Raw genomic sequence first — 553,772 nt, 5'->3', positions numbered from 1 at the left:
CCCTGGCTTGGGCCCCCTCCACCACCTTTCCCAGGTCTTCCCTTTTTATACCGTCAGCCCCTGCAGGTGGTGGCTGCACCTCACTCACCTCGTGACCCTGATTGACCAAGGGCCTACCATCATTTGCCACCGTGCTCCCTGCCTACCTCTTCCATTCTCAGTGTTCATTCCTTGGGTGGTTTCTCTTATCATCTTCACTTTACAGAGAAAGAAACTGTGGCTCATGGAGACAAGGTTCCTTGCCTGGAATCAGCCAAGCAGGGGAAGGAGCTGGGATTCACACCAGGCGTCCTGGTAACCTGCTCCCTCAGCCCTCAGCCCAGGCCCAGCCCTCAGTGCCTTTCCTGACCCGCCACCTCAGCGCCAGGGCTCCCTTCCCTCTGTCTGAGATACTGGTCTCCAGGACCCTTTATTTTCGGGTACATTCCACTAGAACACCAGGCCCAGAAACCCCCAACACCTGCAAACAGAGCCTGCACATGGTGGGCTCGTGGCTATACTGGGTGAAGAAACGAACTCTGGTTTCCTCACCAGATTTCAAGTCCTAAGTGGCAGAACCCACCTGCTGGGCTTCCATCCCTAGCACAGGGCTGGGTACACTGGGGCCTCCTCCCCCACCCTCGGGACACTCCTGACTGTCCCACCCCTGCCTCCATCTGCTCATTATAAAAACCCCAACCCAGCACCAGTAATCCTCACTCTGCACTGGAACCGACTTTCACCATGAGCATTAATGTGCCTTTCCTTTTTCTCTGAATCAACATTAGCTTTGCTTGATCCCTTCCCTCGGCCTGATAAGGATGGGGTAACGGCATCTGTACGAACTTGGGGTGTGCTTTTCTTGCCTTGTCAGACCAGCAGCTCCTATCTGGCCAGTGATGGGCTGGGAGCCAGCCCCCAACAATGGAGGCCTTGTGAGCCACCTCGGGGGTGTGCTGGGAGCCCGCGATTCACACACACACAACCCTTCCGGGTGCCACCTTCTTATCTGCTGCCACCGAGCCCTTGCGGTGTTGGGGCTGTAACCCAACCCCTGTAATTGCCTGTCCCAGTAGAGCATTGCTGGGCTTGGGCCACCGTGGAACATTGAGTTAGGGTGCTGGGGCAGGCACCAAAGACTGTGGGGTACTCCTAATTGGGGAGCCTCTGGCTGGGTGTCCCCCACCCTCCTCCCAGTGGTCTGAGGTTGACTGAGAAAGCCACAGCACAAGGCAGGTGGTCCTGGCGCCCTCTGAATCCGTGCGTTGGCGGATCCACCCCTGAACCAGCCCATTCAAAAAGAATGGTTCCTCTTTCTTCTGCAAACCCCCACCCCCGGCCTGCAGTCCCCAGCCTCCCCTTTCTCTAGATGCCTCCATCCCTCTCATCCTGCGTGTCCCTCTTACCTTCTGCCTGCTCCTCCCTCCTTTCCTAGGCTCTCCCCGCCCTTCCCCCAGCGTCTCTGCCCATCTTTGTCTTTCTCCCTGGGTCTTCTCTCCTGTGCCGGAGGCTCTGCTCTCTCTGCCCCATCCCAGGAACATGACCTCTCTGGAAAATCCAAGGTGCTGTGGGGGAAGCAGTTGGCTTCAAGACTTCCTCCCACTCATCCCAAGAACACCATCCCAGCATCACCATGTCCCCAGGGCTGTGTGCTCCAAACAGTGCCTGGGGCACGGTGGAATACGGGATTGGCAAGACCCCTGCCCTCCTAGAATTTCCAGTCTCGGGGAGGAAATAGGTACCAAACAAGTCTTCAGGTGGCAAGTGCTGTGGTGAGTGACCATGAACTCTAATCTGGGACTTCCCCAGGGGAAAATAAGGATTGGGTTCTATGCACTGGCGCCCATTTGTTCCAGGTACACCCCTCGTCATCATGTTATATCCTGTCTCATTTGCATGTTTGGAGATGATGCCTCCGGTTGCCATGTAAACAAGAGCAACAAGAGAGAGCATGTGGAGACAGGGGAGTCCGTTGGAATAGAAGGGAAGAAATGATGGAGGCTGGGCAACATGTTGGCGAAGGAGAAAATGAGGGAAGGGGCTGATTTAAGAGCATCTGGGTGCTGGAATCTGTAAGCAAGGGTTGGCAGGTATAAAGGTATAGAGGGTGGGGGTATAAAGACGGCTCCCAGTTCTCTTGCCGAAGCAGCAAGGTAGATGGAGCTGCCCTTTACCACATGGAAGAGTGGAGCCAACACATATTTGGGCCTGAGGGGTGGGGAACCAAGGGTTCAGCTGTAGCTATATTAAGTTTGAGGTTCCTAGAGCTAACATATGCTAATCCCTTCCCTCTTAGCAACAGAACCCCACTGCCTGGCCTCTCCAGCAAGTGCTTTCGGTTGGGCCATCACTTGCATGGCCTCGCTCCCCTAAGCACACAGAAGGGCGTGCCTCAGGCTGGCCAATTAGAGCACTCACCCCCTGGACACAGAGACCGTCTACGGGTGAGCACCCACCCACTTGGAAGGACACTGAAGAAGAGAGGGTTGCCCTCTTCTCTGGGCTTGTGGGCTGTAGGGAAATGTGCAGTCGGCACTGTCAGTGACATCACTCAGCCAGAGGAAAGCCAAATCAGGACATGGAGAGAGACTGAGTTCTGGCAACATAATTTGAATCCCTGGTGCATCTGTGCCTAAAGCTAGATCCTCTCTTTGATCCAATACATGACCTCATAAAATCCTTTTCTCCTCTAGGAGAATCCTTTAGCCTATGACTGAAAGAGACACTCCAATAAGACTAACACAGCATCCAAAAGCTGTCATGGGGGTCTTTTGGAGCAAAGACAGATGCAAAAGTAGAGGAAGCTGGGTTCTAGGAGGCATGGACAGATGAGACAACGGCCGGAGATGGACATGGAATCAGGGGACATGTGGCAGAGACTCCCACATGACTCCAACATTCACTTGTGGGTTTTTCCCCGTTTTTACCTTCCAGGTAGGTGCGACCATGTGGCTAAGTCTGGTTAAAGCGATGTAAGTGGAAGTATTGTGGGGACTTTCCATTTCCCCCCGGATGGGTACACCTGGTGGTCAGAGTCACCAGAGCTCTCGTGGACAGTAGGGCATTGGCCATAGTGGACACTCCCTGATGCCCCCTTCAAAACTGAGGCCCTCCTTCCCCCATCTGCCAAGAGTATTGTCCACTCACAGCTCTGCTGAGTCTTTTGCGAGAAACAGCCTTGCTCAAAGTTATGCTTTCTCTCCAGGAGTATCTAAAGGGGGCCTGCATCCAAGGATGTGTGGGATAACCAGCCTCGCTTCTTGCCTTAACTGGAACAACTTTGAAGCCCCGCCCCCAGCTCCAGAGCTCCTCAGGGATTGGCTGGGTCCTCTCCTGGGACCAAATCACAGCTCAGCTCTGCCCTTTACCCCGCCCTGCCTCATCATCTCCTCCCAGCAGGGTGCATCCCTAACAGAACTGGTGGCTGCAAATCTCCTTCTGAGTCCGTTTTCTGAGTGACAGCCTATGATAGTAGCTGTCTTTAGACTGTGCGATAGAAGCAACGTGTTGAAAATAGTGAGGTAAAATGATACAAGAAACCTAAGTCCTCCAAAACAGCTAAACCCCTGTATCAGCCCTGAACTGTCAAGTTACATGATAGAAAAACAAAAACAAAAAACAAACAAAACCCTTCTATTTTGTTTAAGCCATTGGAGTTTGAGGTCTTTGTTACAGCAGTGTAAAGCATATTCCGATTAACATAGAATTTGATACCCAGAAGTGAAAGGTTGGATGTGGCAAAATTTTAAATATGAGGCATTGTGCTATTGTCAGACCGTGAGCAGATATTTCAGGTTGGAAAGCTCATGACCCATGTTATGCAAAACAGTCGGTAACACCGTCTCCCCTGATACCTTGGAAGAAGTTCCATGCCCACGGAGCCTCTAGTTCTAGAGGAAGTGGTCAGAAGGTGCAAACACTGGTGGGTATAGTCTTCTCCCTACATTTAGCAAGGTCCTGGAAGAGAAAAACTCAGAATAGAGACAGCAGTTTGCAAGCAGAGATGAAAAAAACAAAACAAAACAAAACAAAACAAAAAACAGAACTCTGTTTGTGGAAATTCTTCCTGCCTGTGGCCAGTCTTGCAAATTGACTGAGAATCTAGTGTTTGGAGCCTCCCCATGCTGAGAAGGCCAACTGCTTTTATACCCCCAGCTGAGGAAGTGACGTGAAAGGGCCCTAAAATCTCTGGGGACTTATACTTTTTCCCCAATTGTGGATTGCGAAGATGTATTCATATTGTTCTACTTAGCTGTGGCTCATTTATTTAACCTGGTCTGTAACAGTCCACTGCATGAATATCCCAGTTTATTCACTCCCAAACCATGGACTCTACACTGGGAAGGGAGAGAAGTGAAAGCAGGAGGGGGCTGTTGGACAAAGGAAGTGAAGGAATAAATGGACTAAAGAGTTCTATGAGATCAAAAAGCCATTGCAAGAGCACCTGGGCCAGGGAGCAGAAAGACTTGGAGGTGATAGATGGATGGATAGCAGAAAGTAAGGAGTTGTTTTTTTTTTTTTTTCAGAGCTGCACCTGCAGTATATGGAAGTTCCCTGGCTAGGGGTCAAATTGGAGCTGCAACTGTCGGCCTAGACTCCAGCCATGGCAACAGGAGATCCAAGCCATGTCTGAGACCTACACGGCAGCTCACAGTGATGCCAGATCCTTAACCCACTGAACAAGGCCAGGAATCGAACCCTTATCCTCATGGATACTGGTTGAGTTCTTAACCTTCTGAGCCACCGTGGGAACTCCTACTGATTTTCAGAAGTAGTAAGGCTTTGGGTGAGTCTAAGGTCTTCAGGGATAAGTGTGGAAATGGACAGCTAAGGCGGGAATTATTAGAGATGTAGGTGATGGAAGCGAGAGGTCAGAGGGTGGGTACAGGTGGTTCTATTGGTCTGGGAGAGCAGCGGGGGGCTGGGTAGAGGAGAAGACGATGAGGCTGGAGCTGGGGTCCTCAGAGAGGGAGGGAGCAGGCCTGGGAGGCTGGGAGATGACAGGGATGAGGAGGGAGAATGGCATAACCGAAACAGGAGTGTCAGTGGTCCAGGCTTTACATGAGGATGAGAATAATGGGCAGGAAGTGACTATGAGGAGTAATAAGAACAAACTCTACCTTCCAGCCTTGAGGTGTGGAGACTGTGAGAATCCAGTCTGTTGAGAAACCACTTCTGCTTGGGATGGGACCTGGGGGGCTACAGGGAGGTGGTGGCTCAGGGTGAGAGGAGGTCGGGGGGACATTCCAAGAGGCTGAAGATATAGGCAAGTGCACCGCCTGTGGTGCAGAAACTCCAGAGAGCCTTGTGCCAGGGTGGAGGGGAGGCTCCAGCAAGAGAGGTGAGGCGAGCAGGCTGCCAGGACTCTGCCAAGGCTGCGCGGGGGTGTGTGTCATGGATGGCCAACCTTGGCTCTCCTCACAGGCTAGGAGTGCAGCATGCTCCTTGCTGTGGCATGTGCGTGGAAGGGTCACCACTCAGCATCTCGCTGTGTCACCAGCGCTTGGGGTTGGTGCATCTCCTGTGCGGGGAGCCTGGAAGTCAATACTCTTCCCTTGATCCCGTGCTGGTGTCAGGGGAAACCAGGGTAGAAAACTGCCCTAGAGAAGCCGGGCCGAGGTTCTTGCCTCCACCTCTGCGGGGGTCCAGGGATGCAGTCTGGACACCTAATGTCACCTTCCTTTGGCGTCAGTGGGGCCTGTGGCTCCCATGGCCTTGGGCTAGTCCAACTTGCTTCAGGGTAGAGACTCCATGTAGGCTCTTAGGGAGGCCTCTGTGAGTTGGCAGGCGTTGGGGGAGGTTTGGAGGAAAAGAAGAGGTGAAGCCAGCCTCTTGGGGGCCAAGGACGGGTCTAAGAAAGATGTGGGCCTGCACACCATTGTTCTGAAACACCATCAGTCCAGAGAGAAAGGAAGAGCCCTGCCCTGCCCAGCCTGGGTCTCTGTGGTCCAAGGTATTTTCCACCTGGGATTCACTCGATTATCCTTCTTCAACTATGCAAACTTGGGATGACGGTCTGGGTGCATTAGACACAAAGTCTGATTATTTTCTCTGTCTCGTCTCCTACACTGACCTCAGGTATGACCAGCCCCTGCCTCTCCCCATCCCGGAAGCCCAGGATCTACCCCACTGGTGCTTTCTTGTCCCTCCCTCAGGACCATGGAAGATCTCAGTAGAAGCCCGGGCATGGAACAGTCCCAGGTGGCAGGAGAAAGGGCAGGTATCCGCGGTGTCTCCTGAGTCCTCCACTGCTCAGCTCTCAGTAACTCTGTGCCCCCAGCTCCCTGCATCAAGGGCAGATGGGCCATCGGCTGTGCTGGTCTTACCCTCAGGAGCAGGGCACAGCTGGTATCCCAGGGGTAGGGAGGGGAACTGGCTTTACATTTCTCCACGGTCCTGTCCACAGGAGCCCTGGTCTGATGGGGAAGCCATGACCTTCACTCTATAGGAGCCCCGGGCTGACACAGAGTCAGGTCTAACCCACATGGAAACACATTGGAATATGCCCAGTGAGATGAAGTCAGGATGTAGGGACAAATGAAAATAAGATTTTGGATCAGAGCGAGCAGATCTGGCTCTGTGATGTGTCATCACACTCTCAGCAAAGGGTGGGCTGGTCACAGGGAGGACTTTCCTGGGCTTGGATGGAGGTATACATGGTCAGAAAATAAATTTGGTCCTGGACATGAGAGCATTTTCAGCCCACAGCAGTGGGTACCCAGAGAAGGTACCAAGAGGTATTACTTAGGATACAGACTCGGCTGATGTAACAGAGACCCAAAATAAGAGTGGCTCAGACAAGACAGATGTTTATTTCCCTTTGTGTAACAGTCTAGGCACAATTTGGGGCCAAAATGGCATCCGGGACTCAAGCTTCTTGTAACTAACTTGCTAACCGTGCCATGCCTATGGTCGCATTCTCACCCATAGGATCCAAAGTGGCTCACCATCCCAGAGGCCTCCAGGATGCATGAAGTAGGGGGAAGAGGGTCAAGAGGGGCTGCTTCTCATCTGGAAGTTGCATATCTGGCTTTGCTCACTTCCCATTGTTCAGAACATTTAGCCACCTGATGATCCTTCGCTGCCAGGGAACCTGGAAAATGTAGTTTTTAATCCAGGCAGCCATGCATCTGATAAGCACCTCATTCTGTGAGAGAAAAGGGGAGGTTGTTCCTGGGGAACAACTAGCAGTTCTGCCTCATGAGACCCCAAGAACACAGTAAGAAAGAAGCTTCTTTTATTGTATGTGTCTGTCCTGGACCTCATTCTCGCAGGGTTGGGCAAGTGATGGTCTGGGCAAACCACATTAACACGTCCCTCTGGCCACAGCAATTGGTCCAGAACTGAGCACATGACTCCAGATGAGCCAATCAGAGTTCTTCCTTGGGACTTTTTCCTAACCAAGTCTGGTGACAAATGGTGCAGTTTCCTTTCTGATCATGACACTATGAGAAGGTAATCCTGAACTGACTGTGGTCATGTTCCCTGCCAAAGCAGGCCTCTGAAGGAGCAGAGAGAAAGGAGTCCAGCAGGGTGAGTGGGCCTCCGTCCAGGCCTCCCTGTGGCCTGCTCCATCCTTCCCCAGATTGAACCAGTTAATCAACACCCCTTTTTCATCAAACCGATTAAAGTTGAGTTGCCATTTGCAACCCAGAGTCTTGACTCACACTGCACTGAATGTGACTTTTTTTTTTCTGGGGGAATCGGAGGTGGGAGGGAGGGGACACAGCTGAGATTGAAAACCTGGATGAAAAGAATGTGGGCTCCAGCCATGCTGCATCTTTTCGTGCACATTTGTCCGGAGGCATTTTAAAGTTCTCACATAGCATCTCACTGTAGAAGCTGTTCGATTTCTTTGCAGTCAAGGAAGACTGTTTCCTGCAAGGAAGCCCTCCTCCCAGGCCTGCTGTAGCTGGCCCAGTCGTGAGGAGGGGGCCTGAGGAGGGGCCACCTTCACAAAGGGCTCATTCTCAGCTGGTCCAGGACTCTTATCAGCCAAACCTAAACTCTGAATCACCTGCATCCGTGGGCAGCCTCATAGGTGGGGGCGGCTTGATTCCCCTCTGGGCTTCCCTGTGTCAGGACCTGTGAGTGGGGGCGGATTTTCAATAAAGGTTCATTGTTTTCTGTCCCCTCACGCTATCAATGTTCTGTCCCAGGCCTTCCTGAGCCCCCCTTCCTCTTCTTTTCACTCACCCCACCCTTGCATCCATCCCCATTCTGCCTAGTGTACCAGCATAAAGTCCGCAGGGCAGATGGGATGGGGGCTGGAGAAGGAAGGCTAGGTGCATGAACCATCTCTCTCCAACCAGTCAGAACAATGGAACCTGAGAATGTTCTGTCCTGGGCTTCCAAACCTGTGACTCCCCCACTCCCCTGGAGCCTCCCAAGACCCCCTCTACAGGACACAGCTGCAACCAAGCTGCCCTGGGCCTCTGGTGTCACCTAGCGGCCAGCCTTGGAACTGCCCAGCTCCCAACCTTTTGTTTCTTTTGCAGTTGGATTGGGCTGATGGGATCACGGAGTACCATAATGTCCCTTTTCTCTCTCTTTTTGTTCTTTGTTTTTTACCACAATCAGTTCAGTTGGGCTCAGTCTTCCTCCAGCCATCTTTTTTTTCCCTTTCTTTTTCAGGGACACCCACGGTATGTGGAAGTTCTCAGGCCAGGGATGGAATCTGAGCCGAAGCTGCAACCTACATGGCAGCTGTGGCAATGCTAGATCTTTAACCCACTGTGCCCCGCCAGAGATCAAAACAGCACTGCAACAGAGACAAGCCAGATCATTAACCCACTGTGCCACAGGGGAACTCCCTCCTCAAGCCATCTTTAAAATCTAAATGACACCCTTGAATCTCCTTTCACCTCCTTTAAAACAACCCTACCCTGGTTACCTCCAGAGTTCCTTTCCTTAGTTTATTCTTTTTTTTTTTTTTCGTCTTTTTGCCTTTTCTAGGGCCGCTCCCACGGCATATGGAGGTTCCCAGGCTAGGGATCTAATCGGAGCTGTAGCCACCAGCCTATGCCAGTGCCACAGCAACATGGGATCCGAGCCAAGTCTGCAACGCTGGGTCCCCAACCCACTGAGCAAGGCCAGGGATCGAACCCGAAACCTCATGGTTCCTAGTTGGATTCATTAACCACTGCGCTATGACGGGAACTCCTCCTTAGTTTATTCTTTCAACCCAAATAATCCTGGCTAACTGAGTATCAGGGTGCAGCCAGGACTGCCCCTGTGCCAAGAAAAAGGCAGACTGAACGTCAGAAAGATTCATTAGAATATTGAAGAACAAAAGCTTTCAGCCTCTGAAGCCCTTGAAAGCACCTGGAAGTTTCCTTTAGATCATCCCCCTGCCATCTCTTCACACTCCTGTTAAGAAACCTGCTTTCCCTTAAGCACCAGCTTTCAAGAAAAAATGAACAGACTTTCCTGGATCTGTGTTTTTTTGTTTTTGTTTTTTTTTCCATTTCAACCTACAGGTCTTGCAACATTAGGGTTTTCTTTTTTCCCCACGTGGGTGTGTAGCAGCCCAGCTTTGTGATGCGTTAAACGAGCATTTGTGGCTCAACCTGGAAAACTGAGCCCCATTCATAACCCTGAGTCCTTGATTTTCTATTGGCTTATTGTCTGGAACCCCAATCCACTTCCCAGAAACCAAGGTTTGCAATATCACTCATTGGTAAGCTGGGACTGCCTGATTGTAGACATTTAAGGTAAGGAGAAGCTTTCCGGGGAGAGATGGTGGCTGCTTGGTGTCATTTTAAACAGGATGATGTGTAAGAGCTTTCTCGTTTCCCCAGAAATGGAAAAGTCTTGAGGCTTGCAGGATGGGCTGGACCAGCATGCTAAGGTTGGGGGGAAGGGGTGTGGTGATGCTTTAGACCCAAGGACCAGGCAGAGAGGATACAACAAGGGCTGGGCTGAGTGGAGGGGCCTGGGGACAAGTCTTAGAACTGGAGAGAAAGATCCAACTAACATTTATTAAGAACCTTCCATGCGTCAGGAAGGGCCCAGTGGGGAAGCGAGTGGGTCCCCCAGGCCAGCTAATCATTTTATGTCCCATCGAACTATCAGCGCATCTTTATCTTTTAAATTTATTCATTTAGTTAGTTAGTTAGTTAGTTATGTCTTTTTCAGGCCACACCAGCAGCATGTGGAGGTTCCCAGGCTAGGAGTCGAATCAGAGGTGTAGCTGCCAGCCTACACCACAGCAACTGGGGATCCGAGCTGCATCCGTAACCTAAACCATAGCTCACGGCAACGCCAGATCCTTAACCCAATGAGCGAGTCCAGGGATCGAACCTGCGTCCTCATAGATACAAGTCAGATTCGTTTCTGCTGAACCATGATGGAAACTCTTATCAGTTCATGTTTAATGTAGTGGAACTGGTCTCTGCTTGGGGAAAGGGGGGGGCGTGTGTGGTGGGCAGGGGACAGCATCCCTCATCCCTCCGGGCAACACTCCATCTCCTCTGAGCAATTCAGCTCTGACCCCAAACTCACATGCTGCAATTAGACAGACAAAAACTCTGTAGAGACCTTGCTCCACCCTCCTTAGGGAACAGCTTAGAGACCAACTATTGTTATGCCGGCCTGTTCTTTTGGGGTCCTCCCACCCGTAAGCCACCCTGTTGCAAGTAATTTATTAAAGCAGAACATCCGACTGCCCTTAAAAGAGTTCCAGACGTGATTTTCTTCGTCTCCTTCTCCTTATATTTCCAGTGATGTCTGCGTGCTTTGTAAAGAGTGCCCTTCAGCCAGCTGCCCGGCTGGTCACCCCTTCAACCAGCTTTGGTACCAAGCACTGAAAGTGTTTTCACCCTGCCATGTAAGTAGCATGATCTCCATTCTCCCTGGTAAAGCTGAGGCCGAGGGCAGTGAGGCGAGCGGCCCAAGAGGCCCACAGCAGATGAGTAAATCCCACCTTTGAGCTGAGATCTGAAGTCAGGTTTATGCATCTTATTGCAAAGCCCAGATCTTCTTCAGTTCCTCGCCCTCCCCCAGGAGAAAATGGAAAGGAAAAGCCGTTGAGAGCAGGAGGGTGATTCCTACGAGGAGGTACAGGAGGTGGAGGTTTGAAGCGGGAGCTGCAATAAGCAGAGTCAGAGACCTGGTGGGTTGGCTAGGAGGCTGGTGCCAACAGTACTGCCACATGGCCCAGGTTGGATGAGGGGAATAGGGTGGTGCCCGCTTGGGCTCCTGGATGTGGGAGGGTAAAGCCGCCTGGTCCTGAAGAGGGGGGCTGTGTGTGTGATGCTGGGGCTCCCTCCTCTATATGCAGCCACACCAGCAGTGCCCGTGGAAAGGGTGGCTGTGCCTGGAGTCTGGCAGAAAGGCTGGGGCCCAAGAGGAGTCCTTGCAGGAGAAATCTCTCCTTCTGCCCTAGATTGGAGGCTGCAGAAAGTCATTTGGACCAAGTGGGGGCAGGATGCCGAGGGCAGAGGAGCTGGCTCCCGTTGGTCCCCTTTCTTTCCTCATCTCCCTTCCCTCTGAACCCCAGTCCAGGGCCCAGGAGGGCTTGGCAGCCTGTTCCTGGCCTCCCCAGCAGAGGGCTCCAGAGCAGAGCTCAGGATGGCCATGGGGAGGGAGCGGCAGAAAGCACTGGACAGTCCGCCCTGCTCACAGGTGTCCAGGTCACAGGTGCTCTTTACTGGTGCACAGGTGTGTCTGTCTATGTGTGCACCCATGTGGGTGTGTGCAAGTGTGTACAGTAGACGTATGTTGTTGTGTGGGCATGTCAGTGTCGGCACGCGGGCACGACTGCCTGCCTGTGTGTTGGGTGGTATCTATTCACATGTGTTTGCTCATTTTCTCTTTGCACACGCCAGCACTACTGTGGTCCTTGTGCATAGTTGTGTGCATGCGGGTGTCTGTATGCTTTGTGCATGGGTGTCTCTGGTTGGCCTTGTGCAGAGAAAGCCGAAAAATTACTGACAAGGTGTGCTGTGGAATCTCATCATTCTCGAGGACAAGGATGAGGGACCCCCTGCTCCTTCTGTGCCATCTGACATTCACACCCTGACCCAGCCGCCTGACTCCTGCCCTCAATCAACACAGCCCCTGAATTTGTTTGTTAAAACCTCATTTACAGCAGGTGTAGTTGACATCCAGTTCCCAGGAAGCAAGTACTTCCAGAACTGTGTGTGTGTGTGTTCTGGTTCCCTCATTTGCAGCTCGAAAATGTTTCTTTTCCAGCATTTCCATTGCGGCTCAGAGAGTTAAGAACCCAACTAGTATCCATGAAGATGTGAGTTCGATCCCTGCCCTTGCTCATTGGGTTAAGGATCCGGTGTTGCTACAAGCTGCAGCATAGATCACAGAGGAAGCTCGGATCTGGCTTTGCTGTGACCGTGCTATAGGCCAGCAGCTGCAGCTCCCATTCAGCCCCTAGCCTGGGAACCTCCGTATGGTGCAGGTGCGGTCCTGAAAAGCAGAAACAGAAAATGCTCTTCTTCTTGTTGGGAATGAGGAGCAGAGCCCCAGAGAATGCGGGGAAGGTAGAGGGCTGCAGTGGAGAAACAGCAGGCTGGTGGCTGGTTCATCCACAGCTGAAGGGAGGCAGCGGCCATGGGGGCAAGGTCTTGGCCCAGAAGTCTGGGGGGCCCTGGACGGGGCCCAGCTCTGCTACCAGCTGGAGGCCCTGGCTGATGGGAAGCAGCCTCTCCTGTGGTGGTCTGTGCTGCTGTTCAGCCAGGGCCATTGGGGAGAACAAATGGGGTACTCCCCTCACCCTGTGTCGTGTGGAAAAGGCACTTGTCGAAGGGAGTGCGGTCGAGGATGGCGCCCACCTCAGGATGGGAGGCTGTATTGGTTTCCTGTCGCTCCTGTGACAGCTCACCACGAACTTAGTGGTTTAAAATAATCCGCATTTATTTTACAGTCCTGGGGACCACAAGTCCAAAATCAGCCTCACCAAGCTAAAGTCAAGGGATTGGCAGTGCTGTGTGCCTTTTGGAGGCTCTAGGGGAAATGGGTCTCCTTGCCTTTTCCAGATTCTAGAAGCTGCCTGCATCCCTTGGCTTGGGGCCCCTTCCTCCTTCGTGCTGTCACATCGCCTTTCTATTGCTTTGGCCTCTTGCCTCCCTCTGGGAAGGACCCTGGTGATTACCCTGGACCCTCCCAGATAATCCAGGACAGTCTCCTCATCTCAAGCTCCTTGACATGATCACATCTGCCAAGTCCTTTTGGCTGTGAGGTTAACATTTGTTCACAGGTTCTGGGGAGTAGATATGTGGGCCTCTTTTGGGGCCACTGTTTTGTCTACTACCTAGAGAAATCACAGACAAGCTGGCCAAAGTGGGTAACAGTCTTTTTAAATTTTTTATTGGAATATGGCTGACTTACAAAATTGTGTTAATTTCAGGTGTACGACAAAGTAAATTAATTACACATATACATATATCAGTTCCTTTTGACATTCCTTTTTTTTTCTCTTCTTTTTTAGGACAGCCCCTGGGGCATATGGACGTGCCCAGGTTACTGGTTGAATCAGAGCTATAGCTGCTGGCCTACACCATAACCATAGAAACGTGGGATCCGAGCTGCCTCTGTGGCATACACCGCAGCTTGTGGCCATGCAGGATCCTTAACCTGCTGAGCAAGGCGCAGGGATGGAACCTGTGTCCTCATGGATACTATTTGGGCTCTTAACCCTCTGTGCCACAACGGGAACTCCCCCTTTGGATATTCTTGATCCTCCTGCGGTTTCACTGAGGCACCAGTGGGACCCTCACTCCTGCCGAGGAGCCATCTGGTCCTGACGTCTCGTCTGGCGGATTGAGCCCCAGGAACCAGGGTGCGCTGGCTGCCTAAAGGGCCTTTCCTTTCTGCCTGCCTTCCCGGCAGCCCCTGGCCAGGCACCAGCTATGACCTCAGCCCACACTGACCCTTCGGTTCCCCCCTCACCCCCTCCCAGCCTGCTCCAGATCCAGCCTCCGGCCCTGTCCATGCTCCCAGAACACCCCGCGTGACTCGGTTCCTGTTCTGTCACAGCCCCTACTCCCTGCCCCAGAGGCACCTGGGCTCCAGGCTGCCCATCCGCCACCCAGCCCTCTCCACACGTGTGAAAACCACACGCATGGGCGCTCTGCAGCTCCCCGCAGGAAAGCCCAGCCGCAAGACCCAGAGCAGAGGAGAGGGGACACACACAAGCGTGCAGGCCAGTGCCAGGGTTTGGGGATGGGGGGCGGGGATCCAATGGAACAACGGGCCTCCCGGATGCTGTATCAAGCCAAACTCCCCAGCAGAGTCAGCACCACATCTGGAATTAAGCTGGAAATTCCAATTGCTCTCTGCTGCTAAAAAAAAAATGTGTCAAATCTTCCCAGAGATTTTGTGGAAGTGGGAAGCGCTGCGGGGCGGTGGAGGGGAGGGGGGAGCGCTCCCTCCACAGGACCCGTGAGCTTTGGGGAAATCCAGATGTCACAATGTGTCCACAGCCCTCTGGCTGATGGCTCCCCCAGCCTCCCTCATCTGTGCTCCCTGCCCCGTGAAAATTAAAGACGCCTGGAGCAGGGGAGGGGCTGTTTCGCTTCTCCCAAGGACCCACACGTCCGTTCATGTAAGCGCATGTGAGACTGTGACTTTTTTTGATAGGGATTGAGTTATTTTTTCCTGGAGAGGAAAACGTTGACATGCCTTTGGTGGATCGTCCGCCCAGAAATTTCCAATGCATGAAGAAGCTGTGCTCTTCCCTTTGCTCTAACACACACACACACACACACACACACACACACACGCACACACCTTCCAAAGGCCCAGAACTCACTGTGTGGTCTGAGCCCCTTCAGGGCCTCGCTGCACTGCTAGCCCAGCCCCAACCAGTGCGGGATGGGGATTCCATAGAGCTGGGTCTGCAGGGCCAGGGAAGCTTGGACCACTTGCTCGTTCTCAATCTCTAGGCAAGTGGATGAATTTCCTGTTACTGCTGTAACAAATCACCACAAGCTGAGTGACTTCAACAACACAAATATATTCTCTTACAATTCTGGAAGTCGGAAGTCCAAAATCAGCCTCGCTGGGCTAACGTCAAAGCATCTCCAGGGGAAAATCCATTTCCTTATCTTTTTTCACATCTAGAGGCTACCTCTATTCCTTGGCTTATGGCCCCTCCCTTCTATAGCAAGCATCCTCTCGGGTCCTTACCCAGAGCATCAGAGGGTCTGTCTCCCCAGGCCTCTTCCCGTTCTGATACTAACATCCTAGGTCTCTGGGACCTTGGGGGAAATGGGCCCGGCCCCTCCCCACTCTCCTCTTTGCTGAATCTCTGGGGCTCGTATTGTCTCTTTTTGTCCTCTTCCTCCAGCCCAGGAGTCTGACATCCCAGGCTGGGGCTTTTGCCCCTCAGTTTCATTCTCAACAAGTGAAGAATTCATCCCAGCCCCAACTTAGTTTAGGATCTGAATTATACTTTTCTCCAAGGCAGGGCTCTCGACTGCCCAGCTGTCATGCGGGGGCCAAGGATCCTGATCCCGATTCAAGGATGTTGGGTGGGTATCCAAGACGTCCAAATGGAGGGGCAGGGATGCGGGTACCCTTCCTGGCAGTGGTCCTTACCAGCCTGACCTCCCAGAGCTCAGGCCACCCGGTCACAGCGTGACATTGAAAGTCCCTCGCCAGGGAGAGAGGGATGAGGCTGACCCAGCCTGGGTAGTCCCATGGGACCCAATAGTACAGACTGGTGTCCTTGGTGGCCTCCCGAGTAAAGAGCCTCTTTGAGCCAGACCTTCCTTCTTCCTTTTCTTTCTTCCTTTCCCTCCCTTCCTTTTTGTCTGACCCAGTGCCTGGTCCTTTGTCAGGCACAGGATAAGAGCTGGAAGGGCTCGGTCCCCCAGCCTGTGAGAAGCACTGCCCACAGCCCCTCCCAAGCAGTGAGAGTTCCCAAGTGTGGAAGCCAAATGGGGCTGCCCGAGGTGCCAGGAGGGCTTCCTGGGGCTGGTGGTGCTGCATTTTCCACCCTCAAACACACTAAAACACTGAGCCACCCGCACACGCCATGTGAGGGGAGGCAGCCACGCTTCGGCTCGTGCTCTTCCCACTGCTCGACATCTTTCCACTTGCCTCTCCTGGATAGCTCTGGCTCAGGTGCCACCTCTTCCAGGAAGCCTTCCCTGAAGTCTGGGGAGGTTGAATCTCCTCCTTGATTCTCCTAGCGCCCCACAGAGAGGCTCCTCGTGTCCAAGCCAGAAACTGATTTTATGCTGCAGTCAAGAGAAAGCCTTGGCCTTGGAGGGGCCTAGAGTGGAGGGGGACAGTGTCTGGTGAAATGGCACTGGGCTTTGCTGAGCCTGCTTTTTTTGAGCCGATGGGCCCTTACAGATCCCCCAGTCCATCTCCTTTCCGGATAGTGGTGCTGGGACCAGAAAACCCTTCTCCTGGTTTTAGCCCTCTGTCCTTCCCATGACCCATCCCATCTTGATGGGGGCTGTGTCCTGACCACCTCAGTGTCCGTGAGTGCTTGGTGAACCAACATGCGGGGGTGCTTATGGGGGAACTGAACCCGCCAGAGACAAGTGTTTCGGAGGCACATGGCATTGATGTCACCATTTGGTCACATGCTGTCCTAACTCTCAAAGTGGAGCCTAGGTTTCATATTATCCCTTTATGGCAGAGATGCTAAGAGAAAGATGGGTCTGAGTTCCAGCTCGGCCTCTTCTGAGCTGTGTGACCTCTTTGAGAAACATCTGGATCCGAGATCCAGCTTGGCCTCTTCTGAGCTATGTGACCTCTTTGAGCTCCCACATCCTCATCAGCAAAACGGGGACCCGCGCTGGACAGACCTTTGTTTTGATGATTAAATAAGATGACATATGCCAAGTTCCCATTGTGGCACAGCGGAAATGAAGCTGACTAGTGACCATGGGGTTGCAGGTTTGATCCCTGGCCTTGCTCTGTGGGTTGAGGATCTGGCGTTGCCGTGAGCTTTGATGTAGGTTGCAGACGCGGCTAGGAGCCAGTGTGGCTGTGGCTATGGTGTAGGCCTGCAGCTGTAGCTCTGATTCGATTCCTAGCCTTGGAACTTCATGTGCCAAGGGTATGGCTGGCCCTAAAAAGCAGTAAATAAATAAATAAGATAACGTATGAGAAGTCAGCAATTCTCTGGCACATAGATATGCATCCGAATAGTGGCTAAATATTCTCCTTCTTCACAATTTCATTCTAGGGGCTCAACCTTCTGGAATCAGGAAAATTGTCTGATTAAGTGGATTCATGCTGATTCCAGCCTCAGCTCTATGCAAAGGATTCTGATTCCCTAAGTCTGGGAAGAGTTCCCAAACTCATTATTTTATTTGTCTTTATTTTTAAATAAACATCCTGGGTGATCCTGATGCTTAGCCAGGTTTGGAAGCCACTGGAATAAGTGATGATGGGGTTTTATGTTCATAAAGACCAACTTGTGTCCTCAAAAGTAGGGTTTTAGCTTAGAGGTACCTTCCCACGGCCCCTGGAACCACAGCAGGTGGGACCCTCTCTCTCCCCATGGGGGGAGGGGGTGACATCCCTCTAGAGCAGCCCGCAGGAAGGGATGGGGGCCGCGCCAGCTGTGTCCCCTCCTGCAGCTGTTTCAGTGCCATAGCCCCGTGGAAACCACTGTGAAATTCATTCTCCACATCTCCCGAAGTTGGGCCAGGTGGCTACTGGCTGGGGCAGCTGATCCCACCCGACAAGAGGCCTGCGAGCCAGGGAAATACAGCCACCCGCCTCCACTCAGCACAGGGCCCCCCGTTCCACCCTCCCGGGCCAGTAAGTGCTTTTTGTCCCAGATCAACTCAAATCCTCCCCCGGGAAAACTTTTCTTTCCTCAGGAAGCACCCAGCTCTTGCCTTGCTGCAGGTTCTCTCAGGGCTGTCTGGCTCTGGAACCTGGTCAGGACTGGATCCCGCCTCCCAGGGACCCCTGAGGCCTGGGGCTGAGTTGGCTGCTCTGGGAAAATGCAAGCGGAGGAGGCGGGAAGCTGCAGATTCCACTCATCCGCCCGAGAATGGCAGCGGGCCGGAGCTCTCCCTGCAGCAGGGAGCTGAGCTTTTTATGAGCTGCACGGAGCTACAGAAGCAGGGATTTGGCTGAGGAAGAAGGGAAAGGCCCAGAATGAGAGCACTGTCCTCCGTCAAGGACACAGGACTGTTGACGTGGGAGAGATGGGCGCAGCCTCTGGATCAAGTCCACGGGGAGGAGGAAATGGTTTTCACTGAAAAACAAAGTTGAAAAACAGTTTACTGAAGGGACAAGAAGGAGGAAAGGGGGTGGGGAACCACCTCAAACTGTCTGATCATCAAAATCACCTAGTCAGTTAAAAATACAGATTCCAGTCCTCGTTCCAAGTCAATAAAATATTATTCTTGGTAGCTCTGGCTTTTTTTTTTTTTTTTTCCTTGTGGTTTAAAAGTGTAGATCCCTTGTCAATTGTATCTCAGTAAAACTAAGGGGAAAATTAAGATATATGTAAAATCAGCGGAAGAATGAAAGTCAGTTGCACAAAAAGAAAAATTGCTTAGAAGACAGCGAGTGGATATGGAGGTTGAGGGATGTGGATTAAACTATTACCTTCCTAAGATAGACATTAATATCTGAACCTGAAACGTTAATAATATAATAAGCTTCGTTTTTTAATTAAGGAGAACGTGTCACTGGAAATAAAATGATAATCTTTTTAAAATGCAGATTTTGGAGTTCCTGTTGTGGCTCAGCAGATTATGAACCCAACTAGCATCCATGAGGATGTGGGTTTGATCCCTGGCCTTGCTCAGTAGGTTAAAGACCTGGCCTTGCTGTGGCTGTGGTGTAGGCTGGCAGATGAAGCTATGATTGGACCCCTAGCCTGGGAACTTCCATATACCATGGGTGCAGCCCTAAAAAGCAAAAAAAAAAAAAAAAAAAAAAAAAAAAAAAAAAACTTAAAATAAAAATACAGTTCTCTGGTTGCTCAGCGGGCTAAGAATCTGGTGTTGTCACTGCTGTGGTGCAGGTTCAGCTTCTGACCCCGGAACTCCTGCATGCCATGGGCACAACCAAAAATAAATTTTAAAAAATAAAAGCAGATTTCAGCTCACATAGCTTGGAACACCCCTGGGTGGGTGGATATCATGAGTCAGGGGAAGCAGTAATTTATGGAATCAACAACATGGGCTGTGTTTCTAAATTTTCAATTAGGCTTAGGAAGGAGGGAGAAGAGATACAACAGGAAAAAAAAAAATCGCAAAGCCACCTCTCTGCAGCCAGGCTGGGTCTTCCTCTGGATGACCGCCCCACCCCCCTCCTTCCTTTCTCAGTTGTTTCCGGGTGAACTCTCTCGCTCAACTCCTCCGTTCCCTCTTCTTTTCCACCATCAGCCCCCACCACCTGAATAGTGGAAGGCTGAATAACGCCTCCCACCCCCGCAAAATGTACATGTCCCAGTCCCTGGAATCTGTCCATGTCACTTTATGTAGGACTTTGCAGGTGTAATTAAGTGAAGAATCACGAGGTGGGGAGATTACCTTGGGTTATTGGGGTTGGTCTAATGTCATCACAGGGGTCCTAGAAGAGGAAGGCGGGAGATCAAAGCATCAAAGGCGAGGGGATGACAGAGGCAGAGATTAGTTAGAGTGGATGAGAGCGATGCCCTTTGCAGATGGAGGAAGGGGCCACAAGCTGAAGAAGAGAGGCGGCCGCTGAGGCTGAAGAAGGCGAGGACGTGGGTCCTTCCCTGGGGCCTCCGGGCCCGGCTAACACCTTGGCTTTAGCCCAGAGAGACCAATTTTGGACTTTGGGCCTCTAGAGCTGTAGGAGAATAAAGTTGTATTGTTTAAGTTACTGTGGTGATTTGTTGCACAGCAATAAGAAAGTCATATACTTCCTGACCTCTGCCCTGAGCACCCCACCGCCCAACCCTCGTCAAGGTCTCCAGGGACCAAACTCTTGCCAACTCTTTGGCCCTCTCAGCACGCCTCTCTCTTGCCCTCTTGGCAATATTTCCATTTTCCACATTGCGCTGTCTTAAATCCTGTGTCGGCCCACACGCCTGGTGGTCCTCCTGCCTCTCGGCTCCTCTTCCTCAGCCCCCTCCCAGCGCTCTCCTACCTCACCGCCAACACAGCTGTGTGCCTCCCCGGCTTCTCCCAGCGATGACCCCAGATCAAGGCCATGTGCTCCAGACCCTAACATCCACCCGCCACAGGGGCCTCTGGCTCCCTCCTCACCAAACCAGAATCTCCATCTGAAGTGCAATTTCCACCTTCCTCACCTGCTGAAATCTGGCTCACCTGCTCTTTCCTCAAGGTCCAGCTCAGATGTCACTTCCTCCAGGAAGTCTTCCCTGTCTGTCACGCCATATGCTTATCTTTAAATTTTTTTTTGAATTTATAAACTTTATTTTTTAGAGCAGTTTCAGGTTCACAGAAAAGTTGAACAGAAGGTACAGAAAGTTCATGAGCTTTTTTCATAGGCTATTGTGTGACCTGCTCTTATTATTATCTTATTTATTTTACTCCACAAGTCTATGTGTTAGGGATGCATCTTTTTTCTTTCTTTTTCTCTTTCTTTCTTTTTCTTTCTTTCTTTTCTTTCTCAGTTTTATTGACGTATAATTGACACATTAAACTTGTGCCTGTTTAAGGAGTACACCATAATGTTTTGATATATGCATATACTGTGAAATGATTACCAAGCTAATAGCACATCTATCACTTCGTATATTACGTTTTTTCCTCTGTGAAAACACTTAAGAGCTACCCCTGTAGCCAATTTCAAGTATATAATATAATATTAACTATAGTCTAGTGCTAGCCAAATTTTTTTTTTTTTTTTTTTTTTGTCTTTTCTTTGGGCCGCTCCTACAGCATATGGAGGTTCCCAGGCTAGGGGTCTAATCAGAGCTATAGCCGCCAGCCTACACCACAGACACAGCAAAGCGGGATCTGAGCCGCATCTGCGACCTACACCACAGCTCTCGGCAACACCGGGTCCTTAACCCACTGAGCAAGGCCAGGGATTGAACCCACTTCCTCATGGTTCCTAGTCGGATTCGTTAACTACTTCGCCATGACGAGAACTCCTAGCCAGAATTTATTCATAACTGCATGTCTGAAATTTTGAACCCTTTGGCCAACATCTCCCCGTTTCTCCCAGCTCCCAGTCCCTGGCAACCACCATTCTACTCTCCACTCCCACGAGTTGGGCTTCTGGAAATTCCACGTGTAGGTGAGATGGTGCAGTATTTGTCTTTCTGGGTCTGGTGGATTTCACTTAGCATCATGTCCTCCAGGTTCCTCCATGTTGTCACAGATGACAGGACTTCCTTGCCATATGCTTGTTCGCTCTGACCCTCTATTGGCCCCAAGGGACTGTGAGACCCTTAGAAGCAGAGTCGTGGCCTGATCAACCTCGGACACTCAACACCCAGCACAGTGGGGTGGCTGGAGCTCTAGAATACTCTCCCTCTCCACAGCCTCAGTATCAACACCTAACCAGGTGGTAAAACCCTCCCCAGGCCCTCTGCCATTCTCTTGTCCTCTGTCCCAGAGCAAGCCACCCCAGCAGGGTCCCCTAACCTTAAAGATTTATGACAACAGATATCAAGTGTCCTATATGGCACCCATGGCCCAGTGGGGGCCCAAGAATGGTAGCCTGCCTCCTCTGATGGGGACGCCACTGGCCCTGTGACCTTATTCCCTACACTCTCCACTTGTTCACTCTGTTCCTGCCACACTGGCCTCCTGACTTCCACTCAAACCTGCCAGTCTTGCTCCTGCCTCAGGACCTTTGCACTTGCTGTTCCCTTTGCCTCAGGGGGCTTCCTCCTGATTCACACAGGTCTCACTCCTTCGTTTCCTTTAGATCTTTGCTCAAATATCAACCTAGAGGAATTCGCACTGTGGCTCAGTAGTAATGAACCCTGCTAGTATCCAACAGGTTGCAGATTCGATCCCTGGCCCTGCTCAATGAGTTAAGGACTGGCATTGCTGTGAGCTGTGGTGTAGGTCGAAGACACAACTTAGATCCCTCATTGCTGTAGCTGTGGTGTAGGGCAGCTGTAGCTCCGATTCAGCCACTAGCCTGGGAAGTTCCATGTTTCGAGTATGACCCTAAAAAGAAAAAAAAAAAAAATCAACCTAGAGAGACCTTCCTGGGTTATCCCATCTAAAAGTTACCCACCCTTCCATATCACTTCCCACCCACTTTGCCCTGCTTTGGTTTCTTCACGGCTCTGAACAAACACCATTGGACATGTTTTCGGGTGCTTGTCATCTGTTTCCCTCACTAGAATCTTCCTTCCTTCCTTTCTTTCTTCCTCTCTTTCTTTCTTTCTTTCTTTCGTTCTCTCTCTCTTTTCTTTTTTGGCCTGTGGCCTAAGGAAATCCTGGGCCAGGGATCAGATCCAAGCTGATTTTCAACCTACCCTGCAGCTGTGCCAATGCTGGATCCTTTAACCCACAGCCCTGGGCTTGGGATCGAACCTGCGTCCCAGCACTCCCAAGACACTGCTGATCCCTTCGCGCCACAGTGGGGACTCCTAGAATGTTGTTTCTTGAGAGCAGGAGCTCTGCCTCTTTGAGCCACCTCTCTCTCCTCAGTGACGGGCGCATAGTAGGCGCTGAATAAATATTCGTGGAAAATGACAGACATGAGCCCAGGCTCCTCTCAGGGCCTTTGCCTGGGGTTGTGTGGGTCCACTTTCCTGCCTCCTCTGTGCTTTGCCAGGGCCTGCTGGCGGAGAGAGAACTAGAGTCCTGTCTTGGGGTCCCAGGTCCTGTCTTGCCTCTCTTGCCTTACCTGCCTCAGGCAAGCCTCTCTACCCCTCTGAGCCTCAGACTGTGTCTGTGAAGGAGAGGGTGGTCCGTTCCCTGAATCCTCCCGGGAGTCCCGAAGCTGGGCTGGAAGGAAATCTCCATGGAGGAGCTTTCGAGAAGACTTGGTGCCCCCACTCCAAGAACTGGGAGTCCCCACCGGGGCCTGAACAGATTGCACAGTGAGCATCAAGCCCAGGACAGTAACCGCCCCTCCCTGACTTCCCTCTCCTCGGGGGGGCGGGGGGGCACACACCCCCACCCTGGACTCTGGGGCGTTTCTGTGGAGCTGAGGGAGGCTGCTACGCAGTAGCAGCAGGGGCCAGCCCAGCTCAGGAGGACAGAGGGGGCTGCTGGCTTCAGCCTCCAGCCAGATTTCAAAAGGCAGTCACCTAGGGTGGGTGCAGGGGTGCACCTGAATCCCAGAACTTTCTGTGGGTCTCAGAATGTGCAGCAACGATGACAAAGCACTGCTCTGGGGCCTCCAGCTACTTTTTTCTAATTCATACAATTTCACGAGTATGCATTGGTAAGAGACAACAAAAACTTTGCAGGCATTCACACCCATTGACTTGGTAATTCCGTTGCTAGGAATATATCCTAGAAAAGTCATCAGAGATGTATGCAAAGATGTGTGTGCCAGGATGTTTCTTTTTTTTTTTTTAATTTTTTTAAATTTTTTATTTTTTTTGTCTTCTGTCTTTTTGTCTTTTGTTGTTGTTGCTATTTCTTGGGCCGCTCCCGCGGCATATGGAGGTTCCCAGGCTAGGGGTTGAATCGGAGCTGTAGCCACCGGCCTACGCCAGAGCCACAGCAACGCGGGATCCGAGCCGCATCTGCAACCTACACCACAGCTCACGGCAACGCCGGATCGTTAACCCACTGAGCAAGGGCAGGGACCGAACCCGCAACCTCATGGTTCCTAGTCGGATTCGTTAACCACTGCGCCACGACGGGAACTCCCAGGATGTTTCTTAAGTTATTATTTATGATGGCAAACAATTTGGAAATTGCTCAAATGTCTAATAGTAGAAGACTGGTTTAATAATTAGTGTGCCAGACAATGGAATACTATGAAGCCATTTAAAATTATATTTTCGAAGACTATTTTAATGACCGAGAAAAATTCTTGTGATGTAATTTTCATTGGGAAAAAAAAGCCCAAAATTTTATATATGCATGTGTGTGAATAATTTTATATTCATATATAAAATTGGGATTTTATGTGTGTGTTTGTATATACACACACACTTACAAGCATTGTCCTGATTTTGTTTAAAAGCGAATATGTGTGGGAGTTCCCGTCGTGGCTCAGTGGTTAACGAATCTGACTAGGAACCATGAGGTTCGGGTTCAATCCCTGGCCTTGCTCAGTGGGTTAAGGATCCAGCATTGCCTTGAGCTGTGGTGTGGGTTGCAGACGCGGCTCCGATACCTCGTTGCTGTGGCTCTGGTGTAGGCCGGCGGCTACAACTCCGATTCGACCCCTAGCCTGGAAATCTCCATGTGCTGCAGAAGCGGCCCTAGAAATGGCAAAAAGACAAAAAAAAAAAGTGTATTTGTGTGTATGAATGCCAATAGTGTTTTCTCCTTTTGTGTAATGATTATAAAACATTTTTATTTTACTCTTTATACTTTTCTAGATTTTTAAATATTTTTATGATGAATCTATATTCATATTACAATTTCTAACTGCTATTAGTTTTGGGGTTTTTTGGTCTTTTTTAGGGCCATATCTGTGGCATATTCCCAGGCTGGGGGTTGAATCAGAGCTGCAGCTTTCGGACCATGATACAGCCACAGCAACGCAGAATCCAAGCTGTGTCTGTGACCTACACCACAGCTCACGGCAACTCCAGATCCTTAGAATCCTTAACCCACTGAGGAAGGCCAGGGATCGAACCTGCGTCCTCATGGATCTGAGTCGGGTTCAGTACCACTGAGCCACAAAGGGAACTCAATTTTTTTTTTTTTTTTTGATGGGGGAAAATAATTCACTGATTTTCCGTCGTGGCTTCACTGATGCAGAATATAGGTAGAGTGGTGTTAAGAAGAGGGGATATTAAGCAATCCATTTACTCTTCACTCTGGATGTTTTTTGAGTCCTGCATCTTTGTGTGTGTACAGGGTGGAAGTCCTCTGCAGTGAGTGCCATGGTTTGGTGGCGCCCTGGGATATCTCTAACAGGAGGCTGGACTGAGCTCTAGTGCCCTCGTATGATGGTGGGTCCCTCCTGAGAAGGGAGGTCATTCCTAAGAGCTGGTACCTGAGGAAGAAAAGGTCTTTCAGAGGGGAATGTGAACCTGAGAAGCAGACACTAAAGATTGAGATGAGACGGAGGACTCTGGGTGTACAGCCTCTGTCCCCTCATGGATAGTCACACAGGATGGGCAGGACCTGGGCGGCTCTGGAGGAAGTCTGGTTGGCTTTACAGTCCTTCTGGATACTGCCTTTCTGTTCCTATTGTCTTCCCATAGGGCTTATTAACGCCCCCTAGTATCATTGTCCCAGGTTTTTTAGCTACGCTCTGCTAAAAGAAGCCAAAGACTAGGTTTCTAGCTCTGCTTGGTCCAGAGAACTGAAAGGACAGTGGCATCCTGGGGGAGTACCAGGGGGAGACAGTGGGGATAAAGAAAATGACCCGAAGAGGAGAGTGAGCAGAGAAGAGGAGAGGGAGACAGAGTTGGGGCTATTTAGTCCAGCCGTCCGTCCCACTCAGAAATTCTCCTTCTTGAGCTAAATCCTGGAAATTTTGATTTGTAAAATAATAACACCAATAATACTTTTAATAATATTTGTCCTTTGTCTATAAATACCGGCATGGCAATTCTAGAAAATGTTAAAAATTCAGATAAGCTAAGCCTAAATAAAAACAAGAGAAAAAGAAGAAATCTAAAAATCACACTTCATCTCGCAGCCAGTCAGTGCTTTGGTATATATTCTTCCAACATATTTAATGAAATCATATTTTCAAAATCAGCTATTTTACATATATGTCAGATTTTAATTTTTCTGTTTATGATGCTTTACACTTATTTCTAGGTCATTAACTGTTCTTCTCCAGCATCCTCTTTTTTTTTTTTTTTTTCCGCCTTTTCTAGGGCCGCTCCCGCGGCATATGGAGGTTACCACGCTAGGGTCTAATTGGAGCTATAGCTGCCAGCCTACGCCAGAGCCACAGCAATGCTGGATCTGAGCCGCGTCTTCGACCTACACCACAGCTCACGGCAATGCTGGATCCTTAACCCCCTGAGCAAGGCCAGGGATCGAACCTGCAACCTTATGGTTCCTAGTCAGATTTGTTAACCACACTGTGCCACCAAGGGAACTCCTCCAGCATCATCTTTTAGAGGCTGCATTGCATTTTATTTTCTGGATGGTTCATAATTTATTGAACCAATCCCCTCTTGGACATTTAGGCTGCTTCCAGTTTGTTTTTTTTTTGTTTTTTTTTTTTTTTTGTCTTTTTGCCTTTCCTAGGGCCGCTCCCACGGCATATGGAGATTCCCAGGCTAGGGGTCTAACGGAGCTGTAGCCACTGGCCTACACCAGAGCCACAGCAACGCGGGATCTGAGCTGCGTCCTACCTATACCACAGCTCATGGCAACGCCGGGTCCTTAACCCACTGAGCAAGGCCAGGGATCGAACCTGCAACCTCATGGTTCCTAGTCGGATTCGTTAACCATTGCACCATGACGGGAACTCCAGGTTGCTTCCAATTTTTCAGGCTTATGAATAACACAGTGAAGAACAACCCCATAGCTAAGTCTTTACACCACTCAAATGCCCCCAGAATAAGTCTCAGAAACAAACTTCCTGAATGAAAGGGTTTTAGGTTTTGTTTCCATCTCTGAGCAGGCTCCAGGGAAGGCTGGGTGTTTCTTTTTATTGTCATGTATTTATTTTGTCTTTTTAGGGCTCTCCCTGCAGCCTATAGAAGTTCCCAGGCTAGGGGTCACATTGGAGTTGTCGCTGCCAGCCTATACCACAGCCACAGCCATGTGGGATCCAAGCCGCATCTGTGACCTATACCACAGTTCATGGCAATGCCCAAACCTTAACCCGCTGAGGGAGGCCAAGGATGGAATCCATGTCTTTATGGATACCAGCCAGGTTCATTACCTCTGAGCCACGGCGGGAACTCCCAGGCCGGGTTTTTCTGGAGGTCTTGACCCTGAGCCTTGCAAGCTGAGCTCCAGGGCCTACGCCTGCATGTTCCTCGTGCTCCAAACCATCCTCTTCCTCCTCCAACCTCGCCCTCAGGCTGTGGGCTCACCTGAGAGAATGAATTATACCTCCCAGCCGGACGGGAGGCCGTTTGTCTTCTGCTCTGGAATCCTGATGAGATAAAATCTGGACAGAGCACATTTATTTATTTAATGTCTTACTGGGCGGGCAGGCCCCAGCCGTCGGAGCTCACCTTCCCCCAGATCGGGGTTAGGAGTTTGCAGGGAGAAGAGGCAAGGTCACGGGGTGCGGAGCCATCACCTCCAGGGCTCACCCCAAGAGGGCCAGAGGGGTTCCCACTCTCCCCCGCCTGCAGGACCACCCCAGTCCCAAATGCCGCCTCCCTCCCAAGCTGGCGCAGGAAACGTCGCGGGTCCTTCCCGGAGCGGAGCTGACAGCAAGGCTCCTGCTCTTCAGAGAAGGCGCGGCGTTCAGTGGCCCCGATCTCTCCTTCCTGCTGGGAGAAGCGGAGTCTCCCGACCCCCATTCCAGGGCAGCCCACCCCTTTGCAGCCCCCCACCCCCCGCCCCAGCACAGGCTTCTGGAGTCCTGCCCAAGCCTCTGGTTTGGCTGAGCGCATACAGTGACCCTCTCTCTAGGGTTTATCCTTCTTTTAGGCTCAAACTCTGCCAAAGCCCCCTGACACCCTTCGAAGATCCAGGGGTCCCTTGTGCTCAGACAACCAGGACACCCCCCCTCCGCCCCAAACCCTACCTGCCGCCTGTCCCATGTGTCCCATCTTTGATTCTGTTCAAGGTTGGGGGAGCTGCTGTAAATATGAAGGGCCCAGGACCTCTCCTCCAAGACACCAGCTCTGCCGGGCTGGAGGGGGCCCCGGAGTCTGTGTCGTCACACGGGGTGGTCCTCCTGGCTCTTCCCACAATGCTGTCTCCTTGTCCCTCATCTCCGCTGAGGTGGGAGGACAGGGTGTTTGGCTCTGGGTCAGTGAGAAACAGATGGGCTGCAAGGCCGCTTCCTCAGGTAACCTAAGTTCAGGAGCTTCGGCAGCCAAACGGGCCTCTCCTGGCAGGGGACTTGGCCAGGGGCACCCTGAGAGCTGCACAAAGCATCCTCACAGGCTCTCTGGCCCTGAGTCCCCAGGCGCTGGCTTGCCCGGGATGCACAGGAATGCCTCTGTCAGCAGGGCCTGCGGGGGTTTGTGGCCGGGGAAGCAAAGTAGCCATCCACAGCTCCCGCGGACTCTTCCCCCAGAAGGCCCTGGAAACAGCACGCTGGGTGTGAGGAGAAATAGCCTCTGTGGGTCAGAGGTGGGTCTCTGCAGACAGAGGCCCACACACCACCCCTCCTGTTCTAATGCCACCCTCTGCCTGGGCCCAGGTCCCCTGTGTCAGCTCAGACGACTCGGGTAGGCCAACCCCTTCAGCTGCTACCCCTCTTCCACCAGAGGCAGACTGGTAGGCCTCCTTCTTTCTCCACCAGGGCCTCTTGGGACCCTCAGGACTGTGGTGGGTGGTGTGATGAGACAGAGATCCCTGTGGGTGGTAGGGCCCCCACAGATGCCCTGCTTAGCTCCAGCCATCCTGATTTCTGGACTTTTGACCACAAAAGCCATTTATTAAAGCTCAACGAAAATCATTCTCTATCTCAGTTAATGGCAACTTCATCCCTTCAGTTGCTCCGGCCAAAACCTTGGACTTGACCTTGAGTCTTTTCTTGAGACCCCATAGTCAGTCCAAGAATCCCATCAGCTGGATTCCAACTTATTCCAGAACCCAATCACCTTGCCCCATGTCTGCTCTGGCATCTCTTGCCCAAGTAATTTCCACAGCCTTCTACCTGCTGTCGCTGCCCCACAGAGCAGCCAGGGCATGAGGTGGGTGGTGATGGAGGCTCTGCCACTGACCCCCGCATGTGCTCAGGACGCTCCTGTTCAGATTTGATCTCATCTTGGCTGGTCCAACACGAAGAGCGGCTCATTCGTCACATGCAAATTGAGACTCCTTATGGATACCTTTACAAAGTATCACACATCCCCCAGATTCTTCAGATCTCACATCCTAATTTGGGGTTTGTGTAATGTACTGTCCTTACAGGGACTCCTCCCCAGCATGAAGACTTTGAGCTGTGAGCCAGATTGAGAAACAGCAATCCGGGGGCCCCTCCAACATGCTGAGACCAGGGCCTGCGGAGCCCCAGGACCACACTGGAATCTGCTGTGGGATGATTCTGCAACAGATGTGGTGATGCAACAGCTGTGCATGAATGACATGGGAAAGCTGGGCCTCTACCCCCCAGGGGACCCTTCCACCATGCCCTCTTAGCAAGAGACAGCTCCTCCTGGGAGCTTAGATCAGGACTCATCTTTCTGTGGGACCCCAGGCCCCATTCCGGGTGATGTGGGCAGAAACAGGTCTTTGCTAGGACTCTGGAGCGTGAGGCTGGGGACCCGTGTGTGATGATGCGCCCCGCCCCTCACCTCACACAGCTCTTCCAACCTGGAGGCGACGGTGACCAGGCTCAGCCTCCCCTGATGGCCCCCCTACCCCAGCCCTATCTCCCTTCAAGGCCGAGCCCTGCAGTGGGCCTCAGAGGGCAGCTCTCCTGGGCTTGTTTTTGCCGAGTCTTGTTTTCCAAGCCACTGCCAATGGACCGGACACCCTGGCTGTAGCTGAGTAGCCCCATATCAGGGCTCGGAGGAGCCAGGCCGTCTTGCCCAACTGAGGACTGGAGGCTGAGAGGAGGCGGCCCTGAGCCCGTTGTCGCCCAGCAGGTCCACAGCAGAAGGGAGATCAGAAGCCAGGTCTGTGTTTCAGTGCAGGCCAGGCCTGCTGGGAAAGGCATCTGGCAGGGAGGGAAGGGAGCACGGGTGGCTCTCAGGCTGGGGCGCCAGGGCCAGCAGCTCTCCTCAGCCCCAACTTAGCCGTAAGCCTGCCCTGGTCCACTCCCTGCCAGCCACCAGCCATGCCTCCTGTCTTCATGGCCCCTGCCAGAGGCTTCCTGCTTCTGCAGCCTTGCATTCCCCCAACTCTTGGCTGCTGCCTTTACTGGCTCCAGGCAGGAGAAGCAGAGCTGGAGGGGAGACGAGGTCTGCGCCGACTCGGCCAGTCTCACTTCCAGTCAGCCCGGCTGCCCTCCCCTTGACAGACTTCCTAGAAGTCACCCCCACCCCCTTCCCCACCCCCACCCCTGCTTCCCCCACCCTGACTCAGCCCATAAATTTCCCGGGGAGGGTCGCTGACTCAGCCAGGAAGCCCAGAGCCCACCCTACCCCCGACCCCAGGCCTCAACCCCACAGCTGGCTCTCATTCCAGAGTGCTTGGTCCCCTCCCCTCAGGAAATTCCTGGAAAATATCAGGCTTCTTCAAGGGGCGATCTCCTGACCACGGCCGCAGCAGGGAAGGGAGCCGCTGCAGCCTCATCCATCACCCAGCCGTGTGTCTGTGTGGAGATGTTGGTCACCACAAAGTGACAGCACCTGGTCTTGGAGGGACAGCAGGGGGCGGAGGAGAGGCCAGTGTCGGGTGGGCACTTGGGCCAGGCGGCTGGGAGGTGCGACTAGTCCTGGGTCGGGAAGGATGCTAAGTGGAGAGAAGCGAGGGCGCTCCAGGCCCGGGAACAGCGTGAGCAAAGGCACAGAGGTGGAAGCAGCCCAGTGTGCATGTGGGTTGGGAAGGGAGCTGGGCGCACTGGGCTGCTTCCACCTCTGTGCCTTCGGCTGGAGGGGTGGCCACAGCGCCAGGCTGAGGAAATTGCAGTGGATCTCCAAGTCCCAGGCCCCAGAACCTTGGGGGGGGGGGAGTGGTCTGGAGCATGGGAGGGGATGGGGTAGCGATGACTGAGAAGAGAGCCACAGAAGTGACTCTTGAGCAGCTGGCCGCAAGAAACACTGGGCTCTGCAACACCCATCCAGGGCCCTCCTTGGGCTCCCAGGGCCGGCTCAGACCTGGGGGTGGGGCAGGGCCTCTGGGTCCTCACACTCTAGTCAGATGGCAGAGGCAGTCAAGGAAGCCAGCCTGAGGGCATCGAGAGAGCTGCCAGTCTATACACGAGAGGGACAGGCATTCCAGGCCCTTGTCCTTCCTCTGGACCCAAGTGCCCCACGAATTCCTTCCTTGGGAACTCCATTAGTTTGGGAGGAAAAGCCAGTTCCAGTCTGCAGATAAAACACCCCTTTTTTCTTTTCTTTCTTTCTTTTTTTTTTGGTCTGCTTCCCCTCAGACAATAACAACTTTTTAAAGCACAAAAATTCCTGCCCAGCTTCCCCTCAGGAAGGATGGCTGGGTGATGTGGCTGTAGCTATAGCAACAGAGTCGCCGAGGAGAGAAACAAAGTCAGCTAGCGGACCCAAGGGGTGCGGCGATGGGGAAGCGGTCCTGAGGCCCCCAGTCCCCCGGGGATGGGACACCAAGCCAGGGAGCTGTGGGAAGGGGGTCTGCTGAATTTCTAGGATTTATTTACCTTTCCTGGCAATAACAAGTCTGCAGGGCACGGCAGGGAGTCAGGGAGATGTGGGGTCTGAGACAGAGAGGGGAAGGTGGGCTGGAGCCAGCCAGGGGAGCCAGAAAAAAAGAGGGAAGGACAGGGAGAGGCAGAGTGACACAGAGAGGAAATTCCTTGAAAGCAAGGACTGAGTCTCACTCAGTTCGGGGATCCTCAGCCCCAAAGTTGGGGAAATGCCACTTCACAAGCCACGTCATCACCTCCTCCGGATCCTTATCCAGCCCGAAGTGCGTGCTTCTGTGGTGCACCTGTCTGTCAAAGCCTAAGACATCCTATTAGCATTCCTTGTTTTTTCTTTTTGCCTGTGCCCACGGCAGGTGGAAGTGCCCCAGCCAGGGATGAAGCCACGCCACATTGGTGACAATGCCGGATCCTTAGCTACTAGGCCACCCAAGAACTCCTATTAGCATTCTTGAGTTGCCTGTTGGACCATCCCACCCCACTTTGGACCCCCCAGCCTTGGTCACTCTTGCATCACAGCCCCTGGGGCAGGGGCAGCCCCTCCCCTCACTGTCTGTCCAAGGGATGAAAGGAAGAGGGAAAGGCTGGGGGCAGGAGGGGACCCCACAGATCTACCATGGGGTATGGCCCCTTGGGAGAGGGTTCAGGGCACCTGGCCCTCTTTTCTGGTCTTGCTGCTGGGGTCTGTTCTGTTCCTGGAGCCTGAGGTGGGGAAAGGCAGCCAGGGAGGGGCTGGCCTGGCCCTCTCCTGCCCCTGCAGAGCCACCAACAAGCTGGAGAGAGTTCCCTACGGGGGCCCCAGCTCCTGAGAGGCTATGAGTCTGCTGGCAGGGCTGGCGCGGGCAGGGCAGGGGGCAGGGGAGGGGGGCATCCTGCCTCATTGTCACTGGCCCAGCCGCATTTCCAGAAATTCTTTCCTCCATTAAGAAGAGGAAAGAGAAGCCTAGATAGCCTCTCGGGCTGCCGGGAAGGGATGGGCAAGTGGGAACCAGGGTTCCCAGAGCTCTCACGGGCCAGGCTGGAACGCTGGGGCCTCTCGCCTGGGCCGAAGGGCCGGTTCAGCCCTGAGACAGAGGCTGGGCCTCAGCAGAGGTGTCAGAAGAACTGACCAGTGGAACTGCACCTCGCCATGTCCGTGCCGACCAGGCCGTGTCTGTGGCTGCAGAACAGAGGCAGGAAGCACGAAGGACTGAAAGTCACTGGGCTTCCCACAGGCCCTTTTAGATTCTGGGACTGGGGGAGACCAAAGCTTACATTCACTTCGGAATAGTTATTGCCTCCCCTCCCATTTCAGTGTTTAGCCCTAGGCTAGATCGGAATGGGGAGACCTCGTAAAAATTATCATTGTTATAATTGTTATTATTCTCCAGCACTGTCCTTCTCTAGTGTCTTCTGCGCGGCACCAGCCTACAGAGTAATCCCCGATAAAACAGGTAGGTTTGCAAAACTCTGGTACATCGGCTACCCTCTGTGTCAGACTCCTGGTACACAATGCAAATATTAAAGTCTCAAAAAAAAAAAAAATCCTGAAAAGATCCAGTTAACTGGTTAATCCAGTGTTTCTCCAGTTTATTTGACCACAGAACTCTTTTTTTTTTTTTCATGCAACACCCTGAAGCAGATTTCCCAGACATGCATTTTCCCATTTCCTATTTTATTTGATGAAAGGGCTCTGTTGCTAAAACAAAGCTTGAAAGCGATTGTTTTGTGGTTCTTCATGAGCATACGAAGTAAGAGAATGAAATAGCAGAATGGAAGAGGGTGGTTATCTAGAAATAAAAATAGAGAAATGGTATCTCATGGTAGTTTTGATTTGCATTTCTCTAATAATCAGGGATGTTGAGCATTTTTTCATGTGCTTGTTGGCCATCTGTATATCTTCCTTGGAAAAATGTCTCCTCAGGTCTTTTGCCCATTTTTCCATTGGGTTGTTAGTTTTTTTTGCTGTTGAGTTGTGTAAGTTGTTTGTATATTTTAGAGATGAAGCCCTTGTGGAAATAACAATAAAAGAATAAAATAAAATAAAATAAAATAAAATAAAATAAAATAAAATAAAAAATAGTGAAATGTAAAAGGCAATGGATTAAACAGAACAGGAACTCGGTGTCTGAGAAAATCACATAGCATGTAAATCTCAGAGTGTTCGGACCACGTAGTTCTCATTCCATTTTAGAAATGAAGAAAGTGGAACAGGAAGAGTTGAGCTACCTGTCCGGGTCCCTGAGCCGACCTCTGCCGGGGGAATTTGCCATCCTTTCCCAGGTCTGGGGGCTGGGGAGGCTCCCATGCTCAGGGAGCTCCCAGGTTCATAGAGAAGGCAAAATTTGCTCACCAAAGAATGACAAACAGAGGCTGTCTAAGATCCAGTGCAGAAGCCAAGGTCCTGTGGTGAGGGCTGAGGCGGTCAGAAGGGAGGGGTTTTAGGAGCGAGGGGATCCCGGAGCCGTCTCTTTGAGATCTGGAATTGCACCACGATGGCCCAGATCCTGCTATGATGCTACCATGTGAAAACTCCTATCTGTCTTCAGTTCTAGAATTTCTGAGCTACTGTTCCTCTGAAGATTACCTCTTATTCCTTCCAGCCTCTCTCTCTTTTTTTTTTTTTTTTTTGTCCTTTTGCCGTTTCTTGGGCCACTCCCACCGCATATGGAGGTTCCCAGGCTAGGGGTCTAATCAGAGCTGTCGCCGCTGGCCTACACCAGATCCACAGCAATGCCAGATCTGAGCTACATCTGCAACCTACACCACAGCTCACGGCAACACCAGATCCTTAACCCACTGAGCAAGGTCAGGGATTGAACCCGCAACCTCATGGTTCCTAGTCGGATTCATTAACCACTGCGCCACGACGGGAACTCCCAGCCTCTCTTTCTGAAATTCTGCATGGCAGCATTTGGACGCTCTCGATCTATTCTCCATAACTCTCGCTCTTCCCTATTTTCCACTTATTGACTTCTTTGTGCTGCACTTTGGCTGAATTCTCACCTCTCCTTTTCCAGCTCTGTTTCTCTCACTGAGTATGAAATTTCAATGATTATTCTTTTTATTCTAGAAGTTGCACCGTCTGGTTTTTGAAACTCAAAATCCAAGAATTCTAGCCTATTCTCTAAGCCACCAAAGCTAGAGTGGTCAGTGGGAGTTCCCGTTGTGGCTCAGCAGGTTAAGAACCCAACTAGTATCCATGAGGATATGAGTTTGATCCCTGGCCTTGCTCAGTGGGTTAAGGATCCGAAGTTGCCACAGCTGCAATGTAGGTTGTGAATGCAGCTTGGATCTGGTGTTGCTGTGGCTGTGGTGTAGGTCAGCAGCTGCAGCTCTGATTCCACCCCTAGCCTGGGAATATCCACATGCCACAGGTGCGGCTCTAAAAAGAAAAAAAAAAATCCCGAAGCGGTCAAGTCTCCAGTTCAGGCTGCCCACCTAGCATCCTAGGGCTGAGGCCTCCAGCCCCCAGCAGCCTCCCTAGGTCCCCTCAGTCACACCAGGGGCTGCACAAACACTCATATTCTCCTGTGCACCTCAAAGGAAACTAGCTACACGGAACTAAGGAATGCAAGAAAACACTGGGGGAAAAGACTAGCTAATATTTAAAAATATATTATCCCACCATATGATCTACCACGGTAGATACTACTATTACCATAATTACGGTAATCATGATTTTTCTACCGCCTTTCCACCTAACCTTGGGAATGCCCGATCCTTCTCTAAACCTTGGTTTCCTCAGCTGAGACTGCACTAATCAGGGGCATTTGAGATTTGATTCTCTTCTGCCTCAGTTTGTGACGCTCCCCTTCCCCACAGCCTGCCTGCTTCTGTTCCTGGTCCAGAGAAGCATCTAGGCTGGCAGAGGCCTGGGTCTGATAACAGCTGAACAATGACAGCAGAAGCCCCCAGAGCGAGGGTGTGGGAACCAGCTGAGCTTATGGGGAGAGGGACCGGAAAAGGGGAGGGGAAAGCCGACAGCTGGTCAGGCAGGCACGTCCGCCCCAGCCTTGCCCTGGAAGCTCTGCTTGGCGGTGGGTGGAAACCAGCCTGTTTCTCTTGGATGGTCCCTCCTGGGCCATTCATTCATTCAACGGCTATTTACTGGACACCTACTAGGTAGCAGGCCCTGTGCCAGGAACCACCTTGCCCCTTGGGACTGTCCCTTCAACTCGGCAAAAATATTCACATCTGTGGCTTCTGGGCTCACACCACAGTCCTGCATAGCAAGAAGGGCTCCAATGGACAACGCTTCTTGACAAATCAGAGGCTCAAGAAGGTGCCATGAGTTCTGCAAGGGTACAGAGCCGAGGGGCCTCCACTTCCCTTCTGCCCCCTGGCCTGGGAGAGCGAAGTCTTCCAGTGGTCTTGCCTGAAGGCAGAGAAAAGGGATGGATTTGCCACATTTTGTGGCCACTAATGTGCTGGGGGAAACAACTCTTACTGTGAACACTTGTGCTGGGAGCTCTAGCTGTCTGGCAACCATCTTCCCTACCACAGAGTCATTTTTGTTCAAAGTGTGCCCCAAATCCATCACAGAAAGTGCTCGACTTCCCAGTAAGAAGCTGCTGGGAACATTTTCCACCTTCGCCAAAGTAGAGAAAAGGTCTGAAAAGTTGGATGAGCAATTTTTCATGGAAACGGCAAGCCATAAGCCTTTTAATCGCCGTCATGAGCCGGCAGCTGGGTTTCCACCAGATCCAGTCTTTTTCTGCTTGTCTGGACATGACAGGGTGTGGAAAGCAGACCCCGGAAACTCCCAATTTCTTCTTGGAAGAGCAAGCCCCGAAAAAGATGCAGGGCTTTTTGCTCTCAAGCTCTGATGATACTTGACGTCATTGCCAGGACCTGCTCAAGGCCAGTGCATCACGGGGCAAGGACGCCACGTGCCTACCCGAAATGCTCACGTCACAGGTCACACATACATGATGCACACACATCCTGCACACATACACACCACCCTGACTTTTTTATTTTTTGTCTTTTGTCTTTTTAGAGCTGCACCCACGACACATGGAGATTCCCAGGCTAGGGGTCCAATCGGAGCTACAGCTGCCGACCTACACCACAGCCACAGCAATGCAGGACCTGAGCTGTGTCTGCGACCTATACCACAGCTCACAGCAATGCTGGATCCTTAACCCACTGAGCCAGGCCAGGGATCGAACCTGTGTCCTCATGGAAAGTAGTCAGGTTCATTAACCACTGAGCCATGAAGGGAACTCCAACACACTGACCTATTTTGATGTCCATTATATCCAACAGGCACACTGCACACCACTGACGTGGAACCAAACTACCTCCACGTCTACTGTGTAGCACACACTATATCAACACATGCTTATGCTGCACGAACATGCCTCGTGCATCAACGTGCATTATACACACCCAGCAGAGTCACTGACACACAGTATTCACAAACACACATACTGACATACACACAAATACACATGCATTTCATGAACATACTCTATTTTTCTGATTAAAGTTCTCAAGATTTTAGTTTCCATTTAAACCCAATTATATAACTCATCAACTCATCCACTTCCTTTGGCCTGCCCTTTTCTTTTTTCTTTTTCTTTTTTTTTTTTTTTTTGACTTTTTTTGACTTTTTGCCATTTCTAGGGCCGCTTCCCGTGGCATATGAAGGTTCCCAGGCTAGGGGTCTAATCAGAGCTGTAGCCGCGGGCCAGAGCCACAGCAACACGGGATCCGAGCTGCGTCTGCAACCTACACCGCAGCTCATGGCAATGCCAGATCCTTAACCCACTGAGCAAGGCCAGGGATTGAACCCTCAACCTCATGGTTCCTAGTCGGATTCGTTAACCACTGTGCCACGATGGGAACTCCTGGCCTGTCCTTTCTTTCTTGGCAATTGTTACGGCTTTTTTCCTCTTCAGCAAAAAATGAACAAAACAAAACAACAACAACAAAACTTCCCCTCTTATGAGCTATAGATAAACGCAGCTGGGCATACATTCTTCAAAATGCCGGAAAGACAAATGGACCAAGAACTCAGATGTGGGGATATTTACTCTCCTTCTTTTTCCTCATGAATCTCTGGCTATGCCTTGGTTTATAAAAGCCAAGTGATGGATGCTCAGAAACACCTGCCTTCCATCTAGATATCTGGCCTTGGGAGAATACATGGAAGATTGGGAAACTCTCTTCATAGAAGGTTGGGCCTCCCCCTCTCCCCTCCACCCACTGTTAGGTGAAGACTAGGGATAGGAGGCATGCGTGCCACTCCCCACTCTGGAAAGACACAGCAGACATCACTAGTGGATCACAGCATCTGTTCCTCCCAGCCTGGACTTGGTGTCAGAATCTTCCACCCCACCTTACCAGCTAGTCAGGGCTGGCAGGTGACATGGGAGCTATTTGAGATCCCATGGAGCCCAGCCCCCGTGGTTTATGGGGGAGGACACTGAGGCCCAAAGAAGCTGAGTGACCTATGTGAGGTCACATAGCCCCATTCAAGCTACTGAGCTCTATGCTCCATAGGTATGTCCAATATGGAGGCAAGGGCCTTCCTGTGGGTGAAGGAGAGGAACCAGAGGGAGGCTAGGCCAGGCTGGGGCTCCCTAGATGCACTGAGCCCCTGTTTCACTGCTCTAAGCCCTGCCCACCCCTCACTGGGACAAGCTGAGGCTCCCTGCTCTTTCTCAGAGTCAGTGTCCTGGTCCTCCATCCCCAGGCCTCTGGCTTTCAAGATCAAGGTGGGGGAGTTCCCATTGTGTCTTAGCAGGTTAAGAACCTGACATAGTGTCATGAGGCTGTGGGTTCAATCTCTGGCCTTGCTCAGTGGGTTAAGGATCTGGTGTTGCCGCCAGCTATGATGTAGGTTGTAGATGCGACTCAGATTCAGTGTGGCTGTGGCCGTAGGCCAGCAGCTGCAGCTCCAGTTCCACCCCTAGCCCAGGAACTTCCATATGCCACAGGTGTGGCTGTAAAAAGAAAAAAAAAAAAGCCATGGTGGGGAGTAGAGGGCCTTCCAGGTTCATGGATGTCATCTGCCTGCTGTGCTCCTCCTCCTCCCTGAGGTCTTCTCGGCCCCACCAGGTCTCATGGAGTGTCTCTCCCCTGAATTGCCCCACCTCACAGCCAGATGTTTGTCCACACACTGGCACCTACGCATCTCTAACTGGGCACCGGGTTTGGCCCCACCTCTGAGCCCAAAGTCCCCCTCCCGATTGTCACCCCTTTGCCACTGCGGTGTCTCTGCTTCCCACCCATCCTTTGATGCCCATTGTAGATGTCACATTGCCTTCCCCGAAGCACACATGAGCCTGGCTCAAAATCACCAAAATGGTGTTTCTGGGCTTTTCTCACCATCCTGATCAGACTGCTTGTTGTTGTCATGAGAAAGAATGAATGGTGTCTGGGTTTCACTCCCTCAAGGCAGTGGGATTTGGATTTCTAATAACTGCAGTGCTCCTTTCCCAGAAGCAGTCCCCTCCCTCCAGGGCAACCCCTGGACAGCTCAGGCCTCGGGTGGGAACTTCTGCTCACCCCGACCCTGCATGGACAGCCCCTGGCCAGGCCCCAGCTCCTGGAGAAGGATCTGCTGATGGGGCAACAGGGAGGCAAATATGACAGGGCCCTGCCTCCAGGGACTCCTGGCCAACCAGGCTGGGCACAGGGGGGTCCCGTGGATGGGTCGCCCAGCCTCCAAGCAGTCCGGTCCCTCAGGGCAACAGCTGCAGCAGGCAGCACTGATGGGGAGGTTGGAGGGGCGGCTCCCCCCGGGCGGCGCTGTCACAGGGCCAGCTGGACACAGCGCCCCCACCTGTGCTGCCCTTCTAGCCTGGGGAGGGCATTGTGGCTGCCAGGGACATTCCTTCCCTGGGGGCGGGATACAGCTGCTCAAGAGCTGCAGGGTGAGGGGAGAGGGCGGGGGAGTCTGAGGGAGTGTGAGCCTCGGCATCTGAGTCACGTCACACCCAGACAGACAGATGCTGACACAGACAGACAGATGTGGCATCACGCGTGCTCATCCCACACCCACACAGATACCCCCCTGCCCATTACAAACCGCACGTGGTACGGCCACCTCGACCAGGAAGTCTGGGCAAAACCAATGCTGGGAGAGGCTGAAATGGTTTCAGCAAGGAAAGAAGAAAATACGGCCACCAAAGACAGGAAAATCTCTGACTTTACCTGTGGGAAAAGCCTCAGATCCCATGGCTTCCAGATCAACTCAAACACGGGCGTTTAAGGACTGTCTTTATCGTCTCTCAACCCCAGAGCCCCAAGTCCAGCCTAGTGAGCCCACCAGCTCTCCCCACCGGAGCACATGGCGGAAGCAGGTTGGATTGGAACCAAGAAGGTCTAGGTCTCCAGGCTCAGCCAGGACCAGCTGGGCGACCTTGGATGAGTCCCTTGACTTATCCGCTTCCTGGCCTCGGTGCACAGGGCAGCTCCAGTGTCCTTTCTGCTTAGAAATGTTATAAAAGGGGGATGGGGCAGAGTGAGACGAGGGGACGGTGGGGGTGGAAGCTCAGAAAGGGGGACTCTCTGTCAAGTCCGGGAATGTGGAGCACATCCCAGGTTGCCCCTTGAAACCTTCCTAGAGAAAGGAGAGGACCAGGCCCTCCCTCCACTGGGCTAAGAAGCCACTTCCTGTAGGGCAAGCCTTCCAGCCCCCACCCTTACAAGCCCGGTCTGGGCGAGCGCCCCGTCACTGCCTCTGCCTGAGAACCAGGTCTGAGGCCTGTGATAAGGTTCACGCGTGCCCCCAGCACGGCAAGCTTGGCAACCCTCATCAGTGGCTCCCTACACTTGTTAGTGCACAGCTTTCTGGTATTTCCAGGGACTTGTCTGTCCCATCCAAGGCTGAGATTTCTTGAGATGAGGATGGCATCTCTTTCGTCCATTGTTCTGCCTCAAATGCTGCAGAGCTGGGCACGCAGTAGGTGGCCAGCTGGAATTTCCCTCGGCGGGGGGGGAAGATGTGCTTTGGGGGAGGGTCCTCCAGGCCCCTGGCCTCTTCCTTAGCCTCTTCTGTGCTCAGCTTCCCATCCAGGGTCCTCCCATCTCATGACTCACCAGTCCCTGTCGCACTCCTTGTGGGCAAGGCAGGGATGATGGGACCTCTCCTGGACCAGTCCCCCTCAGGCCCTGAGCTGGGGTTCAGGCTCTGTGCTTGGTTCCAGAGACCCTCCTGGCACCCCGGCCCTACAAGAGCCTCGACCTCCGTGAAATGCCATTGATGGGCACCATCGTCTCAGGACCCAAGCACATCGGGGTGAGGCTTGGTGGCTCCGGTGGACTCATTGCAGAGCCAAGACCAGTGTGGGGGCAGCAGAGTGGCAAGAGTGGCCATTATTCCCACCCTGGAGGGGAGAGACAAGCTCCCACCCTCAGACAGAGAGCATCCAGTTGGCTCCATGTTTCTGCCCCCGGGGATTCCATGCTGTAATTTGGGAAACGCCAACAGGATACGGGGATCTGAGAGCAGCTCGTGGCCATCTGCTTGCTGCTGCTTTGTTTCCCGAGCATTTCCTCCATCCAGACTCTCGCTACACTACTTGTTTTACAAACGTGATCTCCTTCAGCATCCTGGCCAGCTCTGTGTTCGAGACACTGTCTTCAATCTGTGTTTTAAAGACAACCTACCAAGGCTCATAAAAGCTAAACCCCATGCCCGAGGCCACACAGTAAGCGATGTCCTTGGGACTCGAACCCAGGACCACCCGACATGAAAGTCTCTTCTGTGCCTCCTCCACCTTGGCAAGGACCTTCCTACTTTAGAGGTTTGGGGTTCCTTGGCAATTATTGCCATGTCTTCAATCCTTTGCTGCCTTGATCCCGTCAGCCGTCCAGCCTGACAGGCATTATCCCCATTTGACAGCTGATGAAACTGAGGCTTAGAGGGAACAAGCGAGTATCACAAGGTCAGCCTTCCAGGAAGTGGCAGCATCAGAACGAGTATCCTAGTCTGAGTTTAAATCACTTCTTTCTTCCCTTTACCAAGATTCTCAGCCACAGAAGAGAGAATCAGAGGCTTCCCTGCTAGAACTGGCTGGAGGATGAGGAAAAGGAGCAAGAGAAGAGGAAGAAGAAGAGTTCCTCTGTGGCTCAGTGGGTTAAGGATCTGGCATTGTCACACACAGCTGGTTGCTGCTGTGGTGTGGGTTCGATCCCTGGCCCAAGAACTTCCTTGGGTGCAGCCTTAAAAAAAAAAAAAAAAAAAATGAAGGAGGAGGAAGTGAGGAAGAAAACGAAGGAAAAAGATACTCCAAATTTCTGTTTCCTTTTTATATAATTTACAGATATTCCTTCCTTCAGGGCCCATATTCATGGCCCAGTGGACACAGGATATGTTTTCAGTCCTTCAAAATGTGGTACTTGGTTTCCTCATCAGTGTACAATTGAGTTATTTATTATGTCTATACAATGCTGCCTGTGCTCTTTCAATCCTTTTCAAAAACTGTTATTCAATACTTTTTTGTCTTTTTGTTAAGCCCACCCACAGCATATGGAGGTTCCCAGGCTAGGGGTCAAATCGGAGCTGTAGCCGCTGGCCTATGCCACAGCCGCAGCAACAAAGGATCTGAGCCTATTTCTGTGACCTACACCATAGCTCACAGCAACACTAGATCCTTAACCCCCTGAGCGAGGCCAGGGATCGAACCCACATCCTTATGGATGCTACTCAGATTTGTTTCTGTTAAGACATGACGGGAACTCCATTATTCAATATTTTACGTTAGCTTAAAATGAGATCCATTAGACTTTCACCAAGGAAATGTTTATGAATGAAGCCCCAAATGTCCACAGAATTTTGCAACCAGATTTTTATGGTTACTATATTTTAAACATAATTCTATGTTAATCAACATAGATCTGCATTATTTTCTTTCTTTTTTGGCAAACTATTTTTTAAAGTTCAATACAAGTGTATTAGAGACAACAAAATGCAAAATTATTCAGCTTGATAAGATTTTACGTAGACATCCACTTATTTAACCACCATCCAGATCAAAGTATGGAACATTTCCAACACTCGGAAGCTTCCCTCGTCTCTTTCCTAGGGCTTCCCCACCCTCATAGAAAATTGTTCTGACTGCTCTCATTTTAGATGGTTTTGCCTGCTTGGGATTTGCATCTAAATAGAGTCACACAGTACGTATACTCTCCTGTGTTTGGCTTCTTCCCCTCTGAGCCATGTTTTTTGGAGTTACATCCATGTCATCACATGACTCAGTAGTTCATTCTTTTTCACTGCTGTGTAATTTTCCACCTTACAAATATACTACAATGTGTTTATCCATTTTCCTGTTGACATATATTCAGAAATGCAGATGAAAACCACAAGGCGACACCTTTACACATTTCCTAGAAAAGCCAAAATGAAACAGGCTGACAATCCATGTGAAGATGGTGGAGCAAATGAAGCTCCACCTGGTGGGGGCAGGGGTGTTGGAACAGTCACTGTTCAGCAGCATTGGCTCAAGTTGCACATACATCACTCTTTGACCCAGAAATTCCATCTTGGGTACAAACCCAAGAGAAAGACGTGTTTATGCCTGCCAAAACACATGTACCAGAATGTTCACGGTCGCTTTATTGATAATTCCATCACCATGTAAATGGCTGCCAAGTTCTCCATTGTGTGAACGTTCCAGTCTCCCATTGCCCGGAATCAGTTCTAAATCAGGCTAGATAAGCGACTTTATACACACACCTTGTGTGAACTTAGAATTGTTTCCTTAGGATCAATTCCCAGGCGTGGATTGCTGAGTCAGAAGCTACAAACATCTTTAACTAAGCTGTCCCCAAAAAGTCTACATTGGCTCCCCCAACACTGATCACACGTGTGTGACTATGAGGTTTTCACAAACCCCACAGTTTAAACGTGCACAGTCCCCACCCTGGAGCCCACAGAGCTGAGGCTTTCCTGGCTCCCAGCAGTGAAAGGAAGGAAGGTTTAGGATAAACAGGCTGCAAGCACAATGGCCACAGCCCCCAGGGCCAGGCGCTGGGCCACCACCCTCCTTCCACCTGCTGCGGCCAGAGTGTCCTCTGGTGCCGGTGGCCTCCCACAGGCTGAGCACATAAGGGACCAGCTGCACAGGCCCAGGAGTGCTGATGCAGGCCAGTCAGACATGGGACATCAGCGGGTGAGCAGAACACCCAGCAGTTCCTCCTCCTCAGCCCGTCACCTGGGCGCTGATTCCCTTCCAGATTTTGCTCCCGCAGTGCCCCCAGGCTGTCGTGCCAGGCAAGCAGGCAGCTGTGTGTGCAGGGCCGCGGGGGAGCACAGCAGAAAGACCCAAGCGTCAAAGGCCTTTCCCTCTTCTTTGAGATCAGGGCCGGGTCTACATGATGCGATGTGAAGAGCCCCAAGCAGGCCCCACCTTGGCCAACGACAGTGCCCAAAATGCTTCGTACTCCTGCCTTTGTGCTCGATGCTGCCCCACCTGCCCATCCACCCAGGGAGCAGCAGAGTCAGCACGAGGGAGGGAAGTTATGAGACTCCTTCCTCCTAGTGGGAAAGGGGAAGGAAGTTTGCAGGAAGCCTGCTTCCCCAAATTCACAATTCAGCTGCCAGCTGTGTGGGTCAGGCCAGCTGCTCCCGCCACCAGTCAACCCCTTTCTCCACGCCACAGGAAGACCCAGTACTCAATCTCCCCAGGTTCTTTCCTGCCGAGGGTCTGGCTTCTGTCACACACACACAAGCACACGCACACGCATGCACACACATGCACATGGGGCAGGGACAAGGTGTCTGCAGAGGCCCTCGGTTCCATGGGACACTGAGGCCCTGAGAAGAGTGACTCTCTGTCCTCAGTGGCCACATGGAGAAGGCAGGATGAATAATGTGTGGCTCCCAGAGGCCAGGCTCAGGGTGGGGGCCGAGGAACGGGAGGACAGAGGCAGGCTGAGCAGCCCCGACCCTGGCCTTCCTTCTCTGCCCAGACTGGAGCCCCCAGCTCAGGCTCCAACCTCCGCCATCCTCTGTCTGCTCTGAGCCGCCACAGACAATGACCGCTTCCTCCTTGCCCCATAGCCACACACGTCTGGAGCCAGGGGCCCTCAGAGTTCTTGTAGGCCAAGCCTGTGTCTCAGGTTAGGTTCTGAGAAGCAGAGCCTGAAGGGGTGATCCCTGTGAGAATGCTGAACTGGGGGAGTGCCCGGGGAGCAAGGCAGTGAGGGAAGCAGGGTGGACAGAGGAGGACCGCAGCAAGGATGTGGTGGCCTCCGGCTCCAGCCTGATCCCAAGGGCTCTGGAGATGACTTATAACACAGCCCTGGCCCAGCCTGCGAGGTTCTGCGTCGATCACCCGCTACAGGCTGGGGGCGGGGGGATGGGGGTGCCTGGGACGTGCCAGGACAGTTCTCCAGAGAAGGGGGTGCAGTGAGCCTTAGCGGCAAGTCTCACAGCAGCTGGTAAAGGGATCTGGGCAGAGCGCCCACCGCACCCACTGTAGTCACCCCACTCCAGGTGGGGAGCCCCCAGGTAGCCAGCTAGGTGCCAGCCCACAGACTGGCCTCAGCCAATTCTGGGCTGTCCTGCCTGGGAAGAAAGAGCCCTGTCTCTGGATGAGCACAGGGGGCGCCCAGGAAGCAGGCGAGGAAAGAGCAGCAGAGGCAGGGCCAGAGCATCAGCCAAGAGCCCGTATTTCTGGAGCAGAGGTCTCTACCTGGGGGAGCGGTTCATAGACCTGTGCCACCCCCTGCAATGTCACGCTGGCTGTGGTACGTGTATAAGCAGGTGTTTGGGAGAGAAAATCTAAAGAGTCGTGGCATCTCAAAAGCAAGGAAGATAAGTGTGATTGTCAGTCCTCTCCTGGTTGTTCCCACAGACACATTGCTGACCGGGGGGGTATGATAGGGACTCTGGGCTTAGGAAACGCCTGGAGAGCCCAAGACACTTTCCACACAGCCATGTGCTCAGCCCTCTCCTTCTGGGTTTGGTGGGGCTACTGGGCTGGCCTTGACTTTGGAGAAGAAGATGCTTCTTCTCTTCATGGTGGGGTGGGGCTGGGCTGGAGTCCTAGGGCTGAACCCGCAAGCTACCAGAAGGCAGAACCCAGGCCAGGCCACCCTTTACACCCACAGCCCCTTTCTGCGTGTCAGAAAAGGCACTCTCAATTGACAGAACACTGTAAACCAGCTGTAATGGAGAAAATAAAAGCCATTATAAAATTTGTTTAAAAAGGCACTCTCACAGGGAGAGGCAAGCTACAAAAAAAACAGCCCCCTCTAAGTCAGTGGACCTGAGAAAGGGTCCCTTCTTCAGGGTGGGCTGCCCAGGCCCTCCCCACAGCTGCATGGTCCAGCTGGCTCTATCCTACCTCAACCAGTCAGCACTAGGAGACAGGCCCCCACCCGACCTGGGCCCCCAGAAGTTGAGACAGGGAGCAGGGGGAAGCCCGGGTGGGTGCCGAGGGCTCTGAAAGTTGAACTAGGGCAGAGCTGGGGCAGCATCTCAATGAAGCTGCCGACAGATTCTGGGCCTCCAGCCAGCTACACACCAGACCTGTGAGGGGGACCCTGGCCGTGCCAGGCTGGCGACGCTGCTAAGGTCAGGGCCAGCGCACACACAGTGGCTGCCCAGCCACCATGGCTGTGAAGGCGCCCCAAAGGCAGCGGAGGCTGAGGAACGCAAGGGCCCTGGGAGGCAGGAGCCTGAGCCTCCATTCAATGTAGTGACCTTCTCCACTGAGCCCTGCCAGGCGCTGGAGACATCTAGATGTGCGTCCGAGGGGGTCAGCATCTTGTGTCTGTGGGGAAAGGGAGGCATGTCTGTGGGTTTTCCATTAAATCCAATGCCATGGACCTCAATCCCTCGATCCTACCTGCTGGTGAGAATCATCTGCGCCTTAAAGCGCTACAGCCTCTGGGCCCCACGAGGATTCCATGACTCTGAAGTAAGGTCATGCCATATTTATTCATTTATGTTTAGGCTCTGGGATATTCTACTGTGCAGCCGGCCAGGGCAAAGGACTATTGAATTGATCATTCCCTCCAAGAGAGGCTCCTATTTCCAGAAAGGGGCTGGGAGACCAATTAGGTTTGGGAAATACCTTCTCTTCTAGCTCCTCTTCTTGTCACAGGACCGGCTAACAGATCAAAGAACTTTCCAAGCCAAAAAACTTTGCTCTGGGGAGTTCCCATCGTGGCGCAGTGGTTAACGAATCTGACTAGGAACCATGAGGTTGCAGGTTCGGTCCCTGCCCTTGCTCAGTGGGTTAACGATCCGGCGTTGCCGTGAGCTGTGGTGTAGGTTGCAGATGCGGCTTGGATCCCGCGTTGCTGTGGCTCTGGCGTAGGCCGGTGGCTACAGCTCCGATTCAACCCCTAGCCTGGGAACCTCCATATGCCGCGGGAGCGGCCTAAGAAATAGCAACAACAACAACAACAAAAGACAAAAAGACAAAAGACAAAAAAAAAAAAACAAAACTTTGCTCTGGAAATGCGTTGTTCTTGGCGGTGATGGTGGTGGCGTGTGCGCACGTGCGCCTGTGCCGTATCATCTCCATTTTAGAAATGAGATTCCAAGAGGTTAAGGAATTTCTGTGATGCGGTCACTGTGGTCAGATGCAGAGCTCTCTCTTCTTGACACATTGTTCCCACTCAACACCCCCTAAACACCTCCAGATACGGACCTCTCAGCAGCTCCCCCTGGGAGTCAGGTGGCCTTGGGGGTAGGGGTGGGGAGGGCGGTGGCAAAAGGCTCACCCAGCCCCCACCCCACCCCGGGTCCCACTGGGACTCCTGTCTCTCCCTGCAGTCAGGCCCCAGTCCTCCTGGAGGCCAGGATGCTCCTTCATCCTGTCCGGCCCCTCGTGGAGCAGATGTGACAGAACCCGTCCTCCCTAAGGGGGCGCTTGTGTCTTCCATGTGCCCAGCCCTTGTGGTCAGGTTTGGTGCAGATTTTCAATCCTCCCAGCTGTCCGTCTCCTCAGAGGGCGGGGAGGAAGGCGGACGGTTTCCAAATTCTGTTCCTGGGGTCCATATCACGAACATGGCTTCCCCACACTAAGCAGGTCATGCTTCCAGGCAGATGGAAGCATTTTTGCTTTTTAGGGCTGCACCCACGGCATGCAGGTGAGGGGTGGAATTGGAGCTACAGCCACAGCCCACACCAGATCCGAGCTGCATCTGTGACCTACACCACAGGTCACAGCAACGACAGATGCTTAACCCACTGAGCAAGGCCAGGGATCAAACCCGAGTCCTCATGGATCCTAGTCAGGTTCTGAGCCACAGCGGGAACTCCACGTGACCATCTTTAAATAGGGCTTGAGGCCCCACAAGCTTCAAAACTCAGGCTGCTCTTCTGATACCTTAGGCTGGGCATCAGTCCCCCTTCCAAAGGAATTTCAACACCCCCCTCCCTCTGGCCCAGGTTGCTGCATTCCTTCAGCAAAAGGGCGCTCCTAGAGCTGATGAAACCTGGGTCCTGGGATGCAGGCTGGCCCAGAAGCACAGCTGAGCTCTCAGAAGCTGCACAAAGACGCGTGTGGGAAAGTCTTAGAGCATGTTGGTTTCTCTCTGGCTAAATCTAATTAAGATGAAATGTTAGCTTCCTTGGGAGTCTGCCTCGCCCACTGGGCAGTTGCTGGGGCCTGTGAAAACTCTCTGGCTTCCCCATAGCAAGACTCACCCAAAATGTGTCCGGTTCCTCCTGAACTCTGATTTTAGCAACAAATCCTTGTCTTCCTGTGAGATGTGTGGAGGATAAACTTCTGTTTCCCAGGGAAGTTTATGAACGAAAATCTAGCCCATCGGTGGGGAACTCCACAGCCACCTAACAAATCTTTCTTATTCCCTGAACAGCCCCAGCTGAAAGCAAGTAAAACAGGCAGTCAGAATCAGGGAGGTGTAGGAAGAGACCAGGGGACGAAGTGCTGTGACAGTGAGCAAGGCACAGGCAATAACTCGTGGTCCAGAGAGACAGGCTGGTGGCATCTGGAAGTCAGCTTGGGGAGCCTAGGGGCTAAGCAAGCATAGTCTTAGATGACAGGTCCTCCAAGGTGGGCCCACTGGCTAGCACCCCAGCACCTGGGAGGGCTGACGGCTTGACTTGAGCAGGCAGAGTAATTGCGTACACGCAGGTGCCTCTCAATGGAAATTATGTGTTTTAGTTTATTTAATCTTCCCAACAATTCTGTAATGTTCCTACTATACAGGTGAAGTGCCAGGGAGAGTGGGTAACTTGCCTAGAGCTATGGATGTAGGGTCAGGATTTGAACCAGGCAGTCTGGCTTCAGAGTCTATGCACTAAACCACCACACCACAACTCCTATATAGAGAAGAGACTCTCGTTACCAGATGCTCAGGTGTCTATGGCTGTGCGACCCCAAAACTTAGTGGCTTAAGACATCATCAGTTGCCTCTTCAGCTCATGAATCTACAGCCTGGCAGGACAGGATGGGAAAGGTTAGGTTCTGTTCTACAAGGTGGTGGCTGGGGCAGCTCATCTGAGAACAGGAGGACCCACGAGCAAGACAGCTCATTCACAAGGTTAGCAAGTGAGAACCAGCTGCTGGCTGGGAGCTCCGCCTGGACTGAGAGCCAAGGACGGTGCTCCCTACGTGGGCTTTCCACGGGCTGCTTGGGCTTCCTCACGCCATGGCAGCTGGGTTCCAAGAGTGAGAATCTCAACAGACCGGAAACGGAAAGTGACAGTTTCTTGAAGCCTAGACCCAGAAACTGGCCTGGCATCACTTTTGCCGTATTCTACTGGTTGAAGCAGTCACATATCCCAGGTTCAAGGGGAAGAGATCTAAACCTCACCCAATGGAAGGAGTGTCAGAACTGGGGCCCGTGTTTTGCAACTGCCACATTGGGCCTGGGACTAGAAGAAGAACTGGATCTCAAGAATAAAGGAAAAGCAACTGACCATTAGCTCTTGCTCAGGGCTGAGCAGAGGGAAGGAAGTCTCCAGGGCGTGCCAGGTCTTAGCCTCAGGGGCACTGGATGCCAGTTTTCCCACCGCTTTGTATAGATGAGCATTTTGAGGCTCAGAGAGGGCGTTAGCCTTATCTGAGGTCACAGAGCTGGCAAGTGGCGAGCCTTTCTGATTCCAGGGCCGAGTCCTGAATTCCCCTTGTGAGCTGCCCACAGATGAGGAGCAGGGCTGGCCCTGGCAGGCTGACGAGGTTGTCCAGGAAGAGGTAGGCGGGCAAGGAGCCTGGCTATCACTCCCTACCTGCTCTAGAAGCTCTCCCAGATCAAGGCTTCCTTTCCCTCCGGCGCCTCCTCTCAGGCCGGGGCTTGTGCAGACTTCCTCCCTGGCCCTGCCTCCCTGGCTGTGCTTCTCAGCCCTAAGCAGTTTCTGAAATCCTCTCCATACTGCCTTGAAACCTTTCCAAAGGCATTCCCTCAATTCCACTTGGCTCAGCCGTGAGCTGCAGCTAATTACCAGCATAAGGCTTTCGATTCTTTAAATAAAGGTTTTTTGCAGAATAGTTTAGATTCACAGAACAATTGGGCCGAGAGTAACAGAGAGCTCCCATATTCTCCACACCCAATTTCCCCTACTAATAGCACCTTACATTAGTAGGCTGCATTTGTCACAATGAACAAACCAATATAGATAATTATTATTGGCCTTATGATATTATTAGCATGGCATAATTGTAATTACAGTGTAAGTCCATACTTTCCTCAGATTTCCTTCTTTTTTTTGTTTGTTTTGGTTTTGTTTTTGTTTTTAGGGCTGCGCCATATGGAGGTTCCCAGGCTAAGGGTCAAACTGGAGCTGTAGCTGCCAGCCTACACCACAGCCACAGCAACGCAGGATCCCTGACCCACTGAGCGAGGCCAGAGATCAAACCCACATCCTCATGGATACTCGTCGGATTCGTTTCCGCTGTGCCACTACGGGAACTCCCCAGATTTCCTTCATTTTTTACCTAATGTCCTTTTCTCTTCCAGGTACCATTGCATTCAGTTGTCGTGTCTCCTTCAGTGCCTCTTGGCTGCAACGGTTTCTCAGACTTTCCTTGTCTTTGATCATCTTGACAGTTTTGAGGAGTACTGGTCAAGAATTTTGTAGACTACTCCTCCGTTGGGACTTGTCCGATGCTTTTTTGCTTGTGGTTAAACTGGAATTATGAATTTGGAGAGGAAGGTCTCAGAGGGGAAGTGCCATTCTCGTCGTATCACAGCAAGGGTACATGTGACCAACATAATTTATCACTCTCGATGCTGACCGTGACCACCTGGCTGAGGTTTCGCCACGACCAAGTTACTCTCTTGTCCCCTTTTCCACACAGCACTGTTTGGAAGGACGTCACTATGTGCAGCCTACATTTAAGGAGTAGGAAGCTAGGTTCCTCCGTGAGGATGAAGTGACGACGTAAATCACTGGGAAGTCTCCTGCACCGAGGTTTAGTCTCTCCTCCCTCATTTATTTGTTTTATTTAGTAACTTAATTATTTAGTTAATTGTTAAAGCATTTATTGATGTACATCTAGACTCATGATTATTAATTTTATACTTTAGGTAAAAATGCAATACAATGATTTTCTTGCTCAAATTATTCCAGCTCTGGTCACTGCAGCTCTTTCAGTTGGCTCCTATTCCCTTTGACATACTCTCATCAATTTTTTTTTTTTTTTTTTTTTAGCCCTTCTTTACTTTTTGGAACTACGAAACGCTCCAACCTCATCTTGAGTATTTCCCACCTCCCGTCCTGGAATCAGCCATTTCTCCAAGCAGCCCTGGTTCTTTTTATTGGAGAATGGTATTAGAAACCATGATCTGGGTGCTAAGTGTGCTCATTGCTATTGGGGTATCACTGCTTCTAGGACCTCTCAGGTGATAGAACAAGGAAATGTGTGTGTATACTAACCTGTGGGTCTATTAAACTAACGAAACATACACAAATCTACAAATATTTCTATACGTAACCATCTGTATCTATATTAAGGTAAACTTGAGTTCATCCTAATGTTTATAACTTTAATCCATTATCTCAAGGGTCATACTAGCCTTCTTCCTTTGCTTGTCTGTACCCTTCCACCCCCCACTCCCACAATGAGCAACCTGGCTCCCACCATCCACCATCCATTTACATGTATAGCGGTTCAGTTCCAATATACATGTATAGGGTTTTCAGCATTATTAACTCATGGGAAACTGCTTCATCAACTAGTGTACAGAGTTTATGCAGTTTCTTTTGCTTTTAGTCTTACAGACTCTACTCATTTCCAAGGTTATTTAAATCAAAACCTTCCCCTCACCCCACCCAGGGCTCCCTCTACCTTCTTCAGTGAGGTCATTTCATGCATTTGTAATACAGGTAGGTTTGTCACAGTCTGCATTCCATCCTGGGACTTCCTGGCCTCCTAAATTATTTTTTTTAAATGCATACATTAAGATTCACCCTTCATGCTGCAAAGTTCTATGGGTGTCAACAAATGCAGTGTCATGAATTTATCTTTAAAATATAATACGGAACAATTTCACCCTCCTAAAAATCACCCTGGACTTCTCCCACTCAACCTTTCCCCACCCTCAAGGTCCAATGGGTCACAACCTGCAATTTTTTAAAAAGTAGAATGAAATAGAGTGACATATATCAATGCATTCAACATAATACGTGTAAACCTTTGTTTTGATGATATATGCTGGTGATGGGTCAAAATGTAAAATTTGTTGGTCAGAAAAGCCTAAAGCTGTTGGCTGACAACACATTCTACATCCTTATCTCATTTTATCCTTCCTATAACCCTGCAAGGAGGGATTATTATTGTCATCCCTATTTTCCCATGAGGAAACAAGCTCAGGAAAGTCCAATGGTGCCCTCGAGAGCTCCTAGTTAGTGAGAGGCAGGTTATAAAGAAATCTCCTGGATCCCAGACCCAGCTGTGGTTTCCTGCCTTTGACCCCAGACAAAACTGTGGCACTTGTCTGCTTCACAAAGTCAGTCCCAGGCAGCACAGCCCTCTGGGAAGGAGGTCCAAGTTGGAGGGTGTCTGGACCCCTAAACATGGTGGGTCTCCCTTGAGCTTGGCAGGATAAAGGACATCCCAGCTGGGTCCCACCAGGGCCCCTCCCAGAAGCCCACTCAGTGGGAGTTAAGCTAGGACCCAGGATGGGCAATTATGGGGGGGGGGGTGAGCTGGTGGGAGAGGCTGGGAAAGGCCACGTGGTCCTCTTCCCTCCATCCAGATGCCAAACACACCACACTTAGCAAACGCACTCATAAAAACACACTCTGGCTGGGGCTCCAGACTCCCTCAGGGCCCCAAACCCCCACCTAGAGCGACTGTGGGGCCTCTGTCCTGCCTCTGTTCCTCCGGGCCTCCTGCCTAGACTGACATGAGCCCACCAGGGGTATATTCTGCCTTTTCTTCTTTCTTGTCCCCTTGATCTGAACACCGCAACGACACTGTGTTGCCTTGTGACTTACGAGCTCACAAAACTCACTAATAATTTTTCCTCAATTACCTCGAGGTAAAGAAGCCCTTGGTTTCTCTGCAGACAAGAGGGCCCTACCGTCTCCCTCAAACACAGACCACCAGGCCCTGATCAGGAGCCCTCCCCCGGGGCTGTGTGGTTTTTTTCGTGATCTGTTCATTGAAAGATCGCCATTGTTGGGAAATCCTTGACACTAGTGGTGAGGAAAAGGCCAGAAAAAAGAGGGACGGGAAGGGTTTTCCCACAGCCCAAGTCTCCTGGCCAGCCCCTTTCTGGCCACTGTCCCTTGGTGAGCTGGGTGCCTCCACCAGGCCTCAGCGCCCCCCAGTGACTGGGGGTTGAGAGACCCGGAACAGCCTCCTGGCAGCTGTGGCGGGAACTTGCCAGCAAGCCCAGGATCCCCCCAGAAAGAAAGCACTTGACCTCACTTCAGGTCTCTGCTCAAGTGTCACCAACCAGGAGAGGCCTCCTGTGAGGCTTCCTCCCCTCACCCAGCTCCTCCCTTCCTGGTTTTGCATTTTTCCACAGAGCTTCCTACTGTCTGACAGCTGGTTTCCTTATTTTCCAGAAGCCTCTCTCTCACTAGAATGTAACACAGGATCTTTGCTTTTTTTTTTTTTTTTTTTGTCTTTTCAGGGCCACACACACGGCACATGGAGGTTCCCAGGCTAGGGGTCTAATTGGAGCTACAGCTGCTGGCCTATACCACAGCCACAGCAACGCTGGATCCTTAACCCACCGTGCGAGGCAGGGATCGAACCTGCGTCATCACGGACACTAGTCAGATTTGTTTCCGCTGAGCCCCAATGGGAACTCCGAGGATCTTCGCTCTGTTTATGGCCTTCTCCCTTGTGGCCCAGGACAGTTTCCAGCACATAGTAAACATTCAATACATATTTGTTGAATGAATGAATGAATGAATGTCTTGGGCCAAAGTGGCCAAAAAGACCCCCATTCCATGGTTCTGCCCAAACCCTTCAGCTATATACCCCCAATGAATTCTAGAAGAGCAGTTGTCTAGACTCACTGGTGGTTGGTCTAGACACACACCAAGGATAACCCAGACCCAGACCCAGACCCTCCCCTTGGCCCAACTCTGTTGGGGCTGGTGGCCGCCCGCAAGCCTGGGACTGCTTCAGCGTTGCTCCCCTATCTGGCCTGGTTCTTACGCTGCTATAGGGACCCCAGCACACCTTCCTGGGCCCAGCACTGGACATCTCAAGCATTCCCTGTCTCACGGCTGCCTTCCGCCAGCGAGAACACAGAGCTGTCCCCAAACCCTGCAAGAGACGTGCCTGGGCCCCAAGCATCCTTGGTTTCTTTACACTTAGAAGGAGCCAGACCCTGGGGTCCCCAGGAAGGAGAGAAGGGAAAGCGTGAGGTCCTCTGAGCCCCCGAATAAATCCATAGGTGAGGAGGCAAGTGGAACCTTGATCATAGGAGAGATACAGGGAATAGAGAAAAATCTTGGTGCGGACAGGCAGGGAGAGGGGGAAGGGGACAGAAACAGGAAGGGACACACGGACAGGAGCAGAAAGAAGAGGCATCGGAGAGAGAAACAGTTGGAGAGGCAGCCCCGGAGACCCACAGGCAGAGAGACACAGAGGACAAGAGAGCAGAAGACGCAGAAAGGGGCGGCCGAGGGGCTCGCGGGGCGGGCGCTGCTGAATCGCGGCTCTGTTCTCGGCGCCGCACTGAGGGGCTTTCTTCGCGGCCGTGGGAAAGTGGTGGGCGAGCGCGCGCCCCGCCGCCATGTGGACGGTAATTAGCCGGATTAGGGCGGGAGCCGCGCGGGCCGGCCGGGAACAAAAGGCCCCTCTTTGCCCGCGCAAACGGCGGGGTCGCGAGGTCACCAGGCAGGGTCCCCCAGGAGCGGGCGAGGGGACGCGCGGCCGGAGAATGGGGCCTCTGTGCACCTGGCGGGGCCCGGCTTCGGGGTGCAGACTTAGGGGTGCAGGAGGCGAGCAGGGAGGAAGAGAAGAGCAGGCAGAGGCAGCAGACACCATCCAGTGCCCGCAGGCATCTGAACGGGCTTCTTAGTAATAGTATGGGCTTATCAGTAATAGCGCAGGTACCATCTAATGAGCGCCTGCTGTGTACCAGCACCACGCCAAGATATGCATCATCTCGTTTAATCCTCATGACAATCTTTCCAGGCGGATCCTGTAATGTCCAGATTTTACAGATAAGAGAAGTGGGTGCATAGATTGTGACTTGCCCAAGCTTCTGAAGTAGGAAGTGGTGCCTAAACACATTGGCTGACCCTGAGTGGGCACTCAACAATTATCTCTTGAATGAATGAATGAAAAAGTTAGCCCTGACCTCACCCCGTGGTCCACGCATGACCTGGGAGATTAAGGAAGAGAGGATTCGCAGCTTGACAGAGTGGTCCGCAACCTTCAAGAAAGCTGTTCTGGCAGATTCAGGCAGGTGTTTGTTGCTACTAAAACCCCCACCCACCCAGGCACCACAGGGGACTCCACTAGGGTCTGGGGTTCAAGGGGTAGGAAATGTGTCTGTTTGGCTTCCTTTCTGGCAGCCTCAGCAGAACCGTACCTCCCTCCAGGCTCTACCTGCAGCTCCCCGGGGTTGGGGGGCTCTCCCACCCCCATTAGCATCATGAAGGTGACCCATGGGGCCGGGAAGAGGAGGACCTGGGACTTTCTCCTGCCACCCAGTTCTCACTAGCCACTCCAGAGGGTCCAACTACTCCAATTTTCTTTCTTTTTCTTCTCTTTCTTTTTGGTCCACACTTGCAGCACGTGGAAGTTCCCAGGCCAGGGATTCAACACACCACTGCTGTGACCCGAGCCACAGCAGTGACAATGCTGGATCCTTAACCCGCTGAGCCACCAGGGAACTCCTACAATACTCCAATTTTAAAAGAAGAGCATTCTCTGGGCTGTGGGTGTCACCCTCCTCAGAGGCAGTGTCGTCAGAGCACACACCTCCTTGCCCACAGTAGACGCAGGTGATAGGAATGAGAGACATGGGCAGGGCATCTGGTGTGAGGCATCAGGGATGGCGGAGACTGTGGCAAAGTCTGTAGTAAACGTGGCAGCGACGGCTCGCTCTGGCCCATTAGTGCCTTATGGGGCCATACTAGCCAAGCTTGAGCTTTTCAAGAGCCTTAAATCAAATTCAGGCTTTTCAGTTGGATTTCCCAATTTTAAACTGGGCTACCCTCACATGGGCCAGGTCCAGATTCGGCCCACAGGTTGGCCGTTCACAGCCCCCTTTCCTAGGCGCAGTGCTGGAAATGTTCCTGGTACCCTGAGCCTCAGGAAGAGGAAACACCCATCCCTTGCCCCAAGCCCCTCTCCCTCCAGCTTCTCTAGGGTCAGCGAGTGAGGAAGGAGTTAGGGATGGTGTTGGAGGATGCCCCACCCCTGCCCAGATCCCCGTGCCCTGCATCAGGCTGCCCCCAGGAGGGAGAGGGCTCAGGAAGGAAGCTTCCAGGTCACTGAGGGGCATGGCCAGAAGTCAGAGGTTGTCACACCCAGCTCGACGCGGAGAAGCCTAGTGAACCAGAACGGGAGAGTTTTCTCCTGGGACGGCAGCGCTGGAGCGTAGGAGCTGCTAGCACAGGAGAAGGAAATGCCGCCTTCCACCCAGTTCTTCCTTCCACCCAGTTCTTCCTCACACCCCACCTCCACCACCCTCATAAACTGCTCAAGTGTAATCCCACTCTCACATGAAGAAACTGAGGTACAGAGCGCTGGAGGGTTTTTTTGGGGGGGCACACTTGAGGCATATGGAGGTTCGCAGGCTAGGGGTCTAAACGGAGCCATAGCCGCCGGCCGACGCCAGGGCCACAGCAACGCCGGATCCAAGCCACATCTGCAAACTACACCACAGCTCACAGCAATGCCGGATCCTTAACCCACTGAACGGGGCCAGGAATCGAACCCACAACCTAATGGTTCCTAGTCGGATTTGTTAACCACTGAGCCACGACGGGAACTCCCAGAAGGCTGGGATATTTGTCTGAAGGGAGTAGAGAGTGAGCATCTAGAGGCATAGCTCTAAGTCTGAAATGTGTTTTCTCAAGAATTGATGTGGGAGCTCCCTCTGTGGCACAGCTGTATCGGCACCATCTTGGGAGTGCTGGGACACAGGTTTGATCCCTGGCCTGGCACAGTGGGTTAAGGAACTGGCATTGCCACAGCAGTGGCTTAGGTCACAGCTGCATCTCGGATCTGATCCCTGGCCCGGGAACAATATATGCTGTGGGACAGCCAAAAAAAAAGGAAAAAAATTGATGTGAATTTTGCTTTTGACTTCATAACATAGACATGGCTATTTTGATATAAAAATAATGGTAACTTTCCCTCCCATAATCTAGTAAACCTGACCTTGGAAGGATGAGGTCCTGTGGCATCTCAAACCTCTGACACTTCACTGTGAAGCCACAGTGGTCCCCAGCCACAAGGGAACAAAACCTAGGCCAGGGGTCCAGCCCCCCCAGAGTCAACTCAGGACAAAGTAGACCCGTACCCAAGGCTCTGACCCTCTCAAGGGGCAAATGATGGGCATAAAGGAGCCTTGTTGCTGCTCAGGTCTCTCCTCGGTTCCTCGTTTCTGCCTCATGGGAAATTCGGGCGGGACTTCTGCTGCCTCCGCGAGGCAGGCACAGCGGTGGCTCAGAGCTGAGACCCTGAGGGGCCGCTCATGCAGTTGGAGGTCCCAACAGCCGCCAGGCCAGGACACAGCCTCTTCTTTAGCCCTCTCTCTTTTACAGACAAAACTCTGCCACGGCAGCTGCTGCCTCTAGCTCCTGAGAGGGGCAGGCCTGGGTGGCAAAGGACACCAGCCCCTGAAATGTGCTGAGAGGAGGTCTTTAAACCCTGGGGGATGGCTAAGTGGCAGTTGTGGAAACAGGGGGCCGGCCAGTCTCCTGGCCCCTAAGAGAGCACAAGTCAGGGTCCCCTCGGCCTCAGGGGTGGGCAGCCAGTCCTCAGGGAACCTGGGACAGTTCCATGGGGTGAAGGACAGCTGGAACCCAGTGAAGGCGCTTCCGAACCTGAGAAGCAGGTAGAACTTTCTCCTCTCCCAGGATTACCCATCTCTGGACCTCACCAGCCCAGTGGGGTGCTTGGGGGTCCTGGGGGCGCCCTCCCACCTCTCCTCCAACATGTGCCCACTCTGCCTTTCCGGCAGCTGAGGGGGTTTTAGAAACCATCAGGCCAGAATCCCTAAAGCACAGTAAATGCATGCTTCCTGTCCCCACCCCACCCTGTTAGAGCGGGAGACATGCTCAGGGGGAAGGATTATGCCAAAGAAACCCAAGTTCTGGTGAGAAAGCCCCCTGAAAAATGGAGGAAACGAGCTGTTACAGTCCCCGATCAGATTTCCGAGTCCTGCGTTCCCAGCCACGCCAGAACGTTTAAGTCGCAGCGTCACCCCCTTCGCCTCTTTCCCCACTTTGCACGTAACCAGCACAAGGCTCAAGTTCCAGCTCAGGAAGCAGGAGGCGCAGCCCAGCCCCTTCCACCAGGGGAAAGGGGGAATCTCATTCCCAGGCTTCGTGCTAATTACATTGACCACTTAGTCAAGCCTCTTCATGTCCTGGAGGAAAACCAAATTCCCACAAGTGTCTCCTTGACTCTAGCTCTCCATCCGCCGCGGCTCATCTTCTAGGTCACAAATATGGACATAGGTCTCCAGCCTAGAGCGCTAAAATGGACGTATGTGGAGTTCCCATCGTGGCTCAGTGGTTAATGCATCCGACTAGGAACCATGAGGTTGTGGGTTCGATCCCTGGCCTTGCTCAGTGGGTTAAGGATCTGGCATTGCCATGAGCTGTGGTGTAGGTTGCAGACGCAGCTCAGATCCCACGTTGCTGTAGCTCTGGCGTAGGCCGGTGGCTACAGCTCTGATTTGACCCCTAGCCTGGGAACCTCCATATGCTGCAGGAGCGGCCCAAGAAATGGCAAAAAGACAAAAAAAAAAAAAAATGTGTGTGTGTGTGTATATATATATACACATATATAAAATATACATATGTGTATTGGAGTTCCCATTGTGACTCAGCAGTCACGAACCTGACTGGTATCCATGAGGACGTAGTTCGATCCCTGGCCTCACTCAGTGGATTAAGGATCCAGCACCATTGCTGTGGGCTGTGGTACAGGTGGAAGACACAGCTTGGATCCAGCATTGCTGTGGCTGTGGTGTAGGCCAGCAGCTGCAGCTCCGATTCGACCCCTAGCCTGGGAACTTGCATATGCCGAGGGTGCAGCCCTTAAAAGCAAAAAGCAAAAGAGAAATAAAAAAAAAAAATAGAATGGATAAGCAATGAGATCCTACTGTATAGCACAGGCAACTATATCTAGTCTCTTGAGATAGAGCCTGATGGAAGATAATTTAACAAAGGGGATGTATGTATATATGACTGGGTCACTTTGCTGTGCAGCAGAAAATGGCACAACATTGTAAATCAACTATAATTTAAAAAGAAAAAAAAAAAAGAAAAAAAGAAAAACCTTTGGGGCAAGTTAAAAAATCAGATTTCCAGACCCACCCAGATTGCTCAGTCAGGCTCTATAAGGATGGGGCCCCAGAAATACATTTTCAACCACCTCCCTGGTGCTTTTTGAGAATGTTTTCAGCTCTGTCTTCCTCTTGAGCCCATGCTGGGCCCGCCTGCCAAGACTGTCCTACCTCTTCGCAGAGTTAGTCATGGATGCCCTGCCCAGCAAAACGTCCTTTGGCCCTAGAAATTCCACTGGCGGAGCTTTGCTCTTTGGGTTAGGACCCTGTCCCTACACATGGCCTTGTCAGTGACGGTTTTAAAAGATGAAGACAGCTGGCCTATAGCAAAATTGTGGTGGGGGCACTAGACAGGGACACAGGCCGAACTTCCCAGACAAAGAGTAAGACTTCATCACACTGCCACTGGGCCTGGATCCAGCTCGGCCCGAAGCCGTGGAGAGACTGAGAAATAAGCCATTTGTTGCTCACTGGCGTGGGAAGTGCTCAGGCTTTGGAGAAACAGCCTGACCTGAGTGAAAATCCCGCTCAGGCCCTCAGCAGCTGTGTGACCCTGAACACTGGCTTCAGCGTCTCCGAGGCTCAGGTTTCCTCTCTGAGATGTTGACCCATCTCTCACCCCACTGTTGGGAGGCGTCGCTGAATGGCATGTGCAGTGGTACGTAGGTAAAACCCCCAAGAGACTTTGGCATGCAGTGGGTGCTCAGTGTTGCTTGCTAAATGCATGTCGTGGTAAAGGCATGAGTATATGGTAGATGGATGGACGGGCAGATGGCCCCTGTGAATTCCTCTTTTTTACTTGCAGGTAATCAGCCTCTGCCTCTCCATTGATTCTCCATAGTTTCCCCACCGCAGGGCCCTTTCCTGACATCTCGCAGATGTCTTGATTTGGGGTCCGAGTTGTTCCTCCTGGGAGAAGCTTCTCTCCGTTCCCCTCCCGTCCCCCGAACACCTTCTTCCAGCCTCTGCCAAGGCATGGACATGGCATCCCCTCTGCCCTGGGGTCTCACATTCAGCGCAGGGCCAGATCTTTCACAGCTTCCCCGATACAGGCCGGGAGCAGGTTTCTGACTCCAGCGCAGGTCACCTTTCCGGCCAGCCCCCTGGGGAGAGCCCGGCTTTAGGCTGCCTGGGACTTGCGGTGGAAAATCAGCTGCACGGGCACAAACCCGGCCCTCCTGGAACTTGGAGCCGTTAGAAGGTGGGAACTGCAGAACGTGAGAAAGCGCTCCAGCGGGCAAAATTAGAAAAGACGTCGAGAAGGGGGTGACATGGGGATCTTACAGGATGGAAAAACCGGAACATGCGGAGTTGGGGGAAAAGCATTCCCAGGAGAGGGAGCAGAGAGGACAGAGTAGGGGGCGGTTCTGTCTGGCAGGAGCACAGGTGAGGGGGAGGTGGACAAGGAGAAGAGGCTATGGCATTGCCTGGGGCAGGTGCTGCGCAAGACCGTGAATGCCAAGCCAAGGCGTTGACTCCCCCCACTGTGGTCCGGGTGCAGCCCACCCCCTCCCTTCAAGGATCTTTCTGTACCCCGCCCCCCCCATAGGCGCCCCCAGGAGGCATCTGTGAACTCCAGCCTGGGAGTTCATGGAAGCCTAATGGGCCACCCCTTTGAAGCCATCTGTGTTTCCAAAACTGCACCTACTCTGCCCATTCCCGCTCCCAAAGGAGTGAAAGGAGGAAGTTCAGGCCTTGTGCAGGCTGTTGGGGGGGCATCTGCTGATAGAAGGGTGAAGGGCTTAGCCCCAGGCATGCGCAGCTGCCCCCAGGGTTGGAGGTCACCCCCACTGCCCCTGCCACCCCCCTGCAGCCTGCAAGTGGCGGGTCTCACCCCTGCACTTTCCCCAGCTAATCCAAGCCACACAGAGAGCAGCCAGCCAGCCAGCGGGTCTTGTTTCACTGGAATGTTGGCATCCAACTTGAGATCGGAAATGAACTCATTATCTGATTATTTTTATTTATGAAAATGTAACTGTTCTGGGAGAGGTCTTTCTTGAATAGTCTTCTCAGTGGATGAGTAATGCTCTCCCCTTTATAGACACACACGCTCAGACACACATGTTCAGGCACATACACGCACATACTCAGATATTCCGAACCCCACCCACTTGAGACATGCACACACACGCACACACACACACACACACACACACATGCCACAAACACATTACACACATAATACACACTCAGGGAGCCATATGTTCCAGTAGATACCTACTTTCAGGTACAACGCAGTCACATGGAGACATATGTTCTGGGTCCAATAAGCTCCTTTGAGGGCAGGGACTTTGTCTTTTTTATTCACTGGTACATAATAGGCCATCAAGAAATATTTGCAGAATGAATGGCTAAGCAATAGATGAAAACACACACACACACACACACACACACACACACACGCATGCATGCCTGCACAGCCTCTCTCCTTTCCTAGAGAACCACAAAGTCAGAGAATCATTAATTCCACAGCCCGAAGTCTTGACACAATGAACCACACCTAGTATTAGTGGAGAACACACCATCCAGAGCCTTCCAAGGGAGATGTCCATCGCCAGTTCCCAGGAGGCCGAGGCAGCTCTTCCCCTGACCCGCAAGGCCTCACCAGATGTGTAAAGCCATCTTATCCTCCCAGCCTGGCCAGTCTGGATCTAAAGCGATGTTCTATTGAGAAAGCCTGAGGTGCTGATGCAGGGCAAACTGTTTTCCAGGAATGTTCTCTGAAAACACTCGCTACGCTCACTCACTCACCCACCCACGCTGGCTCAGGGGCAGGCCCCGGCACGGGGTCTTGGGCAATGCCAGCCCCCAGGCTCTGTCTCTCTCTTTCTCCCTCTCTCTCTTTTTCCTTCAGCCATGGCCATGACTCAGGCTGTCCAAAGCCTGTGAATGTCTCCCTGGGAGGAGACTTGGCCAGAGACAGGGCTGCTGGCCAGGCAGGGGGTGGCCTGGAGTCTGAGCTCAGGGTGGAGCATTCTGCAGGACCCTGACCCTGACCTCCTTGTCCCTAAAGGCCTCCTCCATAGAGAGGGCAGCCTGCACAATCAAAGGAGTGCTGGGCTGGAATGAGGCTCGCCTGAGCTGACCATTCTGCTGGCCCCATACTGGCCATGTGACTTTGAACAGGTCATTAACCCTGGAGCAAAAGGTCCACCAGCATCATAGGCAATCACATGCTTCCAGCCTCGCTGCCCTGGGCCTCACCCTCCCCTGACCTCCCTTCCAGCCCAGGACACATTGAGATGCAGCCACATAATGGATACATATATTCACATACATGGTGACCAAACACAGCAAGAGTGGAGTTCCCTGGTGGCTCTGTGGGTTAAGGACCTGGCATCACTGCTGTGGCTCGGGTTTGCTCCCTTGCTCAGGAACTTCCGCATCCCATGAGTGCGGCCAAAAAAAGAAAAGAAAAAAACCCTCAACTCCTTCTGGAGCCATTCAGGCCTCTTCAAGGGACTCTGTCAAAGTACAGGGCCCTCCGGGGTGGGTCGGCCCGTTCCTCACACCCTGCAGTGTGCAGGAGCTGCCTACCCTTCTCTAGAAGCTGCACCTGGGAGGTGGGAGGACACTGAGAGGAAGGGACAACTTGCTTTGCTAACATTGCTGTGTCCAAAGGCCTAGCCAGTGAGAAAGAAGGATTGTGATCTCTTAAAACTCTGAGCCCCCCAGCAATGCCACTCCTAGTTATACACCGAGGAGAATCAAATGCCCAAGTCTATGAAGACGTGTGTACACTAATCCTCTATGCACAGTACCTCAAACGGAAACAACCCGAATGTCCATCAATAGGAGAAGGGTAAACACACTGAGATGCATCCACATACTGGATACATACATTCACATGCATAGCGACCAAACACAGCAAGAGTGGAGCTCCCTGATGGCTCTGTGGCTTAAGGATCTGGCATCACTGCTGCAGCTCGGGTTTGCTCCCTGGCTCAGGAACTTCCCCATCCCATGAGTGTGGCCAAAAAAAAAAAAGGGCAGAAAACAAATAAATCAAAAAAAACCACAAGAACTTCTGCTACACAAAAAACAGCATGGATGAATCTCCCAGATGGGATGTTGAGGAAAAGAAGCCAGAGACCGTTTGTAGAAAGTCAAGAACCGTCGAAATGAAACGATGGCGATAGAAGTGAGACCCCTGGTGACTCTAGGGATGGTGTTTACTGGGAAGGGGCCCAGGAGACCTTCCAAGGCACCAAAATGTTCCGTCTCTTCGTCTGGTGGTCCCATGGGCACAGCTATACACTTGAGCTCTTTAACTCTATTGTATGTAAGTTTTACTAGAGGAGAGACCCAAGTCACAAAGGGTCTAACCTCATGCAGAAAGGGGTTCTAGAAGGAACTTATAGGATTTGAGGGTCAAAGGTCAGGGAACAGGAAGCGTGAAGCCCATAGCGGAAAAGAAAAGGCCCAGAGCTTTCTTCCCAGAGAGGCTGAGTGACTTGGCCAGGGAGGGGTTGCCATGAAGGATGGGGTAGGGGCCTGACTGTCCCGCTGACGCCACCTGTCCAGGTCAGGCTGCCCTTCCGTGGGTGTCCTGCACAGGGCTGGGCTCTGGGGTTGGGACTCAGGAGGGAGGCCAATCTCAGACCATCGTCTCCCTCCTTCCTTCCCTGCCCACAGTTTTGGGGCAAAGAATAGTCTGAATCGCAAACCTCTCTTTCGGTTAGTAAACTTAATCTGCCCAATACGCTTAAATAGAAAGTGTAAAGGAGGGAGCCGATTCATTCTGCCTTGCTTTTCCTAAACTCCTGGATGCAATTTCTCTTAAGAAAGAATGTTCCAGAAAGCTGCCTGGTAGCCCACCATGCTCAGCCTCTTGATCATAGTCAGTGGCCTGTGAGTGGGCAGGAACATATGTCTAGATATGTGGCTGCCTCTGAGTCTTATTTCTTTACAATGGAGTCCTCTGGTTTTATCTTTACATACTCAGCCCCCTCATTCTGCTCTCTTGCCCCTGTTCAGCACCCTCTGCCTCTCTTCCAGAGATACTTCCATTTGCCTGCCTTGACAGTGGGATCTGATTAGCTTTTCACAATGATGTGGAGAGACTAAGTCTTTTTTTTTTTTTTTTTTTTTTTGCCAAGCCTACAGCATGAAAAGTTCTTGGGCCAGGAATGGAATCCATGCCACAGTAACAACCCAAGCAGAGCAGTGACAATGCTAGATTCTTAACCCTCTGAGCCCCCAGGGAACTCCAAAATTAAATCTTCATCCTTCTTGGACATTGCCTAAGGAACCCAGAGAAGGCAAAATTTAATCTTAAGGGATTGGTTTCAAGTGCCATGACAAGCAATGCAAAATCTCACCACACTATAGGACTCAAAGGCTAATCATGGGTATGTGGTCTCAAAGGCACAGCCCCCCCACCCCACCCCATCCCTGGAGCCCCAGCATCTCATGGGTGGACCAAGTGGATTCAGTGAAGAAAGGCTGCCAAACCTTGGGCAGCTGTGGACACATCTGCTGCATCTGCCTCTAAAATGACGGAGGTAACCAGGAGCCAATAGCCCCAGCACTGGGGTCCCTTCCCCAGCTGGGCCTTGTCCCTTCTCCTTTCTGGGCACCCGGCTCCAGTCAGCCTGATCTCCTCACAACACCCACAGCCCACAGCAGGCTGTCCTCATTCCTCCTCCCTCAGTCCCCACCTGATGGCAGACTCATGGTGCACATTGACTGCAGAGCCCAGCGGGCACTGTGCAAAGTGAGTCAGGTGTCTATGAGGCAGGTGTTATTACATTTACTCCACGGGGGGGAACCCTTGATTGAGAAATCAAGTGGTTTCCCTGAAGTCACACATCTGGTAATCACCAGAGCCACGATTTGAACCCAGGCGGTCCGACTCCAGAGCCCGGCCCTGCTAACCCCTGCCTGTTAACTCCCCTCTCCCCCAGCATCCAGTCCAGCTCATCCCTTCACAAGAGGCTGTGGAGTGTGAGGGTCAAGGGCACAGGCTGAGGAGTTAGGCTGCCTGGTTCATGTCCCAGCTCCCTCTCTCCCTGGGTGGTCCTAGGGCATGTTACCCAGTCCCCCTGTACCTCACTCCCCTCACCCCTGTCATCTGGATGGGGATCAGACTGGGTAAGGCAGTCCCTCCTGCCTGTCAGAGCTCTCACGTCCAGCATCTCTCTGAAGGCTGTCTTTGGTTCTGGCCCACACTTGGGCTGTTCTGTCGGGCCGAGAGCAGATCAATGGTAGGACACAAGGCAAATGTTTGTAGGGCCTACTGCAAAGAGGGCCGTGGGACCCAGAGCTGAGTAAGAGAATCGGCCCTCTGGGTGTCACAGACCCCTCTCCAGCACAGTGGCTAGCATGCACAAAGCCCTGTGCCAGGGATGCCGAAGCTCGCTGCCTGTGCCCTTCCGGCCCACACAGAGCTCCCAACTCTCCTCTGCCCCAGCACCCCCACCATCTGCAGAACTGCACGCTGGAGTGTATCCATCGAATACTTGTCCAAAGATCCCACCTTGAATGTAGTTTCCCCAGCTAGGCTGTGAGCAGCCCAAGAACAAGGGCTCTATTTTCCCTGTCCTCCATCTCCCTGATGGCCCAGAAAGAAGCCCATGCAGACACCAGGTCCTCCAAACCCACTTGAAATGGACAGCCTTGGGTCGGAGGCTTAGAGAGTACAACTCTGGAGTTGCTGGTTAAATATTTCGTCTTATTCGAGGTGGAAAAGGGAACAGTGGCCAGTGGGGTGGACGTGGACTTGGATGCAAATGACTGTGCTCTGATGTGCAGATGTGAAGATGGCCGTATGGGAAGGAGTACCCCGACCTCAGAAGCCTGGTCCTGGAGTTCCTGTCGTGGCGCAGTGGTTAACGAATCCAACTAGGAACCATGAGGTCGTGGGTTTGGTCCCTGCCTTGCTCAGTGAGTTAAAGATCCTGTGTTGCCGTGAGCTGTGGTGTAGGTTGCAGACGCAGCTCGGATCCCACGTTGCTGTGGCTCTGGCGTAGGCCAGGGGCTACCACTCCGATTCAACCCCTAGCCTGGGAACCTCCATATGCCACGGGAGCGGCCCAAAGAAATAGCAAAATGACAAAAAAAAAAAAAAAAAAAAAAAGAAGCCTGGTCCTGCAGGCTCTGACCCTGCATGAAGCAGGGACCAGCCCAGGAGAAACACTGGCAGGGTGGCCAGAGCTGGGGATGCCTGGGTTCTGGGCCACAGCTCTAGGGGAGTACAGAAAGCTGGATCAGGAAGGAAAAGACCACCCCTGGGGTCATTGTCAGGGTTTCAAACTTGGTCCCAGCTCTGCTGTGACCACCAGCCGGAGCCGCTGGCTGCCTGCCACGCCAAGACTGCTCACTGTGCACCCACCAGCCTGTACCCCCAGTGCAGGCCTTGGTAACCAGAGGAGCTGGGTGCCCCCAACACTGATGAACACTCTTTTATCGCAATCAAAGAAGCCAAGGCTCAGAGAGGGGAGTGGCCCCGACCCACACAGCAGGTCAGGCAGAACCAGATCGGAACCCAGGTCTCCAGATTTTGGGAGGGGGCACCATGACACCCTGAACAGATGGGGGCTCCACATGGCAACCCAATCCCAGAGGGCCTGTCAGGTAAGTCACAGCAAGGGGGCTGACTGGGGAGGGAGTGAGGACAGGGCCAGAGAGGTGGTATGAAGAGAGCCAGGTGTCTGGGAATCTTCAGGGGGTTTGCAAGGCCTCCTGAACCCGGGTTCCCACAGCAGCAGGTGGGCACCCAGCAGGCCAGGCCGAACAGGGCTGGCACCAACTCCAGCGGGGTTGGAGGTGCCAGATCTCACCCGCCAGCCGGCCTGCCAGCTGGGGAAGCTTAATTAGAATTCCTCAGCCCTCCAACCCATTTCCTCCCTGGTGAACAGGATAGCTAATGGCCCCTGCTGCCTGCTGCCGGGGTGAGGTGGCTGGGCTGGCAGCTTCAAGCCGGGCTGGGGGGTGGGGGGATATAACAAGCTTAGGAAGGACACCTCTCCACTGCCTGGGGGTAGGGGGCAGCCCCCAGCATGACCCTAAATTTCCCCAAGTCGGAGACCATCTGCCTGGCTGTCTGTCTATCCATCCCCCAAGAGCCCAGGGGGCTGGTGAGTGCGGACAGATAGACACAGGCTGTGGGAAGCTTCGGTGATTAATGGGTGATGAAAACCAGACTCCATCAGGATGGGGGCGGGAACCGAGAGGCGGGGAGAGGCCGTTTCATACTTGGCTCAGCGTTGAGCCCACAGCCCCGGGGAGGAGGGCGGAGGTGCCTGGCCCCGGCCTTGACACCCCAGCCCGGCAGCAGAGCCAGCCTACCTGGTACCTCCTTCAGCCTCTGCCCGGGAAGACAGGCCCACGGTGAACCAGCTTTGCTCCCAACACCCAGGGACTTGCAGGGGCCCTGAAATACCCCTCCCTCCCAGAATATCCTGAGGTCTCCCACTTCTTGGAGGAGAAGGCCAGAGACCCTCCCCACCTCCAGCCCTCATCTTCCTCCTGGCCCTGGGGCTGATGTCCCCGGGCCCAGACCCTGGGGCTCTTTTTGCCTCCCACCCCCTTCAAAAACACGTGACAACCCCGTCCTCCGTCTTCAGGACCCGCTCAGCTCAGCCCTCGCCGTGGAAACTTTGAAAAGTTGAAATGGAGCTGATTTCCCCCCAGATTCCTTGACAGCAAAACCTCCAGCCTAAGAGGATTAGAGCAAACCTCCAAACACGCAGTTGAGAGAAATCAAGCAGGAGGGGACCTCACTCACACAACCACGTCACATGGTCCCCACCAGACAGATCCCCAGAAGGACCTCGAAACCCCCCACCTGCCAGAAATACACCCCTCCCAGCCCCCACCCCACCATGATCGCCACGACCCCCACCCTCCTCCCTCACCCCTGCCCACCCCACTCCTACTCACCCCCATTCCTACCCCCACCCCTCTTACCCCCACCCCTCTACCCCACCCCCTCCGGCCTGCCTGCCCCAAGCCTTGGATGCCACCATTCAGTCCCCAGGGGGCAGTTCTGCCCTCCCTCCCCAACACTCAGCTGTGAGAGGTTTTCAGAGGCTTCCCAGCGTGTCCACCCCCAGGGCCCTGGGATGGAACCAGCCTGGGCCTGAAAGGAGGAAATGGGACACAGAGAGAGGAAGAGGCTTTGAGAAGGTGGAGCGCAAAGGTAACCTGCTAACTGAAGAGTTTTGCTGCTGGCCGGCCAGGCCCGCCTGTCACCAGAATGAAAATTCTTGTCAGGCTGTCAAAAATACACACATTTCCAAGGTAGCTGTTGTGCAGGGGCAAGGCGGGGGATAAGGAAAACAGTATTTATTCCTTCCTTCTTACCCACCAGGCTTATGTCCTACGGGAAGGAACTGAGGCTGGGGAGGGTGCCCAGCCCCCACTGCCCCCAGAGGGTTAAGTGACAGAGCTGAGATCTCAGGTCCATGGGACACAGAGCCCTCCTATGTTCGGAAGCCCCACCCTGCCAGGGGCTGCGGGGACAGAGCTAGACACCATCTGGGAAGAATCAGAGAAGATTTTGAGAAAAGGCCTCACGTGGGAATGCGAGAAACTTCGTTGGGGCTTTTTCATCAGTAAAGCAGAAACATAACCTTCCTCCTTGCAAACATTTCTGCACTCTCAAGGGTACCTGACTCTGTGTCCAACAAATTAGTCAGGAAGCAAGTATAAAATTTAAAAATCCCCGTTCTAACCCGTCAGAGAATGCTTTTCACGGGGGTGGGGAAGGGTGCTGCTGAAGTTTATAACTCCATGCATCCCAGCTCCTGCCTCCTGCCCTGACAGAGCCCAGACTTGTCATCTGAGAAGCGGGGGGAAGGGCGAGGTCACTGCCCTTCTCTGGTTTCCGCCCAGAGCTCTGCTCTTCTGCAGGGAACACGGGGCTAGGAGAGCTGGCAGCTGACAGTCTACAGAGGGAGCTGCTGGCTGGTTCTTAGAAAGGGGGGTGTAAGATGCAGGCCTCCCCTCTCCTTCCTGAGCAGGAAGACAAGACACCCTCGGCTGAGGCCCAGGGCCTGCCATTCATGTGTGGCGGTTCCGCTGGGCCCAGGTCTGAGCCCCGGCCGGGACCCGTGCATCCAGCCTGCCCTGCCTGCAGAGAAGGAGTCAGCAGAGTCGCCTCAGGACCTTCTCCGAAGAAACAAAAAAGTGGAAACGTATTTGCTCTCGGCTGCTGGATAACCAAGTACCACAAAATTAACACAACCCTGGTTAATTATCTCAGTTCTGTAGGTCAGAAGTCCAGGTGGGCTCAGCTGGATGCTCTGCTGAGGCTTTGCAAGGCCAAAATCGAGGTGTGAGCTGGGTGGGCTGGTGTCCAGACGTGCTAGGAAAGAATCTGCTCCCCAGTTCATTTTGACGTAGCAGAACTTTGCTCCCGCGGCTGTAGGACTAAGATGTTCTCCCGCCAGTTGTCAGCCGCGGGTCCCTCTCAGCGCCTAGAAGCTGCTCTCTCTTAGGCTCCTTCCATGCAGTTCCCTCCACCTTCAAGTCATTAAAGGGACATGGAACCCGCTTCCATACTTCAAATCCATGACTTCCTTTCCAGCCACCAGCCAGAGAAAACTCTCTGCTTTTAAAGGGCTTGTGTGGGAGTTCTCATCATGGCGCAGTGGTTAACGAATCCGACTAGGAATGATGAGGTTGCGGGTTCGATCCCTGGCCTTGCTCAGTGGGTTAACGATCTGGCGTTGCCGTGAGTGTGGTGTAGGTTTGCAGACACAGCTTGGATCCCACGTTGCTGTGGCTCTGGCGAAGGCTGGTGGCCACAGCTCCAAGTGGACCCCTAGCCTGGGAACCTCCATATGCCGAGGGAGCTGCCCAAGAAATGGCAAAAAGATGAAAAAAAATTTCTTTTTAAGTGCTTGTGTGAATAGATTAGGAACACCTACTAGATAGTCCTGCCCCCATTTTATTATTACTATTATTATTGTTGTTGCTTTTTAGGATCGAACCTGTGGCGTATGGAGGTCTTCAAGCTGGGGGTAGAATTGGAGCTGTAGCTGCCAGCCTACACCACAGCCACAGCAACACGAGATCCGAGCCGAGTCTGCGACCTACCCCACAGCTCACGGCAACGGCAGATCCTCGATCCACTGAGTGAGGCCAGGGATTGGACCCGCATCCTCATGGATACTAGTCGGATTCATTTCCGCTGCTTCACAACAGGAACTCCTAACCTCCCTTTTGAGTAACTCAAAGTTGACTGATTCTAAACTGTTACTGGGTTTTTAAAATCCTTTTGCCATCTAATGTAACAGAATCAGAGGCTCAATAGCTCATCATATTTGAGGATTAGGATGAGAAATCTCAGGGGGCCATATTTTGAATTCTGTCTACATCCAGGGTGCAAAAACACGTTGGCATTTTTGTCCAAATGCGGGACGAGACTCTTAGTACAGAACTTCCTTCCCTCTGCCCAGGCGCTCAGAGGAAAGGGTAGCACCGGGCTGCGGGGTTGACTAGGAACCCCTGCTTTTCTCTCGTCCTCCTCGTGGAACAGGTTCTGGGGCTTTTCGTGACCCGAGGGGGATAGTCCTGCTTCAGGACCACTGGGGCTCTGCTCGTGTTAATCACCCTCCCCCTTCCAGAGCCTCAGCCACCCCCACTGCTGGGCTCTGCCCTGCCTTTCATACGCCCTGTGCGCTGCAGCAGCAACCTGATCTCTGGCGGCCCTGTACACGCGCCTCCCCTCTGCCCACCACAGCCTGGGCTCCACAGGCCCTGGCTTCTTTAATCTGCTCCCTCCTCCTTATCCCAGTGGATGCCTTCCAGGCCCTATTTCCCAGCCCTACTGCAAGTACAGAGATGGATTCCATCTTGCACCTTGCGGTGCTGCCAACACCCGGCCCCGTGCCAGGAATGTAGCAGACACTCTGCAAACATTTATTGTTGTTTCATGGCGTTCCCGTCGTGGCGCATCGGAAATGAATCCGACTAGGAACCATGAGGTTGTGGGTTCGATCCCTGGCCTTGCTCAGTGGGTTAAGGATCTGGCATTGCCGTGAGCTGTGGTGTAGGTTGCAGACATGGCTCGGATCTGGCGTGGCTGTGACTGTGGTGTAGGCCAGCAGCTACAGCTCCGATTAGACCCCTAGCCTGGGAACCTCCATATGCCGCGGGTCTGGCCCTAAAAAGACAAGAAACAAAAAAACAAAAACAAAAAAAAATTCATTGTAGTTTCTTTGGTTTCGTATATCTGTGGGGTCCTTTTGCTAAAGTGCTTCTCCCTCTGCCCCAAATCTCAACATATGTCTGCACCCTTCCCTGAAGCCAGTGAGGCCCTTGTCACATTCTGCTTGGCCTGAGGGCAAAGCGAAGGGCTGAGCATGGGGGGTCCCTCAGGATGAAATGCTGCACTAACAGTTCTGTCTCACACCACACACACACACACACACACACACACACACACACACACCCAGAGACTGAGTTCCAGGGGCCCCTGGCTGGGGAGGCAAGAGTCGCCAGCCCCCTGCTCCCACCCCTTGCCCAACGTGGGCCTCAGCTCAGCCATCTCTCTAGGAGTTTACTTGTGCCGGCCTTAATCTTTTTTCATTCCATCTCTGAATTGGGGCCCATGTTCTCATCCCCCAGGGACCCACCCACTTCCTCTTGGGAGTCCAGCCGAGGACAGTGTGGTTTGAAGAACGTTCTAATCCCAGCCCCAAAGCTCTAAGAGAAAAAATGACTAAAAGCCCTGGAATGTGGAGCCTGCTGCTTCCTGCAAAGCATTTTGAATGAAACACGTAACCAACAGCTGCAGCTCAGAGAATGGAAACTCTGAGGGACGTCATGGCTCCAGGTCCTCAAATAGAAGGCTTGTGAGCAGAACAAGCTCTTTATTGCAGCCCAGCCCGGACGCCTTCGGCGCCCACCCCTCCCGGCTCTCCTTCCAGGAACCCGGCCCGCCACGCCAAGCACCTACCCCTGTGGCTCACTTATTCCAAGCACTCTGCAGCCCCCTCAATCCCCCAATTCTCTGTTGGAATGGGGGGTGGTACATCTCCCTTCCCACTCATGAGCCCCCAGGGGCATCTAAGACCCCACAGCAGCTTGCCCAGCAATCCCAAAGCAGGAACCCCCCTGCCTCCAGCTCAGGTCTTAGAAAGCCCCAGAGCCTGTCCCAAGAACAGAAAGTCAGCACACCTCCCAGCACAGCCCCCACCCTGGGATCGGCCCCAGGCCAAGCCTGGCAGGGGAGCCGGCTGATACCAAGCTCTAGAGGAGGGTGATCGAGGCTGCTCTCAGGATGGACTGGGGCTGGGGACGGGGGAGTTTGGGGAGCAGGGAAGGATAGACAGCCCCCCGGGAGCAAAAGACCTAAGAGTCAGGAAATTCCTAAAGATCACTCCTGAACGAAGGGAAGACATTGGTCAACTTCTTTATTAAGACGTAGCAGACATGGGGGACATACACGTGCATTGATCTTAAATGGTATGCTTGATGAATTTGATATATGCATACCTCCCCGGATCAAAAGAGAGAACATTTCAAATACTCCAGAAGTTTCCCTGGAGCCCCTTCACAGTCCATACCCATCCCCTCAGTGGTAACCACCCTGAGACATTTCTTTCTCTTCCTGTCAATTAATTTTGCCCATTTGGGGGACTTGGTTTAACTTCGTTTAACAAGCAAGTAGTATGGGCTCCGGCTATAGGCGCATTTTGTGCCGCATCGGGTCTGGGATTCGGATGCCCTCACAGCAATAGGGCCCCTACAGTGCTCCAGGCGCTGCACAGAGGATGGCATGCCGACTTTTTGCACTGAAGCCTTGATCTTGAGCCCGTTTTGCTGAATCAGCAGTTCACCGCCACATCGTCAGGACGTGGAGGAGCAGGAAATCCAACCCAGGCAGATGGACTCTAAAGCCCATTCTCTTCTCCCTCCTCTTTACAGATATGGATGACCTGCTCCCACTGAACCAAGGGGTGAGAAAACACTGTCTTAGGGAGCCACATGCTGGGATTTCCTCACAAAGAAAATTTTCATTTCAGGCTTTTGTGCCCAAGAGCACATGAGGAGTCCCCCCCCGCTTTTTTGTCTTTTTGCTATTTCTTGGGCCACTCCCGCGGCATATGGAGGTTCCCAGGCTAGGGGTCGAATCGGAGCTGTAGCCACCAGCGTATGCCAGAGCCACAGAAACACCACATCCGAGCTGCGTCTGCAACCTACACCACAGCTCACAGCAACGCCGGATCGTTAACCCACTGAGCAAGGGCAGGGATCGAACCCACAACCTCGTGGTTCCGAGTCGGATTCGTTAACCACTGCACCACAACGGGAACTCCAAGAGCCCCCTTTTTACTTTAGTCCCTGGGCAATAAGATAAGGCAGAGGCAGAGGGGTGAGCAGTGGGCTGGGAAGCATCTCAGAGCACCAGGCCCAAGAAGACAATGTTTGAAAGGAGAAGAGCCAAGAGGTTCATTTGCTTAGTCAGCAGTATTTATTGAGCACCTACTGCATGCCAGACACTGTCCCGGGTACTCACTTTTTGGTTATCTGCTGCTAGGTAACAAACTACTCTAAAGTGGAGTGACATAAAAGGAACAACAAATGCTTTTTATCTCTCACTATTTTATTAGTCGACTGGACAGTTCTTCTGCGGATCTCACTGGGGTCTCTCATGCTGCTACAGCCAGATGGCAGCAGGGACTGCAGTCATCTGGGCACATGATGGGACTGGATGAGTCAAGATGGCAGAAACTGGTACCCTGGCAGGGACCCTGGAAGGCTGGGCTCAGCTGGGACTCCAGGATGGCTGGATTCCCCCTTTCTATCTACCCAGAGTCTCCCCCTCTCCATGTGGTCTTCCCAGGTCTCTTCTCCACGTGGATTTCTCCAGCTGGGTACCAGACTTCTTAAGGCCAGATTCAGCATGGGAGGTTAACTCTACAAGACAGTGAATATAAGGAACTGCCATCTTTGGAGACCAGCTCCTACATCCCTAAAGCTTCTTTCTTGTTCTTCTTTTTCATTTATTCAATGAGTAGTCACTGTCAGGCAAGCAGTTCCTTCTTCAATGGAGTAAATTGAAATCAAATATCACTTTTGTTTGATTTGGTTATCACTCAGGATAGCAACCACTGAGAAGCTCTCTGAAGGCGAAGTAAATTCATGGGGTCTTAGGGTCACACCACATCCCCGCTTAGTGCTGCACAAAGGCTAACTCTATTACTTCTTTTTTTTGGGGGGGGTCTTTTTTTGCCATTTCTTGGGCCACTCCCCACAGCACATGGAGGTTCCCAGGCTAGGGGTCGAATCGGAACTGTAGACACCGGCCTACGCCATAGCCACAGCAACGTGGGATCCGAGCCGCATCTGCAACCTACACCACAGCTCATGGCAACGCTGGGTCCTTAACCCACTGAGCAAGGCCAGGGATCGAACCCGAAACCTCATAGTTCCTAGTCGGATTCATTAACCACTGAACCATGACAGGAATTCCTAACTCTTTTACTTCTTATCCATTTACTCTCCTTTGAAATCGGTGTTATCCTTAGCCCTGTGTATAGGTTTCCGGTGCATCCTGTTGAGGTTCATGCCATTCGTCAAAAGCTGTACACACCTCATCAAGATCAGCTCTTCTCCATCTAGAAGTTTTTGCTAAGGCTGTCGGAGGATCATCCCCTTAAGGTTCTTAGAAGCCCTGTCGTTATTGAAGAGAATCTGTGAGGCACACTCTTGAAACCCTTAGGGGGGCTTTGTCTATCAGAATTGGCAAAGCCTCCTCTCAAGGCATTTTCTCCTCCCTGAGACCCTTTTCCTCTCCGTGGCCATTGGTGTCCTGGTTGTAGCTTCCATGTCACTCTCCTTACAGCCCGAGACAATTTCTTGTCAACTCACTCCTATGCACTTGCTCTCATCTTCTCACCAGGTGTGTGGACATGGGGGAAAGGTGTGTCTGTTGACGTTTCAAGAATGTCTGCCAGACCATTTGGTGGAAAGCTTCCTCTAAAGCCTTCAGATTATTCATCAGACGATGAGGCTTTTTTTTTTTTTTTTTTTAACAAGGCCATGCAGTTTTCCTGAATTTCCTTTAAAGCTGGACTTTCATCAGATTTCAAAAATTAGAAGTTACATCTTTGTCATGAGCATTAAAGTCCTGAATAGGGCTCACATGATAAGCCAATATTTCTAGTAAATCTTCTTTTTCTTTTCTTTTTTTTTTTTGGTTGCCCTGCAGCATAGGGAGTCCCCAGGCCAGGGATCAGATCCAAGCCACAGTTGCCACCTGTGTCGCCACTGCAGCAACATGGAATTCTTTAACCCTCTGTGCCGGGCTGAGGATCGAACTTATGTCCTGGTGCTGTAGAGATGCTGCCAATCCCATAGAGCCACAGCAGGAACTCCTCTAGTAAATCTTGTCTGGAATGATGTTTCGTATTCAGAATGGCACCTTGAAGCCAGAGGACACATCAGCCGGGAAACAAACTGTGGTCAGGCAGGGTCACCATGAGTGGTGATGTGGTTTATGCCCTGCACAAAGGGGCCTGGCCAAGGAAATGAGTGGAATAGGGCCTGAAACCCAACCCCACATTCCACCGGCCAAACCTTCCAGCCGGGTAAGGGACTGTGTCTGCCTGGAGAAAAAAAAAAGAGCATTTTCTAATTTGTCCACCCAGAGGGGCACCTTTTTCCAACTCAGAGATACCACATGTACTACCAGGAGCACAGGGCAAGGCTAGAAGATATAATAAAACATGATATTTACCTATTCCACAGGACAAGTAACAGAAATCAACACTGGCAATAATAATAATAAATTTATTCAATTTCAAGAAAGGATTGAACAACTGAGCCTCCGTAAAGGCCAGAGGCAGGGCAGTTGCAAGAACTTGAGCATCTGGAGTCAGTGAATCTCTTCCTCAGAACACGTCCATTAAAGCCGCCCCCAAATTCCAGGATCTTGAAAGAAATAATCTGATGGGCCCAGCTTGGTTCAGCAGTTCCCTCCATACCCATCAGCTATTGTGGGGGAGCAGGGGGAGAAGAGACATCTAGTGTTTAACCCACACCATAGATCCTCATAGGCCCTTTGGCATGAGGATCAGTGTGATGCTCAGAGCCTAGGCCCTGTTGTGAGCTGTACAGTCCTCTAAGAGTGGCCTACAACCATCTAGTATTTGTCTTCCGCAGGAAAGCTGACAGCTATTCAATGATCTTTCCATTAAATCCTCAGAGGCTGATCCTATCCAACCAGGGAAAGATTCCTGTGGCTGCTCGGCCAATTGATTTCACTCTGTCCTCAGCAGGCAATGACATTTTCCATTCACTGAAGATCTTATTTCTGAGCGCTTTCAGCATCAATGGAAAGTCGACTCTTTCTATTCTGCTCCTTGATGGGACTTGTGTCCCTGACAGACTAGCAGTCATTCAGCTCCATAAACTACTCGGAGGCCAATCTACGACTGGAAATGAATTCTGGCAACAGCCACAAAATTAGTTTGCAGTGTCTTGATGGGCAACCTCTCAAAATATTTTTAAAAGTTGTGATATATTTAAAAATAATCAAACAAAACCCATGTAGCCACTCCCCAGATTCACTAGATGTTAAATTTGCAATTTTGTTTCAGATTTCCTTCTCCTTTAAAAAAAAATGTTTTATTAAGGTAGAGTTGATTTACAACCTTGTGCCAATTTCTGCTGTATCCTTATCGTTTTTAAAGAAATAAAACATTACAGCCTCAGCTGCATCCCTGCCCCACAGGCTTCCTCTCCTCTGCCTGCAGAGATGAGTGCATTCCTAAAGTCGACAGTATCTTTAATTTTGTGTCTATATGAGAAGACGTTTGTTCACCAAGCTTATTGTGATAATCATTTCGTGACGTATGTAAGTCAAATCATTGTGGTATACTTACGTGTAAACTTAAGCAGTGCCACGTGTCAATTATATCTCAATAAAATTGGAAGAACAAAAAGAAAGAAATGGAGGAAAATAACCAAACTCAAGACATCTGTCCTCAGAAAATGATCTGTCACAAACATGAGTTTCCTTCAGTCAAACGTTTCTGTGGAACTCCTCTTTTTTTTTTTTTTTTTTTTTTTTTTGTCTTTTCTAGGGCCGCTCCCACAGCATATGGAGGTTCTCAGGCTAGGGGTCCAATCAGAGCTGTAGCTGCCGGCCTACTCCAGAGCCACAGTAACGCGGGATCAGAGCTGCGTCTGCAGCCTACACCACAGCTCACAGCAACACCAGATCCTTAACCCACTGAGCGAGGTCTGGGATCGAACCCGAAACCACATGTTTCCTAGTCGGATTCGTTAACCACTGAGCCATGACAGGAACTCCTCTGTGGAACTCTTCTTATCAGTTGAATATGACAAGGCCACACATTTATTTTGGTTAAAATACTCTTTGGAGAGTTTCCCTTGTGACTCAACAGTAACGAACCCTACTAGTATCCATGAGGATGTGGGTTTGAACCCTAGCCCCGCTCAATAGGTTAAGGCTCCCGTGTTGCCATGAGCTGTGCTATAGGTCACAGAGGCAGCTCGGATCTGGCGTGGCTGTGGCTTTGGTGTAGACCAGCAGCTATAGCTCCAATTCAACCCTTTAACTTGGGAATTTTCATGTGCCATGGGTGCAGCTCTGAAAAAAAAAAAAGAAAGAAAGAAAAAGCTCTTTTTGATAAAGGAAAAAAATTAAGTTGATAGCATCATTTCCAAGAGAGATTTGATTTTGATTTTGATTTCTGTCTAGACCTCAGGTGCAGAAGTTGAGTCAGTTACTCTCAATGGCACATCCATCACTGTTTCTCCATGCAAGGCCTCCCCTTGTTTTATTTATTTATACCTCTGATCTTTGTTCACCACCACAGTCCCCCCAACCCCAGGCTGGGCTCCTAGGGAAAGTATCCCAAAAGAGAGAGTCAGGTGGAAGTTATAGCCTTTTTATGACTTAGCACCCGAAATCATCGCTTCTGCTAAACTCTATTGGCCAGAGCAATCACAAGCCCCTGCCCAGATTCAATGAGAAGAATGTAGACCCCCACCTCTGTGCGGGAAGAGTGTCAATTACACTGTAAGAGGAGCATGTGGGATGGGACCTCTATTTTGGTGAGGCCATCTTTAGACAATGCAATCCCCACAGAGTATCTTGAAAGATAGGGGAAAGAGACAGCAATGGATAGACAGGCATCCATTACCACTGGAGTACAACACACATGATGGCGGCAGCCACATACAAGGCCACAAGGGTTCTGGAGGGTCTTAAAAACCCATTCAGAGAATGTTTACAGGCAAAGGAGGACTTTGAAAGCCCCAGGACACTTCATTTCCATCACCCAGCACCTCCTCTGTCCTTGATGAGAAAATATCTAAGGCCCTCCCTCTATGGGTGGCTCAAAAGAAGGACTCTCAGAATTGGTCTGTGCCCTCTGAGTAAGAGTCAAGGGGAACCAGCCCTGAGCCCCTACCCTTGTTGCTGTGTGTACATGTGTCCCTGCCTACCTGGTCAAGCCCAGTCTCACGACCCCAGAGAGATATGGATGCTGCTGCTTGGGACTCTTCAAAAGTGCCCTTCCAGGTCCACTCTGAATGGGCCTGGGTGGAGCAAAATCCACACATCATGCACACACACACACACACACACACACACCCATGACATGCAGCAGTGTCACGTCAAGGATATCAAGGAGAAAGCACTTGTTTGACCGTCAGGAGTCCTGCGTTCTCATCCCATCTCTGTTTAATCAGCTGTGAGCCTTGGGGAGATCAGGAGATCATTTACTCTGGACCTTGAAGGCAAAGGCAAGAACTGGACTAGACAGGAGTTTTCTCCAAGTACAGTCATTGGAGCTCAGCTATTAAAAGCACCTGGCTGGAGTTCCCGTCGTGGCACAGTGGTTAACGAATCTGACTAGGAACCATGAGGTTGCGGGTTCGGTCCCCAGCCTCGCTCAGTGGGTTAAGGATCCGGCGTTGCTGTGAGCTGTGGTGTAGGTTGCAAACGCGGCTCAGATCCCACGTTGCTGTGGCTCTGGCGTAGGCCAGGGGCTACAGCTCCGATTCAATCCCTAGCCTGGGAACCTCCATATGCCGCGGGAGCGGCCCAAGAAATAGCAAAAAAAAAAAAAAAAAAAAAAAAAAAAAAAAAAAAAAACACCTGGCTGGAAAACTACAGGGAGATACCACCTCACACCCACCAGAGTGGCTAAAATCAAAAAGACTGACAGTTCCAAGTGCCAACAAAGAAGATGAACTGGAACTCTCATGCACTGCTGGTGGGGATGCAGGATTGTATACCCACTTCAGAGAAGTTTGGCAGTACCTACTAAAGCTAAATACCTTCCTTATGAGCCAGCCATCTCCCTCCTAAAAGACATTAAAATACATGTCCACAAACCAGACTTGTCTGAAATGATCACAGCAGCTTTATTTACAACAGCCAAAAGCTGGAAACTGTCCAGATGTCCACCAACAGGTGGACAAAGCATTGAATAAAAAGAAAATCTACTGCTAACGCAGGTAGATCTCTAACTCATCATGCTGAATGAAAGAAATCAGAAACAAAAGAGTGGATACTATAAGAATCCATTTATGATGAAGACCAAAAACAAGTGAAACTTAACAGATGATGACAGAAGTCAGAACTCTGGTTGCCTGGGGGCTGGAGGGTGGAGTAGGGAGACTGCAAAGAAGACCCATGAAACCTTCTGGAATGACCGAGGTGTTCTATATCTTGAAGGAAAGGAGGTAACCCAGATGGATGCATTTGTCAAAACACATGGAGCTGTGCACTTAACATTTATGCATGTTCAACACTATCATACTACAGCTTTTGTTTTGTTTTGTTTGTTTTTGTCTTTTTAGGGCAGCACCCCGGGCATAAGCACCCCAGGCTATGGGCTGAATCCAAACTGTAGCTGCTGGCCTACACCACAGCCACAGCAACAGCAACACCAGATCTGAGTCGTGTCTGCAGCCTACACCACAGCTCCCAGCAACGCCAGATCATTAACCCACTTAGCAAGGCCAGGGGTGGAACCTGTGTCCTCATGGATATTAGTCAGATCCGTTTCCCTTGAGCCACGCCATGATGGGAATTCCCATTATTCTATGGTTTTACAAAATATATTGTTTAAAAAAAAAATAATGTGTTTCACAGTCATAATTTAATAAAAAATAAAATAAAATAAAATCATCTGGACTGCCTTTTAAAATACAGCTTCCTGGATGCCCCAGACCTACTGAGTCAACGGGTCCTCTAGAGCGGAGCCCGGGAATCTGCATCCTGAACAGGCTCTCGCTTTGGCAAGAGCATGCGACTGGGGACCCACGTCCCCAGGAGCGATACCCACAGGCGCATCCCCTGCCCCACGTCCCCACCGCACAGGCTCCCACCGGGCACTTGGCGCCTCCCCGCTCTCCCCGAGCCCCCCAGTCCTCTCTCTGCCCAGTCGCCCCTGGTAACCAAGAAAGGGCTGGAAAACCCTCAAAGTGCAGCCGCCCGGGGAGGGGCCGTCCACAGTGTCAGCGAGACAAGGGCAAATACAGAATGCGGGGTAATTGGCGGTTTTCTAATTCGCGGCCCTTTGTGCGGCGGCGCGGAGCCGGCGGCCGCGCTCCCAAGCCCGGGCCTTTCAGCCGCCGGGGGCCGGGCCGCCCGCTCCCCGCGCTCCGCAGCGCATAATTAATCGGGCTTCACAGGGCCCCGGACAAAGGCGCCCATTCACCCCGCCGCTCCTTCCCCCCCACACACCCCACCCCGGGATATTGTTATTTCTAAAAACTGCAGCCAGCTGGGCCGCAGAGAAACGTCAGCTCTGTGGGAGAATGAGCGGCCAGGCCGCCGAGGAGAGAGGGAGCTCTGTGTCCGCGCTCGAGCGGGATTAGAGGGCCGGCAAGCCCGGGGTGGGCGGGGGGCCCGGGGTCTTTTCTGAAGTCTACACAGCTCCTCAGAAAGCCTCGTGATTTCCATGGGGCCCTGGAGGCAAGTGCCATGGAGATGGAAATGGGGGCCATTGAGGCTGGTTCTTAAGGAGAGCAAGGGAGGCATTCAGGCGGCGTGTGGGAGCGGCTGGTGGACTCTCAGGTGGGGAGGTCAGTGTCCCCCACCTGTATCCCGCTCTGCTGGACACCAGGGAAAATGCCTGCAGGGATAAGGCCTGAGTCTGGATCCCTGCCGCCGGCAGTTGAGTCAGGGGCTGCAGAAGCAAAGACCTCCTTGTCACCTGGCTTCTGCTCCAAGGACCTAGGCCTCACCCCTAAAGAACGTGCTCCCAAAGTCTGGGCTGGGGCCTAGGCATAAACTCTCCAAGCAGCTTGAAGCCCACTGATGTTGCTGGATTTTCTCTCAGCCCCCCACTGCCCCAAGGAGATGGCTCAGGGGCCCCCCTTCCTATTTCACAGACCAGGAAACAGGCTCAAGGACATAGATCGACCTTCCCAAGGTGACAGAACAGAACTGGAACCTGCCCTGGGGTGGTGGTGTGCAAGGGCAGAAGAGAGGGAGAAACTGCTCAAACGGAGGATTCTCCTCCTCCCCAGAGCGTTTCTTGACTGCTCAGCCCTGCCCTGAGCGCTCCCTTCCCATCTTTCTTTGCCCAAGATTGATCTGCCTCGTTAAATGCCTCCAGCATGTTCTGTCCCGTGGATTCACTGGGGCTTCTCCTACCCGCTCCATCAGAGGTACCCTTGAGTGCAGCCCAGAGATCACTTTGGGTTTGTGTCCAGGCCAGTACTGGGAGAGCTCCAGCTAAGGCTCATTGGATGTGAACAGCATCTCATGATTTCAAGGTCCAGTTCTCTGGGCTGTGCTCCCCTTCAAAGTCCAGGGCCCTCCCCAGGTCCAGCAGAGGGCCTCGTCCTGGGTCAGCAGAACTGGGCTTCTCCTTTGCCACGGAACCCAAGGAAATGGGCACCCATTCATTCTTCCTCCCAAAGCTGGGAGCAGTCATGAAAAGCCACCATGGATTTCCAAAACCTCAGCATCCTGAACACCTCCCAGAACAAGCAGGGACCTTTCCAAAACCCTGCCCATTCCAGCCCATCTCGTGGAGACATTCTGTCCCTCAGCTGTACTCTGGAAAAAGTTCCTCCAGCCTAAGACTGCCAGTCCCGAGCAGAACCCCAGGCCTCGGAGCCAGACCACGCCATAGCGCCTTGCTCCTCCCGCAAATCAGGGAAAGGAAGCTTCTTGTCTTTTCAGAGGAGCCCGGGCTGGCCGCCAGAGCCCAGAGAGGGTGTCCAAACCGGCTCACTCCGCTTCCATCAGGCTATGCTGGACACCGGAAAGCCAACATCATGCGACATTCATGTCTGTGGGTGGGAGAATGTGCAGAAAACTCCAGAACAAAGTGGAGGGAAAGGGAGTGGAGAGTTCAGCCAAGGCCTGGCCAGGCCTCTAGGGGCAGATTGGCTGGTTACAAGCCAACTCAGGCACAGCCATTGAAGCCGGCAGAATTTCCCAGGGGGACCCTGTAAGCCCTGCAGGACCCAGCAGCCCCCAAAGGCCAGGCCACCAGCATGGCACCAAGCAGAAAAACAAGCTAGCTGTCTCCCATTAAATAAGCTTTCTTTAGGATATAGAATGATCCAATACTCTCTGAAAATGAGCAGAAGAAGGCTCAACTATAAGAAAGCCAGACTCCATAAAAAATGTCCTTGAAATACACACTGACGTGTTTAAGGGTAAAAGCAAAATGTCTCTAACTTGTTCTCAAATGATTCCACAAAATGTAAATAATTGGTGGATCGCAGACAAGGGCTTACAGAAATTACCTGTAATATTCTTATAATTTTTCTGAAATTTGAGATTAAAAAGCGGTAGGCAGCACACGCGCGTGTGTACACACCACACAAAATCAATATTTCAAATCCTGGAGTTCCCATTGTGGCTCAGTGGTTAACAAACCCAACTAGCATCCATGAGGTTGCGGATTCGACCCCTGGCCTTGTTCAGTGGGTTAAGGATCCGGCGTTGCCGTGAGCTGGGGTGTAGGTCACAGACACGGCTCGTACCTGGTGTTTCTGTGGCTGTGGCGTAGGCCAGCGACTACAGCTCCAATTGGACCCCTAGCCTTGGAACCTCCATATGCCAGAGGTGTGGCCCTAAAAAAAGACAAAAAGACAAAAAAAAAAATTTCAAATCCTATACCAGGGATGGGATTTAACTTTCCTGTTGTCTGCCTCGCCCCACATACACATCTTTCACTAACTCCTATTACAGCAATTTTTGAACACGAGTTGGTTTGAGGTCCTTAAGCAGAAGGCCCGTGTTGTTTGTCTCTATAATCCTATTGCAGCTAGCACTGTGCTTTGTAAACAGTAGGCATTCAACCAAACCTGGCATCCAGTCATAGGCCAGGGAAGGTTTCCAGCTCTGAGAGAGACGAAGGAAGTAGGAGAAGGATCAAAGGGAAGAAGGAATCACGAAAGATGGTCGAAACCATGCAGATTTTCCAGTCCAACACACTCATGGCAGAACTGACGATTTTTTTTTTTTTTCAATGTTAATAGACCCACCTAATCCGATCCTTCCAAGGAGATTGGAAAGTAACTCCAGCCCAGTGGGACTGCCCCATCAGGTCCACCCAGAGTATTTACAGACCTACGCAGCCTGAACCTGGTTGTGGGCACGTCAGCATGTGGTTACCAGAGTTGAGAATGTGTCTATGTAAATATCACCTCTTTCTCTGAGTGATTCGTGTATGTGCACCTTGTCTCCCTGGTGAGATGATAGGGGTAAGGGCCTTGCCTCCTCCCACCCCTGGCTCCAGGGCCATCCATCTATGGGAGACAGACACACGATGAGCCCTCAGGCACTCTCCTCTTCACCCCCAGCCCTTAGCTCGGCCGTTGGCACATAGTGGGTGCTCAGCAAAGACATCGAGTAACAGAGTGAGTGGGAGCTTGTTCGGTGAGTTGGGTTGAGTTGCCTTCTTTGCCAGGGCACACGGAGCGGGCTCATTGAGAGATGCTTGGAGGCTCAGCCATGGAGGCAGAAGCAGCGCCTCCACCCCCCCTGCCCCTCCTCAGAGTGGGTCTTTCTGGATGCTGATTCCACCATGTCTCTGAGAAAGACAGCCGCACCGTCTCTGCGGCCAGGGTGGCGTGGTCAGTGTCAGGACAGATGGGCCCTGCCTCTTAGAGTCTCTTCTCATGCCCTCTGGGGGTGGGACCGCCTTGGGAAGAGAAGCTCTGCTGGGCACACTTCTGCTGGAGGCGCGATCTTCTGGGAGAGGCTCCGGGTCAAAGTTACGGTCCCCCCACCTCTGCCCCCTCACTCTACCCCCGCATACAGGGGCGTGGAGAAGGCTCGGCTTGGGGGCAGCGGAGTTCACCCTACAGGGGCCTGACGCTGATCGAGAGCACAGGGTCACCAGGCGCACCCTTGTCCTCCTTGGTGCTTGGGGCCTGGATCGTGGTTACAGGACAGTGAGACTGCTCCTCCCAGGTGCTGACAGGAGGAGGAGACTGAGGCCTGGGGCTCTTTAGTCAGGGCAGCTGGAGTGTTCTTCCTGCTGCTGCCCTGGATTCTGGACCCCTGCTTGGTCCCTGAGGGGTTGGATGCCTTCCTGGCCTTAAAGATGGGACATTTCAGGCCGCCCAGAGAAATCTCTGTGACCTGAGGGGAGGGGAAATGTCCCCCTTTAATTGGCCCCTGTCGTGGGCTGTGCTGTTTTTTTGTTTTGTTTTGTTGCTTTTTAGGGCCGCACGCATGGTATATGGAGGGTCCCAGGCTACGGGTGGAATTGGAGCTACAGCCGCCGGCCTACACCAGAGCCACAGCAACTCAGGATCCGAGCCATGTCTGCAACCTACACCACAGCTCACAGTAACATCGGATCCTTAATCCACTGAGCAAGGCCAGGGATTGAACCTGCAACCTCATGGATCCTAGTTGGGCTCATTACCGCTGAGCCACAACAGGAACTCCTGGGCTGTGCCATCTTGACGAAGCTCCTCCCTCTCACCATGTCCCTGTGCCCCTCAGAGGAAACCATTGGCTGGGCCTTTGGGCCAGAGCTGGGCAGGTTCCCAGCACCCTTGATGTTTGCTTCCAATCCAAGAAAAAGCTAGGCTCCCCAGCTGGGAACTCCTGCCCTCCCCCTTCTCCTTTTCTTTTCTCCCCCCTCCCCCACCCTTGCACTTTCCCCCAGCACCCCCCCAACCCCAAGAAGTTTCCAAAGTGACCACATGTGGGCCCAAATCAAACCCTTGTCCTCAGGCCTCTGCTGGCACTTCTCCCAGATCGCCCACCTTCCTCCTCCAGCTCCGCAGCCCGGCCACCCTCCTCACCCCTGCCCCCGCCATTCCTCTTTGTGGACAACTTTCTAAATGCAGCCAAACTTCCCCTTTCAGTCCACAGCCCCCAGAAAACAGCTGCAAAAAGTCAGCGGCTCGGCAAGTTCTCTTGCAAAGTTTGGCCGAGAGTAACAGCCACTCGTTCTAGCCATTGCCACCCTCTCCCAGGCTCAGAAGGCCAGTCTCCCCCTCCAGGAAACAGTGAGAAGCCCCCGCTCCAGTACTGCTCCCGGGGTCACAGTCTCCCCAGCAATCTAATCTAGAGAGAACTCCTGAAAGGGGCCCGGCTGAGGGTAGCTGGGGGAAGTTGACCGCCCGAAACCTGACGGGTTTCCTGACCTTGCCCAAGCCCTCTGTGACCCTGGGCACCTCACTTACTCCCCCCACCACTGCCCCCCCACACCCAGGCACAGGCCTCTCCTTTGGAGAACAAGGGATGGATACATTGGTTGATTTTCCAGGCCCCTTCCAAGTCTGAAATTCCACACATGGGTCGTTTCTCCCTAGGGTGCCCAGGGATGGGAGAGAAGCTGTGCCCAGGGACACCCGTCTCACTGAGGGTGGTCTGACCAGGCCTCCGAAAATGCATTCTTCGTCCTCTCGGTGACAGTCGGCCCCCTGTAAAAGAGAGGCTCTCACGCCCGAGTCTGATCAGAATCACCTGGGAAAACCACACCATCTCCGACCCCAGCTACACTCCGGACCAAAGAAACCAGAATCTCAGCTCAGGGCCTGGTCCTCAGTCTGTTTGGAAGGTTACTCAGGTGATTCTGAATGAGCAGAAAGAGTTCAGAACCATTGTGGAAAAGGCATCTAGAAACGAAAGAGGAAGCTGTAAGCCAGAGATGCCACATCTGGGTGCCACCTTCTCTGCTGAGAAGCTCTTGAGGCCAGTGGGATGGACTCCGTGAGTAGCGAGGCTTGTCTGTCGTGGATGGGTGGGGAGGGCTGTGGACTGCCCCTGGGGCTGCCCCGCTGCACCCCCACCCTGGCAGGATACTAGGTTCAGGGCCAGCTACTGGGTGCTGGCTCACTGGCTTGCCTGCTCCCTACCAGGCCCCCAAGGCCTCCCTGTGCCCCTCCAAGGCAGATGGCCCCAGGACTGTGGTCCGGGCCCTGGAAACCAACCTCACAAGAGGCAGGAGGCCCCAGGGCAGCTCGAGCCCTCTGAGGGCTTTGTGTGGATTGAGAAAAGGAAAATAGAGAAGGGAAACCGAAGCAGGGCCGAAGGCAGTGAAGGAGAAAAAGACAAGAGAAAGGGGAAGGACTCTGAGGTCAGAGAGTCATGTGAATGGCATTTAGGGAACAAAGCCCCCACTGCCCTGCCCCCTGCTCCCCCTTCATCCATCATCCTCTGGGCCTGGTAAGAAGCACTCTTCTGCCAGGGCCCTGGGCGCAGAAAGCATTGCTGCGCACACAGAAAGCCCAGATCCAGAAATCTGCCAGTTCTGAGTCTGTGAGCCCTGTCCATCCTCCCTCTGGGCAGAGCTAGCAAAGCCCTCCCTACCTGGCACTCTCAGATCCCTGCCTCCTTGGCTCGCGGCAGCCAGGGTCTCTCATCAGACATTGGCCATCAAATCTGGCCGCTCCCAGACCAAAGTAAAGGCTCAATCCAACTCCCAAGACACTTGGCATCGTACCAAGGAGATCCAGGTAATGCTGGTGACTAGCTGTGACCTTGAGCAAACCACCTCCTTCCCCTCCCCAGGCCTCAAGTGCCTGATCTTGTCTGCCTTTCTCTGATGGCACATTTGGAAGGAAGGCATGTCTCTGTATCCCCAGGGGTCAAGAGCCTGGGCTCTGAAGACAGAGACCTGGGCTCATCTCTTGGCTCTGCCACTTGCTGGAGTTTTAATCTCTGTGCCTCCATGTCCTCACTTGGAAGGTGACAGTTAATAGATGGACGGCAGAACATGAGAAGACATCACAGGTCCAAACCAACATGGGTCTCATCTCTAGAATAGCTTTGTCCTTTTTTTTCTTTTTTTTTTTTTTTTTTCGTTTTTGGCTACCCCATGACATATGGAGTTCCTGGGCCAGGGATCACATCTGAGCTGCAGTTGCAACTTAAGCCACAGTGGCGGCAACGATGGATCCTTAACCCACTGTGCTGGGCTGGGGATCGAACCTGCATCCTAGCACTCCAGAGATGCCACAGATCCCATTGTACCATAGTGGAAATTCCAAAAACCACCCTTCACAAACCAAAGAAGGAGATGGCAGACTGAATGGAAAACTGAGCAAAGGATACAAGCAGGCAGTTAACAGCTGCAAGAACCAACGCGAACAGGGTACCGATTAATGTATCAGAGAGGGAGGTACAAGTGACGAATGGGACAGAAGGGATGGTGATTCCCACCCTAGGGGTGATTTTGCCCCCCCCCATCCCCCACCACCACCAGGGGATGTTTGGCAATGTCTGGAGACTTTTTCTGTTGTCATAAGGTGGGGGTGCTATTGGCATTTAGTGGCTAGAGACCAGGGATGCTGCTGAACACTCCATAATGCCCAGAACAGCCCCCGTAACAAAGAAATATCTGACCCCAAATGTCAATGGAGTTGAAGCCTAGAGGATGGATAAACAGACAGGTGAAGGGGCCTGGCTAGGACAGTGAGCTGCTGAAGCATATGACTCATGAAAATAAATCCACTCAAAGGGCAATGATAATGGTCCCTAAGTGTTTGGCAGACAGTAGCAGTTTCGATTCATGTTCGATACTCTGCTGCTACGCTTTCCGTGAGGGGTCCGGACTCCTCAGCCCTCTTCCGATGCTCCAGCAGCAAAGCTGTGGACCTCAGGCTGGAGAGGGTGAGCAGTCACGGTGGGCAGCACAGCTCTCGCCCCTGCGCCCCAGAGGTGGGACGGGCGGGGGGGGGCAGCGGGAGCTATAGAAGGGCAGAGACGGAAAAAGGAAAAGAGGGGAGGGGTGCCTGGGCTGAGGAGCGAAGAGGAAGAGAAAGGAGACACTGCAAGCTTCAGAGTTTCACAACATCACAAAAATACCCAGAAAGTTGGGGGGGGGGGTTGCACAGGGAGAAGTTCAAGTTGAGCAACAGCTGTGGTTGTCTTCACAAATTCATGGAAAATCCTCTTTTCACCCTCTACGGGTGAGTGACGCTAGACCCTTAACCAACCCCGAAGTGGCCTAGAAAGGGTCTCGTCCCACCTCACCAGGTCTCACACCATCTCTTTCCTCGCCTCCCCCTCCTCCTTTTTCACTCGCCCTGGCTGGTCCTCCATCCCTGTTTTCCAGGATGGACACTCCCACTCCAGTCCCACTGGAGCCCTAAAGCAGTTGACGAGGTGCACACATCATCGTCATCACCATCTTAGCTGTTAGAAATCAGCATCTGGGAAGAAATCATCTGCTCTATGCAACAGGCCAAGAGATGCTCTAGGATCCTTAGAGTGGAGCCCCACCTTTGGCTCTGAGTTTCCTGGTGGCCCAAGTGACATGAGAATTGGGGCCAGTTTCATGAGTTACGTGGCCCATAATCAGAAGCCCACCGGTTCCTCTGAGGATGCAGAGCTTTGCCAGGAACTGGAACCTGAAATATATTCTTCTACCCAGCGCTGGCTGAGGCAGTGACAGCTAGCGACAGCAGCCTCCCAAAATAAATGTGACAGAGGGACTCCGCTGGCCATTTTCCAGAAAGGCCCACCATGAGGGAGGGCATAAGAAAGACTCTGTGGTGTCTAAATAACGTGGTCCAAGAGCCACTCGGCTCCATGAGAGGCTGACTCGGTTCAGGGATAAGTCTCATCTGGAAGAATGGATGGAATGCATGGCCTTTAAATAACCCCCATGAACTTTTTCTCTCAACTGAGCTTTTGATAAAACTGGGGCAGCGGGAGGCAGTTGGAGGTTGTAACCGCTGACAAGGGTCTGGCGGGCAGAGCGCTGGCACTGGGTGAGGGTGGGGCCATGGGGCCCTGGCACCTGCAGAGGCATCATTCATGGATTCAGCTGTTCTCAGTCTCCCCCGAAGGCTCAGCACACGCAGAGCTTTCTCATCTGGCTCTGGCCTGAAGTGGAACTTGCCCGAGAGGCTGGTGGAAGCAGGAGCGGGCTCGGAGCCGGCGGGCTGCTGGCCTGCACTGAGAGCCCTGCCTCTCTTCGGGGTTGCTATTAAGGGTAATAATAATCTGCATTCAGGAAGTTCCCATCATGGCTCAGTGGAAACGAATCTGACTAGCATCCATGAGGACCCAAGTTCGATCCCTGGCCTCGCTCAGTGGGTTAAGGATCCCAAGGCGTTGCCGTGAGCTGTGGTGTAGGTCACAGATTCGGCTCAGACCCTGCATTGCTGTGGCTCTGGCGTAGGCTGGCAGCTACAGCTCTAATTTGACCCCTGGCCTGGGAACCTCCATATGCCGTGGGTGCAGCCCTAAAAAGACAAACAAACAAACCAAAAAAAACTGCATTCATTGTGGTTCTAGGCGTTTTGTCACTTCCTCAATTTAATCTTCACAATCGAGCTCTTAGATCGTTACAATGACTGTCCTCATTTTACAGATGAACAAACTGAGGCTCAGAGGGCTTTGCTCCTGTGACCATTCGTAAGGGGAGAAGCTACGACACGGCTCCAATCTGTCTAATTCCAGAGTTCACACGCTTGTAACCACCACCCCTTCATGGCTGCCACAAGAACGAGTGAAAACCTGTGGGAAAAGTGCAAAGGCAGTTAATTTGTGGCGTGAGAGCACAGGAAACTCAGCTCTCAGAACGGGCTTCAGGAGAAGGCCGGAAGCCTGCAGCAACGTTTTGAATTGAAGGCGGGGGCTCTGAGACACCCAGAGCCTGAGTCGCTGGAAACAGCAGCTGCCCCCAGGGGTCTGTAAAAGGTCAGGGTGAGGGGTGTTGCAGGAAAGGTGTCTCAGGACAGTGGGTAAAGGGCACCCCGGGGACCAAGCTCGACAGGCCCCTCAGAGGCCGCTGGGGGTCCATCCATACACCAAGGAAGGTGCGGGGCAAGGCAAGCTTCCGCACCGAGCCGGGGTCTCTCCTGGCACAGCTGTCAGTGCCTCCGGTCACTTCCTGCACCCAGCAGGTGGGCACATCCAAGACCCTGTGAAGCACCTGTGATGTTGTCTTCCCAGCAGGAGTCCCCATGATGCCCTCACAACTCTGAGCCCCATCTCCTTCGTCCGCATCCCCCGACCTCCTGTAGGAGGTCTTTTCAGAGTCGGGGTGGGGGTGGCCGGGCCCCAGGAAAGCCTTCCAGGTCACTGAGCAGTATGCTGACCAGCAGGGCCGGGGCTCAGCCCAGGAAACTGATGACTCAGGGGGATGTACCTTCGCTCCGTGGACACGTTAGAGACATTGGCCTTGGGCCCTCCCAGTGCCAGGCGTGAGGGCGAGGAGAGCAGTCAGGCCTGGTCCTTGCCTCATGGGGTTTACCCTCCAGAAAAGGGCACAGAAGTAGACAGGCCTCAGTGTGTCTTCTTTCATCCCTTCTAGAAAACTGAGAAAGGAGGGAAGCAAGGAAAGGAGGGATCTGCCTACAGATGGATTCAGAGCCTCATCACTTCTCCCCGCGCCCCACGCGCTGCTACTGCCACCATCTCTGCCTGGATTGTTTACATTGGGGTCCTGGAATTCCTTGTGGCACAGCAGGTTGAGGATCCAGCATTGTCACTGCAGCAGCCCAGGTTGCTGCTGTGGTGTGGGTTCGATCTCTGGCCTGGGAACTTCCTAATGCCATCGGTGAGGCAATTTAAAAAAAAAACACACACAATTCGGCCCTGAATGCGGCAGGCCAGCTCTACCACAGGACTTTTGTACCTGCTGCTCCCTTTGCCCTTCCACAAGTGTCCTCATATGTCAGCATCTGTCTTTGCTCAAATGTCCCTTCTCAACAAGGCTTGGCACTAAACTCATTGTCTCCTCTTCCTAGGCACCCGTTTGGAGGATGTTTCCAGCTCCTTTGCCATTGAGCTGGTAGAGCATGAGAAGAAGCAACCTGTGTCTCTTCTGAGCTGAGGATGTTGAGAAGCAGATGTGCCCCATCCACCTCTCCGCCCCCTGCCTTGACCTCTTGCTCTAGAAGATGGCACAGCCGCAGATGGAAAGAGCCAGGGGGCCTCTCCACCCAGAGGCAGGCCACCTGCCAATCAGAGCGCCCATCCTGGACTTTGTGTGAATGGAAAACAAACTTTGTGAGGACACTACATTTTGGAAGTTGGCTGTTTGGTATTTCACTTCCTGCCCTTCTAAGGACTCGGGGCCTACCCTCACACCAACACGCCTCTGTCCCCTCCCCCAACTGCATTTCCTGCCGGAACTTTGTCCCCTCTTCCCACCTCATACCAGGCCTGTGATGGTGACTGAGCAGCTGATAAATGGATCATGGCAGCTCTCAGGATCTGCAAACCGATGTTCAGGGCAGCCTGGCAGAAAGGCAATGTCCTTCCCATGACCTCTCTGTGAGCCTGCTTCCAACAATGTGGGACTTTGGATGAGACTCAGCTTCCGCATCCTTAAAATGGGGACAGTAAGGGAATGGATAAGCAAGGGGATCCTGCTGCATAGCACTGGGAACTATGGTCCCTTGTGATGGAGCATGATAATGTGAGAAAAAAGAATGCATACATGTATGTGTGACAGGGTCACCTGGCTGTGCAGCAAAAAGTTGACAGAACACTGTAAATCAGCAAAAATGGAAAAATAAAAATCATAAAAATAAATCAATAAAAGCTAGGGATACAGTCTGGAGGTAATAGTGAACAGTCGTGCTGCCACCCACGAGGGAGACGTGTGGATTACTGAATCCATATTCTTCACCACTGCTGATCTAACTAACCAAAGCTCATGCCCTAAGGATGGCAGATTGTCCAGGATGTGGAGCTAGTTCTTTGTTCCCCCTTACCAACTATTAAAGGTTTTACGTATATAAAAAAGTAAATTAAAAAATAAGTAAATAAAAAAATTAAAAATGCAAATTATCAAAAATAATAATAAAATAAAATGGGGACAGTAGCATCCGTTCAATCCACCGCCTGGAGGGAAAGGCAGGGGCCTAGATACGCAGGAGCCCCTGCTCTGAGCCGGACTCTGCAGACATCATGTCACCCATAGCACGTGGTAGGGAACCATGGCACGCAGAGGTTGAAATGTGCCTGCCACATTCACCCAGTCCGTAAGTGGCTGCCCCCCTCCCTGACCTGTTCCTCCCCATCTTCTCTCCCTCACTGGGTGGCCCCACCATCCCAGGTGCTCCATTCAAGGACTTGAGGTCATCCCTAACTCCTCCCCAGCCTCACCTCCCATACACACTGCAGCACCAAAGGCCAGCTGTTTTACCTTAATACATAGCTCTCCAGTCTAGCCCTTCCCTCCACCTCGTTGCTACCACTCTGGCCCAACCCCCAGCACATCTCCCCCGGACCCTGCAACAGCCTCCACGTTGGTCTCCGTTGGCCCCAGGCCAGTCAACGCCACTCTGACCAGGACAGCTCCCAGCTGAAGACAGCTCAGTGGCTTTCTGCCGCTCGTATGATAAAGTCATGCAGAGGTCTTCCCAGCATGAAGCACCCACCTGATTCCCCACCCTGCCTCTCTCCACTCTAGAAAGACAGGGTGGCCTTCTCCTGGTTCCCAGGACACCCTCCAATTCCCTCCTTGGTGGAAGCACTCTTTGCACATGCTGTTCCTTTTGCATGGAACATCATTCCTTTTCTTCTCCACCTAGTTTACTCCTAATCGCCCTTCATCTCTCAGGTCTGGTGTCACTTCTCCAAGATCCTTCCCTGACCTTCCTGACTAGGGGACCTCCCCCCATAGCACTCATCACTGTTATGATTTTATGTCTTGTGAGTTATTAACTGACGAAGGTCATCTCCCTCACATGACTTTAAACTCCACAAGGAGTTCCCGTCGTGGCACAGAGGAAACAAATCTGACTAGGAACCATGAGGATGCAGGTTCCATCCCTGGCCTCGCTCAGTGGGTTAAGGATCTGGCGTTGCCGAGAGCTGAGGTGTAGGTCGCAGACGGGCTTGGATCTGGTGTTGCTGTGGCTCTGGCATAGGCCAGCAGCTACAGCTCCGACTGGACCTCTAGCCTGGGAACCTCCACATGCTGCAGGTGTGGCCCTAAAAAGCAAAATAATAATAATAATAAATAAAATAAAATAAAAATAATCTCCACAAGGACAGGAACTGTGACCGTGTTGCTTGCCACTGAAATCCAGAGTCTAACAGTGTCTGACACATAGTCGAACTTAAATATAGGCTGAGTAATTGGATCACTGAATGCAACAACTCGACTCCAAGCCTGCATGAGCCGCTCACTCATCAACTGTTGTGGGGAATTGCATTTGTCTGTTCAGGCTGCCATAACAAAATATCATAGACTGAGAACCTTAAACAACAGAAATGTATTTTCTCATAGTTCTTGAGGCTGGAAGATCAAGATCAAGATCAAGGTGCCGACCAGTTTGGTTTCTGCTGAGACTCCCTCCTCTGCTGGCAGATGCACCTTCTTGGCCTTTTCTCTGTGTACATGAGGACAGAGAGAGCTCTCTGGTGTCTCTTATAAAGATGTCAGTACTGCTGGATTAGGGCCCCACCCTTATGACCTCATGTAACTTTTTTTTTTTTTAGGGCTACTCCCACGGCATATGGAGGTTCCCAGGCTAAGGGTCAAATTGGAGCCGTAGCCGCCAGCCCACGCCACAGCCACGCCAGATCCAAGCCGTGTCTGTGACCTACACCACAGCTCATGGCAACGCCAGATCCTTAACTGACTGAATGAAGCCAGGGATCAAACCCACAACCTCATGGTTCCTAATTGGATTCGTTTCTGTTGCGCCACGACAGGAACTCCCCCATTTAACCTTAAGGACCTTTTTAAAAATATTTTTAAAATATTACAGCTGATTTATAGTGTTGTATCAATTTCTGCTGTACAGCAGTGGCCCAGGCATACATATCCATACATTGCTTTTCTCATACTATCTTCCATCCTGTTCTGCGCTAAGAGATTGGACATAGTTCCCTGTGCTGTACAGTAGGACCCCCTTGCTTATTCATTCCACATGTTCACATCTAGTGATTCTTTTTTAAAGGTCCCATCTCCAAATGCCATCACGTGGGGGGTTGGGGCTGCAACATGTACATTTGGGGGACACAATTCCGTCCATAACATTCTGCCATCTAGCTCCCCCAAATTCACATTCTTCTCATATGCGAAATACATTCACCTCATCCCAACATCTCCAAAAGGCTCAACCCATTCCAGCATCAATTCCAAGTCCAAAGTCTAGCTAAATGTTATCTAAATCAGATACGGGTGAGAGTCAAGGTGTGATTTTTTTTTTTTTTTTGTCTTTTTTGTCTTTTTGCCATTTCTTGGGCCGCTTCCTCGGCATATGGAGGTTCCCAGGCTAGGGGTCTAATCGGAGCTGTAACCACCAGCCTACACCACAGCCACAGCAACAAGTGATCCGAGCCGTGTCTGCAACCTACACCACAGCTCATGGCAACGCAGGATCCTTAACCCACTGAGCAAGGCCAGGGAACGAACCCACAACCTCATGGTTCCTAGTCAGATTCGTTAACCACTGAGCCACGATAGGAACTCCTGATTCATCTTGAGCCAAGATTCCTCTCCAGCTGTGAACCTTTGAAACCAGGCAAGCTAGGTACTTCCAACCAAAACGCGAGGGTGGGACAGGCCTAGAACAGACATTCCCATTTCAAACGGGAAAAGGTGGAAAGAAGGAAGGGGTTACAGGTTCCAAGCCAGGCCACAACTAGCCAGGCAAATTCCACTTGATCTTCAGGCTCCAGAGTGATCCTCCTGAGGTCAGGGTCCCACCCCCATGCTCACTGGGGCAGTAGCATCACCCCATGACCCTAGGCAGTGGCCCTGCCCCCGCAGCTCCGCTGGCAGCCTTGCCCCTGCAGCACTGAATGGTGGCCTCCTGGCCCTCTGAAACCGAGGGGGTGGCCCTGCCCTGTGAAACAGCCTTGTCTCCTGGGCCTGCGGTGGGAGTGGTAGCCTCCACGATCCCTCAATCAAATTCATGGTCATTTTTTCCCTTTTCTCGAAGGATAAGCATGTCTGAGGCTGGATACTCTATGGCACTGTCAATTCCAGAAATCTGACAGCCTTCCTTCCTTCCCTTTTCTCTCTCCTTGAGTCCCCGCTGGCAGAGATTCTGCTAGTATAATCCCGCCTCTAGTCCTGGCTTCTGCTGTGATGGCTGACAAAATATGTGGGTAATCCCTTTATGGAGTGATCATCCAGCTGCACCCTTGGTCTTTTTTCCCAATGATGCTTTTGAAACATGGAGAGGCTGAGAATATTCCAAATCTTTGAATTCTGGTTGCATTTTGCTTCCCAGTTCCTTCAATGTATCTCTCTCCGCCCACATTTGACTCTGAGCGGTAAGGAGAAGCCAGTCCACATTTTCAACATTTCGCTTAGCAGTCTCCTCCACTAAATATCCAAGGTTGTCGCACACGAGTTCTGCCTTCAACAAAATACAGGGACACAAGTGAGCCAAGGTCTTTGCTAATTTATAACAAGGATTGCCTTGCCTCCCAGCTTCCAGTAGTGTGTTCCTCCTGAGATCCCACCAGAAGCTGTGTTAGTGTTTATGTTCCAGCCTCGTTCTCTTCATGATGATATATCTACGTCTTTCTCTACAGCTCTCTTTTTCTTTCTAAGTCTTTACCAGAATCATCTTTAATGTTCATATTTCCACCCACAGTCCCTCAGAGCAATCTAGGATTTTTTCAGCAGGCACCTAAAAACTCTTCTAACCTCTACACATTACCCAGTGCAAAAGTCACGTCCATGTTTTAAATGTCTCTTATATGAGAGTTCCCTGGTGGCTTAGTGAGTTAGGATCCAGCATTGTCACTGCTATGACTCAAGTCACCGCTGTGGCTCACCGCTGTGGTGAGAGTTCAGTCTCTGATCTGGGAACTTTCCCATGCTGCAGGTGTGGCCAATAAATAAATAAATAAAGGTTCATTTATAGCAGCACCTGCCTCTAAGTACTCTACTCTGTATTATTCAGCATTCTCCAAAGAAACAAATGAATAGCATATAACTAGAGATCTAGAATTTCTAGATCTACAGATAAGGAAATTTATTATAAGGAATTGGCTAATGCAGTTGTGGAGGCTGTTAAGTCCAAATCTGCAGAGCCGATCAATATTCCAGTTCAAGTCCGAGGGCCGGCAGGTTGCCATAGAAGCAGGAAAAGTCTTCCCTGCTTGAAAGCTGTCAGGCAGGAGAATTCTCTCTTGCTCAGGAGAGGGTTAGCCTTTTGTTCTATTCAACCACCCAGCTGAGCTATTCAGGCCTTCAACTGATTGGATGAGGCCCACCCACATTGTGGAGGTCAATTTACTTTATTGGTCTACCATTTTAAATGCTAATCTCATTCAAAAATCTCATCAGAGAAACAACCAGAACATGTTTGACCAATTATCCGGGCACTCCCGTGGCTTAGTCAAGTTGACATGTAAAATTAGCCATCACAAGAATCACAGCAGAAAATATATGTGATCATGGCTTAAGGAGTATCCAGGACCAGTGTAAGCAAGGGAATAGCCCCAGAGCTGGAGCTGTGATTTGCCTTCCACCCATTTCTCACACATTTATTACAGCCTACTATCTATTGCTCTGAAACAAACTATCCCCAAACTTAGTAGCTCAAAACAGCAACAGTTGGTTCTTTTTCATGATTTTGTGGATCGGGAATTTGGGCAGAGCTCAGCTGGATGGTTCTTCTGCTCCGGGTGATATCAGCTCATGCTACTCACTCAGCTGGGCTAGACTAGAAAGTCCAAGAAGACCTCACTAAGGTATTTGGTGCCTCAGCTCCTCCTCGTGGCCTCACAATCTCCCAGTGCTGCTGTCTTGTCATTCACTTGTCTACCCACACTTCTTTACAGCTTGGTGGCTGTCTTCCTCAAGAGGACAAGCTCCAAGAGGAGAAGCCAGCACTCATCGGATCTAGGCTTGGCATCCAGAGCCAGCACATGCCCAATTCCAAGTGTGGGAGAGGACTATACGAGAGCATAAAGACCAGAACATGTGTGGTTCCCTGGGGACCCCCAATGTAGCAGTCCACCAACTATGGGGGACACCAGTCCTGACTCTTGTCCTCAAGGATCTCACAGTCCAATACGGCATTTCCCAATGTATCAGACCACAGCATCTCTACATCGGTCCTGCAATGCACAAGCCCCAGTGTGAGTTCCAGCCATCTTTGGATAGAACATCTTATGTTGCAAAGATAGATTATCACATAACAATCCACGTGCACACATACTCGTCACTTTCCATACACATATTTTCCAAAATAAATTTTAAAGGAAAATATTGCTACTTTTGCACATCTGTGGGAGAACACAGTTGGCCTTTGAACAACATGGGTTTGAACTGTGCAGATCTATTTACACTCTGGTTTTTTTCCGTGGTAAACACCATAATACAACGCAATCCACGATTGGTTGAATTGCGGATGCAGAACCGCCGAGACAGAGGGATGACTAGAAGTTATACAAAGATTTTCGACTGAGCACGGGTTGGAGCCCCTAACCTCCATGTTGTTCAAGGGTCAAAGGTACTTTATTACATTTCATGACGTGCTCAGAAGACAGTATGAGGAATGCTGGCCTGGCAACTCCTGGTAGGTGGAGTCACCTACCAGGTTGGTGGAATGTAAAGGTTGGTGGGAAAAGGTTTTTTTGACTCCGAGGACCACAGACACGGGTGGCCCATGCTGGATGGGAGACAGCTTCTCCCAGCAGGTTGGAAGTCTCGGTGGGACTATCTGCTCCGCGTCCACAGCCATGACTGATGCGCGGTCAGGGAGCATCCTTCCACACCACTGGAGCTGGGGCTGAGACAACATGTGGCAGTGACCCTAACATGTCATACTGTGTCACCCTGTGCCCTCTCTGCACCTGGCACATGGTTCACACACTGACCACCACCACCTCTGACCGCACTGCAGAATGACTGAGAACGACAGGAGGCAACAACTCTCAAAGGCTTGGAAGTTCCGTCCCAAAGCCCAGTCTATGAAGCACTGCAGAGGCCCCAGCTCCAAGCGGAGTGAGCAGGGTCACTGGCCAGCAGGCCACGGCTGCCCAGAGTGGACCTCATGGATTGTCTGCAGCAGAATCCCCATGGCAACTAGGAGATTCCAGTGCATTAGGCTGGAAGGGGACTTCGGAATCTGCATCATGGGTCCTAGGGGGCTACCTCCTCCCCAAGTTTAGGGCTTATCCATGTGGTTATATTTGAAAAATCCCTATGGGGTGGGGGTAGGGGAGGGACACCAACCCTGGGGTGTGACCCTAGGTGATATCCACCTCAGGCAGGATGCAGGTGGCCAGCAGCTCGAGATGTGAGAAGTTTCACATGCCAAATAGACTTTTTCTTTTCTTTTCTTTCTTTTCTTTTTTTTTTTTTTTTTTTTTTTTTTTTTTGTCTTTTTGCCTTTTCTAGGGCTGCACCCGAGCCACGTCTGCAACCTACACCACAGCTCACGGCAACACCGGATCCTTAACCCCCTGAGTAAGGCCAGGGATCGAACCTACAACCTCATGGTTCCTAGTCGGGTTCGTTAACCACTGAGCCACAACAGGAACTCCAGACTTTTTATTTTCAGACGCTCGAGATACATACATTTCTCTTTCAACTTCAGAGACCAATTTGCCTCTATAGGTTTCCCTCACAGAACCATCCCCAAAGATTAAATCTGTTTTGAGTTTTTGAAAAAAAGAGGAAATAGGATCCTGGTTCTGGATGGGAGGAGGGGTAAGGAGAAGGGAAGTTCAGAAAGGAGGCAAAAGGCCCAGATTTCTAGAAACTTCCTCATGGTTTCCTCCCTCCTGCATCTTACCCTGTGTCGTCTTACCCCACCAGGCAAAACCCAGGCTGGATACACCCTCCTTTCTGCTCCCCCCGCCACCTCCCTTCCCCTCATTCCAAAGGTGCCTGCAGTCTCCTCAGGACCAGGGCCTCTTGAAATAAGTCAAGAGAGTGATCTCGGGGAGTTCCCGTTGTGGCGCAGTGGTTAACGAATCCGACTAGGAACCATGATGTTGAGGGTTCGATCCCTGGCCTCGCTCAGTGGGTCAAGGATCCGGAGTTGCCGTGAGCTGTGGTGTAGGTCGCAGAAACGGCTCGGATCCCGCGTTGCTGTGGCTCTGGCGTAGGCCGGCGGCTACAGCTCTGATTCGACCCCTGGTCTGGGAACCTCCATGGGTGTGGCCCTAGAAAAAGACCAAAAAGACCAAAAAAAAAAAAATTTACACAATGTTATATGCCAGTTATATCTCAAATAGCCTTGAAAAAAGAAAAAAAAAATTTAAAAAGGCATTGATCCACAGTGAGTTCAAGATTAATTCCAGTGTCAAATATTTGGAATGCAGATAATCTGGATTAGCAGCTTAATGCTTTAACAAGCAGTCATCCTGGGGTTAGAGTTGACACTTGTGAGAGGACATTATTTATGAATTCCTCATTATAATGTCCTCGTTCCTGTGACAATATGCTTATCAAGTTGCTTATGGATGTTCACATCGGCATTTGTGTTTGTATTGTGTGAGTCCTTCCACCACTTAAAAAACAAAAATAAAAATAAAAAACCAGGGCTTCCTTCTCACCAGGTTACCAGCTCTGCCTGAGGCCCTCCCCTCAGAGCCTTCTCTCCAGACCCGCGCCTCCCCCCCCCGTGCCTTTTTTTAAATAGTGAAAAATGTTATGTTTAGGAGTAGCCAGCTAGACTCAGTTTTCTTTTTTTCTGACCATACCTGCAGCATACAGAAGTTCCCAGGACAGGGATCAAACCCATGCCCCAGGAGTAACCAGAGCCATGGCAGTGACAACCCCAGATCCTAAATCCACTGAGCCACCAGGGAACTCCTGGACTCAGTTTAGATGATCCCAATTGTGTTGACAACATCAAAGCATCATAGTCAGGAGTCTTCTTCTCTCCATCAGGCCTGATCAGGGTGTTGACCTTAGCCATGTCAAGGTCACTGAGCTTCCTCACAGCCGGTTGGAGCTAGTGCTTGTTGGCCTTGACTGCCACAGTGAACATAGGTGTGCTGTTGTCTTCTATCCTCTTCATGGCTGATTCAGTGGTCAGGGGGAACTTGACAATGGCATAAAAGTCAAGGGGTACTTGACAACAGAATAAAGTTCAAGCTTGTTTTTCCCACAGGTGCTCTTCTGAGGATATTTGGGCTGCCCTTGGAAGGTGGGTGACGTTCAGATCGTGTGTGTGTGTGTGTGTGTGTGTGTGTGTGTGTGTGAGAGAGAGAGAGAGAGAGAGACAGACAGACAGACAGACAGAGGACACAGCAGGCAATGCTTAACCCAAGAACTACAAGGCTGGCTCAGGCAGTGCAAGTAGGAGCATCCTTAGGGTCTTCCCAGGGGTCCCACGGGTAGACACAGGCTGTCTACACACTGACACACACCCTCAGGCTGCTCATAATGTTTCTGTCTAATTTCTCCCAGTTTCTGAGCATGAGTGACTCTCGCCTGTGCTCTATTCAAAGTCCCTCTTGCAGGCTTTCCCTCTAGAGCAGGTGCCTTTAACCTAAGGACCATAAACACCCCCCAGCCCAAAGAGGTCTGTAGATAGAATTCAGGAATGCATGACTTTGGATGGGAAAAACCTATATATTTTTCACTAGCCTCTGAAAGTGAGCATTTCCTTCCATTGTGCATGCAGGGAACAATCTATAGCAGTTATTTGCAGAAATTGTGACTTTGTCACCAATAGAAATCACAGACATTTTGAGATCACATTAGAATTGTGGCCAATCTTTGGAAATATCTACCCATCATCACTTTAAAATGATCGCCACCAAAGCGTCAATAAAGAAGCATGTCTATTACTCATTCATAAAGCTGTTTCCCTTATGTTTTGATATCTGTATTTCTGTACCACTGGTTTCTTTTGCAGTTTTGTGGGTTTGATTTTATATATTTGAAACCTTTACAAGAAAAAATCCATAGGCTTCACCAGATGTCCATTGGGTCCACAGTCTATGAAAGGTCAAATTCTAGAGTCCTCAATCTTAATAGTCCTCAGATTTCTTCCAGTATGAAAACCCCCAGAGCGTCCTTCTCCCCTAGTAATTACTTTTGGTATTTTTCTTGAGAAAAAGCCTTAAGAACCAAAAGCTATTATGTAATGCTTGCCTTTAAACAAATGTGCATTTTATTCATCACAATGCTATCTCTCTTGACTTTTGGAAAATGGAGAGCTCCTGTTGACCAGTTTGGTCTCCAGACCCTGGGCAGTGACCTTGTTCCAACACCCAGGCCCACTGAGCTGGAGCATGTGGGCCTTCAGGCAGAGCCATGGGTCTCCAAGCATGTCACCCTCACTGCTCCTGGCACAAGGCTGGCCCCAGGAAACACTCAACAGGTAGAAGCTGACTTGGGTGGACCTGGGGTAACTGTCCGTGGGTGGAACGTGGCTGAATCCTCCCCACTTCTTCACCAGCCCCCAGTCCCCTGGCCCTGAAATAGAGTTGCAAATAAAAACATAGGATGCTCAGTTAACTCTGAATTTCAGACCAATGTGAATCTTTTTGTTTTTTTTAAGGCCACACCTAGAGCCTGTGGAGGTTCCCAGGCTAGGGGTCCAATCAGAGCGGCAGCTACTGGCCTACACCTCAGCCACAGCAACACTGGATCTGAGCCACAGCTACAAACTACACTACAACTTGCAGCAACCGGATCCTTAACCCACTGAACAAGGCCAGGGATCAAACCCACATCCTCATAGATACTATGTCAGGTTTTTTAACACGCTAAGCCACAACGAGAACTCTGCAAATCATTTTTTTTATATCTACATTTTTTCATTTTTAAGTGAGAATTGCAACGTTTATTTATTTGTTTGTTTGTTTATTTATTTTGCTTTTTAGGGCCGCACCTGTGGCATATGATGGTTCCCAGGTTAGGGGTCAAATTGGAGACACATCTGCCAGCCTATGCCACAGCTCACGGCCACACCAGACCCTTAACCCACTGAGCTAGGCCAGGGATGGAACCCTCACGTTTCCTAAGTGGATTTGTTTCACTGCGCCACAACAGGAACTCCTGCAAATCATTTTTAATATAAGCATGTCCTATGCAATATTTGGGATTCTAAAAAAAAAAGATGCATTGTTTATTGGGGAAACCCTATCCCCTCCAAGAGTCTGTTCCCAGAAAAGGCCCCGCCCAGGCCCAGCTGAAGGTCCAGCCCAGGTTCCCAGCTGAGATTCCTACCTCTGCCTGAGGCCTGGTCCTGGAAATGGACCATTTGGGGAAGGGAGTGAGGCCCAGGAGATGCCTGGCAGCAGCCCACAGCCCTAGCAGTGCACACCTCCACCCTCCTAGTCACTGCTGGTCTCAGGACTCCCCCTCCCCAGTCAGTAAAATGAAAGAACTGGTCCAGGGAAGAGCTCTAAGCTCCCTCTCTGCTCAGAGTTAGATTTAGTAAGTACCATTTACTTTAGGCAAGAAGAATCTTTAACCTCTGCCTGCATGAGAAGGACGTGTCCAAACCCAACATGGCTTCCAAACCCAGCCCTCCCCAGGAAGCGGCCTGTCCCCCTCCATCCCCCTCAGCCCTGGAGCCCCTCACTCAACTGCGGCTCCCACAGATCAAGCCTACAGGGACACCAGGGAAAAGGACCCAAAGACCAGGTACCCACAAAAACACACACGGCAGCAAAACCAAGGAGAGGTGCACAGACATGTGCCTTTAAGAACTGGTGAGGCACCATCAACAATGAATTGATAAAGATATTATATAATATATATATATTTGTGACAACATAGACGAACCTTGGGGGTAACATGCTAAGTGAAATAAGTCATATGGAGAAAGACAAACACCAAATGATTTCACTCCTATGTGGAATCTAAAAACAAACAAAAACCAAAATAAACGAACAAACCCAAATGTAAACTAGCACTTAGATTCAGAGAACAGAGTAGCAGTTACCACCGGGGAAGGAGTAGGGGGTGGGGAGGACGAAAGGGGTAAAAGGGAGCGACTATATGGTGACAGACGAAGGCTATGAGCACACTGTGTGGTATATCGAGGTAGAAAAACAATGTTGTACACGTGAAACCAGTGTTACAAACCAATGTTACCTCGATAAAAAAATAAATAAATATAAAATTTAAAAACAAAAGAAAGGGGGAGAGAGAGAGGAGAAGGAGAGAGAAAGACAGGTAGAGAGATAGTTAGGTGGAAACAGTGAGGCACATAAACCCAGAGGGTCAGACACACAGAGAAAGCCTCACGGGCTCACAGGACAGGGAAAAGCTCCCACTTAGCAAACACAACCCAGCACCCTCCCAACACCCAGAGTGCATAACACGGCCGGGCCACACACCCAAACTGAGCACAAATCACACATGCTCCCAAAGCAGCAGGAACACAGCCAATTTCAGCCGCATCCCCAGCCCTCCACATCTGGGACGTCACACTGAACCCCCAATGTCCAAGGCGCTCTGGGGCTAAAGCTTCTCCCAGCCATACCTCCTCCAGATGCTTTTTAAAAAAACGCCCTGAAAGTGCTTTGCTTTTCACACCAGGCTGAAGCAATAGATTACCTAGAAACTGGAATCTGGAAAGACGGTACCCCACGATGGTGATAACAGCAACCACAATTGCCCTTTGTACTGGGCGCCAGCTTTATACCCCAGGCACAGGGCTTTGCACATGGTACTGCATGGAACACTAGCGACAACCTGTGAGGGAGGAACTGTCATTAGGCTCATTCGCAGATGAGGAAACTGAGGAATTAAACAAACGTCTCGGCAGAGATTCCAGCACTTGGCCCCAGCACTAACTCCAAATGACACCCTTACCCCCACGGCCACAATGGGAGACCCGTGGCCGCAGCACGTGTACATGTGTGCACGCATGCACATGCGCACACCCCACCCCGTAGGAGGAGCTGTGGGGCCGTGTTTTCATCGTGGAAAGTCGTGGAGGGGCTCTGGCTGGCAGAGAGGTTTTATGCTAGTTCTGCCTCCTGCTTGTTCTCCTCAAAGACCAAGCTGTTTCCAGACAGGCTTGGCCCCTGAGTGAGGCAGGTCTGGGAGCCCCAGGAAGACTTCACTCCGGTCCCCTAACGGGAGCCTCAGGGACCCCCAGGGGTTAAGGGGGCTGGCTCCCCCACGGCCCTCCTCGTAGACCCCTGCCCCAGGGGAGTCAGAGCCACAGTGAAAGAGCTCTTCACAACAGGAGAGGGCTGCTCTGCTCGGTGCTGAGAGCGCTGCTCACCCGAGCCACCCAGGGAGGATGCAGAGAAGGGCCTCGAGGCTCCCCTAGGCGACCTGCCTCAGGGACATTCTTAACCCCAGCCAAAGAGGGGGCACCCTTCATAGCCTCCACCTCTGCATTGGGGCCTCACAGCTGTTCCCAGCTAGAGGCTCTTACTGCCCCACCACCACCCACCAGTCAGCCCCCAGGGGACATGGAGGCAGCTTTGATGAAGCCTATCAAAGGGTTCTTGTTCTTCCAGCAGTTTCCTGGGAGGGCAAGTGGAGCCACAATAACCCCCACATCTGTTCAAGGGGCTGAGGGCTGGGACTCCAGCCTCAGCTCTTCAGGAGGGCTCCTGCCCATCAGCAGGGGGGAAATGACTGACCACTCCAGCTGGAAGGCGGCACCCATCCCCATTTCACAGATAGCATAAATGAGGCACCCCCTGCTCCCAAAGGGCTCCCCACACAAGGCCCACTTCCCCAGGAACTCTCTAGGCAGGCGCTGGCTCCTCTTCCTCTGGGTCAGGTTGCCTCCACTTACACAAGACACCACTGGCCCACAAAGGGGTGTGGGAGGCATGTGGGGGGAAGTTGGTGTCTGGTCTGAGACGCCTGCACTGCCTCTTTCCCCTGCATGAGCCACTACCTCTATTTTGGCCATTATTTTAATCCTTAATCTGTGGATTTGTTTAAATCAAAGTTTCTCAACCATGACAGTCTTGACATTGGGGGCTGGATATTTCTTCGTTGTGGGGGCTGTCCTGGGCCCTGGAACATGTTCAGCAGCATCTCTCATGTCTACTAGATGCCAGCGATGCCACCTCCCTCCTGTGACAACCAAAATTATCTCCAGCCAAATGCTCCCTGGGGGCAAAACTGTGTCCAGCTGAGAAGCACTGAGGTAAAGGGATCATGTATGGATGGTGCAGGTATTCCCTCCTGAGGCCTGGAGCTGCTGTCAAGGAGATAGGACAATAAATGTACCCAGGACCCAGCAGTGTGTGCCAGGAGATCCTGGAAAAGACTGAATTTGGGCAAATCATTGAGGCTGGGATCCACCCAGGAAGACTTCCTGGAAGAGGAGGATTGCTATCTGGTCCTTTTATAAACTTTCCAGGAAGGATGCAGTTTGGAAGGAAAGTTTCAAAGACAGTGAGCAGAGCTCAGGGTTGGGAGGTGAGTGGAGACTTTCCAGGGAGGGGGCAGGAGGGTGCTCACAGCTGGCTGGATTTTAATCTGGGGTGTTAAGGCTGCCTTCCTCCAGAGCAAGTCCTGGAGCCAGGAGCCAGAAAGATACTGGGGATGAGTGGGAAGGAAGACAGTGGGGTGGGGGTGGGGGGAGCTCCTGGGGGTGGCAGAGAGGGTTCTTAGGGGTGGTTGTTCCCTGAATCCCCAGCACCCAGCACAGAATCAGGCTGAGGAAATGCTGAGATGATGAAGCTGTGGCTCATGGGAGACAAGTCCTGACAAGGAGAAGGTGGGCCTGGGCTCTGGAGGGCTGAGAGGACCATCGCCACGTGGCGAGGGTGCTGTTGAGGGGGCCCAGCCTGATTTCTCAGCATCTGCCCACACCTCATGTCTCCCCCATGGTCCCTGCAGAGCAGAGGTGGGGGGAGTGGGAGGTGGCCCTAATCAAGGGGTAGCTGCTAGGCTTGGAGCACACCACCCAGCTTCCTGCCAGGCTACAGATCTTTCTCTCTGGAAGAGATTTCAGCAGGTTCACGAGAGGAAAATGCTGGACCCCTTAGCCTAGGAAGCCCCCTTCTCAGATAGAAACCCTGGCTCCCACCCCTAATCTGGGCTTCCGGAGCCATGGGTGCACATTTACCTCAGACTCAGCTCCCTAAGGGCAGAGGCAACACCTTCCCAGTGGTCACTGAAGGGAAAGAAGCTTGGGGCTGGTGCTGCCCACAGGGAGCTTCTGGGTGACCTGCCAGCAGGGGGCACTGTGGACTCAGGCACAGGACTTGGGCCGCTAGAAGGGTGGAGACTGGACGGGCCTCCCTCACTTCTTGTTTATCGCCTTATAGCCTTCACCCCAGCCAGGCTTGCCTGCCTTGGACCTGGCAAGGTCTCCACCTCCCATCCTGACCCCATTTTCGCCTCTCCTCTGGACGAAGGAGAAGGAATTTTTATGCCCATTATGCAGATGAGGAGACTGAATCATACAGATGCAAAAAAGACCAGAAGGGACAGCCACGTGGCAGAAAGGATAGAGTCTTGGCTTTGGAGCCAGAACGCCTGGGTTTGCCAGCACGCTGGTTCAGCACCTCACTCCCTGTGTGGTTGGGGGCACACTTTGGGGCCTTATTGAGCAAACCACTGCAGTGGCCATAAGGGAGATGAGCGTGGCAGCCCACACTACTCGCAAGCTGAAAACAGTTCTGACACTGGCTGTCACAGCCCCATGTGACAGCACTGGGTCCTGGGAGACAAGGAAGCCTAGCCCATGCCCCTATCTAGGTGGCGAGAGCAGGCAGCCAGAAAGGGGATGCACTGAGAGCCCTGAATAAGGGCAGAGGGGGCGAAGGGGCCGCGTTACTTGTGCCAGAGAGTCTCAGGAGCGGAAGGGCTGAGGTGTCAGCTGCGCTGACTTATCTGCACTTTCTCCCAGGTCTTAGTAATTAATAACAAGAGTGGAAACCATGAGAGCTATTTGCTACCCTCTCATGCTGTGCCAGGCTCTGTGCCAAGCACTTGACTGGCTCAATTACCCATCCTGGGAAGTAGGTAGTGATACTACCCCATTTGATAGACAAGAACACGAATGCTCAGAGAGAAAGTAACTCGTCTGAGGTCCCCTAGCAGGGAAGGGGCAAAACTGGATCCCACGCTTTTGGTGGGCTGGGGGACCGGGTAGAGAGAGGATGAAGGCTGAGGTTATGTCTTGGGGACGCACCACAGGGCAGTTCAAACTCAGCATAGAATGGACAGAGTGGAGCGGGGCGCTGAGGAAGGAGTGACCCACCTAAGACATCCAGTCGGAGGCCTGCCTCCTGGAGGAGGGGGACGCTCTGCAGGCTGACGGGAAGGGAAGGGCTGTCCCAGCAGCCTGAGTGGACGTAAGGAAGCCATTCTAGCCTGGCCGTCTCCAGCAGGCCCGCGGGCTGTTCCCGTCCTGCAGTGCTGCGACATGAGGGCAGAGAGGCAGGCGGGAGCCACCTGGAGGGGCGGGTGCCATCACATCAGCTGTTTGGAGGACGGCCCAGGAGATCCAGTTGGTTCTCCTGGCCTTTCTTAAGAGATGAGGCTCTCAACTATTACAAAAACTGGGGGGCAGGAGGCATGGGGAAGAGGGGATGAAGACTCAAGATACCAGTGTTAGAATCCGCCAGATGAGATGGCTCATCAGATGAGGTGGACAGAAGGCTGTGGTCAAGGATGACTCAGCCTCTGGCTTCAGGGGTGGGGAGTCTTACCACAAACTAAGATCTTAGCACCCAAGAGAAGGAAGGGACTCGTGAGAGAAAGATAGCAGGTTCCGTCTGGGATAAAGGCGTTTGAGGTAAGCGTGTGCTCTGTAAGTGTAGGTGAGTTGGGGGCTCAGGGGTAGAGGGGAAAAGAGCTCAAACCACAGCCAAAATCAGGCTACACTCTGAGGAAAGCGGGCAGGGTTGACTAGAATTTGAGCTTAGTCTGCAGCCAAGAAGGGAAGTACTGCAGCAGAACACCCACTAGACTAAGCCTAGGACCCTGGGTTCTCAAACTTGAAAAAGGATCCAGGGGTCTGAGCAGACACAAGCTGAGTCTGCTTCAGCAATGGCACCCTTCATTCTCAAGGTGTGCACATCGCTGAGAGCATTAATAAGAAAATTTGGGGTCAAAAAGGAACCGAAGGAGTTCTGGTTGTGGCTCAGGGGAAATGAAACCGACTAGTATCTGCGAGGATGCAGGTTCGATCCCTAGCCTCGCTCAGTGGGTCAGGAATCCGGTGGTGGTTGCAGACAAGGCTTGAATCCCCAGTTGCTGTGGCTGTGGTGTAGGCCTGCAGCTGCAGCTCCAATTTCACCCCTAGCCTGGGAACTTCCATATGCTGTGGGTGCGGCCCTAAAAAGCCGAAGGGGGAAGAAAAAAAAAAAAAGGAAAAGGAAAAAAGAAAAGGAACCTAAAAGATTCTAAGAGCAGATGTAGTCAACTGATTTCATGCTCTAAATTGCTGCGGTGTAACCTCTTCTCGGAAACCCTCCCTAACTCCCTTTTCCCTTCTCTCCAGGACCCCAGCCTGAAGGCTGGCTAGTGGTCACTGCCAAGCACTTTCACACAGTTTAACATCCCAAGGGTTCCTCAATGGGTCCCCTCATTTGGGGAAGCAGAGACCCAGCAAGACTGGGGTGTGTGGGGCTGAGCCCAGGCCTGCTCCTCTAGGCCTCCCCCTGGGCCCACCCCTTCTTACTTGGAACAGCCTTCTAGAACCTTCCAGGATGCCAAGGCAGCAGCTGGGGTTTGGGTGCAGGGTGGCCAGGCGGCGAGATTATGTGCAGGGGGTGAGGGCTGGGGGAGAGCCCTGGCCCAGGTACGTTATCTGCTCGCAGGATCTTTCCCTCAGCTGCTCGGGTAATAGAAGTGACCTCAGTGGTGGGTTTTTTGGTTTTTTGTTTGTTGTTGTTTTTTTCTTCTTCTTCTTCCTTCTAAGAACAATTCGTTTTGGTCAAATAACTAGAGTAAAAGTGACTGGTGTTAAGAAACCTCCTCTTCCCCCTTCCCTGGCCCGGGGCAGCGACATTTGAGGCGCTGTCTCCTGAGGCCACAGAGGCTGCTCTTGGGGCAGTTCAAAGGGTTGGCTCTTCTCCCCACCCTCCCCACCCACTTCCCTCACCGCCTCCCTGGCAGGCCAGGCTCAGGCAGCCTCCCATCACAGACCGGGTCCTGAGCCTCTCTCCTGGCACCGAGCTTCGCCCCCCTGCTGTCCGTCTCTAAAGGGAGGAACAGCACAGTCTCTGGTCACCCCTGTCACTCACCACTCTGCTGAGCCCATAGCATCCTCCGTATGCCACTGACCACACTGGATCAGCACTGGAACAGTGACACTGAGGGGAGGAGAGAGGGAATGCTGGGCTACGGAGGGAAGGGACTGGCTTGGGCTCCCAGGAGGCTGCCCCGAGAGCGGGGGATGGCAGAGGAAGGAGCTGGAGGATGTCTGAGGGAGCTGTATCCCCAGGCAGGGTGGCTGGACAGGGAGGCAGCGCAGTCAGAGGCAGCTGGGCTTGCACAAGATGGAATTGAGGAGCGAAGGCTTGAGCCAGCGGAGGGCTGGACTCGGGGACTGGACCCCAGGGTCTGGACACACTGCCCAGGGGAGCAGCTTGGCCCACATCTGAACAGGAGGGAGGGGACAGGTACGGGGCGGGAGTGGGACGGTGTCTCTCAGACCTGACTCCAGATGGCATTTCCTGGGAGATGAACCCAGGCCCGTGTGCAGCAAGGAACTAAGCCAAGCGCCCGGAGGCTAAAGGCCAAAGAGCTGAGGGTCCTAATTTACCCGCCCTGGTAGCTCCTGGCAAGAGCCCTGCACCGCCTTCTCTTCCAGGATGCGCCAGGCTGCAGGCTGCAGTGCCGAGAAGGAAAGGATGGAGGCGGTGGTGATGTCAACCAGGGAATTAAGTGAGCAGAAGCGCTGATAACATCTCCCAGCAAGGCCCGCTGTGGGCAAGGTGACTCATCGAAGCCGGGCCCCACCACCACAGGCTGATTGTTGTTGTGCCCAGCCTGTGGGGCTGGGGAGGGGGGGAGGCCGAGACCGGTCGCTCAGCCAGCCCTCTGCTCAGTGGAGACGTCTCGGAACACAGTGTCCTCCGCCTCCAGAGCTGCCTCAGGAAACAGCCCTCCCTCCCGCTGTCTCGATTATCTTCGTCCACCGCGTTCGGTGTTTGTGGGGTGTGTCAAGGTGGTTTCCCCACCCGCGTCCCGCTGGGCACTCCAGGCACCAGAGATTGCTAACAGCATAACAGTTGCTCCCCCTGGTTGGACCACTGTCTGTGGTGACAACGCCACCGGATGGCAAACTGCTAACCACGACCACGTGGCGTCCTCGTGGAAGGTACAGCCTGTTCCTCCAGCTGCAGGCACCTGCAGAGCTGCCTCTGCTCATCCCCGCCGAGGGGCCCAAGACTGTCGGGTTCTTCCCCATCCCCTGGGGCGCCAGGTACTGCTGTATGAGTTGAGAACTGTACAACTGGCGGGGGCGGGGACCACTCACTTTATGGTCTGTGTACCAGACCACATGGCTGTACGTGGCCTCTTCCCTTTTCTAAATTATTGCTCATTCCCCTCCTCCACCTAGAAGGATCTATTTAGCTTGCCATTAAGAAGTTTGTCTTCACACCAAACTTGCCCCGTAAGCATCAGCTTCATCCTTTACCTACTGACTCCTCTCATTCGGTCATTCATTCATTCCACAAAACACTGCTGAGTGTGTGCCAGGTACCAGTATAAGCAAGGGAACAAGACAGACCCTGCTGGAGTCACGGTGCTCACATTCTAGTCGCAGGGAAGGCGGGAGACAATAAACAAATCACTGGACACATAAAACTGCAAGTGACAGTATAAGTGCCATGAAAGAAAATAAAGCGGGGCCAGGAGATGAGGGTGACAGGGCTCTCCTTCTGCTGGAACTGCCCTGAAAAGCTTCTCTCTGTGGAGGTAGCCTCTGAGCAGAGACCCAGAGGCAGTAAAGGAAGGAGACTTCCCGGCAGAGCCCCTCCTACCAGGCAGGCAGTGCCAAAAGAAAGTTCTCTAATCCTGCCTGGTTCTGCCAGGAGCCTGTGGCATGGCCTGGGGCACTCACTCCCAGTGCTGGGTGTCCATTTCCTCCTTGACAAACAAGAGGGCCGGCTGCTCCAGCTCCCTGAGGGCACCTCCACCATGAATCCACCTGCCCACAGGTGGCGGGAGGAACTCCATGTCGGGGGGCCTGCGTTGGAAGGCCAGCTGGGCCACCTCCAAGCTGTGCAACCTCAGGCAGGTTACTGAACCTCTCTGAGGTGGTCTCCTTATCTGTAAAATGCCTTCCTCTGGGTATTGTGAAGGATTAAATGAGCTTGTGGATGTGTCACCACCTGGTATATAACAGGTGTTTAATAGACTCTAGGGTCACACCTGGGAGAGGTGAGCCCATGGGGTGAGATGAAGAGGTGCTCCTTTCATTCAGGGAGAGGGCAATGCTGACCTAAAGACACAAGGGACCACCAGCCACCCACCTGTGCAGAGACGAGCCGGGGGAGGCTCCAGGCTGGGACCCTGCCTCACAGACCCAGAGCCAGTGGGGTGGGGTGCCGGGGTCCTGCACTTCCCACTGACGTCAGCAGGTGCGGGTGGAGTGGAGCGCTGTGGTATAGGGCCCTTGAACTGTCACACCACGGCCCTGGCTTTCAACTTCCTCTGGGGCCCAGGGTGTGCTCAGCTCGCCCTCCCTTCCTTCCTCCCTCATTCAGGCCGCTTTGGGGAAGCACCAGCCACCCTCCGGCTCCAGTCACTGTGCTCCCTCTCAGCTCCCAGAGTTCATCCCAGGTCACTGTGCTCCCTCTCAGCTCCCAGAGTTCATCCCAGCCCCCCTCCATCAACAGGTCTTTCCCTCATCCCTGCGGGGACTCCAGCATGGCAGGCGGGACCCACCAGGCCTGGGGTGCAGCCAGTAGCAATACTCAGCCCTGACTGGCTGCCTCGGTGGTGCACTGCTCATCCCTGACCTCCCTGGATGTGGGTGTTTTTATTCCCTTTCTTCTTGAGGAACTGAGGCTCTAGGAAAATAGGAGCTGTGGGCACTGAGGTGGCAAAGTTGACAGGCATTCTTCCTGCAGGAGCCTTGCAAGGCAGAGGGGCCTTGGCAAGGCCAGAAGACAGAGGATGCAGGTGGTGGACCAGTCTGAGGCTGGGATGGGGGCTTAGGGGACTCCCACCCCACAAATGGCTACAGGCCACAGTGTACAGGCCCCTCCCCCCACCTGCTGCTTTAGGACTCCCAGGGGGCCTGGCACTCTGAGTCTCCAGCCAGCTCCCAGGTGGCCTGGAAGCTGCTGGCTCAGTCTGAAAGGCCAGAGCTGAGAGCTGAGCCACAAGCCCCATTGGAAGACATTTCTCAGGTCCTTTCTGGCAGGAAACAGACATCCTTTCCAGCTATCATTTATTGACAACTTTCTTGCAGAGCAGGTGCTGTGCTAAATGCTTTGCATATATAAACCTATGTAATTCTCACAACAGCTCTGTGAGGCAGGACGCTGGGGCACAGCGAGGTTAAGCGACTTGCCTGAGGTCACACAGAACTGGCATTCAAACCAGGATGCCTGGCTCCAGAGGGCACCCTCACCTCTCCTCAAAGTGGAGATCCCTGGAGCAGGGGAGGCCCAGGACCAGGGGTTTGGGTTGGACCTGGCGGGCATTGGGGAGCCATGGCAGGGTTCTGAGCCAGGGATCAGTATGCTCCCAGGACTGGCTGGACAACTGGACCCCACTGAGGGCTGAATACACCACCCCTCCCACAGGGATGTGGTTAGGACAGAAGGCGGCAGAACAAGACTTCCCCCAAAGAAAAGACCTGAGATGAGGTTGGCAGGCCATGTGCTGGGCATGAAGTTGTGAAGGTGGGAGCTCAGGCACAGGGAAGGGAGCCAGCAGCTCCCTGCCCCCAGTGGGTCGGCTACAGATGGGTGCTCGGTTCCTGTGCCTGGGGCCTAAGAGCTGCCAGCCTACGGGGGCCACCCGGTGTCCATCTGTCTGCGTGCACATGTGTGTATTCGCGTGTGTAAGAAGGCAGGGAGAAGGGGCCTTTGCGTGTGCCTGTTTGCAGGGGAACCTGTCCCCCACCCCCACCTGCTGCTGCAGCCACAGAGAACAGGATGCCCTGACTCCAATCTGCACCTCTAAGGCCTTGAAACCACAGCCACCACGTCAAGGGCGAGTGCACAAGGGCTGGCGGGAGGTGGGGCCCTGGGTGCAGGGTCTGCAGGTGTGAGCCAACAGACGTGTGCAAGGCTGCCCTGGGGGTGTGGTTCCAGGGAGGGGGGCAGGTGGGGTGGAAGGGAGCTGGTCCTCCCCTGGGAGGGAGCACAGCGTCCATCCCCTCTGACCACAGGTTGCGGGGTCCGACAGCTAGCCCCCGTCTGGCCCCTCAGAGGACCAGCCTTTGCTTGTGCAGCTGCTCTCCTCTGGGTGACAGTCCTAACAACACTGTACAAAGGTCTGTAGAGCATCTAAAATGGCCCAGCAGTTCCAGGCACTTGGGAAACATCCACGAGCAAAACAAAGATCCCTGCCCTCGTGGGGTCAATATTCTTGTTGGGGAGACACAGTAGATGAAGCAAGTGAAGTCAGGTGTGTCAGTAGGTGGCAGGTGACACAGGGGAAGAGAGGAGATGGAACCACGCTGAGAGCTGTAATGTGCTGGGGGGGTGAGGGGGAGGGGCTGTGCTGGGGGGGGTGACAAGAGGGGTGTGTGCCCATGTGTACACAGGTCACAGTATTAAACTGGGTGGTCCACGGAGGCCCTACTGAAAAGGTGACATTTCAACAAAAGCTTGGAGAAGGAGCCAAGCAAGGTCTGGAAGAAAACATTCCAGACAGAGGAAATAGCTAGAACAAGGGCCCTGAGGCAGAGGCATGCCTTGCCAGGACTGAGGGAAGGACAACCTGGCCTGCTGGTGGACCGACGTGGCCCCACGCCTTCTGGCATCTGCTCACCTTGCCAAGAGTGAGGGCTGACGCCCCGTGGGTTAAAGAAAATGGACCTTCTGGTACCTACAGCAAAAGCGAAAGGGCTCCCACAGGAACCAGTGTCATGGGAAGTAGGGGACAGAGAGGGACAAAGGGTTTAGACCAGAAGGAGCCTACCACCCCTTGGGGGCCTGAGCTCAGGGAGAAGGCCCTAGACTGGGGGCCTCTAGGGGGAGGGTGGGGGAAGTCTCTGGGGTCCCCAGGCTCCCTGACCAACCTGTGCCTGGGAGCTCACTGAGAGAGTGCAGTGAGGAGCTGCATCCTGCTGCCTGGGGGCCAGCTGGCCACTCGGGGGCAGGGAGCCTGCCACCACCTGCCTCTGCTGAGGCTGCCAGCTCCTTCTGCATTCAAGCACCCCATGGCGGTTGGGCGGGGGGCAGTTGGCCTCAGGAGAGGGAAGCTGATGGCTGATCAGGGGACGGGATGTGTCTACAGCCCCACCCAGCCCTGCAGTTTGTGCGAGATGGAGTTCTAGAAGGCAGATCCCCTCTAAGCCAGCCAGACCACCACCAAAGGATGGGGGTAGCAATGACTGAGAGAGGGGATGGCGGGAGGTTAGGAACTAGAAAAAAGGGAGGAGGCTTGACCTGGGCCTTTTAGGATGAGAGCAAATCTGAATGGGTGGAGAGGAGAAAGGACAAGTCCATGCATTCACACACTGGCACACACAGGTGACACCACACACACACAAACACACACACACACACACATACTCGGTCCCTTAAGCTTCACCACCCTCCCCCAAAACACACAGGTTTTCATAGCCGGAGATATCCACTACACCTCACAGATGCCAAAGTAACACTCAGACACACATGCACTGGGGACATTTACACTCACGTAAGACATGCCAGCACCAGGGCACACACAGAGTCACACACCCTCAGAGACCTAGAGTGGGTCCCCTGGGCACCAGAAGCACATTGACTCCTTAGAAACGGACTTGGGAGAAGATGATGATGTGTCTGCAATGCATAGCAGAACAGAGGCTGGAAAGTAGGGCAGAGGGGGACAGATGGAGATGGGGTGACAGATAGACCCAGAGAAAGGAACGTCGCAGCCACACCCACCTGCAGATGGCACACGCCTTAGTACTTGTCACCCTCCCTGCCCGTGAGAGATACCACTCAGCCACCCTATGACGTTGCAAAGTCACTCAGCCTTTTCTCCAAGTTTTTCTTGGATGAAATGAGAATCTGGTAACATCTGCTTTCCAAATTTCAACCGCAAATCGACAGGTAGATCCTGTTTGCTCTGCCTCCCAAAACACTGTTCAGAGTCCAGCCACTTTTCCCTCCTCCAGGGAACCCCCTGGCCAGGCCACCGTCCACCAGCTTCCCTGCCTCCCCTCTTGCTCCCTGAAGCAGTCTGTGGTCCACTTGCAGCCACTGACCCTCTCCTCCCAACCTACTGGTGTGTTTCCATCTCATCCACCGCACAGAGGAAAATCCTTGCGATGGTCCCAGAGGAGCTGCCCACCCCTCCCTTTTCTCCCTTCTGGCTTCAACTCCAGCCATGCTTGGCCCTGGCTTCCACAAACACCCAGGCCTCCCCTCTCAGAGCCTTTGCACCTGCCGTTCCCTCTGCCTGGAGGGGCCTCAGGACTCTGTCTTCAGAATTTAGTCAAATACATCCTCTCACTGAGGCCTCCCTGGCTGCATCAGCTAACGCTGCGGCCCCCAGCTGAGTGCTCTCTATGCCCCCCCCACACACACCCCTGCTTTTTTCTTCTTAGCATCTTTCCTCACCAAACATACCACATATTTGATCATATTTTTTTATCTGTCTCTCTTATCAAAGTGTAAATTTCACAAGGCAGGGATTTCTGTTTTATTCTATCCTGTGACCCCTGCTTCCTAAAACAGTACCTGGGTCACAGGACTCAATAAATTGAGTGAGTGAGTGAATGAATGAATGAATGAATGAGATAGCAAATAGGTAAGCATTTGAAAAGCAAGATTAGGAGTTCCCGTCGTGGCGCAGTGGTTAACGAATCCGACTAGGAACCATGAGGTTGCGGGTTCGGTCCCTGCGCTTGCTCAGTGGGTTAACGATCCGGCGTCGCCATGAGCTGTGGTGTAGGTCGCAGACTTGTCTTGGATCCCGCGTTGCTGTGGCTCTGGTGTAGGCCGGTGGCCACAGCTCCGATTTGACCCCTAGCCTGGGAACCTCCATATGCCGCGAGAGCGGCCCAAGAAATAGCAAAAAGACAAAAAAAAAAAAAAAAAAAAAAAAAAAAAAAAAGAAAAGCAAGATTAAAGAACAGGAGGGACCAGAGTTCCTGTGTGGCTCAGCAGGTTATGAACCAGACTAGCATCCATGAGGATGCGGGTTCTATCCCTGGCCTCGCTCAGTGGGTTAAGGATCCAGCATTGCCGCAAACAAGGCTCAGATCTGGTGTTTGCTGTGGCTGTGATGCAGGCTGGCAGCTGCAGCTCCTATTCGACCCCTAGTCTGGGAACTTCCATATGCCGCAGGTATGGCTCTAAAAGGAAAAAAAGACCAAAAAAAAAAAAAAAAACAGGAGGGACCACCCCTGAGTGAGCCATCACTGTATTCCAGGAATTGCAACCACAACCCTTTTTTCTCAACCCTGGGAAGTAAATAGAATTGTTCCCGTTTTACAGATGAGAAGCCTGAAGACCAGAAAGGTTAAGACATGTGACCTCAAAAATGGTCCCCCATAATTCCTCCCATCTCTGTGTCAAATGCTGCTCTTCTCATCAAGATTCTAGTCTGTTTTCCTGCCCCCTTGACTCCAGGCTGGTCTTGTGACAAGCTTTGACCAAAAGAATGAGGCAAAAGTGATGCTGTGTCAATTTGGGTCTAGGCCTTAAGAAAATTGGCCCCTGGACCAGCTACATAATTTGTAGTGTCTAAAGAAGATGAAAATGTGGGTCCCCCTGTTCAAAAAGCAAGAAAAAATGCCCTTATTGGTACTGATATATAGAGCTCTCTTTTCTTCCAAAGTCTCTCAAGTCTTCATGGTACTTTTTGCTACTTAATGTTGTTCTAAGGAAAAAATTTTAAATATTAGCGTGGGAGTTCCTGTCATGGCTCAGCGGAAACGAATCTGACTAGCATCCATGAGGAGGCAGGTTCGATCCCTAGCCTCACTCAGTGGGTTAAGGATCTGGCATTGCCAGGAGCTGTGGTGTAGGTCACAGATGCGGCTCAGATCCTGCGTTGCTGTGGCTGTGGCTTAGGCCAGCAGCTACAGCTCCAATTCAGCCCCTAGCCTGGGAACCTCCATATGCCACGGGTGCGGCCCTAAAAAGATAAATAAATAAATAAATATTAGTATACCTTTTACTGTTCAACTTTATATTATTCTATGCAGTTTTAAATGCATATAAGAACACCTAACTCCCATATGGGATAACCAAAATCATGCAATTCCGATTTCGTAGCTCAGGCAGGCACGTGTATTTCATTCTTACCAGAAAAGTGGAAACACGGACAGAATATTGCACAAAATGAACTCAACTTTTATTTCTCGTTTTTTCTGCTTTTGCTTTTATTTGCATTTATTTTATGCTGAATATATTCCCAGGCCACTTTTTTGTTTGTTTTTTCAGTTTCTTCCAGGATATCTTTTTCTTCTGTGCCACCTCCTCTTCTGTTTTAGGAGCAATCTGCTCATTTTCAAGAATGATCATCTCAGGAGTTCCTGTCGCGGCGCAGAAGAAACGAATCCAGCTAGGAACCATGAGGTTGCAGGTTCGATCCATGAGGTTGCAGGTTCGATCCCTGGCCTTCTTCAGGGGGTTAAGGATCTGGTGTTGCCATGAGCTGTGGTGTAGGTTGCAGACGTGGCTCGGATCTGGCATTGCTGTGGCTATGGTGTAGGCCAGCAGCTGTAGCTCTGATTCGACCCCTAGCCTGGGAATCCCCATATGCCACCGCATGCAAAAAAAAAAAAAAAAAGAATGATCATCTCAATGTGGCAGGGTGAACTCACATGGGCTTCATTGGACAGGAGCTCTGCAAGTTTGGCTGCACATCCTGGGGCCTTTGTTCACCCAGATGTGCTCAATTACCCAACAATCTGTATCTAAACCCTTCGGTTCAACAGAACTTCCTGCATTTTCAAGCACATGCATCAAAAACTCAACACTCTCTTTGGGCCACCGGACCCTGTGCCAAACCCCCGCTGTTTGGCTGGCACACACCTACCAGCTCCACCATTGTCAAGACAGAATGACACACACTGTTTCTGGAAAGAGACATCTTTTGGATCCTTGACAGCCTAGGCAGTTTCACGGGAGCCCTTAAAGTGAACGTGAAGATTTGAACCTCTTGATTTGCATGATCTTGTGGAGTTTTTTGAATCAAGCGAAACCATCTTGGAACCATTTTCTGAGACGACTTCAGGCCACTTGTGAAAAGAGCCTCTTTCTCTCTTTTTTTTTTTTTTTTCCACTTTTTAGGGCCACACCCATGGCATATGGAAGTTCCCAGGCCAGGAGTTGAATCTGAACTGCAGCTGCTGGCCTATGCCACAGCCACAGCAATGTGGGATCCGAGCTACATCTGTGACCTCCACCAGAGTTCATGGCAATGCCAGATCCTTAACCCACTGAGCGAGGCCAGGGATTGAATCTGTGTCCTCATGGATTCTAGTCGGGTTCATGACTGCTGAGCTACAACAGGAACACCATCTTCTCCTTTTCCTTTTTTTTTTTTTTTTGGTCTTTTTGCCGTTTCTTGGGCCGCTCCCGCAGCATATGGAGGTTCCCAGGCTAGGGGTCTAATTGGAGTTTTAGCCGCCAGCCCACCCCAGAGCCACAGCAACGTGGGATCCGAGCTGCGTCTGCAACCTACACCACAGCTCACGGCAATGCCAGGTCCTTAACCCACTGAACAAGGCCAGGGATGGAGCCTGCAACCTCATGGTTCCTAGTCAGATTCGTTAGCCCCTGAGCCACGACAGGAACTCCAGCTTCTCTTGCTATGCACACATTCTACAGACATTCTCTGCCTTCAGTTTACTGATGAGGAAGGAAGGACTGAGAAGAAAAAGAACTATCTCTATGGGAACAGGAAAGCAATGAGCTGGCTGGGCCCAGAGGTAATGCTGACCTCTGCTCACACCTGTGCTCCATTGACCCATCTGACTTCACTTACCAAACACAACACAATGTGGAGAATGAATGAGCTGTCCCACCAAGCCCCACCCAAACTTTAGATCCATGAGCAAATGAACAGTTGCTGGTTTTGAGCCACTGACTTTTGTGGTGGCTTGTTACACAGCAATTGATGACTGATACAAGGGTTGAAATCACTCAGTTAATATGAGACCAGGCTGCGGCTGAACCCACATTGCTCTGCTTCTCAAATTCACATTCCTCTCTGCCCCACCCGGGGTTCCTTAACAAATGTTTCATAGCATTGCTCCCATACTCCTTGGAGAGTTAGCGAGTGAAGGGTTGAGCTGGGAGGGGTGTAGTTTATTTAGCTGCAACAAATCAAAATTATTATTAGAGCTTGGAAGAAGCCACATCTGGACTCGATATGGGGAACAAGAGGTTGGTGGGCGGGTCAGGGCTGAGAACAGGCCCGGCCTCTGTCCAGGGTGAGCCCGGGCCCAGCGGGGTGCTTAGACATCTGTTTTCCATCCTGACTCAGTAAATAAAGCTGCTTTCCTCTGCTGACCCTACAGGAAATGGGAGTCAGAAGTTCGGCTGGCCAGGAGCAGACCTCTCCTCTGATAGGAGGCCTCCCACATGCGTGGACGAGATGCAGAGTGCAGGGCCTCAGACTGCCACACTCTCTCCCCACTGAACCAGCAGAGAAAGGACTTTTCAGTGCCTCCCTTGGTCAAGGAATCCGGTTTTCCCCTTTAACCAATGCTGTTGTTCCAACTGTCGGCATATCACATTAGCACATTGGGTGTACATTCTTTTGAACCCGTGGCTCATACATCGGTAAAGGTCTTTTCAGTGGCCAGAAACAGAGAACTTCTTTCAGGTGGCTTAGACAATAAGGAAAGTGTCTTATCTCAGAGAACAAGAAGTCCAGAGGAACAATAGCTTCAGAAGAGGTTAATCCTGCAGCTCAGCATCATCATGAGTGACCCAGACTTCCTCTTTTCCTTCCCTTCTGCCATTCTCAGCACGTCGCCTCGTCCTTGGCTAGCTTGCCTCACAGTTGCAAGATGGTTGCGCCCACCCCAGACATCACATCACCACACAATGCGCACAGCAGCAAATAAATAAATAAATAAATAAATAAATAAAACCCCAGAAAACATCTCATCATTGTGTCCCATTTTAAGATCAAGGAAAGTTTTTCTCAGAAGCCCCCTATAAACGAATAGGAATCTATTCTTCACTGCTCATTGGCCAGAATTGAGTCGCATCACATGCTTGAATCTATCCCAAGCAAGGGGGGTAATGTCACTATTAATGCCACAGTACTAACCCTGGTCCCAGAAGGATAAGCATGAACACTTAAAAGCAACCTAGGTGGGTGCTGAGAGAAGGGGAGTGGAAGGGCCACGGGGTGGGTAACCAACTGTCTGTATTAGTGCTCATTTGACTGGACCCCGGTAGGGGAAGAGGATGAAAGAATTGGTATTTACAAAGTGAACCAGGCCCCCAGATTCTATTACTCAACTGCATTGCCTCACAAAGTACTTGCAGGGAGAATATTTTACTTAAAGGACTCATTGGAAATATGTAAAAACTCAGGGACTGAGGCAGAGACTTTGTTCCCTCATCTGAGCATCTGTTTAGGTTCTTAAGAGCATCAGCATAGCAGTTAGACCCAGGTTTGAATTTTGGTCTCTGATTTTCTGATTTTGTACAAGCTGTTTCACTTCTCTGTATCACCCTTTCTTTACATGTAAGATGAGGATAACAATACCCATCCCCAAACTGTTTTATTAACCAGTACACTGCCTGGTGTATAACAAAGCGTCAAGCAATATTTGAGGCAGATGGAACCACATCACCCAGATTGGTTCCTGTTACAAAGCGCTCTTTCTCCCCCCAGCCCCCAGCTGCCTTGAGTTCATCTCCCTCCTTCCCGCCTCATCCTCAAGCTCCAGGATCTCTTCTCTCACATCCCTCCTACTCCTCACTTCCTGTCTGGGATACACCGCCTAGCACCTAGGCAGGATATCCCATCCAGATTCCAGATAAGGAAACTAGATTCCTTCGCAGCTGCCCACCCCACAGAAGCACTACTCACCAAGTCCAGACACGTCCACTTCAGGATCCAGCTCCTCTCCATTCCCACAGTGGTGACTTCTCTGTATTAACACTGCTTGGTCGCAAGTGACAGAATGCTCAGACTCCTCAGGCTGGCTCAGGAACCAAGGAGCACCAGACTGCAGCCAGAACCCCAGCCCAAATTACACCTCAGGCTCCACTATCCCTGAAAATTCCTCCTTCTGCTGCCGCCGGACCACTCTGTCAGATACATCCCATCTCTGCTCATTTGTATCACCTGCTTCAGAAGCAGAGTTACCGAGTGGCTGCATCTGATTGGCTGAGCAGGTCACATGACCGCACTGCAGCCGCAAAGGAGGCTGGGAAAGTGAGGTCTGGTTTTTAGGGTAGGAAGAGGGCTCCACCTCCCTGGCAGACCAACAAGGTAGGAGATGCTCCAAATACATGCTGGAGATCCATGAAAAGTATAAAGGTTGTCTCTGCAGGGTGAGAGACCATTTGCTCCCTGATCTGCAGAGTCTGTGGCTGCCTGTCTCATCCCCCTGCTCCCAGCATTAGGAAAATGCCTCTCCAATAGGCTTCAGGAAGGTCTGTGGTGAACTGACTCACCTGGAATCAGACAACACTGGCACTGGGGAACCACACCGGGGGATCCCTGCAAGAGAAATTTGAAGACTAACATAGGATCGCCCACTTTTTATTTTGCCAAGAATTTCTCTTTCTCTCTCTCTCTTTTTGTTTTTGTTTTTGTTTTTTGTTTTTCAGGGCCACACCTGTGGCATATGGAGATTCCCAGGCTAGGGGTTGAATCAGAGCTGTAGCTACTGGTCTATACCACAGCCACAAACGCCAGATCCAAACTGCGTCTGCGACCTACACTGCAGCTCATGGCAACACCAGATCCTTGACCCACTGAGAGAGGCCAGAGCTCAAACCTGCGTCCTCATGGATGCCAGACAGATTTGTTTCTGCTGAGCCATGATAGGAACTCCTTTTTTTTTTTTCCCCCGCCAAGAATTTCAAAAGCAAATAACAAATAAACCACGTTCTACTCTCACCATCATTTTATAAAAGAGGGGCCATCTTAAACACCAAAAAGACAAACAAAAAAACAGGACAAGGAAGAATTTTACAATAAGCACAATCCTTACAATTAAATACATATTAGCTATAAGAAAAACTCCATATATCCGGATTTTTCTGCTGTCACTGGAAACCTATGTAAAGGTCCTGACAGAGTGACTTTGAACTGGACTGGGAGCGACATAATGTTATTGTATCAATGCTAAGTTTCCTGATTTTGTTAACAGCAGGGGTTGTGTAAGTCTTACAAGGTAAGAGAATGTCCTTATTCTTAGGAAATACACCCTGAAACATTTAGAGGTAAAAGGGCACCTGTCTCAACTTTCAAATAGTTTGGAAGAAAATTATACATACGTACACAGAGAAAGAGAATGTAAACAAGACAATATGTAAATAATTGCTAAATCTGAATAAAAACTGTACCAGAATCTTTGTACTATTCTTGCCACTTCTTTTGTAATTTTTTTTTCTTTTTTTTTTTTTTTGTCTCTTTAGGGCCACACCCGAAGCATATGAAAGTTCCCAGGCTAGGGGTCAAATTGGAGCTAGAGCTGCCGGACTGCACCACAGCCACAGCAACACAGGAACCAAACCGCGTCTGTGACCTACACCACAACTCATGGAAATGCCAGATCCCTAACCCACGGAGTGAGGCCAGGGATCAAACCCGCAACCCCATGGTTCCTAGTCGGATTCACCTCCGCTGCACCAGCACGGGAACTCCAGGAATTCTCTTTGTAAATTTGATATTGTATAGAATTAAAAGTTACCCCCCATGCCCCTCAACCCCACCAAAGATTAGCAGTGAGTTGGCAGTGATTTTCAAGTACTGAATCTCCCTTGGTATATCACCTACCTGGGTACTGTTTGAAACTTTCATGAACATATGCGATGGTTTGTTTTGTTTTTATTTTTCCGCCCCACCTGCAGCATGCAGAAGTCCCGGAGCCAGGGATGCAACCTGAAGTCCAGCAGTGACCCTAGCCACAGCAGTGACAATGCCAGATCCTTAACCTGCTGAGCTACCAGGAAACTCTAGAAATATGTGATGTTCAAAATCAGAAAGAATAAAACAAAAATTATAGAAATTAGAAAAAGAAAAGGCCATGATAGGCTCAGCCTAATACTCACGGACCTGGCCTAAGTGCCCGTGCTACAGAGGAGGAAGCCGAGGCCCAGGCAGGGCTGTAGCTTACTCAGTAGCACACAGCAGTTATCCTCAGAGTTAGGACTCAACCAGGGCTCCTGTTCCCCACACAATTTCCTTCCATTCCAGGATGCTGCCCCCTGAACTGAGTTGAGGGCCCAAGGTCATGGAGGGCCCGGCAGAACTGGGCAGGCTGGGGGCATTTGTCCCCTCCAAGAATGCCACAGCCTGAAAGGATGCCTTCCTTTAAGATTGCATCCCCATAAAGTCCTGTCAAGCCAAGGAAAATCATCAAGAATTGCTCCCAGAGTTCCCATCGTGGCGCAGTGGTTAACGAATCCGACTAGGAACCACGAGGTTGCAGGTTCGATCCCTGGCCTTGCTCAGTGGGTTAAGGATCCGGCGTTGCCATGAGCTGTGGTGTAGGCTGCAGACGCGGCTCGGATCCCGCGTTGCTGTGGCTCTGGCGTAGGCTGGCAGCTACAGCTCCGATTTGACCCCTAGCCTGGGAACCTCCATATGCCGCAGGAGCGGCCCAAAAAATGGCAAAGACAAAAAAAAAAAGAATTGCTCCCTTACTATATATAATTTAGATAAGTAACAATGATTTACCATGTAGCACAAGGAGCTATATTCAATATCTTATAATAACTATAATGAGAAATAATCTGAAAAAAAATATAGATATAACTGAATCACTTTGCTAAACATCTGAAATGAACACAATATTGTAAATCAGCTATATGTCAATACTTTAAAAAAAAATTGCTCCTTACACATTTATTTATTTCTGAGATGGGAAAAGTGAAACCCAGAGAGGTTCTAAGACTTGCCCAAGATCATACCACAAGTCCCAAACTCTGTAGTCAGGGAACAGAGTAATTGGTCAGCTTTGGCTGAGTTACCTCAAGCCCAAACCAAAAAGGAACAAAGGAAGTGGCCTTAGGAACGAGAAATGGAAAGCGAGCGGGAGGCCTGCGAGGTCTGGATAGTGAGAGTCCCTTCCCAGACCCCTCTCACTCTTGATATGGCTTCAGTTCCCCTAAGCTTGAAAGAAGAAACTGGAGTTCCCATTGTGGCGCAGCGGAAATGAATCCAACTAGGAACCTGAACCTTCGGGTTCGATCCCTGGCCTCGATCTGTGGGTTAAGGATCCAGCATTGCCATGAGCTGTGGTGTAGGTTGCAGATGCGGCTTGGATCACATGTTGCTGTGGCTGTGGCGCAGGCTGGCGGCAACAGCTCCAATTAGAACCCTAGCCTGGGAACCTCCATATGCCACGGGTGCGGCCCTAAAAAGACCAAAAAAAGAAAAAGAAGAAGAAGAAACTGCTTTGCAGGTGCACCAACTCCCACAGCTTCAGGAGGCATCACTTACATGCCAGTTTATGAAAATGGCACCTCTTGGAGTTGTGCAGGAGACACACGGCACAGCTGTCCATGGCAGCCCTGATGGAGTCATTTGTTGTTGTTGTTCAGTGGTGGGGAGGTGTTTAGGGAAGGGACAAGAGTGACTAACATTGCAGCCTGGATTAACCAGTGACTGATTCCATCCATTCAGTCAACCACTATTTATTGCCACAGATTATATGCCAGGCATCATGCTAGGGGCTGGGACTTTCCAGGCTAGAAATAGAATGTACACCCTAGGGAGGAGCCGGGGGTAGGGCAGGGATGGAGGGGCAGGCCTCCCAGGACACAACCCCACCAAGCATTCCCCACCACTCCTTCCCGCCCCCTCCCAGCCTTCTCCATCCTTCAGGCCCTCCTGGAGGAAGCCTCCAGAATCCTCCCCTCCCCTCCTCCCACAGTCAGCTGGACCATTGAGCTTTCTGTATTTTCTGTGATCTCCTTTAGCAAGTGGCAAGAACACCTTGCAGCAATTCCCTCCTCCATGTGGCACGTAGGGTTCCTTCATGCATGCATGCATGCATTCATCCATTTTGCTTCTTTTATTCCACAGGCAAATTTTATTCCACAGGTTAATTTATCTATTAACTAGATGTTAGATTTTTTTTTCATGAAAAAAGAGATAGGTACTGATGGCTGATAAGCAATAAACACAGCAAAAGCAAGAAATATTTCTTTTTTTTTTTTTTTTTTTTTTTTTTTGTTGTTGTTGTTGTTGTTGCTATTTCTTGGCCGCTCCCATGGCATATGGAGGTTCCAGGCTAGGGTCGAATCGGAGCTGTAGCCACCGGCCTACGCCAGAGCCACAGCAACGCGGATCCGAGCCGCATCTGCGACCTACACCACAGCTCACGGCAACGCCGGATCGTTAACCCACTGAGCAAGGCAGGGACCGAACCCGCAACCTCATGGTTCCTAGTCAGATTTGTTAACCACTGCGCCATAATGGGAACTCCGAAATATTTCTCCTCCATCCTCCCAGTGTCCCTCCTCTCAGGGACAACTGTTCTTCCCAGTTTCTAAGTCTCCTTCCAATTCTTTCCAGGCATTTCCTAGTATATAAATATAAATACATGTCTGTACATGTATATTGTTTTCTTTTCTTTTTTTTTTTTTTTTTGCTTTTTCAGGACTGCACTTGTGGCATATGGGGATTCCCAGGCTAGGGGTCCAATCGGAGCTGGAGCTGCTGGCCTACACCACAGCCACAGCAACATGGGATCCGAGCCATGTCTGCAACCTACACCACAGCTCACAGCAACGCCGGATCCTTAACCCACTGAGTGAGGCCAGGGATTGAACCCACAACCTCATGGTTCCTAGTCAGATTCGTTGACTACTGCGCCACAACGGGAACTCCTGTTTTCTTTTTTTTTTAACCAAGGAAAGAATACATTATGCATTCTTCTTTTTTTTTTTTAATGCATTACACATTGTTCTGCACCTCAATTTTTTTTCACTCAACACTGTATCAAGGCATTTGTTCCAGATCATCACACTCTTCCACTGCTCTGTACTAGTCCAGTGCAAGCAGGTCCCACCATTCATGTCAGTCCTAACTTGTCGACATCTCGTCTGTTCTCAGTTGTCTGTGGCCATGAAAGTTTCTCTCTATGGATCTTTATACATTTACAGGGGCCTAGATTCCTTGAAGAGTAATTTCTGAGGCAAAGGGAATATGTGCTTTGCATTTTGATAGATATCAGCCAATAGTCCTCTAAAAAATTTTACCAGGTTGGACCAAAAGCCACTTTTAGGTCTTTGCCCATCTAAAGGATAAAAAATAGTATCTCACTGTAATTTACGTTTTTAATTATGAGAGATGTTAGCATCTTTTTCCTGTTTCCAAATCACTGTATTTCTTTTTCCCTTACCTCTCTTCAACAGTGTTTAAGGCGCCCTTGTACAGCCACATAGGCAAAGTATCTGGGACCTGCGGAATTTTCAAGAGCCTGTAAAAAAAGTTTGAGACCTGGGGTGGGGGTGGGGGATGTATTGACTTGCAAATATTTTTAAAAGACCAAAAAGCTGAACCCAAAATGGTATAATGTAATCTCAACCAAACATAATCTTACGGCAAGCTCATTAACTGGAAACTGGAATTCATGAACATTTCATTACATTTTAAAGCAATCTGTTGGTTTAGATGTTCTCATTTCAAAAAAATCCCAAGAATGCATGATGCTTTTCAAGAAATTCAAGTCCATTTTCATTTAAACGCATTAACTGTAGTTGAATAATTTCACAATCATAATTAATTGAAAACGCTTTTTAAAAATTTACCATAACGTGGGAGTTCCCTGGTGACTGGTTCAGTGGTTAAAGGATCCAGCGTTGTCACTGCTGTGGTCAGGTCACTGCTGAGGGGCAGATTCAATCCCTGGCCTGCCCTGGAACTTCCGCATGCCGCAGGTGCAGCCAAAAAAAATAAAGAATCATAAAATGACATTCAATGTGGAATTAGAGTGCATTTTAATATGTTTCATGTGATTTGGACGGGGCCTCCCAAATTAAGTGCATCAAGGGCCAAAAGTGGTTTTATTTAAAAGGCCTGTAAACCTCCGAACCAGACAGACAAGGTCTCAGTCTCAGGAAATTTCTAATCAAAGAACACGCTGACCTTCTCAGCAAAAGTAGGAACGAGTAAAGTGGATCAGATCTGAGTCTGGAGCTCGCTGAGGACCCCTGGCTTCTCTCCCAACCCCCTGACTAAAAACTGAGAGTTTTTACAGAGAAAAAACTCTCTCCTGTGTCACACCCATCCCCAGCCTGGTGACTCAGCGCTGGACATGGGGATTTTGGAAAGCTCAGTGGGGTGATGGAGCGGGGAAAGACGGGGTAGAGGTGATGCTCTCTCTGCTCTCAGGACCAGCCTGGGGTGGGGGTAGGGAGCAGCAGGACAGACATAGGGAGGGAAAGAGACAAATTGTCCCCAGATGACATTTTGAGACAGCAGAACAAAATGCGTTTGGCTCTTCCCTACCCTCTCCCTCTTTTAAAGAGAGATAGGACTCAGCCCTTGAAAGGGACCATCTGGGCGTCTAAGTCACAGGTGCGAAGGTTTTAGGACTGGGAGGTGAGCAATTCAGCACCTCCCCCCTCCTCCCCGTCTGCCTCCCCTCCCCATCCAGCGGAGGAAAGGCAGGGAGGACCTGGGGGAAGCCGCGCTGGAATCTCCTGCGTGCCCGCGCGTGCCCTCCCCTAGTACTGTCTCTATTCCCAGCCACTGGGGTGGGAATTGGCACAATGACACGCCATAAAGTCCAATCTATCGAACCCAATTGAATTGAAAGGCACGGTGGAGTCAGATGAGGGGTCTGATTTCCTCCCCCTCATGTTTGTTCTCAGCCCGCTGTGTGGCCTTGAGCAACGGCTGCCGCCTCTGAGCTGTTTCCGCATTTGTACAGAGAGCGCCAGAAAACTTGGTCTGCGGGGACATTATGCAGACCCAGTGAACTGAAATCGGCAAGGCATTTAGCTCTGGGCCGGGCCTTTTTAATTCTTACCCTTTGGCTGCAGTGGCGGGAAAGCAAATGTTTGCCAGGTAGGGGGAGGTGGGTGGAGCTGATGGTGGCCCCTCGCCAGCCAGAGAGGACTTTGAGCTTGCCCCGGAGTGCCAGGAGGGAGCCACTGAAGGTTCTGCAGCGAGGGAGGGGGCCAGATCCGGGAGGGGCCGGGATCCTCGGCCCTCACCCAGATCCAAAACCCCGCCTCTGGTGTTCTCTCTTCCTCCAATGCACCCCCTCCCACAGCCCAGGGCCACAGCTCTGCTCCCACCAAGACCGAGTCTGGGAGAACAGCAGAGTGAGCCCCAGGACAAAGCCTAACTAAGGCTATGCCTGAGCCCGGGCTTGAACCCCTACTCTGAGCCCCCCTCACTGGGTGTTTTGGATTCCTCTGGGCCTCAGCCTTCTCCCTGCAAAGTGGGGCGACAACAGCGACCTCACGGGGTGGTGGGGATGGTTAGTTGAGATAATATGTAAAAGCACCTGGCGGCATGCCTGCTGTACAGGTGGAGTTCAGTGTACGGTGCCATTAACTGAGAAAGCGGACAGGGGATCCAAAGGGAGAGAATGAGGATCAGAGACGGGGAAGAATGACACACGGGCCCTTTGCCTCTCTGGATGGTCCACCTGCAGCCAAGGAAAAAGCCCTTTGGGAGGAGGGGGTGATTGGGGGGGCAGCTATTGGGTAAGAGAGGAGGTCATCCCTGGCCCGCTTCCCTCCTCTACTTCTACCTCCCGCCCAGCTTGGTCACCCAGTTTAGGGTGACAGGGCTGGGCATGGTGGACCAGCAGCAATCCTCCAGATTCCAGAACTGGGCCTCCTGCAAAAGGTGGGTGAGGGTGTAAGGTGCTTCCAGGTGATAAGAGAGCTGCAGGTGTCGGGCCATAGGAGCTGGGATTCCCCATCCATCACCCATCAGGGCCCCAAGCCCAGCCCACCAGGCTTAACTGGAAGCCCGAGGCTGCTCCATTTGCAGTGTGGGTCTGCGTGCGAGAAAGCTGGTAACACTGGCTGAGACCGGTTCACTCTCACCCACAGGCCAGCTGGGCCCTCCCCAGTGGCTGGGCACCTGAGCAGGTGTGTGTGTGTGGAGGGGGGGGGCTACAAGCTGTCACTTCTAAATATAGAGCCTGGCAGCCTGGGAGTCAGCCAGGTGCGGCTGCCACATGGCCCCCCAAACTGGCTGATACGCATGTGCCCGCCAGTTCTGGGCCTGCACAGACACACATCAAAACTGCCTCGCACAGACCCCCAGGGACCCACGGATACCCCCAAAGACACACACTCAGCTTGGCATGTACACGTCCCCCCAAAGACACACACTCAGCTTGGCATGTACACGTCCCTGTCCTTGTTGAGGCCCCTTATCCACACACACCCTCTCCCCACACTCATACTCTGCAACGCACACTGACACCAACCGGGCAGCCCCTGCTTGAACAACAGCCTCCCGAGGGCGGCATCCCCCGTTCTTGTCCACTGCTGTCTCCTCTGCCTGTAACCGTGTCCAGCACATACCAGGTGCCCAGAAACGTTTGCTCTCTGAATGAATGCACACACACACTCACACACACACACATTCTGTAATAATTACCCCCACTCTCACCTGATCCCTGCCCCCCTGTGCTGGGTCTACTAGGCCCTACCAAGGACAAGACCAGAAGGCCTGTCCTCCTCTGGCCTGGCCAATCCCCCATAGCCAGAGTCCAAGCCAGGCTGAGGACCTGAGCGGGAGGGTGGAGAGGGCAGCCCAGGGAAAGAAGTAGCTTCGAACCCCTATTTAGGAGGATGTGGGAATCATTGTTTGCTACAGGACAAACCTCCCTGGAGGAGCCACCGCACCACGCTGGAGTTCTGGGTTGGGCCACATCCCCAGAAATCCACCAGGGGAGGGGAACACGTGACCCCTATAAGGCCCTCCCCAGCCCCCTCCTCTGAAGGAGTGCCCCATTTTAGGTGATACCACCCCATCTAGGAGCCCTCAGCTCTGCCCCCATAGTGCTTGGGCTGGGCTTCCCACAGCCTGCACATGGATGTAACAGAGTGACACTTCAGGGGGAGTTCCCATTGTAGCTCCGTAGGTTAAGAACCTGATTAGTATCCATGAGGGTACAGGTTCAATCCCCAGCCTCGCTCAGTTCACAGATGTGGCTTGGATCCGGTGTTACTCTGGCTGTGGCTGGCAGGTGCAGCTCCGATTCAACCCCTAGGCTGGAAACTTCCATATGCTAAGGTGTGCCCTAAAAAGAAAAAAAAAAAAAAAGGAAAAAAATAAAAAAGAGTGATGCCTGGGGACACAGGAGCAGAGGGGGGTGGTGGTCAGGGAGGACTCCCTGGAGGAGAGGAGCCTTGTACAGTGAGAGACAGGAGGGCCTTCTGGGAAGATGGCTGGAAGAGGCATCTGAGCATCTCTGACTCCAGGACTGCTGAGGGAGCACCGTGACTGTGCTGGGACCTCACAATTCCCATGAGATGAAGCGGAGGCTGATTGGGCAGGCTGAGCACCAGGGATGAGGAGGGGATGCTGTGATCCCAGAGCGACTGAAGGTCGGGTGAGATTTATAGTCAGAGCCTGCATCAGTAGACTGGAGAAGAAGGTGACTGAGGGGGGCAAGCTGATAAAGGGAGGACTAGGGACAGCACTAAGGACAGATGAGTGGCCAATGGATGGACATATGCATAGACTAGCAGATGGACTGAAAGACACAGGAGCATGAATAGACAAATGGAAAGACAGAAGTGGGTGGCTGGCCACTGGGGTCACTCTCTGAAGCCCCACAAGAGCCTGAAGACCCAGCTACTTCCCCTGCAGACCACTCCCACCCCAGCTCCATTCCCTGTCTCCTTTCCCAGACCAGGTTCCCAGGGAGGCAGACACCTGCTTGGCCTGATGCCCAGAGATGCACTTTCCAGCCAAGTACAAGCCCAGAAATGGATCACCTCCTGGTGTTCTTACCTGTGCAGGTGTGCATAGGATGGGGTGGGGTCAGCGCCATATCTATGGGCTAATACCTCCAAAAATAGCCTCCCAGCAACTGGGGAGTACCCCAATCATGGCTCACGTGCGCGCACACACACACACACACACACACACACACACACACACAGCCGCTGGCAGAATCAACCCCATAGACACTTGATGCACACACAGGTGCATTCACTGACACACTGGCACCCAAACACCAGTCCCCCAAACACCACAACTACCAAACTGCATAGCAACAGAATGAGCCAACCACATGGTCTACAATGTATGGGGCCACCTGGCCCCTCAGATACACCCCAACACCATGCTGTCATTAATCTACAAATGTGCATTGAACAGCTTCTGGACCCAACCCTATGGGATTTCGGAGCACCTTCAATAGCTCTTCCCAGAGAAAGCTGGACCCACAGGGTCCTTCATGCTTCACCCTCCAACCCTGCCTCCTACCCTAGCACCTCACATTTGCCCTCCATCCAGCAACATCTGACACCTTAGGGGGGTTCTCTCCTTTCATATGCTTGGATCCACATTATTCCTGCAACTAGGAACCCTTTCCCCATTTCACTCCTGAACCCCACATACCAGACCTATCATTCAAGACAGATCTCTGCATACCTAAAGTTTAACAGTGGGACACACAACAGGGCCTAAATGTTTGTTGACTGACTGACCAACTTACCAGCTGGGTGAAATCATTAGGAATATAAATCAGCTAAGAATAGTGCATAATTAAAGTTCCCATCATGGCTCGGTGGTTAACAAACCCGACTAGTAGCCATGAAGACGCGGGTTCAATCCCTGGCCTTGCTCAGTGGGTTAAGGATCCTACATTGCTGTGAGCTGTGGTGTAGCTCACAGACATGGCTCGGATCCCTAGTAGTTGTGGCTGTGGTGCAGGCCGGCAGCTGTAGCTCCAATTCGACCCCTTAGCCTGGGAACTTCCATATGCTGCAGGTATGGTGCTAAAAAGACAAAAAAAAAAAAAAAAAAAATAGTGCCTAATAGGCTGGTGCGGACTAGCTGCTGTGGAATTCTAATCAGAGCAGGGGAGCAACTCTGGGCTGGGGGCTTTGAACCCCACAAGCACACATTTGTCTCAGCCATCCCATAGAGGGAGGGAGCCCTGCACCCTTGAGCTTCCACTTGCCATAGAAAAGATGCACAACTGACCAGTCAGCCAGGCCCAGCCCTCCAACAAGGGCAAGGGAGATTATCAGGCCACAGAAGGAGACCTCAAGCTAAAGCCAGGGTCTCCTAACCCCCTGTTCCCTCCACCTACCAACACCTTGGGAAACCCAGGCACTTTTCTAGGGTTTTATTTAGGGCTGGACATTCCCAGGGCAGACCCTCTGCCAACTCAGCAGGTCTGGGGACTCGGGATGTGCTAACGCTGGCAGCCCTTCCACGCCCCATTTGGGCTCCGTTGGCCAGATCTCACCCTGGCCTGGGCCTGGGCTGGCACTGATTGATTGATTGACATGGAGTTTCATTCCTTTAGAAGGGCCAGTCACACCCGGACAGGGTTCACCGAGTCAGGCTCTTTTCTCAGCACTTTATTTGTAATCCCCGCAGGGACCCTACAAGGTAGATAACTATTCTGATGCCCACTTCACAGGGGTGGAAACCAAGGCACAGAGATAGAGGAACCAATATACTAAAATCACAGCAGCCAGGAGTGGCTTGAGGAATCCGGATTCAAACCCAGACTGGTTCCACACTTTTAACCACTATACCATACTATGTCTCTTTTTATAGTTTTTTTTTTTTTTAAAGTAAACATGAGATTACTTGGTCCTGGTTGCCTTTGGCACCAGAGGCATGGACATGTGACATTACAGGTCATTCCCAGCCCTGCCTCTCTCTCTCTCTGGCACACACACACACACACACACACACACACACACACACACACAGTCTGCCTCATCCTGGTGCTGCCAGGCACATCGGTGACCTCCTGGTTCCTCCACAGCCAGGCATCAGGCCTGTGGGAACACAGTGCTCTCGTATTTGGATCCAAGTCTATTCTGGAACATACCACCCTATGCCTCTCCCCTCGGCTGCCACCCTAGTTCCGCCCCTGGGGCCAGCATTCCTGGAAAGCTCCAAGACAGCTTCTTTCAGGGGAGATTTTCCACGGGGCCTGTGCAGCCAGAATTGGCATAAGCTGAGGAGGGTCCTACCCACAGTCCCTGTCTTGGGGCCAGGAAGCTTGGAGCATCCCTGGGGTATCGGGGCCGTTCCTCTTCTCCATGGCAGAGGCCTTGGCAGATGGGACACTCGCAGCTCCTTCCCCATCCTGGTGTGTCCTCTTGGCCTCAGAGGAGTTCGGGTCTCCAGCACTCTTGTCTCAGCTCTGCTCAGTCCCACCCCATGACCAGGGAGTGTGTTCCTGCGGGGCCCAGCCCTGTGCTGGGTGCTGTGGACCTGCCCCTGGAGGCTCGCCGCTCTGCACGGACAGACGAGCAGCCTGCCCGTGAGCTGCCAGCAACACAGCGCTGCAGCAAATCCCCAAAGACCTTCCTGGACCTGGGCTCAGGCACCAGGACCTCGTCCTCCTGCTCAGGGACCCCAAGAGCTCGTCCTATCCTGCGTGGTGACCCCTGGCCCCAGCCCTGGCTGTTGTTTCGGTGGCAGGAAAGCCTCTCGCCCGAAGCTCAATGTCCTGCCTGCGCTCAGCGGATGACTAACCTGCCCCTCCTCAGCCTGGCACTTCCAGCCCCTCCTTCTGGCTCCGCCTGAGTCAGAGGCCCGTCAGCTTCTGATGCCCCTGAGGCCCAGCAGATTTGGGTGGGAAGGCTGTGTCCTATGCCAGGGCCTGAGGAGACGGGCCAGGCCCTCACTCCTCACTGGCCTGACCTTTTAGCAGGAACTTCTAAGCATTCTTTGATCTCGAAATGCCACATGTGCGTACACACACACACACACACACACACGCACCCCCATTCACATTCAGCCACACTCTTACTAGAGATGAAATAGTGCAGGTGCCAGGCTGAACCAGAACAGTCTTGTGGGGTGTGGCCTCCTGGCCTCTCCTGCAGAGGCCCCAACACCTCCTGGTACCAGAGAGCAGGACCAGAGGCCTGGGAAAGGGGTCTGTGCCTCTGGCTCCCTCCCTAGAACAGGCACAGATACTGGCTGCTGAGGGGACTCGATCCTTCGAATATGCCTCAGCACTACAGTCCTCTCTCTCTTGCACACAAACACATACCCCTAGACTCCTCCTCTGCAGCACTTCAAAGCCTCCCCCCACTACACTAGCCTCACAATAAAAGTAGCCAAAGAGTTCCCGTTGTGGCTCAGTGGTAAACGAATCCGACTAGGATCCACGAGGAAGCGGGTTGAATCCCTGGCCTCACTCAGTGGGTTAAGGATCCGGTGTTGCTGTGAGCGGTGGTGTAGGTTGCAGACGTGGCTCAGATCTTGCATTGCTGTGGCTGTGGTGTAGGCTGGCAGCTACAGCTCCAATTCGAACCCTAGCCTGGGAACCTCCATATGCAAAACCTTGACCCCTGACTCAATCTTGGGAAGCCATGGTCAAGCCCTGGGGATTTCTGCTCCTGGTTCTGCCCTAATGGGCCCCCTCCCTGGCTGGACTTGGCAGTGGCTGCGTGGCCAGCCCCGCATCTTCCCGAAGCCAGTTCCCGTCCCAGCACACAGAGGCACAAGCTGGGCTCCACGCCGCTTTCCAGGATCAGTCTGAGGGCTTAGGTTTGGGGTGTTTCATTTTCTTCTGTCTTTACCCCCATGTATACCCCATTGGCTCTGCCTGAAAAACACCCTCCCTCCCACCTCCCTGAGTCAGCTCTCAGCATCTGAGCACTACTAGCCAGCCTTGTTCAGGTGAGGAAACTGCAGCTGAGCAAGGCTACATACAGAGGGACAGAGGGATGCGTTTCTATCCATATTTCAACATTCACTTGGGTACCACCTTCCTGGGACTCCCCCGTTCCTGAGCGCCCCTGCCCTCGCCCTGGCCAGTGCCCCCCTCCCCCGGGGACAGGACGAGCAGACCTCTAGCCTAGAGCCCCTGCCCCCTGGAGTGAGTTCTGTTGAGCTTGTTACTTCAGCCCCGGAGCACTGATGTGTGCCCTTCTCCTGTGTCACTGGCCCCGTGAGAGCAGGTGGGCGGGCCCAGGTCTGAGTCACTGCCCAGCTCTGAGCCCGGCAAGCTGGCCGTGCAGGTAACCCTTTGCTGCCTGGGGAAGCTGACCAGAGGAAGGCCGGTCTGGGCCCTCGTCCCACTTTCCGGCCACGTCTCCCCCCTGCACCCCATCCCTGCATTTCTCCCTGTCCAGCTCTTTTCCCAGGAAGAGAGTGGCAAGCCCCTGCCCTGCTCTCAGGATGGGCCTTGCTGATGGGAGGTAGAATCTGTGCCGGGCTGAACATGCGACAGGGGTGGTGCTGGTCCCCCCAGGAGCTCCTCTGGCTTGAGTGGGCCCAGCGTGCACCTGAAGACAGGGAGCCCTGGCTCAGCACCCTGGGTCACTTCTCGGTGGCCACTTCAGTTTGTGCGTCCACTTGGGGGGGAGGGGACTCAGCCATCAGCCCGATGCCATGTTTATTTAAGGGGCACCGAGTTAAAAATAGCCTGAGTGCCCCAAGAGCAGGCAGCAGGCTCGGTGACCTCTGGCTCAGACAGAGAGAGGGATTCCAGGAGCTCTGAGACCTGTCCTCACCTCCGAGCCCTCTGTCGGCTCCCCCTCCCGCAGATAGACTTGTGCCTCTGTCAAGTGTCACACACACCCCAGCGTGGCGGGATGGCACCAGCGACATGTTTCGTGCGCTTCACAGACTGCAGGGTTTTGCGGCAGAGAAGCCTGAACTTTAGACCTGGCAGGGACCCCAAGGGGGGATTACTCTACAACTGCCCCATCAACACCCCCCATTTTGTGGCAGTTGGGGGGGTGGGGTGGCTGGAGTTCGCAGCGTAACGACGGGCTCAAGGTCGTGCAGAGCAAGACGACAGTCCGGGACTCTTGGCTCCCAATTCGGGACGCTGTCCGCCGCGTTACATCACGCCCATCATGTTTTATTACACAACGTTCAAATGTATTTTGTTCTTTCGTCTTACGTTATGTAATGCCAGGTAGGCAGGAATGGGGGTGGGGAGGGGCGTGGGGAAGTCCTTGGATGGAGGAGGTGACAAAAAGGCCATTAAGACGAAAGTACAGCAGTGAGCCTTTATCTTCCCCCACCCAGATCAGGCCCTGGCTCCCCACCTGAGTCCGCTCCCCTCCGTCAGGTGTAGTGGGTGCGGCTCAGCACCCAGTGCCCTAATTAGCACCTGTTGACAGTTTCTGGTTTGTGTGTTATCACCTTGGGTCCTCTTATCTTTATCAGAGCCAAAGGTTGATTGGAGCATTCTGGCTCAAGCTCAAAGCAACTTCACTCTGATTCCACGAAGCATTTATAACCGCTGTGAATAACAGCCCTCTTTCCTCAAGATAGCAGCCGGACCTGTCCGAGAGATGCCCTGTGGAGTCTTTGGGGGGGGTTGTTTGTTTGTTTTGCTTTTTAGGGCCGCAGCCACGGCACATGGAGGTTCCCAAGCTAGGGATCGAATCAGAGTTGTAGCTGCCAGCCTATGCCACAGCCACAGCAACGAAGGATCTAAGCCTCATCTGTGACCCACACCACAGCTCACAGCAACGCCGGATCCTTAACCCACTGAGCGAGGCCAGGGATCGAACCTACCACCTCATGGTTCCTAGTTGGTTTCATTTCTGCTGCACAACAACGGGAACTCATGGAGTCTTTGGTTTGATCCCCACCATGTCCACCGAGACGGGAGTGCAGAGCCCTCCCCACAGCTGGGAGAGGACGTGATGCCAGTCCTGACCCCCAGTCTCGGGCACCCCACAGTGATGCCCCAGGCACCGGAACCTGCCAGAACCCCCTACCAGGGGCTACAGCCCCTGCTCCTCCAGCCTGTCTGCCAGGACAAAGTTCCTGGGCCTTATCAGCCCAAGAGGTAGAATATTAATCTGGCCATCTCTGCCCCAGCCCTGCCCCCTTACAGCCAGCCTCCCCACTACAGGTGGGCAGGGTGTGTACCCACAAGGACAGGGTAAGAAGGCTGTGGGAAGGGACCTACATGTGGCCCACAGCCATGTGAGAGAAATGGCTTCTTGGTGTCTTCCTGGTATTAACCTCAAGGCCAGGCCCTCAGGTCCCTCCCAGCTCCCTCTGTCCTGGGGGAGATGTTTTCTCTGAGGAGTGACCCAAACCTTTCCTGACACCTGACGTTCCCACCTGGACCCCCTGGGTCTGGTGCTGCCAGAGAGGCCCAGGGTCCTACTCCCAGCTCTGCCACTGGGCGTGTCGCTGTGCATCAGACCTCAACTGCCTCACCTGTAAAATGGGAATCTTTGACTTGCCCTAGAATACCCACCTTCCCACTGAGACTTGGTACCTAAGGCTGGGTGACCACCCCACCCCCATGCCTAGACCCACCTGGAACAGGATCCAGGACCCTGGAGGTAGCTCTTTTGTGTCTTGAACCTCACTGAGTCCCATTTTCGGCCACCCAAACCCCTTTAGCTCCTGAACCAAGGCTCCAGGGACCACCTTTTGAGGATGTCCCCAGAGATCTCAGACAGGGATTGGTCCCTGCCAGCAGCCGTGTGTGTGTGTGTGTGTGTGTGTGTGTGTGTGTGTGTGTGTGTGTTGGTCCCTGCCAGCAGCCGTGTGTGTGTGTGTGTGTGTGTGTGTGTGTGTGTGTGTTGGTCCCTGCCAGCAGCCGTGTGTGTGTGTGTGTGTGTGTGTGTGTGTGTGTGTGTGTACACCCACCCTCCTGACGCATTGTCTGGAGGGGGCATTGTCCGGAGGGCCGGGCGGTTGCCTTTATGGCAAGGCATAAAAGGTAATCATTGACCGCATCAATGCCGCCCTGCGTGTCAGTGCCCGCCCAGCCTCGACCCTGCCAGGCCCTGGATTACTTTACAGTCACATAAAAGAAGCCTCCAGACTGGCCCCTTGGGGACTTTGGCCCCCAAGCGGGGAACGGGAGGGAGCCGTTCCCTGGAGACAGGCTTTTCTTATAATATTTACTGAACAGAAAGAGCTCCTTCCTTTTATCAAACACCACTGGGACTGTCTCAGCCCGGCCTGCCCAAGCCCCAGAGTCCCCATCAATAGGGGCCACCCTTCTCCCCTCCTTCCTCCACCTCTGCCATCGGGACCCACCAGCAGCCCGGATGTCCCCAAGCTGGGTCTCAGGATGCATCTTGCAGGCCTCGTTTCCTTTACAGTTTTATTTCATCCAGCCTGCACAACCCCATGGGGTAGGAAGGGAGATCATTTCCATTTTACAGATAGGAACACTTGGACTCAGAGAGGTCTAGTACCTTTCCTGAGTCGCACAGCCAGTAAAGGGCAAACCTCTCCTGCATGCAGTAGTCTATAAGGCTATACATCTATAAGTCTCCAGACTTGCTTGATTAAATGCTATCGGTAAAAAAAAATAACACGTGTCAGCACAAACCCTTAATATATTTATACGTATCCATAAATCATATACGTGTACTACTGAAAATCTACTTATCAAATGTTAGCAAATATCCACACTCTAATGGAAGCATCTTTTCCTGTCCTGTCATTCAAACCAGATCACATCAACCCCAGGGACCCTCCCCAGGGCTCATTTTCCGCAGGGACACCAGGGCCAGAGGGAGAAGGTCTGGGGAAGGGTAAGCCTCAGGCAGGCAGGGGGACACACTGGGAAAGGACATTCCAGACAAATGCTTGAGCAAAATCCAAGAGGCAGGAAATGGCAGGAAACAGTCAGGCACAGCCGAGAAGCCTGGGAACGTGAATGGGTGAATGGCTATAGCCAGAGACAATGCTGGAAAGTTTCGGGTGGGGCTCAAAGGAGTGGGCCAGACCACGGGACCTCGTGGAGAGCGCAGCAGGGAGCCGCGGCGGGTTGGGGAGCAGCGGTGTGACTTTCCCAGAGCCCTGTTTTGGAAACGTTTCCCAGGCCACAGAGTGGAGGATGGTGACGACAACGACGTTCTTAGGTCGATCGCCCTGGGGTCATGTCACATGGCCCTTTGGGAGGCCGGAGACGAAGGCCCGTCAGGAGTTGCCACACCTCTGTATCTGTGCACACACGCTGCCTGCCATTTACCCGCTGCCTGGCTGGCCTTGGTTTTCTCATCCATAAAATGGGCATAACAAGAGCACACAGCATGGATATGGTCGTTACTCTGACACTTGGGGAGAACTGGCTCAAGGGCTGGACTCAGTGCCCAGCAAGTAGCAGATAGTGAATGGCGGCTGCCCGCACTCTTCATTAGACCACACCATTCCCTTCCTTCCATCTGAAGAAATCAAACCAGCCCCTCAAAAATTGAGTTCAGACTTGACCTGTGAGGACCTCAAGAGACTTATCACTTCCTCCCCTGGGCTTCCCTACCTCTGGGCTCAAACAGGTAATGCAGCATGAACACATCCTGTGACCGTTACTTGCATATCTGTCTGCCCTCCACGCATCCCTGTGCTCCTGAGCCAGACATGCAGCAGGCCTGAGTCAATTTTTGTGACTTGGCTCAAAGTTGCATAAAAAGTGAAATAACATCAGAAAGAGGAGGAGGAAGAAGAAAAGGAAGTGGCATATTTAGGGCCACTTAGCTAAGCTCTTCGCATGCATTATAAATTCTTTCATCCACCCTCTAAGGTTGGCGTGGCTAGGATCAGGTAGGATAGGCTAGTTTATGCCGCAGTAACAAACATCCTGACACCTTGATGGTTTAAAACAGTAAAGATGTATTTCTCTCACATGCCACATGAGCACTGCAGGTCACCTGGAGATTTCTGAGCTATGCTGTCCTCACTCAGGGATCCAGGCTGAAGGAAGCTTCTAGCGACATCATTGTTCACAACCATCATGGCAGCCAGAGGGGATTTGAGGGTTAACACTTTGCTCTCATCGTGGCCACCTGGAAGTGGCATGTATCAATCCTACTCACAGGTCATTGGCCAAAGCAAGTCACTCGGCCACACTCATTTGAAGCGGGTAGTGAAGTGTCATCCTACCAAGTCTGTGTTCCTAACTCTACGTCATGAAGGTCACACAGAGTGAGTCAGGTCCATCCCAGGTATGCTAACAGCCACTCCCAGCTGGGTCACTCGAATCCCCCTTGGCAAAGAATTCACCTCTCCTCCATCCAAACGGTGTCCATCTCTCGCCTCCCCTGGAAACCCGGTCTCTTCCATAGCATCAACACACAGGAATCTGGGTCAGTCTTTATCTTCCAGCAAAACTGCCCTCATCGAGGAATCAGCCTTGACTTTGGTTAGACATGAAAATCACAACCATATTTCATATCCGACACCGAGACATTGTGGGCCTGGCAAGGAGCACAGGAAAGAGAGGGGAAAAAGCAGGGACAACTGGCTTGGGGCTGGAATGAGATTTATTACCAAATAATTACATGCTATCTGCGGCCTGGGCTCACACCCTTGAGTTTGTACCACAAGGAGAGTCTGCCCCATGCATTTCCCAGAGCCCATTATCTGTTTTTTCCATCATCATTGGCAATGGGGATTATGCAGGCTCTGAAGGCAAGGCGGCAGTGGTGTGTGTGTGTGTGTGGTGTGTGTGTGTGTGTGTGTGTGTGTGAGAGAGAGAGAGAGAGAGAGAGAGAGAGCCAGAAAGAAGGCTGGGGGCCAACTGGGAACATTTAGTGAGCACAGTGCTGCTGGTGCCCAGGAACGGCAATGCCGGAGCAAGGCCAGGGATCAAACTCGCATCCTCACGGATACCAGTCTGGTTCATTACCGCTGAGCCACAAATTGCCCTCAACCACAGGTGGACTTCATTCTGCCTCAGGGGCCCATTAAAGGAGACATTGTCAGGCAAAGGGTGAGGATAGGAACAAAGAGGCAGAGTTTCAGGCCAGACAAAGCAGAGCGAAAGTTCAAGGTCGGAGACCAGGGAGAGTCAGAGGGCAAACCTGGAAAAAGATGCAAGGCTGCTGAGGGGCCAGATGGTCCCATGGGGGAGGTGGTGCAGGGCACAGGCTTTGGGGCTCCGCCGCTTACCAGCTGGGTGGCCTGGGCAATTCTCCTGCCTCTCGAAGCCTCAGTTTCCACAAGTGTAAACTGAGGCACATAAGCAACACCTGGTCACAAGGCTACTGTGGGGTAAGTGAGCTCAGCACAGGATTGGCTCCTGGTTAGTGCAGTAGACAAGGCCCTGCCCAGCTCTGGCTCTCAGGGACCTGGTGTGGGTGGGGCCTGGTGGGAAACCCTCCCTCTGCTGAATGGGGAGGGGCCCTGTCCAGGAGAGTCAAGTCCAGAGAGAAACCAGTGACCTAGCAAGCAGAGGCCCAAGAAGAAGCTCTTCTTGCCTTTTCTGTTCTTCTCATCCCTTCCTAGTCATCTCTCAAAACCTTGCTGGGCACTAGCTCATTTCCAAGGCTCTGCTGGGAGGAGGGGGAGGGAGTTCCAGAGACAGAAGAAATTCTAGGGAGCTCCCCTTGAGGCTCAGCGGGTTATGAACCTGACTAGTATCCATGAAGACACGGGTTCGATCCCTGGCCTCACTCCATGGGTTAAGGATCCAGTGTTGCCATGAGCTGTAGTGTAGGTCGAAGATGCAGATCGAATCTGGTGTGGCTGTGGTGAAGGCCGACACTTGCAGCTCCAAATCGAGCCCTAGCCCGGGAATCGCCATATGCCTTGGGTGCGGCCCTAAAAAGACAACAATGACAACAACAACAAAGAAATTCTAGAGCCTACCCTTTAGAGCCAATAGTCTAGGTGAGAGGGAGTGAGGGTGGCTCACTATCCAGAAAATAAGGAACAGAAACCATGGTTGGGGCAGGAAGGACTCAGGGCCAGGAGGCAGTGTCAGAGAAGGGGCTGGAGCCTGAAGGACCAAGAGGACAAGGGTGGGGGAGTGAGGAGCACACAGGCAGCAGGCACAGCTGGAAGAGAGTCCTGCAGGGGTTCCAGGGGGGCTTCAGGCTCCTAGAGACAGGGGTCCCGGGCTGGGCTGTGCCTGGTGGGGCCGTCGGACCTGGAGAATTCTGCTGAGGATAAACGGAGAGCACCCCAGTTTTGTTTGGTCAGAGGGGGAAGCACAGCCATAGCATCTAGTGCCCCCCAGACAAGACAGACGTTGGGGAACCTGGGATGCTGAGTTCATACCCCCAAGGGCAGATGGGGGGGTGGGGAGGGCAAGGCTCTCTGGATGGGGTCCCCCCTTCCGGACCGGACCGTCCTTCAGCCGGGCCCTGGCTGTTGACAGGCGTGCCCCTCCCCCGGCGCAGGGCTGAGATGTGGCATTGTTCAGCTGGAAGTGAGTCACCGAGCTTTTCCTTCCTTCTCTTCCTCTCCACTCTGCTCACCCGACACCTTGCACATTCTCTCTCTCTCTCTTTCTCACGCGCACACACACACACATACAAGCAACCCCACGCCTGCAACCACACCAACGTACCTTTCAGAACCCACGAAGTATAAATAAGCGGTTATCGTCATAAGCATTGCGACCTGGCGAGGGGGCGAGGCGGGGGTGGGGGGGGTGGGGCACGTGGCCCCAGGGGCTGGGACACACAGACGCAAACGCAGCCGTGTGCGCAGCCGTGGCTGGCTGCGTGCGCACGCAGGGGTTCTATAGTCTCAGAAGGGCTGAGTCTGAATTTGTGGGTTCATCTGTGTGGTTGAGATCGGGAGGGGGTGTCTGCGAAGGGAGCTGTGGCCGGTACGGGCCTGACAGGTGGTGGTGGGAGGAAAGTGGGGGGCGCTGTGCTTCCTCGCTGTGGGGGGCCGGCCGCGTGCATGTGTTGTGGGTCTGTATCACAGGGGCCAGGCGTGGGAGCCCGGAGAGCATCGGCGTGGGATCCGTGCTGTGGAGGAGGCGGGTGCCGGGCACGGAGGAAGTGTTTGTGTCTGCGACTGTGCCTGGACCGCAAACCTTGCCCCTGGCTCTGCAGGATGTGCAAGAACCTGGGTTTGTGACTAAGGCCCGTGACGCATCCTCCAGTCGCAGCTCCATCAGCCTAGCCAGAGGGTCAGAGAGGATCAGAGATAAACCGCCATGGTCTGAACTGGGGGGGGAGGGACATCACATTCACAGGGGGTCTTTGGGGGCTAGGGAGGCTCATCAGACCCAGCACCTGGCCTAGGAAAGGAATGAAAGCAAGGCCTTGTTTCCTCCCCCCCCCCATCAGGCAGAGCCCTGCAGAGATGGGGCATCAGGAGCATAGGGCCCACCAGGCCACCAGCAGGCAGGACTCATTTCAGGCACCGGGTGATCCTCCACGGGCTCACAGCCCCACATCTGATGCTGCTCCCAGCTAGACTGCAAATCCCAAAAGGCTGGGCCTCTTCTCCTCTATGCCCACATGAAAAAGGAGGAGAGCAATCATTACAGAAAGGGGTTACCTGCACCCCAGCTGAGCCTGGAGTCATGGCCACCATATCTCGCTGCCTTCCTGCCCCACCTCCCAGGCCTCCAGAGAAACAGTTCAGTGGGATCCTCCCTTTGGGGCGGGGGTGCAGGTCCTCTGGCCATCTCTAGGGGGCACCGACAGGCAGAGGCAGCCCGGGGCCTGCACCTGTCAAAGGATAAACCCAGCAAAAGGCCTGGGGGAGGGGGGAGACGATGGGCATGAGCGTCTACGTGAATGGGGGACAGAAGTTCAGTGGGACCTGATGGGAGGGTTTGTCTGTGCGATGCGTGACTTCTGTCGCCCCCTGGCCAGAGGAAGAGGACTGGGGGCCCCTCTGAGAAGTCAATCCCAGGCTCAACGGGCTGGGCTCCATGGTGGGGATGGTGGGGTTCCTGGATGCTTGATGAAGGCCCCACTCCTCTCAGGATGCAGGAGGGAGGGTGATGCAGGACAACTGGGGTCTGCCTGCTTTCCTCTCTCCTCTACAGGCCTCGCCAAGGCAATGCCCTCCGCCTAGAACCCCTCAAGCAGATGAAAGTTCCCCCTGTCTGCCCTCGGAGCAGCAGCCAGGGTGAGGGGACCACCCCCCAGCACAGGTCCTGGAGGGTAGGGTCACTTGGGGGACGCTGGCCTTCTAAACCTGGCTGCCTCCTCCTGGGAGTCACCCCTATAACTGGGGCCCCCCTGGGGCCAAGCCTTGCCCCTCCTGCTCCATCCCATGTGGCCAGGCTCCCTGCCTGGTGCCTGCCTGTGTTGCCAGGAGAGAGGAGGCTCTGGGCCACTTCTGAATTCTGGGGGTGGTCCCTGTCCCCAGAGGTGCTGCTTCCTCTAGCACTGCCCATCCATAAAGGGCATTTGTGCCCAGGCAACACCGCCCACCTGGGCTGGGGGGCAGGGGCTGCTGTGAACACAGCGCCACAGTGAAAGCGGGACAAACGCGCCTGTGTGCGCCCTGGCCGAGGTGCGGGAGGAAGTGCGGTCGGGCCCAAGTGTTAATGGGCCTCCTTCCTGCCAGGCCCATGCCAGCTCCCGGGCTCATCCCCTCTCCCCTGAAATGCCCGCTTCCGCTCAAGTCCCAGAACACTCCTGCCATGTCCCTGGCTGCAGATCTGTCCTGTTTGACAAACATCCCTCTCAGCCTTCGAGTTTATGGCTTTTCCGTGTGCCTTCCTTCATGTGGTTGGGAACCAACGCTCTGTTCCCCGGAGCAGAGGCTGGGCCTGGGGTGGAGGAGGTGCGGGGCTAGGTCCAGCCAAGCAACGGGAGATAGGGCAGGAGGGACATGCTCAGAGATCTGTCCTGGAGGACAGGTGAGAGGAGGCCCAGGCGACCAGACTACTCCCCAGGGGGTTAGGACATGCCCATGTGATGGCAAGCAGCAACTGCAAGAAAGCAAGCAGGGGTACTTGTGGATTTGGTTGTGGGTTTGTTTTTTTTTTTTTTTTTTTTGCTTTTTAGGGGTATACCCATGGCGTATGGAGGTTCCCAGGCTAGGGGTCTCATCAGAGCTGTTGCCGCCAGCCTACACCACAGCCACAGCCACAGCCACACAGGACCTGAGCCGCGTCTGTGACATACACCACAGCTCACAGCAGTGCCAGATCCTTAACCCACTGAGCGAGGCCAGGGATCAAACCCACAACTTCATGGTTCCTAGTCGGATTCATTAACCACTGCACCATGACAGGAACTCCATGGATTTGTTTTTTAAAATAGAGCATTTATTAAGCACTGAGTGTGTGCCCTGTGCCAAGTAAGTCCCATGAGTTCATTATCTCATTTAATCCTCGCAAAAACCCATTAGCACCTCACCTCTATTTAACCGATGACAGAACTGGGGCCCAGAGAGGTACCATGTGCCCCAGTGACAGAGCTTGGTTAGGGGCAGAGCAAGGATTCAAGCCCAGGCAGTACCCACGTGCTGAAGAAAAGCCACTACCCTATTTGCATTCTTGTCAGTCACTGTCGGGTTTCTGTACCCGGGCCTGGGACAGCCCCTTAGGGTGCCCCGGAGTCCCTGGGTCAGCCCCAGGAGGGCCAAGGAGAAGTCGTTCAATCCCAAGCTCCCTTAGGTACCAACATCATCGACAAGCTGACATCTCCCACATCAGGGGACACATTCTCCCACGTAGGTAGGAGCTGTTGGATAAACACACATTGATTTAGATGCGTCGCTGAAGGCGGATTTGCTTATGCTCCTTTGTCTTTTTTTTTTTTTCCCCCTCAAAGGGTATTAAAAGTACGACTGCTATCACATGAAGCAGGGAGCGGGTCTGCAAAATGTTTCGATTCTATAAAAGACTATTTGTGTTTTTAAAAAGTTCAGAAACCACTTTACAGACCAAAACACGGATGCCCTGAGAGCCAGCATGCTCTGGCCAAGTTTCAGAGCAAGCTGGGGCCCAGAAGTTAGGGGGCGGGGGAGGCTCCCTTTCTGTCTGGTCGGAACAGCCCCTCCTGCCACCAACATCTCAAAAAAGGGGCCTGCAGGGGTGGATCTGGGGGCCACCACCCGGTAGGGCATGAAGCTGGAAGGACTATGGGGCTCGGACAAATTCAGGGGCCTCACCTGTCCCCCACAGAGTAGAGACAATTCCAGAACCAAAAAAGAGCCCCAACCTTACCTGTTATTTCTCCTCAGAGCCTTTCCCAAGGCCTGCACTGCAGGTCCTGCTGAGGCAGAAGGCAGCTTCACACAGACTAACAGGAAGATGGGAGGGGGCTTTCAGTGGGGAAGCTCCCCCCCACCCACACAACCAGGCCAAAGGGAGAGACGGACCGACTGACCGACCCCCTTCCCCAAAGGAAGGAAGCAAAAGAAAGACATTTCTGGAGCATTTGCTGTGGGCCAGTCCCTGTGTTTTTACAGGTTAGTATTTTCTTTTGTTTTGAACCTCAACAATCCTGTCAAGCCGATCTGACAACTCCCATTTTCACAGATGCACCTCCGAGCGGTCCAAAGCTATTAAAAGGCAGAGCCCGCACCTAACCTTGACCCCACACTGTGGGGCCTGGTCTGTGTTCTGGGGTAAGAGGGGGTGGAGCTGCTGGAGGGAAGGGGAGGGGGAGGGGAAGGGGAGGCCCAGCCCCCACATCCCCTGCCCCAGCGAACATCCTCTCTGCCTGCCTTTGTTCACAAAACCGAAAAAGTGATGATGGTTTTCCTTCCTCTCTTTAAGAAAACAACAGAATCAAAACAAACAGAGAAGGGGAACTCCCTCCTGTAGCTTTTGCCAGAATCAAAAGGAAGAAATAGTCCCAGTTCAGCCCTGGGCCGCCAGCTACTGGGACAAGGTGTGCCAGGGGAGGGGAGAGCATCCCTCGCAAAAACCCGGCTTCCAGCATCCCCCTCCTCCTGGTCCTGAGCCAACCCTTCCCCCTCGGGCCACCTCATTCCCCAAGAAGAGACACACGTGCATACACACGCCCAGAGCTGAGGCAGCTGAAACTTCCCAGAGGGCCTTAGTAAATCCTAAGGAAGGGCAAAAAGGAAACGAGAATGCCTCTCCCCCCCAGACAAAACACAAACGAGCACCGGCCACCTCCCATGGCTGGTTCCCACTCAGGGCTGCCAGGTCCTGCCCCATTTCTCACTTCTGAGCTACCCTCACTCTAGTCTCCTGAGGGCAGTGATACCTCACAGGGTCCCTTTCTTCCCAGAGTCAGGCTCTCCTGTACCTTAGCGGCCACAACCATCCAAGTCTGGAGTAGCCTTAGGTGCATGGTACTGCAGGACACCTGTCCTTACCCTGGCCAGAGCCCTCCCATTCATCCCCTAGTTCAGCGTGCACTTCCAGATGTCTTGTGCTGATTGGCTCATTTGGGGTGACTGACAGCTGCAGAGATCCGCCCCTTGCATACAGGGAGGAGGCCTTAAAGGCTCAGCAGTGTCCTTCTAACCAAAGGTCTTGGTCCCATGAAACTGGGACACTCCTCTGTGATCCCCCTACCCCTATCAACGTCACTCTTTGACAGGGACTCTGGGGCCAAGAACACCTTTTGAAAACTGCCTGGATAAAGGAATTTCTGGTCCGGGTTCAAGGTCAGACTATAGCTCAAGATTACTCCCCCCTCCCCCAACTGAGACTAATTAGCCCCCACAAGTACTCAATGAGTAGTTAGTTTTGAACTCAGTGCTAGACTTGGTCCTGTGGGAAATGCAAGAAGACAGATGTGTCTCAGAATCTTTGAGGGACTTGGGAGAGATGGTGGCAAGGAGAGGGCTGTGCCAAAGCAATTGGAGGGGTGGCTAAAAAGAAAGTTGGCTCCTCTTGGACACGTGGGAGGTCAGAGGGAGAAAGAGCACAGGGGATGCTGCTAACTGTTGGGAGAATAACTGCTCTGCAGCATCCTGCTCTCCCTCTTGCTTCCTCAGGCTGACAGGTCCTACATTTAGCAGGTGTTCCACTGGTATTTGTGGGACAAACAGCCACTGTCTAGGCTTCACTGGCAGCAGAGGGTCAGCGGTCAAGCAAAGACAACTCTCCCGAGGAGGAGGCCAGGGCAGGGCTGAGATCAGACCTTCCACCTCTGCGACCAATCCCTTTTCCTTAGCCTCTCCAGCGCCCCCTCGGCCTTCATCTTTCTCCCCGAGAAACCTTGGCCAGCTCCCCAAATAAAGTCTATGACAGCTGCGACTCTACCCCCAACTGGAGTGAGTGCAGTGGCTGGAGGCTCAGGCTCCACAGTCAACCCCTGAGTTAAGATTCTGTCTCCACTCCTTACTTGTCCTTGACCCAGGACAAGTTCCTGATCTTTCCCAAACCTCTGTTTCCTCTCTGTAGGCTGGGGATGCTAAGAGTATCCGCTTGTAGAGGTGCAGTGAGGGTTAAATGAGATGGATGCCCCAGAGATACACAGTGGAGCCCCCCGCACTTGATCTCATTCCTCTGCAACAAGGACTGTTTTGTCTTCCCACTGGCCCAGGAAGCCTCTTGAGGGCGAGCCCCATGAGCTCGTGGCCCTGTCTCCTCTCCCAGGTCCCAGCTCAATGTGGTGCCATTGAAGGAGCTCAGTAATGCTTGTAGACCAGGAGTAGAATTTAGGAAGTTGGCCTGGAGTAGGTGGATTTGATTTCTCCCTGGCCCAGGACACCCTCCTCTGCCATTCCCACCCCCAACACACTCCTACACAGTCTTTTTATTTTTTTTTTCCTTTTTTGGGCACCCCTTGGCATATGGAGGTCCCTGGTTGGGGATCAGCTCCGAGCCACAGTTGCGATCCAAGCCACAGCTACTGCAACGCCAGATCCTTTAACTCACTGTGCCGGCTGGGGATTGGACCTGTGTCCCCACACCCCAGAGTTGCCACCTATCCCGTTGTACCACAGTGCAAACTCCATTTTTTCATGTTGTTGTTCTTCTTCTTCAGTCTTTAAGACTTTGCTCTATCTGCCTCCTCCAGGAAGTCTTCTCTGGTTCTCAGGTTGGGTCAGGCCCCTCCATGTCCCTGCTGCATGCATGGCAGACAATCTTGAGCAATGCACTATTACAGAGTGGCCCTTGGTTTAGGCAACTGGTACCCAGAGGCTATGCCTCATCTCACTCCTCTGCCAAGTCTGGCTCAGCAGCAGCTCCAAGTTTTGATGAATGAATTCATGAATTTGTTCTGTGACCATGAGCAAATTCCCTCTGTCACCTTCTAACAAGAGGAAAATACGGATCTTTCTTGAATAAGTGGGAGGGAGCGGCCCAGAGGTGGAGGGGGCAGGGCCAGGGGAGACATGGAGAGGCTTCTGGCCAAACCGGGTCCTTCCGGGGCAACCAAATTGGCTCATCAAGTGAGGTCCAGTGGAAAAAATTGCCCCACACCTGATGTGCCCCTGGTGGGGGGGCTCTTCCCCGTGAGGAAAGAAGGTCATTGTCCCTTGGCAAGGCCAGTTGAAAAAAAGGAGGTTGGCGTTCCCATCGTGGCTCAGCAATGAGCGACCAGCATCCATGAAGACACAGGTTCAATCCCTGGCCTCGCTCAGTGGGTTAAGGAGCTGGGGTTGCTGTGGCTCTGGAAAGGCCGGTGGCTACAGCTGATTCGACCCCTAGCCTGGGAACCTCCATATGCCGTGGGCGCGGCCTAAAAAGACAAAAATACCAAAAAAAAAAAAAGAATAACAGGAGTTTTATGTATCCAGGCTCTATCCAGTAACCTGGTCCCCAAGACCTTCCCACAGGAACTTCCCCACCCTCCTGGCCGTCAGCACTGCTGTGTCCTTGAACCGGTCACCACTCATCCCTGGACTTCCAAGTTCTCTCTCCTGACCAGAGCTTAAGGTGCCACCATGGGCCGGTGCCCGGGAAGGAGGCCAGGGATGGACTCCTGGCTGGCTGACCACCCCCAGTGGGGGGCTGGCCTGAGCAGGCAGGTTTCAGCTTTCAGCTTTCAGCTTTCAGCGTGTTTTCCTGTCTAAGGCACTTTCTATTTTTCAATACTTTTCCTAACTCCGCCAAACAACGAAAAAGGAAATTGGTGCACCTTCAAAGAGCTGGGAGAGTGGGGGTGGGCAGAACCCAGCCTGGCTGGGCCAGAGGGGCCCCCCATTTCCCCAGCCCTCCCTCTCCCCTCCCTGCCAGGCTGACTCATTGTTTTGCAACAAACAGCAGGCAGCCAGGCTCTGGCAGTTTCTCGAAGTCCGGCCCCAAAGCAGGCTGGGTTCAATCCCGGCCCTCCCCACGGCCCGCCAGGCCCGGAATGATTGGGTTATCTCCGCCTGCATTCCCTTTGTTTGAGGCGGCCACTTGCTCACTCGAGGTAAACAGACTCTGGGCAATGAAGAAACATGAAGGGACCCATTATCTCTGGAGACCAGAGCGATCCCTCTTCTCCTGACTGGTTCCCCTGCGAAGAGGAGGGGTTTCAGAGCTGAGCATCCAGAGACTGGTGCCTGGGTTCAATCCCGGCCCTGCAGCTCCCTGCAGGTGACCTTGGGCAAGTCCCCCGAGCCTGAGCCTGTCTGCTTCCACATTCCAGTCCACAGAATGTCGGGATAATAGTACCTTCCTCAGAGTCGTTCTGGGCACTGATGAGTTAGTTCATGTTTATGATGGGCTAGTTTTTAAAAAGAGCTCCATAGAAGCGGTGTTAAATGGGGGTGGGGGAAGGTCTAGAATAATGTCAAAAATAATAAACCCAGAGTTCCCGTTCGGTGGCATCTTGGGGGCACTGGTACGCAGATGCGATCCCCAGCCTGGCACAAGTGGGTTAAGGATCCAGCGTTGCCTCTGCTGCAGCTTAGTCACAACACGGCTTGGATGTGATCCCTGGCCTGGGAACTCCATATGCTTTTGGGAGACCCAAAAAAGGGGGAAAAAATTAATAAACCCGTCACCTGGAGTTCCCATCATGGCTCAGCAGAAATGAATCTGACTAGCATCCATAAGGATGCAGGTTCAATCCCTGGCCTTGCTCAGTGGGTTAAGGATCCGGCATTGCCATGAGCTGTGGTGTAGGCCACAGACACGGCTCGGGTCTGGCATTGCTGTGGCTGTGGTGTAGGCCAGTGGCTACAGCTTCCATTCGACCTCTAGCCTGGGAATCTCCATGTGCCATGGTGCGACCCTAAAAAGACAAAAGCAAAACAAAACGAAACAAAAAAACAACCAACACCCAAGGCCAGGTTCGGGGTGGCTTTCCCAGTCCCCCATCCCCCATCAGCTGCTCCACTTTGCATCCCTGAGTTGAGGGCATTGATGGCCCCCAGCAGGTAGGCACCGAGGCCCCAAGCTCCTTTTCAAATGGAAGTTGTGCAGGGGAAATCCTCGGGGGAGGTAGGCGCCAGCCTGGGAGGGTCTGGCCACCTGAAGGGTTGCACAGAGAGGCTTTTTGGTTCCTGCAATGAGCTTTTGGAATTTCAAAAAGACATCCCCAGGAATGGACAGCCCACAGGGGTGAAGTGTCGAAGGGAGGGCGGTGCGCTCTCCCTGAAGTCCAACCCGGGGGCCATTCTTGCCATTTTCTTTTTCTGGATGGATTTCCCCAAAAAACCTCAAGTTCCAGATCCAAATCTTGGTTCTGACCCTTACTGGCTGAGAGACTCTAGGCAAGTTCCTTACTCTCTCTAAAAGCTCCATTTCCTAGTCTGTAACAAGAGATAATAATCCTGCCTTGCAGGGCTGGCGGGGAATTAAATGATGCAACACGGGCAAAGCTCTTGGTGTGGGGCCACCAGGGGCAGGACCAGAGCTCCATCAGTGGGTGCTCTCCAACCTACGCCCACCCCCTGTCCTCACCAGAGACCAGGGAATCTGCTCACCTCCAGCCTGACTGCATGTGGCAGTAGATTGCTACCCCACTCCACTGCTTCCTGCATCCTTTCTGATGAGTCCAAGGGCCTGGGGATGGCTTCTAAGCCCCTTCATTCCTGGTTCCCCCAATGGTGCCGATATTGCACAGAAGTTAACAGGGTGCACTTCAGAGCCCAGGAGATTGGGGTTGACGTCCAGCTCCCCAATCACTAGCAGTGAGTCTTGGGTCACAAGCCTCTGTCACTTAGTCATTCATTCAGCAAATATGTCTGAGCACCTGATCTATGCCTGACACTACAGCGTGCCACAGGTACAATGAAGAATACAGATCAGAGAATCATAGTCTAGCAAGGAAGACAAACATTAAATGTATATCCAAACACATAATTATTGAGTGCTACAGAGAGTGATGGGTGCTGTGGGATATTTCCTGGAAAGCATAGGAGAAGGTATTTCTTCCTTTTCTTCTTTTTTTTTTTTTTTTTTTTTTTTTTTGCTTTTTAGGGCCATACCTACCGCACACAGAAGTTCTACCACAGCCACAGCAATGCCAGATCCAAGCTGCATCGGCGACCTACACCACAGCTGATGGCAACGCCAGATGCTTGACCCACCGAGTGAAGCCAGGGATCGAACTAGCATCTTCAGGAATACTAGTCAGATTCATACTGCTGAGCTACAATGGGAACACCAAGAGAAGGTATTTCTGAGCTTTAAGCCAGGACCTGAAGGATATCTAAGAATGAATTACAGAAATAACATGTGCAAAGGCCCTGAGGTCAGAAGAGTTTGGTACTCATACTGAAGGGAACCTATGGTGAGCAAAAGAGAGACTCAAGTTGAGGTTGAAGAAGAGGCTAGATCTGGTGGGACCACATAGACTTTGGGAAAGACTTTGGGCCAGAAGCACTGAATAGTTTTAAGGAATGGGGAATATGGTTAGAGCACTTTGAAAAATGTCTGTAGCACCTGAATGGATAATGGCTTGGAATGGATTCAGGGAAACCAAGGATCAGACTGTCTTTCAAGGGAGAGGAGACTGTGGTAGGGCAAGGGAAAACAGGGCTAGAGAGAAGTAGGCAGAGCCAAGATATGCTTAGGGAGTGGGTACAATGGGACCTAGTTACAGGGTACGTATAGAGGTCAAAGGAGAAGCTATCAAATAAAACTTTCAGGTTCTGACCTGGGAAACTGGGTGGAGGGCACAGCTAGTTACTGAGAGGTGAAGCCCCAGAGGAGGGGCAGATTTGATGGGAGGGGGGAGGTAGAAGTTTAGCGATTGATGTTTAAAATATCTTTATCAAGTAGGCAGCTGGAGGAGTTCTCTTGTGGTGCAGCTTGTTAAAGATCTGGTACTGTCACTGCAGCCGATGGGGTCACTGCTGTGGCCCGGGCTTGATCCCTGGCCTGGGAACTTCCAAACTTCCATATGCTGCGGGTACAGCCGAAAAAAAAGAGAGAGAGAGAAGAAAAAGAAAAGGTAGGCAGATGGATATACCAGACTTGAGTTTAAAAAGAGGTGTAGGGAGTTCCCTGGTGGCTCAGCAGGTTAAGGATCTGACATTGTCACTGCTGTGGCTTGGGTTTGATCCCTGGCCCAGGGAACTTCCACGTGCTGTGGGTATGGCCATAAATAAATAAATAAAATACATAAAAGAGAGGTCTAGATTGAGAATTGGAAACTATAGGGAGTTCCCGTTGTGGCTCAGTGGCTAACAAATCTAACTAAGAACCATGAGGTTGTGGGTTCGATCCCTGGCCTCGCTCAGTGGGTTGAGGATCTGGCGTTGCCGTGAGCTGTGGTGTAGGTAAAGACGCGGCTGGGATCCCGCGTTGCCGTGGTTCTGGGGTAGGCCGGCGGCTACAGCTCCGATCAGACCCCTAGCTTCGGAACCTCCATATGCCACAGAAGCAGCCCTAGAAAAGGCAAAAATAGACCAAAAAAAAAAAAAAAAAAAAAAAGGAGAGAGAGAGAGAGAATTGGAAACTATAGAAAGGGAATTAACATAGGAAAAGACTGCCAGGGAGAGAGTAACCTGGGCTAGTCAAAGAGGACCAGGCCTAAGGCCTGAGGGGCACCCCATTTAAATGTCAGGTGAAATGGAGCCCCAGTTTTATCATCTCCAAAGGGGAGGATAATAGTACCCATAGCTCACAGCATAATTGAGGATTATATGAAGTAGCCAATGTCAGGCAATTTACAGGACGCCTAGCACACAGCTGCTGCACAACAAATGGGTAGAAGGGTGCATTTGGTTGGTAATTCTCTTCATTTGCAAGTGATAGAAACTCAACCTAGTTTTAGAAAGAGTTCTTTCAAAGGGTTCAGGATCTCCCCTGCAATCAGGGGAAGGACTGAATCACTAAGGCACCGCACAAAAGGGCAGGACCGAGGTCCTCGGAGGGACTGCCTCTCAACTCTGCCTCCTGATGGGATCAGCTTCTCTCCCCGATTCTCTGACGTCTGCCCTGCGATGGGGCACACGGCTGCTCCTGGCCGGGTCTGCATTTCAAGTCTTGATGTTCTCTGGGAGAGAACATCCTATTCTCTCTGAACCCAAGTTAACAAAAGCCCAGAGAAAGAATCTCCATGGCTCCCCTTTATTTGGGACCTTCCCCCTGCCCCACTCAGTGTGGGGGAAGCAAAGGGACTGGCGACTACAAAAACATGGCACTGCCATAATGGGGGATGGGGGTGCCTGGGTGGGGGGAGGGCTGCTAGGTCAGCAAAAGCAGTAGGGGATCCCTCAAATTCCTAAACTGGAAATGCACTTGCAGTCAGGAAAGGGGGCTAATTAGTACCTGCAGGAGATTAAAAACAAACACAACACTTCCTGATAAACCTCACAGGTAACCTCATCACCTGCCTACTTTGTCTCCCTCTCATGCTACTTCCTCCTTCCCTGCAGATGGGCCTCCCCTTGGCCCCCGTTTGAAGGAATCTCTTTTTGGACCCTTCACTGGCCTTCCCAGACCCTAGGATTGAGGCCAATTCCTTTTTTTATTTATTTACTTTTGATTTATTTATTTTTCCTTTTTTAGGGCTGCCCCTGCAGTATATGGGTTCCAGGCTAGGTCCATCGAGCTACGCTCAGCACGCCATCCAGCTGCATCTGTTCCTCCCACGCTCTGCATGCTGATTTACCCTGATGAGCAGATCCACCCGCATCCTCATGGATCTATTTTGTTTCTGCTGGCTACGTCCAATTTTTTTTTTTTTTTTTTTTTTTTTTTTTTTTTTTCTAGGCTGCTCCTGCGGCATGTGGAGGTTCCCAGGCTAGGGGTCTAATTGGAGCTGTAGCCACAGGCCTACACCACAGCCACAGCAACATGGGATCCGAGCCACGTCTGCAACCTACACCACAACTCACGGCAACGCCAGATCCTCAACCCACTGAGCGAGGCCAGGGATCGAACCCACAACCTCATGGTTCCCAGTCGGATTCGTTAACCACTGCGCCACGACGGGAACTCCTTTTTTATTTTTTGCATATATTCTTTTTCATATTATTTTCCGCTACGGTTTATTACAGGATATTGAGTATAGTTCCCTGTGCTATACAGTAGGACTCTGTTGTGTATCCAAGTTATATATTATCTCAAACTCCTAATATCTCCCTCCCTCATCCCTTTCCCCTTTGGTTACTGTAAGTTTGTTTCCTGTCTGTGAATTTGTTTCCGTTTGGTAAACAGGTTCATTTGTGTCATATTTTAGATCCTACAAATAAGTGATATCAATAGTATTTGTCTTTCTCTTTCTGACTTACTCCACTTAGTATGATAATGTCTAGGTCCACTCATGTTGCTGCAAATATATTATGTGATATATACAGATATATTACATCTTCTCTGTCCAGTCCCCTGTTGGTGGACATGGAGGTTGCTTCCATGTCTTGGCTATTGTAAATAGTGCTGCAGTGAACATTGAGATGCATGTATCATTTCAAATTAGCATTTTCTGGATATATGTCCAGGAGTGGGATTGCTAGATCCTATGGCAATGTTATTTTTAGTGTTTTAAGGAACCCTCCGTCCTGTTCTCTATAGTGGCCACACCAATTTACATTCCTGCCAGCAGTGTAGAAGGATTGCCTTTTCTCCCCACCCTCTCCAGCATTTGTTTGTAGACTTTTTAATGACGTTAAGGAGAATTTCTTTGGCCTGACCTCTCCATCTTTCCCCTCCTCTATCGCTGCACCTCTCAAGGCACTCAAGGCCCAACTTACCCCAGACTTCCTCCCTCCCGGAAGGGTCTCCTGACCTCTCCAGCCTCATAGCCTGCTCGCACTGACCTCCAACCAGCCTGCTGCAAAGCTCTAGGCTCACATTTAGGGCGTTCCTGCCTCCTGTCAGTCACCGAGGCTGGTAAGTGCTCCCACATGCCCACTCCCTGAAAGACAGACGAGGCAACCCCATTGAAAGGGAAGACACAGGCTCAGCGAGGTTCCGTAACGTCCCCCAGATTACCTAGCTGGTTAGTGAAATAACCGAGACTTAAATTCAAGACTGACAACCGACCTCAAAACCTTTGCTCTAAACCAGGAGCCAGCAAACTATACGGGCCTGAAGGCCAAATTCTGCCCACTATCTGTTTTTCTACAGCTTGAGAGCTAAAAATGGTTTTCACATGACCGGGGGGGGTGGGGATCAAAAGAAACATAAGATTTTGGCACATGTGAAAATCACAGGAAACTAACATTTCAGTGTCCATTAATAACGTTTTATTGGACATGGTGGTGTGGTGGTTGTTTTCATCATGGCATGCAGCAGCTTGATGTGGGATCTCAGTTCCCAGACCAGGGATTGAACCCAGGCTGCAGCGGTAAAAGCACTGAGTCCTAACCACTAGACCACCAGGGAACTCCCTTAATAAAGTTTTCTTGGCGCACACCAACACCCATTCATTTAGATCTCTTTGATGGCTTTTTCGTGAACTACAGTGGCAGAGCTGAGTCGTAGTGACAGGGACCAGCCTACAAGGGTTCCCATTTGGCCCTTCACAGAAGACCTTTGCCGACCCCTGCTCCGAAAGGCACCATTGATGAGCCACAGCTCCACGGAGTTCTGAACACCCTGCCTGCCTTGACAGGCTGCTGTCTTTCTCTGGGTGCTGAGCCCACTGTAGGATCTCAGAGGGAAAACAAAATAGATTTTAGCCCCCTTTGGACTTCCAGGTACTAAAGATGTGCACCAGAAGTTCCCGTCGTGGCACAGCGGAAACGACCCCGACTAGGAACCGTGAGGTTGTGGGTTCGATCCCTGGCCTTGTTCAGTGGGTTAAGGATCCAGCGTTGCGGTGAGCTGTGGTTGTAGGTCACAGGCGCAGCTCAGATCCTGCATTGCTGTGGCTGTGGCATAGGCTGGCAGCTGCAGCTCCGATTGGACCCCTAGCCTGGGAACCTCCATATGTCACTGGTGCAGCCTTAAAAAGACAAAAGACAAAAAAAAAAAAAAAAAAAAAAAAAGATTTGCCCCAGATGGGACTGAAGTTTCAACACCTGAGAAGGACGAAAAAATTCTAAACCAACCCCTCCTGGCGTCCCCCAGGCTGAGCCAGGCTGTTCACCCAGGGGGGGCAGTGGGAGACCTTTGTCCAGACAGGCTCTGACTCATCTGGAGTGCGCTCTGCCTCTTGTTTGGTTTTCAAGGAACCAGCTTCAAGGAAAGAAGCAGAAGAATTGGGTCTTATCCAGAAGAATAAGACTGAGAGCTGTCCTGGCGACTAAGTGGGATCTAGAAAGAAAGCGCTGAGCCTGAATGAAGGCTGGCACGTAGTAGGTGCTTGATGACCTGCAGCTTTTGTGAGGAGGAGGAGGAAGAGGAGGTGGAGGGAAAATGGGGAATTCTGGAAGCTCCAGGCTTTTGCTTGCCTGAATGGGGCTTTTGTGTGACAGAAAAAGGCTCCCCTTCCTCCAGCGCCCACCAGGACACCCTTGGGGAGTGGAGTGGGAACTCTTAGCCCCAACTCCCACCCCCAGGGTCGGGTGCTTTTGCGCAGTGCATGCACCTCACAGCTTCACAGCTGCAGGTGGCAGCCCCGCTGGACCTGAGAGGAGGGAGGGAGACGCTGAATGGGGTTTCCTGAGTTTCCCCCTCTAACTCTGCAGCCATCGCAGGCCAGTCCACAAACCTTCCTGCACTTCAGTTTCCTCGTCTGTATAATGGGGATGCTTGTCTCCCTCTGGCAGTTCTGAGGATGAAATGAGGGAGCAGATGTGGAAATCAGGGGGGAAGGGGTTTTTTGTGCTTTTTGCCTTTTTAGGGCCACACCCGTGGCATATGGAGTTTCCCAGGCGAGGGAGTCAAATCGGAGCTACAGCTGCCAGCCTATACCACAGCACAGCAATGCAGGATCCAAGCCATGCCTACGACCTACAACACAGCTCACGGCAACACTGGATCCTTAACCCACTGAGTGAGGCCAGGGATCGAACCTGCAACCTCATGGTTCCCAGTCGGATTCTCTCCGCTGAGCCACGACGGGCGGGAGCTCCCGCAGGGAGGGGGGGGGGCAGGTTTTGATGTTAACCAAACGACCAAATGGAAGCCTGCCATTCAGGGTCGTCCAGAAGCTGCTATTTACAGAAAGGGCTTTGTTGTTCACTTTTTAGAAATGATATGCTATAGAGGGTTTAGCAAGCAGAGAGTTATGTTGTCCATAACTTATTATGGCTAATGTTACTTCTACACTAATCTTGCCTTTTTTTGTTGAGGGGAAGTGGGAGAGGAGAGGCCGAGAGGAGGAGAAATACTCGAAGTGCTACAGCAGTAGTTTTCAGACTTCGCCTCCCGGGTCAGGGTTGGGGCCTGAGAATCTGCATTTCGCACAGAGTCCCAGGCGGCACCCCTCTGAGGACTCCTCCACTCTGTCAAAAGGCCTAGAAGACCGCTGGGCAGCTATAGGAGGTGGGGCCAGGGCTTCCTTGCCTGAGGGGGGGGCAGGGGGAGCACGGAAAGTTCTTACTGTCCCAGCAGACCCGTTTCTTGAAGGAAGGGACAGGCTCCCAGGACCCCAGGGATCAGCCTGGTTGGCCCCAGACCCAGAATGTATGGGGGTGAAGGCCTAGTCAAAGGCTCCCCCCACCCCACCCCCTCAGAGAGGGGACTGAGGCTGGAAAGGCGGGGAAGGGCTGGGTTTCCCCAGATCAAAGCTGGTTCCCCAGCCTTTGATTCGCAAACAAGCAGACTCTTTAGAGGCTGGCCCGGAGTTTGGGGCAGGCTGGCCTTGGGGCCTGGGGTGAGTGGTCAGAGGCCCCCAGCCCGCTCTCTTTTTGCATAACAGCTTGGCTGTCTAACAAAAGGACAGTCCTTGAAAGGCCGTATGGGGCTGTTAAAAGCTTCCGGCAATGGTTTAATTGGGGGCGATTAAAGTGTCCACCCCAGGAAGGCCTGCCCTTCAAAGGCCAACCAGGCCTGGCTCCCCTGCCCTCAGCACCTCTCCCCTCGGCCACGCCCCCGGTGGTAGCCCTGCCCCCAGCCTCTCCCCTCCGCCCCCTCAGCTACCCTGTGGCTCCCTGCCGACTGAGGAAGTCAGGGACAGGGACCCTTTGGCCAGCCTGTCTGGGGGGATTCCGTCCTGGCCCCTGGACCATCAGGACCATTTGTTCGCACAGTTTGGTCTCGTGGCTGAGTCAGTGTGGGAGGTGGGGAAGGCTGAGTCGGAGACAGAAAGGGCCCCAGACTGGTCCACCCGGCTCACTCTGGCTGCCTCAGGACACCTAGCCTGCCTGGTCTCTGGCCCCTCCTTGAGCTCCCTTACCAGCCCCTCTCCCCAAGGCCCTGGCCCATCTGCAACTTCATGGTCACCGTTGGGGGACCCACACATTAATCTTCCAGACATGATCTGAGAGGTGCTGGGGACTCAGAGGTGACCAGACAGGAACCATGACTCATAAAGGTGCCGGATAAGTGAACAGGCAGAAGCAACAGGGCGCAATATAGGTAAAATGAGGTGAGCTATAAGCAGGGCCCCTGCCTCTGGTGGGGCTCAGGGAGCAGAGGGGCAAGCAACATGACCTTCTGGAAGCAACAGAGCCTACAGTGAGAACAGGGCCACTCAGTCTGGCTCATTTGCCAACCATGATGGGAAGAGCTACACCACAGCTGGTTTCACTAAAAGACCTGACCCACCCAACCAGTTGGAGGATCCTTGGAAGGGGAAGTGGGTAGAGGTTCCATCAAGTCTCGAAATCATTGTTCTGTGGGTATCTGGCTCAGACAACTCCCCAGAGCCCAGGCAGTGTCTAAGAATCTTCTTTGGCTGAGCCAACCCACAGGGAGCTGTCTTAGGGGATGAATCAGGAGCCACTTTCCTTTCCCATCCCTTTAGGCCCATTTCCCAAGAGAGAGTCCAAAGCCTCTTTCTTCTGGGTGCTCTCTTTTCTCCTCCAGGCCCTGTTCTCATCAACCCCACCAGGCTTTGGTCTGACACGGACCAGCCAGCGCCACTCTGAGGATGGAGGTGCTGGGGCCAAGGGTCTCGGGGATTTCCAAGTCCCAAGGAAGGACAGGCCAAGTTTTTTACAGAGTGAGTGTGGGATAAAACCAATCCCCGAAGCTGGGAGGCAAGGAGGCCAAAGTCTGAACTGCAGGCAGCAAAAAGCCTCCATTCGGGGATCTCTGTCCCATTCTGAGTCCTCTTTAGGGAGGAACCCCTGACTCTCCCTCCACGTACCTGACAGCCTTCCTGTCCTGTCCCCAGGCTCTGCTTGGTCCTCAGAAGCCCACCCAGGGCAGGGCCAAGCAAGGAGGGCCTAAGAGGGGGGAAAGAGCAGAGGTTCTGAGCAGAGCATTGAAACTGGACCCCAAAAGCCAGGCAAGCATCCGACTTGGAGTAGAGATCTGGCTGCTGCTTACATCAGTGGAACTGTAGCATCTCACTAACCAGAGCAGCAAGCTGTGAGGCACGCAACCCATCCTAAGCCCCATCTCTATCTCTGAAGTCTCCTGGAAGGCAGAGCAGCCAACATGCACGATTCTCCCATGAACTCTCCACCCCTCCCAGCCTCAGCCTGGCAAAGAAGCCCTCCAGTGAAGCAACTCCAGACTTCCAGATTCGTCCACTGGAGATAAAACCAGAGCAGTTCCCTCACACAGGGCATGAGAGAAAGGGATTAACTGTACGGTGATGGATGGAACCTAAATTGCTGGTGGTGAGCACACTGTAGTATATACAGAAGTAGAAATATAATGTTATAAACCAATATTACCTCAATAAAAAATAAATTAAAACCAAAAGCTTCAGGGCTATGGAAGCTTGCCAAAGAGCCGGCTGCTACCCCCTCCTAGTCACTCTGCCCCCAGACTTACTCCTTTACTCCCCGAGTGACCAACAGACTCAGTTTCCCTGGGACTGAGGGGGTTTCCGGAACAAGGGATTTTTGGTTTTAAAATCTGGATGGGAGTTCCCACGCAGTGGTTAACAAATCCAACTAGGAACTATGAGGTTGCGGGTTCGATCCCTGGCCTTGCTCAGTGGGTTAACGATACCACGTTGCTGTGAGCTGTGGTGTAGGTCGCAGATGTGGCTGGGATCCCGAGTCGCTGTGGCTCTGGCGTAGGCCGGCAGCTCCAGCTCCGATTCGACCCCTAGCCTGGGAACCTCCATATGCCCCGGGAGTGGCCCAAGAAATGACAAAAAGACAAAAAAAAAAAAAAAAAATCTGGATGGTCCCAGGCAAACCATCGTGATTTACTCAAGCCTGAGGGGTGTCCCAGGACCAGCTTTCAGCGTAAAAACTGGGAAGGACAAGTGGCCCCCCTCCTGGTCCAGCCTCTGCTCCCATCCGTCCCCTGAGACAGTGTGCAAAGGCCACCAACAACCTTCAAAGGCCAGTCGCTGAGGCCACTTCTCCTTCCTCTTGCCCACGGCGGGGGTGGGGCTGGGGCTGGGGCAGGGGTGTGGCAGGAACCGCAGAAGCCTTGGGCTGTACCCGGCTGGCCTGGAGGGTGGGGCGAGGGGGTCAGGGAAGTGACAGCCTTGCTGTCCCACCCTCTCTAAGTCGGTTTCTGGGCCTGTGCGCTTTATCACCCTCTCGCACTATCTGGTCGCCTGAAGGAGTATCTCTCCCGCGTCCACCCCAGCCCTGCCCTGACTCAGATAAGCTGAGGGGCCATCCTCACAAGACAGACGTGAAGCTGTGGCCTGGGTCCTTGGCCGCCCCAAACCTCCCTCTCTGACCCTTGGCCTTGGCCAGAAAAGCAACAGGGCATCCCCTTGGGGCTTCCACATCCCAGGGGCACGGGACTTCCTACACCCACTTGACAGATGGGGAAATGGAAGCAGGACAAATGATGTGACTGCCCAGGGCTGCCAGGCCAGAGCCATAGAAGCAGCATAGGGGGTGGAAGGGCAGGAGAGCACACCCAAAGGCTCCGGGATGGAGCTTCTGGGAGGATTTTGAGTATAACTGGAGTGAAAGACCCACAGTTGAAGATTCAGTACCTCTACCTCCCCCCCACACACACCTGCTGCCCTGCACGCCCGCCCCAACCATCTCAGGCCAGCCTCCCAAACCACCCAAGCCCAGAGTCTCAAGACTGCCTCCTGCAGGGCTCCTGTCCCCCAGGAGGCCTTCTGCCTGGGTTTCTCCCCACCTGAAACCTGATCTTTGCTGCCAAAAGTCAGCCTGAGTGTTATCAGGGTTCACTCACAAGCCTCCCCGTGTCCCCGTTGCTCCAGGATAGCCAGATGTTGCAAACGTTCCCTGACTAATCCCGAGCCCAACAATTGCCCCCAAGTCCATCCTGCGGGCAGTGGGTGTGGCCACACGAAAATCCTCATAGTCCCCAGACACACCATGTCTTTTCTTGCTTCTGCTCACCCTGGCCCCTCCACCGAGAAAGGACACCTTCCCATCATCCAGATCAGTGGAATCCCTGCTGGTCCCGCAAGGGCCTGTTTACATGTCTCCTCCTCCAGGAAGCCTCCCAGAACATGCAAATCAGAAACATATTCTCCTTCTTGAAATGGCTTTAGCACTTACTCTGTGCCAGGCATTAGGGTGGGCCCTGTGTCTCATTTAACCCTCATAACAACCACAAGCATCAGCTGCTTTACTATTATTGTCTGCATGTGATAGACAAGAAGCTGAGGCCCAGAGTGGTCAGGTAACAGGCCCAAGGTCACACAGCTGGAAATGGACGGAGGCAGGATTTAGGCTCTAGCTGCTTGAATTCTGAGCTCTAAACCACTGATGGCTGCCCCTGTACCTCTGTTAGGGCCCCCTCCCACACTGGGTGCAGGCAACATGGAGCAGGGCTGGCTTCTTACAGGAATCTTCATATTTGCTCCGAGAGCCCAAAGGACCTTTACCCCAGGCTCCTCTAGGCCCTAGAGGGAAGGACATGTTCTATTTCTAGTCCCCCTCAGGCCAATCTCTGAGCAGTCTCTGCCTGGCTTCTTTTTGGCTGTGGGGACTTGATCCCAGCCTGAGCATGGGATATAGATGGGGCAGCCAGAGGGGGGGGGCAAGACCTTGGCTCCTGGGATCCCCAGTGGCCCCCCAGGACCTCTCTCTGCCCCTTCAACCCCTCTCTCCTAAAGGCCACTCCACACCCACCTCCTCTAAGCTGTGGCTGCTGCCCCTAGACCAGCCTCTGCCTGGTCTCTTTGTCCCCTTTCTGCCTGTCTCCAGTCCCAGCTGGGGGATGTGTCTGGGTCCCTGTGCGGACTCTAAGCTCTCTTGCTGCAGCTCCCTCACACTCACATGAGATCCTAGCCGCAGCTCTTTAAAAAAAAAAAAAAAAATTTTTTTTTTGTATAGAAAGATAACAGAACTTGTTACAATGTACAGAAATATTGGTTATAACCTGCACATGACGAAGTGTTTCAAACATACACGTTTTCTGCTAAACATGTAATCCCCACAATTTAATTTGTATTTATTTTATTTTATTTGTCTTTTTGCCTTTTCTAGGGCCACTCCCACGGCAAATGGAGGTTCCCAAGCTAGGGGTCCAATTGGAGCTGCGGCCACCGGCCTACACCAGAGCCACAGCAACACAGGATCCAAGCCGCGTCTGCGATCTACACCACAGCTCACAGCAACGCCAGATTCTCAATCCACTGAGCGAGGCCAGGGATCGAACCCACAACCTCATGGTTCCTAGTCGGATTTGTTAACCACTGTGCCACGACCATGACGGGAGCCCCTTTAATTTGTATTTTTAACGTAAAAATATAATGATGCACTCTTAACAAGATTGGTAATTTTGCATATTTTGTCTTTAGATAAATGATGAAGTTCAGCCTTACACATTTAGCTGGAGGAGGGAAACAGAGGCAAAGTAACTCTGCTTTGGGATAAACTACTCCCTGGCTTTTGGATGTACTGTGAAGGCTTCAGTCCTCGGCAGGTGTCCGCCAGGCTCAGATGCGCTGAAGGACCCAGAGCGCTCTAGCAGCTACAGCTGGGGTTGGGAGAGGAGGTGCATGCATGCCCAAGGGAGTGTGTGTGTGTGTGTGTGTGTTACACGTTGTGTGTGTACGTGTGTGTACGTGCCTTGCATGCACGTAGTCACAAGTGGGTGACTGTGTTCATCCATTTGTGAATGTATGTGTGTGTGTGTGTGTGTGTGTGATTCTCGTACACCCCCGCTCAGTCTGCTTATGTGCCTGAATGCTCCGGGTAGGTGCAACCATGTGTTCAGGAGTCCTCCCTCCCCTTCACACCCAACTCCTCCACAGCCCTCAGGACGCTCCCCCGCCCCGCCTCAACCCTGAAGCCTGCTCTGACCCTCCAGCTCACACTGTCCTCCCTCTGACCCTCCCTGCTCACCCTGCAGCCCTGACCTGCTGACCTACATCGCAAACACTGTTTGTCTTGTTCTGGTTCAGGCCTGGAGCTTGGTCACCCTTGTTCCCTGAGGGTGGAGGCTGACGCCTTTCAAATTACCCCAAAGCCCAGCTTAGGTCTGGGGACACAGCCTTGCATAATACACACACTCATAACCTGAATTAAAGCCAACGGCATTGAAAGAACTGCATTTACGTGACCAGAAACCAGAGCAGGCGAGCTTTCCTCTTTCAGCTTTGAACTCGTTTACTCGGCATCTTTCTGTCTGTTCTTTTTTGCTGTCTCAATCTTCAGCTTACAAAGTACTTCCTTGTACATCCATATCTCATTCAAATCGCATGACCATCCTTTAAGATAAGAGGACTTATCCTCATTGCACAGATGAGGAAACTGAGGCTCCGGGAGGCTACGTCGTGACTCACCAAGGTCACTTCAGCCTGGAAGCAGGGGCCTGGAATCCTCACGCCTGAATAGATGTGGTCCCCACAGCCCCTCCCCAGCAGTAAGCACCTGGGGTTAGAGGGCAATCCCCGGCTTGGAGGGGGTGCTTCCTCACCTCCCCGGCCCGCTCCAAGTCCTGAAGTCACCATGGGAAAGAGATGAACCAGGCCCCCCGGCCAGGGACAACCCCACCCAGCTGCGGGAGGGGCAACAAGATCAGTGGACATTGTTCCCAGCCTGTGGTTACTGATTTGACAACAGGACTGTTCCTCTCCAGCCAGCCAGGGAGTTAATGATTAAGGAAGGGATTAAATATTAACCACCTGTCGGGCCATGGCGTAATGTCTCAGTCTGCACCTGAGCCTACCTAAAAATACCTCCCCCCTGCTGTGGGCCAGCCTCACACAGGGCCTCTAAGCCCCTTGCTCTGGCCATTACCTCCCCATGCAGCCAGTCTGGCCCTGATCCCCGCTCACTACTTCCCATCCATGCCCACCGCATCAGACGCTCATACCCACAGCTCAGACCCAAGAAGTTTCCCTGTTGCTTGGCAGCTACAAGCCACACTGCTGGAAGCACACCTGGTGGGCTTTCTGGAGGAGGAGGAGGATTTGCCTAGAGCTAACTGGAGCTTGGAGGGTCAGTAGGTTGCATTCCTATGTGTGATCCAGTTTAGCAGTGTTTATCTCCTTGCCCAAGTCCTTCCTCCACCTAGAGACCCCTCTGAATATACACAGACCAGGTCCCAACACCCTGGGCTACAAAACCCTGGGCTTCACTAAAGAAATCACCAAAGAACAGCATGCTCCCCAACAGAGCTATTATTTTCTTGCTTCTAGCAGTAAGGATCTGGGGGCTAGCTGCCTCCAGGAAGCCTCTGAGGCTAACCTAGTCCTGGACCCTCCTGGACCTTGCTCCCCCAGCTTTCCTCAGCCCTGGGGTAATTCAGGCTGGCATGGGCGTGGGCTGTTGCACAGCTGCAGGAAACTGGCTGCATCTGTTAGAATGGTCCTTTGAAGTTCAACCGTGCAGCCCATGTGGTCTTCCAAAGGCTGGGGGCGGGGACAGCTTTATCACACCCAAGCCCGTGGTCAGCCTCCCCACGGCAAGAACCACAGACCGTATGTCATGGGGCTCACTCAAGCCTTTTCTAGAAAAACTGAATTCTCTACTCAAGTAACAAATCTCCAGAGAAGCTCTGTTTCTGCTCAGGGGAAAGCCCACTGAACCTGCCCACTAAACACCCACATGAGCTTGTACTACCCTGCAGAACTGCAAGCCTGGGGACACCTTTATCATCCCCATTTTACAGATGGGGTAACTGAGGCTGGATGAAGTTATACAGCTAGAAAGTGGCAGTCTGGCCTACCTGACCTGAAAGACATACACCACTTTTTTTTGTCTTTTTTTTTTTTTGGTCTTCTCTTTTTAGGGCCGCACTCATGGCATATGGAGGCTCCCAGGCTAGAGGCTAAATCGGAGCTACAGTTGCTGGCCTACACCACAGCCACAGCAACCTACACCATAGCTCACGGCAGCACCAGATCCTTAACCCACTGAGTGAGGGCAGGGACTGAACCTGCATCCTTATGGATCCTAGTCAGATTCGTTACCTCTGAGCCACGAAGGGAACTCCTGCCAAACACGATTTTAAAGAACTTAGCATCGGTTGCTCTTCCCATAGCGGTCTGAACCCCCAGTTCAGCTCTTCAGACCAGTTACCGACTGCATCTTTCCTTCTTCCATTTAACTTTCTCTCACCTACAGTGATACTTGCACTCTTAATCCCATAGGGCCTCCCCTGCGTGGGACCCTTCCCAGCAAAGGTCCTCCTTGTCTTCTGCGTCCCAAGCATGTGACCCAGGAGACTCCACAGGGAGACTCAAGAACTTTGGACAAGGATTTCCAAGTCCCTCCTAAAATAGGGCTCGTCCCTTGAAGACACGGTGTGAAGCTTCTCGCAGAGACTTCTAGAAAGACCTATCACCTTCCTTCTTTCTACATAAGGGTTGTAAATCATCTTACCGGACCTGGACTGCTTAGAATCAGCATTGCACAGTGGTTTCCTCACACCATCGCCTGTGTTTTCCAATGAGGAAACCAAGGGCCCCGGAGGTCAAGTACGTTGCTGGCCAGGTGCCTCCCACATGAGCTCCCAGGGCAGCGGTGGCACTGAGTGAGGGCTGCACTGGGCGTGGCCCCAACGGGCGCTTCCAGGCCTGGGAAGGTTTCCCCTGGGGGCTTCAGGCCTTTCCCCCCAGCTCACCCTGGCACCCTGGCACCCTGGCAGCCTTGCCCTGCTGCTCTCTGCCCCAGCCCCCTCCCTAGGCCACCGCCCCTCAGAGTCTTGCCCTTCCCCACCGTTGACAATGACACCCCCGGCCGGGCCCCCCCTCCAGAAAGCCCAGGAAACTTCTTAGCTAAGTACAATGTTTCAACTCCCAGCACACCACACACCCTTTGCTGCAGGCCTCCCGGGGCAGAGGGAAGGGCAGCCCAGGCCCCGCCCCTTCACCCGGGCACAGAGGCCCTGGTCTCCGCCCTATCCTTGGGCTGCGTTTCTGCTCTGACTTTCTCACAGTCACTAACACTTACAAATTTAGGTGAATCTGGCAGAGCAGGAAGGAGGGAAGCAACCACCCAAGAGACTGATTTTCAAAGGGTGAATCCCTGGGAGTTCCTGTCCTGGCTCAGCGGTAATGAACCCCACTAGTATCCATGAGGACGTCGATCCCTGGCGTTGCTCAGCAGGTTAGGGATCCAGGGTTGCTGGGAGCTGTGTTGTAGGTCGCAGACTGTGGCTCAGGTCCAGCATTGCTGTGGCTGTGGTGTAGGGCAGCTCTGATTCGACCCCTAGCCTGTTTGCATCTCATTTGCATATATTTGCAAGGTGGCTTTGGAAGCTCTCCTTTTTGGCAAAGAATATGGAGAAGTAACGGATTGGGGGCTTCTGGGGGCACTGAAGCCTCAGGGAAGTTTCCAAATGCCTTGGGTGGGTCTTAGGGTGGGGGGGTCCTGGAGCACAGAAAGGAGTATGGGGGGCAGAGCACCAAGTTGAATGGGGGGAGGGGCAGGATGCAGAAAGTTGGGGTGGGGGGAGTAGCTGCTCCTGGGTCAGGGCTCAGAGGAAGTTCCTGGGCCATAGCTTCCTTCCTGTGGCAGGGACCCCTGCTCTGGGCACCCGTTCCCTTGTGGGCCATCGCCTGGCCAGGAGGGTAGGGGTAGGGGGCGTGGTGAGGCACAGCTTTGTGGGGCCAACATGGCAGGTAATAGAAAAGTATGAGGATGGACAAGGAATGGGGAACACAAGAGACACAGCGGCAGGGCCAGAGGAAAGGGACACCCAGAACAGTCCTGACTGAGGGTTCTGGGGAAGGTAGGTCCTGCCCTTTAGGTGGACCGAACCTGGGAGGCCCAGCACAATCTGCCCTCCCACCCCACACATCAGTTCTCAGTTTATTCCCCACAGAACCCGAGACAAGGTCCAGGCAGCTAGAGCTTAGCCTGGCTCTGTACCCCTGTCTGGGTGACCTTGGGCAAGTCTCTGTCCCTCTCTGGGCTTTAGTTTCCTCTTCTGTCAATCATCTAGAGAGGAATTGATTTCTATGGACCCACTCCTGTTCCAGCTTGGCCCATGGAAGCCTCCTGGTTCCCTGGGGCTCAGAAACTTTAGTGTTTACCTCCAGGATCAAGTTCCAATTTGAGTGGTCAGGAACCTTCTGGATCTGGTACCAACCTACCTACTCAAGCCTCATCTTTCCCTCTTTGCAACAGTCCAGGAGCCTAGATCCTCCCCGGCCCTTGGGTCTGTGTGCCAGCCTCTTCCCCTCTCTCCATGAAGTGCCCCCACTTGAGGAACCAGCCCCTCCTGCAGGGCTGGCTTTATGGACACGTGCTTAGAAAGACCCTGGGCTTGGTTTCATACTTCAGGGGCCATCCTGTAATTAAAAAGTTTAGGGGCACGATCTTTAAGGTATTAGCCTGCTAAAACAATAAAGGTATCTTTTTTATATTTACCCCCCCAAAAAAAATTTGAACAAGGGGCCCTAAATTTCCAATTTGTGCTGGGCTCCCCAAATTATGCCCCAGACCTGCCTTCCTCCCCTTTCATCACTCCCTCCTTAGCCCCACCTCCCTGTGACCAGAACTGGCAGCCCATGTGACAGAAGCAGAGACCTTCTGGACATCAGAGGCCCAGGCCTGATGTCACCTGAGGAAAATGGCTCAGGGACTGTCAGGGGATGTGGAGAACAGAAGAGGCAGAGACCCTGACTGTGTCTTAGAAGGAAAGCTGGCTTCTGTTCCTAAAGTCCCTGAGTCTGATGAGGAGACAAAGCAACTGGCCCGGGAAGGTCCCAGTCTCCTGAGGGCACAGTTGTGGTGGGAGAAATCGAATCTCAGTTTCCTCCTCTCTTTGACCTTTGCTGAGGACAATGAGAGGAGAGGTGGCTGCTTCTGGAGCTGGAGAAGTACAAGCCGGGGACCCCCTCTGCCCCTAATCCTTAACCTGCAGAGCTCTTGCTCCGAAAGCATCTCTTCAAGCATCTCCAAAGATGCTGCCTACCTACACATCTCAGTAAGGGACCTGAGGTAGTGGCTTCCCTCCTGGCAAATGGCCTCACCGGCTAGAGTGGACAGGCCCCTCTGGCGGCAGCCCCTGCAGCCCCCTTCCGTCAGGGGCCTGGCTAAGGCTGCCTTCCCTTCTCTCTGCTCCCTGGCCCTGAGGGTGTGTGGTCTGGCCTCCCTGGGGCCTGGTGAGTCAGGCCCCACACCCACTCTGGAGCCACAAAGCAGAGCAGTGGCCTGAGCCTCTGCTCACCTGGAGGAGCCTGATAGTCCTGTATGCCGGGGCTGAGATCCTGCTGGACCCCAGGGCAATGACTTTGGGCCAGTCCTAGGCCCCAGGAACTGGAGGAGGGGAAGTGGGAGGGGTGGCTGGCCTGTCCCCACTGGCTTCTGGCTTTCCCTGGCAGCACCTTCGTTAACCACAGCCTTGCCACAGCACTGCCTGCGTCTGGGCCTCTGCTAACGGACCCACCAACTCCAGTCATCACTGAAGATCTGACTTCAGCGTCTCCGCCTCCAGGAAGACTTCCTTCAGCTTCAGGGTGTCTCAAGTGTCCCCCTGGCCTTTCCCATGCTGCTCCCTTGGGAAGCACTCGCCCATGTGTGCCTCTGGCCCCATCAGCTCGGGTCTTTCTGAGGGCAAGTCTGTGTCGTCTGTGTCCTTGACCCCTGGCAGGTCTGCCGCTGTGAATGAAGCTCTCAGGTGTGGCGGGACAGCCAGGCTGGGGCAGGTGGGAGGGGGGACAAGTCGGGGTTTCTTCCCTTCAGACCTGGCAGAGTGTCTCCCATCTGCCATAAGAATTAGAGCTGCTCGTGTGAACCCACGTACCTGCAGAGTCGTAGTCACAGGTGACGAAGCTGGGGCTCATCGGGACAAAGTGGCTCCAATCACAACTGGCCACTAAGGTCTGCCTCCGGGGGCTGCTTTGTCTGAGACTCAGCTGCCCGGCCCAGGTATGTTCTGCTCTGAGGCAGGGGAATGAACAAGCTGACCTCTCATGGGCCTCCAGGTCAGGATGGGAGCCTTCCAGTGACACAAGCTGAGGCTCCAACCAGGTCTCGGCCCCCTGACCTGCTCACCCACAAGGCAAGTGCCAGCCCTCCCACCAGCCCAACAGCTCCCAGTTCAGCTGCAGAAACGGCCAAACGTCTCTCTGGAACCCAAACAGGAAGCTGGGGAGAAGGGGGCCAACGGCCGGGACCTCTGAGGCTCCTCCAGGAAACATGTGGGGAGGGAGATGGGTGGCCGGGGCAAGGTCAGGCCTGCTCACCCCATAACCCCCACCCCAGGAGCCCCCCGCAAGCACTGAGAATCCCCACCTCATCTCCCTGCTGGCAGGGGACCTGGGAGGGCCTGGGGAAAACAGTTGTCCTCTTACAGAAGACGCTAGGGGGAGGGTTAGCTTTCAGAACCATCACTCCCGGGTGAATTTTTTTCCATATATTTTATTTTTTGCTTTTTTAGGGCCGCACCTGTGGCATAGGGAAGTTCCCAAGCTAGGGGTTGAATCAGAGCTACAGCTGCCAGCCTACACACAGCCACAGCAACTCAGGATCCTTAACACACTGAGTGAGGCCAGGGATGTAACCCACGTCCTCATGGATCCTAGTTGGGTTCATTACCGCTGAGCCATGATGGGAACTCTCCATAGATTTTATTTTTTTGTATTATTTATTTATTTCCTGGCCGTCCCCTTGACACATGGAAGTTCCCAGGCCGGGGATCAAACCCACGCCACAGCAGTGACCAAGCCACTGCAGTGACAACACCAGATCCTTAACCCACGGCGCCACAAGGGAATCTTCCTTTTTTTTTTTTTTTTTTTTAAGAACAGTTTTAGATTCATAGCGAAACTGAGCGGCAAATACAGAGTACCCATATACCCCCTGCCCCACACACGCCTAGACTCCCCCACGATCAACATCCCCACCCAGCGTGGTACGTTTTTTTTCCAATTGATGAACCTACATGAAGCATCATTATCACCCAAGGCCCATTAGGGTTCACTGTTGGTGTTGGACATTCCATGGGTTTGGACAAATGTATGATGACAGGTATCCACGTTAGAGGATTATCCAGACTATTGTCACTACCCTAAAAGTCCTCTGAGCTCTGCCTCTGTGCTCACCCTACTCCCCAGCCCAGCCCTGGCAATCTTTAATCTTTGTACTGCCTGCAGAGTTTGACCATTTCCAGAATGTCATAGTTGGAATCATAGAGTCCGTAGCCTTTTTTCAGATGGGCTTCTTTCACTTAGTAACACGCAGTGCATTTCCTCCCTGTCTTTTTATAGTTTGTTGTTCATTCACTTTAGCACTGAATAATATCCCATTGTCTGGATGTATCGGAGTTTATGTCTCCATTTACCTACTGAAGAACATCTTGGCTGCTTTCAGGTTGTGGCAGTTGCCAATAAAGCTGCTATAAGCATCTGTGTGCAGGTTTTTCTGTCGACATACGTGTTCAACTCATTTAGGTAAATATCAAGATCGTGATTGCTAGATTATAAATAGCACGTTTAATTTAAGAAAAAAAAAAAAAAAAAACAACCTGCCAAACTGCCGTCCCAAGTGCTATACCATTTTGCATTCTCACCAGCAATAATGAGAGTTCCTAATGCTCCGTATCCTGGTCAGCATTTGGTGGTATCAGTGTCCCAGCTTTTGGCCATTCTAAGAGGTAGGTAGTGGAATCTCGTTTTTTGTTTTTTTTTAATTTTTTTTTTTTTTTATTTTCCCACTGTACAGCAAGGGGGTCAGGTTATCCTTACATGTATACAATACAATTAGATTTTTTCCCCCGCCCTGGAATCTCATTTTAACTCATATTTCCACAATGCCATATGCTGTTGAGTTGGGTCAACAGGTTTTTTGCTTTTTTTTAATTTTTTTTTTTAATTTTTTTTTTATAGGGCCACACCTGCGGCACATGGAAGTTCCCAGGCAAAGTGTCGAATTGGAGTTAACAGCTGCCGGCCTACGCCACAGCCACAGCAACACCGGATCTGGGCTGCATCTGTAAACTACACCACAGCTCCCAGCAATGCTGGATCCCTAACTTACTGAGCGAGGCCAGGGATCGTACCTGCGTCCTTATGGATACTAGTGGAGTTCATTACCACTGAGCTGCAATGGGAACGCCTCAACAGATTTTTAAGGCAGATTTTTCTTCAAATAATCCTGAGATCATATTAACTTCATTTCTTGGTCAGTCCACCCTTAGGGTCGAGTACCCAGGATGGAGAAATGCCTGGATCTTAGCTACTGTTCTGTCACTGGCTCACTGCCATTGGCCTTGACAAGTCACCTACCAACCTGGACTTCAGTTTCTTAGCCTGAAAGCCTATAAAGGAGCTCGCAGCACTCTTCCCACTTGAGGGTAGGGGGGTGTCTCTGTTCACAAGGATGTGGGTGATGGCTTGGCATGGTGGTCAGTGGTGAGCGAAGCCAGGGACCACAGGCTGCCTCACCTGGTGCTGGGCCAGCAACGACAGCAAACTAGGGAGCCCCATGGGCCAGGACTGAGGAGCAAGTCAGGGGGTCATCTTCCTGAAACTGAGCCCCCAGCAGACCCCCAGGCCCTCCAGGACTGGCCAGCGGGCCGTGGCATCTGCCACAGGGCTGTAGGAGGCTCCAGTGAGAGGACAGGAGGGCAGGACTTGGCAGAGAGAACCTGGCTGCAGGGAAGCCCTGGACCAGAGGCTCAGAAAGCAGGACAGCCAGTGGTGGGTCATGCAAATTGCAGGCAAACTTCAGGCAAACAGACAAGAGTCCTGGTTCTTGCCTTCATAGGAAAGGAGCCTGTGCTCTGAAAGGTTTGGCTCAAATGGGAGAAAGGGTTCCAAAGGCTTGAGGGCTGGCCTGGGTCCCTCAAAGTCCTCCTGAACCAGTGGTGGGGATGGGGCAGAGGGGGCAGGAAGAATCAGCAGGCGGACCCCCCTCCCTCTCCCCCTTCTGAGGTCCCCAGGCCCTTTAGCTCTGGTTCCCAGCCAGGCCCTCGCCCTCCACAGCAAGACTCCCCAAAACCATACCATCTCCCACCAAATATCATTACATCTCTCTTTTTTGACACCACAGAAAAAGAGCAGAATGGCTCTTAATTCCAAGCACTCAGATAACATCAGCCTTTTAAAAATAAAGGCATACCTTGTTTTATTGTGTTTCGCTTTATTGTGCTTCTCAGATATTGGCTTTTTTTTTTTTTAACAAATCTGAGGGTTTGTGGCAATGCTACATGGTCAGATGATGGTTAGCATTTTTTAGCAAATAAAGAGTTTTGTTTTTCTTTTTTGGCTGCCCCGAGGCATATGGAGTTTCCGGGGCCAGGGATCAGATCCCAGCTGAAGTTGCCACCTACGCTGCAGCTATGGCAACATCGGATCCTTTAACCCACTGTGCAGGGCCACGGGGATCAAACCTGCATCCTGGCACTGCAGAGACACCATTGATCTCATTGTGTCACAACGAGAACTCCAAGAATTTTTAAATTAAGATATGTACATTGTTTCTTTAGACATCGTTTTTCAGACATTTTAAGTGTGTTATGCACACTTAATACATACTGTAAATATAAATTTTATATGCGCTAGGAAACCAAAAAGAAAAAAGAAAGAGAAATACCCTGATTTGCTTTAGACTTTTTTTTTTTGTCTTTTTAGGGGGGCACCTGTGGCATATGGAGGTTCCCAGGCTAGGGGTCAAATTGGAGCTATAGCTGCTGGCCCACACCACAGCCCCAGCAACGCCGGATCCTTAACCCACTGAGTGAGGCCAGGAATCGAACCCTCATCCTCACGGATACTAATCGGGTTCGTTACTGCGGAGCCACAATGGGAATTCCTGATTTGCTTTATTGCAATATTTACTTTACTGCCGTGGTCTAGAACCAAACCTGCAGTATCTCTGAGGTCTGTCTGTAATAATATATGTGCATGGTAGGAAAATTAAACAAAAGAGAAGGGTTTAAAATAAAACATCCCCCCCGCCCAGCCCCACCTCTTGGTTTCAACCTTTCCCAACCTCTGTCTGAAGGTAACCAGGTACCAGTTTCTCATGCCACCTGCAGGAAAAAAAATTTAGGCCCACATGAGCATATGATGCAGGCACGTGTGTCTGTTAAGCAGAATGTCCAGGTAAAGAGGCTGTGCTGTAACACACAGATCCTCCCTTGCTCTTGTAAGCCCACAGCTTAGACAGCCCTCTGACCAGCACCTACAGAGCCAGCCCACGCTCAGGCCATGTGGAATCTACCATCTCACAGATGCGCCGTGGTGGGGCTGGTCCCCTGCAAACAGGCCTTTACATGATGTCCAGGTTCTTGTCAGAGCATTTTAAATGCTCCCTCACCTCTTTTCTAATTACCCCCGGTCACCCTTGGGTCAGAATCTCTTGGGCCCATCTCAGAGCCCAGAAATCTGAGCTGCAATTAAGCCAATGCAGGTAGAGAGAGCTCCTGGAGGCAGGTGCGCCTGGTGGCCTTGGGCGAGGCATGAGCTTTCTGTGAACCTCTGTTTCCACCTCTGTAATATGGGGTCATTCTCTCTTAGAGCGGAGGCAGAGATTTTTAAATGGCAGTGTAGTCTAATCAATGGGCTTTCTCTACCCTTCTGGAACTTGAAGGCTATTTGATGAAATAAAACTTCCCCTTGGACCTCCAGGGAACAGAGGAATCCAAAATGAGGAAACAGAGGCACAGAGAGATTGAGGAACTCGCCCAAGGTCGCAGAGCTGATAAGTGGGAAGGCTGGGATGGAACCAGTCAGTCTGGCTCCAGAGTCTGTGCTCTGGAAAACCAGGTGAATGGCGATGGCTGCATCCCTGGAGGCCCTCTGTGGACTCCTGACCTCACGAGGAGTGACCACAGGAAGGTTGCAGGGTTGGTGACCCAGCAGGGAAAAGAGGGAGGCTCTAACATTCTCTAGCATCACAGTGTGCCAGGCATGGCGTAGTTTATGTCATTTAATCCCTTCTTCTCTTTCTTCGGTCTTTTTAGGGCTGCGCCCTTGGCATATGAAGTTCCCGGGCTAGGGGTTGAATCGGAGCCCTAGCTGCTAGTCTATACCACAGTCACAGCAACGCCAGATCTGACCTGCATCTTCGACCTACACCACAGCTCACAGCGACACAGGATCCTTAACCCACTGAGCGAGGCCAGGGATCAAACCCAGATCCTCATGGATACTAGTCAGGTTCTTGCTGAACCACAACAGCAACTCCTCTCATTTAATCCTTGTACAGAGGACAATTTTACTGCTGGGGGAGGCTGGCCATTCTGGTTCATGGACCAGCCACTACCCCGGAGCATGAGTGCCTGCTATGGGCCCAGTGCAGCAGGGGAGCACAGGGAAGAAGTTGAGGTGCTCCCAGGCCCCCAGGCCCATACAGGCTGGGAGAAGCAGGCAGGATGCTTCCCCTGGAGGGGGCAGGCGAGCCAGAGAGCCAGCCTGGGCCACCTCTCCCTCTCCCCTTCCCCCCTTCCTTCCTGCTACCCTGCCCCTTCTGACTTCGGCCAGGCCCACAGCTGCCTCCTGAGTCATCTTTGCTTTCTAGCTTTCTGGTTTTCACTCACCTGTCTCCCTAGTTTGGGTTTCTACCTTGGTGAGAATTCTCTTTCCCTCCCTCCTGTACACCCATTGTTGTCTCAGTCACAATTCCAAGGGACTCTCAGCAAAGGATCTTAAGGTCAAAGGGACCCTGAACCTCCCAGCCCACTGGGAGCTCCCAGGGCGAGCCTTGGCTGCAGGGTCTCTGGGTCAGAGTCTGGCTTTCCTGGGGCTGAACCGCCCACCCATGCTCTGTGGCTCCTTTGGCTTCAATCATGCGCACCCTTGCCACGTACTAGCAGTGAGAAAGCCACCTTCTAGGGCTAGCGCAAAGATGACATGCAACAACGAGGGCCCCTCAAGGGACAGGGTTTGGGGGAGAATATGCTGCAAAAACTGTGGCTGTTATTATTAGAATGACTAACTGGAGAAGGGACCCCTGTGTGTGGCCAGATGTCAGTTTATGGGTCTGGAGGCACCTCAGAGGCTCGGAGCAGGGAGAGCAGACTCCAGCACAGGACAGTCAGGGCAGGCTTCCTGGAAGAGAAGGCCTAAGGTGCGGTGCTGAGCAAGTGGCTAGGAACTGACCGGAAGGCAGGCATCTGGGCTGGGGGTGAGGTGTGGGGGCAGGGAGGAGGTGCACCTTTGTGGGGATGTGAGAGAGAGGCACAGACAGCTGGCAGATGAGTGGTGAGTCCACACTGGCTCAGGGCCAGGCAGGGGTGTCTGGGACACGGGGACTCCCAGAAAGCTTTGAAGAGAGAGGAAGACCGCACGCCTCATTTGCAGGGGCTCCGTGGCCTCCAGCGGACCCAGGAAAAGCCCAGGCAGACCTTGCGCAGCTCTCCTCCCCGTCCTATCCCTTGGGCCCAGGTCAAGAGCTGTGGATGTCCACTCCCGGTACAGCTCTGTGACCCCCGGCTTTGGCCTCCTTGGCCTTCACCATCGCCCCTCCCAGGCCAGCCCTCGGGGCGTGGGGCGGTCATGGAGGGCCGGAAGGGCTGTGCTGTCCAGGGCCTGCCTGTGGCGGGTGAGGGACCGACGCAGCAGGCTGCTTACGTTGTCCCTCCTTTCCTCTCAGTGGCCCTGCCAACCGGCGGTTACACCACTGTGGTTTGTTGGCCCCAGAGAGCGCCTCCGTTACATAACCCCTGACACAACGGCCCCTAAAACACACACGCACGCTGGCACGCACGCAGACACAGGCTTCTGCACATATGCACACTCTTGAGATGCACCACCATGCTCTCCCATCCTCAGTGGCAGCACTTCTGTCTCTGGGGGATTTCTGCTGCCCCCACCCACAGTCACACAGATGGGGGCCTTCCCCCGCCCCCTGGTTTCGGGGGAAGAATCTTCTGACCCCCTTGCCCTCAAGCCCCGGGTGCCCCGAGCTCAGTGAGATGGACCCAGGGCTGCCTGGGGCTCCCAGGTGGTCGGGGGGGCATTACATATCAGCAAGCTGCCCCCAAGAGCGTGGAGGTGTGGGGGAGTTGGGGTTCAGCATGGGAGAAACTGAAGATGGGACAGGGAGACAGAGAAAGACCAGAGCCCAGGGGGCAGCCCCTGTTAGGTAGATTCCAGAAACTCAGCAGGCAAGGAGCAAAACAGGGGCATGAATGGCCTCAGAGGCATGGGAGGGGGCGAATTAGTGCAATATTTTTGGAGGGTTACTATCATGGCCGGTCTCAAGGTTTTAAATGCCTGTAACCCTCCCCAGAAACATGTGAGCCGCCTGGTCACTCAGCCATGCTGCCTTCATGGGTTCATCAGAGGCAAATCCTCACCCAAAGATCTGTGAATAACGATGTTCATGCTGCATTGCTCATAAAAGTGAAATGGTGCAGCACCTGGGAGGTCACCAGCTGGCCCTCCTCCTGTGGGTACCGTGCCACAGTCAAAGAAGGTGCTGCTGGCACGTGGGCAGGGTGGACAGCATGCTCCCACTCTGCCAATTGAAGGTGTGTGTGAGTAGGTACAGAGACAGCTGCCATGTACAAATCTCCAGAGCTCCTCGCACAAAGCGGGTCCCATGCGATCAGCTTTGCCGAGTGGGGCTGAGGAGGGACACGCTGGAATGTACTGCCTGCTGTTGGGATGCTCAAAACCAGCGGGCATGAGTTTGGAATGAGAGAGAAAACCCTACGGGACGTCATGCCTACCAAGGAGCCGTGAATTTCTCCCTGTTCTGCATAGTCAGGCATTCTCGTCTCAAGGGGAGTAGGGGGTGGGGGTGGGGGTGGGGGAGGTGGGGAGGGTGGAGGTGAGAGTGAGGAGAGACACCATGGCCACACCACTCAGGAGCTGGGAGACCCTGGGCAGGGGTCTTCACCTCTCTCTGAGTTGCATGCTCTTCATCTGTTGAATGGATCGGACAGTACCATTCTTGTGGGGATGAGGGGGGGCTGGTTTTGTTGCACAGTTATTGAGGCCCTTCTAGAGGCCGGGCTGGGATGGGGGGAGGTACCAGGAGGAAGAAGAAGTTCCTCCTTGCTTTGAAAGAACTTACAGGCTGCAGAGGAAGACAGAGCTGCAAGCGGCTGGTGTAGGGCAATGCACTCTGTGCACCCACAAAGGCCTATAGGATGGGGCCCTGGGGGGCCAGGGCTGGGGTAGGTGGAGGGGCTACATCTGAGCTTGCGATTCAGCTGAGGCAGAGGAAACAGGGCACATCAGGGGCATGTCCCAGGCAGGGGCATGGGGACAGCAGAGGTCCAGGATTGTGACGAGCAGGAGGCATCACTGCAGTGGGTGCCCCAAGGCAAGGAGGGAGCACTGAGGTTCCAGGCAGAGTCTCAAAGAGCACGTTTGGAAGCTTGGGCTTGAGTTGGGGGCGAGGATACTGGTCAGGGTCCTAGGGCAGGAGGGGCATGATCACCCATGTGTTTTAGAAGTTGGCTCTGGGGCGGGTGGCTGGGAGGAGGAGCAGCTGGGGGTTCCTGGATCCCCTGCTGTCTGGGGGAGATGGAGCCTGGGTTGCTGAGTCTTCACCGGGGAGGTGCACAGGCGGGCTAGAAAGCTGCCTTTGGTTCAGGGAGCCTGAGGGACGGGGTAGAGGGAAGTGAGAGAAGACTCAGGGAAGACCCTAGGTTCAGGCACAGGGGGCTGGAGGGAAATGGTGTCACGGCTGTAGAGACAGGGACAATGGGAGGGGTGCGTGTGAGGGGCCATGTCTCTGGGGCGACTGAGAGGAGGGGGTTCCAGGCTGCTGGGTGGGGCTGTGCGGTGCCACCATGTGGTGGGCAGTCCCTTCTCCTCTCCTCCACTGGCACTTCCAGTCTACCTGACAGAGGGACAGTTTGGAACTCTTTTGGACTCTCTTGGCTTGCGGGGGGAGGGGGACCCACGAAGGCCGCCACGGGTGTGTCCCAGGACTTGCTTTGGAGAAGGACAACCCTTCAAAGGTTAGGTGACAGACGCGTCCTTCCTTACAGTGGTTTGCATGTTAAGAGAACTCTCCAGAATGACAGTGCCGTCCAACAGAACTTTCTGCCATGACGGAAACATACAGGGCAGTGGCTTCTAGCAACAGAAGACTTGCAATGTGGCTAGTGGCTGGCGAGGAAGGAAGTGTTGAATTTCGTTTAAGTTCAATGCACATCGTGTCACGTGCCTCGTGCCTACCACACTGGACCGTGCAGAGCTATCTAGAATTTCTAAAGGAAAGCGATTGTCACTCATGTGGTTGGGGCAGTTTGGTGGGGGCAGACTTCCTCAACCTCCTTAGCTTGGGCGTCTATTAATTAGGTGTGAAAAAAACCCAAGAAAGCAGTCCTAAACTTACATCCTACTGCCTGTGTGTCTGCTCTGTTCACACTAAGTGGGTTGACGGCTTCTCAGAAGCTTCCTGATGGTCCAAGGTGACAGGCCTGACATATTACAGATGGAGACATCAAGCCACTGGCTCATGGTCTCGCAGCCGGCAGTAGCAGAGCTAGGCTTTGGCTCGGCAGTCTTGGCGGCTACCCATTGTGCCAGCCTGTGCAGGGCAGTTCCATCTGGGGGACCCTGAGCTGGGCTCTCTCCTAGTCATGTCACCCATGATATCACATTTTGACCCTCATGGGGACTTTGTGTAGCAGGAATGGCATCATCGCCCCCATTTCACAGATGAGGAAACTGAGGCTCAGAGGTGCGTTCAGGATTACACAGGTAGGGAGTGGCCATGAAGTAAGATCTGAAGCCAGGTCTATGGGAGCCTCTGCCTGTAAGCCCTGCAGACCAGGCCCCTCACACGGCAGCGGTGACATTGCCTGGAGTCCTCTCATGCTCCAGCCCCTGTGGCAGCTCTAGGCTCCCCAGGCTGTGCTTTGTGAGCCACTGGCCTGTCTGTTCCATGGAACTTCCAGAACCTCCCTAAGAAGCCAGATGGACAGAACCTTCAGAAACTTGCTGCTCTGAGCCTCTCAGCTCAGAGGTCTTTAGGTCTGCTTGGTGAGAATTGATATTCAGCGTTTTTACCGACAGCCCTAGGACAGCTCACACCTAAGGCGGACAGTGTCCTGGGTGATCTCTTTACCCAGGGCTCATGGAGAAACCTGGAAATTGGGAATTCTCCAAAGGGGACTTCCTACTCTTGCCGAGCCTTCGTTTTCTCATCTAAGGAGTGAAAGGGCTACACTAGGTTATGGTTTTTAAAAACTTTTTTAGCATGAAAATAGTTTTTATAAGGAATCATTTTTTTTTCTCCAATCTAGTTTCTACACAACTTAAACCATTTAAAATCTTGAGCGTGGCTGTCTTTTTCCCCAGCTTAAAATCCTTCAATGGCTTCCTCCTGCCCTCAGGAGGCTTAGAGTCTAAGAAGGAAGGATGATGTGTACACAAAAAAGGTATTTAAAATATGTCAAAGGGGAGTTCCCATTGTGGCTCAGTGGGTTAGGAACCCTACTAGTGGAGTTCCCATCATGGCGCAGCAGAAACAAATCCGATTAGGAACCATGAGGTTGCAGGTTTGATCTCTGGCCTTGCTCAGTGGGTTAAGGATCTGGCGTTGCCGTGAGCTGTGGTGTAGGTTGCAGACGTGGCTTGGATCTGGCATTGCTGTGGCTCTGGTGTAGGCTGGCAGTTGTAGCTCTGACTAGGCCCCTAGCCTGGGAACCTCCATATACCAAGGGTGTAGCCCTAAAAAGACAAAAGACAAAATTAAAAAACAAAACAAAACAAAACAAGAACCCTACTCGTATCCATGAGGATGCCGGTTCTGTCCCTGGCCTCGCTCAGGGGGTTAAGGATCCCACATTGTTGAGAGCTGAAATGCAGAATTGCAGGTGCGACTCGGAGCCAGTGTGGCTGTGGCTGTGATGCAGGCCTGCAGTGGCAGCTCCAATTTGACCCCTACCCTGGGAACTTCCAAATGCTGAGGGTACGGCCCTGAAAAAAAAGGGAAAAAAAGTCAGAGGATGACAAATGCTAGGGGAAAAATAAAGCAGGATGAGAGATGCCAGATGGGGCTGTTGTCTTAAAGAGGGTGGTCTGGGTGGCCCCCTGTAAAGGCAACCGGAGCAAATGAGCCATGTGGAAGAGCATGACAGGGAACAGCAAGTGCAAAGGTCCTGAGACAGGGAGTAGGCCCATCGTGAATACAAACCAGCAGGGAGAGCTGAGTGGCTGGAGCAGGAAGAGGGAAGGGAGAGTCAGGGTCAGAAGAGAAAGAGGCTAGTGAGTGGGAGGGAAAGATAATGCTGGACCTTGTAAGCCTTGGGAAGAGTTTAGATTTTTATTCGGAGTGAGGATTTTGAGCTGAAGGGTAACTTAAACTTGTGTTTTAAAAGCACAGGTGAAATTATCACAACATTGTAAATCAACTATACTTCAATAAGACCTTAAAAAAAAAAAAAAGAAAAGGAAAAAAAAGAGGAGATCCCATTGTGGTGCCGCGGAAACAAATCTGACTCATATCCATGAGGACGCGGGTTCAATCCCTGGCTCCTCCGCTCAGTGGGTTAAGGATCCAGCATTGCCGTGAGCTGTGGTGTAGGTTGTTGATGCAGCTTGGATCTGGTGTTGCTGTGGCTGTGGTGTAGGCTGGCAGCTACAGCTCCAATTTGATCCCTGGCCTGGGAGCTTCCATATGCCATGGGTGTGGCCCTAAAAAGCAAAATAAAATAAAATAAAAAAGCAGCCAAGTTCTACCTGGCAAGAAACCCTGGAAGGCTTCTTGGAAATCGCCATTTCCAGACAATGTGGGAGGAAAGCAGGAGAAAGAGAGGCAGCCTAGGGCGATTTGAAGGAGCCACGGCTTAGCTTCCTTTGAATTCAGCTTCTGCCTTTTTCCTAGCTGCTTGGCCTCGGGCCTATGACAGCTCTGAGCTCAGTTTCCTCATCTTTGAAATGGGGATGGGGACTACTTCAGTCTTGGGTAAGAGAGAAGGACTGTTTTAACTTGAGGACATAATAAGTGCTCCATAAATGTAGCTGTTAGACCCTATAAGGCATTTGACCAGGGAACCTGTGGGCAGGAGCTGGGGGAGCAGGGGGAGCCAGAGATGATGAAGCTGAAGATGACGAAGCGCTACGGAGGTAATAATAATAATGGCCAGCGAATTCTTTGGTTGAATGCTTTCCACCTCCAGGCATCTCACATATAGTATCTCACTCAATCCTTACCTCAAATGCAAGGACAATGCATTAACCCATTTTTCACACGAAGAAACCGAGGCTTAAAGAGACCATGAAAGGTGCTCAGGGTCATACCGTGGGTCACGGGCAGCACCTGGGACTCATTCCTCACCTCTGACTTGAGTCGCAGTTCTTTCCATGGGTGATAACGTGCTGGGCCCTGGGGCGAAAAATCCAAATAGAATCCCCCTCTCAAGGGGTATTTATATTTTTAGGGGGGAGCTCTGAGGGCAATTTTTTTTAAAATTGAAAAAGTTAATTGAACACATTTCACTAAAATATAGAAAAGTTCAAAGGATAATATGAAAAACCATGAGTGTAGAACTCACTGAACTAAAATTCTGATGCTCTAATAGCAGAGTTGGTGGGGACAGAGAGCAAGCGAGAGATCTAGAGGGCCGAGCCCACTGCCCCAGCCCCACCCTGTGCCATGGTGCTCCAGCCCCAGGCACCTTTTCCTTTTCTTTCTTTTGTGGAACCATGTTCTTCCCTCTAACCACCGGCCCTTTGCACTAGCTGCTCCTTCTAGTTGGAAAGCTTTTTCACGAGTCCTTTGCCTTATTAAGTAAGCCCTTTGCCCTTGTTACTTCTTCAAGGGCTTCCAGGACCCTACGTTAGACCAATTTCCCTGACAGAGGCTCCCTTAGTGCCCTGCCCTTCCCTTTTGTAGCTGGATTTCAGCTTGTGACTATGCATTTTTAAAAATCAAGATATAATTCACACACAATAAAAGTCACCAGATTAAAGCAAAGTGTACCCATTTTAATATATTCACAAAGTTGTTCAATCAGCACCACCATGGAATCCAGAATATTTTCATCAACCCCCAAAGAACCAGTGTCTCCATCAGCAATCATTTGTCTTTCCTTCCCCAGTGCCTGGCAACCACTAATCTTTTTGTCTCTATGGATTTGCCTATTTTGGACACTTCATATAAGAGGAGTCATATAATAGGTGGTCTTTTGTATCTGGCTTCTTTCACTTACAGAGTTATCAGTTCTTCATTCCTTTTTTTTTGCCTGCACCTGCGGCGGCGTGTGGAAGTTCCCAGGCCAGGGATCAAACCCGCATCACAGAAGCTACCTGAGCCACTGCAGGGACAATGCCAGATACTTAACCCACCGAGCCAGACGGTAACTCCCTTCAGTGTTTTCTTTGTCTGAATACCGTTCCGTTGTGTGGACGTGTCACTTTTTGTTCATCTGTTGATGGTCATCTGGGTTGTTTCCACTTTTTGGCTGTTGTGAACAAGGGTACAAGTTTCTGGTGGTTGTTGTTGTGGTGGTGGTGGTCTTTTTTTGTTTGTTTGTTTGTTTTTGTGTGGCCATCAAGGAGCATGCATGCAAAGTAGGGGAAACAGACATTAATAAAACTGTTATAAAAACCTATGTGTCACTTTGGAAAATAGTACAGCCGTTCTTCAAAAACTTAAATGTAGGAGTTCCCGTCTTGGATCAGTGGTTAACGAACCCCACTAGGAACCATGAGGTTTCGGGTTCGATCCCTGGCCTCGCTCAGTGGGATAAGGATCCGGTGTTGTCATGAGCCGTGGTGTAAGTCGCAGATGCGGCTCAGATCCCGTGTTGCTGTGGCTCTGGTGTAAGCCGGTGGCTACAGCTCCGATTGGACCCCTAGCCTGGGAACCTCTATAAGCCGCGGGGGCGGCCTAAGAAAAGGCAAAAAAACAAAAACAAAAACAAAAACTTAAATGTAGAATTACCATACGATCTGGCCATTCTATTTCTAGGTATAGAACCAAAAGAACTGAAAACATATGTTCATGCAAAAATGTGTACACATGGATGTTCATAGCAACATGATTCAAAAGCCAAAAGATTAAAAAAAAAAAAAAAGCAAAAGCAAAACAAACTAACCAACCCCCGCCCCCACAGCCAAAAGGTGCCAACTCCAACATCTATCAACTGATGAATGAAAAACAAAACACGGTCCATGCATGCAAAGGAATATTATCTCGTCACACCAAGGAGGGAAGGCGGCTTCACGCTGCCACATGAATGAACCTTGAAAACACATGTACTCCAGAAAGGTAAGGATGGCACCTGTCCACTCACCTCTGTCCTGTGGTGCTGGCATGTCCCAGACGATCAGGAGCTGCCTGTGGGATGGATGCAAGGTCTTAGGCAGCAGTTCCAGCATTGCCACCCCCCTCCCCGCCCCATGTCTGGACAGGACCCCAGGGCAGTGGAAGGGAAGCTGCCAGCATGCGAGGAATCACACCAGCCCTGGCCCTTGGCGGCCTGTGCCTCCTGCCCTGCAGCATCTCTGATTTCCATCTTCACAACACGTCACCTTGGGAGTCTGGACGTCTTGTAGGTGCTCGAAAGAGCCCAGGAACACTGGCCTGTCTGGACCTGTAGCTTCAACAGGAGCCGGGCCAGGGAGAGACAACCAGGCAGCCCAGGACCACCTGCCATATACCTCGGCCAAGTTCCTCTCCCCTGGAGGGCAGCCCTTCTCCCCTCAGTGAAGCAGAGGAACGAGCAGCAGGCCACCAAGGTCCCCCAGCCCCTCTCCAGTGGTTGTAGCGCTCAAAGACGGCCCAAGAGCAGCCTCTCACCCCAGTCACTCCCCGGGTGGTGGGATTTGGTAACACAAGGCCCTGGGCCTGCCTTTCAAGGGGTCTCCCCATAATACCAGAACCAGGCCCAGTGCAGGGGTCACAGGCCACCCCACAGTCTGGCCTGGCCTCCTCCAGGGTCACTGGGAAGTCCATGCATGTCTCATCACATATTGGTGGGCCATGGAGATGTATTTGAAAATAATTTTAATTAGCCGGAAACTAGGAGTTTAATAAATGGAAAACAGAGAACTTTCCAAGGCCACAGCTGGGAAACGCTCGCTTTTTAAAAAATTCCGCCTGGCTTCCCAGGCCAGCTAAACGCCCCGACACAAGGGCCTGATTGCCAGAGGAATCCACAAGGAAAACAAAGCTTATTTTTAGAGAAATATTTTAAACTCGGTTTCAGTGAGCTCAGGAGTTTTCTCGTGTGTCTAAAATCCTTAATATCTTTCCTTCTATTTCAGAGCTGCCTCCCACCCGAGAGAGCACAAGAACTCCTATCAGACGCGAGCTATTTCTGCAACAGATGAAAATAAAAGGGCCCCCTCTCCCTCCCACTAGAGAATGAGTTGCTTCTAAATGTGTCCCCACAGTCAGGCCCAGGAGGCCTTGGCAGGTGTGACCAGCAATAAAATGGATCTGGGGTCCCTCGGGCCTGAAGGCCTGCCCACCGCCCCCCCAGCCCTGTTCTGCCCACCGCCCTGCAGGAAGTGGGTGACAGTCTGGCCGCCATTTCCGGGCTTTGAAAACAGGGTTTAACTCGAAAGAGGCCTGCTCAAAAGGGGTGCTTTTCCTCCAAAGGTGTTGTTCATACTCCACCTCAACAGAGACATCCCCCCCCCCGAAACATCCAGACCCAAACATACAGCAACTCTCACAGCTCTTTCCTCACATCCCACAGACCTACACACCTACCCACACGGCAACAGCAACAGCCACACCTACCCACAGCAACAGGAGCACCCAAGCCCACACATGTGCACACACATACACACACACACACACACACAGAGCGACAGTCACACCCACCCACAGCAACAGGACACCCAAGCCCACACACACACACACATGCACACACGGCAACAGCAACAGTCACACCCACCCACAGCAACAGGCGCACCCAAGCCCACACATGCGTGTGCGCGTGCACACACACACACATGCACACAGGCAACAGCAACAGTCACACCCACCCACAGCAACAGGAGCACCCAAGCCCACATGCGCATGTGCGTGTGCATACACACACACACACACACACGCACAGCAACAGACATAATGAAACCTGCATCCACACACATATACACACACATACCTAGACACACACATATAGAGCAAAACACAAATCTACACCCACACTCACACACAGCAAGAGACACTGAAACCTATACCTCCATAGATAGATACACAGAGCAACAGACACACCCAAACTCACACACAGATACACACACACACCCCTCTACACACAGAGTAACAGACATCTTCAAACCTACCTGTACACACACACACACACACACACACAAATCCATAACCACATTCACAGATCCATATACACACAAAGCTATACATACACACAGAGAGCAACACACGCTCAAACTCACACACAGATACACACACACACACACCCTCTACACAGAGAGTAACAGATACCTTCAAACCCACCTGCACATTCACACTCACACACACAACAGACAACCCAATTCCATAACCACATTCACATGGATCCATACACACACAAAGCTATACACACACACAGAGCAACACATGACCAAACTCACACCTATGCTTGTACACAGATCCCCACATACACCGACACACACACACCACACACACAGAGCAACAGACCCACCCAAACCCACACTCACAGATTTTCATACCCACTCCCCAAATCTCACGCCCTACATGAGCAACATGCCCCCCCACATATCAACAGCCACACTTCCACACACCCCCCAGCCCCAGCCCCAGTATTCTCCTGCAGCAACCCCCCCCACAGACCCCAGCCATGGCAACACAACACGCGTGTGCACATCCACCCAGATGGATGAGGACACAGATACACCCTTCATGTAAACGCCCCACCAGCCCTCCCTCCACACCCGCAAAAACACCCTCAGACACACGCATGCACACCCATACATTTTCCAGGTCCAGCAAACACTGTCAGGAGAGGTTGGGAGATGCCACCTAGGCAGGGCTGGGCCTGTAGGGGCTGTAGCTTCCTGCTCCCCGGCCCCCCTTCCCGCAGGGCTCCTCCTGGGCAAGCCTGTCCAGCCGCCAGGCCCTGGCCCCTCCCTGCCCCTCCCTCTTTTCCTCCCTCCCTCCTGGGCCTTGCCAGCGGCACAAACTGGAACTGCCCTGGATGGCCACACGTCTGCACATCCCAGAGAACGAACAAGAAAAAATAAACAGCATCCATGAGGTAACAACGATGGAGAGTGGTTACAGGCCCCTGGTGGCAGGTGAGCCGGGCGCTTACCAGGGGCGGGCCTCATTGGCTCCCATTAACTCACAAGGCCAGGGAAGGCCCAGAGGCCCAACTTCCAACTTTCAAGATGGAGCCAGAGGCACATCTGCCCTCACCCTTGTCACCACCACAAGCACAACTGAAAGAGAGCAAATGCCTGGAGACGGTTCTCTTCCAGGTTCAAATGCTCCCTAGTGGGCCTCCCCGTCTCCACACACAGCCAGCCCCGGGGGTTTCTGAGAGCTCCACCCCCCAGGCAGAGTTCCCCACTGAGCATCCCAGTGCGGGGCCAGAGCTGCAGCAAAGAGCTTTGCCTGTTTGTCCAGCCTGCATTGAGCCCTCCAGGGCCTGGCCCTTGCATCCGGGTTCCTGAGCCGCTCCCGGGCTCACAATCCCCCATCTATTCCCAAGGGCGGTGCAGAGCTCTGGCCTTCTCAATAGTTTTTTTGTGTGTGTGGTTTTTTCCCCTCGTTTTATACACTCAGCAGTGGATTCAGACAGAGTGAGTGAAGGGTGGAAACTAGCTACACGCATGCACCCCTTCTCCGAAATAATGTAGAAGGTGGTACACACGAACCGGGCTGCTTCAAAGATACCTTCGTTTGCCAATGGCTCGTGGAAATGCCCTGGTGAAGACATCCTAAACATCATCACATTCCGGGCTCATTCTCACAACGGACCAAAGAATTTTCTAGAATGTAATGCAGGAGTCAGTTTTAGTTCCCCTCCCCAGCCCGTGATAGGAATCCTGGCTTGTTCTTACTTGCAGTTTTTACTTCTAGTTCCCTTAATTTACAAGAAAACTCTGCTCAGGGCGACCAAGCGTGTGGTGTGCTGTTAATTCCAGGCGCTGCAGAAAGACAATGACCTACATACCCTCCATTGATCTGTGGCAAGAGGAAATTTCTGAATGATCGCCCCCCGGCCCCCCGCCCCGCTTTCCACGCTCCACTGGGTCTTAAATCCAAAACATCAACTCCTAGCAGTTGGGCTTTCAAACAAACCAACTTTTCAAAAATGAAGGCGGCTTACCCCAAAAAGAAGTCGACCATTCCAGCTGATCCAAAGTACTTGTTCAGAAAAATCAGTTTGGGAATGAGGTGGAAACAAGGCCTTTGAAATGCAGTTTGGCCTAAATAGCACCACACTTTAGACTTTTCCTGCCCATTGCACATTCTTTGTGGTGCAGAGGCCTGGGAGCCTGCGGGGTCCAGGCCGGCCGAGCCCTCCTTGGCCTCAGGCTTCCCTCCCCCACCGCCGAGGCCCGCAGCAGCCGGGGGCCGGGCAGCTGAGAGAACTTCGAAACTGTTCCTCGGCTCCTTTGGCGGCGATCGCCCAGCACCCAGACGCTCCAGTGAACACCAGTGCGATCGTCCTTAACATGAAACAGCTGCCTGAGGCCTGGCGGACTCCACCGACGCCCCCACCCTGCCGGGCTCAGCAGTGAAGCCCCCGGAGACCCGCGAACACAGGCCTGCGGAGGTTGCAACTTCAGCTGATAAAGCCCAGCTGTTGTAGGTGAGGAAACAACTTTTGCTGAGTCTCTTACCTACTTTGGAAAAAGTGTCTGAAGTGTGTGTGTGTGTGTGTTGTGTGTTGCGAGGGTGGAGTGGGGGGGGGGATGGAAAGGAAAAACAGGAATTGATTTATGAACCATTTTTGTTTTAAAGTGTAAGAAAGGACCATACTAAGGTTTCAGCTCAGTTGTGAGAATCAGCAGACAGATTGGTGCTTTTAGTTTTTTTCCTTCCCTTTTCCAGAGACCTGGGTTAAATGTGCTTTCTGGCCGCTTTCAACCATCTCAAACACAGACACTAATCCTTTTGCATAAATAACGTGTGTGCTCACTCCCACAGGAAGCCGTCCGCATAAACAAACATTACCCAGATATAAGTTTAACCTGTTTAATCTTCCTTCTCTTTCCGTCCTCTGCGGACAAGGACACAACCAGGCTTTCCAAAGTCCAGGCAAAACCCTGGTTCTCCAGCCCAGGAAAGGTCGGGCCTCACCCCCCCACCCCCAGCTCAGCCAAGGGTTGGCAAGACCCTCCTCACCCAAGCAGTTCCCTGGGCGTCTCAGCGGTGGGGGGTGGAGGGGGGGAATCAGACCTTCAGCTGCCACTGCAGACACGTGACCACTTGGTGACTCACAGGCGGGCCACACCCCTTCAGGCCTTCCAGCCAGGCCCTGCCACCAGCCAACCCAGGGATGCATCTTATTACCAAGGGGAACAGCTAACTAATGCCCTTGACAGTCCAAATTACTTTCTTCCAGCTAAAAGAACTTGCTATAAAACATGCCGGGGGGACAAGCTCTTCTGAATTCTGGGCTCTGCCAGCTAAATCCTAGCCTTCAACCCCTCTGACCTGGGCAATCAATGCCTGAGAGGGGTGTGGGAAGCTAGGAAAAAAAAAAAAAAAAAAAAAAAAAAAAAAAAAAAAAAAAGCAAGCTATCTTACACATTAATACTTTTTTTTTCCCAAAATTTTTATTGGGGGAAAACTACAGAACATTTACAGTACAATGTTTACAGTCACAATTTGTAGTGAACTGATTCCCCAAAATATATTACAACTCAAGTTGACTTATCTCGTTACATTCAAATACCTACTTCTGTCAAAGTAGTCCCGAGTACATACAAATATAGTGCTCCAACTGTACCTACGTACAAACTAAAACGACTACTCATTCATCCGCTGTCCAGGAAAGATTCCTGCCTTTCTACATGGAAAAAAAAAAAATAGTACAAGTTTTTGGAATTTTCTGTAATTAAACAAGTCATATTCATGTACTACATATACCATTTTAGCACTAAGAGGTGGCCTCTTCAGTTTATATCTATATATAAAAAAGTGGTAAAAATCTTTTCCTTTTGTGCAGTTGAACCCATCCTACATTCAAATTCTCTCAAGCACTAATAGACAAAATACTTATTTGGTTGAGGAAGATTTAAGGCAAGTTCTGGCCCTTCCAAAGGCACTGAGACTACCCCCCCCCTTATTGCTACATGTCTTTATACGCAGTTATGTCACAGTAGAACTGGTGGGATAAGCAAACAAAACACATTTCTTTTTTGCTAGTTTTTAAAGTTGGAATGAGAAAAGCATGCCACATTTATGCCTGATTACAAAGTATGTGGTCACTTTTTTCTTTTAAAGTTGGATGGGCTACAACCATTATACATTCTAAGAAAAACTCATAAGATATTCCTCAAACTACTTCCACAGCCTCAAGATAGATTTCTGTAAAGAAATCATGCAATCTTTTCAAAATTGACGTAAACAAAGAAAGAAATTAATGAAATAAATATTACATACAATCTCTTAAATTAAGATTTTTTTTACTCATTTACAATAAAATAACCAAGTGAAGTTACAAAAGGCATATATTACTGTGAAAAGAACATACACTCCACATTTTGCCGATTAATAATGGCAATCATAATTTAACATAATAAAAGAATATATATCTATTGCTTTTCATCATACTTGATAAATACAGTATGAACAAAAATTTCAATGTATACTTTTCACAAGATAATAAATAAGTTAAATAGTTTTTTCATATTGAGTTGTGGTGCAGTGGTGCGAATCAACTCAAAACAGCTAAAAATTCAGCAGTTATTCCCCAACAATTACAAACTAAACTCTGCCCAAAGCTTCCAGAAAAGAGCAGACAAAATGGTTCTAAATTAAACATCCACTAAGTGGTGGCAATGAAACCAGTAACCGGTATGAAACTTTGGAATGCAAGGTTTTTTTTCCAGACATATTTAACTTTGTTAAAAAAACAAAAAACACCTATGGAGCTGAGGTCTGCTATCAAGGCATATTCTTGGTAGGATATTGGATTCTAAAAGCTTATAGGTTTAGCAAGGTGATGGCTGGCTGGTTTGTTTACACTGGTCTGAGACACACAATTAGGAACTCCACTCAAGAGTCCCCACATCTGGACTGTTAACTAATGCTTTTCAAGTGAAGATATGGAATGGTGGTTGGTAGCTGCTGGTGCTGGGTTGATTTTTCCTAAAGTCCCACACTCAGAGACCTAAAAAAGTTTTTAGGTGTTTGTCTTTTTTTTTTTTTTTTTTTTGTTCAATTCGCATAACAACTGCCCCGTTGTGAATATTTTGTTCACCGATACAAAAAGTTCGTTGGCTTTTTTTTTTTTGCTCAACAAGAATGAAACTTCGTAATAATAATAAAAATAATAATAAAAAAAAAAAAAACAAGAGGAAACCGAAAAGGGAGGGGTGGGGGCCCCTCCCGGCACACAAGTTCGAGTCCAAGTGCTCGGTGCGGCCTGAAGTCTGCTTGTGGCCGGTATCATTCCCCCCTACACATCCCCGTGCTCCCCTGCCCCTAGCAGAGGCGAGACCGCCGGGGCGCCCTCCAACACCCCCAGAACTGCCTTCCCTTCCTCCTCCTCACTGGCGCCCTCTTGCCTCAGTCGTCGGAGATGGAGAGGCGGCTGAAGATGGGCAGGCGGCGGCCAGGGTCGAGGCTGGGGGACTCAGAGCCGCTGAGGCTGCCCGAGCTCAGGGAGCCGCTCAAGTAGCTGTCGCGGTCCGACAGCGAGTCCGGGGGGCTAGGGGGAGCGTCGAACACGGGGGACTCGGACAGGCGGCGCGGCAGCTGGAAGCTGAAGGGCGGTGAGGGCGGCGCGGTGGCGCTAGCAGGGAGGGGCGCGCTGGGCGGTGCCGGGGGCTGCGCAGGGGGCACCAGGCCCTGCTGCTGCTGCTGTTGGCTGCGATAGTAGGCGGCGGCAGCCACCGTGGCGAAGTTGTGGGTCTGGATGGCCAGCGGCGTGATGAGGCTGCTCAGCTCCGGGCCGAAGGCGAAGGCGTTGTTGGCGCACGAGGCCGACGAGCAGGCGGCGCAGGGCGCGCCCGGAGCGAGCAGGTCTTCGGCGCCCCCAGTGCCGTACAGCAGAGCCGCCGCAGCCGCGGCCGCCGCAGAGGCACAGCACGTCGGGGCGCCCGAGGGCGTGGAGGCTGCCGAGGCCGACGAACAGGAAGAAGCGGACGAGGAGCAGGACGAGGCGGAGGAACAGGAGGGCGGCGGCGGGGTGCGCGACGTGGGGCTGTCGAGCAGCAGGGGCGACTCCAGGCCCCCCGGGGGCTGGTGGTGGCCCGACGGGAAGCCCGAGAAGCTGAGGCTGTGGTGCAGCTTAGGCCGCGGCTCCCGGGGGAAGCCCAGGTGCAGCGCGTCTCGGGCACTGAAGGTGCGCAGGTCCCCGGAGGCACCCCCCGATGGCGCAGGCCGCCGCTCATCGGCGTTGTGGATGAAGTGGCAGCGCGGCCCGTAGGGGCAGAAGCCGATGGTGTGGAAGGTGCGGCACAGCTCCGTCTTGTACTTCGGATGGCGAGTCAGGCTGCGCAGCTCGTGGAACCCGTGCGCGAACTGGCACTTCTCGCCGTATTTGCACGTGCCGCTCTCCTCGAAGGGTCGGCACAGCTCAGTTTTGTAGCGCGTTGAGTTGATCTGGGAGCCGCCGCCCCCCTTCTGCTGCTGCTGCAGGTGCAGGAGGTGCTGGCTGCGATCGCCGTTCTCACTGAACGAGCGGTCCCGGAATTTGTTCTCCTTGTTCAGCAGGGCCGTGCCGCCGCCCCCCGACGGCTCCTTGAGGGTGCCGTAGGAGGCCGGGCCGCTGGCCGCCGCGCTGCCGCAGCTGCTGCCGTTAGCCGCGCCCGGGAACTTGGGCGAGCAGCTGCCGGGGCTAGGCGCTGGGTGGGCGAGCGCGTGCAGGTTGCTGGCCGAGTGCCGTCGGAGGAAGCCCGGGGTGAAGCCCGAGCTGGGGGCAGCGGCCACAGGCGTCCCCACCGCCTTCTTGTCCAGCATGTTGTTCAGATTGAGGTTGGCCAGGGATTTCTCCGTCTGCCAAAAGGAGGGTAGCGGGGAAGGGGTGAAAAGTGGAAAAGGGAGGGAAGAGTTGGAGGAGTTGCAGAGTAACAACCACTTGCAGCTCTCTGATTCTTTTCCCTTTTTTCGGATTCTGACTCGGCCCCCAACCGCCACCCTTACAAGAGCACAAGAATCAAGTTCGAGTTGGGAGGAGCCGGACTCTCCCACCCTAGGCCGCGCCGGCTTGCAACATGTGATCTTCAGCCGTGGGCCGCCGGCCTGGGCGGCGCAAACCCCGTCCGGGAAGCCCCGGGCAGCGTGGCTGTGGTCGGCTGGGGAGAAACTAAACAGCTACAGCTACTCCCTCCAGCCCTTCCTCTCTTCTCCTTCTCTCCGCCCACAAGGCGCGAGAACACACACTGCAAACTCCAGGATTTTTCCCGAACCCAAAAGTCAAGGCGAGGAAAGGACTCCCAAAGCCGAGGGCAGAGGGCCAAGCCTGAAATCTCGAAGGGCTTCCTTCTTGCCTTTCCTCCTCCCTCCCTCCCTCCTTTCCCCGCCCGCGTACCTTGCACAAGAAGTCGATATCATAGAAGGCGGACAGAAGTGTGGTCGACATGTTTCTGGATCCTGTAATGGTCGGAGCTGCAGGCAGGGAGGTCCGGAGGAACCCTCGCGGCGGCGCGGCCGGCTCGAGCCACGACGAATAACGGGCGAGGGGCGGGGGAGGGATCGAAAGTTTGCTGGGGGGCGAGAAAAGAAGGAACGGAGGCAGCAGCGTGGACTGGTTTTGAGGGTGCCCAGGAGTGCGGAGTGGGGGGAAAGAAAGAGTGAAGCTAGAGCGCTCCTCCGCGCCCCGGGGTGCCCGGCCCGCCCCCCCGCGCGGAGCCGACGGCAGCTCTCGGACTGCTGGAACTCAGCGGCCTGCGAGCGCGCGCCCTATATACTGTCCCGCAGCGCGGCAGAGGCTGGAGGGGCGTGCCGGGGGAGGGGACAGAACGCTGACCCCCGCCGGGGTCTCCAGGCAACGCCGCCCGCCGGCTCGCGGACGTCAGGCGCCTTCCCGGCCTCCCATTGGCCGCCGCCAATTTTTTTTTTTCTCTGGGGGAGGGGGGTGGGGAGGCCTCGGGGCGGGGCTGGGCGCTGGGGCGCCCGGGGCAGCGTGGAGAGCTCGGCCTAGATGGGTGCTGCTAGGTGGCGGCGGGAAGATTCAGCTCCCCTCCTCTGGGGCTGCACTGTTGGAAATCCCCAGCACGTTTAAGCTGGCCGGGGTTCTGCAGCCCTGGACGTGTCTCTCCCCGCCCGATCCTGCTACGCGAAATTGCGGAGTTTTTATCTCCCACCCTCGGTCTTATACTGGGCGCGGGAATTGCAAAATGCAAGAATACTGCAACCGTCCGCGCGGCCCCACTGGGTTGCAAAGGGTGCTCCGGCCGGGGGGGGCGGGGGGGCGAGGGCTTGAGTCGGATGGGTGGTGGCTCCATCCCGACTGCACGTGGAGTGCGGTGGGTGTGGGGGCGGGAGCGGCCACGCGGGCGGCTGCCGGGGTAGTCCTGCCCGGAGGAGCCTGGGCCCGTTTCTCCGCCCCCCTTCCCGCCCAGGCTGCAGTAAACAGGGCTTGAGCGCCGGGGCCTGCCGGGCAGGGCTGAGTGTCTGAGGACAAGGCGCTGGCTTTGCTAATCACATCACAAGACCTTGAGCCAGGGCCAAAGGCGCGGAGTGGCGCGGGGCGTCCCGGGCGGGGGAGCCGGCTGGGAGGACTGGAGGAAAGGCCGGGAGAGCCGTGCAGGCATGGAGGCCACTTCCCGCCACCTTGTCTGTCTGCCGGTCGGTTCGGTCTTCCCCAGCCCTCCCGGGGGTGGTGGCACAGCTGCCAGCCGAGGCTCCCGCCCTCCGCAGCCTTGGCCAGGCGCGGCCTCCTAGCCCTTTCCCTCCGGCCGTTGAGGGCGCCGCGCCCCGCCTTAACTGTGAGCAGAACCTGTGGGCTGCAGGCTCTGGCTGAGGCCGACCCGCAGCCAGGCAGGGCTGGGCACCGAGGACGCGTCTGGTGGGCTCGCCCGGGTTTCCTCCCACACCCCCAAAAGCTCGCGTTGGGAAATGCTCTGCCAACGGGTGCCCTGTGGGTATGGGGCAGACGCCCCCCCTAGCGCCCAGGGAGGCTAAAGCCGCTGTCGGCCCTACTCGAGCAGATCTGGTCCGGGACTCCTCGCTCCGCGTCTTCGCATATGCTGCCAAAAAGCTGGAGCTGGGCCCATGATTTCGCACACCTGACAGCCTAGGCTGTAACTGGGCCTAAGTTGAAAGGTCCAGTAAGCGCAAGGCCAAGAAGCTACCCACGCCCCCTTCCCCAGCTGATCTTGTTTTGTTTCCTGATGCTCACTTCCATTCTGCAGCGCTCATTCTTTATCTCAGTGAACCTGGGAGGGAATGAGTCAGGCCTGTCACTCAAGAAACCGACTCCTTAGAGTTCAGCTTGCATTCAGTGTCCACTGCTGTATTCTCCACCCGCCGCCCATCCAGGGAGCTAGAGCAGGGCTGTGAGCACTTCAGGATGGGAAACATAGGGCTAGAGTTCGGGCCCTGTCCCTTATAAACCCTGTGATTTTAGGCAAATCACATAATCACTTAGGCACCTGGAGTTCCTTGTAAAAGTAAGGTAATTCCTATTTTACTCCTCTCTCACCTATGTCAAAGTGCAAACGAGTTATTTGTTAAGGTGATTAAAAGATAAACAAGTATAATCTCTCTTATTTATTAAAACACATTGACAAACATAGAAATGGAGGAAGCCAGGCCTCTGGGGTATGGCCAGATAGGTGGAGCGCCTCTGTGAACACAGAGCTGAGGAGGCATCAAATACTGGACCCTCAAGCTAGGAGCCAAGGGCAGTGACCTCAGAAGAGGTCACTGCTTCCCTCTTACCTCTCCAGCCTACACTGGCCCTTAGACAAGGCTGGGCAACTGTGTCTGACACCTGTAGCCTAGAATACCCAAGAACCCTGACTCTGTTTTGTTCTTTGTTTAAATGATCCCCAACACAAGAGTTGGAGGGCGGCCCTAACAATGGGGTATTATGAGTTTCCCTTGGGAAAGCATCAAGAAAGTGTGAAACAACAATTTCTCCTGCTTTGGGAGGTCAGTAACAAGATTTCAGATACAGAACCAGTGGAAACATCTGTCTCTCCTGTCCTCCCAGGCTGGCCAGAGGCAGCCAAGATCAGAACCTGGGGTATTCCCAGTCAACAGCTTTGAGAACACCCACTTTGTGGGCTTGGTAGAAGGACTTTGGAGCTAACATGTAAACATGCTTTGGGACAGAGTACCTGCTGGTAGAAAATATTTTTATTATTATGTAACTGCTTTATTTCATTTTAAATGGAGAAAAAAGGAATGCTGGCCTTTTCAAATGAGCTGGGCTTTGCTGGAGCCAATTTCATAATTATTCTACCATGGTTATCATCACGCTATGCCAACAATTCTCTGACTTCTCACCAGCCAGGCCTTCTCAGAACAAAAAGAAATGTTAGGTTGGCAACTTTCCATCAAGTGTGGGCTAGAGATGCCTAACCAGGTAATTAATCCAGGCTCACAAAAAAGCACATTTTGAGCTGAATAATGCAGAACCACTCCAGGAATTCCCTGCTCTCTATAGGACAAAACTTTAACTTCTTTCCTCGCCTCTTCCTGTACAGCCCTTTCTCACACTTCCACTGGGCTCTACTTTGAGTAATTGGGTGGTTTTCTTTCAAAGATAAATTATATTTGCAATATAGGCTTTTTTACAGTAGGAAATGATCATTTCAAACTCTCCTCTAAACTGCCCTTTAGACCCTTACACATCAGTAAAATAATTCTGATTGCTCACCTGAGAAGTATTTAAAAATATTTACAGATCCTAAAAGCAGGACCAAGTGCATATATGATTACTGAAATCATTTTTTCAGATAACTAGGATGAAAAATGAACATGGATGAGGCTGTGACCTGCCAACGTGTGAATTTCAATATAACTGTCTTTGGGTGACACTTACTCAGAAATTATAATTCAGGAATGGCAAGCCAATTAAAAAACAAAACAAAAAAACCCAGAACCAGCAGAAAAATGTGTGCAAGAGCGACACCTGCTGGGTGTCTGAGGAAGCAGGGCAGGCTAGATTTAGACAAGCCGAAAATCCTTAAGGTCTAGATTAAATCACTGAAATGGATAAATGTTTTCTGGCATCTTAAATGAGAATCTTTGTGTTACTGCCACCAAGAAAATGATAGTAAACAGTTTAGTATCAAACAAGTCATTTATTTTGACTCTCCTTTCCCCAGGTTCCTTGTAACAGCCAAGAGTCTATGGTTTCACCGGGTGGTGAAATCTGGTTTCCTAATAATGGGGGGTGGGGGGTTGGAGCTCTTAATGGGTCTTTTATTAATTAGGATTGCATACGTAGGTCACTGAAGGACTTAAACATGCAGACAGTAAAAAAATTACTTGTATGAAGCTGATCCTTAATCTCCCAGGACCCAACGTTTGGAATATATATTCTTGCCTTAGCTAAAAATGGAATAAAATTTGGAATGCTGACCAAATGGGCTGTTTGCCAACTAAATCAGCTTCTACGTCCAGCCAAAAAAAAGGGGGTGGTGATGGGGAATCATGTCTTAAAACCCAATTCTGTGTAATCAACTCAGAGAAAATGCAGGCTGGCTATGGTTGGATAGTGGAGGTCCTGGGGGATGAGAAAGCCTAAGTCAGGCCTGCAGGTGGCCTGCACCTGGGAACAGAGTAAATACTCCACGTGGTAGCCTCACTTCCTACAGTAGCTGCAATAAACGAGGCTGCCTTGAATGACGGAACTGAAGAAAAATTCCTCTGTAGGAAAGGAGACTAGACTCACAGAGTGGGGGAGGTGTGACAGGGAGAAGATTCTCGAATTTATGTTTAACGAGCTTCCCGAAGACTTAGTGGGGGAATACCTCAGCGCCCCCCCCCCCCCCCCCGGCCAACAAGTCTTCGTTCTTCAACAAGCCCTTTCTGTTCTTGGAAGGGTTAACGGATTCGCTGCTGCAGGAGAGTCCAAAGCATCCAGAATTAGGATGCCTTCCCCGTCCTTTTCTTCCAGAAAGGCCAGCAGCCTCAGGCAAGCCAGAGTCCTTTCCTCCAGGATGCGCAGCCTCGTAAACTCTGCCGTCTTCAAAAACTCAGCCGTTGGTGGCAGCTCTCTGAAGAGCTGGGAGAGGAGGTGGCACTGCTCGGACGCTGTCCTCTGAAGACGATGGAGCCACTCGGGGCGCAGGGGACACCAGCTGGACGTGGAGAGGAGGCGGGAGAGGTGCTTGTAGAGGTATTTCACGAAGATCAGGGTCTCAGCCCAAAAGTTGACTTCCGTTTTTTCAAACAGGTGGTCTTCTTCCACCTACAATCAGAAGAAAAGGCCAAAAGCCAACCTCAGAGGGGATGCTGAGCAGAGTCCTGCGGCCGCAGAAGCAGTGTGGCCCCTCCCCCACCCAACAGAGGGCCCGCTCTCGCCTGTCAACACCCCTGGACACACACCACTTGCAGCCTTGAAGGTCACCTTCTATTTTCACTTGTTGTACTTCTCCACCGGAGAAGAATTTTCTTCCCCCAGACTTAACATGACCTTTGATAAAGATGTGTTTGTGGTTCTCAGCCAAGATATTTTGGGGGCCTGGTGCTGAAAAGGAGACCTCAGCACAGGAGTGGGCCTAGGCCTGAAGGTGTCTCCAGAAACCAGAGGGGGTGGGGGGGGAAAGCGGAATCTGAGCAGCAGAACAAAGGGCAAAGAACTGTCCAACACAAGACTCGAGTCTCTGAGTATGAAACCAAATTTCTACACCGTTGGGGATTTTCAAGGTCATTTTATCACAGACATTTTATCTTGTCTCCAAATTTCCCATAAACAGGCTGTTTGCTGAACTCTTGGCCTCTTGCGGATGCCAGGAAGGCCAGCTGAGTCAGACACGGGTGGAGTGGAGTTTCAGTTCTCAAGAAGCTCTTGCTGTTTATCTTGGTCCTCAGTTTCCCCATCTGTGGACTGCTCCCCTACCCGGAGGAAGCGAATAGTTTTCTTCAAGCAGCAAAGATCCTGGAAGGAACCTGATTCTCTGGAAGTGTTTCACCTTCAGACCCAACTATGGGGAGCCCGCAGGTACTCCAATGTCACCCATAAGCTTTCTCGGTAATTAAACTCAACTGCCCAGGGGCCCCTTTTAAAGTCCCCTCCCCACACTGATCTGAAGGCCTGCCACTGGAACCCAGAAGGCCAGCATGAAAGCTGCCCCAGTCCCCCGAGCAGCCCCCAGTGAACTGCTGGGGTCACTTGGAACCTGTCCTGGTTGGTTATTGCTCAGTATCTGAGCATCCAGAAGCACACTTTCAGCGGGCACGATAAGCCCGCATAAGCCTGTAAGTGCTGCACCCAGTGGGTGTTGGACACTCCCACCTGCCTCCACTGCCCTGAGGCCCTGGGGTTACCTGATGCGCGCTCTCCACACAGACCATGCGGTCATCACCCTCTCCCAACAGCCATCCCAGCAGGACTGGGAGTCCAGGGGTCAGCTGGTCCCACTGCTGGAGCAGGTCACACAGCACAGCCAGGGCCAGATCCAGTGCAATGCAGGCATCCACCTGGCAGAAGGCAAATTCTGTGGGGACGAGAGAGGCGAGTGATGAATGGGCTGCTCAGGGCCGACCAGGGAGGCTGTGCAGGACTCTGGGAACTTGAATGGCCTCAGGTAAAATCACTGCTACCAGCCTGGTAGGGAAGCTGGAGGGACTGGCTCTCTAAGGGTTATTAATCCACTACTGAATCCTGCTGTCTACATAGCTAGACGGAGGCATATGCCTGAATCCCACCATTTCCATGCCATGCTATCCCGGTGTAAACAAAAGCAGCCCTAGCTGCACAGCTGAAACGAATCCGACTAGGAACCATGAGGACACAGGTTCCATCTCTGGCCTCGCTCAGTGGGTTAAGGATCCGGCATTGCCGTGAGCTGTGGTGCAGGTTGCAGACGCGGCTTGGATCTGGCGTTGCTATGGCTGTGGTGTAGGCCGGCAGCTACAGCTCTGATTCAACCCCTAGCCTGGGAACCTCCATATGCCTTGGGTGTGGCCCTAAAAAGCAAAAGAAAAAAAGCGGCCCTGTCTGCAGAACTAGACAATTCCACCCTCTGCCCTTCTAACTGGAAGGATATTGGGAAAGTTTCTCAGTCAGCATCTCCTCTGCAGGCCTGCCCACATGCCTGAGTTCCCTTGCTTTGCCCCTTCCTCTGAAGGCAAATCCCGTTGAGCACATAGCACAGTAAATCTCTACCATCCATCTTTTTACTTTTTAACTTTTTTGTTTTCCTTTTTAGGGCCGCACCTGCAACCTATGGAAGTTCCCAGGCTAGGGGTCAAATCAGAGCTGCAGCTGCTGGCCTACGCCACAGCCACAGCAACACCAGATCCAAGCTGCATCTGCGACCTACATCGCAGCTTGTGGCAACTTGGGCCTTATTAAGCCACTGAGTGAGGCCAGTGCATCCTCATAGATACCTGTCAGGTTCCTAACCGTTGAGCCACAATGGGAACTCCAGCAAGCTTCTTTTTAAAGGGACAGAAGGTAAATATTTTAGCCTTTGGGAGTCTTATGGTCTCTGTCACAACTGTTCAACTCAGCTGAAAGCAGTCATAGACAATATGTAAACAAATGGTTGTGGTGGTACGGTTCCAATAAAACTTTATGTTTCAATAAAATTTGAATTTCATGTAATTTTTTTGTGTCACAAACTATTATTCTTCTTTTGATTTTTTCCAACCATCTACAAATGTGAAAACCGGGGTTTTTCTGGTGGTGCAGTGGGTTAAGGATGCAGCACTGTCACTGCTGTGACTCAGGCACGGCTATGGTGTTGGTTGATCCCTGGCCAGGGAACTACTTGCTGTGAGCGTGGCCGATTTAAAAATTGCAAAAACCATTCATAGTTCACCGGGCCCTACAGCGACAGGCAGAGGGCTGGAGTTAGCTCATACTCTGCCACCCTTTGTGTTGCAGTGAATTCGTTTTCAGAGACTCATCCTCCTGGCTGGCTGGGGGAAGGATGGTGAAAGAGGAGAAGGGGGTGCAGAAAGAGGAAGTGGGTACCTGGGGAAACCATTGCTTACTTCACCATTTTGCCTTAGACAATCCTAAATATGGGTTTGAGGGGAGGCTTGGGGCATTGACACTTTTGCTAACAACCCCAGACACCCCTCCCACCCCCAACCGGGAGGAGGCTTGAAATGTGGGATTGAAGTTCCACCACCCAGGCAATAAATCCGTACGGATCAGTTCATGCACCGTGCTTGCTTTTCAATGCCCGGCTTCTACTGAGTCCTTGTCTTTCCCAAATCTCCATCTCTTAACTCCAGCCCGCAGACCTGTGCCTGATCCTTTGGCCTCCAAAGAGACTTACTCAGCACACAGGGAGAAGCCTCGGCATCTGGAAAGGAAAGCTGGGTTCCCTAGGGTGTTGCACCAGGCTCAACGGACCTATTAAGGGCCAGTCCCTAACTAAGTCCTTTCTCTCCAGTCCTTCAGCATCCTTTGGGTTGAGTCTTACCACACTTCAGAGATGAGGAATCCAGGGCTCAGACAGGTTAACCCACTTGCATACAGAGAGCTTTAATGGCTGTCAAGAAACTGGAATTGCCAACAAGTTTCATGGTGCATGCAGAGCACAGCTTCGGATAAGAATTAGCAACAACATTCCAGAGACATAAGTCTTCATGGTGAGATAAGCAGAGTTGGTGACCACTCCCTCAGGGCTAGCACTACAGAGAGCCCAGGAAGCGGAGCCGAGACTCACAGAAGCAGCCAAAAGACCAATGTTACCACCCTCAGAGCCCCAGATCTATCCCCCAGGACACCTGCTCCTTCGGTTCTGCACCTTGGAACCAGGCTTCAAACTGGGGAACAGAAAAAGTCAGGCGAAAGCGTGAAGATGCATTTTAGCTGTAGGTCGGAGCCGTGTGTTGGTCCAACCTTCATTTATAATACAATCTCTATTTTTATCTCTGACTCTTCTGTGCAGTTCTCAACTAGTTTAGAGTCTTTATGTGGGAGGGTGCCATTAACTGGCCTCTTTCGAACCTCATAGAATTGAAAATACACATGAAGACTAGTACAGGATTAAACATACAGCAGATGCTCAAAACACTCCAGTTTATGGCTCTGGAGATGACGAAAACTTTTTCTTTACCCTATTTGATTTAGTTTGAATAGTAATATAGGGACTATCACAAGGAAAGCATTCAATAGGTTGATAACAACGAACACTTTCCTATTTGAACCCTTCGAGGGAGTTCCTGCTGTCATGCAGTGGGTTAAGAGTCTGACTGCAGTGGCTCAGGTTGCTGTGGAGGCACAGGTTCAATCCCCAGCCTGACACAATGGGTTAAAAGACCCAGCTCGGTCGCAGCTGTGGCTGGATTCAGTCCCTGGCCCAGGAATTTCCATAGGCTGTGGGTGTGGCCATTAAAAAAAAAAAATTCCTTATTGCTCCCTTACTAACAAAAGAGGAAGCTGTCTCACAGAAATCGGGTCCAAGTTCACACGGTTCGCAGTGAAGGCACTGAGCTCAGTCTCCCCCAGGCACTGGCCTCCCCTCACCCTGCAGGGAGGCATGAAGAATCATTCCTGGGACTCCAGAGAGATGACAAGTCACACTCGGTTTTATTACTTTTCCTCATTAACGAGAGCTCCTAGCCGGGGGCCGTATTTTGGGCAAAGGTCAAAGCTGTAAGTCCTCAGTATTATGGTACCAGTAGCAGGTCAGCCTCTCCTGAAACCTTCCAGAAAAATCTGCCCTCTGATTCACCCCTTTCCCCCGCTACACCTCTTTTGGTCTTCTTAAGGCAAGGACGGAAAGCCCTACAAGGAAGAAAAAGTTTCATCCATCAGCAAAACTGGTGCTTGCAGTGCAGGCAACATTTCTGCTGGGCCCATAAAGAACACTTGGAGGGGACCAGAGATGCCACCAGGCAGCTGGACTGTGACACCTGCCCCACCTGACAAGACAGATATGCCCCAGCCTGCACCATCTGCTGTGCCTCATGCTTAGGACGTGGCAGGAGAGTGACAAGAATGACAGAGGCACCAGGGGAGAGCTGGTATGTTGGCTCCGAGTGGATCTAACAGAATTATAACCAAACACTGACGCTGGGATGGGGGCAAGGGGAGGATCAGTTGGATTTTTATCTCCTACTTGAGGGGCCAGATGCACCTCACCAACTTTCCTCTTTTACTACCTTGCCCTGGATGAAGACAGCTCAGCCACAACAGCTCAGATCTCCACTAGCCACAGACCCAGGGAAGGGGGTGCCGAGGAGCAGGGAGAAGACACTTTTCGCCTAGCCAGGCAGGCCAGCCAGGCTCTCACAGGCTCACAGTCCATTAAGGAGACAAGAAAGCAAGTGACCAAGCAACATGTGTGTCAGGAGAATCTGCTGTGCGTGCAGAACAGCCAAAACAATCTGGAAAAAGCCAACAAAACTGGAGGACTGACACTTCCTGATTTCAAAACTGGCATAAAGATAGACATAATATAGATCAATGGGCTAGAACTGAGCATCCAGAAGTAAATCCTCACGTTTACAATCAATTGGCCGAGGATGTTAAAACAACTGCCCAGGGTCAAGAACAGTCCTTTCAACCAATGAAGCTGAGCCAACCGAATACTCACATGCAAAAGAATGAAGCTGGACCCCTACCTCACAACATACACAAAAATTAACTCAAAATGTAGCAAAGGCTGAAATTTAGGAGGTAAAACTATAAAACTCATAGAAAAAAAAAAAACCACAAGAAAACCTTTTATACTTCAAAGGACTTCATTAAAGTGAAAAGTGAAAAGACAACTCACAGAATTGTGAGAAAATACTTGCAAATCTTATATCTGACAAAGGATTTGTATCTAAAATACATAAACTCTTAAAACACAATAATAAAAAGACAAATAAGTCAGTTAAAACATGTGCAAAGGATCTGGAGTTCCCACTGTGGTTCAGCGGTAATGAACCTGACTAGTAACCATGAGGATAAAGGTTCCATCCCTGGCCTTGCTCAGTGGGTTGGGGATCCGGCATTGCCATGAGCTGTGGTGTGGGTCACAGACGAGGCCGGATCTGGTGTTGCTGTGGCGCTGGCATAGGCCGGCGGCTACAGCTCCCATTCGACCCCTAGCCTGGGAACTTCCATATGCCATGGGTGGGGCTGTAAAAAAGACAACAAACAAACAAATAAAAACCACATGCAAAGGATCTGAATAGACATTTCTCCAGAAAAGATATGTAAATGACCAATAAGCACATGAAAAGATGCTTAGATCATTGACTATCAGGGAAATACAACTCAACACCATAATGAGAAGCCACTTCCTAAGTACTGGATTAACTTTAATCAAAAAGATGGACACAAAGTTTTGGTAAAGATGCGAAGGAACTGGAACTCATACATTGCTAGTAGGAATGTAAAATGGTGCAACCACTTTGGAAAACAGTCTCAAAGTCTCTCCTACTCTTAGGAGTACTTTACTTCTCTTATATACCTAAGAGAAGTAAAAAAACATATGTGTACATGAATGTTCATAGAAGCATTATTCATCACAGGCAATATGTGGAAACGACCGATGAATGGATATATAAAATGTGGTACATCCATACAGTGGAATATTACTCAGCCATAAAAGGAATGAAGTACCAATACATGCTACAATGCAGATGAACCTTGAAAACATTATGTAAAGTGAAACAAGCCAGACACACAAGACCCAGATTGTATTATTCCACTCATATAAAATGTCCAGAACATGCAAATGTTTGCCTAGAGACAAAAAGTAGAGTAGTGGTTGCCAAGAGTCAGAAAATCAAGAGATCAGGAATGACTGCTGATAGGTAGTGTTTATTTTTTATTTTAGTTTTTTGCTTTTTAGAGCCACACCTGCAGCATATGGAAGTTCCTAGGCTACAGGTCCAATTGGAGCTGCAGCTGCTGCCCTATACCAGAGCCACAGCAACACCAGATCCAAGCCATGTCTGCGACCTACACCACAGCTCACAGCAACGCCAGATCCCTAACCCACTGAGCAAGGCCAGGGATCAAACCTGCATCCTCATGGACCTAGTCAGATTCGCTTCCGCTGCGCGGAATAAACGACGGGAACTCCGAGTGTTTATTTTTGACTTGATGAAAATTTCTGGAATCAGAGCGTGGTGATGGGTATACAACCTTATGGGAGGGTCAGGCTCACACTCAGGCGACAGTGAGGACCTCAGTGGAGTCATCTGGACTCCAAGAGCTGTAGGAATCAGGGGACAGGAGAGGTCAGTGTGGGAGACTTTGCCCCCCTACTGGCTACACAGCCAGAGCAAGAGTGAAATATCCCTTCCGGCTCTCTGGGAGCACTTCCAGTGGGAAAGGAGTGCTGGGACACACCCCCACGGGGAGGCCTACACAAGGCAGACTGGCTTAACATCCAGTCCTGCGGAGGCGAGCTGGAAATCCAACAAATGAGCACTTGGAACGGGTTAATCCTGTGCTTTCCATTCTTTTGAACCGTTAACTCACTTGGATTGAGTTGGGGGGCAGCAGACAAGAGCCTACAGGGCTGCTGCAGTGCAGACTTCCTCCTGATACTGCTGCAGCCGCAGCGGGGCGGCCCTGCCTAGGCAGACGCCTGGGGATCAGAAACTCTTCTTGCTCCCTGTCTTTCCCAGCTCCATGAGAGGCCCCGCCTGGGCCTAGGAGCTGAAGATTCAGGCTCTACACGGTGTGTTGGATCCACTAAAAGGTCCCAGACTGTGTCATTCAATTCTACGTAGGTAGACAAGCGAGTCATAGGCATTGAGGTCATTTTCACCTGTTCTGATTAAAATGAAAATGCTATGGAGTTTCCGTTTGTGGCTCAGTGGTAATGAACCCAACTAGTATCCATGAAGTTGTGGGTTCGATCCCTGACTTTGCTCAGTGGGTCAAGGATCGGGTGTTGCGGTGAGCTGTGGTAGAGGTCACAGATGTGGCACAGATCTGGTGTTGCTGTGGCTGTGGCCAGAGGCTACAGCTCTGATTTGACCCCTAGCCTGGGAACCTCCACATGCTGTGGGTGTGGCCCTAAAAAGACAGAAAAAAAAAAAAAAAAAAAAAGAAAGAAAAAGAAAATGTCGATATGGATTTCTTCGATGTTGCCAACCTTGAAAACCTATTTAGACCATGGATTAGAAACCTACTGTCTGATGCTAAAGTATCCCAGGAGAGATGCTTTCTAGGCGGGGGGCCAGTGGTCAAGCCTCCTTCCCCGTTCTTCCACGGGAGGTTAAGCCAGCCCGGGAAATGCTGAGTAAAAGCTTGGATTCTCCCGGCCCCAGGTCTCCAGTATCCTGCTCCAGGCTTTTGTGGAAACTCCCTCAATCCTGCCATCCAACCAAGTCTCCGCTCACCCACCCATTTACCCATCAATTCCAGCTTTTATCTCCCCACAAGTATTTAGCGATCATCAGATAGGGGGCTGGGGAGGGGGAGGGGGTACCGTGAGAAACACGAGGAAAATCCCAGGCCCTTGTCTCAGAGAGCAAATAATTTAGTCGGAGGCAAGCTGACACATATGAAGTGTCGGGAAATAGTCCAAGATGGTATATGACGGGGACTAATTATACATACCATCGCTAGCAGGGATGAAAAGACAGAAAAGGAAAAAAAGCAGAGAGAGGGAGGAGGGAGAGCTTCATGGAGGGGAACCTTGGGCAGGCAGAGGGTCAGCGGCCAGGCACTGCTGGGATGAAAGGGAGGAGCAGGGAGATTATGAAGTTGAAGACGGGGGCTGGGGGTGGGGGACTGGAGGTGAAGATGGAGGGGCAGAGGCAGTGTCTGACTGAGTGAGGACTACTGTGCTTGCTTTCTTCTCTTCTCTTTCCTTCTTCTTTTTTTTTTTTTTGGCTGTGCCCATACCATGCAGAAGTTCCTGGGGCCAGGGATAGAACTAGTGCCTCAACAGCAACCTGAGCCGCCACAGTGACAACACCGGCTCCTTAACCTCCTGGGCCGCAAGGGAGCTCACTGTGCTTTCTTTTTTGTGAGTGAAACTATTTTAAGGTTTCCCTAGGCTGGTTCTGGACATTTCACTATTTCCAGTCTTCTCTGTAGATTTCTTCACGTCCTCTCAGCAGGGCAAGAGCCTGTATCTGAACTTGTCATGAGAAACAAGTGTGGAACCAAGGCTTGGTTCAGCTGCTGACTCTGCTATTCAACGCTTGCAGGGGTGTCAGGAGCCTCGCTGCCCCTGCCTCTCCTAGAGCCCAGGTTCTCTGCTCTGACCAGGGCTCGGAAGTGGGATCTCCAGGTACGGCAGTCAGTGACAGGACTTCCTGGCTAAACCATCAAAGGTCATCATCTCAGACTTTACCACTAAAAGAGCTCCCAGATGACCTTGACCTGAGACAGACGGTCCAGGGGAAGGTCTGTCCTAAGGAATGAGAGATGTGGCACGCCCAGCAGGTCTGAAGAACCAGCAGGAAGTCTGGGTCGGGGAATATGGGTATTTGTGGTATTGGTCCCTGTTCTTTATCTGAACACTTTGTAAATTTCATCAAAGAAGCAGCGAATGTGCTAGTTGGCGGCTCCCAAGGGCAGCCCCAGCAGACACGGAGATCGCTGCCCACGCACTCGTGCCCCGGATCTTAAATGGTAAGTGGCAACCATCATTCTATCTACATGTGTGACGGGCTTCTTGCAATCTTGGGAGTTTTCCCACTGGGGAAACTCCACAAGTCCTAAGTCAATTCCTTAACTATAAGACTCTAACCAAGTGCCAAGTGGCTGGCATCTGCTCTGTGCCCAGTGCTATTTTATAAGTGACCCTGGGGCAGGTGAGAAGGAGCTCACCTCCTTATCCCTGTTTTCCAGACGGCAATCCCTAGGCTCATGCCCTCCCCACCAGCTCTCTGGGCAGAGAGTGGCAACAGGTGGAAAGTTGCCACTAAAGATAAACAGCCTGTTACAGAGCCCCTTCTGTCTGGAAGTGGAAACATTTTCTAGTTCTGAAGGGAAAGGATAAAAATACCATCATTTGAAAGTCTAAAAATACTTAGGGAAAAAACCTTTCAAATATTAGTAATTTGATTTTTCTTAATTTTCTAGCTATTTTCATATGGAACAAACAGCCTGGCTTCCCAAAAGTTCCTGTAGACCAGCTCCCACATATTGAGGTTCCCACAGATATTGTCATGTGCCTGATGCAACCTTTTTTTTCTGGTGACCTAGCATGAAACCAGAAATACTGCAGCAAATCCTTTGGTTCTCTTCTGTTCGATTCGATTCTACTCTATTCTTAGGGCCACACCTGTGGCATATGGAAGTTACTGGGCTAGGAGTCAAATCAGAGCTGTAGCTGCTGGCCTATACCACAGCCACAGTAATGCAGGATCCAAGCTGCATCTGTGACCTACACTGCAGCTTGCAGCAATGCCAGATCCTTAATCCAGTGAGCGAAGCCAGGGATTGAACCTGCATCCTCACAGATACTATGTCGTGAGGTGTCGTGAGTAGTTCTTAATCTACCGAGCCACATCAGGAACTCCTATTTTAATTCTTTTTTAAATTAAAAACAATTTTTTTTTTTGGCCATCCCCGCGGCTTGCGGATGTTCCTGGGCCAGGGATTGAACCTGTGCCGCAGCAGCGACCGGAGCCACAGCTGTGACCCGGCTAGATCTGTAACCCACTGTACTACCAGGGAATTCCTTACCCTTACTTTTAAAGTTAAAAAAACTATAAATTAAAAAAGTAGGGCCCAACTCAAATCACTGGGTAAATATATATGCATGTGCCATCCTCCCCATCCCAATTTTAAAAATGGATACAGCCAACATGAATGAAAGTAAATAAGCATTTCGTAAAAGAATGCACTTCTTATTCAGTAGGGCCAGACTTCACCAAAAAGGGATCGATAATTAAATTACGGCTGGCTAACAGTGCACTCGGCTTAAAGTTTATAAAAATACTTTTTTTTGGGTTCACTTCGAACCGCATCAAACAAGAAGAAATGGATTCAAACAAATATCACCCTCAGGCAACAACGCTGTGGAAAAGACCTGTTTCATCCTGGGGGCCTGCCTCCTTTCCACCTTTCCAGGGACTGCAGTTATACCCAGTTTAGCGGGCAACACCCTGTCCTGTTTCTGGTGGCAACGTCCCAAGGTCAGCGGGGATGAGTAAGGCACCCATGGGCTTTGTCTGTGGCTGTTCCAGAGCCAGATAACCAGGGCGTGTCCCCGGGGCCCTGGTGTGTGAAGGGGTCTCAGGGTGAGGCGTGGGCTGGGGTGAGACCAGAGACGCTCTGGACTGAACGTCTGGCCCACACTTGGCATTCCTCATTCCAGCAAGGATAAGTGGCACACGGCCCTCCCTTCCCGTGCCCGGTGCTAAGCCAGCCCCTGGTACCCAGGTGAGCCAGGCCCACTCCAGCACTTCGCTGCACTCCGTGGAGTCTCCCTGTGGGCAATTACCTCCAGCTCTTGGTGGAAGGGGAGCGCCTCGTGTGCTCTACCCCTCTCTCCTCCATGGCCTTCACCCCAGAGCGCTTCTCCTGTAGGGGGCAGTCTGACGCCCTCTCTCCAGGCCCCTGCCCAGTGAGCCAGGGAGGGCCGGCAGGAGAAGCGCTGCTGGAGGTGGGATTTGGCGAGGATGCCTACGGACTGGGAAGCCCTCTTGGGGGGAGCGGGGAGGGCTGGGCAGCCTGAGATGCTTCCTGGGGCGGCTTCCCTTCCTCAGCCTCCCCTGCTGGGTGGCCCAGGCAGAGTTCCGGGGCTCTGCAGGCACTGTCCGCATTCCTCACTCACCAGCTTCGAGCCTGCCATTTCTCTTTTCCCTTTCCTTGCAATCACTCTGGTCTTCTTGAGTTTACTTCACTCCTGGAATTTCTTTCTCTTACAGGGAATTTCTTCTCAGCCTGAGCTCTTAGGACTGACTGGCTCCCTCTGAGTCCTTCAAGAAGCTTCCCTGGCCCTTGGCACCACCCCGTCATACTCCTCCCTGGTTCCCCACTTCTCCCTTCAATGCTTTCAGCTTATTCAGGGCTTGAGGTGGGAGAAGGGAAGAAACCAAACGACTGATTCATTTCAGCAAAGCTGTCACGGGCACGGGGTGCTCTGCCAGGAACCAGTGCTCCCCTGAAGATGCGTCCGGTCCAAGCCCTGGGGAGCAGCACAGAGCTCAAGATGGGGCGCTGCTTAGCTCCCCCAACACACTGGTGGATATGGAAAGCAGTGGATGAGGATGGTCTGGAAGCGTGTCTGAAGACTAGAAGAAGTCTGAAATCAGAAACACTCAGGATGGTCATGTTTCTCTCCTGAGAACTTTCCCACTATCACTGCTCAGCCTCATCCTGAATCCAGAAAGCTCCCTTGTGGCCCCCTCCTCACTCCCAGGCTTTCAGAGTTCTAAAACAGAGCAAAGATGACCCAAGAGTTCCTGCTGTGAGGCAGAGGGTTAAGAATCCCACTGCAGCAGTTTGGGTAGCTGTGGTGATGTGGGTTCGATCGGTGACCTGGCGCAGTGGGTTAAAGGATCCAGCACTGCCGCAGCTGCAGCTCAGCTTCAATCCCTGGCCCAGGAACTTCCATAAGCTGCAGGTGTGGCCATGACAGGAAAAAAAAAAAAAAAAAGGAGTTCCCGTCGTGGCTCAGTGGTTAACGAATCCGATTAGGAACCATGAGGTTGCAGGTTTGATTCCTGGCCTCACTCAGTAGGTTAAGGATCCGGCGCTGCCATGAGCTGTGGTATAGGTCGCAGACGCGGCTCGGATCTGGCATGGCTGTGGCAGTGGCGTAGGCTGGCAGCTACAGCTCTGATTCGACCCCTAGCCTGGGAACCTCCATATGCCACGGGAGCGGCTCAAGAAAAGGCAAAAAGACAAAAAAAAAAAAAGAACAGAGGTAGTCCATGGTAATAAAAGTAGCAAATCAAGGTAGAAATGACTCCCAAACTCATGAAGTGATTTTAAGATTTATAAACAGTGCTTAAAATCTAACTGCCTGTGATCTCAAAGTTTCTGGGGATTTTGTGTCTTGAAATTGAGTTCAGGAGTCCCTTTGTGGCTCAGTGGTTCACGAACCTGACTGGGATCCATGACGTTGTGGGTTCGATCCCTGGCCATCGCTCAGTGACTTAGGGATCTAGTGTTGCCATGAACTGTGGTGTAGGTCACAGATGTGGCTTGAATCCTGCATTGCTGTGGCTGTGGTGTAGGCCAGCGGCTACAGCTCCGATTCAACCCCTAGCCTGGGAACCTCCATATGCCACAGGTATGGCCCTAAAAAGCAAAAAAAAAAAAAAAGAAAGAAAGAAAAAAAAGAAAAGAAATTGAGTACACTCCCAGGTGACCCAGCACCTTTCTTATCTGTGACCAACATTCCCCAGTAGCCTCCCTGGAACTGCGGCCTGCCTCCCAAAGACATCGGAAACTGCCTGCTGCCATGACCCTGGGCCGGGGGATGGGGGGGGGGGCTGAGCTTAGAGAAGCCTGGGGGAGGGAGGGGAAGGGAGAGGCTCAAAACAAGCCAGGAAAGAAATGACCAGAGAACAGAGAGCAGTGAGGCTCTGAGTTTTTAGCAACTAAAAGGGAGAAAAGATCAAATTTGGAGTTTCTGTTGTGGCTCAACGGTAAGGAACCCAATTAGTATCCATGAGGATGTGGGTTCGAGCCCTGGCCTCCATCAGTGGGCTAAGGATCCGGTGTTGCCATGAGCTGTGGTGTAGGTCGCAGATGCAGCTTGGATCCTGTGTTGCTGGGGCTGTGGTGTACTTCCACATGCCGCAGGTACGGCCTTAAAAAGACAAAAAAAAAAAAAAAAAAAAAAAAAAAATCAAACTTGTGGCTGGCTGGATTTAAATGAGCTGCCCGGAGAGCATCTGGGTGTTAAGGGTTTTGAGGCCCTGGAGTCCCCTGCCCAGAACAGCTCCTTTGCTTTCAGTATCAGCCCTCTGGAGAGTGGGGAGGCGGGGGAGGAGAGATTCAGATGAAGAGGAAATCTGGGAAGAAGCAGGTTGTTTTTGACCTTGAGGATGTTTTGATCTCGCCATGAATGTTGCTGGTGAAAACAATCAACATAAAACTAGACTGACGATGGCTGAATAGCACATGATAAAATTTATGACAACTGGCCAAAGATGTCTTTTTGTGACACTGAAAACTGCAAATAATAACAATAACAACTGGAGGGGAAATGTGACCTGGTGGAAATAAATATCCAAACACAAACAAATAAACGCAACCCCTGGAGTTCTTCTGTGGCACTGTGGGTTAAGGATCTGGCGTTGTCACTCCAGCGGCCCCCAAACCCCTTCCAAACCAAAACTGACAAAATCTAAAACCAGCTATGGTAAAACTCGTATTGAGTAAAATTATTGACCAAAAAGTAAATCTTCATTGTTAAGTTTATAGGTAAAAGAATTAAAACTTAAGAAAATAAGGCAGAACATTAGAAAATTTTAACTTTTCTATGTGGAAAATGGATGAAGGAATTAAATTGGTCTGATAGAGTTACGGTGAAAAATAATTTATTGGTTTTTTTTTTGTCTTTTGCCTTTTTTTTTTTTTTTTTTGTCTTTTTGCCTTTTCTTGAGCCGCTCCCGTGGCATATGGAGGTTCCCAGGCTAGGGGTCGAATCGGAGCTGTAGCTGCCGGCCTATGCCACAGCCACAGCAACGGCAGATCCGAGCCGCGTCTGCGACCTACACCACAGCTCATGGCAACGCTGGATCCTTAACCTGCTGATTGAGGCCATGGATGGAATCCGCAACCTCATGGTTCCTAGTTGGATTCGTTTCTGCTGCGCCAAGACAGGAACTCCAGAAAATAATTTCTTGATGAAAACTGATCAATGTTAGTATAATTCAGATTAAAAATCTGTATTTACATGAGTTGCCATGTCCTCCAGGTCAAAATGGTGAGGCCAAAATACACTGAACTCGTTTTGAGATTTCTGTGGGCTTGAAGGGACAGAAAGGAAGCGAGTCTCCTCTAAATTTCGTCCTCAGAGTTCCTTTCTTGTCCCTGGCATCCCGCCTCTGGTCCTCACCTCTGTATCCACAGTCACCTGTCCTGACAACTGCACCTGTCCACCCCCGCTCTGAGGTTCACCCTCACACGTCCTCCTTTGGAACAAGGGCAACCTTCCAACCTGCCTCCTTGCTTCCAGTCTTGTCTTCATTGTCTCCAAGCCATCCCTCCTCTACCCTGTGGTCCGGGCAATCTTTCTAACCCTTTGTTTTAAAGGTCTCCAGTGAGAGTTCCCTGGTGGTCTAGTGCTTGGGATTTAGCACGTTCGCTGCTATGGCTCAGGTTCAATCCCTGGTCTGAGAACCGAGATCCCACATCAAGTACCGCACGCTGCTGAGGCCAAAAAAAAAAAGCTTTTCAGTGGCTCCTTGAAGCCAGAGTGTCTTAACTCCTTAGCAGAAGGGTTCATTCTGCCTGGCTCCCCTGCCCCCATAGTTACGGGAATAAGTAAGTTCCTGGCCCTCCTTTTTCATGCCCCATCACGAGTGCATGGGCCATACCAGCCATGCAGGTATTAGCTTCCCATCTTCCTTCACTCCAGGCTGTTGAGTCCCTATCTTACTAAGTTCTTGCCTTGCCTGAGTCCAGCCTTTTCAGTACCTCTTTGGTGACTTCTTCATTTCCAGAAAGACTCCTGCTTCCTCTGGCTTATTCCTTCAGTTTCTCTCTAGATCTAGCAGGATGAGGTCAATGTGTCTTAGAGGGTGAGGAAGGGGTGGTCCACCCCTGTTATTCCTCGTCAGAGCAGACCTAGGAGACTCCGTCAAGAAAGGACCGCCAGTTTCTCAAAGTTAAACACAGAACTGCCATATAATCCAGCAACTCTAGCCCTAGGTATACATCTAGAAGAACTGAAAATAAGTACTCAAACAACCGCTTGTGCATGAATGTTCACAGCAGCGTTATTCACAGTAGCCAAAAGGCGGAAACAACCCAAGTATCCATCACTGGATGAAGGATAAACAAAATATGGTACATCCATACTACACATTATTACTTGAGCATAAAAATAAATGAAGCACTGCTACATGCTACAATATGGATGACGCTTATAAACACTCTGCCTAGTGAAAAGAGCCAGGCAGGAAGGGTCATACATTATATGATTCCATTTCTATGAAATAGCCAACATAGAGAAATTCAGAGACTCAGAAAGCAGATTGGTGGCTGCAAGGGACTAGGAAGGGAGGGGAGAATAGGGAGTGACTGCTTCATGGATACGGGATTTTTTTGGAGGGTGATGAAAATATTCTGGACCTACAGGGTGGTGATGGTTGCACAATATTATGAATTACCAAATGCCACCGTGTGGTATACTTTAAAATGGTTAATTGCATGTTACGTGAATTTCACCTTAATAAAAAAAAAATACAGAAAGAAAAGATCTCCTTGGGGACGGAGCCAGAGGGTGTGCCAAGAATAGAGGATGGTGGGAAATTCAATTTTATACCCTTGTGTCTTTAAATTAAAGGGGGTGGGGTTAAGAAAAGGGCTCCTCAGTGAGTATTGCTCCCCCGGACACATGTCCCAAAGACTAGCCCTGAGCAGGGGTGGGAGGGGTGGACAGATGGAGGGGTACATAGGGCTCGAAAGAGGCGAAGAGGGGCCAGCCCTCCCTCCCTGCTGCTGGTTGGCTCACCCAAGGACAGAGGTTTAGACTCAGAGGGCTGGAAAGGGGGCAGGCAGAGGAGGGTGGTCTGAACAGCCACTGCGGAGGGAACCCTTGTTTTCCTACACCTCATCACGTTTGCTAAGAAAGCAAGACATTTTATGTCTAGAAGCACCTGCAAGGTAAGACTCATATGTAAGTGGATCCTGTGAAATAGACTTTTATGCAGAGAGCAGAGATCGGATCACAAAGCCATAAGGAGAAATCTCTTTACCCGAATTACACAGACCCACTCGTCTGGTTTCCATTTCATTGCCTGAGTCTGTTTTATAGTTGTGCTTTTTCATGAAAGCTTTTAAGGGAGGCTATTCCCTGATGTCATGCAAAAAAAATGTCTGAATACAATTACATTACGGAGCAGCACTCTTGGAAGAGAACACAGACACGAAGCTCGCTGGTGTCCTGTTTCCTTCCCCTTAAAAGCTATTTGTCTGTTCTCTAAAAACAGAAGCCCCCAAACCCGAATCCCAGGACCCTCTATCTGTCACAATGCCCAGCAGCACTGATTTGGGAAATGCACGCAGAACTGGGGACCCCCGGGGAGGTGGGAAGGCTGTCAGGGAGCCGTGTTCAGCTCTGGTGACCAGCACACAGTCCTGAGCCACCTTGTCTCAGGTCACACATTTTACAATCAAGGGGAGGGAACAGAGCCCCCTGCTATGGGCTCTCTCAGGAATCGCCTATAAAACCTCCTCTCATTTCCTCCCTATCCTCATGCTTTATTCAGACGCGCCCCAAGGCTCGGGGAATGGGTTTCCTTAAAAGCTACTAGGAAAAGTGCTCTTAATCCAAATCTGCTCTACTGTGAGCACACTCTCCATGTTTTTCATCCTTTCCCTAGCTTTCTGGTCCTGGCAGAAGCTGCCATACTCCTCCCTTTCCAGTAGAGGCTGTTCCTTCTTTGCTTCATCTCTGACTCAGGCCGATCAGCAAACGCCTTCTACCTCTACACGATCCCCTCGCCTTCCCACTCAACCATCTCTTTGAAGTCCCTACTATGAAAATTCAGAGACTCTGAAAGCAGATTGGTGGCTGCAAGGGACTGGAAAGGGAGGGGAGACTAGGGAGTGGCTGCTTCATGGATACGGGATTTTTTTGGAGGGTGATGAAAATATTCTGGACCTACAGGGTGGTGCCTCCTAACTGAACCGCTGTATAAACTGTCCCAACCTTCTCCCTGTCCCTATATCTTTACTCCCTTAACCACTCATTCTTCCAGATAATCTTGTTTTCTACAAAAGACATTCAGCATAAGCTCAAACTTCTGTCCTCCCCCACTTGAAAACGTCTCTAATGATTCTTTTGAAACATTAGCTTGAAAGCAGAGCAGGGTCTGGGAAACGCAGTGTTAGGACAGGAGAGAGAGCCTGGAGAGGGAGGAGGAGAGCCTGCAGACATATGGGAGAAAAGGGCGCCGTGGCTGGAGGAAGGTCCTGGGGATGGAATGAGCTGCTGCACAAAGGATTCATGGACATGAAGGAGCATTTTTTTGCTGAGTTTGAAGGGGGCCGGATAAGAAGATTGATGACTGTTACAGAGTGGCCTCCTCCTTACTTTTAAACTCCTTGAAGCTGGCTTCTGACCTTCCCACTACTGGACCTTCTCTCTCAACTCTCACTTAGGACATTTCCTCCATCCTTATTCTCTTTGACCAGATCTTTTGATGGTGAGCGGCATGGCTGACCAACTCTGTCCTTGCTCATTTTTCCTTAGGTGAGTTCATGACAATGGAACCTCTTGGTCTTCTTGATGGGGCTTGGTTACTTCCTTGGCTAGCTCCTCTCCCAAACTATTACCAGAGTCTTCTACAAATGCTCCCTTACCTTTAATTTCTCTCTCTCCCCACCCCTAATCCATCCATTTATCTCCCTCTTTCAATATATAGTTACTGATCCCCTACCATGTGCCAAGCACATGGCAGCTATTAAACTGTAGCTGAATTAATCTTAATGTATAGCTCTGATCATGTTACTTATTTGTTCAAAAGTTTTTACTGGTTTTCTGGTGCAAATGATATCCAGATTCACTGCCGTGGCTCTCCCAGTTTCCGTGGACATCTGCTGTTTTTGTGGGCTTAGCTTCCATTTGCCTTCTCTGGATGGCTGTGCCCCAGTCTTCTCCTGGAGAATCAGCCCTTCCACAATTTTGGCCCATGTGGTTTGGGTGTGGTTATCCTGCCCCCCGCCCCAAGCATGAGCACCTACCCCAGGTCTAAGCCACTCAGGGCATCATCATCATCCTTGCCTCAGAGATTAGTTCCGGGATGGGCCTGGAACCCAACTACAGTCATTAAAAAAAGCCTTTAAAAGAGATTTGAGTGACACAGGCCTCGAATAAACCAAGATGCAAAGGCTAGAGCAGCTGCTGCATCTTAGAACTTCCAGGGGAGTGAGAGCTTATCTGAAAACAGAACCAACCTAAGGACAGAGGAAGAACATGGCAAGAAACCAGGTCCTTGGGACACTGTCTGAGCCCTTGCATCATGCCACATCTGAAGCCAGCCCTGACCCCAGAACTCTCAGTCATGGGAGCCAATATGCTCCCTCCACCCAGTGCTGGAGCAGGTTGGATCAGAGAAAGAGTCTTGCTTGATCCAAAGCTCCTCTGCTGCATCCCAGCTTCCTTTCACCTCATCCTCTGTGCGTATGAAGACTTGCCTACTAATTTATTCCTTTCCTGCACATGCCTCACACCTGGCCAACCCTGTCTTTCTGGAATGCTCCCCATCGTTGCCGTCTTCTCTCACTCAAATTATATCTAACCTTTAAGCTTCAGTTCTAATGAGCTGTCCTCCAAGAAGCCATTCGTCTCCCATTTCCCCCAATAACAAATGTTTGTTGAATAAATGATGAACTGAACAAACAATGACACAGAGAAACAGGGTCCAAGGAGCGGGTTCACCAAATTGTTGTACAGCCCTGGGTTCCAGCAACCCTCTTCATCACCCATCTTCTCACTAAATCCCTGCTTCCTATCCTCTTTGGCCATCATTTCCCAAAAAGTTTCCCTTGAGATGCTGGGAATGTTGACAGATACTTTTTTGGGTACATAACATATATGCTTTATGCATATAAGTGATAACATACTCTAAGATTCTCTTCCCTTACAAGTTGTTACAAAATATTAAGTAGAGGTCCCTCTGCTATACAGTAGGTGCTAGTGGATTATCTATTTTAACGATTTTTATTTTTTTCCATTATAGCTGGTCAATGTTCGTAGATACTTAAAACAGAAAACTCTAAACTCCAAAAACCAACCAAAGTGGGGGGGGGAATCTATTAAATAAGTCTGGAAAATGCTGGATTAAACAAATGCTTTTGTTTTTAATGCACGAAGGTGGGGATGGAGGCAGGCTACACTCTCCAATTTACTCATAAAACAGGTACCAGTACAGAGGGAAGTGCCACATTCTTCCCTGCAGACACGCTTTGGTTTAAGGTAGTGCGGGTTATTTTATATACAAATATAAATATCCTACCCTTTGTTCAAGGTGCCTATTTGCTCTGCACAGCGACTATTCTGAACACAGAAAACTGTTCATTGTTAAACATGGCATGTAAGTGGTTTTGCTTTCTGGCAAATCTCCAAACCATAATTATTAAGGGACTCCGAGCTGCTGAGGAATTCTTGGGTTACAGAGGCTTTGATCTGCCCCTGCCTTCTCTCCCCGACATGAATTTCCACGGGTGTGGCTGATTTTCATTGTTTCCCCAGAGGTGGGGCGGCTTCGAAGGTGAGGACGTGAACAGCCCTGCAAGGTGAGCAGGGTAACCGTGGCGCCCAGGCCCCGCACGGCTGTAACCAAGGGGACCGACCAGCTCTGTCCAAGTATCAGAGTCGGAATGCTGTGGCCTCGAATCTTCCGCTTCCCACGCGTTCTGGGAAGCCTGAGATCTTGCCCCGCACCCCCCCACCCTCAGGATCTGGCTTCCAGCTGGGGGAGGCTTTGCCGTCTTATTCCCATGAAAGCTGAGCGATCCGGCCCAGGAGTCTTTGGGTAGCTCCAGCCATCTGGCCTGTGCTGACCTCAAACTCAGGTAGCTGCCTCCCCCGCAAAGTGAAGACGATACCTCAACTCGGTCACGAACTGTGAGGCCAAGCTTTTGGCAGAGGCCACACTCCCTTCTACGGAAACATAGGCTGGGATGTCAAGGAGGACAGAGCTACTCCTTCAGCCTCCTTCGGGTTCTCCCTGCCAGAAAAGAGAGATGGGGCAGAACACCCAGCTGTTCATGGATCTCCTGTAGAAGGAGTTAAAAGAGGCCTGTAAGACCAAGCGGGAAGGTTCTCTAAGCCGGGGGCATGAAAAGGACTCTATGACAAAGAGCAAGTTTCTTTCTTTCTTTTTTTTTTTGCTTTTTTCCAGGGCTGCTCCTGCAGCATATGGAGGTTCCCAGGCTAGGGGTCTAATTGGAGCCGTAGCCACCAGTCTACGCCACAGCCACAGCAACGCCAGATCCGAGCCGCGTCTGCAACCTACACCACAGCTCATGGCCACGCCAGATCCTTAACCCACTGAGCAAGGCCAGGGATCGAATCCGAAACCTCATGGTTCCTCATGGTTCCTAACCACTGTGCCATGACAGGAACTCCTGTTTTCGTTGATATTTTAATGCAGCTGCGAGGCAGGTGAGACGGGTGATCATCCCCACTGTACAGATGACAACACTGAGGCCAAGAGAAGAGGGCCAACTAGTTCAGGAGGGAGGTGGCTCTGCGATGCCCAGATCCCTGCTCGCTCTCAAGTCAGCACTGCCCGTCAAAGGGCTCCTTCCCTGATGGGGAAGCAGCTCCTCCGTGGGTGGGCAGACAACGGGGATGGAGAAAGAAAGGCAGGGGGAGAATGAGTGAGAAGAAATCAGAGTCTCAGGGCAGCAGGTAGAAACCAGGGGTTCTAATGCAGAGGGGGTACAGAGAATGTCCAGAGCCCACTTGTACCGGGGAGGGAGCCAGAATGGTTTCCTTCAAGTGTCAGCTCCCACTGGGAGAGGCAGAGAATGGAAGCAGAAGGCCAGGGGGGAACCCTAGCAATTAGCCCCAGCCATGCCCTTCACTGTCTGTTGGAGGCTGGGGAAGAGTCAGGTGATCATCCCAAAGAGGAGAGAGGGGTACCCCACCCTGGGCCGCTGGGCCCGACCCCAAAAGGCTCGCTGTGGGCAGTATGGGACATTTCTGAGCCTCCTCCCAGGAATGGGTCGACCTCGCAGGATCCCCTTTTTGTCCCCCCATTTCGATCTATTCTATCTCCTCCTTCTTGTTTGCATCGGTCTCAGGAAGATGCAGATGAGCTCATTCCGGAAACGGGAGACCTTTCTTCCCACCCAAGGTGAAGGTCAATGAGTCACGTAGCTAAAAATAAATGTAAGACTACCTATCAATAAAAGGAAAATGAAACACGCACGAAGTTAAATTCCCCTGCTATTTAAAATACAGCAAGGAACGTAAAACCTTATTTAGTAAGTACAACCGACACTCAAATATGTAAACTTTAATTACATGTTCTGGACCAGTGAGAGCCGAGTAAGGGAACAGGAGGAGGAGAGGTGAGGGCAGGGGAAAGCCACAGACTCAAGGAGAGGAAGATCGGGGGGGAGGAAGTGAGGCCCAAGCTCAGAAGCACGTGCGACAAGGGAGGAGGCACAGAAAGGGGAGCGTTCAGAAGGTTCTGGGGTGAGGTGACTTGCAGGGCTCTGGGCAATGCGTATCAGTCAGTAACTATTACTTATGACTCCTGGATCTTTTTTGTTGTTGTTGTCTTTTTAGGGCCACACCTGCGGCATATGGAGGTTCCCAGGCTAGGGGTCGAATGGGAGCTGTAGCCTCGGGCCGATGCCACAGCTACAGCAACGCAGGATCCAAGCCACATCTGTGACCTACACCAACGCCGAATCCTTAACCCACTGAGCGAGGCCAGGGATCGAACCTGCGTCCTCATGGATCCCAGTCAGATTCGTATCCGCCGAGCCACAATGGGAACTCCTCCTTACTGATCTTTATCCTTAAACTTTCAGATGCCCCCCTTGGAATGGGGACTCACAGAAGCCCATGAGAGAAAAATTGTTGAATTAAACCGAGGATGCCCAATTAAATTAGAATTTTAGGTAAACAATGAATGCCGTTGTAGGATACACACGTCCCAAACAGTGCATGGGGCATACTTCCACAAAGACGTTATTCGTGGTTTATCTGAAATTCAAATTTAACTGGGTGTCCTGTATTTTTCTTCGCTAAATCTGGCAGCCTTGCGCTGGAGGCCAAACCATTCTTTGAACCAGAACGCAGTGACCAGGCCAGTATTTACACTGAGGGTGGGGGTGGGGGGTGGAATCAAGTGGATGGTCACTTTTGGACACGGGAGGTGAAGCAGCACAGAGACTTGTGAGGAGGCAGGATGCTAATCAGCAACTGGGGGATATCAAGCTTCACGTTCTCTCCTCCTTGAGGGGTCGGCTTCCTGCGCCTCTCCCTGAGTACGGCGGAGACTGCTGGCCCCTCTCCCAGCCAAGGGTCAGAGAGAGAAAGAGTTGACTACAGAGTTATATTGGGATTGTGGGTAACCTGGCCTGTGTAGGGCTCCTGAAGATTCTGGAAGATTCTGGAGGATCTGACGTGGAGAGCAAGCTTGCAGAACACTAAGGAACAAGTAAAGCCAAGATGGAACATGGTCCATGATCTAGGGTGCTAAAGGAATGCTGACCTCCACTGCTTTTTTATTTTTATTTTATTTTACTTTTGTCTTTTGGTTTTTTTAGGGCCACACCCTCAGCATATGGAGGTTCCCAGGCTAGGGGTCGAATCGGAGCTACAGCTGCTGGCCTACACCACAGCCACAGCAACGGCAGATTCGAGCCATGGCTGCGACCTACACCACAGCTTATGGCAGCGGGTGTGGCCCTAAAAAGCAAACATAGATAAATAAATAAAAAATTAAAAAAGTACCAATTTACAGTTTCACCAGCTATATCATGTCTGTTCCTTCACAGCCTTAGCAATCCTGGGTAAGAGCCATCTTTTTATCCTTTGTCAGTAAGATATCTGGAAAATGCCAGGGTACTTGTCGCTCTAGTTGGCATTTCTTTATTATAAGTCAGCATGAGCATTTTTTTTTTTTCATATGTGTACTGTTCATGGCTATTTTTTTCTTTTCTTTTGTCTTTTTGTCTTTTTAGGGCTGGCACCCAAGGCATATGGAGGTTCCCAGTCTAGGGGACGAATCGGAGCTATAGTTGCTGGCCTATGCCACAGCCACAGCAATGCAGGATCCAAGCCTCGTCTGCAATCTACACCACAGCTCACGGCACTGCTGGATCCTTAACCCACTGAGCAAGGCCAGAGATCGAACACAAAACCTCATGGTTCCTAGTTGGATTCATTTCTGCTGAGCCACAACGGGAACTCCCTCTTTTCTTTTTTTCTTTTTTTTGCTTTTTAGGGCTGCACCCAAAGCATATGAAGTTCCTAGGCTAGGGGTCAAATCAGAGCTAAGGCTGCCAGCCTACACCACAGTCACAGCAACAGGGGATCTGAGCAGCATCTGTGACCTAAACCACAGCTCATGGCAATGCCAGATCCTTAACCCACTGAGCAAGGCCAGGGATCGAACCTGCATCCTCATGGATACTAGTCAGATTCATTTCTGTTGTGCCACAATGGGAACTCCCATGGCTATTTTTTAATTTCACAAAGTGCTTGATTTTTATCTTTTGCCTCTTTTCCTATGATCTTCACTTACTGATTTTTAAAGAATCCATCATATGCTACGGATCAAAATTTAACTGTCTAAAGTACTGCAAAGTATTTCCCCTGAGGAGAGGTTCATCTACTAAAATCTTGATAGTGTTTTCATCTGTTTGGGCCTCAAAGGAGTTTTGAAAAATTCTTTTTTCTTTTTTTTGGCCATGTCCACGGCCTGCAGAAGTTCCAGGGCCAGGGATCGCACCCATGTCACAGCAGTGACAAAACTGGATCCTTAACCTGCTGAGCCGCCAGGGAAATCCCTGAGTTCAAATTTTTTATTCTGCCATTGGCATAACTTATTTAAAATTTAAGGGTGCATAAATATCTAAGTGGTATTTTGTTGTTACAAATTTCTAGTTTGCTTGTAATTTGGTCAGAATGCGGCCTAGAAGGATTCCTACTTTATGGAATTGACATTTTCTTGATGACTCAAAATACAATCAATTTTGTAAATGTTATGTAGCTATTTGGAATGGATGCTTACTTTCTGACTGCAGAATACAAGGTTACCCATATCCAAGCTTTTAAATATAGCATTCAAATCCTTCATAATCTTATTTATATTTAATCTGCTTGACCTTATAAATTTTGCGAAAGGAAGCTTAAAGTATCATACTTTGGTTATAATTTTAAGAATTTTTTCCGTAATAGTTCTTCTTTTTTTTTTTTGGCTTTTTAGGGCTGCACCCACGGCATATGGAAGTTCCCAGGCTAGGGGTCAAATCAGAGCTGTAGCCCCCAGCCTACGCCACAGCCACAGCAACGTGGGATCCAAGCCTTGTCTGCAACCTCCACCACAGCTCACAGCAACGCCAGATCCTTAATCCACTGAGTGAGGCTAGGGATCGAACCCATGTCCTCATGGATGCTAGTCAGGTTCACTACTGCTGAGCCACCACAGGAAATCCTCCCTAATACTTCTGATAGTGTGTCTTTCTTGGGGGAGGGGTATATTTGATGCTATTTTGCCTGATATGTAAAGGTTTATGCCTGTATATCTTCTTTGTGGATTATACATTTTATTATTATCCAACGTGTCCTTTTCTATCTATCCTCCTACTTTTTGCTGAAATTTTGCCTAGTATTGTGACTGCCACCTCTGCTTTCTTTTTGTTGTCATTTGCCTGAAATAGTTTTGTTCATCCCTCTATCTTTGGCTGTCCCAAGTCAGTCCGATATCTCCTATATCAGAGGGACAGAGTTAGAGGCACTCCCTTCTTCTGAGGATAGACAGCTCTGAGTAACATGCGGAGGCCGAAAAAACACACTTCTGCGCACGTCCTGCAGATAAACATGGCCACAGTATCAAGCTGGAGCCAACGAGAGGTACATAGGGGCGTTTTACGGGACTTAGGGACGGGGTCCCAAAAAGGGAGCGGGTGGGAGCTCTTTATTGCTCTTCTTTCTTTGCTTTCGTCTCATCAGCCGCGAGGATGGGATGGCTGAGGCTTCCAGCAGCCATCTGGGACCAAGAGGTGACTTTGAGGATAGAAGTCACATGCCAGGAGAGGGAAGCAGAGCCAGAAGCAGCCTGGGGTCTGCAACCCTCATGACTGCGAGCTGCCAGTCAGCGGGACCCCCCTCCTCAGGGATCACTTTAAGCCGAGAGAGGGAGGGAAAATGCCACTGTGCTCAAACCATGGTTTGTTTGGCTTTTCTGTTACAGGCAGACATAGGGAGTCCTGAAAAATACATCAGATCTTGCCCTTCTTTTTGGTGGGGGACACAATCTAAGAGTAACGATATTTGATGATTTGAGTCTTAATTCCTGTTTCGGGTTATATTAGTGGTTATGTTAAAATGCTTAACAGACACATCTGGATGTTTGTTTTTAAGAGCTATCCCTTGGGTCTTGCAGCTCTAAGTACGGTCTCTTGAGCCGCATCCACGTCCCCTGGGAGTTGGTGAGAAATGTGGAAGCTCATGCCCTTCCTAGACCTACTGAATCGGAAGCGAATTTTCACAAGCTCCTCACGTGATCTGGGCACACAGTGCAGGGTGAATGCCACTGCCTTAGAGGGCAAAGGTGCCCCCTCTCCTCTTCTGAGTAATGTTACCGATGGCCTCAATTCTCTACTTAGACCCTGGGAAGGCGCCCGCCATAGAGTCAAGCCATCAGCGGGCATCGTCGGCCTTTGAAGGTCTGGCCCTCACCTCTCCGGTTTCAGTTCTTGTTCTTCTCCCATCGCTGCCAGAGTCTCTGTTTCTCACACTGGGCTAGGGTGTCAGGGTCTTCACCTAGAGCCCACCCAACAGCCAGCCCTTTCCTCCAATGCTGTTGTGGGAGGCGATGCATCCGGCTCCAGGTGACGTGCCCAGCTCATCTCATTCTCCTTTGCATGACTCTTCCTCGCCCAGCCTCCCTTGGTAGCTAAGCTGGCCTGCACCCAGAACTCACCAAGGGGACAATACAGAGCTGTCTTCTGGGGGTGGGGACATCTTTTCCTCCCTGGATTAAAAAGAACCGTGTGATAAGAACACTGTATGTTTGTGTGCCTTTCTTCCTACCTAGAATGTGGAGGGGACATCTGAAGGTGCAAACACCATCTTGTAACCATGGGAATAAGCATGAGGTCAAAAGCCAACAGGCTGGGGATGACAAAGCAGAAAGACAGAGCCAGGCCTTTGACTGGGACTCTGTTGCCCTGCCTCCATGCCTCCTCCCTCCCTTCTCTTCCCTTCCGCTCCGAAGTCACTCTCCCTTCACCTCTCCTTTAGCTGGTATAACATGGAAGTGAAGTATATTCTAGCCCCTCAGCTGTGTTATACTAGATCCCCTATTTGTAATTTAGAGTCACGGCTAAATTAAGCCTTTCCTTATAACATCACCTATCTCCCCAAACCTCCCCACCCATCAAATCCACTACTCTGAAGTGAGAAGGGTGGGTTTTTCTTTCTCTGAGAATCTGAAGCTATGTTCCTTTGGGGGTTAGAGCCAGCCAGCTCCAATCTAGGCAAACCCTCGCTCTCCCACCACCACCCCCCACCTCCCCCAGGCCCAGGTGGCTGGCCCTGGTTCCAGCAGGCTATGTCACGAAGCACTTAGCCTACTGAGATTGATTTTTTTTTTTAAATTTCTGTGGTTTCTGGGGAGTGGATGTTGTAAACTGGAGGGCAAAGAAATTGAAGTTGGAAATTTGGTGAACTTCTCCCTGCCCCCTTACACGTGAATAATGACTTGCTGATAGAAGCGGCTTTTTCAAAGATGAAAAACAATCCAAGATTTATGGACAAGTCTGCTCAAAAAAGACCCAGCGCTGCTCGGAGCCAAAGCTGGAAACAATGTCAGGAGATTCCTAGATCTTTTCTGGTTGGAGGAAGGGGCAGGCAGGGAGGACCTCGGGGGAAACGAGATGGCACGCGGATGGAGGGAGGGGGTGGGACGGGCTGGAGCAGAACGCGGGAAGGTCAGCACTTGGGAAGATTTCTCGTGCCCAGTCTCTGAGTTCTAGAGTGCCGTGAACGTGACAACCACTTCCAGGAAACAGCGATGAACGGAAAACAAACAAGGCTGCTTTGCTGGTATTGTTTTTACCTAAGCGCCCAGCTGCATGCACCACTTGTATGGATGGCGAGGAAGACGGGGGCCGGGAGAACCGTACACATGGAGGTGAATGAACCTTTTGTCTGAACCTGGGACTTCTGCTTCTCAGGGGCGCTGCCCCTCCATGTGTGTTTGGGGAGCCACCAGAAAAATATTCCTGCCAATTTCTCAGAGTCAAATCGAAAATGCTTGGCCAGAATTCTAACTCATGGTTGGATCCATCTCTTACCGGCCACCGCTGCCCCCTACCCCGAGGTCCCTCCCTGAAAGGCCAGCGGCGGGGGGTGAGGTGAGGGGTGGGAGCAGCCCTGGTCCCTGCGTCTGGGCAGCCTCCTGGGTCTTGTGGGTGCAAAGCCAACATTTCTGAGTGTATATTTTATAACCACAGCTTCAAAGTATAAAAATAGAGTGTGAAAAATAAAAACAGGGCTCACAATCAGAGCCTCAATCACCCTGCTGGTTAGAGAGGCTGGAGAAATAATAAAATTAGAGCAGCCAAAGTGAGCACTGGAAGAGCGCTCGCCGGCCTTGGCAGGGAGAGGTGCAGGGCCAGACTTATGTGGGACCTTTCCTAAGTGCTTAAGGCAGTTCAGCTCCCACTTAAAGTCTGTTATCACTCCTGTCTCCCCCGGGGAGTTATTTATGAAGGAAGGTCTGCCCCGCCCCCCGCCCCAAGCCTGCCAAGCAAGGCCTCCAGCACAGGGACCGGCTGGGGCAGGAGGAGCTGCATGAAAAGCCTGCAAAGGTTGTGGGGTCGAGGTGCCGCTCAATTTTGCTGCTTCAGACGCACCCGAGCTGTAACTCAAAACCTGAAAACAACCTGAATCCGTTTGCAAACACAGACCGAATCTTTTATGTCAGGTTCCATATATTTTCCTAACTCCATTCCCCAGCCCAGCCCCACTCCACAGCAGAAACCAATTTGCTTAACAGAGTAGGTTCTGGGAGTTTTCCTCCTCGAAGCTCTCATTTGGAACAGATTAAGGAGGAGGAAGAGAGGGCAAGAATCTAATTTTTTTTCATTTACTTCTGAAAAACATGAATACACTTGTGTCTCTGATGCAGAACAACTATGTGCTACAACTGGCTTTCACAAAGATGGAGACACTTTAGTTTGCTGGGATGATGGGGCTGGCTTGCTTCGGGAGCCCCTGCCAGCCCATCCCCATCTAAAGGCCCAGCTCAAGATCGTCGGGAACCCTTGAATTTGCTGTGTGGCTGGGCAGGGGACTCCGACCCGAGGGGGAGGCCCACCTCACACCTCACATTCACGTTTCTCTCTCAAAAACCCAGGCTTCAGGACAACATGTGAGCTACTCGAGAATTTCAATGCCCGACTTTGCTGGGATGGGGGCTTCTGCCCTTATAAAGCTTCCAGTGTGAATGGGGTTACAACCAAGAAACAAGAAAGACCTTAACAGGGTGGGCCTGACAAAAGGAAAGCGCACCCCAAGGCCTGGAGGCTTTGTGGGAAAGAGGGCCTGGAAGAAGCAGTACCGTTGACGTCTGTGGCGGCAGAAGAGGACACACGAGCCACAAGACCAGAAAGGGCCAAAGCACAGGGGAACGGACGGGGTGAATATAAAGAGATAGCCCCGGGACTCTCTCCTCTGCTTCCCTGTTCTTGAGTCTCTTCTAAGTGCCATCTCCCCATTAAAGAGATCTCTTTCTAGTAAGTTCTAGCTACGGGGAATGCCATTGCAAGGCCTGCAGGTCTTGTTTCCTAATACAGTTTGTTTGCAGTTTGGGTGATGTGTGTTTCTAAGAAATGTAGCAGAGATAAGCAACTAAACTTCTCAAGTCAGTGAGAAGATTTAGATCAAAATTCTTATTGTTGATTTTTGATTGCCTCCTTTTTTAAAAAGTAAAATTACCTCCTTTAAAAAAAATAAAATTGGCCATATAAGCTGCAAAAAGAATAATGTGGATGCAAATAAAGGGAAATCTGTTGATTTTAGGGAGAACACCACCTGCGAGGGTAGACTCCCAACAGCTCGAGGCCAGAAGCTCTATCTTAATTACGCCTGTGTCCCTAGCTGTTAGCAAGCAGCCACAACTTTCCAGGAACTCAGGAATGAGTACCTGGGTGAAAACAAGAAGAGGGGAAATGGCGGGATGTGAAAGTCCCATCTCCCCAAATCAATTCTTCCTTCCTGACCTAGAAACAGATGCGCCAGCTGTGCACAGGTCACATTTGATGCTGAGCCTCTGATGCCGAGCTGTGTGGTGCACGAAGTCCCGGCATGAGACGCCCCTGGAAGTGGTGCGTTTAACTTCTAGGGGGGCCCTTCCCCTCCCACCCCCTGCTCTCTGGCTCGAGGATGTGGCTGTGCTGCTACCCTGGACTCTGCACCAGGAGAGAGACAGTGTCTTTGGAAAAGGCAGAGCCCCAAGAAAGGAGGGGTGGGTCCCTGATGATCATGGAGTGTCACAGGAGGCCACTGAGCCTCTATGTGAGAAATAAGCCTCTAACTTCTTCAGGCCACTTTCCACTTGGGTCTGTGACGGGCGCCAAATCTCTACCCCACCTAAACCCCAGCTGTCTCATGCGTGACGCTCCAAGAAAATGCTTCAGAAAGTCCATTTCAAGAAACGCCCCAAACTAAGATCCTTAATTGTGTTCCAGTAACTTGAGCACCTCAGCTGGAGGTGGGGGGAGGGGGGAAGAGGGAGAGAGAGAGAAGGAAAGGGAGAGAGAGAGAGGGACAGATACTCAGTGAGCTGGGGGCAAGGCCAATCTTTGTCTGAGTCTCACCTGAGCTCTCCACCTCCACTCCTGCGCACAAGCCTCAAAAGAAATCACTCTCTCTTTTTTTTTTTTTTTTCCGCTTTTTCAACTGTATCCAGGGCATACGGAGGTTCCCAGGCCAGGGGTCGAATCTGAGTTACAACTGCTGGCCTACACCACAGCCACAGCAATGCCAGATCTGAGCCACATCTGTGACCTACACCACAGCTCATAGCAATGCTGGATCCCTGACCCACTGAGTGAGGGCAGGGATCAAACCTGCATCTCATGGATACTAGTCGGATTCATTTCTGCTGCACCACAATGGGAACTCCCAGAAATCACTCCTGAAAAGCTGAATCATTGAACTACAGTGAAAGTTCCTCACCTAAGACATCTGGGGGGAACAAGTCTTACTTTTGCTGATCTACACACATCAGGAAACAGGGCATGTCTCCTAAAATCCCACTCTTCCCAGATACGCATTCACATCCAAACTGCTTCTGGGCACTCTCTCCAAAGAGCTGCCATGAAAAGCCTAAAGATTTATAGCACACCTACACATTATCTAAACATACCCCCCCCATGCACACAGATAGATGCACACATATAAAAATACTCCCTGTGATGCCCTGTCACCCCCAGAGCCACCTCCCACTCTGTTCCCTATTAGCCACTGCTATGTGGATTCTTGTAGTCAAAAAGGAGCAGCAGGAAGGAGCAGGCTCCGCCTGTCACCCTGAGACTTGAGAACAGAGCTGGAGGGTTCTGTGGGCAAGATGAGGGCTTTACTGGCCTCTGACCTCACCCTGTCTGCCTGATGGGGTAAGAGCAGGATGCTGAAGAACAAGGGGCTTCTATGGCGGCCAGACGTGGTTTCTCAGGCAGTAGCTGTGTTGTAACGGGTCCAATCTGACTATCATTTGGTTGCTGGGATGGGAGGAAGATCAGTCCTCTGGCAAGTCTGTACGTGACTGCACTCGCGGTGGGGGGGACGTAGGCCTGTGCCGATGACAGGTGTGGATGGAGGGAGCGTGAGGAGCAGGCCTGCAGCTGGGTGCGGGCTCGTGGGAGTGCTGCTGGCCTCAGTCCCCCTAAGCAGCCCAGGGCGAAGGGGCACAGGGGCCCATCTCTGGTCATCCTTGACAGAGAAGTGACCTCAATTCTCAAAACTGGCCAAGGTTCAAACAGGAAGACCGCTTGTCTCGGTGCAAAGGGGAATCCTGTACCCTGATGCACCCTGGAGGCTCCTGCGGTCGGAAAGGAAAGCACAAAAGAGCAGAGTTGGGGCCACGAGCAGGAGAAGGAGGCTTGCCGGGGACAGGGCTCACCCCGACTGAGAGGGAAGATGAAACCCCGCATCTACGTCAGCGCCAGATGGCCTGAGCCCCAGACTCTGGGCTCATCGTCACTCATGGGGCCGTCACCTTGGGTCCAGGGAGCTTGCTTTCAGAAGCAGCCACGGTGGCGGCAAAATGATGCAAAGATGACCCTCATTTCCTGGAGAGGAGCCTGCTGTTGTCTCTCTGAGGCTTAGCCACTGGGAGGCCGTGGAAACAATCCCATCACCCTAGCAACCAGGCCCCGCCAGGGCGCTCCGTGCCGGTGGCAACCTGCTCCCAGACTTAAGACAGGAGCTTCAGTTTGCACCTGCTCCTGCACATCAGGTGGGCTGGCTGCCTGTGACGCACTTGCTGAGACACAGGTGAACGTCAGGGGCCCAGGCTTCCAGGGACGGCAACGTACGGGAAGGGCAACTGGGTTCATGGTAACTGGGGCTCGGCTGGAAGGGTCCCCTGGAGCTGGAGTGGGGCTCCTGCCTTGATCAAGCACCCTAGTTTGGAAGGAAGAAATGAGAAACGAGAACTACTTCCTGTTCGGCTACCCTCACCAGCCACTTCCCCTCGCCCTCGGCCAGGGCAATGCCAGGGTCTGCTCGGGAAATTTCTAACTTCTTGTGTTCCCTCGGCTGGGACCCTACTGACAATACAGATGAGCATCCAGATGGCTCTGGGCGAGGGCCCAGGAGAGAGCAAGCCTGCGGACTCTCGGGGCTGACTGCAGGGTGTGGTTTTATTGCTGGGAGATGCCTGGTTTCAGAGAACAGTCTGTCCGTCCCACCCCAGTGATGCTGGAGTTCCTCCAGGCCTTCGGAGGAAGCTTCCTTTCCCCTGCCTCGCCCCCAGCACCGGTCTCACCAACTGAAGCGTCAGGATTATTCTCAGCAGTCAGCCTACGACATTTCTGTCACTTCTTTTCCATAAACCAAGGCCTGGGGTGCAGCAGAGAGCAGTGCTGATCTGTCTCAGGGGGTCTGTGTTTTAGGCCACATTCCCTCCCTCATTATGTGACATCTTAAAAAGGTAAAAATCATTTACCTTTCCTGAGCTTCTGTTCCCTGTCTGTAAAGTAGAAGCTCTAAAACCTCAGGTTGGAGTTCCTGTTGTGGCTCAGCAGTAACAAGGCCGACAAGTACCCATGAGGATGTGAGTTCGGCCCCTGGCCTCGCTCAGTGGGTTAAGGATCTGGCGTTGCCCTGAGCTGTGGCGTAGGTTGCAGATCCTGTGTTGCGGTGGCTGTAGTGTAGGCCGGTGGCTATAGCTCTGATTAGACCCCTAGCCTGGGGACTTCGATATGCTGTAGGTGTGGCCCTAAAAAGCCCCAAAATAAATAAATAAATAAAAATAAAACCCCGGGTTGTGTGATTCCCCTTCCCTAGGGAGGACTGGAAAAGGGGGATATACTCAGCCTTCACAAAGGGCCTCCTGCAGGCACCCTGGCCATCTCAGTTCCTGTTCCCTTCCTCGGGATAAGCACTATGCGTCTGGGCTCTTGGGTCCCCAGCCCATTTTCCTGAGTCATGATTCTAATGTCTTCCTTTTAAGCAGAGCAGTGAATTTAGAAGATCTTCAATGTCCTTTTTGTTAACTCTTTGGTTCCAGACCTAGAGGCTGGGTTTGAAGCCCTTTTCCTGTCCTAGAAGGGGCATCAAAGTGCAAAGGTGCAAAGGTTTTGTCACCACAGGGCCCTGAGCTCCATGACACCAACTCTCTGAATTTCAGGGTACCCACCTTTAAAATGGAGACGGTAGTACAATATCTGATAGAGTGGCAGCGAGGACCAAAAGAGGTAAATGAAAGTAGGGGCCTCCAGAGGGAAAGGTTCACCGCCCCCCTCCCACCCCAGGCTACAAAGAGTGGGTAAGAGACAGCCGGACAAGGGCCCCGGAGGAAGGGGCCTCCATTCTCAGAGCTGCGCCTTCTAGATGATTCAGTCGGCACTGGTCCCAACCCCCTGACGATGAACTGAAAGGTCTTCTTTGTCTGGGCGCCTCCCGGGCCAGCCCCACGCTAGACCCCGGAGCCCCCATGGATGAAACTCTTGCTCAAGAAATCCCACCCAGGCTCAGTGGTTAATGAATCTGAATAAGAACCATGACGTTGCGGGTTCGATCCCTGGCCTTGCTCAGTGGGTTAAGGATCCGGCGTTGCCGTGAGCTGTGGTGTAGGTCGCAGACACGGCTCGGATTTTGAGTTGCTGTGGCTCTGGCGTAGGCTGGCAGCAATAGCTCCGATTCGACCCCTAGCCTGGGAACCTCCATATGCCGTGGGAGCAGCCCAAGAAATGGCAGAAAAAAGAAAAAAAAAAAACCCACCCAGCAGGGACAGGACGGAATAGGAGGGAAAGGTAGGAATGGTCCAGGACCCACCACTGTGGCCTTACCTAAGCAGAGGCTCAATGGGTTCCTGGTTGAATTAAGGTCAACCAGGTGGCCTAAGGGTGCGGATTTAAACCACCGTACCAAGGATCCACCGTGTCAGGGCAATTTCACCAGAGAGAATCCACATAGCTCCACTCCCTGGGGGCATTTCTAGAAACTCTACCTCTACTTGGCTTAGCTACTGTGACACGTTCACCCCTTCCTACCTTCAACTCATCATCCCATAGGGGTTTTTGTTGAGCATCAATCATGTACCAGGTTCTGGGGATACAGGAACACGTAAAGCAGACAAAAATCCTGCATCCCTGGAATTTTTCGTCTGGTGAGGGAGGCAAATAGTACAATATCAGATAATCAGAGGACTCTGTGGAGAATTTAACCAGCAGGGTGAAGTACTAGCAAAAGATGGAGCGAGTACCATATACTCTAAACTAACTGAGTGTTCAAGGTGTCTCTGTGGACAGGACGCTGAAGCTGAGACTGAAATGCCAAGAGGGAGTCAGCCACGTGAGACCAGGGGAGACCATTTAGCCCCGGGTCCAGCTAGTGCAAAGACCCCAAGGCTGCAATGGGCTCAGCGAGGTGGGGTACCTCACAGAAGGGTGCAGAGGAGAGAGGGAAGGAGACGGCGGCGCAGGGGATGAGGTGGAGAGAGAGGTGGTGGGGGGGTCAGGAGGCCTTCTGTCTGTTACTGCGGGAGTGGGGTTTTATTCTGGGAAAGGAGGGAAGCCAAGGGACAGTAGCTTGCAGGCAGATAAGAGCAGAGGCAGGAAGGCCAGGCTAGAGGTTTTCACAGACGTGCAGGTGAGAGATGCCGGGGGCCTGGACTAGCATGTGAAACAAGCCTTGTGGACAGGTGCTCCGAAAATATCTGCTGAATGAATGAATGAATATGCAGCAACGCCAGCATCACTTTTTGCCTCCTACTTAAATAGTAGAAGGAAAAGCTGTGGTTTATCTAGGTAGGAGTGAGAGGAGGAGTGAGAAAACAATTTAGAATTCAAAAATAGGCACGAAGAAACGAGAGAGGCAAATAAGTCTGGCTTGGCCCCAGGGACATTTAGGTCAGGCTTGGAAGCAGGCATGGGGGGACATTCTGGTGTGCTGGTCTCCAAAAAGGGTACGTGGTACAAACGTAGGAGATGACACCCAGGGAGCGTGACGTCTGTCTGAAATGGAAGCTGGGCCCAGGCTCTGGTACCTCAGAGCAGAGAAGACACTCCAGAGATAGGGTACCTGTGTCGATTAGGAAGGAAGCTCCTGGAAGGCAGAGGGAGGCCACCCTGGCAGGACCTGAGCCTGTCAACCTGCAGGAACTGGGAAAGTGCAGGGCTGCCCGCTGGGCACATGGCTGGGGGGCAGGAGGGCTTGGTGGGCAGCTCTAGAGGTTCCGGGGGCAGAACTGTCTGGTCTGTGACTCAGCACGAAGCCCCACAGGCCTGGGGCTTTGCTGACCAGGCAGTCACCGTGGAGCCACTGTGTAATGTCACGGTGACCCGCCCTCCCTCCCTGCCTGCTCAAGGGCTGGAGCCTCTGAGCTGTGTTCATGCTCTCATGCTGTCCCTCGGACACCGTGTGGTGACAATGGGGTGGGTGTGTGTCTGTGTGCGAAGGGTGAGGTGTGTGGGGGGAGGAAAATATCCTGGAGAAACTGACCAGGCGTTGGCTCTTGGCTTCTTCACCTTGCCCCGGACTCTTTCTTTCTTTCTTTGGTCTTTTTTGTCTTTTCTAGGGCCGCACCTGCGGCAAACGGAGGTTCCCAGGCTAGGGGTCCAATCGGAGCCTACACCAGAGCCACAGCAATGCCAGATCCGAGCCACATCTGCGACCTACACCACAGCTCATGGCAACGCCAGATCCATAACCCACTGAGCGAGGCCAGGGATCGAACCCGTAACCTCATGGTTCCTAGTCGGATTCGTTAACCACTGCCCCACGATGAGAACTCCTATACGAATGTTTCAACTTAGCCCCACGATGCCATGGGCCTCCTGCCCTTTGGTTCTCTAACCTCTGAGTCTCATTTATTTTACATCCTGATCCTGCTTCCACTTTCTGCCCCTCTGCTAAGCTCCGTCATTATTCCAGAGCCTGAGCCCCGAGGCTCCCGTGGGGTTTCCTGGCTAACCCGGGGCCACTGCCTGCAGCCCAGGCTAGCTCCCTGGCCCTGCTGTGAGACTCAGGCCTGAGAGGCAGGAGTGAGGAAGGAAGGGCCAGAGAGTGCGGCGGGGCTGCCAGCTCTTGTCCCACAAGCCCCAGACGGTGAGTCACTCAGAAGGACCGCCTGATTCTCCCTCCAGCTTGTCAGGAGCAATGAACACCACTGGCCCTCGGGCCAGTTCTAGTAGAGAGACTCCATCTCTGGGCCTGTTTGGGAGCTTTCTTGCTTCAAAGGGCACCTCATCTCCTTAGGGAACTCGGGACTGTCCAGACAGTTACTACTGTTGTGGAAGATCAGCCCATCAACACCAATTGAGCACCCACTGTGTACCTCACAGAAGATAATCTCGAAGCTCATGGGCGGCTTGGGACTATAAAAGTAAATAAATTATATGGAAGAGAAAAATAACAGAGTAGAAAACCCAGGGTTGGAGTCCCTGTCGTGGCGCAGCGGAAATGAATCCCACTAGGAACCATGAGGTTGTGGGTTTGATCCCTGGCCTCACTCAGTGGGTTAAGGATCTGGCATTACTGTGAGCTGTGGTGTAGGTCGCAGATGTGGCTTGGATCTGGTGTTGCTGTGGCTGTGGTGTAGGCCGGCAGCTGTAGCTCCCATTGGACCCCTAGCTTGGGAACCTCCATAGGCCGTGGGGGGGGGCCTAAAAAGACAAAAGATTAAAAAAAAGAAAAGAAAAAAAAGAAAGAAAGAAATAGAAAACCCAGTGCTATGCATAACCAAAGGTCTGTAGGATTTCAAAGAGGAGGTCTTGGAGGGAGGAGGTATTGTAGAGAAGGTGGGACTTTGTGTCACCATTAAACATTTATATTTGGCAGAACGAGCAGAAGTTTTACAATTTTCTGAGGGTGAGGGGTGTGGTGGGTGGGGGCGATGGGAACTCCTTGCTGCCAGTGCTCCAAGGAGAAGAGCACCCATCACTCAGTGCGTGAGGACACGTGTACTCGCTTCTCTGTCCCACTGAATCTTTCTAAGTCTTTTACATTCTCTTCATAAGTCAGTTTCTGCCTTTTATGTTGATTATAGCTAAAAAAAAGTTTCTAATAAGAAGTCATCCTTCTTGAACCTAAACACTGACAATGTATCTCATCTGGAGACTCTTTTTTTCCTTTTTGTCTTTTTAGGGTTGCTCCTGTAGCATATGGAGGTTCCCAGGCTAGGAGTCTAATTAGAGCTGCCGCCGCCAGCCTATACCACAGCCACAGCTACGTGGGATCCGAGCCCTGTCTGGGACCTACACCACAGCTCACGGCAACGCCGGATCCTTGACCCGCTGGGTGAGGCCAGGGATCGAACCTGCGTCCTCATGCATACCAGTCAGGTTCGCTACCACTGAGCCACAACGGGAACTCCTAGAGCCTTTTAACATTTCTTGTTAACTGGCTTCTCTTTCTTATCCTGCATCAACTAAAGCGACTGTTGGGTCTCAGAAACATTTTTTTAAATGTAATAAACGAAAACGGACAAAGGGAGGAGGCCATCCGAAATAGGCGCAAACCCTGGCTGAAGAGGAGGGGTGGGGAGCTCGCAGCGGAGGGGGCAGGGAGCCGGGAAGGGGCTCCAGAAGGCCACCCCCCACCTGCCTCCACCCCAGCCCCAGCCCCTCCCACGAGACGGGGAGGAAGGGTGAGCGTGTGGGGTTCCACCCTCGGGCCTCCACATCTCGTCATCTCTGAGGGACCCCTCAGGCCTGCGCCATCCGTCCTCTTGTGCCCGAGGCCTCCAGTCGAAGCTAGTAGATGACGTCAGACCCAGCAGAGGCCCTCTCTCAGCGACAAAGGGCTCCGCGGAAAAGAAAGGCGAAGGGGTAACCCCCACTTGTTGAATTCTGGCATCTTCTATTACTCTGGGTTGGTTTTGGTTTTCTGTTCTCCTCCTATAGCAGCTGTTAACGTTTGTACCTTCACAGGTGCCCCTTTGCTTTCCCCACAGCGCTCGCTGTCTGCCTCACTTGAGAATCGCCCAAATCTCGTGATTTACACTTAAACATTGCCCAGCTTGGGGTTTTTTGGCCTCACGTGGAAGCCCTCGTTTAAATGCACGTGGTTTGAAATCCTAGCACATGAGTGTGTAAGGCAGGCCTGGGAGGAAGTCGAGCTGCTTGGAAGGACGTCGGCCTTGGGGTCTCCGGCTCTTGACCGAGAGCTCTTTCCAGAGCATTTCACAGCTGGGGGTCGCTGGACAGCAGGGTCAGGAGGGCGGTGGAGGCTCACCTGGAGTGCTGCCTGTACACATTCTCTTCCTAGTTGCCCCGACTCCTATCCCCACCTTTTGAGTCCGAGATGTGCCATTTCTCTGCAACTGGCTGGAGGAGCGGGAAGGGAAGGGGGCGGGGCCTTCCTCAAGCGCCCCCAGCTGGGGGGGCCTCGGGAGGTGCTCAGAGGCTGTGAAGAGGCTGGGTGCCACCTTCCAGGTGACTATGTGGGTGAAGCATATGCAGGAGGACAGCAGGGGAACTCAAGGGTGAAGTTCAACCAAAAGGATGAAGGACAAATCCATCCTCTCGAGGGCTCTCTGAACACGGACTTATTTAACCCTGGACCTTGCAGAATCAGGAACAAATTTCCACCACAAATCTCAACTTAATGCCAGTGATGGGCAGCACGGCTGGTTGCACGGTTGCCTCTTTTTGGGTGGTTTCTAGCCGGTGCTATGGGCACAGCCGCTGCCCTGCTAAGGAGTGCGGGGGGACGGGGGGGGGGAAGAGGGAGGGCCCAGCAGAGCTGGACGGGGTGCTGGAGAGGGCAGGCCAGAGCTGCAAGGCTCACTCTGTTCCTCCAGCAGATAAAGGGCCCCCTTTGTCCTCTCACTTTTCAGTGCAGATCTCCTCAAGGACTCAGGAATACTCTGTCCCAGACCACAGTGACTTGTGGCCTCTCAGGGCCTTTCCCCATTCCTGGCACTTTCACTTCCCGGAACGCGATAGCCTGACCGTGCAGTCAGTGCCAGAGGCACGTCCAGGTGCTTCGCCTGGACACCTCATAGATTTGAAACCCTGAAGTCATCTCTGCCTTCCCGCCTCTCCCACCTCCCACAAGCACCAGCTCCCCAAACCCCCACATCCTCCTGAGTGTACACTCTTTCCATCCTATCACTGCTGGCGGCAGCGCCCGGGGGCGCTCCCAGCTCCTAGCTGACTTGCCCCCAGCTCTGAGCCATCTCACTGGGCTGCCAGAAAGATCCCCTCACATCCATGTCCCTGGCAACACTACCCCTTTGTCTGAAACCTTTTCCAGACTCCCTTCGCCTACAGGAGGAGGTCCTTGGCTTGGGACTCAAAGCCATCCAGGTCTGGCATCTGCCTTTCTAGCTCTGTCTCCTATTCTGCTCCCCTGGCTTCAGCCTGTGTTCTGGCCACACAAGTCCACTTGCTGCTGCCTAGTCAGCTCCTGAGCTACCCCCGACTCCAAGCTTGGCTCCGGCTTTTCCTTCCATGTTGAAATGCTCTCATTCGTGTGCCATTTGCCCCCCCCTTTTCAGCCAGCTCCACTCTCAGGAACTCCTGAGACCCCACAACCAAAATGCAGGCCAAGGGAATTCCCATGTGAATCAGTGGGTGATGGATCTGGCATTATCACTGCAGTAGCCCACGTCACTGCTAAAGTGTGGGTTCAATCCCTGCTCTAAGGATTTGTGCATGCCATGGGCATAGCGCCCTCCCAAGAAAGAATAAACAAAGGTGAAAATAAATAAATGCATATTAAAAAAATGCACTTCTAACTTCCCCATCTCCCCAGTAGGCTATTAGTATGAGTGCAAAGCTCTTTCTTTTCCCATCTAGACCTCGTTTATAGGATTAGATCTCAGAGGCAAGGTGTCCTCATGTTTAATTTCTTTCTGAAGGGGAAAAGTAAGAATTAATTTAACAATATTTAACCTTCTCAAAGAAGACATTGAATATGAACATAATTTAATAATATCATTGTACTGCAGCACTTATTAAACCACTGACTTGGGGGCAAAATTAATGACACGTATTTTCAAGGTATGCAAGACTCAGTAGTCATAATGAACTTGGAACACCAAAGAGCAAACCATTAGTGGGGTATGTTACAAAAGCCCTATGCGCTCAAGGAATGTGAAGACTCACCATCAGCTGCGTGGTGTCCTTGAGAGAAGTCAAAACAAGACACTATTGTTCTGATGAATCAGCTGCTAAACTTGTCTGACTAAAGCGAAAAATCAGGGGTGACGCTCAGTTCTCAGCTGCTTTTCAGTCTAAAGCGGAAAGATGTGTATTTTTTGCTTAAGTCAATGACATTGCATTACGGAGGTTCTCTGTTGCTATCAGAAGGAACAGAGAACACACGGGGACGTGCTGAACGAGTGTCCCCACAAAGTGACGCCAGGCTGCTGAGATCTTTGAATTTTAGGAGTCTGGCTTGACTTTGATTTTTCTATGCAAAAATTCACTCAGAATGAGTTATAAAGTGGGGGGAGTGCAGGAATGGTTTCATATAATTTCGGGGAAAGGAATCACACTGGGGAGAGGGGAGAGGATAAACCAGCCAGGTGGTCTATCACCATCTACTGTGTTAGTCTTCTTTTTGCGGAATTGGATGTTTTAAAAAACACTTTCTTTTGAAATAATTTTAAACATACAGAAAAGAGGCAAGTATAGCAACGACCTGTGTTCACTATTTTTTTTGGCTGTGCTCACGGCATGCAGAAGTGTCTGGGCCAGGAATTGAACCTGCACCACAGGCGTGACCTGAGTCATAGCAATGGCTTTGCCGGATCCTTAACCTGATGAGCCACCAGGGAACGTCTGTGTTTACTATTTATTTATTTATTTTGTCTTTTTAGGGCTGCACCCGCGGCATATGGAGGTTCCCAGGGTAGGGGTTGAATTGGAGCTGTAGCCCCCAGCCTACACCACAGCCACAGCAATGTGGATCTGGCCAAGCCTGCAACCTACACCACAGCTCATGGCAATGCTGGATTCTTAACCCACTGAGTGGGGCCAGGGATCGAACCTGTGTCCTCATGGATACTTGTTGGTTTTGTTTCTGCTAAGCCATGAGGGGAACTCCCCATGTTTACTATTTATATGCGCATATAGTTTTATTTTTTTTCTGAACCATTTGAGAGTAAATTACAGGCACTGTGGCTCTTTCCCCCTTCATATTTCAGTTGAGTATTTCCTAAGAATAAAAATATTCTCTTACAAAACCACAGTTTAGTTATCAAATTCAGGAAATTTCATATTGATTTTAATCTACAAACAACATTTCAATGTTGTCAGCTATTCTAATAATTTCCTGTATGGCTTTTCACCCCTCCAGTACAGGATCTGGTCCAAGGTAACAGAATACATTTAGCTATTACAGAATTCTTGTCTTTCTCACACTTCAAATCTTTTGCAGACCAAGGTGGGGAATAGAAAGATAGACAAGTAAGCTTTTACATCAATTATGCCCTGAGGCTTTCACTCATGGAATTTTACACACAAAAGGCACTCAATTCTGATCTTCCTTCCTTCCTCTCTCCCTTCCTTCCTTTTATGGCTGTGCCCATGGCACATGGAAGTTCTCAGGCCAGGGATCAAACTCTAGCTAAATCAGCAACCAGAGCCTCAGCAGTGACAATGCCAGATCCTTAACTGGCTGAGCCATTAGGGAACTCTTTGATTTCTACTTCTTTCTTTTCTTTTTGCTTTTTAGGACCAAACCCACGGCATATGGAGACCCAGGCTAGGGGTCTAATTGGAGCTACAGCTGCCAGCCTATACCACAGCCACAGCAACACCAGATCTGAGCTGAGTCTGTGACCTACACCACAGCTAATAGCAATGCCGGATCCTTAACCCACTGAGCGAGGCCAGGGATCGAACCTGCAGCCTCATGGTTCCTAGCTGGATTTGCTTCCGCTGTGCCACAATGGGAACTCCTTTGATTTCTATTTCTTAAGAAAAAATTCAAACCAGGAGGAGGGAGAACATGGTAATGTTCTTTACTATAAATGAACTTGGAAAAATTCTGAAAGAAATAAAAGTAGTAGGGAGTTCCTGTCGTGGCACAGCGGAAAAGAATCTGACTAGGAATCATGAGGTTGCAGGTTCGATCCCTGGCCTGGCTCAGTGGGTTAAGGATCCAGCATTGCCGTGAACTGTGGTGTAGGTCGCAGATGCAGCTTGGATCTGGCGTTGCTGTGGCTCTGGTGTAGGCTGGTGGCTGTAAGTCCAATTAGGCCCCTAGCCTGGGAACCTCCATATGCTGTGAGTGCAGCCCAAAAAGACCAAAAAAAAAAAAAAAAAAGACAAAAAAAGTGAAATAAAAGTAGTAGGTAAAAACTAAAGTTTAGCAGGGAAGAAGTCCACTTATGAATTCCACCATGAAATGATCTTTCTTGCCTTTGGTAGAGGTCCCAGTAGAAATCTAGTGTTATATTCCACCAAATGCATACTGAGCACTTGCTGGGTGCTCTGTGCGTCCTTCCAAGGAAAATACACAACTGAAAAAAGGGATGAATCACTCATGGCAGAACCTCAGGTCTGAGGCGCTCTGACAGCCTGGGACAGGGTGGGGAGGAGGCTGCCTGTCCACCACTCGCAGCGCCAATCTGAATGCTTTCCTGCTGAGAGGCAAAGCTGACCCTGGCTACACCTGTTCTGGGGCAGCATCCCTGGGAGATTATTGAAACCAGCCTCCCCCACATACATGCAGAGAAATGTACCCAGTCCATGGCAGCAGAGGACGCAGGTACAGGGAAGCTCACACATTCCAGGACCTTGCAGGCCCACGGCCCCAGCCATGGGTAAAAGAGGCACTGAGTCAGTTACAGACACTGTCTGGCTCTTCCCTGCCCCTTCTGCTGTCCATTCGGGTGGACTTCTTAGCTCAGCCTGTGACTGCCTGTCTCAAAATGGTGTTCTTGGAGTTCCCATCGTGGTGCAGCAGAAACGAATCCGACTAGGAATCATGAGGTTGCAGGTTCAACCCCTGGCCTCGGTCAGTGGGTTGAGGATTCAGTGTTGCCGTGAGCTGTGGTGTAGGCTCTGATTTGGTGTTGCTGTGGCTGTTGCATAGGCTGGTGGCTGTAGGTCTAATTAGACCCCTAGCCTGGGAACCTCCATATACCATAGGTGTGGCCCTAAAAAGCAAAAAACCAAAAAAACCAACCAATCAAACAAAAATGGTGCTCTGACTTGTCTGGGGGATGGCTGACCCGGAGATCTTTGGTGACACCTGGCCCCAAGTGCAGGGAATGCACGTCACCCTCCCAGATGGCCACTTGTCCAGAGGTGTGACCTTGCTTCTGCTCCACTGACCCCGCTCCCTACAGCAGCCCATTTTCCACTTGCAGCCAGGAGGTGCCTTTGTCTCCTTCACCCTTTGCCACCACATACACATAACTGAGGCCCAGGGCTGTAACGGCTCACATCACGGGCTGAGTGGCTCTGAGCTCAGGACACCCCCGCTGGGCTGCTCCTCTTTCCACTCGCCTCCTGGGTTAACATTGCCACGAACGAGGGGCCAAGGCACAAAGGAGAAACTTGACTTATACTCAACTGTTTCTGTCACGTGTAGAAACTCGCAGGGGAACAAAACGATGGATCTATGACTCCTGCATTGTGTAGCCACACAGATAATCAAGACTCGGCCTTATTTGAAAAGGATGGCAATGTAACTAACAAATGGCACAACTTATGAGAGTTTTACATTTGAAAGCAATTTTTCTCTATGAAAATCTAGAACAGGGGTTGGACATTGGCTAGCAGGTCAAATCTGGATAGCCGCCTGCTTTTGTAAATAAAGTTTTAGGGGAACACTGTCAGGTCTGCTTGTTTACCTCCTGTTTATGGCTGCTTTCCCATTAAAATGGCAGAGTTGGAACAGACCAAGTGGCCAACGAAGCCTAAAATGTTCACTCCCTGGCCCTTTACAGAAAACGTGTGCCAATCTCTGTCCAAGAGCAACAAGGCATCAAAGGATGAAAACGAGGTACCTGTTGACAGGCAGGTGTTTTCCTGGGACACGGCGGTCATCACGGTTTCCGTGGCTGCATCTCGGATGACTTGCTCCTCACTCTGCAGGAGGGTGAGGACACATCTCCAGAGGGCAAGTGTATCCTGCAGTCCTAAGAAGGCCCAAAAGAATCCGAATCACCTAGGATGTGATTTACAAGCGGGTATAAACACTGCTTCAAATCCAGTATTTAATGAGCAACAGTTACTCCTTTTTTGGTGGGCATTGCAAGAAAGGGAGACCTGAGAGTTAGACACATGCTGGAAGAGAGGGGCCCCAAGGGGGAAGGTTTGGAAACACCCTTTTGAGTCGAAAGGCTTCTGGAGGCAACCAGACTTAGGCAAGGCTGCCTAGAAGGTATGGCCTGGCTGACTAAGGCCCAGCTGTCCACAATGACTCATGCTTCTCAGGAATGAAACTTTATGCATCAAGAGTGCTCTGGGAAACCAGCCCAGTGTTGATTTGAGTGGCTGTGTGAGCTTATAAATTCTGAAAGCAAAGTTTCAATCAAGATTTTGCTTTGGGGGGACAGGAACTAAAAAAAAAGCCAAGAACCACAATAAAGGCACTGGCCTGGGCCACGTCTACATGGGGTCCACGATCTGACCGATGTTACCCGGGGCAGGAGCCTGCCGAGTCCCTGTGTTTGGTGCTGCTGGGGACCGCGGAAGAGGAATAGAGTCTGCCCCTGAGCAAATGAGGGGGACATCAAGGCGAGAACACGAGGCAAGGAGCAGGCAGGGCTGGGACCCACCACGGGAAGGACCCCAGAGGCAGACCGGGTGAGGGGAGGGAGGGGGCAGGGTTCAAGAAAGGACACGGGCTGTCTCTGGGGCGGGTGGGTGGGTCGTCATGGAAGACCATCACGCATCAACCCTCGTCTTCTGAAGAGGAACTGAGCCCATCCTGAGAACCCTCCTGAGCCTCCCTGCTCCCTCATCCATCCACAGAGAACCGATAACAGCCACCAACGCTCCAGTCATACTAAGAACAGCCTGGCTCCTGCTGGGGTTTGTGCTCTCCTGTCTGTTATAAATTTGGCTTTAATTTTTACTCCGTCTTTCAGAATCTATTCATTCTACTCGATCTCTAGGGTTTCAAAGTTTCCTTTCTTTTTTCTTTTTGTCTTTTCTAAGGCTGCTCCCGCGGCATATGGAGGTTTCCAGGTTAGGGGTCGAATCAGAGCTGTAGCCACCGGCCTACACCAGAGCCACAGCAACACGGGATCCGAGCTGCGTCTGCGACCTACACCACAGCTCACGGCAACGCTGGATCCTTAACCCACTGAACAAGGCCAGGGGTCGAACCCACAACTTCATGGTTCCTAGTCGGATTTGTTAACCACTGTGCCACGACAGGAACTCCCAAAGTTTCCTTTCTTAATATTTTCTTAGACCCCTATGATCCTCAACTTGTCCCCCTTAGTCCATTTCAACTTTTCTTCTTCCCCCTTAAATGACTTTGGTCTGTCCTTGACTTGTCCCCATGTAATTCTCTGCCCTCTGTCTCTCAGTCCCACACCTATTTTTCAGGTTCTTGATGGCCATCCGCCAGCTCTGACCTCCTCCTCACTGCTTGTAATGCTCTAACCAGCTCCAGCAATTCAGGATGAACCGATGGCTTCTGCTCAGGACTCAGTTTCACTCAGGAACTGCACGTTACTCCACACACGTCTGCCCAATGTGAGCCGGGGATGGAGCAGCCCAAGTCACCCAGAAAATGTGCTGCAGACTGATATTATCCTCCCCGAAGAAGCTTCACCCAAGTTTGGTGGTTTTTTTTTTTTTTTTTTTTTTGCTTTTTAGGGTCACACCCGCGGCATATGGAGGTTCCCAGGCTAGGGGTCGAATTGGAGCTAGAGCGGCCAGCCTACACCACAGCCACAGCAATGCAGGAACTGAGTCGTGTCTGTGACCTACACCACAGCTCCTGGCAATGCCAGATCCTTAACCCACTGAGTGAGGCCAGGGATCAAACCCGAAGCCTTACGGTTCCTAGTCGGATTCGTTTCCGCTGCGCCATGAGAGGAACTCCCAACTTCACTGAAGTTGATCAACCTTTGCTCTTATTCCTATGGGTCCAATGATTATATCACAATTGTAACAGGTCCCCTTCCAGTCCTCCATTGGATGTGAAAAAAATGCCTAAAAGTCACTTAGAAGAAAGATCGAAGAGGATACCAAAGACAACTTTGTTTCAGAGGGATCCAGGGACACGAGATGCTTGATTGGTCTGAACTCTTGATAACACTCAGAATTTGAATCTCACCATCTAAAAAAGCAATTATTTCCTTTCTTATGTAAATCCCTTCTCCACAACTACACTGAAAGCTCCCCAGATGCAGGGACCACGGTTTATTCTCCTGGGCTGGAAACGGAAGAGAGTAAAAAGAGCCTTCCAGTACTGGATAGAAGAGAATCCCTGCCCGGTAATACAAGGGTAAGACGGCAGCAGAGGCCAAGGCCAGGGCTTGGGTCTTGGGTTTCCCTTTTATTTAACCCTATGTTTAAAACAAAACCCTATAATTAAAAAAAATGTTTTTAAGTTAAAACAAAACAATAATCCCTATGCTTTTTCAATTCCTTCAGACTTCCTAAAGCTTGGTTTTCTCGAACACCACTGATGTGATGCTCATTGGGTGGCAGTGAGGAAAGAGACATGAAGGTGGAGAATATGATTAGACCTGTATATCTCTTTGATTTCCAAATATCTCTACCTTTATTTTCCAAAGATGCCTTAACTTCGAACTAATTTCAGTGAAAGGAACCAGCAGACTTTCCAGTCTTAAATTTAAGCCAGAGCCAGGAAGCCATCCTTGAATGTTCCCTTTATATTAGCCTCAACACCAAGTCCTGTTGATTCTACTTCCTAAATGCCTTTCAGCCTGGCCTTTCTTCCTCCTCAAGGCCATGCTTCACACTGACCCATTCATTTCTCACTGCAACAGGCTTCCTGGAAGAGGTGATGGTTAGACTGAGTCTTGAAAGACAAACAAAAGTCAGTCAAGCAGCAGTTTGTTTAGAGAACTGTTCCCCACTGATGACGCATGGGGAGTGGTGGCTGATGAGGAGGGAGAGGTGGGCAGGGCACAGAAGACGAAGGGCCTCATGAGCCACGCTAAAGAGCCTTTAGATTTATCCTGAAGGCAAGAGGCACCCACTCGAAGGCTTTAAGCAGTGGAGGGAAATGTTCAGACCTGTATTTCAGAAAGACCACGGAAGTTTTTTGGAAGCACAAGGAGGAAGGAGCGCTTAGGGGACAAGACTGAAAGAAAAGAGGCCAGTTAGGAGGTTGGTGGTGAAAAGTGATTTGAGTAGGAACTAAGTGTGTGAATATCCATGAAAAGTGAAAGAGGTAACAGTACAGGGCACACCACCGTCTTTTAGCCTCCTTTCCTAACCTAGAGCATCTATTCACGCTGGCAGCGCGTTTGGTGAGTTGGACCGTCCGCCTCCCCGCCCCTTCTCCACGCACTTACCGAGGATGGGCCGGGGGTTGGTGAGGAAAAATGGTGCAGTGCTGGTGAGAACTTCAGCAGCGGCCAGCCTGGACTCTGTGGGAAGACGATCTCCACAGCAAGAGACAACCAACTGAACCCACTGCTTCAGGGTGGAGGCCACCAAGTCCCCAGTCTAAAAGCACAAAGGGTACACACCGCAGTTCAGAAGATGGGCTGGCATGGAATTAGGGCTGAGCTACGTACACCACACTGGATCTGCAAGTTAGCTCTAAGTGCAATAGGAAGGAAGGAAGGTGGGTTTATTAGTTGCTTTTCCATCCCAACTAGGGAGAAATGAACAAGCCCAGGGAAGAAAATCTGACTTCGCTTTCAGGAATATGGAGCCACTGTAACTGGAGGGCAAGTTCTCTGCGTCTTTTCTGATGCACTTCAGGTTAACAGAACATTGGTGGATTTTATAGCTTCCGTAAAGACAAAACTTGAAGGGCAAGGCTGTGGCAGCAAATGATATCTGTTGTCTCTAATAACCAGATACTTCTGTCTTTTGTAACAGAACCCCAGATTTTTGCCTGGGCCTGCGGGCACTCAGCTAAAGACTACATTTCCCAGGCTCCCTTGCATTGGGGAGTAGCATATGATTAAGTTCCATGGGGTGTCATTAAAAGTGGTATCTGGAGTTCTCTGGTGGTGCAGTGACAATCCAGCATTGTCACTGCTGTGGCTCAGGCCACTGCTATAGCGTGGATTTGATCTCTGGCCTGGGAACTTCCGGAGGCCATGGGAAAACCTCCCCCCCCGCCAAGTGATATCTGTGCACTCTCAGGTCCTACATTAGGAAACAGGTATGACCTGCAGTCCCTAGATTTCTTTCCTGCTAGTTGTGAACAAGGACAAGATGCTGGGAGCTGGAACAACCCTCTGGGACCATCTGATGGAAGCCATATTAAGGGACAGCAGCACAAGGCAGAAGAGCCCGGGGGCCCAAGTGTCAGGCCACTCTCTGCTGTGGACGCTTCTTTCTAGTTGAAGCCACTGTACGTGTGAGTGTCTGTGACAGCATTTAAAGCAGCATCCTCATGTCATTGTTTAATCAAAGCCCTATCTTTTTTGTCATAGTAACAATTTTATTGAGGTATAATTCATATACCATATAATTCAGCCACTTAAATATGTACTTCAGTGATTTTTAGGATATTCACTGTAATGGGTGTACAACCATCACCATAGTCAATTTTAAAAAGTTTTCATCATCAAAAAGCGAAGCCCCGCCCTCTCTAGCTATCATCCCCAACCTGTTAGCTCCCTCTCCCCCAGACCTAAACCATTCATTTACTTTCTTTTTTTTCCTTTTTTAGGGCCACACCTGCAGCATATGGAAGGTCCCAGGCTAGGGGTCGAATGGGCGTTACAGCTGCCAGCCTATACCACAGCCATAGCAACGTGGGATCCCAACCACATCTGTGGCCTACACTGCAGTTTGCGGCAGCGCCAGATCCTTAACCCACTGAGTGAGGCCAGGGAGAGAACCCGCATCCTCATGGATACTAGTCAGGTTCTTAGCCCACTGTGCCACAACGGGAACTCCCATTCATCTACTTTCTGACTTTATGGCTTTGTCTATTCTGAACATTTCATATAAACTGAATCATACAATATGTGGTCTTTTGTGACTGGTTTCTTTCACTCAGGCATGTTTTCAAGGTTCATCCATGCTGAGGGATATATCAGGCTTCATTACTTTTTATGACTGAATAATATTCCACTATATAGACATACCATATTTTGTTCACCCATTCAGCAGCTGATGGCTGGGTTATTTCTATCTCTTTTTTTTTTTTTTTTTTTTGTCTTTTTGTCTTTAGTTGTTGTTGTTCTTGTTGTTGCTATTTCTTGGGCCGCTCTCGCGGCATATGGAGGTTCCCAGGCTAGGGGTCGAATCGGAGCTGTAGCCACCGGCCTACGCCAGAGGCACAGCAACGCAGGATCCGAGCCGCGTCTGCAACCTACACCACAGCTCAAGGCAACGCTGGATCCTTAACCCACTGAGCAAGGGCAGGGACCGAACCCGCAACCTCATGGTTCCTAGTCGGATTCGTTAACCACTGCGCCACGACGGGAACTCCATTTCTATCTCTTAAACTCTTTTTTTTTACTTTTTCTAGGAAGGGGCTTACTGTTCCAAGTATGTTTTACTCCTCCTATCAACTAAGCCTCTTTAAATGTTCAAAATGAGATTACTGGCTCCTCTGATTATTTAAAGGCATCTATGGAACAACACTGATCAGCATCTTAGACCTGGAGGAAGCTGCTGACTCTTAAGGCACAAAAAAACCCAGGTTTTCTTGGCAATTTCTTATAGGTATTTCTCTACAGTTCGGGTAATTTTTCTCTCCCATGAAAACTCTCAATTTTTTTCAAATATCACTTCATCCAAGTACCAAACAGTGCTTCTGAGATGCACATGACAATTGATTAAAAGTGGTTTTGGATGAGAGCACTGTCTTTTGGCAAACCTGTTAGGCTGCTCTGTAGACTACTTTCCCAGAACTTATGTTCCCCGCTCTGAGCTGTAGTTTTTTTGTTTTGTTTTGTTTTGTTTTGTCTTTTTAGGGTCACACCTATGGCATATGGAGGTTCCCAGGCTAGGGGTCAAATAGGAGTTATAGCCACTGGCCTACGTCACAGCCAAAACAATGTCAGATCTGAGCTGCATTTGCGACCTACACCACAGCTCACGGCAATGCTGAATCCTTAACCCACTGAGCGAGGCCAGAGATCGAACCTGCATCCTCATGGATACTAGTCAGATTTGTTCCCACTGCGCCACGTTGGGAACTCCTGGGCTGTAGTTTTTTAGCAAGTCCTTTCCCTTCCTACAAACTCTCCCCCCATCCTCCCCAACACACACACACATGACCGTTTTCTTTTTTTGGCTTTTTGTATTTCCTAGTGACTTCCGGCTTTGGCCTCTGAATGACAGACCCAAGGAATTGTATCTACTTAATTATCACCTTCTGGTCTACTCTATGCTCAGCCTCAGGCTCTGGGAGCTTAATTTCTTCTGCAAAGCCTTCCTCGGCTCTGCAAACACCCCCTCCTCTGGATTCCCTCCTCCCTGCCAGGGCATTTAAGGACCTAAGGCTCCTTTTCTCTCCTTAGACTGCTCTCCAGTCTCGTTCATCTTCGCATCCCCAGTACCTCTCCCAGCGCTGCTGCAGTGTAAGAGCTGGAGCCCTTGATGTTCTGGCCCCACTACCACAGTGTGCTGAAGTGCAACCAAGGTCTTCGGGTCATTTGACTGGGGTACGGCCTGCCTTCTACCTATAATGATTCTCTGACGGTGGCATCTTTCTTATACGTCCTATGTATGTACATATGTGTCTCATCAAGGCATCTTCCCAGGAAGCTGTTTTTTTTTGTTTTTTGTTTTAATTGGAGCATAGTTGATTTAGAATGTTATATTAGTTTTAGGTATATCGCAAAGTGATTCACATAGATGTATATATATTTTTTTCAGATTTTCCATTATAGGTTGTCATAAGACATTGAATATAGTTCCCTGTGCTATATTAAATCCTTGTGGCTTCTCTATTTTACGTATAGTTGTTTATATCTTTTAATCCCAAACTCCTAATTTATCCTTCCTCTCTCCTTTCCCCTTTGGTAACCATGAGTTTGTTTTTTATATCTGTGAGTCTGTTTCCATTTTGGATATAGATTCACTGTATTATTTTTTAGACATCACATATACGTGATATCACATAATATTTGTCTTTTTCAGTCTGACTTAACTTCACTTAGTATGATACCCTCTATGTTCATCTGTAATTGCTGCAAATGGCAATATTTTGTTCTTTTTTTATGGCTGAGGAACATTTCATTTTCTTAAGCCAATCGTCTGTGGATGGGCATTGGGGTTGTTTCCGTGTCTTGGCTATTATAAACAGTGCTGCTATGAACCCTGAGGTGCATGGATCTTTTCAGATTAGAGTTTTCAATGTTTCTGGATATACGCCCAGGAGTGGGCTTGCTGATCATGCGGTAGCTCTATTTTCAGTTTTTTAAAGGACCCTCCATACTGTTTTCCATAGTGGCTGCACCGATTTACATTCCTACCAACAGTGTAGGAGGGTTCCCCTTTCTCCCCCAGGAAGCTGTTTTGATTACTTTAGTTCCATCTCACCCCAAAGACATGTAAGACAGGTGGGGCACATCTGGGCCTCCACACTGAGCCAGGTGGGTCACGTTTGGGGGAATATTTAACCCTTAGTGATATATTTTCATGCTTAGTTGACTAGAATGCAATCCTAGCAACTTGCAGTCCTTGGAATTGATTTGCTCATTCCCTCTTCAAATAAAGAGTCTAGCTAAAAATAGGAAATAGCCATTGTGTCTCAGCAGTAATGAATCTGAGGACGTTACTATTATCCAGAAGGATGCAGGTTTGATCCCTGGCCTCGTTCAGTGGGTTAAAGATCCGGTGTTGTTGTGAGCTACAGTGTAGGTCGCAGAGGCGACTTGGATCCTGCAAGGCTGTGGCAGCTACAGCTCCAATTCAACCCCTAGCCTGGGAACCTCCATATGCTGTAGGTGTGGCCCTAAAAAAAGACCAAAAAACCAAAAAAAAAAAAAAAAAAAAAGGGGGGGGGAAACAGGAGTTTGGGCATAGGTGTGTGTATATGTTGGGGGGGAGGGAGAGGCTGTGTTACCCTCATGGACTCAAATCAAATGTGCCCAGAACAAGAGAAATGTCAAAGATAATGCTCCGAAAATTCTCCAGAAGTTATAACCAAAGTGAAAGTCAACAGGAGCAAATATTTTTGTTGAAGCTACATGCATGTGCCACGAGGCTTCTATACTGCCTGTAGGATGGTTTGATTTTACTGACACCTTCCAGGGAAATCAGAGCACAGAAACCTAGACCCCAGAACAGAGGGAATCAGCCTCACCTCCTCACGCCTCTGCATGTGATGGGCAATCACTTTGGAGGCAAGTCTCAGAGCTTCACTTTGAATTTCTGACCTAGAAAAGTCAGCCAAAAAAACACACAGAACATAAAATCACCTTGAAACGAATACACTATTATAATCGAATTATACATCAATAAGTAAAATCAAACATATTTTATACACAGATGGTTTTTGCAGACAGTTTGTAATCTGCGTGGCTGTGACTACTGGAATCCTCTGCCTCGTGCTGTACACAAACCTTCAGAGCAATTACCTTTCGGTAATCAATGGGAAACTCTGACCTCATTCTATTGCTTGGGCTTAGAGAACAGGCTGAGACTTACAGAGAGACAGGATTGGAGTTCTTAGGCCAGGACTGTGTTCAAGTTCATTACATAAATGACTGATGGGACCACGTGTTGTACCAAGTTTACACAGGCAGCACTGAGGACAAACCTTTCATTGGAAGCAATATCCAGCGTCCAGATCAGGAATTCCTTTGGGGTTAGATGGATGCAGCGCTCTGTCTGAGGAAGCCACTCACTGGGGTCCATGTAGTGGAGAATTCTCAGTATCTGCGTGAGCCAGATCCGTGGAAAACAAACACAAACACCTCAGAAAAAAGTCCCCAGAACCTAAATCATAACCATTTGCATGGATAAGGGAGTCTATCTTTGAACAAGCTCCCACTGGAGTTCCCGTCATGGCACAGCAGAAACGAATCTGACTAGGAACCATGAGGTTGAGGATTTGATCCCTGGCCTCACTCAGTGGGTTGAGGATCCTGCGTTGCTGTGGCTGTGGCATAGGTCACAGACTCAGCTTGGATCCTGAGTTGCTGTGGCTGTGGTGTTGGCCGGTGGCTACAGCTCCAAATGGACCCCTAGCCTGGGAACCTCCACATGCTGCGAGTGTGGCCCTAAAAAGAAAAAAAAAGAGAAAGAAAAGCTCTCCACTGACTTTTTTTTTTTTGTCTTTTTAGGGCCACTCCCTCAGCACATGGAGGTTCCCAAGCTAGGGATCTAATTGGGGCTGTAGCCACCAGCCTATGCCACAGTCACAGCAATGCAGGATCCGAGCCGAATCTGCAATCTACACCAACCACAGCTCACGGCAACGCCGGATCCTCAACCCACTGAGCGAGGCTACGGATCGAACCTGCAACCTCATGGTTCCTAGTTGGATATGTTTCCACTGGGCTATAATGGGAACTCCTCCCATTGACTTCTTTTCCCCCTTAATCCCTTTAGGAGATAAAATGGGGCGGGGAGGGGTGGACGTGGGGAGGGCAATGGCATACTGGGATCGGACTCTAAAAGCCCAGATTCCTAGATCAGTGCCCTCCTTTCCTTTTGATCATGCTTTCCATGTGGGCATCTGCCCCAAAGAGCCACATTGGCAAAAACTACCATCTGGCGCATTCTCCCACCAGTTTTCAATGCTCTGTCTCCTTGAGCATTGAGTGGCTTACTCTCCCAATCTTTGCCTTTGGTCAATCTCTGTCATCCACACCATTACCTATCAAACACTTTTCTTAGTGTCCTTTCATGCATGAAGCCATGCCAAGCTCCCTATGAAGAGAGTCCCTGCCCTCTGGATGCTGACTCTCCTCCCTCTTTGCTCCTGCAGATGCCAAACCCAATCCTGCCTCATGACCTTATCACTGCGGGGCTCGCTGGAGCGTGGGGAGTGGAAAGGGGTGGCCAGTCCCCCAGAGGCCTCACCTTGCAGAGGCATTCTGGGTGATTTTCCTTCACGGCCAATGTCAAGAATGTGCCTCCCAGATTCCACAGCAAGGGTGACAGTCCCTTCTGTCCTACTCCAGAGGTTGCTGCTGAGAACCTTTCCAACAGGGCTTCCAGGGTCAGCAGGCGCACTTCAGAGAAGGAAGACTCTACCAGCTGAGAGAAGGAGATGGGAAGGTCCCTTGTCTGCTCTCCAGCCTGGGCCGCTACCGCCCACACCGCAGCGATGGCCAGCTTGGTGAGGCTCTGGAGGTACTGGGGCAGGCCGGGCACCGTGAAGGTATAGCGGAATCCCGTTATCAGCTCTGATTCTGAGACGATCCTTCTGACTTCCTCCCAGAGGTCCACATGCTCCAGAACTAAAAGGCAAAAAAAGCAAAGGAAAAGAGGTACTCGCTTTATTCCACGTTTCACACAAGGGCACAGGAGAAGGCGCAAGGCTCTGGATACATCGGATAGGACTACCCGACATCCTTGCAGAGTGGATTTCACACGAACCATATAATAAGTGACCAGCCCACCGAGATTCAGACCTCTGGCCCAGAAGCACTTCCTATTCAGTTAGTTCATAATTTTCTCCTGGGGTGACAACGGGCATTCCTATTAGAAGACGTGCTCCTGGCACTCCTTCCTAATATTCAATAAATAGAAATTCAGCTACCTCTTGGATCACCAATCCCTCACGGCTGAGCAGGATAAAAGGACACTTAGTTCAAGCATCCTCAGGGGCTGAGACCGCCCCGAGGCTCTCGGTGAAATCCTACAGTGACTTGGAGCTCACGAGAATGACTGTCCCACTGTGAGGAGATCTCATTTCACAAGGTTCTTTTTGGAGTTTCCACTCAGTGGCCCCATTCGGCCTTCTGAGCTTCCCCAAGAGCCCTTAGGGCATCTGAATACAGTTATTATACCCCCTTTGTCTTCTTGAGACAAAATACCCTACTTCCCTTAACTATTCCCCAGACAAGGGATGCACCCTTTCTCACTATTCTAAGCTGCCTTCCGTCGGAGAGGGCTCACCCGCTTCAGGGCTGGCCCCCCAGAGGGCACACGACTCTGCCTCGTGGTCTGACCAGCACGGCTGTTACTTTCCCTGTTCTGACATGAGGTTCCTGGGGTTGCATCACACTGTTGACTCACGCGGAGCATCAGGTCAACTGAAAACCACAGGCCTTTCTTTTTTTACATGGTCTACTGATGATGGCGAGTCATCCACCTCCCACTTTGTACTCAGGACTTAGATCAAGACTCGTTAAGCAGAGCCCTGTTAAATTTTGCCACTCTGTTAAGTTTCATGATCTGCCTTTTTGATTGCTGAGATCTTTTGTATGCTCAGTTCTGGTCAAAAATACTTGTTGCCCGCTTGCTGTGTGCTGGGTGATAAGTGAAATAAGAACGTTGTCTTTAGGGAGTTTATAATCTAGTCCGAGAAAGAGAAATGAATGACTGGGTGATTCCAGTACAGTGATGAAAGTGATCATCTGAGTCTCAAGCATGAAGAGAGAGGAGGTGCTGCTGGAACCATCAAAGGCAGAACACAGGTTTAAGGGCATAGAACCGAATGGACCATGTGGGGAACTAGAGGCAGGCTGATCTCAGCACAGAATTTGGGGTGGGGAACAGGAGGAGCTGAGGCTAGAGAAGCATCGTGGCTGGGACATGAACTTCCTAGGCCACGTAGAGGAGCTTGGCACGCTTCTGCAGGCAAGGGGATGCCACTGAGTGGTGATTTTAAGCAACAACATCAGGTGAACCTGCTCGAGGAAGTATTCTTATTGCGGAGAGGGCAATATTGGAGGCAGGGAGGCCTCTCGTTTCTCCTCTACACTACGCAGGAGTATTAAAATGAATACTGCAGTAGTGTAGGAGAGAAATGAAGAGGGCCTAAATTAGGAAGAAACAGAAGATGTGTTTGAGAAGCACTGAAGGAATAAAATTGGCAGCACCGGGGGACTGACTATGGGAGGAGTCCTGGATACCTCCTGGAACCCAGATTCTTTTTTTTTTTTTTTTGTCTTTTCTAGGGCCACACCCACAGCATATGGAGGTTCCCAGGCTAGGGGTCTAATTAGAGCTGTAGCCACCGGCCTACACCAGAGCCACAGCAATGCAGGATCCGAGCCGCATCTGCGACCCACACCACAGCTCAGGGCGACGCCAGATCCTTAACCCACTGAGCACAGCCAGGGATCAAACCCGCAACCTCATGGTTCCTAGTCAGATTCCTTAACCACTGAGCCACAACGGGAACTCCACAGGCCTTGCTGAAATACCTCATAACTCAATGAACACTACTGATGCCTAGAAAACTATCATAAACATAATAGAAATGTAAAAGATTAAGGTAATAGTTGGGAAAAACTGAATTGAAACTGAAAAACTGCATAGGTTTGCTATAGTCCAGGAGTTATTAATAAAAAATAAAAATACAGACTATTCCTGTTACATACCAAATTGTTTCAAAAAGAAGTCTGCCCCAAGAGGCAAAACAGGGCCCAGGCTCCTACATGACTGTGACTGGTGGAGGCTCTCCCGCCCCCCACACCTGCTAACTGCGGCTGTAGACATCTGCTCTTAACCCAGACGCTGCTGAAGTCCATGTTCAAACAGGAGGGCAGCCATCTTTGCAAAGCAGCAGGGAAACCCCAGGAGGTCAGGATCCTCAACCTTTGTGTCATCATCTCTATTTTCTTCCTTCCTTCCTCCCTCCCTCCTTTTCTGTTTTTACGGCTGCACCTGCGGCATACGGAAGTTCCCAGGCAGGGTTGAATCGGAGCTGCAGCTGCCAGCCATGCCACTGCCATGGCAACACCGGATCTGAGCTGCATCTGTGACCTACGCCACAGCTTGCAGCAATGCTGGATCCTTGACCCATTGAGTGAGGCCAGGGACCGAACCCGCATCCTCATGGAGACAGTGTTGGGTCCTTAACGCGCTGATCCATGACAGGAACTCCATCATCTCTATTTTCAATGCCTAAAAACTCAATTCAAATTTAGAAATGAGAAGACCACACTCCCGAGGTTTCCAGATGCCACTTTCCTAGTCTTCCCACCCACTGTTGCCCGAGGACAACACTGCATTAAAAAGGAATTTCAGCTATAATGAAAAGAAAATAAAAATCATTATATAAGAAAAAAGAAAATAAATAAATAAAAAGGAATTTCGTTGGTTTGGTAAGGAGCCAGAAACATGGCTCAGAGATCTGCTCTTTAAAACTAATTAAATATAGGAAGAACTGTCTAATTCTGGATAATTTTCAGATGAGCCTGTTCTCTGAAAGAGAGGTATTCCAGGAAGAGCGTATAATCCGCTAGACTCAAGAGCTGGATATCCAGACCCATTTGCTTCCTTTAAGACCTTGAGAAAGGATGACATCATTGGGAGGCCTGGGACTGAAGGCACAACCCGCAAAGACAGAGGAAACGGGGTTCCTGCTCAGGAAAGGCTCCTTTGGGACTTCCTGGCCTACACTGCCTCGGGAGTTCAGTGTAACTCTGTAAGCACACATTGAGCATAGAGTAGGTACTCTGGGAGACACAGAGATATGAAGAGCTTTGAAACTGATGCAATGAGATCCTGCTGTACAGCACAGGGAACTATATCTAGTTAGTCACTTATGATGGAATATGACGGAGGATGATGTGAGATAAAGAATGTATACATATGTGTGACTGGGTCACTTTGCCGTTCAGTAGAAATTGACAGAACACTGTAAACCAGTTATAACGGAAAAAATAAAAATCATTAAAAAAATTTGTCACCCTCCCCCTCCAAAAAAAAAAAAAAAAAAAAAAAAACCTGATGGGAGGAGAAAGACAACTACTAAAATTGCAATATGCTTAGTGCCCCAAAATCATTAGCGAGAAATGACAATCGCTAAGGATTTATGTGCCATATTATCTACCTGTTATTTCATGCTATGAATGATAATTACTTTTAGAATTGACAGTTGCTGAATTTTAGTCTAAGTACTTCAACAAGTACTTAGACTAAATTTAATGAAGTAGGCACTGCTATTATTCTGTTTAAAATTTATTCTTTAAAATTTATTCTTCTTTTTAAAAATTGCCTGTTATTTTTACAGATGAGGCAAGAGAGGTTAAGTTACTTGCCCAAGGTCACACAGGAAACAGTAAGTAAAGGGAATACAAAAGCCATAAGAATGACCAAAACGAATGCAATGTGCACTTATTTTCCATTGGAAGAAGTTTTGCTTTTGTTTTGTTTTGCCTTTTAGGGCACACCCACGGCAGATGGAAGTTTCCAGGCTAGGGGTTGAATTGGAGCTACACCCAATTCAACCCCTAGCCACCTACACCATAGCTCATGGCAACGCCGGATCCTTAACCCACTGAGCAAGGCCAGGGATTGAACCCCCAACCTCATGGTTACTAATCCGATTCATTTCCGCTGCACCACGACGGGAACTCCTGGAAGAAGTTTTTAAAAAGGGCTTTCAGGAAGGAACAAAATGTAAGATGGGCACCGAGGCTGCCCAGAGGTGCCTGACCAGGAGAGGGAGGCAAAAGCTCCAAGGAGTGGGAGAGAGAAAACAAGGAGAGACCTGTGCCTCAACAGAGGAGCAGCAGGGGCCGTCAGGTCAGAGCCACAAGCTAGGAAACTATCAGATCACATTCACGTAGGCACCTTCTCCAAACACCTACTTTGGAAATAATGTTGTTTGTTGTGCAGCAAGACCCAATGAGGTGTCCTAAAGCAGTTTCTCAAACTTGAGTGAGCATCAGGACCACTTGGAGAGCTTGTAAAAGCACCAGCCCGCTGCCTGGCCTCACCCCCAAAGTTTCTGCTGCAGGAGGGCTGGGGCAGCCGAGAATCTGCATTTCTTTCTTTCTTTTTTTTTTTTGGTTTTGTTTTTTTTTGCCATTTCTTGGGCCGCTCCTGCGGCATATGGAGGTTCCCAGGCTAGGGGTTGAATTGGAGCTGTAGCCGCTGGCCTACGCCAGAGCCACAGCAACTCGGGATCCGAGCCGCGTCTGCAACCTACACCACAGCTCACGGCAACGCCAGAACCTTGACCCACCGAGCAAGGGCAGGGATCGAACCCACAACCTCATGGTTCCTAGTCGGATTCACTAACCACTGCGCCACGACGGGAACTCCAGAATCTGCATTTCTAACCAGTGCCCAGGTGATGCTGCTGCTGCTGCTGCAGGGCCAGGTACTTTGAAAACCGCTGCCCTCAGGTGATGGCTCCTCACTGGAGGTTGTTAAAGCCACACAGGCCCGAACGCCACTCTTGCAGATTCTCTTCTGTCGGTTTTGAGTTGGGCGCAGACATCTGGAGCCTTCAGAAGCCAACAGGTAATTCTGCTACGTACCCTAGCTGAGAACCACACGCCTCAGCTACAACTATCACAGGGCTGCGTGGGGTTCTGGGTGGATGGGTAAGGGCTGCAGTTCCAAAGAGCCAGCTGATTCTAGCCCCGTACTTCACCTCGTGAAGAACTAGAAAATTCACCGCCCCCCCTTTCTCTTACAAATAAACACACCAAGGGCGGGGAAATCCCCAAGAATTCAAAAGAATGAACCCGCTCCATAAAGGCCTAAAGGGCCCTCGCAGGCAGAGGCTGGCTCACTATGCAAAAAACCCACCTATGTCTCTTCGAGGTCTAGGATGTAGCAGTGAATTAAAAAGATCAGGAAAAAATTAAGATTTAAATGAAGAAAGAAATATTAGTATAGAGCACATTCATAAACATTTTTGTCAGAGTATTAATGTTCCCATAAAACCTTAGCACTTTTTACTAATTTAGTTGTACATTTAACTGTGTATAATAGAAACGTCTAAATATATTTAATGAAGTCAAGCAAAGTATGTCATTTGACCAAGAAATTGAAATTTTAAAATATTTGTGTGGAGATAAACCAGATGAGTAAGAGCCAGTTTACGTATTGCCAAAAGACTTGGATATCACCAAGCTATGTTTCACCCAAAGTTACATTATTGGATGACCTGGTTATTTGGCTTACTGAATGTTAGCATTGATATATATATATAAGGACGTTAAAATGATACTGGGTATAATTTGACTTCTTGGATTCAGAAAGTACTTTGTTATCTTTCAGTGCTTCAATGTTGTTACGAGCAATTGTCATTTTTATATATAGTACTGTAGACATACTAGGGTTGTGTGGCATTCTCTAGATATTGCTTTTCTACAAAATAAATTCCCCATGTCAACTTGAAAAAAAAAAAAAGTGAATTAAAAAGATCAGGCTCCTGCATGAAGCGCTCATGCAGGGGGAGACCACAGCACACCCTCTCCCCCAGGGCCAGAGTGAGGGGGTCTCCGGGTGGAACGGGAGATGGAGGTGAGAGAGACATACCCAATCCTTGAATACACACAGCAGCAATGACTGAAAAGGACATACTGCTTTCCTCTCCAGCACAGCGGTTTCTCAGCCCACGAGGTATATTAAGTTTATCTGGAGGGCTTTAAAAAAAAACCCATCTAGGTCGGGGGACACTTGACCGCATCTCTGGGGGCAAGGCTGGTTTCAAAATGACCCAGGTGATTCCTCTGTGCAGCTGGGGTCACAGCTACTGTGGGGCTCTGCACCCCATGGCTGGCAGAGCTCACCGAATGGTTCTCACAATCAGGATTTCTTCCTGGTGAAGCACCATCTGGCATCCTGCCCTACCAGAGTCTAGAGCAACACGGAGTACTTGTTCCCATTTCTGTGACGGCCTGCTGTCCTCAGGACACAACAAACTGATGGCAGTTAGCTCTGCAGTCTGAGGTCTGGCAACCCCCTTCCCTAGAAGCCAACTTTTCTACTTGCATTTTCAGTTTTGATGGCTTTGGGTGGCTTCCTTTCTACGTTTCTTGGAAAGCCAAGTGTTCCAATGAAAGAATCAAGTCCCTCCCTCTCTGATGGCTCCAGCTTGGTTTTCATTAAATTAGACGATTTTTGTAAACTCTTCTTAGTTGGAGTTTTTTTCCCCAGCCTTCCCTGTTAGGAATATCTTTGGATTTTCCCAACGGTGTAGTCATTTTAGTCGCCCAAATATGTGTGACTGATTCCAAACATCCAATCAGAGTTCACTTTTGAAATTAACTTTTTTTTTTTCTTCTCCAGAGCAAGAATAGCCTTTAAAGAAATGGCTTAAAGGCTGGATCCACTTGGAAGGACAATACCTCCTGCCATGCCATGTCCTGGTTCAAAAGAGAAATAATTCCCAAGTTTGGAATTCAAGGACTAATCAAATATCAAAACAATGACAGGCTGGTATAAGTTGCCAACATTTCATTTTGTAAAGAGAGGATGTTAGAAATCTACCATCTATTATCATTTCATGAAAGAAAGGCTATGTGAACACCAAAAAAGTAGTAATTTCATAGTCACATATGAAAAAGATCAATTACAATTAAAAAGGACAATTATTTATTTATTTTTCTTTTGGCTGCACCCTTGGCATGTGGAAGTTCTAGGGCCAGGGATCGAACCCATGCCAGAGCAGCAACGTGAGGCACTGTAGCGACAATGCCAGATCCATAACCCACTGTGCCAGAAGGGAGCTCCATAAAGGACAATTCTTTCCAAGAAAAAAAAAATATGCTATAGTGTCATTTTACTGTCGTTTTATTGCAAACATATCACCAGGGAGCAGCATTAGGAAACTGCCGCTTTGGAGAAGTCGAAGGAAGTTTCCTGAGGTTGATCTGTTTGGAGAGCATGAGGTGCCTGAACAGAGATTTCCTAGAGAGGGATGGAGGGACTTTGCCGAGTCCTGCAGGACAGCAAGTGGAGTGTCTGTGTGAAGAAGCACAGTGGCCCATTCACACAATTCCCTCTGGGAATCTCAGATGTGTTATTTTAGCAGTTTCGGTTCTCGGTTCTCTGGCGAGCTGCAGATTTCAGTGTTATGTCTATGACCTGAACTGTGATTGCTTAATCAACTGGATTTCAAAGCTGCCATTCCCCAAGCAACCAAGGGAGGGCGCTAACATCGACTCTGGTGGCTGAGGGAGGATTTAAAAGCAGCACTACCTTGAGCAAGCAAGGTCCGAGGTCCTGTTTTATTGTTTAGGGAAGTCTGCCTCTTCCCTAGAGGAGGAGCACAGCCCCAAAGGGCAGGCCCATGGGTCAGTTATCTTTGATTTTCACAGCTATTCATACCAGTTTGATTTTCAAAAAGTCAACATAATCTGAAAAGATGCATATTAATCTAAATAGCCTTAATAAGGGCACTCTGGAAAACAATGTGGATGATATCATTACCACATAATTATGGATACAGTGGAGTTTCACCACAAGAGCATTTAGGTGAATTTAACTTTACTCAGCAAACAGAGAGAAAGGGATTGAAAAATAACAATTAAAAGAGCGAGGGCAGTTTCATCTGACATTCCAAGCACTGAGCATATCCCCAGAGGGTGGCTGTGTGGTTACCTCAGACCAGTGGTTCTCAAAGGCTGGTGCGCTCACCTCCAGAGCTCCTGGCTCAGGATGTCTAGGGCAGGGCCCCCCAACCTCATCTCTAGCCAATTCTGGGGCGATGCTGATGTGCTGATGCAGGGACCACACTTCTCAGACCACCTGAGATCATCCGCGCTTCTTGGAGTGTAAACAGCTTGCCGTGCTGAACGTGTCTAATTCTAGTGCTGAACGGTGTTTGTTTTTGTATATCAGGGCTCCTCATCATGTCAACCCCTTCATCTAGGGCTCAACCAAGAGGCTCCTGAATAGTATACAGTTCCTGGCCTTCGCTGGTTATGTCACAAACCAAGATAGCCTCATTGCTTTGTGCTGAACTGGCCAAAATTAATGGGGCCAGAGGGAGTTGGTGTACAGGCCCCGAGGGACACTGTTTTCTTGGCCCCCGCAGAGACCGTTATGGGAGAAGCTAAAACCCCAGTAATCACAGCAAAATTGTTCTACTTAGAAAGAGGCCAATCAAACAGAAAAAAACAGTTTCACTGCCACACTGGGGACGCTGTATAAATGGCCAGGGTATGGACCGTGCCACTCTGGTGGTCGCTTGCCATTGAGCCTCAGAGGCAGGTTCTTGATTCTACCTTTCCTGTGCTGTCTCCTTGAATGATTGAGTGAACAAATGAATGAATTTCTCTCTCGCATATGGTAATGACTCAGAATTCTCTGATCCCGCTAGATCAGGAAACGTCTGTAGAAGTTTCGGACAAATGAATGAATGAATGAATTTCTCTCTCACATATGGTAATGACTCGGAATTCTCCGATCCCGCTCGATCAGGAAACGTCTGTAGAAGCCCCCCCCACCCCCACCCCTTTACTCTCCTTAAAAAAAGTGAGAGAATACAAAGTGGATTTTACTTTTAAGGCACAGTGAGACGGTCAGCTTTTTCTATTTCAAAGAACTGGAGCTCTGGTCAGAGAGATCTGGTAATCAGACCCAACAAATGTTCTTATCTGGACCAGTTGATAAACTGGTTCTAAAAATAATCAGAGATGATAGTTTGTACACTCTGTGCTGTTAATGGTCTGTTATGCAATTTCTCAGTATAAAAAAAAAACACAATTATGTTTGGAGAGGAGAGGAAACCATAGGAACTACAACAACAACAACACCACAAATCGAGTGATTTAATACATCTTGGCTTCTCCTTATCGAAGGGAAATTCCAATTCTTCTACTTAATCCTCTGCTCCTCCTGGTGAACAGTAATCCTGACCTGAAGGGCCCTTCCAGTCACAGACAAGGAGAAGGACCTGGCGGAAGCGTTTGGAGACTCGCTCCGTCTTGAGAAGCACCCTGAACGGGTGCCGGCTGTTTACGTCTTGCCTACTTTCTGGGTCTCTGAACCCCTTCTGCCCTGCGTACGGGCATGGCCCCGACACACACATCCCTCTGAAAACACTCCCTCCTTCCCCTGCCCCAGCAGATTCTCCAAGTACTTTTTTAGGCACCAAACGCCTTATCTGCTCTTGAGGAAGGAGGATGAGCTTCTGAAAATACTATTTGAAGACTACTTGGTCAACCCAAAAATAACAACAGTCCCTGTGGCTTGGGAGATGGAGTCCGAAGAGTTCTGAAGGGATTTGGGTAGGCTAAAAATGAGCTCACCAGGCCCTGGGTGGGACCAGCAGTTTTCACTTCTTGCCTCCACCCACCATCCCATCCTTGCCTCTGCCCAACACAGGGAGGAAGTCAGGAAATACTTGTGGATAAACACATGACAACCCGAAGACACAAACATAAAATTACTTCTTAGCATACACTGCTTTGGGTTCTTTGTCAGCGAATTGCTCCCAAGGACAAGATTGAGAAATCAGCAACTTCTGTATCATCACAGCTTAGACACCCCCCCATTTCATTTAACCTCTTCCCCACAAAGGATCTGGGGCTTCCCTTTTGCCCTTCGGCAATGAGATACGGTGTGAAACCTTTTTGAGAGTCTCAGTGGCTGGGAAGATTCTTTTAAATAAGTGGGGCTTACCTCTGCCGACGCACCTGTAATGAGTGGCTAGGACTGCTGATCTCAGTGTCTTGCCAGCGCTACAGTTTATAGTTCTGGAAGAAACAGTCTCTAAGACTGAAGAGGTTTCTGGTGCCACTGGCCTACATCAATGTGGGAATGACGCCACAAGGTACAATCTACAGCTGGCAAATCCAACAGAATCTGGTTGCACTGGCATGCGGTTTAGTGTGCCATCAAGTACATTCTGCCAGATGGGCACTGGAGGAGAGCCTGGGAGTAAGCGTAGCTGGCCATGGGACCAGCAGAAGTTCTGATGAGATGACCGACCATTCGTTTTGGTACCAATTTTACTTCCTAATACCTGCTTGTCTTCCTATGCTAGATTTTTTCTTTCTTATAATGTTACTTTCCATGGGGTTTTCACAGTTTTTTTTTTTTTCTCTTTCTTTCAGGTGACCTTTACCCCAATGCTCTGAGGGTACCATCCCCACTTTACAACTGAGGAACCAAGAAGTTTCAAAGCAAAGTGATGAAGGTGATAGTTCTTTTAGCCCATGCAAGTTTAACCACTATAGGAATTGCCCTTTGCCATAAACAACTAACAGCTATAAACTAGACAAACGTGTGAAATTATTGTTTTTAAACATCAGACATGGGCAGTCCAGGACCATGGCCCCCGAGAGAAGAAAGCAACACATAAGGTGAGACTTCTAGTTGCCCCAGACTACTAAGCAGGGGCACCTTCCCTCCCGGCACAGACAGGGAGAACCCAGAGCCCAGAGGTCTTGCTGAGTCAGAACGATTGGATATTCATATGAAAAATAACAAAAAGAACTTCAGGAGTTCCCATTGTGGCTCAGTGGAAATGAATCTGACTAGCATCCCTTAGGACGCAAGTTTAACAAGTTTAATCCCTGGCCTTGCTCAGTAGGTTAAGGATCCGGTGTTGCTGAGAGCTGTAGTGTAGGTCGAAGATGTGGCTCAGATCCTGCGTTGCTGTGGCTGTGGCGTAGGCTGGCAGCTGCAGCTCCAATCTGACCCTTAGCCTAGGAACCTCCATATGCCATGGGTGAGGCCCTAAAAAGACAAAGAAAAAAAAAAAAAAAGAAAAACTTCAACCTTATCTCATGACATACATGAACATTAGCCCAAAGTGGATCACAGATCTAAACGTAAAACTTTAAAAATCAAACTTCAGAAGAAAACCTGAGAGACTGTCTTTGTGACCTTGGGATAGGCAAAGACTTCTTTACTAGGGCACAAAAGGCATAAAACAGGAGTTCTCAGGTGGCCTAGTGGTTGAAGGATCTGGCGTTGTCATTGCTGTGGCACAGGTTTGACCCCGGCCCAGAAACCTCCACATGCCTCAGGCGCAGCAAAAAAAAAAAAAAAAAAAGCATAAAAGACAAAGGAAAAACTGATAAATCGGACTTCATCAAAATTAAAAACATAAGCTCTTCAAAAGACATTGTTAAGAAAAAAGACCTGCTGTGTAGCACTGAAAACTACGTCTAGATACTTACAATGGAGCACGACAATGGGAGAAAAAACTATGTGTACATGTATGTGTAACTGGGTCCCCATGCTGTACAGTGGAAAAAAAAAAAGTGAGTTGGGGGAAATAACAATAAAAAATAAATTAAAGAAAAGAAAAAAGACAAGCAACAGATAGGTAAAAAATATTTAATGACTATTTATCTGTATAAAATATTTGTATCCAGAACAAAAAACTTTTACAACTCAATAATTAAAAACATCCAATTAAAAAGAAAACGTGCAAGAAATCTGAACAGACACTTTACCAAAAAAAGATATGTATATTGCAACCATGGCACATGAAAAGATACTCAATACAACTGGTCACTAGGGAAATGAAAATTTAAATCATAATAACACACCACTACACATCTACCAGGATGGCTATAATCAACAAGAGGGGCAATTCCAAGTTTCAATGAGGATGCAGGATAACTGGACCTCTCATATACTGCTGGTGGGAATGCTAAGTGGTAAGGCCCTTTGGAAAACAGTTTGGCAATTTCCTACAACTTAAACAATCCTTATCATATGACCTAGTAATCTCTTTCCTAGGTTTTACTTAGGAGGGTAAAAACATATAGCCACATAAACATATCTATGCTCAGAGCTGCATTATTCACAATTTCCCAAAGGTGGAAGTGCCAAAATGTATTTCAACTAGTGAATTAATATAAACAACCCATGCCCATAATGGAATACTATTCATCAAGAAAAAGACAAGACCCGCATCATGTTCATAAAGGATGAAAACCACACAGTCATCTCAATAGGTGCAGAAGAAGAAATGACAGGACCCAATACCCTTTCAGGCTCAAAACACTCAACAAGCAAGAAATAGAAGGACATGTCTCCAACTTGATAACAAGCATCTATGGAAAACCCACAGCTGACACTGTACTTAATGGTAAAAGACTAAAAGCTCTTCTCCTAAGATCAGGGACAAGACACTTCTATTCGGTCTTATATTAGAGGTTCTAACCAGGGCAAGAAGGCAAGAAAAATAAACGTCATTTAGATTGGAGAGAAAGAAGTAAAAACCTATTTCTATTGCCCATAACATGATCTCATAGATGGAATGTTCAAAGAAGTCCATAAAAACAAACAAATAAATGAAAAACCTATTTGAGACAATATATAAGTTCAGTAAGGTTGTGGATAAAAGATTAATATACAAATATCAACTATAGTTTTTTATAGTAGCAGTGAACAATCCAGAATTGAAATTAAGAAAATAATTCCATTTACAACAGCATCAAAAATAATAAAACAGGAATAAAATCATTTCTTTTTTTTTCTTTTTTCTTTTTTTTTTTTTTTGTCTCTTGCCTTTTCTAGGGCTGCACCTCTGGTATATGGAGGTTCCAAGGCTAGTGGTCTAATCAGAGCTGCAGCCACTGGCCTACGCCACAGCCACAGCAACTTGGGATCCAAGCCGTATCTGTGACCTACACTACAGCTCATGGCAATGCTGGATCCTTAACCCACTGAGTGAGGCCAGGGATTCCTAGTCGGATTCATTAACCACTGAGCCACGACGGGAACTCCCGGAATAAAATCATTTAACAAAAGATGTTCATGACGTGTACGCTGAAAACTACAAGACATCACTGAAGGAAACTGAAGACCTAAATTCATGGTAGGACACCCCGTGTTCTGATCTATCTGAAGATGTAATATTGCTACAGTGGCAATACTCCTCAAACTGAACTACAGATTTTAACATAATACTTATCAAAATCCTAGTTGTCTTTTGCTTTTGAAGAATTTAATAAGCTGATCCTAAAATTTGTAAGAAAATGCAAGGAACTCAGCGGCCAAAACCCTACTGAAAATAAAGAACAAAGGTGGAAGACTCACGTCCTGATTTCAACTTATTATAAAGCAACGACAGTCAAGACAGTGTGGTCCTGGTATAAGGACAGACATACGGATCAATGGACTAGAAACCAGAGTCCAGAATAAATCCATATATTTATGGCCACTTGTTTTTTTTTTTTTTTGCTTTTTAGGGCCACACTGGCGGCATATGGAAGTTCCCAGGCTAGGGGTTGAATCAGAGCTACAGCTGCTGGCCTACACCACAGCCACAGCAACATCAGATCCAAGCCACGTCTTTGACCTACACCACAGCTCATGGCAATGCCGGATCCTTTAACCCAGTGAGTGAGGCCAGGGATCAAACCTGCAACCCCAGAGTTCCTGGTCAGATTGTTTCCGCTGCACCAGGACAGGAACTCCGGTCACTTGATGTTTTGACTAAGCAAAGTGTCAAGCCAATTCAATGGGAAAAAGGAGGGGTCCTTTTATTTATTTATTTACTTATTTACTTATTTATTTATTTATTTATTTATTGGTCATGATCTGCAGCAGCCTGCATGGGATCTCAGCTCCTAGGCCAGGGACTAAACTTGGGCCACAGTGGTGACAGTGCCAAATCCTAACTACTAGACCACTAGGGAGTTCCCAAAGAAGTCTTTTAAATGAGAAGTGCTGGGATAAATGGATAGCCACAGGCAAAAGGATGCAGCTGGACCTATACCTCACACCAAACACGAAAATTATCTCCGAATGGTTCAGAAACCTAAAAGTTAAGAGACAAAACTATTAAATTCTTTTTTTTTTCTTTTTAGGGCTGCACCAGTGGCATATGGAAGTTCAGGCTAGGGGTCGAAATGGAGCTGCAGCTGCTGGCCTACACTGTAGACACAGCAACGCCAGATCAAGCCGCACCTTTGACCCACACCACAGCTCACATCGATGGCAATGAGGGATCCTTTAATCCACTGAGCGAGGCTAGGGATCAAATCTACATTCTCATGGATACTAGTCAGGTTCGTTACTGCTGAGCCACAATGGGGACTCCAAAAACTATTAAGTTCTTAAGAAGAAAATGGATACAAATCTTTGCGACGCTGGATTAGGCAATAGTTTCTAAGACATGACATCAACAGCATAAACAACAAAAGAAAAAACAGATAAGTTGAATTTCATCAAAACTAAAAATGTTTGTACATTAAAGGACATGATCCCAAAAGGGAAAAGTCAATGTACAGAGTGGGAGAAAATACTTACAAATCGTTTATCTGATAAGGGGTTAATATCCAGAATATACAAAGAACTCTTACAACTCAAGAATGAAAAGACAAATAACCCAAAGGATCAGAACAGATATTTCGCTAAAGAAAGTGTACCAACGGTTCGTTAGCATTAGAAAAGATTCTCCACATCATTAGCCATCAGGGACATGCAAATCAAAAGCACAGTGAAGCCCCATCTCACACCCACGAGGATGGCTATTATCCTAAAGTGGGCAACGAGTATTGTCCAGGATGTGGAGAAACTGGAAACCTCATACACGGCCAGTGGGAACGTAAACGGTGCAGTCTCTGGGGGAGAAGTTTGGCAATTCCTTAAAGCCAAACCTAGAATTGGCAGATAGCCCGGCAGTTCTACTCTTAGGCAAATACCCAAGAGAACTGAAAGCATATGTCCCTGCAAAAAAAGACATCCATGAATCTTCGCAGCAGCACTACTTCTAACAGCCAAAAGGTATGACCAATCCAAGTGTCCATCAACTGAGGAAACGAAACTTGTTACATCTGACGACGGAATGTCATTCAGTCAGAAAAGAGAAGAGGGTGTCAATTCATGGTACGACATGGAAGAACCCCTGAAAACATTAAGTGAAAGAATCCAGACACAACTTAGAATAGATTTACAAGGAGATCCTGCTGAATAACATTGAGAACTATGTCTAGATACTCATGTTGCAACAGAACAAAGGGTGGGGGAAAAAATGTAATTGTAATGTATACATGTAAGGATAACCTGACCCCCTTGCTGTACAGTGGGAAAAAAAAAAAAAAAAAAAAAAAAAAGAATCCAGACACAAAAGGCCGCATGCTGTACAATTCTCTTTATGTGAAATGTCTAGAATAAGTTTTCAAAAACATCTTGCTTGGAGCTCCTGTTGCGGTGCAGCGGAAACAAATTGTGGGTTCAATCCTTGGCCTCTCTCAGTGGGTTAAGGATCTGGTGTTGCTGTGGCTGTGGTGTAGGCTGGTGGCTACAGTTCCGACTGGCCCCCTAGCCTGGGAACCTCCATATGCTGCAGGTTCGGCCCTAAAAAGCAAAACCAAAACCCCAAAACCACCCAACTTGCTTTTAACTAACTTAATTGACATGGCAGCTAGTTTCAGCTTATCTGTGATGAGGGCTTTAAGGATCCAGACAATTTCATGATATGGTTTGGTTAACAATCCAGAGACTTGGTCAACTCAACACTATTCACTCTGGACACAGAGATGGGTGACCACAGTTAATAGTGGAACCAGGAAAGCTTGACTTTTTCACTAACCGGCTGTGTGACCTTGGGTAAGTCACTTAATTGCTACAGTTATCACTCTACCTTTTGATTACATGATCTCTAAACTCTAAAATTCTAAGAATTGTGGGCCAGTGTACTCAGCACGGGGCTTGGAAGGAACCAAGGGGTCAACGCCACATGAAACCAGCCATCTAATGATGCACATCTTGCGTGATGCTGACTTCCGAAAGGCAGCTAGGACTCATCCGCTTATTTTAGGAGCTCACCGTTCTCTGTGAAAGATACTTTTGGCAAAAGCAACAGCTCAGATGACAGTCCCAGTGTTTTGGAGAAAAGCAACTAATTTATTGACAACAAAGCCTTTTTTTTTTTTTTTTTTTTTTAAGTTTAGAGCTGCAGGCCCAGAAATACAAAGTCCCAGAAGACTCTAAAAATATGTTCTCAATTCCCTTTTATCTTCCGCCCAGAGCTGAGAAGTAATAGCACCAACTGTGTCATGTTAAACACATCTGCATCCAACACCGATAAAAGTGCATGACCGCGGGAAGAGATAAGAATTGTTTTCAATTTGTTCAGATGGGACTGGTTAAATGTAACCTAATTAGGCCAAGTAATCAAAGCAGGTGTTTGGAAGTTGCTAATGTTTTTAGTCTCTGTAATTGTTTGGCTATAGTTCCCCGGAACTTAGGTAAAGGAAGGTAGTATGTCATAAAAATCATTGACCTTATATTTATTCATGTCACACATAGATTATTCATGTTCTAGGCAGTACAAATACAAGGTGTCACTGCATACTTCTCACAGATTTTACCACTTAACCATCAGCAACATCTAAGCTGGCCTTTGAGAGGGCTTACATGACTGAACTGCCATTGTATAAATACAAGCAGTCCAAAATGAGAGCCTGTCTTCTCGTCTTATACGGATCTACAAAGGACATTAACCTGGTGTTTCGACTCTTTAGGGATTCTGACTTCACGCTCACAAGCTGGTCACCTTTGAGGCATTTAGAAGAATAATAACAAAAATAAAAGTTACATTCCAGTTAAAACACAATGTTTATTGCACTTGGCAGAAGGATGAGATCCGAACTATAAATGCCAACTAACAAAGAAACCACAAAATGCAGTCCCCAGCAGCCAGTATTGGGAAGTCTTTCGGGCAGTGGCCGTGGGACCACTTTCAAAGGGAAAAAAGCAGGTGGCTGCCTGGGAGAAGCCAGCTTCCTCTTTCTAGTAACTGCTCCAGTCGCGAGTACATTCTCCTATTATTCCACACACCCCGGGGATGGGAGACAGCGCTGCAGACAAGAAAGACCTGTGAAAGCATACGACCTGGAAGCTACCAGAAAGGGGATCCCTCTCTGAGGCCTGGGGATTCTGCAGGAGGGGCAGGAGCCTGGGCAGCTGAATGCCCAGAGGGGTCCCCGGCACCCCTCCCTGAGACAGGGCGAGGTTTCCCTGACCTGGGTGTGACTGTGCTGTGGGGCCACGGTGTGGTCTCTAGTGGCTGGAAAGCTCAGGCTCTGTTCTCTCACTATACACGTGACATCCGGCAGGTCTCTCTGTACCTCGGTTTCCTCACATCTAAAGTGAAGGACCACAAGTACCTCCTTCATTAATGCATGAAAAATGCTTGGCATAGAGTTAAGGGCCCGATAAATGTTGGTCATAATTATTATGATCTCTACAAGGAAGACGATATAAAATAATGATTTTTTCCTGAAAATGAGAGTATAATAGACATCCTATATACATTTCAGGGGTAGAGAAACAGTCTTTTGAGATCACTCACATGATGTGAGTAGGATGGACAAATCCTTTTCTACCTAAAATATTTTTTGGAAACTGTTATTATGTCATTTCTTCTTTTGGGATTAACTAATCCTCTTCAAGATTTGACTTTTTTTTTTTCTGGGGGGGTCGCACTCTGAGGCATATGGAAGTTCCCAAGCTAGGGGTCAAACTGCAGCTGCCGGCCTACACCACAGCCACAGCCATGCCAGATCTGTGCCACGTTTGGGACCACGCCACAGCTCTCAGCAACACTAGTTGGGTTCTTAACCTGCTGAGCCACAACAGAAACTTCCCAAGATTTGAATTTTAATACATTAAACATACATATAATCGCAAAAGAAAGAACCAGGTTACATTAAAATTAGCAAGATGGAGACTAGGAAAGGGGAAACCCACTCATACACCACCAAGAGAACTTAAAGTCAGACAGTGCAAATAGGTAAGATATTTGTTTAAACACTTGGTAAAAGAAAATGTTCAATTCAGGAACTACGAAAAACACAATTTAAGGGGTGTGGGCATAGGAGAGAAATAGAAGTCCACCTCGCAGAATAAAGGGAGTAAATATTTAGGCAAGTCTCAGAGAGGATTTCAGCAAATAGATATTGCAATGGAAAATTTCCAACCTGAGAGCAAATAAGTTAAGACGGGTTTAAGATGCAAATGAAAGCTCTCCATTTCCCCGTCCCTGCCCAGGCCTGTAACCCAGCCTCCGCGTCCTCGCAGCAGTTAGGCTCTTTCTTCCTCATCCTCCAGCTCCCACTGGAGACTATAATTTTCTTTCCAGCAGGAAACTGATATATACTAATGATGACAGCTGGATTCAGAAGAGGAAAAAGAATACAGGGGACAGAGAGTCCTTGTGGGTTTAAATCACTTTAAAACTCAAAACAAAAGCCCCAGATTTGGAATTTTTAAAACCTAGTTAATGGCTAAGGAAACCTCAAATGATTGGGAAGTACTAAGATAAAAGTTTGAATTACACAAAACACATCATTATCTTAAGCTGTTCTAATCATCTTCTCTGCCTCTCCCCGTCACTGGTTTTCTCATTGTTTATGCCCCCAGCCCTTCAATGTGGTTCCAAGACATTTTAGAGGTAGGAATAGCCTTCCAAGGTCACGTACAGAATAGTATTTGAGAGGAGATGGGCAGACCCGTCTCTATCCAAAAAGTTTCCCGGAAATTGATCTTACTGCATTTCTTTCGAAAGAATTAATCTCCTTTAAGATTCATATCTAGATATAGTTACTGTTGAAATACATGTATACACATATGAATAAAACAGAATTACGTTATGTAAAATTGGTAAAATGGGAAATTAGAGGAAGAAATCCCTTTATAATAGCACGGTTCTAAATGACTCTTTTTAGCATTGTGCTGCCTTGAACTCTACTCTTCCACTTCCTACCCCCTAAGCCCCCAATAATGGTTATCAAGATGCCTGGACAAATCTCCCTGACATTCCATGAATGCATTTTTGGTTACATTCTTCTTCTGTGACAAAGGAACTTGGCTCCATAAGGGTCCTAAGAATTCTTTATGGACGTGGATAGAGAAAATGCCACTTTGTCTTAAAAACCACATGACCCTACTCCCTGTCTTATATCCTCCAATAATCTCCTTTATCTACAAGGTCAAGTTCAAGCTACTTAGACGCAGGCCCATGAAGCTGTCCTTGACTGAGTTCCTGCCTCCCCAGCTCACTTCTAGTCACATCTTGCTGTCCTTGAACCCAGCACTGCTACTATGCAGTGTCCTACTTCTTTGAAAGCTGTGCTGGTTTGTGTCTCTGTGACTTTCGACGAGCTCCTTTCCCCGTCCATAATACCTCTACTTTGCCCATCTGGAGACTTTCTCCTCATCCTCAAAACTGTTCAACCACCACCTGCTCTACGAAGCCTTTCATGTCTCCCCAAGTAAAAATGACCTTTCACTTTTTCGTGCTTCAAATGTATCCCATACATATTCCCTTTACAGCATCTGTAATCCCTTATTGGACCTGCTTATAAGTCCACAATATATCACGTGTATCTCCAGATGTATGTGCCCAACATACGTCTGATGAATGAAAAAATAAATGAACGACAACAAAATGAGCTTTTTCTGCATCAGTCAGAGGGGTAGGAGCATCTCTAAGCAAGTGGATTCCAAAGCAGATTCTCTCTCTCTCTCTCTCTTTTTTTTTTTTTTTTTTTGGTCTTTTTAGGGCCACACTGGTAGTGTATGGAAGTTCCCAGGCTATGGGTCAAATCGGAGCTGTAGCCACTGGCCTATGCCACAGCCACAGCTATGCCAGATCTGAGCTGCATCTGCGACCTACACCATGGCTCAAGGCAGTGCCAGATCCTTAACCCACTGAGTGAGGCCAGGGATTGAACCCGAGTCCTCATAGATACTAGTCGGGTTCATTAACCACTGAGCCACGACAAGAACTTGCAAAGCGCATTCTTTACATAGGACTTTACATGTATTAGTTGACAATGGCTCTAAGACATATATCCTATTATATCCTCACTTACAATTGAGAAAAAGTATCTCAAAGAGGTTAAATGACTTGCCTACGGTCACAAAAGCTAGTAAATGGCAGACTTGGAATTCAAACCTAGGGCTCTACCTTCAGTGTCTGGGCTCTGTGAGCTTTGGAGGTAGACAGACACATATTACATATATACATGACATAAAATTTGATTTGAGGAGTTCCCTTGTGGTGCAGCGGGCTATGGATTTGGCATTGTCACTGTAGTGGCCTGGGCCACTGCTGTGACTTGGGTCCGATCCCTGGCTCGGGAACTTCCTGTGCTGCAAGCATGGCCAAAAATAAAAATTCGATTTGAATTTGGACAATGAATTTACATCTGACTAATGCATAAGTTTAAATAAGATTCGTACCTTGAGGACACCTGTTATTATTCTAAAAACTGAGGAAAATTCTGTATTTCAATCATCAGTTAATAACAAATCCATTTAGCCAGGCCTGCTATTTGCTGAGCCAGGGGACATGGAATGTAAGACATGATCCATTCTTTCAAGGCATTTACAAGGTAAAACTATGGCTTGGCTACATTTTGAAATCACACTGAAATCTACACATCCAGGTAAGTGATCACCTTGTTTGGTGATATACTTAGTTACTGCTCAAACTGCCTTTGGAAATAATTGTGAAACACATAAGATTAGATTTAATTACTTTAAGTTTACAGATTATTTTTATCCTAAACAGTGCTATCCATTCTAATCTCCATTTTATTTGACATTTAGTTCATTTTAAAAACTGAATTCAGGGAGTTCCCGCTATATCACAGCAGGTTAAGTATCTGGTATTGTCTCTGGCAGCATGGGTTTGATCCCCAGCCCAGTGCAGAGGGTTAAGGATCCAGTGTTGCAGTAGCTGTGGTGTAGGTCATGGCCATGGCTCAGATTCGATCCCTGGCCCAGGAACTTCCATACACCTCAGGTGCAGTCAAAAAAAAAAGAAAAAAAATCAAACTCATCCTCAAAGGAGGAAGGTTTGCTACCACTACTTGTGTGGATATAGTATATGAATATATACATTCATATAGAAGAAAGATACATACATACGAATATATCCTGTGGTTTATGAGGGCAGTTCCCAAAGGACTGGAAAAAAAATCAGTGCTTGTCCAATAGAAATACATGAGCCATATACGTAATTTTTGATTTTCTAATAGTCACATTTTAAAAAATAAAAAGAAGGAGTTCCTGTTGTGGCTCAGTGGGTCATGAACCTGAGTAGTATCCACAAGGAAGCAGGTTTGATCCCTAGCCTCGCTCAGTGGGTTAAAGATCCAGTGTTACTATGAGCTGTGGTGTTGGTCACAGACATGGCTTGGATCCTTCATTGCTGTGGCTGTGGTGGAGGCCGGCAGCTGTAGCTCTGAGTCGACCCCTAGCCTGGGAACTTCTATATGTCACAGGTGTGGCCCTAAAAAGCAAAAAAAAAAAAAAAAAAAAAAAATTTAAAAGTAAAAAGAGATGAGATTAATAATACTTTTTTTTTTTTGGGGGGGGTCTTTTTTAAGGCCACACCCAAGGCATATGGTAGTTCCCAGGCTAGGGTCAAATCGGAGCTGTAGCTGTCAGCCTACACCATGGCCACAGCAGTGCAGGATCCAAGCCACATCTGTGATCTACTCCATAGCTCTGGCAATGCCAGATCCTTTAACCCACTGAGCGAGGCCAGGGATCGAACTCACATCTCCCTGGATACAAGTCGGTTTCATTACCGCTGAGCCACGATGGGAACTCCTGGACAAGGCTCTTTAGACGTTAAGCAGATGAGTATTCTAAAGCTCTATGCAATTTGGAACTGAAATACAAAAATGGTAGAAACTCCAAACGATTCACATGGCAATAGCTGATTCATAATCTGTTTATAATCTCTGGACCCAGTTACCTCAAGGGTAAAATAAAGTCAATGCAATCCTGAGGTCCCGTACAGCTAGGGTGACCTGTGACTTACTGTGCAAACCTGGACACTTTCAGGAGTAAAAGGGGTACTACTACTAATTATGCTGGGGTTAGAGGTATAAACTAGGACTGTTTCACAGCCATAAAACTATATGATCCTAGTCTATCAAACGGATGCAACAGCTACCCCTGTGCAGGGACGTGAAGCTGATGAAAGTCCAGGCGTGTTCTTATTACCTCTGTGTGGCCACAGGGGCTTTGTGGCCTAATATACATTGATCCCAGCGAGGCAGTTTCGCACCTCCCCCCGCCCCCAGCATTTTAAATTGGTTTGAATTGGGGAACAGGGTTCCATATGGACAGAGCTGGACTCCGACAGCCTGAATATATTTACTGAAGACAACAAATCATTGACAGACTAAATGTAACAGAGGAAAGGTCTGGCCTGCTTGTACTCAGAATCTGACTTTGTAATTGTAGCCTCCTTTAGACAGGCCTAATCAATTAGAAGAGGCTGATTTTAACCAGTTGCAGGCTCATTACCCTGCATTCCAGTTTGTGTTGATGAAAATCAGCTTCAGTCTGTGGCCTGGAACTCATGTACGGCACTTCCTGCGGCCTCTTACATAAACACATCAAAAAAATTTTTTTTTTATTTGGAGTTGCCCCTCTCCCTTTCGAGAACACTTTGTGAATCGTGATGAAAATAGAACAATTGTGTGTGGATCTGGGGCCCATACCGGGAAACACACATGACACCAAGGAACATATACAAAGTCAGAGCGTAGGGGAGTGAGGGGTGGATATGAGACTGAGCCTCGAATATCCAGTCCAAGCTCCAGCCTCAAATGAGTCCACTCGGTTATCTCCACAGAATGGAACACAGTGAACTCGGAGTTACTGAAAATGACAACCTTTCAAAGAAAATGCATGAAACGGGAAAGAGCCAAGGTCTCAGAAATACAGAGAGTATCTGAGTGGAGTCCAGACTCTTCCCTGAATGACCAAATAGGAAATAAACTTGCAACTAAAGAAGGACAGGCTTTCTCGGGAAGCGTCTATGAGGGAACTGTATGACACTATGTTTAATTTTGATATGTGGTTAGTCTGACAAAAGTAGAAGGTGGGGGAGTGTGTGGTAGAGCCACTCAAAACCCCACCTACATTTCAAAGACCTGTAATCACTCCAAAATATGATATAACTCTGAATCATACCTGGCTGGTTGCCTTTTGCGGGTTTGTCAAGGCAGCGAGTCAACAGGAAGAGAATATCAATACACACAGCTCTGGTCACCAAACATGGATTTTGCCTAGAAAAGTAAAGAACAGAAAATAAATCGATATTTTCTCTCCCTGAGGCCTGGGTGACAGAAGAGTGAAAGTGGGTATTTTCCACCAGGCATGTCATGAGGCTTAGGGAGTTGTAACGCATGCTAAAAATGATGGACAGTCACCGAGGGCGAGAACACAGGAGCAAGTCAGGGGAGAAAATGAAATCCTAGCCCATATGGTGGGGGCTGGGCTGTGCGTGTGCAAAATGTATAAAACTCTATGCTCTGGCTCCAAATAAAATTAACTGAAAACAAACACAAACCAATATCCTATCTCAGTTACTTGAAAACAAGGGGAGGCAGGGAATTCGACATCATGTTCTATCATCTTCCTCTTAAGCGAACACATTTAGGGGAAAAATCATGGGTGATGAATATCACTGATGTAGCATTTTGGAGAAGAACTGCATTCACATATGACAAGCCATATTTACGGACTTAATCAGCTGAAAAAAACAAACATATGAACACACTGACAAACACGGCAATAGACCTTTCTTTGCTGATAAATGAGATTTTTTTTTTTCTCCTTTCGATAAATGGAGCAGCTCTTTTTGCTCTTTGAACCTCATCCTGAGAATAATAACTGGGCTTGGATTTAGGGGTTAAATAAAAAAGAAAGAATGGAGACTTCCTTTTGAGAACAGCACTGAAGGTCCTGGGCTCTGAGGGACCATGAAAAGAGCCCAAACCTCCTCGGTGTACAGAGAGTTCAGCACAAGCAGTTAAAACTGCAGGGACGGATGTGGGTTTGAATCCTGACTTTGGCACTTAGTATCTCTGTGACCTGGATCAGATTCCCGACCTGTACGATGAAACCCTAATCATCACACTGTGAGTCACCGTGAGCACTGGATGGGCAAACCCAGAGCGCTTGCCTCAGTGCCTCGCCCCGGCAGAAGCTCTGCAAGCGTCCGTTCCCTGCCCTGCTCCTCCGCCTCCAATCTAGGATGTGGGACAAGTTCTGGCTACGCTCTTTCCATCTGGCTTGATCCCTCAATCCATCCTTCTCACTCCCTATAAATGATCAGTTTGACCACGTCCCTAAGGTTCATTCCCACTCTATCCTGAGCTGCTCATATCCTCTGAATGTGCATGGATTTATAGGAAAAGCTAGTCAGCTCTTTTAATTTAAAACAAAACTGTCTTGGGAGTCCTCTTGTGGTGGTCAAGGATCCAGTGTGGTCACTGCAGTGGCTTGGGTCACTGCTGTGACATGGGTTTGATCCTTGCAACTCCCGCGCGCTGCAGGCATGGAGACAAAACCAGAAAACAAAACCCCCTGTCATTTCAACATCTCCCTGGGGCTGACCAGCCTCACGTCTGTGCCACTGACTTGCTTCCCCTCCAGGATCTGCTTGCTCCCTGGCTCTCACCCGAGCAGAGCTACATGTTTACATGTACACTGCACATCTGGCCTCATTTCATACCTACGCCTGGCTATTTTTAAAAATTAGCTTTTAAAAGCAGGTAACAACACATGCACACAGTATAAAAATAATTCAAACAGTACAAAAGGGGATGCAGTAAAAATTAAGCTCCTTTTCCATGCCTCCACCCTCTATCCACATGTTCTGCTCCCCTGAGGCAGCCGCCTTTACTACTTGCCACAGTATATCCTTCCAGGCACATTCTATTCATTTACAAGCATCTATCTATAGCTACTCACTTGTTTAGTTTTATGTAAGTAGTGGTTTACTACATACTAAGTTCTGAGCACTACTTTTTTCACTCATATATTTTAAGTATCATTCTATTCAAAACAGAGATTTGCCTCATTCGTTAAATGGTTGTGAACTGATCCATTTCATGGAGGTACCTGTCCCCTACTGAAATAACTCAGATTGTTTAAGATACTTTGTTTGAAAGCAATGCTGCAATAAATATAAACATATATACATACATTAGTTTTGTGCATAGGCCTGAATACCCAAAAGAGAGATTCCTGGAAGCTGATTTGCTGGATCAAGATATTTGCACATGTGGAGCTCCTGCTGTGGCACAGTGGGTTAAGGACCTGGTGTTGCCACAGCTGTGGTGTGGGTTGCAGCTGTGGCTTGGATTTAATCTCTGGCCAGGGAACTTCCAAATGCTGTGGGTATGGCCAAAAAATAACACCAAAACAAAACAAAAGATATTTTCACTTTTAAAATTCTGCTTGATTTTGATAAGATGCTTTCCAAAGAGATTGTATCAATTTATTCTTTCATCAACAGTGTATAAGAGCCCCACCTCCGCAACAACCTGACCAACACAGTGATTTAACTTTTGACCTTTGCCAAGATGATAAGTTAAAAACAGTATCTCATTGGATTTAAATCACAATTATTTCCAGTGGCCATCCCTTCATATGTTTTTCAAAAACGCTATCTGAATTCCCTTTTCTGTGAATTGTACTAAAATCTCCTATTTTGTTTTCATTTTTTCTTTATTGATTTGTTGGAGCTCTTTGTATATTAAGGAAATCTGCCCTTTGTCATATGTGATGCAAATATGTTTTTGCAGTTTATCATTTGTCCTTTAACCTTATAATTTTTTTCAATTCAAAAATGTTTAGCTGTATGTAGTCAAATATATTTTATTTATGTCTTCTGGGTTTTATGTCATGCTTACAAAGTCTAACCCTTCTCCAAGATAGAGATTTTTAAATTTTCCCATATTTTCTTTTAGTACTTTACAGTTCCATTTTTTTTTTTTTTTTTTTTTTTTTTTTTGTCTTTTGTCTTTTGTTGTTGTTGTTGTTGCTGCTGCTATTTCTTGGGCTGCTCCCGCGGCATATGGAGGTTCCCAGGCTAGGGGTTGAATTGGAGCTGGAGCCACCGGCCTACGCCAGAGCCACAGCAACGCAGGATCTGAGCCTCGTCTGCAACCTACACCACAGCTCACAGCAACGCCGGATCGTTAACCCACTGAGCAAGGGCAGGGACCGAACCCGCAACCTCATGGTTCCTAGTCGGATTCGTTAACCACTGCGCCACGACGGGAACTCCTACAGTTCCATTTTTAAAGTATTTAGGAGTTGGGAGAATAGACTTGCGGTTGCCAAGGGGGAGGGGGAGGGAGTGGGATGGATAGGGGATTTGGAGTTAATAGATGCAAACTATTGCCTTTGGAATGGATTAGCAATGAGATCCTGCTGTGTAGCACTGGGAACTACATCTGGTCGCTTATGATGCAGCATAATAATGTGAGAAAAAAGGATGTATATATGTATGTGTAACTGGATCACCATGCTGTACAGTGGAAAATTGACAGGATGCTATAAACCAGTTATATAAATGGAAAAAAATCATTATGTATATATAAAAGAAACAGCACTGACATATATTCACTGAGTATGTATCTCAAAACCCAATGAAACAATTTCATTTTGGCAAGCATCCAAAAATGCTAATAAATTTTCAATCACTACAAAAAATAAAAAATAAAAAAAAAGGAGTTCCCATAGTGGTTCAGTGGAAATGAATCTGACTAGCACCCATGAGGATAAAGGTTCAATCCCTAGCCTTGCTCAGTGGGTTAAGGATTCAGCGTTGCCATGAGCTGTGATATAGGCTGCACATGAGGCCTGGATCCTGTGTTGCTGTGGCTGTGGTGTAGGCCAGAGTGTACAGCTCTGATTTGACCTCTAGTCTGGGAACCTCTATATGCCATGGGTGTGGCCTTAAAAAGACAAAAAATATATATATATATTTAATTTTTTAAATTAAAAGTTTAGTTGATTTACAATGTTGTGTCGATTTCTGCTGTATGACAAAGTGACACAGTCATAGACACATATACATTTTTTCTTATACTATCTTCCATTATGATTTATCCCAAGAGACTGGATCGAGTTCCCTGTGCTATACAGTGGACCTCATTGCTTATCCATTCTAAATGTAATAGTTTGCATCTACGAACCCCAAACTCTTAGTCCATCCCACTCCCTCCCACCTCCGCCTTGGCAACCACAAGAACAGAACAACCACTGTTCTTTATGTTACAGTTCCAAATTCTTTTTTCTTTCTTGGCCGCCCCATGGCATATGGAATTCCTGGGCCAGGGATCAGATCCGACTGCAGTTGCAACCTAAGCCACAGGCACAGCAGTGATGGATCCTTCACCCACTGGGCTGGGTCAGGGATTGAACCTGTGTCCCAGCGCTCCCAAGATGCTGCCAATCCTGTTGTGTCACAGTGGGAACTCCTACAGTTCCAATTTTTGTTGTTGTTAATACTTTGATCTATTTGGAAAATTTCCCCTGAATCTGACCCTCATCTTTTGTCTCTATCCAGCTTCCCCCTGATCAGTCATAACTTGGCCTGTGAAGTTGAAAAGCTTACAGTCTATGAAAACTTCTTTAATAGCATTCCAGTTCTGGCACTTCCACTGTTTAGGAAGTGGGATGTTTCCCTCCCCTCCACCCCCTGCCCCCCAAAGAAAGGGTCACTCAAGAAAGAAAGCAAGAAAACCTACTGCAATGGGTTAATAAATTATCGGACATGAAGCACAGGGCTGCATAAATAAATGGCCTGCAGAGAGCAGGTAGAATGCCTCCTGATGTCCAGCTTTGAGCTAGGTGCTGGGAAGAGAGGCTTTCTGATTTGGGAAGCAGAGAATTTTGTCTAGTTAGGGATACAAGAATAAAGACAAACTCTGGAACAGGATGTAAGGAGTTAAGGGAAAGAACATATTAGGGTGGACTGGAGAAATGGAAAAGGTTTATGAAGTTGCAGTTTCAACTGGGCCATGAAAGATGGGAAGAATTTAGACACAGTTGACAAGGAAAGGCACTCTGAGAGGGGGCAACAGATGTGGGAAGAAATTAGTCTGCCCTGTTCAGACCAGGTGAGACCAGGTTGGGGTCCAGAGACACTAGAGAATGTATCGAGAAGGTGGAAATAAGCAAGGAAAGCCAGACTTGCAGGCGATGGGATACTCTGTGCTAACCGGTGCTCCTTAGTGTAAAAATGTACTGCCTCCTCCCATCTGGCCTCACACTCTTAGCATCTCACCCCAGATGTTTTTCTGCTGGAGCCATACAGAATGTTTTTGGGAAATCGGTTTGACTTTCAAGTCTGGTGAGAAGCCTAGTTTCCATGAGATTTTTTTTTTTTTTTAGCCCATATATTTTTTAAAATCTCTAAATGAATAGAGGAAAGGTTATGATCTTTAGAGCCCCCAGCCAGGCTGAAGTGTTCTGCACCCTCTCTTGGCCTGGCACAGGCTGCCAACCTTGCTGGCATCCTTGGACATGGCAGGGACCACTCTGACTGCACCCATAGCTCTGAGGGGCTCAGCCAAGTCTGATGTAGTCAAGGAGATCACGGGAGGCTCCCTCACCCAGGGCTGCTTCTGATTCCAGGAAACAGAGAGGATCTGGGGCCACAAACGAGTCCATCCATGGCCTCGCCTTCGAGACTGGCCCAGAGAGAAATTCTGGCCTGGAGCCCACCGTTCAAGGCTCCAACCTCGAGAACAGCCACAGCCACGGCCACGGCCTCATAACATCTCTGTCTGGAATCAAAGTTGGGCTTCACTCTGACCTGGCTCCTAAGTCAGGAAATAATTTTTTTTTTCTTTTTCTTTTTCTCTCCCTCTTACTTGGTGTTTGTTCTGACTTGGAAATGGTACACTGAGAGTTCAGGGTGAGCCAGAGGTTTGTTCTCGGTCTGTCAGGCCACTTTGATGATGGGAATAAAATCCTGGGAAAGAGCAAGCCAGCTGGACAGGAAACCAAGCCACAGGGTTTTGGTGGGCTTGGGGATTTTTTTTTTTTTTTTTTTTTTTTTTTTTTTTTTTTTGGCGCTCTGCGGCATATGAGTTCCAGGCTAGGTCGAATCGAGCGTGCACGGCTAACCAGAGCACAGCAGGATCGAGCGGTCTGCACCTACACCAACTCGGCAACGGATCTTAACCCTGGCAACACCCCCCTCATTTCTGTCGATCTTCCCGCCCACGACTCCGGATTTTTTTCTTCCCCCAAATGGAAAAATCCTGGCATAGGGTATGGTATAATAAAGACTGAGAGTGTTTGAAAAAAGTCAGGCGTGGTCAGGGTCCAACAGATGGGCTGAAAAGCAGCATAAGAGTGGCTTCAGAAGGAAGAGCAGACCTCAGGTACTATGAGGACTCAGTTTACACATATAACATGAAATGAAGGGCTTGTTAAAAATGCTTTCTTCCACTCTTTTTATCATTTGTCCCTTGACTAACACCCACCCGAGACCCTGATCTCTGAACTTCATTAAATCTCCTGGAAGCTGGGGGAGGCAGAAGGCAGGGCTTCCCAGACACGTCCACAATGGCTCTAGTGTCTAGGGGACAGCAGGAGCTCTCGGGGAGTCTGTGATCAATTATTCACTTCTCCTGTCCCTTCCGGAATCCCAGGGGCTGCAGAGCTTTTTAACTGAAGCCCATTCATTTAGAAAACATTTACTAAGAGGCCACTGGGAGCCAGGAATCATGCCAGGGAATGGAAACATAAAGCTGAAATGATTCAGTGACAGTGGTCACTGCCCTCAAGGAACTTAGAGTCCCGAACAGCCTTTTTTCTTTTACATTTTCTTTTTTCTTTTTCTTTTTTGCCTTTTAGGGCCATATACGTGCAGCTCACGGCAACACCAGATCCTCAACCCACTGAGCAAGGCCAGGGATTGAACCTGCAACCTCATGGTTCTTAGTCGGATTCGTTAACCACCGCGCCACGACAGGAACTCCAATATCTGTGGAATTTCTATAAAATCCTTGCCGAGAATGAATTTTGAATCAATTACCTTTGACATAAGATATAAATATTTCATAAAATGTAATAATTTGAGGTAAAGATATTATTGATTCAGTCTAACGTCTTTTTCTTTTCCAGGTACTAAGTTACCCTTTATTATACTGAAGGATATCCATGGGGTCAGGCCCAATATCCAAGATGATGGTGAATATGTTGAAAGCTAATGTTCCTGAAATTAAATATGCTAAATCTTGAGTAAATTCCCTCTCTGTTGCATTTCTTGCAAACTGTTCATCTCTTATATAGACAGTAAAATTTCAAACTATGCAAAATTTCATAGGTGTGGGTGCGTATGTATACATACATACCCACACTCAGTACAAAGATACATATTAAGTAATCTGTAAAATGTATTTCTTCTTGTGAATGGCTGTCAAAAAACTTGAAATCCACTAGTTTAGCAAGAGAAACACACAACCAATCATATGTTATAATGGGTGCTTGAGAGAGGGGTTGATAGGGAGTTCCCTTCATGGCTCAGTGGAAAGAAATCTGACCAGTATCCATGAAGACGCAGGTTCGATCCCTGGCCTCACTCAGGGGGTTAAGGATCTGGTGTTGCTGTGAACTGTGGTGTAGGTCACAGACATGGCTTGGATCCTGCGTTGCTGTGGCTGTGGCGGAGGCCAGCAGCTGTAGCTCTGATTCGACCCCTAGCCTGGGAACCTCCATATGCCTCAGGTGTGGCCCTTAAAAGGAAAAAAAAAAAAAAGAGAGAAAGAGAGAGGGGTTGCCAGAGTGCAAATTCAGGGTGGGGAAGGGGAACTGCCCAGGTGAGTCAGGAAGTGCCTCAGCAGAGCTGGGGGATGAGGAGGAGCCTGGGAGACACTGCCAGCAGAGGAAGCAGCATGTCCAAAGACTATGGCATAATAACAAGAAGTGCAAAGGGGATGTGGAAGAGGAGGGACAGCAGGAAGTGACAGCGGATGGGTGACACGCCCCAAATGGAGGCACTTAGGAGTGGCCTTTAAGAGCTCCAAAAGCTTCAAAGGGTTGAAGCCCTAGTGGGACCCCATCAGTCCAAGCCATCCTGGGAGTCTGGGAGTCCTGCTCCTTAGTGTGAGAAACAGATGGTTTACTTTGGACATAGGAAACTCTTCCAGAAGAATCCACTGCCATCTTCAGAGGGCTGAAGACAACCATTCTGGCTTGACGCTGTTAGTGAGTGTTAAGGTCTCTAAGTCATGAGATCCTATCTGGACTTCAAGAGTCAGGGTCTAAGGTCACTCCAGTTCCTACAGAAAAATTACTTCCCCAGAATCCTGATTAGACACATGGCTTAACTTTATTCATCTAGAAAGCTTTACGAAGCACCATGGGAGATATCCTCCTTGGAAGAGAAGTGGAAGGGACAAGGTTCTGGCCTTGAAGAGCTTAGGTCGTGTGTGTGTGTGTGTGTGTGTGGCGGTGTTGGGGGTATACATGGAGAAAACCAAGACATTCACAAAACGATCTGAGCGAATATCACGGAGGAGGGGTCTGGAGATGGGGAAGGAACTGATGGTGCATGGAAAGAAGGAACTCCAGGCAGGAGAGTTCACTGGAGCAAAGATACAACGGTGGGAACATGCCTGCCACCGGCCAGAAACTCAAACAGGTACAGGAGACAAGCTTGACAGCTTAGGATGACTTTGGCTCTTGGGTCCTGGCAGGGGCTGGGCCCAGCACAGCCCACCAAGGGCTCCTCCTCTAAGCAGGGCTCCCACGGGCTCACTGCAACTCAGGCGGCTTCTGTTCTCCAGCGCAGTGAGTATGAAGCACTGGCAGCCCCTCACCATGGCGTCAGCAGTCAGTTAATGAAGCATCAGCCTGGGGACCGCCACCAGCCCCGAAATAGGCTGGACAGAAGAAAAGCAGAGAGGAAACAAAGATGCGGAATATGGGAGAGAAGGCAGGTGAGAGGCAGGGCTGGGGTGGGGAGAAGAAAAGAATAATAAGTGCGGGGCGGGGGGGCCCCCCTGCCTGACACATGTCCAGCCACACAGTGTCCTGTATTTAAAACACACTTCAAAGCCTGCCCTCTAGGAAACCGGCCCTGACTAACCATCAGAGAAGAGCCGCTGAGGACAGTCTGAACAGCTGACTTGACGGGCTGCTGCCTTGACCTTCCTCTGGTCCCCCAGAGCTCCCGCGGGCCCCCTCTGTCGTCCCTGGCAGTTGGAGACTCTGCAAGAGGAGCGGTCGGCCGACCAGACGCTGCCTCTCCTTATGTTTGGTTATAAAAGGAAGAGCTGCTGTGGTTAGGAGCCAGGAGGTACTCCTTTGATGCAGGCCACATGAAGTCATATAAATGTGGAAGTGTAAATTAAATAAAAAAGAACCCCCTCTCCCCTCTGATTTCCATTTTTACCACAGCCCCCAGCCAAGCAACCATCATATGGCATTCTCAGAGAAACAATAGGGGATCTGTTTAAACCGAGATGCCAAACGGTCATGAATTGCAGAATATATATTTTTAAACAAGTTATTTTCCCCCGTGGTAACATCTAGAGTCCAGATCTACACCCGAGGCCAGCTGGCAGCAGCATGCAGGGCCTGGCTGGCGAGCCGGGACTGCTCGTTTACCTTGCCCGCCACCGCGGGAGGGGAGGCGGGTGCCGGCAGAGCTGCATTTTTAGGGTATGTTCCAACTTCCATCCAGCCTTTCTTGGTCTGGAGCTTTGCAAGTGTTTATACTCACACCCACACGTATAAGCTGCCCTGCAGCCCTCTGCTCGGATTTTCCTTTTAAAGTGAAGCCATCTTCGTGCCCTTCGCTGGTGGTTGACCAGGTTGCAGGGAGTCCTTACCAAGACGTCATGCACACAGCAAGACACCATGAGCTGTGAGTCTGTCCAGAAAGGGACCAAACGTCCCAGCCACGCGCTACAGAGCACTTGGGGCCGCCCTTGGGAAGACAGCTTTTGTTCCCGGGGGATGGAGTGTGTGAAGACAAAGGGCCTTTACCACTTTACCAGGGTTCTGGGTAGGCACTCAGCAAAGGTCCAGGCAGTCTGCCCAAGGCCCTGAGGCCCTTCTTAGGTCAAGGTCGAGGCCACAGCCGCCTCTGCTTCCCTGGGGGTGCGCTGCTCTAGAGGAAGTCTGTAAGCTCAGTACCAAGGCTTTGCCTTTCCCTCCCTGAAGGCTCACTTGCCTTTTCAGAGGCTCCCCCAAGGGAGCCTCCCACACCCCCAGAGGCCCTCATATTTTTCCCTCTTTCTATTAGGCATCTTTTTCTCATTGATGTACTAACACTCAAGTTATGTGTAGAGAATGAGGAAAAAGAGACCTTGTGTGGGGCTTGGGGTTTGTTCAAAGCCTGAAGAAACTGTTTTAGAGGGTGTATGTTTTTTATTCCTTTTATGAGAGATGCATGTTTCCCCCCCTCTGTGACTTGTTTAAAAGTAAAGTTTAATATGCTGCCAGAGAAATTGCTGGTTAATAACTTAATAAGCAATGTGCTAGGAATTATGGGAGAAAAGTAGTATCCAAGAAAACTTTTATTGTACAGTTTGGGGCTTGGCGGATATATAGCTTCAGTTATTATATAAAACGCTAACAGAAGTCTCCTTTCTTTTCAGACCTCACCTCCCTAGAATTCTTTTAAAAAGGGTACATAAGTGAGGTGAATGGAAACTTCTAGAAGCTGCGTGAGAGGTCTGCATGTAGATCACAGGTGAGAACTTCCAACGGCACCGACAACAGAATTGTGCTGATGTGAGTGCAGCAACGCATGCACTTGGAAATGAGTCCTGGCAATGATCCATTGTAGTAATAAAAGTTTTATTTTCAAAAAGTATCCTTGCTTTGTAAGATTCTTAAGAGAGAAGAAAAACAGGCACCACTATTCCCATTTTTAGAAATCAACAGAGTAGCTGGCATCGCTCAGGTGACCTACCCAAGATCAGGGCAAAAACCAAGAAGGGAGTCAAGGTTTTCTAGACAAACTGTGTCTATGTGTTCCCAACACAATCGGATGAAAAGTATGACGCAACGGCGATCAAGGAGAGTATCTGGGTTTGCAGCCGCAAGCTCTGGTGTTGTGTCCTGGGGGCCAGTCTGGTGGAGAGCAAGGCTCCAAGCATAGCTGTTTCTGTGAGGGCCAACCTAGGGGCCCGTCGGCACGGCCGACTCAAGTATCTGACAATAAACACTCCCTCTATTTGCTTAGCTCTTTTGAACTCACACACCCATTGCTCACCGTGTCTTTCCCCACCCTCATCTATTTCACATTTTAGAGCTTCCAACTTTACGGATAAAAACCGAGACCCAAAGAACTTAAGGTCCACACATCACTAGTTAGTACTAAGCAGGGGCCAGAACCCAGACCTGCCACCTTTGAGTGACCCTGCCTCCCCTCGACCCCAGGGAGGTGCGTTCACACCTAGAGGCTTTTCCGTTTACCCAGTGCCTCTCCAAGTGGCCCTGCCTGTGGTCACCTGGGAACACAGGGCCTCTGGACCGGGGAGGGCCTCTTCCGGCTCAAGCAGGGAATAAGGTCCTGAGTGTGTGTGAGAAGCTACCTCCAGAGGCCTGCAGCCCAGTCCAATGGCTGAGGAAGCCTGGGCATCACTGACAGCCGAGGGGGAGGAGGGCGACGAGGCTTTGGGGGGTCTCTCTCAAAGCAGCTCCCTTGGCCCCTGGACATAAAACCTGCTCACATGCCCACAAGCCCCCCTGGGGTCAGCGTGAAGCCTAACCATGGAGGACGAAGTGCCAGGGCTGAGCCAGCTCAATGTGAGCACAAAGACGCAGGAAGCTAAGCGAGGCCTAACGCAGTGCTCCTGCCAGGTGTGCATGGTGCTTGAAACCCTGTGCTCAAGTTACTGACTTCGGTTAAAGGAGCTGCCTCTGGAAGATCATGAGTAAACGACAGTGGTACGACCCATAAGAATCAACTTCTTGACATTTAGCACTGAGTAACATGCCCGTGTGATTTCTTGGTCATAGCAACTGGCAGTCAGCCAGCTGAGAGTGGATTTCTGCGGAAAGGGGATCCAGAACCGTTCTCTTTTGACAGCAAGAAGGTCCAGGGCGTGGGTCATGTCCAAGGAGGGCAGCTCCTGAGAGAGGCCCTTGGACAGCCCAAGGGCCTGGGGTTGCAGCATATTCTAGGAGGATGATCAGGCTGCAGTGGATCCAGAGGCCAGAAAACAAATGTGCTCTCCACATCCCCAATTTAGGCCACCTTCGGAGCCAGACCCATCTGTCAAGTAGGAAGAAGTCACCTGCTCCTTGTGTCTGTTTTTCCACCTACGGGTATTGGTTTGGATGAGATCCCTGTTTGGGAAGAGGGAGTCCGGTGCTCTTCTGAGTCCCTTTTGGGGCTCCCAGGGGCTGAGAAGCCATGTGGGTGGGCTGCGAGGCCCCCAGCTCAACTTGCACTGTATTTGCCATCTCGATTACCTTGAACGTCTTGAACTTCCACTTAAGCTTCTGTTTGAAGCGAGGATTCCACTGGATTAGGTGATCTCTAAACTCCCTTTCTTGCTATAAACTTGTGGTGCTACAGTCCTCTTAGCAACACTGAGCAGATGAGAGCCACCTAGTCTGAAATGCACACAAGCGGCATCTCTATTCCTATCACTAGCTGCCCAGGCAGGCTAGAAGGGCTTCCAAGGGCCAGACACGGCCAGGGGATTGCTACTAGAGAGCTTCTGTTAACCTCCAGGAGGGGCTGGAACGTCTGTTGACCATTGAGAGAGGCTGGAAGATTTAACACCCTCCTCAGTGTATCTCATGAGCATGGAGACAGCAGCCTCCTTAGCCGTGTAAGCCTGAGCTTACTGACTTCCTCTCGACTCTTGGGATAGATTCAAATTCCTCTAGCTGACATTTAAGGCCTGCCACAACTGGTCTCTCACCAAATCTTGCACTGCTCTCCGAACACACCGTGTCTTCTGTCCCACAACACAGCACCTGCATTCCCCACAGGGTGCGGCTGCTCCAGGGTGACCTGCTCTTTTCCTGCCACTTTTGGGGTTTCCAAATCACATCCAGGGTCCAAGAGGCAGCTCAAATACCTAGCTCCCCTAGAAAGCCCTGCCTGGCTATCCCGGGCCACATTCTTCTGTGAACTCTTGTGCTTGTTGTGTGTACTACAGAATTCGAATTCTATATGAATGTCATTGTCAGCGTCACATGGCTATGTCTTGTCAACTGGACTGGCTCTTAACCAAACTCTGACAAGAGACGTCATTAAATATGCCTAAAGTGGTCCCTGCAATGCTGAGCGCGGTACTGAGGTACTGAGATTCCTTCCTTTGTACTTGGGCAATGAGACCGTCACAACTTACTTACCAACACGGGCTCTATACGAGTGTAACCTCACTCATTCTCCGATCTATGAAGATGAATCTCATCTAAACAACTACATCTCGCCTCGCCTTTAGAGACTTCTCCCTTCTCTTGGAAGACTTCCTTGGCATTCCAACTCCCACTAACTGCCTCCTGTCATCCACTTGGACCCTATTCCAGCATTTACCAAATTCTCACTTGTTTAGTTAATTAAATCCATACCTGCCTTAGTCACTAGGTTTTTGAAATGGGGACAATATCTTTCATCTCTATATGCCCCACTGTGCCTAAGACACTGCTCTGTACCATTTGCAAATATGAATTGGCTTAGATTCATTGGGAATATGGCTCAGTAAAGGTAATCATGGTGTTGATTTACCCTAAAGATGGAATATATCACATGCTAAGGATGACAATGACAACAACAACCACCACCACCATCCCTATGTTAGAGTTTTACATAATATCATAAAAATGTGTTGAGGCCATTTAAAGCCTGCATCTCTTGGGAGCCGGGCAACGACAACACCGCCCAAATCTTCCAACAGCAATATTCCAAGAAGCCAACAGCCACAAATGGAGCAAAATGGCTATTTCTGAGCCCTTTATCAAACTAATTACTACTCCTAGGTTAGGTCTGAAGATTTCTATATTTAAAAAGTAGAAAGTTGGGTGCTGAACCCTTGATGTGCAGTTGCATAAAGGAACTATTTTTATTGCTCACGGCAATATGAAGAAGCTTTGATCTCGGGCAACTTGTACAAAGGTTCAGTTTAGTATACTGATCACTTCTGACTGCTTTTACCTAACTGGTTTCCATAAGCTCAGCCTGTCAACAAGAAATGCCTCATATAGTCTCAAGTTTCATTTCTTAAACAGCTTATTCCTTTAAAAGGAATATCTAATGAAGAAACTGTTTTGCACCTTGTCCATTGCTTTGGGTTGAAATGTGCAAACTTAATGTTTCTCTCTGTTTTCGAAAAATACAAACAGGATCTCCTCTTGAGATATCATGACCTTGAACATTCCTGAGAAGTCTGAAAGGGAAGCGAACAAATGTCAACAAGCTTGGGTCTAAAATACACCAACTTCATTTCTCTCATCGTTCAAATATGCGTGAGGCTCAAAGAGACTTTGAATAGGCTGAGCTGGGGGATTAAAGAGGGGTCCTGATGGGAATCTCCCTCCCCCCCAAAAATCTGGGGTTTGAAAGAAAAGCAATTAAAAAGGGGGTAGGGGAGTACTGGGAAGCCTTTTATTTTAAAAAAAGAAAGAGGAGAGAGGAAACAAACCAAAAGCAAACCCAACCCCCAGCAATGCCTGGAAACTTGCTATGTAAGTAACCACCCCTGTTAAGACTTGCTTCCCTTAAAGTTTTGGCAGGGACCACAAATGATAGCCTTAACATGCCACATGATCATCTGAATATTTTAACAACCCATCTCGACTGGATTCATTCCAGCAGCATGGGAGTGAAACTGTGCATGGGAGTGTAGCTGTGGCAAAGGGCCGAGGCCCCTCTGAGGACTTCTGAAAGAAGGATCTCTTCCTCGGTGAGGGGACCGGTCCAGAAGGCACGAGGGATTTGGGAAGGGCCAAGGGACAGTGGGAAAGTGGAATCAGACCTAAATCCCAGGATTTCTGCCTGGGAAGTGTAGTCTCTCGTGTGAATAAATCTGGTGGTTAGAAAATAACTGCTGTCTTCAGCTGTAAAGCAAAACAGAACCCTAAGCCAGGACTTCTGCAGCTGGCCGCAGACCACCCCCCACCGGGGGGTGGGGGGCAGAACTGGCATTGCCACACAAAAGCCAGCCCTAGCTTTGTCCCCATAAGCATATTTTCCTTACACATTTAAATCCCAGGCCTTCAAGAAGCATGCCACCTCAGCTGAGTGGGGACCCATTAAGAATTAGAGAAAATGGGGGGAAGGCAGAGGAGAGTCTGGAAAAGGGGGTGGACGGGGGAGGAGATGCTAAAGTGACTTGGGAGTTTAAGGGGTAGGGAGGTGGACAAGCACAAGAGAGACAAGGGTGAGGGGGTCAGGAGACTGAGAGGGAAGCTGGACAGGGAGGGGGATGGGTCATACAGGTGATGCTTTTTGCACATGAGAACTAACTCGGGGTCAGAAATCCTGAGGTCAAGCGCAGAGAGCTAGGTCTTCAACAAACATAAGCTTCTGCCATCACCTCTTCCCCACATCGGCACTGTTTTATTCAAAAATGTACTTCCCGAAGTTCCTTTCCTAAGTCACCCTGGGACCTGTTCTTGTATTTCTGAGAGCCTGTTTTTCTCACCAGAATATCAGACTGTTATTTTTCAAAATGATAAATATTCGCCGCATGCCAACAAAGTCTGGGTCCTACCCCAGGCACCGAGGCCACTGGGATGGCTGCCCGGACAAGGGAGTGTGGACGCCCCATCGCGAGCTCTGGGGCCACGCGGTCTCTCAGTGCAGGTCATCCCAGGTGGACGGCAAAGAATTCTAGACTGACCCCATCGAGAGCCTCAGCCCCCTCCTACGGCTCCAAGCTCCAGCCACCAGCCTGAGAATGAGGGCGGAGGATGGGAATATTCAAAGAGGGGGGCTGGATGATCACAGTGGCTGATTCTCTGATCCTTGGCCCTCAAAATAGGTACTGTCTCTCAGAACCAGCCGTGCCAGAATCACCGTGGAGCTTATCAGAAAAGCAGGATCTCAGGCCCCAGCCCAGACTACTGCAGGAGTCTTGTTAAGTTACCACCATTCCAAGTCCAGATATGCCAACACTGGATAGATGGAGGCCATGTGGTCCAGCAGAAAGAGCCCGAAGAGAAGCATGGAGTTAGGCCCTCCCCAAGTGTTAGTTGTCATCAGGTGGTTGTTACAGCCTGGTGGGCTGTGTGAAAATGGGTAAATCCCTCGACCTCTGAGCTGTGTTTTCTCATAGGCACAGGGATGGGAGTGGGCCTCAATGAACTTTATGATTCTTTCCAGTTCTTAAGTTCTAGGTCTACGATTCTAGTTGGCAAGATGGTTTTGTTGCCCTCTCTACACTAAAGCAGAGGTTTTAATAAGTACTTGCTCTGTTTAATATAGTCTGGCATATAGCAGGGTTTAATAAATAATTTACTGAATGAAGTGAAACCAGTGTAGCTATTCTATTTAAGTCTCATCTCCAAAAATGAAAATATGCCATAAGCTTCCAGGTCAACCAAATGAGTATCAGATTTTTTTTTTTTTTTTTTTTTTGGTCTGTTTTAGGGCTGCACCATGGCATATGGAGGTTTCCAGGCTAGGGGTCGAATCGCAGCTGTAGCTGCTGGCCTACACCACAGCCACAGCAACACAGGATCTGAGCCACATCTGTAACCTATACCTCAGCTCACAGCAACGCCAGATCTTTAACCCACTGAGTGAGACCAGGGATCGAACCTGCTTACTCACGGATGCTAGTCAGATTCGTTTCTATTGAGCCACGATGGGAACTTCGAGTATCTGGTTTAAATAGCACTTTTGAAAGCAATCGACATATCTTGCTAAGACAGCTTTTAAGTGACCAGGCCTAGAAGTTTGCTCAAATATGAAACTACACAATGGCCAGGTGTGTCACACTTGCACACCTGTGGAGCTGAAGTGTTAAGGGCAGCAGGCAGAAGCCGAGTCATTCTATCTTTTTTGAGTCAATCTCTGGCCTTAGAAGAAAAACACAAGTGCCCTCTAGCACGACTGCTCATCCCTTACCCGCTGCCTCAAGGAGGGAGGCACAGAACACACAAGAAAACATCAGTGGTTCTCAATCTGATGGCATTCTAGAATCTCCTGGAGAGTCATAAAACCACCAGCGACTGGGACACACCTTCAACCAAAAAATCAGATATTCTGGAGGTGGGGCCTGGTCCTGGCAGGTTTTAAAGCCCCTCCAGAGGATGCTACTATGGAGCCATCAGCATTAAGAACTGCTGCCTGGAGCAAAAACTCACTGCCAGCCTATGTGGTACTTAATAAATGCCAGTGCCAAGAGTCACAGACTCCTCCTCTTGTGGGAGCTGAGCAGGTCACCTAACGAGAGAGATGGCTGGGTGGGGACAGCAGTGACATACAGACAGCTGCACTGCCAAGAGAGGGCAGCCCATTTGCAGCTCTGGCCTGTTGTAGCTGTGTGGGAATTTGGTCCTGGTGGGGCCAGATCTTCCAGTTTGCTAAGAGAAGCTAGGAACCCTAATTTACTATGGAATTTCCCGAGTTTTAAATGCCAGCAGTGATTTTTAAATATATATATTTAAACTCTGCTCAAGTCAAACAAAACACTCCTATGGCCAATTTGATCCCAATGCATTGTTGTCCAATCCTCTGGCTGAGAATGCAGAGTATACCTAGGCCCTAGCAGCAGCCCACAGAGAGCTGAGGGGAAGATTCTTTATCAAGCCAATTTGATAAAACACTAAAGTATGGCAGCTTCCATGCCAAAATGTAGGAAGCGAAAATTGAAAAAAAAATTATACTCTTTTATCTCTTAACTCTTGCTAAGGTGAAATGCTAACTTAATTGGGTGTCTTATACACAGGGTTTGTCTCTGCAGTTGTTTTCACTGTAGAAAAGCAGATTTGGAGTTCCCATTGTGGCTCAGCAGGTTAAGGACCCGACATTGTCTCTGTGAGGATGTGGGCTGATCCCTGGCCTTGCTCAGTGGGTTAAAGATCCGGTGTTGCCACAGCTGTGGCTTGTATCTAGTGTTGTGGTAGCTGTGATGTAGGCTTGCAGCTGTTCAACCCCTGGCCCGGGAACTTCCATATGTTGCAGGTGTGGCTGTAAAAAACAATTAAAAAAGAAAGAAAAAGACAAAAGCAGATTTGCTTATATTAAGGGAGATTTGAGAAAAGTTAATGAAATAATATTTATAAATCTCCTAATACAGAGGTTGGCACACAGAAGGCATCTAAAAAGCAAAAATTTCCTTCACCTAATTTTTATTTTTATTCATTTATTAAAAAAATATATATATATTTTGTCTTTTGTCTTTTTTTAGGGCCGCACCTGGGACATATGGAGGTTCTCAGGCTAGGGGTTGAATCGGAGCTGCAACTGCCACAGCACAGCACAGCCACAGCAACGCAGGATCCGAGCGGCGTCTGCAACCTACACCTCAGCTCACAGCAATGCCGAATCCTTAACCCACTGAGCAAGGCCAGGGATCGAACCGAAACCTCATGCCTTTGCCTAATTTTTAAAATCTTAGTTATTTAAAATTTTGGTGGAGTCTCCTGTGCCCTGGAAGATGAACTGACACATCTCTCCTGGAAATCAATATGGCAGTATATATCAAGGCTTTTAAAATACGAAAAATCAAATTTTTTCATATCCTTTTAAAAAATGATTATTTTTTCCATTATAGTTGCTTTATAGTGTTCTGTCAATTTTCTGCTGTACAGCAAAGTGACCCAGTCACACACACACACATTCTTTTTCTCAGATTATCCTCCATCATGTTCCATCACAAGTGACTAGATATAGTTCCCTGTGCTCTACAGCAGGGTCTCATTGCTTATCCACTCCAAATGCAATAGTTTGCACCCATTAACCCCCAAGCTCCCAGTCCATCCCTCCCCCTCGGCAACCACAAGTCTGTTCATATCCTCTTAATTATTCTATGTCTAGAAATCACATTTAAGGCAATAACCCACAATCACACACAACCTCTCTCTCTCACACACGTACATACTAAGATTTTTACTGGAATGTTATGACATTAAAAAAATAAGAAATATGGAGTTCCCATTGTGGTGTAGCAGAAACGAATCCAACTAGGAACCACAAGGTTGCGGGTTCAATCCCTGGCCTCACTCAATGGATTAAGGATCTGGCATTGCTGTGAGCCGTGGTGTAGGTTGCAGGCACAGCTTGGATCTGACATTTCTCTGGCTGTGGTGTTGGCCAGTGGCTACAGCTCTGATTCAGTCCTAGCCTGGGAATCTCCATATGCTGCAGGTGCAGCCCTAAAAGGACCAAAAAAAAAAAGGAAATAAACCAAACGGCCAGTAATGGAACAATGGTAAGGTAACTCAATGAATGATTATTCAGGTGACAAAAATATGCTACCTTTAACAAACAGTGTTTTCAAAGATTTTTTTTTTCTTAATTCAAAAACAGGCAAAAGCAATTATCATAAAAAGCCAGGACAATAACCTCAGAGGAATGATAGAGTACCAAGAGTTTTGTTTGTTTTTTAATGGTTTGTCATTAAAATTGTTTTGTGTGGATAAAGAAGATGTGGTACATATACACAATGGAATATTACTCAGCCATTAAAAGGAAAGAAATAATGGCATTTGCAGCAACATGGATGGACCTAGAAATTATCATGCTAAGTGAAGTAAGTCAGACAATGAGACACCAACATCAAATGCTAACACTTACAGGTGGAATCTGAAAAAAGGACACAGTGAGTTTCTTTGCAGAACAGATACTGACTCAAAGACTTTGAAAAACTTATTGTTTCCAAAGGAGACAGGCTGGGGGTGGGGGGATGGCCTGGAGGTTTGGGATGGAAATGCTATAAAATTCAGTTGTGATGATTGTTGCACAACTAAAAAAAAATTGTTTTAGTGTGATAAAGTTTACACAATATAAAATTTACCATCTTAACTATTTTAAGTATACAGTTCAGGAGTGTAAAGCACACTCACTGTTGTAGCACCAATCTCCAGACCTCTTCCATCTTGCAAAACGAAACCTCTATTAGTTGAACACTAATTCACCTTCCTGCAGCCCCTAACTACCATTCTACTTTCTGTCTCTATGAATCTGGCAACTCTAGGAGCCTCATGTAAGTGGAACAATAGAGTATATTTATCTTTCTGTGATTGGCTTAGTTCACTTAGCATAACGTCCTCAAGGTTCAGCCATGTGGCAGTGTGTGTTAGAATTTCCTTTATTTTATTTTAGTTTATTTCCCACTTTTTCGGACCTCACTCATGGCATATGGAGGTTCCCAGGCTAGGGGTTGGAGTCAGCCTACACCACAGCCACAACAACGCTGGATCCGAGCCGCGTCTTCGACCTAACACCACGGCTCACAGCAACGCCAGGTCCTCAAGCCACTGAACAAGGCCAGGGATTGAACCACAACCGCATGGTTCCTAGTCGGATTCGTTTCCACTGTGCCACAATGGGAACTCCAGAATTTCCTTTATTTTTAAGGCTCAATAACATTCCAGTGTCCAGAGGTGCCTTATTTTGTCCATCCACTCATCCATCAATGGACCGTTGGTTACTTCTACCTTCCGACTACTGTGAATAATGCAACTAGAACAGGTACAAATGTCTCTTCAAGACTCTTTCAATTCATTTGAGACTATACCCAGAAGTGGAAGTGCTAGTTCATATGGTAATTCTACTTTGAATGTTTTTTGAAGAAACATCATACTATTCTCCATAGCAACGATACCATAAAGAGTTCTCAATAATAAGGACACATATCTCCATGATACTGTTAGATGGAAAAAGTAAGCTATCACTTACATACATACAGCATAATCTCAACTACATTAAAAAAAGATAGGAAGAAAGATGAAGTAGCTATGTGTGTAAAACTGCTAACGACTTCCCCCAAATATTAGCCAATGATAGTGGATTCCACTGTATATTGGTAAAAGTAGATTTATATTCCCTTCTTTCCCTTAATTTTCTATGATAAGCATACACTACGCTGACAGTCAAGGAAAAAAAAAATGTGAAAAAAATTTAGTGGGAAATGTTCTTTTTCCCAGTCATGACATCATCTATCACATGGATTCTGAGAGTCCATTTAGTTTACCATATTTACTAAAAGGACACACACACACACACACAGAGAGTTTTTTCTTTTGTAACCAAAGGAGACACTAGATGACCAAATTGATTTCTGAAAAATTTTAAGTCCCAAATAACAGTAATTCCAACTCTCAATCAAAGTAAATATATCTTTTCTCCTCTTACTCTTACTTGACAGGGCTTTTTAACCCAAGTCCTTATTCAGGCAGGGCCTGTGATCCAGCTGGGACAGCAGAGCTGGAACCTGCACATGGTGAGGGCAGCACACGGCCGCGAGCGGGCTGCGCCAACTTCCTCTTCTGCGGTGCCCACAGCCAGGCTCGCCAGGCCAACGGCTGACCCTATTCTCACTCAGTTTCTGGCCCAGGTCAACTTGGTGTTCCTTCAGGAGTGATACCTTTGCACCAGGAGAGAGACAATAAACTGGATTGAGGAGAGAGGGATGGAAGAAAAAGGGGAAGGAAGGGACTTGAAGGATTAACGAGCTGATTTCCATAAAGGCTTTGACATCTTGGAATGAAAAGCGGCCTGTAAGAGCAGAAGCCCAGTCCTCTACTTAGGCCATGTTGCCAGCTGGCCATTCATCACCAAAAATTCCCCAACAAATCCATGGCTATTGCTTAATCACCTCATATAAAGCCCTATTGATTTTGCAAAGTTAAAACACAAATATATGACAAAAGTCTTTATTTTATGTGCCTTCAATTTTAGAGTCAAAATTTTAAAAACTGAATTGGTTGTCCAATGGCTCCAATGAACTTTGTTGTTGTTGTTGTTGTTAAAAACCCTCTTTGGGGGAATAAACAAATAAATGATAACCTCACTAATATTTCTGAGCTTATTAGACTGAATAAAACACAAGCTAATGATCGAATACATTGAAGTTGGTGCTAATAAATTTAGTTGGTACTAAAATTTAAAGACTTTTTTTTTTTTTTGCAATCACATTCATGTTTCAAGCTATACTCAAAAGATACAGAAAATCGTTAGTAGGCACAAAAGAACATTTATTCCTCTTTCTTCGTAAACTGCCAGGGACATAAAGAAGTCTTTTCAGCATTGGGATTTGGAATACCTTGCACTGTAACACCTTTCAGAGGAAAAGCAGGTGAGAATGTAAGTTGTGGGGGGGCAGTCAGCTCTGAGAAAGGCCTGCTAGGACCCAGGAGGGGCTCATTTGGGCAGACAAACACCTCCTGGGCAACACTCTCAAAGGACCCCAAGGACCAGCAAGGGTGTGACAGGCTGAGATCCGTTTTATACTCTCCTGGACAGGCACTTGAAGGTTATCCTGGCAGTGACTCGGGTAATCCAGAAAAACTGACATGTGGCTTTGGGAAGCACTGTGCTCTGGCCATGTGTTTTCCTCCTAAACTCTCTTCCAGGCTCGGAACACATCCTGATTAATATGGTGAAAGTGTGCTGGGGAGCAAGAGGAAGCCTGGTGTTACAGACCACCCATGAAGTGTAAAGTTCATGCTTGGATAATAAAGCGTTGACTGTACTGGAGACATAAAAGTGGCTTTCCTGGACTCTGGGCAAGGGAGGTGGAAATGCAGTGAAGCGAATTTCAGTGATTCATGCCTTTGTTTTCTAGGGCTGGGAAATCATGGAGGAAAATCAGAGAAGGGGACAGTAGGGGGGCAGGCGATGATGAAAAGACTGATTAGGAAATCGAGACAGGGACCACAAGGAAGGCCAGGCGGGCTTCTTCAGTGGAAGAGGAGGCTGCTGGCAGCTTTGCCATCCGCCTTCAGCATTGCACAACATGAAGGTCCATTCAGACGGCTGGCCTGTTATTCCAATTCCTCCTTCCCATCCAGCAAGCAGGAATTGACTTAGGAAGCCAGAAGATGATGAATTTTCAGGAGACCCATCAAAAGGCAGCAAACAAAGGGGACAGAAATTCCTCCTTAGAGAACTTTAAGAACGGGAGATTCAGATTCTGTCTTGGGAAGCAGGGGTTTCATTAGGAAGGTTTCCAGAGAGCCCTGACTTCCTGATCCCAGGAAATAACAGCGAGGAGCATCAGGTAAACAGAGGAGAGCACAAATATGATTGCCATGCCCTGTTTGCCTGGAAAAGGCACCTTGGGAAGTTGTCTAAAGGCTACACAGAAGGCAAATGATTCTTGGCTTAGGGAAGCGGTTTATGGTCAATCAACTCCTACTCTCTAAATAAAAGAGATAAAACAAAAACTGAACTAAAAATGAGATGCTAATCATTTGTTTATTGGCATTTCCTATCCTAGAGAATTTTCCCACCAATATCCCTGGCCAAAGCTACAGGTGCTTAAACGTGGAGACTCGCATCCCCATTCGCTGAATTTCCCTTTCGCCTAAAGGTTTCCTTTTGGAAATTTCACTGTGTGGCCTCCGTGTATTTCCTCAGCTCTGTATTCTGCCACATGTACCTAGAATTAGAGGACATAGCAGGGGGCAGGAGGCCCCTGCAGCAACACCATCCTACCACTATCAAGATCTGAGACACAGATTTATTTATTTATTTACTTTTTTGTCTTTTTAATGGCAGCACTGAGGCATATGGAAGTTCCTGGGCCAGGGATTGAATCCAAGCCGCAGCTGTGACGTACACCGCAGCTAGGGCAAAGCCAGATCTTTTAAGCCACTGTGCTGGGCCTGGGCTTGAACTGAGCCACTGCGGTAGGATTCTTAACCCACTGCAACACAGTGCGAACTCCTCTGAGACACAGATTTTGAACACAGTGTTACAGAGAGGACTCCCTGTGTACTTGAGAGAAACTGAGAAATTCTTTTTGCTTCATCTTTCACCTGGTAAATGTTCTCCATTCCAGAAAAAAACTAACGATGGCAAGGATGAAAAAAAAAATGTACATACCTTCCTTTGCCTTGCTTCTTCATGCTACTCTGCTCCCTACCTAAAAAGAGGCAACTTCGATGTCTTTTTCTAAGGTACCCCCTCTGGGCCTGCGCCAGTCTCTTCCTGTCTGAGTTGCCATGGCACCTAATAGTTTGTACCACATGATTTAGTCAATTACTGCCTCTCCTTGGGGCAATATCTAACACAGGGCTGGGCACAGAGCAGAGATTCATAAATACCAGCTGATTGGTGGACAGATAAAAAACCATATTACATGCCCCCTAGCTCCACAGCAGTTTAGAAAAATTCTCAAGAAAATATTTTTCTTTCTTGACCACAACCCAAAGTTCAAAAAAGATAAATAGTCCAATAAGTTTAGAAAACGCATGTCAGTGACTTTTAAAACTCCCACAACTAGAAACAGCATTTCTCCAATGTATTCCTAACCCTCGATAGCTCCGAGCTCATGTGGGGTTTTAACATACCTCGTGGCCAGCCAGAGTTTGGCTTTGGTACAAACGGCGACGTCAGCCAGCTCCTGTTGAAAGTATGTATTCAGTCTGCATTTGGAGTCTGAGAAGGCTTGCAACAAATGAAAAACCTAAACCAGAAAAAGAGAAAAAGCCATATCCTGCTGTGAAAATATATTTGTCCTAAATGTTCAGTTCCTCCCTTTTAGATTGCCTCAAAATATTCCCCTCAAAGAAAACAGACACCTGCAAAATGTGGCTTTGGTCTCTTTGCAGAAAAGCATGTTGGTTTTGGAGGAAGAGCAAGTGGTGAGAAACTTTCATCTTTCATCCATACCTGTTCTCTGGGTTCCCTACGCAAGTCTGAAAAAAAGGTGACTGCTCTGTGACCAGTCATCAGATGCAAGAGCTTATTAGTTACGAACAACCTGTAAATTGATTTTATTAAAGAAAAGCAAACCCCTTTCTCTATCTCAGCAGTCTCATATGGAAAAAAACACAAAACCAAAAACCACTTTTAACAAATACTATTTTCTTTTCTTTTCCCTTTCCTTCTTTTCTCTTCTCTTCTCTTTTAGGGTTGCACCCACAGCATATGGAGGTTCCCAGGCTAGGGGTCGAATCAGAGCTACAGCTGCAACCTACACCACAGCTCAGAGCAAGGCTGGATCCTTAACCCACTGAGCAAGGCCAGGGATCAAACCTGCGTCCTCATGGATGCTAGTCAGGTTCATTACCACTGAGCCACGACGGGAACTCCCTTAACGAATATTTTTAGAAGTCAAAATCTTAACTACCTAGGAAAAATCAATTGCCTGTGAGTCTAATCTGGCTTACACGTTGGGGTTCATCAGAAGAGGCTTGGCTAAAGAAGCAGGCCACAGTGATGTCTGCCTTTTCAAATGCTGACAGTGACATTTGTAAACTATTCAGATTTTTTTAGACCTTTGCCGAGATGTCATACCCTACACTCATACTCTGACATGAGGTTACACATTAGAGTTAAGCAGAGAAAGACAAACCCTGCTGCATCTCTCGAGCTGCATATGTTTAGAATGAAGGACACACTTCCAGCAAACTCATGGCACAGGCTGTGCACATGCATGTGTCTTGGATTCACTCAGTGATGGCATCAACAAGGCCTTTGTGAGAAGTACAAACCTGCAGCAGAGAACTGCAGTGGACAAGGGCATAAACGAGATCCTCTAACCTTAGCGAGTGTCAAGGGCAAAAACATGTCAGAGAAATCCTTCTGTCCCTTTATCTAAATCGAGGAGAGAAATTATCATGCTAAGTGAAGTCAGCCATACAATGAAACACCAACATCAAATGCTTTCACTGACCTGTGGAATCTGTAAAAAGGACAGAATGAACTTCTTTGCGGAACAGATACTGACTCACAGACTTTGAAAAACTTACGGTCTCCAAAGGAAACAGTTTGGGGGACGGGGGGATGCGGTGGGGTTGTGGGATGGAAATCCTATAAAACTGGATTGTGATGATCATTGTACAACTATAAATGTAATAAATTCATTGATTACTCAAAAAAAAAAAAATCAAGGACAGGAGGAGGGTGGCGAAAGCAAGACAGATAAGCACCGTGAGAACTTGGAAAGTCTATTTTAATAATCTGTTTTCATCCCCATTGTATCCTTCACTGGAGCTGCAGGTGATTCTTCCTAAGCACCAAGACTTAACTACTTCTTCTCTTTCCCTCCTGTCAATGAAGGGCAACCTCTGAGAGTTAGATAGGGAAGGAAGCAATGAGAAAAAGCAAGAGGCCAAGAGGAAAGAGATCCAGAGCCATCGGACCCTAAATGGGTATGAGCTGGCAGGTTTCCCTGCGTCAAAGATCTGCAATTGCCAAGAATATAAGCTAGGCACCTTTGGTTTAGAGAGTCAAAATACATTTTGACGACTTTATCGTCTGGAACTGCTTTTAAACAATTTTTTCCCTCAACAGAAGTAACTGTGCAGGAGAAGGCACACAAGTCCCCCTGTGGGGACTGAAAACGCTTTCTCTAATAATGGGTCTGTTATTTCAGAAGCAACAGATCAAATATCACTACTTCACCACACCCCCGCAGGGACCCAAACCGCCCGTCGTGAAGTCTGGAGAAATGGGTCTGGCCGGGCCTTCTGGTCTCATGTGGTGACTGCCAGAGTGAACAAATTACCTCCCTCTGCCCGAATCCCCACCATCCTGAAAGAATTGGCAAAGGCACCGGGCCCCGCTTTACTTTTCTCTGCAGCTGCACAAAACCAACCACCAGGCCTTTTTCATGGTGTCACAGGATTGTAATTAATCAGCAGACACCAGCAAAATACATGACTCTGGAATTGACTTGTAAAGAAAGCTGTGAGATTTTCAAATGCCTCTCACTTAGAGGCAATCACTTCAAAAATAACTCCTGATGGATGTTTAAACTTAGTCCTATATTTGCTCACCTTCCTTGGCAAAAACAAGACTGTTTTTGAAACGCTTGGTAGCTCTGGTTTATGAAAATCGGCCTCCAGACCCATCAATTCTGTCACCTTGGGCACAAACCAGACACAATTGTGATCCTGGTTATTCACCAGGAACAGAGAGCGACTCATTTACATGGGACGAGTGGAGGGGGCGGGACACGTAGGAGGACCTGGTGGAAATAAGCACGTAGGAGAGACAGAGCAATCCACGTGCAAGACAGGGTCAGAGAAGACAAGGAAAACAGGGGCGGGGAGGAGGGAGAAGAGAAGACGGGGTGGGGTGGGGTGGGGTGGGGCTGGGGGGGTCCTGTAAGCAGCTGTCTGAAGCAGGCGACTATGTTTGAGATAACTTTTCCCTTTAAGATAATGAATGAAAATCCTGGAGCACATGACTACCGTCACAGGACGTTTAGAGTGCTGGGTTCAATTCTCTGAAGCAAAGAGGAGGCTATCCTTTGCCTCAGTTTTTTCCTAAAGTCCAGAACTGAGGCCCAGCCTCTGGAATTCTGGTCCAGGGTCTGGTCCTGGACTTCCAGGCAGGTCCTGGGAAGGATGGTTTGTCCGTCAGTTCTGAAAAGGGATGGCGGGGGTGAGGCAACTCCTCCTCCCTCTCCCCTTTCCTAAAGTTCTGGCCCAGAAGAACTTCCGGGCAAGCCCAGGCTCGGGACAAGGTGCAATCAGCTGATAACACAGGGCTGCACGGCACCAAACACAGAGACCCCGAAGCTGCCCGACCTGAGGATGATTGCCAACTGCACACAGAGGAGAACCCCGAGAAGTTTAGCATCACTTCGCATGTCCCAAATATGCAACAGAATTGCAACCTACAGCATAAAAATATTCATTAAACTACGAAACAGCTATCATTATTAGCAGGCACTGTCCCGGGGTCTGCAGCAGAGAAGAGAGAATCCCTGCCTCTCTGCGGTCGACGCTCTTGTCGTGGATGAACAAAACACCACTCGTTTCCCTGACTCTGCCTGGTTGGGACAGCATCTCCACCACGTTGCTCCGACGCGTGACCTCACCCTCCACCACGACCGTACGGAGCGGGGATTCAACAAGCATTTGCTGACTTGATGGCAGTATCTGGTGCCTCTTCTTATATTAACTCTGCCTTTAGGACACAGGCCCCAGGGCCTGGTGAGCTATGGTAGGTGCCAACCTGGTGTTAGGAGTGGAGACAGAGCTGAAAAATGTGCGGTCCTCCCTCCAGTGGATTCCTAATCCAGTGGGGGAAACAGGGAGGCTGGTTTAGTAGTAAGAATGCAGCCCTGTGGGAGGGAGTCAGGGGGTGGGGGGGTGGGCAGAGACCGGAGCCAGGCAGACCTGGGTGGAAACCCAGTTCCGAGCTGTGGGGCTTTGGGCAACTGGTTAACCTCGGCTTCCTCACAGCAAAGAGGATAATATCTATCTGCTAGGATTGTAGAAAGAGTTCAAAAACTATATATATACTTGGCACATGCTAGGCACCTGATCAAAATGTTAGTTCTCTTTCTTTTTCCATCTCCTCCCTCCCTTCCAGCCCCCATTCCAAAAATAAACAGAGATGGTTTTGCAGGAAGAGTGATAGTCATACTTGGCCTTGAAAAGAATCTTGCCAGAACTGGGGGGTGAATCTGCAAGCAGAGGAAACTGAGTTGTTAAAAAGTGTTCAATAGTGTTAAAACATCGAGATTGCCAACCAAAAAAGTGAACTACAGACCTCAGTAATAATGTGTCAATATTGGTTCATAAATTTATCAAACACATCCCTCTAATGTATGATATTAATAACAGGAGAAAACTGGAGACAGGGGGTGGGAAAGAGAGGAATGTATGGGAACTCTTTGTAGCCATGTTTTCTGCAAATCTAAAATTGTTCTTAAAAACCCATTAAGTAAGAGGAAAGTATTGGGCCTGCTCAGGGGACAGCAAATAGCTGCGTTTAACAAGAGCACAGGCAGGGTGTGTGCAGGGTGGCAGGACACGGGGAGGGTCGGGTCAGGGCAGATGGGGAAGGATCTTAGGGGCAGCATCAAGGAACATGTCCTCTGCTCCGCAGACAGCAACAACCTCTCCAGAGAGAGCGCTTAGGTGATGAGATCTGCAATCTGGAAAGGAAAGGCCAGGGCATCACAGAGGCTGGACTAGAAGGGGCAGGATGAGCGAGACTACTGCCAGGCTAGACAAAAGCGGGTGATGCTGGAAGCCAGAGCCTGAAAACCAAGAAGAGCCCGGGGACCGAAAGTGGCTGCAGATGTCTTATTTGACCTACAACAGTATTTTAAGATCGTCGTTTATGAACTGGAAGATTTCACATCAAAAACACCCTGATATCTAAACTCTTGAAAGATGAGAGGATCTGACACTCGTGGGCCCACACACCTTCTGGGCCATGGTCACCTGCTAGGGCTGGCCCCTGAGATGAGATGTGCACGCTCTGGTTCACCACTGTCCCCACGACTGCCCAGTACTCACTGGCACTAAGTCGGTGTCATTTATCACAGCTCTCATGCCTTTTTTCCCCAAACTTATGGAGAATTAAAAGAAAGATGGGAGTTCCCGTCGTGGCTCAGTGGCTAATGAATCCGACTAGGAACCATGAGGTTGTGGGTTTGATCCCTGGCCTTGCTCAGTGGGTTAAGGATCCAGCGTTGCCATGAGCTGCGGTGTGGGTCGCAGACTCGGCTCAGATCCCGCGTTGCTGTGGCTCTGGTGTAGGCCGGTGGTTACAGCTCCAATTAGACCCCTAGCCTGGGAACCTCCATATGCTGCGGGTGCGGCCCTAGAAAAGACAAAAAGACAAGAAAAAAAAAAACCCCAAAAAACAAAAAGGAAGATGAACTATTTAATGAATCCGAATCTCTATCAAGTTCGAAAACAGGGGATGGTTATTCGTGCTGCCCCTGCATTCGCTTACCTGCCTGACCCGGCAGAACGCTGATTTTGGGACACCCCTTCCACCCCAACCTGAATGGTGGCAGCAGTGGACATGGAGAGAAAAGGATACACTCAAGAGATGTTTTGGAGGCTGAAGAAGCAGGACTTGGCAGCTGCTTTAGGTCTGGAGCTGGGGATCAGGAACGAGACCTCACCTTGAGTAGCTGGGGATGGAGAACCAGGATTCAAGACGAGGATCACGAGAGGACACGGCAGGGTTGGGAACGAGGGAGGGCACTCTAATGAGTCTGGGCAGGAATACCCATATGAAGCTTGCTCCGGTGAAGGCAACTGATCTTGCACACCAGGAATTCTTTTGGGAGTGAAAATGAGCTCTGCTAATAATCATGCTGGGACAGACTGAGACAGTTGGTGACCCTCCAGCTATCGCAGGCCCTTTGAAGAAAGGTTAGAGTGGACCTCAGGGGTTTCTTCAGAAAAAAATACAAGAAAACCACTGGGAGAAAGTTTTATTGACTTAAGATAGTTGTGACCCGGAGTTCCCGTCATGGCACAGTGGTTAACGAATCCGACTAGGAACCATGAGGTTGCGGGTTCGATCCCTGCCCTTGCTCAGTGGGTTGGAGATCCAGCATTGCCGTGAGCTGTGGTGTAGGTTGCAGACGTGGCTCGGATCTCGCGTTGCTGTGGCTCTGGCGTAGGCCAGTGGCTACAACTCTGATTGGACCCCTGGCCTGGGAACTCCATATGCCGCGAGAACGGTCCAATAAATGGCAAAAAAGACAAAAAGATAGTTGTGACCTGATCAGAACGACACAAAAAGCACACAAAAGCAACCAAGTGCCAACCAACGTCATCACCCATGCCTGTCACAGGCCCGGGGCTGCCTGGAGACGAGGTCAGGCCCTGCCCTGAGGAAGGGATGGTCAGGAAGCAGCTAGAGTGGGCTAAGATTTCAGGCCCTTGAGATGCAGGCCTCAAGGAAACTCCGCGAGGATCTAAAAAAAGCCTGGAGAACACATACCCTCTGCGCCGCTGCCCCCGCCCCCAACCCAGAGAGACCCAGGGGAGCCCCTGAGCATCTGTGTAAAGCATGGGGTCCATTCTGGCAGCTTTGAACCTTAAAAGAGACTCCACGGAGCAAATGTGATGCTCTGGGAATATATGCCACAGTCCTAAAAAGAGTCATGAGGCAGAGCCCTGAAAAAAATTTGCACTGCCCCCGTGAAATATGTCTGGTTTATGCTGCTGGACTAAAATAGTGACTTGTGTTAGACAAGATCAAGATGATATATGGCTGTTTGGGAATGCAACGCTGAGATGGGTTTTCCTCTCCACCAAGCATGGCTTCCAGGCAATTTTCCCCCTTATAAAATCAACAGCAGCTGAGCTCCAGAAACCAGCAGGATCCAACCACAACAGGATCAGGTGAGGCGGGCCATGAAAAAGGACAACTCCAGTGAGAAGAGAGGTGTTCACTTCAGAGGTCAGATATAAATGAGGTGCGGGTATCGTGATCATGAATAATCCTGAACTCTGAAGATCAACAAATCTCTCCCCCTTTGCAACTGTTTTTCCTTAAAAACAGCCTGCTCTCCTTCTGCAGGGTGCAGACGGGGGGCGGGGAGGTGGGGGGACACGTCTGCCCCTATCACATTCAGCCAAGGATACACTTGCTCTATCTGCTGTCCTGCCTCCAGGCCTTCTCCCCGCGCTGCCCCAACCCCCCACGGCTAAGTCCGAGCCACATTTTTCCAAGCTCAGTGTTTACACAGGATTTTATTTCGGCTGGTAAAACATCTGTATTTTTTCAGGGACTTAAATAAATGATCTATGCCGGGAATGTACAGTATAGGGTGATGTCAGGCCCCCTTTTCTTCTCGACTCACTGGGCAGAACAGGCAAACATTGTTTCAGCCTGTAGTTGGGAATGTGAATATTTATCCTGTCGACTTAATTCATACAAACAGAACGAAAGGCAGGCAGGCAGAAGTATTTTATGGCTTTAAGTCAGACTGAAAGGAGGTGGGGTGAGAAGGGGGATGGCTGAAGAAGGAATCCAAGCTTTCTAATTCACAGAAACACGTCTAATCATATAACTGCTGGGAAATGGATACAGCAAAGAAGGATTTAAAAGGCAGATTGTGTTTATATGTATGTATATATGTGTGTGGGGGGAGGGTGTGTGCGTGTGTGCGTGCGTGTGTGTGTGTGTGTGTGTGTTGGGAGTAGAGTTGGGAAAGTGAGAGAGGAGAGTTTTCTAACTTACATGCCATTTCTAATCATTGCCCTGTGATTGAGGATTTAATTTCCTGCTTCAGACTTAGTAATCTATCCTCAACTAGACCACAGGCTTCTGAGGAGCAGCCCTTCTGCTCCTGCCTCCCACGGCGCCCAGCTCAGTGCTTGCTGAGGGCCCGCCCCTGCCCATGTCATCCGTACAGAGAGCTCAACATCCTCTTCTTTGTTACCAGCCTTGGAGGGTCACAGGGTGGACTGGTCATTCCTGCAAGCAAGGGCCCAGTGGGCATGTGCCACCCACGGCCACCCAAGCAACCTAACTCGAGGCTGGAGGGTGGGCCAAGAAGCACTTCAAGTGGTTACTGTCCCAAACCACAACCTGTTTATCAGATGAGGACAGATCCTTAGAAAGGTGTTGGTGAATTCCCAAAAGGTGACACTTGGACATGTTGTGTTGTTCTGCCAGGAAAAGGATGCTAATTACAAACTGTAATGACTTCCGCGCTGACTCTGGCTTGGGAAAGAGGCCATGAATATCTTCAAGGTCTAAAATGGACAAAAACACAAAGTCTATAGGGCCCTGGACATTCACTTTACGTCTCAAATGTATTCTCTTCTTTCGAGTAACATTTGACCTGTTCTATTTCAGGAACAAAAAGACCTTACTCCTAGAGAATGAAAACAAGTTATTTTACACATGGCTGCAGAGAATGCTTCTTAAAGCCAAGCCCTGAGTGTATCACTTCCAAATTCAAAAGCTTTCGATGATTCACCATGTCCTAAAGTAACTGGCTGGGCACTGAACACTCGACCTATCTTTCTAAGTTTACCTCTTACTTCCTCCACTTCTGAATCCACAAGGGATGATTCCTAAGACTATTTTCGAACAGGATGTCCCTTCCATTTCTCCCTGCATCCTCTTCCAGCTCTGCCTACTGAATTTCCGTTCATACTGTAAGGCCCAGCTTAAACACCACCTCCCCCATCAAGCCTTCCTCAGCTTTCATCAACCACCCCATCCCTACCCAAAGACTTGTCTACTCTGCGCCCAACAGCTCATTTCATTTGTTCTCCTTCTCTAACTTTTAAAATCCTGTTATCATAGTTATCAATCTGTAATTGCCCTTCCCTGGAGCGCACTGAAGAAAAGAACTGTGTCTTCGCTGCCCCTGGGCCCCAAGGATATATGCCTTTGCCTGGCAGAAGGACAGACTCAGTAAATTGAGCATGTATTGAGTCAGAGTTCTACCCTGTCCCCTTGCCAGGGGTGGCAAGAGCAGAACCTATATTTGCAGCAGCAGCTGGGATGCTAAGACCACCTCTCTAAATTCTCCCTGCACAAAGGGCTGGGGGGAAATACACAGTATTAACAAGAGGGTGAGCATACATCCATTTGTTTTGGATCATCTCTGGCCTGATGCTCCACATTCTACAATGCAGTTAGGAGTTCTATTGCCCAGAAGAAGTACAAAGCGTTCTGAGTTGTGGGTAAGAGCAAGGTAGGTTTGTTTATTTTTTATTTATTTATTTATTTTTTGTCTTTTTTTTTTTTCGTCCTTTTAGAAGGGCCGCACTTGCAGCAGATGGAGGTTTCCAGGCTAGGATACTCAGTCTTAACCCAACATTCAAAGGCTTGCTTATAAAGAATTCATGATTTATAAAACACAGCTCCTTAACCCACTGAGCAAGGCCAGGGATCGAACCTGAGTCCTCATGGATATCAGTCAGGTTTGTTTCTGCTGAGCCAGGATGGGAACTCCAAGGGCGAGGTTTAGAGATACTCAGTCTCAACCCAACATTCAAAGGCTTGCTTATAAAGAATTCATGATTTATAAAACACTGATATAATAGAGTTTCTAACTATAGAGTTTCTAGCTTTACAACATAGACACACTTCTGAAAAGCTGTGCATAACATTTTTCAAATTACAAATTATTTCTTTGTAAAATGAATCCCAGTTTAAACTCTTCAGGAGAAGCTTTGATATACTTGATAATTTACCTTTTCTAATATCCAGATCCTCGAACTACTGAGTTTCCTTAAAGACAATACTGAGATCAATAAGGAACTCTTTGGTGAAGCAAAACTCATTAATGAAAAATTAAACAGGTAATCTGTTCAGTCAAGATAGTTAATTTAAAGCAATACAGAAGGGGGGGAGTTGGCAGTGGTATAAATGAAACAAAATCAGTCATGAATTAATAGTTTTTGAAGGTGAGTGATAGGTACATGGGATTCATTATATTATTTTGTCTACATTTGCGTATATTTAAAATTTTTATAATAAAAGTTTAAGAAGATTTAGAGAGGGAGAGAAGGGAAAGGGAAAAGAGGACAGCTATAGGACATAGAGATGAAATCAATATAAAAAGAATTTATGACCCAGTGCAGGAAATAAGAGATATACATAAATAACTAACATTCAAGATAGGAAACAGTAAGTGCTACAGGAGAGAACAGAAAGTCTAGAAATAAGCTCACTGGAAAGTCATAAGATGATAACAATGACATTGAAACAGCAGCGACAAGATTGATTTATTTAATAAATGGTAATAAGACAATTAATTTTGGGGAAAATAAGAGAATTGGATCTGTACCCCAAATCCTAGCCCTGAAATAAATTCAAGATATAGAAAATAATCAAATGTTGAGAAAAAGGAAACTATAAAAATGGTGGAAGAAAATAGGGAAATGTTTCATAATCTTTGGGTAAAAACAGGCTGAGAATGGAAACAAAGTCAGGAATGTAAAAAAATTTTAAAAGATGTATTTGGGGGAGTTCCCATCGTGGCGCAGTGGTTAACGAATCCGACTAGGAACCATGAGGTTGCGGGTTGGGTCCCTGCCCTTGCTCAGTGGGTTAACGATCCGGCGTTGCCGTGAGCTGTGGTGTAGGTTGCAGACGCGGCTCGGATCCCGAGTTGTTGTGGCTCTGGCGTAGGCTGGTGGCTACAGCTCTGATTCGACCCCTAGCCTGGGAACCTCCATATGCTGCGGGAGCGGCCTAAAGAAATAGCAAAAAGACAAATAAATAAATTAATTAATTAAAAAAAATAAAATAAAAAGATGTATTTGTAACATAAACTGAACATAAAAACTGAAAATCTTGGGAAAAACTAGGAATAGTCAAAAGTACAGGTAGGCCAGGGGTAAAATATTTGCTAATTCCCCTAAGGAACAAAGCTCCTGCAAGTTAATAACAGAAATGAAAGTAACCAAATGAAATATGGCAGGAGTTACAAACTTTCTCTATTCCTAACACCCTTAGCACCTCAATAATTTTTTCATGGTGCCTCTAGGCCAAAAGAAATACCTAACAGTTCCATTTATTAAGTAGTTAGGTCCAAACAGCCTAATAAGTATTTATGCTCTAACAACTTAGGAACTGTTTGAAAAAATAATACACAAAAGTTGAAAGAAAAATACTTTCATTTCATTCTTTAATAACCACAATTACTTATTAATGGGATGTGTATGCCTGCTGGATACTTCGTAACTTCCCAAGCCTTGGAACTGCTGGGCTCCACCACCCTCATTCCTGCTCCACACTGATTTTCTCACGGTACTAGCTCTTTATTACAGCAACTATCAAATACTCGGCTTTGCAAAGACATACAGCATCATCAGAAGGAATGCAGTGTGAGCTAATGCTGATAACTGTAAATGACTCCACACTAAGAGTTCACATAATATCTCACAGATGGCAAGTGTCACTGTCTTCCCCCCCCCAAATTTAAATACCCAACAGTGCTTTGGCACACGCTATGGGAATTGCAAATGTTTAGCAAAGAATATAAACAAGCAATTCACAGATGAAATACAAAGAGCCAATAAGTATATGAAGACATGTTTACTTTCATTAATGTTTAAGGGAGGGCAATTAAAACAATAAAATTTTAAATACAAAAAACCCCACTAATTTGCAGAGAATTTTTTTAAAAAAAGAGTAAGACTCAACTATTATCTGGATAAGGAAACAGACATTCTCATGTCTCATAACAGACATTCGTTACTGGGGAGAGTAGAAATTGTTACAACCTTTTGTGAGGATAAGGAGTAGGGCCGTGTTGTTGCACACACAATATATTCTATATAAATGTTCCCCCTGTTGTTAAACAAAGCAGAAATTTGGACGGATGCTAGTCAGCAGCTATCAAAATGGACACCACGTGCTTTCTTCCATCTTGCAATACCCACTTTTGGGAATTTATCTCATAGAAACGTTTGCAGGTATGGGCAGAGAAACAGATGCCCAAGGATGACCTTAAGCAGCTCCTACTATAATAGGAAAATTTAGAAACAACTCATACAGGACCAGTTGAAAAAATTATGGGCTATTCCTACAAGTATCGCATCATATCTAGCCAAGCTGTACACACTTATTAAAAATGAAATTTAATTGGACTGAGGAAAATATCTCCAAGACTATAATGGTAAGTGAAAAAGCCAGATGTAAAAATTATATGATTCCGTTTTTATTGATTCCAAATTATTAACAGTGGAGGTTGAAATTTTGACATTCAATACTGTATATTTCTATAATTTGGGAAGTTTTACAGTAAGAATGTATTACTTTCTTAAACTTTTTATTTTAAAATCATTGCAACTGACCCTTGAGTAATGCAGGTTTGAACTGGAAGGATCCATTTACATGTGGATACTTTTCAGTAGTAAATACTATAGAGTATCACACAGCCTGTCGTTTGTTGAATCCAAGGCATGCAGAGGAAGCCTGGTCACAGAGGGCTGACTGTAAGTTATATGTGGATTAACCCCTGTGTCGTTCAAGAGTCAACCGTATAGCCTCACAATAAGTTACAAAAATAGAGTTGTTATGCCTTTCACTCAGTTTCCTCCAACTGCGACATCTTATATAACTGTAGTTTCTATCTCCAAAGCAGAAACTGACACAGTCTCACTACTGTTAACTATACTACAAACCTTATTCAGTTGTTACCATATTTCATGTGTATTCATTTGTGAGTGTGTGTTGGGGTGGGGGGGCAGTTTTATCTCATGCATGGATCTGTGTGACCACCTAACCACCCCTGTAATCAAGATACAAACTGTCTTATCCCCACAAAGAAGAAACATTAGTTTTGGAAAAATAAACAAAAATAAACAAATGGGACCGAATTAAACTGAGAAGTTTTTGCACAGCAAAGGAAACCCTAAACAAAACAAAAAGACAACCCACAGAATGGAAGAAAATATTTGCAAATGAAGCGACTGACAAGGGATCAATTTCCAAAATTTATAAACACCTCCTTCAGCTCAATACCAAAAAAACAAACAAACCCATCAAAAAATGGGCAGAAGATCTAAACAGGCAATTCTCCAAAGAAGACAAACAGATGGTCCAAAAACACACGAAAAGGTGTTCAACATCATTAATTATTAGAGAAATGCAAATCGAAACTACTGTGAGGTACTACCTTTTACCTGCCAGAATGGCCACTATCAAAAAGTCTACAAACAATAAGTGCTGGAGAGGGCGTTGAGAAAAGGGAACCCTTTTATATTGTTAGTGGGAATATAAACTGGTGCAACCACTGTGAAAAACAGTATGGAGATTCCTCAGAAAATTAAAAATAGAATTACCATTTGATCCAGCAACCCCACTCCTGGGCATCTATCCAGAGAAAACCATGACTTGAAACGACACATGTACTCTGTTCACTGCAGCACTATATACAATAGCCAAGACATGGAAGCAACCTGAATGGCCATCGACAGAGGAGTGGATAAAGAAGATGTGGCACATATACACAAAGGAATATCAGCCATAAAAGGAAAGAAAATAATGGCGTTTGCAGCAACATGGAAGGACCTAGAAATTATCACGCTAAGTGAAGTCAGACAGTAAGACACCAACAGTCATATGCTATCACTTATATGTGGAATCTAAAAAAAGGATATAATGAACTTCTTTGCAGAACAGATACTGCCTCACAGACTTTGAAAAACTTATGGTTTCCAAAGGAGACAGGCTGGGGGGTGGGGGAAATGGCCTGGGGGTTTGGGATGGAAATGCTATAAAATTCGGTTGTGATTATTGTTGTACAACTATAAATGTAATAAAATTCATTGATTAAAAAACAATAAAATAACAAAAAAGAAATAAAATTGAAGTGATATTCTTTTTATCATGTATTCCCTAACTCTAAACTCAGTATGAAAATTCACATGCCAATTATTGGGACAGGTGGCTGTGTGGCATTTTTCACCAAGAGATAGAAACCAAAGAAAAGGAACTTTTCAACACATCAAAGAGGTATTATGACTTTTCCAAGGCTCCTTCCTCTTGGTCTCCTCCTTTGACTGCTCAGACCTGTGTCCAATGTGGGTGGAAGAGCCAGTCAGCAGAGAGACCCACAGAGGGTGGAGAAGGCTGGCCACTGGGGAGGTGGGGACAGGCGTGCAGGAGAGCTGTGGGAATATCTCCAGGGTCGTCTTCAGCAAACAAAGCCAAAGGAAATGCAGCGTTATTACACTACTTTGCATTTCCCAGACTTTAGAGCAGCTGTAACATGGGCCTTATAGAAAGAGTATGACCCACAGGAAAGTGTCTGGTTTTCAGCATCTGGCCTTGAGGCTGTTAATGCACCTCCCTCCCAGGTGCCCAGTGAGGGGGTCTGGGGCAAAAGGCCCCCACAAACCTGGGCCCAGGCTGGAGGCAGCCTCAGGAGTCCGTTGGCTCCTAGCACACTGTGTTAACAGAGACCTCTCTTTCTGCAAAATGAAGACGGAAAAAAATTTTTTTGACTCCTTGGGTTGCAGCTTATTTCAAAGGTCATCAAAGTAAACAAAAGGAAAAGACTGTGAATCTTTATAAGTCAAAAAGTGACAACTGTTTATAAAGCCACTGTTTATATTTGCACATGGAGGAAGGAAAAATGATTCCTCTAAGCCCCCAGGAATGGAGATTTGGGTGGTTCCCCCTCCCCCAGTTTGTTTGTTCGTCTGCCATTCAACACCTCCAGCAGAGAAGTTCAGGAACATCTGTTGCATCCATTTTATGCGGAATTATTAAAAAAAAAAAAAAAGTCTGCTGGATGGTGAGGATTCATGAAATAAACCAGGCAGTGTCTTAACAAGCAAAAGCCGCTATAGCACGTACTGTGCCTCCACCACCCTGTGAGAAGGTGCAAGGCCCCGAGTCACACAGGCAGGCCGCAGCCAAGACTCCCTGTGCCCCAGTCGTTTCCTCTGAGCACCTTTGTTTAGAGAAGGGTGATTGGGGGAGGTCTAACTGAAGCCAAGGGTCAGTGAAACCAATCTTTATGAACCTCCTCTGATCCCTGAGAGTGGTAAAAAAAAAAACCCTCTTCGCTTATGAGTTTTCTTGGGTGAGCTGATAATGAACTCTGGACAATCATTATGGATGAGCTTCTAACTGGATTTTATATGTTATTAGACATTTTCCAAAATAATGAGACTTGCTGGCATTACAATCATCATCTAATAGGTATCCCCCCCCCAAGTTGCCATGTGCATTAATCAAGGTGTGATCTCTAGTCTGTTATAAAGATTTCATATTATTTCCACTTAATCCATTAAGGTTCAGTTCATCAACTCCCTCTGCGAAGTTCTCCCTGACAATTCTAGGTTGTGGCAATCTTTCCATCCTCTCATCCCATAGTATTTATTATCTGAACCACTCATTTGGCACCTAAGATATGTTGCCTTGATTGCTATTTATCTTTTTATGTAAACCATGTCTTTTTATCTCCTACAGAGCCTTACTGGAATGCAAAAGTTTGTTGATTTGATTTTAAATTTAAGGCAATTACCATGTGGGTTGAGATAAACAGTACTTCCAAGGCAATAGTTAACTCAATAGTGAAAGTAAACACCAAGACTGCTTGCCAGTGGGTCGCCTTACAAAGTAAAATGACCAATGAATGCACGTCCTTGAGGCTGGAACATGTTTGTGGCCTGGGCCATCAGCATGCTATTCCTAGCCCACGACCATGTCATGTCATCTCCATGAATTCATCACCCCCCACGCTCATCCTGAGGAATCTCATAATCCGCCCTCTAAATCTACAAATACTGGCACCTCTGGGAAATCATTCTCCCAGGAACTGTTAGGTTTATTTGTTGAATAAATGGCCAAACGAAACAAGGACTCTCTGCGTAACCAATCCATTTTGGCCTGTCCCTTTTCGCTGCATTGCTGGAAGGCTATGAGGCTCCAGTTGAGGAAAGTTCTAAGAAAAGCTGTTATGAATTTTTCCCCATAACGAGCCCTCCTAGTCAAATACTGGGACTGATTACCAAAAGACAACAGAACACTCTTGGTGCCCGCTAGATTCATACTGGAAACTGCGGTCCTTAGACCAGCAGTTCTAAACCCAGGGTGCTTGCACCTCCAGCAGACATCTGGCAGGGTCAAGAAATATTCTGGTGGTCACGGCTGAAAGGGGGAGCTACTGGCTTCTAGTAGGTAGAAGCCGAAGATACTGCTATACATCTTGCGAGGCACACGACAACCCTCCATGACAAAGAGAGGCCAGCCCAGAAGATCAACAGAGCCGAGGTGGAGAAACCCTGGTCTACTGTAACAGCAGGGCTCTGCAGCCAAGACCGAGCTGGGGGTCTTAGGAAAATTATTTAACCTCTCTGAGCCTTAATTGCCTCATCTGTAAAATGAAGCTAATAATATAACACTCATGAGTGCGTAGTGATGTCTAAAAGATAACTGATGTGAAAAGAACTTTTTAACTACTCTTTAAAAAAAGCAGTCACCCTTGTAACGGATGCATGCCCCATGTGTGATTTTAATTTTGCTGGGCATTTTGAGCATCACTCAGTATTGGTGTAGAAAGGAGACTCATTTCACTCATCTTCATCCATCCGGGGTATCTGTGTTCTCCCACTTTTGTGCTATTAGGTAGTTTTCTTTGCTCCTCTGTGGGACCTGCTTATCTTATTTCTTTTGGCAGCTGCTTTCACTTGCGCACTGGACTTCTGCCTGCTTCAGTACTATTCCTTTGCAGTGCTTCTCGTGGTGGTCTACGATAATTTCCCCAGAAACTGTTTCTGGCTAATCATCTTACGACAGCTCATAACAATGACCAAGTGTATGGCAAAGATAAATGAGTGATTCTCCTTCCAGTGCTTTAGGTGTAAGCAGAGTACTTGTTATCGGGGTTGTCCTTTTCGTCTTAAACTAAAGTTTCTGCATTTTGTCATTTACATCTAAGGGTAAGTCGTGCCATTCAGTGCGTCAGAAGAATACTTCGGTGGCCACTGAAGATATGAGCCCTGTTAGTTATGACCCTCGGGAGGTTTATCCTTGATTCTCCTTCCAATAGGACACGCTCCAAAAACTCACGTGTTCAGAGGTACAGCTTTCCAGCTCCGTTTTCTTGCCTCGGAGAGGCAAACACTTTAAAAATAAACTAAGTAAGCACATTCTTATTTTCCTAGGTATTTCCTGAATGAGTCAAATCGGGTAACACTTTAACAATACGTTAGCTTCCGTTCAGGCCATTTCCTGGGTGAATCTGGACATTTTGCTTTCATTTTATTCAAAGGAACCAAAGCATCTTTTATGTGCATATTAGTTTCACAAAATAGATACTGGAATATTTTATACAGTGAGGTCTTACGGTCTTATAGTGTAGTCTTATTTGAAAGGCGTGTTCAGACGTGTGCACATATTTAAAATTCCACAGATTCATAGTTAGTCCCAATCTTCTTGAAATTAATGCTGAACTCTTAGTAGAATGAATCATGTCTTCGTAACTGGCAGAATCTTAGCTAACATGAAAAATGAGCTTACTTAGAAACTTCTTTTTTTCTTCTTTTTAGGGCCATACCTGCAGCATATGGAAATTCCCAGGTTAGCAAGTGAATCAGAGCTATAGCTGCTGGCCTATGCCACGGCCACAGCCACAGCTTGGATCCAAGCTGTATCTGCGACCTACGCCACAGCTTGTGACTACACTGGCGTAGGTTAACTGACTGAGCAAGGCCAGGGATGGAACCCACATCCTCATGGATGCTAGTTGGAGTCTCAATCTGCTGAGCCGTAACAGGAACTCCTACTTAGAAACCTCTGAGGTGGCAGAGGAGGAAGGGGAAGTGTCTCCCCTGATCCAGAGGGATGCCTTCACCTTTGGAGATCAGTGGTCCTTTTACCACTAGAAGTACAAATGGAAAGGCAGGGCTCATCTCAGCATTCACTGTGAGGACGTGGGCAGGCTACTCATGAAGAAGGGAACCTTGGTTCAGAAGCTTGTGGACTAGAGGCATTTACTCTTAGGGGAGTAACACACAATCTCTGAGGACAGGAGAGCAGTTTTTTATCAAAGGCATTTGCTCTCCTAGTATTATTTAAACAGGCTTTTTATGTAATGGGACAGACTCAAATGTCCAGTAGAGCTACTAATGCTGACTTCTCCTATTGCAAACATATTAGTATAAAGCACGTTTTTTCAACCTCAACACTACTGACATTTGGAGCCAGGTAATTCTTTGCCTTGGGTCTTGTCCTGTGCATTATAGGATGTTTATCAGCATCCTTGGCCTCTACCCACTGGATGCTGATGGCACACCACCAGTTACAACAACCAAAAATATCCCAGACACTGCCAAGGTCCCCTGCGGGTGAAAATGCGTCCAGTTGAGAACCAGGCACTCTAATCTACATACTGGTACCATGTGTTATATCTATTTTGGGGAAGTGATACTTAATATAGTCTAAGTCCTTAAGGAGATTTTTTTTTTTGTCTTTTTGCCATTTCTTAAGCTGCTCCCACGGCATATGGAGATTCCCAGGCTAGGGGTCCAATCGGAGCTGTAGCCACCGGCCTACACCAGAGCCACAGCAACGTGGGATCTGAGCTGCATCTGCAACCTACACCACAGCTCACGGCAACGCCGGATCCTTAACCCACTGAGCAAGGCCAGGAATTGAACCCGCAACCTCATAGTTCCTAGTCAGATTCGTTAACCACTGAGCCATGACGGGAACTCCGAAGGAGATCTTGACTCATTCAGTAACTGTCATATTGTTGATACGTCTCTTCCAGGCAGAGTGAACAGCATATACCAAGGCCCTGGGGCAGGACAAGGCCTGGGTATTAGAGGAAGGTTCAAGGGGTGAGGGCTGAATGAAAGGAGGAAAAAAACAGTATGAGATGAAGCAGGAGAGGCAGGTTGGTCAGATCATTTTGGTGCTTAGAAACAACTGTAAGAAGTTTGGACTTATTTTAAATGTGATGGAAAATGACTTAAGGGCTTTAAGCAGGGAATTAAGTTAATCTCATCTGTGTTTTAAAAAGGTCCCTCTACCCTTTATAAGAATAGAATGAAGAGGGCAAGAGTACAAGCAGAGAGGTGAATGTAGTTGTCCAAGCAACAGATGAGGGTGGCTTGGACAAGGCCAGTGGTATAGAGACTGTGAAGAGAGAAGCAGATGATACTGGGGGATTAGACATCAAGTTAAAGAAAAGGTAAGAATCAAAATTTGATCCCCAGGTTTCTTGAGAAACTGGGTGAATGACAGTGCCATTTATTGAGAATGAGAAGCTCAGCGGGAGGCCATGTTTGTGGTTAGATCAGGGCAGGGAATAAAGAGTTTTTATTTGCTCAGATGGGAAGGCATTGGCTCCTGGTCCAATGGGGGTGACAAGGAAAGATAATCGCTACTTCATAGGATCTTACAATTTAAGAGACAGCAAACAAGTACAATAAGGCCACATCCTCTGTGGGAGTAGGGTCTAAAGCCAGTGACTGGGGTGAACATTGTATACAGAGAAAATTACCCTGAATCACTTTCAGCACAGCCACAGACACCAAAGAGATAGCATACTTCCAACTCACAGCTCACTGTTCACTCCAGGGCACGTGTTCACTGAGAAAAAAGGCAAGACTATTTTTTTGGCCATACCTGTGACAAATGGAAGTACCCGGGCCAGGTCCAAGCCACAGCTGTGACCTATGCCACAGCTGCAGCAATGCCAGATCCTTTGTCCACTGTGCCGGGACAGGGATTGAACCTGCACCTCAGCAGCTACCTGAGTTGCTGCAAGACAATGCCAGATCCTTCACCTGCTGTGCCACTGCAGGAACTCCAAGGCAATACTATTTAATAGGCAAACTGTAAATACGTTTTCTCCTTTATATCTTAACTTTGCACAGATTTAGCAAGTTAAATGATTCTTCTTCTTCTTCTTCTTTTTTTTTTTTTGGCCGTTCCTGTAGCATGCAGAAGTTCCTAGGCCCTGGATCAAACTCATACCACAGCAGGAACACTGCTGAACCACTGAACCATTGTTACTGCTGAACCACTGCAGTAACAATGCTGGATCCTCAACCAGCTGTGCCACCAGGGAACTCCAAGTTAAATGAGTTCTATGCAATTCTACTAAATAAAAAGTAAAATCAATTTCACTTAAACAATGAAATGCCAATTGAGATTTATTATCTAGCAAACTATATACAAATGCATAGGGATTCAGTTGAGGAAAGATGGAAGTAAGGTGAGATAAAGGAAAGGCTCACTTTCTGAAGAATGTAGAGTTTTAATAGGAAAAAGGTCACAGATAAGGAGAGCAGGGTGGGAGTTCCTGCTGTGGCTCAGCAGTAACAAACTCGACTAGTATCCATCATGATGTGGGTTCAATCCTGGTCCTTGTTCAGTGGGTTAAGGATCCAGCATTGCTGTGGCTGTGGTGTAGGCCGGCAGCTGCAGCTCCGATTTGACCCCTAGCCTGGGAACTTCCATATGCCACAGGGGTGGCCCTAAAAAGCTAAAAAAAAAAAAAAAAAAAAGGGGGGGAGAGAGAAAACAGTGTAAATTTGGAATTGTGTATATTATAATTGGTAATGTACATTATAATTAACCCCCTGACCATGCAGGTGGGTAGAGAGGGGAGATATTCACAGCCCAGAAGAGGACTACAAGTGAGAAAACATAAGTTTACCTACAATACTTAATACTGCAGGAAAATGAGGCCAAGAAACAAACCATTAAGGTTCCCGATAAAGTTCCTATCTAAAATAAGACATGAAGTTTCCCTACATTTCTATTTTAAAAAAGTACTGCAGTTTCCTCAGAAAATTAAAAAGAGAATTACCATAAGGTCTAGCAACTCCACTTCTGGGTCTGTATTTAAAAGAATTGAAAGGAGGGTCACAAAGATGTGTCTATACACTCCGTTCATAGCAACATTATTCACAACAGCCAAAAGCTGGAAGAAAACCAAGTGTCCGCGGACAGATGAACGGATAAACAAATGCGGTGGACACATACAATGGAATACCATTCAGCCATAAGGAGGAAGGACATTCTAACACATGGGTGGAGCTTAGGGAGATTATGCAAAGAAGTAAGCAGTTACAAAAACACAAATATTGTATGATTTCACTTATATGAGATATCAGGAATAGGAATCAAACCAGAAAGTAGAATGGTGGTCTCCAGGGGTTGAGAGGAAAGGGAAAAACAGGGAGTCATGGTTTAATGGGTATAAACATTCAATTTTGCAAGATGAAAAAGTTTTGGACATTGGTCAGCAACATGTGAATATACCTAACACTACTAAAGTGAAATGTGAACACTTGAAAATGGTTAAGACGGCAAATTTTCCATGCATTTTAGCACAGCTAAAAATTAAACAAAAATTTTAAGATTCTCTACATTCAAGTCATCAATAGTCACTGTTGTAATATTGTATTCAGTATCATTTCTAGCACAGGTTTTAAATGATCTGATTACAGATTTTCTCATCTGTGAAAAAGCCTTGTGGGTGAACTATACATTTACTTTAGTGTACCAACTGGTATTGTAAGCCTGCATCAATTAGATGCTCTTAGAACCTCATTTTGATTTCTTTTAATCCTTAAAACATTAGCATTAGATGCTAATTAGAAATAGCCAAGTCCATCACTAGAGGCAAGCCATAAGATGATACCAACTGTAAGGAAAGGAACAATTCTCAAGTGACATTGGGACACTGGTACTGATGAGCAGACAATAAAGACCTGTTGTTATTTTTTGTTTGTTTCTTTGTTCACTGGTTTTCCAGTCTCTCTACTACTGCAGAAGAGGAGATAAACAACCACCATAGGCTAAATCCTTAGACAAAGTTCAATTTTTAAAAACGTTTTCCATTGCAGACTGTTTTTTAAAAGTATGACACTTACCAGAGAGGATGTGCTTGAGACTATTATGATCACTATGTCATCAAAAAGTCAGCTTAAGTAGGTGTAAGTTTGCTTAATATCATACACTTGTATGGAACACACAACGGTTCCATACAAGAATTGCTGATGTGTTGATCACATCACTCTACTTCCCATAGATATCTACTTTCTCTTTGCTCATAGCTAAAACACTCAACATTTTCATACCTTTCATCATTTCCCATTCCACACCAATTGTTTAGCCTGTCTGAGAACTTTTTTTCATTTACCTATGCTGAAATCTGTTCAAAATTTCACAAACTCACCACCGCAACATCAAGATAGTCTTTTCCTGCTCTTCTCCATCCTCCCAGCACTCAGCCAACCCAACACTATATGTCAAGAAACCTATTAGCTCCCAGTTCTCTTACTTCCTTTTCAAGTTCAATATCTACATCAAAAACCCTGCTCCCAATTACTCTACGTCTCCATCTGTAGACCTGAAATAATATAACCAACCTCCCCTTTATTGCTCTGGATAAGGACCAAGGGTTTATGTGCACTGCTGACCTCCTTGATCCTTATAAGATGTGTCATGCACAATTATTATTGTTATCTCTGCCCTGGTTTCCCACAACTCTTACTTCATGCCCCTTGATCTTGACCACAAAACATTGTGTTACTAAACAGCTCACTCAGTCTTCTGCTTCCTCCACTACTGCCTTTGGGCAGTCTTGCCAGCTGCCCTTTAAACTTGGAAGAGTCTCCCCTTGCATCTGCCAAGCTGCTATTTCAAATGCTTCCTTCTTACTCATGTCTGCCTGACTGTTCTCCACATGAATGACCAGGAGCACCCTTCCTAGAATGGAACAGGCTTGGGGGAAAAACGACTGATGAAATGAAATCCAGAACACTTTTTGCCCATTAAATACTTGAGCTTAGAAACGTCATGATTTTCTTATTGTTTTTCATGGTCCTTTAACCTCAATGGCAAATTACCTAGTGATATATAACATCCATCACTTTGGGAGATAGGTCTCCTCTGTTATCTCCTGAACATGCCAGAAGAATCATGTGTCTCTTATACAAACTCAATTTTATACATTGAATCCCTCTCTTCTTCTCTTAACCCAATGTTTTCCAACTTGTCTGACTGCAAGACTCACCTACGCTGCACATGAAAGATGCAGATTCTGGGGTCCTACCCCAGATCCACACAATCAAAATCTTTAAGACAGAAACGTGGGACCCTGTATTTTAAACTCTTGTGTCGGGTATTTTTAGGAAACATTTGACAGCCTCTTAAATCTTCCTGTTTTTGTCAGTGTCCTAATAACCAGAGACCTGATGACATGTATTCAAATGGCCTGATTTATTTAGGGTTTAGTCACAAAGATTCTACCTATTCCATCCATGCTGATAATATGACTTAAAATTAATATTATGTGATTCTGCACTCTAATTTTTCTCTTGCAGTCACATTGCAAGATTCTGGTGATGAATTTATACTGCTCTATACTCACCTAGTGCTTAATGAGCAACGATTGAGCATTTAATGGAAACCCATTTTAAACCTTACTGAACAATCGGTAAAGGCACCACCCAACACAAAAAAAACCCTTTAAGACGCCACATCTTAAAGCCTACTTGCGTAGCACTGAATCTTCCCCTCACTAACCATCAGGTGGATGAGAATGAGAATGAAAATTTAAGGATGGTCTCTTGCCCTGAAAGAAGAAGGCAACTGTTCAGTGATCTGGCCAGATTTCTCAAAACTATTGTTAGGTTTTGTCTGATTGCCTAGATTCCCCATAATAGAGTCCACTTCCTTTCATCCCTCAAGGATTACTGCTCCAACCCTGTGTTCTTTCCATCGTCATGCCGGGGAGAGCGCAGATTAATGATTTGCATCTGATAGTGCGTGATAAAAATTCAAGTAACAGGCCTGCTTTCAGGCAAAGGACACGCAGAACACTTTTCAGAAACGGAGACACGTTTCATGTCGAACATTGCAAATGTTCAAGGATGCTTATTTTAAAACATACTTTCAAAGCAGGAAGACGCTTCTAGATGAAAATATAAAAGCAGGTTTCAAAGAAATAAATAAATGAATTAAATCAAAGAGAAAAGACCATAGGACCCTTTCTAAAAAGTGATTACTGCTTATACAACATCCAGAAAAATATAGCTGAGCCACAAATAGGAAGCCAATTTATTTAATAGAAGTTACTAGTGAAAACAAAAGTTTCAGTGGGGGTATACCACAGCTATGCTCCATATTACATTTTTCAAAAAGATGACTCTCCTCTCTGTTAAATAAAAAGCTTCAAATGTAAACAATGAATATCCGTAAGATGAGACATCTCTGAAACTGAGCAGATTTCTAAATCAATTCATAGACCAGGCTATTTATAAACTCTACTTCCCATCAACCTTAGCACGATGTCAACTCACAATAACAAGTTAATGTTTCCCAGTAATCTTCACTGTGCCATTATTGCCAGCAGTTGGGCCAAGGTAAACTCAACAGTAACAAAAGAGCTCACATCACAATCAAAGAATAAGATTGATGAACATTACATTTCTGCTTTGAAGTGAATGCTGAAAATCATGCCATAAACATACGCTTTTTCATCCATTAGACTTCAATTGTACCAAGTGGTGTATACAGTGATTTGAAGGTGAGTTTAAAAATAGTCTCCCTGTTTTTAATTAACCACAAGCTTCACTCCTTGGAGAATCTTTTTAGATAGAGAACATTCTCTCCACAGCATTATAAAGTACTTAACTCCCCCAATTATCAAACATAATTCCTAAAGCTTGACCATCAATCCTAAGTAAAGTTTTTTAACACCTGAAATACAGGGAGTTTTCTTGTGGCACAGTGGGTGAAGGATCTGGCATTGTCACTATAGCGGCTTGGGTCGCTGCTGTGGTGTGGGTTCCATCCCTGGCCCAGGAACTTCTACAAGCTGTGGGGTGTGGCCAAAAGAAAAAAAAAAATTGAAATACAACTTAAAGTGCCAAATCTGAAGGGTAAAGCTTGATGAGTTTTTATATATGCCTAATGATAATTGTTTTTATAACTTACAGTAATATAACTCAACATGATTCCATGACATAAGATTATTTGTAAAAGATCATTTTTTTCCCTAAAAAGTACAACATTCTCTTGCACTGGTGGTTAACTGGTAGAATTCTCACCGCCCACATGGACTTAAAGGTTAACAGCAGATACTGATTGTTCATGATATAACAAACAGCAGCCTTCACTTTTTCCAGGTGGAGGGATGAACCTTCAGGAGTAAATAGTTTGGGTCCTTATATTAAAAAATACTTAGTACTGGAGTTCCTGTCTTGGATTAGTGGTTAACGAATCTGACTAGGACCATGAGGTATCGGGTTCGATCCCTGGCCTTGCTCAGTGGGTTAAGGATCCGGCCGTGAGCTGTGGTGTAGGTTGCAGACGCGGCTCGGATCCTGCGTTGCTGTGGCTCTGGCGTAGGCTGGCAGCTAAAGCTCCGACTGGACCCCTAGCCTGGGAACCTCCATATGCCGCAGGAGCGGCCCAAGAAATGGAAAAAAAAAAAATCAGTATATAAAGTATAAGTATTCTTTATAAAAATAAAGACAAAAAAAGAAAACCCAAAATGTGCACCATTTGCTACAAGAGAAAAGATCATTGACACTGATTTTCGAACTCTGATTCTTTCGTTAACTCACCCCTGAACACATCAGCTCCTCAGGAAACAAAATGAACTAAACCTCTACAGTTTCTCCAGTTAAAACTGTTGTCGTGTCTATGGACCAAATCACTTCAGTTTGTTTCCCAAACCTCTATAAATAATTTGGCCACTTATTTGCTGAGCATGTTCACTATCGTTCCCCTTTTCTGGCTAGTTAAGAAATCACGTGTCATTCTAGCAGCAATGTTTATGTGCTAATTTTCCCCATTGCTTAAATATCTACCACCCAAGTCAGTGGTGGATTTATAAAACCCAGGCCCAGGATATTCAATTCATCCTGGAGAAGACGATTGAGACAACTCATGGTAGGTGTTGGGTTTTTGTCAGCACTCAACCCAAACACATTCTCCCAACTTTTAACTGCCTGTTGTCGCCTTCTCATAATATAAACATCTTCCTTTGTGGTCTATGATGATGATGATGTGCTCAGCTAACCCAATGTGTCCGTGTCTGTGGCAAATATCTAAGAACCAGCAACATTTCCTAGATACAAAAGGAAACGTCAGATCTGAATGCAGAAGAAAAAATTTTAAACAAGTGATTTTTAAAGAACTGCTGCTCCATTTGTAAAATATGGTCAGCAACATGAACGATAGTAAAACAAACAAATAACTGTCAAGTAGCATTTCTGTTACGCCAATCCTGAATACATTTAGAAGATTCATTTGCAATGAACATTCGTGGAGGAAGGTAAATCTGTATGCAGTCTTCGTGTTAGAACTACGAAAAGCTCTAAAATGGTACAATTCAAAGAAATGACATTTCCTCTTTCATTTAGGAAAACCTCACTCTTTTTAATGAACAAAGTGAGAGCTGACAGGGCCATTAAAACTGGTGTTCTAAAGTCAGGATTTTATAACAACTCTGAGAACTTTGTACTGCAGGGTGTGAAAGTCCTGAAATCTTCACCCAATCAATACAGCTGACAAAGGGTGTTTTCTACAACATGAATTTTCTTGTTTTGCTACGCAGCATCCCTATGTCTCATGGCCATCCAAACTGTATCTCGAAGTGGCAGAAAGGAAACCTCCGATGTGATAAAGGGAGAACATTTGTCTGGTATTTAAAATCTCCATTAGGTTATTCCAGAAACATTTATTTCTAATGCTATCAATAGGAAAACAGAGAAAAAGAAGAAAATACTATCGCATGCTCTGAGTTATTAAAAAACAGCATTAAACTAGTGCATTCACTCAACAAACATTTATCAAGGGTTTGAGGTCAAATGCTATGGGAGTGCCTAAATAATAATCATGACATGTTCACCTGGTTATTTAAAATACACTACACAGGAGTTCCCGTCGTGGTGCAGTGGTTAACGAATCCGACTAGGAACCATGAGGTTGCGGGTTCGGTCCCTGCCCTTGCTCAGTGGGTTAACGATCCGGCGTTGCCGTGAGCTGTGGTGTAGGTTGCAGACGCGGCTCGAATCCTGAGTTGCTGTGGCTCTGGCGTAGGCCGGTGGCTAGAGCTCCGATTCGACCCCTGGCCTGGGAACCTCCATATGCCGTAGGAGCGGCCCAAGAAATAGCAAAAAGACAAAAAAAAAAAAAAAAAGAGAATATTAAAAAAAAAATACACTGCACAATATACAGTTTAAATTATATGGTGATTCAAAGATTAATTTCAACATTTTCAGTATCCCTATGAAAACTGTGAACTTTATAGGGCTAATAACACCCTTATATTAACTTTCACTTATACTAGGATCTGTTTCTGGTCTCTCCATTTTATCCTTTGATCTTTCTTTCTAATAATGTGTTAGTATCATACTTTAAAATTAATGCATAATGATTATAAACATTAATGTACATACATATTATATTTTAGGGTCTGATTATCTCAATAGATGCAGTAAAATCACCTGACAAAATTCAACATCTGTTCATGATAAACATTTTCAATACACTAGAAACAGACATACTAAAGATCTAGAAAATAAGAACATCTAAATACTGAAATTTAGTGTTATGACAAAGATAGCATTTCTGTCAGGAGTGATAAGGTGTATTTTTAATAAATGAATTTGGGATAAAAAAAATCATGCAACAGCTCTCCATTAATTTACTTTCTACTTCATCTCAATAATGTTAAATAATTTTCCTAGTAGTATTTTAAACTTATAATGTACTTGTAACATCTCTACTCCTTATACAACCTTTTAAAGTACATGTTATCATCATCCTACACATGGCTAAGCTTCGCATTGGAATTCAAGTGATTTGGCAGAGGTCAAATACCTACAAAGCAGGGAGCATATATCATGCCTCCATCCCAACCTCTTTCCATATACCACCTCCTGTCCACAAAATAATGCCAGCTGTCAAAGAAACACTAAGAATGAAGCAATTAAAACGTGCGACTATTCAATATCTTATGATAAATTTAAATGGAAAGGAATAGAAAAATATATACATATTTCATATATATATATGAAAACTCACTTTGCTGTGCACCTGATACCAACACAATATTGTACATCAACGCCACTTCAAGAAAAAAAAGAAAAAAACCAGTGCAAGATTATACTTTGTGCAAACCAAGTAGGAATGAAGTAACTACAATAAGACACAGGTATCTTCTCGTGCTTTTCAAGTTTTAAAACGGTAAACACTCTGGGGTTGAGGTCTTACTTCCACTCTATCATGGGAACCTGGTGCTGCAGTTACTGGATGAGATCCAAGGAGACTCTACCTTACTAGCAAATTCTTTCCAATAAAGAAGAGAGTTAAAGTGAAGGCAGAGTGAGCTTCAACATAACTTGACACTGAGAAAAATTCTGTCACTGTTTTCATTTTCTGTGCACAAGGTCGCAATGTGGGAAACTGAAAATCCCGCATGCCAGAGGAACATAACGCTGGGCATTTTGACTTCCCTCTGCTGGGCAGTAAACCTCTTGAACTTCTATTTTTGGAAATTGAGGTATCCCTTTAATCCTGTTACAGAACTGCTGACGGTGGTAAGACGGCAAAGGAAAATCGGCACAGGGCCGGTACCAGTGCCACCTCCAAGAAGAGGAATAAGAGCACAAGCAAGCACAAGCATTTTGCAAGAGAATTTTGTGAACCTGGCGTCAGTATTCACAACACAACACAAAAAACACCAGCCAACTGCAACCATTTTGGACGAAAGGGGGCCCCTGAAGCCGGATCAACAGGGAGAAACTCTCAGAGGCAATATTTATAGCTTGGTTAAAGTTGTACTTGTGGAAAACAGAAGAACGCTTCTCTACGTCTGTCCTCACCAGAGATTCTACACGTGACCGGCAGCACTTTCTTCCGCTTTATTTGGTGTGTATAAAGACACAGTTCTGAAAGGGCCGGCCTTTTTCTGTTTGGACTTTGAGGTACAAAGACACTGTTGCTATACTCCTGAAGAAAGACCCTTCTTTTTTTCAAAGACCCTTCTGACGAAGATTTTTTTTTTTTTCTACCAGCAGCTGAGACAATTGAGCCAACATTTATTTTTTAATGAAAATCACCTCCTCTTCAAAAATGGGCCCCACGTGGCTCATTCCTTTTTGAAGTTCTCTTTGATTCTAAAGCTGAAAACGCACAGAACGAATGTTCTTCTACCAAAATGAATTTGGCGGTAGGGATTTACTACAAGGCCCCCTGACAATGATGAAGAGCCATATTCTAAACATTCAGTCTCAGTTACTGAAGGTCACCTGTTAAATGGATGAAGCCTAATTCTATCCCACTTAGAAGCAAAACAACCAACACCTGCTTTGGGTCAACAGCAAGGGCTGTTTCCAGACCGAGCCCAAAATATCGCACTCAGATAAAGTCAGACGCCAGTAGTTACTGACATTCAGAAGAGCATTTCAGAGGCTCTGACGATCTGAATTCACACACACAGCAAGCTTACCTTTATCCATCATACTCTGTGAGAAAGAAAGTTTGTTTTTCTAAGTGAGAGGGCTTTACATGTACCAAAAAGTTGCAAAAATGGCACACAAACTGTCTGTATATTCCTCACCCAGTTCCCCCACTGGTACCATCTTCCATTACTATGGTTCATCTGTCACAACTAAGAAAGTAATTGGAACATTATGTTAACTGAAGCCCACAGCTTTCACAAGTTTTTCCTTCACGTCCTCTTTCTGTTTCACGATCCCAACCAGGAACAGTACATTTAGCTGGCCTGTCTCCCTAAGCTCCTCTGGTCTGTGACAGTTTCTCTACTTCTTCCTTGGTTTTTGAGGGACCTTAACGGTTTTGAGGAATACTGGTCAGATACTTTGTAAAAAAATTCCTCAATTTGGGTTTGTCTGATTTTTTTTTTTTTTTTTTTAGTTAGACTAGGATTATGAGTTTGGGGGAGGAAGACCACATAGGTGACATGCCATTCTCATCCTGTCATAACAAGGGTACATGTTATCACATGCTATCAACATGACTTATCACTGTTGATATTAGCCTGGATCACATAGTTTAGATGCAGTGTTTGCCAGGTTTCTCCACTGGAGTTATTCTCCTTCCTGCCCCTTCCCAGACTCTGTGGAAGCAAGTCACTGCATGTAGCCCACACTCAAGGAATGAGGGAAGGGAAGCTAAGCTTCACCTTTTGAAGGAGACGCTGGTGGAGGGGTGAGGGGTAACTACATAAATTATTTGGAATTCTTCAGTGTCTCTTCTCCCCATTTATTTATTTGTTCAATTATTAATTTATTTACATCAGTAGGGATATGTTGTGGGTTATCAGTCCACTGCAACATCCTGGAAAAGGCTTATTTGGATGAGTGTTTCTTTTTCTTTTTTCTTTTTAGGGCTGTACCCACAGCATACGGAAGTTCCCAGGCTAGAGGCTGAACTGGAGCTGCAGCTGCCGGCCTGCACCACAACCACAGCTGCTCCTGTGACCTACACTACAGTTCACGGCAATGCCAGATCTTTAACTCACTGAGCGAGGATAGGGATCAAACCCGAGTCCTCAGGGATACTAGTCGGGTTCCTTACCGCTGAGCCAGGATGGGAACTGCTGGACTAGTATGTCAACTTTAATGAGCTTTCCAGTTTAACTGGGGATCTTATGACGATGAAGATTCTGATTCAGCAGGTCTGGGTGGCCCTGTATGGTGCATTTCCGACCAGCCCCAGGCGATGCTGCTGCTGCTGCTGGCCTGGCTCTATACTCTGAGCAACAAGGCTCTCCAGGCTGTGCTGAACCTCTTCTGGGAACGAGTGCTCCCTCTGCTCTGCAGCAACACATTCCCCCTCTGAAAGGCCAACCAGGGAAGGCAAAATGAAATATTTTCAATGTTCAAATCTATTCACTTGAATACAAACTCCAAGGCAGACTTTTGGGTGTTGCTTTTGTTTCAGATTTGCTTTAAATGAAACTGTAGATGTTTTTATTTATTTATTTTTTGGCGGCACCCATGACATCTGGAAGTTCCCAGGCCAGGGATCAAACCCGAGCCACAGCAGCAACCCGGGCCGCTGCAGTGACAATGCCCAGTCCTTAACCTGCTGAGCCACAAGGGGACTCCAAACTGTAGCTGTTTTTAGGCCACCACCACCACACCCAGCCCAACCTCTAACATACACAGGCTACCTCTGCCTTCTCTATATGAATTTAGAAATGACTAAACCTATTGTGATCAGGGTGGTGCAATCTAAGGTTTAACTTCTGGAAGGGAAGGACAGCTGGGAATTGTGTATCTCTGTTCGCTCTGTGCTCCCCTTAGGGAGGGAGAAAGAGTACACATTCGAGAAGCAACCAAGAAGGAAAAGCCAGGACAAAGGAAAACTAACAAAGTAAATCATCTGTTGGTCCATTGTCATCCAAAGAATGGATGAAGACATCTTTGCAAAACAATATGATCCTCCAGAGGTCCTGGTGAGGAGTGGGCTGCCCAAGCAGAAGCCTTACCCCTGCTCAGAGATTACAAGTGGAAGGACACTGGTGGTGATCACCTTCAGAAATTTACCCTTTGTTTTGATTTTGATGGGCATGGGTTCCATGGCATGTCCAACTCACTATGGGGGAACATGCACTCCAGTTTCCAGCGCCTTGATTCTAAATGCATTTATACACATGTGAGTGTATATTCAATCATACACGTTAACATAAACTACTGCCCTGTGACTCCGTGCTCTAAATAAACATTTGAAAATCAAACCTGATGACTAAATTTTCTCTCAAACCAATCAATGAATACCGCCTTTCAGTATAAAAAGAACAATTTGCTAACTGGAGGAGTAAATGTCTCACATACTTGAAAAAATCAATTATGAAACAGGAAACTGAAACTAAAACTGCATTTGAGAAACAACATGTTAGATACAAAAATTACTATATATCCTGTAATCCAAGAAGAAAGGAAACACATAATGTCTGTTTGCTATAAACTGACTTAAACTTACAGGTAAAACCTGTCTTACCATCTACATGAAATAAAGATACTTTTTAAAGGCTTAAATGGTGAATAAGGGGGGAAAAAATGTCAAACAGCACATTTAAGATGTTAATTATACTGGTCTCTTTGAAGCCTAACAAAGGTGATGGAATTTTCTGACACATAAACTCTTCAAAGTCACGATTTAAAAAAGACATGTTAAATCCATTTGATATAAAAAATAACTCCAATTTGAGTCCCCTTTTTGGAAATATGGTTATCAAGAAGTTAATGAAAAAAGTCCTCTTCGCGAGAAATATCACCTAAAAATTAAAAAGGCATCGCAAGTAGGAGAATGACCAAGATCCTAGTGAAAAGAGAGGTCTCCCTACTCAGTATGAATATGGGTCCAATATTTAAACGTCTGACACCCGTACATACCCAACAACTGCTCCAGAATGCCAATGATTCAAGTATATAACACACATTCCCTTTATTTTTAATTTAATTTTATTTTTTTGTCTTTTTGTCTTTCTAGGGCCGCACCTGCAGTATATGGAGGTTCCCAGGCTAGGGGTCTCATCGGCGCTGTTACGGCTGGCCTACGCCAGAGCCCATTAACACCAGATCCGAGCCTCGTCTGTGACCTACACCACAGTTCTCAGCAACGCTGGATCCTTAACCCACCGAGTGAGGCCAGGGATCGAACCCGCCACCTCATGGTTCCTAGCTGGATCTGTCGCTGCTGTGCCACAATGGGAACTCCTCCCTTTATTAATTAATGAAACAGGAAGGCAATAGCCTACCTCCTTTTGGCAAAAAAAAAATAATAATAATAATAAATAAATAATAAAATAATGCACATCTAGAACCTGGAGCTTGAGACTTGCTAGGAACCCCCGATAGCATATGGCAGCCAGGAGTGATCATGAAACTCATCTGCACACAGGAGGGCACAATCAATGAGGCTTTTGATAGTTTCAAAGGCACCCCTTCCTGCCCTAAACAACATCCTCCCGCTGACCATTAGAATCACTCTATTTTCTCTCATTTAATTTTCATAGCTATCCCCAGAAAATTATTTGCTTCTCCATTTTACAAAGGAAGGAATGAAGGCTACGATATCTAAGTGAGCAGTGGTGCTGGCACCTGAACCTAGACAGTCTTACTCCAGAGCCTTCCCTCTCGATACTATTACCTTAAGACAGAACTAACATTTGGGGAAGCAACACAGCTGATGCACAAGGGCAAAGATGACACCTAGGATCTAAGCTCAATGTTCAAGTATGAGATACGGGGTGGGCGGAGAGGTCCCAGGGAGCCAGGATGGCCAGCACTGCTCTAGGAGCTAGATGCATACGTGATTTTGCTGAATAAATGCACGGTTATCTGAGGGTCTAATGGAACACAAGAATAAACAAGGCAAAAAAAGGGATTTATATGGATAATTGTATGCCACCAAATTGGACAACCTAGGAGAAATGGATAAATTCCTAGAAACATGCATAAGAATCTACCAAGACTGCATCAGAAAGAAAAAGAAAATCCGACCAGATCAATAACGAATAAGGAGACTGAATAAATAATTTTAAAAAACCCTCCCAACAAAGACAATCCTAGGAAGATGGATCCACTGGAGAATTCTACCAAACATTTAAAGAAGACTTAAGTTAATCCTTCTCAAATTTTTCCCTGAAAGTTGAAGGAGGGAACACTCCCATTCACAGTGTGTAGGCTACATTACCATAAAGCAATCAAACTGCTACTTCTTTATTGATGCATGAATCACTGTACATGCAAATAAATATAAATTTCTTTTTTACATTATCGTTTCTTCTTCTTTTTTCTTTTTAGGGCCGCACTTGAGGCATATGGAGGTTCCCAGGCCAGGGGTCGAATCGGAGCTGTAGCCACCAGCCTACACCACAGCCACAGCAATGCAGGATCTGAGCCGCCTCTGCAAACTACACCACAGCTCACGGCAACGCTGGATCCTTAACCCACTGAGCGAGGCCAGGGATCGAACCTGCGTCGTCATGGTTGCTAGTCAGACTGGTTAACCACGGAGCCATGATGGGAACTCCTATTGTTTCATTTTTGATGCCGAGTGTGTAATAGGTATAACATCTACAGTGTTTTGTATAAGGCAATAACCAATGTAGGTACAGACAGAAGATTCATTTTTGAATCAGACTAGGGAAACTTAACAGTATTGATACAGTACAGTACTGTAAATATATTTTCTCGTACGATTTCTTACTAATGTCGTCTCTAGCTTAATCATAAGAATACAGTATATAATTCATATCTAAAATATGTGTTACTTGACCATTCATGTTATTGGTAAGGCTTTCAGCCAACAGTAGGCTATTAGTAGTTAAGTGGGAGGGAGTCAAAAGTTATGTATTTATGGATTTTTGACTGTACTGTTCGAGTCAACTGTACAGAGAACTAGAAGAATGTCATGAACAATAATATGGTTTAAAATAGAAAGACGTTTATTGCTTATTTAAACTTTCCTTTAGGCCCAGGGGCCGAGGATGCTTTTACTTCAGACCTTTTTGGTGGCTGTTAAATTGTCTGGCTATTTTCAACCACAGTGCTTTTAAGCAGCCAACTGAGTGAGTCCTTGCTAACTGAAATATGCTGGGTGCTCTAAATAAATCCAAGGGCTATGCAACAAGCACACGTGCTCTGCAATCTCAAAAGTGCTTCCCTAATAAAAATAATGAGGTTTCCCTTTTGCCTATTAGATTGGCATAGCCAAACCCAAGCAACAAATAATGCTATTTTCATGGGACAGAGGCCCACCAAATAAACTGCATCACATGACGGGAGACAGAAGCTTGCTAGTGTGTCCACAGTGTGATGTTGTGTTTTGCTGTATTTGGAAAGTCCATTCAGAATTATCTTCTGTCCTAAAAAGTATCAAAAAGGAGTTCCCGTCCTGGCTCAGTGGTAACGAACCCAACTAGCATCCATGAGGATGTGGGTTTGATCCCTGGCCTCGTTCAGTAGGTTAAGGGCCCAGCATTGCCGTGAGCTGTGGTGTAGGCTCAGATCCTACGTTGCTGTGGCTGTGATGCAGACCGACAGCTGTGGCTTCAATTCAACCCCTAGCCTGAGAACTTCCATATGCCGCACTTTTGGCCCTAAAAAGCAAAAAAAAAAAAAAAAAAAAAAAAAAAAAAGTCTAAAACAAGAAGGCTGGAACAGGATGGAAAGAGTGTCTTCTACGATGAAAAATGAACTGAGAAAAGTGTTAGATTAATCTCTCCAGGAGGATCCTGTATCTCCCTTTCACTTTATGAACTTTGCATTCCCCCCTTTGAATAGTAAAGGACTCCTTTGTCTGGGACAGTGTGACAGTGTTCCTTCCTGATTCATCAGGTTTCTGATGGGGTCTGAGGGAGGGGGTGTAATTCAAAACAAAACAGGTGCAAGGAATAACAACCTGAGAGGCAGGAACTCAACCCTTAAAAATTAGAACTGATCTCTGTTCTTAGAGTCTTCGATACGATCTACAGGAAGGTAGAGAATGCTGACTGAGCAGAGGAACCTCTTTGTGAAGCATGCTAACACATAAAGTCAAAACGGCTGAAAATCAACTTATTTTTCTCTTATGTACACACTCACATATCAATAGGGAGTCTTACACTCTTTACAGTATTATTTCAATGCCCAGCATTAAAGTGTCTTAAAGCATAGCTTTCTTTAGCTCAAAATCCTTCACAGATGATTCTTCAACTGTATCAGTGCTCCTCGTGTTTTTGGATCATAAACCCTGATCAGGGGTGGTAGTGAAGGGGGCAGCAGCAGCATCAAGTGATAGTAACAGCCACCAACACGCACTGAACACTTACTCTCTGCCGGGGACCTAGCTGTGCATGACCTATGTATTAGTTCATTCATTTAATCCCACAAGCAACCTGGGAGGTAGTGTTATCTGCCCACCTACAGAGGAAGAAGAGGAGGCAGAGAAATCAACTCGCCCAAAATATCACCACTAGCAAACAGCAGAGCCAAGACCTACATGGAGACTCCGACTGGCTCCAGGGTCTATGTGCTTCCTCACCACATGCAATGCCCTCTTCGAGTACATGCTCCCAGCTCTTCTAGCCATATCTACTCAGAAATTATATATAACTCTATTAACATACTACACACATTATATATACCGGATATAAAATAGTAGTTAAAAGGATGAGAGAAAAGAAATGACAAGCCCACATGCTCTGCCACACACAGTACTGCCTTGCACACCACGCTTTGAAAGCCACGCATCCCATCTCTCCCTGATGCACTCCTGGACCCGACGGGCTAGCCTGCTCGCTTCCTCTCCAAACATCTTCTGCGTCCCTCTTCTGTGCCCTGGCTCCCACCAAGTCCCTTGTCTCCACGACAGAAAGCAAGTTTAAAAGTTTATCCCACAAGGAGTTCCTATTGTGGCTCAACGGGTTACGGATCTGGCATTGCCATGAGCTGTGCTGTAGGTCGCAGATGCCGCTCAGATCTTGCATGGCTGTGGCTGACTGTGGCTGTGGTGCAGGCCGACAGCTGCAGCTCTGACTCGACCCCTAGCCTGGGAACTTCCACATGCTGCAGGAAAAAGAAAAACAAAGTTCACTCCACAAGGCTTTCTGAGCTCTCTTCTCAGACATGCGTTCTCAGACAGCTGCCCGGCACAGGTCATGGCCGTGAGTCTCTGGGAAGTTGTTTGTGGCATGGATGGCTTGTCTGTCTCTGGCAGCTCATAAGCCTCTTGAGGACAGTAAGTATGTTATACGTTAACTTCTCTTTTTATTTATTTATTTATTGCTACTTTTTTTAGGGCCGCACCTGCGGCAAATGGAGCTTCCCAGGCTAGGGGTCTAAAGGGAGCTACAGCTGCCGGCCTCCGCCACAGCCACAGCAATGCCAGATCTGAGCTGTGTCTGCGACTACACCACAGCTCACAGCAACGCTGGACCCTTAACCCACTGAGCAAGGTCAGGGATCAAACCCACAACCTCATGATTCCTAGTCGGATTCGTTCCCGCTGCGCCACGATGGGAACACCTACATTAACTTTTCTTTGTGTCCTCCATAGCACCTGGCCTAGTACCATGCACTTAATAATTACTCAATGGTGTGTGCTAAATAAAAGAATAAATAAGCATGCTCCACATTTACTCCGTATCTCTAAGGCCCAGTCACAGACAGACGGTTAAGGCAAAGATCATCCTGGGGAGCAGAAGAGGTGATGTGACAGACCGTTCCTCTCTGCCCAAGCTCTCAGGAACCACGGCGGACTGACCAGGTGCACTGTGAGCCTATGGGAAAGGACTTCACATCCGCCCCGGAGATCTGCACATGCAGCAGGGGGACCTTTCAGAGCCTTCACGTTTCTACAGAAACGGCCTCCTTCTCCAAGCTTATGGGCAGTCCTGAACAAAGAGACACATGTCACCAACACAACTTCTGGACAAAAGACGTTTACTCTTTATTTAAAAAATAAAAAAGTTTTCCTTTGTCTTTTGGTGGGATGTGCTCAAGCATCATCTTTTCAACAGTGACTAGTCTGATGCCTCATTCACAACTGTCTGCCTTCTTACCAATTCCTAATTCTCCTTATGTATTATATACTTATCATAATAAATTGAATGTATTTTCCTGTAATACCATTATTGTCTGTCTCCCTGCCCCTAGAACATACACTCTGGGAGAGCAGTGATCTTTGAGAGCCGGGGTCTGTCTCTGTTGTTCTCTGATGTATTCCAAGCACCTAGAACAGTGCTCAACCAACAGCTCCCCCGAAGGAACAAAGAAACAGACGAGAGCACCTTGCATTTCACCCCACACCCTGAAAGCCCCCGAGCGAGTCACTCTCGCCTGAGAACGTTCTTTTCCTCTTCCAGAAAAGTCAGAGAAGGGTGGTGAATGCTTGACTCAACTTTTTTTTTTTTTTTTTTTTTTTTTTCTCTTTTTTTTTTTTGTTTTTTGGCCTCTCAGCATATAGTTCCAGCTATGAATCGAGCTGTACCACTGCCACCACCACAGCCGGGATCCGGCCGCTCTGCACCCCCACCCCCCCCCCCTACTGACCGGACCGACCCACCTCATGCTAGTCGATTCGTAACACTGCCCACGGAACTCCCAACTCCTTTTTGACTTTGTCCTTGCACAACTTTAGTCAGATCTCATAACCCCTCTGCCCTGGTTTTCTCATCAGTGTGATGGGAATAACATTCAGCATCCAAAGGTACTCAGCACACACAGTGCTCCCAGATTGTTCATATACATACATATATATATACATATATATATATATATATATATATATCACCCCCCACACACCCCTACACTCTCTCAATAACTGGCACGTACATGTGCGTGTGTAGGTATGTGTATATACGTACACATACATCTACATAATACTTACACACGTACCTTCTTTTCTAGCATTACTTCTCCTACTCTCATTCCAAGTAGTAACACCACCCTGGGGCTACACCAACTGACACACCTCTGAACTCTACATACCCCTGGCTGATACTATGAGTTCCGAGTATTACAAAACAGCAGGGACACTGGCGAGTGACGGTGACATTGCACGACAGTCGGTGCTCCAAACCTGGGAGGGAAGAGCTGTCCCCCACACCCAGAGAGAGCTCCCGAAGTAACACACACCAAACAAAAGCCTTTCGATGTTTAGAAGGAAGGGATTAATTCATCTTCAAAGTAGCATTTTAATTAAAAATGAGTTTTCTGGGCTTACATCCAGATAGGAATATGTTGCCAAAAGGTAAGATTTAACAAGGTCTGGTTTTTTTCCTTTGATTTCTGAAGAGCCCAGCGCCTCCCGATCCTTTTCCCGTCGAGGCGTACACAGACCATCCGCTTTTTTGGCGCTCTGGGGTAAAGAGATGCTGCAGAGGACCATCTGGAGCCTCCAGCCCCTCGAGGTCCCACTCAGATGCCCTGAGAGCTGAAGGAATCAATAAATACTTGACACATCTACAGCCGGGCCACTGGAGAAGCTCTGCTTTAGCTCTTCTTGGACTGGGGACCTTCCTAACCACTTAGATTTTCTCCTTTCACATAAACACAAGTCCTCAGAAAGAATGAGTAAATCTGGCCACTGCTATAGTGACAAGAGTGAGCATTTCTTTATGACTCATTCCAGGAAAGAAGCGCACTGACCAGCAACCCATTTATAACTTACAACATCAGCATAATTTCATGCTTTTGTTTTTGACTTTCCATTCTGCAATTATATTTTCTGTGTAGAAAATAAACAACGGAGATAGGCCAAGCTTAGGTCGCCAAATGGAACCCGTCAGGGAATGTTCCATTTCTGGACGGCTTGAGCAAATTGCTACTCTACGTTTCACAATTTTGTACTTTTAAGAAATAAGAAAAAGATATTAAAATTCTTTAAGCATCAGGTGCTGTCTTATATGGTCCCATTTTTAAAAGATGGAATTGATCATTCTTTTAAATTATACTTAATCATAAGTTTTGGTGCAATAATATGAGTAAAAAATATTTTTTTTTCTAAAAACATTCACTTCCTTACTTAGAAAACTCGAACAGAATTTATACTTATTAAGGCTAATTCCATCATTCATTTTCTACTCGTTTCCACTGCTTCTCTCTGTAGCAGAGTGAAGGGTGGTTTGTCTTAGCCTTATTTCTTGAACAGACAACAAGCTGGCCAAACGGGCCTAGTGTTACTTCTTTCTTGGTTTTCTGCTTTTCTTTTCCACAAAGGGTGATACCGAGATCCACCTCGATTCTTATCCTCATGCTGCCCTCTCGGCCCAGCACTTCTATACCTATGCCCATAAAGACCCTAACACTGAGTATATTAGGATGTTACAGACTAAAGCAGAAATGGCCTTAGTTTCAGGCTCCTCTATGATGGGTGCCTTCATCTTTGGCCATGTCTTCTGTCACTCATATGCTCCCTGGTCCCCAAGGATTCAGCTGGCTCACTGGGCTTCTAACCCATGGCTCCCCACACTAGGAGGGAAGAGTCTTAAAGGCAAACTCATGTTTTCACTAAGCCTAGAACAGGGTATGTATTCCATAGTTTGAACTGAATCCAGTCTTGATCACTTTTTCATGGTCCCATCTGCTCCCAGGCCTACGAGCTACACTTAGGTTGCCCATGTTTGAGGGGTTTGGTCACAGCCTTAAGGATAACAGAAGGTGCGGCAACTGGATCTTGGCTATGACCTTCCAAGGGAGGATTCCGTATTTCCAGGTTAGGAGTATTAAATGGGATACCAAAGAGAAATGATGAGAAAGAGGCGAGCGGAGGAAGGGGAGGTATAGTGAGCACTTTTAAAGGTCTTTCACCAGCTTTGGCTTCTCAGGGTTTCACTGGCTTCCTCTGTTTCTCTTTACAATATGGATGGACTTCGTTGTTTCCAGTGGTGCATTAACATATCAAATCACATTTAAGAAGACCAATTGAGTGACAGAGGATTAAAAACAGCAAAGATGGATTCCTGATTTGGTTTCCTTAGGGATAAAAAGTCATTATTCATATCAACTATCAGAGAGGCAGAAAGTTCTAAAGAGAAAAGGAGCGTAGGTTTTAGAGTTTAATGTCTTCTCTCTACCCTTGACTACATCTGTGACTTTACCCCCAGGTCACTCCTCCAGGTACACTTCAATTTCCTCATTAGAAACAGAGGCAGAGACTGGGGGTTGGGTGTGTATGTGTGTGCGTGTGAACTCCTACCTTGTGAGTTACTGGAAGGATTAATGAAATCATGTTTGCAATTCCCAGGGAATACAAGTGGTGCTCAAGGACTTCCCATCATGGTTCGGTGGTTAACAAACCCAACTAGTATCCCTGAGGACACAGGTTCTATCCCTGGCCTCAATCAGTGGGTTAAAGCTTCCAGAGTTGCTGTGAGCTGTGGCTGCAGGTCGCAGACTCAGCTTGGATCTGGCGTTGCTGTGGCTGTGGTGTAGGCTGGCAGCTGCAGCTCCAATTTGACCCCTAGCCTGGGAACCTCCATATGCTGCAGGTGCGGCCCTAAAAAGACAATAAGAAAACAAACAACAACCAATAGGTGCTTAAAATTTCAATTTTCCTTCTCTTATGGCAAACTTTCCAAGTGCGTGGGCCTAGGCTGTCTGAAGCTGATCCCTGGTTGATAAGTCATGTCAACCTACAGAGACAGCACCACTGCTCAGCTCCACAGCCAGAAAAGTGGAATCTTCTCGACCCAGATTTCTGTAAGTACAGAAATCAAGACTCCAAATTTGGGGGCGGGGAGTGGATAAAACAGTAAAGTGTTTGACAGATTCCGCTGGTGAAAATGGAGAAAATTTAATACCAGCCAAGGGATATGTAGAACTGTGGCAATTGTTTGGATTAACTGAAGAAAATAGAGTATTTTTTTACCTAGAACATACAGATAAATGCAAAAGTGGTTTTTCTGCTTTAATAGAAACTAAATGTCCTCAACTGCCCCCTTCACCTTACCCGTATAAAAAAAACTTAATTTAAGAAAGGGCAGGGATCACTTTTATTTTTATGTTTTTTGTCTTTTTAGGGCCGCACCTGCAGCATCTGGAGGTTCCCAGGCTAGGGGTCTAATAGGACCTATGGGAGAGCCATAGCAACGAGGGATCCGAGCTGCATCTTGACCTACACTACAGCTCACGGCAACACCAGATCCTTAACACACTAAGCAAGGCCAAGGATCGAACCCAAAACCTCATGGTTCCTAGCTGGATTTGTTTCCACTGAGCCACGACGGGAACTCCAGGGATCACCTGTTATATGTCGAGACCATCAGGAAAATCACCAAAATGGACAGGAAATACAAAACTCAAATTTCAAACTTTTACGTCAAAAGGTATATATTTCCTTAGAAACATGAAAAGGGGAGTTAAGTAACTAAGAATGAGATTAAGCCTCTCCTTGTGACTGTTGACCAAACTCTTCCTCAGTGCAAGAGAAGGTTTTCAACTCTAACATGATTTCTTGGGAGTGATAAGTAACCTAGTAACAATGTTAAGTCCCCAACATGAAGAATTTTGGCAATAAAAACAGACCTTTAATTCTACTTAAAAGACAGGGTAGCCCTGCCAGTGTTGTTCCCAAATGAGGTAATGTCCATGGCTCTTATCTAGCCTTTATTGAGATTTAATGTCATTTACCACTGGCTCTTGTGAACCTGCAGCATAATCTCACCTTTTCTGGTGTGCATTATTTCCATCCATTTCAGCATGGCAATTATGAGCCTCTGGTTTTTAAAAATGATTAAGAAACAAATCCCACATGTTCTTTTCCTTTTTCGCACGTCCTACAATTTGAATCTTTCTTCCATAGTCCCCTGAAAATTCAGAGATCAGCATATTTCTCGTTTTCAAGGTATACTACAGAAATACTCGGGGGTTTGATATATGTACATAAACATTTTTCAAAGAAGTCAAAATGTATAATTCAAGAAAATGTTCTGTGAAAGAATTTGTTTTCTGATTGCAAAATGATTTCCTGCTTTTGAAAAAAATAACAACTTTCTATTGACTTAGCTGGCTCTGAAAGTCCCATGGAGATTTCTATTCCTTTCAATCCCTAACATCTCTTTTCCAGGTGCAGGGCTTTTGCTGATTTCAAAGGTAGCTTTATGTGGAGAAGGAATCAATAAGCTGGAGAAGGGAAAAAGCAAAGAGCCTCCCACCTTAACCCCTTAAGCCGCCCCCACAAAGAGCAACAGGGTGAAACAGAACTATTGCAACACAGATGAGACACCTGGACAGACATGACAAAACGATTTTCACAAGCCTTTGACTGCCTCTTTTCAGCCAGGGTATAAGCCAATCCTGGTAAAGACGGGAATCTATCTGATAAAACACCCAACAGCTGACACCCATATACTTGTTTTTTTGTTTTTTTTGTTTTTGTTTTTTTCATTTCTCCAACGCTCAGGAACAAGAGTCACAACTACCTTAGGGTTTTTAACCTTCCCGCAGTGTTTCACGTATTATGTAGCTGAAAAAAGTGACCTTGAGACTATCAAAGACAGCCCAGACACAGAGCAAAAGACCATATTTTGTTGATTGGCAGAATGGCGAAACACAGGCCAGACCTTTTTTGAGTAGTGCGTATGGGGACCGAGGCTGGGGGCCCATTTGTGCAACTGGTGGGAGAGCCAAAGAAACAATCCCAACCTCACCACTTCTAAGTTCGCCAAGAGTGGATCTTCAGTCAAAAAAAAAAAAAAAGTGAGGCTGATGCCCCCTGACAAGCTGGCTTCCTTTTAACTCAGCTGAATCCTCTATGACTCTCTGAAGAGCCTGTTCTGCACCACTTATTATTGTAGGTCCTTTCCCTTCAAAGGAACAGCAGAGTCTAACAGAAGTCTACGGGCATCAGGGTCGCAGGTTCATAAGCAACCCCAGCCCCTCTCTTCATCACAGGGATGTTGTAAGGACTAAGGGAGATGAGTGCTCTAGAGTGTGCACTGAAGAAGCCACCAATGACACATCACATGTGTAACACAGACCATAGCATCTGGTCCAGGAGCCTTGGGGGTTGCACAATATTTTCAGGAGATCTTCAAGATTAATCTATTTTCAAAATGACACTGAGACTTTGCTTTCCTCCTTTGTTCTCCTTCTCTCACAAGTGCACAGCGGAGTTTGCCAGAGGCTCCAAGGTGTGTGATGATGTCACCTCTCTCATGACTAATGGAATGTGTGCTGTTGAGTTCTTGTGTTTTATTTTCTGTTTTAGTTTCTGGTTAAATATTGACAGACAAAAGCTCCTTGGGATCCTCAAAAACTTTGAAGAGGATAAAAAGGTTCTGAGACCAGTTTGAGACCTGCCGCTCTAGAACTTCAGGCCCACCCACCCCTGCAGTTCCCAGATGGGCTGACTTCTCACCCAGCCCAAGTCTTTCTATATGCTCTTACCTCTGCATACAGAAGAGAAGAATTCTTTCTCTCTTGTCCCTCGGCTACCTTCTGCTCTCTGCTTAGCTGTCACTTCCTCTGGGAAGCTTTCCCTGACTTCCCCAAGACCAGTCATGTGGCCCTGCTCTGTGCTCACCTAGCATGGAGCACACTACTTTGTCATTTCTCTTCTTCATTGCTTTTTTTTTTTTTGTCCCCAATTCCTTTAATGCAAGACCTGACTTGGTCACTATTTTGACTGTGACACAGTAGTATAGAGAAGCCATTCAACAAACACTTGTTGAATATATAATAAAACAACCAAGGAAGGAAGGCAAGAAAGTAAGTCTATCTTGCATTCTCACCTGGTGGAATTAGTTACTAAAAATATCAGTTTTCACTACAGTACAGACTTATTAAAATTACAATAACAATAATGACTATCTGTATATCTTACTATGTACCAGGTACTATTCTAAGCAATTTATATGCATTAATTCATTTAATCTTCCCCCAAACCTTCAGAGGTATGCACTACTATTATCTATGGTTCAAAAATGACACAAATGTAGAGGCAGTGAGTGATGGATTTGAGACTAGTCTGGATCCACAGTTTCACATGCCCCTAATCACCCTACCCACTGCCTCCTACATCAGCAGAGTGTATCTCAACTTGGAGCATAATATTTGCATCTTAAGGCCATCTTTCAAATCTGCTCACAAATCATAAATATGACCTGATTTTTGCTTTTTTTCGGTTATGCCTGCAGTGTGCAAAAGTACCCAGGCCATGGATTGAACTCCAGCCACAGCAGCATCCATAGCTGCAGTAGTGACAACACTGGATCCTTAACCACTAGGTCACTAGAGAACTCCATGACCTCATATTTAAATCCTAAGCCAGCCCCACTGTGAGTGACCGCAGAAGCCAAGGGAACAGCAGACCTTCTTACTAATACCTCCTGTCCCCATGTTTACAGCTAGGGTTTAAAAAAGACAGTTTGTCTATGAGGATGTGGGTTTGATCCCTGGCCTTGCTCAGTGGGTAAGGATCTGGTGTTGCCACAAGCTTCGGCGCAGGTCGCAGATGAAGCTTGGATCCAGTGTTGCTGTGGCTGTGGCACAGGCCAGCAGCTGCAGCTCTGATTCACCCTCTAGCCTGGGAACCTCCATATACAGGTGAGGCCATAAAAAGAAACAAAATAAAAAGGATTGTTTCAATAAGAAGCTTATTTCTTAATCATCTGCTGTAACATTTCTAGGAGGAATGCTAAGTTAAAAGCAATAAATAAATTTGTGTGTTTATTCAAAAGAAAAGTCTCCTCTGTAGCACAGAGAAAACAGGAAAATAGGGTTTGGTAATTCATGTACTGCAGTGTCATGCTGCAGGGCAAACCCTCCCTGATGTGTATCAAGGAACACTCACAACTTCACCCTGAACAGGGAGTGGCCCAGAATGTTCTGCAGGCATCCTCGATGAAAAAGACTTCATCTGGTTTAGAGAGGAAGACCAAGTGGAAAAGCATGTTGTAGAAAGCTTAGGTTGCAATATAAAAGACGATCTGCTACTGCATTGCAAATAATGAAAAAAGCACACCCAAGAAATACTTGTTCTTTCAACAAGAGAAAAAAGTTCTATGGATAAAGTTAAAAGCATATCAAATCTGCACCTGCTAACTGTACCAAAGTTCATTAGTGTTTGACAGAAGTCACAAAAAGTGACTTTCCTTACCTGGAGAAGTGTCCCATGAATATGGTTTTGCCGGAAACATTGGTCAGTGCAGTCAGGGAGTTTGGCCAACAGACTTCGGATGGTAGCAGGGATTTCGTCCATCATAACAAATGGGACCAAGGCACGAGCTGCCATTTCACGGGAGCGGTAAACAGGTGAACAACCACATCTGGGAAGATATAAAAACACAAGGCCATTCAACACTCACTTCCACATCCGCACCTTTGCACGTGTTGAGGTTCTGTCTCAGTCTGCCTGAAATACCCAAGGGCAGGGTGAGGGGAGGAGTTGCTCCCCATTCCAAATGATGTTTTTTCATACTTTCCTTACTCCAAATGACTTTTAAAATGTCAATTCTACAGGTGACTTTGCTTTGCTCATAAACACCATTGATAATCTATGATTCTATCTCAGGGAAAAATACAGATAGGATTTGGGAATAAGATAGCTAGCTAGCTGCTCCTTAACAATCAAACAGCTATTTTCTAGGCTCTCATAATGAAAAAATGTGCTATGATAAGTGTCATGAGAAATAAGATTGTCACTGTTGTCTCTGAGGAGCCTATACTCTGGTTGACAAGATGAGAAGTACATTTGAAAAGCCAACTAAGGAGTTCCCGTGGTGGTGCTGCAGAGATGAATCTAACTAGGAACCATGAGGTTGAGGGTTCAGTCCCTGGCCTTGCTCAGTGGTTTGAGGATCCAGCGTTGCCGTGAGCTGTGGATCTGGCATTGCTGTGGATCTGGTGTAGGCCAGGGCGACAGCTCTCATTAGACCCCTAGCCTGGGAACCTCCACATGCCATGGGTGCAGCCCTAAAAACGACAAAAGACAAAAGAAAAAAAAAAAAGAAAAAAAGAAAAGCCAACTAAAAATGACAGGCAAATGATCTTACTGTGATGGCTACAGAAGGATGAAACGGTGGGTGATCATGTTGAGAAGGATGGAACTCAGGAAAGCGAGTGTGATTCAAGGAAGCCACGAGAGGCCAGGCAGCTATTTCAAGCAGGGACAGTTGCGTACAGCAGCGTCGGAAATGCTCGAGGTAAACGTGTCTGATTTCAGCAGAGGCTCATGAATAACAGTGGACCTTAAGGCTGAGAAGTCAGGCCAGACTGGGGCATGCCACCAACGGTAGAGTACTCGCTCTGAACTTACTGCCAGGAGAATAAGACGTGGGCCCTCAAGTTACCAAATCCTTGCCTCTGGGGCTGACTCACAGCCAAAGAGCTTGATGAGAAGCCAGTTCTTAAGTAAGTGAAAGTCACAGAGAAGTGGTATTTTGAGATTCGACAAAGGTCATTGGAAAGGCAGGTCACCTAGGGCCTCTTGCCTTTTTTGTAAACACTCAGAACCTGAGAGTCCACAACCATTTTTGTTGAAAGTGGGCACTTGAGAGCTTTCACAGGTGGAGTTTTATTTGAAAGGAAAGCCCGATATGCTAAGTCCCAGCTTAAATAAGTTCTTGACTAGAACTCCCAAGACTTCACCATCTTTCATCCCATTACAAAAAGGAACTTGGGAGTTCTCGCTGCGGCACAGCAGAAACGGAATCCGATGTGTATCCAGGATGATGCAGGCTCGATCCCTGCCCGCACTCAGTGGGTGGGGGAATCTGGTGTTGCTGTTGCCATAAGCTGTGGTGTAAGTTGCAGAAGCGGTTTAGATCCTGTGTTGCTATGGCTGTGGCGTAGGCCAGCGGCGACAGCTCCGATTCAACCCCTAGCCTGGGAACCTCCATATGCCACGGGTGTGGCTCAAAAATCAAAACAAAACAAAAAAAAGTTATTCAAGGGAGTTCCCGTCGTGGCGCAGTGGTTATCGAATCCGACTAGGAACCACGAGGTTTGGGGTTCGATCCCTGGCCTTGCTCAGTGGGTTAAGGATCCGGCGTTGCCGTGAGCTGTGGTGTAGGTTGCAGATGCAGCTCGGATCCCTCGTTGCTGTGGCTCTGGCATAGGCCGGTGGCTACAGCTCCGATTCAACCCCTAGCCTGGGAACCTCCATGTGCCGCGGGAGCGGCCCTAGAAATGGCAAAAAGACAAAAAAGACAAAAAAAAAAAAAAAAAAAAAAACTCACTCAACTTATACAAGTGCCTTAGATGCCAAGACAAGAATGGGGAGGCTCAGAAGGTAGCAGACTCCGTGGGGGAAAGAGATGGCCTCTTGTTTTTTCCAAAGTTAATCAGTCGTCCAAGAAAAAAACTACCAGTAAGATCTGAGCCATTAGGTGCATTTTGGCTTAGCATGTGGAGAGACAAAGCCCTAAGACCGAGTTGTTTCTAACACTCCAGAGCTATCACTGACATTTATCTTAATATGATAATAAATGTACAGATAGAATTTCTGTACAAATGTAATGATCCAAGCAGAATTTCATCATGGGGAAGAGGGCAGGTTGGAGCAAGTAGGGAGAGAAGAGAGAGAGGTGAAGGGAAGTCAAGGCCTTGTGTCCTTTCCTCCTGGGACAGTCATGGGATGGGTCAAACAGGACACACTTTCAGGATGGAAAAGAGCTCCCCTTACATCATGGTAGGAAAGTCACTGAAGGCGAAGGCTATGGTAGGCAGCTAGAGATTTCCCCATTTTTTTTTTTTTCTTTGTAGGGCCACATCTTATGGAGGTTCCCAAGCTAGGGGTGGAATCGGAGCTGCAGCTGCCAGCATACACCACAGCCACAGCAACTTGGGAGCTGAGCCGGGTCTGTGACCCACACCACAGCTCATGGCAACACCAGATCTTTAACCCACTGAGCGAGGCCAGGGACTGAACCCAAATCCTCAGGGATACTAGTCAGATGCTTAACCTGCTGAGCCACACGGGAACTCCTCCCAATGGTTTTTGACTGGGTTCTGCCAATTCACCCATTTTCTCACTTACTTTTCTTTTAAAACGATTAAATGTTTGATCTGTAATTGGCAAACGCAGTAAAATGTTTGCTTTGGCCCATGGAGGGTTGCGGGGAATGAGTGAGAAAACTTCACTAGATGGAGAAAAGAAAATACTCAGAAAAAGCTTTGAGATTTAATTAGCAAATGACCTCACTCAGCACAGTCATTTGTCGGAAGCTTCCTGGGCTGTCTGTCCCCCACCCCTCTGACACACACACTTTGTGTTATAGTGTGTTTTATGTTACCGAAAAGGCTTTTGTGTATAAATGTTTCTTTTCAAATACAAATAATTCTGACATGGTTACAGATGTTTAGTTTCTAATTAGCAGTAACTGTACACTAAAGAATGCCTCTCCTTCTGCTCCTGACCTTTTGCAAATGATGATTTCGCAAAGAAATCTGGCATCCCAAAAGGAGAAAGAATGGAAAGTGGGAAAAGGGCCAGAATTTTCTGCTTTCGGATGCCCCGTATTAGGGTACTTTCCAAATGCACACAATCAGGTGAAAGAGCAAAACAAAACCTCCTCTCAAAAAAGTAATGCAATTACAGAAAAAGAGAAGAGGCTTATTTTTAACGTGATATTTAATTAAGTACCATTCCTTTTAAAGCAATGACTAAATGTAATTTCAAACTCCTCCTATTGCAGATTGTTTAAATGGAAGGATAGATTCTAATCAACACACACACACACACACACACACACACACACACACACACAGAGCTATCAAGCAAAAAAACATTTCCAGGTTACTGTTCATCAGTCTTTGGGGGCAGGGAAGGGTGTGATGAGACTGAACTTTTCCCCAGGTGTATGTGGTCTGGAGTGTGAGGGAATAAAAGCACAGTCTTTTCAGCCCTAAGTGAACTACATTTGAAGCTAAAATCTATCCTTCCCCTAGACAGAGTCTTTTAGTTTGATTCAGCAAAGATGCTAAAATCGAGCAGAGATCTTTGGGGACACAGATCTAGTGACTACAAGGCCAAGTAATTAGAGCAGCTGAATTTTCAGTCTGCTTTGGACACTGATGTCGGTGACTTGGACAAGTCACAATAAACTCCCAGGCTCTGTCAAGCTGACAGTGGTGGCAATAATCCGTCCCCAGGGGTCTGAGGAGGTGTCTACAAGAACGCTCCAAGAAGGAAGGTACTTTGGAAATACAGTTTTTATAATGCATTATAAATGCCTGTGTCAGTACAGGATCAGCATGTCCTAGAAATGGCAGGCCTCTCTGTGGCCCCAATGAGAGAATTAAGATGGGTGTGATCCTGCATCATTTAAAAACAGGTAAGACTGCAAATTGATGATATGAGGGCAAGAAGATTTTTTTGGGCCTCCATTATAAAGTGATGAGGAAGACTCGGAAGACTCAGAGAGCTTTTTTTTTTTTTTTTTTTTTTTTTTTGTCTTTTTGCCTTTTCTAAGGTCACTCCCACGGCATATGGAGATTCCCAGGCTAGGGGGTGAATCCAAGCTGTAGCTGCCAGCCTACGCCAGAGCCACAGCAACACAAGGTCTGAGCCACATCTGCAACCTACACCACAGCTCATGGCAACGCCGGATCCTTAACCCACTGAGCGAGGCCAGGGACTGAACCCACAACCTCATGGTTCCTAGTCGGATTCGTTAACCACTGAGCCACGATGGGAATTCCTCAGAGCGCTTCTGAAAGAAGTAGGACAGCTTCTATTAAGTCTCAATTTCCTCTGGAAACTAAAGCAGATGGATTTGGAATCTCAAAGTTCATTTCTTCTTTCACCATAGTTTGAAAATCATTTCCTCAGTATAACCAGCTATGTTCTAGGCCTGAATATTAGAACACACACAGGCTCTGTGGGACACGCAGACACTGGTGTCTCTAAACCTCAAGCCCTCTCACTCCAATAAACCCTTTCCATGTTTATTTTAATCATATATTTATCGATTGCCTGTGTTCCTGGTACCATGTAACATGATACTGACACATCTGTAAGAGTAATACTTGCACTCCACAACTGTAGAGCCCTTGACAGTTTATAAAATGCCTGCACACCCATTTATGTCTTCACTATACAGCATTCCAGAGGGATGTGAGGGCGTTATAAATCTAAATTAACAGAAGAAAAGTGAAACGAAGCACAGAAAGGCTAAGCGGGCCCTCCATGATGTGTAAGCAGCAGCAGCTAGGCCAGAGCCACCAGCCATGGCTCCCAGTGGAACTTGTAGGCTAGTTCGAGCTGTAGCTCACACCTGGGTATCAGGGGAGCATAAGAATATCTCCCAGCTAATAAAAACATGAGCTTTAATTTACGAGTATGTGGAAAATTTCTAACTTAGTGTGTTGGGTTTTTTGTTTTTTTGCTTTAAACATTTTTAGGATCATGAAAACATTTCAGAATCTAATGTAAACTGTGGACTCTCTCACAAGAGAAGCACATTTATCAACATACACATACAATTTTAGGAGGTTCATGACGCACATTCAAAACCCTTGGGGCAGTGTCTCCCAAACCCAGGTCAAGAATCTCCAGTTGCTCCTTTGCACACAGTGTGTCAGGTGCGCGCTCTGCTTTAGAGGCGTGAGTGCAGGGAGCAGGACGTGGCTCACAAGGACCCTCTGGCTTAGAGGGGGAGCCAGAATGACAACCTCATGCTCACAAGTCAGTTACAGCCTCACAGGCATACAAGGGTGTGCAGTGGCATAGAAGAGAGAAAGGAGGGAGAGTCGGAACCCCTTTTTAGAGGAGACGAGGGTCTTGGAGTGAGGTGATACACAGCTTTGGACTGCAGGAACCCTGGATGACCTTGGAAAACTGAGACTATAGTATTCTGAGCGGGGAAAGACCACTCCTCTGAGATCCTTTGGTGTCAAAGAGCAGTGGCTAAGCTTTTGTCCAGGTGTTTCCCCCTTATATTTACCCTCAGATTTTGTTCATAGAGAAGTGACTGGACACCACTCAGATCTCTAGGTTAGTCACGGAGATGTCCACTGAGTGCCTGGCACGAGCACACACTGGGTTAGGAACCAGAGGCTCAGAGGGTGAAGTCATGCCCAGGCCACAGGGAGTCTAGAGTCCAGTGGGAAATACAGGCCACTCAGCCAATGCTTTCTGGGCCGTGAGAAGCCAACCCGGGCTGCTGTAGAAGAAGTGAGGTGAGACATCCAGAGAGGAGGGGCTGGTCCAGGAGATGACCATGTGGGATCAGGCAGAGGAACACTGAAGGTTGGTAAGAAAGACATGCCCTCCCCGGGCCTTGCTTTTCTCTCCGTGAACACAAACTGGCCCCCAGGGCATGCAGTCAAAAGGAAGGGAACTGAGGTTTATTAAATGCCTACTGTGTACCAGGCCTGGCTGTGTCCTTCAGACACGATTTCATTTCCTTTATTAAATCTTCTTCACAAGGGTACCATCTTCATTCCTACTTTAAGATGAGAAAGGTGAGGTTTCCCAACATTCTTTATGTCACAAAACCAGCAAGTGGCAGGTCCTGCATTCTAATTAGGGTTTATCAACCTGAAAAATTCAGTCTAAGACGTTATGACACAGTTGCCTCCAAATCCTCAGAGCCTTGAACAAGCCAAATGTTTCCAAAGCAACCTGTTCAACCTAATCGCATTGAGGTAGGAATGATGGAGCCAACCAGTCCCTAGTTGGTAGACTGTGAAGCAGAACAATAAAGATGATGCTGACAGTAACGAGTATTTATTAAGCACTACAAAGGGCCAGACTTCGCGTTAAAAGCTTTGCATGTATTATGTCGTTTAATCCTCACCACGGCGAAGTAGCTGACCGAACAGCACTGGGGGAGGTATTTTTGAACTGAGAAGACTCTGTAAAACCGGGTGACCCTAAGTAGGCCCCTCATTTCATGAGAACTAGAGTGAGAGCCTTCGGAAAAGTCTCAGGATGGCTTTAGGACCCAGCCATCCCCTTCCCCTCTCCCTCACTGACGTGATTAAGGTTCCCCCAGTTCCTCTGCCTTCTCAGACCCAGATCCAGTCCCGCTCCTCACTTTCCAGAAGTCAAGCTGTGCCTTGTACAAAACCGAATACCTAGAACTTCTGCCGCTGATGAAAATAATCATCCATTTTGCTCTAGACTTCCCTACTTGACCAAGGGGTTAGCATCTCAGGAGCTGGGCAGAGTTTAAAGAAGGTATGTCTGACCTACCCCCAAGCCCTTCATTAAATTTTCTTCCGAAAATCTGCCATCATGGTCGGTTTCTCCGACAGCAGGGCCAGCTGCTCTTGGGAACAGTCATCTACCAACAATCTTTGAAGCTGAGATGACCCTGCCTTGCAGGTTATCTCTGAAGACTAGGTTGAGGTTATACCAGGTTATAAATATATAAGATTTCTATATATGTTGTGTTAAGCCAGCTATTGTTTCATCCTTAGCGCCTTTGCACACTGCAGTTTGCGCTCTCTGGAATGAAGGTCCTCTTCACTCCTGTATGCTTGGGAAGCTCTTCTTCATCCTCTGAACTCTGCTTAGGTATCACTTCTTTTACAAAATCTTACTGCACCTCCTCTGGTCAGACGCAATCCCTTTCTCTCCTGGGTCCTGTCACTGCAATGGCTTGCTTACAGCTGTCAGGGCTGGGGGTGGGGTGGGGGTCCACCCTTTTGCATTCCCCGCAACAGCCCTTGGGTATCATGTTGGCTAGACTAAAATAATCTTGAGAGCAGAAACAGGGTCTTTATAGTTTTGAATAGCAGAGCACATAAGGCAGGAGTTTAGAATATGTTCTGGAATCCAGGAAACCTAAGTTTAAGCCCAAGTTCTTCCACTTACTAGCAGGTGACCCTGGACAGTTCAGTGAACCTCCTAAGTTTTTATCATTGATGAAACAGGTAAAAGTAACTACCTCAGAGGCTGCTGTGAAGCTTGAATGAGATAAATGCATAGAAACACAATGCCTACAAGGTTAATGATCAATAAATGGTACCTGCTAGAATTGAAATCTAGCAGGTGGAAGAACTTTCAAACTTACACTTTTTATCCACATGTACAAACTCTCTAATATTCTCTATCTCAACAACTGGCTGAGGACACAGAGCCTTGCCGGACCCAACAAGCTTCAGGGCTCACAAGGGCTGCCCCTCCCCCTCTCCACCGAAGGAGCTGGAAAGGAGAGAGGGAAGACTGAGTTTCTTTGGTACCAACTGTTGACTTGTTTACATGAGCCCTGCTGCCTTTATTCTCCAGATCCAGGGCCCAGATTCTACTTTCTGTCAATTCCAATGCCGTTTCACACAAGAGTTCTTTTTCTTTTTATTGTGTGTGAGTCCCGGTTTCAATCTTGCCTTCAGAAACATGAACATGTGTGGGTACGTGTGTACGCATAAAAGAGAGAAACCGCTAAAAAAATAAGGTTGTACCAGTGAATTTGAAAAAACAGTTCCATGTGTCCAGCCACTCTGAAATATGTTTTTGTTCTAAGTGTGGTGTTCCTGAAGCCCTTCTTGCACATTCTCAGGTGAGTTCGGTGCCACCAAGGTGGCCAGATTCTCTGCTTGTCCTGCCTAAACTGATTTTCAGTTCATCAAAGGACCTACCACCACCTGAACTACTTGTTCCTTTTCCTGCAACTCAAACCACCAGCACTCAGAAGTTGCATTTACTGTAATCTTTCCCTCTGCACAGCTCATGGATTTCTTTATTCAAATATATTTCTTGGAAGGGTAATGGGTTCAGGACTTTTGAAGTTTGAGTTAAAAAAAAAAATCCTTGGTTTGGATAGTGAGGGGAAAATAAGAGCAGTAGACAGTAGCTAAGCTAAAAATCACAAATTTCCAGCTTTCATGGACAAAAAATACACACACACACACACACATATATATCTATGGGTAGAATGTTTAAATATCGAGCAGCTCAAAGCTGTAATTGCTCTTTACAAGTTAACTCTCATTAATAAAAAAATTTAAAAAAATTGATGAAGAAATGCTGACAATAATTAATAAGCCAAAACAGCACATCTGAAAACTGCAATGTGTTAGCCCCAGGACATCCCAACCAGAGTTTAAGGCATAGAAGGTGCATCCTGTTCAGGTCCCCTCCACCCACCACTCTTTTTTTTTTTTTTCCTGTCTTTTTGCTATTTCTGGGGCCGCTCCCGCGGCATATGGAGGTTCCCAGGCTAGGGGTCGAATCAGAGCTGTAGCTGTCAGCCTAAGCCACAGCCACAGCAACGTGGGATCCGAGCTGCATCTGTGACCTACACCACAGCTCACGGCAACACCGGGTCATCAACTCACTAAGTAAGGGCAGGGACCGAACCTGCAACCTCATGGTTCCTAGTCGGATTCGTTAACCACTGCGTCACGACGGGAACTCCCCACCCACCACTCTTAACTCCAAGTTACTAGGGCTCCCTCCGGGTCAATTAGCCATGGGCTGTTAATCCCAAACTGGTAAAAATGGCAGCTGCCAGGAGTTGGGAATCAGCCTCCATCACTTTGACACCCTTCCACTTATCCCTGCAACAACTGGGCACAGCACCTGGTCACATATGTGACAAGGACATAGGGTCACAGATACAGTGGCAGAGGCTAGTTGCATTCATACCATTCCGCTCGGTGTTGGGAAAGAAAGCAAGAGAATTTTCCAACAGGGACAGGGAAGGTATCCAGCGTGGTGCTTACTTTAAAGAGATCTTTGAATAATGCTCCTTGATTATTCAGAATTACAAACATGTTTTAAATAACTGAAAGGATGCTTTCTGTTATCCCTAGTTACTTGCTGATATCCACACAGAGTTTTGGAAAACACATAGCGGATGAAAATTATATTTTATCTGAAATTTCATTTCATGCTTTCATTATTTTTTGCCTAGACAACAAATACAATTTGAAACTGAATTTTTCAGATGCCACCCAAATTGTCTAGACTGCTGGAACGAAGTTTCTTTTTTCCTCTGAAGCGCTGAAATGCAGTTATACCTGAACAGATTCTTTCCTGACTGAGAAAAAACATGGAAAAGACTTTACTGAAACATAAATACAAAGATTTTTGGAGGCCCTAGAGATTAAAAGGGAATCATTACTTTCCGCCGTTACCCAAAAATAAAATGGAGTATTATAAAGTAAAAAACAAAACAAAACAAAACTAACATAATCAGCATAAAACTTTCCAACACAATAAAAATAACCACTGGACTTAGTCTGAAATTCTGGCATGCTCTTCCTTCCCAGTCCACGTGTGGGTTTTTCTCTCTAACCCTGGATCAACAAGCCGCATACTGGTCCACCGGCCTCCTCACAGACAGCTGGAAAAGCGTTCTGGATCTCCCCTCGGGGCTCTCAAGCCAGGATAAGCCTTGTGCAGACAGAGGGAAAGAGCTGCATATTCCTCTCAATAGCAAAAGCCCTCACATTGTTCCCACTCTTGCTACACAAAAGACCCGGAGATGAACAGTTCGGGCAGCCACTGAGTCTTTAAAGCGGCTGAACATGCAGCACCTGGGCTTCTGCATGTCTTTTCCTTTCCTTGTACGTAGTGGGCGGGTTGGAGAAAACAGTCCCGAACATTTGTTACGGCTCTGAAAGATTCCGATACCTGTGCTAAAACCTGAGAAAGGACAAGGGAAAGAAGGGTAGAAACGTTTACTGAGTGTCTGCCAGATGGCGGGAGACATGCTAGGTGCCTTCGAAGATCTTATCTCATTTTTAGTACTCACACAAACCCTCTGAAATAAGTACAGAATACTATATAAACATATGTCAGTTTTTGCTCTAAATGGACCAGTGGGGACATGTACAGAATGTGTTACATAAAACGTACTCACAATCAAAGTGCATGGTGCTAATTTCTTTCTGTTGTAGTAAAGGATGTGTGATGCTTTATAAGCTGCTTATCCCTTTAATTCCCATGGTTAGAACTCATATTTGCAGATCCAATACACAATGAATTGGGAGCCTAAATGTGTTTCCTACCGCTCTAACTAGTGTTTGGTAAAATAAAACCTAAAGCTTTACAACGCAATATCTCTAAGGACGACAGATCAGTCACCAGTGTATAGTTGCCCATGAAATGGTAGTCTTTGCAGCACAGGCATCTGCCAAAAGTTTCTGAAGAACCTTGTATCAGACTGGGGCAGGCTCCCCAAAGGCTGTGGGCACAGCTGTGGCAGTGACCTCTGCTGTCCTTTATCAATATTGATCACCTCAGGTGAAACCATCAATAGTTCTTCCAAGTGTACTATTTATTTAGAGACACATTCAGAATGTCCAAGGTTAGAAATCTTTAGTATTTTTAATGACAAAAGACCCAGGTCAGCACAATGGCAGGATCTTCATGGGCTTAGGAAAAAATAAATTCACATAGTCACCAGTTAAGTGACTATTTTGGTGGAGAGAAACCTACTGCGATGCCAAAACTCTTACATGGTCCTTCTGCCGTCTCTTAGACCTGGCTACTTTTACAACATCCTCAAATTAAAGTGTTAGTATCTAGACGTGGCCACAGGTAAGCTACACAAGGCCCTTTCACATCCTCATCTGTAAAAGGAGACTGAAGTCATCTCAGAGGTCCCTTCAATAACAAAATCCTATAATTCAGTGGACACGTCAACCTTCCAGGCAGACAGCTATCTTTTTTATTGTCCCATTGCTTAATTTCAGAACAATACTGATGCCGATCATAGAAGTTTTAAGTCTAATACACTCAATCTTTCTCTGGTGGGAGCCGATGTCCTCTGTTAGAATCTCTCTGGAGTTGGAGAACAAATGAGCAGTGTTTTCTATCCATAGGAAAACCCTTCATTATCTCTATTGGAATCCTGTCATTAAATCACCCCTTACTCTTCCCTTCCATGGGCTAAAAACACTAAAACAGTCTGTGCTCCTTTAATCATGTAGACCCTCTTCTCGAGAATCTACTTAATTATTTTGCCTCTACAGAGAGATGAATGAACCTTCCCAATACTATCAGCTAAAACAGTGATTTGTGCTATTGCTGGATGAGAGAAATTTGAGCATTTCTTTTAAGGTGATTACCCTCCAGACATGGCAATTTGTTTTTGCTAGAGCTAATTAATACCCCTGAATATAATGAATGACTCTCCTCAGGTTCCACAGCAACGCTTCAAGCTAAAATCACAAAGAATGAATTTTTTAAAACCATGGAGTACATGGAAAGTTTTGAAAAATTCCAAGAAATTACACTTTTTGGCCTGAAAAAAAAAATAGCATAAAAGAGCAAAGACTATTGAGATGTTAGCAACAGACCTGCCCCAGGAAAGATTTTTATCTCAAATGAAGACTGAAATTAGGTGAATTGAGTGTCATACACTGTTGTCCAAACAGACCACTGCCAGCCCTATTTATTTATTTATTTTTTTGCCATACCCATGGCACGTGGAAGTTCCTGGGCTGGAAATCGAACCTGTGCCACAGCAGCGACCTGAGCCATAGCAGTGACAATGCCAAATTCTTAACCTGTTAGGCCACCAGGGAACTCCCCAGCCCCATTTTTCAATGTCTACTAGGAAAGCTTTACATCCTTTTTGGTTGCCCCAGTGCCCACATGCATGTCACAGTCAAAAAGTATTTCCTTAAGTATAACTATACTCTTTTCTTGCTGCAACTTAATTTTGTTTCTCTGATTCTACATGCCAAGAAGATAAATGAATCTATGCCTGAGCGAATAATCTTTTGACTTATGTCCAGATTACATTCTGAATTATAAGAAAACAAACCATCCAACAAAAAATTGAGTCAAACTTTGAATCAAGACTTCAGCAAAGAAGATATTATGGATGGCAAAGAAACACACATAAAGCTGCTCAACGTCCTTAGTCATTAGGAAAGTTCAAATTGAAACCATGATGAGATATCACTACGTATGCACTAGAAAGACAAAATTAAAAAGACTGAGCACACCAAACACTGACTAGCATATTGAACCACTGGAACTCTCATCCTCCGCTGCTGGAAATGTAAAATGGTACAATCACTTTGAAAAATAATCTGGCAGCTTCTTCTTTTTTTTTTTTTTTTTTTTTTTTGTCTTTTTAGGGCTGCACCCGCAGCATATGGAGGTTCCCAGGCTAGGGGTCTGATAGGAGCTACAGCTGCCGGCCTACACCACAGCCACAGCAACGCCAGATCCGAGTCGTGTCTGCGACTTGTGGTTATTAAGGAAAAACAGATTTTTTTCCTCCATCTTGAGCAGATTGAAACCTTTTCCTCATAATTTTTATTTTTGCTTATTTTGATAATTTATTCCATAGTGAAACAGCATTTTTCAACTCATCCCAGTTGGAATCATGCTCACGGCAACGCCAGATCCTTAACCCACTGAGCAACGCCAGGGATCAAACCTGCAACCTCATGGTTCCTAGTTGGATTTGTTTCTGCTGCACCACGACGGGAACTCCTGGCAGCTTCTTAGGTAGTTAAATGTCCACTCTTCTCTACAACCCACTCATTCCACTCCTAGATGTTTACTCTAGAGAAACAGAAGCAGATGTCCATACAAAGACCTGAACATGAATATTTCTAGCACCTTAATTTGTAACAGTCAAAACTAGATATAGCACAAATATCTATCAACGAGTACTTAAATAAACTGTGGTATATCTGTACAATGGAATGCTATTCTGCAATAGAAAGAACAAGCTACTGATATGTATAATGACATGGATGAATCTCAAAATCATTATGGAGAGTGAAAAAGTCAGACAAAATAAAATACCTAATGTATGATTCCATGTATATGAATTCCAGGAACTCATATAATTAATCTACAGTGATAGAACAGCTGTTGCCAGGTGATGGGGCAGGGTTGGAGAAGGTTAGAAAGGTGCTCAAGGAAACTTCTGGGGGTGATAGATACGTTCATTATCTTGACAGTTTTATGGGTGTATAAACCTGCCAAAATGTATGCTCTAAACAAGTGCAGTTTATTTTATGTCAATTATACCTCAAAAATGCTTATTTTTAAAAAGAATAACATTTCATACATGTTAGAAAAGTTGTTACAGTCCTGTCTTAGTCTCACTTCTCAGGCTCCAGTCTCATCTCCTAAACATCCCAAATCTTCTCTTCTTCATATTAAACAAACCCAGCTATTTCCTTTGAACTTTTAAGACCAGAATTAACCTTTCTTTGCTAATCAAAAAAAGATGTAAAGAATCAAAACAATAAACACTTAAATCCTAACAATTAAAGAATCAAATCAATAAACACTTAAATCCTAACAATTAATCAAATTAAGAGTTTTTTTAAAAACTTCTTTTTTTTTTCTTTTCCCCCCAGAACTATGTTCCAAATCTTCCACATGCTCTTCTAGGACAGGCTCAGAGACATTAAGTGACAAAAGAACTGAACAGATAAGCTAAGATTCAAAGTCAGGTCTATCTGACTCCTGAGCCTGCAGTAGTTGCAAAACCCAGCATGTTTCAACTATAAGACAATTTTACCACCAGAGGCCTGAACAACAGTAACAAATGTTCAAAGAAATTCAATTGTATGACTCTTACATACACTTGACAACTCACACCATTCACCCAAGCAATGCCAAATCTCTTGGGCTAGCTTTAATAAACTATGCATTTAGCACTAGAATTTGTCACGTGGTTATTACGGAAAAACAGATTTTTTCCCCTCCATCTTGAACAGATTGAAACTGTTTGCTCATAATTTTTATTTTTGCTTATTTTGATCATTTCTTTATTCCATGGTGAAAAAGTAATTTTCAACTCATCCCAGTTTGAATCATTTCTGAACAAACAAACCAAGTTAGTACACCATTTAACACAGTCCCAATGAATGCACAATGGACACTGCTGTGCAAAGTTTGAAGATGAAACAAAACAGATTACACACACACATACCCACATACCCTATCACTAATTAAAAAAATACTAGTGTTACAAGTATACAGTTTCAGTGGTGGTGTTATCTTTGTTCAGAAGCAAGGTATATTACTATATGGTTGAAGCCTCCCAGCATTTAATTAGGTTGCTAATTATAAGAAGAATCACATTACCTTTTTAAGCCCTTCCTTGGGCTGTGACTAAGGCTTAATACATTCATTTCATGGTCACCGTATTTTTAAGATGGGGACCATGTCAGTAAAGACTTCTGGTCACATCCTCCAATATGTCCATGTGACTGAAGGTTGTGACACAATTTGATGTATTTACTAGAAGAAAAATCACTACTGATTTCTACTGCTACTTTTAGTAGCCAAAAAATATTGCATTTTAAGCATAAGTAACATTCAAGAGAATCTTCATAGAGGGTATATACATGAATATAAAAAGAAATAAAAACCATTCAACGACACTCTTTATTCCCATTTGAATTCAATTAATAAATTTAGCATTAGTTCAATACTACATTACTCCCCAACTTCCCTCTGTGCCCATCAAAAAAAAAAAAAAAAAAAAAAAAAAACACCAACAAGTCAGTGCAAATTGTATGAGTCATTCTTCAATCATGCCAAGGACGTAACCTTCAGCCTAAGATTACAAATAAAGGGCTATGTATGAAATTCAATACTGTTTTAACTTCTGGGTGCTAAGATCTAATAAACACAACATTTCAAAAGAAAAGAATCTGGATCACTTCCGTTCATGCTCATTATTTCATCAGTAGATTTCTATGGCTTTGGCTACAATTGCTAGTATTTGGATCCTTGGTAAATTGGTGGAATTTGGAATCACTGAGGTTATAATCTGTATCACCAGTTCGTACAAGGCACAGAAAAATTCTCCACTCCCTTACATACTTCAAAGTATCCATTTATTATTCAAATGATTATTCTGACAAAACCGTTAGTCAAGAAGAAAGCAAGAAAGAAACCTTACTTTTTGAAGTGGAGATTTTTAAGATGTACTTTTCACAGCAGACTGCTTTATCTACCCATGTTATTTTGCTGAAGTCTTTATTTCCTAAAAGAATATTTTCTTAAATGCAAATTTTTCTTATGTATGAGAAGGTCAGGGCTTGTTTTTACTGGTTTCATTCAACGTGAGCTTTTATATTTTAAATTTACCTTGGCTTCTTCCTAAATTCCTATAGGTTCTTGGCTTTTCTAAGGAAAATACTAAACTTAAATATCAGAAAGGTATTGAACCATGGTGAATGTTTCACAACTACCTTCAAATGATGGTAGGAATACTGTTCTCACTCTCCTTTACAGGAAAAAAGCAGCACCTTTTAGTGGGAGTTCTGAGTTCAGGGCTTTTGGGGTTAACAAGAAAAAAAGCTGCCTGATTAGGAACACAGCTATTTTCATACTTTCTTTCTTTTTTCCCTGAAATCATATTGCAGCTATATCACCAGAAAATATGTTTGCAAAATTTGAGAAGTTTCATGGCTTAGCCAAAAGAAAAGCAACAGTCTAGTGGACAAAATGAACCCCCATCATCAGTGAGGCTGACAAAGCTGGCGGAATCACTGGTTAAGAGTATTATAGCAAAAATAAGTTGGACTGAAAAGAGAACCTAATAGGAAAATATAAGGTCAGACAGGAATTTACTGTGGTGAAGAAACACGTGCTGCCACTCGATGGCTGCAGATACACAGAGGAGGTGAACTTCTGCTACTTCCAGCCATGGAGCCTTTCAATGCCACTATTTGAGAATCAGAGCAATAGATGCACCTACTATCCCAGCCACCAAGAGACCTACTCCCCCCTCTTGTTACATCTGTGGAAGGACAGTGCTTTAGAACCAACCATTTTCAAGATGGGGCTCTTTTCCAGTCCCAGGCTTCCTAGTATGTCCATATGATGGTGGCAAAACGGGCTTTCATCTTGTGTTCAATCAGGATCTCTGTGCTTTCGGTCTCACGGTTCTTAAAAGGATGCACAGTGGCTTACAGGCAACAGCAGTTGTGTTCAATGCAAAGCAGACCATGCACAGCCTGACCCTGCGGTATTTCCAGGTGGATCCAAAGTATTGGAGTTGCCAGGGAACAAGTATCGGTCATTCATTCACTCATTTACACTGTGGTAAAATAACTATAACATAAAACTCACATTCCTAAGTGTACAGGTCAGTGGCATTAAGCACATTTACCAAGTAGTTTTAGACCATTTTAGACTCGGGCCTCAATGTCTAGATTGCCAGGCATTCACTGGTTAATACTCATGGCTTTGCAGAGAGAAATGTCATTGTTTCCAGGTAGCCTCTTAGCTATGTATTCAAAGTCGGAGTTCATTCAGCACACTAGGGTTTGTCTGCTGGAGGTGAGGAAAGAACTGCCAGAACCAAGCATCTGTCCATTTCCTTCCAGGTGGAAGATAGAAGCCCTGATACTCTCTTCATTGCCACTAAAGCTTTCAGAAAATAAAGAACCCACTATTCTCTGACCTTTGGGATTTTTACAAACATCAACCTACGTTCAAAACACAGACAAGAAACTATCCAAGGAAAACATGCCCCCAAATGGACAGGATAGAAACAAAGCTGTAAGCAGGTAATTAACGGTAGGGACTCGACTCCCCCCCACTTTGCTTCTCTGATAACGATCTGGCATTTTATCAGCAGGTCTTTTATCTGAAGGATTCACTGTGTTCTGCTGCCTGGAACTATTCTGGGAAGGGACAAAGGCAAGCTTTCATCTTGGAACGGAAATGGAACTACGTCTAGAAGGGGGTGAGGAAGAGTCAAAGCTGTAAAAAGACCTCCAGGTCTCTCCCGGCCAGCAGGGAGAGGTCAGTGGGAAACAGGAGGACGCCCGCTGCACTGAACGCAGGGAAGCAAATTCTGGTGGGGAAGAAGCCACTGCGGTTCTCCTCCAGGCCACACGTGTGAAGCTGGCAACGCGCAATCTGTCCTTGTTCCAAGGTCCACACCCTCTCCCCACCGCCCGGCCCCTCTCTAACACCACACCCGACCCATGAATCCACCTGACCAATGTCTCTTCTAGACAAAATCAATGAATCTTAAACACTGTGATTCACACTGAGGTTTAAGTGACCAATCATACCTTAAAGTAACATACCTCACAGTGGAATTTCCGTTTAGAGGGGATCAAAACGATATACCTAAAGAATGAATGTTTACCTCAGCAACTTCAAGATTCAGCTCAAAAGGGAAAAGAGGCTTCTGAGAAAATTGGGGTGTGTGTGTGTGGGGGGGATGGGTAAAAGGCACTGCTTATGACCTCTCAAATCATTTCATATACGTTTCAACCATCCTAGGGGCGAAGCTGGTCTGGGTGAATAAAGTGGGTTGGAACCCGGTCCTCTGAGTGACTAGGGGAATACATATTAATTAGGACATGTTCCCTTACCCCCTCCAAACACAGCCACCCCACTCAGACCTCATAACATGCCACGGATTGGTTGTGGAAGGAAAAACAGGGCTTTGAATTCCCCCTCCTACTTAGAACCCAGGAATATTTATCCAAGGTTGAGCCAGGGTGGCTGGCCAACTTCAAAACCCACAGCCTGGGGCTAATAAACCAGAGCACAGATTGCCCAGTCAGCCCCGTGCCCTTCTGTCAGGCTGTGGAGCAATCCTGTGAAGCCCCCTAGTTCACATCCAGGGCCCTCAGGACAGTTCACAGTGTGCAGACCAGGGGGAGGGCTAGGAAACCGCTCTGCTGGCCAGTTTTCCACGGGGAATTCTATCAGGACATGGCATTCTAAAGCTGCTACTTTAGGGACCTGTTCAACCATGCAGCAGAATGCAAATCCCTCTCTAGGCCTTTCAAGTTCTTCCTAAGTCCGGTTTTCATTCTGGCTATGAATTAAATTCTAATGTCTTAAATCATGCAGAAAACAAAAATGGGTAAGAAGTGATTGAATTATATTAATTATATGGCACTGAAGCTCAGCTAGAAAACAAGAATTACATTTCTTAAGTTTCTCTTCGCTAGATTTATGCAGGTTATAATTAGTATTAAAAGAATTTTACTTTTCGTTTTTATCCAAGCTGAAAAGAAGCTGAGCCTTAAACTCCGGCTTTACAGGAAAAAGAGAGTCTTCTGGGGAACAAGAAAAAATGAATAAACAGCCAAGCAAAAAACAAACCAACACTATTCACCATCACCCAAAAGGATAGCTTAAGGGACTTATTTGTTCAGTGTTTGAAAATATTTTCTACCCACTGCTTTGTAAATTATTTTCTTGTTGGTGTGACACATCCTTCAGGAACAATCCAGTTTTTCCTTGGCTACCTAGATATATTTCCACAGTTTCCACCAAAACAGATGGCCTTTTCCTGTATGATTGCAATAATTAAAAAGGAGGGGGCTTCTTTACACAGCAGCACCCTTCAGACAAACAGGTATTTGCTAATGCTCTGGACATTGTAGAGACCAGACAGAAAATCTCATTCATGTGGACCTGCCTCATTTTGATTTTGTGATTCTGCAGGCTGAGGCGGAGCTAAAGTTTACCTCTGGGACTGAGCATTTCATTTACAATTGGGAGAAATGTGGCCATCCCTTGGGGACTGGTGGCCAGGACACAAATATCCCAGACCTGGAATTTTCCCGGATGCCCAACAAAACAAAACAGAACAAAACAACCCAGGGGGTGCCTCGCACACATCTCCTCTCAGTGTGTCCTCCAGCAGGTTTGGCTGGTGGCCTTTGGTGGGTGAAGGAGGGACGGCTTTGCACTTGAAACACACTAAATTGAGGAAACAGAGGGGATTTCAACCCACCTCAGAGGCCTCGAGGTGTTATTGTTACCCACCCATTAAAGCAGTTCCCTAAATTACAACTACAATTTGGAGTAATGAAACTTTCATTTCATAATATTCCATAATTTGAACATTTCACTGACTCAGACTTGCCTTTTTAAGGCATCCATTTAAAGTTTAGGATTACCACAGAAGAAAATGTTGGCACTTTTTAAAAATTTCAACACATATTGATAACCTTGTGATTCTGTTTTCTTTGAAGAGAGTAATAAGGGGATGATCAAGTGTACAAAAGCACTTTGTATATATTGCTTATATAAATGCTAGTTTTCTTCTTTCTTTCAACAACCCTGAAGATTTTCAAAATTATGTTGTCAACAGGAAAAATTTAAGATGGTAAAGTCGTATGGAAAAAATATTTTCTAATAGTTTAAAAATTATGCCTCAGTAGCAGCCCCCAAATAACCTCATTAAGACTTTAGGCTTCTTAGCCTCAAGACACATTTTCTCTTTGCTAAGACACTTGCAACTGTGCAATGCCCCGTGATTTCCTATTATAAGGAAAACTTCTTTTGTAAGAAATTCTGTTTCTCAAGAATCTCAGAAATTCAGTTGAGCCAGTTTTATTTAGCAACCTGTCACAATCACTTGGGCTTAACTGCAAGTTTTCTTCCTTTTCTACTGATTTCAGATTAGAAGATGAAGCCATGGCCAGAGCAATGCCCAAGGGAGGCAGGGGAGAGATATCACAGGAAAGCAAAGTAAGCCCAAATGTCTGCTATTTAAAACTGCAGGTTAATTTTGGCACCCTGAGAACTAGCTTGTCATACGCCACAGACAATGCATCATAAACAGATGAGCAAAAGGGTGTATGGTAGTGTTAAGCACTAGCAGAGCTAAGAGAATGGCAAAGAGCACTGGAGCCAGGTTGCCGGGTTCAAACTCTGGCCTATCATTTCTTAGCGCATTGACCTAGGGCAGCTTTCTAAATTTCCTACTGCCCAACTGTCTCTCTCTGTAGGATGTAGGATGGGAATAATAACATTAGGGACCTTGTAGCATTGCCATGATGATTAAATGAGTACGTGTTAAGTCCTAAAACAACGTCTGGCCCCTCGTAAACACTTGCTAGTTATTATCACTTATCACTAAGCAGATGGACAAAAATCAGAGCATAGAAGATAGGGACCAACAAGCAGCAAAGCACAAAGGATATCCCATTATGCCAAAAATGCTCCACTGTATTTCTATTGTGCCAGACACATAATCGATGCTTACAGTAATTATCTGTTGAGTAAATGAATAAGCGAATCAACCCTGACTCCTTAATGAATCACTTCTTTTGACTGTGGACATATTCTGCTTATTACTCTTTGTGGGCCTTGACTTTTCCATCTCTAAAGAAAGCTACCAACACCTGCCACTTGCTGCCATCCATATTAAGGGGAAAAAAAAGCAAACCACTTCAAACTTACTAGAAGGATATGAAAAGTCAATGACTTTTTAAACCAATGTCTCTTTGTTACTGAGTAAATATGAACACACGATCCTCTATAACACCCGGAGTCCTGTTTCCTTGCAAGAAGTCCCCTAACTCCAGCTTGCCAGGGGGAATGTGATGCTAGATATTGTGCTAAGCCCCAAGAGATGTCTGGTCAGACCTCAGCGTGCAGAGGAACTACCTGGGAGCTTGTTTGGAAACTGCTGATGTTTAGATGTCTGTGGGACACGCAGAAGGAGTAGTCCACTAGAAAGCTGAATCTATGATTCTGGGCAAGTTCTAGGTGTCGGACTGACTCATCAATGTATGTGAGTTGCGGATGGGCGAGTACACGCAAGATGAAAAAGAAGAGAGCAGAGGGCAGGACGAACAGGTGCACCAACATTGAGCAGAGGCAGCATGAAGAATGGGGTCTTGAAAGAGGAGGAAGAAGCAATGGCCACAGAGGAAGAGCACCTTGAAGAAGGCAGGGTGCAATAGTGCCAAATTCCAGAGAAAGATCCAGAAAGATAAAGACTGAAAAGCATCCAGTAGTTTTTGTAACAAGGAGGTCACTCCTATTTCACCTCTGTCAGTAAAGCTTCAGTGAAGTCGTTGCAAAAGCATCCAGGCCACAGTGGTTTAAGGATAAGAAAGCAGGAAACAGAGACAGTAAACACAACCTTTTTTCAAGAGTCTGGCTATAAATCAGAGGGGCTGCCGCCTATGGCGGTAGGTAGAGTGGGTGTCTCCAGGGAGCGAATCCATGCCTGAAGGCCTCTATTTTCTCTTATAAAGAAGAGGTGATGGAAGTAGGGGCACTGGATTTGGGCAGCGACCCAAAGTAGGCTCTCAGCAAATACACTTAATGAGTGGATGAACTGGTAATGAAGAGTGCTCACAAAACAGAGTGAAAGACCCCAATGACTGGTGAAGAAGAGAACACCTGTCACTATGTGGAGGGGAGGCAAGATCAGCCAAGAGTTTCATGTTCAAGGCAAATGGGGGAAATAAGATACAAAGGGAAGAAGTCAAAGGATATGAGGGGTGAATGTATCTTGTGCAGCTGATGTGACTCAGGCAGCTCGTTTCAACTAGAAGATTATAAATAGACCAGTAAGGGTCAAGGCCTGAGGAGAGGAGGAAGAAAACACCGTGCCAATCAGGGCAAGATAACCAAAACATGGTATGTCATTCATTGACCCTGTCCTCATTTTAAGCCTACTATAATTCCTCTTTACTTTCATACTCCACTCCCTAATTCGGATTTTCTGCCTAAAGAGAGAAAAAAAAAAAAAATACAGTTTTGACTTTAAAATGTTCCCTACCATGTAGGGAATGACTTCATATCAAGTGGCATTTGGGGCTTGGTACTCTCAAATCCTTCAGTTCAGCATTGAAAATGCCTGCTGAGCACCCTGGCTATAATTTCTGAGAAAATGATTAAGACTAAGGCACTAGAAGCTCCTAAGGTAAAAATATCAAAATATTTTAAAATTTAAATATCACTGCATTTGTAATAATTTCCGTATTACCACTCATCCGTTCCATAAGATTTGGAAATGCAATACTTGGGAATAAACAAATACTGTTCTTTATTCAAGTACCAAAGATCCACCATGGTTTCTCCTGCTAAGCAGCAAACCAGTTATCTTGTGAATTTCCTGGGGCAGCCTTGATTCAAGTGGAAGCAATGCTCTTTAGGATGACTTCCAGGTTATGCATCATAAGCCTCTGTTAAAATCTCCCCCTTGTAACGTCCTACTGTCTACTGCCTTTCGCAAGAGCTGCTAACTGGCACGGGCAATTTCTAAAAGTCCTCAGGATAGCAGACGGAATTCCCATGTTCTTTTCCTGCCTTGCTACTAGGGAAAGCCTCCTGAACTTCTCCAGTCTGCCCATGCTGCTCCCCTTGTTCATAGGCCCTTGGTCCTTAGTGTATCTGCCATACAATTAAGTGGTTTATAGACAGTATGTCAGGTTCACAAGTGTAGGTTTCATCTCATGAGCAAGATCTTAAGTTCTTCAAGGATGAAGACCTTTTCTCTTTACTTTGCATCTAACCGAAGACCTAAGGCTAGCTAGGCATACAATGGATATTTAACAATTACTTGGTTAATCTATTAACTGATTGGATTCCAAGTTTGAGAGTGAACAGCAGCAATAGGCCATGGATTGTCCTCATTGTCACAAATTTCACCTAAGAATGAGGCTGTTTGCAGATCCAATCACTTGTTCTAACATGACCTGAACTGGCCTGTTGAGGTAACAGATAACACTAAAGAAAAGCTGGTCCCTACAAGTTTTGTTTTTCTAGCTTGCTTTGTCAATGCATTCCGTAAGAGGTGAATTCCTCATGCCTTTTGCTCAAAAACACATTTAGAAGATGGTCTTAAAGAGAAATGGCACCAGAGATGAAGTTGGCCAGGCCCTTCTCTAGGAACGGGGAGATAAAAATTGGTGACAGATGACAGAGTATCTTTTTACGCCAGAACGCTTTGCAAAAAAGCCCACCCAACATGGAAAACATGATTTCATTCCACACGCTGAGCTTCAGCTACCCCGGGTGGAATTTGGAAATTCAGAAGGTCATGAGCAAAGCCCTCCAAATAAAGCACTAGCTAAGCAGGGCCACGATAAACAGGAGACCAAGTAGACAGTTGCCCAACAAACTGTGATTTCACCAGCATTAGGAAACAACCTTCCAATCTCTGCTTTTAGGTCCTTCGTTATGTAAGGCCTAAAATTCCACCACCTAGATTCACGACTTTACTTCAAAATGTGTATCTCTGTAATATAACAAACAGCTCAAAGGAACGTAATGAGAAGGGTCATCTCCATGTCTGTATGAAAGGAAGGAGTGGGCACAGATTTGGCGTACAGGCAAAGAGGAAAACCGAGCACTGAAAAAAGCCCTGAGCTCAACTGAACAGCTACACCTTGACAATCCTGCTCAAAGCCTGGCCTGGTCTCAGAATCACACCAGTCAGAGGTCAGAATTTCTACATGTTAATGGGATGTTAGGTTCCCTTCTTTCAGCCAACCACTGTTAGCAGATCAGGACTGTATAGGGAGATTCCTAACCTTTTAATCCCATTCTCTAAGGCTCACTGAATTTACCAGTAACCACAGGAAGGGTGGAGCCCTGAACCTCTAGGGCTGCCAGACAGGAGGAAGTGCTACATGAACAGCACCAGGAAAGCCCTGTTCTCAGGGGTTTCTACTTGCAACGGGCTAGGATTGGCAACTCCTGTATTCTCTCTACAGACATCTCTGTTTGAAGAAGATCCTTCAGGAAGTCTGGACAACAAAGAAGTATCTATTTTAGCCATTCTTCAGAAAAAAAAAAAAGCATCTCTGACTTTTCTCAAGGATTCAGATGTTCCTTGTACTTATCAGAAAACAAATGTGGCTCAAGACAACATCTGGAATGCAGAAAAATATAGCAACCACAAAAAAAAAAAAAAGATAATGAAATTAATAAGGAATGCTTTTCAGACATAACATCCCATGGGCCAAAAAAAAAAAAAAATGTTTTCAGAACTTTCTAGAACAAAGTTATAGAAGTTACTTAGAAGCTAAATTTAAGTGGATTAACTGCTGGAGGGCACCATGGAGCAGATCACCCCATTCTTGAAGCAGACCAAGAATGGCACCCCAACTGGGAGATGGAGGAACCCATGAATAAAAACACACAAATAATGTGTTACAGGTTTAGAGGCAGGCTTATCATTTTATTGCACATTTGGAATCTATGGCTGGGTTGTTCAGCTATTCTGAAATAAGACAGCTCAAAAAGATGCCTTGATGGTCATGCAACCCAACCTCATTTGCACTGTAGAAATCCTTTTAAAAATATGCACAACATGTGATCGGTTTTCCTTGACGACTTTCCAGCATCGCGGTATTACGGAAATCTGCTCGTTCTCTTGATGGAGAATGCTTACTTTCACAAAATTCTTTTTTAATATTAAAATCTGAACTCTCTCTCCTACTTTCCCATTGGGAGCACAAGAGAGAAATTATGTGCCTTCTGCCATATGGCAGCCTCTCTGATATGTGAAGGCCATTATCATGTTGCCTCTAAGTCTTTTCCAGATAATCATTTCCAGATAATAATCTAATTATTTCCAGATGTTTAGCTTCCTCCTCATTTTGGTCACCTCCTCTGGATAAATATTGGTTTATCAGTGACCCTCCTCAAATGGGAAGCCCACAGCAGAATAACATAATAGCAGAATAATGTGGATTTAGTTTGACCAACAGAATTCAGGGGGACTCTCGCCTTCATAACCTAGAGGCAGCAACTGTGTGATATTAGTCCTCTGGGGCTCACCAGGAAATCCCAAACCCCAAGATGTTTTCATAAAAAACTGCTATGAAGCCGGACAGCTCTCAGTCTATATGTACATAATTTTGACTTTTCTTTGAAAAATCAAGTGTTCTCTGATAAGACCAATATGTCTCAGTCTTCCAAGGCTATTTTGAAATCATATTTTTCAAATTTGAACATATCAGACATATCAAAAGGAGATTACAAGGATTGGCCCAATATTGTAAATTAACTGTACTTCAATTAAAAAAAATAAAGTACAAAAAATACTATGACAACCATTTGCCCAAAACCCAGCTTAAGGACACATCATGAAGAAAACTGAAGCTCCTAGAATATGCTTCTTCAGGAGTTCCCGTTGTGGCTCAGTGGTTAAGGAATCCGATAAGGAACCATGAGGTTGAGGTTCAGTCCCCACCCTTGCTCACTGGGTTAAGGATCTGGCGTTGCCGTGAGCTGTGGTGTAGGTTGCAGACGCGGCTCGGATCCCTCGTTGCTGTGGCTCTGGCATAGGCCGGCAGCTATAGCTCCGATTCAACCCCTAGCCTGGGAACTTCCATATGCCGCAGCAGCAGCCCTAGAAAAGGCAAAAAGACAAAAAGACAAAAAAAAAAAAAAAAAAAGAATACGCTTTTTCAGTTCCATCCCCTTCCTTCCCTGATACACAGAGGTAATGGCCACTAACCTGAATTTGTGTTTGTTACTCCCAAGCTTAAAGACTATTTTGAGTTTGGATCCATCACCAGTTATATTTCCTTACATGCAAACCTAACAAGCATGCAATCTAGTCTGTCTTCATTTTAAGTAAGTAATTCAAATGTTGAATTAGGCAGCATTGTCCTCATCTATCAGACTAGTAAGCCCATCAAAACAATGAGATCAGCATGACTAATTCTTAGGGAATCCTTACTAGCTTTCAGCAAATAAAATATGAAGCACTTGCAAGTAATACACTGAATGATCCAGTCTAAAAAAAAAAAATCAGTATCAGTATCAGCACAACTGGTTGGTCACTGATAAAATATCCCTTTTCTCCTCTCTTTTGAAATCTTTCTGCAGCTTCTAGGATAACATTCCCATTCCACATATCCCCCAATTACTGACTTGGTTCTAGGCTAACTTGCACCGGAGGCTGTAAGTTGTCTGGGTCCAGGGATTTGCTTTCATCTGCAAGAGACAGTGTTCTTTTTCTATCACCTCACCTACATCTGGCTTCAGGGACTTCCTTTCAGCTTACTGGCAGGGACAAAGCCAAAGCAGGAGTTAAAAAAAAAAAGAAAAAAAAAAGTCTGCCCTCTCTATCACCATTGCATTATCAAGTCCTTTCTTTCTCTAGAATTTTTCTTAAGCAAACTAAGGTGCTTTTATCTGCTATTTTGTGGTCAGGATTATCCCCATTATACAGACTTGAGGGCCCGAAGCACTTAGGGGCCCTCCTTTCTTGCCACATTAATCTGGGAGGTTTTCCCCTATGCATTTTGGCTTGTTTATAATTCTATGAGCTCCCCCTCCTCTTATCAATCTAGGCTCCTCTCATTTGGCTCTGAAGCCTGCAGCAGGGTAGCTGCAAGATGGACTTCCAGATCCCTTGACTGGACAGCAGTCAGGGGAGAGGGGTTCAGAGTCTAGGAAGGTCTCAGGTCATAGGCTCACGAGGCCAAGGAGGACCTAGGTAATGTCCCATAGCTTAACTTCATAGAAAAGGAACCGAGGGTCAGGTAGGCGACGTCGAAATGAAGCAATGTCAGAACTCACACTAGAATGCAAGACTCCTCAAAGGCCAGGTAAAACGCAAAGCCCAGCTGAGCTGCCTTTCTACATAACCAGTCACCAGTGGGATATGAAATGTGGCTCCAATATTGTAGGAGTCCCATAAGCATTTCATAGATACACAGATCTGCTAAGGCACGAAATGTCTCATTTCACAGTTAGTTTCACTTTTAGGTTAATAATTCAGTCTCTGTATCCAAACAGGGCTAGGCAGAGAAGAGTACCAAAAATGAAAAACCAAAAAAATCCATAGCTGCTTCTCCATGGAAAGAGATGAAGATTTATTTGGAGAGAAGAAGTGTTGAGCATATAAACTACAATATTTTGATACAGGATTAAAGGATAACAAGCTAAGAGGTTTAAGTTAATGCTACAGCAGTTTACAGGGAGCGATGATTAGGGGCTGCGGTGGAGGGAAAGGGAGGTGGGGATGTCGTCTTCCTTCCCAGCAGTCTCAACTGCCTCTGCTCCAGGTATCTCTCTATAAAGCAAATCCTACCTTCCACTCATCTACAAGGATTCTGGGAAGACAGAACAGACAGAAATGTGCAGCCCTGAAGGGAAGTTCCTGGTATTACAAATGAAGGTAGAAGCCATCTATTGTCTACTGCAAAACCCCCAACTCTACCTTATGGCAAACAAGATCTTTCCACTTTCACCTGGGTGAGGAGTAAAGTGATAATTCTTGAGTTATGCAACTTTCAAGGAAAAGAAAACAATCAATATTATTTCCCAATATCACAGGCTTAAAAGAACTCTTAATTCTTGGACTCCCTATCCTTCCTCTCTAAGACTGGTACAATCAAAAGGTTCAATACTTTTTAAATACATAAAATACATATTTTTCAATTTTTTGATCGTTGACTGGATTTTTTAATATCACAACTGAAAAAGTTTTCATTGTATAGGTCGGGATAGGTGATTTCCATTGCCACATGTTTAATTAAGATCGTATGGTTATTTGTACCTCAGTTTTTTTCAGAGAAAAGAAAAGTAGATTTAACTGAGAATTTATCTAAAGTGAACAAGGACTGAAATGATTTTGGGAAAACATACTGAAAATCTTTGGCAATGAAAATAAGTCAAAAAAAGGGGGAGGGTGGGGAAATCCTTTTAAAAGCATCCAATTGTGAATAAAAGGCAGTGGAGGGACTTTTCCCGCAGGTATTAACCTCAGTTAACAGAAGGCACTTTCTGTCTCAAGTGGAACCCACATACACAGGTACCACACTGGTCCAGGGAGGGTAAGAACCTTGCTCAACCAGCCAGTGAATAAATGGCAGAGCTTAGAGAGAACCAAGTCTCTTGAGTCCAGGGCCTTTGCTCTGGTCAGGGCCCCATGCTCTGTCACCTGGCTTTGGGAAATACTTGGTTTCCTACAGCTCTTCAATTCAAATTTGAAACCTGTTTATGAAAGGAGATTCGAAGGTGTGTGTCCAGAGATATTTTGGTCTCTAGAAAAGTCTCAAGGGGACACTAGTGAAATGTATTCAGGGAGTTAGTCAGGGTCCCTTTTAAGACATGAGTCACTCTGCTTCGTGGTATCTAAACTGAAGGGTGAATGGCCTTAAATTGAAAGCATCCCCTGTGCATGGTAAAGGGTCATGTGTCTGGATACAGCATGGCATCAGGCACATAAAACACACTGGATTGTTAAGAACCCTGTAAACAAAATGTTGGGATTAACATTATCACTTCTGTTCCAAGATGATGCAACAAATCATAGCTGCACACATGCCTAACTTTGGAAAATCAAATCAGAAACTGTAAGAGTTAAGGCAACAAAAAAGGCAACAGATATGAGCTTACATTGCCAAATGTGGAATAAGGGACAAAACACAACTAACACTTACTTACAAATACCTCACAGAGAGCAACGAAATGGCAGGTAAGTACATGTAAATCAAAGGGAAAGAAAAAGCTGTCTTTAGGGCTTTTAATCATCTCCTCATTGTACAACTGATTCGCTTTATTTATTTTTTTAATTTAATTTTTTATTACTCAAATGAATTTATCACATCTGTAGTTGTACCACGATCCTAACAATCTGATTTCACAGGATTTCCATCCCACAGCCCAAGCACATCCCCCCACCCCAACTGATTCACTTTAGCACAGTCAGAGTAACCTTTGTGCTACTCCCACTAGCTGAAAAATTTCTCTTGAGCTAACCTCAGAGTATCCAAGAGCCTGATTAGAGGTCTTCCCGCTACATAAATTAACATTAGCAATACCATAAAAATACAACACTGCCCATTCCAGTTGTGCATACATCCATCTTTTCAGCTATTATCCCAAGCCCAAACAGCCCAAACTTTACCGCAACTAGAACCACAAACACTGTTTGGAATGACAGGTTTTATCATCAATCTTTCACTTTCTTCACAGATAATTTTCTCAGAAGTAATTTAAATGTGTACTAGTTTTACCAAATTCACTATTTTTAAAAAGATCTGTTTACAGTTCATCTCCTTGGTGTGATTGGGAACATTTTTAGAGTAGCATAAGGCTGCCCCAGCAGTGGGTTGATAAAACCCAAAACTAGTTTTCCTAACTCTAAGTCTAGGATTCTTCCACTTTCTTTTCAAGAAAAAGCCAGCCTTCTCCCACCTCTGGTCACAGACCAACCCCATGCCCCTAAGCAATGACTCCATTGATGCGAGCCTGAGAAAAGGGCTGTATCCAATCAGCCCTCCACTGCTGGAAAAGCAAGGTAAGGAGCTGATTCCACTGTTGGTGGAGCGTGACTTTTGTACCCTGAAGTCAGTCTGCACTATGATCCACTGACTGGATATAGGCTCCTAATCATTCCTAGGTGCATAAATTTCAGGGCCCATGGGCCTACTCAGCATAGTTAAAACTCTTGCCTACACAAAAGGGAGTTGTTTATTTTGGTGTAATGGAAAGAGGACACCCTGGAAGCTCCCGTTGCGGCTTAGTGGTAACCAACTCGACTAGTATCCATGAAGATGTGAGTTTGATCCCTGGCCTCGCTCAGTGGGTTAAGGATCCAGCGTTGCCATGAGCTGTGTGTAGGTCAAAGACGTGGCTTGGATCTGGTGTTGCTGTGGCTGTGGTGTAAGGCTGCCAGCTGTAGCTCCGATTTGACTCCTAGCCTGGGAACTTCCATATGCCACAAGAGCAGCCCTTAAAAACAACAACAACGACACAAAGAGTACTCCCGACACTCTTGATAAGCCCTACAGCTTGGGTTCATATTCCAGCTCTATAACGCACTCATTCCCTGAACCTCAGTTTCCTCAACAGGGATAATTTCCTCTCAGAGTCACTGTAAGCGAATGCCCAGTTCAGTGCCTGGCAAACAGCAGAGGCTCAACAAGGGCTGGTCTACTTCCTACTGACTTCTCTGCTTAGAATACCTTCTTGCTTGTTCTCTGTACTCCTGATCAAAAGCTACTTCTAATAAACTTCCTGAATAGACTAAGCAATGACCAAGTAGGCTCCTACTACTGTAGAGTTTATTAAAATCATCTCTCTGACTAAAAGTTAATATAAATTTTAGCTGTCTCTAGGTAGTAGGATTATGGATGATTTTTATTTTCTTCTTTACAGTTTATTGTATTTCAGCATGTTTAGAAAAAATGCAGTGCTGTAATAATTAGAAAAATAAAAACATATACATTTAAATAAAGTTTTAAAAAAGTAAAAACAAAAACAAAAACAAAACAACTATCATGTGTGTAGTTCTGATAATGTGTACTGTCCCAAATTTAATCTTGCTATTCAAGTTGTGATCTGCATGCCCACAGCATCAGCATGACCTGGAAACTGATGGGAAATGCAGAAATCTCAGGCCCCAGCCCAGTCCTATGGAATCAGAATTTATGAGATCCCCAAATGATATATTTATATCTTAAAGTTTGAGCAGCACTGTCTATAACACATATGGACATTCAATATATCAGAGCCTACTAACACTCTAAGGAACCTCTGTTTCTGCTGGTGGTGGTGCTCTAGGAATCTCTGTCCGGGTAGAAAGCAATCACTGTCTAAGGCATGTTCACTGGAAGGACAGAAGAATTGTACATTTCTTTCTTCGTGTTTTTTGAGCTAAAAAAAAAAAAACCCCACGATGCACCGACTACACCGGCCTTAAGGCAATGTTTAAATCCTCCACGTTAGTGCAATCTTTGTATATGTAACTAGGTGCTCTGAATTAGTAATATGAGCATTCTGATTATATGACAACTAATAACAGTTAGGAAGGACACTGTCAATGTAGTAACTTCTCATTTCTAGGATGCAACACATAACAGACGGATTAGTAATAAGCTTCCACAGACGGAATGTTCTCCACACAGGATGCTGAAGTTCTAATCGTGTCTTTGTTTCTACGGTACATTGTGAGTCTGTACATGTGCCTTCCCCCCTCCTCCATCAACTTGCTGAAATAATTTTTAGTTCTTCCCAGTTATATGTGAAAGTACAATTTTTCAATGCTCCTGAAAGTAAAATTTATGACCCAAATTCCTAAAATGAATCACCCAATGCTGGATAAGGGAGGCTGGTAACTCTGTGTATCAAGAAACAAAAACCAATCTGCGTGAGTCATCTCTGAGATCACAGATAACACCACCACAGCCGGCGCTTGGCGCAAACAAATGGCTACAGCAATCACACACCAGAATCTGTGTTTAATGGTTTCTCACATTAAAATGCATCAGTCAGCTCTGTGAAACCAGGAAGTGGAACCCAGGACACCACATAAATAACAAGTACACTCTCTTGAGTTGGGTCTGCTTCATCCTTCTGCTCTAAGTCTGCTTCAATTTTTGGTAGCTATATAAAAAAGAAGGTGCTGCTGTGTCAAGAGGTATGCAGGAAGGTAAAAGCTAACTAAAGTGTCAGGGCTTCTAAAATATTTCATCAGAAAATTTCAATACTCTCCAGAACCTGTTTAGTGAAGACTGATCCAAAATGAAAAAGGGGATCAGAAGCTGGCAAATACCTCAAAAAAAAAAAAAAAAAGTACAGAGGAAGTGGTAATAGTCTGTAGAAGCAGAAAAACCTCTTATCATTTGATTCCACACGTGAGCTTTACTCGTTGCTTTTTCTCAGGTACCCCAAGCTTGAAAGGGACGATGAGTGGGGACATGAATTCATGCTACATAGCATTGCCACCTAGATGCTACCCCTTGCAGCCACCAGCAAAGTTGTGCAGAGTGAAGAGTCAGGTGTCCTCTTGAACCTCTGGACACAGGCTATCTGCCAGAACTGCCTGCCCCATGCTGGCCAGGCTGGGCACAGGAATAGTGCAAACACCAAGGCTATGTTTATCGAAGGGGGTATCTCCTAACAACACTGCATGGCCATTAGCAGGCAGGGCTCCCAGGAAACACTACTTACGCGGTAGATGTGAGAGCCTAAATCCATGGTGACACCCAACAGCAATAGGCAATAACTCCCAGGCCCCTGCCTTACAAGACCCCTCCCAAAGGTTAAAGGAAAAAAAAATCTATAATTTCGGAAACAAGGAAAGGATTAAATAACCCCATAAAGCCCCCCTGCCCACTCCCATTACCTCCATGAGGCACACAGTACCTCATAATAAAGGGAATAAAAGGTGCCATGCTGAGAGCAGAACAGGTGCCATCCATCGGGGAAGGGTAGAGTCTCCCCAACACCAAAAGTAAGAGAAACATGCTGGGATGACGGTTTAGTTCTCCGGTATCACTGGAAAAAAAAAATGTTGTACATAAAAGGTTTAAAACTTAAGTAGTGAGGCACTGTCTTCAAACACTTTTTTCTCAGCAAATAATTATGTATATCAGGTGAGAGTCTAAGATCAGGGATAATTTTCTTTTTTCATATTTTTCCCTTCATTCACTTCATGTTTTCTTAATGTGCAAATAAGGAAGAAACACTGGCAAAGCTGTGGACTGGACTTTTGCACATGATTCTCTTCTCAAAGCTAATAATTTGATAATTTGAGTCTGCTATTTTGATTTGAGCTGATCAGAGTTGAGAGAAGCCTGTTGCAGAGTGTGAAATGTGAAAATTTCGACACCCAAATGAACTTAAGAAAGCATTATTGGTCATTTACTAGGGCCCGAAAAGCCTGTCTGCACAAATTACTAATGTGAGGAAATGTATTATGAACAAAAGTAAAATTCGTTGATGCGATTTTATTTTCCCATCACAGACAATTGTACAATTTCATGCCAAGTGCAAAAACTGCTAGAAGAATAAAATTGCCCATGTTCTAAGACGTCCATACTAAAAATTCCACTTTCAGCCACAGAACATGATAAAAAGGACAATGGTGAATTTTATCTGCCCGGATCAGACTGGAAAGCCTCTTAATAGCTTATTTTGTATTTCCAGGGTCACTGGCCATCTTCGCTCAAGTAGAACAGTATCATTTCTTTTTTTTTTTTTTGGTCTTTTGTCTTTTTAGGGCCACACCTGTGGCGTATGGAGTTTCCCAGGCTAGGAGTCTAATCGGAGCTGTAGCCACCGGCCTACACCAGAGCCACAGCAACGCGGTATCCGAGCCGCATCTGCAACCTACACCACAGCTCATGGCAACACCGGATCCTTAACTCACTGAGCAAGGCCAGGGATCGAACCCACAACCTCATGGTTCCTAGTCGGATTAGTTTCTGCTGCGCCACGATGGGAACTCCAGAACAGTATCATTTTGGATCATACGTGACCAGATTAGTCAGCTGTAACAGGCCGGTAATAAAAAGATGACAGGGGTGTTTTAAAGCAAACTCATTATATAAACCCAGCAATTTTTAAATCTAGGAGGAAGAAAATGATTCTTAGAAGAAATCACCATGTGCTTCTAAAAAAACCTAACTTTACTTAGAAAATTTTTTTTTATTAAAGTATAGGTGACTTACATAAAACACCAAAAACTTTTTTTAATTAATGATTTTTATTTTTTCCATTATAGTTGGTTTACAGTGTTCTGTCAATTTCTACTGTTTAAAAACAGGATTTTAAAATGTAAAATATAATATTACAACTGCATCAGAAAACATGATGTAATAAGAATCACTTTTTAAAAAATCCAGCTACGTTACAAGAAAGGAACTGATTAAAAACTGTTACCTGTAGGAGTTTCAGTTGTGGCTTAGTGGAAGCAAATTTGACTAGTAACCATGAGGATGCAGGTTTGATCCCTGGCCTTACGTGGTTGGTTAAGGATCCGGCGTTGCCATGGGCCATGGGGTAGGTCACAGACTTGGTTCGGATCCTGCGTTGCTGTGGCTGTGGTTAGGCCAGCAGCTGTAGCTCCCATTTAACCCCTAGCCTGGGAACCTCCATATGCCACAGGTGCAGCCCTAAGAAGACAAAACAAACAAACAAAAAAACCTGTTGCCTGGAGGGAAAAAAACCCTGCAAGTCATTCACATCCTTGACTTCGCCTCACCCCATCATATTCTCTCCTTACCTGTCCACGGTATTGGCTACAGTTTCCAACTGTTTGAGAAGAAAGGGATAGAGCTCCGGGAAACGAGAGAAAAATTCACTCCCTGTCATTCTGTAGAGGGAAAAAAACAAAAAGATTATCATTTATTTCCTTTGCTTTGGTAATTAATAAAGCCTTATTTTTAAAAGAATGATAACTAAGATCATTTGTTTGAATATTTAATGAAATAAAGTTAAGAACAAAACCTACATCTGAAGAATTTAACAACCAGCAGAAACAATACATTTAATTTGGATTTCGGAAATGCTCTTAACAAGTGGAATTTTATCTCAAACCTTAAGATTATATGTGTGTGTATATATATATATATATATATATTTACAACTATTTAATATTAAATTCTGACAGAGAAGAAACACGCAACTTGTGAAAATGCCAAGTTGCCATGATTGATTTGGACAATGAACCTGGTTGACTGAAACTGAGTCAGCATCAGGAGAAGCGCAGAATAAAGTTTCTTGACACTGGCACCAGTAACATTTTGGACCAGATAATCTTTGTAGTGGGGGGCCGTCTGTGCCTGTAGTATGTTTAGCAGCCTCTGTAGCTTCTATTCGCTAGATGCCAGTAACACACAACACCCCCTCCCACCACCAATTGATGATCAAAAGTATCTCTAGACACTACCAATGTACCCTGAGAAGAGAAAAAGGTTCCCAGTTGAGACCCACTGTTCGGGAGGATGATGACCAGAAGAAGACTTGGTGTGTGAGATTCTGGGGCTCCAATCTGCAAGGACGACCTTTCCCATCTTAATAAATACTGCCCCCTGAACTCTGACAAGATCCTGAAAATAGTTCCTCTGACTGTACAACTGACAAAAAGGCTCAAGCTAAATACAACATTTGGTTAAACACTCGGCCTCTAAAACTATTAAAAAACCACTACTCGGAAAGGGAGACACAAATATTCGCTAACCTGCCCGCTCTTGTCAACCCTAGATGTATGCTCTTATGAATGAAGACCCAAAATATCATACTTTTAAAGTTGAGGTATATTTTATACACAGTGAAATGCTTAAATCTTAAGTGTACCATTCAATCAACTTTCATAAATGCATATACTCATGTAATCCACCCTTAGGAAGCCTCAGAACATTTTCAACATCCCAGAAAGTTCCCTTGTGCCCCTTCTGCAGTCAACTCTGAATCCTCAAAGCAACTATGATTTGATTTCTATTACCATAATTTGGTTTTGTCTATTCTAGAATTTCATATAAATGTAATAATACATTACATAATTGTGTCTGGCTTTTTCACTTAGCCCAAAGTTTGAGATTCATTCATGTTATTCAGTCTATCAAGAGTTTGATTCTTTTTGTTGTTTGGTATTCCGTTACATGAATACACAAGTTTCTTTATCCATTCTCCCCTTGACGGATAAGGACTGCTTTCCATTTGCTGGCTATCATGAATAAAGCTGCTAGGAACATTCTTGTAGCACAAGATTTTTTGTGGACATATGGTTTAATTTCTCTTAAATAAATATCAGAGAATAAAAGTGAAATATGTTTAAAATTTCAGAAAACTGACAGTTTTCCAAAATAATTACAGCATTTTACATTCCCAACAATGAGTAAGCATTGTCTCTATATTCTTTCCAACATTTGCTGTTGTCTTTTTTTCCATTTTAGCTATCCCAGTGGATATGTAGGGTATCCCCCTATAATTTTGTAGAGAAAGGATTACTTTTGTTTGTTGCATACTTTCTTTTCTTTTTTTTCTTTTTGGTTTTTTGGCCACACCCACAGCATGTGGAAGTTGCTAGGCCAGGGACTGAATCTGTGTCACAGCAGTGACATGAGATGCTGTAGTGATGATGCTGGATCCTTAACCTGCTGAACCACAAGAGAACTCCCTGTTTGTTGATACTTTTTAAACCTTACCCACAATTTATAAATTTTCTTTTATACCTATTTCATATTCAGTAAAACCAAATGAAAAGCAAAAGTTCTCACTTCACCTCAAATTGCAGATTTATTGAACATTTATTAGACACTTTATGTAAAATAAGCTCATTTCCTTCTTTTCTTTATTACATATTTTTAAGGAATAAATTGTTCAATGTTAAAAATAATACACTGGACTGCCCAGTTCTCATGGAAAACCATGCAAAAGTATTCTCAGCTTCCTCTTTAAAAAGTTCAGTGCATTCAAGTATATAATTTTAGTTTGACTTTCCCGCTGACAAATATGCATGTTACCTATATTGTTGAGCACCTTGATTTCTTTTTTGTTCATCTGAAGTATAACTATGAAATCACTCAGTAACAGGCACTCTGATCTATTTCTTTCCATTTAATGGCTGCAGAGTAATCCACACTATGGTTGAGTATAACTGATTTAATGTCTAGTAGTTAGGTCTTTTTGGTTGTTATCCATCTCATACTGTTACAAAGGATGATGTATAACTTTGTCTGTAGAGATTGCAAACCTGGGTTTTGCAGGGTCAATGTTTTACCCAGGGGCAAGACAAAACCGCTACAGGCTGTGTTACAGTCTTTACCTCCTCCAAGCAAAATCGGACAAGATCACCAGTTTCCATTTTCAGTAGAATCACTTAAAACTGTGTGAGTTCTGTACTGGAAACTCTGAGTGCATCTGCCTCTACAGAACATCTACATCTACACAATAAAGCCTGGCGGCTACATCTTCTCAGGGTGTCAGTCATTCACTTCTGGGGAGTAAGTCACTCCTTAATGGCCTGGTATTCTTGGTAGAGGAAAAAAGCCAAGCATTCTCACTTAAGCAGACTATATACTTATGATCACCCATCATCTAGAAACTGCCCTGATAAATAACTGGCTCTGTTGACCACAATACTGCCAGAGAAAAGGGCTGGGGAGCTACCTTTCTGAAAGTGAAGTCATTGCTTTCATTGAATGAAAGCTAACGATCCCCAGCAACAAATTATCTCATTCAGGTACCTTAGCAAACATTTGCCAACCAGTCTATCTTGGAGGATATATGAAGAACGTACATTATTTAAACATTTGGCGAATGTTTTCACTAATCTTAGTAGCTTGATGGGTTTTGACTCCATCTTTAAAAAATTCTTGTTGAAATTATTGTGTCCGTGCTTACTGGTGTAGGACCCTGAAGCATCAACTGTGCATCTGTCAGTGTTTAAGAAAAAACAAAATTATTTTTAAGGAGAATTTCAACCTTGCTCAGGTACACGGAGACACAGGAGGGGTCTTTCTAGTCTAGCATTCTTAGGTTCCATGATACTGTTATGGCAATGCTGACCCCATTTCCGGTTCAGCTCACCAGAAGGCCAAGACTGCAAACACAGAAGAGTTGAGCTCCATGTACTTGCCAAGTAGCATCATCTCAGCTCTGCATCAGCCAAGGGCTTAGTACTAAAGACCTGGCTAAATGTCTAATGGAGTTCTAAAGGATATTCAACACTAACAATTGTGTATTATAAAACAAAACCTCAAGGGGTCAGACATAGAAGGATATCAGAATTATCTAAGGGTCTTATTCAAACTTGTAAGTGAGTTACCCCTGATTCTCAACTACATCAAAAGGTCTCTAGTATCTTGAATCCAGATATTCAGCTGCTGATATATTAATTCCAGCCCTCAACTAACCAGTGACTACATTTCATAGTTATACTGAGCAGAGAGCCACCATCTACAATAGCACCTCTACGTGGAGGTGGTTCATAGGATTAGGGCTGCTTGTATAGGTCTATAATCTAGACTTATTTTAAAAGACCATGGTTATGGAACCATATTAGTCCAAGTTTGAATCTCCTTCTTCTGAATCCTCTAGAACATGTAAATGTTACCTCTTACTTGCTACTTAATCAAAATTGTGATCATATTTTTCTCAAGAATATAACAAATATATATTTTTAAACACCTACATATGTTATGTTGAACACTGTGCTAGGTCCTGCAGAAGAGCACTGCTAGCCACTGCTCTTGGCACTTACAATCTGGTTAGGAAGACAAAGCATATTCATAAACTATAACTAAGAATGTAAGCCAACTAGTGTAAGGGTCAAATAAATGATGCTTTACAGTAAGAATACAGAGTTGGAAAAGGTATCACTGGGAGCTGGAGAGGTAGGAAAGGTTTTGTGGGAAACATGAAACCAAGGTGAGTCTTGAAAAAAATGGTAAAAATGGATTAAAAAAGAGAGAAAACATCATGGAGGGGGTTGCTAAGTATAGGAACCAAGTGGGCAGACAAGTTAGCTGGATGAAAAGAGGGCTTTAGGACAAGAGAAAGTAAAAAACACAGAAGACATACAATTTTTTAGAAATTGAATGCTAGACTAGATAGATTCACCTGTGTCTCACAGGCATTGAAAGTTTCTGAGCAGGAGCGAGAGGTGACAAAAGCAGACAGACTAGACTAGAGAAGTAGAAACGTGGTGACCCATGGACATTCACTAACTATACACTTTTCACCCCAACCAGAGCATTAATAGCCATAGGCATCTATACTGCCCTGCATCTCACCCTCTTGATACACAGCACAATGCTATGTAAGTGTTGGTTGACTGGTAAACATTTTGGCGATGAATGAGAAGAAACAATAATATAGTTGACTCAATACGCTTTGTTTCTTTTCTCAGTGATAGTAAAATGACACTAACTACTCACCAGCTTAATCTGAGCTCCATTACATGATCGACAGCTCTTGTTGCTTTACTCGTTTGTCGTTCCAGTGATTAGTACCCACCCAATTGACACCTAACTACTCACCCAACTTCCCAATCCTGAAGCTCCCAATGTACATGATCGACAGGCAAATCTTGTTGCTTCTACCTCCAGAGTTTGTGCGGAGTCTGTTTCTCACCATCCCCACTAACAGCCCATGTCTGACGGCTACTAGTTCTTGCCTACATACTGTGTCCGTCTCTCACCTGATCTCTTTGCCTCACATCTTCCCCTCTGTAACTCTCCACTGTAGTAAGAATTTTCTCTTAAAAACATAAACCTAATCATGTGACATTATGAGATTAATGGATCCCTACCACTTTCTGGATAAAGTCTAAACTCTTTAGATTGATTTACCAAGTTCTGCTTAATTGGACACACTTGTCCAGCTATCCTTTGCCTCTCCACCTTCAAACCGAGCCATGCAGAACTTCGTTTGGATCTATCAACATTCTATGCTCTTTCTAGTCTCCAGATGTTGGCAAATATACTTCCTGCTATGAACACTTCTCCCCTCACCCACAAGACTAACTCCAAGTAATCCTTCAGTTTGGGGGTTAGGCCAGCTTCTTTGAGGGCACCTTCCCTGACATCTCAAGTGCCAGTGAGGTGCCTGACCTTGGCATTACACTACAACCTACAATCTCCCCATCAGAGCACTCAGAGCAATTCCTACGTGGAACTTCCTATTTACCTGCTTATCCCTCTCACCAGATTACACACTGCGTCTGGGCAGAGACTGTGGCTATCTTATTTCTCCATGTTATCTCAGGGACCAAGTATGATGCTTGGTTCGCTGCTGGTGCTTAATCAACAGTTGCTAAAGGAAGGAAGCTAAATGAAAGGGAAGACTCCTTGACAAAGTCAAAAAAGAAAAGGAATTATGACTAAGATGGTAACAAATGAATAATTTCTTAAAGTGCATTATGAGCTATATGTAAGGATGTTCAGAATCATAACCTGAATTAGTAAACTGAGTATCTTGAAATGTTCTTAAATACAAATATACAAAGCTCATCTCCCTGGTTTGCAAACAGGTCGATTCCAGTTCACCCAAATAAGCCATCAGGCTGATATGTTATCTCCCCGGATACAGCAAGCCCTGGGGGAAAAGTCTCCAGTGACTGGCATCTCAAACCTGTTTATCTATGTGGTCAAAAACTAGCCTAGCAACTTTTTTTTTTTTTTTTTGTCTTTTGTCTTTTTGTCTTTTGTTGTTGTTGTTGCTATTTCTTGGGCCGCTCCGCGGCATATGGAGGTTCCCAGGCTAGGGGTTGAATCGGAGCTGTAGCCACCGGCCTACACCAGAGCCACAGCAACGCGGGATCCGAGCCGCGTCTGCAACCTACACCACAGCTCATGGCAACGCGGGATACTTAACCCACTGAGCAAGGGCAGGGACCGAACCCGCAACCTCATGGTTCCTAGTCGGATTCGTTAACCACTGCGCCACGACGGGAACTCCTAGCCTAGCAACTTTATGGGAAACAAGAGAAATGGAAAAAAGGAAAAACTGGACCCCTGTAAGTTCAAGCTCCTAGGAAGACAAAGGAGACCAGCAAAACCTCTGAATGGGATAAAACAGACAGACACAGAAAACAAACAAGCCAGAGCAGAGGATGAGAATAAGCTGCTTTAACCTTGGGACTGTCAGACCACACGAAAAGTGAGTTATTTCCTCTTATCCCATCAGGTAAGAATTATCAGGCACAACCAATCAAAGGCCCTTGGGGAAACACAGAAGCTGCTTGAAGACATGGACTTGCTTTGCACCAAGAATAACGTGCCAGGAGCACAGAGTGGCCATGATCTTCACTTGGGCACTCTTCCACCTGACCTGTTCAGAGCTGGACTCCCCAGCACCAGCCAGGGCCAAGGGCAAAGGAGGCTCCCAAGAGAGGTTTACTGAATGAAAGAACCAGCCTGCCTGGCTAGTTAAAAATTATTCCAGCACTTTGTATTTTATCGAGAAAAAGGCAGATAATGAACATTGTAAAGAAAAGTCTAAAAACCACCACAAACACATTACCCAAGGAAAACTGCCAGTCTGTTCTGATGTCTCTCTACACCTTTCTCCTCCTTATACATTGCTCTATAATCTGCTTTTTTTACACTTAATAATACATCAAGAACACTCTTCCATGTCCGTGTGAACCCATTTCAGTGTAGTAGCCTCTGTGCACTGCCTGTGCCTCTCATAGGTCTCGGGCTCTCATCCAGACACCAGCCCAGAACAACTCCTCCCCGCCTTGGCTAAGCTGTGTGTGAAAAGCAGTCCCATGGCAGCCACATTCAGCGCTGCACATTCCACATCTAATCTTGGTAATGCCGAGAGGCTAGTTTTTGAGAGCATCTGAGCTTTGGTCACTGTGGTAGTCTGTGACCCCACCCTGCCATCTAACAGCCTAGAGAAACCGTCACTTGAATCAATCAGTTTCTCTTAGAGAACTGTGTCCTAATATCTGCCACACATATGAAAAGTTGAAATGCTGGAAGCATGTGCTTCTGAGTTGAACAGAAGTATCAGGAATGAAGACAGTCATGCAAAGAAAAGACGCATTTGGGGAAACGCATTAAAAGGAAAAATGTAAGTATCTCTCGACCCCAATTCCTGCACACATACCCCCTATCTTTCTCAATCATCTCAGGAAGAGGGAGGGAGCAACCGAGTACTGCACAAAGGTATAAAACGAAAAGGAAAGCAAAAACATGCAGGAGTAAGGAAGGACATGGCAAACAGCAAGCAAAGGCAGAGTTTGAGCCTGGTTTTAAAAAAACAGGACTTATTCACAGGCCATGAAGAAAACACCATAAAACTGGTCCTTAGATGAAAACAAATGATGAGGGCAAAAGCCTGAAGGTTTTCCGTTGGTATTTCAAATGGGAACTCAATAAACTATTAAAACCTAGCTACTCCCCAGATTCTGGCCTATAAAACCACCCCGGAGGAGAGCAATCAGCTAAGGGCCTATGTCTCCTTGCCATGGTGATTGCTGATAAAAACAGCAAGCTCCTCTCAAGAAAAACAGTACCCCCAATGGAAACAAACCCACAAAGAAGACAAAGCGCACACACGCATTTCAAAGGATGATCAAACGCAAACTCATAAAGTAGAAGCAACTAATAAAGAGAAATCTGGGTTTGGAATCCCACCAGAAAAACCATCTCTGACTCCACTCCTGGAAGCCCCTCTCTACTAGACTCTGACTGGGGCTGACCCCCACATTTCTCCCTAGAGTAGGAGTAATTAAACAAGGATAAGTGACTGGACAAAAGGGATGCTGGGGTCCCAGGGTCAGAATCTCACACTCATCAAGCACTTGTAATCACTGTGAAGTCCTGTTATTAAATTCCAGGTAAACTGTGTAGGAAGTGAAAGGAAAGACATTTTTGCAGGGTCTCTGTTCTACGAGTACTGACTGTGACCAGGTCTCCTGCCGGTCTCATCTCCCCTCCTAGCCTCTGTTGACAGCCATAAAATACTCGGATGCGTTGAATGCTTTTCTAATGCTTCCCTTTAGGAACTACTTTCCAGGTAGAGAATCTTCCAAAACACAAAATTAGCCATTACTATACCCAGGGGAGAAGTGAAAGGTCCTGCTTCTAGAAGTGCCTGCCCTGCTCTTCCTCTTGTGAAATCACTGACCAGGAGTGAGCTGAGAAACATATTTCCATTCATTACCCAGCCAGTTGGTCAGTAAGCACACATCTTTCGTATTCCTCAGTGTACAAGGCCCCATTATGGTAGCTTATATTGGATTTTTTAAACCAGAAATTTTTTTTCTTAGATAATGTTTCTTACTGAATCTCATCATCTATAAAATCTGAGAATCAATCTATCTCCCATAGTTAATTCAATAGTTGTTTTCTAGGAGTTCCCGCTGTGGCACAATGCGATTGGCAGTGTCTCTGCAGCACCAGGACACAGGTTCAACCCCTGGCCCAGCACAGTGGGTTAAAGGATCTGGCATTGTCATGGTTGCAACTGTGGCTCAAACCTGATCCCTGGCCCAGGAACTTCATATGCTGAGGGGTGGCCCAAAAAGTAAAATAATAATAATCATCATTTTCTAAACAGTCTGTGGTAGACTTTCCAAAGATGGTCAACAATGGCTCCCACTACCTCCCTATGTGGGCAGGCCTTCTTCCTTCAAGAACCAGGGTCTGTTTTCTCTCTGGCCTCTGGTCTAGCCCACTGGTCTTCAATCAACAGAAGGTAGTGAAAGTGACGCTGTGCCAGTTGTGCCTTAGGCTTCTATATTCACCGTCTAGAGGACTTGACCTTGTCTAGAGACAGGTGCTTCTAGTCCCCCAAACATTTAGGGCCCAGCTGAGGTCTCAGATGAATGCCACCACTTGAGTGATTCCAGGTGACAGCACACAGTAAATAAGAATCATCCAGCTGAACCCAGCTCATCCCTAGAATTATGAGAAATAAAAGCCACGAACATAACGGGGGTGTTTGTTATACAGCAATAGCTAACTGAAGCATGGTTATAACATTCAAGGCACTTGAGTTACACTCTGTGGAAAACATAATAGACTAAATAAAAGGGACACTGATAACAAGGAACTCACAATTTACCTTAACTACTATATTTAGTCTCTAGCAGTTCTGGAGTCCAGAAATCTGAAATCACTATCAATGGTCCAACATCAAAGAGTCAGTGGGGCACCTCCAGAGGCTCTAGTGGAGATCACAATCCTTGCCTCTTCTGGCTTCAAGTGGCTGCTGGCATTCCTGCTTGTACCACCATTAATCCAAACTCTGCCTCTGTGATTGTACTGCTTTCTCCTCTGTTGTCTCAAATCTCCCCCCATCTCCCTCTTATCAGTCATTGCATGAGTACCCAACCAAATCATCCAAGATAATCACTCCCCATGAAAGATCATTAATTTAATCACAGACCCCCTCTGCTTACAAGGTAACAGTTACAGGTTCTGGGGATTAGGACCTGAATGTCTTTGGGGGCCATTAACTGCATGGCACAACTGCAAAACACAAGAGTTAAGGTACTAAGGGCAAGAATGAACATAACTGGTTTATTCCGAGGCAGCTGTTTTCCAAATCTTTAAAGCAACAGATCACATTTTTTCATATATAATCCCAATATTCAAAATATACAACCAACACCAAACCAGAACTCCTGAGGTTAAAGCAGATTGAGGGCAGGGATCATCACTTTGGCCTCCACCTTATCCTCAGCAGGCACAGGCTCTGATACACCTGTGTGAGCTCCAGAGGCACAGTCTAGAGTGCGAAGGCTCCGAGAGAGAGCGTCCTCACTTCCTTCTGTTCCCATCTTTTCAAACCTCTGTAGCTAAAGACGCACACTCCACCTGTCACTGCCCACTCGTCCCTAAAATAGTGATTACATCTTTTTCGTAACATTCATAGTTATTGTTATTTCTTTTTTATTTTTATTTATTTTTTTGTCTTTCTGCATTTTCTAGGGCCGTACCCGCGGCATATGGAAGTTCCCAGGCTAGGGGTCGAATCAGAGCTATAGCTACCAGCCTACCCCAGAGCCACGGCAACACGGGATCCGAGCCGAGTCTGCAACCAACACCACAGTTCATGGCAACGCCGGATCCTTAACCCACTGAGAGGCCAGGGATCGAACCCGCAACCTCATGGTTCCTAGTCGGGATTCGTTCCCGGAGCTATGACGGTAACTCCTACTGTTGTTTTATTAAAACATGCTCCAGTTTGTCTCTTCTACGACGAAGTGAGCTTCTTGAGACTAAAAACTGTCTTATTTCTTCTCTAACCTCAGCATTTAGAATGGTGCTGGCACACAGGACACTCAGTAAATAGCTGCTGCTTTCTTACTGTTTTGTTAGCACGCCCTCCACAAATCTTGCCCCAGTAAAGGATGGGCTGCCTTCTTCACAACCACAGGAGGCCAATCCCCATCAGCCTGATTCTAAAAATATGTACAGGACTAAAAAGGTCTTACTTGGTACTTCTAAAGAGTATCGTATAGGCATTAAAACCTAGTCAAGCAAATGCACTAAACATGCAAACAGTTCAAACAATGCCGAACCTGCCTCATCCCCATCCTAAATGCCAGCAAGAAATCACCTAGAAATTTCTCTTTGACTCATTAATAACTAATAGACTAATTTAGCAAAAAGTCCAGTATTTCAAAATAAAAGCTTTCTGGTTTCTATCCCTGTATGCTTTCATTCAACTAATTTTTTCAAGATCTTACTCTAAACTTTATGAACATTTTCATTAAGGCTAACATTCAGTTGCCAATTCCTCTTGTTAAAGCAAGGGGAAGGTACCAACAGAGTCCCAGACTTCAAGGAACATATTATAATGAGAAGACTCTCAGAGAAGGGCTGCTACTCGCCTCACTTAATTTTCCAGATGAGGAAACCAATGCCCAGAGGAATTAAGGAAATCTCCCAAGATCAAAATACAAGTTGGGGGAAAGTGCAGGACTAGAACCCAATTCTTTTGATACCCAATCTAGCCACTAGACCTTTCAGGGCTTCCATTACACAGGTAATCCAACCATCCTGTGCCAGGCATTTGCTTAACAAGCAGAGGACACTGGCCCAGACAGGCCAATTTTCAAAGGAGTTCATGTCCTCATGATTGGGTCAGATAGCATCTCTCCACTGCTGTCAATCAGCCTGATCAACTTAGATTAAGATTCCCGACCTGAGCTTCTACTGCCAGACACTGAGCCAGGCCCACCCACCGACTTTAAAGGGAGTAGACGAGCAGGCAAACTGCCAACTAAAAATCTATCCATCTGCTCTTACAAAGCATTTTCAGAGATCACTGGACCACAGATATTCTATTTGGTCTAATAAGTCTCAAGCCTCTCCTCTATTCAAATTAAGAGAATCTCACCACACACTACAATAGCTCTAACCGACTTCCTCACCACAACTCCCCCACCCCCAAAATTAAAAACTTAAAATACAAAGGAAAGAAAAAACCAAAAAACCCTCTAAATCTCATGCAAATTAAACCAGAAAAAAAGTGTGCATACTTGTTTTATTCAGGGTCAAGGCTTCCTTTGCCCTAGTGAATGCCAAGGCTTATTTACAAGGGGAAAAAAAAAAAAAACAAAAAACCAAGGAGTCGCCAGGCAAATGTTACACTCCCAATTAATACACAACGCTGTCCACAACTGGGTATGATATGCTGTCCGGTGTACATCTCCCAAATACACAGGTAGGAGAAATGAAGTAAGACTCAGAAATCAGAGTGATTTCTTCTGCTGAAAAAGTATGGGAAAGAGTCTCCATTTAGTGAATGTCCACCTTAGACTGCAGGATTTAGTCTTCTCTCTGAACAACTGCCTGGAAGTACTCAAAAAAAAGGGGGGGGGGATAATTTTCAACAGATTGGCTGCATCTCCAGACGAAGAGGAAAAGCCAGTGTTTGGCAGAGTTGCGAAAAGAACATTTTGGACATCTTAGCCACTTATTTTTTGGAGAGCCAGAAGACTAATCTGGAATAAGTATAACTCATTATTGCTATTATTATTTAAAACCCTAACCTCTGGCTCCTGGGTTTGGCAGCTGGAAGACTGTTGGTTTCTGTAGCAATGCAAATGACATTTATTAAATTAGACATTCCAAGATCAGGGTTCCATGTTTGGTGTTCTCAAGAATACTGGTTTTTTGTTTTGTTCTTTTAAGTACTATGAAGTAAGTAGGCTGCCGCCTCTTCACAGACCCTGGAAAGCCATCTGCTTGGCCCTGAGAGCAGCCTGTACATTGAGATCACACAGAGGCAGACTTTCAACACGGCTGGGAGCCCCATTCCCTTCCATGCGTGTTTCCCTTAACAGCCAACCCAACATCCTTCAAAGGCTAAGGCTGTGTTTGCTACTTCAACTGTATCTCCTACAGTACCTAGCAGAGGAGACAGACAGAATATGCACTGCCTACATTTTAAAACATAAGTTAAGGAGTAAATCACGTCTCTTTTCTTCCCCCTTTTTCAGTTATATTCTATTAATTACAATTAATTCTCATTAAAACACCCTATGCAATATATAAATAAGTAAATATCACACTGGCCCACTCTAGACCTTTTCTCTATCCATTTATTTATCTATTTATAAACATTAAAATTATCATGTACACAGTTGTTCTGGCGGAGAGACAAACACAGATGTGTGTTAAATACTGTTCAGCAACTTACTTTTTATTTTTATTTTTTTTTTTTGTCTTTTGTCTTTTTGTTGTTGTTGTTGCTATTTCTTGGGCCGCTCCCGCGGCATATGGAGGTTCCCAGGCTAGGGGTCAGTCGAGCTGTAGCCGCCAGCCTACGCCAGAGCCACAGCAACGCGGATCCGAGCCGCGTCTGCAACCTACACCACAGCTCACGCAACGCCGGATCGTTAACCCACTGAGCAAGGGCAGGAACCGAACCCTCGACCTCATGGTTCCTAGTCGGATTCGTTAACCACTGCGCCACGACGGGAACTCCAAGCAACTTACTTTTTAAAAAACATTTAGGTGCTTTACTCATTTATGTTCTCTAAGTAAAAAAGAGAGTTTTTCTTGCTTTAATTAAAAAATGTTTTGAATAAAAGTATATTCTTATTATTTTATCTCAGCATTTGATCAATAATCTAGTTGCATGCAAAAGAAAAGCAAAGAAATCATACAGCGTCAGAATTTTGAAGATATCGCTCTTCTATCTTCTCAGTCTGCTGTCATTTTGATCCTTAATTCTCCATATGTGAACTGTTTTGGCTGGTTTTGTTTTACTCTACAAAATTTTAGAAATTGCATGATGATGTGTCTTGGTGTGGCTCATTTTTCACTCATTGTACTAGAACTTGTGTCCTTTAGTTCTAGGAAATGTCCCTGTGCTATTTCTTTGACAATTTCCTGCCCTCACTTTGCTCTGCTCTCCCTTCTGAACTCTTGTAAGTTGGATATTGAGCCGCCTGAAATAATCTTCTAATTTTCATATTATTTTCCTCTCTCATGTTCCATCTCTCTTGATTTCTTTAGTTGTATCTCTGAAAAGCTCTTTTACTTTGTCTTCTATCCCATGTACTGAAATTTTTATTTGGGCTATCATGTTTTCTTAATTTCCTAGAGCTCTTTCTTATTCTGACTGCTCTTTTAAAAATACCATCCTGTTCCTATTTCATGCAATCAATTTTATCCCATTTTCTGAGAATGTGAATTTACCTCTTCCTCATTTTAAAATTTTCTTCTGGTCCCTGTATTATATCTACTTCAATTTAATCCCTTAAAAACATCCCGCTATTTTCTAATATTGATTATAAATTTTAGGTAAGTCTTGGAATGACTGTAGTACTTCTCTCCCTGCCACACACACACATTCCAATGCAAAGAATAACCATCAGTTAAAAAACATGAAGTTCCATGATGTGTCAAACAAGGTTTAGAGAAGAGGCCAACAAGAAGGTGGCTCAATACTATTACAGAGTATTCTGAATAAGCAATACAGCAGAGAGGCATTTTATTCAAAGGATAGGTTCTGGTTTATATGGATCTGTAGAAGCTTTTTGCCATGGGAATCTAAAGAACAACAATTCTAAATGCAAAATGTCCTACATAAAAGATTTTCCCCTTCTTTCCAATTTGGCTATGACTCTAAAGAAACAGAGACACAACAGTCACTAAGAAGGCAGGACATCCTTCCAGCTAACCAACTTTTACATACTGTTCCTTATGGTCAAATGTTGACCACACTGTGGTAACTCTTTTTGACTTTATGACCTTATTACTAAAACCATCAATTTTACTCACCGTTATTTGAGCAGAGGAACTGCTTGAATGCCCAAAGACTATTCTACAGTGCTATTTAACCTTTCCCAACAGAGACTCATTGAAAGTGGGAGCTTGGTCAAATGTTTCACCTAACCTTGCAAAGATACTTCCCAGTAAATATTTGAAGTATATAAATACCTCCAAGTAAAGTCTTTAAAAATGTGTAAAACTCACAAATGTTAAGCAAAATACCTATCTTAATTATATAATCACATTTAAAGCAAAACAATGCTATGAGTTCAGACAAGAGCTAATAATATGACACATAAACTGAGGCAGTTCAAATACTATTTATCTGCCTACATTCAGCTTATTTTCAATAACAAAATATTTTTACATAATACACACAGTGTTTTATTTTAGAAAAGGCTTCTAAAAAAAAAAGAAAGAAAGAAAGAAAGACAAGCTTCTACTACATCACGGATTAAAATTTGAAACCATGTTCCATAGATTATTTATTCTGTGGTAGGATGGACATGAGGAAACACAATGTAGAGAAAGAGCAAAGGTTTAGAAGCAGCCAGATGAGAGGAGAATTATTTCTTGGCTGTGTAAGCTTGGGTGATTTGTTCAGCCTTGCTGAGTACCTTCCCACCTTGTTTTCTATAAAATGCGAATAACAGTGCCTACTCTGTGGAGTTACTGTGAGAAATGAGATAATACATGGACAAATCAACACTGTACCTTCTCATCCAATTACTCACGCATTGTTCTTTGGCCTTGGCTCCTGCCACCTGGCCCTCCTTGTTCCCTGCCCCACTTTAAAAGAGGAGATGAAAGGAACGGGGGGGGGGGACTGGTACAAATTACCATTAACGTCAACACACCTTGAGATTCTAAGATCCAAGAGTATCAGAGAACATAAGTCACTTTCACACTTGCTATACAAATAGCTTCTAAAAATACATGAAGTGAAAAAAAAAAATAAAAGTACATGAAGTGCAGGCACTGAAAATATGGCTAAAATTTGGGTCTGGCACAAAAAAATTTTACCTAGTATTCTGAATATGTTAACACTTATATTTTGTAGCAAATATAAGAGTCAGAGGCCAGGAAGAAAGCTATAAAATGGGGTGGATGGATCCATATTGGTAGAAAAAAACATGGTTAGGGTGTCCAAACACAAATAATGAGTGTACCTGCATACATACACACACACATACACACACACACACACCACCCAGAGGATGTGTGTGAGACAATAAAAATGGTGATATATAATGCTGCTCTCCCATTCTCCTACTCACCCAATCTACGAAAACAGTATTTGTTTTTTAATGCGCTCATTCTAGTGGTAAAGATAGACACTGAACATACACACAAATAGATGCAGATGCTTCAACAAAGGTATATTTCATCCTTGGAAAAGAAAAACCATATTTCTCACAATTATTTGTGATTACAGTAACACTGGCTAGCTGTTGAGTCTGTACGGAAATAATTTACAGTCACTCTAGTAGTTTTCCAAATTTGTCAGAAAACAAGCAGCCCAGAGAATGACTGATACAAAGGCTGAATAAAAATAACTAATTGAAGGAACAGTCACTGATCATTTTCACATGTAAATTTTGGCATTCCGTCTTAGTTTTAATTAATTCCATTAAATTGGTGTTTCATAGGTCAGAGGATTTTATGACTACACACCAAAAATGTTGTTTATAAAGCCATTTAGAAGGAACTGCCCACAAATATTTTCTAATACATTTTTTCCTTTTGTCTAATTCAAATTGTGATTGCTTCATTTTTTCCTCCTTTAAGTCCAATTTTGTTCTTTGTATTTACTTCTACTTCTTTATTTGCCATTCAACAAGGGGCAGTCCATCATAAAACCTACTCCATGCTTTCTAAAATTTATGTAGTACCAAGTAACTTCAACCTGTAAGTACACTAAGAAAGAAAAAGGGGGACAAACCAACAAATCAGGTGGTAGGAGATAAATATCCTTACATACACACAAAGCCTCACTCTCTCCACAGAGATCCATAAATAGGGTGGCCAAGGCTTATTTATAGAAAGGACAAAGGGACAGGATAAAAATGAAAATACAGCCAAAGAAGCCTCTTCGTCTCCTCTGGCCTGATTTAAATAGGGTTACTCAAGTTCATGGATTGGTAATAGATGATGTTGCAAAATTAGGATGAATCAGAGTCATCACTAAAATATTGTTTTATTCTAAGAATGGACAATATCATATGTTTTGCCCTAAAACACATGACTCATAGGGAGCCCATGATTCCTTTTCCATTCTTCCCTGAAATTTGACAAAAAAAAAAAAAAAAAATCAGAAAGGGTAAGTTAGGGGAGCCACATACCTAGAGTTTCACACCATTTTAATGGTGGTTTCAATCCTGCTATTACTCAGATATGCGACTCAGGTTAAGTCACTTAACTTCTGAGTCTCAGTCTCCTATCTATTAAACGGGGATAATTATACCTAACCTAACTCCCTTACCAGGTTACCACTAGGATCAAATGTGAAAGTACTTTGAAATCATCAATTTCTGCTGATTCGACCTCCTATTTCTCAATTCTATTCATTTCTTTCAACTTTCATTGTCACTATTCTAATTCAGACCACCAACATTTCTTCCCTAGGCTGGATCACCTTTATAAATAGCAGAACACCACAGTATACCGTTCACGAGGAAAATGAGAAAGCCAAGCTAAATGTATTCCATTTCACCATCTAACATTTATTTGACATTCTCCTGTGACTGCGGTCTGTATGTATTTGTGGGCATGTATATTAAAATGTCCTTTGTTTTACGAAATGATTCTGACAGGTGGTGCATTTAACATCCTTACTTAACAAAACGAAAAGGTTAGTAACTCCATTATGGTGATCCACAAAATTTAATTTTTTTTTTCTGGTTCATGAAGTCCAAATGTTTGGGTACCATTAGCCTATATTATCCTAACAAACAAAGCCATTCAAACAAACTCATCCCTGGTCTTCAAACTTTTACTTCCAATCCAGCTTTATTGTGTTCTCTACACAGTGGTCAAACTGATCAAACTAAAACAAATCTAATCCCTTTATACCTGTGCTTGAAATAACTTCCTTGCTCCTGTGTCCTCAGGTTGGCTGACCTCATCTCAGGCCACGTGGCCCTTGCACTCTGCATAGCAATCATGTGTTGTGATGGCTCATATCACTCCTGACTTCTGAACAGGAACAGCCCCCTCCTATATCACCTCCTCTTTCTCAGGTAAATACTGCATATCCTTTTGCTCAGCCATTATCTTTTTTGCTCTAAGGTGTCTTCCTTGATTCCTCTAAGCCCATATTCCATGTATCCACCATGTACCATTACAGCAGCAACTCTTACTTCCTTCACTGTAGAACTTCACTAATATGTTGATAAATATTTACTGGGCTTCTGCTATATGTCAGGCACTGCTCCAGGTGCTGGAGATGGAGCAGTGAATGAGATAAAGATCCACTCCCAAGGAGCTGACATTCTAGTAAGAGGAAGCAGGTTAGAAGTTAAAATTCAAAATAACAGAGAAGTGAAACACTTGGTGATGGTTCATCCCTGTATTCCACGGACCTGGAACAATGTCTGGCTCCAAGCTGGTGCTCAAAAAATATTTGTCGAATGAATAAACATTCATTTTAGGAGTGTCAAAAAGCACTATACAAGTGTGAAGCCTTGACAACTGTGGGCATTGGGTTCACATCGGCCTATTAAAATCTCTTCCTAGAGTCTGGCTTAAGTTTTCAGAAGCCTTAAAGCGGGCTGCATCAGTCATATCAGGGCATTCGATATTCTAAGACTTGGTTTTACACTTGGCAGAAGTAGTACTTTTACCAGTAATTTTCAGATCAAATGAGTTAAGCACTGAAGGCTCAAACGTCCCAACTTGGCACAGTCTCCATCTTCCTCAAACTCAAAACACAAAATTAAAAGAAAGCCAGTTCCTTATATGGTTCAGACACCAGGATGTTGGCCTCCTACTCTACCAAAAAGGTTCACACTGGAAAAGTCAATAACTACCAGGAACAAGGGCCTTGTCAGATCACTGTCAAGGCATAATCCCACCTGAGCTGTCACCCACTGAAGTGAATTAAAGTCAAGAAAGTCAACATTTAATGAATATTCACTTGCCTTTGGTTCAAGAATGGTCTTAGAAATAAGCTTTCCTTTAATTAAGAACAAAAGTACCCCAGAAAGCTGAAATGAGATCTGAGGAACAGTCCACCTGAGTCAGCTAGTCAGCATAAGGAAGAGTTGGCAGTCCCTGGCTGACAATGCTCCAGAGTGTGACTGAAACACCATTCTGTTCATGTAAAGATGTGGAAAACACCGAGTGCCTGTCATGGTTCAGTGGAAACGAATCTGACTAGCATCCATGAGGATACAGGTTTGGTCCCTGGCCTTGCTCAGTGGGTTAAGGATCCAACATTGCCATGAGCCGTGGTGCAGGTCACAGACGTGGCTCAGATCCCTAGTTGCTGGGGCTGTGGCGTAGGCTGGCAGCTACAGCTCCGATTCGACCCCTAGCCTGGGAACCTCCATGTGCCGCAGGTACCACCTTAAAAAGACCAAAAAAAAAAAAAAAAAAAAAAAAAAGAGAGAGAGAGATTTGGAAAACAGATTTTTCTGGACAGATCTAGGCCTGACATCTCTACTACCAAGCTGACAAGCCAAAATATGAACCTGGTACAAAGGTACCCAGCAGTTCTAAAAAGAGCTTGCGGTGTTTATAGACTGCTAATTCTCAATCCTGGGCCTAGACATACACCAATCAATCAAGCAATGGACAGTCGTGTCCTGAGCAGTATGCTAAGTGCTCTGGAGGACACCGGCAGCGCACATTAAGGTTCAATTCTAAGCCTCAAGGACTTAACATCAAGCTTAAAACATATGACAGAAGTTAAAGCATGATTGAAGGACTGGCATGGTAAGAGCTAACAAAGTGGCACAAGCTTGCTCTGGAGGCCAAAGCAGAGGGATGCTCAGGGAAACCTAGCTCCATGGATGGAAGGCACCAGGAGGTGGACAGATTTGGAAATGTAGAGAAAGAGCAGTCTTAAATTAGTCTTGGTGGCTCCAGGGCTTGAAGGACAGCTAAGGGTCCCCTTTCCCAGAGGCGGGGGAGGTTGAAGGAGGAGGAAGTATGTGGAGGAGAAGGGGCTGGCAGGAAACCATGGAGAGAGAGACGAGCAAGGCCTGCCTGGGGACGAAGGAAGAAGCTGGACCAAAATGCTCCTGGAGGAGGGAGCAGGTTGGACGTCAGAAGGCCCTGAATGCAAGCTAATGAGTTTCAACCAGATTTCTCAAATCCTGGAAATCTACTTGAAGTTTTGGCCAGTGAGTAACATGACTGTGTTTAAGTCTGTCCTAAACATTTTTATATAAGTCTACACTGCCCACAAAAAAAAAGAATTAAAAAGAGACTTTTTCTCAACTATGTTCCTAAAGTTTAAAAAAACCCTATCACTGTCACTAAATCTTAGATCACTCCGTAAATCACACATCCTTGAGTAAACACGGTAAACACTGAACGGTCCATTTTACACAGCACTGAAAAAATGACTTCTTAAAGGCAAACTCAGTCCTAACTACATTCACTCCCTGACTTCACCCTCCCCCTAAAACCTGACTAGGGTCTTTATTTTGCATTAAGTGTTACAGATTTCCTTATGGACCTGGAAGGAAGAGCTGTTAGTCATCAATCTGGATGGTGTGCATTAATAGGGTCTTTGTTCAGAACATTTAATTATAGGTTTGAGCCTTGGACGAATGCAAAATGAAAATATTGGAGGGGACTTTCCTTCTGCTAATCTGCCAGCCAAGCAGTACCATGGATTCCAAAACGGTCCCTCCGCACATCATTTGGAGAGGCGGTCTCTTCCCTGGGGTCTGGGACATGGCTTCCTTCTCTGGCCTGATCTTGAGCTGCCCTGGGCCACTCAGCTTCCAACAGAGTTCAGGCAATCAAAGGCCTGAGGATGCTCAGATGTAATTTGGGCGGTTTCATACCTTTTAGATGTTTGTGCCTCAACAAAGGCAACATGACCGTACTCGCTCACTCTCGCTGGCTCCAGGCGACCCCAGGACTGTCCCACCTTTGACCCCATGAGCTGTGTAGAAGGAGTCCAGAGTTTCAAGCCAAGCTTTAATCTATTTTCAAGTTTATGAAATGATTTTACTCTGGCAAGTAATTATCTGGGGAAGACTGCTGCATATGCTGAAAATGCAGTATTTGTGTGTGCATTTTACACATTAATTATTGTAGAGATGTTAGCATTTAAAACCTGTACGGTGACAGTGTGTTATCATGATGATCATTTTGAACTGTTTAGAAATATTGCATCACTATGTTGTGTAACAGGAACTAACACAGTGTCATAGGTCAGTTGTGCTTCAAAAACAAGCAAACAAACAAACTCATTGAAAAAGAGATCAGATTTGAGGTTCCCGAGATGGAGGTGGTTAGAATTAGAGGAAGATGGTTGAAAGGTACAAACATCTAGTTATGAGATAAATACTAGGGACACAATGTACAACATGATAAATATAATTAATACTGCTTTATGTTATAAATGAAAGTGGTTAAGAGAATAAATCTGAAAGCGTTCTCATCACAAGAAAAAAAATTTTTTCTGTTTCTTTAATTTTGTATCTACATGAGATGACGGAGTCACTAAACTTACTGTGGTAAACATTTCATGATGTATATAAATCAAATCATTAAGCTGTATACCTTAAACTTATACCGTGCTGTATGCCAGTTATAGCTCAATGAAACTGGAAGGAAAAAACAATTAAAAAAAACTACAAACAAGGAACCAAATAAATAGCTATCATACCTAAAGACACAGGATTTTGAGTTTCCTGAGCAACAAAGAAAGCAAGGAGAAAACTGGTTAATAAAATACCTGCTTTCTAAACCTTAGGGCATGTTCAGGCACTCTTCCACAGAAAGTTGAAGATTCATGCCAGTGTTGCAACAGGGAAAGCTGCTGACCAAAAGCTCCAGTAAAATCAATATGAATGAAGGAGTTCCCGTCGTGGCGCAGTGGTTAACAAATCCGACTAGGAACCATGAGGTTGCGGGGTTCGGTCCCTGCCCTTGCTCAGTGGGTTAACGATCCGGCGTTGCCGTGAGCTGTGGTGTAGGTTGCAGACGCGGCTGGGATCCTGAGTTGCTGTGGCTCTGGCGTAGGCCGGTGGCTAGAGCTCCGATTCGACCCCTAGCCTGGGAACCTCCATATGCCACGGGAGTGGCCCAAGAAATAGCAAAAAGACCAAAAAAAAAAAAAAAAATGAATGAAAAGTATACAGCCTAACAACAACAGCTCTCAGCATCCCCGATGCCTTAACCATCCGGTGAGGCAGGGACTTTTGAAACCTGCAGTCTCATGGACACTGCAGTGGAAGTTCGTTTACTCTGAGCCAGAATGGGCTACACCACCCACCACGCAAAGACGCATCTCCAACTAAGAATCCCCCTTTTCTACACTTCTTACAACGGCAGTCTTAAATAGAAGTTAACAATCTCTCTAATATATTCAAACATTCAAATTCCTAGAGAAAAGCAGCATGAAATATAATGCACAGGAATTATTAGGGCATCATTTAATTGAAAGATGAACGAGACCAAATGATCAACAGATCATTTTGGAAACATGACCAAAGGACTTGGGTTTCTCTTAATTTCTGCCATTCTTTCCTGTATTGCACCCTTATGCTAGCAGAGGTGCCGTGCTTGGCACTATGGGGGATAAAGCAAAGATGAATTTGACTTTCAGGTCCCTAGAAGTGAGATTTGAGGGATTTATTCTCTTAACCACTTTCATTTATAACATAAAGCAGTATTAATTATATTTATCATGTTGTACATTGTGTCCCTAGTATTTATCTCATAACTAGATGTTTGTACCTTTCAATCATCTTCCAAATCAAAATCATAAAAGTCACAACAACAAAAAGCCATCCCTTTCTGAAATCTGTCCTAAACATTAAAAGAGCATTTTCAGTTCAAAATGCAAAGGTAACTCTTCCCCAGAGAGCTGCTTATTTGGATAGAGACATGTGGTAAACATTTCCTAGGGAAGGAGCAAATGAAAAAAAGGTCAAAGGTAAAAGTCAACTGAGAAGAGCTGCAACATCTCAGCAATTTACAAATTTAAAGGAGAGCAACAGTTTGAAGGGTGGGGATAAACACACCACCTCCATTCATTATAAACTGAGATTTAAGAGAGACTCTTTTCCTTCTCCGGGGTGAATACCACAACATCTGTTCTCCTGTCATAACAGCAACTAAGTTGATTTAAGAAAATACTCTCTCTCTCTTTTTTTAAAGCTGTTGGTGCATAATTACACCATTTCTCTTGAGCCTTGGTTTCCTTAAGACGTGTTTATTCTGCACATCTGCTCTCCCCATACCTGATTACACAAAGGTATCATAAATAGCAAACCAACAGGTATAAAGAGACCAGCCCTCAAAACAGATCAAAGCAAACAGCCCGTGGAGTCCTTTGGAAATCTTGGCTGGCAGCTCTTGTAAATAAAAGTGCTTCTAAAGCAGAAAGCATTCAACTACCGTATTTATATAGGGCGTGATTGACAGGTCAGTTATTAACTTCATAAAAACACAGGCAATGTTAACTAGCAAGAATGTTTGTTCTAGCTGTTCTATCTGAAGGAAAATGAAATCCAAGATAGAATGGCTTGCTCTCTGTTTCTTTTAAGTATTTATTTTAGAACCGTGCAGTATAAAAGAATGTTTTTTCAAGTCAGTGAACTTAAGCTATTTTGCTTACTGTTCTGGAATTTAAGTATGTTGTTATAGTTCTTTAGAAAACAAATGTTACATTTACTAAAGGCAAATTCCAATGGTGCACCAGGATCTTTTCAACCCCTCCAAAAATTTTTATTCTTTTGAATTACTACAATTAAAAAATATATATACTAAGGCTTCTCTCAGTAACAAAGTATGTCAAGTCAGAGTCACAGAGCAGAAAAGTTCCCCCCAGTGCTCTAGAAGAAGGTATGTGTTCCCTGAATTGCCTATGGTAGCAAGTTTAAATGTGCCCAAAGGAGATAAAAATAAGCTGGTCTGTATTTCATTAATATTAGTCTGATGGCTTTTTTTTATTATGAACACACTCTATTATGTCTGATCATTTACTTCACTATTACAATGAAGTATATTTTATTTTTTAAATTCTTTCAAAAAATAACACTGGTTGTATGCAGATCTTTCAGGAAATCCTCAAAATCCACTTTTGCGTGCAACAGTTTTCATCCTTGAGGCGTCATATGGTTAGTCCCCACCCCCACCCCAGGGGAAAGTAACACAAATGTCAGCCTATGTTTTTCCAACTTCAATTGAAGAGCAACTCTATAATAGTAGCTTTAAGCAACATAGCAAAGAAATCCAAAAACCGTGGATCTACCCAATCTATAATCATTCTTCTATAAAACCTTTTTTTTAAAGTAACAAGGAAGAAGTACAAAGAAAAATTGAGAGGGGAAAAAAAGCCAAATTTTTCTTTTTTGAATCAATCAGCCAATACTTTTTAGACTGAAATTATATAAAATCGGCATTTCCCAGCCAAATAAAGGCTTATGAAGTAGACTGTGTGTTTATGCGCATGTTTGTTTATACATGTTTAATATCCTCAGGCCTGAGAGTTTTTCCACGTAAACATAAGTTTTGTTAACTGCCTCTTGAATTAAATTTAAAAGGCTATTTGTTATCAACATGTTTCACTCTTAGCAAAGGCTGTCATTCTATGAGCAAAATATCAAACACTAGAGCAAACTGAAAATCCCCCCAAAATCCATCCTTGCTCATCAGGACATTTAATGTATCACAATCCTGTTTTCTCCAGCAACTCCTACAAGCAGCAATCTTTCTGAACACAGAATTCTTATGAAATAAATACTCAGCCTTAAAACATGGCCTGGGCTCCTGCACTATCTCCCCCCTCCCCCCTTCCCCACAGGACTAAATTTTCAAAGTAGAATATTTGTTTTGACAGACTTCTCCTTGCTTAATTCTCTGGCACAGGACTTCTTGTTGCACCCCTAGCCAGTAATGAACATTTTGCCAGAAATATGCAACTTTTGGCACAACAAGAATAGGGAATTAAAAAAAAAAAAACAAAAAAAACCCCAAAAAACCAAAAACCCCTGCCGGCAGAGACTTCCAGAATTGAAGATAAAAGCAGGCATACTGGATGAAGAGAATCCTTTCCCTTAACATATTATAATTTCCTCTTGTTTTCCCAGCTTCTCACTCTCATGAGGAAAACCTTCATTTGGTATTTTCGCATACCTTCTCTACACTACATAAAGCAATGGGAAATTATTCCCTAAATCTTGGTTTCTAATTAAAGAACTACTTATCCAAATGAAAAATGTAGGTTAGCTAATCCTACTCAGAGAGTAAATCTCCAAAACAATTTCTTAATAATAGTTTATCAGGAAAATTAAAATCCACTGAACTTGTTTAAGCCAGCGGAATTCTTCTCTTTCATGATTTCTCCAGTTACACGGAAGGACCTCACACTCAAAAACTTAACAATGCAGGATGGCTCCACCTTCCCCCTCTGGACTCAGAAGGGTTGGGCGGGGTATCACACAGCCCTCCCGGGAGAGTTTAGGGTGTGGGTGAAGTGCCTCTTGCTACAACTGCCCAGATTCTTGGGAGAAGGAGTAGCCGGCAAAGTAGGTTTCCTGCATGGGTGGAGTCAGGCACTTTCTAAAAAAACAAAACAAAATACTCATGGATCTTGAAAGGGGAGCACGGGAAGCAGACAAGCCTGGCCCAAAGAATATCAGATTGTGGAAATGCTTGATCTCTGCTGAGAGATCCACTTCTCCACACGTCACTTAAACAGTGACGTCCCCAGGAGTCTATCCTCACCAATCTGGGTTCTCTATGCACTTTCCTGGCAGAAAATACCATGAGTGACTCCTTCATCCAGCCCAGAACTTAGGCATATGACTATGTTCCACTGGATGGCTCTTGGGCTTCTCAAAACAGACACAATAACTGATAACTGAACACAGAATTTTCTCCCATCCGTCACCCATCTGCTTCTCCTCCTAAATCTTCACCTCTGTAAGGAGCACCATCAGTTGCAGACACTGGCCCAAGCAAAGGTCTGCCATCATCTCACTCCTCTTCTTCGGTCTCATTTTTCATCAAATCTTGTTAAACTGACCATCTTTTTGTTTGTTTGTTTCTTTTTGTTTTTGTCTTTTGTCTTTTCAGGGCTGCACCTGCAGCATATGGAGGTTCCCAAGCTAGGGGTTGAATGGGAGCTATAACTGTCGGCCTTCGCCACAGCCACAGCAATGGCAGACTTGGGCCATGTCTTCGACCTACACCACAGCTCATGGCAATGCCGGATCCTTAACCCACTGAGCGAGGCCAGGGATCAAACCCGAAACCTCATGGTTCCTAGTCGGATTCGTTTCCCTTGTGCCATGATGGGAACTCCTAAACTGACCATCTTAATATCTCTAATCAATACCCCTTCTCCATTCTCCTTGCCTACTGACTTGAACTCACTTCTCACCACCCAGTTTATCCAGTTTCCCTGTGTTCTTTAAAACATAGTTCTTCATAATATATTCCATAAAAAGGATTCCATAATTCAATATTTTAAACAAGTAATTATACTGTGACTGGAGAGTCACAGTGCCTATCAGTATATCAAAGTCTTGAAGAAATGCTGGATTGTGAGGTCCAGGGAAATAGCACAGGGAAACATGGCCAATCACTTGTGATAGAACATGATAGAAGACAGCATGAGAAAAAGAATGCGTGTGTGTGTGTATATATATATATACACATATACATATACATATAAGAATGACTGGGTCACTTTGCCATGCAGCAGAAATTGATAGAACACTGTAAAGCAACTATATTTTAATTAAAAAAGAAAGAAATCCTGGATTGAAGAAACATATGCACACCAACCTTTGACCACTGTCATCTGTCCTCCTGGCCACTTTCTTCTCTACTGTTTTTCTTTACTTGGCTAACTTCTACTTATCCTTCAAGCTCAGATCCTGATTCTTAGAGGAAACCTCTCCTGCAGCAGGTACTTATCCCTACTCTGCACTTCCAAACCTCCCCTTGCATGCGGTGTGTGGTTTGCTTGATTGTGAGACCCTTAAAGGCAAAGATTTTGACTTACTTATCTTTCAATGCCTAGCACTTTACCTGGCTTATTAACAAACCCTGCTGAGTAAATGAATGGCAATGACAGTGAAATGTATTATTTACTCTATGCCAGGCACTTTTCTAATTGCCTTGCATGTATTAATTCACTTAATCTACCCTAAAACCTATGAGGCGAGTGCTAGTATTTCCCCCATTTGAGCCATGAGGCAACAAGGCAGAAAGAATGAGTAAGCTTTATTACTTCTCCAACATGATCTTATTTTCTTACCTCCAGCAGGGTAAACATGAGTAATTTTACTCCACTTCTTAGGAAAGAAGATGTGATGAAACCACTGGAAAGCTGTTTGGCAGGACTTTACTTCTTTTAGAAATATTGTATATTACAGAACAAAAAGTTTTAATATAATGGGAAAATAAGCGGATTAGGAGTTATAGCTAAATCCGAATACGAGCTCTGCTTCATATTCGATATGAGACATGCTGCAAAGTAAAACATAAATTCCAAGTGTGTTCTCTAGAACATGGGCAATAATACTTATTGACTATGTAGTACATGACAGTCTTTTGCAGCTTTTAGGTTATAAAGTTGTGTACGCCGATGCTATTACCATCACAGACAATACAGTGGGATGATATCTGACTCCCGTATACCAAATATTTATACTTCATTTCTGTACACTTCTATTTTTATTTCCCTTCTTCATGCATTGGTCCAAATAAGTGGAAAAGTTTTCAGTCTACCTTGAGATTTCTATTGAAATTTTAAAATTTTCTTTCTGAATTGAACCAATCAAACTACATCTGTCTTGAGGCTCAGACTATAAACTGGAAATAAGAAAAATCATTGAGTATTAATTAAGAAAAAAAAAAAAAAAACCTTGACAAAAGTCTTAAAAATTTCAACAAACCCATGACCAGCACAACTGACTAAATTATCTACACTGTAGAGGACTGTCTACACTCTCCTGTCAGTAATGGAATCTTATATAATATAGCCAGTGCTCTCAGCCCTACAAACTATGAACAGCTCAGTAGATAAATCTCAATAAGCCTCCACATCAAACAGACTGGAAGAAATCAAAAGACCGCTGAGCTAAGCCAGACCAGGCTGATATTTTGGTTTATTGGTTAACTGTTATGTTTGGAAAGGCATAAAGCTTAATTGCGAGGCTTGAGGTGTATGTCAAAAATGCCTGACTTAAGGAGAAATTCTGATCATAGCATCTGTCACTAGTTAAAATACATGGAGCTCTGCAGCCAGGATATTTTTTGTTGTTTATATTTTCAATAAATGAAAATAACCCAGTCACATGGTGACTAAATATGAATCATTGTTTCAGCTTTTGGGGAAGGTTTTTGAAATCCCAGGTGTAAATTAGGGTGTAACGCTGTTGTTAAGCCAAGTCATGTGAAAGTTAAAACGGGGGGAAATCTGGTTTAGTTTATGACTTCTTGTGGTATTAACCATAGGTTTCTCACAAATATTAATGACTACAACACTTTGAAACAGTATATGGAAAAGTGAAATCCAGTGGTGTTATTTGGATATTTTTACCATCTTCTACTGAATAACGAACTCCACTTGCTGAACAAGCAGCAAAATGAAACATTTCTTAAAGGCCCTAGAAGAAAGTAGTTTCTCCGAGCAAAAGTCCAGGGAAGGTTTCAGTGAAAAATGGAAAACAAGGTCTTCAACACTGCTTTGCTCTCTTTTTCACTGCTACCAAAGCGATGCAACTACCTTAATCTACCAGTCTTTACACAGTGCTTTAGGCCATACAACTGAAACACAATCCCTCCCCTTAAGAACTTGGAATTGATTTGAGAGTACCTGACTAATTCACACGGGAAGCAATACTAACACCAGAAAGAGACAGCGCACATCGTCTGGAGCACACCAGGAAGAGTCTCCTGAGGACAGGGAGCCCCGTGAGATCAGTGAGTGCTGGGATGACCACTTTATTCGTTCGATGAATCTAAAAACAATTCTCGCTGAGACAGCCTCCTGTATACCCAGCATCACTGCCCCAGGTCCTTTATAAGCATCACCACACTGACTCCTCACATCCCCAGCCTGTGATGAGGCTGACATAAAGAAACCGAGGCGCAAGGGACTAAACTTGGCCAAAGTCAGAGGCAAAAGCTGAAGCTAGGTCGGCCTCACTCAACATGCATTTTCTTAGCAACATCAATAGATCACTTCTTTGCCTCCCGTGTAGGCGATGCCTTCCAAGGTACTAGGGCAAAAAGGAGCATCAGACACAGGCCCTGCTCTCAAGGAAGCCACAGTCAGGTGAGGGAAAACTTTCCAGAGGAAAAAAGACTCAGGCTGAACTTCAAAGGATGGGAAAAATCAGCCTACTGTAAGTAGAAGAGAGGGAACAAGCTTTTTAGGAGCAGAAAAAGCATGAACGAAAGCAACACAAGGGAAAATTAGAACATTCAAAGGAATGGTAGGGAGATTAGCTTGATTAGAGTATGAGTATTTCTTGGTAGTCGGTAAAAGTTCAATAAATATTTGGAGTTTGACTAATAAGAGATAAGGTGAAAGGGCAAATTCAAATTATACAGGGCCTTGAAAGCTAAGCTGAAGAAAATACAATTAACCAACAAATAATGTGGGCAAATGTGCCACCTTATTAGTAATAAAAGCAATATAAATTGAAACAGTATGGTAATTTCCCCCCTCACATTCTCTTAAACTTGCATTTAAAAAAGAATAATACCCACCACCAGAAAGATTATATGTGCTGGCAAATTTGTAAATTGATATCGTATTTAAAAGAAGTCTGGCCATCAGTTTCATGGAATGTTAGTGTTTTTAACCCTGTGCTTCCATTTCTGTTAATTTATCATAGAGAAATAACACCAAAAAACATGGGCAAAGCTAAAATGTGTGAGGATATTCCCTGTGCCACTTTTTATTGTGTGGAAAAATAAGATGGGCTATAAATGCTCCACAGTAGGCAGGTGGTTAAAACAAGGAGGAAAAAGGTTTAATAAAAAGGGCAAAGGCCAATTAAAGGGGTACAGACCTCAGACCATGGGCAACAGAGAACTAACGGAAATTCCTGAGAAAGACGGTGATGGGGGAAACTGTTTTTCAAGAAGACTAATTTTTAAGAAATCAGACAATATATAAAAAGAATAGAAGACTAGTTATAAACTCTGTTGCCAAGAAATCACACCTAGAAGAATCTATCTACAAGCAGTAACCCTACATATTAAAACTTCATAAAGATAACACACCATTATTCAAAATATTTTAAAAACTAGGGGAAAACTAAATATTTCATAGTAAAAGAATAATTACATAAACTATGATTTGTCCATCACAAGGAACGTTACTTTAAAATGCTAAAAAGAGTGATATTATACACAAACCAAGAAAAAACATTACATTTCAATTTAATGGGGGGAAAGGACAGGAAGAGATTTCCAGAGAAAGAAACCTCCACAGAAAAGGACATGAATCCCTGGGAATTCAATCTTCATGGTCGGACCAACCAGTTTGGTAGTACATGGCAGCACAATTTTGAAGGCTGAAAACAGGAAGGAAACGAAGAGGCAAGAACTTAAGAATGCTAAGTCCATCTGTAGAAAGTCCATACTTATAAATGATCATCTGGCAATTGAAATACATTTTCCAAAGACATAAATATTATAAATGGTGGTACTGCAGGTAGCCCAGAGAAATATATTTATTTCCCCACTGAAACATTATACTTTTACAATGATAAAAATTAAAACCTACATTCCTGCAGTATTAGGAACTAATTAAAGCAATGGAACACCACTGAAAGAGAAATCCTCTCTTATTTCCCTGAAAGGTTGAAGCATAAGGAAAATTAGGTTGGCTTAATTAAAAGCAGAAAGGTGACAGAGATGATGACCAGTCGTGTTTCTGGGAAAAAGTGGGCGTTCACCACCTTTAGAGACCAGTGGCATTGTGTTTTCAGTAAAGAGAATTTCAACTCCAAATAGATAGGGGAGCCATATCACAAACACTGCTCTCGAGTTATCAGTCATGATCTGAATCACTGCTCGTCACACAGATAGAACAAAGGCAAGACGAAGACATGGTCATGTGAGATATTCTCACCTGCATGGTTGAAGAACTGGGGTGGGAAGAAGGAGGGGTTTACAAAGGATGAGTGTTTGAAGGTGTGAGCTCCACAGAGGTGCACTTAAGCAGAGGCAGGGAAGTGAGGAAGTGGGAGGAGGGGCGCCTGCAGGCTCCTCCCCTGAAGGAGGGGAAAGGTGCTGACAGAACTCCTGGCTTTCCATCTTGCATTACAGTTGAGTTCAAGTCTTATCTCTCCTCCTCCACTATTCTTCAACACATAGACCATATTTTATAAATGTCTACACTCCCCTCAGTGTCAGAGCCTTGAATGTAGTAATTGTGTTTGTTGAATAAATGATGAAGGAAAAAAAAAATGTTGGACCGTCTAAACAGGCCACCAATTATACAAATGAAACCAATGGCCTAGGAGGGCTTTGATTGCAGGGAGTGAAAGAGGGGACCAAGAGAATTAAAGGGAGGAAGTGTGTAATTGACCATTTGCCTGTATCTAAATCAGTTGTTCATAACTTGAGTGGTTACAGAGATAAACAGAAGAAAGACAACGATGTATTAGGAGCAATGGATGGCCTCTAGGACTGTGCTTATAGAGTAGAAAATTCTAGACCTCTAAGATTCAGCAACTTGATCAGAATTACTGATCCTTGTCAAACGTAGCCAGTCTGACCCCATCTTTTGTTGAGCTGGGCTGGTGTGCCCTGACCCAGACAGCTTCATGTTCCACTTCTATAGAGGCAGGCAGTTTGTACAGAACAAAATGTAAGTCTGGTGGATAGAAAAGAAAGAAACCCGGCAGAGAGAGAAAGAGAGATTGTTCAAGACAACTGGCCTGATTTGAATTCAGAGGCCAAAATGGTCATATCAAAATACTATGCTCAATTTAAACAGAATAGGGACTTTTAGTTCATAAATAAAAACAAGTACCAATTCCAATAAATTTAGAAAGATTATTTGATTTCACACTATTTGGCCTTACAATAACAAAATAAATGTTATAATATATGGATCAAATTCCAAAGTGAATTAGAGTTTATAATAAAAAACACTGTTAACATTCTGTTAGCTTGTTAGAGATTAGCTATGAATCAGGGAGATAGTTCATATTGCAGAGGGGCATTCTGTGACTTAGAAATTTATTGTATTTTATTCAGAATCTCTATTTTAAAGCTCGACAAAACTTTTTTTTTCATGTGTGACGATAAAACTTTGTTCCTGAGCGTAATTTTTATAATCTAGGCTTGCTTACAGGAGTTAATTACATGGAACCACATACCCAGACAGTTTTACTACTTCATACTTTAAAAAAATTATATGCAGGAACTGCATAAATGAAGGGGGGAAAACTTTCCTAATAGGCTAAAATACTACATATATTATTTATCTCCCTAATGAAACGAAAACATTTTCAAAGCTTTTGAGATAGCCTAGAAGAATGTAGCAGCAGACATCATTAGTCACCTAATAAAAATCCATTCCCTCATCCCATCCTTCCTTTTAACAGTATTTGACTTTGGTTGGGTATTCACCCTTCTCTGAGTATTCACCCACGTTTCAGGGAGGGCTGGAAACAACCCCAGACCCAACTGGAGAATCCTAATTAGTCTAAACGAACTAGGGTGGATCCATTTCCCTCCTTAGGGATAAGTTGGGGCATACTAAGTTGTTGATTCTGCCAAAAAGCTGTGAAGGAAAGTCTGGAGAGTGCGGAATTGAAAGCATGGGAACATGTACAGGAGGTGATGTTGTCATTCTTAAAAAGAAATAGGGATGCAGAAGGCCACTGAATATTGCATCTGCAACATCTAGATGTGATGGCTAGAACCACAGCCATTTTGAAACCATGCAGGAAGTCTGCCTGGGCCAATGCCTTCACATCAAGGATGGCATAGTAAGAAATTCAAAGAACGTGGGTATTTGATGGTGTCAGCAACCTGAAATGAATCAATCTCCCTTAAAAATTCTTGGTTATATGTGAGATAATAACTTTTCCTTATTGTTTACATTTTGATTTGGGTTTTCCACTACTTGCAGCCAAAAGCATTTTTTTTTTTTTTTTTTTTTTTTTGTCTTTTTGCCATATCTTGGGCCGCTCTTGCGGCATATGGAGATTCCCAGGCTAGGGGTCCAATCGGAGCTGTAGCCGCCGGCCTACGCCAGAGCCACAGCAACGCGGGATCCGAGCCACATCTGCGACCTACACCACAGCTCACGGCAACGCCGGATCATTAACCCACTGAGCAAGGGCAGGGATCGAACCTGCAACCTCATGGTTCCTAGTTGGATTCGCCAACCACTGCGCCACGACGGGAACTCCTTTTTTTTTGCTTTTTAGGGCCACACCTGCAGCATGTGGAAGTTCCCAGGCTAGGGCTGAATCAGAGAAGCTACAGCTGCTGGCCTACACCACAACCACAGCAACAAGGGATCTGAGCTTCATCTACAACCTTCACCACAGCTCACAGCAATGCCAGATCCTTATCCACTGATCAGGGCCAGGGATTGAACCTGCATCCTCATAGGTACTAGGCGGGTTCATTACCACTGAACAACGATGGAAACTCTGCCAAAAGCATTCTAACTGCTTCAAGTCTGAAATATTTCAAGCCTCTGTTTAAATATTAACAAATGGAGCTATTATTTGGAAGATGAAGAACAATAACAGGGTATGCTGCTTAATTTCCTATCAAGACATATAGAACCGGCCATACTAATAGATCCTAACTTACCTATTATATTTCAAAGCTGGTAACTGTTCTGTTCCCCCTACCTATCTGCCCTTGTAGAGGAATATTCCCCTCTAATACAGCTACTACCCAATTTAGAAGCAACAAAAAGAATAAATGCTAAAAAAAAACCCAAAAAACCACACACACACCAAATTGGAACCACACTTTAATAATCTACAGAGAGTACAAATTATTCCTAAGTAACTTTCTTCCAGAGTCTTGCATCATATTCTCCAATATTCTCTACCAGCTGGGGCTACAGAATGCAATCACTTCTCCACTGATTCCTAAAATGATGCCTTTATCATGGAATACTCCAAAACAAAAAACTTCCAAATGATTCTTCATGTCATTTAAAATTCAAACTAGTCTCCTTGGCATATCTGTTTTTTGTTTGTTTTTTCTTTTTAAAAACTTAAAGTATAGTTGATTTACAACATTGTGCCAATTTCTGCTACACAGCAAACTGACCCAATCATACATATATACACATTTCCTTTCCTATATATCTTCCATCATGGTCTATCCCAAGAGACTGGAAATAGTTCCCTGTGCTGTACAGTAGGAACTTATTGCTTGGCGTGTCTATTTCACTGGCTGATATAACCCCAGAACCTGGTTCAGTGCTTACATAGAATAGGTGGTCATAGAATTCTTGCTCTAGGAATAAACGAATGAATGAATATTTTTATCATGTGCTTTCAGTCCTGGTCTGGTTTTATCTTCTAACTTTCTCAGACATATACAACATGTGTTCCAACTCGGTATATGTAACCTTATATGTAACATCCTCTTCTCTACATACTCAAATCCTATCCATCTTTTCAAATCCAAATTCAGCACTAACTCTTGCATAGAGCTTTACCTCATCTCCTCTGACACCCGCATCCCCTGACAGCATCAGAGAGTCTGATACTCATTTTTCCTAAACTAGTTCACATTTTGGTCTTCTCTCTCAGTAAATGATAAACTCCTTGAAATCCAAGACCGTGTCATAAATTACTTCCGTACATATTAGAGTGGCAAGGTATATAATAAGCATTCAATAAAAAAAACTTTATTGGGAGTTTCCATCATGGCGCAGTGGTTAATGAATCCGACTAGGAACCATGAGGTTGCGGGTTCGGTCCCTGCCCTTGCTCAGTGGGTTAACGATCCGGCGTGAGCTGTGGTGTAGGTCGCAGACGCGGCTCGGATCCCGCGTTGCTGTGGCTCTGGCGTAGGCCGGTGGCTCCAGCTCCGATTCAACCCCTAGCCTGGGAACCTCCATATGCTGCGGGAGCAGCTCAAGAAAAGGCAAAAAGACGAAAAAAAAAAAAAAATAAGAATACAAATAAAAAAATAAAAAACTTCATTGATTATATTTTATTAAAAGTTTAGTGTATAATAAGAATAGTTGAAAATGCCTGTAATTTCTACCACACATTACTAAGATCAAGAGTTATAAGGACCAAGTTCTGAATAAAGAAGAAATATTATCTAAGTTCTAAAGAAACTGTTCCCTCAGGTTTTAACCTCTTTGACTCCATTTTTTCACTTGGAAAACATCTCTGTGGTATTTCTCCACAGGTACTGAACAAGCAACGAATACTGATGTAAAACCCCTGATAAATGAAAACTCTATCTCATAGTCCTGGAAGCAATCCTGATGTCCTAAATTATGTAATCCTGGTATTACATTATATCAGTCTGGTTCATATAAAATGTAAGCTACAAAAATACCAAAGCTAAGAAAAAATATTTACTCATGCTTTTACTAAGATGCAGAAAGAGGATGCATGCATTGCCAAAATTCCATAGAACATGCTCAAACTAAAGCAACAATACCTTAGTTATTAAAGAAGGCAATGGCCTGAGGCAGTACTTAGGAACAAAGATTACTTGGTCCATGCAAGAGTCAATATTTAAGAACACAATGACTAATTCCCACTTCAAGTTCATCAACATATTTCTTTTTAAGAGCTTCTTTTTGGTGAAAATTTTTATTTGTGGTTTTTCCTACCTGTGATCCATGAACCTAAGAATGAACAAAAAACTTGAAACATGAAACTCTCCAGTAGGCCAAAGTGTCAGAATAGACTTCATTCTGATTTTAAGAACTTCTCCACAAGGGTTACATAAGACCTGTACTCATTTCTCAGTCTCAAAAAACACGCACTTACCAACTTTGCCTAAAGAACCAGATTGAATGTTCTAGAAACAACTGTGGAAAATGTATGAATGGTACCTCTAGACCATATCAAAACACTGGGGCTCTTAGCTTAATTTCAAATTATTTGAATCAAAACTAGGGTTATTGTTGTTAAAATCAGCTAAATTTGTTAAATGTTCTAGCTAGGCTTGCTGTGAGTTAAAAGTACCCATTAACTTTATTTCCAGCACTAGCTATGTGACCTTGAGCACCTCAATTTTCACATCTGCTGAATGAGAATGGAACTAGATGGCTTCTTAGGTGCACTCAAATATAAAAACTATAAAATACACTAAACTGTAATAAATGAAATATAATATAATAGTGGTTATTACTATAATGTTTATTAAATATATGAATGAAAAATATAAGCAGTGGTTTGGAAAAACTTTAGGTTCAGGCTGAAAGACAGCATACCATAGACAAAGATGATCACAAAACCCCAATATCCTCTCCCTCGAGCATCAAACTACCATGAAATACAAGTTTTACAGAGATAAATGTCTTACTTGCCACAATAATCTCCTACTGGGATAATTAAAGGGTCTTAAAATCAACCTGCCACATGGGAGTTGTTTGAGTCCCAGTCCACAATGAGACATTGGGTCAAGTGCCTCATTTCCCACAGTCTCACAATGTAAAATCTAAAGCCAGACTCAAAACAGTGACTCACCGCTCATCAGGAGCTGTGTGTATTGGGTGAGCAAATCCGCATGTGCTCTACAGATGCAGCTGGATTTGGGTTCTAGTTCTGCCTCTTTCTGGCTGTACGACATCGGGCGGACCACGTGATCTCACCAACCTTGATTTACTCCTCTATAAAATTAGGATGGCTCTACTCATGCTGCAGGGCTGTGATGAAGCCTAAATTTGACACCCATGAAGGGTTTGGCACGTACCAAGCACGCAAACAGACACTAAGGATATGCTTCCCCCTTCCACAACGTCTCCCTTTTACATGTGTGGAACAGAAACTTCAGTGCAGTAGATAACTGATATATTCTTCATCAGACCATTGGTTTCCCTGGGGCCAGGAGTATGTCTATTTCATCCTTGGATCTCAGTGCCCAGCAGAAGGCCTGGCAAAGAGTGAAAATGCAATATAAATTCTTGTTAAATGGAGGAAACGAGAATACTTCGGGGCTGAGGATGTTAAGATTATCCTGGCCACAGTCAAAAGAAAATTCTGATCTTCAGTCTGGCCAAATAGGCAACTGCTACAAACTACTATGTAGTTCAAAGCAAATAAGCTATTCTGAATTCTAATAATTACATTCTCTAACATAAAAACCTCGTTGCCCTACAGCTCTCAATTTTAGCTTCAAGAATCCAATTCTTTCCTAAACAATGGAGTGGGTAACCACAAAAACTTGTGGAATCTCTTTTCCTAGAAAACATGAAAAACAGGAGAGAAGCCAGTCTGTCTGGAAATTGCTTCAAAATCTGTCTATAAGCAGGGGCTGGACTAGACTAGATGTCCCTTGGAGGATCCTTCCAGAACCACAGCACTAAGATGTTAAGAGAAATAATTAAAACAATTCTCTGTTATTTATACCCAGGAAAACAAAACAAATACAATTTAACATCTCCTAACACAGTCATTAGAAATAATTTTATTTGGACCCAGTGATGCTTTTATAAACATTTTCCTCTTAAATTGTACTAAACCATCCTAAACTATTAATTTGAATATGAGCTCTGGCTAACAAGACAGAATAGAGATTGTACTAGTCTGTCAATGAAAACTAGATTATTATTCTTTTGTTCCTCTTTTTTAACCTACCTGTTTCCATGTACCCCAAATCTACTCATCCCCAAAGCTTTATAAGAAATACCGTTCCCTTCAAGCACTCCACTCAACTCTCCCACTGATGAATTTCTTCTGCATCCATTACTCATACCATATTGTGCAGCTGAATAGTATATATTGTCTTCTATTTCTACCTGCTTCACAAATAATGATTCTTGCTTCCTCAGCTAAAAGGTAAGCTCCTTGAGCAAGGTCCAAGTTTTATATTTTTCATGTACTCCTCTACTGTGTCAATAATGAGTTCAAGGCAAATGCTTACAAATTCTTACCGGTTGACTGACTGATTTAAAATGAAGAGCAAGCAAGAGCAAAAGAACACTCTGTACATTGAGCACCTGCACAAAGCTTTAACAAAGTCTACAATAAAGCTTTTCAGACTATCTATATACTGTTACCTGTCGCTTACCTGGGACTAGAACAAAATCTGTCTATAAGCAGGGGCTGGACTAGACTGGGGCTGATGGGAAAGATCTAGAGTGAAAGATCACATTGGTTTAGCTCCCATCTGAAAGGAAAGAGGAACTAGCAAGGTGCGCAAGGTGCGCCCACTCCCACTGCAGAGGAAGGCTATCTAGGGAAGCCCAGCACACTCCTCAGATCACAGAGCTATGCAGCTTCTGACCCTACAAAGGATCCATTATTCATTCTGTCATACCAAGCCAGTCAGGGGAAAAAAAAAAAAAAAAAAAGGAGAGGAGCTTTAGGAAAAGACAATGTAATAACATTATTGAAAACAAACAAGTGAAATGTATGTTTTCTCATTCTTCATAATCCCAAAGACACATCTGGAACAAGACTAATGCACTCTAGAGTTCAATCACTATGAGTGTACCGTACGCACTTTTAAGTAGGGGTGCAGAACCCCTGCTCCTTTCTTTATATGTGAAAAGGGAACTTCTTGTCTCTACTACCAAGCAGGCACTGTTCTAGGCACTGGGAAAATAGCAGTTTACCAAACTCACAATTCTAGTAACAATTACAGAAAGCCTTCGCTTAGTATTTTATAGAAATATAAGACCTCAAGGATAGTCCAAGTCTCTTAGAGGAGAAAGCCAAAGCCAGAGAGGTTAACTTGTCTCAGCTGGTTATTGTGGCTATATGGCAACAAAACAGAAACCAGAGTTCTTATCTCTCCTCCTCTAGTAACAAAATTTGCTTCTTCATTAAGCAAGTATTCTGTTTGCCCATTACATGCCAGACACTATGCTAGGCACCAGGTGTAAAAAAGAAAGGATAAGATACTGACCCAGTACTCCAAAAGCACAGTGTAACTGTAAGACAATGGGATGGGTAAAATACTAGAAGTGGTAACAGAAAAAGCAAACTATGTATCTCTAATGGCACAGGACTTCCAATATTTTTCAGGAAAATGAACTGTTAAAACTTTGTTTTATCCTCCCTATAGCCCTCTTAGTACAGAACAGATCTTATTATTCCTGTTCTATAGATGGAGAAATTGAAGAGCAGAGCGGATAAGGGAGTCTATTAAGGTCATCTCCAGGGGCAGCAAAATGCTTAGAAACCAAGTCTGTTTACTCCAAGATAGACCTTTTTCTCCCCCACTAGATGGGAAAGGCAGATGTTCTTTTTATGTCTAGTTCCCTTCTGATCAAGAGCACATATTTGCAAGACTGTGTGCAGAACCATCTGTGGCTGTGAACGTAGACTCCACTGACCTAGGCGGTGTCATCAGCTGAGTTTAGTTATTCAGTGGTTGAGGAACCAGTCAACAAGGCATCATTATCACTAGCATTCTTACAGTGCCCACCATATATACACAGACTAGAAGGAAAAGGCTCCACCCTCAGGGAGTTAATATTGTAGGGGACAGGTATATAAACATTTTGACCAAAAGTGGCATAATTAAATAAACTACAGCTAAAAGAACCATAACAAATAATGGCAAGTGTAAGACACTCAAAGTTTCGCAAAGCAAATCCAGTGGATGCTGCCAAGAAATATACCCTTTAAGGATTAAACAGAGAATAAAAGCATTGTCTATGTAATGAGATATACCAACCTTCAGATTACTGAAATAAAAACTCTTACCAAAGATGCTCATCACATTAAAAAATTAACTTCTTAATGCCTTCATTTCACTTTTTAGCTTTTACTCAAAACAATTACGTGACTATTCCATTTCCCTCTTTCTAGGAAAGCTATATATTTTGTAACCTTCCTTATTTGAGAGGAATGAAGTTATAATGGGGTTGCCATAAGCATGCTGTGGCAAAGAGACTAGGACTATGTGCTTTTATGTGCTACTCTTCCACCCTGTTTCAGATGTAACCTATGCAAAATGAATCTGATCATTTTCTCCTGTACATAGTAAAACTTGTATACACATCCAAGAATCATTCTCTTCATAAAAAGTAAAAGAGAAAAAAAGCATTTCTTCATTTTTTGAATTCAGCTTTAAACATCAATTTCACTTGCTTGATAAACCTCATACCGTATTTTATTTACACTACTTATCATGGCCTTACATTATAATATGACCAAACTGTTTTAAACCTTAGCACAACTGAATTATTAACAAAATAAACAAACCTAAAAAGAAACACATATCAGCGATTTCAACCTAGTGACAGGAAGAATTTATTTAGGAATCAGCTAAATAGTAAAAATCATCTTTTTACTAATCATCCTTTCAAAGGAATAATGTGATCGTTATGAAAAATACAACTCAGCTGAAAAAAAAAAAAACTTCTCTAGCCTTTCCTTAATATACTCAAGGGATTCACACATTTATAGCCAACTGCTTTCCATTTAAATATTTATTGAATTTTATAGGGTGATATGTAGCAATTTAAATGACAATTCAGAACTACCAGAAGGTTTCACCAGAATTACTTATAGTGTATTACAAAATTATTTCATGATATTTTCTAATTCCTAAGACCTAGTTCCATCATAAGAATATATATATATATATATATATATGCTTTTTAGGGCTGCAAATGTGGCGCATGGAAGATCCCAGGGTAGGGGTTGAATCAGAGCTGCGACTGCTGGCTTACACCACAGCCACAGCCATGCCAGATCCAAGCTGCGTCTGTGACCTCCACCACAGCTCATGGCAATGCCAGATCCTTAACCCACTAAGTGAGGCCAAGGATCAAACCAGCATCTTCATGGTTATCGGTTGGATTCATTACTGCTGAACCACAACAGGAACTGCCAAGAATACATATTTTAATAAACAACAGATTAAAACTGAAATTAAAAGTGCGATCATCCACTTTTTTAGGTAGGAGAGGAATGGAGCTTGATTTATCTCTAGTTCATCCAGAGGAAGACCACTGGGCCAAATCAGATCCTGAAGTTAAAAGTAATTAAGCATGCAGCGACAGTGACATCTAGTGTTAACTCATGCAAGCCACTAGACTACCATTAAAACCAGCCTAAGTACTAAAGAAACTATTCAAAGCTTCTCTTTAAAAACCACCAAACAGAACTTATGCATTGTATCTAAAAATTCCTCATAATCAAAGTGTTTCAGTAAGTTTTTTTCCAGACATTTAAAAAAAAAAACCTTAACAGAAAAACCTCTTAGGGAACAAACACAACAAAGACCTAAAAGTAAACAAGCACTGTTTATCCCGTGTGGCCAACATTTGCAACTGCTCACCTTGGTGAGAGCTTAATGCAATGTAATCTGGGGCGTGTTCTGATGAGCACATCATAAACATTTAAACTTCCAGTTACTATAAAAGCAACAATATGGCACGAGCCAGTACTTGATGACATATCAAGAAAAAGCAATTTAAGACATCTCGGGAATACTCGAAGAAGATGCAAATCAACAAAACTTTAGCTGTTGCACTGGGAAACGAGCTCTACATTTCAAGTCCTTGCTACCTTGCTATATTTTTGTTGCTCTGAAAGGTCCACTTATTTAAACAGTAGATATTTTTACCCAAGGGTTTAGAACTTGGCAGCATAGATTAATTTACTATAGTGTTTTTATAGTTATATACTCTAGAGGAATCTATAAAAGTAAGTGAAATTCCAAAAATTATTTTTGGCCACGACAATATTTTGTAAAAAGGGAAGTTAGCATTAGATGAAGCTTACCTATTTTTTTTGGAAAGTTCATCCTTTCCCTTTTTAACTCCAAATATCCTTGTGATCAAGGTACTGAAGAGAAGCGTGGATGAATTTCTCACCTAATGTAAAAATGTATATACAATAAAGGTTAAGACATATTCATGGCATAACACCAACATTTACAATGTTAAAACTAGATATTCAAAATCATTACCCAATTTCCTAGTGGAGGGCTAAAGGAGATATGGTCTCTATTCATAAAATAAGACAATTTTCACTAACTTTGTAGTAATTCCCTCTATGACTTCCTCTCAAACTGAGCTCTATAGTCTAACCACATCCACACAACACAGCTTTTTTCATACTTCTAATATTACCACCAACTGTTTTATTTCTTTGTGCTTATATCATCGAATAACACTTTAAAAAAAAGTTAATTTTTCCACAACATTTCTGATGATGAATAATACCCCAGTAAAAAGCTCAGCTCTCTCCATCTATTTTCTGTAGTCATCTGCCTATGAGAAAATATAAGACCTAACTCAAAGAACCCACATTATTAACATGGCCAGAAAAATATTTAATATCGTATCTAAAATGCTACTACCCGCACAATGCCAGTAACCTAATAATGTAATTTTAAACCCTAAGATTATCTGAGATAACTGGTTCATAAAAATAAGAAGAAAGAACCATCATTAATAAGCATGAATCACATCTATTTCCAAATCAATGTGTCAGGATGCTTTCCTGTATCATAAAAATGTCCTGAATGCATACTGGGCTTCCTCAATTACCTTGCCAAATCAGCGTAGACAGGTATAAACATGTATTGACTTCCCCACAATGTGTAAGGCCCTATACCAGCACCACAGAGAACATCCAGAAATAGAAGACACACACTTACTGCTAACACAGAGCTTATGCCTAATTAGATGGGCATCATATGGTGTGTTAAACAGCAACATAAGAAGAAAGGTAATTAAAAGCAACAATGTAGGATGGAGACCATAGCTTCCCGAAACTACTGCTGAAAGGATCACAAACTCAAATGCCCACAAGGGCCAGTGAGTGAGACAAAAGCAGCAGAGAACTGGGTCTAATGCAGTCGCTATTCAGCTGCAGCTGAAGTTGTTGCCCAGAGGGAATGTAAGCCCAGTGCTGCCAGATCTTCTGCTTTTTCAAAAGAAGCCAGAAACCCCAATTTTTATGTGAAATCTATTTTTAATGCTGGCAACAAATTAAAGGAAGAAGAAGAAGAAGGAAAAAAAAACTGTGGTGGAGGCCAAATAAAACACAGTTGTAGGCCAGATTTGACCTTTCAGCCACCAGCTTGCAACCTCTCCTCCAGAAGCACTGACTGACTCAGTTCGTGCATGGTAACTCTAGAATTGGAGCATAGATACACTGGCGCAATTCATAGCATAACTGCAATGAAACCTAAAACTGGACCAGTTCACTTATGTCCACTCAACAATTAACAAACATCAATGAAGTCTCTACTGTATGCCCTGCCCAATATCTGCAAATGAATTGCTCTGTCCTGTTACTCTATCAACATCTGTCCAAGCTCAGGTCTTCATTATCTCTCTCCTCTATTGACTTGGTTCCCAAAGACTTCTTAGGTTTAAGATGACTTGGTAGAGTCATACAGGACCCTGTCGCCTCTTAGGAATTGCACACACACACAAAAACCATAAAAAGAAAAGAAAAATCAAAACACATTGCCGTAAACCAAACTTTCTGACAGACTGCCAGAAGCAATAAAGTTAAAACTGGAGATGAAAGAGGATGTCCACTAAGGCGCACTTTATCAGAACTGTAAAGAACTGCTTGACAAAATGAATGGGTGCCCCCAGAAAGAACACTCCCTTATTTGATTCTCCTGCAGGCAGGAGACACATAATGTCTTTTAATAATGTTAAGATGGATCAGATAGATAAGCAGCCTAATCCATTCATCAAGTTCACTGATTAGGAGCCTATGATCATCATTACCTATACCAGTGGTATAGCAAAAGAGTGATAGTCTACCATTAATTAGTTATACTTTTCAGAAAAACTACCTCTAAAATAAAAGGCTTTCCCTCATGAGCTATTTGGTCATTCTGTTAGTACAGATTATTTCCACGAATTTACCAGTTTGCAGAATAATGCGTTCATGCTATAGCAACCTCCAAAGGCGACCAACTGATAAACTTTTAAAAAATTTTTGAAAAATTAATTTTCCTTTTATTGAGATATAATTCATATGCCATAAAATTCACCATCAGAAAGGACATTATTTAGAAGTTTTTACTATATCCACAAAGTAGGAAACTATCACCACTATCTAATTCCAGAATATTTTCATGACTCCAAAATGAAAACCCGTACACATTAACAGTTATTCCCATCCTCTTGCACTAGGTGAGCACTAATCTACTTTGTCTCTGTGGAACTGCCTGTTATGGACATTTCATATTCATGAGGTTATGTGAGAGGCAGCCTTTTATGTTGGTTTCTTTCATCTGGCTTTCATTCTCAAGGTTCACCCATGTTGAATGCTATTCTTTTTTATGGTTGAAGAGTATTCCATTGTGTGGATATACCATATTAAAAAATTTACTCATCATCTGATGAACACTCGGTTATTTCTACTTTTTAACTACTACGGATAATGATGCTCTGGACATTCACATACAAATTTTTGTGTTAACAAGTTTTCACTTTTCTAGGGCATATGCCAAGAAGTGGTACTACTGGATCACACGGGAAATCTATGTTATAACCTTTTGAGAAATTGCCAAAATGGCAGTACCTATTACATCCTTACCAGCAGTTTGTGAGTTTCATTTTCACCAATTCTCCAAATCCTCCCAGTAATTGTTATTGCCCATCTTTTTTTATTACAGCTATCCCAATGGATACAATATGGTATCTCAGTGTGGTTTTGACTTATGTTTTCCTGATTATGAATAATGTTAAGCATCTTTTCATGTGCTAATTGGCCACTTTCATCTTTTTTTGGAGGAATATATTCAATTCAATGTCCATTTTTAAATTGGGTTGTCTTTTTATCATTGGTATCCTGGATACCAGTCAAATATATGATTATCAGATATATGATTTGCAAAGATTTTCTCCCATTCTGTCAGATGTCTTTTCATTTTCTTGATGCTATCCTTTGAAAAGACATTTTAAATTTTGATCAAGTTTAATTTATCCATCATTTTTCTTTTGTTGCTTGTGCTTTATGTGTCATATCTAAGAAACCATTTCTAATCCAAGGACACAAAAATTTACACATATGTTTTCTTCTAAAGGTTTTATCACTCTGATTCTTACATTTAGGACTTTGATCCATTTTGAGTTAATTTCTGAATATGGTGTAAGACAGGAAGCAAATTCTTTCCTTTGTATGTAGATACTCAGTTGTCCCAATACCATTTGTTCAACAGACTATTCTTTCCCCCACTGAACTATATCAGCACCTTTTTTTTTTTTTTTACTAAAAGTTAGGTTTTATTTCTGGACTCAATTCTATTCTGTTGATTTACATAAGTCTATCCTTATGGCATTACCACAATGTCTTCATCACTGTTGCTTTGTTATAAGTCTTAACATTTGGACGTGTGAGTCTTCCAATCCTGTTCTTTTTCAAGATTATTTTGGCTATTCTGAGTCTCTTGCTTTGTTTTCTGAATTTTAGAATAGCCTTGTCAGTTTCTGCAAAGTGAGATTTTAACCAAGACTGTAGTGAATCTGTAGATCAATTTGGGGAGTATTTCCATTTTAACAATATTAAGTCTTCCAGTACATGAAGATGGAATATCTTTCCATTTATTTAGAACTTCTTTAGTTTCTTTCAGCAATGGTTTTTAAGTTTCATTAAAAACAAATAAGGGCAACAAATCTTGCCCTTCTTTTGTTACATTTATTACTAAATATTTTATTCTTTTTGATGCTATTATAAACAGAACTGTTTTCTTAATTTCATTTTTGATTATTCATTGGTACTATACAGAAACACAACTGATTTTTATATATTGATCTTGTGTCTTGCAACCTTGCTGAACTTGTTTATTAGCCCTAATTTGTGTGTGTGTGTGTGTGTGTGTGTGAACTCTTTAGGATTTTCTATATATAAATGTGATTGAAAAGCAGAAATAGTTTTGCATCTCCCTTTCCAATCTGGCTAATATTTATTTCTCATTCTTGCCTAATTCTTCTCATTCTTCTCTACCTACAGCCTCCGGTACAATATTGAATAGAAGTGACAGGGGTGGACATCCTCGTTCTGTTCCTGATCTTAGAGGGAAAGCTTTCAGTCTTTTACCATTAAGTACATTGCTAACTTGGATTTTTCGCTGATATCCTTCGCCAGGTTGAGAAACTTCCCTTCCATTTCCAGCTTGCTGAGTGCTTTTAACATGAAATGGTGTGAGATTATGTCAATTGCTTTTTTGCATCTGCTTACATGATCAGGTGGTTTTTGGTATTTTATTTGTGCAAAATATGATACTAATTTCCATACGTTTAAAAATATACACTCTATGTTTTAATAGTGTAGAAACTGTACAGTATAACATTTTAAAAAGTTATTATAAATGTAGACCAAAATAACTAGCATGAACACTATTTGTTTCTTAAGATAGAAGAGTGACCTTGTTTTTGTATGATAATACAAATAGTTCAAGGACATCTGTTTCAGGCGCCCTTGTATATTTTCTAATATCTCATCCATGTATTCTGTCTCTGTTTGCTAAAAAGCTAAAGAGGGGAGTTAAGTAGAAATATAATCAAGACTACTTGGAGTTCCCGTCGTGGTGCAGTGGTTAACAAATCCGACCAGGAACCATGAGGTTGTGGGTTCGGTCCCTGCCCTTGCTCAGTGGGTTAAGGATCCGGCGTTGTCAAGAGCTGTGGTGTAGGTCGCAGATGCGGCTCGGATCCCGCGTTGCTGTGGCTCTGGTGTAGGCCAGCAGCTCCAGCTCCGATTGGACCCCTAGCCTGGGAACCTCCATATGCCGTGGGAGTGGCCCAAGAAATAGCAAAAAGACCAAAAAAAAAAAAAAAAAGACTACTTGACAAACTACATTATCAACTCCTGAAACATCAATAATAAATACTAACCTGACTCAGTGATGTTAAATCTTAATGTAGATAATGAAAAGTTCATATACAGTGGTAGTGGTAGTATATTTTGAAAAACTCCTATTAGTAGTGGCAATGAAAACAGTCCTATGTGGGAAGGAAGAATCAAGGAGAATGCAAGTAAAAAAGGAAAGTAACCAAAGAGTAACTAGTAGTAGTAAAGTTAGAAATGGAGAGAACAGGGAGCTCCTTTTGCACCTCAATGTGTTAAGAACCCAGTGTTGTCTCTGTGAGAATGTGGGTTCGATCCTTGGCCTTGCTCAGTGGGTTGAGGATCTGGCATTGCTACAAGCTGCGGCGTAGGTCACAGATGCAGCCTGGATCCAGTTTTGCCATGGCTGTGGCATATGCCTCTGCTGTAGCTCCGATTCAACTCCTAGCCCAGGAACTTCCATATGCCACAGGTGCAGCTATTAAAAAAAGGAAGAAGAAATGGAGAGACTAGAATGGCTGCCAAATAACCCCAGCTATAATCAATCCTTATCACAAGGGAAACACCAGAAAATCTGTTCCCTTACTCAATTCTCCATCAAGCTCCCAACATATGGTTGACAGAGACTTGGTATTCAGTTACGAAGTGACACCTGCCACCAAAATTTTTCCCTTCTATCCCCTGAGTACATATGACTTTTTTCCTTTCTGGTATAAAAAAGTTTCTATACAGACTTCTATAAGATATGGAAAAGTAGGTAAATGAAAAGAAAATTAGGTTTCACAAAGTAGTGTGTGAGTGTGAAGTGTATATACACGTATCTATGCATCTGTGTACATTTTGTGCCATATATTTTTCTTATATGTCTTTTCTTATATAACATAAATGTCCCTTGACAAATACTTTTAAAATATGAGTGGAGAACCTACCATGTGCCATCACTATGTGGTAGAATCATTTACATACCATATACCTTCACCTTTCATAGACAGTCACGTCCTTGAGGATGGAGTCTGCACATAATTTTGCTTAGTGAACATATTGCCAGTTTATGGTAGAAAAAATTACTTTCTGAAAAAATTAAATGAGATTTAGGTCCTAATTTGCTTTCCATCACTTCCTAGCCTTTGACCTTGAAAAAGACACTTAAAACTCTAGGTCACAAGTCCCTCATCTGTAATCCAGGAAAACTGTACTAGGACTTCTGGGTCTATGATTAGCATGTTCTGGAGTTCAGGGTGACTTTCTTCTGAAAAAGAAAGCAAGATACTTCTTCCATGACAAGCGAAAAGAAGAGATGGAGCTTCCACTAGCCCATACACCACCTATGCGTAAGTTAGGAAAAAAGGACCCTTCCTGCGAGTGGATAAAGGTCCATGCCAAGGCACACTGTGCAATAAGCAGAGTAGCGCTGGGTTTCAGCACTGCATGGCCTCAGCCTGGCAACCTCACAACCACCAGAGGGCCTCCTGCAGACACTGGTGCCAAGAGGCGTAGAGTGCACATGACAGCTGTGTGAGAATACCTTTCCTTCTCTGAAACCCACTGCATACTGTAAACCAGAGCTGGCCTGAGGGAAGCCAAGTAAGACGTATCAGACAGAAATGTAAACCCAGTGTGGTCTTAGAAGGACCCTTAAGTGGCACACTCAATGGTGCTTCTGTGCAAGCTGGAAAGATGGGTTACCTTCCCTGCAGTGAGGATGCAGGGAAAGATCAAGTCACTGGACATAAAAAAGGGAATGTCCGGAAATGTCTCAGTTTCCAAAACCTGCCCAGAAAATTCTGTGTGTGTGTGTGTGTGTGTGTGTGTAGATAGATAGATAGATATAGATATAAATTACCTTTTGTTACCTAAATTTTTAACTAAACTAACTTCATCTCTAAAATATACGCCGAAGATTACCACTTGTCACTGTTTTTACTAATACTTCTCTATTCTGAGCCACCACCATCTCTGGACAGAACTATTACAATAGCTTCCTGATTGGTCTTCTTCCTTCCCTCTGACCACCTCACAATTGAGTCTCCGCTTTTAACTACATCCATCATATTCCCTCATCCCCCTGCTGTGACTCTCTCGTGCAGGGTTTTTCAACAGCTGCGGGAGCCAAGCTTCAAACCCCAGGTCTGTCCCAACTACACCCATGGTGGCTACGGCTAATCCTGCCATTTACAGACTCAGATGAGATGCTACATCACAGGACATGGGATGCACCTTTACTGTAGCCCTATAATACCCCAAAGTTTCCCTGATAAGAGCACAGGTTCTGGATTCAGACAAATAACAGTTGTGTGTCCTTAAGGTAATTTATCCTCTCTGAACTTGTTCTCCTTACCTGTAAAATGGGGATTCTAACAACAGAACCTACACAGCAGAGCTGTTCTGAGCATTACCTGAGAAAGTCAATGTAAATGATACCAAGCACATGGAAAATATGCAATAAAACAGCCATTATTGACTGTCTTATACACTCTTGCATTTCTAGTATTTAGTCATCTGCACCAATGCCTAACATGTTTACAACAATCCATTTCCCCCAGATTTAAAAAATGCATAATAGGTGGCAAAGATCAAGAGATTTGTGTGGTTTCATAGAAAGATTAAAGAATCAGTATACACAATTAAATATACACATGAATGCTTCCTGGAAATTTCTCCTTTACTCCAAAATTATTTAACTTGCTTTTTTTTTTCTAATTTATTAGGAAAAACAAGTCAAAAGTATAGATGGAGTCATCTTTAGGCACAAGGCATATGTATAAGACGGGTACAAATCAGATTTTCATAAATCAAGCCGTATTTCACACACACTCAGGAAAAATCACTCTTTAAATTCTTCAGAGAATGTTGTGGTATTGTCTTGTAAAATGAATTTTCACATTTATTGAATATATTGGTATGATTCTGGTGTTAGATTAGGATTTTATATGGAAGGAAACAAAATTAACATATTAAAGTCCCACTATGGATCATTATAGCTATAATGGTTATTTTCTCTAGTAAAGCAAACAAACTGAACACAATAGAAACAAAAGATTCCTTTATAATTGGCATTAAAAGAGTAGATCTCCCCAAATAAAACTATACATAAGCACTTATGTACATTTGTGCAGGCTTTTGTAAATAGATGTGTGCATATGAGTACTAACCACATATAAAACCCACAGAGAAAAAAAGAGCAAGAAAATGCAACAGAACACTAAAAATTATTCTATCCGTATGGTAACTAAACAGGGGACTTAACTTTTTGTGTTTTTTATTTTCAGACTTTCTGCAGTGCACCTGTGTTACTGTTTAAAAGGTCTCAAGAAAGGAATTTCTAAAAAATGACCTATTCATTTCTGATACTCTGTGCTGCTAAAAAGTTGAAAGAGTCACCAGCCTTCACTCTCTGAAAGCCCTTTCCCAGAGAACATGCCTCTGTTCATCTAGAATTCACGGCTGGAAGAAAACAACACTAATATTTCTGGCAATCAGTTTTACGATCTCTACTCTTCCTGATGGTCAAGCCACATTCCTGCCTACCTTTCTTGACGGTATACAGGTATTGCTCCCTTTTCCTGTAAATGCAAGAGGGAAACACCGTGTCCTCAGGAGTAGTTAGGCAATGCTCCTAGACAGAACCGCAGGCATTTATCTTTCTAACAGCAAGATGTACAGTTTTCCAGGCAGCAGCTGGCAACCTTGACAATCCCTCTATACATCGGGAGTCACTGCCTTGGGCTGCACGGCAATATACTGACTCTCAATTAGAGGCTCATCAGACAGTTAGGAAATGGTCTGGGCAGCTCACTAATTGGAAAGCCTGCCTTTCCGGTAAATTCTCTATTCTGCAGGTAACATATTAAGGTCTAGCTTCTTTTCTCCTTTCACTTTGCCAGTCTTCTTTTTTTTTTTTTTTTTTTTTTTATAAAGCCATAGTCAAGTGCCTACAAACTCTAGGTTAGTCTCCTTGATTCTAGAAGGCATGATGATGTAGAAAAACAATAAAATCACAGTGTTTCTCTTAGGAACTATTTTAAAAAAATATGTGAAAGTTTAGGAGTTCCCGTCGTGGCGCAGTGGTTAACGAATCCAACAAAGAACCATGAGGTTGCGGGTTTGATCCCTGGCCTCACTCAGTGGGTTAAGGATCCGGCGTTGCCGTGAGCTATGGTGTGGGTCACAGATGCGGCTCGGACCCCACATTGCTGTGGCTCTGGCGCAGGCTGGTGGCTACAGCTCCTATTGGGCCCCTGGTCTGGGAACCTCCATATGCTGTGGGAGCGGCTGAAGAAAAGGCAAAAACACGCACACACACAAAATATATATATATGAAAGTTTAAATCCAACAACTGTACTGGGTATTGCCCACTATCTTAGCATTCTGAATCAAAAAGCTTTTGTACCGAGATAACATTGCAAATATATGTGATGTGTGTGTGTGTGTGTGTGTGTGTGTGTGTGTGTGACTCAGCATTTAACCTCCCCCATTTTAATGTTTCATGCCTTTTTTTTCACCTTTTAATAGAGTATATTTCCAGCACTCTGCTCTACAACTGATACCCAGAGCCTACAACATCCACAAGAAAGACACATTCAGATCCTTAAAAGTCAGTCTGCTTCCAGCTCAACATCAAATGCAAATCAAAACAACAAATGAAATACCACTTCATAGCTGTTAGGATGGCTGCTATCAAAAAAAATGGAAATACCAAGTGTTTGCAAGGATGTGAAGAAAATGGAACGCTTGTGCATTGTAATGGGAGTATAAAATGGTGCTGCCATTGTTAATACAGTTTGGTAGTTTTTCAAAAAGTTAAAATACGTAATTACTATATGATATACATAAATGAATTGAAAGCAGGGGACCTCAGACAGATACTTATACACCAGTGTTCACTGTAGCATTATTCATATTGGCCAGAAAGAGACAGCCTAAAAGTCTGTCAACGGAGGAATGAATTAACAAAATGTCATATATCCACACAATGGAATTTCATTCAGCCTTGAAAAAGAATGACGTTATATTACATGCTACAACATGGATGAACCTTGAAAACACGATGCTACATGAAATAACCCAGACACAAAAGAACAAATACTGTATGATTCCATTTACATAAGACACCTAGAATAGGCAAATTCATAGAGACAAAAAGTAGAACAGAGGTTACCAGGGGCTGGGGGCTGGTGGAGATGGGGAGTTACTGTTTAATGGGTATGGAGTTCTGTTTGGGATGATGAAAAAATTCTGAAAATGGACAGTAGTGATGACTGCTCAGCATGGTGAAGGTACTTACTGCTGCTGAATTGCATGGTTAAAACGGTAAATTTTTAAAAAGAGATAATTGACAGTTTAAACAAAAATGATAACAATGTAGTGTGGGTGTACATTGTATATAAAAGTAAAATGTATAATAAAAGCACAAAGATCAGGAAGAGCGAAATGGGGGTACATATTGTTAGGTTCTTATGCTTTAAGTGAAGTGGTAAAATATCACTTGAGGGTAGATTGTGATGTTTAATACTATAAACTCTAAAAGAAAACAAACACTAAGATAATAAAACAGAGAGTTATGGCTAGTAAGTCAACAGGAGACAGAATGTAGTCATAAAATACCAACGGTCAAAATGCAGCTTGATCCAAGGATTTATCCCTTGGACTACCTCCTTGATAAAATGCAATTAATATTTTTTTATCATCCAGAGAAAGGTTAGTTTATTAAAACCTACTCAGAGGTATAATTAAGTCAATGAAAATAAATGGCAAAAGCACTTACTGCCCAGACTGGTGATGTAAAGCCCAGAATTGCAGCCTTAGCTCCATCAGCAACATAAGGGATAATAATTTCTCCCAGACGTGTATCTCTGAACAAGGCTCTAAGGATATTTAAAGCATGAACCTAGAATAAAAAGTTCAAAATTAGTTATAAGTCGAAGACCGGAATAATTTCAAATCTATACATACCCAGTAACAATCATAGCCTCAAAATGAGAAATTACCAAAGTATAAGAAGAAATGGACAAGTTGCAAGTGAAATAGCAGATTTTATTTTGTTTTTTGGTTTGTTTGTTTGTTTGTTTTGCTTTTTAGGGCCACGCCCTCAGCATGTGGAGGTTCCCAGGCTAGGGGTCCAATCAGAGCTACAGTCGCCGGCCCATGCCAGAGCCACAGCAACGCAGGATCTGAGCCTCATCTGTGACCTACACCACAGCTCATGGCAATGCCAGATACTCAACCCACTGAGTGAAGCGAGGGATCGAACCCACAACCCCATGGTTTCTAGTCAGATTTGTTTCTGCTGCGCCACGACAGGAACTCCAGATTTTATTTTATTTATTTATTTTTTTATCTGTTTTAGGGCCGCACCTGCAGCATGCGGAAGTTCCCAGGCTAGGGGTAGAATCGGAGCTATAGCCGCCAGCCTTCACCACAGCCAGAGCAACGCTAGATCCAAGCTGCATCCACAACCTATACTGTAGCTCAGGACAATGCCAGATTCTTAACTCATTGAGCAAGGCCAAGAATCAAAACTGCATTGTCAAGGATTCTGGTCGGGTTCTTAACCCACTGAGCCACAAAGGGAACTCCAAAATAGCAGATTTTAATAAAACATACCTAATAATTGATAAATCAATTTCTTAAGTTAGCAAGCTTTGAACAATGCAATAAAAAAGAGTGATCTAACAGATATATGTAGTTCTGCAGCATATGGAGTTTGGGGGCCAGGGATCAGATCCCAGCTGTGGCTGCAACCTAAGCCATAGCTGTAGAAACACCAGATCCCTAATCCACTGTGCCCAACCAGGGATCAAACCTGTGTCCCAGTAATCCCAAGAAACCACCAGTCCCATTGTGCCACAGTGGTAACTTCTGAAACATTTTTTAAAATGACCTCAAACCTAGCCACAAATAAAGCCTCAAAAAATACCAAATAATTAATACGTTACAGATTCTTCTTTCATCATGGTGGAATTGAGTTAGACATCGATTCCTTTACATACTTTTAAAGTTGACACATTTTAAAACACTAGTCAAAGAAAAAACTTTTTAATATTTAGAGTTGAACAACAATGAAGATGCTATAAATCAGCACTTGTGCAATGAACTTTAAATGGAACATAAAAGATATGCACACGTTAAGCTTCTATTGAAAAATGAACTGGAAAAAAGGTCCAATGAAGGAGTTTCTGTCGTGGCTCAGTGGTTAACGAACATGACTAGTATCCATGAGGATGCGGGTTCAATCCCTGACCTCGATCAGTGAGTTGAGGATCCAGTATTGCTGTGAGCTATGATGTAGATCACAGACATGGCTCGGATCTCATGTTGCTATGGCTGTGGTGTAGGCCAGCAACTGTGGCTCCGATTTGCTCTCTAGCCTGGGAACTTCCATGTGCCACAGGTGCATCACTAAAAAAAAAAAATAAAAAATGACAGCAAAAAACCCAGTGGAAATGGATTCTTGATTTGGTTTCCCTATGTTCACAGCATCACTATTCCAATAGTCAAGAAACAACCTACATGTCCATCAGCAGATGAATGGATTAAGAAGATGTGGTGCATATATATATATATACACACACACACACACACACACACATACATCTATATACATATATATATATATATATATAATGGAATACTACTCAGCCATAAATAAGAGATTATCATACTAAGTGAAGTTAAGTCAGAAAGAGAAAGACAAATAATACTATATGATTATCACTTATATGTGGAATCTAAAATATGGCACAAATGAACCTATCTACAAAACAGACTCACAGACATAGAGAACAGACTTGTAGTTGCTAAGGGGATGAGGGTGGGAGTGGGATGGACTGGGAGTTTGGGGTTAGTAGATGCAAACTATTATAATTAGAATGTATAAGCAAGGAGGTCCTACTGTATAGCGCAGGGAACTATATCCAGCCTTTTGTAACAGACTGTAATGGAAGATAACATGAGAAAAGGAATGTGTGTATATATATATATATGACTGGGTCACTGCTGTATAGCAGAAATTGGCACAACACTGTAAATCAACTATACTTTAAACAAAATTTAAAAACAAAAAACAAAAACCAAAAAAAAAACACCTGATCATCTTGGTCAATCTACAACAACTAAAGCAATGGTTTACTTTGTGCACTGGAAAAACCAAACCAAAACAACCCATCCAAATAAGCTTCAATTATCTGTCTTATCTTTAAGAGTTCTGTATCTTGGAGTTCCTGTCATGGCACAGTGGTTAATGAATCCAACTAGGAAGCATGAGGTTGTGGGTTCGATCCCTGGCCTCGCTCAGTGGGTTGAGGATCCAGCGTTGCTATGGCTGCGGTGTAGGCTGGCGGCTACAGCTCCGATTGGACCCCTAGCCTGGGAACCTCCTTATGCTGTGAGTGCAGCCCTAAAAAAGGAAAAAAGACTAAAAAAAAAAAAAAAAAAAAAAAGAGAGAGAGAGAGAGAGAGTTCTGTATCTTTAGCAGGTTTGTTTTGTTTTGTTTTGTTTTATAAAGTACTGCACAGATTTAAAACCACTGTCTTCCTAGCAGGGTTTGTGTTTTTCCATTATTACCTTAGGGACTGTGCTCTTTGAGTCATCTGTAAGTCCAGCCAAAGAGATTAACTCTTTCATTGTTATTTTCAACAAATCCATTTTGCCTTTCTTAGGTTCAGACGCCAACAGAGCCTATGGAAAAACAAAGCAACAATTATCAGGATTATTATTTCATATACATCTATTTGCTACTTCCCAGAACTGATCCCCAAATGCAAAATCCACTTTATAAAAACATGCTGTGTTACACAAGTTAGTTAAGCCATATGGCCTTGGGCAAGCATCTTAACTTCTGCAGCCCTCAGATTCTTCACCTGCAAAACTAGGTGGTGATGTCAGGGAATTTCTAAGGTCACCTCCAGTTTCCTTGTTAGTTATATAATTCTAAGAGGTTGAAAATGGCTCTTGTTGACAACTCTTCTAGGACCGTAAAGAGATGGAGGGTCTCAGATAAAATAGGCAAGTCAGTTTTAGTAACAAATTTATCCAACAGAAAACTTCTCTTTACTTGAAAAACAAACCTCTGGGTTAAAATTTTTTTTAAGGATTTGGAAACTCCCTGGAGACTGATCAGTTATTCTTCACAAGCATCTACCTGCAGACCTATCAAACTGTAGCATCAGAAACTCCAAACTAAAGGACACACTACAAATTTCAAAGGGGGCCTTATATTTGAATTATCAAGAGCTGCTTATTTATTTTGTTTCTAACAATTTGCCAATCTTCAATAAATATAAAAATGGGAGTATCAAACCACTTGAAGCAATAACAAGGAATGAAGTCCTAATACATGCTACAACATGGATGAGCATTGAAATATGATGCTAAGCATCCATGAGGATTCAGGTTCAATCCCTGGCCTCGCTCTCTGGGTGAAGGATCCAGCATTGCTGTGAGTTGTGGTGTAGGTCGCAGACACGGCTCAGATCCAGCATTGCTGTGACTGTGGTGCAGGCCAGCGGCTACAGCTCGGATTCAGCTCCTAGCCTGGAACCCTCCATATGCCGTGGGTGTGGTCCTTAAAAAAATAAATAAATAAATAAAAGAAATATGGTGCTAAGCAAAAGAGAAGAGAAACAAGGACCACATTATTATATGATTCCACTTACATGAAATGTCCAGAATGGGCAAATCAACAGAGACATAAAAGAGATTATTAATAGTTATGTAGGACTGGGAACAGCTGGAAAAATTCAAATGTATGTAGCTACTGGCTGCCAAAAATGCAAGTTTCAAACTATTCACCTCCTTTTGAAGCATGTATAATCCATAAAGAGGAAAGTAAAGATACACAGGCGCAAGACTTAGTTTTAAAAAAGAAATATTTCACAATATGTTTATGTACAGAAAACATACACTATTTTTTTTTCCCACTGTACAGCAAGGGGATCAAGTTATCCTTACATGTATACATTACAATTACATTTTTTTTCCCCACCCTTTGGTCTGTTGCAACATGAGTATCTAGACAGTTCTCAATGCTATTCAGCAGGATCTCCTTGTAAATCTATTCTAAGTTGTGTCTGATAAGCCCAAGCTCCCGATCCCTCCCACTCCTCCCCCTCCCATCAGGCAGCCACAAGTCTTTTCTCCAAGTCCATGATTTTCTTTTCTGAGATGTTCATTTGTGCTGGATATTCGATTCCAGTTATAAGTGATATCATATGGTATTTGTCTTTGTCTTTCTGGCTCATTTCACTCAGTATGAGATTCTCTAGTTCCATCCATGTTGCTGCAAATGGCATGATGTCATCCTTTTTTATGGCTGAGTAGTATTCCATTGTGTATATATACCACATCTTCCGAATCCAATCATCTGTCGATGGACATTTGGGTTGTTTCCATGTCCTGGCTATTGTGAATAGTGCTGCAATGAACATGTGGGTGCATGTGTCTCTTTTAAGTAGAGCTTTGTCCGGATAGATGCCCAAGAGTGGGATTGCGGGGTCATATGGAAGTTCTATGTATAGATTTCTAAGGTATCTCCAAACTGTTCTCCATAGTGGCTGTACCAGTTTACATTCCCACCAGCAGTGCAGGAGGGTTCCCTTTTCTCCACACCCCCTCCAGCACTTGTTATTTGTGGATTTATGAATGATGGCCATTCTGACTGGTGTGAGGTGGTATCTCATGGTAGTTTTGATTTGCATTTCTCTTATAATCAGCGATGTTGAGCATTTTTTTATGTGTTTGCTGGCCATCTGTATATCTTCTTTGGAGAAATGTCTATTCAGGTCTTTTGCCCATTTTTCCATTGATTGATTGGTTTTTTTGCTGTTGGGTTGTATAAGTTGTTTATATATTCTAGAGATTAAGCCCTTGTCGGCTGCATCATTTGAAACTATTTTCTCCCATTCTTTAAGTTGTCTTTTTGTTTTCTTTTGGGTTTCCTTTGCTGTGCAAAAGCTTTTCAGTTTGATTAGGTCCCATGTGTTTATTTTTGCTCTAATTTCTATTGCTTTGGAAGACTGACCTGAGAAAATACTCATGATGTTGATGTCAGAGAGTGTTTTGCCTCTGTTTTCTTCTAGGAGTTTGATGGTGTCCTGTCGTATATTTAAGTCTTTCAGCCATTTGGAGTTTATTTTTGCGCATGGTGTGAGGGTGTGTTCTAGTTTCATTGCTTTGCATGCAGCTGTCCAGGTTTCCCAGCAATGCTTGCTGAATAGACTTTCTTTTTCCCATTTTATGTTCTTGCCTCCCTTGTCAAAGATTAATTGACCATAGGTGTCAGGGTTTATTTCCGGATTCTCTATTCTGTTCCATTGGTCTGTCTGTCTGTTTTGATACCAGTACCACACTGTTTTGATGACTGTGGCTCTGTAGTATTTCTTGAAGTCTGGGAGAGTTATGCCTCCTGCTTGGTTTTTTGTTTCTCAGGATTGCTTTGGCGATTCTGGGTCTTTTGTGGTTCCATATAAATGTTTGGATTGTTTGTTCTAGTTCTGTGAAAAATGTCCTGGGTAATTTGATAGGGATTGCATTGAATCTATAGATTGCTTTGGGTAGTATAGCCATTTTTACAATATTAATTTTTCTAATCCAGGAACATGGAATATCTTTCCATTTCTTTACATCTTCTTTGATTTCTTTGATTAAAGTTTTAGAGTTCTTGGCATATAGGTCCTTTACCTCCTTGGTCAGGTGTATTCCGAGGTATTTGATTTTGTGAGGTACAATTTTAAAAGGTGTCGTATTTTTGTATTCCTTTTCTAATATTTCATTGCTTGTATACAGAAATGCAACTGACTTCTGAATGTTAATCTTATATCCTGCTACTTTGCTGAATTTATTAATCAGTTCAAGTAGTTTTGGGGTTGAGTCCTTAGGGTTTTCTATGTATAGTATCATGTCATCTGCATACAGTGACAGTTTGATCTCTTCTCTTCCTATATGGATGCCTTTTATTTCTTTTGTTTGTCTAATTGCTGTGGCTAAGACTTCCAAAACGATGTTGAAGAGCAGTGGTGAGAGTGGGCATCCCTGTCTGTTCCAGATTTGAGTGAGAAGGCTTTCAGTTTTTCCACATTGAGTATTATATTTGCTGTGGGTTTATCATAAATGGCTTTGATTATATTCAGGAATGTTCCCTCTATACCCACTTTGGCGAGGGTCTTGATCATGAATGGATGTTGGACTTTGTCAAATGCTTTTTCTGCGTCTATTGAGATGATCATATGATTTCTGACTTTTTTTTTTGTTAATGTGGTGTATGATGCTGATCGATTTGCGTATGTTGAACCATCCTTGTGAACCTGGGATGAATCCAACCTGGTCACGGTGTATAATTTTTTTGGTATGTTGTTGGATTCGGTTGGCTAAGATTTTGTTGAGAATTTTTGCATCTATATTCATCAATGATATTGGGCGATAGTTTTCTTTTTTGGTGGTATCTCTGTCTGGTTTTGGAATGAGGGTGATGGTGGCATCATAGAATGTCTTTGGGAGTATTCCTTCTTCTTCAACCTTTTGAAAGAGTTTAAGGAGGATGGGCACCAGTTCCTCTTTATATGTTTGATAGAATTCACCTGTGAAGCCATCTGGTCCTGGACTTTTATTTGTAGGGAGTGTTTTTATGACCTCTTCAATTTCATTTCTAGTGATCGGTCTGTTTAGTTGGTCTGTGTCTTCTTGATTCAGTTTTGGCAGGCTGTAAGATTCTAGGAAATTGTCCATTTCTTCCAGATTGTCAAACTTGTTGCCGTATAGTTGTTCATAGTATTCTCTTATGGTTTTTTGTATTTCTGCTGTATCCGTTGTGATTTCTTCTTTTTCATTTATAATTTTGGTTATTTGGGTTCTTTCTCTCCTCTTCTTAGTGAGTCTAGCCAGGGGTTTGTCAATTTTGTTTACCTTTTCAAAGAACCAGCTCTTGGTTTTATTAATTTTCTCTATTGTTTTTTGAGTCTCTATTTTGTTGATTTCTTTTTTGATCTTTATAATTTCCTTCCTTCTGCTGACTTTAGGTCTTTTTTGTTCTTCTTTTAGAAGTAACGCCGAGTAGTTATGTTGTGAGCCACACGGGAAGTCCCGTACACTATTTTTTAATGACCATTCAAAAAATTTTTATATCTGTCTACACAAAAGGTAAGCTCACGAATGAAGTAGGCCGTTTTTCTCTATGGCTAACACCAAGCAGAAGTTTCCACCAGCATAAGAATATCACTTTATTGGTAAGTCATGCTAAGAAAAATGGGCCCTTTCTGAACATATTTTTCTAATAATTTAGATTTTATTCAACTAAAATAAATAAGAAAGCTATATATGGAGTCCCCATTGTAGTTTAGTGAGTTACGTACCCGACTAGTACCCATGAGTTTGCAGGTTCAATTCCTGGCCCTGCTCAGTGGACTGCCGTGAGCTGTGGTGTAGGTCACAGAAGCGGCTCAGATCCTGTGTTGCTGTGGCTGTGGTGTAGGCTAGCAACTGCAGCTCCAATTCGATCCCTAGCCCAGGAACTTCCAGATGCCACATATGTGGCCCTTAAAAAGCAAATAAATAAATCAATAAGAAAGCTATCTGTGATTACTGATGTGTCTTCTGCCAACCATAGTTTTTTTTCCTCCAATAGCTGTGTGCAGTTACAGCATTCTTCTCGAGGCTGGGCTAAGAAAGTGCAGTTCTGACCACTCTATCACTATGACCAATATTCAGTACTGGCTGGGAACCAGAGACGGAAGCACAAGACACAAACATGCAACCAGACCTTGCTGATGCATTAATATCTGTCCTCAGACAGACATACGAGGCAAAAACAGAGGTCAGAATGAATTACAGCTTGACCCACGCTAATCCAGAACAGGTCAGATCAGAAAGGAACTGACTTTTGAAGGTCACCAAAACCTACCTAGCAGAACTACCTTGGTGACTTCTGTGTCAAATCAACCTCTACAACTGGTGCCCATTGTCACCAAAAAATTATGACTTTGGGAAGGTGAGGGAGGAATAAGAAAGGGAAGGAAAAAATGTTGGGGCACTAAAGAAGACTTCATTTCACTTATTTTCATTGCTTTTATTACACCACTCCCTTCCTAGGTTTTATCTTCCTGAATATTAAACAATGATCTTTCAGTTCACATCTGATTTAGTATTGTGAGGACTTGGTTTTTATTTTTTGGATTCATAAAGGTTACAACCTCTTAATTTCAACACTGTGGAAATAAAATATTTTCCTTTCAAGTAGCAATATCTGGGTGTGCTGATATAGAAGACATCGCTTTAAGGTATAATGTTAAGTGAATAAAAAAAAGTAAGCAGAAAACAGTATGCTCTCACCTTCATTAAAAAGAAAATGCACTCTCACATAGACACACCTCTACTCTTATAGGAGAGGGGTTCAAGAGGCAGGGTGCCTGGGCCAAGTCTTAGTTCTGTTCTTACTATCTCTGTGGCTATTGGCAAGTCACTTAACTAGCTTTTCTAAACTCCATTGTCTTCACCCACAATATACAGATGATAATAGGACCCATCTGGCAGGGCTTGAGGAAGGACTAAATAAAATAATATATGTGAAATAACCACTTACAAAGTTACCTGCTATTAGGATTAGGATTGTTTTATGCATGGATATTTTATGGAAGGATTCAAAAGAAACTGTTAACACTGGTTGTCTAAAGAGAGTCTAAAGGGTTATTGAAATGAGAAGGATAAATTTTCTAATTAAAAAAAAAAAAAAAAGGTAGCATAAGCACTTCCTGGAAGTGAGCAATGAATGCGCCATAGCAATGTCTTCCCACTCCACATAAAGGCAGAAATCTCTACCACCCTCCGTTCACATGGCAAGACTGTGCTCTTACAGGGTTTGTTCCAAGAACAGATCTGTCACAGGAACATACTGTCCACACGTGAAAACAAAGTCACAAATGCTACAGTACTTGTGAAATATACTATAGAAAGGACAGAACTGTTCCTTCTGCAATATGCTCACTAATAAGTTGGAGGGTTAGAATATACTACTATCAAAAGACCAAAAACAAACAAAGAAAACCCCCGCTTTGATCCCATAGAGAAATACCTGTATGTAGAAAGGAATTCCAGCACTGCGTCTTGTAGCACAGAGTTTGGATGAAGCATCACTGCATTTAATTTCCTCTAAGACATTCCATAACCACTGTTCAGGGAGCTTTTGCAGGCTCACATTAGGGCATCTAGAAGACATATACAAAGCAAACATCTGGAATGGTCAGTATCTAAAAGTAAAAGTCAACTATCGATATATATTCACACTGTTAGGAAGTTATAAATGTCCTTACATTTAGAGGGAAGGGAATAAAAATGCCTCACTTTCTCCTTTTCATCTACTTTCTTCTTTATAATGGGTCTTAGGATTGGAAGCTATTACAGCTTTCACTTCTTACAAAAGCATGCAGAATACGTCTTGTGTGCCAATAAGCTTTAATACCTAGGTTTGCACAATCAAAATGTTCTGAAGGTTAATCAAGTTTCACCAAAGCTCTATCTACATGCAAAACTCAAATTTCTAACAAGAACTAATCTTACAGTTTATTGTAAATTTTTATTCTACATTGATAGAGGTTATATATGTGTGTGTGTATATATATATATATTCAAAGAAAACACATCTTCAAGTATATTTCAGTAATCTTTTTAACTCTCTCAATGTGTGGCCTATCACAAATAAAATTTTCATTTGGATCCTGTGGAGAATTAATAAAGCAAATCATTTGGAAAGAGCCTTAAATGTTTTGAAGTTATTGGACATTACTGTTAGTGAGATTCTGTTCCATTACATTAAATGTTATTCTAGAATGCTTAAAAACATTTGACTTAGGGAGTTCCGTTGTGGCACAGCAGAAACAAATCCGACTAGGAACCATGAGGTTGCAGGTTCGATTCCTGGCCTCGCTCAGTGGGATGAGGATCAGGTGTTGCCGTGAGCTGTGGTGTAGGTCACAGATGTGGCTCGGATCTGGTGTTGCTGTGGCTGTGGCATAGTCAGGGACAATAGCTCCAATTAGACCCCTAGCCTGAGAACCTCCATATGCTGTGGGTGTGGCCCTAAAAGGATAAAAGACCAAAAAAAATTTTTTTGACTTATAAAATTTTTTTCGGGGAGTTTCCGTCATGGTGCAGTGGTTAACGAATCCGACTAGGAACCATGAATCCAACCATGAGGTTGTGGGTTCGATGCCTGGCCTTGCTCAGTGGGTTAACGATCCGGCATTGCCGTGAGCTGTGGTGTAGGTTGCAGACGCGGCTTGGATCCCGCATTGCTGTGGCTGTGATGTAGGCCGGCGGCTACAGCTCCGATTCGACCCCTAGCCTGGGAACCTCCATATGCCACAGGAGCAGCCCAAGAAATGGCAAAAAAAGACAAAAAAAAAAAAAAAATTTTTTTTTTCAACTTACATTCTACTAAATTATATAATATTTTCCTAAGAAACAGCATATTTAGTAGTAGCAGACACAACTATTTTAGGAAGATCATAATTGAACTAAAAATAATAAGAGAATAAAGAGATAAAAGTTCAAGGGAAAAACACTCTCTTTTTTAAGGTAACTGATCTCCAATTTGTAAAGAGAATTAGATCTCTTAGAAACACGTGTATTTTTTTTTTTTTTGGCTTATTTTAGTTTGAGGTAGGATAGACAGCTTCAATTTCTGACTATAAACATTCCAAATAGCTACTCAAACTAGTTATTTATGTCTGGCATAGCACAAAATACATAAATAATATTACTTTGAAAGAGGCATTTTTACAAGTTTGATATGTTTTTTAGAAACATCATTTTAGCCACCAGTGTTACAATCAAATCTGCCCACTCCCAGCAGACTCTGTGATTCTAAGGTTTCCTTTCAGCATGGCTTAACATCCATCACCTCATTCCTGCTTCTTCCCACTTGGCTCCCTCAGCCACCCAAACCAGCCACCAACAGTCTGAACCACAGGATTAAAAGAGATTCAAAGGAAAAACAACCAAATGCAAAGTGTGAACCTTGTTTAGATTCCAACTTGAAAAAAGCACACGTAAAGAAGATATTTTCAAATAATAGAGAAATAAAGATATTTATGTATGTATTAGATACTATATGACACCAAGGAATTATTTATAGAATGTGCCAGTGGCACTGTGGACATGGAAGAACAGTGTCCATATTTTTTCAGAGATGCACACTGAAGTGCACAGTAGTGAAAATAACAAACCAGGGATGTATTTTAACACTTCAGCAAACAACAATGAACCAGATAGATGTAGCCAGTGTGGCAAAATTATGGTAACTGTTGAATCTGGGTGATGGATAAAGATGGTTCATTATTACATCTCTCTCCATATATACATGGGTGTATGTGTGTGTATCTTTGTGAAACTTTAATGTTTTATATAGCTTTATATATGTTTAAAATTTGTTTGAAAACTTTCATAATAAAAAAATCCATTAAAATGTTTGAATTTTTTATAATAGAAGTAATTCTCCCACACTTACAATTATAAGGACTGAAATTACTTCCCAATCACTGGGTTTGTATCTTTTAAAAATTATGATAAAATGGATCTGTTTCACAGAATAATTTCTCAAGTTTATTACTAACATCTTGCCAAGTTGGTATAATCCTTACACAGATGCCCAGTCAAAACCTGAAATTCAAATCCCTCAGGGCTGTTATTTAAGTGTTAACGATATAGTTATGATTATTGGCTTTTTTGCTCATTCTTCAATGGCTTTTAAGAATATTTGGGTTAATTTACACCACAATGGGTGAGTGGAGGGAAAAAAAAGAGAGAATTAAAGCAAAGTCATCTTTTCATGACCTAACCATTAAAGAAAAGGCTGGAGTCACAGAGGAGAAAAAAGGAAAAATTTCTTGATCTCACATTATCTGTGGATTTCATTTACTTTGATTTTCTTCCCCACCACAGGACCATGGGCATGTAGGAAAAAACAAGAGGGGAAAAGGAACAGCAGGAGATAAGCGTTTTTTTTGTTTGTTTGTTTGTTTTTCCTATTTCCTTATTTTTCTATCAAGCGCACTGAAATACAAGTACAACGAATATTAGTTCACTAATGCTCCCACCTCAGCACAGTCAGTGAGCTTCTCCTGAGCCTCCCTGAGCTGGCACACAGAGGTTCGAGCAAAATCAACCAATCTGAGAAAGCAGGCAGGTCTGGAATCAGAGTGGGCCACCTCTGGAGTTCCCGTTGGGGCACAGCAGAAACAAACCCAACTAGGAACCATGAGGTTGCAGGTTCGATCCCTGTCCTTGCTCGGTGGGTTAAGGATCTGGCATTGCCGTGAGGTTGGTGTAGGTCACTGATGTCGTTCGGATCCTGCATTGCTGTGGCTGTGGTGTAGGCCAGCGGCTACAGCTCCAATTGGACCTCTAGCCTGGGAACCTTCATATGCCATGGGTGCCGCCCTAAAAAGCATTTAATAAAAAAAAAAAAAAAAAAAAAAAAAAAAAAAAAGAATGGGTCACCTCCCAGACATCACCCTTCTTTACCTGAACTCACAGTGGCTCTTGACTGTTAACATACCTTGAGCTAACTCCTTTTCCATCTTAATTAAATCTTCCAGTTTGAAAGGCCCCCAATGTCCTAGTCCAAACCCTCGTACTACAATCTAACATGAAAAATCCTTCCAAATTTCTACAAAGACCTTCTGTTCCGATAAGGTTGTTCACTTGGCTGGTTCCTAGTCTAATATACACACCACACATACTACATATTCCCAACTAGGAATTTGCTTACGTCTCCATGCTCATTCCTACTCGTACATACTGGTGAAACCTCCTCCAAATACTGCATCTCACAAGGACCTTTCCTTTCTCGAAGGCTCTTAGAGTAACCACTGGGCACAAGATGCACAAGAGGTCAGTACAGTGCCATGGAGGGGGTGGAATTTGGGCTGGACTTAGAAGGATGTGTAGGCAGAATGGTGGAAGCCTACATATGTGGGGTTGAGGAAAGGGGCATTGAGATGGCGGAGGAAATAGCTTCAGTGAAGGCCCTAAAGACAATTCCCTAATTTAGATTCTTGGTTATTATAACTATGAACAGTTAACTAGGCCTACTTATTCCCCTGAGTGCTGCACACTAAGGCTAAACGCTTCTTGTTAATTTGGGAAACTTGAAAACAAAGGTCAGAATCATGTTCGATGAGGTCAAAGCTGGCAAAATGCCCTTGAAAGAGATCTCTCTGCCCATCACAAAGGATCTAGGAATGTCGGGAGCTCTGGGGAATGCCCAAGGCACCAGCTCCTACCATCTAGTCTAAACCTTCTTGGTCTGCTCTGGAATTCCCCAGGATCATACTAGCTTTCCTGCAGAATCTTTCAGTTATCGGGCTTCCAATTTGGACTCTGCCTTTGGACTCTATTCTGCTGATTCTCTTGCTTCCTAGATCTGGATCCCTCCCAAGCCAGTCCTGCCCTATAGCCATACAGAGCAAGGGGCCCAATAATAGAACTCCTACCTTTTTTACTAAAATAAAACATGATACATTTTAAACAAAATCCATTTACAAGTTTTGTTTAAATTACCACATTGAAAATATATCTGCTTGCCATTAAGAAAAGAATAATAAACATTTATCAAATGCCTATTATACATCAGACACAGCATTTAACATTAGGCTTTTCACACCTTATCTTACCTTGCAACACAAAAATCTGCAAGAAAGTATTATTTTCCCCAACTGACATATGAGGGAGTATATCACAGTGGTTAGGAAGACAGACAATGAAGCCAAGGTATTTAGTTCAGAATCCTTGCTCTGCCACCAGACGGCTGTGTGATCCAGGTCAAGTCTCTCTATTTCTCACTTTTCCCCTTTGTAAAATGAAAGCTATTGGGAGAATTAAATGAGTTTATTCTTGTAAAGTATTTAGTAAGTTCTTAAAAGTTATTTTCTAAAGGTATTATCTTTTATTATGAGAAAAGCAAGTTTTAAAGAGTTTCAATTTAACTTCTGATAGAGATGCAACAGCTATTTTTATCTTGACAAGACATAAACTGCCCCCACAATACATATTAATAATAACCAAAATACACAAATAGAATCCTAAAACTAACTAAGCCAAAAACCAAGATAATTTTATGGGTAAAATATAAAAGAAATGCAAAGCAGCAAATGTGCTGTATAAAAATTAATACACAGAAACCTCAATTAACTGGGAAGCCAGAAGGGGGAGCTCTCATGCCCTATCAAGATAGCAAAGCCTAAAGGAAGAAGAATGACTTCTTGCCTGGCAAGAGCTCAGCCAATGAGAGACTACCAAGCTCTGCCAATGAAAAGCCACTATACTTTGAACTCTCAACTCCTCCAACAGATTCTTTTTTACTATAGCCCTCTCAACTTCCTTTTCCCCCCTTTAAAAGAGTTCTTCTTCCCTTGCTAGGTCTGTGGGGGTGGAGAGGGTAGAGGGGGTGGAGGGAGGAAATGGGATATGTACACAGCTTGCCATGGTTGCAGACTCCAAACTGTAATTCTTTGTTGATCTGGAATAAGCCCATTTTTGATGGAGAAATAACTGGTAGTCTATTTGTTTCAGGTCAATAGCTGATAACAGAAATCTGCTAGGTCCAAACTCTAGAAGCAGCAATAATGGCCAGAAAGTCAGCTCCTGTGGATAACTTGCCTAAATCCCCAGAAATGGGGAATTTCAGTGGCTTTCTCTCCCATAAAAAGGTTGAAAAAGGGCTACTGCCACAGCTGCCTGAGTCTATACCACCAGGAAATGCCATGGCTCCAGGGAGACTCTGATTACTGATCTGTGATATCCCCAGTATCACTGTGGATGGAAGATCCAAAATGCCACCAGCCAATCTATTTCCTGTGATAGACAGGAATGAGCCTAGAGACAAAATATAAATGAGTAAGCCAAAAAGCCTCCCAATCATAGCCAGCAAACCAAAATTCAAAACACTGAAATAAGGTTTATATTAAGAAAGAAAATTTTAAAAAATCAATAATTAGAACATAAATTCACTCTAAATGAAGCTTTATTTTATGGAACAGTCTGACAAAAACCTTAAAATAATTGTTTAGAATATTCGAGAGCTAAATGAAGGAATAACTTCTATTCAAAAAACAGCAAGAAATTATGAAAATCAGGCAGTACTGAAGTAAGAATAGGCATATATGAAAATAAAGGCATTGGAAATATTGGTGATGAAAATACACTTTCAAAATTTCACCAAAAAGAAAAAAAAAAAAAAAAAGGAGTTCTCTTGTGGCACAGCAGGCTAAGGATCCCATGTTGTCACTGCAGCAGCTCAGGTTGCTGGCAGAGCACAGGTTTGATCCCTGACCCAGTGCTTCCACATGCTGCAGGTGAGGCCAAAAACAAACAAAAAACAATTTTAAAAAATTCAAAGACAAGTTTCTTGTTGGTAATAATAAAAGACACAATATTGTCCAAGCACTGAAGAAAAGTAATTGTCAATTAGAATTCTATACCCAGCTAAACTACATTCAAAAGTGGAGGCCAAGATAAAAACAATCTGATACATACGAAGAATAAGTCTGGCTCCCAGAGACCTACATAAAAAGAAACCCTAAAGGACATACACTTCAGCAAAGTTAAGTAAACCCAGAGCAGTCACAATATAGTGCCTAGTATATATCTCAAACTTAACATGCTCCAAACTAAACTCTTGATCTTCCTCCATAAATCTACTCTGCCCAGTCTTCCCCATTCTAGTATATGAGTAACAAATCCTTTTGCTCAAATACCAAGTCTAATCTGTTACCGTATTCTGTCAATCTACTTTCAAATTACATCCAGAGTCAGATAACTTTTTTACTATCTCCACCACTCTTCAGACCATCACCATCACTTTCTTGAATTTCAAAAATACTGTAGCCTTCTAACTGGTCTTTCTGCTTTTACTATTAGTCTTTTCACAGCAGTCAAAACAATCTTTTAAAAGGCTAGATCATGATACTCTTCTATTCACAAACCCTCCAATGGCTCCCCATTTTACTCAGAGTTAGAGCCAAAGTCCTTTCTATGGCTTATAATATCTAGCCCTCATTACCTTTCTGACCTTATCTTCTGTAACTCTTTCCCTTACCCACTCCACTAACAAATGGCTTACTAGTTATTTGTTAAATATCCTAAATCTATGCCTCTCAGGACTTTTGACTTGACCTTTCTCTATGCCTGGAATGCTCTTTCTCCATTCATACAATTGTTGATTACAATGCTCATTATATTTTTCAATCTGTTTAAATCTTTCATACTAATTTTTTAATCTAGCAGAGAGAGACAGAGAGAAATCAAATAATTTACCCAAGATGATATAGCTAATAGGTGATAGACTAAGAATCAAAATGTAGACTGACACCAAAGCTCTTGCTTAATAAATTAAAGGCATTATTCAAGGTGGCTGTCTTAAATGCTCAGACGCACATTTGGCTTCATTTGATTCATGACAGATATTATCAACTCTCTTATTATGTGCTTCAGTGGATTTCATTTTTTTCACTTGGAAAAAAAGATCTATTAAGTACCTAGGAGTTGACTGGCACTATGTTGTGCCCTAGGAAAAAAGCAGTAGAATAAAAATTCCAAATTTTATATGATTCAGAAAGCAAGTTCCTGTGGCCAGAGTGTATTGTTTTTAAGGACTGCCTTCCTAATCATGTCTTAGTAAGGTTACCATTCAGACTGATTTCCATCCCTGAATACTACCAGCAGAGTGGGGGTTAAAGCAGTTTTGAAGCAAAACTGGTGATATGAATGGAATGCTAGCTAGAGAATTAAAATACCCTAGAAAATCCACTCGGCAGATAAGCTCTTTGTGGTTGACTTCAGGTAAACTGTGTCTCACTCATTTTGGAGGTATTCTAACTCCCTTAAACAACTGAGGACATTTATTACTGTTAGTAAACTGTTTTCTTACATGAACTGAATGACTCACTGCTGGCCTAAAGAAACCTTCACACACACCGTTAAACACAAAGCAACTGATTTCCTATTTTAAAGGTGAAATTTCACATTGCAAATGTGAAATACATTTAAAGCCAATATATGAAGCAAAAATGCCAGAAAATTATCAAAACTCAATTGCCAAGAAATTAATGATGTGTAATCTCAACTGAGTAAAGGTTAAGCCTCTGCCAACATCTTCATTTCCCAAGTAATAATTTACTTACCAAGTTGTAAATAAGGAAGCAAATCATTTCCCTTTCCCATAAACACATTTCATTTTGTCAAGGTTAAGAGCAATTCCAAATGAAAACTCATTCAAATAAATACATTACTAGGTACAGAAAAATAAATGTCAATAAAAACAAGACTATCTATTTAATGATTGTTAATAAACTTTTACCTTATCATGGTTCCTTACTTCTCTTTCCTTATTTTTCATCATTTAAATAATTATAAATAACACAAGGTGGGGGGAAGGTTTTGTTTTTGGTACAAAACCAGGATTGGTCCCTAACCTTCATTCGGAATAAATGATGTGTATTTACTCAAGCTCAGCACCATCAGTCATCACCATCATAATCTGAATGAAGAGAGCTATAAACAATAATTTCAAAAATAACAAACACTTAGCCCTGCTACTCAGAATAACACACTTAGATTCCTAAAACACTACACATCACGTATCAGAGTGGATGATACACTGGCAACCAAGGGGGGAATGATTAGTTCTGGTCTAATTACAAAGCTGTAAGAATATTATTCCTTCATATAGATGAAAACAGAGGAAAGTGAAAAACATGTACCTTCTTACATTTTAAAAAAAAGAGGAGTCAGTGGTAAAAAAACCCAACTGGTATCCCTGAAGTAGCAGGTTCGATTCCTGGCCTCGCTCAGTGGGTTAAGCATCCAGCATTGCTGTGAGTTGTGGTGTAGGTCACAGATGCAGCTCGGATCCCACACTGCTGTGGCTGTGGTGTAGGCCAGCAGCTGCAGCTCCAATTCCAACTCCCAGCCTGAGAACTTCCATATGCCTCGGGTATGGCCCTAAAAAGACCAAAAAAAAAAAAAAAAAAAAAAAGTGAGGTTTTCAGGGAAAGTAGAAGAAAGGTAATCTGATAATTTCAGAATCACCTCCAAACCTCTACCATATTAATGTTATTAGGAGGAATTCCACTTTTCTCACTCACCCAAGTCCAGCGTTTTGCAAAGCAAAGCTTCCTGTACCATAACAAATCAGACTATTGATTTTAAGCTGGCATTGGGGGAGAGGCTATACCTTTACACTTAGAACAGTAAGCCTTTTAGGTTTAAAAGAGAAAAATTATCCACAATGCAAAAAAAAAAAAAAAAAAAAGGTGTTTGCTTTCACAAGTTACAGGCTTTAAATACACCAAGCATGAGGTCTTACATCATCTACTGATGTTATTGAACAAACCAAGGTTCCACGTACAGGTGGAAAAAGAGTCAGGAGGAGGATAAAAGCAGTCTCGGGAGATAAATCATACTTTCTGGGAACAGAAACTTTCGTTCCAATTAGTTTATATTCACGTAATTTTTCATTTGTCCTAACCAGCCCTTTTCCCCCTTCCACGCAACTCTGTAACACACATATGCACTTTTTTGTTGATCATCTTAAAGTTACTTACTAGGGTCTACACATATTAATGTTTGTACAATTCCCAAGATACCTTGTATTTTTTTTATCCATCTGTTTGGAGACACTTTGGGAAAAAAAAAATTTCAGGGAGCACGAGATCCTGGCTCACAATACCCTACATATTTGGACAACCTCTAGCATTCTGTTCTTTAAATACACCAAAGGCTTTTGCAATAATTGTTCCCTTGGAATATAATTGTTTCTCTTGGAAAGCTCTTCCCTCAGAAAGCTGCTGCTTCTTGTTATACAAGCCTTGACTTACTTTAGTATGAGAGGAAAGAGAATTTTCTTTACCACCAAACTTTATCACATCAAAATACATATTGCTTTATTACAGTTTGTTATTTACTAGATGGCCTTTAAAATATAAACTCCATGGATAGCACATGGGAACTATATCCAATCTCTTGTGATAGAACATGATAGAATACAAGAAAAAGAATGTAAACATGTATGACTGGGTTACTTTCCTGCACAGTAGAAATTGACACAACACTGTAAATCAAATATACTTTAATTAAAAAAATTTTAATAAATAGAAAAAAAGAAAAGCTACACTTACCAAAAAAAAAAATAAAGAAAGAAAGAAAGAAAGAAAAAATGAAAATCATTCAACTATGATGTTGAGATCACTATGAGAAGTTTGGAATTTATCTTCCCAGGCATTTTTATAAATACATACAAATGTACATCAATAAAAAATAAAATATGAACTTCATGATATTAGGGACACACTCTGTCCTATCCACTTCCTTATTCCCAGTACCCAGAACAAGGCCTGGCATCCCAATAGGGAGCTAATTGAATATCTGTTGGGTAAAGGAACAATTTAGGACTTAACCAACTCCATTAAGTGCACCATTCTACAAACTGGGCTGACAAAGTAAGAGGGTATAGTAACTGGAAAAGAAAGGGATAAACAGCAGTGCTTTCCAGTGACAAAGGGATGCCACCATTAGAGCTTGCGGGTGGTTCAAGTCCTTAGCTTCCTCCAACAGGTAGGAACACACTCAGAGTCTGCACATACCAAGGTCACAGCACTGAGAGGAAGATATTTTCTACTGAAATTTCCAATCAAAACCAACTCTGGGAGTTCCCATCCTGGCGCAGTGGTTAACGAATCCCACTAGGAACCATGAGGTTGCGGGTTCCATCCCTGCCCTTGCTCAGTGGGTTAAGGATCCGGCGTTGCCGTGAGCTGTGGTGTAGGTTGCAGATGCGGCTCGGATCCCGCGTTGATGTGGCTCTGGCGTAGGCCGGCAGCTACAGCTCTGATTAGACCCCTAGCCTGGGAACCTCCATATGCCTCAGGAGAGGCCCTAGAAAAGGCAAAAGGACAAAAAAACAAAAAAACCCAACTCTGTTAGCCTAAATACTACCCCAAGAGATCATTTTTTCCCCCCAGTATTCAAGAACAGAACGAAGGATAGAGTTCAAAACCCAGCAGAGGGTTCAGGTTTGTGGAAAGTGTTATTTAAATGAGGTTTGTACCTGTGTGAACGTAGGATAGGAACTATGTTTCAAATGACCAATGTTTCCGAATTCTAACACATATAACATTCAATCCCAGATTATAACCATTCCCTTCTCTCTAAAGGCTCTTCAGGAGACCACGCCCGTGCCTTTGATTATTTCCTTTGTGTGGATGTCTCTCAAATACATACCTCTAGTAAGGATGACCAACGTCCCTGTCTGCCCGGGACAGAAGGGTTTCCCAGGATGCTGTATTAGACATTTTTAGGGCTAAAACATCGGAGCCGTCCCAGATCACCCTGTCTCCTACTCCGATCCCTCCCCCAATCTCCTGACCTGTATTTCCAACTGTCTGCTATGCCACTAGGCAGCCTCTAACACCACCTCAAACTCAGCACAGGTAAAGTATTATCCTGCCTCCCATCGGGCCCTTCCTCTTGCCTTGCTTGTTTCATTAATGTGTTAATCACTCTTCCCACAACCTGGGCAGACAGCTCAGTGAGTGGATTTTTTTCCTGGTCTTCCATTTCTGCCTTGTAAAGCATCCAAATTATTTCTCTAAAACCAAAGATGAAAATTCTAAGCGAGAAGTGCCTCTAAGAATAAGAACCATGTTTTACCAGTACGTCAGCCTCTATAATGTCCACCTATCACAATTTCTTACATAAAGCAGGTGATCAATATACCTTTGTTGAATTGCTTATTCCCGATGCAGAATGAAGTTCAGAAAAACGAGTTGGATTCTAGTGCTGGCTCTGTCACCAACTAGTGGTGACTATGGACAAATCACTTGATTTTTCAATGCCCAAGAGTGAAAATAAAATCATTGTAAAAATGCTCTGGGAGTTCCCCTGTGGCACAGTGAGTTAAGGATCTGGCACTGACACCGCAGCAGCTCAAGTCACTTGCTATGGTGCAGGTTTGAGTCCCTGACCTGGGAACTTCCACATACCTCAGGCCAAAAAAAAAACAAAACCAAAACCAAATGCTCTGAAATTCAATGAGATATTAGTACTGGGTGACTATTCCAAATGGAGAAAACAATGACCCTAAATTATATAAGTACCCAAAGCTCCTGATGAAACTGTCTGAAAAACACCTCATCATGGCCCCACACAGGCCACAGCCCCCTGTTCGGGTCTTCACATGCCTCTCTTAGTTCTACGGAGTTAAATGTTTCAAACTTAGGTCCTAATAATTGTCTCTAGGTTAACAGAAACTCTAGCTTGCCACATCATACTCTTAATGGTCAAATGGAGCATCTGGCACACAGTAGCTGTTTAAGAAATCGTTTGTTGAATGAATAAGGACCAACTGGTGTGCACATCGGCTGCTGCACATTCATCAGCTGGCACAGCTGCTGCCTGCTCCTTCAGGGAGGCAGATAATTGAAACACTAGGTGTAGAAAAGAAGGGCTGAAATCTGAAGGCTCATCCCTGGTATAAGCACTGGGCCTAGAAAAACACAATAACAGCCTAACCTGGAGGGCCAACTATTCAATGAACTTTCTGTCTACTCCCCAGCAAGGCAAGATTACTTCATAAGGAAGTGATTTCAAAACTCTAGAGTTGCTGGTGTTTATGATAATGAAGGAATTGAGAGGTAAAAATGGAACCACGCAAGGCTCTCAAGAACAATGCGGCAGACACTAGTTGTTTGTTTTGGTTCCTCAGCACACAATCCAGGGTCAGCCAGGAAAAGGCAAAGAAAGGTCCTTGGGCCAAGCAGCCCATGGCTCGCCCTGCCAGCCCCATGCACGCACCAACCACAGGCATGGGGAATGCTAGGCTGCTTGTGCCTCTCCACTGAAAGAGCGGACATCCTCTTTGTCTGAAGGCTCTTTTTGCTTCACTCCAGTGTCAAATTAATACAAACTACGCATTGTCTTCAGTCTCTGAGTATATGGAAAAATTGTAACTTTCTTACAAAGGATTCAAGGTTCTTCAAAAGCAACATTCATTAAATGTTATTAATCCACAAAACTCCTAAGACATTGGTTTACCAGTTCTAAAAGAAGGTTACTACAAACGTATTCAATTTACCTCAATCTTTCATACCCGAAATCCACACTTTCCGAAACTAGACAGCAAGCAGCATTGTACACCGAGCAGAAGCCTCAGAACTAAAAGAGGCCTCAGAAGGCCAATTCTCGTATTTAACCAAAGAGGACAGAGCAGCCTAGAGAGGTTACATGGCTTCTCTAGTGTCATCAGAGCTGGTGGGTGGAACTGGGTCAGCTTTAACTCACACCTCAATATTCTTTACACTCCATGAGAGAGGGGGTTAAGGATAGGGATGCAGGAGGAAACAGACCACTGCGATTGTCCCTTTCAGCACAGTCAAGAAATAGTAGGGGAAAAAAATTTTTAAGGCTGACAGGAAAGAGGCAGGGGAGTTTTGTTTTGTTTTGTTTGTTTGTTTATTTGGTTTGATTTTTCTATGCTAAGTGCTATTGCCTGAGTCCCTACCTAAAATAAAAGAATTGCCACAGGCCAGGCCATGGCTGGTGTTTAGGTCTTTGTGAAGATCACTGAAGCAAATGATTGTTCTATAACCGGATTAGTCCAATTTCGATCCACAAAGCTATCTCACTGGTAGTGGGTAAGTATTCTAAGATAAGCATAAAACCCAGACTGAAATCAAATTACATATGCTGTATACCCGACTAATTGGTCATTAGACTATTTTGTGCCAATAAATTAGGTTCCCTGACTACAGAGTGGCTTTCCAATGGCTTCGTCCACCCACCTAAGTATGGTAACACAGAGCTATTTTTGTTGTTGCTGAGTTCTGATTAGTTATATTACTATTGTTAATTGAGAAATGTTACCTTCATTTCCTCAAACTCTTTCAGTATGGTTATGTTTCCTTACATAGAAATTTTTCCAAGCTCCTATTATTTCCTAAGTTAAATTCTCCACTCCATTCATTCTTTGGTCAAGTATTGTGTTTATTATTTTAAGGTTCATGTTTATTATTTCAATTAAACTAAACAGTGACAGATGTGCAGAAAGGTTGTGTGCATGTGCAGGCACATTTTTAAAAGGGAACATAGCCCTGAAGCATGGAGAAATTTTAAGCCTGAAAAAAACGACTTGCCCAAATGAGATCCAGTGAGGAAGCTACATATCAACAGAAGCCATCTTAACCTCCTTCACCACTATCAAATATTGTTGAGGTTTACTGCAGGCTAAAACATCAGGGGGTTATTTTGAAGCCTCAGCTGCAGGCACAGGCAATAATAACAATGATCAAATCTAAATTGAATTACCAATCAGAAAGCCACGGGGAGAAGGGCAAGATATGGTGGATTTAAAAAAGTGGTTAGAAGGATGTAACAAATTGTTCGTTCTCTTAATATTTAATATAATCCTTCTCTGAGATCAAGCAGAAAAAGATTGACATTAAAAACTCTGAGACTTTACTAACGAAGTCGAGAAAGAAGTTACTAAACACAAGATGCCTCGGTAGTTGAGTCTAAATGACTCAGTATTATTATGAGGACTTTCAAAATGAGTATTCAAAGTTCCAGAAGGTAATATCTTACTCAGCTATGGAGGGGCTTAAACAGAAAAATCCAAGGGTCATAAACCAAAGACACAACAAAGATCTAGATTTTAAACATTAAGGCATTCTAGTTTTAATCCCTTTAATCCACTGTAGAAATGGGAAATTTAAAAGATTTTTCTCTACAGGAAGTGTTAATATGGCTTCCCAGAGTGACTGATCATTTAGTTCTTCTTTTTTTTTCTTTCTGGGCCGCTCCTACGGCATATGGAATTTCCTGGGCCAGGGATCGAATCCAAGCCTTCATTGACCCACTGCACCACAGCGGGAACTCTGGCTATTCTTAATTATTAATATTTCAAATAAAATTCATAGGATACTCAGAAATAAATAGTGTCCTATTCAGGAATTCCCACTATGGTGCAATGGGATCAGCGGCATCTCTGGAGTGCTGGGATGCAGGTTTGGTCCCCTGCCCAGCACAGCGGATTAAGGATTCAGCATTGTGTAGGTTGCAGCCACAGCTCAGATCTGATCCCTGGCCTGCAAACTCCATATGCACAGGGCGGCCAAAAAAGAGGAAGAGAAAGTGTCCTGTTTAGACACATTTGCCAAAGGAGATGAAAATAAAGGCTTAAACAAGATTATATATTTTTTATTTAGAGTTAAATGACTTTCCCCAAAAATCTCATATATTACAGTTTACATTTATTTCTTGCTCGACTGCATGTTCTTTTTTTTTTTTTTGGCAGTTTTCACAGCCACACCTGCAGCATAAGTTCCCAAGCTAGGGGAATCAGAGCTCAGCTGCCGGCCTACAGATACAGCAATGCGGGATCTGAGCCGAGCCTGCAACCTACACCACAGCTCACAGCAACATCAGATCCTTAACCCACTGAGCAAAGCCAGGGATTAAACCCACATCCTCATGGCTACTAGTTGGGTTTGTAACCCGCTGAGCCACAACAGGAACTCCCTGCATATTCTTTAGAAACTTGGTCTTTCATTCTCCAGTAGAGAGACATCATTTTTTGATTATTTTATTTCAATTGTTCATAAGAAGTTTTCTATTGAATTTGAATTGTAGTAGCTATAATTAGCTGATGAAAGTTTAAACAAACATTTAATTTACTTCTGTCCATCATAAATAATTGTTCACATCCATGAGTCCGCACTAGCATTTTATGACAAAAATTCTTAATGTCAGCAATTCATCTTTTTAGGCCAATCATGTGAAAATGATTGTAATTAGTGCAATAAATATTTGTACATTAAGCTACCTTTTAATAAGCAAAGCAATTTTTAAAAATGAAGAGTAAGATAATATGAAGGACTTGCGAACCTCCCTTTTAGAGTTAGAATTGTAGTCAACAATTTAACTCCCCTTACAGTTAAGCTTTTTTTTTTTTTTTTTTTTTTGTCTTTTTGCCATTTCTAGGGCTGCTCCTGCAGCATATGGAGGTTCCCAGGCTAGGGGTCGAATTGGAGCTGTAGCCACTGGCCTACACCAGAGCCACAGCAACGCGGGATCCAAGCCACGTCTGCAACCTACACCACAGCTCATGGCAACACCGGATCCTTAACCCGCTGAGCAAGGCCAGGGATCAAACCACAACCTCGTGGTTCTTAGTTGGATTCGTTAACCACTGCGCCACGAACGGGAACTCCCTTAAGCTTTTAATTTATGGTTGAATAAATGAAAGCTTGATTACCTGGCTTGCCACCCTAGTTTAGGATTCCATTCATTTTCATTGAAAGAAAATAATGTAAAATAGTAAGATCATAGAGAGTAAATAAGCAAATATGAATTTCATCAGAAACCTGAATTTACAGTTATAACTATTTTAATATACTTAACCACTCTCACCAAATGCTTAAGTAGGTAATTATGCATAGGCAGGTAATGATGTTTTTTAAAGACTGCATGAATATTTCATCAAATTCAAAACAGAAAGCACTATATAAGAAAATCAGATTCTAGAAAATTAACTCAACATACTGTGTGTGTGTGCAAGTGTTACTTTGAAAAAATTCCCAGAAAAGAGAAGAGTGTCTCCCATTCCTATTTATTTTTAGATGACTGTTTAATTGTGAAGCCAGTTTACATTTGAAGACATTTGGAATAATCTTATTAAAAACCAACTCAAACAATGTGGCTCATGTTTAACTCTTCAGTTATTTATCCATCAATCTCTTTAAGTGCTTCCTTCCTTAACACAGCTGTAGTTCAAGAGGTGGCCAGCAGTTGGCCTCCATTTCAGTGGATTTTCATGAAAACCCAGATTTCTTTCTGCAAACTTTAAAAATGTTGTATGCCTAAATAACCTTTTCATAACTTAAGAGCTGATAAAAAGCTTTCAAAAGGATCCAAAAGAAACACATTTTCTTTAAAAATGGAAAAACCAAACAAAAGGAAGCCACACACACTGCGGAGATGTTCTCCATAAAACATTCTCTTCAGCGGATCTGAAAAGTCTCCAAGGGGATCAGGGAACCACTCGGTTTGGAAGCAACAGTTGGGAACTCATAACAGGTTGGTTAAAAGCCATGAGGAGATCTTGAAAGCAGATTAGGTGTGGCTGAGAGACCAGGCACTGGGCCTTGCCTCATCTCCTCACTCCATTCATTTGGAATGTCTTCCACTGTACTTTCAACTGCACAGTACAGTTGTTCAAAAGCCTCTGTCCTTGGTCCTCTGTCCATTTATCCCGTTAAGCTCTTCCCTAAAGACTTCAAGCCCACTAACTATGATATTTATGAAGACAGCTCATAAATCCCATCTCTGTTTCTGTAACACCGCCCAAACTAATCCCCTATCTCCCAGTTCTGATTTAAGTATTTCCACCAGTATATGCCACCATTGCCTCCCACTCAACACATAAAAAACAAATTTATTCATCATTATCAATCTAGTTCCCTCTTTCAGTCTCCTTGTCTTTGTTAACATCAATCCTACTTTTCTGGCCACCAAGAATTAACCCACAGGAACAGCTAACTCACTCCCCAGCAACCTCCACCACTCCCATTCAGTTTGCCTCATGAGGCAGACTGCGTTTTTCAAAGATGGCCAGCACTTATCTCCCCATCCGACTTGTATTCCTACAACATGATCTTGCCATTTTAACATCCAATGGTGAAGTCTAATTCCTCTCCCTTTGAATCTGACGGGCACTAGGACTCACTCAGAACCAAAAGAATGTGAATGAAGCCATGCTCTGAGACTTCCAAGGCCAGGTCAGAAAAGACCATGCAGGTTCTTCTGCCAGGTTCTCTTGGAACAGTCTCTCTGGAGGAAGTCAGCTACCATAGAAGAACTTCAACTACCCTAAGATTGCCATGCTGAGAGGCCACATGAAGTCGCAACGAGGCCCTGTCTTCCAGCTACGCCACTCAGAGCCGTAAATGTGATTAAAGTTGTTTTGGACCCTCCTCGCCAGTTCATCTGCCATCTGAACACCATCAACTAAATTCAGGGGATACCCTGGGGAGAAGAATCACCCAGCTATGCCCGAATTCTTGACACATAGAGTCATGAAATAAAATAAGAGATGTCTACAGGTTCCCTTCTAAATATTACAAATATTACGTGTAGGCTTGTTACTGTGTGGGGCTGAATGTTCATGAGATGCTCGGTTCTCTGCCTCCATTCACAAAACTCTCACCACCTCAGCTCTAGACTGCTAAGCGTGATTCCAGGCTCTCCTCATGATAATCTGTCATTACAATCTATCCAATACTTTCAACTGAAAAACCACCTTGACACACAAACACCACTACCAACATCAATCTCATAATGTTTTACATTTGTAGAAAGTTTAATAATATTTATCTCACTTGATCCATAAAACAAAAGCCTGAGATATCTGTCAAGAGGGCAAACACTCCTTTTCGTACTTTAACAGATGAAGAGATCGGAGGCCAAAGAGGTTAACTTTTGTACAATGTCACTGCCAGTAAATAGAATGCATATAAGTGGAGTTCCCATTGTGGTTCAGTGGGTTAAGAACCCAACTAGTATCCATGAGGCTGCAGGTTTGATCCCTGGCCTCGATCAATGGGTTAAAGGAGCCAGCATTGCCGTGAGCTGTGGTGTAGGCTGCAGACGTGGCTCAGATCTGTCATTGCTGTGGCTGTCATGTAGGCCCGCAGCTGCAGCTCTGATTTGATCCCTAGCCTGGGAACTTCCATATGCTGCAGGTGTGTCTCTAAAAAAAGGCAAAAAGAATGCGTATAACTAAGACCTTGTGTTGTAGCTTATTGCTATTTCTCTATGCTACGTGTCTCCTATGATCTATTTCAGATCAAAAATGTTCAGTGCCTCTTTCCATCTCTACTACAGCAAATCTGCTCTCTGGGTATCCATAATTTGGCCTTCCTCTATCCAGCTGTATGCTGTTGCCTACTAACTCTACCACCAGCACCACCACGACATCAGGCTCCCCTGACACTGTGGCAGGCTGCTTCCAGTCTCGGAACGCTTGCTCACAAAGTCTCCTCCCATCTACTTAAACCTTACTTGGGCAGCAGCATGAACCCCACCTCTACCATTATTAGCCTTTCCTTGCTGCTCTCTCTCTCTCTCTCTCTCTCTCTCTCTCTCTGCTAATCCTGTAAAGTTCATAAATTTCACCCAAGTTTTGACAATGATATTGGCCCCAGCTTGTTCAAGTGTCTTGGTCTCACGTTCCAAGCTTGTATTCAGCTAACACACATCCATATGGACAACGCTGTTTGGGTGCTAACAGCCAGTGTCTGTTCTGACCAGTCAGTGCCCATGAGATACTACTTGTTAAATATTTTGAATTTCATCCCTGCTTATTTTCCCAACTAAACCATAAGCTGTTTGAGAACAGAACCTTGTCTCATAAAGAACTACTATATCATCCAAACCAAGCCCAGTACTAAGCATACAGCTAGTGTTCAATAAATATATTTGCTAATTGATTTGAAGGGAGTAAAGTGTGTTGTGTTGTGAGAAAAATTCCTTAAGTCGTGTCTACACTGGAAAGGAAGAGGTGCAAAGATAACAAAATATTTTCAAGATCAGCAGTTTAATGTCAGGGATATTTTATAATGTATCACTTAAAGATACTCTGTGCAGCCCATAACTGCCAAAATGTTTTATAAATGTTTTTACCAGGAGTGTGAAAAAAATGTTTCAAAAATATTCAAGTAGATGTCTTAACGGCCCAAAATAAAATGTTTGCTGAGGCTACAAGGCTGGCAGAACTCCGCTTCATTTCAAAAAGTTTCCAGGCAATGGAAATGTTTTCCTGGAAAATACTACCTTTTATTTAGAGAACACTTGCCATGAACACTTAGTCATTAAGTAATTTAAGGTTTCCTCACAAGCTCTTTGTAGGAAATCTATTATATGAATGAATGAAATTATCAGCACCTATAATGTCAAAACAAATACACTTGGCTAAATGTATGAAATCTACCTAAGTATTTTCCCAAGTAAGGGGGAAAAGTCTTTTATACTTTTTGGTCTATTTACTGTTCTCTCAAGTTTTTCTGTGAGATAAAATTAAGAAGAAAAACACAAAATCCTTAAGTGTTTCTCTGTCTGTAATATACACAAATCAAAAAACTGGAGGGCTTATTTCATTCCACATGCCAAGTAATTTTCCAACAGACAAAAGTCATTTCATTCAATGAAAATAAATGGTAACTCCAGAGCTATTTTTAGCAAAATCTTCGAGTGTGTGTCAAATCCCCTTTCAATGAGAGAGTGACTTGGTTTGGACATTTCATTCCATCATCTGCAGTAAATCAAACAATGAAACCTAAGAAAACAATCTCTTTCATGAGTTTTGAAGCCAACTAAGTCTTAATTCTTTTAAACATCAAAAGATACAACTATATTCTACTTTGAGCACACGGTTTGTACATTTAGTCTTTTAAAATGTATACAAAGGGATATTTGCTTTGTTTTACCTGTTGAGAATTTCAGTGAGTTTCACAAAGCCAGTGTAAGCCAGTTCAAATGCTCCTCTGTGCCTGGATTGCAAAAGCTGTTGTTTAAAGTAATCTCCTATTTCTTTAACCTTTAAAACAAAATCAAAAATACATATTCAATTTATGCTTACACTGACAGATTCTTTTGTTTTGTTTTTTTTACTTTTTTAGGTCCCCACTGCAGCATATGGAAGTTCCCAGGCTAGGGACTGAATTGGAACTACAGCTGCTGGCCTATAGCCACAACCACAGCAACATGGGATCCGAGCCACGTCTGTGACCTACATCACAACTCATGACAATGCTGGTCCTTAATCCACTAAGCGGGCCTGGGATCCAACCTGCATCCTCAAGGATACTAGTCGAGTTCATACCCACTGAGCCACACTGGGAACTCCAACAGATGTGTTTACATCAGTAACATTATTTAGAGCTCAGGTCTAGATGACCAGCCATTTACCATCCACTATTCAACAGGCAGCATTTGAAGCATTTTTATAACATCACAATTAGTCCTCACAATAACTTCCATGAAAGAAGCACCACTGCTAGCTCCATTTTACAATGGGGAAAAATGAGGCCCAGAAAGGCCAAGTAATTTAGTCAAGGTCACCAGGCAAGGAAATCGTAGAAACAGAACAGAAACCCGGGCAATCTGGCTCCACATGTGGCCATCTCAAACTGCTACACTAGAAATGCCTCCTACGCCAGCTTCACAACCTTGCTGTGTTCTCTGTGCTGGCTCCTATCATTTAACACAAAGAGCAAATCACACCAGGTGACAACCGTCATACACCTAGGCCTAGGGGAAATAATTACTTTTTTCCTCTTCAAATAGTTTTTTTTTTTTTCTATTGTGGTTAAAGTATACATAAATGAAATTCAATATTTTAACCCTTTCTAGGGCTACGGTTCAGTGACACTCAGTACATTCACTTTGTTGTGCAACCACCATCCATCTACAGAATTTTTTTCATCTTCCCAAACTGAAACTCTAATCCACTAAGCAGGACTTTCCAATAATTGCTTTTTAGAGGTAGATAAATGTTAATGGCTATGCAGGATTTAGTGCAAACGGCTTCCTGAAAATTGACAGCTACACTTTGAGACAGAACCATGGAATTTTCCAGAATGCTACCCAATTGCTTTCCTCCATGCTGCTTTTCCCCATGTAGGTTTAAACAAATATGACAATGTTATTTTAAAGACAGGACTGAGGGAGTTCCCATTGTGGCTCGGTAGAAATGATTCTGACCAGAATCCATGGCCCCGCTCAATGGGTTAAGGATCTGGCGCTGCCGTGAGCTGTGGTGTAGGTCACAGACTCGGCTCCCATCTGGCATTGCTGTGACTGTGGCGTAAGCGGGGAGCTACAGCTCCAATTCGATCCCTAGCCTGGGAAACTCCATATGCTGTGGGTGCCGCCCTAAAAAGACAAAATAGATAAATAATTAAATAAAGATAGGACTGACGATTAGTTGCTGATGAAGTTTTGTACAGCACTAACTATTAAACTGGTTAGGTTGTCTGAACTTTTATACTGTAAGATTTGGTGGCTTGAACAAGGCTTTAGAAATTCCAGTTGTGTATAAAACTCAGGACCAAAGCTACAACTGGCTTTCTCTTGATCCAGGTCTCCCCACAGGTCATAGAATGGTGAAAAAGCAAGCTAGCCCAAGAAAGCTCACATGTGCTTCTCCAGAAACAACTTCTATCTCGGCACAGTGAGTTGTGTCCGCTTCAGAGATGATAACCAGTAGAAGGTATAGTTAAATATGTGACCACAGGCAACTGTCTCAGTTTCCTCATCGATAACCTGGGAATAATAACAGCACCTGCCTCACAGACTAGGTATTAAAATGCATTAATAAATCTAAAAGCTCAGCACAGGAGCTGCCCATCGTGGCTCTGCAGCAACGAACCCAACTAACATCCACGAAGATGCAGGTTCGATTCCTGGTCCCGCTTAGGTGGTTAAGGATCTGGCATTGCCGTGAGCTGTGGTATAGGTCACAGATGTTGCTGTGGCTGTGGTGTAGGCTGGCAGCTGCAGCTCTGATTAGATCCCTAGCCTGGGAACTTACATATGCCACAGGTGTGATCCTAAAAATAAATAAATAAATAAAATGAAATAGAACACAATAAAATGCAATAAAAGCTCAGCCCAGGCCCTTAACTTATAAACTAATTCAATTCAATGTGAGCTCTGTCTGGGTTTCCAAGTAGAGAATAGATAAAGACATATTCTAAATTCAAAATATATATGATTATAGAAAGACAAGTGATACATGTAGAATCAGATATGAGATCAAGATAGAACCAGAAAAACAGCTAATGACAGAAGTTTTTAAATTCAAAATACATACGATTATAGAAAGACAAGGGATACATTTAGAGAAATAAGAATCAGATATGAGATCAAGACAGAACCAGAAAAACAGCTAATGACAGAAGTTTTTAAATATGATTATAGAAAGACAAGTGATACATTTAGAGAAATAAGAATAAGATATGAGATCAAGATAGAACCAGAAAAACAGCTAATGACAGAAGTTTTTAAATTCTAACGCTTTAATATCCCCAAAGAGTGACATGTTCCTCGGCTAGAGTTTTCAGGCGAAGATCTGATGATACCCCTCATTTTTAATATTGTTTACAGGCTACATACTACTAGGTGTCAAAAGCCAGAATAAGGGTAAGTCTTATCATTTTACCTTTGATACATAATTTCAGCATATATTTTCAACAATTATCAAGCCCTAACTCTGACGTTAACACCCAAAACAGAGGTAAAGCTCAATAACCCTACAAAACAGGACAAGTAGAAACATGAGTTAACTAACTTGTTACAATGGTCATTTCCATTATTAAAGAAATACAAGATTTCTAAGAAGGTGTTTTAAGGCACAAAAAATAGAAACAGGGAGTCATAGAGATAGAGTCTCTCTAATATCCTTAATTTTTTTTTAATGTTACAGATATTAAAACAAACTTCAGAAAAACAAATGGCACTGGCAAATGCTTCTCTGTGGAACTTAAAAGGGTTCACAATCTAGTTCTTCAGTAATAGTTAGATTTTCACTGCAACCTTTACCTTAACTCCTTTCAAAGAGCCCTAAACCAAAAAGCATAAAAAATCGAAGAAAAATAGTACGACCCGTGTATGGTTTCACTTCTCAAGGGTAGACCTCAACCCTTAATAATCCTGGGCTCAGAAAACAGAATGAGGTTCTAAGGACACAGGGAGAGGTAGACAGCTTTTCCTCAATTCATTTTGCGCTTTAATTTCCCAACAAACCCACTTAGGTAACACCCAGGCTTATTATGAATTTTTCCCTTTGAAGAGAATATAAAATTTCTGTTAATCCGACAGTACTTACTGAGCACACTGTCAAATGCTTAGCAGCTTAGCACTGGATAGACAAAGAATAAAACAAGATGCCTGCCCTCAAAAGGCTTTCAGTTCGCAGGAAACCAATACACTGGGTGGTGCCCATTAGAAGCTTAACAGCTCTAAAAAAGGAAAATTCTTTTCTGCCTTGAAATAAATAATTAGAAAAAGCTTCATGGCCAAACCTTAAGTAAGATACACCTGGGTGAGCCAGTATAGAAAAGGATAATTAACATGAGAAGCTGGGATGCTAGAATGAATGAACAAACATGTATTAAGAACCTGCTACCTGCCAGATACTTACTGGGTCTTTCTATATGAATGAACACAGATTATGCAGGAGAATGATGGCAGCCCTGGCTGAGTGGCTCGAGGTTCATGCCAGAAAGACAGGCTTTCAAAGTAGGCATGTACCCTATCACCATGGGTGGGAGGAGTCAGCAGGGCAGTGTGGTCCAGGAGCAGCTGGACAGGGAACAGAGGTCAGGCTGACATCCTCTCCTTGGATGATCAGCTTACAGGGAACATATTTAACCCTGTAGAAACTTATGTCAATGGTTGAATCAGAAGAAGAATTTTTAAATTTAATTTAAAAAATGAAAAAGTCCTCTGAAAAGTCAACTCAATCTCCTTTCAATCTATTAGATACCACCAAGCTTCTATTTAAAGTTCACAAAACCGGAGTTCCCATCGTGGCGCAGTGGTTAACGAATCCAACTAGGAACCATGAGGATGCGGGTTCGGTCCCTGGCCTTGCTCAGTGGGTTAACGATCCGGCGTTGCCGTGAGCTGTGGTGTAGGTTGCAGACGCGGCTCGGATCCCGAGTTGCTGTGGCTCTGGCGTAGGCCGGTGGCTACAGCTCCGATTCAACCCCTAGCCTGGGAACCTCCATATGCCGCGGGGAGCGGCCCAAGAAATAGCAGCAACAACAACAACAATAACAACAACAACAAAAGACAAAAAAAAAATAATAATAATAAAGTTCACAAAACCTTTTAATATGGATGTTGTCTTTACAAAATATTCTCTGTAATAAATAATAAGCAATATACACCTAAGAATTTTTGAAAGGGAACTAATGGGAAAATGGAAAAAAGGGGCACAGATTTCTATTCTTTAAATTCTAGTCATCATCTTTTTACGTTCAGCATATCCTGGTTCTATCTTTTCCGAAAACCTATTTTTCTACAGGCAAATCGACATGCTTTATGGATTTACAGGGTATGAATTTCCACAGGGGAGGACAGCTACTTGCCACGTCTCCAGGCACCTGGAATTCACCAACAGACTAAATAAGGTGGCTAAATGCTCACTGAGAGCATAAAACCCACAAAGAACAAGTGTAAATACTTTTGTTATTTGTCCTTTATCTAGATAATAGAGAAAAATACAGTAGAAAAATCAAGGCTAACCGCCCACATTACAAATTAGGAAAGCCAAAAAGATTGAAGTATACAGCTGGGACATCTCTGCAAAGAGCCTGTACAGTGGTTAAGATCTGGGATTCCAGAACCAAGACGGCTGAGGTCAGGAACCCTACTCAGCCTCCTTACTAGTACTAGAACCTACGACGCATATAAGCATTTAGCAGAGTACCTGGCAGAGAATAGCAGTCAATACTGCTAAATGTCAATTTTTGTTTTGCTAAATGTTTATTTTGTGTCATCAACTAGTGAGAGTTAATCTCTAAACCTTAAATTTTACTTTAAGACACAGCCACTTCTTACAACCTTAGACCAGGCGACACGAGTTTCTAATTCCACTTTGGTTAAATGGAATACTTTGTAAAAGTTTCCGCTACAATAAGATAACTGATGATTTCCACTGGATATTCTCCACTACAGTGATTTCTTACTAACACGTGAGATTTCTTCAAAGCCCAAACATTGTCTTCCTACAAATGATAACAAAGACGATGATGGTTTTTGGAGAGAAAAATATCTTCCTAACAGAACGCTGATTCTTTGTTTTCTGGAAAATTCTTAACCACGTGGCATTTTAACGTGCCTTTTAGTCTGACTGTTTTAGATGAATTTCTGTCTTATATCCCCTATTATATACCTAAGCCCTTTGAGGTCAGAGAACCACATGTGATATTTCTTAATGTTCCCACAACATTCTTGCAGTAAGGCAGTCAGGAAATCACCATGGACTAAGTGATGTGATTACACGCTCAACCTCATTTCACAACTTAAAAATGGTAAACTTGCATACAGTACCGTTCAATTTTTAATCATAATTTCTAAGAGATAAACTTTGGTAAAAGAAAATATAAAAGCAATTTCTTTATGACTTAATGAATGAATGCTAGAAAACACAGATGCCACTTACAGTCCACTGACGAAAATCTAAAACAGTAACAAAAGTACTAAGGGAATGCATAAACTCAGCTAGACATGTACATCATGAAAACTACAATAGATTCTAAAGTAGGAGTTTTTTTTTTAATTGTTAATTTCTGGAGTTCCCGTGGTGGTTCAGTGGTTAGCGAATCTGACTAGGAACCATGAGGCTGCGGGTTCAATCCCTGGCCTCGTTCAGTGGGTTAAGGATCCAGCATTGCCGTGAGCTGTGGTGTAGGTCGCAGACGTGGCTTGGATCCCACATTGCTGTGGCTCTGGCGAAGGCCAATGGCTACGGCTCCTAGCCTAGTACCTCCATATGCCATAGGTGCGACCCTAGAAAAGACAAAAAATAAAAATAAAAAATAAAATTGTAAATTTCTAATAGTTGCTAATTATTTTTATTCATGTCCTTTCTGTGGCAATAATCACTAGGAAGGGGAAAGCAGATGTGAAAAATCTACTCAAAAGCTTCTTTTTAAGAATATTAGGAGAACTATATAAACATATGAACTGATAATCCAGGTAGAGGAAGTTGTTTAAAAAAATCAGTAGGTCCTGGATATCCCATATCCCAAGGAAAGAGGACCAACAATGTATCAAGCAAAAGCTCTACATCAGCAAAACATCCAGATACACACCAGTCAGGAAGCTGAGAGATAAGGTTGCACACACTGCTCACTCTTTAAGGGTCTCGACTTACATCCCTCAAAGCTGGTTTTATCTCTGCCTCTTGTATGGGACACTCTGAAAGAACCTTTCATGATGTGATTACAGCGCAGGGGAAAGTCAGACATGCCTCTGAATGAAGACGTTTTCCTCTGGGTGAAGTTGCAGAGGACACACTGCTTCGCAAGGAGTCATCTAGGGAAATGGATTGTTTGCTAAAAGTTTAGTAGCAAGTTGCCTGACTGTCCTGTTGCGTGCAAAAATCTGGTTGGCTGTGGGAAGCAGGGAAAATTAAATTTAAAGAAAAATTAAATGAGCCATTCAGAACAAAGGGGGCACTGTGTCGTGTCAGAACGCAGCCTGGGAAGCAAAAGAACTGGGTTCCTGTCCCTGAGCTGCCACAAACCAGCTTTGTGATCTTGGGCAAATCAGGTAACGTCCAAGGGCTTCAGTCTCCCCTTGTACAAGGGAGCTGGATACTATCATCTCTGGGCTCCTTCCAGCTCTAAGGCTCTGTGACTACAGCTCTGAATACGCAGAATTACAAACGTGCACCAGATCTTCTCCTCACACTGCAGCAAAAATCCCCCAATTAGAGGCTCACTACCTGCTGGCCTGTTATAAACTACATTCACATTTGAGGGCTGAAGATGTTACTCCTGTAACCAAGGGCTGTAATATCAGCAAGTGAGTTTCAAAAGAAATCCTCCCTGTTGTCTACTTGAGAGGCCCCAATTTTCAAACTAACAGAATCCTGTTACTTTTCCAATGGTGAAGGGTGAGCGGGAAGCAAGAAAAGCACCAGACTGAACATCAGTATTTCAGGTTGTAAAGAAAAGCTTCTTTTGTCCATCAAGAGAAAAGATCAGTTATTACGATTCTTGGGGATAAGAAATCCATGTTCCAAATTCTCCCCCCACAACAGGGAGCATTCCACCTGCAAGTCACTCCAGCGACTATCTGCAGGTCTGTTGTGGTCACATTCACCGATGCTGCTGACTTAAATTAGTAGCTTTTCCTCCTGGTGCACAGAAGACCTAGCAATGCCAGGGCGACTATGCCCTTGGAAGGGAGACCTTAGGTATGGCCCTGCCACTCCAGAGTAAACTACTTTCTTCTCTGTCATTTATTTTAACTTTTTGTTCATCTTTTTAAAGTTTTCTTGAAGTGTAGTTAATTTACAATGTTGTGATAATTTCTGCTGTACAACAAAGTGATTCAGTTAAACATAAACACATATCCATTCTTTCTCGGATTCTCTTCCATATAGATCATCACCGAATACTGGGTAGAGGTCCCTGTGCAATACAGCCAGTCCCCGTTGGCCAGTTATTTTATATGCCACACTGTGCACATGCTAATCCCAAACCTCCAATGTTGCTATTTCCATCTCTTAAAAGTACTGAGTACATGGGAATGCGTTTAGTTTAAGTGAATTTCATGGAGCAAAATTTTAATGTTTAAAAGCAGGAATTCTCTAATAATATGAATAATGCTAACGTCTTGATGACTTTCATTTCTCATTGACTAAATGCTCCTAAACTGAGGCATTTTTAAAGTAAAATTTAGCATGATCAAGCCTAAAATTTTCCACAGAGGGCATAGTTTCAGTGTCAGAATAGTGCTATCACACACACTCTTAGGCACTCATTCAGTCATGAATTTCCTCTCAAGCATATATATGTGGGGTCACCACAGAAAAGGTGACGTGGAGAGATGATCTCATTAGAATGGAAATGGGCATTTTACAGAAAAACAAGATTTTATTTCTTTCTCTTTTTTTTTTTGGACTTTATAGGGCCGCATGTGTAGCACATGGAAGTTCTCAGGCCAGGGCTCAAGTTGGAGCTGCCGCTGCTGGCTTACACCACAGCCATAGCAACTTGAGATCCGAGCCACACGTGTCCTCATGGATACTAGTCTGGTTCTTTAACTGCTGAGCCACGATGGGAACGCCTATGGATTCTATTTCTTACTCAAGAAAACAGTCATTAGAAGAGTTCTTTGGTTTATAAGAGCCTCCCTTCATTACTGTTGTTGTTTTTACAAATAGCTATTTTATATTAATTTGCATTTAAAAATTAATTCACAATTTTAACATGGATATCCCACATAACTTTGTAAGACTGGGGTGCTCTGTAAAGGTGTCAAGGCAAAATGATTTTTGCAGGACGCTTTCAGGTCTTTCTCAGCTACAGTAAAAGAGAAATCTGTTTCCTTAATTTTTTTTTTTTTTGAACACTAGCCAACAAACCCAGAAAACTGGATATTTTAAGTTGTCCTTGAAAAGTTGAGAAGTCAAGGGGCTCTAGCACATGTTTACTTCACATCAGTGAAGTAATCATTAATCATAGCTGGATTCCTCAGCAAAGATGTTGGCATTGGCACTCTAGCCAGTCACCGGCAATGACTGCAAGTAACTCTAGGTCACTGACGCCTATTTGATTTGGAAGAGAATAAGGAACATAACGATGCTGGCAGTGTCCTGTTCCCTTTCGCCGTCCTCCATCTCAGAGCCTTGCAACATCAGGGGCCCAGCTGTTATCCAGATGCAAGCACATCAGCCACAGAGAGTGTGAGAATAAAAACATTAGCAGTATTTCCACGAAACCAGTCACATGGTTATTATAGAAATAATGAACATTAGCATACTACAATATTTGTGTTGTTCTTAAATGTTGTAACACCCGATGGAAGAAATCATCTTTACTTGGAAAAGGTTAAAAATGAAAGAACATGTTATATATCTTTGCTGGGAAATGGTGGGAAATGGATTTGTTGAAGCCCTATGGAAAGGAAGAGGGAATCAATTGAAAACAGAAATCTAATAAATCTAAAATATTTCTAAATGAAATGCTTGTGGTAGACTAATTTCTTGTAAACACAGCACTCAAGTTGCCTGAAAAGTCCCAGATGGTGAACTAACTTTGTGGTCTTAAAAATAAAAGTCAGCCAAAAAAACCCCAAGCAACTACAACTTTATCATCATCAATGTAGAGGGAAACAAGAAATCCATAATCAACTAACATAGTACTTTTTTTTTTTTTTGCAAAATTTGATGGGCATGTGAAGTTTTACTAAATAGAAGGTCTCATTTCAATTTAAAGTTTGTGTGTGTTAAATGGAGAAATAAAAATTTCAAATGATCAGATTGAGGTTAAAAGTGAAATAAAAATCTACCATTATTTAACATAACTTAGAAAAAGTACAATGTTTCTAAAAAGGCCACAGTTTTGAAATGTACTGCAAGGTCTAATTTCTACACTTTAGAGAACTTTCTTCGGTTGACATCTGTAAGATTTTATTCAAGAAGAAATTTTTAAAAGTTTTTCAGGTGGGTGATAAATAAGTTTGTGATTTATGCCTTGACCAGAAATTAAACCAGGTGGAATAAACATCTACCCTACCTGCTCCACTGTCAATAATCCATCAGGAGATTGTGGCACAGACCGCATGGGAGCAGCTGGCACAGGGAGCCTAAGAGTAAAGCGACTTCCTTCATGCTTCGCCAACAACATACCAGCACCATTTGAGCAGTTACATCACATGTTTTTCCTTCTTTACCTTAAAAAAAAAAAAAAAAAAAAAAAAAACTATTGCAACATTCGCCACTTGATTACTCACATCCCAGGTTTCTCAGAACAAGCTTATTCATAATTTCCCCAAGAATAATCAACTTGAACAAACCAATTTGTCATATGCTATATTTATTCAGGAAAAAATAACAAACATTTGTTGGGCATGTGCTATGAGTAGGAATCACGCTAAGTATTTTTTTAATGTACTATTTTCAAAGTAAATTTAAAAATAGAACACAACACTATCCCTCAAACCGAAGTCTAACCTTTGGAAATTAATGCAATAAACTCTTTCTGTCCCTCAATCATCTGTAAAATATGACTCTAATAAATATATTTCATTATTTGTTTTGGTGATGGGGGCTGGCTGCCATATCAGTAAAAGAACAGGATAGGACTTTCAAAATATTATTTAAATTCCATGGTCAATAAGCTATAATAATCCTTATTCTCTTTTTCTAGCTTTAGTAGTATTTTAGTGCTGATATTAAAAAAAAAAAAAAAAAAAAAAAAAAAAAAAAAAAATAAGCCATTAAATCTAAAAGTCAAGGAGTTTCTGTTTTGGCTCAGTGGTAACGAACCCGACTAGAATTCAGGAGGTCACAGGTTCAATCCCTGGTCTCGCTCAGTTCGTTAAGGATCCGGCACTGCCATGAGCTGTGGTGTAGGTCACAGACATGGCTCAGATCCAGCATTGCTGTGGCTGTGGCAAAGGCCGGCAGCTACAGCTCCAATTCGACCCCAGCCTGGGAACTTCCGTGTGCCGCAGGTGTGGCCCTAAAAAAAATAAAAATAAAAGTGAAGTTAACAAAACAATCTTTATAACATGATCCCATTGATCTTTTAAAAGCCCACTAAACTCAAAGGATAAATGTCCATACACTTAAATACGTAAAATAGGTCTAAAATGATATACACTAAAAAGGGAAGAAGTGGGATTGGGGAGGAAATAAAGAAATGAAAGAAAACAAAATTAATTTGTTTTTAGTTCATATTATTTGCAACTATTGTAACAAGCATACATTACTTCGTTTAATTTTAGAAAAAAAAAAGTTTTCATGAGACAATATCTCCATCTAGTGGAGGATGTAGAATACGTTATAAATCAGTAAGATATTACTGCTTCTGATGACTTTCTACAGCACGACAGAAATTACAAAAGAACAACTAATGAGAAAACAAGCAGTAAGAACTTGAATTTTGGAGGCTTGGTACAACAGAGTAGATCACATTCTAGTGAGTCATAAAGTTTGTTTCCTTGCAAAAGCAGCCTGACTAAGGACTCTCACAGCTGAACCATATCACTGGGAGGAGCAGACTGCTGCCCAAACCTGGGTTCACTGTGCATCACTGTTCCACCATCACCTGGCCGTCAAGACAGGTTTCAGCACCCAAAGGCTTTTTGTTGAAGCACCTTAAACGCTGCACTGGGGCACATCATTTTCTGGTAAAAATCTTATAAACTCATTCCCTAAAATAAATCATCTATAAGCTCAAGGAAGACTTTATTTTCTAGAAATGTCCTGCACACATCTGTAGCCTCCAATTGACTATACAGAAAGGGGGCATTTTGCACCTTTGCACGGATGATACCTTGAGTATCATAGTCACTCAAATACTGACTATGGTACTGATTTGATATATACATACCTTTGACTTCTGCAGAAGTATCAATATTCGGTACACTGGCATGCAAGGCCTCCAAATCAAAGCTATCACAGTCTTTCAAAATTTTGGCTTGATTGAAATAATCATTAGTATCTCGTGGCTGAATCTCATTCAGAATCGTCTGTAAGCGGCTTGCTGACTCTGAAGGAGAGAGATGAGAGTATAGAAAATCCCTTTTCCATATCATAGGCAGATTTGCCTTGAGCATACTTCCCCTCAAAATTTTTGTAATTTTCAATGCTTGATAATTAGCGCTATTAGAAGGGGCTCACAGGATGGATAATGTGAAAATTATTTATGTCAGATCTTCATGACACTTGAGTGTACTTTTAAAATATGGCAAATATTTTAAATAGGGTGAAGACTGGACCAAAAAAGACAACAGAAACTATCCACAGGACAAAGGCTGCCCATCTCACTTAACGTTGTTCTTCTTCGTGTTGTCTAAGAATCTCAATCAGATGAAGGAACGGTAACGAATTGCAATTAATTTTAAGAAGAAACCCCACTACCAACAGAAACAATCTTTTATAGCCCAGAAATATCATGAAGACTCCACATTTGACTTTGAAATGCATATGTAATATACTGCTTTCTAAGTATGATTTACAGTCCTAGTATTATATGAAACCTCATTTTCATTCCTTAAGCACTCCCTAGATTTGGAAATGTAAACTCCATGAATGCAATTCTTTGTTCACTGCTGAGTGGCCAGTGCCTAGAACAGAAACTGGCTCATGGCAGAGATTCAATAACATGGGCTGAAGGAATTTATGGATGACTAGGTAATGAAGAGCTAGCCAGGCTTGGATTTTTTTTCTCCCCTTTTTGGCTACACTGCGGCATGTGTAAGTTTCTGGGCCAGAGATCGAACCCACGTCAGAGCAGCGACCCAAACTGCTGAAGTGACAATACCAGATTCTTAACCCACGACACCACAAGAGAACTCCCAGGCTCAGATTTTAAAAGAAAAGTAACAAGCAATTATCTGAAAACAATCAACGAATCAAAGAACTGGTATTTACTGTATACTTATTCTATACACCTATACTTTAGGTATTAAGGGAAATACAAACTGCCATCATAATGAATCAGCCAACACCTTATGCTCATTTGTGGCTTCCATGACATTTTGCCAAAAACAAATTTCAACATCTATGAAAAAGTAACACTGGCCCAAAAAGAAACCACAGAAATAATAAGACAAAAGAGGGATGATCAGAATAAAATTTTAAGAAGCCTACCTGTGGCTATCAGGGAGACTTGTTTCAAAGAATTCAGAATGCATGGCAAATGATATGGGAAAGATATAAGAAAAAATGCAGACAACCAGAAGAACAAAGAAAAGGCAAAATTAAGGAAAAGTCAGTGGGCCATAGACAGTTTTTGAGACTGACAGATACTTTACTAACACACAGAATTTTAGCATCTCTGAAGGGCCCACCCGCAACTGTGACATCATTCAAGATTTCTCATCCAGAATATACTGGTACTTGCCTGATTCAAACATTAGCTATAAAACTGAATGTTCCCTATTCCTGTGCGCTGTTGAAGTAGGAAAACTAAACCAACAAATTTTAGTATTTAGACTATCAGCCAAAATAAAGAAATGTGTCTTAGTATCACAAACCATCACCAACTTTCAACTCATTTTTAGTAAAGAACAAATCGTAACATTTTCTATACAACCACACAACTCTAGATTGCTTTAATTACAGCCCAAAGTATTGTGCTGTGTGGTGCAGTGCGTGTTTAATAACTCAATGTTTTGAATATGTCTCTCATTTGTGCTTCAAAATGCATTCACAAAACTTTATTTCAATACCAAATGTAAACTTACTTCATGAGTTTCTAGGTGTTCAAAGAACATTCATGTTAGTATCTAACTTTTTTTTTTATTTCTTTTTAGGGCTGCACCAGTGGCATAGGGAGGTTCCCAGGCTAGGGGTCGAATCAGAGCTGCAGCCACTGGCCTTCACCACAGCCACGGCAATGCCAGATTCGAGCTGCATCTGCAACCTACATCACAGCTCATGGGAACGCCGGATCCTTAACCCACTGAGCGAGGCCAGGGAGCGAATCTGTGTCCTCATGGATACTAGTCAGTTTTGTTTCCGCTGCGCCAAAACAGGAACTCCACCATGTTAGTACATACCTTTAATGGCCAATCCCTTCAGCCCCTTGTAGTACAGGTACAGTAATCCCCCCTCCCTTTTATCCACAGTTTCAGTTACCTTTGGTCAACCACAGTCTGAAAATATTAAATGGAAAACTCTGGAAATAATCCATAAGTTTTAAATTGCACACTGTTCTGAATAGCAAGACAAAATCTCTCCATCCTACCCAGGATCCCTGACCAACCATATCGTCTGCCGCTGACATCTGGCTATCAACCTCGTCATAGCTCAATGATCCAGGATCACTTAATGCAGATAATCTCCTTTTGACGCATCGCCAGGAGGTCAAGAGAAGCCTACCACAAGGCCTATGTCATTCACCTCATTTCATCTCATCGTGTGGGCATCTCATCATCCCACATCATCACAAATGACACAGTCAAAATATTTAAAGTTTTTTTTTTTTTTTTTTTTTTTTTTTTTTTTTTTTTTTGCGGCATATGAGTTCCAGCTATCTATCGCTGTAGCCACCGTCACGCCACCCAGCACGCATCCAGCCCATCTGCACCTCACCACAGCCCAACGGGATGGAACCATGAGCAGGCAGGACAACCGCATCATGTTAGTGATCATTAACCAGCACACGGAATGAAAGATATTTGACAGAGAAACATAAAAGAGACCACATTCACATAATTTGCACTACCGTACATTGTTATAACGTTCTATTTTATTACTGGTTACCGTTGTTCATTCCCTTACTGTGTCTCATTGATAAAGTAAGTTTTACCATAGGTATGAATGTATAGGAAAAAAAACATAGTCTGTGTAGACTTTGGTACTATCTGCACTATCAGGCATCCACTGGAGGGTCTTGGAACATTCAGGCCTCAGGTAAGGGGGGATGTGGTATACAGAGGCCACCGAGAGCATCCCAGGCGCTGAATTCACCTCTACTTTCACGAATTGTTCCTTCAATGATTTTATCATTATAACAATTATTCATTGTATACCTACTCCTGCCAAGCACTATACTAAGCGCAAGGGAGGAAAATACAGACGGTACCCTTACTAAACTGCAACAACTCCGTAAAGGAGAAATCTATGGGAAAGGGAGGGTGCTAAGAGACAAGACCGGCAAGACCATGAGTGAAACTCTTACAGGCCCTGGTTACTAACTAAAGAAAGGGAAGAGGAGGTGGGCAGAGCACAAGGGTTAAGTAAAGACTGTGTGTAACATGATGGATTATATGATTAGAAAAGACTACCTTGGATCGTAGTAAAAAGGAAATGGGAGGAGAGAAGAGTAGAGGTGGGGAACCTAGAGTTGCCCAAACGAGAGAGGATAAAAGCCTGCAGTAAGGTAAGACGACGCAGATAAAAGGAAAAGAGATTTGAAAGCCATTTAAGGGGCATCACTGAAAGAATGTGGAGACAGGCTAGATGGAAGGAGCAAAGCAAGCAGCCCTCGGCTTCTGACTTGCATAAGTGGGTCTCTGGTAGGGCCATTTGCAAAGAAACAGGGGTTGGGAAAGAAAAGATAGAAAGTTCATGAGCTCAATGCTGGGCATTTTGAGTATCTCCTCCAATTTTTTTTTTTAATTAAATGTTCTTTGTATGTCAAATGGTCTTTGCTTATTCCAGATTCCTAACAAGTTGCTTTCTCTAACGGATCCCCATCAACTGCTCACCTCACCAATTTCTACTGCCTGTTCCCCGAGTCCCAGTCAGAATACAACCCTGGTAGGCTGGACTCTGAAATGAGGTCATTATAAAACCCAGAGGAGGGAGTACCTTGCTCATCATCTGGCTATTTATTTCTTTTGGGTCTTTTTTAATAGTTAAAAATATTCCTAAATATTACTAAAAAGAGCAGTAATATCACCAATCCTAACAATAATTTCTCTCCCCCCACCCCCCACTTAGCCTCTTTATTACTCCAAATAAATTCTTAGGGGAACCATACAATCATTCTAGCTTTCTCTGTTTACTGACCTGCATCAGTGTCCATGGGGATGAGGCCTTCTGGGGAGGAGCTCTGAATGACTGGGGACACCACAGCGGAAAGCCTGTAGGACAGCAGGAGCAGCTTCCCCACCACGGCTCTCCACTCACTCGCCAACTGCAGGCTGCTACAACAAGGATGGCAGGGAAATTTATACTAAAACCAAAAGTAGTCATGTTTTCAAAATGGGAATTAATAGATAAAAGGGATGGAAAGAATACGAGGTTCAAGATTATGCTATGAAATACTTAAGACATAAAAATACGTGTGTATGTGTACATTTTTTAATCTGATTTTTAATTACCTTTAAGGCAATGCATTCCTTTCCCAGATCATACGCCAATAAGAGTTTCAAGCTCAGAAGAGAGTATTCAGGAGAGCTGGGGATATACTTACTTCAGAGCTAGCTTCCGCAAAGCTCCAGTTATACAGTGGACTCGCCCATACATTGGAAATGATGCTGCAGCTTGAAGCAGAGAATTTTCAGCCTGAGATACTTCTTCCTCAAGATTTTCCAACAAGCATTTGATAACTAGAAAAAGCCAACAAAATATCAAAATAACGCCAGTTTAAAAATACGTTTGTGGGCTCCCGCTGTGGCTCAGTGGTTAACGAACCCAACTAGTATCCATGAGGACACAGATTCAATCCCTGGCCTTGCTCAGTGGGTTGAGGATCCGGTGTTGCCATGGGCTATGATGTGGGTCACAGACGCAGCTCGGATCCCGAGTTGCTGTGTTGGCAGCTGTAGCTCCAATTCAACCCCTACCCTGGGAACCTCCATATGCCACAGGTGGGGCCCCAAAAAGACAAAAAAAAAATAAGTTTGGAAATAGCAGAACAGTTCTCACAAAAACACCCGACTCAACTGAACTTTATACTAGAGGTTTTGAATGAAAAAAAGAGATCTTTCAAAGTTATCCAGCCTGTCATCCACTTCCAGTTAAGACTGTCTTTCCCCTAACTTCCTGGGTCCATTGACAGCATTCCTTCTAGATCATGCCTCCTAGACATCCTCTGCCTGGGTTATCAGACCCTAGGCCCATGTGCCAAATGCTATTTCGACAGATTTTTTGAAGTAAAGGCTTCCCTGAGATAGGATTCACATAGCATACAATTTATAAACTGTACTTGTCAATGTTTTTGAGGATACTCACAGTGATATGCAACCACCACCACAGTGAACTTTAGAACATTGTCCTTCTCCCCCTCAAAATACCCCACCCGTTATCAGTCAGTCCCCTCCCTGCACCCCTCACCTTCCCCAGCCCTGGGCAAGCACTTACAATTTTCTGCCTATTCTTGACACATCATATAAACAGACTCACAATATGTAAGCTTCTTTCACGTTAGCATATTGTTTTCAAAGTTCACCCATGTTGTAGCATGGATTAATATCTCATAACTTTTAATGGTTGAATAAAGTCCATTGCACATATATACCACATTTTACCCATATATCAGCTGACGGACATGGAAGTTATTTCCACTTTGGGGCTATTACAAATTATGCTGCTATGAACATCATGCACAAGTTTTTACTTAGATATAGTTTTCATTTTTCTTAAGTATATGCCCATTATGGATTGAATGTTTGTGTTCCCCTGCTCCCTTCAAATTCATGCTGTAACCCTAACCCCCAACGCAATGGCATTTAAAGGTGTAATCTTTAGGAAGTCAGTGTGTTTAGCTGAGGTCATGAGCGCAGGATCCTCATGATGGGAGTAGTATCCTTATAAAAAGAAGAGCAACCAGAGTTTGCTCTCTCCTCTGTGTGAGCACAGAGCCAGAAGGCTACTGTCTACAAGCCAGGATGACGGGTCTCACCAGGAACCAAATCTGCTGGCACCTCAATCTTGACTTTCCCAGGCTTCAGAACTGTGAGAAATAAATGTCTGCTGTTTAAGCCACGCAATCTATGGTATCTTGTTCCAGCAGCCTGAGCTGACTAAGACAATTTCCAAAAGTGCAACTATAGAGTCATAGTGTAATTTTTATGTTTAACCTTCTAAGAAACACCTAGACTGTCTTACAAAGGGGCTGGACCATCTTACATTCCCAACAACGGTATATGAGGGATCCAATTTCTCCACATCCAGATACACACTCGTTATCATCATTTTTTTTTCTTTTTTGAGGGGGGCCATGCGTGTGGCATGTGGAAGTTCCTGGGCCAGGAACTGAACCTGCACCACAGCAGCAACCCAAGCCACTGCAGTGACAACCCTGGATCCTTAACCAGTTATACTGCAAGAGAACTCTTATCATCATTTTTTTTTATTATTATAACCATCTTACTGAGTGTGAAGTGCTTTCTTATTGCGATTCTGATTTGCATTTCCCTAATGGCTAATGATGTTGAGCTTTTTTCATGTTTATTGCTCATATTCATCACTTTTGGAGTCTACTTAAAATTTGGATTTCTTAGATTTAAATTTAGATTTTGGAGTCAATTTAGATTCTTTTTATTTTTTTTGCTATTTAGGGCCACACCCTCAGCATATGGAAGTTCCCAGGCTAGGGGTCGAATTGGAGCTACAGCTGCCAGCCACAGCCACAGCAACATGGGATCCGAGCTGCGTCTGCGACCTACACCACAGCTCACGGCAACACCAGATCCTTAACCCACTGAGTGAAACCAGGGATGGACCCGCAACCTCATGGTTACCAGTTAGATTCATTTCCGCTGTGCCACAATGGGAGCACCCTCTATTTAGATTCTTTGTCCATTTTTTATTCTGGTTATGTCCTTTTATTAATGAGTTGTAAAAGTTCTTGTATAGTATAGATACATGTCCCTTAACAGATAAAAGATTTGCAAATATTCTTCCCATTTTGCGGGCTGTCTTTTCACTTTCTTGATGGAGGCCTTGATACACAAATTTTCTAATTTGATAAGTCCAATATATCTATTTTTAATTTGCTTGTGCTCTGGGTGTCATATCTAAGAAACTATTACCAAATTCAAGATCGCAAAGATTTATACCTCGTTTTCCACTAAGAGTTTTATCATTTAGCTCTTTGATCCATTTTAAGCTAATTTAATATGGTTTGAGGCACTGGGTCTAATTTAGTTCTTTTGCTTGTGGATATCTCAGCACAGCAAATGTCTCCCCTCACCACTCAGAAGGAGAGGGTTATATTTTAACTTTTAGAGTTGTGTATAGGCAGAAAATTATTCATATTTAGACTATTATATAGAATTCCAAAAATCAACAGAGGAATGACAAACAACCCCACAAAAACTGAACAAAGGACACAAAAAGGCATTTCACAGAGGGGAGGTGAATAGCTTACAAACATGTAAAGAGATGCTTAATTACATTAATAATCAGAAAAATGCCAGATGAAACCACAATGAGATACAATTTGACATTTTGCTAAATTTTAAAATTTGACAAAAGGGAGTTATAGTAACAATGGGATGCATCACAACTGTCATAATTTATTGATGGGTGGGAATGTAATCTAAAAATCTATTTGGTATCATCTAGTAAAGCTGAAGATGCATATACTTTATGACTAGGCTGTTCTAATTTTTTGTTTACTATAAACTCTTAGACATGTGCATTAGAAGATAGATACATGGATGTTTACACTGGCATTGTTTTAGTTAGAAAAAATAAGTCCATCAACAGGAAAAATTGTAGTAAATTGGTATAATACATATAGTACTGTTTATACACAATTCAAAATCATGTAAAAGTAAATAATATCTTGTTTAATAACATATACATAGTGGAGTTCCCTTCATGGTTCACTGGTTAAGGAACCCAACTAGGATCCATGAGGATATGGGTTGGATCCCTGGCCTCGCTTAGTGGGTTAAGGATCTGGCGTCGCCGTTGCCGTGAGCTGTGATGTAGGTTGCAGATGCGGCTTGGATCCCGCATTGCTGTGGCTGTGGTGTAGGCTGGCAGCTGTAGCTCCCATTAGACCCCTAGCCTGGGAACTTCCATAGGCCGTGGATGAGGACCTAAAAAGCAAAAATAAATAAATAAATAAAGTAAAATCTTGATAGAAACAAAGTGAAAGATTAATAGGACACAGAGGACAGTAATTATATGGTGGAGGGAGGGAGCTAGGATAAAGAGGAGGCTTTAAACTTATGTGTCCTTCTTAAGCTGGGTGTTATCACTTGGTTTGGGGACAAAGCTTGCAAAATTTTTCTATTATTACTATTTAAATACTATATATATTTAAACGCTCTTTTTATGTTTGAAATATTTCATACAGTTTTAAAATGTCTTGAATTTGAAAGCCTTTCCAAGAAGCATGAACTCTTTAGTTCACCCCAACTGCAGACCTTGTCCTATCATCTTACCAGGGTCTCCTTTCAAACCCAGCCCAGAAGCAATTAGCATTGGGTACATGTCACCTTCCACGGAACTGTCATCTCTCAATCCCACCTCTATGGCCACATTTCCACCAGATCTATCCATGGCCTCCTATTTTCTCCCATTGTTAGTTCTCTTTTTTGTAACTTTTCCCATCATCTTGGAGAGAATAATTTTCAATTCTCTTTCTACACCTGACTTCTCTTCTGTTTAATAAAAATCCCTATCTGTCCTTATCTAGTACAATTCCAAAGTGAAGATTTGCTAGCATAAAATTAAGCACATCAATCCCCAACAAATATCTGCTTGAAATCATGAGATCTAAACCAACTCAGACCCTAGGTTTTGGAACTGGTTATATGGAAAGAATAAAAGGTAGGGGTCTGACAGCCAGTTAAACATAAACCCCCACCAGACAGAGGACCTCTGCTCTGTATAGAATTAACAAGGTTATAGTCACAGTAAAGTTTCTGCAGAAAAAAAAAAAATACGCTTTAGGTAGAGAAAGAGGTCATATTTAAATTAAAGTTCTATTAATGGACATTATTATTTAACATGAACCCTCTGTTTAGAAATAATATAGTTGAGTAAGCTATTTACTTGCAAAGAAGAAAGTCATGACATACGTAGATGCTGGTAAACTCTTAAACCAAAAAAACCACAGAGTAAATGTTTAACCATTAGATATCTTAACCATATGAAGAGTGAGAGAGTAAGATACTAGTTTTGATAAATAAGAGCAAAAGGTCATTTACTCAATACGAACCCATTAATGTGTTACTTTCCACCACAGCAGCAGACTCATCTCCATCTCCACGGGCAACCCGCTGAGTTTTTAAGTAGACAGACAGAGATGACGGCAGAGCATTCTGCCAGATTAAGAAATTCAGTAGGTAGGAAGCTGTTACACAGTCATAGGGCTTGGTGCTTGTGCTGAGCTCTAGTGCTGCCTGGAATAAGCCTTGTAGTTTCTCTGAATCCTAGGATAAAACACAGACTCAGTAACTGTCACTGAAACATTTCTGAATTTAAAGGAATAAAACGTTTAAAACCGAGATCGCCCAGCTGTAACTCAATATGAACACTAATTCCCGTTCACCCTGAATATAAGCTAGAGTTTCCATAGTAGTAATTAATGGTTATTAGTAATCAGTTCTAGTAATGAAGGTCTTGAAAATAATTCCAGTTGGGAAATTAAATATTGATATAGCTTTTTTTTGTCTAAGTATCTCTTTCTTCACCAAAAGTATATTTTCCCCCATAGAACTGTTCCTGGGACTGTAACTAGATCATCTTCATGATTTTTATACAGACCGAAGTTCTTTCATATACCCAGCTTTGTTTTACCTGGGCGCCAGGCCCCCGCCCTTCTCCCCACCCCTTCCCTTCCCCATACAGCTATAGCTCAATGGAGAAAAGTACAAATACATATGAAACTACAAAATCACCAGGCTGTTTCTGGCAAATATAGTGATAAAATCAACCTTAGAAATTCTGCCTCAGAGCTCCCACACCTATATCTCATATAAACATCCACTCACAGAGCCTGTGCTAAAGAAGATAGAACAAAGGACAGTTCAGTGTATTATGCACGGAGAGGCACAGGGCTGAGGACAAGAGACATGGATCCTAGTCCCAGCTGCACAGTTGACAAGCTGCATATTTACTACATTGGAACTCAGGGTTTCCTTGCTTAACAATATTGAGCCTACTAGTATTAGTCCTTGTCTAATATAAGGGACTAATATAAAAACCATTAACTTAATTTTGAATTTGATTATAGGTATACCAATATTTTTAAATGTCTTCCAGGAGTTCTCTTGTGGCACAGTAGGTTAAAGATACGGCGTTGTCACTGCAGCGGCTTGGGTCACGACTGCGGCGTGGGTTTGATTCCTGACCCAGGAACTTCTACAGGCTGCCGGTGTGGCCAAAAATTAATTAAGTAATTAATTAAAATAATAACATCTTTGTTCCATCAACTCAGGTCTACCAAAGACTTTGGATATATAGCTCCAAAGAAAGAAGGGCAATAGACTAGGTAAATAGTAAACTCATATATTAGAAAGATATGCCATTAAAAATATGAATGCATAGGTCTTACAGAGATTAGGCTAGTATTCAAAAAATGTTTTCAAGTTAACTACATTAAGAAATTAATTGCATATTACACAGGGTATACTCAACACAAGACTCTGAAAATATAATATACAACTAATATTTTAAAACTTGAATGCCTACTCCTAGGACCATTTTAATACACTCCTAGGATCATTTTAAGCCAGACCAAATATATAACCACCAAATCCTAAAACAAAACATAAGTTCTACTAAATTTCCTGAATTCTACAGTTTGTATCTATATACCAGGAACATGTTTATCAAATTAAATACACAGAGCCCCCTCCTAAGGGCCCTTTGGAGTTCATGTAAGGGCCAGCCTTTCTTACAGGTGTCATAGTAAAACTTCCCCACTTCAGATACTATTAAAAATCTTGCCAGGAATAAGATATATATATATATGACACGAGGCTACAGTGCGACAAATGGTAAGAGGAAAGGGTTGGTGGAAGGGGAGATACAGAAAGAGAAAGCATCTTCTTTAAAAGTTCTTATAAGTACAAAAGTTAGCAACCTAAGCATCAGAGAAGCTTCTGCTCACCAAGGCACCTGAAAGACCATGGGGATGGGTGGACACTAGAAAGCACCTCTTAACTGGAACCCAAATCAGAAGAGATGCTTTGAGATCTTAAAAAGCCACCTAGAAGTAGTGGAAACAGACCCCTTGGGCTCTCTGCCATGCACTTTTACAGAACCTCACTGCCACTGCTGTGCCTTAAACAGAACCTGACAGCCAGAGGCCAGACCATGGCTCAGCTACTGCCCCTGTAGGCTCCTTTGGCCTATTTACAGCTCCAACAGAGAGTCACAGAGAAGCTCCAGAGCCAGTGACCCCAGAGAATAAGCCCAAGGGCACAGCCTAGTGCCTGGTCTATAGGGTCCTCTGCAGACCCATCCTGCACCCCAGAGCCAAGGCGGGAAGTGCAAGGCGTCAGGAAGAGCCTGGGCCTGGGGGTGGGGTGGAACACCCAGGGAGAAAACTGGTGTTAACCTCAAGTATTCTGAGTTTCAGTCTCAGTTCAGCTATTGCTTGTTCGAAGATCAGAAACTTGTTCTCTACCTCATTTACACTCAGCTTCTTGGTCTAGCAAGCAGGGAGATTATCTTAAACAAAATCAATTTACTGTAAGTGAAGTGTTTTGATCGAGTATTAACATATCTAGGGGAACTGGGGAGACCACAGTTAACTGAAATCTATGAATAATCTTGTAAACAATAAAACCTACTGCACCTCCTCCATCTCCCTTTTTATCAAAACAATTTTAAAAAAAAGCAAAGCTCACTGATTTGAATTTTGTTTCTCTCTGCAATATTTCCTCCTTCTACACTACCCAGCCCCCCCACTTCTCCATCCCACCACCTGCAACAGGAGAGGTATTAAGATAACTCAAACACCCAGAAGATGTAAGAAGGCAGATGCAAGGAACCCGGACAATCCACAGGTTGCCTTATCTGCTGAGATAGAAAGTTTTCATGCAAACACCACATTTACACTTACATAAGAAAAGCCCTAATACCTGAAATGTACAACTGTTTTTGGTAACTTCATTAGAAGATCAAATGCTAAAATTTTCACTTCTTCAAAAGTGCCAGTTAAACATTCTATTAGTGTTTGGAAACGATGAACATCAATATCATGACTCAGCTGATACACTGTTTGGACTTGACCTAGAAATTGAGAAAGAAAAAAAAAAAGTTCACAATGAATAGAAGGAAAAGAAAATCTACATTTTAAAGTTGTTTGGCCAAATGTATACAAAATTAGTACAATAATTCAAACTTCATAATTTACCCATAATACCATAAACAATGTTTCCATTAATTTATTTTACTAAAGTAATACAATATTACAGTTATCCAAATAAGAAATAAACTTTTTTTTAAATTTGTTTAAAATTACTTCATTCTCTTCCAGAAGGTTATATATTATGTAAAAAGATAGCTAAGTTATTTTTTAAATAAGCAAATCCAAACAACTTTAGGAATGTATCTTTTTCAAAAACTCTTCATAAACCAGAGTTCCTTGGTGGCGCAGTGGTTAACGAATTTGACTAGGAACCATGAGGTTGCAGGTTCGATCCCTGGCCTCGCTCAGTGGGTTAAGGATCTGGCATTGCCGTGAGCTGTGATCTAGCTCACAGATGCAGCTCGGATCCTGAGTTGCTGTGGCTGTGGTGTAGGCTGGCGGCTACAGCTCTGATTCGACCCCTAGCTACAGTTCTGATTCGACCCCTAGCCTGGGAACCTCCGTATGCCGCAGGAGTGGCCCAAGAAAAGGCAAAAAGACCAAAAAAAAAAAAAAAAAAAACTTCATAAACCTTCTTGATCTAGAATCCAAAGTCATACCATGTCTTAGGTGAACTGGCACAGAATAATCAATACTTTGACATATTCTAAAAGCACTCCTGGGCATCAACAATAAGGAAGTAATTCTTTTGCCATTCAGGCAAAAAGCTCAATTCATTTACACCACAAGCCATAATAGGTAGCGCTAGAAGACAGCAGAGCAAAATTCTCAAGGAAAGAAGGGGTGATGAAAATCTGCCTATCAAAATTCTATTCCAGTATCAACTACAACAGTAACATAAACATTTCTGAATGTACAAGAAATTAAGAACTACTTTTCCCAAAAACTCTTCTCAAAAAAGATGAATTTCAGCCAAGCAAGAAATGAACAGAAAAACTATCACTAAAGAGTGATGGCAGTCACCAAATCCATTTGACTGTTAAATTAAGACTAAACCTCTCGGGGAGTTCCCATTGTGGCTCAGTGGTAATGAACCCAACTAGTATCCGAGAGGACATGGGTTCAATCTGTGGCTTTGCCTGGTGCGTTAAGGATCCGGCATCGCCGAGAGCTGTGGTGGAGGCCACAGACTTGGTTTGGATCCCATGTTGCTGTGGCTGTGGTCTAGGCTGGCAGCTACAGCTCCAATTTGACCCCTAGCCTGGGAACCTCCATGTGCCACGGGTGCAGCCCTAAAAAAAAAAGACTAACCCTGTGGGAATAATGGGTTTCCTAGCAGAATGTGAGCAACATTTAACATTAACCTCTCATGATACTGGAAAACATTCCTCCGTTTAACTTGAGAAATGTTGTTCAATATAAATCAGCATGTGAGTGTCTTTTCTTTTCTTTTTTTTTTTTTTTTTTGTCTTTTTGACATTTCTTGGGCCGCTCCCACCGCATATGGAGGTTCCCAGGCTAGGGGTTGAATCAGAGCTGTAGCTGCCAGCCTACACCAGAGCCACAGCAACGCAGGATCCAAGCCGTGTCTGCAACCTACACCACAGCTCACAGCGCCAGATCCTTAACCCACTGAGCAAGGGCAGGGACTGAACCCGCAACCTCATGGTTCCTAGTCGGATTTGTTAACCACTGCGCCACGACGGGAACTCCGAGTGTCTTATTTAATCTTAACAAATTAGCCCAACCCTGTGAAATTGCTAATGACCTTTTTTGTCAATCCGTTCACCTCTCTGCTCAAATCTGCTTCTTTTCCAGTTCAGACACATTTTATTTCTTTTTCTTGCCTAACTGCTCTGGCTAAAACTCTTAGTACACCGCAGTGAAAATGAGCATTTGTGCCTTGTTCCTGATGATAGGAAAGGGGCTTTCAGTCTCTCACCACTGGATATGGTGTTAGCTATGGGCTGTTCATGAATGTCCCTTTAATCATACTGAGGAAGTGCTCTTCTATTCCTAGTTTGCTAAGTGTTTATCTGAAAGGGTGTTGAATTTTGTGAATTCTTTCTCTGCACTGATTGAGATTATCAAGGGTTTTCTCCCCCTTCATTCTAATGTCCTATATTAAATTTACTATCTTTTCTTATTGAAACACTCTTGTATTCTTGGGGTAAACTCCACTTACTTAGTCCTGGTGTATAATACTCCTGCGATGCTGTTGGATTTGGTCTAATAGAATTTTGTTGAGAATTTTTGCATCTATATTCATAAAAGATACAGGCTGTAGTTTTCTTTGATGTGGTTATCTTTGCCTGGCTTTGGTATCAGAGCGACACTGGCGCTGGCTTCGTTGAATGAGTTAGGAAATGTTCCCTCCTTTCCAATTTCTTTAAAGTTTGATAAGGAGTGTGTTAATTCTTCTTTAAATGTTCGGTAGAATATACCAGTATGAGCCACTCTCCCCGAACTTTTCTTTGCTGAGAGGCTTCTGGTTACTAACTCCATCTCTTTATCTATTATAGGTCTGTTCAAATTTTCTACCTCTTGAGTCAGCAATTTGTATGTTTCTAGGAATCTGTTCATTTCATCCACCTTATCTAATTTATTAGAAATACAATTGTTTACGGTGTTGTCTATAACCCTTTTTATCTCTGTTAAGGTCAGTAGAAATGTGTCTACTTTTATTTCTGTTATTTGTACCCTTTTTTTCCTTAAAAAAAAAAGTCAGCACAGCTAAAACGTTGTCAATTTTGGTGATCTTTAAAAAAACAATTTTTGGTTTCGTTGATTCTCTACATTGTTTTTCTGCTGTCTATTTCCCTTATCTCCATTCTCATCTTTATGACTTCCTTCCTTCCTCCAGTAGCTTTGGGTTAAATCTGCTCTTCTTTTTCTAATTCCATGAGGTATAAAGTTAGGTTACTGATTTGAAATCTTTTTTCTTTTCTCGTGTAGGCATTTATAGTTATAAATCTCCCTGTTAGTGCTGCTTTTGCTTCATCCTATAAATTTTGATAAGTTGTGGTTTTGTTTTCTTTCCTCTTAAAGTATTTTCTAGTTTCCCTTGTGAGTTCTTCTTTAATCCATTGGTTGTTTAAGAGCTCTGCACAGGAGTTCCCGTCGTGGCGCAGTGGTTAACGAATCCAACTAGGAACCATGAGGTTGCGGGTTCGGTCCCTGGCCTTGCTCAGTGGGTAAACGATCTGGCGTTGCGTGAGCTGTGGTGTAGGTTGCAGACGCGGCTTGGATCCCACGTTGCTGTGGCTCTGGCGTAGGCCGGTGGCTACAGCTCCGATTCAACCCCTAGCCTGGGAACCTCCATATGCCGTGGGAGCGGCCCAAGAAATAGCAACAACAACAACAACAACAAAAAAAAAAAAAAAAAAAAAAAAGAGCTCTGCACAAATGGGAAGCCTTCTCTGACACCATTGCATCAAACAGCTAGTACTCCCAACCTCCCAGGCATTCTTTTATTTCCCCTGACCTTCTCTTCTTGAAATATTTGTTCATATCACTTATCTCTATGTGAAATTCTTTGTATTACTTGTTAATTTACTACTACCTCCTGTCACTAAAATCTAAGCTAAAGACTGGGAAGCACCTTGTTTTGTACACTGCATATCCTTGGCACTAAACAAATATTTGCTGAACAAACCCTTTTCATCTAGTAGAATCCAATTTCTTACTATGAATACTGTGACATTTGATTCCAAATGAGATAGATGCATATGCCTTATTCTTCTTGCACTAGGACATACTTGAGGAATGGCAAAAAAAAAAATTTTACTAATCCCAGATCACAGTTCTTCTATGAAATAATATAAAAGCCTACATTAACACTCTTTAAGTAAGGATGAAGAATAAATATACAGGGAGTTCCCTGGTTGTCTAGTGGTCAGGACTCAGTACTTTCACTGGTTCAGCCCAGGTTCAATCCTTGTCTGGGAACTGAGATCCCACATCAAGCTGCTGCATGGTGCAGCCAAAAAAAACAAAAACAAAAACAAGAACAAAAACAAAAAACAAACAAAAAAAGGCAACGAAAAAGGAATTCACATTTCCCATCCTGTACTTCACAGTCCGGCCTCTCCAGCCTCCTTTACAGTGAATGGATACAGCATGGGTTACTCTATTTGCATCACTTCCCAGCTGCTTAATTAACATCATTACCGTGACATCCATCACTGCCAAAGTCTATGACTCATTCATTGGGAAGATGATGCACGTTTTTCATTTATACAATACATTCAAATATATTAAGCTATTCTCTCAATTGAAAAATTACCAATATAATTCAGCCTAGTTTTTTTCCATATACCTAGATGCAACTATAAATAGAGTAAGTGTACAGAAGACTTTTTGTTAAATGGATAATCGATCACTCTCAGGTAAAACCTTATTTTCTAAATTCAGCTGTAGCACCACTGAAATTCCCTAAACTGATGGCTACTCCTGTGTGCATTTTCTATAGATGCTGTAACTAATTACCATGACCTTGGTGGCTTATAACCACAGAAATCTATCTTCTCACAGTTCTGAAAGCCAAAAGTCTGAAACCAAGGTGTCCGTAGGGTCATGCTCATTCTTGAGGTTCCAAGGAAGAACTCAGTCCTGCCTCTTTCCCCTGCTGGTGGCTGCCAGCATTCCCTGGCTTATAGCCACCCCACTCCAACCCCTGCCTCCACTGACACAGTAACTCCTTTTCTTTTCGTCACATTTCCCTCTGCCTCTCTCTTGTAACAACACTTGCAGTGGCATTTAGGCCCATGCAGATAATCCAAGATTATCTCATTTTAAGATCCTTAACTTAATCATATCTACAAAGCCCGCCCCTTCTACGTAAGGCTCACATTCATAGATACTAAGGATTTGGTGTGAGTTCCTTGATCATTTTTTGGCCTACTACACTTATCCTCATCAGGTGATCAAACTTATGATCATGAATTATGAGACAAACCATCACATCATTATGCAGTATTCCTGCCCAAAATGCATAATCTGAATCAAGTCATAAGAAAACAATAAGACCAACTCAAACTGAGATACATTTTTCCAAATTGTTAATGTCATGAAATAGGAAACTCTCCACATTGAAAGAGGCTCAAGACACAGCAACAAAATGTAATGTGTGATCTTGGATTGGTTCCTAGATTGTGGGGAAAAAAAATTTCCTATAAAAAGCCATTCATCAGACAACTAGTACAATTTGAATATGGATTCTGTATAACAGCACTGTATCAACATTAATTCCTGAATTCGATCATTGTGTTGGGATTAGAAAATTAATAAGAGTGAGATAAAGCTAACATGGCAAAATAATAACTTACGAATCTAGGTAGAGGGTACATGGCTGAATTATTCTTGAAACTTTGCTATTAGTTCACGGAACTATTCTTAAAACTTCGCTATGGGTTTCAACTTTTTCAAAACAAAAACTTGGTTTTTCTTAAAGAAAAAAATGGTTTTCTTCAAATGAAGCAAGCCTGTATTAACAGCAAATAACAATCTCCCTGCCAAAAAATTATACTTCACCTGAAAATTTAAATTAAAAAAAAAAAATCCAACTATGGTGTAAAGCTCCCTGGGTTCTTTGGTCATTGCGTCCAAAAGAGCAAGGCATTTTCCTGTTTCTCTGCAGTTAAGGAGGACTGGGCACAAATGAGAAATCCACACTAAAATACATATATACTCATGTACGGGGAGAAAAATAATCATTTCTCGTCAAACAGGAAAATAAAACGGCTCAAAGAAGGAAGTAAATATTCATCGTTTGAGTACCTCACAGAAGGAGAAACAAAGGTTATGATTAAACAAGAATGCCTGGAAATGACTTCTTTATACTGCCTTTCCGAAACCTGACTGAGACGTATAGAACAGATAACATATAGGGAAACCACATTTTAACCACAAGGACTCACTGAGGAATGTTATAGATAACAGAAACTATTATTATTTTAATTTTTAAAGAACAGCTTGGGGAGTTCCTGTCATGGCTCAGTGGTTAACAAATCCGACTAGGAACCCTGAGATTGAAGGTTTGATCCCTGACCTTGCTCAGTGGGTTAAGGATCCAGCATTGCCGTGAGCTGTGGAGTAGGTTGCAGACGTGGCTCGGATCCCATGTTGCTGTGGCTGTGGTGTAGGCCGGCAGCTACAGCTCTGATTGGACCCCTAGCCTGGGAACCTCCATGTGCCAAGGATGCGGCCCTAGAAAAAGACAAAAAAAAAAAAAAAAAAAAGAAAGAAAGAACAGCTTGGGCACTATCCTAAAACAGCAACACATGAATCAGGGAGGTGAGGACAGCAACTCTTCTATAATAAGCATAACCCATGAAAGCTGCAGTTTGGGGTTGGCAAGTAATGATCACTGAAAAGTTTCTCTCCCTTATGTCCCTTACTAGCAAACTGACTTTGCTGTCTAAATAAGAAGTATATACTGAGACTAACGCCTCCCATTAGAATCTAAACAAAAGACAACAAACCTGAAACTTCAACTAAAACAAAATATTGGAAAAGTATGTTTTGCAGGAAAACAAATTCTTTCCCCAAACATTATTGAAAACTTACCTTCAGGCACAGGAAAAATGTCAGCTATTGAGCCTAAAATGGTTAAAGCTGAAAATCTAGTCGGGTAGGAAGAGCCAGGAAACAATGCTTCGAAAAGACTGTTGCAAATAGATGACATGAAATTCTAAGGAAAAAAGTACAGTAAGTCAAATTGAGCTAACTCATAATAGGTTATCTTCAAAGTAGCACTGGTATCACTTTAAAGAATGGATTTTTTTTTCTAATTAAGAAAGAAAAGATTCTTTAAAACAATACTACTTGCACTTTGTTTGACAATTCAGATTGGCACCCTTGACCATGAGCTAATGACTTCAATGAATCCTATCTTTGTAAAGTCAACAAAAAATACAGAAGAAAATGAAAACACTCATTTAAAAAGATGTTTGCACCCTCATATTCAATGCAGCATTATTCACAATAGCTAAGATACAGAAACAACCTAAGTGTCAATGGATGGATAAACAAAGAAATAAGTCAGACAGAAAAACACTGTATGATCTCATTTTATGTGGAACCAAAAATAATTTTTTTGAAAAACAAAAACCAAGTTCATAAACACAGAGAACAGATCAGTGGTTGCCAGGGATGGAGTAGAGAAGGTGGCAAAGTGGGTGAACAGAGTCAAAGGTATGAACTTCCAGTTATAAAATAAAATAAATAACTCATGGGATGTAATATACAGTATGGTGACTACAGTTTATACTACTATATTACATATTTGAAAGTTGCTAAGAAAAAAAGCTTTCTGTAACTTTGGGTTTTGTGGTGGTGGTTGTTGTTTTGTTTTTATGGCTGCACCCATGGCATATGGAAGTTCCCAGGCCAGGGATTGAATCTGAGTCACAGCTATGGATCCTTTAACCCACAGCACCTAGCTGGGAATCAAACCCACACTTCAGCAGTGACTTGAGCTGCTGAAGTTGGATTCTTAAGCCACTGTGCCACAGCAGGAATTCCTTTTTGTAACTTTATACAGTGACAAATGTTAACTAGGCTTCATGTGGCAATCATGTCCCAATAAAGTATGGAATCACTGTGTTATATACATGAAACTAAACACGTCAATTATACCCGAATTTTTTTTAAGTTAAAGGGAAAAAAAAAACAACAAAAGTACAATTCTAATTGTAGACCAGACCAGAAAAAAATTTTTTTGATAAAACATGATGCATTCTGTCCTGACTTGTGTTAAAGCTATATAAATATTGATTTTCTTCACCTTTCTTCAAAGGTATACATACTTTTTAAAGTTTTTTAAATGACAAAGGAAATACCAATATACATTGATAAATACGATAAATACAGTACTTGATATCTGGCTATAATGATACAATTCATAACAAAGACCCAACTATTCCATGTTCTTCTATCTGCCCCTTTGAGATTCCTATTCTGCCTTTTTGTTTATACAAATGATTAAAAATGAAAACTTTTAGTAAAATGCAGTAAAAAGAAGCAATGTGGGAAATACTTTATCCAGGACAGTCTTCTTCCTCTAATTAAAAATAATAATGAGTCTGTAAGACCAAAAAAAAAAAAAAAAAAAAACACTTATAAGGAAACGCTGTGATTCTCAAGCCTCTCATATATTGCTATGCCTCGACAACACATATATGTAACTAAACAACATATAAGCAGCCCTTGTGCCACTGTCTTTAGACAGGATCCCTATATTCATGTCTTTGGTCAAGGACATACAACCATGGGGATTTATCCTATAGGCCCTTATAAGCCCTAAGTAAGAGTTAATTAGTTTATTAATTCTATTGGGTTTCAAAAGAATATGGTAACTATTGAAAATATCCTAGTTAAACTAGTTTTAATTATAAGTGCGTAGGACAGTATTCACATTAAAGGACAAGGTCACCCTTTAGGAATTCTCTTAAGTGTAGTGCCAATTATATTGTTAGAGATTGCTCTTCTTTCCCTCAATCAAGCTGTAACCATAATGGAGGCAGGGACCATAGTTTAGATGTTTATGTCCTAGTCCTGAGCTCAGTGTCCTATACACACACTAAGGGCTCAACATAGGCCCTAGGCCCTTTTAATAGCTCCTCATGAGGCTTCTAGGCTCACCTTGGCCTGGCATTCAAAACTCTCTACAACCCATCCCAACTTGATTTTCTAACTCACTTCCCATTCTCAATGCCTCTGTCCTTCGAGTATCTTACATGTCACTCACACTAGTGAATTCACCATTTTCCAAATCCTCCCTGTACTCTCTTACCTCCGAGCCTTCACTCAAGCTGGTACTAGGGGGAAAAACTATTCAGATGTGGTTGTCAAGAGCAGATCTGGAGTGGAGTCTGGCTCTACCACTTCCTGGCTGAAGAATCTTGGATAGTGTGTTTATTCAGCTTTTCCCAGCTTCACTTGTCTCACTTGTTAAGTGAGGATAACCATGCCTATCTCACAATTTTGTCAATAAAGATTAAATGAGAACACAGATATAAAGCTCTTTGTACCTTAAAGTACTCTAATATATTTTTAGTATTCTAGCTATCATTTAGGTATGAAATAACCTCCATCACTCGATTAGAAGACACCCTCTCCAACTCTCTGCCTCCTCTTCTTCCCTAGGACTTAGTCTGTTGACTGGCACTGAGGTTACCTCACACTGCCTATGATACCCACTATACTAATGATGATGATAAAACAGTTGCAAAGTTGCAATATCCAAAAGCCACAAGGAGACCACAGTTCAGAGAAACTATCAGAACTGTGAGACTGACTCAGATTAAGATTCTAAAGGAGTTAGAGTTCCCGTCGTGGCTCAGTGGTTAACGAGTCCGACTAGGAACCATGAGGTTGAGGGTTTGATCCCTGACTTTGCTCAGTGAGTTAAGGATCCGGCATTGCTGTGAGCTGTGGTGTAGGTAGCAGACGCGGCTCGGCTCTGGCGTTGCTGTGGCTCTGGCGTAGGCCAGTGGCTACAGCTCCGACTGGACCCCTAGCCTGGGAACCTCCATATGCCGCGGATACGGTCCCAGAAATGGCAAAAAAAAAAAAAAAGCAAAAAAAAAAAAAAAAAGAAAAAAAGATTCTAAAGGACTAGTTTTCAAAAAATAGATATTCATAAGCATGAGCTAAGAAACCACACAGACAGGAAAATTTAGAATGTCAATTCACAAAAATTGGTTCTGTGTATCTAAGTAACTAAGACTTCACAAATGTCATTTTACCCCTTGCAAAAACAAGCAAAAGAGAAGTTTTCTTAGATCTAGCAATGATCTAAAAAAAAAAAAAGAAGAAGAAGGCTAAAAACACATACACAGTAAGTACTCAATATATACTCTAGTCACTTTTTTTTTCTTTTTGGCCACACCCATGGCATGTGGAAGTTCCTGGGCCAGGGATCGAACCCACACCACAGCAGCAACCCAAGCTGCAGCAGTGACAATGCTGGATTCCTAACCTGCTGAGCTACAAGGGAGCTCCATTTACTGTAGTCAGTTTTAATGATGCCAAACAAGGATTTTTAGAGTGATTCAGAGTTTACAAAGAGTTTTGTTGTTTAATCCTAAAACCAACCTTTTCAGAAAGGTTACTAATCCTATTTACAGCGGAGCAGAGCAGACTCATTAAAGTAAGCCAAGTAGTCAGTGGCAGAATTGCAACGAAATCTTTTTCTTTTTTTGTCTTTTTGTCTTTTTAGGGCTGTACTAGGGGCACATGGAGGTTCCCAGGCTAAGTGTCAAATCAGAGCTATAGCGGCCAGCCTACACCACAGCTCACAGCAATGCCAGATCCCTTAATCCACTGAGTGAGGCCCAGGAATCAAACCTGCATCCTTATGGAAGCTAGTCAGGTTTGTTGACTGCTGTGCCGTGACGGGAACTCCACAACTAAATCTATATCTTTAAAGTTTAGATTGCGACTTTCTTATCTTTATTGTTGAGATTTTACAAAAATGAAGCATAGTTCAGCCTTTGTATTGGAATATTCTTCTTTAGATGATTTTTTTTTTTTTACCTTAAGTAGGTAGTATGTCATGGCTCTAATATATCATTATACTTGTTTTCCTAAAGGAAATAAAAAACGAGTTCTGTCCTCTATGTGGGTCTTAGGAGAAAATACGCATCTGCTTCTGAGAGGATAGATTTGGAGTAAGACACTAGTGAAAAGCTCATTCTGTTCTGATGAACAGAAACTTAAGGCTGTCAAGCTGAGCCCTGGACCAAACTGGAGCTGCTATATCTAGGGTTTCATCCATGCCATTAACCCAGTGCCCTGAAATCCAGCCCTACTCTTCAAGCTCACTCCAAGACAGGACAGAGAGGAAGCTATATAATTGTATCACAGTCCAGGAGGCAGTAACATCAAGCCACTCTAAGTCATGTTAGTCGAAAGGGGAAGCAGTCATGCACAGGTACCCTGGGGAAGGGGAGAAGAATTCTGGGACGGCAATTACCTTTCCGTTAAAGTACCAAATTCATCTGGCCCATATGAACTGTAAAGTATCAAGTTTAGCCTATTAAAGCTATTCTGCAAGAGACTTCCAGCCCAGGACTGGTTCTACAACTCAGGCTACCTCAAGAGAAGTAATGAAGCACCAAAAGGAATATGTAAAATTTCCCTTGAAGGAATAAACAGAGAAACACTACTCACCAAGAGGCTTCCATTTATTTCCCTTGAATGTTTATTCATAATTGTTTTAGGTTTCTTAAAAATTCATACATCTAGAAATCTACCTACCTTATATTGCTGCAAAGAAACAGAAGGGTGCTGTCGCGTTAACTCATCCTCTGGTTCATGTTTGGATAGATTTTGCTCCAGTTTATACAGCACCTGAGAACTTTCCTGTATCCTACAAAACAACTTTGAGGAACAGAAAAATGAAGCATATGTGAGCCACATTAACCTCAAACCTCAGCCTGGAAGGCAAAGGAAGAACTTTCTCAATTCTTTAGACTAAAACTACAGACAAGAGAAGCACTGGTTTTTAAACTCTCAACAGTTACTTTTTTAAAACCCAAAATAAAATATTATTGTAAACCAGAATATACAATTATTAAACCACAGTTCTATTTCCCTTAGGTCAGCATAAACTTAAATATACTCAATATTCTACTAACTCTTCAGTCCAGAAATGTGTCAGGTGATTAATACAAGTTGAATTAGTCAATAATGACCTTTCTCAAGGCACTTATAGAAACTATAAAAATACAAAAGTATCCATCCTCCTCTTACCAAAGTATTCTTAAAATATCTTACCCTCTGAAAACTCCAGAGCTAGATTTTTTTCTTTCAAAAAAAAGAGCTCAAAGTATGATATTTTACATCAAAGTGAAAGGACTTTTCACTCTGGATTTTAATCCCAAATGTAAACGTTTTGGAATCATAGAACAAACAGTTCTCAGAAGGACCATAAAGAGCTGTGGCGGTCCAATTCCATGACCCTGATTCCCACACTCTCCCCAAATCTGAGCTCTTTTAAAAAATAATTTCCAGGAGTTCCTGTTGTAGCGCAGATGAAACGAATCCAACTGGGAACCATGAGGTTGCGGGTTCAATCCCTGGCCTCGCTCAGTGGGTTAAGGATCCAGCATTGCCATTAGCTGTGGTGGAAGTTGCAGACTTGGCTCAGATCTGGCGTTGCTGTGGCTCCGGTGTAGGCCGGCAACAGCTCCAATTAGACCCCTAGTCTGGGAACCTCCATGTGCCACAGGTGTGGCCCTAAAAGGACAAAAGACAAAAAAAAATAAAAAATAAAAATAACTTCCATAGCAAAGTGCACCCCTTTCCTAAACTTTCTGCTGAGAAACTCTACCTTTTTAAGAAGAGAGCAAATCTGTTGCCGTACTCCTGGAGACTGGCTGTTAAGATTGTATGTGATAAAGAACTGAATCCACTGCATTTCTTCCGCGGAAATGATTTCTGTGCTTCGATTACTTTCACAAAGCAAGCCTAATGTATCAATCCGTACCTAAAATACACCAAGCAATAAAATGTTAATTTTTCAATAAAATAGGAAAGCTTAAACCTCTTGATGTATTCAATTACTTACACAGGCTACCAAAGGAGGAAAAAAACAAACTGTAAAAATCTCAGTTTAGGAGTTCCCATTGTGGTACAGTGGTTAACGAATCCTAGGAACCATGAGGTTACGGGTTCGATCCCTGGCCTAGCTCAGTGGGTTAGGGATTTGGCGTTGCTGGCGTGAGCTGTGGTGTAGGTCGCAGATGCAGCTCGAATCCTGAGTTGCCATGGCTCTGGCATAGTTCGGTGGCTACAGCTCCAATTAGACCCCTAGCCTGGGAACCTCCATATGCTGCAGGTACAGCCCTAGAAAAGACGGAAAAAAAAAAAAAAAAAAAAAAAAAAAAAAAAAAAAATCAGTTTACCATATGTGCTTTAGAAAAGGTTCCCTAATCCCAAAGATCCAGTGATTATTTCCTATAAAATTACTCTATTGAACATGTAAATTAAGTATTTATAAAAGTGAAAAATTTTGAGTTCCTGTCATGGCTCAGTGGTAACAAATCTGACTAGTATCCATTAGGACACAGGTTTGATCCCTGACCTCACTCAATGGGTTAAAGATTCGGCATTATTGTGAGCGGTGGTGTAGGTCACAGAGTTGGCTCGGATCCCGCATTGCTGTGGCTGTGGCATAAGCCAGCAGCTATAGCTCCGATTCAACCCCTAGCCTGGGAACCTCCATGTACTGCAGGTGCAAGCCCTAAAAAAACAAAAAAGTCAAAAATCCTAAAGATTCTTAATTCACAGTAATACTCAACTTCATTCTTTTTTCTCAGTGACCACTCTGCCCCAGGACCACGACGTATCACTCTCTGATTACCATCATACACATCTAACTGGTCTCCTGGTTTCTTTTTGCTCCCACTCTGGAAACTCATCTCTGTTTCCATTCATGCCACTTTCTGACTGAAGGCAGAGCAGCCCTGGTTCCTAGTTATCAATTGGATAAAACCTAAAGTCTTCAGCCTAGCACTGGAAGTGTCCATAAAATGGACAAACTACCCAACTCCTACAAAGGGCGTCTTTCTTCACCCTCCAGCCCCTGTTTACTTGTGACCTTCTATTCTGAGTGGGCACCAGGATTTGCCCTCCTTGGATCATTTTAACACTTTTCTAATCAACCACCCCTTCAGATCAACCTCTTCATTTGAGCCTCCCAAGTCCTTATGCATAACGGTACACTTGTATCTATACTGTCCTCTAAGAGTTTCCAGTAGTCTTATGCAGGTTTTCTTATTCCCTCAACTAAACTTTAATTAGCCTGAATGTCTACTCTCTTCACTTTCTATTCATCTTTCTTATGGATGCCTTAAAACACTGCCGGGCATAACACAGCGGCCTCTCTATCGCACTGCTAAATGAACAGAAGAATCAGGGAACTACTGCATGTATGAGTTCCCAGTTATTTTGTGTACTTACTTGGCAGTGCTGATGAATTAAGCCTTGCTTTATTCTGGCACTGGACACAAGGTCCCTCCAGGCATCAGTTGCAGACTGAAGATGTCCGTGGGCTCTAGCTGTTCGTAGACACGCCATCAAAGCTCCCAGAGCCCCTCTACTAGCAAAAGACCCTAAAGATGGAAAAGATTACTCTAGTCTCAAAAGCACAGTAACAAATACTACCACTCCGCTATTTAACAACTACCATGATTCTCGTGTTTCCTATGAACATTACATTTCAAGAAATAAAAATCATATTTTAAGCTAAATTCTAACATGAGTTAGTGTTCCTACTATAAAATCATTATTTAAAAGGATTTAATAGTTTGTATGTCAATAATTTCCGTAAGCATAATCTAATTATCTTAAAGAAGTCATAATTTTTGGCTAATATTTTTACTTTTTATTTGACAGAAAATAAGCCAAGATGCCAGTCAGGAGAAAAATCAAGTGGATAATATTTAAAACCATAAAAATAATTAAAATGACTTTTGGCCAAAAAAACAGGAAAAACCATTATTTCTCTAAAAATAAATACTGAACCTCTGCCTATTTTGGAGTTACAGTTTCTTCTTAGCAAAGAAGCTAAGAGGGACTCACAAAGAAGCTGATGCTTTCAGAGGCCGTGACATCAGCCATTTTTAAGGGGACAGGGATCTCTGGCTCAAGAACATCTTGAAGTTCTGCGGGGTTTTTCGGTTTTTGTTTTGTTTTGTTTTGTTTTGTTGGTCACGCCCATGGCCTGCGGAAGTTCCTGGACCAGGGACCAAACACCAGCCACAGCAGTGACAATGTCAGATCCTTAACCCTCAGGCCACCAGACAACTTCAAGACACCTTGATTTAAAATAAAGACTGTCGGAGTTCCCGTCATGGCGCAGTGGTTAACGAATCCGACTAGGAACCATGAGGTTGCGGGTTCGGTCCCTGCCCTTGCTCAGTGGGTTAACGATCCGGCGTTGCCGTGAGTTGTGGTGTAGGTTGCAGACGAGGCTCGGATCCCGCGTAGCTGTGGCTCTGGCGTAGGCCGGTGGCTCCAGCTCCGATTCAACCCCTAGCCTGGGAACCTCCATATGCCGCGGGAGCGGCCCAAGAAATAGCAACAACAACAACAAAAAAAAAAAAAAAAAAAAAAAAAAAAAAAAAAGAAAAAAAAATAATAAAATAAAATAAAATAAAGACTGTCAAGTCTCTGAACAGATTCATAGGTACTCAACTTTAGATGGCTTACCAAAAAAGCAAGGAAGATTGGTGTTAAAAATTAAATAAATAATGGCTCACTCTGAAGTATTTAAAGTTTTTAACTTAAATTTTGGTTGGAAATATTCTTAAAATGTGATGTGGGGTACCATATTCCTGCTTTGCTAAACAGAATGTAGTAATTTTAAGATTTACATATGATTCAGTGTTATCATTTTACATATTAGTTACTAAATTATGCTTCAATGCAGTGATTCTTTCACAGTTACTGAGTTTCAATGGGATGTTTATGCCTATTCTAAATGAATACAGAGAGCCGTTTTGGGTTTTTTTTTTTTTTTTTTTTTTTTGAGGTCATGCTTCTAAATTTGTTATCCCTTTCCCAGAGACAAATACTTGCTACTGCCCATGTACCTGTCTTTAATCTTGCCTAAAACAATTTTTTAATTACTGTTTCAATCACTTGAATAAGCAAATTATACAAACTACATAAACTTTTACTCTAGTCCGACAACCAAATAACAAATAACAACTTGGCAAAATGAATTAAAACCTAGTAATAAGGAGAAATTCATAATCATAACTGGAATCAATCCTTAGGCTGTGGTAATAACTTCAGCCAAAAACCTCTATTCAGCCAGGCACAGGAACATTCGTTTCAATCTGAAATCTCTATCGGTAACAGCCTCCTTCACTATTTAGAAATGGTGAATACTTAAACTGAATGATCAACATCTGTCTAGGTACTTGAGCATCCGAACTAGAAATTATTAAAAACAAAAATTCATTTTCTTACCAGTTTTAGCATCTGCAGAAGTCTGAAGAATCTTTACCATATAGCTTAAACTTTCGGGGTTGCAATTCAATAACTTTGGCAAGTAATAATCAATCACGTAAGATTTTTGATCCAGATTTCCTTCACACAATATAAAGAGGAGAGGAGAAACCCAAGTCTCATGCCACTTGTCAATCCAAGTACTGTCGACAGTCTGGGATTTCAAACGACTCTTATGATTTTTAAACATGGTTTCCAAGAGGTCACTTGCATAAGGCACCAAGGACTGGTCCCCCATCACCTCCAAGATTTGCGATGGAATGGTTTTAGCTAATGTCAAAATATGTTCAATTCCTACGTAATCGACTAAACAACCAAGGCAAGTGTACTTTCCCTTACTATGCCATTCCAATTGCAGAAGACTCTCAGTCAGTTCAAAAATGAAACGATCGGCAGCCAAATCTGAACCTGACTCTTCTCTAGTGAGCTGGTGCATTTGGAGAATATTTCTGAATATGATTTTAGTTTGATGCCTCAAAGCATCCAATGGATGTTCCCAGTGGGTATAGACATACTCCAAAAGTCTCCTTACTATGCTTGAATTCCCATTCAGACTGTCCTTTAGGCTTAGGGAACTTGATTCAAGGGCTTGTATGGCTGAATTAGTCCAAGATGCCAAAATTCTAGAGAGAAACATTTCCAGAGTTGACTCCTTGATCCTATAGAAAAAATGTCATTGTCATTATTATTATACACTGACTAGTAAGAGGAATTTCACTTCATAATCATTTAGACTTTACAAATACAAAATATAAAGAATGATCAGAAAATTGAGTGATTATTAAATTTACAACTGAAAAATTACAAAGCCAAAACAGATCTCAAATTTATATATGAACTTTCCCATTTTATAAAAATTAATCCAAAAAAGACACAAGAAAATTTTGGAGGGGGATGGAAATATTCATTATTTTGATTGTATTGATAGTTATACAATATCCTGAGGGCCTAGGGTACACATACGTTAGAGGGAATAGGGTTTCTTTTGGGGGTAATGAAAACATTCTAAAGTTGACTATGATGGTTGCACAACTCTGTAAATACACTAAAAAAAACTGAAACGCATGCTTTAAATAGGTGTATTATATGGTATTCAAATTACATCTCAATAAAGCTGTTATAAAATAAACAATGAAGAATAATTTTTAAAATTACTTTAAAATATACACAACTTACACCAAAAAAACACAAAAGACAATCCAAAGAAGTCAGAAGACTTCATTACAGTCCTGGCTCAGGTGCTTAAAAGCCATATGCTATTAGGAAAGCATTTATTTTTCTAAGCTTCACTTTACCCATTCAACAGATGAGATTTCCTTTCCTATCTATCAGACATATGAGAATCACACTTAATTACCTTTCCTGAAGTTATTCCTAAACTTTAAAGCATTACACACAGAAATGTTTATAATTGTTTTAAAATGCTGCATTAGGGATTGTTAAAATTAACTTTACAAATGTTCACTACCGGTTAACTGGCACTATCAATTTTTTTTCTCTCTCTCCATCATCGCATCCTCTCCTGTTCTACTTTCACCTCCTACACATCTCCCTTTTCATTTAAGATTATCCTGACCACTTTTCACTGAATTACTAAGTAAGCTGGCTTAGCTGCCATCTTTTAAATGTCCAACAAGCAAAACAAAATATGAGACCATAGCATCACAACTCACTGTGAATTCAAGGTGAACAAAACATGCACAGTATCCAAGAGCAGGGCCTCCCCGCTGGTGCCCATCCTCCCGTCCTGCCAGTCCAGCATTGTAAGTGTCCCCTGACACAGGAATAAGAGAGCTGTCTGGGAGACATCAGCACCGCAAAGGCTCCTGCAGCAGTTCCAAAGCCACTCGGGGACACTGGCGCAGTCCACAGAATGGAGAAGTACACTACTGATCTGGAAAAATACAACAGAGCTGATACATATATTCCAGAGATACTTCAAAATATAAATCCAGGAGTTCCCATCCTGGCTAAGTGGTTAACAAATCCGACTAGGAACCATGAGGTTGCGGGTTCGATCCCTGGCCTTGCTCAGTGGGTTAAGGATCTGGTGTTGCCGTGAGCTGTGGTGGAGGTCACAGATGCAGGTCGGATCCCAAGTTGCTATGGCTCTGGCGTAGGCCAGCAGCTACAGCTCCAATTAGACCCCTAGCCTGGGAACCTCCATATGCCACAGGAGCAGCCCTAGAGCAGGCAAAAAGTTTAAAAAAAAAAAAAAAGTGTATATATATATATATATATATATATATATATATATGTATATATATAAAATTCTCTTTCCCCTGAAATGTCCCAGGAAAAATAACTGAACTTAAAGGACCAGCAAGTGTTAAGAAAAATCTACAAGTGTTAAAATTATTATGTCAAAAGTAAAAAAATTAAATCTAAGTATATGAACCATTTTGCTGGTTTGAAGGTACTGGTAGAACACAACACACCCCACTTTGTGGGTGGATGGGCTTACTAACTAACGCTTTTCTAGAGGTGATCTGAGAAACAAAACATTCTTTCTTTTTAGGGCCACACCCGAGGCATAAGGAAATTCCAGTGGTAGGGGTCAGATCAGAGCTGCAGCTGCCGGCCTTTACCAGCCACAGCAAGGCCAGATCCAAGCTGTGTCTGCAACCTGTGCTGCATTGTTCATGGCAATGCTGGATCCTTTAACCTGATGAGTGAGGCCAGGGGTAGAACCCACATCCTCATGGATACTAGTCGGATTCTTGCATTTTTTTTTTAAATTTTTTTAATTTTTTGGCCTTGCCTACAGCATGTGAAAGTTCCTGGGCTACAGACTGAACCTGCACCACAGCAGTGACCCAAGCCGCTGCAGGGACAATGCCAGATCATTAACTGGCTATGCCACAATGGAACTCTGCTAGTCAGATTCTTAACCCGCTGAGCCACTACAGGAACTCTGAGAAACAAAAAATTTTGATTTTATCCAATAACTGCTTTGTGTGAACTCATAAAATAGCACACATTAATTTTGCATAAAGTCATTTTGCTCAATAGTAAAGAACTAAAATAAGTCTCTAGATAACACAGTAAGGAAACAAACTGCTAGTACTAAATACACGAATTATGGCCCAAATTATCAATTCATACATTCCATATAATCAAATTCACTGAACAATTGATTCTAGCATGCTTCCTGCCTAAAGTACAATGTTGGGGAGGACCCCAATCCTCAATTGGGGTCATCGCTGCAGCAGCTTGGGTTGCTGCTGCAGCATAGGTTTGATTCCTGGCGCAGAGCGGTGGGTTAAACCGTTGCTGCGGCTGTGGTCTAAGTCACAGCTATAGCTTGGATTCAATCCCTGGCCCAGGAACTTCCCCATGCTACAGGCACAGCCACTGGAAAAAAAAAAAAAAGTTACCACTGTATCTATCCATACATTAATCTCCATATAATTTTAATATTATGAATATCTCTTAGGATACTGAGAGATGGAACTGAACAAACACACTGGAAAATACACCAAAAATGTTGATAATGATTATCCTTATAAGTTGAATTTATAGGTGACTATTACTGTCTTCTTTCCGCTTTAACTGCATTTGTGGGGTTTGGTACTTTTTGGTTTTTGGCTGTGCCCACAGCATACAAAAGTTCCTGGGCTAGGGATCGAAGCTGTGCCATAGCAGTGACCTGAGCAAGAGCAGCGACAACATTGGATCCTTAACTCACTAGGCCACCAGGGAACTCCTAAAAAAAATTTCTGAAACTGTCACTTACTATAAGAGAAAAAGGTCATCAGAAAGATTCTGAATATGAAAAAAAATTTTTTAAGTAAAAAGGAGAAGCACTTACCAGGTCAGGAATCTTTTCAGGTGGCTGAAACATGGCCTTAATGAAAAGAATAACGGCTAATCCAGAAGTACTCTGAATTGTCTGAAAGAGGTCATCTATTTGGCAAAAAAGAAGAAAGCATATATTAAATGATGATGGATACTATGGTACAGAAGAAAAAGCAGATGCTACGGAGTCAGACAATCCTGGGTGCAGTTTCTAGCCTGACCACCTCCTAGGTGAAAAGGTCTTGGTTAAGTTATTTAACTTCCCAGGGACTCAGCTTTCTCTTCTGTAAAATGGGAAAAATAGAACTCCTATCTGACACAGCTGTTGTCCTGAGTAATGAACACAAAGGCTTTTATTCCCAGCACACAAATACTCAAACAATGTGATTCCTTCCTTTCTCCTCTAACATCCACGCTCTCTTCCTCTCCATCCACCACCGCTCAGCACACCCAGCAGCCATACCACCTGTCTCTTCCCTTCACCAATGTCTCTGCATACCAACCCCCCCACACACTGCTTTTTCTTAAAGCAATATCAAGGCTAGTATAAACAGCTTACATCAGGGCTAATTACAAACTCTGCTATTGTTGGCACTATATCCAGTGTAACCAAACAATCATGGCTTACTATCCCCTTTTTGTTTTCTATTAGCCTCCGGTTTGTCAGAAAGTATACACACTAATACAGTGAATGATCAATTTGGGGTTAAGAACTATAAATACCTACTATAAACTATCTTACAAAAATCTATTCAGCCCTTTGTCCCTGTTAACAAACTGTGACTCTGATGAAGACATGCATGTGCCCAGCCAAAGGCAGGATACCTGTTTCTTCAAGTCCCTTGCAAGGTACCATATACAAGGATTCAGGCCAATGGCATGTAGGCAGCAATCTTTTGGCTATTTTTACTCTTCCAGATTAAAGGTAAAGATGCAACGGATCCTCCTCCCTGCCCTGAACACAGACGTGAGGTCTGGAGCCACAGAAGTCATATAGTAACCGTGAAACTACAAACATATGGATGAAAGCCAACATGCTGAAGATGAAAAGCAGAAAGGCTGAAATGTTGGGTCCCAGACTCCCTACAGTAGTTCTGGATCACCTGCCTCTGCACATGTTCTTATGTGGGGAGGCACATTTAATTAAGTCTCTGAAGTTCAGTTTGGCTACTTGCAGCTAAGCACTTTACTGAATCATGCAGCTTTAAAATCCTAGGGAAGTACAGTATTGATCAGGTGGCATCAACTTTTCAGAAAAGAGGCTGTCTCAAATTAAAAACATGTCTTCTCTGCATTTCATCAATTAAAGGGTTTTTTTAACTTTTTAATTTTTTTATTTTTCAATTTTATCAGAGTATAGTTGATTTATAATGTTGTGTTAGTTTCGGGTGTACAGCAAAGTGATTCAGTTACACATATGCAAACATCCATTCTTTTTCAAAAAGTCTTTTTTTTTAGATTAACAAACTCTTATCCTCTGAAAACATGTCTGTAAATTATGCCTTAATGAGAGTCATTTTATTTTCCTTTTAAAACCTATCTGAGATTCTAAGCAAAAACCAAAACGAAACAAAAACAAAAATGAACATTGCTGCATAGCAAAAATTAACACACATTGTAAATCAATTATACGTCAATAAATTTTTAAAATTAAAACACAGAAATAAGATACTATCTTTTCCCATTAGCCTAGCAAAATTAGTTGTTATTTTTTTCACAAACAAGAGCCCTGAACAGATCCCATTAATATTTTTTAATTAAGTTAATATTCATACATACACTATCATATAGAATGGGAGGTGAAGGGTGAAAAGGTAATATGATTTTTTATGTAGATACTTATATATTTAGCATCACTTTTTTTCTCAACTTATTGTAATGTAAATCACAAAAACAGAAAACCTTGCAAAACAAATGTACAGCTTAATGAATTATTGGAAGGCAAACACCCCTTACCCACCATCCAAAGTAAGAAGCAGAACTTGGCCACCCAGCCCTGAAGAGTCCTCCATGTATCCCTCCCCAGTCACCAACCCCTCCTCTCACCCCTAGTAAGCATTATCCTGACTTTCACAGCAATGACTTCCTTATTTTTTAAAAACACTTTTATTAATCAAATGTGCATCACTGGACACTATAGTTGAGTGTTCCATTTTTTTTTTTTTCATTTGATGTAGTTTTTAATCTGCAAGTGCCCCGTCCACCCTTTTCTTTTGAAGAACGCTGGCCTTTTGACTTATAGAGTTTCCCACAGTCTGGATGTTTGTTTACTCCTAGTGCAGTTTCACACGTTCTTCTGTCTTCTGTAATTCCTGCAAATTGGCAGATGACCTAGAGGTGGGATCAGCTTCAAATTCAATCCCTTCGGGAAGACTACAGGTGGTAAAAGCAAGACTCAAAAGCCAGAGGCACGAGTCTGGTCATCTGTTTCTACAATGCAAGTGGGTGTTGATGCTTGATGCCCACCTCAAGTCACTGAGGGTTACAAAATGCCTATGTTGTAATTGTATCATTTCATTTTAACTTCCTCTCATTAACTACTTGGTTTCCCGGTGGTACATTTCATATGGACAGAAGCAACATAAGCGATAGAAGGAGGAATAATGACCAGCTCCACCATGACTAGTCATTATTTGAAGGGAACATCTGCTGCCAAGGAGAAATGCATGGGTTATACTAGCCTTGCCAGGTCTTCCTTCCAAACTTGGAAATTTCTCAAGAATTTTCTTTTGCTATTTAAAGTCTGTGGCTTTTCAATACTAAGACTGTTAGGTTTTCTTCTTAGAATATAATACACATGCACACACACATTTAGAAAAGTCTTCAAGGTGATCTCTTGTTGAATTGGTATATTTGAGGGGAAAAAAAGCATTAAAAAGGTGTAATTCAGGACCTTTCTCCACTTTGAGGGGTTGGGGGAGAGGACGTTCTATATCTCAGTTAAGTATCAAACATTTCATATTACTAGTAGCAAAAACTGACACTCAAGTATAACCATCATTTATATATTTTATACTTACCATCGCTTAAAAACTTGGTAAAAATACTCAGCAATCCACACATGCTTTGCCATATAGGAGAACTCGTCAAATGAATTCTCTGGAAACCTTGAACTTTCTGTACTAACATCATTGAAACTCTAATGCCCACCAACAAGTCATTCATCAACTGCGTTTGAACAATATGATTTCCAGCCAGTTTCCTATAACAAAGAAAAGCCCTTATTATAAAAAAGTCAAATTAAAATGTCACCTTTTCTACCTCCCTCCAAAATAAACACACTCCTCAAAGGGCCAAAATCAACTTTAGATTGCAATCCATGTTTACATCTCTTTTTTCCATCCTCTTAAACATTCTAATTATGTAAGACGTTTACTGCAAACTTTCAATACTCTTAACTTACCTCAAAAATTTCCCTTTTCTCAGCTAATGACTAACTTCACGTCTTCTTTTTAGAGTGAAAATAACAAATCAAGAATAAATGACACAATTGGAGTTCCCGTTTGTGGCTCAGCGGAAACAAATCTGACTAGTATCCGTGAGGACGCAGGTTCAATCCCTGGCCTCGCTCAGTGGGTTAGGGACCCAGCATTGCCATGAGCTGTGGTGTAGGTCACAGATGCAGCTTGGATCTGGCATTGCTGTGGCTGTGGCCAGCAGCTACAGCTCCGATTAGACCTCTAGCCTGGGAACCTCCATATGCCATGAGTGTGGCCCTAAAAAGACAAAAAAAAAAAAAAAAAAAAAAAAAGGAATAAGTCACACAATTGATAAATTTGCATGCTCCCTAACCTTGTAACTTCCTTCACCTGCCTTCCAAGATGCTGGTGCACTTAGATTTTCTCCTACTTCAGTGCTGCTGCTCCTCCTCAGGCACTTCGGCTGGTTCATCCTCTTCTCCCTGACATCTTGATACTGGAGCTCATCACAACTTGGTCCTTAGTTCTTTTCTGTCCATCTAATTCATTCCCTTGATGCTGAGCTCACCTAGCTTTCAATTATAATTTATATGCTAACAATTCCCCAATTTGTATCTCCAGCCCAGACCTCTCTTTCTAATTTCAGACTTATCTGAACAGGCAACTTCCTACTCAATATCTTCACCTGGACGTCTAACAGACATCTCAAATGATGTGAACTTACCTGCAACTCCACATGTGCTCCACCGGCTAGGATCTCTATCCTACAAAAACTCTGCAGTCATCCTTGACTCCTTTCCCCACACTCCCATCCCATCTGTAAGAAAATCCTGTTGGTTCCATCTTCAAAGTATATCTAGTATCAGAGCATCTCCACTGTTCCTCCTGGCCTTAGTCCCTTTCATCTCTTTGTTGCATTACTGTTACTATAATAGGCTGGTGACTGGTCTCCCAGCTCCCATCCTTGCTCCTCTCAGTTATCATCAACACAGCCGAACACAAGAGCAATGATGATATTAAAATAAAAGTCAGGGAAAACAGTTTGGGAGGTTCCTCAAAAAGTTAAACATAGGGAGTTCCCATCATGGCTCAGTGGAAATGAATCTGACTAGCATCCACGAGGACACAGGTTCGATCCCTGGCCTCGCTCAATGGGTTAAGGTTCTGGCATTGCCATGAGCTATGGTGTAGGTCACAGGTAAGGCTCAGATCCCCCGTTGCAGTGGCTGTGGTGTAGGCCAGCAGCTACAGCTCTGATTCGACCCCTAGCCTGTGAACCTCCATGTGCCATGGGTGTGGCCCCAAAAAGACAAATAACAATAATAATAATAATAATAATAATAATATGGCACAAATGAACCTATCTACAAAAGAGAAACAGACTCACAGACACAGGAACAGACTTGTGGTTGCCAAGGGGGAAGGGGGAAGGAGTAGGATGGACTGGGAGTTTGGGGTTAGTAGATGCAAATAATTACATTTAGAATGGATAAACAATAAGGTCCTACTGTATAGCAATAGGTAACCATATCCAATCTCTTGGGAAAGACCATGATGGAAGATATCATAAGGAAAAAAATGTGTATATATATATGTATGACTGGGTCACCTTGCTGTACAGTAAAAATTGGCACAACAATGTAAATCAACTATACTTCGATTAAAAAAAATTTTTTAAGTAAATAAATAAATGACAGAGGGAGAAGAGCCTAGAAGGAGAAAGAAAAGGAACTCCTGGTAAGGCAAAAAGAGAACGAGGGTTAAAGACAGCACACAGATATTACCTCAAGTCTCTCACAGATCCTCCCTAAACCATTAGCCAAGGGATTTAAAACATAAAAAGACATAAATACACAAGGGCAACACACAGACAAGACAATACCAAAATTTTAGCAGCAGACAAACAAGTGATAACTGACTTAGCAGAATCAAGAAAGGTGAATACTAAGCCTGAAAAAAGCCCAGAGCAAACTGATTTGCAGCCCCCAAAGGCTAGGAAATTGTTGGCAAAGGGTGCTCCTTGCTGTGCAGGTAAATGCAGGGATTAAAACAAGAAGAATGGGAGTTCCCTTCGTGGCGCAGTGGAAACAAATCTGGCCAGGAACCATGAGGTTGCAGGCTCGATCCCTAGCCTCACTCAGAGGGTTAAGGATCCAGCGTTGCCGTGAGCTGTGGTGTAGGTCGCAGATGCAGCTCGGATCCCGTGTTGCTGTGGCTGTGGTGTAGGCCGGCAGCTACAGCTCCAATTCGACCCCTAGCCTGAGAACCTCCATATGCCACGGGAGCAGCCCAAGAAATAGCAAAAAGACAAAAAAAAAAAGTAACACAGGAAGTGTCTGGACATGAAGACAAAACACACAGATAAGGCAAAGTTACCATACTGCAAACAGGAAGATTAAGATAATATATGTACAATAAATGCTAAATGCCAAGGTCTCAGCTTTCTTCCCTCACTCAGTAACCAGAACATTAAACTAGTGGTTGGAAAGATTCTTATATGGCAAATCCATACCGACGCAAAAACACCTAAATATATTGACGTCAAGGATCCCCCAAAGAAAGAGCCCACCTAGTCTAGTATAGCATAAAGCCTGCACTCAACCCCATCTATACAGAGAGAGATTCAAATTAACTCTAGTTCCCCATTCTTAAATGAGTGCTCAGCCAAGGATCACCAGACTTCAAAAAGCTTCTAGCAACAAATAGAGTCACCAAAAGCAACAAGCTGGGGGTGGGGGAAGCAGCTTGGAAGAAATAGAGACTCCATGTAAAAAAAGAAAACTTAGGAGTTCCCGTCGTGGCGCAGTGGTTAACGAATCCGACTAGGAACCATGAGGTCGCGGGTTTGGTCCCTGCCCTTGCTCAGTGGGTTAAGGATCTGGCGTTGCCGTGAGCTGTGGTGTAGGTTGCAGACGTGGCTCGGATCCCGCGTTGCTGTGGCTCTGGCGTAGGCCGGTGGCTACAGCTCCGATTGGACCCCTAGCCTGGGAACCTCCATATGCTGCGGAAGCGGCCCAAGAGATAGCAACAACAAAAGACAAAAACACACCAAAAAAAAAAAAAAAAAGAAAGAAAAAGAAAACTTAAAAAAAAAAACCTATTATTAATATCCTCAGAGAGATAATAGAGTTTACTGCATCCATGAAATAAGAACAGGATGCTACAAAAAAGGAACCCTCAGGTACAAGAAAGAGCTCTTCCCTTTCTCATTTATTTTTGTAATAATTTATTTGATTTTTTTTAAATTAAACATCAAGCCTTAAAAAATAAACGTAAATAGCAGGTCTAATATTAATGGAGGGAGATGGAAAAGAGCACATTCTAGAACTTTTTATTTTTTTTATGTTTTAATTTTTTTTTGCTTTTAGGGTCATACCCATGGCATATGGAAGTTTCCAGACTAGGGGTCAAATTGGAGCTACAGCTGCCAGCCTACACCACAGCCACAGCAACTAGGGATCTGAGCCGCTTCTATGACCTACACCACAGTTCAGCACAATGCCGGATCCCCAACCCACTGAGTGAGGCCAGGGATTGAACCCGCATCCTTGTGGATACTGGTCGGATTCATTTCTGCTGCACCACGACAGGAACTCTCTAGAACCTTTTAAAATTTTCTTTTGTACAAAGACAATGTACAACTGTAAGTATGCACATACACATGCACAAGCATGGAAACATGAAACACTTACCTATTTTCTTCTGAGATTTCAATTAAACTCTTCTGCAGGAAATGAAGCACTGAAACAAAAAGAATATTACGAAAAATCAGAATTTGAAGCTGTGAACTTTAAATTTAGCACAAGAAAATATTTTAAATCGCTGCTACTTAAAATCGTATCAGAGTATAGAAGCAGAAATTTAAAGGAAGGCACATGATGTACCTTAATCATCTGCGGTACTTTACCCATTGCCAAGAAACTTAAAAGAACCAGTTCCAAAATGAGTTACACAAGCAGTCACCTCTCAGAATAAAATAAAATCACAGAGGACTTACCATTTTCAAGAATATTATTAACGCTTGTTATACCTGTAGGAGAAAGAAATGAACACCGGTAAGAAGTTTCAGGATCAAAATTAACATCATTTAAAATAACAATGTAACAACAGGTGTTAGCCATAAAAAGTATTAGAAAAGAGCTGGCTTACCTAAGTCAAAGTTCTCCAAACAGGAAGATATATTATCAATAACTTTCCTGTAAGAGTATAGATCAGTAGTATTCAATTCTTCCTGAAGACGAGAAGTAAAACTTTGTGTAGCCTCAGTTAGAAAAAATTCAGGTAGTCCATTTAGGGAGCTAGAAAAAGAAGCAAACATTAAAATTCTGACAACTTTACAGTACATACAGGGACATGGAGGAAAAGGGGGAATATTATAAATGAAGAAATATTGAACTATACCTTCAAAATATAGTCAGAAAATTATAACTTCGCAGCATCATCATTGAAACGCCCTGGTCTATCCTCTCTCAACTGGTCTCCTTGCTTCCCTCCCGTTTTGCAGATTACCCACCACAGAGCAGCCGGAGTGGTATTCCTAAAGAGTCATATTATTCCTCTGCCTAAAACCCTCCTACAAAGTCCCCCTCAACCAAAGTAGTAGCCAAAGTGCTGACAATGACTTACGAGACCTTACACAATCTGGCCCCACCATTATCCCTCTGGCTCATCCCTCTTGTTCACTTAGCTCTAGCCACAGGGCTTTCCTCTGCTCCAACAACGTGCCAACATCTTTGTACTTATGGCCTCCACCTGGAACTCTCTTCCCTCAAATACACCCACAATCATTTCCTCACCCCCTTCAGGTCCCTCAAATACACCCACAATCATTTCCTCACCCCCTTCAGGTCAATCTCATCACCCCATCAATGACACTAAGCAAAGATGTCTGAAGTGACTACTATAGTTTAAACTATAACCCTCACCCCAACCTCAGTGCTCCCTTCCCACTCCTCTGCTTTGTTCTTTTCCACGGCACTCACGCCCTCTAATTCCTATATATTTTGCTTGTTTGATTTATCTTCTATCTTTCTTTTAGAAGTAACTTCCATCCTGGACTGTCGTATTCACTGAATCTTCAATGCCTAGAAGAATACCTGACACATTATAGATAATAAAAGTTTACTAAATGGACAGAATTAAATGTAATGCCAATTTTACCTCAGTTAACCTAAATCAAAACCAGTGGGCATTTTTTAAAAATGTGACTTAACAGGTCTAAAGCTTTTCTGGAAGAGGGAAAAAAAAAAAAAAAAACCTTAAAAATAGGAATAGTCTGAAAAACAAGAGTCACTGGAGGGAAGACTGGTTCTAGTATATAATTAAATCATATTATCACACTATAATAGACCCAAGTCTAAAATCAAATCTAATACCTCTTTCAGGGCACAAGGGGTTAAAAACCCTGTGTTGCATTGGCTTGGGTCACTCTTGTGGTGTGGGTTCAATCTCTGGCCAAGGAACTTCCTCATGCCATGGGCATGGCCAAAAATAAAATAAAACCTATGTTTATATAAGAACATAGAACATAATTAGATGGCATTTCAACTATGTGGGAAAAAATGGACTATTCAACAGCTTGAGGGTAAGTGGCTCCCCAAACAGAAGAGAAAACTGAGTTGGATCTCTACCTCACACTACACTCAAAACTTAATTCCAGATAAGATTTAAAAGTTAACAAATGGAAAAAGTATTTAAAAAAAGACAAGCAATTTTCTATAATTTTGTATCAGGGAAAGCATATTTAAGCTGAAACACAGAAATCTATATAAAGGAAAATATTAGGCTTGATTACCAAAAAAAGATTTAAAAAAAATTTTATAAAGCAAACACCATGAAGAAATTTAAAGACAAATAACAAAATTAAGGAATATATTTGGCACATAATCTGTATAGAGCGCTTATAAATAAAGACATTTTATAGTTGGCTGCCTTCCTGCAGGTATTCCCCATACCATTTTTTGCTGGCAAAGCCCACCTCCTCCTAAAGAGGCTAAAGGTATAAGACCGTACGTTGCTGCGGCTACAGCTCCGATTAGACCCCTAGCCTGGGAACCTCCATATGCTGTGGGAGCGGCCCAAGAAAATGGCATAAATAAATAAATAAATAAAGTAGCATGGTCTTGCCAATGGCTGGGGGAGGAAGAAATAGGGAGCTGTTGTTTAATGTGCTTAGAGTTTTAGTTTTGTAAGATGAAGAAGTTCTAGAGATCTACAGCATAACAATGTAAATACACTTAACACTACTGAACTGTACACTCCAAAATGGATTAGATGGTAAATTTTGTATTATGTGGTTTTTTTTTTTTTAACCAAATTTTTAAAAAAAGCTCTATACTGACATGAAAATATGTCTATGATACCCTTTAGTGAAAACAACCTACAGAGAAATATATGGAATATAACTTCATTTGTGTAAAAAAATAAAATTAAAATATAACACACACACTAAACGCAAAGAAACTAGAAAAAGACACCAAAATGTTAAGTGACAACATTTACTAAGAAAACATAGGCTAGGAGGTTTCATTGCAGCTCGGTGGGTTAAGGACTCAACAGTGTCTCTCTGAGGATGCAGGTTCCATCCCTGGCCTCACTTAGTGGGTTAGGGATCTGGCACCGCCACAAGCTGTGACACAAGTTGTAGATGGGCTTGGATCAAGTATTGCTGTGGCTGTGGCGCCAAGGCGGCAGCTCTGATTGGACCCCGGGCCTGGGAATTTCCATATGCCACAGGTACAGTGGTAAAAAGGAAAAAAAGAAAGAAAAAATAGGCCAGAAATAGTGAAATGGAAGGGTCACTTTTTTGTTTTATATACGTCTTTATTGCTTGAAGTTTTTACTCTAAGCATATATTCCTATATTACCTGTGTAATTAAAAATATGTTTAAACTAAGAACAGATTGGACGAACAGAGGAAAAAAACAGCAGGAAGACAGATTTACACTTAACAAATAATTACATGCATGTAAATGGACTAAGCCAGGAGCCTGCAAACTATGGCCCACAGCCTACATTTTTAAGGCCTGTGACCTAGGAAGCCTTTTTACACTTTTTAAGAATTACAAGAAAGTAATAGGTAAATAAACAAAACAAAGACAAAACTGTATGAATGAAATCATTAACTGATATATTTTAGTTCGGTTTTACATACCATAGACAAAATCTAAATATTAGTTTCTTTTGATCAAACTGAACCTATAACACCTAACTTCTTTTTTTCCTTACCTTGCCAAGACTTTCTTCAAGGGATTCTTTAGATTCAAAGAAAGATAAATGCCTGCTAAAATATCCAAACAGCTTTGAATGGTGGGATCACACATGCCATTTGTATTCGCCTTCTCCAGTAAGGGTACAATCTATAATCCAAAAAAATCAAAGCCATAGTAATTTTTTTCTATCAAGCACAGCAAAGTAACATGGATTCAAATACACTTTTAAGTCTCAATTATAATATGAAATATTTTCCACACTACACTGTTAAGAGAAACACTTATTTCAGTACTTACTAACCTTTTTTTAAACCATGCCCCCAACCATCACTTTATGCTCCAGACCCACCTTCTTTGAGAATTACAGACTTGTTAATGGCTTACAGGCATTCTGGAGCACTAGTGAAAACCAACAATACATTCAATTGCTTTCCCAAAAAAATATGCAAGTTCAAGTGATAAATCTAAATATTTAAATACTGCTAAGGACAGTCTTTACATTTGAAGTTAACTTTTTAATGTTCCTGCTCAAAAGTTTTGAAGATTCAGATTAATAGAAATAATTTTTTTTAATTTATCTCCACAGAAGACATATGCACAATTATCTCATTATCTTATTTATTTACAGCACCAATGCTGGTGGAAGCCTGAAAATGGTTTCCATTGTTTTGTGAATAAAAAGATATCAAACAGTGAACAGAAAAGGACAAAGCAAAACCCTATTCTTTAATGATAAGATATTAAATAATTGGGAGCCAAAAATTATCACCTAATTTTAAAAGTCCATAATAGCATAATCTTCAAGACACATCCATGAATATCAAATCAGCTTACCTGTTTAACATAATGTATCTGCGACACTCCATCAGTGAGTTGTACACAACGTAACAGCAAAGAAGCTAGAGTTTTCCCTTCCACATCAGCCAAAGCTACATAACATACACACAAAAAAGTCCTTCAGTGATCTAACAATATGTGGATATGAGTTTGTCTTTCTATGAAATTTAAACATTTATAAATGGGAAACACAAAAAACCTAACAGAACTTAGTCTGAGGACAGAAGTTTAAGAAAAACACTTTAAATCCAAAACTGAATGTAAAGAACAGAATAATTAAAAAGCAAGAGTTTGCTTACAGAGTCCCAAAGATAGAAATAGAGATCAACAAATGAAGTCAGAAATCACTTACATCTTGGAATTCCCTTCATGGCTCAGTGGTTAACAAACCCGACTAGGAACCATGAGGACGCAGGCTCGATCCCTGGCCTCGCTCAGTGGGTTAAGGATCCAGCGTTGCTGTGAACTGTGGTGTAGGTCACAGACATGGCTTGGATCCTGCGTTGCTGTGGCTGTGGCAGAGGCTGGCACCTGTAGCTCTGATTCAACCCCTAGCCTGGGAATTTCCACATGCTGCAGGTGCAGCCCTAAAAAAATAAAGAAAAAAAAAGAAATCACTTACATCTCAGAGTTTCAAGGTCCCGATGACAAATGGTCAATGAAATAACTTGCGTTTCTTTCTTCTTCTTTACACCCATTTTAAATAGAATTAGCAGTAGTCACTACAAGAAAGAAGAGTTTTAAGACATTGTTTAATGCACTATTGACCTCAGTACTACTGACATTACTGACATTTTAGGCTAGATAATTCTTTGTTGTAGGGTATTATCCTGGACACTATAGAATTATTTAACACATCCTTTGCCTCTACCTACCAGATGCCAGTAGCATCCTCCTTCCTCTAAGGTGTGACAAACAAAAAATATCTCTAGACATTGCCAAATGTTCCCTGAGGAGCAATGCTACCACAGGATGAGAAGTACCGGAGTTAGGGATTCTACTTTGAAAAATTTTTCTTTAAGCTCAAAAAGATTTTATTACTGCCTAAAGTTATTTTACCTACTATTACTCAGCCTCTACATTTTAAAATACAGCAAACCTTCATTTTAGTAATAACAAAAAAAAATGAGCACAGTTTTTCAAAAATAAACTAGGCCAACCTAACCTCAGTGACTTCTTTGACTGACAGATCAGGAGGTATCCTAACATGCTATATCTTGATTTCTGCCAAGTATATGATATAGGAAACATTCACGTACCAGCCCTGTGAGTTTGCTTTTGATCAACAGAGTTTGTTTCAATTAACAAAGTTCATAATGGGCTGAACAAATGCCTCCAAATACACAAATAGTACCATGTGGTCTGGAGACAAGTCGCAAGGGAAAGACCAGAGGGCTCTTAGCCTAGTGCAGTTAGTATTTTTAGCAGAGCTTATAATGTAGACATGAGAGGTTATAACACAATGAATTTATTAAAAAAAACATACAGCTGGAAGCACATGTTAGATGATGGAATCAGGATTAAAAAACCACCCAGTAAACTGGAATAAACTTACAAAGATGAAAGAGAAATAAATGTAAAATGCTGCATTTGAATTATAAAAGTATAACCTAGAAATACTGGATGAGGAGGCAGGGGGAGGAAAAGATGTGATGAAACAGCTCAATATGTGCTTTGAATATTAGGTAAGGCAACAGCACAACATGACTGTTAAAAATGACATCAGAAGTCAGCTAGAACAAGGAATGCCTGATCCCTTGGTCATCTTCACTGGTCAAGTAACATGTGAAGCATTAGAAGCTATGCTGATGGCCATATCTTAAGAAGCCATAACAAATGATGGAGCTTCCAAGAAACAACCAGAATTCTGAAGGGCCTCCAGAGCACCTCCCTTTAGAGAACAGCTCAGTTAACCAGAGGTGTTTGGCCTGGAGAAAAGAGGACAGGACAAATGCCTTAAAAGAGCTGCTGTTGCTGGAGGAGTGCCCTAGAGAAAGAGGAACAGCTGTCTTTTGTCTTAGATGGCTGTAGAATTGTGTAGATGTCTTCAGGATTTGGAAAAGTCTGTCCAAGCTTCAGGGAGGCAGATTCCAGCTCAGTACAAAGGAAGGATTCTATGGTCCAACTACAGAATGGGCTGCCTTTCAAGAGAGAATTTCTCCAAACGGGGAATATCCAAACAGAAATCGAATGAAGCCTTTTCACCTAGACTCCTGCGATAACCTCCCAACTGGTCTCCAAACTTCTATCCTGCTTCCGAAGAGCCCATTCTTTCCACAGTCCTCAAAGCAATTTTTTTTTCAAATCTAATTACCCTCTTGTTTAAAACTTTCCAAGGGCTCCCATTTACACTTAGCACAAAATCCAAATTTGAGACTTTGACCTTCAAGGTCCTAAATAATCTGGCCCTGCCTTCCTCTGAAGTTTCATGTCAATTCAATCTTCTCTCCCCAACTGAAGGGACCTGGCACTTCCTGATACCTCTGCCTGTTATGCCTCTGCAAGGCTGACTCTTCATCATTCAGGTCTCTCCTCAAATATTACCTCCTCCGAGAAGCCTTCCATGACCAGTCTATCCTAAAATGACACCACTCCTACTCATACAGACCATTTCTAACTCTATTTTCCTCACAGCACTTTCTACTACCTGAAGTTACAATAACTTCTTTATTTGTATATTATCTGTCTCTCACAGTAACAAACTCCATGAAGACAGCAACTTCAATCTGTTTTGTCCATGTTTTAATTCTCAATTACCAAAACACTACCTGGCACATACTAGGTGCTTAATACATTTTTGCTTTTTTTTTTTTTTTTTTTTGGGCTTTTTTTAGGGCCGCACCCACGGCATACGGAGGTTCCCAGGCTAGGGGTCCAGTCGGAGCTGTTGCTGCCGGCCTATGCCACAGCCACAGCAACGCCACTTCTGAGCCATGTCTGCGACCCGCACCACAGCCCACGGCAACTTGGGATCCTTAACCCACTGAGCGAGGCGAGGGATGGAACCTGCAACCTCATGGCTCCTAGTCAGACTCGCCTCCACTGCGCCACGACGGGAACTCTGATTAATATACACTTTATGAATAAACACGAGTTAATTGACAAACATTTGTCAATGATGTTCTAAAAGGAATGTATGCCCTTAATAGCAGAAAAGTGGACTACCTGTCATCTTAAAGTAAATTCTATATCCAAGTGACAAGTTAGCCCTGACACTGAAGAACCTATAGTCCCTTTACAGAGTAAAAAATCGATACAGCAATGAAGTGTGAAAACTCACTTAACAGAAAATGATAATAATAGACATAGCTAGAAAGTCACTGGCAAAGTTAGAATTTGAAAAGTGACAAGATTAGGTCAAGGCGATTATCACTGGGATCACTTCCTAGGTAAGTCACCAATATACAAAGTTTAGAAGAAATAAAGATGGAAACCTGGAGAAACTTCACTGGTAAATGGTGAGCAAATTTGCAGTATGATTTAAACTTGGAGCCCTCAAGACTGCACAAGAAGAAGTTTGATGCTTATGCGTGCTCAACGAATGCCAAAACGTTTGTCCTCCCAATAGCGGAAAATCTGGTGCCCACCCTAAGGCATTGCTTAGGAGGCCAGAAGATGTACTGCAAATTATACTCCTTCTGGGTCCCAATAGCTACTTCCCTTCTGATTGCTGTTTCACTCCCATCTACATCTTTCCCGCTGACTCCGACAAACATTCCCTGGGCAACTTCCCAACCACGAGGAGTCCGGAGAATGACAGGTGGAAAAAAAAAGGCGGCGGGGGGGAGTAAACTGCTATCTCCATGGAGACCGAAACGACCGGAAATCAGTTTCACTGCCGCCAAGTCTCGCGTAACTACAGGACGGGAATTGGTGTGAATCGCGTGGTGGCCTAGGCAGAGCAACCGAGCCGAGCCGTAGAGAGTCGCGCGCTACTGCGAGTCTGGCCGACAGACGGCTGGGAGCCAAACCTCGTGCCCGTGAGCGTCTGGGAAGAGTCGTGGTCAGGATGAGTCCCGGAAGCTCGTCTACTTCTACGGTGTCTCCTTGGATCACAGCGTGGTCTGTAGTCGGCTACAGGGTAGGGGCGATGGGAGGGGAGCAAGAAGACCTGGAAACGGAATCATCGCGAGAATTGAGTTAATATGTTCCTCCAATCAGCAGTACGGGGAGGGGGTGATGTCATCTGGGAGCTGATGGTGATGAGTTTGGTCAGACTCTGCTTTGAATCGTACGATCGGTACCTCACCTCCCGCGCGGGGACGAGCCCTACCGGCCTCCTTGCCCAAGAGGCGGCTGAGACTGTGCCCTCCACGCCCTTCAGTGCCTGGGAAACATCAGTGCTTCAACTTGGACGTTCTCCTCTTCTCCTACGCAGCTTCCTTAGCGCAGAGAAGGGGCGAAAACTGCTTCTGGGCTGCTGGAACCAGAAGCGTAACGACTTTAGAACTTGTGAGATGGGGTAGGAAATGGGGCAGACAGCCATCCGAAGCCACAGTGAGAATTTTGACCTGGATGGGAAGTACTGAAGTGAACTAACGTATGCCACGGTGCATGTCTTTATTCAGCGACCAGTCAATGAATGCTGTTGTCGGAGCATTACCAGGCGCTATCCTTGAAAGTTTTCCTATTTAGGATACGTATTTTACGCTGATAATCAAATTATGGGTGGTTCGACCCTTTAAAAAGACGTAAAATAAGTGGGTGCCAGCCTCTACGCTAGCAGCTGGGACAGAGGTAGGATCAGAAAAAAGATAGGGAGACTCTGTTCAAGTTCAATTTATTTGGGAAATACTAAGAAACATTCCAGTTCTCCTAAACCTTTAGTCAGATTGGTAATTTTAAGTTTTTAATCATTACTTTTCTCAATTTTATCTCATTTTCGTTCTTTTATCTTTATATATAGCTTTATTACATGTATTGCTAAACATATCTTAGTTTGATTTTGAGCTTTATTTATGGAATCATTTGTTTGATTTCTCTAGGGTTTTGCTTCTTTTGGCATTGCTTTTGACATCCACGGAAAAGCAGGTCCAGGTAGTTCTTTCACTCACTGTTGTATAGTATTCCCTTGTTTAATGGATCACATTTATTCATTCTACTCCTCTGGAGCTTTGAATTGTTTCCAGCTTTGGCTCTGCCAGTCCTGCTGTGAACTCTCTTGTACATATCAGCTGATGAGTGCGTGTAGAATTTTATCTACAGCAATTTTTTTCAAATATTTAATAGTAAGAAATTGATTGTACCTTTAGCCACACATATATATCTGAAACAAAAATTTCTTGAAATATTCGTTATTTTTTTACAGGAGTTAAGCACTCTGATTTTTTTCTTTATTCTTTTTTGAAGTTGTGATAGAGATATAACAGCCATTGTTTAAAAAAAAAAAAAAAAGAAGAAGAAGAAAAAACAACAGGTCCAAGGTGGAGCACTAGACCCCAGGACAGCACACCAAGACTTATTCGCAGTTTCACCCTCTCTCAAGAACAGAATTCCCGGAATTTCTCGATCTGCACGAGCGAGGTAACCTTACCTGAAACAATCCTTTCTTTTTCTTTACTCATATAAACTCCTTTCTCCGCCCTCATTTCTATGAAACCTTTCCATTTTGTACCACTGAACGGGTGCCTTTCTAATTCCGGGATGGGATGCGGCCTGATTCATGAAACATTGAATAAAGCCAACTTCAAGTTAACTTGGTGGAATTTTGTTTTTTAACACCATTTTTAAGTGTTTAACTTGACTTAATATATGTTTCACTGAAATAACTCCCCAACAATCAATGGATTCCAACCCATTTTTAGATTTTGGCCAGACCATTTTCAAGTAAGGGGCCAACATTGTGGCTCTTCACCCCACACAATAAGAGTATGAGCTAGGAGGCAGATGAACACAGTAAACATGTATGTGAAAAGGCAGTCCGTGCCATGGTAAAAATAGCAGGACTCAAAGATAAGAATGTGTGGGTAGAGATTTGTTGCCATTTTAAATAGGGTGGTCAGGAGTTCCTGTCGTGGTGCAGTGGTTAACGAATTCGACTAGGAACCATGAGGTTGCGGGTTCGGTCCCTGCCCTTGCTCAGTGGGTTAACGATCCGGCGTTGCCGTGAGCTGTGGTGTAGGTTGCAGACGCGGCTCGGATCCTGCGTTGCTGTGGCTCTGGCGTAGGCCGGCGATTACAGCTCCAATTAGATTCCCTAGCCTGGGAACCTCCATATGCCTCGGGAGCGGCCCAAGAAATAGCAAGAACAACAACAACAACAACAAAAAGACAAAAGACAAATAAATAAATAAATAAATAAATAAATAGGGTGGTCAGAGTAGAGATTTGCAAGAGCTGTGGCCACCTTGAGGAAAACATTCCATGTGGAGGGAACAGCCAGAGCAGAGGTGTTAGGGCAGGAACTTGGTGTTGAAGAACAGCAAGGAAGCCCGTGTGGCTGGAGCCACGTGAGCAGATTTGTAAGTTAAAGGGAATGAGATGAGGAAGTTTCATTTATGTGAAGCCTTACAAAGACTTTTACTCTAAGTAAAATGGGGAGTCATTTTGAGCAGGAAAGTGATAGGATTAATTTATATTTCATAAGAGTCACTGGAACTTCTTTGTTGAGATTAGACTAGTGAAAGCCACAAGACCAGTGAGTGAGGAGGCTATTGCTATAAGCTAAGCAGGCAGGATGTGGTGGCTCAGACCAGGATGGGTAGCAGTGGAAAGTCTGAAGAGTGGACAGATTCTGGATGTGACTTGGAAGTAAACCAACAGGATTTTCCGAAGGATAGGATATGGAGTCTGAGGAAGAGAAGAGTCAAAGATGATTCCAGGAGTTCTCGTCATGGCTTAGCGGAAACGAATACAACTAGGAACCATGAGGTTACAGGTTCAATCCCCGGCCTTGCTCAGTGGGTTAAGGATCCAGCATTGCCTCGAGCTGTGGTATAGATTGCAGACGTGGTTTGGATCTGGCATTGCTGTGGCTCCGGCGTAGGCCGGCAGCTACAGCTACAATTAGACCCCTAGCCTGGGAACCTCTATATGCCACAAATGTGGCCCTAAAAAGACAAAAAAAAAAAAAAAAAAAAAAAAAAATTCCAGAATTGCTGGCCTGAGCAACTAGAAGGATAAAGTTGGCATTCATAGAATGATTGGGGCAAAAATTTGCTTGGAGTGTATTTGAATGGGTTTGAAAGAGACTGAGAGGAAAGGAATTGACAATGACAAGATCAAGCAGAGACAACTGTAGTACTTTCAGTAGACAGGGGCAAATAAATGGAGAGTTAACTCCCAGGGGAAATAGAGACAAGAGAAAGTTAAGGTTTTAAACTAAAATAGTAACATATTTGGAAAAGAGCATTTTGTTTTTATAGTCACCTGGTACTACCAACTTAAGACCATTTTAAATTCTCTGCTTGAGGTTTTTCAGAATGCAGCATGAATTGGGGCCATGAATCTTTTTGTTAGTAGCTAAATATTTGTAAAAGTGTATTCCAAAGGAATTTTTAAAGAACCAGTAATCCTTAATACATAAAAGTATAAAAGAAAACACTTAAATGACATCTTTTTTTTTTTTGGTCTTTTTAGTCCTACACCCACAGCATATGGAGGTTACCAGGCTAGGGGTCGAATAGGAGCTGTAGCTGCCAACCTACGCCACGGCCACAGCATCGTGGGATCCAAGCCACATCTTCAACCTGCACCACAGCTCTTGGCAACTCCAGATCCTTAACCCACTGAGCAAGGCCAGGGATCGAACCCACAACCTCATGGTTACTAGTCGAATTTGTTAACCACTGAGCCATGACAAGAACTCCCTTAAATGACATCTTATTGTAAAAGTGGCCTACATAAAATATAAAAAGTAATCACTATATCCATATGTTGTTCAGAGTAATTTAAATGTGTGTCTGTTAAAGCAGTATTTTCCCCTCAATTAGAGAAGGTAATATTTCTTATAGTTATTTAGTGACACATTTTTAATTCTTTTACATTCAAAAGGGCATTTGAATAATTAAAATTTGATCTTTTAAAGCCACAAAAAGGGATTTAATTGCCTACTCATGTAATATTTGTTCATAAACCTTATACCAATCAAAGCTATCTCCTATAGGTATGGTTGTCCATAACTGAAAAGCATAATGAAGTCTGTCAGTCTCATAGTCACCCTTACATCCTGAAAAAGCACACTTTATGGTAATCTGCCAGCAGCACGTTATGATTTACATAATTAAGGAATCCCTCATAATAAGCCCTGTTTAAATAGTTTGGTGTCTAAAATGAAATCCAAAAGCATATACTAGAGCTCTGAATATGAACATTTTATTGTTTGGGAGTATAAGATGGTATTTTATTCTTTGTTGATATAAAATGTCATTAGTATAAGTCTGTACCTAAGTCATTGAAAGAAAGCATAATACTTCTATTATTTATCTATTGATGCATGATAAATGATTCCAAAATTTAATGGCTAAGACACTATAAATGTTTATTATCTTACAGTTTCTGTAGGTCAGAAATTTAACAGCCACTTGGCTCTGTGCATCTGGCCAGAGATCTCCTGAGGTTGCAGTCATCAAAGGCTTAGCTAGGGCTGGAGGATCTGTTTCCAAGATCCTTAGTTTGAAATTCTAAGATGAACTCAGCGGTGCTTGAAGTTGACAGAAGGCTTCAGTTCCCCATGTGAGCCTCTCCGCCAGGCTGCATGAGCATTCTCCCAACATGGCCAGCCTTCCCCAGAAAGAGCAAGGTAGAAGCTTCAATGGCTTTTATGGCCTAGCCACAGAAGTGAGACGCCATCTCAGCAATATCCTGTTGATTACAAAGGGCAGTCCTATTCATTGTGAGAAGGGACCACACCATCCCATAGGTGCAAGGAGGCCAGTATAATTGGGGGGCTACTTTGGAAGCTATCTACCACAGTCCTATAACATATCTGCAGATTTCTCTTGTTACTTAAAATGTACTGACTAACGGATCACAACTAAGGAATGATTTATTTAAGAGTTACTTGACTATAATTTCCACAGTACAGTTTAAGGAAACACTAATGCTCATGTGTTTTTACAAACTTATATTTGCCTTGAATGACACATTTTCATAGAAGACAGCCACAGAATTTAAACATAAAACTAGGTCTTCCAGATGCACAGGGCTCCTCAGGACCTGAGACTGGGTTCCTCCCTGGCTTCCCAGGATGTTGGAAGCCTTTGTACCACACTGGCTGAAAGGCAGGGCAGAAATCAATCAAAATGATCCAGTGGGTCCTAGAGAAGAATGACCAGCTGATCTGCTGTATCCCTGGTGAATGAGTGTACCTAGTACCATCATATGTTAGGCTGAAATCTCGTTTATTTGGGACCATCATAGATGCCAGCCCAATAATCTTCAGGTTGTCTGTTGAGAGGAGTAATTGAATGTAATTCATTTCCTATGAAGTAGAGACAGGATCTTTACCATCTCAACTGCTTAAACGTGAATGAAACTTCTGTGACTCTTAATATTGTGAAGAAGGCTACTAAATTAACTCTATTCTCAATGCAAATATTTATTTTAATACTTAAGGACAGTCCTAAAAAAAAAGAAAAACATGAGGTTTATTATGAAGGAACATTTTAGATGTTCTGCAAACTTCTTTCTAATGAATTCTGATTTTATCGCTTCCCTACTTAAGAGCACATAATGGCTATCTTCTATGTCTTCTCTTTTCCCTTACCCTGGGCTCCAACTTGTGTGATCTTCTCAATATTCCCTGAAAACTGTTCTTCCATGCCCTGTGCTGTGCTCTCTGCTTGGAAGGTCTGTCTGCTTCCCACCCAAAAAACTTCCTCACACTTTTGAATAGCCACCTCACAGGTGACGTCACCTCCTCGATGAAACCTGATAGGAAATTCTTGTTTTTCTGCCAGTAGTTTGTTTTTTGTCTTTTTAGGGCCCCACTCATGGCATACAGAGGTTCCCAGGCTAGGGCTCCCAGGCTAGGGCTCGAATAGAAGCTACAGCCTGCTAGCCTACACCACAGCTCATGGCAACGCCTGATCCTTAACCCACTGAGTGAGGCCAGGGATTGAACCTGTGTCCTCATGGATACTGGTCAGATTCATTTCCACTGAGCCACAAGGGGAACTCCTCTGCCAGTAGTTTTATGTCACTTTGTCTCAGGATTGTCAGCTTCTTAGGACATGCTAGTTATTTGTGTCCTTGTCAATCTTCTTGCTAATTTATGAACTTTTACAAGATGAGAACCATTTTTAGATCTCTAGTGACTGACAAGTGCCCAGTGTGTGTAACTCAGCAAATATTTGTTGGGTTAAGATAGTTCTTTGAAGTGTTGGTGTGCGGTGGTGCTTATTTTACCACTATGTGGCATCAAACTACAGAATTATTTCTGCCTTTCCATAAGGAATTCAACCAAGATGAATGTTCAGCAAATGTAGACAGTGGTTTTTCTGGGAGTGGAATTATAGGACAGGAGGCCCTCACTTTCTATGACTATTTGAATGATAGCGTATTTTTTTTCATGTGGAATATAGAATTCATCTAGAAAAATACATAAAACAAGAAGTATTTACAAGTAGATGTTAGCTTATTAACTTCCTACCCAAAATTGTGTTAGAATAGCTTGTCAGGAGTTCCCTGGTGGCCTAGTGGTTAAGGATTTGGCATTGTTACTGCTGTGGCATGGGTTCAGTCCCTGGCCCAGAAATTTCCACATGTTGCAGGTACAGCCAAAAAAAAGAAAAGAAAAATTAATAATAAAAACAGAACAGCTTGTCAGCCTAGTTTAAATGATGTATTTATTATGACATATAATAAATATAAAAATTACTTTATGAAAATTGTTCAATATTAAGTTTTTAAAATTCATATCGCTGCTTATACTTTTTATATACAAAATCAAATATTTAGACTTTAAAAGAAAATTGTAATTTTAAAATTAAAGAAAAATATAAAATAATATCTGGAAATATTAGAACAGAAAATCACATATACATTATGTTTACAACTTGATAAAAATACAGAATAGAGTTAGAAAAGAATGTTTTGAAAAGCAGTTCATTAGGCTGGTAACATTATGAGTGAACTTTTTTCTTCTTAAACTTTAACACTAGTTTAATAAACTTTTTTTTTTTTGTCTTTTCCAGGCACCCGTGGCATATGGAGGTTCCCAGGCTAGGGGTCTAATCGGAGCTATAGCGGGATCCGAGCCGCCTCTGTCACCTACACCACAGCTCACAGCAACGCCAGGTCCCCAACCCACTGAGCGAGGTCAGGGATCGAACCCTCACTCTCATGGTTCCTAGTTAGATTCGTTAACCACTGAGCCACGACGGGAACTCCTAATAAACTATAAGACTTGTTTTTTTAAGTTGTAGAGTTGATAACTGGAATAGTCAAATTACTGAAAGCTTAATACTTTTTTACCAACTGAATTATATTACTGTCATTTTAAATAAAGGGCAGTTTGGGGGGGCACAGATGGAAAAACACAAAAAATTTTAAATACAAAGCATCATCTTTGATTAAAATGCTTTTGCAAAGAATTTTTTTTTTTAATTCTTGCTGCAAAAAGCAGACTTATTTCCCCCACATTATTTAGGCATGCAAAAACATCCATTATTTGGGGGCCCACGTATGGACTATATCCGAGAAGGAAAAACAAAGATTTGCATTGCCCAGTGCGTATGGCAATCCCAATTCTCAGCCCTCTCCAGAGAAGGGACTAGTAGATACCTAACTACCATTTCTTTGGGATATCTAAAGAAGAAATCTCCAGGACAGGAAGAAATAGAAAGTTTGATAAAAATTTTAGAGAGTGATTTCCCATTGTGGCTCAGTGGATTATGAACCTGACTAGCTAGTATCCATGAGGACCTGGGTTTGATCCCTGGCCCTGTTCAGTGGGTTAAGGATCCAGTGTTGCGATGAGTTGTGATATAGGTCACAGATGCGTCTCGGATCTGGTGTTGCTGTGACTGTGGTGTAGGCCAGTAGCTGCAGCTCGGATTTGACCCCTAGTCTGGGAACTTCCATACGCCACAGGTGCAGCCCTAAAAAGACCAAAAAAAATTTTTTTGGAGAGTAGGACTCTTCTGAATCCTGCAAGTAGAGAAAACAAAGTTTGCAAAACAGTTTGAATCTCTTGGAAAAGACAAAGATTGTGTTGTGGGTTTTTTTTGGAGCTATGGTTCTATAGTTGGTTTATAGTATTGCGTTAGTTTCAGATGTACGCAAAGTGATAGATTCAGTTATACATGTATACTTTTTCAAATCCTTTTCAATTATAGGTTATTATAAGAGATTGTGTGCTATACAGTAAATGCTTGTCTGTTGTATATGTGGTGGTGTGTATCTGTTAATCCCACACTCCTAACTTAGCCCTTTCCCCTTTGGTAACAAGAAGTTTGTTTTCCATGTCTGTGAGTCTTTCTGTTTTGTAAATAAGTTTATGTTATTATTATTATTACTTTTTTTTTTTTTAGGGCTGCACCCTCGACATATAGAGGTTCCCCGGCTAGGGGTCCAATCAGAACTACAGCTGCTGGTCTGCACCACAGCCACAGGAACATGGGATCCAAGCTGTGTCTGGGACCTATACCACAGCTCACAGCAATGCCAGATCTCCTGAGGCGAGGGATTGAACCCACAACCTCAGGTTCCTAGTCAGATTCGTTTCTGCTGCACCACAACAGGAACTCCAAGTTTATTTGTATTATTCTTTAGATTCCACATATAAGTGATACCATATAATAATTTGTCTTGGAGTTCCCATCGTGGCACAGTAGTTAACAAATCCGACTAGGAACCCTGAGGTTTTGGGTTCGATCCCTGGCCTTGCTTAGTGGGTTGAGGATCTGGCGTTGCCATGAGCTGAGGTGTAGGTCGCAGACGCGGCTCGGATCCCATGTTGCTGTGGCTGTGGTGTAGGCCGGCGGCTACAGCTCTGATTGGACCTCTAGCCTGGGAACCTCCATATGCCGTGGGAGCGGCTCAAGAAAAGGCAAAAAGACTAAAAATAAAAAAATAATAATTTGTCTTAATTTGATTTACTTTTCTTTGAATGATAATCTCTAGGTCCATCCATGTTGCTGAAAATGACGGTGTTTCATCCTTTTTATGTCTAAATAATATTCCACTATATATATTTTTTTTCTTTCTTTTTTTTTGTCCTTTTAGGGCCACACCCATGGCATATGGAGGTTCCCATCGGAGCTGGGGTCCAATCGGAGCTATAGCTGCCAGCCTACACCACAGCCACAGCAACACGGGATCCAGCCTATGTCTGCAACCTACACCAGAGCTCACAGCAACCCCGGATCCTCAACCCACTGAGCAAGGCCAGGGATCGAACCCATGTCCTCATGGATGCTAGTTGGGTTCACTAACTGCTGAGCCACGACAAAAATTCGTATGTGTGTTTTTTTCTAATTCTTGGATTCTGTATTTGTGAAAAAAACGTGTGTATATCCATATATGTATGTATGCTGCATATTCTTTATCCATTCATCTTTTAATGGACATGTAGGTTGCTTTCATGTCTTGGCCATTATAAATAGTGCCGCTGTGAACATTGGGGTGCATGTATCTTTTTGAATTAGTTTTTGTCTTTTCTGGATATATGCCCAGGAGTGGGATTGCTGGATCATATGGTGACTCTGTTTTCAGTTTCTAAAGAATCTCCATACTGTTTTTCATCGTGGCTGTATCAGTTTACATTCACACCAGCAGTGTAGGAGGGTCCCCTTTTCTCCAAACCTAGCATTTATTATTTGTAGACTTTTTGAGATGGCCATTCTGACTGGTGTGAAGTGATACCTCATTGTTGGTTTTGATTTGCATTTCTCTAATAATTAATGATGTTGAATATTTTTTTAATGTGCCTGTGGGCTATCTATATGTCTTCTTAGGAGAAATGTCTATTTAAATCTTCTGCCTGTTTTTTTAAATTGAGTTGTTTGTTTTTCTTGATATTGAGTCGTATGAGCTGTTTGTACCTTTTGGAAGTTAACCCCTTGTTAGTTGCATCATTTGCAAATATTTTCTCCCAGATTGTAGGTAGCCTTTTCATTTTGTTTTGTTTTTAATTTTTATTAGAGTTGATTTACAGTGTTGTGCCAATTTCTGCTGTATCACAAAGTGACCTAGTCATACATATGTACATTCCCTTTTTTTTTTTTTTTGTGCTTTTTACGGCCACACTTGTGGCACATGTAAGTTCGCAGGCTTGGGATTGAATCCAAGCTATAGCTGCTGGCCCACACCACAGCCACACCAACACACAATCCGAGCCACATCTATGATGTACACCACAGCTCACGGCAGTGCCAGATCCTTAACCCACTGAGCAAGGCCAGGGATCAAACCCACATTCTCATGGATACTAGTTGGATTGGTTTCCACTGTGCCACAATAGTAACTCCCAACATTCCCTTTCTTTTTTTTTTTTTTTTTTTTTTGTCTTCTTGCCTTTTCAGGGGCCACTCCCACAGCATATGGAGATTCCCAGGCTAGGGGTCTAATCGGAGCTGTAGCCACCCAGCCCACACCAGAGCCACAGCAACGCAGGATCCGAGCCGCATCTGTGACCTACACCACAGCTCACGGCAACTCGGGATTGTTGACCCACTGAGCAAGGCCAGGGATCGAACCCACAACCTCATGGTTCCTAGTCAGATTCGTTAACCACTGCGCCTCGATGGGAACTCCCATTCCCTTTCTTATACTGCCTTCCATCATGGTCGATTCTGAGAGGCTGGATATAGTTTGCTATGCAGAAGAACCTCATTGCTTATCCATTCTAAATATGGTAGTTTGGATCTACTAACCCCAGACTCCCAAGTCCATCCTACTCCTTTCCACCTCCCCCTTGGCAACCACAAGTCTATTCTCTGTGTGAGTCTGTTTGTGTTTTGTATGTGAGTTCATTCATAGCATGTTTTAGATTCCACATATAAGTGATATCATATGGTATTTGTCTTTCTCTTTCTGACTGACTTAACTTAGTATGAGAATCTCTAGTTGCATCCATATTGCTGCAAATGACATTATTTCATTCTTTTTAAGGCTGAGTAGTAGTCCGTAGTATATATGTACCACATATTCTTAATCCATTCATCTCTCAGTGGACATTTAGATTGTTTCCATGTCTTGGCTGTGGTGAATAGTGCTGCAATGAACATGTGGGTGTATGTGTCTTTTTCAAGGAAAGTTTTGTCCAGATATATGCCCAAGAGTGAGATTGCTGGGTCATGTGGTAGTTCTGTATTTAGTTTTCTGAAGAACCTCCATACTGTTCTCCATAGTGGTTGTACCAATTAACAGTCCCATCAATAGTGTAGGAGGTTTCCCTTTTCTTTACACCCTTTTCAGCATTTGTTATTTGTAGACTTATTAATGATGGCCATTCTGACTGGTGTGAGGTGGTACCTCATTGTAGTTTTGATTTGCATTTCTCTAATAATTAATGACGTTGAGCATCTTTTCATGTGCCTGCTGCCCATCATATGTCTTTTTTGAAGAAATGTCTATGTAGGTCTTCTGCCTATTTTTCAATTGGGTCATTTGTTTTCTTGTTGAGTTGTATGAGTTTGTAAGCCCTTGTCAATTACATCTTTTGCAGCTATTCTCTCCTATTCTCTAGGTTGTCTTTTTGTTTTGTTTTTGATTTCCTTTGCTGTACAAAAGCTTATAAGTTTGATTAGGTCCCTCTTGTTTATTTTTGCTTTTATTTCTTTTGCCTTGGGAGACTGATAAAAGTAAATATTGCTATGATTTATGTCAAAGAAGGTTCTGCCTATGTTCTTTTCTAGAAGTTTTATGGTTCACATCTTATATTTAAGTCTTTAAGCCATTTTGAGTTTATTTTTATATATGGTATGGGAGGGTGTTCTAACTGCATTGATTTACATGAGGCTTTGTCAGGTTTTTAATATCCATATAAATATTATCTGGACTGCATGCTTAAAGGTTTCTGGAGCAGAGCAGATTACTGTTATTTCTTTACAGCAGATAATAACCATATGGTTCCCCAGTGCCCAAATTCTTATCCCTGGGGTGACATGATAACTGGCTGAATAAAAGTCTACATATAGGTAATATGATTATTGGTGAGAAACTCCAAAAAGTGAGCCTGGGCATTTATATAGAAGGAAAGGTAGCTGTTAATCTCACCCCTCTTCTGAGAACATATCAGTAGAAATGCAGTGGGAAGGATCCTGGGTTCCTACGCTAACCCTTTAGAATGTAAATAAATTTCTCCAGGAAGAAGCTAGACCAACTTCAGTAAAAAAGCAGGGGAACCTGAATTCATTCCTCACTGTCAAGTAATCTGTCCTATGATCCAGATGTGGGCCAGCCATCGCAGGAATGAACTGGATCTAAACTTCCCAGTGTGCTGAGCAGACCGGTGGTGCTGCAGATGGGCAGGAATACACCAAGATAATGATTCCTCAAACTCAGTGCAGCCAGGCTGGGGCTGGGGACCCCTGCACATACTGCCCAATCCATTTACCTCAGTGCTGTTCCATGTTCACATTTTCTATGTAAGGAGAACCTCTGGACAAGTTCTTCCAGCCATGAGGACAGGAGTTGACTAGTTTGGGGCCAGTGTTTTGGAGATCTGCTCTGTTTGTGAAACATAGTCATGAAAGGTACTTACATGGATTTAAAGATGACTAGGACGCCCAATTGACAACTCTGAGTACAGCAGTATACGGAAGACAAGAATCAGAGATGATTTCTTGGATTCTGGTTGGACAGACACTTCTGTCTGTGTCCCTAGCCCTCTGGCAAGACTGAGTCAAGAGCCAGCAGAACAGCTGCTTGGAGCGTTTGGGGTATGAGTTAACATAGTCAACACTCCCGCCCCTTTCAGGCAAAGCCCAGTTCACTTCTGGGGGCACTTCTGGAAGAGTCTACAAAAAAGGGCCATTTAACTTTATATTAAAACATCACAGAAAAATAGTATCTTCTTTCAACAGGATGCTCCGCTCTAGTGTCTCATGGTACCAGCTCTCTGGCAGCACACTAATTTCAGAGCTTACAGCCTATATTACCTAGAGTTACTTTGCCAGAGCTTCTGCCTACTTTGGTCTGAATTGGTTTGGAAGTAGGTGAGCTCTCCCTGCCTGAGAGAGGAGGGACTTGAGCCTGGAGGAATGGATCAGGGGTTAAGTCTGGCAGAGGGTGACAGTAACAGCCAGCATTAATTGGGCCCTCACCTCAAGCCACGCCTCTTCTTAGCCCTTTGAAGTTGTCAGTTCACTTAATCCTCACACAAACATGCGCTAGTTACTGTCTCCATTCTGCAAATGAGAAAACTGGTTTTTCTACAGGTTAGGGGAAGGATTGAGTCAGACAACCCAAGTGTGACGCTTTCCCACTGGCTAATAAACCTCTTTGGATCTCAGCTTTCTGATCGTTTGAAAATGATTGTAATATTGTAATGGTTTGCTATACTGCTGTGAGAATTACATGAGATAGCACGTGTGAAGTGCCTATCAGGATTTCTGGATTGAAATAATGTTCAACAAGTGGCCTGTTATTTTTCCCATTCACATTTGACTCAACCACAAGCCATCTGGGGCTCACTGCCCCTCACTTAATTTTCAGCACCCCTGGACTGAATAAAGTCTCCTCAAATATGTCCATGTAGTAACCCTGGGACCTGTGAATGTGTTATACAGTGAAAGGGATTTTGCAAATGTGATAAAATGCAGTATTTTGAGATGAGGGTAGTATCCTGCATAACCCAGGTGAGCCCTATCACAAGGGTCCTTATGAGAGGAAGGCAGATGGATTGAAGTCAGAAAAAGATGTGAGGAGTTCCCATCATGGCTTAGCGGTTAGGGAACCCAACTAGCATCCATGAGGAGGCGGGTTTGATCCCTGGCCTCGCTCAGGGGGTTGGGGATCCAGCACTGCCATGAGCTGTGGTGTGGGTTGAAGATGTGGCTCAGATCCCACATTGCTGTGGCTGTGGCATAGGCCGGCTTCTGATTGACCCCTAGCCTAGGAACCTCCATATGCCACGGGTGCGGCCCTAAAAAGACAAAAAATAAAAAATAGAAAAAGGTGTGGTACAGAAGTAGGGGTTAGTGCGATGTGTCCTTAAGACTGGGGAAGGAGCCACAAGCCCAGGAATTGCAGGCAGCCTCTAGGAACTGGGAAAGGCAAGGTGATGACATCTTGTTTTTAATCCCATAAGACCCATTTCTGACTTCCAGAACTATAGTAAAATAAATGTGTGTTATTTTTATGTTACTGAGTGTGTAGTATTTAACACAACAATAAGACACTAATACTCAGCCTAACTGAAAAAGAAGAGGGAGGGCACCAGGTTGCACCCCTCCATTGCCCTCAGTGTCCAAGCCAGACCAGCTGCCTAGCTGTCTGCCCTCAGCCCCTTAGCTCCTTGAAACTAAAATAAACCCCTGCAGCTGTGTGGGGCTTTTGTGTTTTGTTTTAATTAATAGATTTTTCAGGAGAGGAAAGACATGGGGCAGAAAGAAGGCAAAAAAACGAATCCAAATGCAAACTGTTGTTCCAGCTGCTTTTTAGCCACAACAAACTAGTACAGCACCTGTACAAAACATCACAATAAAGGTTAAAGATCATGATGTTCTCTTAGCAAGGCTGAAAAAAGTCAGTCTCTGGTCTTTGGAATTTAGGCTGCTGTCCTCGTTTGGGGGTAGATCCTCCCATGCCTGGCGCAATCCACACCTTAAGTAAGATTTGGACAGAAGAATAGCCACCTGGCCCAGTGGTAGAAGGGGGTGCAGTTTTGAGTATCCTGTGTCACATGACTACCGAAGTTCCTCCCTGGACACAGTGCCAGGTGGGAGTGTACATCTTAGCAAACTCCTTCCTGTTTTGGGCCACAGTGCCCTACTCTAGGTCGCGTTTCTATAGCGCCTGAGTAGCACGCTTCCCGGGGTCCTGGGGCATCTCCACACATCTGCATTTTTCACACCTCCTTCTGGTTACAGTTGATTCCTGTGGGACTGGGTGCGTTCTCCTGGGGGGAGATCTAGAGGACACATCAAGGCCTGGACCACATGCTGCTGTTTGGCTGGCACTAGCCTCTGCCTGTATTTGGACTTGGGTGTGGGAATGGGTGGATTCAAGCAGTGAGGGAACTATCCCATCGCAGTGTGAGGAGTTTGTCCAAACTCTTCCTGGTCCGGTAACCCGTGCAAGCATGCAGGGCAGGAGTTGAGGATTCTTGGAAGAGATAAACCGTGTTGTCTGTACCCCAGCACACAGGAACCCTTTGTGCTGTTCTCAGAGGGAGAACACTCTCAGAGGGCCCCACAAGAGGAGGGGTAACTACCCAGCCCAGGAGTCTGGCACCTCAGTCTGGAAGCCAGGCAGAGTTCCCCCACCTACAGGACTCTGTCCCGCCTCCCCACCCTGCTGAACTCTCTTGGACTAGGGAGGAACACATGTGGTCCCTTCAACCAGACCCCTTCCCTCAACATTAATCATTTTCATTAATTCCTTAACCACAAACCTTAAAAGCAGGCAGGGCTGGGATTCACATTTTCCTGAGGGAGAAACATTAAAATGGAACAAAAGGCCAGTGTGCAGTGGTTCTGATGATTAGTCCCGGGCTCTTTGCCTTATGTTCCAAAGTCTCCTTTTTATATGCAAATGAGGCCAAATGTGTCTGTGACACTTCCCTACAAAATGAAACAATGCCATAATAACAAGGTCTTGAGAATTAATGGTACTAAATGGGTAATTTGAGTTTAATGTTAAATCCTGGAGTAGGTGACCCAAGGCCAGAAAGTGTGGCTTTCCAAGTGTCACCTCTGCCATCTGGTGGCCAAATGACAATATAACTCAAACAACTGTGTATTGATACTGTCATCACAGAAGAGTCACACAAGACCCAGAAGCTGAGTGAATGATTTTGAGTGTGAGCTCTGACTTTTAGGGCCTGAGATGACAAAACATAATGTTAAGTCTACAAATAGAGGTCAGAGGTTTTCCACAATTATTTCTGCTCAGGGTGAGGAACCTCATAGTTTACAGTGGAAAAGCCCCTTCATCCATTTATTCAACAAGTATTTATTAAACATTGTCATAAGTGAGTTCCCCAGGAAACAGATTCTGGGCAGAGATTTGCATAAAGGAGGGTTACTGGGGAGTACTCTTGAGAACAAACCATGCGATGGCTTGAGGAAAACAGAACTGATCAGAAAGGGTGGAACTGGGATGAATTGCCCCAGAGGCCTTAACCAATCCTACCCGGAGCTCTGGAGTTGGCCTGGCAAGGGACAGAGCCTCTGCCTTCGGCATCAACCAGTTATTGGATCAGGCAGTAACGAGCAGGCAAAACAAGCTGCATCCAGGGTAACGAACGCCTTGTCCTAAAATGGAAATCTGGGCAGCACATCACAGCAGCCACTACAGACCCCCACTATGTTCTCGGCAGTGTGCCACGGTCTAGTGATACAATATTGAACAAGACAATACCTCTGCCTTCAAAGGTACCCACAGGGGCAGAGTTATAAAGAATAAACAAAATTTTTTTAAGAAAAACTCAGGAAATAAAGTTATCTTGTAACTAGGAAATGTATCCCATAAACTTAAACTACAAAGAAAAATCCTGGGCTTTTATGGATGACAATAAAGAAAGTTGAAAGTACTTAGAGTGGAAAGTGAATTCACTCCCTGCTGAAGTAAAAATTGAGGAAGAAGGGAAAAAAGTCATTCAGGAGGAGTTCCAGAGAAACAATCAAAGCTGTGGGAGATGACTTTGGCATTCATCTGTAAAGGACTGTGGATGCCTTCAGCTCTACCCAAGAATAGGTGATGGGGCTCTTTCTCTCCTGGGGCTTGCAAGTGGACTCAGCTATGAGGAAGGAGGGCTGCCTTTCCAAGCAGGGGATGCTGGCTGCTGATGCTGATCCTGCTCGTGTCCTTTTGATGTCCCTACCCAATCCCTTTATCTCAGCTGTCCCCTACCCTATATCCCTTTGGTCCCTCCCTTCTCCCTCTTGTGGAACCTTTACCATCTCAGAAAAAAAGTGCTTGGGCTTGTCTGTTACCCTAGCTTGTTACTCACAGCATGACAGTGAACTCTATACCTTGATTTCTTTGGAGTCTAAATATTTGAAATGCACAAAACTATTTCTCTGCCAGTGAGTTTCAGAAAAATCATGTTAAGTCAAGCTAAAAATTGCCTTTCTTGTCCCCAGGTTGGGGTGTTCATTGTTTGAAGCAAGAGGGGTGAAACCTCTAAAAGCAGTGGACCATAATGGAGTAGCTGTTGACCGTTCAGAACTCCCTCTGTTCAGAGCTTCAGATGCTGACCTTCAAACGAACATTTGTATTTGGATGCCCTGCTTCAAACTCCTCTCTCTTTTTGCCCCACTTCTACCTAACTAGCTCCTCCTTCCAAATTCTCTATGTCTGCTTGCACCCTAAACAAGCAAAACACTCTGAGAGTCTTTGCTTTGAACTCCACTCCCTCCCATCTAACTAATCACCAAGTTCTAGATAGTTCTATAGTTTCTATCACTGTCCCAATTCAAGACACTGCTAACAACCTCCTTACTTGTCTTGTAGAACAGGAGTATCTCAACCTTGGCACCATTGGCATTTTGGACCAAGTATTTCCTGTGAAGTTGTGCATTGTAGGATGTTTAGCAGCATCCCTAGTGACTACCCACTAGATGTCAGTAGCACCCCTTAGTCATGATGTTCTTTTTTCTTTTCCTTTTTTTTTTTTTTTGCCTTTTTAGGGCTGCACCCACGGCATATGGAGGTTCCCAGGCTAGGGGTCGAATCAGAGCTGCTGGCCTACACCACAGCCACATCAACACCAGGTCCAAGCCCCATCTGCGACCTACACCACAGCGCATGGCAACACCAGATCCTTAACCCACTGAGCAAGGCCGGGGATTGAACCTGAGTCCTCATGGATACTAGTCAGGTTCATTAACCACTGAGCCACAACGGGAACTCCTTTTTTCTTTTTTTAATTCTAGTCTTGACACTTTAAAATGTCTTCAGACCAGTACTGTGTTGGGCCGTCTTGGAGCCTGAGGCAAAAGGAAAAATCTGTGCCCTCTATACACCTATCAAAATTTCCTCTCACATTTTGAACCAAGTGGAAAAAGTTAATGAAATTTCCACAACAACAAGAATGAATTTACTTTATGCTAACGTAAAAGTCGAAGGAAAAAATATAAAGGACATCCAGAGAGACTTTGCAGGGCCCAGGACAAAATGAAAATACAGGGCCCCTTCAAAAATTAAATAATTTTGGAGTTCTCTTGCAGCACAGTAGGTTAAGGATCTGGTTTTGTCAGGGGTCACTGCTGTGGTGGGGAGCTTCTAGATGCCGTTGTGCAGCCAAAAAAACAAAAAATTTAAGAATTTAAAGACAGCAGAGCCGTAAACCAATTGTGGGGCCCCTCGAAGTGTGGGGTCCTTCTGCGTGTGGGACCTTGTTTGACCGCACAGGTCTCACGCCCTTGAAGCTAGCCCTGAACCCCACATTGCCCCCTCCCCCTGATGGGGAATGTGACAGCTATATGGGCCCTCAGGAAGCCCAAGATGATTGGAAACAACTGTTCTCATTGCACAATAACACAGGGCCCTAAGACAAACAACATCGTGATTTTTTTGGCATTTATTTTGATTTTTTTTTTTTAATATCACATTAATGTATTATATCTTGGTTACCGAGGATTTTGGCACCCTCTTAAATTTTGCAGCCTGGGTGAGTTCCTTCTTAATCTGAGTCCCACGCCAAACTGTGTCAAATGTTCCTACTGACTTGGAGCAGCGATTCTCAGACTCTGACCTGGACCAAAATCACCTGGAGGGCTTTGTGGAACCACAGACGTGTGGGCCTCAGTCCCAGAGTTTCTAATTCAGTAGGTCTGGAGTAGGACCTGAGAATGTGCATTTCTGAGTCTTCAGCTAATGCCAAAGCTGCCCATCCAGGGCCCATTGAGAACCACCACTTTAGAGCCATCCTTCATGTCATACCAATGAGGATATTTCCAAAATTCAAGCACTATTCTGCTAAACCTTTCAGTGATCCTCCTGTCCTAAACAATACAATAGATGCTACTTAGCATGACATCTATTCCTCCCAAGGACCCCCTCTCCTGCCCCCACATGATGGTCTAGTAATATGGGACTAGATTTCTCTTAAACACCCTTAAACTTTCAAGTCAGCTGTCATCTTTAGAAATGTTCTTTAAGCCTCTAGATAGAGTTAGGTGCCTTTTCTTTGCTCTCTCAATGAACATAATATGTACCTCTCTGTTAGCATTTGACCTTATGTCAAAACGATCTATTTCTGTGAATGTCTGCTCCTTCAGACAGCAAAATCCCAGGAGGCTGGGATTATCTTTATTCCTCTAGGGTCTGCTACAGCCTGTAGCGAACAAGTGCTCCACTAGCATCTAAAGAACTGAGCTGGACTTATCCGAATGCCATTCTATTATGATGAGGTAGAAAAGAGAAAAAGACTATGACCTCAAGTAACAACTAGAGATTTAAGTACACAGGTCCCAGCTGAGTTTCAAGAGTCCTGAGGTTTAAGAGTCTGGCAGACAGTTCTCCAAATGTCTACAAGAGTCGAATGCTTTTTAAATGTAGAGTTAACCCTTAATATGTTATTGGTGACATCTGGACCCTATTGATAGCAACATCCATTTGAGCTCTGAAAGACAGCAGCTGGGGAAGAAAAACAGGAAGCATTGGTGAGAACTGAAAGAAATGCAATCAGAAAGAGCAACAGTAGAATAGAATGGTCTAGAATGATATGGTGAGGTAAAAGAAAAACAACACAAGGGAAAAATGCTCAGATTCAGAGGAAAAATGAGAGGTTTTTTTTCCACTAAAAGGTAATTTTATGATGTTAAAATTCTTCAATAATATCTATTATATTGAAAACATTTCAAGAAATCAGTTGGCTTTCTTTAAGTAAGTTTGAAGGATAATTTTATAATACAAAAGATTAACACTAAACTTCAAAGTACAGAGCTACTTACCATATGAGTTAGTTTAAGTGAAATTTGGATAGTTGGCTCCTGATATCATGGAAAAGGGATGGAAAAATGAAATTTACGGCACCTCAAAGCGGGGAGTGATCTGCAGTCCATCTTGAAATGTGTTAGATGTCTTTTGGGACAAAGTAAACCAAAATTCTGACTTAGAAGTATTACCATCAAACCTGAAGGAAGCTACATGGCAGTGCTTCAAATTCCAATAACATCTCTGAGAAAAATGTGTTTGTAATGTTTCTGATATACTGATATTTGATATTTTCCACGTCTTTTAAAATACACACATTGTTGTTAGGGAAATTTGAATATAACCTACCTCATTTGAAATTGTGACTGTATATTCATGGAATAAGGTTGCAGGGGATGTGGAGTCCTAGTTCTAGGAAGGACTTGCTGCCCAGGTTGCATGGAATATGGTGACCAAAGAGCTTCCAGCTGTCACTCCCATCAGGGTTTCCCTAAACTATTGCCACACCCCAGCACACACACCCTTCCATCTGAGTACTGACCAACCGATGGCACTCTTAGTATATTTGTGGTCATTGTGGGACAGCTCTGACTTGGGTTGTATGTGCTCTAGGCCTCCCCATGGGCATTTCTTGTTCCAAACCTACATCATTCCTTTCCAACCCGAAGTTGGTCCCAATAGATATGATGCATACCAAGCCCTGCCTTAGCTTCTGCTTTCACAGAACTAATGGGGGACAAATATTAACAAGTATACGGAATAGGACACATTTGTGATTCTTCACCTCCTTTATTCCAAGCAGGACCTAGAATGCAGATAGATGAATAGTTAGATAGACAGATGGATAGATGGATGGATAGATAGAGAATCTGTCTCTATATGATTTTTTACTCTGCAGTCATTCTTTTCTCTCTCTCTCTCTCTCTCTCTCTTTTTTTTTTAGGGCTGCTCTAGAGGCATATGGAGGTTCCCAGGCTAGGGGGTCCAATCGGAGCTGTAGCCACCAGTCTACACCACAGCCACAGCAACGTGGGATCTGAACTGAGTCTGCAACTTACACCACAGCTCATGGCAACACCAGATCCTTAACCCACTGAGCAAGACCAGGGATCGAATCCACATCCTCATGGATGCTAGCTGGGTTCATAAACCACTAAGCCATGATGGGAACTCCCATTCTTTTCTTGATATGGAAGAATCCTAGGATTTTTCTAGTTGTTCTCTTCCCTAAGTAACAGAAACAGGAAATTATATTCAGAATCAGTACCAATTAATCATTTATTCATTCAACAAACATTTAATGAGTGCCTGTGCTATACTAGCCCCTTGGAGTTCCTAGTGCCTAAGGATACAAAGTGTGTAATATAGTGTTGAAAAAAATTAGTAAGGGCTAGAACAGAGGAAACACTGATTATAGTGATGGGACAAAGAAGCAAGTGATTACTTCTGCTTTTGTGAAGTGGGAGAAGCCACATAACAAGAGGTTTTCCAGGATGTAGAGGTGATTAAGCTATAAACAGGGAGGCATTCCAGCCTTTCCCAGCACAGAGAACAACACAGTGCAGGACTTGAACACATGAAACAAATCAGCGCCTCTGGGGAGATTTAAGTCTTTAATCTGGCAACAGCTTCTCTCACCATTCAGCCTTTCCACTGACCTATCTCTTTGCATGAAACAAAGAGCCATACCCGAGGCACATGGAGGTTCCCACACTAGGGGTCTAAATCAGAGCTGCAGCTGCTGGCCTACACCACAACCACAGCAACGCCAGAACCGAGCCACGTCTGCAATCTATACCACAGCTCACGGCAACACCAGATCCTTAACCCACTGAGCAAGGCCAGGGATCGAACCTTCCGTAGTCAGTCAGATTCCTTTCCGCTGAGCCATGACAGGAACTCCCCATGAAACACTTTTGACTCTCCCAATTTTTTAACAGGATTAACTTCTTGTCCTCATTGTCTTTGTTAGGACATCACTTTCATGAAGAATTCTTCCTTGATGCCCTCCAGACCGGATTAGGTAAGTCTGCCGTACAGTTCCTCAGCACAGAGTACTTCCCCTGTCCCAGCATTTATTACACTGTGCTCTAAATGCCAGTCTGCTTATCAGCTTCCCTCTGAGTGAACCATAACCTTCTTGAAAGCAGAAGTTGGTCACTGTTCATCATCAGATCTCAACACGCTGCCTGGAAGATACAAGGTCCTCTTTGATGAATAAATCAATGCTGCTAAGTGCAATGGACTTAGGAAGACATATTCATTTATTGTATCAACACCTATTTGTGCACATTATGTGCTAGACATCTCTAGGCACTGGAAATCCCAAGAATGAACAGAACAAAGAATCTCGTGGAGCTTATATTCTAGTGGAGAAAGACAGACAGTAGACAAACTGCTATAAATATAAAGCAGGATGGGGAAGAAGAAGTTTCTTATTTCATATAGGATGGTCAGGGAAGACTTCATTCATAAGGTTATATCTTAGAAAAGTCCCAAAGGAAATGTGGAAATGAGCTACAAATATTTGGCAAATAAGATACGCATTAGAACGATCATCAGCAATACGTAAAATAACCTCCTTAATGTTTCTTCTACATCTTGGTTAATTTCTCTCAGCTATTTTGGATAATGTCATGTGTGATTTTTGTTAAACTCTCACTTTTATTGTGGTTATCTCTCTACGTACTAGCAAAATATCTCAAGTTCTTTATTTCACAGTCCATGTTACAAGGATTTTTGTAATGGTCAGGAAATTTCTTTTTTTCTAAAGAGTTTTGAAATTATAGACTAACCCAAAGAATACCTACTATCAGGACAAATAGTTTATCCTTTGTTAGCTGGCACTGGGCGAGACCGATTAATATGGCCATCTGAACTGAGTTGATTTCTGAGAAGCTTACCTTTCAAGGGTAAATTCAAATCTGTGATAGCCCAGCCTACTTGGCAATTTTCAGTTTTTCTTTTTTAGTATGGGCCATTACAAAATTAAATCAAGGACATTTAAGAGAGTCTCTATAAGGCCCATAAGTGATGTGGAGCGTTCCCTGATAGGAGTTAAGTAATGACAGGGTTCTCTTTTTTCAATCAAATGAAGGAAGTGGCTGTGTTAGTGTCGCAGTGACATGGGAGGTGAAATAGAACAATATTTTATAGAGATTAGATGACTAGCTAAAAAATGAGAAATTTTCTATCTGTAGAAGAGTGTATATAGCACAGCAACCATTAAGGTTAACAAAAACCTTAAAACAAAATCAAATGAAGTTTTTACACATTTTACTATTGCTGTCACACTTCCAAACAAGGTGACTATATTTTGGCTACTCAGTGAAATGCTGAAATGAGCAGTAGGCCTCTAAAGATTACCATGTATTTGTATTAATACTGCTAGTGTTTATTCAGACTTTGTATGAACAAACAGGGGTATAGGAATTATGCATCTAGAATCCCAAGGAAACCAAAAAGAAGACAAAAAGACAACTTACAGAATGGGAGGAAATAGTTTCAAATGATGCAACTGACAAGGGCTTAATCTCTAAAATATATAGAATCCCAGAAAACACATTTTGATAGGTGGTTATTATACCATCTTGGTGCTTGTACATGAGCATGTTGTTGTTTTCTTAAACTTGAAAAGTACCCAATCATACAAAGTATTTGTTTTTACTTAACTATAATTTGCCTGAGAAGATAAACTCTCTTTTTATTGTTGGGTTTTTTAAATCGTTTTATTTAATTTGTTTTTGTGGCACCCATAGCACATGGAAATTCCCTGGGGCCGGGGGTCAAACCTGTACCACAGCATCAACCAGAGCAACAGCAGTGATAATACCTGATCCTTCACCTACTAGGCCACTAGGGAACTCCCAGGGTTTTTGTGTTTTGTTTTGTTTTTTTTTTAATTCTAAGTTTGTTAAACAAAAGAATTCATACAGGTTTTTTTAGACAAACTTAATTATCCCTATTTGCCTTTCTTTTATTGAGTGATGGAGCAAATCTTTGTGTTACTAGCAAGTCATTTTAGGGACCTGAAGGATAGCTCAGGCATAAAAGATATCTTAAGAGTTTTATTATTCTGAATTTGAGGCCTGAATTTAGGAAAAGCAACATCAAGGGTGATTAAGGAGACAGATTCATAAATATCTAAATAAAAAACAACTTGCAGCAAAGGTATAAAAACATAGAAATAAGCAAGAATGCTTGCCAGAAACTCAACTTTTTTTTCAAAAGTGAGAACTTTTGAAAAATGATTTAAAACTATGTCAAGAAGCACCAAGAATTAGCAAAATAATTTGGTGACCTCCACTGATCTGTACATAAAATAACATTAATTTTAAGAAAAAAATCCAAATTCTATTTTTACTTCTTTTGCATATTATTTGTGTAACAATTTGCGGTAAAGGGCTTATTAATATACCTTAATATGTATTCAATCCCACATATGTAAATGCAAATAAAAATATACACATAGATATTAATTTGAAGTCTAATTTTAAAATATAATTAACATATTAATAGAGTAAATAAAACAATGTAGATAGCATAGTAAATTTGCCATCTGAACAAACTACAACTTTTTTAATAAGACCCTCAAAATGCATTATCATTGTGTGTGTGTATATATATATGTGTGTGATTTTAAAATATTATTGTATCTAGTGTAATTAATTAAACGATTATATGAATTGCCCTATTTAACCAAAGTCACCAGCCTTTCTTTTCTTCAGATACAAAAGAAAACTAGAAAATTGAAAACCAAAATTATCTATTTTTCTCCTTTAGCACTTACCTCATATAACTCTAATAAATGTGAGGTGGCAAAAATAACTAAATTGTGAATGTGTGTGTATGTGTGTGTGTCTATGTGTAGTATCATTTAAATGTATTTGCAAATTTTGTTAATCTATTGTCAGTTTAGGCAAAAAGGTAACTTAAAATTTTGTTTAGTTACTAGTTTTTGTTTCTTTTTGTATAGAAACCATCTCTGCATCAAAGATTATTTATTAATTTAACTTAGTCATTTGTCGAAGGTCCTAAAGTTAGTTAAAGGTCTGGAAATCATAATTTAGCTAATACTTTAAATCATTATGATTTGTAGCATTGTAAGAACTTCATAAGATTAAACCCTTTGAACAGACATTCATTATCATTCCAATTAGTTGAATACAATTTTATATGTATGATTTTTTTGTTACTTAAATTATGGAAACAGTGATAATTTATTTAATGCATAAAACCAATGTAGGAAATTTAAGATGTTTGAATCAAAAGAATTTAACCTTGGTCTTAAATGAACCAAACTGTCGTGCTGACATTATTTTTATATGGTAAACTAATTTTTTTTAAAACTCTCAATCACGACCAAAATTCCTCTTTTATCTTAATGTTCTAAAGGCTTTTCTTCCTATCTCGTAGCTGTTATGCAGACTAATATGTAAATATACTTTTTAGCGTCAACAAAAAGAAACATGGTTTAATAACTTTTATCTTTCTCTTAGACATTTTTGACTGCTGACCTGGACTATACTCCTAGAGTTAGCACATAACAACTGATGTTTCTTTAAAATTAATTGAGGTTTCCCAAGAGAAGGAAAAAGAGAGGAAAAGAAACAGAAAAAAAAATGTGAGAGAGCTATCTTTAGGTAGATATGAAATTGTTTTTGTAAAAAGCTACTTCTTATGGTCCCTCTACAAAGAGGAGAAAAAAGTTCAGATATAGAAAAATAAATTTGATGTGTAGACACACAAAATAGAGTGCTGTGCCATGGGTTTTGACATAACAATGTTTATCAAGTCATAAATTAAAATGTCAGAGCTCATTAATCTCTAAAGTACAAAAAAAGGAAGGGGTATTTCTTAGGTTAAACAAACTTTTGTCTTTTAGACAAACAAGACAATCTCCTTAAGAAACTTTCTTCTTCCTTTTTCTCTTTTCTTATTTTGTTTTGAGGCACTTCTCAAATGAACAACCTTATTCAGGTCACAAGTTCTCCAGATCGTCCACTGCATTCCAAACTATCCCTGGTGAAATTGTGCCCACTGGAAAGTCAAGTGTACCATATAAAGAGAAAGCATGAAGGCAACAGGTGTTTAGCCTGGAAGAGGTACTGTTTTCTATTGAGAAAACCCCCTGAGAATGGAATGCTCCATAAGGATGGTTCTTGGCTAACTTTGCATCTCCAGAGCTTGGCCAAAGGCCAACTGTAGCTAATCCAGAGCTGAACAAAGTCTCCTGATTCGCTGCAATGAAATTAAACACAGCAGTTCTCAGGGAAACAAAGACACACTGAGGGAAAAGTCCTTATAAGGTCTGTAAAGGTGACCCATGGAAAAGTTCATTCAAACTTTTCAAACTAGTCTGTGCAGACCTTTGAACTCCTTAGCCCTGGAGGCTTGCTCAAGATGAACTTATTAGATTTCCTTTCTCTATGAATATGAAATTGTTCTTTCAAAAAGCTAATGCTGTTCTGTCTGCAAGGAGAGAGAAGAAAGTTTAGATCCTCTCCCCATAGAGTTTTCCTTTTACAAACAACACTCAAAAATGCTTGTCAAGCAGAAGCAGATGTTGGCTCAAAAATAATTTTGTCAAAGAACAATACAAACCTGTTGTGTTTAAAAAACAAAAAACAAAAACAAAAAACTTAAGGAAGCTTCTTCCTATGAAAACAAAATAAACCCAACACTGAAGGGCTTCGGTGAAATATCAGTTCAATTCAGTATGTACAGGTAGAGACGCAGGGCTGCCAGATGTGCACAGGATTACTGACTTGAGGGTTCTGTCCACCATGAGGGCTTCTGACTGAATCTCAGCAGAACATCTATTTCTTTTAACTCCTTCCAGACAGAGACCACTAGGAACACACTCATAGTTAAACAAGTTGGGGTTATTACTTATTGCAGCTAAGATGAACACACACTGCGGGGCACCATGACGTCTCTGTAAGTGGGTGTAAAAAAGGACTGACAGGATGTGAACTTTCGTAAAACAAATGAGGCAAACTAATTGGGTAAAGTGATAATGGGAAAAGTCCATATGAGTTTTCCATGTGCTAGTTTTTAATTCCTTCAACTCTTCTTTATGTTTGGAATCATTTCTAAAGTAAAAACTTAAAGAAACAAAAAAAAAATAAATCTACTTATATGTCAGTTTTTTAGATGTGTGTGTGTGTGTATAAAAAGTTAAATTTTACCCAGATGTCAGCTGGGCGATCTCAGTCCTTTGAGATCTAGATCAATTTGACCCAATCTCCTCTCTTTGTGTCCCAATCCCACCCCCCACCCCCTCCACCACTTCACCCAATTCCATAGCTGCGGAAGAATTAAGACACACCTAAGGATTTTGTGATTTCTCCAGAGGAGGATATTCTTATGGTCACTTTGCCTCTGGGCTCCTGTTTTCCTGTTTTTGTTTCTGCTGTAAGTGTCAGACATGAAATTTGATCCCATTCTTTTACTTACTCAAAGCACCTGGTGTTGCAAATATTACGGAGGACCTGGGGCTCCTGAGAGAAGCCGCATCATACATCACAGAGCAAGTAACCTAAAATCATACAGTAGACTTCCTGTTCTTTGTTTGTTTGTTCGTTTGACTACACTGTGGCACTGTGAACCTGTGCCACAGAGACCTGAGCTGCTGCAGTGACATCAGATCCTTAATCCGCTGCGCTACAAAGGAGCTCCTAGACTCCCTGTTCTTAAAAGCCTTTGGGCAGTGCCTCCTTGCCTGCCCGCTTGTATCTCTCACAAGTGTCCTATCTTAATAAATCTACTTCTTACCTATCAAAAAAAAAAAAAAAAAAAAAAAGCCTTTGGCCACACCCATGTCTTGGGATTTCTCGTTGCGCCTTCATCCTACACCATGCCAGCTCTCTGCCATTGTGCTGTCTTCCTTTTGTTCAGCAGCTTGATTATTCTTTTATTTCTTGGGCTCCTACAACTTCCAGTTGCTCTCTTAGCAGGCTCTTTAAGTGATTCATCCTACGATTATAAAAATTCACCTTGTTACTTTACAAGATTTGGTGTGGTGGATGTGCAGATACGCTTCACAGAAGGACTTGGTGCCCAGCTTCGGGGAGATGGACAGGAAACAACCTTCAGCCTCAGTTCTTTAAGGGTCTGCCTCACTTGCAGAGAAACATCTTGCTCAAGGGCCTGCCCAGTCCTCACACAGTGGCTAAAGTAGAAGTATAAAGGCCAGCCGTTTTGGCTTGGTGTAGGACAAGTCCATTGCAACTCCAGTGGGCAATGTTGGCACATCTCTTCTTGCCGCTTGACCTAGGTTTTATTAGGCTCCTTTGCAGTTTGGGTCCCCTTCTGCCCAATCTACTTCCACTCACTTCCTTTTGCAGAGTTTGATCTCTCATAAACATTTTGCACCCTAGACTTCTTCTCAGGATTTTCTTCCAGAGAATCTGATCTGTGACACTTAAATAACAATGAAATCAAACAATTCCAAAGTATGTGAAAAAAGTGGATATGTATACATGTATATACATATATAAAATATACATATGTATATTGGAATTCCCATCTTGGCTCAGTGGTAACAAACCAGACTAGTATCCATGAGGATGTGGGTTCGATCCCTGGTCCTGCTCAGTGGGTTAAGGATCTGGTGTTGCTGTGAGCTCTGGCATAGGCAGTCAGCTGTATCTCCAATTTGACCCCTAGTCTGGGAACTTCTATATGCCGTGGGCTCTAAAAAAATGAACTAACTCAATTAATAAAATAAAACAAAATATACATATGTATAAAATAATAACATATATATATATAATTTGAAGGAAAGAAAGAACCTAGAGAACCCAGGGTCATAGTACTACTTTCCTGGACCTGACACTTTCACTTTTGTAGGCTCCTTCCTTCCTTAAAAAAAAAAATTAAAATGTTAGTGTACCACTGTGTTGGTATAAACATGAATATATTAATACCATATATTAAAACATTTCTTTGGTCACAAAGTTCAATTTCTTCTTCAAGTTTTAAAATTAACATAGTTTCATGGGCCCCTAAAGGTCTTGTGGGCACTGAGCACTGTGCCTGTTCTGCCTAATAGATAAGTTAACCTGAAGGAAACTAGGAAAAATAGATACTGTGTTAATGATACAAACTAAAATATTGATATCACCAAAGTCTGACCACAATGAATATGAATAGCAAAGGCATATTTTAATTTTCAGTGCTGCCATATATGTAGCTGGTAGGGCAGAGACTGTCCATGCCCCATTTATATACCTAAAATACAAACAATAAAACAAAAAATTGATGTTCTGGATGTCGTCAAAATTAAATTCATTTTTCTTCAAAGACACCTTCAAGACAGTGATTTGCAAATTCTATGTCTGGTGAGAGACTTGTATCTAGAATATACATCTTACAAATCAATAGTAAAAAGATGAAAAATGGACAAAAGACTTGAATAGATATTTCTCCAGAGAAGATATACGAATGGCCAAAAAGCATGGGAAAAGATGTTCAACTTCATTAGTCATTAGAGAAACAAAAATCAAAAAGACAATGAGATACTACTTCAGCCACTAGGATGGCTGTAATCAAAAAGACAGAGAATAACAGCTGCTGGTGAGGGTGTAGAGTGAATGGGACCCTCTTTCACTGCTGGCTCGAATAGGAAATGGTGCAGCCACTTTGCAAAACAATCTGGCAGTTCTTTAAACACAAAGTTATTGTATGAGGCAACACCTCCAATACCAAGAGTTGCTGCAATTCTCTCAATAGACTTGAATACCTAAATTCAGTTAAAATTTTGTCCACACTAAAACTTGTACACCAATTGTTCATAGCAACATTATCCTAAGAGCCAAAAAGTGGAAAGAACCCAAGTGTCCATCATGAGGTGAATAGATAAACAAAATGTGATATATCCAACTCAATGGAATAGTATTTAGCCATAAAAAAGAATGAATTGCTAATACATTCTATAACACAGATAAATCTTAAAAACATTATGCTAAGTGAAAAAGGCCAGTCTCGGAGTTCCCGTCGTGGCGCAGTGGTTAACGAATCCGACTAGGAACCATGAGGTTGCGGGTTCGGTCCCTGCCCTTGCTCAGTGGGTTAACGATCTGGAGTTGCCGTGAGCTGTGGTGTAGGTCGCAGACGCGGCTCGGATCCCGCGTTGCTGTGGCTCTGGCGTAGGCCGGTGGCTACAGCTCCGATTCAACCCCTAGCCTGGGAACCTCCATATGCCGCGGAAGCGGCCCAAGAGATAGCAACAACAACAACAACAACAACAACAAAGACAAAAGACAAAAAAAAAAAAAAAAAAAAAAAAAAGGCCAGTCTCAAAAGACAATATATTGTACGGTTCCATTTATATTAAATGTCCAGAATAGGCAAATCTATAGGAGCAAAAATTGGATTAATAATTAACCCTGGTAGGCTGGAGGGGTTGGAAGGTGATGGCTAATGTGTACTGAGTTTCTTTCTTTTTTTTCCTTTTTAGGGCTGCACCTGTGGCATATGT

General features: G+C 45.9%; 2 protein-coding genes and 3 long non-coding RNA genes across 8 annotated transcripts; 1 reads left to right on the top strand and 4 right to left on the bottom strand.

Annotated features, from left to right (window-relative positions):
- Positions 90,028-110,271, bottom strand: LOC106509842. The gene is made up of 3 exons (XR_002342744.1): positions 109,144-110,271; positions 104,091-104,228; positions 90,028-90,145 (listed from the first exon to the last, which is right to left on the bottom strand). It is a non-coding gene; the product is annotated as an uncharacterized LOC106509842 (long non-coding RNA).
- Positions 104,250-111,076, top strand: LOC106509839. Its single transcript, XR_001307760.2, has 2 exons — positions 104,250-108,255; positions 110,278-111,076. It is a non-coding gene; the product is annotated as an uncharacterized LOC106509839 (long non-coding RNA).
- On the bottom strand, positions 119,149-188,233 carry LOC106509841. 4 transcript variants are annotated; one of them, XR_002342741.1, is made up of 4 exons: positions 188,091-188,233; positions 185,443-185,486; positions 122,240-122,285; positions 119,149-121,788 (listed from the first exon to the last, which is right to left on the bottom strand). It is a non-coding gene; the product is annotated as an uncharacterized LOC106509841 (long non-coding RNA). The 4 variants fall into 4 exon arrangements; XR_002342743.1 differs by lacking the exons at positions 185,443-185,486; positions 188,091-188,233 and adding an exon at positions 146,791-149,336; XR_002342740.1 differs by lacking the exons at positions 185,443-185,486; positions 188,091-188,233 and adding an exon at positions 143,212-145,624.
- Positions 192,491-195,190, bottom strand: ZFP36L2 (ZFP36 ring finger protein like 2). Its single transcript, XM_003125190.6, has 2 exons — positions 194,830-195,190; positions 192,491-194,294 (listed from the first exon to the last, which is right to left on the bottom strand). Exons 1-2 carry the CDS (start codon positions 194,878-194,880, stop codon positions 192,864-192,866), a joined length of 1,482 nt encoding a protein of 493 aa, XP_003125238.1. The 5' UTR covers positions 194,881-195,190; the 3' UTR covers positions 192,491-192,863.
- Positions 198,534-523,407, bottom strand: THADA (THADA, armadillo repeat containing). Its single transcript, XM_021088406.1, is given in 40 exon segments — positions 198,534-199,665; positions 200,745-200,914; positions 243,867-243,998; positions 247,365-247,518; positions 252,296-252,368; positions 252,752-252,870; positions 254,020-254,399; positions 277,774-277,868; positions 302,050-302,165; positions 347,489-347,657; positions 380,111-380,242; positions 381,972-382,061; positions 423,513-423,604; positions 434,318-434,440; positions 437,117-437,230; positions 443,613-443,745; positions 464,074-464,183; positions 473,905-473,957; positions 473,960-474,061; positions 475,726-475,884; positions 479,856-479,992; positions 480,262-480,397; positions 484,969-485,182; positions 485,744-485,753; positions 487,841-487,991; positions 494,578-494,701; positions 499,273-499,395; positions 500,348-500,503; positions 501,979-502,130; positions 503,995-504,692; positions 505,707-505,927; positions 507,845-507,939; positions 510,852-511,033; positions 514,943-514,991; positions 515,248-515,280; positions 515,400-515,548; positions 518,478-518,608; positions 519,296-519,390; positions 519,921-520,020; positions 523,270-523,407. Coding segments are annotated over 39 exon segments (5,844 nt in total). The 5' UTR covers positions 519,997-520,020; positions 523,270-523,407; the 3' UTR covers positions 198,534-199,269.

The sequence above is a fragment of the Sus scrofa genome, chromosome 3, assembly GCF_000003025.6.
Source record: "Sus scrofa isolate TJ Tabasco breed Duroc chromosome 3, Sscrofa11.1, whole genome shotgun sequence".
Lineage (NCBI taxonomy): Eukaryota > Metazoa > Chordata > Mammalia > Artiodactyla > Suidae > Sus > Sus scrofa.
Note: the sequence above shows the minus strand (reverse complement) of the source record. Positions and strands in the feature narration are given on the sequence as shown.

Bases quoted from the DNA above. Each gene is read 5' to 3' on its own strand.
- ZFP36L2 (XM_003125190.6), bottom strand. From the start codon at position 194,880: ATGTCGACCACACTTCTGTCCGCCTTCTATGATATCGACTTCTTGTGC. The intron at 194,295-194,829 runs GTACGCGGGCGG...TCCTTTTGGCAG, and splicing joins ATATCGACTTCTTGTGCAAG to ACGGAGAAATCCCTGGCCAA.